The 576716-nt window shown below is 40.9% G+C and overlaps 24 protein-coding genes, 1 long non-coding RNA gene and 1 other non-coding gene across 48 annotated transcripts; 13 read left to right on the forward strand and 13 right to left on the reverse strand.

Moving 5' to 3' along the window:
* Nucleotides 1-49435: 49435 nt before the first annotated feature.
* akap10 (A kinase (PRKA) anchor protein 10) lies at nucleotides 49436-69350 on the reverse strand. Its single transcript, XM_078265987.1, has 15 exons — nucleotides 69118-69350; nucleotides 64936-64983; nucleotides 63819-64004; nucleotides 60443-60934; nucleotides 58287-58385; nucleotides 58051-58135; nucleotides 57786-57909; nucleotides 57153-57289; nucleotides 53479-53623; nucleotides 52891-53058; nucleotides 52555-52664; nucleotides 51581-51663; nucleotides 50982-51034; nucleotides 50723-50815; nucleotides 49436-50627 (listed from the first exon to the last, which is right to left on the reverse strand). The coding sequence occupies exons 1-15, from the start codon at nucleotides 69137-69139 to the stop codon at nucleotides 50622-50624; spliced, it is 1851 nt and encodes a 616-aa protein (XP_078122113.1). The 5' UTR covers nucleotides 69140-69350; the 3' UTR covers nucleotides 49436-50621.
* A 1364-nt stretch (nucleotides 69351-70714) lies between these two features.
* On the reverse strand, nucleotides 70715-74649 carry bkgd (beta-keto-L-gulonate decarboxylase). Its single transcript, XM_078266571.1, has 8 exons — nucleotides 74493-74649; nucleotides 74294-74392; nucleotides 73293-73366; nucleotides 73100-73201; nucleotides 72460-72636; nucleotides 72028-72177; nucleotides 71264-71380; nucleotides 70715-71139 (listed from the first exon to the last, which is right to left on the reverse strand). The coding sequence occupies exons 1-8, from the start codon at nucleotides 74557-74559 to the stop codon at nucleotides 70966-70968; spliced, it is 960 nt and encodes a 319-aa protein (XP_078122697.1). The 5' UTR covers nucleotides 74560-74649; the 3' UTR covers nucleotides 70715-70965.
* A 593-nt stretch (nucleotides 74650-75242) lies between these two features.
* Nucleotides 75243-81581, forward strand: pho (phoenix). 2 transcript variants are annotated; one of them, XM_078265993.1, is made up of 5 exons: nucleotides 75243-75688; nucleotides 76510-76801; nucleotides 76899-77023; nucleotides 78692-78734; nucleotides 78821-81581. In XM_078265993.1, exons 1-5 carry the CDS (start codon nucleotides 75501-75503, stop codon nucleotides 81326-81328), a joined length of 3156 nt encoding a protein of 1051 aa, XP_078122119.1. In that variant the 5' UTR covers nucleotides 75243-75500; the 3' UTR covers nucleotides 81329-81581. The 2 variants fall into 2 exon arrangements, with proteins under 2 accessions (XP_078122119.1, XP_078122120.1); XM_078265994.1 differs by lacking the exon at nucleotides 75243-75688 and having other exon boundaries at nucleotides 76676-76754.
* A 2129-nt stretch (nucleotides 81582-83710) lies between these two features.
* aspa (aspartoacylase) lies at nucleotides 83711-94538 on the forward strand. Its single transcript, XM_078266445.1, has 6 exons — nucleotides 83711-84268; nucleotides 87243-87438; nucleotides 89306-89399; nucleotides 89525-89632; nucleotides 92897-93006; nucleotides 93367-94538. The coding sequence occupies exons 1-6, from the start codon at nucleotides 84027-84029 to the stop codon at nucleotides 93556-93558; spliced, it is 942 nt and encodes a 313-aa protein (XP_078122571.1). The 5' UTR covers nucleotides 83711-84026; the 3' UTR covers nucleotides 93559-94538.
* Nucleotides 94539-98204: 3666 nt separating this feature from the next.
* Nucleotides 98205-232737, forward strand: abr (ABR activator of RhoGEF and GTPase). 4 transcript variants are annotated; one of them, XM_078265691.1, is made up of 23 exons: nucleotides 98205-99292; nucleotides 151145-151326; nucleotides 161264-161362; nucleotides 163503-163688; nucleotides 169634-169741; nucleotides 170991-171051; nucleotides 176487-176539; nucleotides 178768-178908; nucleotides 180236-180357; nucleotides 182417-182585; nucleotides 184401-184520; nucleotides 184819-184894; nucleotides 185048-185152; nucleotides 189054-189128; nucleotides 194160-194257; nucleotides 194363-194494; nucleotides 226792-226851; nucleotides 227449-227558; nucleotides 227690-227829; nucleotides 228490-228624; nucleotides 228765-228870; nucleotides 229057-229210; nucleotides 231233-232737. In XM_078265691.1, the coding sequence occupies exons 1-23, from the start codon at nucleotides 98473-98475 to the stop codon at nucleotides 231320-231322; spliced, it is 3342 nt and encodes a 1113-aa protein (XP_078121817.1). In that variant the 5' UTR covers nucleotides 98205-98472; the 3' UTR covers nucleotides 231323-232737. The 4 variants fall into 4 exon arrangements, with proteins under 4 accessions (XP_078121817.1, XP_078121818.1, XP_078121819.1 ...); XM_078265692.1 differs by lacking the exon at nucleotides 98205-99292 and adding an exon at nucleotides 145522-145732; XM_078265693.1 differs by lacking the exons at nucleotides 98205-99292; nucleotides 151145-151326 and adding an exon at nucleotides 157384-157634.
* On the forward strand, nucleotides 223640-223712 carry trnav-aac (transfer RNA valine (anticodon AAC)). The gene has a single exon. It is a non-coding gene; the product is annotated as a tRNA-Val (tRNA).
* Nucleotides 232738-237470: 4733 nt separating the features above from the next.
* On the reverse strand, nucleotides 237471-239065 carry LOC144527560 (polyubiquitin-B). Its single transcript, XM_078265696.1, has 2 exons — nucleotides 238962-239065; nucleotides 237471-238227 (listed from the first exon to the last, which is right to left on the reverse strand). Exon 2 carries the CDS (start codon nucleotides 238217-238219, stop codon nucleotides 237530-237532), a length of 690 nt encoding a protein of 229 aa, XP_078121822.1. The 5' UTR covers nucleotides 238220-238227; nucleotides 238962-239065; the 3' UTR covers nucleotides 237471-237529.
* Nucleotides 239066-240996: 1931 nt separating this feature from the next.
* LOC144527562 (ubiquitin-like) lies at nucleotides 240997-241435 on the reverse strand. Its single transcript, XM_078265698.1, is given in 2 exon segments — nucleotides 240997-241273; nucleotides 241275-241435. Coding segments are annotated over 2 exon segments (234 nt in total). The 5' UTR covers nucleotides 241350-241435; the 3' UTR covers nucleotides 240997-241114.
* A 1154-nt stretch (nucleotides 241436-242589) lies between these two features.
* On the forward strand, nucleotides 242590-245962 carry cenpv (centromere protein V). The gene is made up of 6 exons (XM_078265697.1): nucleotides 242590-242698; nucleotides 244673-244776; nucleotides 244869-244961; nucleotides 245226-245295; nucleotides 245380-245494; nucleotides 245805-245962. Exons 3-6 carry the CDS (start codon nucleotides 244870-244872, stop codon nucleotides 245957-245959), a joined length of 432 nt encoding a protein of 143 aa, XP_078121823.1. The 5' UTR covers nucleotides 242590-242698; nucleotides 244673-244776; nucleotide 244869; the 3' UTR covers nucleotides 245960-245962.
* A 5-nt stretch (nucleotides 245963-245967) lies between these two features.
* Nucleotides 245968-257973, reverse strand: pigl (phosphatidylinositol glycan anchor biosynthesis, class L). The gene is made up of 7 exons (XM_078265695.1): nucleotides 257670-257973; nucleotides 256529-256628; nucleotides 250474-250564; nucleotides 249301-249368; nucleotides 248297-248328; nucleotides 246673-246806; nucleotides 245968-246487 (listed from the first exon to the last, which is right to left on the reverse strand). Exons 1-7 carry the CDS (start codon nucleotides 257926-257928, stop codon nucleotides 246359-246361), a joined length of 813 nt encoding a protein of 270 aa, XP_078121821.1. The 5' UTR covers nucleotides 257929-257973; the 3' UTR covers nucleotides 245968-246358.
* A 427-nt stretch (nucleotides 257974-258400) lies between these two features.
* ncor1 (nuclear receptor corepressor 1) lies at nucleotides 258401-314285 on the forward strand. Of its 7 annotated transcripts, none has more exons than XM_078265684.1 (46): nucleotides 258401-258694; nucleotides 262254-262436; nucleotides 265168-265262; nucleotides 265445-265652; nucleotides 266742-266924; nucleotides 268839-268952; nucleotides 270632-270688; nucleotides 270844-270896; nucleotides 271693-271759; nucleotides 273641-273813; nucleotides 274432-274522; nucleotides 274683-274861; nucleotides 275008-275062; nucleotides 275549-275650; nucleotides 283859-283989; nucleotides 284618-284913; nucleotides 287147-287212; nucleotides 291133-291269; nucleotides 291361-291484; nucleotides 292917-293349; nucleotides 293463-293586; nucleotides 294037-294214; nucleotides 294868-295035; nucleotides 296757-296923; nucleotides 299292-299406; nucleotides 300228-300313; nucleotides 300455-300623; nucleotides 301747-301881; nucleotides 303293-303376; nucleotides 303478-303725; nucleotides 303982-304288; nucleotides 304614-304841; nucleotides 305066-305263; nucleotides 305703-305852; nucleotides 307544-307702; nucleotides 308108-308276; nucleotides 308455-308936; nucleotides 309161-309274; nucleotides 309658-309809; nucleotides 309927-310144; nucleotides 310228-310371; nucleotides 310890-311035; nucleotides 311196-311249; nucleotides 311344-311547; nucleotides 311646-311822; nucleotides 311940-314285. In XM_078265684.1, exons 2-46 carry the CDS (start codon nucleotides 262326-262328, stop codon nucleotides 312161-312163), a joined length of 7275 nt encoding a protein of 2424 aa, XP_078121810.1. In that variant the 5' UTR covers nucleotides 258401-258694; nucleotides 262254-262325; the 3' UTR covers nucleotides 312164-314285. The 7 variants fall into 7 exon arrangements, with proteins under 7 accessions (XP_078121810.1, XP_078121813.1, XP_078121814.1 ...); XM_078265686.1 differs by having other exon boundaries at nucleotides 258402-258694; nucleotides 301747-301872; XM_078265685.1 differs by having other exon boundaries at nucleotides 258403-258694; nucleotides 308455-308930.
* Nucleotides 314286-315658: 1373 nt separating this feature from the next.
* zswim7 (zinc finger, SWIM-type containing 7) lies at nucleotides 315659-329080 on the forward strand. 2 transcript variants are annotated; one of them, XM_078266073.1, is made up of 6 exons: nucleotides 315659-316753; nucleotides 318317-318338; nucleotides 319883-319985; nucleotides 325433-325664; nucleotides 326287-326341; nucleotides 326453-326540. In XM_078266073.1, the coding sequence occupies exons 1-6, from the start codon at nucleotides 316669-316671 to the stop codon at nucleotides 326454-326456; spliced, it is 501 nt and encodes a 166-aa protein (XP_078122199.1). In that variant the 5' UTR covers nucleotides 315659-316668; the 3' UTR covers nucleotides 326457-326540. The 2 variants fall into 2 exon arrangements, with proteins under 2 accessions (XP_078122199.1, XP_078122200.1); XM_078266074.1 differs by lacking the exons at nucleotides 325433-325664; nucleotides 326287-326341 and adding an exon at nucleotides 328573-329080 and having other exon boundaries at nucleotides 315677-316753; nucleotides 326453-326557.
* adora2b (adenosine A2b receptor) lies at nucleotides 329072-340165 on the reverse strand. Its single transcript, XM_078266071.1, has 3 exons — nucleotides 340023-340165; nucleotides 339368-339839; nucleotides 329072-331964 (listed from the first exon to the last, which is right to left on the reverse strand). Exons 2-3 carry the CDS (start codon nucleotides 339685-339687, stop codon nucleotides 331229-331231), a joined length of 1056 nt encoding a protein of 351 aa, XP_078122197.1. The 5' UTR covers nucleotides 339688-339839; nucleotides 340023-340165; the 3' UTR covers nucleotides 329072-331228.
* A 698-nt stretch (nucleotides 340166-340863) lies between these two features.
* specc1 (sperm antigen with calponin homology and coiled-coil domains 1) lies at nucleotides 340864-419640 on the reverse strand. The gene is made up of 16 exons (XM_078266075.1): nucleotides 419532-419640; nucleotides 403999-404189; nucleotides 403728-403863; nucleotides 381884-383029; nucleotides 381108-381493; nucleotides 377969-378176; nucleotides 377234-377307; nucleotides 376470-376645; nucleotides 372384-372547; nucleotides 371745-371845; nucleotides 371530-371605; nucleotides 370238-370382; nucleotides 366498-366600; nucleotides 353658-353774; nucleotides 351584-351643; nucleotides 340864-342387 (listed from the first exon to the last, which is right to left on the reverse strand). Exons 2-16 carry the CDS (start codon nucleotides 404164-404166, stop codon nucleotides 342298-342300), a joined length of 3150 nt encoding a protein of 1049 aa, XP_078122201.1. The 5' UTR covers nucleotides 404167-404189; nucleotides 419532-419640; the 3' UTR covers nucleotides 340864-342297.
* Nucleotides 419641-420190: 550 nt separating this feature from the next.
* On the forward strand, nucleotides 420191-422920 carry timm22 (translocase of inner mitochondrial membrane 22 homolog (yeast)). Its single transcript, XM_078266072.1, has 4 exons — nucleotides 420191-420483; nucleotides 420848-421044; nucleotides 422169-422241; nucleotides 422350-422920. Exons 1-4 carry the CDS (start codon nucleotides 420225-420227, stop codon nucleotides 422424-422426), a joined length of 606 nt encoding a protein of 201 aa, XP_078122198.1. The 5' UTR covers nucleotides 420191-420224; the 3' UTR covers nucleotides 422427-422920.
* Nucleotides 422921-425593: 2673 nt separating this feature from the next.
* p2rx5 (purinergic receptor P2X, ligand-gated ion channel, 5) lies at nucleotides 425594-437725 on the forward strand. Of its 2 annotated transcripts, none has more exons than XM_078266188.1 (12): nucleotides 425594-425741; nucleotides 430939-431089; nucleotides 431337-431408; nucleotides 431540-431615; nucleotides 431931-432051; nucleotides 432235-432315; nucleotides 434341-434482; nucleotides 435436-435569; nucleotides 435684-435777; nucleotides 435869-435934; nucleotides 436107-436195; nucleotides 436311-437725. In XM_078266188.1, the coding sequence occupies exons 1-12, from the start codon at nucleotides 425611-425613 to the stop codon at nucleotides 436561-436563; spliced, it is 1410 nt and encodes a 469-aa protein (XP_078122314.1). In that variant the 5' UTR covers nucleotides 425594-425610; the 3' UTR covers nucleotides 436564-437725. The 2 variants fall into 2 exon arrangements, with proteins under 2 accessions (XP_078122314.1, XP_078122316.1); XM_078266190.1 differs by having other exon boundaries at nucleotides 431967-432051.
* emc6 (ER membrane protein complex subunit 6) lies at nucleotides 437723-441295 on the reverse strand. The gene is made up of 2 exons (XM_078266191.1): nucleotides 441090-441295; nucleotides 437723-438523 (listed from the first exon to the last, which is right to left on the reverse strand). Exon 2 carries the CDS (start codon nucleotides 438487-438489, stop codon nucleotides 438157-438159), a length of 333 nt encoding a protein of 110 aa, XP_078122317.1. The 5' UTR covers nucleotides 438490-438523; nucleotides 441090-441295; the 3' UTR covers nucleotides 437723-438156.
* A 947-nt stretch (nucleotides 441296-442242) lies between these two features.
* Nucleotides 442243-450227, forward strand: shpk (sedoheptulokinase). The gene is made up of 7 exons (XM_078265990.1): nucleotides 442243-442453; nucleotides 442562-442703; nucleotides 444517-444691; nucleotides 444798-444950; nucleotides 445124-445299; nucleotides 446307-446507; nucleotides 448748-450227. The coding sequence occupies exons 1-7, from the start codon at nucleotides 442316-442318 to the stop codon at nucleotides 449140-449142; spliced, it is 1380 nt and encodes a 459-aa protein (XP_078122116.1). The 5' UTR covers nucleotides 442243-442315; the 3' UTR covers nucleotides 449143-450227.
* A 1900-nt stretch (nucleotides 450228-452127) lies between these two features.
* Nucleotides 452128-466484, forward strand: trpv1 (transient receptor potential cation channel, subfamily V, member 1). Of its 4 annotated transcripts, XM_078265249.1 has the most exons (18): nucleotides 452128-452290; nucleotides 452709-452792; nucleotides 453188-453293; nucleotides 454568-454798; nucleotides 454979-455136; nucleotides 455228-455380; nucleotides 456108-456245; nucleotides 456892-457190; nucleotides 457961-458137; nucleotides 458217-458372; nucleotides 458469-458564; nucleotides 458683-458753; nucleotides 461188-461353; nucleotides 461439-461505; nucleotides 462685-462998; nucleotides 463082-463203; nucleotides 465285-465406; nucleotides 465515-466484. In XM_078265249.1, exons 4-18 carry the CDS (start codon nucleotides 454590-454592, stop codon nucleotides 465610-465612), a joined length of 2346 nt encoding a protein of 781 aa, XP_078121375.1. In that variant the 5' UTR covers nucleotides 452128-452290; nucleotides 452709-452792; nucleotides 453188-453293; nucleotides 454568-454589; the 3' UTR covers nucleotides 465613-466484. The 4 variants fall into 4 exon arrangements, with proteins under 4 accessions (XP_078121375.1, XP_078121374.1, XP_078121373.1 ...); XM_078265248.1 differs by lacking the exon at nucleotides 453188-453293; XM_078265250.1 differs by lacking the exon at nucleotides 453188-453293 and having other exon boundaries at nucleotides 452149-452166.
* A 1905-nt stretch (nucleotides 466485-468389) lies between these two features.
* On the reverse strand, nucleotides 468390-498632 carry fam222ba (family with sequence similarity 222 member Ba). Of its 7 annotated transcripts, XM_078265253.1 has the most exons (4): nucleotides 498509-498632; nucleotides 497294-497402; nucleotides 476925-477052; nucleotides 468390-470246 (listed from the first exon to the last, which is right to left on the reverse strand). In XM_078265253.1, the coding sequence occupies exons 3-4, from the start codon at nucleotides 477004-477006 to the stop codon at nucleotides 468550-468552; spliced, it is 1779 nt and encodes a 592-aa protein (XP_078121379.1). In that variant the 5' UTR covers nucleotides 477007-477052; nucleotides 497294-497402; nucleotides 498509-498632; the 3' UTR covers nucleotides 468390-468549. The 7 variants fall into 7 exon arrangements, with proteins under 7 accessions (XP_078121379.1, XP_078121380.1, XP_078121377.1 ...); XM_078265254.1 differs by lacking the exon at nucleotides 497294-497402 and having other exon boundaries at nucleotides 498520-498632; XM_078265251.1 differs by lacking the exon at nucleotides 497294-497402.
* Nucleotides 498633-503289: 4657 nt separating this feature from the next.
* On the forward strand, nucleotides 503290-509894 carry eral1 (Era-like 12S mitochondrial rRNA chaperone 1). The gene is made up of 11 exons (XM_078265984.1): nucleotides 503290-503538; nucleotides 505040-505198; nucleotides 505392-505519; nucleotides 505626-505703; nucleotides 505800-505846; nucleotides 505955-506016; nucleotides 506144-506256; nucleotides 506858-507163; nucleotides 507340-507489; nucleotides 508518-508598; nucleotides 509594-509894. The coding sequence occupies exons 1-11, from the start codon at nucleotides 503433-503435 to the stop codon at nucleotides 509714-509716; spliced, it is 1353 nt and encodes a 450-aa protein (XP_078122110.1). The 5' UTR covers nucleotides 503290-503432; the 3' UTR covers nucleotides 509717-509894.
* Nucleotides 509895-511304: 1410 nt separating this feature from the next.
* LOC144527752 (uncharacterized) lies at nucleotides 511305-512123 on the reverse strand. Its single transcript, XR_013502849.1, has 2 exons — nucleotides 511915-512123; nucleotides 511305-511689 (listed from the first exon to the last, which is right to left on the reverse strand). It is a non-coding gene; the product is annotated as an uncharacterized LOC144527752 (long non-coding RNA).
* A 6711-nt stretch (nucleotides 512124-518834) lies between these two features.
* Nucleotides 518835-537024, reverse strand: LOC144527967 (flotillin-2a). 2 transcript variants are annotated; one of them, XM_078266339.1, is made up of 11 exons: nucleotides 536839-537024; nucleotides 532944-533025; nucleotides 530892-530982; nucleotides 526252-526375; nucleotides 524976-525094; nucleotides 524747-524860; nucleotides 524474-524593; nucleotides 524150-524364; nucleotides 523145-523328; nucleotides 521910-522059; nucleotides 518835-520810 (listed from the first exon to the last, which is right to left on the reverse strand). In XM_078266339.1, exons 1-11 carry the CDS (start codon nucleotides 536885-536887, stop codon nucleotides 520760-520762), a joined length of 1299 nt encoding a protein of 432 aa, XP_078122465.1. In that variant the 5' UTR covers nucleotides 536888-537024; the 3' UTR covers nucleotides 518835-520759. The 2 variants fall into 2 exon arrangements, with proteins under 2 accessions (XP_078122465.1, XP_078122464.1); XM_078266338.1 differs by lacking the exon at nucleotides 530892-530982 and adding an exon at nucleotides 530280-530370 and having other exon boundaries at nucleotides 536839-537022.
* Nucleotides 537025-541785: 4761 nt separating this feature from the next.
* Nucleotides 541786-547964, forward strand: LOC144527966 (sodium- and chloride-dependent GABA transporter ine). The gene is made up of 13 exons (XM_078266337.1): nucleotides 541786-541912; nucleotides 542390-542524; nucleotides 542601-542805; nucleotides 544986-545118; nucleotides 545200-545334; nucleotides 545499-545602; nucleotides 545711-545835; nucleotides 546358-546470; nucleotides 546567-546707; nucleotides 546812-546911; nucleotides 547103-547203; nucleotides 547324-547491; nucleotides 547613-547964. The coding sequence occupies exons 1-13, from the start codon at nucleotides 541786-541788 to the stop codon at nucleotides 547763-547765; spliced, it is 1740 nt and encodes a 579-aa protein (XP_078122463.1). The 3' UTR covers nucleotides 547766-547964.
* A 1486-nt stretch (nucleotides 547965-549450) lies between these two features.
* Nucleotides 549451-566391, reverse strand: dhrs11a (dehydrogenase/reductase 11a). Its single transcript, XM_078266340.1, has 7 exons — nucleotides 566029-566391; nucleotides 551665-551874; nucleotides 550660-550754; nucleotides 550089-550218; nucleotides 549833-549925; nucleotides 549665-549730; nucleotides 549451-549572 (listed from the first exon to the last, which is right to left on the reverse strand). Exons 1-7 carry the CDS (start codon nucleotides 566158-566160, stop codon nucleotides 549531-549533), a joined length of 768 nt encoding a protein of 255 aa, XP_078122466.1. The 5' UTR covers nucleotides 566161-566391; the 3' UTR covers nucleotides 549451-549530.
* A 1022-nt stretch (nucleotides 566392-567413) lies between these two features.
* Nucleotides 567414-575467, reverse strand: ggnbp2 (gametogenetin binding protein 2). The gene is made up of 14 exons (XM_078266362.1): nucleotides 575374-575467; nucleotides 574456-574581; nucleotides 573587-573667; nucleotides 573244-573497; nucleotides 572598-572696; nucleotides 571711-571824; nucleotides 571407-571616; nucleotides 571089-571263; nucleotides 570800-570988; nucleotides 570515-570677; nucleotides 568996-569121; nucleotides 568746-568894; nucleotides 568474-568638; nucleotides 567414-568160 (listed from the first exon to the last, which is right to left on the reverse strand). The coding sequence occupies exons 2-14, from the start codon at nucleotides 574546-574548 to the stop codon at nucleotides 567957-567959; spliced, it is 2022 nt and encodes a 673-aa protein (XP_078122488.1). The 5' UTR covers nucleotides 574549-574581; nucleotides 575374-575467; the 3' UTR covers nucleotides 567414-567956.
* Between the last annotated feature and the right edge of the window lie 1249 nt (nucleotides 575468-576716).

Consider the following 576716-nt stretch of genomic DNA (forward strand, 5'->3'; position numbering starts at 1 on the left):
GACACACAGAGTTGCTGTTCTGTTAGGATTTTGATATGCAATGATGGGAGTAAACATTAAAGGGGTGACAGAATGCAAAACCGATTTTACCTTGTCATAGTTGAATAACGACAGTTCGGTGGGTAAATAGGACATAGTTGACGTAAGCATCTCAACTCCTAGTCTTTGTCACGCCCCAACATTTGCATAGGCTACACCACTGACCTGAGGTCAGCTTAGTCTTCTGAATCTAGCTAGGTCATGCAGATCTCCAGAGGTCCGCTATTTAATTACTAAATTCACTTCTGAGACTTTTTTATGGGAGAAATCAACTATGTAGAGGTCAAATATGGGCCGTTTTACGAAAATTGATGGCTAATTGCAAATTTTGTCCGACTGTGTCGCAGTTCAGCAGGAGCTCAGCAGGCTACGTGACAGCGGCCGGTGCTGCCTCGCCGCCCGCCGTGTCCTACTTCATAGACTCCGGCTCGCTGTGAGCTAGCTGGATCTCCGTCACAAAGGGAAGCCCGCAGCGCTCCATACCCGCGCAAAGTCACCGTTTCTGGGTTACTGGACTACAAAATGCCGAGGCCCTGATGGAGCTCCAGGGCCTGCAGCTAGCCGCGATCTTTACTCATAGGATTGAAGGGACAGTAGCAGCTAACTAAATCCCTAGCTAATGTTCACAAAAATGCATTAAATTGCAATCGGACACCATTGTTAGCTTTATAAAACCTTGGGGTAGATGTTATACAAGTGGCGTGACGAAATTCAAACTGTAAATATACTCTAGTTATGCCCGCAGCTGGCAGCCAGCCAGCTCTGCGGAGCCCCGGTAGTCCAGTAACCGAGAAACGATGACTTTCACTGGGTATGGAGGTTGCCGTTTTCTCGTCAGACTGTGTGGAGCTCCTAAAGTCCGACACTTCTTACCAAATTTGCAATTAGCCATCAATTTTCATAAAACGGCCCATATTTGAGCTTTATATAGTTGATTTCTCGCATAAAAAAGTCTCAGAAGTGAATTTAATAACGAAATAGCAGACAAACAATGTTTAACTTTACAGTGTCTGAAATATGAGACCTGCTGTCTCGTCTCCAATGGATGTGTATGTGGTTCGCGCAAACCAATCAGCACGCAGCTCATCTAAATATTTATGAGCATACCATATTTGGAAGAAAAGCTCTTGTTACAAATAGGGCCATATTCACAGGGTAGTTAAGGACCCATAAAATAGCATTCGAGCAATTTTCAGCCCAACCAATGTTACATACCCTATTAGGAGACCTTAAGGAACAGTGTGAAATACCCTATATAATCATTATATCACCCCTTTAACGTTCAGAAATTTAAATCAGCAAGATCTTTCACTTAAGACTCACTTCACTGATTAGAGGCCAGTTAATCAAATCAGCCCTTTAAACTTTTAAAACAAGTCGGGCCTATAAAGCACTAAGGTTGGATTGCTACTCGGGAGAAGACGTTAATTACACTGGATCCCTCTAATAGAGTCACGCCGCACCAATTAAAAACAACAGACACGGAGCGGACATACAGAGCTCATTACTCACGCAAACAACACCATTCTCACAGGACAAGGAGATTAATGGCACTCCTCTTATAGCACATACATAGGGTTTGTGTGATGCAAACGCGTGCAGAGACAGCAGGGAAAACACAGCACATGGGTGCACTTGCATGAGCATGAGAAATTGTGAAACAAAAGTTAATATGATACACTCTTAGAGAGTTGGAATCATCAATCCTGTGCATAGAAAACAATAAAAGTGAAGAGAATCACACTTATTTTCAGTCCTGTGTCCTCATTGAACACCAGACTCATTTTAATTTCAGAGAATTTCAAAGATTCCCAGGAGGCAATGTGCAGGGAGGGGTTGGAAGGAAGATGAAGAGGCAATGGAGGGAGTGGTGAAGTCAGAAGAGCAAGGAACAAAAGGAAGAGTTGAAAGGAAGAGATATAGAACCGAGGGTGAAAGGGGAAGATATTCTTGAGAAATATTGTATGCGTGTATCATTTTCTTGTTACATCTCTCTTTGAGGCACAAGTATAAGGCATTGTGTTGATAATTGCATCGACACCCTTGATGTCAGGAGCCCTTCTGATCTCTTCTGATGCATGCCAGAACATCTCCTCGCTGCCCTTTCTCTCCCTTACGCTGTCCTTCTGAAATAGCGGCCTACACGCAGCCATTGAGTGGAGGCCTGCTGTCATTAGGACGGGGCAGAAATCCAGATCACGTCCTCTGACAGAGAAAACATTCTTCGCCTTTTTCTGGAGGCCTTTCATTTGACTGAGGCTATTTGGTCCTCACAGAGCTTCTGACAGGCTGTAATTCTTTTTTTTTGAAGATTCTTTTTTTGGGCATTTTAGGCCTTTATTTTGTAGGACAGCTAAAGACATGAAGGGGGAAAGAGAGGGTGAATGACATGCAGCAAAGGGGCGCAGGGCGGAGTCGAACCTGCGGCCACTACGTCAAGGAGTAAACCTCTATATGTGGGCGCCTGCTCTGCCAGGTGCGCTACCCAGGCGCCCGACAGGCTGTAATTCTGTCTCTTATCTCTTCAAGTGCTCATATTATGCACATTTTCAGGTTCATAATTGTATTTAGAGGTTATATCAGAATAGGTTTACATGGTTTAATTTTCAAAAAACACCATATTTTTGTTGTACTGCACATTGCTGCAGCTCCTCTTTTCACCCTGTGTGTTGAGCTCTCTGTTTTAGCTACAGAGTGAGGCATCTCACTTCTGTTCCATCTTTGTTGAGAGTCGCACATGCGCAGTAGCTAGGTAAGGACTACTAGCCAGTCAGAAGCAGAGTATGAGGGCGTGCCATGCTAGCAGCTAGGCAAGCATTATAACGTGTGTTACAAAGTGACGCACGCTCGTCATAGAAGTAAAGGCTGGACTACAATAGAGCTGTTTGGAGCAGTTTGTGAACAGTGTTTTCTGTTGGAGATGGTAAGTCCCTTTGGGATGGACTTTGGGATTTTTCACTTTGTAAACCTATAACATGCACAAAAAAAGATATATAACACAAAGGAAAGGGAAAAAGCCAAAAAGCATAAGATGAGCACTTTAAGACAGAAAAAACTCAAAGTGCGATACGGTTTTCAGCAGCAGGCTAAACTCTTTTTTCTTATTTTATTTTCTTCTCTCAGGATTAGACAAATACAGTATCTCTCCTCGGTCATACAAAGTCCTGATTGTCCTCGTGACCTCTCATGAGGGCCGTTGACTTCCTCTGGCCTCTGTGTGTCCAGACTGTGTTAAACAGCCGGGCTATAAAAGGCGAAGCAGAGATGATAGCGGGGTGAGGGCCTCAGTGTCACTTCTGTTTCCCATTAAAAGTCTTATCTGCACCACAGAGACCCATCTGTTTCCAGACTAACAATAAAATTCTTACATCAAATCTGTAAATCTATCAAAAAGCCATCATGGCGCCAATTTTATTTTCATCAATGTGGAGCTACGTACAGTATATTTCTTATTATATGTGGATGCCCTAGTTTTAATAAAAAAAATTTGCATTATATTCTGTTTTATTCATGTGCTTTATTAATTAAACACCAACTTACATGTCTGTTCATTTCTACTTCCCTTCAGGGAAGATCTTATCTTGTAAAGTCGGCAAGATACTTGAATACTGTGAATATGAGTATTCTGTTTCATCTTATTTTCAGTTTTAAAACTTTACAAAAAGAAAAAACGGAAATATGAATAAAATGTAAAAAGGAACGAAGAGGACGGACTGTACTATTTAAAACTAAGTGGTAGTAAATGCAAGATGAATTAAAAGTGAACATTCTACAGCCATGCAGGTGATTTCAGCTATATGCTAAGCTCTGCATGCTAATATGCTCACAATGCCAACATGCTCATGTCTAGCAGGTATAATGTTGACCATGCTCATCATCTTAGATTAGCATGCTAACATTTGCCAATTAACACATAACACAAAGTACAGCTGAGGCTGATGGAAATGTCATTTGTTTTGCAGCTCTTTGGTCATAAACCAAATTACTGAACACATTACAGTTTTGATGGCGCTAGATGAAATGTTAAGGGATCACCAATGTTAGAATAACAAGTACAGCAGCACAATTCCTCCTGAGGGGAACATGGATATCTGTCCCAGATTGGATGGAAATCAATAGTTGTTTCACTCCAAACCACAAATGTCAACCTCATGGCAACGCTAGAGGAAAAGTCAGCAAAGTTACTAGGATTCATTGCCTGAGCACCATGAATACCCGTACCAAATTTCATGGCAATCCATCCCATAATAGTCAAGACACTTCACTGTTCCTTCTCTATGGTGTGGTCGAGGTAAATACTGTCCGTTAGCGCTGTGTGTGTGTGTGTGTGTGTGTGTGTGTGTGTGTGTGTGTGTGTGTGTGTGTGTGTGTGTGTGTGTGTGTGTTCTCCACTCTGTGCGTGAATGTGTGGTGACAGATTGAGGGTGCTGGGAGACACAGGGGACCAATGACACCTCTTGCTCCTGTTGCTGCTGCTGAGCGTGAGCGACACTCTCAGATTTGGCCCACTTTGGCCCCCGGCAACAAGAAAAAGGAGGTGACACTGGTTTTCTTCTCACAAGAGACGACTTGTAGCACATAGCTGTCTCATGCCTGAGAAGCTTTGCCACCCGGCATTAAATTGGTTCTGTGTGACAGAGAGAACAAGGAGCAGTTTGCAGCCAGTTTCCACACCTCATATCTCATCACAAGAGGTGCTAAAAAGGTGTAACAACTGCATTTTTTTCCTGAATCAGCAATCATTCTGAAAACTGAACACCAGTAAGTCATCCTCTGCTTTTGCTTCTTGAAGCATCAGCAGATTTAGATTCACAAAATCCTGAAAACTGAGTTTTGTTTTTACTCCCTCTAACAAAGCAGAAACTCCAAAATAATTCATCTTTAACAAGGCTCAGACAATGAGCACTGTTCTACAACATAAGACTGACGAGAAGAGAATGACAGTCTGAGTTTCTCAAACTCTGCTAAATATATGCTCGCTCTCCGTACTTCCCATCTCTCTGACATGCTTTTGTCAGAAGTTGAGAACCAGGGGAATTCCGGCCGTGATGAAAGAGTGCAGCTAACCCCAGAGTACACAGGGCTAGATCGAACCATGAGACCCAAGAGACAAGTGAAATCATTAATGCATCAAAGGCTGTCAAAAGAATACAGTCTGAGAGTCTGAAAGTGTAAACACAGCAGATGGCGAGCATCAAATTCTTGGATGGGCGATCCAGTCCCGCTGACACAGTATTAGCCCCTGCTGAGGTTGTTTGTATCAGCCTGTCACTGAGAGGGGATAATGGGGGAAACAGCTAGACGTATTATGAGATCTATCGTTATCGTTGTTATTACACACTCAAAATTCTGCTTCATTATAACTTGGGTCTTTTTTGTTGTTTTTGGTCACCATGTCTATCAGTTTTGATAGCTTTATACTCAACAAAGAAATCCAGGAACAGGCCAAGTTGCTACAACAAAGTTGTTACAACAAAGTGTGAGAAACATGAGCTGTTAGCATATGTGCAGGAACATATCTTCAGTGGGTGGAGATGCCCAGCATTTAAGCATGCACAAACAATTGCTTAGAATATATAATAATCAAACATTGACAGATTTAGAATCTTTTAGATTTAGAAATGTACAGGAACATTATTATAGCAGTTTAGGATAATCAATATGATCAAGGATACAGATGCAAAAAGCTCAGTTGCTGACTTGGTTAAAACTGAAGAAAAAAACCCCCAAAGAAATAGGGCATCTTAAACATACGGGCTGATTGCCACTTACTTTGTTGTGTTTTACTGAACATATTATTAGTGCATCATGCTTCAGATGTAGATGTTACCTCTGACTGTGTCATTTATCTGCCTTCCGAGTCAGCAAACGACAGTGCTTTCTCTGCACAGCGTTATCTTCCAGCCCCAGTCATTATTGGGTTAGTTGCTGCTCTGAGCTCACATGAGGACATGGAGACTCACCGGCAGCATACAGACCAGTGTCAAATCTGGACAAATGCGCTCAGGGATGTGAAGATAACATGCAGCTTCACTCTCACTAGTGAACATGAGTCCTTTTTCCCATGGATATTTCAGTTGCATTATTTAAAGTGAAAGGAAATATACTTTGTTTCTGTGCCATTATTTTGCTATGGGCCATTATGTGTGTGCTCCTATTTGGTAGCTCCCATAAACTTAGCTGAGTTTATGCAGTCATGTCAGAATATTGAGGTAGAATGTTTATCCATCAAATTCCCATTATTGAACCACAACAGAATAATGCATTCAAAAGCTTTATTACAAATAAAATAAAAAATAAGTAAAAATGAGCACATAAACTGTTGGAATAATTTGACGGTATGGCGGGAATAATCCCTCACTACACAGGAAAATTGTGTGCATGCACAATTACAGCAAGTACAGTCATCCAAAGTGGAACCAGGAAGTCAGTTTTGGTGATAATTTTACGCTACACTTTCATTTTCCTTCTTCCAAAAAGTTTGGCTACCCTGACGGTTTGTGTACAACCTGCATGGTCGCCTGCACGGGCGCCTGACTGCTCGCGTTTCTTCTTCCATCTGACTTCAATGTGTCGCCATGTTCTCTGAACTTTTTATTACAGAGAAAAATGATGGCCAAAACTATGAAAACAAGACCCACCTTGTAGTAGTCTTCTTAAAAAAGAAGATAATTAAACAGACAATAAAGGGTGTGGTTGAGCAATACGGCTGTCAGGGTGATCCCATTTTATTCATGCTTCACTTACTGCCCGACAGCCTTGTCTTGACCCCGCTGTCACACGGTGAAAGACGTGAAATGAACAAGAGAGGAAGGAAGACGGGGCTTTAATCTGTTTTGTCCCAGACTGGCTGCTTGGCCCATCCGTCTTCCTCCCCTGTCTGCCTGCTCCTGTGAGGTGCCCTCTTTAAACTGTAATCAGAGAGGCAAGAGAGGTGAGGGATGTGTTGCGACAGAAAGAGAGAAGAGGAAAGACTGAGATCTCTCGTTCTCCTATCCTCTGTCTTCAGTGTGTGTATACTTCTTTGCTGTAACGGATTAGATCACAAGCTTGACAGCATCCATCCCATCAGCAGATCAATCAACGTGAGCCGCATGAGAAGCCCAACGCACACAGGATATATCAATTAACAGGGAACTACGTGAGTGTGTGTGTGTGTGTGTGTGTGTGTGTGTGTGTTTGGTGTGTGTTTTACATGGTTGCACAAACCTAATTAAGTTTCATAAAAGGCTGCTATCATGGAAAGCGAACACATTTTCCTTATCTTACTTGAACTGAAAGGGGTCATCTGCAAGGGGAGTTGGACAAATTAATAGACACCGCAAAAAAAAAACATTTTAAAAATAGGGCTGCAAATAACTTTTTTTAAACAAATTATTTATATTTATTTATATTAGTCGCTTATTTTTTGTAGTCTATATAAGATAAAAAAAACATGAAAAGTGCCCATCACTAATAATTAACTTAACACTAAAAATAGGCTAGTTGATTAATGTATTACTATTTCAGCACTGCTTAAAATTGCTGAATATATGTAGCTGTCACCAAGAAAGTGCACAAAGCTGTTTTCCTTCTACTTATTAACTTTAAATATTTATGATATAGTAGGCATTAGACATGATCTGCTTCGTAATCCATACTGCAGGCCACATGTAAGTAAAAACATCTTCACACACACCTAAAGCTCCTATGGTCACAGTAATACTTGTTGTATAAGAGGGAATTACTGGAATTGTTGGGTCTTTGTAAATTATAGAGTGTGGTCTATCTGTAAAGTGTCTTGAACTAACTCTTGTTATGATTTGATACTATAAATAAAATTGAAAATTGAATAGAGCTCCAGATCGATGGCAGTGGATCACCGGCTGAAAACATTAGGACAGATTTCATTACAAAGATAATCGAGGAAATCAATGGTGTGTGTAAGGGTGTGCGTGTGTGTGTGTGTGTGTGTGTGTGTGTGTGTAGGAGATATATCTATAATCGAGACAGAGATCAAACATTTCATGTGTGTGAACTCACTCGTATGTCTATCTGCCTTTTTGTGTGAGCATGAGGGCAGTGAAAGAGTGTGTTTGATTTGAGAAGGCACCATGCCAACTGTACTGTATGTGGGGCCCGGGGGGGGGGTCAAGACAGGAATCTGGAATCCTCTCTCTCTACCTTTAGGTAAGTGGTGTGTGTGTGTGTGTGTGTGTGTGTGTGTGTGTGTGTGTGTGTGTGTGTGTGTGTGTGTGTGTGTCTGTCACACGGGAAGAAGCATGCACCTGTGGCTAGCATCTTTTAGACAAAGATGGAGTGTTATGTTAGAAACTGAGTCATGGTTCAAAAGGAGCACCTAATCAAATACACACACACACACACACACACACACACACACACGTCAGTTTCAGCTTCTATAATCTCAATAAGTGCCCGCCATCTTTCATTGGTGTAATATTCTATAGTCTGAAGTCTGACATACGTGTCTCACTTTTATATACCGAACATGTGAATGCAGCTGTGTCAGTGTCAATCAGCTCCATATCAGAGAAGGAGTTGTGAGCTCCTATCTGATTGATCAAACAACATGTGAGACATGAATTAAACTCCTGATGCAAATCAGCTAATAAAAGTGTGACTTCATGCCCCGATTGAACTAACGCTATTCTTCATATGTCAGAATAATGCTGTTTTTGTAATCATGTAAATTCTGCAATATGTGGATCAATAAAATTTGAAGTACAGTATTTGTAGGATCAACTCCAGACGTATAGATGCATGGATAAACAGAAGTGGTGCATAAATAAAACATTCCAATGGGACTGCATTTGAGATCCATCAGGTTGCTGCGAATGCATCCAGTGTAGTAGCTACATGCTGCACATGGATCATCTGATGGACCAGGACTGGACTGGGTGTAGCTAATATTGACACAGCAACATCAGCATACACTACAGCAATAAACTAATACACATCCATTAACTGTAAAAGCTTTTTTTTTTTAAGAAACAAAAGAGATTCATTGCTATCCTCATGGAATTTTGTGTTTGAGTGAAAAGATTTCCCGTCAGTTCTGTCTTCTTCTTGCTCTTAAAAAGCTGATGCGATCTACACAAAGCATAGTAAAGTATAGTATATGTTATACTTTATATGCTATAGCATATGTAGTGTAATACGTTATACACAGATTTTCCATTCATCTTGACTTTTTCCCTTGGGTTTTGCTTAACTTCCTGAATGAAAAGGAAAATAAACTTGACTGAAAAGGAAACTGACCACTGTGCCCACTTTCTCTTCAACATGAACAACTGGATCTACCTGATATGTGCTGTCATCCAGCTGACTCTGAATGTACAGTCAGTCCCCAGCCGCCCTGCTGCTGTTGATGTCCTTGGGAGAAAATATTCCCTCTACTTCTCTCTCTCTCTGCCTTTGTTGCAGACACTTGAAAGCTCAAACATGTCCTGCATCGCTGCTGTTCCTCTCTTTTCATCTGTGAGGACCAGCAACTGTACAAACAGCAAGAAGAGTTCCAAGACTTCCTGCTTTTTCATCAGCATTTGTACACAGAACTACCAGAAATTGCTGCATTTAAGATGTGATTTCTTACACTTAAGCTGTAGAAGTTTTGAAGTTCTGTCACTTAATATATTAACGTATATTTAAAGAAGTTCCACATTTTGGGATATAATTGGCTTTCTTGCTGAGAGATAGATTTTTTTGATATTTTTTTTATCTTTATGCTAAGCTAACCCGCTGCTGGATGCGGATATGAGAGTGGATTCAATATTCTCATCTATCTCTCAGCCAAGAAAGTGACTAACCCTTGTGTTGTCTTCCCGTCAACCTTGAAAAAAAAAAAAACACTCTTTTTTTCGACGTTCTTGACGACGTTTGTTTTTGCTTTTTCCAACATTTTACATTTTTTTTATTTTTCTTCTACACATTTTCAGTGCTTATTTCTACGTCCCATATTTTCTGATATAAAACAACAATTTAAAACGGGTCAGTGTGACCTATTTCTTTAACATAGAGAGCCATGTTTGACTGATTGTTTTCTCATTGCTTTTGCCTGTTTCATATGTTGTGAAACAGGCTGGACTACGAGCTGAAATCCTTCATTCTTTATAAGTATAGGAGTCCACAATACGTCAGTCAACGCACATGCATGTGTGCACCTACACACAATCCACAGATGCAGCATTTTTAATTCACTTAGCAGAGCTAACACATTCATTTACCTTATGCAAATGAGAAAGTTATAAACACAAGCAAAGCAATAGCAATAGAGGGGCATTGCCTAATCAATCATGGTGTGTGTGTGTGTGTGTGTGTGTGTGTGTGTGTGTGTGTGTGTGTGTGTGTGTGTGTGTTAAGCACCGCCACGCTCAACCCTTCATATGCCTACAATAACTAATTCCCAACAACACAGATGGCACAAACAAAAACATGACAACGCGGCACAGGCTCTCACTCATCACTGCACACTCAAGAGAAGCCTCTGAGCAAAGGATCAATCACTTCATGAGGGAGAGGATAAAACGGCATAAGAGAAATTAAACTGAAAGGAAAGCATGTTTAAACATGCACCCACACACACAAACATTCATCCAAGTGTGTGTGTGTGTGTGTGTGTGTGTGTGTGTGTGTGTGTGTGTGTGTGTGTGTGTGTGTGTGTGTGTGTGTGTGTGTGTGTGTGTGTGTGTTTGAGCTAAGAGCCCAGTGTGGAGAAATAAAGCAGCTGCAATCCAACAGCCACAAACACAACAATGACTCATCCTTGTTCATATCAAACAGCCACTAGTGGTAATTCCCACACACACACACACACACACACACACACACACACACACACGTATTACTGTGATCATAATTGAGCGAGTCTGCTAGCGTGACTGTAACCAGCGACCATCTAAATCTGCTTAGATTCCGTAGAAACTGGTCAAAACATCCAGAGCACACACCTCAGTGTTAGCACAGGTGCTTCCTGTGTTAGCGTAGCAACAATTTTGTTTCCTTTGCAGTCAGACTATTTAGTGCAGACATGAGACTGTTTCCAGTTTGTTGTATCCAAGTAAACTTCAGGTATTGTTTTGTCAAAAGTCATTCAAGGCCAAAAAAAAAAAGAGGAGGTGCTTGCTGTTGAAAAATCCTCACACACACGTGTAACATCTGTAAAGCTGAGGAGAAAACATGCAGAGCAAACTAAGCAAGAGGAGATTAAAAGAAAGTGATAGGGAAATATGGTATTATTACGGAAAAACACCAGACAATGGATTTCCTTAATATGCCGGTCTCAACGGTTTATAATAAATACACAAAAATATTCCTGAATTACATACAGTATTGACTTTAAGTCACAGGTTTCCAATAAACCACAGCTTCTGGTTTTTGCAGTAAAGTATATATATATATATATATATATATATATATATATATATATATATATATATATATATATATATATATATATATATATATATAGTAAGAAAAACAGTCCTAAAGTGCAGGATCTGGCTTCCACCTCATCATCTCTGCTGTAAGTTGCAAAATGAAAAAGGCAAAGAGGCCTTAAGAACTGGAGGACTCATGTAATATGCATAGCCACTAGTTCTTTGAGTGTGTTTGTGTGAGGTGAGAGTGTGTGTGTGTGTGTGTGTGTGTGTGTGTGTGTGTGTGTGTGTGTGTGTGTGTGTGTGTGTGTGTGTGTGTGTGTGTGTGTGTGTGTGTGTGTGTGTGTCTGTCTGTGTGTCAGGGCTTTCATGGCAGGATGACGGAGGAGCAGGAAGAGAAAGGGGACAGGAGAGGAATAAGAAACAGCAGAACGTGTTTTTGGACCCTGCGACGGTTCTCCATCTGATAGAAGTGAAAGGACAGAGTCACTCCACCAGAACAAATATGGAAAAGTACCATAAAAATAAAGTGCCGCCACCTCTCCTTTCAATTGGTCTTCGTTCATCTTCCTCTGCCAACATGTCATTTGTTGCTTGCTACCGTGACACAACTCAGGAAGGCGTAACCACATGCTAGGACAGTTTCTCTCTGTGTGTGTGTGTGTGTGTGTGTGTGTGTGTGTGTGTGTGTGTGTGTGTGTGTGTGTGTGTGTGTGTGTGTGTGTGTGTGTGTGTGTGTGTGTGCAGAAGCAGAGATAATCAAAGGGGTTCCAGCATATACAGAAGATAAGGAAGGAGGTTAATTAATATTGTAAAGAACATTATTATCAGAGGAAAAATCTCTTAAACATTCTGACATTCTTGCGTCTTCACATTTGAGGAGGAGGAAAATATCAAAGCACAGGCGCCCTGTCAAAAGGCAGCATTAAAAATAGATTTTAAAAAACTGTTGATCTCAGACGGCTGCCTCAACACACGGTCTATACCAGAGCTCTCCAGTAAATGAAAAGAAAATAGATCAATTGGACAGGATGAAAGTTCAGTCTTAACCAGCCTTAGACCACTTACTGTTTTTTTGGGTGATGTATCAGTGAGCGAGCTGAGTGCAGCCGTGTTAGTAATTTCAGTAGAAATCAGATTTGACCAATGAGTAAGCTGAGCATACACAAACACACGCAGGCTTTGATTCATAATTATACATTGGGCCTAGTTTATCCATTTGCAATAATGAGAAATTCGGTAATACCGCAGTGAAACATATTAGTGAATGAATCAAACACGTCGTATGTTTGTAAATGCTTTGTCAAGTTTGCATATGAAGTGGCCGTGTAGAGTTTCTACAGTAAATATTAATGATTTCTATGTAAATCTGCTCCTGCCCTGTGTAATTAATGAGGTTTGTAAAGCTAGAGCACAAATCCAAAGAAAATGTTCAGATTGCTATGTGTGGGTGCAGATGTTGAGATCACATTACTGTCAACAGCAAGAGCAAAACGCAGCTCTGATTATACAAAAAAGTGACACACACACAAACACTCTTGACTGACAAGACACACATCTGTGATTAATGTCTATTGTCAGCGCGCTGTGAGTCACAGGTGAAGAGGTTACAATGTCAGCATCACTGCATAAACTGGGTCACATTCAGTCAACACACACACACACACACACACACACACACGGATCCTGACCACTAAGATGAACAGGACAGAGACACAAAACAGAGCAGGTGTTTGTGTGTTGGTGCTAAATCTACTTTTCAGTCTCTTATTCTTGTGGAAGAAAAAGTTATCCTTGCAAAAAACATACTTTTGAGGCATTCAGTCGAGCCGACTCATGATGAAACAGAATGAAATATCAGTGATCGACAGAAAACAAACAAACAAGAGGTTTGGGGTTCTGATCGTGGTGAAGACGTGCTTATAGGGAATACTCTCTGCAAGGGGGGAGAAGTTAAGAAAAAAGGATTAAAGAAACAATTAGATGGAAGATGGAGGAGTGACAGGTAAGATAAAGGAGTATGGACGCACGCACGCACGCACGCAAAACTGATCAGGAACGGCTACATTTTGTGCCTGAAGGCAGCTGGAAGGAGTTCAAAGATGGCAGAGATAATCAAACAATGCTTCAGTGATGTTTGCTCTTTAAGAAAACATCTCAATCTGAGACTTTCTGTAGGAAAACACTTCACAATACTAACGGTGACATGAACGACGGTCCAATCATCTTTCCTTACGCATGATGACAGAAAAACTCATCTAATTGTTGGAGGGACATGTTCTGCTAATAGAGTGTGCCGCTCCAATCCAGCCTCAAATGGAAAAAGTATTCATCTGTATCTGAGATATCGGTGATTGACAGCTGGCACAGGTACCATATGGGCTCCAGAGCGGCGACAGCAGCACTGAAATAACACAGCAGGTGCTTTGATCAAAGCAACTTCCTATTTTCATCACCATGCTTCAGAGGACATCTGCATAGCAGCTTTGCCCAAGGGAACGCTGACACAGCAGGCCGGGCTTCCTCAGCATCAGCACAATGAAACTGGATTGGAGAGTATGTATGCGTGTGAGGAAAAGCACAGGAATTACCTGCCTTTCTGTTCCCAAGCAACCAGGGTCGGGGTAAAAAACACAGAAGGACTCTCTCTGATGGAGATTCAGATAAGAAGGCACAGTTTCAGAGGGTTGCACAGGGGGAAGCCTCAAAGGGAAATATTCACCGGGTACATCTGGGGTTGGATGAAGTTTAGCTGGATATAAGAAACTTTTTTCAGCCAAAAGTAAAAGATTATATTCCTTCAGAGTCATTTTTATTTAGTCTGCCGAGACCGCAAAGGTCATGTTTTATTTAAAATACAGTCATGTGGATGTAACACCTGCAGATATCAGAACAATAGTCTAGTTGTTATTGACGTTGTTGTGCGCCCATGTACCTGCCTCTCTACACACTCAAAAACACATCAAATACTGCTCTTAATCAGTGGTTGACAACATGGGGGTTGGGACCCCCTCCCCCCCAAGGGTCGCAAAATGAAATCTGAGGGGTTGCAGGATAATTAATAAGCCAGTAAAAATGGGTGGGGAACACGTTTCAACTACACAAAATGATATGTTTGGAAAAATTATCTAAACGTACTTAATCTACTAAATTGTAAATAATCTACTTAACCTCTAAGAACACTAGCCGCCTACACATGATCAGAGGTAAAACCGCAAGTTAGGGCACAGAGCATATTGCAGACAGGGAGGCAAAGCGCAGGGCAGGTACTGTATATGTCATCATTGCTTCTGGCTTTGGCTGCACCTTAAAAATGTCAGCGGCAAAGTGTAATTGTAAATAATTTGAACTTTGCGCGTAGCGCTCGGCGGCAATTCTGAGAAGTGCGCCACGCCAAGGGTAGCGCTTACCCCGAGTTGTCTCCACAGCTCTCCCTATGGGAAAACGATGGCACAGCCAGCGCAGAGCGGTTTTACGGCAGATCATGTTTAGGCAGCTTGAGGCTGTACTTGGGCACATTGGTGCTGAAAAGCTAAATGTTAAATTCCATGCAATCCTGGAAGTGGAAGGTCGTGGATATAGACTAATTCCTAATTAAAAGTTAGCATGCTACTATTTGCATCGTGAGGGGGACATGAATGTTTGTACAAAATTCCAATCAATCCATCTAATAGTCGTTGAGATAATTCAGTCTGGACCAAAGTGGAGAACCAACTAACCCACCATCAGACCGATAATGCCATGCTTTTTCTTTAAACAATCTGAAAAGATAGTTAATGTTTTCTTGCTAAATACCTTTGATGAGTTTGCTTCATTTTATAGTGTCACAAGCAAGGACAAAGTTGGGAACTACTGCTGTAAATTATTATTTATTTAAATATGAAAACCAGCTTTGTACATCAACTAGGAAAATCTACATTTAGAAAATAAAAACACTTAATACTTTAGGACTTCACCTCTGTATGTGAGTGAAGCCACTAAAAAAAAATACATGTTTCTTCAATTTGTTGTGCTTTCAGCTTGGGTAACTGCTGTTTTCTTTACTCGATGTGTGATGTCTTGAGATAAAAGGACTTCAATAGGATCTGGATATTTTGGGACTGTTTTGATGCTGCCGCACATGGAATATTTCTCAAATCACAGGATCCCTCGTTACCACCCCTGGAAAATTTGGGTTTACATACTTGTCATTTTTTAAAAGACAAGTAACCAAAGAGTGCTGCCAAATGTGCGCACTCAAAGTAAAGCCCGATTTTACTTGTGGTTTCAAGTTTATTGCTGAGAGCCATTTCTCTCCGGTTATCTCTCCATGTAAGAAACCACAAGCACCACAAACATCTGCGACTGTACAGGTAAGAAAAAAAAACACTGTGGTTCACATTTCTTTCAAGAGCAGAAAAACACCGCTCCAGGCATATCGCTTTCAAGTCCTCAACCCAAATCACTCCCATAGAGCTATTTTCACACAAAAAATTTTGTTTTTTAAACTGGATGAATACTACTCACTTGCACACCACGCATCAACAAAATGAGAAAACAACAGGCAATCAATACAGCTCATAAAATCTCCAGCACATTTTTATGTAAGCACATCATGTAAATGATCTCCATATGTTAATATGGCTATATAACCCTGCAGGAAAACAACTGAGATTAAGCCTGTATGTGCTTGTACACTCAGCCGAGTGTGACATGTCTTCAGCCCTGAACAGATAACTGCACTGCGAGAATCTGTCTGAGCGTTGTACCACGACGAAACCCCAACGTGATGTTCAGCTGCTTCTGTCAGCGGATGAATGTGAATAAATTGAAATAACTGGGGAGATCAGCAAGAATGAAGGATAAAGTCACTGTCAGTGCTAAAACTTTAGCTACGTAGAAATTAGGTTTGTGTGTCATTAATGTGCATCAAATCAGTAATGCTTGTATTTATTTCTTTACCCTGTAAAGTCTGTGACTTTGTATGTGAATTTCTGTCTGTTCATTCTCCACACCCATACACACACACACACACACGGATCCTGACCACTAAGATGAACAGGCCGATGAAATATGCATGACAGGAGAAAAAGCTCCCCGCCTTAGCACACAGAAATGTTCTGCCTCCCTCTCTCTCGGAGCATAAAACATTGATGGCAGCAGTGCTAGGCGACGCAGCAGCTAAACCTCTGGATGGAGCGCTGAGCTGAACCAGTGGAGCAAGTTCACATCTAATTCTAGACTTCACCCACGGGACCACAGGGCTGAGAAAAGAAAGACCCGGGCAGTTTTAACTCAAAAAATTTTTTTTCCTAGTTCAAACCAGCCGTCGGCTATGTGGCGTGCAAGTGTGTGTGAGCTGACATGACGGAATTGTTGACATGTAAGGTCATGTGCTCCTACTTCTAAGAGAACATACAAACCTTTCTGGGTTGTGCCTCCTACGTTCTAGCTGTGTGATAGCAGCAGTGATACAGCAGATGCAAATGAAAACGGAAAGTGTTTGTTTTTGGAGGTGGGCTGTATGAGCACAGTTTAGAGGAGATGATAAAATGATTCAGCCTCTAATTGATGCTGTCATGCACGCTATGAGTGCAGACTCTTTGTGTTTATATTTGTCAGGCTGAATAATGTTCACATATTGGTACATCTACAATATATGGTGACTTTTTCCATTGTAAAATTTTAAGTTCCCCTCAACTCTTATGTGATTTTGTGACCTCACAACTGGTTTGGAAGGATCATTTTCCAATATGCAACTTACACAAGTGTGATGTGGAAACATGAAACCTCCAGTGCATGTACACCGAGAATGGACTTTTCAGTGAAGTGGGAGACATCTTTAAACTTTAGAAATAAACAATATTTGCACATTCATAGATTATGGATTTTTCAATATAGTTTTAAGATTTTTTTTAACTAGTTAACTTTTCTGTGAAAATAACCATTGTCATAGTTCAATGTTGTAGTTGAATCCTACAGAATGTAATGTAACATACAAAGTACAACAGACTAAAGTTGTGAATTCTGACCTTCTATGTCTAATATAAAAACAATGTTTAATCTTTTCACCTATTATCAATATTTCATGTGTTAATATAAGCCACATGATACAATGTACAAATAAAAAAAGTACAGAATTTTTGCATTTTTATCTGAAAATCTTTCTTTTGCTTCCTTCAATCCTACTAACAGCTTACAAATGCAAATAAACTTTCTACCCAATAAAACTGGGACATTTTAGTCCAAGAACTCTGCCCATCAAATTAACCCGCCCCTGCCTTCCTATCTGATGATTTTATTGGTTTACACTTTTGATGCACTGCAATTCAAACTGACTTAATTCTAACCCTTACCCTCATCTTATCATATTTCAAACATATCCCAAACCTTAAAACCTAAATGCAAAATGGCCTCACTTTGTAGGATTGATTTGTCTTTTTCCTTTTGTCCTCACAATGACTCTCAGCAGTCATAAGCGCACACACACACACACACACACACACACACACACACACACACACACCCCTCCTCTCCTTGCCTGTCAGCGATACTGTAGAATACACAGGGTTTAAAAAGGCTTCTTTCTGCAAAGGGAAAGTTGACAAGCGTCTCGTCGGCAGTTCATTTCTCCCAATCTGCTAGAGAACACACACACACACCTTCAAATACAACACTGATAATATGCACCACAAAGAAAACTATTGTTCCTAATCTACTTGTTTAAGTTTATCAGCCCTCTTTGCTGGCACTCAACACACACTCACAAACACACACCCTTGTAATGCTGGGAAAACAAACACTTTTCTGATCTGCCTTCCTCTGGGCTTCATGGGCTCTCTGTGAAACCTCTGTCTATCTAGACATGAGTTGACCTGGAAATGGAACTAAGGCCCGGCTTCTAGCTGTGCATTGTTATTTAGCAAAGTCTGTCGCGAAATACACACAGCTCTACAGCACAGACAAACACACACATTCACAAGAGACTTGCTTTGCTGCAGACTCCTTCTCATTCTCCGAAAGCAACATTGATCTGATTCTGGAGTCAGACAGAGAAGTATTAGAGTCTGGCTGTAAGCAATGAGTGCCACTTTAAACACAACATTAACCATGCCCTGTGAAAGTTCCAGTTTTGTCAGTAAGGATTTAATCTGCCCAATGAATTCAGCCGCTAATTACGCTCAGTTAAATGCCACATGCAGGGATTTAAATTAGCTACTCAATATTCTCAAGGATAGACTATGTAATTGCTACTGAAGCTAAACAAATAAGGGTTTGTGGATCAGTTGACCTGAAGAACACAGAGAGAAGTGACTTCACACCTACTAAGGCAAACTGGCAACAGACGTGTTTGAAGAGCTTTAAAAAAAGGCAGAAAATTGCAGGAATGTAAAGAAAAAAAGAGTCACAGTTACACTACGGTGCAACATGTATAGGAAAGTATGTTGGTGTAACTAAAGCACACAGGAAACACATTCTGTCGTGTAACAGAAAAAAAATCATTCATACCAACTGCCATTAAAATGGGTAGATGCACAAGGCAAGATTGTGAAGGCCGCCACTGAGCAGTGACATGAGCCTCTATTATGGGTTTTTCAAGCCCAAGCGCTGACAAGACTGCGCTTTGTTTACGAGACTACTTCTCTGTTTGAGTGAAAGTGGCAGCCTGATAAGTCACATGTAACCCTGAACCAATGACCTGTGTTAAGGAGGCATAATTGTCTTTTTACAGCAGGCTCTAAATCTATCCTTGCCTTCCCTTCGCTGGTTCACCCCTACAAGTGCTATGCAGACTCTGGTTGCCTAGCAGCAGCTGTCCTCGAGGTTTTTCTTTTTTTTTGACTGATAGGCAACAAAGTCTGCTCCTTTTCTACAATATAAAATAGGCAGCGCAATCAGTGCTTGTATCAGAGCGGCTCTAAGGGTGAAAGATGGGATTGTGAAGGACGACTTCTACTTGAGAGGCACAGGGACAGTGCAAGATACTGGAATTATGAATTGTACACAGATGCAGGACTTGACATGTTTTTTAGCTATTTGTGAGAAGGATGTCCTCTATCTGTCTGTATATACTATGATGTATACAGTATGTGGGTAATTACATCTGTACCAACCTGCAGCCATCTGCATGTATCCAGCCAGGGTGCAGAGCCTCCTCTCACATCCTCCACTGGGCAGGAAGATGGTGATGATGGCCAACAGGGAGCTGACAGCCAGCAGGGCACAGCCTCCTGAACAGAGCACCGCACTGGTCTGAGGAACACAAACACAGAATAATTTATTTACAGAAAGTAGGCCCAACACCACCCTGGCTGACACATATACAGTTGCACATAATGACAAAAGGGAGCACCTTCTTTTTCTGCGGAGAGCTGCTTGTTCGGTCATGCAGCCACAAACAAACGTGTACATGTTTTCTTTCCTGTCAAATAGTTATGATTCATCGCTTCATTTGAAAGCCAAACGTCTGTGCTTCGGGTCAGGTCAGATTGTGCAATCTCACAGTCAATCCCCCTAACAGGTTAATGGCTCTCTCAGCTGGAAAACAGCACTCCATGGCCAAACAACAGGGCACTGTCCCTATTCATTACATCTTTGCTTAATCACAGACACATGCTGCAAGCAAGAGGAGCAAAACAGAGACAGGAAGCACTATCACACACACAAAAAGGACAGATTCACTCACAACTTCTTTTTTTCTTTTTTTTGGATGGGGGGGGTAGGCTTTTTGGCCTTTATTTGATAGGACAGATGATGAAAGGTTAAGGGGGTAGAGAAAGGGGGGATGAACCAACCAGGTGAGCTACCAGGGCGCCCCCACTCACAACTTTTTCTGATGAGCAATAATAAGGATATCAATTCGTACAAGCAGCCTGCATGTTTTCTTCTCCAGTTGTGAGGAATGTGTTTGTACAATGTCCCCTTCAGTGTTTTGACCGGCGTTTCACTCTGATCAATGTCGTCCTGCTCTGCTCTTACAGAGAGACTCCTGGGAAAGTGTGCATTCCTGGACGAGTGGCAGCTAAGTTTAAAGCCCTACAGCGCGTTAGCCCTGAGGGAGTTTGTGCATGTTTGAGTATGTTTCCACGCAACCTGTGTGTCTTTGTGGTGCTGTTTGATCTGCATAACCTCTCAAACCGACTCTCCAGCTTCGATAAAGCTGCCACACATCCACCTCAACACATTTTAAAACGTGTCTGTCTTGGCGGATGCAACCCGCTGACACAGTCAGAAAACTGCGCCACATTAGTGATTAGCATGCAGGCGGGGGCGATCGGAGAGAAATGTCTAACATGCACGAGGGAATTACAACCATAAAACACATGTCATTATGCATGTCACTGATGTGACTGGAGGAAGGATGAAAGCAGAGTGATTTTCATGCCTGAATGAAGCTTTAATTAGCTTGTTCTGGGTGTTTGGCAGAAAGGCAGAGAGGGCAGCAGGGAAATATTGAAGTGTTGATGATGATTGTCATTTTGCCCTTTATTTGTCCAGGTTTGTTTTCATACATAAACAGTGCCTTTAGTTTAGACACATTCACATGTGGGTTACAGATCACCTCCTTGGGAACTGCTGGGAGCAAAGTGCCGAGCATAACGGCATCTTGACCGTGGCAATTAAAGCTATAGTGCGTAGTTAGGAATTCTAAGTAATGACAACAAAACTGTTGGCGCGTCCACATGATACAAGCCTTCTGTGATCGCGCACAGCCCCCACCCCTCCTCCACGCAGTTGCTAGTAGCCAAGGAGGATTAAAAACATGATGGACTCTTCAGAAGAGGTAATTATCTTCACTCAAGTTTCTGCGTGCAAAAGTCGCCGGACGCCACAATCTTCTAAACAAAGCCATACTGAGAAATACAGAGAGAGAGTTGTGTGGAGCTTAATTAGCTTTGTAGCAACTCATTTGGCAATGGCTTGAATGTAATGGACGTTCACTAATATAATAAAAATGTACGCACTAAAGCTTTCAGCAAAGGAAGAGCGTGTGCAAAATAAGAACAAACTCCTACAGGGAAGTGTTTTTATTGCAAATCAGTTTGAGAAAAATTTGAAGTTTAATTTGATCAAATTTATCGTTATTCAGCACAGTGATTATGTCTCAGTCCTCTAGCAGCACAGCGTCTGGTCACAACAGTTTCCTTTGAGATGGCGGCTGCGTTATCAACTAATTAATTAACTTTCATATTGGCCAGGAGACCGCAGTACATATATTCATGGTCCCCAGAGGCGATCCAGATACGTGGACTTTGATTAGAAACATATTTGTGATACGTCAAAAACAAACGTAATCCGCGACAAAATACGTTTCCCTCAAAACGTAATTGACAGTTTAACAGTTTAGTTGTATGGGAATGTAATTTTTAGGAGACAGGACTGGCTGAGCAGGCAGCTCACGATGGGTTTTTAGTGCTTTTTTGACTGAAGGCCAAAATTGTGCTATGAGAGCGCTGAGAATTAACCAAAAAAGTTAAATTGCGTGCCGTAAACAATGACCTAGGCACTGTTTACGTATGAAAGCAGACCTGCACTACAATAGAATTTGTACAGTCCATTGTTTCAGAAACAATCTTACTTACTTTTTAACCTAATCTCACTTTACTTCAACTTAACGTTTTTATTTCTTACTGTAGCTATTGTATGTTCGCTCTTTTCTTACTCTTTTTTTACCTTAAATTTGACTGTGAACAACAATTTCCCTGAGGGGATCAATAAAGTATTCTGAAAGACTCCCTAGTGCAGAGAACAACGATTTGGGCGGTAATTATCAGGGTTGATCAGAGCGACCCCACCCCTCACATAAAGTAGTTATTTGATTATGATTGATAATTGTTATATAAAAACAGACCGTAAAATGCTGTGATAGACAAATCAGAGTCAAGTAGGGCCTATTCATCATGGCTGTGTAATAAAAAAAATATAGCTGCTTTAATATACCATGCCAGGAACATAACAAGTAAAGAAAAATGTTCTCAATAAGAGCTCTTATCTCTGCTACTACTGCCGCAGCTACTTGTTGTTGTTTTTACCTTGCAGCAACTACAAGAGGGCAGAGGAGACACAGCAGCACACTTGAAGATACAGAAAAGTCATTAACTTCGGTGGTCTTTGTTCTTCTTTCTCTCTCGCTGGAATGATATTCATGTATGCAGAGGAATGTCTCCTTTCGCTCTGTTGCTTGATCTTGGCGTGCCTTGTGGGCTCCCAGTGTGCAGCCTACCTCCCACCCTGCTGTTCTCAATTCACTCCGACACATTAAAGGTGCATCACGTCTCGCATAGGGGAGCGGAGCTTGAGAGGGGGAGGGCAGCCATGTCCAGGTATATACGGTTCACTCACTAAACAATAAAAGAAACGTTATGGTGCTGTAGTCAGCTATATATAGTCTGACAATGATGATGATGACTGTTTGGGAGGAAAAATAAAAATTGCATTGCTGAAAATGGATGTAAATCTAAATATGTCCATATGTAACCGGTAAATCCAGCCACTCAATTATCTGCAAGCACTAATAGATTTATACACATTACATTTTCTGTGCCAATTAAAAACAACCCGAGACAAACAAAGGCTATCAGACCGCTACACAGACAAACAACCAACATTTCAATTAACGGTGTCCCAATAAATCAACTCCCAATACTGCGTCTGTGAGTGCTCTGATGAAACAAACTCATAATCATTACCACTTTTACTTACAGACTATACAGAAATATTTCAGGAGCCTTTTTTCATGACTCTGCCGGCTCTGAGAAAAAGATAATTTAGTAGTAAATGAGCTGCTAACAGCACTGGTCCTCTCAGTGATGCTTCCTAAATAGATTGTAATTGTGTGTTAATACCCAGTTGAGTCTCTGCAACAGCTGGAGCCGGAGAGGAGAGACGGGGGTTTAAAGATTGGAAAATTGTGAAGGAAGACAGAATGAGACAGACAGACGTGTCTTAATCTCTTTGTCTTTGTCTTTCCTGCAGTCTGAAAACTTGATTTGGAGGGTAATCATCTCAGGATATTGTGACTTGAGGTATGCTGAGGCACAAAAACGCAACTTTTACATCACATCCATAATCAATGCAGGAAATACCTGATGGATTTGACCCACGGTCACCAATTAATCCAACAGTAATAGTAACCGGACTGGAGCATACACGTGTTACAATGCTGATAAAACTCAGGGCTACAAGCACTGATACACATGTAAGACTACCTGGCTCCATCATAAAGAAATGTTACTGGTTTCCCTCAATAAATGGTCCACATCCTGAGCCTGTTGGAGACCAATAACTGCACTGATACAAAAAACTCCATCTAGCTGCCTTGAGTAATAAAAGGACAGTCTGAAGGGGACTGTTTGATTTCCAATTACATTAAGGAAGTCAGGGATTACACAGTACGGGCCAATGAAATTTCATTGTCCCCTCAATTGGGAGCTACAAGATGGAGATGGCAAGGCATGTCTCATTAAACGCACTTTGCCTTTCCAAGCCTGGACTGAATGGCTAAAGGGTTTCTGCTCTTCAGAAGTGCCAGGGTGAGGACACAGTTAATGCTCAGCCATGGCCCTTGACAGAAATAACTCCACCACTTTACAGTCCAATGTCTCGCCTATGGAGGACAAGAGGTGAAGCGAGAGTACTGCGGATCCACCGCTAAGCGGACGTATTTATTGCTAGGCGGCTCTTGCTGTGCGTGCGCGTGCTTTAGTGTACATTGTTAATATGTACAGGTATGCTATCCTCTGTGAGCTTGCCTCAGCCCTCCCATCACTAATCAGCATTCAGCAGCGTGAGAGCCCAGCGGTCGCACTGAAGCATCAGCCTTGACATGTTCTGCCTCTAGAAGCCCATTGGCACCCTCCAGAACATCTCTGAGCCACCAGAGCTGTTTCTGTTTCATCCACAAGCTCCCACAAGGAATCAGCTGAGCTTTCACCTGTCCAGTTCTCTTTCTGTTAACCGTTTCCCTACCCCTGTACATGTATACTGTACAAATACTACAGATTAATATACACAAAATCAATAAAAGATGTGATGGAGAGATGCAAAGAACCCTCAGAGGGGCTTAATCTTGGCCCCCTCCAATGCATAATCCAGTATTCTCCCTTTGCTCGTCATGTAACTTTGTCATCTTTCAGAGGAATCCTGATAATCCTGCCAGAGCACGAATACAAAAAAAGCACTTCCTCCACCGCTAAATTAATGTGCTCAATAATACATCCGTCTTCCTCATTGATCTTTACTGGGCGGAGACTGGGAGAGGGAGTGTGGTAGGGATAAGTGTGTGTATGTGCATGTGACGGTCCTCTGAATGGCTGACGAAGCTGTGTGTACAGAGTGAATATGAGATGGAGAGTAGATGAGGAGAGAGGGGAGCGGAGATTAATCACCTGACAAGTGGATGGAGTGTCCATTTGTGCCTCGGGGACAGGCTGCAGATAGGATGTGACATTCAGGAGCACTTAGGAGGACATGGAAGAGCTCACTGTTCCCTCGCACACACACACAAGGTCGCACATACAGAGTCACTCAATGTTCGCATACAAACATGTACGTTCAGAGCCAAAATCCTTTTACTGATTGTAAGGGTAAAACGATGTGACCGCATATTAAAAACACAGAGTATGATACTATAATGTATTATGAGGCACAGAAGGGAAAAAAAAACACTTGTTGGTTAATGTGTGAAGGCTGGAGACATTTTACATAGATGCATGTTATGGACAACGTGATGACAACCTAAAGCACAGGTCGAGAAGTTTCTATATATCTGTAATTGACTTAGTAAAGAGAATGATGGCTAACACTTCTAAAATCAGTTCCACGTTGTAATAAATCTATTTTCATGAACCTGATGCATATTGCAGTCAAGTGTGCCCTGCTCAATGTGTCAATGGCATGCACTTTTGGTAATTTCATGGTTTGCCTACACCCGTGGTGCACTTGGGTGTAATCAGTATGAATACATTATATGTTACAAGTGGGCATGTTAGAACCAACGTACATTGGGATGTTTGGGACCTGCAGTTTTAAACATCTAACAGCACTAACTAGCTAATGCAGTTAGCAGCAGTTAGCAGTTAGCAGTTCCTTAGGTGGTCCAACATGTGGCACAGTGAATCCTTTGGGATTCACTGTGTCTGTGGATGGCTACCTTAGTGACTACCTTACCTATAGGCCAGTAAGCCTATCATCAATGTTTTTTTTCACAAATAGGCTGATTTATATTTGTATTTGCTAATGTTTGATTCATGTTAAGACACTTAGGATGCTTTCACACCTGAGCAGTTTGGTCCATTTAAACTGAACACTGGAGCGTTTCGTGGAATAGTCCGGTTTGTTTGGGGGGGGGCCGAACAACCGAACTCTGGTCCGCATGGAAACGGTGTTTGGTGTTTTAAGCCCCCAACATCGCCGTCCAGGCAGCGTGGCAATGGTTATGTTTAGGGTTAAGGTTAGCCGCCTGGAAGGCGACGTTGGAGGCTTAAAACACCATCAAGCCATGGAAACGGGGGTCTCGGTTCGCTCCCAAGTGCACTAGAGTTCGGTTCACTTTAGGTAAGAAGGCAATCTGACCCTAATATTGGAATTGAACCAAAAAGCAATGCATTTACTAGCTTGCAATTTCAACTTATATATGATTTAAGAGATAACTTTAAAATCCATAACCTCCTCCTTACTCGCTGTCTTGTCAGATGCTTATTGTTCGCCTTCTTCTAAAATATTAAAAACCAAGACGTTATAAATTTGGTGTTGCTCCATTATTTCTGAGACCAGGAAGTGTCAGCGAGTTTCACTCGGATATTCTGTCTAATAGACCAGCAACCATTTGATTACAATGTGGCAGTAAAACCGGATCACACTGAGTACACCAACACTATTTTAACCTGCAAGTTTTTGAAATGTGGAAGGTAACCGGATCACCCGGTTTTGGGGGGGGGGAAATTGAGGTGAAGTGGGGGGAGAGAAAGGTTGATGATGTTAATCCCCTCTCTTCTCCTTCTGCTCCTCTTCCGTCGTTCTCGCCTCCTTTTCTTTCTTCTGTCTTTTCAATCCCTCCTTCTCTCTCTTCGCCTGCTCCTTCCTCTCTTTCTTGACTTTTTTCTCCATCGCCTCTTTTTCCTTCTTTCCTCTTTTCAATTCTTCCTTCTCTCGCTTCCTATTTTCCTCCTTCTGTTTGTTCTCTCGCTCCTCCTCCTCTTCTTCTTTCCTCTCCTTTTTCAGCCTTTTTTCTGCCACCTTCTTGGCCTTCTCTTCCTCCTTTTTCATGCTGGCCTTCTCCTTGTCAGTTTTTTGAGCCAGCTCTTGCAGGCTAAGGAGATTGACCTGAAGTTCAGAGTTTTGCGCTTTTAGGAGCTTGATTTCGTTCTCCATTTGGCTCTCTTTGGTAATCCACTCCTTCTCTATCCTTCTGCTCATCTTTTCAAACTCCTGGAGGCAGTGGTTTTGTACCTGAAGAGCAGAGATTTTCTCTTTTAAGAGCTTGATTTCTCTTTCCAGCTCATGCCGTTTCTCAAAGCTCTCCTCTTTTGCAGCGAGCTCACACGTCATTTGGTCTTCCAGAGTGGCAAGTTTTGTTTCAAACTCCGCCTCCCTCTGGATGATCTGCCTTTCCTTCTCCATGAGCTTGGCTTCGCTCTCCAAATACTTTATTTTTGGGAGCCGTCTTCTCCTCCGTTATTTTGTTCAGTAGTTTGATCAGATCATCCTTTTCCTGGACGACATGGCTCAACTTCCTATCATTGTCCTCTGCCAGAGTTTGGAGCTTTGCGTCCTTGTCCATCAAATTCTGGTTTGAACGTAAAATAAGATGTTTAAAGGCAAGACGGAGGCTCACTGACATACTTTAAAATATATTTCAGCATTTTGTTAATCGCTAAAAATATAAGCAGGAGAATGTTATCATTGCAAAGTGGCCAAGTTAATGTCTTGTGCTTATTCCACAAGATTTATGGATAAGCTGTTTGATTATAATTAATAATTATAATTATTTGATTATTTTCAAATTTCCCTTACCCTGCTGTGCATGAACATAGCTGTTCCTCAATTTGTGTGTTTCCCATTTGCATGGTCAGCGTATGAGGCGGCTCACATCATGGCATGACCAGGGTTGGGAAGTAACGGATTACATGTAATCTGGATTACATAATCAGATTACAAAAATCAAGTAACTATAATCAGCCCAGATTACAATAAAAAAAGTGTAATCAGATTACAGTTACATTGTTGAGGATTACTTGATTACGTTTTCTCATGCAAACAATGCAACTTTTTTTATGATAGCCTATGTTTTAATTTGACAGGCAGTTCATTTGTTTGTCCACTAGATGTCACTATCATCCAATTGCCTGTGTAGTTTCTTGACAAGAAAAAGGTTCAAATCAAAACTCAAGATGGAGGAGTCGTCGGCGTCAAAAGACAGACCCATTTCAGTTGGGAAAAATGCATTTACTAGTTGGCAATATCGTCACAACTTCGATTTAAAGAAAGTGGAAAATAATAATGTGTATGTTGTGTGTAAGTTGTGCAAACCAAAAGTGCAAGTATTGTCAACGGCACTAACATCTACTTCAAATCTGAAGAAACACTTGGAGGTAAGTTGAACGTTAACATTAGAGGAACATGCTCAGCATCGTTCAAACATTGCTAGCTATGTATGCTAAGTACTTAATAATAAATATAACGTTTTTAGGTAGTTCACACAGGAATGCTTTAATGAGCTTTAGCTTCAATTTTGATGAAATTATTATATATGACACCGGTGCATACATACTGTAATAAACGTGCCAGGCATGAAAGCTTGTCAGGCGTAGCAACAGTAACTAAGGAGGGCGGGGCTTAGCGAAGGGTCAATTCAATTCAATTCAAGGGGCTTTATTGGCATGAATGTTTCAATAACAATGTTGCCAAAGCATCAGACAAAACACAATAAACAGTTATATGTACATTAACACAATATTAGGATGGGTTTATATACATTTTATAAATCTATTTGTATGGTTATTAAGCAATATTAAACAAAAAGTATATTCTAATGAAAATGTAAAGACAGTAACATTTTACATTAGACATAAATATGTACAGATATTTAAAACTGGGATCTTTGTGTGTGTAGCTCTATGGTGATGACACGCTGTGTGATGTTAGGCTGCATCACATGACTTCTCCAGACTGAAAAATGGCAAAACAGAAGTATATAGCCCAACATGGCATTTGATATGAAGTTCACTTAGGGTCTTCTTAACGATGTAACAAAATGAAATGTTATAGGTTCTCTATTAAAATATTTTTATTAAACACAACAATGCTTTTATTTTACAGTAAAGACTATAAATAAAGTCCTATAAACCTTTTCAATTGAATTCCATTGCAAGGCAGCTGTCTGTGCCCTTGTTGTTGTTGCTGTTGCTTCCTAGAATCGTCTTAGTCAGAGAGGAAAAAATCCAACTGTGACTTTCTTAAACAGATCCATAACATCAAGTGGCAGCTTTAATGTCATTATGTAGAGGGAGATGTGAAGAGTTTTTTGCAAAAAAGACGACATTGAAATGAATAAAAAATGTAATGCTTAATTTAATAATTTAAAGCCTGTGCTCTAAGGGGCTTATTTTTGCATTTCAGCACATTTTCTTAAAAAGCCAGCTTTCATTATGCATTAATGTCACTACATGGGCATCACACAAAGTGTACTGTACACATTCTACTACCTGGAATAGTTTAAACATTTTTGCTGCTGCCTTGCCTCCTTCACAAGCGTCCCTTTCAGTTTGGGCCGTGAATTGTGACATTCACTATGCTTGGAACCACTTCTCCTTTATAGTATCAGTGTCAATATCTCTAATCTTTGCCCAATAAGAGCCAAGAAACACAGTAACACTAGAAAGTTTATTCCAGGGACCCACACAGGACGCTCCCCGCTGCAACGCAATGCTTTAATGTGGTGTTGAGTCTTTGGTGTCATGTTAAATGAAAACATGGTGGGAATCTCTCGTACAGTCAGTGTCGCTTTCACACTCACGCACACACACAGACAGTGAGAGTTGAATGAACAGGGAAATGCGATATGTGAGCCCATGCAGGAAGCACACGCACACCTTGTGCTGTATGTGGTGTGCAGGGATATCTGATTTGGATCACAGTTCAGGGCAGGAAGTTGGTTCAGAGTCACCAGAGGCTGTAGGGGCCTCCACCTGTCATTTGCTGCAACTTCTGTCTAGTGGACTGTATTCGCCAACCACAACCAAACACCAAACATGCTATAGTTTGTATGTGTGGGCGTGGGTGGGTGCGTGCATGTTTGTGGTATCTGAAACAGAAACCCCAGTGGGAGTTAAGACACTGATGTACAATCTTCAAGGCCTCTTTCTTCTAGACCCAAAGCAAAGGCTGGATTACCAACCAGGCAGGGTGGCAGTTGCCCCAAAAACAATCTCCACCACTAAAATAAAACACCAACTAATCTTGTGTCCGTTCGGCTGCTATATTCACAAAACATCCAACGGTTAAGCTCCTAACCTCCTACCTGTCCCACGTTTGTGGTGTAAGATTAATTCATTTAAAATGTCAGCACTGAAAGACAGACGTTCAAAGTAACTCTCAGGACTCCTACGTCACTAAGACCTGCTCACAATAAGTCAGCTACTGTAAAGTGCTTTGTTCTGTCAGTGATACACACAAATACGACGATAATTAACTTTAAAAAAGAGATAATAATGCTGTTTTCACTCTTCATCATTTACCCATTGTTCCCATTGCTTGTGATTTTCAACATATATTTAGCTTTTGCAACACTGCAATTGTCTGCTTTAAAGATTAGCTTCTATATCTTCTCGGCTTTGAACTAAATGAACTGCGCAGCCAATAATAACAATCCAGTGGTAGGAAGGCTATGCTGAAACATATTTGATGAGCTGCTCATCAGTGATGTTCAAAAGGTAAAAATTGCAGCCTAAATGTTTCCAAAACCAACAAAAGCGAAAATGAGACCAAAGATTCCTCCAGAGAGAAATTACAGGAGCTTTTTGCCCGTTAAAGAAACTCTGTTCTATTGTGTTCTCCGTTTTCAAAAAGACGTTTAAAAGAAGATTTATTTCTGTCTTTGAATAGAAGTTGTATGACTATAAACTGCCTCAGGTACCTGCCAACCATGCCAAAAAAACTAAAGTATCTGGTCCCAGAACTGCTGGAGGAAGGCATAAACCACAGCTCTAGTTTCACATCAGCTGCGATGCAGGAAGAGGAAATAGATGCATGCTGGTATCATCCCAAAGGGGAATCACCTTTATGAAACCCTCAGGTAGAGCAGCGCAGACAATGACGCATACGTAAGAGACTGTTATGGAGGGCTATAGGACGCAGATGAAAGCGTCTATTTTAGGCACATTGCTCTGAGATAAATACCTCTCTTTCAAAACTACATGAAGCGCTGCAGTTCTTTTGATTCCCATCAAGAGAAACACGGTGTGGCCGGGTTGGTTCAGTGGGTGGAGCAGGCGCACATATACTGAGAGGTTTGTGCCTCGACGCAGAGGTCCAGGGTTCGAGTCCGACCTGTGACGATTTCCTGCGTGTCATCCCCCTCTCCTTCCCCTTTCTCACCTGTCTGTCCTATCCATTAAAGGAGAAAAAGCCCCAAAAAGAAGAAGAAAGAAACACAGTGAAAATTTAAGAGACAAATAAATTCCCTCCTTGACTATATGGGTTCCCTTTACGAGTTAATCAAGAATTGTATAACAAGCGATCAAGTGTCCATCTGGCACACACACACACACCTGACCAAAGCGTTTGCAGAGATTCTGTACATACAAGCTCCTATGCCGCCATGTGCCTCCATCACATCAGATTCATCATATACCTGGGGGCTGCATGATAACCTTTTTTTTCTCCTGCCTATTTTGTCTTTATCTCTCCTAATTAAAATGTAGTTGATGACCTGCAGAGGAGGAATGGATGGGGTTGTACAGGTTAAGGGGCAAACAGGAGAAAAACAACCAGAAACTTGTTAATGCGCCCTCTTCTTTCTCCTCTGCATTGCACTCTCGTTCATAATAGATCACAGAAGCAGATTTGTTCAGATAGGGAGATCAAATAGCTGGTTTGAAATGTATGGGATCCCTCACATTCTGGTTTAATGATGACATCCTCAGAGCCGGGCCAGAGGTTTTTATTCAACTCCTATAATAGGCTGGTGGTGGGGGCTGATGGGAGGAACCCCAGGCAAAGTTTCTCCTTTCTCTTTTCTCTCAATAGATGTTGTAATTGAATTATAGCACAACTGATACTTTTGAGTCTGACCCCCACCCCCACACCCCCACTCCTCCCCCCCTGAGTCTCTTCAAAAGACACCAGCCATGGAATTTGTCTTGTTTTGTCTCTTGGCTTTGAAAGCAGATGCTAATAAGAAATGGATGAAAGGCATACTGTTAAAATTTGGAATGAAGTGAATAAATTCAGTGTAAAAAAATAAATAAAGAAATAGCTGTTAATCAGCACATTTGCTCATTAGAATAAGCGTATGTTTGGCATCCCAACAAACAGCAGAGTGTAATTGGTGCACAAAGAGGCCCAATCCAGGAATTATGGTTGATCTTTTTACATCAAAAAACACAGCACTGCAGCGCAGAGAGAGAGAGAGAGAGAGAGAGAGAGAGAGAGAGAGAGAGAGAGCTGAGGGGAGACTACGAGATGAGAGGATGGGGGAGTGTGAGAGAAATGTAGCAAAGATGGAGGGGAGAGGTAGGGAGGAGCACTTTGCCTTTTCAAAGTGAAAAAGAAATACTGTACTCTCTCACGTTGGCATAAGAACTCTACGGCCCCGTTACAGTAAGGATCCATCTGTCGACATCTTATCCTCCTAGTAGCTGAAGCTCACTTACAGTCCTGTTTGTAGGTAAGCAAAATGTATGACTCGAAGCATCAACAGACTTCTCAAACTGCCATAACTGAGGTGAAAAGTACAATATCTTACTTAAAAAGCACATTCAAACTGTCACGTTGACATTGTAATCTGTAAATCTAATGCAGCACTTCTACCGAATTGGGACGTGTATCAAAGCTTGTAACTTTATTTATATGTGGCTAACTGAGATATTCAGATTAGAAGGCTGATGATTTGACATGACGTCTGGATTTTTCAGTTCTTTGAAGCTGGTTTAAAATGTTTCTGGAACTGTTGTCAGAGTAACAAGTCCTTAAACCCAAACCTGCTAAAATGCAGGTTTATTATTATTATTATTATTATTATTATTATTGATTATGACCAAGAGGTTTTGGAGTAAACTCCCTGAATAAAATCAATTTCAGATACAAATTTCATTATAATGGAAAAATGTTGATATAATTATGATGTTAGATGAGCCTGAGCAGTTTATTAAGAAACCAATATGATCATATTTTCAGAGAATTGCCTATACATGATAAAATATACAACAAAATAAACACATTTAGTTTGGGAGATAAACTCCAATAAAGGTGACTGTTAAAAGACATTTGATTTGGCATATTAGTGTCATCTCAACACTAAAATGTTTTAAATGATTGACTGCTAAACTAAAATCGTTTACGCAATTGAAGCAATAGATCAAGATTTTGGAAACTAATATAATAACTAATCCAGAATTAACAAATATATTTTAGCCTGATAACAACGTTAGCCTGGATTAGTCCTGAACAACAGGGCTGTCAGACATCCTATATGTACGTGCATATTTATGCGTTTATTACATTATTGAGATGTTGGGATTAACAAACTGTATTACCACATGTTGATTAAAAGACGACATCTGTTAAAAAGATGAGTTGAAGAGTCTGAAAATTAATTAGTCGGAAAAATGTGTGGAAATGATTTGTAGAGCAGAGCATCTTCTAAAGAGTGATCTACTTTCAACAATCCAGTTTGAACCGGATGACTATTCCCAGATGAATTGCAGAAAAAGAGGTAATTTACTCTAGATTTTTTTCAGAATTCGGATAGAATATTAATAGCTCTTGCAGATTAGCATTTGATAACAAGTACAGACCTCCCCCTCAGTTTGTAATAATACTAATGTAATGTAATAATTTTAACAGATAGAGGACTTGAAGTGTGTCCACATGGCCCAGCCTCCTCCACCTGTAATGGAGCAGTTTCAGAGAGCTTGTGGACTTCAGCGGAGGCCATCCTTCAGCTCTCACTCCCTCAAAAACTCACACAGCCCAGCTTGCCCTTGCATTTATGCATGATCTGCACTACCGCTGGTCCCAAGTGCACATTTCATAATTCATGCATACTGTACTGTAGCGACTGAAAACACTACTATATCTGCCTCCACCACTCTGCTTCATATCATCAGACTGATCCATGTTACACTCAGATTACAGTAAACTTCTTGACCCGCACAAGTGAACATGTAGGGCAATATTTAGAAAAGTTTCAAATAACCATATAATAGTTTTGGTTTGAGAGTCAGTCTAGTAACCACCTCCAGTGACTGAAATGGGCCAGTACTCACCAGGACTGAGCACTTCTGATTTTTGTCCATAAACTTACTTCTAATTGTTATTGACAGTATTATTAACAGGCGGATGTTTACGCCAAAATATGCTATATATGATTATTTATTGGGGGAAAAACAAAAAATGATATGTAAAATCAGACATTCAGCATCCCATCTAGCCCAAATGAATATTATTATTTGTTTCATAACCACATTTTCAGACACTGTGACTTAGGGCAGTCGAATCAGGCTCCTTACATCGAAATTGTCAAATAGTCAACTATTCGTGGTCACCCTTACAAGGTATAGTATAAATATAAATATATCCAAGACACATGCGATGATCATATCTGCTGAATAAGGGTACTGGCACCTTTTTTGGTCCAATTCAGCCACTGACCACACCTCTAAATACGGAGAGGTGCACTCTTCTAATAAGTAAGAAATCTTCTTTTTTGCACAACTAAGAAGAAATAGATCTCCTCAGGGCTAATAAATGAAGTGTGTTACCAGGCCTGAATCACAGTTGCATCAGTCTGATCAAGTATCAGAAAATGCATCTGTTGAATATTAAGGAGCCCAGAGTCTGGCCTATAGAGGCTCGATGTGAATGATGAATGAATGATGTAACTGGACAACAACATGCTGCTGAGCTGCTTCATCCACCATGATGACAGTTCATCGTTACACAGTAGACCACTGATTAAGCGCAGTTTTCTGAGGCACTGTCTTGATACCCTACGGGGCGAACACTGATAAATGATAAGTGAATTAAACTTGGGTTCAAACATTAATTGTGCTTTCTTTAATGAAAATCTAACTACTCTATGGATCTAAAAGCATGATTCCATTCACAAAGTAACTGTTGTTGCTGTTGTTCCAGGAATAATGGTCAGCTAGGAGCTGCTGTTTTTATTAAAGTCATTCCTTACTGGTGCACTAAAGGGAATAAGAATCGTATTCTTCTGGCATTGGGAGGGGTTACATTTAAAAGCACAAACAGTTTTAGAAAATCTAGATCTGAGATGATACACTTATTTACAAATTGACTTGCATCCAAATTACTTTATTATGCATCTGCTTTTACTATTCCCTACTGGGTTCTCCCATTTTCCCATTTTCATTTCTTTTTCTTTCATTCAATTCTCTCTGTGGAGCTGCGCATTAGCACAGCAGCAAACTCTTCACTGTTGCAGAGCAGAAAATTAACTTTTTATTGAGGAATTAAACCCCCCCCATCCCTTAGCAGCATTTAGTGAGCAAGAAAGGGCGCTTAATCAAACCAAACTAGTAGTATAAGATGATAACACCTGCTGTCCATTTATGAACTCCAATGAGTTGCTATACATTTTTCCCACATAAAGGCTGCTTCTATCTACGTAGTTTCAGATCAGAAAGTCTGATCAGATGCTGCAATTCCCTTCTGACCCCAAAACTAATCATTTGAGGGGAACACTGGCAATTCATGTCTCAACCAACGGCTACTTTTTTTTGGTCTAAACTGTCTAAGAGCTTATAAGAGTTATTTCAAAGCAGAAACATTTCCATGACATTTCCCTTTATATAACACTGAATAAGTCTACACACTTGGGACTTGCAGATTTTCTTTCTTCTCTGAAGCTGCACGGCTCGCTCTGGGATTCAACGGGAAGTTATGTTTGGGAGCTCGGCAGGATCCCAGGAGCTTTATCTTTTGATGTTGCAGGAAAAGTGGAGCACTAAAAACTATATCCAGACGCAGTGGAATAACAAAAATATAGTTGATTCCATCAAACTAATAATTCGCCTCTCGCTAGCATCTTTTCCTGTACAGAATGTCATCTCTAAGATGTCAAGCGGAGGTGGATTTACTGTATTAAAGTGTTTTTCCTGTTAGCCTGAGCTCTTGTACCTGCAACCCCTGTGCTTTGACTACTGATGGGGGCCGACTCGCACGGGCTACAGCCGGCTTCAGTGCATCGAGCCAAGTGAGCCATCATTTATGTTAAAAAATGGAAAAATGCTCCCTGTTAAATCAATACATAAACTACCCGCAGGATCCACAGTGAAGGCAGTGGAAGTGACAGGCCGCTTAATAAATGGACGGCGGCCTCCCGGAGCCCGCTGACTCAGCTGTTCCCCCGGTGAAGGAAACAGCGCTTGGTTATGCTGCCCCATCTCGCCCCCCCTCCTATCAGTCAGACAGCTTGCTGTGTCTATCTGGGAACTGCTGATCAGAGGCTCTTAAATATCACCAAAGCAAAGAGTATAATTCATAAGAGAGACAAACGCTCACAGTGTGGACGCATTTGCTGCTGTTGCTGCTGCTGGGAGTTCTGCCAATATTTGAATAAACCTTTCCTGATCTGCTGGTAGAGTATATCACATTTTTGACCATCGGTGGCTTTCATCACAGCATATGTTTTGCTATGCCCACTGCTGTGAGAGTGTCAAATATCAGATATAAAAAGCAGCCGAAAAATGATCACACACTGCAGGTACCATCCATCCATCAAGGCTGATGAGATCATAAATCCTTCTCCTTCTCAGCCAGACTGATTTCCTCTCTCCTTCACCTAGATGGGTATAAAATGCAGATCCACATGTCCCCCTCTGTCTCCTCATCCTCCTCCCCTTCCTCATCTCTCCCTAAGCCACCCATTCTATCCATCATCTGGACAGCTGTTCCTCTGCACTTTCAATTCCTCTCCCGTGTGCTGCACTGACCTCTTGCCCCTGCTTGCACACACAGAAAATTGTGACAAAATCTACAAACACCAGAATTAGATTGGATTGCCTTGAAGAAGGACACTCCCTAACCTCAAGGCAGAGCCGAAGTAACACCATAAACATAAAGATGTACTTTTTTTTGTAAATTCTATTTTTTAATGTGGAAAAAAACAACCTCTAAAGCATTTAGTGGGAGGCCGTAGCTAAGGTGGTACAGCGGCTCAGCCATCATTGTAGGGTCGGTGGGTCTGTCTCCACCTTCACATGTCAAAGCGTCTTTGAGCAAGATGATGACCTGCATAATGCTCCTGATATGTGTGTCTGTTGCTTTGAAGAAATCTTGCACTGAGTTATTTTAAAGGTCCTATATTGTAAAAGTGAGTTTTCCATGTCTTTTTTTGATTATAAAGCAGGTCTGTGTGCTATATATATATATATATATATATATATATATATACTGTAAATGTCTCAAAGCACTCCAGTCCACAGAGAAATGCAAACCATATTTAGAAACTGTGCCTTTAAATGAGCCGTCAGGACTTCCGTACGGTTGTGATGTCACAACTATTCTCTATATAGGTAGAGTGTGCCGCTACAGTCATTCCCCAGCTGCAATGACAGTGCAGACATTCAGAGAGCACAGGTACAGAAGACCTGGAAACACTGACCAATCAGAGCAGACTGGGCATTTTCGGTAGGTGGGCTTAAAGCGACAGGCACTAAAATAGAGCATCTCAGACAGAGGGTGAATGTAGGTTCAGACAGACAGTAGGAGAAATATAATGTATTTTTTGAACATTAAAGCATGTAAACATGTTCTAGCAGTAACCCAAAATACAAGTACGAACTTGAAAATAAGCATGATTTGCGACCTTTAAAACCCTGACACAGAATTGCTCTCTACTGAAATACAAAATATTTCCATCAATAGCCCAATCACACATGCAGAAGTTGGTTTAAAGGCCCATGCTGTTGATTTTGCATGTTTCCCATTCCCATGTCATGTGTAACTTATGTGCGATGTGTATCTGATTGTTAAGTGTGTCTGTGTGCTTATGTCTATGTTGTGATGCTGATTGAACCTTGCGGTTACAAACTGTCTCTTAAAGTCAATTGAATTGAATGAACTACAGCGCCAGTATTCCTAACATTACTGCCAACCATTTTCTAAAGCCTTTTGAATTTGATTTCCTACCTTCCAGGCAGTCATTGCTTTATATTCTTCTTCAAAATAGCATGAAAACCCACTTGCAGAGAGTTGGAACTGGGCAAGTAAATGTGACTGTTAGGGTGTTCAAGGACACTAACATCCGAGATTCGAGAGAGAGATTACAAAAAGATTTACAATATGGATTTTTTAAACCTTTAAATCAACAGCTGACCCAGAAGTCCGAGCATCCTTTAAGGCACCATGGACAGCTATGAGAACAGTCCCTGCTTGTGATAGTATTCCCACATAATAACATAATTTAATCTAAAAAAACAGAACAAATAAAGGCACCTAATATTCACAATGGTGGATTACCTTCCTAAAGTAAGTCCCTGCATGTTGATTTTTATTGTGTGCTGACATCAACTGAAACTGGAAGCTGCCAGAAAATCAATGTGAAAACTCATGGTGTGCTTTCAAAAAAGGTGAGCGGTTATGTATAGTAAGCAGAATGTGCAGGTAATGGCATAATAAATGCAGAGCCACTAGCATGGGCCTTAAAGTGTCTTCCATAGACAACCAGCAGAGTATTGACAAATTCTACAAACCGCTCATATCAGAAGCAGACAACAAAAGATAACTACCAGCACACTTCTAACCTATTCCAACAGTTATTGTAGTCAAACTGCATTAGCAGTAAACATACTGGAGATTTAGAATGGCCTTTAGTTCAAACAAGAGAAAATGCAAAGCAAATTGTGAGTAAGAAAAAACAAGCCATCCAAATGGCCCATTCATCCCCAAATCCATCATTGTAAAACGCTCCTCTGTATACACACTGCCTACCATTAATTTTCTCACCAGTCAGACAGTGGCCTTGAAGTAAACATGCATAGTATGATAATAAGTCAGCACACCACATTTCACACAAGACTTGCTGTCAAAGGACCAAACATCTATCTCTCTTTCCAGTCTCCACGCCTTCTCCTGCTCTACATTGAAGTTTTTGCAATGAGTCTATTTATGTACCTGGTACAGTATAAGTCAACGTGAAAAGACAACCAAATACAAAACACCACTAATTCATATTAGGCCGAGCCTGGAGTCAAGGATATGTTTGTCTCATTTAGCAGTGGTTATATGCTCTGCCACCAGCAGAAAGACGAAAGCTCTGCTCTAAACCAGCCAGTTGTTGAAAAACAACTCGGCGGGAAAAGATGGTAGTAAAACATGACTCTTGACCTCCGCCATTCTTTCCTCTCAAGGTAAGTGCACGGACAACAAGAGGCTGGGCTAAAGGTCAGCGGAGAGCAGAGTGTAAAATGGACTGGAGATCATAGCCGCACCTTTGCAGGTGGAAGTCCTTTAATGATATGACAGATTATGACCGAGTGTGAATATGGATGATGGCTGCTTTGTGCTGTGCATGGGGGGCGGGCTGGTTTTGAGTGGATACAGCCTTGTTTTTGCATTGACAATCTGGGCTTTTTGGAGGCTAACAAAGGAAGGATTTTTAAAGAAATAACTCGCTGGGTCTACTTCTTTCTCTTCTCTTCTAATGCCCCTCGGCATTCCCTCCCTGAACCCCTAATTACTGCGTCAGTGCTGACATGGACAGCCATTGTACATCACATCAACGTCTCTTTTGATCACACTCTGATGGGTGAGAGGATGTGTATGTATGTGTGTGTGTGTGTGTGTGTGTGTGTGTGTGTGTGTGTGTGTGTGTGTGTGTGTGTGTGTGTGTGTGTGTGTGTGTGTATCACTCTGCCTCTTTTAATCTCACTGTGTAAAAATGGTACTTGTGTGGGTACATCACATCACTTTGAGTTGTCTAATCATACTCGTGTGTGTGTGTGTGTGTGTGTGTGTGTGTGTGTGTGTGTGTGTGTGTGGTGAACATGCCTCTGTGGAAAGCAGTGTACATGAAGCTCTAAACAGAATGAGGTCAGCAGGAGAAAGCAGCCAGACAAGACCGCCTTTTGTCTCTCATGCAAACCGGGCAGTGGTTTCCCCACGGGGGGGTGAAGCAGGAATACAACATGTGCATTAGACTTCATAACATCATTTATAACAGGCAGACACACTTCAACACAAATGGCTTTCACCACAGAGGTTTCCCCATTAGCATTAAAAGAGAGAGGCTATAAGAGGGAGAGGAGAGAAAGAGAGGAGACGAGCTTTACTGCTACAGTAAATCTAAGGAGCAACTCGAGCCCGCATCAAGGACGACATGACGGCTTTCTGTTCAGTGGAGATTTCACAGCCCTCTGCTAGTCTGTTGAGCCGCAGTATTTGTGTGTGTGGCAAGTGGCAAGGAATACATTGACTCCCTTTGGAATGTGTGTGTGTGTGTGTGTGTGTGTGTGTGTGTGTGTGTGTGTGTGTGTGTGTGTGTGTGTGTGTGTGTGTGTTCATTGGACCTTGCGCCGGCTCAGAGCAAAGACCCTTCAGTTCTCTCTCATGTTGTTCAGAAAGATAAAGGTCAGACCTTGTCCATCATTCTGTTATTAGGCAGCACACCGGTGAATCTCTGGTTAAAGAGAAACTTTCCACAACAGTGCATGCATTCACTCTTTTCAGCGTTTCCACAACAAGGTTCAAGGGGGGTTTTTTTTATTAGCGGTGTGCACGACAATAACAGAAGTAGTCGTTGGCAATGAAAATCTTAGGTCTCAGACACCGCCAACAATGCTCATTAAATAAATAAAAAAGAAGATCACGCAACTAAAAGCTGAATCTGAAAAATCTGAATGAAAGACAAAAGAAATCGTGCAAGTCCAGATATAGGGCTAAAATATAAACAATTTAACCCCTCTCAGTGCAGTCTACTTTAGTCAGAAAACTTAATAAAACTGTCTATGACTGCTACAAAATAGTATTTTATTTATCAATTAATCGTCAAATTTCTTCTTGATTTATCAATTAGTCATTAGGTCTTCTTTTAAACAGCGTTCATCACAATTACCTAAAGCCCAAGTTTACATTCTCAAATGTCTTGTTCTGTCTAACCAATAGTCCAAAACCCAAAGATATTAAGTTGACATACAAAAGGCTAAGAAAGACAGAAAAAATTCTCGGTTATACTAATAGTTTCATGTAGATGGACTAATGAACTAATCAATTAATCAACTAATCATTGCAGTTTTAAAACTGTCTCTAGGAGAGCATATTTTGAATCACTGTCGGTAATTTAATCAACAAAATGTGTTATTTATTTGGTTAAAAATTGAATGTAGCTCCTTCAAAATAAATGTCATTGAGTTACTTGAATGCTGTAGGATGACTCTAAACTAGATCATTTAAAAAGGACTGTATGATGGGGAAATAAGGAGCTACAGAGATCTGGTAAACTCACTTATTTCTAACTCCACACCCACAGATCTTATTCATTTTCAAACTTGTAGTCTTCAGCCCCAACCAATGCTGAATTTATGAGATTTAACGCAGCTTCCTCTGGAGCCACAAAAGGCGCCTTTATGCAACTTTTTTTACATACCGTATGCAGTAATACTCCCTAAGAACTGTAAACACACTTTGATGTGGAGAATCGGTGGAGTTCGCCTTTAATGAACTGTACACTTAAATTATTGATGTGGTAAGGGGGGGCTGAACCTTAGGTTTCACTTTGTAAAAGTGGTACAACCTGTTTTACTGTGTACCTCAATTTAAACCTTAATATGTTAATTTTAGACTTTTAATGTGCACCACCAATGTACACATGAATAAAACCCTGATACAGAGACAGAACTGTTGTAAAGTGCAACTTTATGATCCGTGGGGCAAGTGAAAGTTGTCTTTTTGATGTATTCTATTAACTGTATTGCAAAGGAAAACTGGAAAAAAGGAAAAATTTAGGATGAGAAAAAAAAATAAAAGACCCTCCTGTGCTGACCCACAAAGACTAAAGACTAGCCTACCTTCAGCCAAAAGAAAAACTACAATACACTGCCCCTATTTCTGACCTCCCTAATCATTTTCCTACAGTCCCTAATCTGGAATAATTGTAAATAAAGTGAATCAGATTACTATTTTGTTCTTTACTGTTCACTATGTAAACAGCTCCACAACTGTCCAGTTTCTGATGCTCTTTATGACGATTCTTTAAGGTGTAATTTCAACTGTATTGAACTTCAGTAAAATCCTTTCGGTGAAGTCAAAGGTGGAATTACAGACTCCAAAAAGTGCACAAAGAGATACCAAATGAATGGAACTTAAAATAGTAACTTTTGAATAGAAAACCAACGTCATATTTTTCTATCTTTACTTGATGTATTTGGAATTTACTTTTGGACATAATTTGATTTTAGTTTATTTTTGACAAACTGTCTTAGTCTTAATCTGTTTTAGTTCAATACCTCCACAGTACTCTACTGCATGTATCATTTTTTTCCCCAATCTTGAGCCGTTAGGTGTAAAATACAGATTACATCCTGACATTTAAGATGCTTTGAAATCATTTTACTATTACATTATACTATGTTTTTGCGACGAATTGAAATAGATTTCTATGTGAAACAACATTCTCAGACACTGACGATGAAGCAATAACATTCTTTCACAGCAAAACTTCTCTACAGTAGATACTGACATTAATGAAGGAGGGCAAAGACAAAAGTTGAGTAGCCGTCAGACAAAAGAATCATAAGTGGATTCCATTAGATAAGTTATCTATCTACTTAAAACTAGTTCTGGCTCAGTGAGTGGTGAAATGACTTTTAGAGCATCTAGCAGGGTTTATGCACCAGTAAGTGTTCTTCATAGGTAACTGGCAATTAGGCATCTCCAGTAACATCTATAATTCATCTTCTTGGTGTGTGGGGAAAGACAACATGGGCCAATTGTTTTGCCTCATGTCTCAGAGCATTTCAATGGAAGCCAATCCTATCCCCCTTTTTCCACAGCCAAGTCAGGCTGCCATTTTCAACGCAGACAGACAAAAGATGGGGACGAACTACGACATTTTCTAATCAGTGTTCCTGGAGCTCGGCCACGACTCATTTAGGCTACAAGAAGACCCTGACATTCAGTGGGCATGTACTGTATGAGAAGCCCTGAAATCACACACCACAACAGAGCCAGCAAAACACACACACACACACACACACACACAGAATCATTTCTGTGGAACACTACTGTGCAGAAGAGACTAAAGACCAGTTTCCAACTAGTAAATAGCATTCACGTTAGCATCCAAGTCATGATTACGACATATTTTTGACCTAATAATACAAAGTGCCATTCACGTTTTGTATCTTAAAATAAAAAAATTATATTTCATTTAGCAGTCTATCATAACAGTAAACATCTCAACAACAATATAAAAACAACAACAAGTCCCACCACCGCCCTTCACCCCCACCTACCAACACACTAACAGGAGAAATAAGAAAATAAGGAAAGAATAAACAAATGAATGAATAAAGAAACAAATAAAAAACCAAAGTTGGTTGTGTTGGTTTGCCACCCTCTTTTAAATCTCACAGGGAGGTGTGTGTGTGTGTGTGTGTGTGTGTGTGTGTGTGTGTGTGTGTGTGTGTGTGTGTGTGTGTCTAAAAGGGATGCAGCAGCCCTGCCAGCCTGGCGATGGCCCACAGCACTGGGCTCCTGAGCGCCAGCAGCACTGGATGACAGCGCGGTCCAAGCAAAAGCTTTTAACAACATGAAGCGACAACAGAGAAGCCCACAGAAACTACAGCACAAGTAGGCCAGCCTCTCAGTGAGGCCCCCCCCTCCTCCTCCTCCTCCTCCTCTTCCCCTGTCCTGTCCTCGTCCTCCTCTGGTTCACTCGCACTGCATCCGCAGGGCTCAGCCTGTCTTTTTCAGAGTGAGCCAAGAGTACACTCTTCCACTCTGATGGAGCCTACAGAGCTCAATATACAGTGAGAGATGTCTTCTTCTACTAACACAAACACAGAGTGGGACTGATGGCTGCTGAGGCGTGTGTGTACTGTAGCACAGACATCTCTATGTACAATATCGTGGCCTGTTGCAGGCTACAGGTTTGCGTTTCCGTGTGCAAGTCCATTTGTCGACACAAGTTGTTGACAAGTTGAAAATCGAGGGCATCAGCAAAGCGATGTGCGCATCAGTGAGGAGTGGTGGAGTAATAAAGTGGCTCTGATGAAAACTTAATGGCCCCTTCACCTTTATTAATGGCTGTGGGAGCAGGATCGTGCGCTCGGGTTCACCGCTGTAATAACACGTGTAGCTCTGCGCAGCAAAGCAGCTCCATCAACCTCACACTCACTAACAAACTGGAAGAGAAGCTCATCACTGGACCCACTAAGTGACTCGCTGACAACTCAAGACTACTGATTTTGGCCAAATGAGCCTCAAACACAGCGTGCCACAGTTCAGTATGTAGTTGTTAATGTTTGAATATAACTGAGATGATCTGTGCATACAGAGATCCCAATCTGCTCTGTGTTTGCTCACTGCTCTCTACACCTGTGCTTCCCCGGGAAAAGAAAACCCAGGCGTTCCATTCTTCCGTCTTTGCAGATACTTGCGCTACAATCACAAACAGCCACTTATTAATATATCCCTTTCAAATGCTAATTCACCTTCATGCATAAATCATAACTCCTGAGGTGGGTGGTGTAGTGTAGCAATTTTTTAGTGGGGGGTGCTAGGCGGAGGAGTCCATACAGCCTGCCTGTAGAAAGGAATGAAATTATCCCACAACTTGTATGAAATGGTGAGCGTCCCAGTTACAAGTCTTCCAACAAGGCCAATTGTTTTTGCTCTAACAAAATAAAAAAATAAAAAGCGGTCTCTCCCACAGCCTCAGCAACAATTTGCAACATCTCCAAACTTTCCTGAACCCTATACACAGATCAACAACACTGGCCCACCAACGTGATCAAATGTTCCCCCTTAAACGCTCCCATTTGTGAGGGTGTTTGATGCTGGATATAACTGCACATCTGTTGACACCATAGGTGGGGAGAAAGCAGGGTGGTCCGAAACACTTGCACGTTCGCTAACTAACCGGGTTCAATTTGACGATGAGAGACAAAATTGAAATGTCTGCTACTGTTGGGGATCCCCGCTTGGCGAGCAGCCTGCCAACCCAGAGCCACTTTCCCAGCTTTGGTGTGTGTCTGGCCTGCTGTGCTGCAGATGCTGCTCTGTATGATACACCCACATATCAATGAATCATTGCTTCTGACTGAAACACACTGCATCGTCACCATATGTGTCAGGACAGGCATAAGAGCCACAGTAATTATTTTGTGTCATTTAGTTTACTGTGACACACGGGCCCTAATTCAGAAAGCAGGTTTAGTGACAAATCTGAGTTTGTTAACCCTGAGATGAGGGGAACTCAGGGTTTTCTGTTTCAGAAAGAGAGGTAACTTAACCTCAGAGTCAGTTACTATGGTAACTGATCGTGAACCTAACCTGGTCGGGAGCAGGTTTCCTTCAAGAAACCTCGAGTTTCTCTCAGTCTCCTCCCTCTGACACAGCGCTCTCTCATTTCCTCATTCATTCATTCATTCATTCAGTCAGTCTGTATCAAGCGCATTTTAGCGCAGTTTGTTATCGGCATGAATAAAAAATAATTATGTTGGTTTATTAACTATGTTAGGCAGACGTATAAAACGTTTTATTTCTCAAAACATGGCATTTCCTTTTGTCGACGATGCCGTTGATGAAGAAGCTGCTTTACTTCGCAGGGTGTTATATGTCGGGAGATGATATTGAAGCCCCGACATTTTATGGACAGGTTATGTAGCCCAGGCTACATAACCTTATCCGTCCTCATATCACTAACGTCACCCATCTATGCTCTTACATCCCAGCAGATTATTTGTGTCGCATTACGTTTTTTTTTTTTTTGCAAACGGCAGTTGTCTTTACAACATTGTTGATGCGGAGCATTTTAGTAAAGCCGTCATGATGGTGCTGCAGCCTCAGAATGGGATTAGTAGGCCTAAGACTTTTTCGTCCGCAGAAATGAAATAGATTATAGGTTCAATACCATTTCACTAGTAATATTAGGCTATCCTTATGATTAAATATGATATACACTATATTGGAATATACATTTACTTTAGCAGCAATTTTCTCCCACGCAAATTCTCAGCAGCCGCCTTTTTTTTTTTAACTCGCTGTATGTGCGCATGAGTATTTCCGCCGACCCGTTTGTTAGTGGTTGTTGCCATGGTGAATCGTAGTATCATGGCTCCATTCATGCTGCCTTTTTATTGTGGCGGTGAACCTACTCTGAGTTGATTGAACCAACTCATATCAGCTGTTCTGAAACCGAAAACTCAGAGTTTCCCATCTCAGGGTACATCAACTCAGACATCAGGGTTAGACTCAGAGTTTGTTAAACCTTCTACCTGAAATAGGGCCCTGGTGTGTGTGTGTGTGTGTGTGTGTGTGTGTGTGTGTGTGTGTGTGTGTGTGTGTGTGTGCGTAGCAGCATGCATGCATGCATGTGAGCGACCACAGAGTTTCATCATGAGGTGTCAGTGAACCCTGATGGCAGAGTCACTGCAGCTTTCCAAAAAAAAAAAAAAATATCAAATGAACCTCTGAGGATCCAATGAATATAATAGCTGATGGATGGTTGTGAAATTGGCATCTTAACAACTCCTTTAAACTGTTTTAAGATACAATTTAAATGATAAATGACTTGTTACGGTTGCAAAATCAACTTGTTTGATTAAATGTCTCAAATCAAGAGTCATTTTCTTTAATCAGGTGTCATGTTCTTGATTCAGGGAAGTGATTAGACTTGAATATGATTTGGAGATTATTTGATTTGCTGAGATTTACTAATGTTTGCTACTCGGAGATTGCTGCCCTGCTATCTGCTCTTTCCTGGCTCCTTTAATGCCATATGCCATGCCCTTCCCACTTGATGCCCAACATGCTCTCATTCATCCCCATGGGATGGACATGGGTGTTACCCACCTGCCAGGAGCTGGAGGGGATCTCTGCGAATTTGCCCAGTCCCCCGAAGGTGTAGCATCGGTACATGTGGTCCAGGGACTCCGAGCAGTGCCACAGCAAGCCGAAGCTCACGGAGTCCTTGTTGTTGTTGTGATGGTGGTGGTGATTGTTCCTCAGCTGGTCCTTAACAATCCAGGCAGGGGATATGAAGCTGAAACTGCAGACGGCGACCAGAGCGGAGGAGAGGAGCACCCAGAAGCAGCCCACGCAGCTGAACATGGTGGCAGCTTGGGGCAGAAAGCCCGGAGACAGACCCAGATCAATCCCAAACCCGGCTTCTTCTTCTTTCTTCTCCCGGCCCAGGAGCGAATGCATTTGGAGCTCCCACCTTCAAGAGCAATACTTCAACTTCAGCCCCTCACCAGCACTATACATCAGCAAAGAAATCACTGGACATCCGCAGCAGCAGCCCCGTTTGCGCGTGTGTGTGTGTGTGTGTGTGTGTGTGTGTGTGTGTGTGTGTGTGTGTATGTCCAGAACATCTGGACTGGACAGACAAACAGCTAAGAAAACGTCCAAAACTCATCAGTAGGAGCGGAGGAGTGAATGCGATACAATAAAGTCAAGTCATCCGCGCTTCACACGCGAGTTTAGTTTAAACCCACAAACACAAGCATGTCCCGGAGCCGCGGCTCTCCTCTGCTCCTCTCAGTGTAGCCTACTACTTGCTCTGCCTCAACACGGACAGCACATAGACAGTATAAAAGAACAGCAGCGCACTTTGCGTTTCAGAAAGAGTGCTTCAGGACTAACGTCAAACTCACAACGGTTAAAATGGCTACTTCCGGATGGGATTTTCAAAGTGAAATCCAGAGAGAAGAGGCGCGGCAAGTTTGGAGCCTTCACGGCAAAACAAAAATAGGCTGCATTTAAATCATTAGAACTAAAGGGGCACTACACCGAATTTACACATAATGTTAGTTTACTTGCGATGAGGAATCCCCCCCTATTTACAGAAGCTATATATGCACTATTCAGCATGCTTCATTTCGGAAAAACATGATAGTTGCCAAGGAAAAAAAGTCATCGTGCCTACATCCTATTTTGTAATTGTTCTCCCAGTGTTTTCATCATTCTGAAATCAGAACACAACAAATGCTGATGATAACTCCTACCACCTAAAAAGAGGCAAACATTGTCTGATGGTGCTATGACTAATACTACACAAGTTACTTGACATAGGTAGGTTATGAATATGTCGTAAACGACATATTTGTTATCGTTTAGCTGACAAATCTGCTACATTTGAATTAAAAATTCCATAATTGCAAATCAATTATCCCCAACAATGCCAAGTAAATGTGGTCTTCTGAAATGAATATTTGGCCAACAGAAGAACATTTACTCAGTTATAAGTTATAACTGCTTAATGAGCTTCTGGAAAAGCAAAAAATAATCATGTGAAAAACTACTCTATGCAACGATGGTGTATGAATATATTTCATCCTAGTCTACAAACATCAGCAAGTTAAAACAAGTTGAACTTTGGTGGATGTAAACAATACCCAGGTAGGTTTTGCCACAACACAACCTCACCGGTTGTAGGCTAACACATAAACAACAGTAACAGTAGCCTAAATGTTTATAGTAAGGTTCAGTCTGGTAGATAACGTTCATTGGTCGAAAATTGTTTAACAAAAGTTGCTTTTATTCTGGAGGCTACAACCCACTCTTCCGGTGTTTTGCACATCTCTTTTTTTAACTTGACAGATTAGGCGTTTATTCGCAGGTGGGCTAATTGTCCAAATGCACCTTGCACTTTGCTAATGTAGTGTTATTATGTGCATTGATTCGGATTTCATAAAGACAGTGAGACACATTATAATAAAAACAGTATATAAAATTATTCATTAAACGTTTTTTAATGTCAATGAATTGTTATTCCCCGCAAAACAAATACTTCTCAGCATCGACATGTCAGGCTACAGTATTGTCGTATTTATTGTTGCACTGATGTAAAGCATCTCAGCCAATCAGGACTCAGGACAGGGACTGTTTATGGATTGCTCGTTTGTATTGAGGTGGGCGTTGCCTCTGCACGTGCAGGTAGCCTCAGTCTGGGAACCGATAAGCTCGAAGTCTCGTGGCGCTTTAAGCAGCATGTAGCATTACGAAATGAAATAGCATTGTGCTATTTAGCTAACTAGTGTATAAAATATTCATCACACCAATTAGCTTTAGCAGTAGGTTAATTCTATCTTTAAAATACAGATAATTGCATCAAATAGAATTATTTTGAACACTGTTAGGGTTCTTACAGAGCTGATATTAAACTGCACTACTGTCATTAATACTTCACACAGCGAGAGGAAACTACGACAGTGAGAATCTGAAAATTAATTCAACATTAAATAAGTAAATGCTTTATACTGTACTGAAGGTGACTTCTGTGCCCTTTGGGTTGAAATGTACTTTACAATTTGTGGATTTTTCTGGAACTTTATAACAGACGCCAGAGTAGCCTTACTGAAAAAGTAGACGTACTTATGTCGGAAATAATATTCTGTCATCGTGTTCATTTTTTTCTGTTTTACCTAACATAGCAATACAGTCAACATCGCCCCCACCTGGTCAGAGGTGATAATAGTGTTTGCACTAGGTTTGTCACTTTTCCACATTTGAACTGTTAGTTTGGAAAATGATTTTAAAAGAAAACAACATAAGTCTGTATTTAAAAAAAAAACACAGCCAGCAGTTGATTTAAACCGCAATAATACGAATTTAAAAAAAAAAGAGGACAGACAAACATTTCATAATATATGTATTTAAATCAAACACAATTTAAATATATTATAGATTAAGTACACATACATACATGTCAGAAAACATTAGTGGTACATAGTACCAAGAGTCTTTTCTGGTTCTTTTCCAAATCTTGGTAAAGGCTCTAAAAAAAAAAAAAAAAAAAAAAAAAATGGTTTAACTCACTGAGCACTTTCCAGTTGAACAGTCTGGTCATCACTGACATTTGTTTCAGTGATGCAGTAAAAAAACAAACAATAAAACAGCGATCACCATAAAAAAGGACTAACATTAATATATGGGGTAAACCAGAAATCTACACATTTTTTGGGGAGTTTTCCAACACAACTGGAGCACTTAAAGTTCATTAGGAGAGTATTTATTCTTCTTCTACACTCTGTAAGGTGCCAGGAGGTTCATATAGAAGGTCAGCCAGTCCAAGAATTGAATCAGCTCTTCTTCTGTTTCATTGTCACATTTCCAAATGTTCTACAGTACGTAAAACAGCCCAGGTAGGACGGCTCACACCAGTGAACAGCAGACAACACTACTCATGGGCAGGCTGAGGGAAGCGTGTACAAAAACTGTACAACGCTGATTTTCATCTGCTTAAGCCTTACGTGGCTGACCCTTAAGAGGGAATTTCATCTAAAAACAAGGAATGGTTATAAAAGGTGTAGGGTGGAGTGTCATGACGGAGTGTAATTCAGTCCTTCAGTCTTTGTCACATCCTCCTTAGGTCCGAGATAAGAGACATTTTCAGACAGTATGGCTACAGCAACGCAGTGATGGTCCTGGAGGACATGCTGCTTCTTCATGCCGGCTTTCTTCAAGTGTGTGTGTGTGTGTGTTGTATATTTTTCCTTTCTTCAGGAGTGACTTCCTCCACTCTGATGAGAGCGCTTAGAGTTGCCTTACCTTTGACTACTACACGTGTACCTTAAAAGTTTCATGGAGTTGGAAGATTGGAACAATGATGTACTTCAACTTTTCCATTAGCCCATGCTTGAACAATCACTCACCCAAGCTCACAGCCACACACACACACACACACACACACAAACATTAATGTTGGGGGGGGTGATAAAAATGTTTGTTCTCAGAGTGATGCAGTTCATTGTAGGGTGAACCCTGTGTACGGTTTGTCACTGGTTTGGCCAGTGCCAGTCCTTTGGTTCCTCAGTGGGGTCATAACTGCAGACAGACAAAAGAAAACACTTAGAGAAGAACTGTAGCCATTCCGCGCACATCAGCGCACAGCAAAGAGAATACTGAGCAAGGTTCCGTACCTTGGTGGCCTTGCCGGGGCTGTCGTGATTTGACTGGTGGACCACGTCGTTGACAATCATCTTGGCAATCTGCCATGCCATTTCCTCCTGGGCCTTGATGGCAAGAGTCACAGCACAAACAATAACTCTTAACTTGATATTCTTTAATAAATCATAGGTCATGGGGCTGACGTCACAGTGAATTTCAAAACGTGCAAATGAGAGCCTTGCTATGTGCCTCAGACCACTGAAACGTTTATGAATATTTTAACGGCCTCACCTCATCCGAGTTGCCTTGGACCCATTTCTTCATGGCTTGAGAAAACATGGAACCTAAATGAGAGGAGAGGGAATGCTGAGTGAGACAAAGGGACTGCATGAGTAAGCACAAGTAACCAGCACATAGACTGCAGTCTCTTAATCTGAGCAAATGAACTGCAGGCTAGACTTTCCCAAGGTGAGTTAACCCTGACATATTTAATATTATATAGTATTTTGTGCTTGAGGAGACTCTGCTTTCTGTTTGGACTAGTTATTCTGTAGCCAAAATGTCTGCTACTCTATTCTAGACCACAATAAAGCACTCTTAGATATAATAATTAAAGATTTTGTTGAATCTTAAGAGTAGCAAAGGCTGTGTTTTTGTTTGTTTGTTTTCAAGAGGAATGTTCCTAAATATTTCATTAGGCTATGAGCTGTAAGGAGAATGGGAGCAACCACTAGACAAGGTTTATATTCATGGGCGCAGAGTAGATGTTTCTCACTGCAAGGAGGAATGAGATAAAATATGACAGAAGTGAGGGCAGAGTGAGAGAAAAATAATGAGACAGAGAGAGCGGGTAGAGGAGAGAGAGAGAGACAAGTGGGAGCGTATCATGCCTTTGGATTTCTTCACGTCCGGCTCTGGCTCTGCCTCCCTGATAAACTGGCCCATCTCATTCACCTTCCCAAACGTCATCCTTCTGAGCGGACAGAGAAGAGGAGAGGGATGAAAACAGAACACTGAGCTGATGGGACCAAGCTGAGCCTCAGTAAGATCATTATCTTGAGTTATTTTTGGACAAGATTTTTCAAACCATGCTCATAAAACACTTAGGGGGGAGTCAATGAAAACAAAACCGGTACAAGCATTAAAGGTCCAATGTGTAGGCACTTCTCCCATCTAGCGTTGAGATCATATATCGCTATCAACTCTCTCGAGCCACGCAGTTCAAAGTACATATTACAGCTACAGTAGCCTTCACGCTTGGAAAAGCCGGTCCCTTGCTCTTTTCAATATCCTTTTTCTGGGCGAAGAAGAAGACTCCTGTTCCTGAAATTTAGATTTTGAATACGTGTGGTCCTCCATGTTTCCTTCTTCAAACTTGCCGGGGCCGAGAAGCTACGATACCCATTAGCAGCATTAGTGAAAGGCGGAGCAGTTTGTCCTGTATGTCCCTTACTGGCTAACGTATTTCAAGATGGCGCATGAATATGGAGCGTCTACCCCAGTTCATGCGAATGCAAATGTAAAATTTCAAGCCGAAAGGAATACTTGGAATTGATGGTGGAGGTAAATATTCATGAAAAAGGACAAGTTTGTGAACGGGCGACACAGATTTTGATAATGAACAACTAAACATGTTACACACTAGACCTTTACAGCCAAACAGCAGGGTGGGCAATCAAAGGAACATAAAAGGAGATAAACATTAAAATTAAAGACTACAAGGGAGATTACCAAATGACAAAATAGATACCAGCAAATATCTGAAAGCGTACATTTAAATAGATTCTTTATAATACATATTTAGCCAGATTAAAGCCAAAATGGTAGTTTAAGCCATCCGATACATTAGACACAGAAAACTCACCCAGCGTATGGCCGCTGGTACAGGGACTCAGGGTCCAGGCTGGCGACGTCCACCGTGATGGCTTCGTCAAAGTTTTTCAGGATCTTGATCGCTGCCCTTTTGGTACCTTGCTGTAGTGTAAAGACACAATGAACTGAATGTCAGGCAGCGTTACATTGTTTTTGTTTTCAATTAATACAACTAAACGACGAATGACCACAACCTTTTGGCAATAGCAAAAAAATATCTTCATCATCATCATCATTATTCATGTAATGAGGCAGAACAGGTCTAAATGTCAGCAGACGGAGGAACAACCCCACAGGGGCTGAAGATGAGGGTTAAAGTTGGGGTCACCTGAGTCTGAGAGCCTTCGCTGGTATTTGAACTTGAACGCTCGTTGTCTACGGCCCCGCCCTGACCCGGAGAGCTGACATTCACAAACTCGTCCGCCCGCACCGAGTTGATGAGGTCACTCAGGTATTTGTAGTAAAGGTTGCTAGACAGGAAGCCTGGCATGTAGACCTGAACAAATGCAACACATAACCAACTCTGTTAGAGAATAATGAGCTCCGTGATATATTTCTGGGCACAAGTTAACAAAGGTTTGCTGCTGACCTTTTGTGTGCTAACAACAGCTTTCATTTCATTAACGTAAGGCAGGTGCATTTGTCAGTGGTGTAATAGGACAATTTGTCAGTGACTTACAACACAAAACATTCAGGAGGATCCTATTACATTCAAGAAAACAGTCTCACAAGGAGATGATTTTAGAACATATCTAATGAAGCGTTTTAAAAGGGCAATGTCAATGAATTGAAGGTTTTATATGTCTATGTTTCAGGGTGCTCTATTTCATTTTATTTCTCTACTTAGTAAAATAACATAAGAGAAGACCCGTATTGAAGATAATGCCCTTGGTGTGTGATTATTTGAGAATCGTACCTTCTCCATGGTGGTCCAGGCCTGTCTGAGTGGAGTGGTGAAACAGTCGGGGAGGGGCCCCCCCTCTCGGCAGATATTCGACTCTATCTCCATCCGCACAGAGTCGCCAAAGCCCAGAGGGTTGGTGGCCTGGAGTGAGAAATACCTGGGGCAGGAAATAGAGCAATCAACGGCTGTGTTCAGATGATGAGGGCACCTAGATCAAGATTTTTAATCAATACCCAATTCATAAATTGCTAAATTGCATCTTAAAAAGAGGCTGTAGTGCTGCTACCCCTGGTCGGTAGGTTTGTGTGTAAAAAGGGTGGCAATATCAAATATTAATGAAAACGGTGGCAAATATGAAATGCAACACAGATAACTTTGAATAAACAGTGCAGCGTCACAGCAAATTGCCACCTAGTGTCTTATTACTAAAGACTGGTGACTGGCTTTTTACTTCCACAGTAGAGGATGGATACCCAGCCAAGCCCGTCGGGTCCCGACGGGCTCGGCTGGGTTCGGACTGATATTTAGAAATGATGCTCGGGTTCAGGTCGGGCTCTGTCACATCAGCGCGATAAGGCATTGAACATTTTAAAATTTAAAAAAGCTTATTATGTAGGTGCGTGCCAATGTTAACGTGCGCTTGTTGCCCCGTGTGCGCTGATGCGCTCATCGGTTGACATTTCCGAATGCCTTCCTACAGTTGCTTAATCAAAGCGTGCTTTCCACACAAACAAACGTACATGTGTCATTAGTATGAGGAAGGAGTGTCGCGCTCGGGTCAGGCTCAGACATAAATATCGTAATGCCTGTCGGGCTCAGGTCGGGTTCGGTTACTGCTCTGTGAAAAAATGCGACCCGATCCGCACTCTATTCCTCAGCCTCACTTAAATGGAACCTGGAACATCTGCTCTGGTTACCATACAGATTAACAAAGTCATTCAAAGATTTCTAAATGGCTGCAGACAAATCTTCCAACAAAGAACGACTGGACTGCAATTGTCAGTGAAATAAACTGTATGGAGAAACCTTTAGCTCATGTAAAGATATGATAAATTTCTATAAAAAAAAAAAAAATACTGTAAAAGATTCAGATGTCCATTACATACGTCACTGAAAGGCCCTTTTCCTGTATATGTTGTAGTTGCATGTGTCAACCCATTATTTTCCTCCCAAAAATAAACATAAATGTAATGAAGTTGCAAAATAACATAACATTTTGATTTCTTACTGTTACTGCATTCACAATTTTCTCTGGGTACACATGCACAGTAATGAGTGCACAGAGTTCGACAACAGGTTATTCACTACAGAACAGTTTAAGCCTTCCTCTCTCAACTTGACTCGCTGCTTAAGAGGATCTAATGATGCACACCTGTCTTCACTATCACTGATTAAGTAGAACATCTGTCCTACCGTCACAAAACACACAAGAAAATGCTTTATCACAGCAGGGGCCTGTACCAAGAAGCAAGTTCTGGCTCTCTTTGCGGTTACCTTACGTTGGTGATCCTGGATAACCAGTACCACAAAGCTGGTTATCAACTGGCTCTGTTAACTCAGGTTTTCAGCTAAGAGTGTGTTCACGTTAAGAGGTGCAGAGGTAGCAACATCTTTAGAACCATGGGTGAAGTACTTAATATGATAGGAAACGGTGATATCCGTAGGATAATTTGGCTACAGTCACGGCAAAAACTGATATTTAACGAGGTGAAAGAAGAAGAGAATAGAATAAGAAGCTGTAGAAACACAAGAAATATGTCCAAACATTCAAAGCAAGGGGACTATAATGTATGTAGCTATGCCTTTTGTATTAAGTGGGTGTTTTTGATGAACAACCTATTATGAATATACGATGCATATTATAAAGTCAAAGTAATGCAGGACTGTTTCTGCTGTCGAAGCAGAGAGGAGAGAAGAAGAAGAGAAGTGAATGCCTGATAAGGTCTATCTGAAATGCTGAATTTATAATCATGGGAGCGTCAGGGGAGTGTGTGGATTGTTTTTCTTATAAAAGAGGGTGAGAGTGTAAAAGCGTCGATACTGTCAAAAATAATATAATCTTTGTTCAATTAAATGCAGCTGTATTCGTCATAATGTATTTAGTGTGGTAAACAACTCTGGTCTTAAAACAGAGCATCCAACAAACAGAGTGCACCTGAAAAGCATGGAACACCAGAAGCAATTTGACTGACATAAAAAATATCTAGTGCTCTCTATGACTTGTCACTTAATTGTAAACTCTTTTGTCCATGTCAGGATCCTGTAGGTATGATGACTTAGTGATCTGATCGGTCAGTGTCTACTGATTTGTGGTACAGACCCCACGGCTAAAGCTCTTCAACAGAACAGAACTTTGTGAAACACAAAACATCTTACAAACTTATGTTGTAATTTATGTAACCTGGCTGATCTATATACTGGTAGAAAATGGGGCCTAGTGAAAAGAAGCTACCATTTGTTTTTTTAAGATTATGTTTTGGGGCCTTTTAGGCCTTTATTTTATAGGACAGCTGAAGACATGAAAGGGGTGAGAGAGAGGGGGGAAAGTCATGCAGCAGAGGGCCGCAGGTCGGAGTCGAACCCTCAACCGCTGCATCGAGGAGTAAACCTCTATATATGGGCGCGCGCTCTATCAAGTGAGCTACCCAGGCGCTCGGAAGCTACCATTTTACAGAGCGCAAAACTATATGTATTACCTTCTGTAATTACAAGTAGGGATGCACCGAATCCAGGATTCGGCTTCGGCCGAATATTGGGATTTTTGACGGTGTTCGGTTTCTTCTGAACCTTAAAAAAAATTCCACCGAACCGAACCCTACGCTTGCACTACGCTGGTCGACGTAATCGCGGCGCCGTTGATTACGGGAAGGTGTTTACGTAGGTGAACCGCTCAATGCAGTAGGCTGTGAGAAAGTGAAAACGGAACTCGTGAGCAGAAAAAGTGTTGTTTGGCAGTACTTTCAGTCAAAAGAAGGCCATTCAAGTCCAGCTACGTGTTCAATTTGCAATGCCGATTTGTCTCGTGGTGGCGAGGACCCGAAACAATACACAACTTCATGTACGGCAAAGGAAGGACAATCACAGCTAAAAACTTCTGTTAACCAGAATGTCCCTCTCCCGGGCTGTCAGCTGTTCTCTCAAATGAGTCTTCCTACAGTGGGAGCGGAGCGACCGAACGACCGGCTGCTGCTCGTTAGCTAACGTTAGCTTTCCAATTTCACCCACCCAACATGCCTTCATCATACACTGGTTAGCGGAATTCTGGTGATAGCGATGTGCTTTCCTACAATGTGAAAAGAGCATGTGAATTCAACATTAAGTCGTTACATTTAACTATTTTAGAGGCCGTGAACGTTGTTTACTTCATTAATGTGTTTACTGTGTTAATGGACTGAGGATGGGAGTAGGATTCGGTATTCGGTTTGGGATTCGGCAGAATCTTAACCAGTGGATTCAGTATTCGGCCGAACCCCAAAAATCTGGTTTCGGTGCATATAACATATTCCCTAATTACAAGAAAATGATGTCTGAAACAGGAAACAGTTTTTTAATAAATATTCTATTCTGAGACTAAAAAGAAAACAGCAAACAGAAATTATTTTAACATAATGGCAACTCCTAAATATTAGGTCAAACCCATGACTGGGTGTTTTGGAGGACTGCAGAGAAGCTGAGAGAAGACCTACTTGTCGTAGAGGATCATGGCATCATTTTGAGCCTCCTGGCCATCATACTGGCCCTTTTTAGCTGCCAGCTGGTTCTGGAAGTTGTCTGCCGCCAGCCAGAACTGCAGTACATTCATCGCCTCCTCCTTTTCCATGAACTGCAGGGAAGAAGGTGTAAAGCACACAACAATTCAAGTGAAAGTCCATGTGGGCTTTCGCAATATCCTTGTTTTTTTAACATGTACTGTGTGTCCGTACGTATGTATCTGTATATGTTGATAGAGAAAAAAAAATGTTTACTCTGACAACCTGTGACTTTCTTTGTGTATAGCGTTCTGGTGTTAAGTGTCACTTTTGTATCATAACAATAGGTTGGGCGATTGTAAAGAGAGCATCCACAGGTTGTTTTTTTTCTGTTTAGTTATGTTTACTGTGTCCTCAGTTTGTTGCTGCTGTGACAACAGAAATTCCCTCTAGAATAGGAGAATAAACAAACTAACAGAAACTGTTTTGCAGTAGTGGCAAGAGAGGACAAGTGTTTAATGAGAAGTCAAGAAGAGGCACAGTTTGTGTACGAAAAAAAACACTGAAAACAAAGCATTGTTTGTAATGAGAGAAATATATCCTGTTTTGGCACCCACTGGGCCCACTCACCTCAGAGAAGTAGAAGAGAGCTGACTCACAGAACAAGATGTCAGCTAGGAACACAGAGCCACTAGTCAACACTTCGATCTGGTATTTACAGAAATGATGGCTCCGCAGGAATTCGCTAAAGTGCCTGGAAATGAAAGAGCAAGTGGGAGACAAATATGGGCACTACTAGGTGGTAAAATGACAAAGAATAATAGCTGCACTTTAATCCTAATGTTAAAATATGGCAATGTATGTATTCACTCAAAAGAAATAGACAGAAACTCACTGTTGCTCCAAGATGGTGAAGACTACCGACTGTGCAATGACGAAGCAGTTTGGGTCCACCATGCCATCCTCTCCACATATCTTAGCTATACGGAGGAGAGACTCATTATTAAAGATAGATGACTTACAGTTTTTGTACTGAAATCCAGAGCACATCAAATATGGTGTCCGATTTAAAAAAATAAATAAAAAAAAAATAAATACAATGAATTCCTATTGGCAACATCTGTATCTTACCAACTATGTCGGTTCTGATCTGTTCTGTGATGGGGATGGGCCTCACAGCGTCTGGAGAGATGTACTTGGTGAAGATGGTAACTGCTTCTTTCTCTAGAACTGAAAAAAACAGTAGAAAAAAGACAAATAGCTTATCATCTAGTGATGCCAAACATACATAGGAGGGACACACACACACACACACACACACACACGATTTTGTCTCCCACCATTTACATTTCAATACCGTTAGGCAGCGAACTCTTTGCAGCCAGAATGGAACAATTACACTCAAAAAACCCTTTAATGTACATAGGGGCATGTCGGTTTTGTGAGTTGAGATTGACTTTTGCTTTCAGGTCCTGTATTTGGGTAGAAAAGCACACCAGCTGATAGGCTCTTCTAAACTTTACATATTTAAGGTAATGCTTGTTGCCAGTAAAAAGGAGATAACTCAAAAATGGCTTAATCAGGGGGGCACCCACACTTGTACACTGCTTCAATGTGATACACAGAATTTTTGTCATGGACAAACTGACATTTGCTCTAAGACTGAAGACGGACATATTTGATAAATGTTGGAAAGGATGGACTGATTTTAATAGCCCACATAGATCAGATTTCAGGTACCGTTTACTGTAACATAACCCCCACTGTTCCTTTGCCACATACCTTTTTCTCTTGCTTTCTTTTTTCTTCTTTGTATGATTAATTTGAACTGTATTGTGTTAATTGTTTAAAACAATATATATATAAAAAAAGAGTACAATGTAGGATACACTGTACATGTTGACCTGCTAGTTCAATAAGCAAAAATAAAAAGGGTTGGGCGCCCGGATAGCTCAGCTGGTAGAGCAGGCGCCCATATATAGAGGTTTGCTCCTTGACGCAGCGGGACTCTCTCTCTCTCTCTCTCTCTCTCTCTCTCTCTCTCTCTCTCTCTCTCTCTCTCTCTCTCTCTCTCTCTCTCTCTCTCTCTCTCTCTCAAAAATAAAGGCAGAAAATGCACGAAAAATAGAACGTTAAGAGCAAAATAAAAACAGCAGCCAAAAAAGTCTCCACCATCCCCAGGCAATAGCCATCTTTCCATCCAAATGTAGTGCACATTTTAACCTAATTTCCAGAAAACCAACAAAAGAAAGTGCCATTTAATGCACATTTCCATCCACTACTGTAATATAAGGAGTTGGGTGCATCGAGATAAACAGTTGGTGGTGCTAATTCTCCACTCCGATGCCTTTAAAAGGACAATTCCGGCGCAAAACGAACCTAGGGGTTAATAACAGATGTGTACCCACTCGATCGCTCTCTGGGACATGTTTTCATGCTAATCGAATGTGTTTGTAGCTTAAAACAAGCTAGCCCGGACCGCTGATTAGCTTACAACGCTAGTATTCAGGGCAGACAGGGAAAGTAAAAACAAATCGCTATTTATACCACTAAAAAAAGGCTCAAAATATCACCAAACTTCAACGGTAGTATAATGAAGGTCCTTAAATGTTAACTGAAGCATTGAGAATATTGTAAGTGCACAGACAGTTTATTAAAAAGATAGTTTAGAAAGACAGTAGCTCCCAAAACGGCCTGTATACGAGAACGCGACTCAATGCTTCGGTTAACATTTAGGGACCCTCATTATGCTACCTTTGAAGTTTGGTGATATTTTGAGCCTTTTTAGTGGGCTAAATAGCAATTTGTTTTTACTTTCCCTGTGCCCCGAATACTAGCGTTGTAAGCTAATCAGCGGTCCGGGCTAGCTTGTTTTAAGCTACAAACACATTCGATTAGCATGAAAACATGTCCCAGAGAGCAATTGAGCGGGTACACATCTGTTAATAACCCCTAGGTTCATTTTGCGCCAGAATTGTCCTTTAAACTGCTGTAGAAGAGGCCAGTCAAACCTCAAACGGTGGGAAACATGATGGAAAATTTTGGCATATATGTTTGTTTTCAAGTGTTAATTTGAGGAAGGTTACAGTCTGCTCATCGCTCCACACAGATCTGAGGTGCTCATCTGCCGCTCTTTTTCGTCTCTTCGGTGAAAGCTTGAGTAGCGCTTTAAGTCACATGTGCATCATGATTTGTTCTGTATCAATTTCACTAGCCCACTAAGTATTTAAAAAAGATGCACACTTATATGAACACAAATATAAAGAGAAAGGGTAAAGGTGACTCACTTTTCATGAGTTTGTCTGAGAGGTCTCGCAGGGTGCTGTTTGACAGCGCCTTGTAGGGAGTCCCTGTCTGGGACGGTGCCTGCCTGCTGGGGGTTCCTGCTTGAGGGGTGCCAGGTCTCAGGCCTGCTTCTGTGCTGAAGGAGTCCTGCTGCTCTGGGTGCGCTGCCAGGCGTTCACTGCTACTGTCCCGGGTGAGAGCATTGGTTGTGTGTTGGGCAAGCTCCGGGAGCTCTGAGCCGCCTGGGGAGGCAGGGACGGGCTCGGCCAAAGAGCTGTGTTTGACAGAGTTTAGGCTGTGCGCTCGGACCCGCGACCAGCTGGTAGAGCGGAAACTCTCAGCCTCCAACCAGAACCGAACCAGGTGGTCAGCGCCCTGGTGTTCCATGAAATGCATGTAGTGGGGTATCGCCACGTTGTCCCGAAGGACATGTTCCACCGTCTTTGACAGCCGAGAGCGGTCCTCTTGGGGCTGATAGTTCACACTGGAATGACCTGGAACAAACAAATGTATACGCAATTAAGAAATCATCTTAGCAGAGGTAGCTATAGGCTTCAAAAGTTAAAGTGTAACTTTTTAACCAAAATAAATTAAAAACTGTGTCAATAATGTATTTCTAGCTACAGGAAAATTCAGAAAATGAGTATAGCTTAAGAAAATGAATGTTATTAAACGAACACATTACTTAACTTACTTTTCACACATTCTGTCCAATTCTACATTTGAAGGTAATGCAATGAAAACAATTTTGAATATTGTATTAACCCTGCAATGTTTTACAAACCTGCAGGTAACAAATGCCATTACTATGCAATTTATTATAATTTATCTCAATTTAAAAGACTTAAGGTTTTAAGAGGTTATGGTTTTGTGGTTAGAAGACCAGACAAACGTCATGAAGAAAACCCCTGCATTCACATGACAATAAGATTCATACTGCCTTTAAGCACACATTAGACACTGAAGTATTCCACATTATTAAACGGACTGAGCAGCCTACTTTCTATTATTTACAAGAAAGATAAAATGTGCAGGATTTTGATGAGAGTTCAAAGTGAAAGATAAGAAGTGGATTCTCTGTGTTCAGCTCTCCTATTTTAACTGGAAATTTGGTCCAGACTAAAGGCTGACACAAGCTGAATTTTAACTCCTGGACATTTGTTTTGAAGTCATGTGAATGTCTGGCTCCCAGTCTGTCTCGAGCTGGCCTTAGACTACGCAATTTCACAGATGACTTAACGCAGACAAACTTTTCAGAATCACACGTCAACAGCATCTGTGTGTCCTGTCCATCCTGTCATTCATGCGTGTATGAATTGGTCAGCAATAACTGTGACAGCCATAGCAAACTTTGACAGTCTCCCAACTCCTATAGGGATGCCATATGATTTGACTTTACTGATGTCTCAAATAGAGACGGTCTGTTTGAATAACATCCACCATTCTGGGGGACTGCATTCACAAGCACAAACTCCCAAAAACCAAATAATACAAACCTGACACTTGCTGGATTACAAATCAGAGCAACAGAGTCTAACTACAGCTGTAGTGGTGTGAATTTTTGCTCTTTGAAAACAAAGTAGTGCTTCAAGAGGTGTCACCCAGTGTGAGGCGCTTATCAATCGGCCTCTTCAGATTCCTCAAGATCACACATTCAAGCCCACACTGTTAAAATCACAACAACCTGTGCAGCATCTGTCGGCATCACATCATCAAAAAGCACCTGCTTCATTTGAATATATTTTAAGAGTCACTCAATGTCTGTTACAATGTCCCTTCACATGTGCTACATCTGCTCTATACTCTTAACTGCTATTAAAAGAGAGCAGGGAAACCACATGATCATGTCCAACATAACCCTTTTTACTGCTAGTCACCTCCTACAGGCCGCTGACCTGGAAAGATTCATTTTTAACTCCCACTAGGGCGTTTGGTCTCAGCTCTAGGTTGAACTACCATGGCTGCCTACAAGCCATAGCCCACCTTGCCTCTCCTCCTCCCTCCCTTCTTCCTTTCTCTTCCTTGTGTTAAAACCACAGCCCAGATATCATTGGTGCCCGGTGTTTTTCATACTGATTTTGTTGTCCGGGCTGCGGCACAGGTTCCTCCACCTCCGTCTGACTCACCCCAGCTATTGTCTGGGCAACTTGCTCGTGCAGTTCTTGCCACTGCTGTCATTCAAAACGTGTCAGCCACACTATATACATACAGCCTCGTATCATGGCATCTAACGTGCATAACCCAGAATCATTTTAGAGGACTTGTGATGTAAGGGAGGAGTTTCTTAACCATGTGACTACACAAGAAGACGGACTGCAAGGCCAGCGTTGGAATGGCTTTGGAATGTCTGGGTGCCTTGTCAAAACTGATGCATGAAGTTGTGGGAGTGCGTCACACAGAATTAATGACGGGGTGTTTGCCAGTTGCACAAGACAGTGTGTCGTTTAAGCCATTTTAGTGACGCAAGAGTCACACTGAGAGGCCTACTGTAGCTACAGCACATTACTTTGAGACACCTAATTATCCCCTTTAGGTTAAATAGGAGCTTATTAAGCAAAGTTTGCAACAATTATATTTCATTATTTTATTGAAATTGTTGTTGTTTTCATATTATTGTGCGTTTAGATCTTATTGTTTTTGTGTCGGTACGTTGTGCTTTTATTATTTGGCAGACCCTGCAAACATGCTGTAATTAAAATAATAACGTACTATGCATGCAGATTATTCTCCTTTTTCTGTTGAAATATTTGGTTTAAGTCATCTGACATGACTCGATTGATCAGTCAATACCCAAACATTGTCTGGTTTCAGCTTCTTGAATGTAAGGATTTGCTCCTTGACCTTGTCAAATATGATAGTAGTAACACAAATATATTTGGGTTTAGGGCTGTTGGTCGAATAAAACAAGGAATTTAAAGACATCACACTCTGGAAATTATAAAGGGCATTTTTCAATATTTTCTGACATTTTATAGGCGATTAAAGAAATATTCAGCAGATTAATCAATAATGACATTAATTGTTAGTTGCAGCTCTAATCCTTCTACTGTCCAATCCAATGCTATGTATGGTTTGCATTTGTTACAACAAAAAAATCATAAAACAAAGACTATAACTTGCTATCATACCTCCTTGACAAGTCACTGACTGACATCAGACAATTATGTCCGTATTAAATGTAACCACTGAGGTATAACAGACCAATACTTTTAATTACAACGAGTTAAGAATCGAAAAATGCTGATTTCCCATCTTAAACACAACTCTTTAGTTACCTCTCAGAATATACCTCACATGTATATGGTCAAATGTTTGGTTGGGGCTTCATATGTTATCATCACTAAAAGCAAAACAAACACATGAATGCAGGCTCTGTACCAAGATCTCCAAAGTGTGCAGCCTCCATGTGGCTCGGCTGTTTCTTGAGGATGGCAGTGCGACCGCGGGCAAAGGAGTCCATGTTGGCAGAGATGGCGTTGATGGCCACATGGCTGGGCCCGGCAGCTTCCTGGATGGCATGATGGTTCCTCAGTCCAAGTGATGGAGAGTGAGGGCTGGGTGGAGCTATGAGTGGAGGATGAAGGACAGAAGAAAAAAAAGCTTTAGTGGGAAAAAAAAAAAAAAGAAGAAAAAGAGTACAATGATATCAAAGTTTTGAGTGGCCTGAATGTATGACATCAGTGTGACTTGAATGAAAAGGTATTTTTAGTGCAGGTTTATCAGAGCTCACAGTTAACTTAAGTGTACAGTGGCCTCAGGGTGTGATAACACATGTTTGAGAAGACAGACTGCTCACTGTTTGTTTGACTGTGAGCTGTATGTGTTTCATTTAGTAGCTTGAGGTCAAAATGTTGGTCTTGTGACAACATGGCCAGCAATGATTTAACACAGTAAACCAACTTCAGCAAAGAGCCATTTAAGTCTCAGTTCTAACAAGAACACACGCATGCAAAAACATCTCAAATAAGGGTTCAAAATTAGCTTTGTTGTTGCGCCCTGGATGCTCACCTGGTAGAGCGTGTGCCCCATGTACCACGGCTCAGTCCTTACAGCAGTGGCCCAGGGTTTGATTCCGACCTGCGGCCCTCTGCTCCATTCTTTTCCCTCTTTCTCCCCCTATCCTGTATACAACTGTCCTATCAATTAAAGGCCAACTTGTTCGTCCACCAACCAAATGGCTAGTGAATGTTCAAATTTTACCAGCCACTCAATAGATTACCATTGTTTTTTGGGCTGGTGAGTAAAGCAAACCTACCAGCCACTTGCATATTTTACCGGCATTTGGCTGGTGGATGATGCTAATTATTATATTTAATGAATACATTTCTCTCTTATACATCTCAAATTGGCCAAGAGGCCACAAATGCAACACAAATAACCACAGCTTTCAATATTAAAACCCCCTTGTCTGTAGTGTTGTCATGTCACTTTAAATGACACCACTGGGAAAAAAACTCCTTTCATAACCTCACAGAGGTGATAATGATGAACTCACCTCTATTGACTTTAGCATCTGTCACTTTCTCAGGTTCTTTGCTTTTGGCTGTGAGGAGAAAGAAGATAGAAGAAGAAACTATTAGTCACATAATGCGAAGTTGTTCTTATATACTATGATCTTTTCACATATTGAGTATTGTTTTACAAACTGGTCATTAACTAGCATAACTACTCATATCTTAGAGAGACATACATTTCTAAGCTTTGACAATTTCAAACATTTCAAGTATGCTCGTTTGGTATATAGTGTTACATAATCTTACCCCCCCTCCCCCCCTCCGCTGCATGGCTTTTTCCAAAGACTTGAAAGAGGCGATAGTACACGGGCATCTGTAAAAGGGGACTGTGTGATACCATTTAGACACACCACTTCTGGACAAAACGTATTATCAATAATAGGAGGTAAACTCTGGATTAGCTTGCCCCTCCCAATAAGAGAGTGTCCTACATTCAACACCTTTAAGACTCACTTAAAACAGTGGCTCCTAGAAAACTAGAAACGAGATGCACTCACTTTTAACTGTCACACATTTCATCACCCATACACTTTCACTGTTAAATTGAATGTCATTATGTATTTTTGTTTTGTTTTGTCAATGTATATGTCACCATTATGTGTACCTTTTAATTTATAGTGAATGAGTGCTGCATGACTGCTGGCTGTCTCTGTGTTAGTCCTATGTCACCTGCCTGCAGATGAAAAGTTATTTTTTACTAATTCTGGTATATTTACATGGTGTTTTTCATACAACAATGTTCATAAATATGCATGGTCCTTCAAATAAATCAAATAAACCAATAAAATGAAAAAATAAAAACATACAGTAGTACAGCGAGTTTCAATCTCGGCATTTAACCCATCCCTAAGCCTTAGGAGCAGTAGACACTGACAGCCCCATAGCAGTGTCCGGGGAGATACTTGGGGTTCAATGTCTTGCTTATTACCCAAGGACACTTTGACATGCGGCCGGAGGAGCCGGGGATCAGACTGCCAATCTTGTGATTCAAGGATGACATGCTCTGTTGTAACCGGAGAAGCATTCATTTACAATACAGAGCGAGACCAGCGAGCACACAATTCATACATAATGAGATCCATTGACAAGTGAGGTAAAGGGATGGTATGGTGTCACCGGAAAGACTGAAACTCAATATCTGGCTACATAATGACAAAGTGAGTTAAATGATATACCAGAAAAGCTAACTTTATTCACTGAAGACCTGCTTCCAGATGAGGAGTAAAAAGGGAAGCTGTGTTCTGATCTGTGAAAAGTCCTCTCAGTCTTGCTCATTATATAGTAAGCAGCACTGAGAGGGCTTTCATACTGTAGGTCAGCATTAACAGTCCTTCCTAAGATTTGTGACATTGGTCTAACAGCACTGGTGGGTTACAGTCCAGTGGAGTTGACTGTCTGACAGCTTACACCTGAAGCCCCATAGAAATACATCATAAATCACGTGGCCTAATCTAAAACTATTTAATACTACACATATTTGAAGCCACTCCAAAGCTCTGTGGCAAACTGTCAAATCAAAATTGAATTACGTACCCCGCAGTGGATTAAGTGCACAGTGGAAGACATTGTGGCAGCCACTCATCAGAGTGACTCACCATTTATATCTTCAGATTAGGCTGTTGCTGCAAAGGGCAGTCAGGATAAGTATCAAATTCAAGCACTGACATTACTAAATGGACTGGGAGGCCTGGGCCAATGGTACAGAAGATGCTCTTTCAGCGAGATATTTTGTACAGAGCCGTTTATGTGGCAGCCAAGAGTCAAAGTCAGTTGGGACTGTCTGTCACAAGAAAACAGCTGTGTCTTTTAAAAAGTCTGAGCTCCAACAACCTCTGCATTGCTGAATTGAAACGCGGTACAAAAAACACCAGATGTTTCTACTCTAAATGAATATTCATAGGATCATGATGAGTTGCTATGATTAATGTTCTAGTAAAAAAAAAAAAAGAAGCTATATATGGATGTACTAACAGCAAAATGGAAATATAGCATTGATGGGAAGAGATTAAACAGAGATAAAGTAGTCTGGCTCAACATATGTACATTGCTGGGATAAAGCCTGACATGCCCTCTTGCTATCTTCGCAATCGGGGCTTAGCGCCGCCCAGGATGGTTGTAATTGGTTTAAAGTAAAACAAAAAGAGCCAGAGCATTTTTTCCCCTATCCCAGAATAGATAAGCAGTGTAGCCAGGCCATACTCTCCAGTGCTGTGAAGATGGTCTGGCAATGCAAGACTAGAGAGAGAGAAAAAGCAACAGCAGTTTTTATTAAAAAGAAAACTAGCACCACCTACAAGCACCATGAGCACAGTCTCTAAAAGTTCTCTATTATTGACAGCAAAGTATCAAGATTTGTCACAGTGAATGAAATGAAGTTCACCATGTTTCAAGGACAGATGGGAAGCAATGTTGTGTGGGCCAAACTTAACTAAAGTGAATAAAACTTCAATCCCTTAGCAAAGATATTAACATTGAGAACATTGTATTATTATTATTATTATTACTAGCGGCAAATCGATTTGCTTAATCTATTGTTCGACATGGAAAACTTTAACTTGTGTAAAAACTTTGCCTGCACATTTCAACCATGCCTATACCAAGGGCCTCACTTAACTTCCTGTCAGTCCTGATTGTCACCCTAGTTCAGGATGTTATAAGTGCACTCTCTTTAATATTTCCTCATTGTGGAGACCTGCAGTGCCAGCTGATTTGATTACTGTAGCCTATGAGGGGAAAACCTCTAATCTCACTCCTGAAGATGAACAACAGCGGTCCAGTTTGAGACAGTGAAGTTACTGTGTGCTGTTTTCACCAATAAACACAAACAGACTTCTGCTGAAATCTGTTTCACAATCACACAGCCATTCTGCTCCATCATATTGGTGCTCTTTTAATCAAGCAATGAGATAACTGAAAATATGTAGTGCTTCATCTTGAAATACACTTGGTCGGCAATTTATTAGCTACACCTAGAGAAAGTGCTGTGGTCTAATACAACGATCCCTGCAATACATCCTACATGTTCAGTTTTGTTATAATATATAATAGTATAATGTTCAGTTTTGTTAAAATTCTTTTAGAGAGGCATTCATTAAACTTTATTTTAATTGTGAGGGATACAGGTTGTGGTGCTGTTTAACTGTTTTGCATTAGCCTACACTGAGAGGTTTCTCGGATATTTGCCAAATTGATGTACATAAATAGTGTGGACAAAATATAAGTTGCACTTGTCAGTATAATGCAACTATTCCAGGGCTGTAGGTGGAACAAATACACCAGCAAATGAATGCAACAGTTGGGACAGCACAATGCAACCATTTTATATATGTTTTTTATATATCAGTCAACTTGAGTTGTAGCAGCTGACTACAGATGGACATAAAAGACAGTAAGCTAAGCTGGTAAACCATATCCTAGCTTTAAGATATAAAATGTATGTTATGCAATGACCATTCTTTTACTACTTTTATCCAAAACTATTAGGGTTTAGCCTGACACAATGCTTTGTCGTGTTATAACCAACACTGTAGGTCATCAGTTCCTTCTACTTAACGTTAGATGATCTTGACCCATCTTCTTACCAACGTTAGCTAGCTAACGTACACCCCTTGCGGTCAAACGTTTCTTAATGAAGACTACACAAATGTTCTTAATGACAACACAACGGGATATTGTTAACCTTTTTCTCTAATATCGCATGCTGGTTAAAGATGTATGAAATGCCCTGGTAACGCTAGCTAGCTGCCATAGCGCACAGTTCGACACTAAGTCTTGCAAATGATGGCTATCACAAATAATAGTGCTCGTTGGGAGTTTTTAACATGTAGAAGCACTGTTTTATGCAAACATAAATACAGTGATGTGTCTAATTGAAATAATGTACTGCTGACAGCTCTCTGTGGTGGATTTATTGCCACCCTGGCTAATATTAGGTTAACGTTGGATAAGGCAGGGAGGATAGAGAGGCCACCGCTAAGCTAACCATGATACTGCAGTGAGCAGCGGCAGCAGAAAACCTCATTTCCACAAACACCACGGTGTCCTTGGCTAATTTGCTTACGGCCGCAGTCTTGACCGCATTAGTTACATCTGATCAGGGACCACTCTCTCCTCAGACGGACTCTCTTAGCTGCTGGCTAACGTTGACGTTGCAGCTTCCTCACCTTTCCTCTTGAAAAACGACATGACGGGTTTCACACTCTGAACGTTTCCTCAGCTCACTGACACCATCCCGTGGATTCGCGGGTCCCTTCATTCAAATGCATCTGTTCTGTACACTCCTGATATGGAAATGGGTTATTATCGCAGCCCCGGTGAGTGCTGTCAAATTACAGTTTTCTCCAAATCCAAACCCAGCACAGTGGCCATATTGTCAATAAACGTCTTACTTCCGGACTGGTGCGGCAGCAGCATTGTGGGAAATGATGTGTTACCGGCTCTGGTCAGAAGAGGGCGGTGAAACACTACAGAATTACAGTTTTTTAAGTCAAATGATTTTGTAATGTTATATGGTTTCTACATTTATTTAAAACATTCAAAGATGAATGTATTTAATGTAAGTATTTAAGTAATTATTATATTGATACAATATACCATAGTTTGAAGTTGAAAAAAAATTGTAAAGCAATCGTTCTACTATCCTAATCCTAATAGTAGGATGGGAATATCAATTTTTCAATATGTCAGAATGGTTTTCATTATAACAATGACAACATGTAATATTACTGCTGCTAGTCCAGTTCTATTGTATATAACTGTACCACATTTCAATGTTTTGTTTTCTATAACCAATTTCTTGACACCAGTTTTCATTTTTTTGATGGGGTTTATAATGCTTTCTTAACAAAAGTGACTTGGAAGTCAGAACGATCAACCAAAATGTGTGGTTTAAATGAGCCTTTATAACCAACATACATTGTTCCACCAGTGTAGATGTGGTCATTTTTCTCTAGGGAAAACTTTATTTGTAATAACGTTGTGTCCAGTGTTGACAGTCAATTTGTGGCTTCTCATAATAATGTGAAACACAGAAGTCAAGTTTAGCTTCAAACCCAGGATGAGGGTTACACTTACACGGTCACACAAATGTAGCTTCTATTGAATATTTATTTTTTCACCAGATCGCTATTTAAATACCAGCACAGGTGTGTTCACTTCTGGCTGATTAGACCTCTGCTTTCACCCCTCAATAAATGCAACTGTGAGATATTAGGGCGATATTAAACAAGCACACTTTGTCCCCCCCTCACTGTCCTAAAAAGAGGTGTAATTAAACAAATAAGTGGAAACACCTGTCTGGGTGGACCGTGGGTGTGTAGTAGTAATGGCAAAATGAAACTTCATGAGTCTTTGTGAACCATTTCTTTATTTTCTGAGTTCACTAGATGGCGCTCTTGGTTTAAAGAAAAAGGCTCAAGGAATGGCAATTCATTGTGCTTTCAACCGTTTGTTGAACAGAGAGCGCCATCTAGTGGGCTAAGAAAATAAACAAAATTGTTCATGAAGCTTCATTTGGCCATCACTAGTGTGTAGGGCCTTTAAAAAAGATTGTCCTGGATTTCTCTCTGTGCAAACAGTACATGGACATTACTGCAACTGTCTGCTCTGGTCTCTCTTGCACAACTTTTTTTTTTTAATCATGATGGAGTTGGCAGGCAACTATATAGTTCAAGGACCTAGATGTACTATTCTTGGGCTATTCTGACCTAATGAGTGTTGCATGCTACTACTGCATCCAGTGAACAAGCAGCCAAGACAATCCAAATTCAACATTGTTTTTATTACATGAAATGTAGTGATTTTGTTTATAAGAAATGTACACTACGTTTCAGAGATGTGATTTAAGAGCAAAGATTTACAGAAATGATGCATATTTATGAGAAAATTTAAGTTTTTATGCAGTTTTAGAATACATATAACCTAGAATAAATCACACGCTGCTTGATTAATTTAGATTATCAAGAGATGCTGTGCTGCTGCAAACACAATTAATTCATTCATTCATTCATCTTTCAGTCCCGTCCAACTCCATGGGTCTCTTCGGGCCTGTCGATGCGGTAGACAAACTCCGCAGGCATGAAGTAGCCCAGGTACTCCACGCTGTCGGGTGTGGTGTCTATGTAGTAGTGGCCACCTTCTCCGTGGTGGCTGAAGCAGTGGGTGTGCTCTACACGCAGGTCTAAACCCTGGATACGCAGCAAACACATGAACAGAACCACGACAAAGCAGCCTACTTTGCTGAAGCACTGCTGATTGGTGCTATAAACTCATGTTCTGCCTCACTGAGATGAGTGCGTGTGCTTTACTTACAGGGTCTCTGGATACCAGCACTGACTGGCAGATGAGGGGGGCGCTGACTTCAAAGTGCTTGAGCCAGTTGTTGACGTCATCGTTGGTGTTAAGGGGGCACACCGAGAACTCTCTTGGCTATGGATGAGCATATACAAGGAAATGAATCAACGCATATAACTGTCAGTAACTATCAATCATGCATTCCGTATCACGACAAATATTTACCAGTGGTGGAAGAAGTATTCAGATCCTTAACTTCAGTAAAATTACTAATACCACACTGATAAAAATACTCTTTTACAAGTAAAAGTCCTGCATTGAAAATGTTACTTCAGTAAAAGTATGTACGTATCATCAGGAAAATGTACTTAACGTACTACAAGTAAAAGTAATCAATGCAGAAAACATCATCACATTATAGAAACTGGAAACAATCCAAACAGTTCTGTCAATCAACTAAGTGATTATTCAGCTAATTATTTCAGCTGGACTTGTAGGCCGTTATATTGTTGGGTAGTTTAATTTATAATAAAACATCGTAGTTTACAAACTACATGTGTTTTGTGTGCAAAAATCTTCATTTGTAAAGTAACTAGTAACTGTCAAATTAATGTAGTGGCGTAAAAAGTACAATATTTCTCTCTGAAATGTGGTGGAGTAGAAGTAGAAAGTGGCATGAAAAGAAAAGACTCAAGTAAATTACAAGTACGGTACCTCAGATTTGTACTTAAGTACAGTTCTTGAGTAAATGTACTTAGTTACATTCCCCCACTGATATTTACCATGATGTGGATTTTAGCTTTTCCTTTCTGGATGATGAAGGTGCCTCCCAGAGCCAGGCTTTTATCAGGGTAGTGAGTTTCAAGCGTGTTCCTCATAGCTGTCACAAGACTGTGGCCTCCTGTTCTCTTCTTGGCCCGCACCTCTAGGACCTGGAGAGGCACACGGGTGAACAGGGAGCCGCTTTTGCACTCACGTTTCTTTTGTTAATGTTTATCCCTTCTAATGCTGGGCACACACACGTGATGGGGCTGAAGTTCACGCACAGCAACTTCAGCAAGGCTCCTAACTTGCAGATAATTGTGCTTATGTTCATATATAACCAGAGATGTTCATTATTTGCCAATGCATTTTTGAAGATGCATGCACCATCATTCCTTCTCATAGACAAAAAAGCTGCAGCTCTTGTTTGATCAGATAACACTCATCATTACCTTTCCAGACTTCCCTTCACAAGCGTACAGATTGCCGAGCAGTCCGAAGTTGCAGTCAGAGAATTTGCTACTGTATTTTTCTTGCAGACACTGGCCATCAGCTGGATTGATGGAGGAGATATAGCTGCTGTTCACTGCAGGCCTTCCCTCTGCTTCGGTCAGAACCAGAGGCATCAGCTGTAGACGAGAATATTTAGTCCGTCAGCTTCTGGGTTACAAAACTGTTTTCCGAACTTTCCTCAAGTGCTTTTTCTCTATTTTTCCACCATTTAACATAGCCAGTGACCCCTTCACGAATCAAGTCAGTTGCTTTACTGCAAAGCAACTTGTCTCTTGCTTGCCAGTCCAAACTTCAGAAAGCAAACCCACAAGCACCCAAAGTTTATTTTCAAATCCAATATTTACTCTGTAGTCAGACATGCTGGGAAAAACATCAAAAAACTATCTGACATTCTGGTACCAGTTTTTATTCTTTTTTTGGCCACTGCTTTAACAGATCATCGTTTTGCATGCTATGCGAGATGATATCTGAGGCTTCCACTCCAGGTAAAAGGACTGCTAAGCTGCACCCTTCATAAAGCAAGACCCTAAGTGAAGATATTCCAGTCCAAATTGGTGGTGTGATGTAAAAATGACTAACCTCTGCATTCATTCCAACAATTCTGCTGGGAGCACCTGCTGCACCGAGGACGAAGGCTCCTGGCAGCTCCAGCTCCTTTGATAGGGTGTTCATGTTGTATTCCTGGGATGAGACGAGACAACAATATAATAATCCCATTCACTACAGGCTAGTGATCATTTTCTCCACGCGTTATTCTCGTAAAAAAAAATACCTTGTGCTTCTGAACCAAGGGGACCAGGTACGGCACTCCACCAACATCAGTGATGCGAGGCTTTCCACACAAGCCTACGGTATGAGGAAAGAAAGGTAGTGAAAAACAACATGACACAAATCAGGTAGGCCTCCAATGTCCAACACACGCAAATATATATATATATATATAGTTTGTTAAATCAGTATTTCAATAGATTATCTGCATCTGAACACTGGTGTCCTAACCACTTCTTAAGGAACACTTGCACACAAACTTATTGGTCTATCTCACTGTCAGTCAAGATATCATTAGCCCTGGTGCGCTATCATGCTTGCTTTTAACCCATCCTTGGGTGTTATTATGGTAATTCAACTGATATGTGAGTATCAAAGTTAGGTTGTGTCCCATTCTACTTAATGTGGAAGTTCACTGAATACCTCAGTTATTTATTGGTTATGGCACTAAGGTAAGTGGCGTGGTTTGAGTAAAACCAGGATAAAAAACTACTTTGACCTCACAGTTATTCCCTGATTAGCTGTATTGCTGTTATGTAATGAGCTGTCATATTTGACAATGTCACAATTCTGATAAAAATGCTTTTTTGTAACAATTGTTCTTCTAGGCGAGTATAGATATAAACCATCATACATCTTTTATGTGAAATAAATTTCCATTTTTAATAAGCCTGGTTATTCTAAATAAGAACATGTGCAATACATCCATATTTGAAGCTAATGAGAGACTTTGAGAGGCTGATAAATGGAAGTAACGTTAGCAGGCCTACAAAACGCAGTTCTTGGCCTGGGGGTGTAAGGGTTAACATTGTGTCAAATTGAGCCTGAATGGACTAAAACACACACATTACGCATGCATGAGGGATTTCATTTTTTAAAATATTTTAATTATATTTTATATTTTAATATTAATATTCAGCCAACTACAGTAGATGTGTTTGGAAGTTTTTGGAAGCTGTGCAAACTGTGAAAGAATTCAGTGTACGTTACTTGATAGACTCTCACCTGTGACAGGAAACTGGAAGGGCTCTTTGGTGAGATCTGGACACTCCACAACACTCACCTGAACTTCAGCAAAGTTGTCTTCCAGTCCTGCTTGTAACACTGCAACCAGCAATAAGTCGTTATTAGTCTCGTTTTATGAACATCCTGTTATATAAACACGCCTGTGACACTTTGCCTGTATATAAGCTGAAGTCCTCACCACCACGCAGTTCCTCTAAATCTGGGGCGTGCAGGCGAACCTTTTCAGTTTTGCTGGTACCTGCCATAACTGTACATGAAGGTAAAAGTACCAGCAGACTGGCAGCTGTGCAGGAAGAGACGATTGATTGAAGCGAGCAGAGAACATCTACAGTAGACCAACCAAAGAGTAAATACTAACAAGATAGTTCCAATCCCAGATAGTCCAATCTCGTCTATGCAGTCAGTTTATTAGCACAACTGTCTACATTTAAATACATATATTTTATTCATAGCGGTATTGTAATAAATCAGTTTTCCGGAGGTATAAAAGGCACACTTATCTTGATGAGTTGTTGGTTTCATATTACAATTCTTAAACATAAAATGAATCTACAGTGTAGTATGGTAATGTAGAGAATTATATTCATATTAAATTAAACGACCAATATAAACAACTATTGTATATATCTTATAGAATATATTTATATCCTCTTGTAATGACAATTACATTATTTCATTTCATTATTTATAAACAATCAATTGTTTCCCTCTCCAGGGTTATATAATATAAATGACTTTGCACATCAATTTCATTTGTTTGTGTGAGAAAAAAAGAATAACCATGGACTTTAAGAATCCCTCGTGTTCACCGTAGGAATAGGTGCAGTCGAAAACGGAAGTACAAACAGAGAAATCTCTTGCTTCTTTGAGCGACTTCTGCCGCCTCTAAAATGGTTGGTCTCATGATTACTCGTCACGTTGATGACGTTAAAGCACTTCCTGGTTGAAATTCAATCACACGTGTAGTGTCTACTGCTCTGTTTTTAACTTTGTTTTGATGCAGCCACACATTGCTATACGACATTAGCGAGATGCTCAGTTAATACATATCCTTATGCATCTAAAAACGACCTTTAATTGGATGCAACTAACACATTTAGAGCATCTTTTGGTTGGAGGCATCACGCGGGATGTAATGTTCTTACTATTTCTTGCCAACGAAGACCTTCTTTAGCTAAGCTACACAATGGCCGGGGTGCCTAATTCTCTAACTCGGACTCAATCTGATTCCATTGCTGAAGTTGTATCAACGGAGTCATACCACGCTGTCCTGGACACATCCCCTCCAGACTATGTGGAGAAAATATCGCGGTATCTTGAGTCTTCAGTGGGACAGAACAAACAGGATAAAGTACCTAATGGACCGGCAGAAAGGTATGGGTGTACCTGTACCTCACAACTTCAACTTTCAACTTAAGTTTGTCCCCGGAAGGCAATTGGTTTTACAGCAAGGCATACAATGAAAAACAACCTAGACATACAATACAGAAGGAGATGGGGGGGGGGTGACCTGAATACCAGTGGGCTAGAAGTAGGGCTGGGCAATATATCGATATTACATCGATATTGTGATATGAGACTAGATATCGTCTTAGATTTTGGATATCGTGATATGACATAAGTGTTGTCTTTTACTTGTTTAAAGGCTGCATTACAGTAAAGTGATGCACTTTTCTGAACCTACCAGACTGTTCTAGCTGTTCTATTATTTGCCTTTTCCCCACTTAGACATTATGTCCACGTTACTGATGATTATTTATCTAAAATCTAAGTGTGAAGATATTTTGTTAAAGCACCAATTGTCAACCCTAGAATATCGCCGCAATATCGATATCGAGGTATTTGGTCAAGAATATCGTGATATCTGATTTTCTCCATATCGCCCAGCCCTAGCTAGAAGACCAACAATAGTCACTAGTGACCCACTTTCAGCAACTTTGACATTTGCCAGTGTACAAAGCACAGCATCAATAACGTCTAAAAAGCGTCAAGCTGACGAAAAGCTACAAATACCCACAATAAAGTGCAAAGTGACCAGGCATGTTGAATACATGACCAACCTGCCTTCCATCATAACACAAATTGTCCACATCAGAGACATACACATCATCACATGTCACAATGTTGATACAGCTCCTCCCATAACATGCTCCAGTTTCACTTACTGTATGCAATGTATAATTGTGTCTCTGCAGTGACTCAGGAGACAGTCTCTTCTTAACTCAGAAGTCAGTACCTGAGGCTGTGAGATCAAGAAGACGACGCCACTACAGCTTGAGGTCAACCCCCATATCTCCCAGGGATCTAGAAGAAGAACTGTCTAGAAGTGAAGACAGTCCATCGTCCTCTTCCTACGAAGAATCCAAAACTGACAAAGAGAGGAGAAGAAAGAAATACACAGTGCCAAAATACCATTTCCCTTTCCTCGCAAAGCGCAAGTGTAAGCTCAGAAGCACTCTGTTAGCTGTCCAGAACACAAGCCTTCATGTAAGGATAACCAATACCTAAATACACATTTGTTTGCTGGCTGTTGTTGTAAAACTTTGGAAATGTTCTTTAGTGCTAAAGTGTTTCCTTTTTGCAGCATTATGTGATGGGAGGCTTCTTTAACTGTGTCAGAGAGCTGTGGCAGGGCTATCAAAGAGAGCATCTGGAATCATCTTTACCAACAGTTGACATGGATGGACAGGACCTATCTCCGTTGTCAGAGTAAGTTTATCTTAAGGAATAATCATGCTTTGTTGCAGTTACATGTATGATAAAGTAGCCTAGGTCCACCAACACACAGTAACAGACTTATCTATAATCCCCCTATAGAGGGTTTTCACCGACGTTGCGTTCTGGGCGTAACCTGGATGCGCGGCCATATTGGAGGCACTCGGTGTAAACAACTGAATGGAGTAATGGAGTATTGTGCGCTTTGGATACTTTAATACTTCATGTCTAAACAACAGAAAAGCTCATCAAAACGCGTCCAAGATGCAAAGGCATATAGGGAAGGACTTGGACCACAAGAAAAGGCGCGGTATTTCGAGAAATTACCGTCTACTGGCGGTGCAGATCCCTACGAGTTGGCTCCCTCTTCTTGGATCCATGGCGACCCGGTGATTCTTCCTTCAGTTGCATATCCCGATATAGTCAACTACCGGGTTTTCTTGCCGAGCCCATACACAGCGGAAGACCTTAAATCCTACAAAGGTTTGTAGGCTTATAACCAGATGGTGTGTGGATGGGTGAGGGAGACGCAGTACCAACATCATCAACGACCGTTGTGTTGTGAAGGCCAAAGTAAGTAATGCAATAACGTCTTTAATCAACCTAACCTTAACTGTATATCATTGCGATACAATAATAATAATGCAATAGTTTTTTTTTTTTGTTTTTTTTCCAATTCAAAGACCGAACAAGACAGAGTTTTCCCTCATAGATCCTGGTTGAGCTTTGCCAACCACAAGCGCCTCCTTTCCTCTGATAACTTCTGACATTCCTCTACCTGGTTTTTTTAATAACTTTTGGAAGTCAATAATATTCCAAATGTTTTTCTCGGTCTGACCTATTGGTACAACCTAAAACACGGCAATAATTAACCATTGTCCTTGACGGCGTTCGGGATCTACTTCAGTGCCTGTTCCTCCAATATGGCGACTTCTGGTCTGATGACGCGTCGTGAAAACCCTCTATTTTTAATTACAATTTTGGAGAAACTGGTCTACGTAGTCATTTTCTTAACTACAACAATCATTTAGAAATGTGTCAGTCTAGTTTTCTGGCTTTACATAGTACAGAGACAGCCCTCATAAAAGAAGTTGAGATCAGGAAATCTAGATGCCAGATTAAACTGATGTTTTTGGTGCTACTTGATCCGAGTGGGTTTTATACAGTTGATCACAAAAACTTTAACTGGGTAAGGGTTACAGAGGGATCACAGTGGTCAGGCTGTAGCCGTTTTTAACAGTTTTGCCTCCGTATCTTTCAGGCAGAGAGTTCTTTGTCGCAATAGATTCAGAGTAAAATAACTTGTGGTTCCCCAAGGATCAATGTGAGGGCCACTACTGTTTAATCCATACACATGTTAGCCCTTGTGGGTGTCATCAGGAGATAAAGTGTTAATATTTGAAAATGTAAACCTTAAATCAACCTCTTTAACCTCTTTTCATTAGAACGCTTTATGGCCATTATTTATTTTATTTAATCATTTATTGTGTTGTGTTTGTTATATTTTATTGGGGGGGCGGGGTGTTTCTCCTTTTTTCCCCATTTGCACTGTGTTATTATAAGCTTTTCGGTCACCTGTAAAGCACTTTGAATCACACTAACATGCATGAAAAGTGCAATGCAAATAAAGTCTGATAATAAAACACATATTTTCTGGTATAGAGAAGACGAAGAGAGGTCCGAAGATGAAGACATGAAAGTGGTGGTAAGCACGCTGCTAAAGATCTTGGACCTCATAGGATTTTTTTTTTGTTTTGTGACGTTGGCTATAATCTGTGTGTCATCCTACAGGAGAGGAAACATTTTGTGGCACCATCAAAAGCAAAGCGCCAACAAACCTGGTGCAAGCAGTTAAAACAACAGAGGAGGAGGAGGGACGCTAGTAATGCCAGACAAGAAACATCACGACGAAGACAAACAAAGGTCATACCAATGTCTTCGGATACAGAGACCCCTGATCATGGAGAGTCCTCTTGCAGAGTTTGGGACCAGAGGGAGAGGAATGATGAACACGCAACAAGTGACGGAAACTTTCCTGCACAAAATAAAACCCCAAAGACAAAGAGACGCCTCCCCCGAGAAAACAAAGCAAGCGAGGAAGAGCTGTACAATGACAATGATGCTGCCGTTTGTGAGCCGCGAAAGCCGCAGAGAAGGCACCCCGCTCAAAAGGGCAGAGAAGCATCCACCGCTGTAACAGAGCCTCAGACTGATGCTTCCCACGTAGAAGATCTGTTCCAGGCAGAACAGGCCGGGGACGGACCTGGAAGCCCAAATCTCCTCCACAGTCTCTCAGGTCTTATAAGTGACTCTAACAATGACAGCATATGCAATGAAACCAAGGTAAAAAAGAGGAAAAAGAAGAAAAAGGGACATCATGAAGGTGTAGACAAAGGAAAGAGCCAGAGTCGGGAAGAGCCAGCGGGTCTGCATGCTGCAACGTCTGTGAACATGGAGGTAGAAGAGACCCCCAGCCTGTCTGAGGATAATAGGGCAGAGACTCCTGCAGCGCAGACTAGTGAGCAGCTGGAATTGAATGAAAACAATGGAATGGAGAAGGAGTCCCGTGATGATAAAATACTGAGACAGGAGGAGAGAGACGTGCCCGATTCAAAACTCAAGAGGAAGAAGAGAAAAGAGAATAAGTCTTCAGCAGATGTTAGACAGGAAGTTGATGGAAACTTAGAGGCTGATGTGAGAGCGGAGGATTCTGTGTTTTCAGTGAGCTGTAACATGGAGGATGGTGGCAAGGAGAAGAAGAAGAAGAAGAAGAAAAAGAGGAGAAGTGGTGAGGATGTTGAGCATTTACAGTCTGGCGCAGTTGCCGAACCCCTAAATGACGATGCTGAGAAACGGAAGAAGAAAAAGAAAAAAGGAGAGGGGCTTGTAATTACACAGCAATGTGAAGAGGAGGAGGAGGCATCGAATAGGACTTTAGATTCGCCGCCAATGTCAACACAACAGTTAGAGGAATCAGGGAATTGTTTGGAAAATGCCGCAGCTTCTCATGAAACATCAGAGTCCAGTTGTGTCAAAAGGAAAAAGCACGAAAAGAAGCAACGGTCATCCTCTAATGATGCCACTCAAGATGGAGAAGAGGGTGTAGATGTGAGCTTTTGTATTGATGATTCTGTCACTTTAGCTAAAGGTTCAGGGACGTCTCTGAAAAAGAAGAAGAAAACTATCTTTGAGGGGTTACATATCTTTTACGCTCCTGAAGAAAATAAAAAAACCGTAAATAATACCCCGAAAACAAAGGAGGGTCTTGACGATCAAAATGCTGAAATGGTGACTAAGGAGAAGAAGAAGAAGAAAAAGAAAATTGGTAAAATATTGAGCAGGAACATGTCAGAAGAGACAGTGGCGCAAAGCGATGATTCTGTGTCTATGCAGGAAAAGGAAAAGGACAAGAAGAGGACCTCGTCCTTCCTCGTTGCTGATTCAGAGGAAAACGATGCGCTGGCACACGGGGAACGAAACTCTCGTGTCTGGGGAGCAGAAAACCCCGTCGTCAGCGCCGGTGCCTTGGAGCAACTTAATGATGGGGTCACAAAAAAGAAGAGGAAGATGTCGGTGGAGCAGCACAGTGTGGATTTCGAGGATCCAAACAAAACATGTCAGGGTGCTTTGCTTGAACTCACTGACACGGGGTTGAAAAGGAAAAAGAAACGGACGGGAAACGAAAGTAGGTCAGTAACCCCCACGGAAAGATTGGAAAGTACAGCTGACATGGGACTTTCTCCAACTGAAGGGGCTGTGATGTCGAAAAAGAAGAAGAAGAAGTGTAAAGACGAGCCATGCCACTTGATACGAGAGGGTCCTCCAACTGCCACTGACGATGCTGAATCAGTTAGATCTACACTGAATAGCTGTCGCCCAGTTTCTCACAAGAAAAACAGCAAACATGGTGGCAGTGCTGAAACTCTTCATGATAGCAGTACTTGTGACCAAGCGACCAATCTGGTTGAACGCGCTTCAGCATCTCCAGAGACACTTGGAAATCAGGCATTGAATGATATGGCCGACAAGAAAAAGAAGAAAAAAACTAAATCCACTGATAATGTTTTGCTTGAGGGGAAATCGTTGACCAAGTCGGCTGAGTTAGAGCCCAGACAAAACAAAAAGGAGAGAAATGAGCAATCAACTGTCCCCAGCGTCATATCCAGCAGCCCCATCATATCTGAGACGTCGCTCTCAAAATTGGAAATGTCGTCTTCAGACAATATCATGAAAAACAAGCAAAGAAAGGTCAAGCGGAGACTGCTTAATCCAAGTGAGGACTTCCTTACAGACTGCTAGTATGAAGTTGCTGATTGGCCGAATTGTAGATAGATAAATAACTAACTAAAATGATGCCCTCTATCTTTTTTTTAGATGGATCGAGTGAAAAAGGGACAATTCAGTTGTTAATGCATTTTGTTTTGTATCAAAACATTTTACTGACAAAGTTCTCAACCTTTTTGGTGTTCAGATGGACTGAAAAAAGTAACAACACACCATAATGATTAGTTTTTCTTTCTTTTTTTAATAAAGCTCCTGAATATGAACATAACGGGGTTTGGTTTGGTTTATTTATGGATATAGAAAGACAACAAGGGGGTGGGGGGGGTATCCAATGGGGGGGGGAATAACATGTAAAAGCGAGAAACACTTTTTTCCAACATGGTCCCTGATGTAAGAGAACAGGACATACAACACATGCAAACACATACAGTCCTTCTGAGGTTAAAACAATAAAAAAAAATAAAAAAACTACACCTCAAAATACCAGATAAAACACCATGAGCTACAAAGCAATAAGTTGCCCTTATTTTATTTTCCCCTAATTATCTATTTTATTCCACAAGTAGACCCTAACTTTATATCTAAAATCCCTTTTCGTTGCTGCCATTTTGATATAAAGTGGAAGACTATTCCATAAAATAATTCCTGTATAAAAAAAGGATTTTCTTGCATCACTATTCACACATGGCACCTTACATGAACGGACACTGGCCCTAGTCTCATAGGTATGTTGAGTGTGCGCCATCAAAATCTGAAATCCCAAATACTTTGGGGCTACACCATTAATAATACTGTACATATGATTGAGTTTAAGTTGTTCAACCTTAAGCTTAACAGGCAAGAACTCAACCCTCAAACTCATTTCTTCCCACATGATACCTAGAAGGTTTAGACAGTATGAAGCGGATCATATTATTTTGCATAATCTGCATCTTGTTTTTCGTTTTCATCGTCAGACCGCTGTACCATGCTGAGCATGCATAGTCAAAATGACATTGAATGTGTGCTGAGACGAGGAGTTTTTTTCTATTTTGGAGTCAAACTGCCTTGTATTACGGTATAAGAATTTCAATTTGCAGGCACTCTTGTTCAGTAATTTCTCTACAATGGAATATCCTGACAGTGTCTGGTCCAGTGTAATACCTAGATATGTAACAGAATTCTTTGCTTCAATTTCATTTTCGTTACATTTGAAGGACCATGTCACAAGTTTATAAATTAAAACTACATTAAACGAGTGTAATCAATTTGTTTGTGATCACTCTTGAATGTGAAACAAAACCTCAGAAATGACTTGAATCAGTTTAGAATGTTTTTAATTTAACCGCATTGTTAACCAAATCTGAACACCAAGCCTGCCACCTAATGGCCATTTGGCCCATTCACTGTCTGACAGTAGGGGCAAGTTGTATCTTTCCTTATCCTTGCCCATGTTTTGCCCTGCCACTGCACCTTTAGTAGAGATGATAGACCTTTCCCTTTGATGATTTGAAATAATTAATGCTTAGGTAAAACACTTTTCTGACAAACTCTAACCTTGTTCTGTTAATGGCGTTTAAGATTCAAACAGTTTATGATGATCAGAATATCAGTGTTATTGCCAAGTAGGTTTGCACATGCAAGGAATTTGTCTTGAAAATTTGGTCCACACAGTAACAATAAACAGTGCAAAAGTCTAGAGAAATTAAAATTGAAAATATATGTGCAAATGATGGTTAGATAGTTTTCTGTTTTTGGAAAGGTCAATGTTTTACTGTAAGGAGACATTTCCAACACTATAGCAACCTGTGGCCTTTTATTGCAAATGAGCTGATTAGTTTTAGTGACTATCAGTGTTTGTTATAGCTGGAACAAAGTGCACCATAGGTAAGAACCATTAATGGGGTTAAAAGGTAACACAGTGCCTCTGCTTTAGGTAAAACATTTCCAAGAATGTTTTTTCAAGAAAGTAGGTATGATTTCTGGGATGTCATTTGTGATTATGTTTTGTGTTTTTGGCAGACTAACATGCTAAATACTTTCTGTTTTGCAAAGTTCAGATGTGTCCTATAAGTTTAAAAAAATCATCCTACTTGTCCGTTCCTATCTATCTGCATTTCTGAATGCTATACATTTAATAAGGGGAATCAATGACAGTTATATGAATACAAGTTACTGTATTTTAGGTACTAAAAACTTGTTTCAGTCCTAGTCTGCTGTATAACGTAGGATGTAGCTGTACATATCATGGAATGGACTTTGTGGGAAGAAAAAGGAAACAAAAAAAAGCTGTATTTTCAGTTTTGGCTTTAAAAATTCTATTTTTTAAACATGTCAAATGGCTTTACTTTGAAGGCCATGACCGGAAGTACTCTATCCCGACAAGTCTACCTTAAAAGAGTACCTGTTAATGCTTAGCTACATTGAAACATTGGTTTGATTACATTTTATTTTGGAAGAACATCACCGGAAACGAGTAGTTAATCTTTTCCCTGAGTGTGACAGTGATAGGTAAACAAAAGGAAGGGACAACCGAGTTTTGCCTGCAACTGGAGATGTCGTGCACAACTCATTTTACGCACGGTGACTGAGCACAACAAGCCAGCGGGCACGTTACGTAAGCGCGCAGCCACAGCAGGCATTTAAACAGTGAGACTGCGAAGCTCCGCTGTAAACTTTTCCTCTGCTCCACCAGCGTGTCTTCGTCCAGACAGCATACTTTTACCATCCAGACATGTCTTCTTGCAACAACAGCGCGTGTTTGAACGAAGCCAGGAGAGTCGCTATTTTTGGAGGGACCCACGGAAACGAGATGTCAGGCGTGACGCTTGTCAACCTGTGGGTGAAGAATAGCGCCGAGATACAGCGAAAAGGGGTCGAGACCAAACCTTTTATCACCAACCCGAAGGCTGTGGAGAAGTGCACCAGATATGTGGACACGGACCTGAACCGAGCCTTCACCCCAGAAAACCTCAGGTAAACACAGCTGTCATGTAGGCTACAGTGTCGCTGCTGGATCTAGATGTTGTTGTTGTTGTTGTTGTTGTTGTTGTTGTTGTTGTTCATGGCTGCTGTCACACATGTTGAATGGAAACTTTTCATGGCACAGATCCACAAAACCGATTCTCATTTAACAACAGGCTCCTATGTGATGTTACTGATTATAGGGCCCGAGCACTGACAACGTAGGGGGGGGCGAATGCCCTATTGCCGAGATTGAAAAGTGGCTTATGGTCAGCCACTGTGGTACATAGGCGTGAGCCGATGCCCTGGCGGCACTGGCCGCTAACTACACCGAACTGTACCACAGTGACTGACAGTCAGCCACTTTTCTAACGCTACTGATATTGAAATCGCTGTTGTTGTTTTTTATTTTTTTATGTTTTTTATTTAGCCAAATAATTTGCAATTTTGAGAGGCTAAAGGTGATCGGAAAGTTATGAAACTTTACACACATGAGAAGTGGTGATAATGGACATCTGATAGGGTGCTCGGGTGTGGCAAATTGGCTCGATAGCGCCCCCTACAACCTTTCAATGAAGTAGCCCTCACAGTACGTTTCACCTGGATGTATGAAATTTGGTAGGCATACGTCCATAATTACAAAAAAAAAAGTCTCTTGGAGCCATAAACTTAAATCAACAGGAAGTCAAACATTTCAAATTTAATATGCATTTTGTGATGTTTTTGACCATTTTGCAGGCATTGTAGCCTACTTTAATGTAGGCCTACTCCTACAGAATTGACCCAGTTGATTTAAAAATTGCTCAGTACATTTTGAGCTTTTGTCGGTAAATGTTCTTGTTGGGGCTGTTTTTTGGCGAATGAAATGACTCAAATCAAGGATCTAACTGGGGTTCAATGTTGAATCATTAAAGATCAGCTAATGGATATGTGTTGGAAAATGTATTATTAAATAAAATCTGTGTGCTCTGCCAGACAAATCGGGGAAATATGATCTCTTGCTTAGAGAATGTATAACAATAGAATGAAAAACAACAGTATATGGCAAATGGACTGCATTTATATAGCGGATGGATTAAATGGAAGAAAGAGGGTAGACTAAATTATAGCATGCCTTGTAAAATAGGATTTACACAGTTCTAGCAATTCCTACAGTAAAACACATATATATCAAACTGTTATTATCTCAGGCAGTGTGTAGCCTATGTGTGTTTACCATCAGCCATATCTCCCCCTGTGCCCCCTTGCCAATAAAAGCAGAGCAGCGTGTCCCCTCCTCCCAGACTTGAGTCGACTGTCAGCCAGCAGGAAAAACGTGAGCAAAATGTGACCGAGCTGCAATTGAATTAAGATTCGTCCCTCTTCGTGTGCATTATAGCGGAAGATGAAGTCTTACGCAAACGCTGGCTCATTGTGTGGTGTGCATGAACACACACAGCAGTGGTTGAATGATAACATTGTATCTCACTATAATAACGTTCCCAAGGATATTGTGTTTCTGGAACCCCAGGGGAAGTTGTAATTCTTGTAGTCTTATCACCATCATATTTTTTTGATATGGGCTAAATCTTGGCCTTTTATTCTAAATCCCCTGTTATGAGAATATTGGCATGTGCTTTTGGATAGTGAGTATCCAACTGTACAGTTGAGTGACAATACATGTGTTTAATAGTATTATTATTACAGCATTTCCTATGATGTATACCATATTTCACATATAGTTTATTTGTGATATTTTCAAGTTCTGTTGTAATGTTTCCCTTTAAAATGTTTTACGTTGATTTACTGAAATGATGGTAGAAGCTCAAATCATACTGTATGGGGGAAGTTACTGTTACTGCCTCATCCTGCACATTTGAAATGACCTTTAAAGAGCTTGTTAAACACATATGGTTTGGCTTTTCTGAAGGCAACGTATAAGAAGATTAACTACTTGGACACTCTTTCTAAAAACAGCTCATGGTGTCCTTTTCTCCAATGTAAATAGGAAAAGCAGAGCTGTCAGTCTAACATGTACTGCCTGTGGGTCCTCTCAGCTGAGACCACTTCATCAGCTGTAGTTCACACTGTGCTTGTGTACTAATGTCCTGCCAGTCCGGACAATGCCAGTTTTTTTGCTGAAAATGGGGTCTAAAGAGCAGATGTGAGGGAGGTGAGACAATATGCACTGCAGAGGTGCTATTCTACAGTAGTTTGGAGAATGTCCTAGACCAGTGGTTATTCTGAAATGCTTTAAAAGAGCTAAGAGGAAAAAAAAAAAAGGGCAGCTCTCATTCTCTGCTCAGAATGTGTAGAACGTCTGTCTGGCGTGGGGGGGAAAGCAAGTTCAGCCTGGCAACACAACAAATCTCTCAAGGATCCTTGAGAGCAGACATGCAAGACTTGGAGAAGGTGGCTTCAGTTTATTTTTAACACTCTCAAAGAGGGCCCCTGTCCAGCTGAATCCAACTTTTGTATTCCAATGTAGAATTACTTAATGGCTGCCACGACTTTACACATTAACAGATTAGGTGGATCATGGTAATTATCAAGGCATCATCAGTTATTAATGGTTTACGGTTATCCACATGTGAGGAACTGTACTAAATACGAACCCTATGTTCAACACAGACACAGGGAATTCTTGTGTATTTTTCTGGCTTTTGCTCTTACAGTGTTAACTTGTTAATCATAGAGATTTTTTCCACTATGGCCAAAAGATAGGTGGAAGTGTTACAGGGCATGTAGGACAAGTAGACAGCCTCGTGTCAATCATTAAGCTGCTTCATAGCTCATTGCTCCTTCAGCAGAATTGTCTGATAAGGTGTGTGTGTGTGTGTGTTTGTGTGTGAATGTGTCTCTGTGTGTGTGTGTGTGTGTGTGTGTGTGAATGTGTCTCTGTGTGTGTGAATGTGTCTCTGTGTGTGTGAATGTGTGTGTGTGTGTGTGTGTGTGTGTGTGCGCGTGTGCGTGCGTGCGTGCATGCGTGCGTCCGTCCGTCCTGCAGTGCCCCGGGAGGAGATAACCTGCCCTACGAGGTGCAGAGAGCCCAGGAGATCAACAGGATATTCGGACCCAAAGAAAGCCCAGACGCTTACGATGTTATCTTTGACCTCCACAACACAACGTCCAACATGGGCTGCACTCTGATCCTGGAGAGCTCCAAAGACCATTTCAATCTGCAGATGATGCACTACATCAAGGTGACAGCCTCGACGAGCAAATTTTAATATTTAAACTTTACGGCACACACAAAGTGAAAGGTGGCGACTGTGGGGGGGCGGGGGGTCTCTGGTGTCTCATCGTGTGTGCTTAAAAGTAAATGTTTTACTCGAATGTCTCCCTGTAAAGGTTCAGTTAACCTATGTTGATAATATAATCATCAGTTTACCTTTTACGTGTTAAACAAACTCATTTAAAAGATCAACCATCCAAATACACCAGCCGGTTTTCGTTAGTCATTATCTGCCCTTCTGTGCCTGAGAACACTGACACCTGCTTTTTTTGTTTCATATACAACCATTAAAGATGATATATAGTATTTCGAACACGGTAAATCACCATTTTTTGTTTTAAAACACATTTGAATAATTACTATAAAACCTTACAAATCTCACTTTGTTGACATTAAGTTAGCTTGCTTACCAGTTTGGATTATAATGAACTAGGCCTCTCACTCCTCTTCTTGCTTTTCTTTGTTATGATTAACATTTTTTTTTAATTGTTTTAACAGAACACACAAAACATACCCCCCCCCCTTCATCAGCGCCCACCAAGACCAAAATCAAGAAAAGATGACACATGAACCACAATATTTAAGACCCTACAACAGCATAATAACAAAATAGACACACTATAAACCATTGAACGTATGTATAAATGGCAGCACCATAAGCCCATCATACACGTCTTTCCCCAGCACAGAGCTGCTTAGGAGCCCTCCAGAAAGCTCAGGTACCTTCCCCATTTTCTAGTATAGACATCCAACCTGACAAACTGTTTATATGACATCTTTTCAAACGCCGCCACCCTAGCCATCTCACAAGCCCCCTCCTGGGTTGACGGCACCCCTTCATTCTTCCATCCTCTTAAAATAATCCTTCTGGCTATCATTAAACTAGTTTAGACCCAGCTCTTATTATGTCCTTATCTGTTCCGCTTAGGATTGATCAATCTCCCAGAACATCCAACAAAGGTTATCATGTATCCCGGTCCAAAATTCCTGGACTTTATCACAGGACCATAGGACATGAAGTAATTGGCCGACCTCTGTCTTACATTTACAACAATTTGGAGTGTCTTTCAAACCAAGTCTAAACAATCTGGAGGGAGTCCAATAGAAGCGATGCATAATCTTGAACTGGAAGAGGGGCACTCTCACATTGCGTGACATAGTTTTAATATTCTTGCAAATGATGTCCCTCTTCTTGCTTTTCAACACAAAACGAAGGCACACAGAGCAACACCAGAGAGGCAAAGAGCAGCCAAAAGCAACATACTCTTTGTGAATGTGAGAGATAGAGGAATATGATTTTGAACTTTAAAAACAAACAAATGCTACACAGAGATACATACAGTAAATAGAAGATTGACTTCAGAAATGGCGACTCAGCTCCCCCACTGATTCAGAGACATCAGTCAAAACAAATCAGAACAAAGACTCTGCTATTATTTGAACCATCGACAGCTTAAGCTCAGCAGGTCATAGTCGAAGTTTTTTGTAACTATTAGGCTGATGATGATGAAGGCCCACAATGCTAATTAGGGAGACAAGAATCAGAATTGTTGTGCTGAAAATGATTTTGTGCATTTACTTTAGCAGGACAAACCACTGACGTAAACTTGATTGATGCACATGGTCATTTTGTTTGTCTCTCTGTTTGTTATTGTATGTGTTTGCACATTTGCTCCGACGTGAGCTGGTGCAGATTTAATTTTCCGTACCGTCGAGCAGAGCCCTGAAGCTCACGGTTAGGTTTGCTTAAGACAGCGTTGGCTGATGAAGTGTAGCGTATGGCTGTGTAAACGTGTGTTTAAATCTGCAGCTGAGCTCTTGCTTTTGTGTTGCAGAAAGCCATCGCTCCAGCCAGTTGTCTTGTTCTGCTGAATGAACATCCGCTTTTGAAATATTCCACTTCACGCTCTGTTGCCAAGCACCCTGTTGGTGAGTCTCTCAAGTCTAGCCAAATTGCTCTGTGGACAATATTTCAAATATTCCCAAGACATTCCCTCAGTAGATAGATAATAGTTTAACCTTTGCATATGTGGCTTCTGATTGTTTCATTGCAGGTCTGGAAGTGGGTCCTCAGCCTCAAGGTGTTTTGAGGAGCAACATCTTTGAAGCTATGAGGGTAATACTGAAACATGCCCTGGACTTCATCGAACTGTTTAATGAAGGTACAGTAGGGCAGGCATGCCATAGCAGCGTAGAATTTGAAGCTATAACACACCACATTTATACGGCATTCATCAACAGGTCCAAAGATTTGAAAGGATTATGCCAAAGCAGTTGAGATTAAGGCAAACATGATTCTTAAAGTTTTCTGGAAATTCTATAGTGTATTAAAGTGACCCTTAAATTCTGACTCAGGGACGACTAATACTGTGATTCATATGTGTTATCTAATAGAATGAGAAGTTGTTTTTTTTTTCTGTCAGCCTTCCTGTTTGTCAGCATCATCTTGACGAGAAACATTTTGTGACAAAACGCCCATGGGTGGCAGCCTGATTCATGCAGATGTACCTACCTACACTCAGAGATCACAAGGATCTCTAAATATATCAGCATCTGGCTCATCCCGCCACCGCTCTGCCACTTTTCTTCCCAAAGGCACGGAACAGTGTTTGCAATGTTTAGGCGCAAGGCGACTTTTTCCTTCCTCTTTTACGTAAACAAGCTGTCTGTGCCAAGTGTGAGCTGCAGTCTGTTGCTTTCCCCTGCCTGGTCTGCTGTTGAATGGCCTGCTTGTTGTTAGAGTCTGGCTGCCAATGGTGTGGTAATCTTCTGTCGTGGGGCCGCGCTGGTGCTGATGAATGCCCAGGCATGGTGATGAATCGGTGTCCCTGCACTTTGGAGCTGAGCAGCATGAAGAAACAACTCGTTTACCTATAAGAGATTGAATTGCTGTTACAGTTGAAAATGACTTGCTCTGTAGAATAACAATCACTGAGATCTAGTGAGGAAACCTTTGGAACATTTGTCCTTTTTTTGCTCTGAGCTGCCACTTGCATACCAATACAGTTTAGTAGTCTTAATCTTAGTGGTAAAGCGACTTACTTAATGTCCAAGCTCTGCCAAAAAAGCACTGCACATCCTGTTCCTGATATTGAAAAAGGCCAATTTGGCACTGTGTGGAACCTTCCAGCTTCTTGTTCAACAGACTTTATCAAAGTACTATAATGTAGCTATACAGTGTATGAGATTAACTATACAGACACTTTAAAATCACACAGCAACAACCATCCATAGATTGATTATGCTTGGTAATTATTTTTGAATATATACTTCCACATAAAAAACTTTAAAAAAACTTTAAAACAAAACTTTATTCTTAATTCGTCACATACAATACACGTACAATGTTGTGAAATCCTAAGTATTCGGAGCAGTGGACGTCTATTACATACAGCCTCCTGGGAGCAACTTGGGGTTCAGTGTCATGCCCAGGGACACTTTGACATGTGGCCGGAGGAGCCTGGGATCAAACCGCCAATCTTGTGGTTGTGGTGTTTAATTTTTTACAGTATACAGCATTTTTCACATCACCTCACAGTGGCCCACTTTTATGTTATTGTTTCTTGTATTTTTATTTATTTATTTTTTCTGTTATTTGCCTTTCTAGCGTCATGGCTCTATGGATGGTGATGTCGGTCTGTTGGTCGGTCAGTCCACCACTTTGGGGACATTGCTAAATATCTCAACAACTACTGATTGGGCTGCCATGAAATTATGTCCAGACATTCATGGTCCCCAAAGGATGAAGCGTACTGACTTTGGTGTCAGATATAAATTTGCCCAAATGATAATTCCCAATGATTTTGGTGATCTCCTGACTTTTCCGCTAGCGGCACCAGCAGATTTCAAATATCCTGTGAATTATCTCAACATCTACTTTACAGATTAAGATTACATTTTGTACAGCCATTCTTTGGTGATCCCCTGACAATTTAAGTCAAATGTTTGATTAGATTTATGATTAAATACATGTCTATCAGCTGTACTTTGTGTTTAGTTCTAATAAGCAAATATAAGCATGCTAAACTAAGATTGTGAACATGGTAAAAATGATTAGTTCCTTAGCATCAGCATGTTAGCATTGACAGTCTCACTAGTCTTGGTTTTATGGTTTTGTTCTTATTGATTGTGTCCTTTTTTAAAACAACTGAAAGTACTGAGAGTTTTTTCTTCCACCAAGTGGATTAGGCACCATGTATCTGAGGCTTAACTGACTTCTTCAGCATGCATTGCAGAAAGCCGCATAATCTTAAAGGTGCAGTAGGTAAGCCTTATAAAACTAACTTTCTGTCATATTTGCTGAAACTGACCCTATGTTCCAGTAGAACTACATTAACAAAATCCGGCTACTCTGGCACCACCTACAGCCTGTAGGGTGATTTGCAAAAATCCACATCTCCCTGTTCAGATGCACCAATCAGGGCCAGGGGGGGGGGTGTCTAAAAGCGTGTCAATCACTGCTCATGCACACGTATTCATTCTCCCTTGTGGGGGGAGGGGCTTAGGAGACCGTTTTGGGCTTTAGCGGAAAGGGGGGAGGGACTGTTGTCGATGTTAAACATTTTTGGCTAAGTCCCTGGATCTTCACAATCCTACCTACAGCACCTTTTAATGTCCTGATTAAGACTCTCTCAACCCAATTTCCTCTGTGGAGCAGTGGGGGTATCCATAGCTGATATTTTAGAAAATTCAGGCCTTTGCTTTTTTTCAGGACCTACAAAAAAAAATCTAAAATAATCTCCCAGGGAGCACATTCTTTTTGTTTTTGCAATTATGCGCTGCCATGACAGCCTGCGGAGTGAGTCCCATGGACAGGGAATGTAGGAACCCATCGTTTGTTTAGTGTTATTTCAGAGAGAGAGAGAGAGAGAGAGAGAGAGAGAGAGAGAGCTCCCAAGGCATTGTCTCGTATACGTATATTGATATTGATGTATATTGAAGTCTTCTAACTCTGGTCTTGTTCGGAAGTCGGTTTGGAAGAGCACATTTTTGTCGTGTCATCTCAAACATAAATGCACAGAATGTATTTTTCTTCTTGTAGACTACATTTAATGAGGGTCAGATCATAACTAGACTGCAGTTTTTGTTCTTTGGATAAAAATGGTACTTATGTTCACATGAAGGGAGGTTTCTGGCCAGGATCTCGGGGAAAACCTTGATTCCTCTTTTGAATCAGTTGAAAAGTGCATTCTTATCTGGGATCACAGCGGACAGGAGTTTGTTTAGTTTTTTTCCCTTTCTCTTTTGTTAGCTTAGATTGTTTTTATTCTCACCTTGTTTACATTTTTAGCCAGAATTGTATCAGGATTCAGATTGCCTTATACATTATTAAGACACATATTACATCAGTGTCCTCCTTTTTTGGAATACATGATTTTCCAGGGTGCTAACAGTATTAGGGATGTTGTTTTCTGTGTTTTGTTCAGGCATGGAGTTCCCTCCCTGTACAGTGGAAGCTTTCCGGGTCTTGGAGAGGATTGACTACCCCAGGGATGCCAATGGAAACATCATTGCCATGGTGCACCCCAATCTGCAGGTAAAAGTTTGAATAGTCAGGAACCCGGGTAGCTCAGTTGGTAGAGCACGCGCCCATATATAGAGGTTTACTCCTTGACGCAGCGGTCGTGGTTTCGACTCCGACCTGGGGCCCTTTGCTGCATGTCATTCCTCCTCTCTTTCCCCTTTCATGTCTTCATCTGTCCTGTCAAAATAAAGACCTAAAATGGCCAAAAGAATTACAGCTGCCTTCACCGTCCATATATCGGACCTATTGAACCTGTAAACATGAGTTATTATGAAAGAGGAAAAGATCTTTGGTGAATGTGAGAATATATTATTTTAGTTTGAGCAACGTACTCAAGTTACTTTCCCCCGTGGTTATTGCTTGTTGTTTCAGGACTGTGACTGGGAACCGCTGAACCCCGGTGACCCTATGTTCCAAACATTTGATGGAAAGACCATCCACTACCATGGCTCGGGCACCGTCTATCCCACTTTTATTAATGAGGCAGCCTATTATGAAAAACAACAGGCATTTGTAACCACCAGGCGAGAAGCCTTGGTAGCGAGTGCCATCAGAAAAGTATGAAAACTGCTTCGTAAGGCTAACGGCGATCACTATTATGTGTTAGCCACAAAAAAAAAGAATCTGTGTATAGATTTTTGCACTTTGTTCTGTTAGCAAATGACAGACTTTCCTCACATAATGGCTAGATACCATCTTTTACACACTGATTTAGTTTTCTATGCATTTACTATCAGAAAATCTATTAACTATGCAAAGAACATTTGTGGAGGTTTTGCAATGAGTCACTGTAAAAGTCTTTGATGTGAAGACTGGTATATTGCTGTGGTAAGTATTTATGATACTGTTATTTAAAAAAATATATATTTACATTAAATCAACTAAGTTTTATAATATTAAAGGCCAGGCCTAATCATTGATGGCTTATGAATCATTATACATCACTCTTTAAGTTTCTTACTACTGCTCAGGACGGCCATTTTGGATCATAACCTGCAACTTTTGACTGTAGTTGTTTGTCTTCTTGAAAATATATTTGTAATGTCAATGGGAGGGTGTTTGTGGCCTTTGATACTACCTACCTGTGACTCCAGTGGTTGCATCTGTGGTGCTGTCCTATTGTTGCCTTAATAGAGATTACAGAAAAAAAAATGCACAACAAATTTGGAGTGGAATTTGTGGATTATATGTGTTGGATACGAAGATATTATTTTGATAAGAAATTGTGTATGTTCTGTTCTCCTAAACAAATGGGATGCAATTTGAAACGTGTTTTCTAATAATATATTTGTGTCTATTTTAATATAATTGTACCGTATGTTTGGTTTTAAGTGATGTATAGGACTCGTTGAATCTTTGAAAGCACATGTACTTTCTTACAATTTGTACGTCCTTGTTGTGTCAAAGTGTATCGCTGTGGTCTTACTGTAATTCATCTCTCAATTAGCAATATTTTTTGTAGTACCATATATATATGATTAGTACGTTCACTGTCCTTGAAGTCCTGTGGAAATGATCCAATCAATAAATATAGTACTATGCTATACTGTGCTATTTTATTGTTTGTAGCTGTGTTGTTTTACTCGTCATGCTTGTTTTGTCATGCAGGGTAGCACCTGCAGCCACAAGAGGGCGGCACATACCCACTGATAGAAGTCCTCTCAATCAAAATCAAAAGAACTTTATTCTTCCTGTGAGGGAACTTCATTTGTGGTCAAGCACATTCAGAAACAACATACAACAATATATAGTCAATAATCATACCCGAGAATAAATAAATAGGGTAGGAGGGTAGGAGTAGAAGGGAGAGTAGGGAGAATAGGTCGAAGTATGGAGTGATGGGAGGGGGGGTGGTTATTATTTGTTTAACAGTCTGATGGATGCTGGCACGAAGGTGGACATGGCTTGTTTGGATCTTAGGGGCCGGGAACAGAATCTCCTCCCTGAAGGTAACAGATGGTACTTGTTGTTGAGGTTATGGGTGGGCTCCGATATGATGAGTCTACTTTTCCTGATTTTCCTGTTTGTCAAAGATGGTTGTGAGCATAGGTGTAATTTACAGTGGGGATGGGGGGGTGTTACAACTCCCCCAATAATCAAAACTGGCCAGTGCAACCCACTCCAAAAACCTTATATAATTTCCTTTACATAATTGAAGACATTTGCACTGTAAATTATTGCAGAGAAATTCACAAGAATGCAGAAAATAAAGTGTTTGATGCTCAAAATTTCAATTTTGCTTAAAAGTGGAGATCTGAAACCCCCCCACATGTTGAACCCAAAGTTACGCCCTTGAGAGTGGTCTGGTGTTGTCCAATGATCTTCCCCCTCATCTGTATAATCCTGTTGATGGGGACATTGGTTCACCTCACTCAGAGAACCAAACCATGCCAGTATGCTGATGGTGAGGGTGGATTGAATGAAACAGTTGTAAAACGACTGGAGTATTGACTTGTTGACCTGCAGTCGTTGTCCGAAGACAGTACAGGTGCTGTTGACATTTCTTGATGATGCGGTCGGTTTTTTCCTTTAAAGGTCAGCTTGTGATCAGTGATTGAACCAAGGTATTTATACTCTTCTAGTCTCTCTGTTGTCTGGCAGAGTATATCTCTCCACGGTGCACTCTGGTGCAGCATATATCCAACTGGAGTAGCCAGTTCCAGACTGTCAGAGCTGGATCTTTGGCTCATTAGTTTGTCACCAGTGCAGTGCATGTCAGTACATTATAGCCAGCATGCTGTCATTCAAGCAATTTATCCTGTACTTTACTTTCCTTGTCCCACAACCACAGACCTCAAATATACTAGGCAAGGCTAGGCAGCTTTATTAGTATAGCACATTTCAGCCACAAGGCAATTCAAAGTGCTTTACATAAAAAATTAACGAGCAGTTAAAAAAACTGTTACAAATATTAAAACGGCTAAAATAGAATAAGACAGATATAAAACACAAGAATAAAAGTTACAGTGCAGTATAGGAATTAACTTTTTTTTTTTTAAAGAAAGACAGCATCAAAAAGAAAAGACTTCAGCTTTGATTTAAAAGAACTGAGAGTTGCACACATTAATTTAGTTTAATATATTTCAAGAGAATACCATATTAAAACTCTTCATGGAGCCATTAGGGAGTAGTTTCATTGAATAGAAAGATACATTGAGTATTCATAAGACATTTGACGGCTCAATTTATTTAAATAGATAATAATTTGAAAATTGGAAATCCTGACCAAAGCTTATTCTTATTTATTTATTTTTTTAATCATTTTTTTAGCATAGCTCTGTCTTTTTTTGGCATAGAACATGTTTGACACACAAGTGTTGACACTGCATTGTAACACAACATTGTGCAGTACGCGGTTACTAATACCTTGTGTATGTACTGTATGCAGTATGTTGCAGATATCATGTTCAGTGTTTATAGAAGACACACACATGTTGAAGTGACGCATCCTTTTTGAGAGTATACAGTAAATGTAACAATAACAGCATAACTGGAGATTTTGTTCATGTCTTTCATCCTGTTGTTTTTTGCCTCACGCTACTGGTTGCGTCTCAATTCCATTCGACATCACAGGCGCCCAGAACATCTGAAATCGAATGGGAATAAAGTAGGTCAAGAGGTGTGGCAAAACATGTATGGTGTATGAAGAGCTAGATGACATAAAATGTAACGTTTGAGTATATCAGTAAGATAATACAAGACTGTTTGTCGTATTGTTGCATTCTTAGGATAACTTACATGTATGTTTGGATCCAAACGGTGGTGAGTTGCATAGCGCTTTGGGAATGAGATGTAAAGAATGCTGTCTGCCAACTCCATTCTTTGTGCATAGTCATGTCATTATCTTTTTACTGAGCATTGTTTCAGCTGAGGCAGACACTTCTGAATTCCACAAACTGACTTTGGTGAACACTTGTAGATTACCAAAAAAAGTTCATACATTTTCTGCTACTTCATGTCAGGCTTGTGATTAGTATTTCAGTTTCATGACTCCAGGCTGGTCATGGCCTTTCCCATCTATTCATTACAGTAACCCAATCAGGGCACTGAGGCCCGCAACGAGTGCTGATCAATGATTTCATCTGGCTACTGGAAGCTTTTAGGAGAATGATCTTTCCGTTCTGGGCAGGGATCCAAACAGGCACTTGAAAATACCAAGCGTCCATCTCTGCCTCCACCCTCCCTTATAGTTCTCTGTCCGTAGCGAAAACTTTCTCCTCTGTTGTATTGAATTACAACTTTATTTTACTGGAAGTCTCTTGCTTGGCTGCTTACCAAGTTTGTATCTGGACGCAGCTGCATGTATCCCACTGAAATGAAGGTGACTGGATTTTATGTTTACCCCTTTGAGTAATCGTCATTCATGAAAATCACTATGATCAAACATTTTCAAGGTAAGATATAACTTTTTTTTCCATTGCTAAATTAATTTTTTTTTAATGTAAAGTCTGGTGTGCCACACATCAAGTAGGTAAAAAAAGGTTTGGCAAGGGTCACATTTTTCTGCAGTGATAACATAGCATCAACCAAAAAAAAGCAAGATAATGAGGATGTGTGCATCTACTGTGAGTTATGGCATTTGCCTGTGTCCGAGGTGCATGCACAAATGCATATAGAAACGTGGGTTTGTGGTGCCAGCAGAGTGTTTTCTTTGAGGCCCAATAGCAAGCAGCCTGATAAACAATAGCAGATTTCCCCCTTCCTTTATGTCAAACAACCAGCTGGAGGCAAGAAGACTGGTGTCAGACAAGCTCTAGTCACAGTGCCATCCTTTTTACAGTACAGTCCTGTCTTCAGTAATGCAAGTTGGCTACTCACGTTTTGTGATATTACGACCATAGCGAAATAGTGTGTTTCTACATTACGTCTTATCATTTATTGTGTTGTTGTTTTTTATTGCTTTATCCTAACTATTTTAATATTACTTATGCTAAATTTGACCTAGCCTACAACACACTTTGCCACCCTGGTTATCTAGCAGAAAGTAGGCCTGTGTAACTCTGTGGTTGATTTCTAAATGTTAAAGCTACAGGAACAATGTTATTGATTTTTTTCAACCAAAGCCGAACACATCAGCTTTTAAATTAGGTGTGCTGCATTGATTTGATTGTTATAAAAAACTATATAGATACAATTTGGCCGAGCAGCACTTGAAGGCAGCACGTCTCAATACAGGAAGTCATGAAACTTTTCAGCGTAGTAGCAAACTTGTAATCCGCATCTCTCACACTCACTGCGCGCACAGACACGAACGTCTGCTGTTACGTTGTGTGGGAGGTTGAAGATGGTCAGAAAGCAGTCAAGTTAATATCGACAGACAGTTTTTTTTCTCAGGAGAGGAAGGAAATATATGCGACAGACTGTTTTAAAGACACAGAACAAATAGCCCCAACATTTCTCTCTGACTTTTACGAGACTGCGGTTGGCGGAAAGCCCGGTTTTCACCATAGACTGTAAAAATACGGTTTGAACGTCGATATGTGGGAGCAGGAGGAATTTGCAAAACATTGGAGGAATGAATTTCCCGACGGAAAAGTACCCAAAATGGACTTGAACTCTGTAGAGGACATCGAGTCGGAGCTGGAGAAATGTAAAGCAAACCTAAAGAGGCTCCAGAAGGCTCTGGCGGAGGAGAAATTCAAGGTGATCTACCTGCAGACCACCATAGCTCGACAGAAGAAAAACGACCCGGAAAGGTTTGAAGGCAAAGATGAAAACTTTAACGCTGCCACATTTGCCTTTTCTAAGACGGGGCATGTTAGAATTCCACAGCGGCGGGATGATGAGGGCGACGGGCAGAGGGCCAAGGTGTCTGATTCTGGAGGCGTGAGTCTCCACGCGGCAGGTAACATAGCGGGTGTCATGAGCTCCTTCGGGCGGGAACGGAGCAGGTTCAGCGGCAAGACAGGTAAGCCCGTTCCGATCCCTGTCCCGCCACGGAAACCCATCTTTCTGAGAGGGGAACCGGCCCCAACTGGCGTCTTTCAACCGAATGATAACGAGGTGAGCAGCGACCGAGAATACGAGTATACAGAGCTGAATGCAAATTTCGTCAGGAATAACTTGTTGGCACCAAAGAGCGTCGGCAGGGACAACCAGAGGACGTCCAACGCCTGCCGGGACACCCGGCTGCCTTTCCGCCACAGCAGGGACTTTGACTCGGGCGACGACGGCGGCAGGCTGTCCCCGTCCTTCCCGAATATTCGCCGCAGAGCCTCTCGGGGCTCCGGGTGCAGCACCCCTGACAGGAGGAGTGATGGGTACCTGAGCTCCGACCATGACGACGACTCCTCTGCAGGTAATCATTTTGATGTCAACACTACCATTGCTCTTATTACTGGTGATAAAACGAGAAATAAAAATAAAAACACACAATATTACTTCTTTAACAAATAAAATATGATGACAAGCAGCCTATTTTTTTTCTTAAATATGGCTTAGGGCTGCACACTATCTTTTTTTTTATCGTCATGGCAGTACAAATCGCGATAGGCTGCGCCATATCGCGATAGACACTAAGAGATTTTTTTCGTGTCAGTTGAAAGCTCCATTGCCACCGGAAAATCCGCTGGATTTCACTCATTTAGGCCGAATATCCGTTGCCTTGGGCTTCCTTTCTGTTGGCATTTTAAACTCCGGTCGATTTATGAGGACTATGGCTAACCTTTTCTCTGATCTATGCAGTGTAAATTCAGACAGCTAGCTAGACCAGCGGTCCCCAACCTTTTTTGCGCCATGGACCGGTTTCATGTAAGACATATTTTCACATACCGGTCTTAAAGGTGTGGTGGATAAACACGACAAAATAAAATGATACGACCAGCATGAAAACAAATATCTAATAAAATATATATATATATATCATTTGCTAGCTTTTCGCCACATATTATGCAGAGCGGGCTTGGCACATCACCTGTTGCGATAAATCCGTATTTTAAGTAGGACTCCTGGTATTGTCTGTTAAATTTCTTTTTCTTTGAAGTTGTAGGCTCCTCTTCTGTCTCCTCCTCCGCTGGCCTTTTCCCCTGAGCAAAAAAGCTCTGCAAAGACGTTTGTTTACTCATTTTTTAGCAAGTTTGTGGGCTTTATTGAGCGGTAAATGTCACGTGACATGTGTCAAGAGGAAGAGACGCGCGAGAGACGGGAGAGAATCCGGTAATTTTTTTCTGTGCGGCCCGTTACCGGTTATTGGGGAACACTGAGCTAGACTATCTGTCCAATATAAGTTTTCTGTTGCATGACTAAAACAACTTATAAAGGTGCTGTAGGTAGGATTGGGAAGATCCAGGACTTAGCCAAAAAATGTGAACATCGACAACAGTCCCGCCCCCCTTTCTGCTAAAGCCCAAAATGGTCTCCTAAGCCCCTCCCCCCACAAGGGAGAATGAATTGACACGAGCAGTGATTGATACACAGTTAGACCCCCGGCCCTGTTGGTGCATCTGAACAGGGAGCGGTGGATCTTTGCAAATCTCACTACAGGCTGTAGGTGGTGCCAGAGGAGCCGGATTTTTTTTTTAATGACCTGCTTCATGTAGTTCTACTGGAAGATAGGGGCAGTTTCAGCAAATATGACAGAAAGTTAGTTTTATAAGGCTTACCTACTGCACCTTTAAATGTACACGTTCCACCGAAACAAGTTCCTTCTGAGCCTATTTTGCAGCGAACCACGGCTTTTCTCTGGAGCTTAGCACCGCCCAAGATGATTGTGATTGGTTTAAAGAAATGCCAATAAACCAGAGCACGTTTTCCTCCCTTCCCCCGAATGCTATGTGGAGTAGCCAGACCCTCCTCCAGTGCGCTTTGGAGGAGGGTCTGGCAAAGTGAGACTAGTTGACAGAAAATATCAGTAAAAAATTACACTTTAAAAAGAAACTAATTCTTTTTTTAGTGGTGCCTTTTATATTCAATTCAATGTTCAATTTGTTACATAAAAGAATGTTGGAAACGACTTTCGTTTGTTTCAAACAAGCATGTTGTCGTATTTTAGCAGAATACCGAAAGCAGCTACACCACAGTACACTTTAATATCTGTTTATTTATCTCAAGTAATATCGTTATTGCGATATTCAACAACATTATCGCATATTATTTTCCTCATATTGTGCAGCCCTAATCTGGCTCATGGAGAGCAAAATCATTTAAAGTGTTGCAGGGGGCTGGGCAGTAACTAACGACATCTTAAAGTGCAAGACATAAAGTAACTAAAACATCTTTAGATGGCAGTATCAATTTAATAAAATATGGCATATTTTAATAGACAAAATGGTTTATCAACAAATGCATGTGTTGTATTTGACTTTGATCATCCCATTGTGCACAGACTGACCAGCTGGTCAATATTTTAGCACAGCCTCATTCACTGTCCTGTGATCCACAGTCGCTTACAATTGGTCAACAATGTTATGTGATTTATTTAATTCTGGCTGTTGTTTTATCCTGCTGTGACTAGCCAGCTCCTCCATTTGGAGCGGACTTCATAAAACAATAGAGACCCTGCCTAAGTTTGGCTCAGGACCAATGCTCTAAGTGGTGGTGTAGGTATCAGCCTATTACCACAAAGTCTGCTGCAAAATAAACATTTTCAGATAGGGGCCAAACAGGAAATTAATGCAGATTAGTGGTTTACTTCAGACAGGGCCCAAGGTGCTTTTGGTCCGTATTCAAACAGAGAATTATAGAATGTATGCTGTTGCATTAGTGTGTACAGTATTTTCCTTGTGTGACGCTTTCGACATTAAGTAGTCTATCTATGAGTCGGACTTTTGGGAACTGGAGTCTGACCTTTGGGAACAGTTTTGTCATGTGTAGCTCAGAGCCAAAAATAAAGAGGTCCGTTAGTGGTGTTAGATCAGCCCCGAGGGAGCTGCAGTGTTGTTGGGAGTGAGAGCTAAGGGAACTGTTGAGACCCTTAGATTATAGGCCTACTTAAATCCACAGATTAAAAATAATAACGACAAGTAAGATGAAAGCATCTACAAAATTGTTTTAACAGTAAAAGTAAGTAAAGCCTTTTTCTAGATCAATCAAAAATAATGATGAACCTTCGGACAGAGCGTGGCTGGCTGTTTCTGCTCTTTCCAGTTTTTGTGCTATGTATGTTGGCTCTCATCTAAGTCTGGGCTATTTCTTTAAGGTGTGTCAGCTCATCAGGAATAATCAATATGGAACAAAAATTAAAAGCAATCGCTAATGACTTGTTGGTAGTCCTAGTCTTATAAGAGGTAGGGTTGGTGCCCCGGTGAACACAAAATCTATTTCCTTACAGCCCTGGGGAAAGTATCTATGAGTTAAAGTAATAATACTAAGGCTCAGCCGGGAAGCAGGATTCACACAAATGATACTGTGGCATTACTTTGAGACTTCCTCGAGAAAGTGTGGCAATATTGATGGAGATTGTCTGCATGTCATGAGTCAAGAGTCAGTCAGTGACTAATTTGAACATGAGAATAGATTGAGGAAGGCAGCAGACAAAAGATTTTTGTAAGACATCCTTGTGCCCCAGTCTGTTCTTTCCTTTCATAATTTGAGGATTATGGGTGGCTTAGTACTAATTGTTAGCTCATGGTTTCACTTTTTTTGTCTGGTTCTGTTGATGGCATTTAATGATAACAAAAGGGATTTACCGTATTTAGCTAGTAACTGGTCTGAATGATATAAAAAGGATTCTGGTAAATGACTGGCTTTACTATTTGAATCGAGAGTCCCAAAATATAAAAATATTAGCCGGACAGGATGTCCCTTTCAGGGCCAGTGTTTCCCCTCTGTAACGTACGGTGGCCGACGGGGGTAAACACCCTGCAACAAAAACACACGCAAATAGACAAAACACGAGCCAATTAAGAAAACAACTTCTTTAATTTGACAACACATGTGCAGCATTCAGCAAACGCGCTGCAAATGCACACAACCAAATACATAAACACACTGCAAATGAAAAAACGATGCAAAAAGAAAAGCATGCAAACCCCGAAAACAAATGCAACAAAAAAACGCAGCATCCAGATTACACAACAGAAGTTCTCCAGACCTCTAGAGGGAGCAGCTAGTGGAACAGCTGGATTTTCGACCCCACTGGGAGAGAGCGCTCTGCCTTTCTATTAGAGTCGGGTATGGCTGCAGCCTGGAGAACTCCATAGACTTCATATTATTATTATTATTATTATTATTATTATTATTATTAATAATAACATAATGTATTAATAATATACAGTCTATGCTCCCGTCTCATGCCCTCCCAGCTGGTGCCGTCCCCGAGCTTCGACTTTTCAGAATAAAAGCTTGCGTCTGGTCCGCTATGTGTTTGTACTTTGGTGTGTTGGATGTTTGTGAACTAAACAGTACAGCAGTCATGCTAATGAATACAATAACTGTTTCAGCAGTCTTACTTACAACACGTTGAGTTAGCAAAGCAGTTTTGTGTTTATATGTGCCAGCGGGATTTATTCAGTTTGATAAATCCCACGGTAATTCAGCTGGTTTACTAAACAGGGAGAGACTAGAAATCCTGTCTATTTTTGGTTTTTTGTATTTCAAGAGCGAATTGCTCCACAATATGATTACAGATTGATCACCTATTTTGTTGGTAACCGTTGTTGTATAATCACAATATTCCACTTGAGGAGGCCTATACTTCAGTAATGCGCCTTTCAGACCTCGAAATGAAACCCTCTCATGTAATATGGCTTAAACAAACGTCAACGTTAAACGCTGAAGCAGTTTTAAATTTTTTATTACCACGAGTTTACAGACGTCTCTGCTGATTGAGTATCACCTGTGACCTGAGCCGAGACACACCCACCAAACATATCTCAAACATAGACTTATTTACAGTCTATGCAGTTGCTCTCTTTCTCTCTCTCTCTTTTCTTTCTTTCTTTCTTTCTCTCTCTCTCTCTCTCTCTCTCTCTCTCTCTCTCTCTCTCTCCTCCTCTTTTGCATCGCTTCTTTTTTCGGGGTTTGTGTGCTTTTCTTTTTGCATCGTTTTTCATTTGCAGTGCGTTTATGTATTTGGTTGTGTTGTGGTATTTGCAGCGCGTTTGCTGAATGCTGCACGTGTTGTCAAATTAATGAAGATGTTTTCTTAATTTGCTTGTGTTTTGTCTATTTGCGTGTGTTTTCTTAAGTTGCAGGGTGTTTGCCCCTGTCGGCCACCGTAGTAACAACTAGACTAGGGTTGCAGGATATTGATAAAATGTGATATTGCGATATTGATTATGAATATTGCGATATCAATATTAATTTCAATATTTCAAAACGTATGTAAAATTACAAAAAGTTACGGGAAAGCACATCAAAATAGATTAATAACAAATTAAACAAGTTTTCTTACAACACAAGGTTTATTTGAACTGACGGTCATATTGGACTGGTACAACATGAATAAATAAATAACTGCAAAATGACTGTTTTACTGGTTGGACAGTATAAAATAAATAAAGACAACAGGACACAACTTTGTGTCCTGTTGTCCTGTTGTACTTTTGTTCTGTTTTGTTGTCACTCTGTCAAAATATGCACACCCGTGGTTCGCTCCATAGGGTTTGTTACGTACTGGACCAGTACGCTGAGCTGCACTAACATGTGCAAGTGGCACGGTAACTGGCCAATGAAACATGATCATTATAGTGTTTCAAGCGGGCTCTAAATCAAACACAACTAAGCCAACGGACGGGACGCAGCGCTCCACAAAATAAACAAAATATTGCATACTTATTGCGACACTTTCGATATAATATTGCGCAACGTGATAGCGCGATAACGATATTGAGTCGATATATCATGCACCCCTAAACTAGACACCAGTGCAATGAATACTGACACTAAAGCTTTGTCTTCATGTGAAATTGATTGAGGAAGGCACTCAGCCTCGTTTGATTAGATGTTGAAATAATTTTAACCAGAAGTGGAAAATTGCATGTGTCATATTTGAAGGCTGTCATTTAAACACACTTTTGTTGAAATGTCGTACTTTGTCAAGAACATATGTTGTAGTCATAGTTTTGAATTTTCAAATGAATTTTTTTTTCTCCAAATCGAGGCGCCAATCACAACCGTTGACAACACGATGACGATAGCGCAGCGACGGCAAACAGCTTTATGTTTACGTTCAACATGACGGCCACCAAAGCGCAGCAACCCGTTGATGCCGCTGTCGCTGCTACGTCACCCGGCTCGTTGGTCTGATTGGTTGAAGGAGTATCCAGTTGCGCCCAGAGGCATTTGAGCGACGTCCGTTGGTGACGCCCCTTTGGAAATGGGCTGTGAATGAAGCTTGCCCAGACCCACTCTCAGTTACAACTGAGAAGGGTCTGGTGTCAACCAGGCTAGCCTTAATGTGTAATGTTTAATCTTCGTGCTACTTTAGTGTCCGATGTGAAGCTATTGAGGCACAGCGCCCTCTCCTGGAGTACGGTCAATTTCTTAGTTCAATGTCGCGGGAGTTGACGGAAATCCATGCTGTCTCCTTTTTTTCGGTATTGAAATATTAGGCTATAGCTAAAAACCTAAACCTGAAATTATTTTACGTTCATTTTTATTTGATTATTATTAGTTTTTTATTCAGTCAATATTGTTTTAGTTTGACTCTTATTTAGCTTCAGTTTACTAAAACTATTTTTCACTGCTTATTTTCACTTTAGTTTTCTTTTTAGTTTACTATAATAACCCTGCTGTGTGGGAAATAGCTCTAAAAGATGGTCATTGGACACGACTCAATGTGAGAGCATCTTGTGGCTCAAGAGATGGTCTCGTATCTCAGATACAAAATTGGATGAACCAAGAAAATGAAAAGAAAACCCCTGCGTGAGTTTTGTAATCATGATATGCTGTTTGTCTTTCATTGTAGGGGGTGTATTTTCCCATAAACCTGTGGGACAGTAAGGATAAGCACTTACTGTAAGTCTCTTAATCTATTCCCTCTTTGTTGTCCAGCAGGATAATGATGTTTCGCTCTGACCAATGGGATAATCAGTGGAAAGTCCTTATTGTGGCTATAAACAATGGAGAGCTGTGGGAAGAACTAGAAACATTTTGGGGGCCTCTGCCTGCTTGGCTGTGAGATCAAGCTTTTTAATTGAAGTAACAGCAGTTTTCTGGCTCCTGGTCACTTGGCATTATGGGATGTAGTCCTGTCTTAGTCCCACATGCTCATACGCACCAGCAGTGGGCTTATGCCGGGGTTCTTGCTCATGCTGATGCCTTTGTGCGTTTGCTGGGAAGAGGTCACCCATCAGGCCATGTGTGTCTGAAGCAATAGGTCTGGCCTCTCCGTATGGTGTGATTCACCTCTGATTCACAGCACAGTGCTGGTCTAAACCTGGAGTAATCCACTGTATATATATATATACTGTATGTGTATATATGTATGTGTGTGTGTGTGTGTATATATATATATATATATATATATATATATATATATATATATATATATATAAATAAATAAATAAGAGACTGTTAACCTAGGCTAAGCTTTGTTGAACTTGATGGTTTTGTTGATTCAGAAATCTCACTGAGGCTGAGCGAGTCTGAAAATAGTTTTCGCTGGTGTTTGTTTTGCATTATCTCCAGTCCATTCGTGCCAGCATGCAGCAGATAACTGTTAGGAGTGATAGACAGACTCCAGTTTTCAGCTATCCTAACTATTCAAAGCATTTCAATGAAGAAATGTCTGTTTTTTATTGAGCGCAACTGCAAGCAAACTCACGGCAGAATGAGGGCGTGTGATGAAGTGTAATATCTTGTTTATTTTTAACCCACAGCATCTTTGATCTGCATAGAGAAATGTTTTTTTTATTTCTGCACGCCTCCCAGTAAAGTGTGATTAATCACTGTTTAATTGGCGATAAAGTTTCAGCTAGCAAAGAAAACGTGATAGTTTACTTAAAGTTCATTGGGTCAATTAATTAAGAGCTGTTTGTTCCTAAGTCACTTAGCCAACAATGGCCCAGCTGAGAGCACTGCTTTCTGTTCCTCTTACCTATAGCACACTTCTCTGGCAGGTGCTTGCTCAGAAAACGAAACTCTTGTCATGCACAAAGTTTAGCACACACTTTGCTTAAATTTAAATGTGTTGCACTTTTTAAAGTTTTTAAATATGAAATTCTGTATAGTTGACACAAGCAAGGCTGGGTATTGTAATTATTATAAAAACCTCGTGGGCAACATGTTAGGGAGACATTACATAAATAGTAACACTAATAACGAGATGTTCTGTGGTAACAAGTGTTTTGGTTCTAACTGTGGACGTATCATTTTGGGATTGAAGTCTTTGGGGTGAAGGTCCTGTCATAACATACAATTGGGGAACAACAAGTTTAATCTTAGCACTTCAGTGTATAGGCCGTATTTAGTCTCGTTTTTTCCAGACCTTTCTCCACAACGCTGCAGAGCTGCAGAGGAGGGTCTGGCTAGTCCACGCAGCATTCCGGGATTGGAGAAAAACGTGCTCTGGTTTATTGGCATTTCTTTAAACCAATCAAAATCGTCATGAGTGGCATTAAGCGCTGCACGGAGCCCCGGTGCTGCTGGAAAATAGCCTCGGGAAGGAACTTGTTATCGAAAATAATGACAAACGGCGGAATTTCCGGCGGCAACGGGGCAATCCCGAAAGTGGGAGGTCGTGGGTATAGACCAGGCCGTATTTGAATAGTCCTATTAGACCCAAAGTATAAATGTGCAGCTTGTTGTTTGTGAGGTGAGATAATGATCAAATCCAACATGACCGTGTCAACACTGAAGAGAAAAAGGATTGCAATCGAAAAGTTGAAAATCACCACGTTCTACTCACAAATAATTCATTAGATAAGGAAATGATTCGACCCCCAAATTTTGTGGCGGCACATCATGCGTTGTCATCCTGCTTCTCGGTTCACTTTTCATTTCTTTGTACATCGTCGGCATAATGATGAAATAATACACTGATTATTTTTGATAAGGCTGTTGCACCGTTGTTGTTGATCACTTGATGTAGGAAAACCTGCCCCTGTCACTCTACTAAAGAGCGATTGCTGAATAACACACACATTTCACCTTTCCCCTGGGTTGGCTCTTTCTTTCCCTCAGACAAGCAGGGCTTGTCCAGGCCCATCCTGTGCAGCAGCAGAGGATCTATGGGCCTGTCATATTGTTTCCATTTTAACACTCTGTGGTGTGAATGGCAGCGAGTCTTGATTGTTGGTTTGTGCTTTTCTCATAAACATGTGAAGTTTTCAGGCTTTAAAGCTCCATTGTATATCCTGTGTACACACTTCTGGTTGGTATGGATTATATTATTGCCGGACAGTTTTAACAGCTCAAGTTACAGTGTCTTACAGTGAAGTGAAGGCTTTACACTGTAGCAGACAGTCAAAAAATAAAAAAAAATAATTCCCCCTCTGTCTCATCTGATATGTTTTTCCTAGGCAACACTGCTGTAGAGCTCAGGTAGACATATGGCTGCTCCTGTGATATGTCAGTGTCTTGTTTCACTCCTTTATGTGTAGTACGTAAAAGGAAAACGCAGGGCTTAAATGTTCGCCATGAATATTAAAGAATATCTGTGTCTTGAACGGCTGTTTTGGGGAAAAAACATCTTAGGATGTCACCTGGGGCTCTTTTATTCACTTTGTTGACATCGCATACACTTAAGATTATTTTCTTAAATCATTAAAATAAATTGAAAAATGAAAATCATAATCGTTGCAGGCAGCCCCTGTATTGTTTTTCTCTTGTAACCCAAGAGAGGGAGATTGTGATTGTGAATTCTGTTGCATATTTACCCCTTTTGAAAGCGATGTTTTTTTATACTGTGATGATGATGCATCAAAATAGTGGTTTTATATAGTAAGTTTAAATCCTTTATGTTCAAGTAACTGCATAAGAGCTAGCGCTATAACCTCCTGTGGAGCAGTAATTGAAACAATGGGACAATTTCTTTTCAGAATCAGCTTTAACATACAGCTTTAACAGCAAGGACAGAAAGCTTCAAATCTAATATATGTTCAAAGTGGCAGTAAGGCAGTAAAATAACTCATGGATTTAAATCCTCCAAACTAAAGTACTATTTATAGTTGGACTTGTCCCTGTGTTACCTTGGTGATGAATGTGTGTTCGTGCAGGCAGGCAGGATGTCTCTGTGATAGAGGAGGAGGTGTGGTTTTTTGCAGCATCATTGCATCGTTGCTTTCTGAGATGGTTGCAGGAGTTGACCGTAGTTCTATATGCAAGGTCTAAAATCTACATCTAGCACAGTATGTAGGAAGGCACATGCACACATACACAAATCAGTGTCACATTCTGTTTCTCAGAATACATGTTGCATATGTCCTTTTTTTCTCATAATCACTGTCATGTTTGTGATAGCAATCTACAGTAATGTACATAACCTGGTGACTTTATCAGAAGTGTGTGCAAATCTCAGGGGCTTTTTTTCAACATATCAGGATTTCCCTCCCCAATCTCAGGTTCAAGTAACACTCTGTAAGGTTACTGTCACCCCACATAGAATCCTGTGATGCAATGTCCTTCTGACGTCAGCAGCCACAATGATTAACTGCTGAGACTGTGATGAGTAATGAAAGTGGTGGAGGTGCATTTGCCAGTGTCACATTTGTGGTGTTTGCACTTGCACCTAATGAGGTAGAACACGGGACATTAGAAAGCAAATATTAATAATAAAAAAAATCAGTTCCACAAAGTTAGTTTTATTACAGTAGAGCTAGTCTGGTTCCGACAACAATATGAACTATGAACTCCATTAAAGTAGAGCTTTTGTTAACGAGACGTGATTTCCCACCAGCTTACTGTCACTTAAGGGACATTTGGCGCACTGCCTTTTGTAAATGTGTGCATCCATTCCTAGAATCAACAAAGGCGGGGACCTCCCAGGGGTTTGTGATTCAGGACATAGCTATACCGGAAAGGTTATTAGGAGGAAACATTGAGAGGCCACCGGAGGTGATGGTCATCTAGACACAAAGCTCTACCCTCCATTAGGGCTGTACAATTAATCGAAATTTTAATCGGGATTACGATTTTGGCTCCTAACGATCACAAAAACAGAATAATAGAAAAAAACGATTATTTTTGCACATTACGTTTTGCAAGTAAAAACATTATTTTGTCTTGTGTTCTTAATGGAAAAAAAAGTTCAAATGGGAAAGGTATTAAAGAAAATTTCCCGGTTCAAGGTGTTTTTCACTGTTGATTTATTTAACCTGTTTTTTAAAGTTCAATAATTGCAACATCTTTTCTAAAAGTCAATGAGTAATCGTGTTAAATACGGGCTTTCAGCCCTACCCTCCATCCACCAACAAAAGCCCCTGCTACTGCTCCCATCTCCCTTGAGACAGGGCTGAGCTGGATCAACCCTCCCTCACCCTCTCTTGCCTGCAGTCAAACCCATTTTATAAACAAAAACTACCCAAACAAACTGAACCTGCTATCTCACTTACTGGGTTTCCTTCAGATTATGGCTCGGCGCTAGGATTTTACACTGGGGGAATATTTAGGTACAGGAAATGCAAAATTCTTGACGTGAAATTCTGTCCAATTCAAATCAAGTTGAGATGAGCAGCTGCAAGACACAGGCGACAGAGAGTGGTGGTTTTCCTGTCAGTTAACTGATTCACATGGCTCTGCTACAGCACTGCATAATGAACAAACCACTGGTGAAAGTGACGTCAATAAGAGAGAGGGGGGAATGACATGCAGCAAAGGGTCGCAGTCAAACCCTGCACCGCTGCGTCGAGGATTAAACCTCTATATATGTGCCCCCGCTCTACCAACTGAGCTATCTGGGCACACAGTGACGTCAATCATTTTACTGTTGTTCATTTTGTGAATTAACAGAAATTAAGGGAAAAGCACATGAGTAAAAAAAAAAAAAAAAGATTGTAATGTACAACACTGGTTACATAGTACAAGTAACTCCACCACAAGAAACTCACTTTATCCTGTTCTCTTTGTGGTTTCTATTTTCCCCTTAGCTCTCAGTCTGTAAGGGCAACTCTGATTCACAAAATATTTTGGTTGCTAACAATGTAGCTAATATATAAGATTTGTTGATATTTTAAAGTCATCATTCATTGTGTCTGTGTGGGAATGATTCTGAGCTACATGTACTTTTACTTATGCTGTGTGACGTGAGCTCAGTTCAAAGCAAGTTCAATACATTTGTGCTTTTATATCTGTCATTCATTAATTCCATAGACACAGCTTGTATGCAGCCATACACACTCATTTTTTATTGTTGGCATTTAGACCTAATCTCAGTCTGAAATCAGGGAAAACACTAGGCCACTTTTGATTGGCTGACTGCTATGTCTGCCGTGTGTGTGGGTGCGCGTGCGCATGTGTGCGTGAGACTTTGACTGCAGGGCGTCAATATGCAACCATTTAATTATGCATCACCAAAAACTGTTCATGGTCCATTTTCCATGGTTTTAATTCTTTGAGATTCCTGCATGTTGCATGGAACCCCAAAGTGATATAAATAATTACGTGATAATTGTAATCATAATTTTTTAGAAGTCTATTTTTATTTCATATTTCTGCCTCTCTTAAACTAACACAACTGTTACCAACTTTAGCCAGTTAGCTCCTGTTAGCTAGTGCAATAACAATGCTAAAATTAGTCTGAATTAACCATCTATAGGCTGCTGCTAAATATATATGCAGTATGCAGACACTCGCTTTTAAGCCTTATCGTCGGCTTAACAGTGCTTCACATGCTACCTACTTAGCCGGCTAACTAGCTAGACTGGCTTGTGAGCTTAGATTATTACTCTGTATCAAAGTGAAGAGCCAGTGTTAGCAGTGTCAGTTAGCTCCTGTTGGCCAGAGTGACCAAAGTTTCAGTTTTTTTGCTCTTTACAGAGTTGTATAGTTTTTGTCTCTATCTCTTTCTTAACCAGCTAACGTTAGCTGCTAACGACATTGTCGCTTTACTTCAGTGGGTGCTTACTATATATACCTTTTTTTTTCTTTTTTTAAATATTATATAAAATGTATAATATAAGATAAAAAGTAAAATTTCATACTGTCTAAAGCCCAAATGAAGACACTGCACTAATCAAAATATAAAGTCATGCCTTGATTTATGCATCAAGCTCCGTTTTGAAAGTATGAGTCTAAAACCTAGTTCCGCTCATTAACCAGGGGTGAGCGCTGTGTAATGAAATGGTAGTGAATGTGATCAGTAACAGTACTACAGTGAACTTGTCATAGCTTGTTGTTCTACACCAGGAAGAGGAGGGGGATGTAAATGGTTATTGAGAAACATTTTGCATATGGATAGTTTTAAGTTGTCATGTTTTCATCAGTAGTAGCATTTTAGGTGGATCACTTGATTCAGAAGGAAGTCGGTTGGCTAGTGAGAGGCCAGTGGTCAACATCTGCCGACTCAGACTGGTTAGGACAGAAAACATGATCTGAAGAACAATTGTTCCTTGTTTAGCTGTTTCATATGATTGCAAGGGTATAAGGAGGAGACTGATGTTGACATTTTTGTTCCTAATGCTTAGAGAGATTAGTGTAACAAAAAGAGCCAAAATCTCAAACTATGTGGGATTATTGTGTATAAAATGTCCAGTGAACAAGTTGTGATTGCAGTCTTGTTCTATTCCTTAATGTCAGGCTTGTGTTCTCCCTGCTGGTGTGTGAAGTTCCCATGGTGACAGTGTTACCGTGTCAGATGGCAGCCATGGGGAAAAATGTTTTCTTGGAATGTCGTGGACCATCACCTTTTATAGACTTAGCTTAGACTTTTGCCTTTTCATATGGATGGTCTCATGACCTGGCTTTCTGTTTGACCTGAAGTTATTCTTTCTCAGCATTGGCATCATTTCTTTCCAGCCTTTGCCACTCCTTCACTTCTGTATGCTTCTCAAGAAAGGCATTTCTGTTGTCAGCCACACACAGGGGAATTATTGAAACATTGGCCTCCAAGTGTAACACTTTTAAAACACCTGTAAAAAGGAACATGACGGCATTCTCAGTTCTCTGTCCCAGTGGGCGCTGGGTAATGTCTTGAGGACTTACTTTGCTACGCTCATCACTTTCACTTCCTCCTATTGCTAGGTAGGAACAGAAACAGATGAACAAATAAACAGATATGTGCATTGAAAGGTTTCCAATTATTGCATAAACAAAACCACTTAGTGCTCTAGTTATGACACAACATAATATAATAGTTTTTTCTGTGCTAAGACAGTCAGGGTGGAAAAGCTTTCTTGCCAGTTATCTGACTACAGTAAGTCAATGTCCGCGTCAAAGAAAGGAAAGAGTTTCAGGTCACAGGAGCTCCCGATGTGAGTATTGAGTGTCATTGTGTGCGATCCCATGTGGAAACACTAGCTACACTGAGCCTGCAGGTCTAGGGTTAAAAGTACATTATGGCATTACACCTGGGAGAAGTTCACTCCAGTAGAAAGCTGTGTCTTCCTTCTATTGCGTTCAAGCTATCTGCACAGTGTTGAGGAACTCCCTGCAGGAGCTGACACTGTCTGTTCATGTGTTGCTTTCTAGCCACACCGTCTTTGGCAAATGAACTGAGAACAATGCAACACAGCGCTGTTTGCTCTCAGAATTAGATTTTTAACCCATACTAATTCTGAAACCTTCCCAAACACTGCCTTCATTTTATTGGAGACCTTGTATTTCGCTCAGTATATACCTAGGTTAAGGTTTCATGGGTCACCGTTGATTCTGATGGCTTCTTCTTTTTCAAGATATGTTTGTATGCCTCTTGGTGTCACAGCCTCTACACACACATAGCAGTCACCTGTTGGTTCATTCTTCCACTCAGTTGTGGTGAAGTGTGAAAAAGTTACAGTAATTCATTCACCCTGCAGGGACCAGAAACCAGAGCATGAAATGTTCTTCAGACACTTTATGACGTCAATGCTAAAATCCATAATGTCAAGGTTTATTTTAGCATAAAAGAATTGTAAGGAATGTGAGACAAATGACTCAGGTGGTATTTAACAGATAGATAGTTGTTGCTCTCACAGTGAAATCATACACGTATTACCAAGCTGAAAACATGGCCGATCTGGATGAATGGAGAGATGTTATGCTTACAGTGGTGCTCATAAGTTTATGAACCCATGCTAAAGTTGACTGAAAAGAGGAACAAAAAAATCATCTTTTGGAAATTGATCTCAATGCCTTAATTAAAATTAAAATTAAATTAAAAATCCAACCTTTAAGGACACCAATTTTCTTTGTGAATGAATAATGTATCGTACATAAATAAATGTTCTTCCTTAAAATACAGGGGGCATAAGTAAGTACACCCCTATGTTAAATTCCCATAGAGGCAGGCAGATGTGTATTTTTAAAGGCCAGTTATTTCATGGATCCAGGATACTATACATCCTGATAAAGTTCCCTTGGCCTTTGGAATTAAAATAGCCCCACATCATCACATACCCTTCACCATACCTAGAGATTGGCATGGGGTACTTTCTATAAAATCATCTCTCAATGCAAATCAAACCAGCTATTATGCTAACTGAAATAAAACCATGACAATCTCTGTATTCTGTCCGGATGACACAGTTAACCTAACTCGGTAGGTGTGCCAGCTGCCCAACCAACCCCTCTGCAGCTTCAGCATCAAGCTTACTGACCTGTGCCACATATTATCACTCAAATGATGCTTCAATGTCTTGAATTTCCTTTTTGACTTTAAGCCTTAGAACCAGAAGCCAAAATACAAGTTGATAAAAACTCTTGATGACCCCTCAGATCGTTTTTGTTTTTCACCCCTATCGCTGTATGTGTCACTGTCTGTCACATGCTGCCAGGCTATCGGTTACACCAAAGGTAAACAGGTGCATAGTGCATGCAACACTTGTGTGACATAACGCAAGTGAGAGAGCACACCCAAACTGGAGGGGATCGTGGGATGTTAAGGAGATGGACACAGCACCCTCATGTGGACAATGGCAGTGTTGCTGTGTGGTGTGTTTGTTTTCATCCTGTAGTGTTCAACTAGGGGTTGTATTACACTGTATTCACTGTGTCTACACAGGAGGTGTAACATGAGCAACAGCAGCCACTGTGCTCTTTGTGTGTCTACACACAGGATGCGTTCAGGCACAGTACTGAATTGTAAGTCACTCGCTTTTTGGTAGCCCTCAGAGCCCAACACACAATCACTGTAGTTACACGTGACGGAAGCAGTGTTAAACTTGAAGTGTAAAAATATGCTTCAGGTCGCGTTTACCCTGCATATAGCGTAAGTAAAACACGCAAATTCTTGCTTTTTATCCCTTCTCGTCAATTCCTCTCCTAGCTTTCCAACATTTCTGTCCATCACACACACTGAAGATCTTTACTTGAGCTCCTAAACGTGTGTTGACAGAAACTAAACACTAGAGTGCAGTAGTTCTTTATTCAGACATTAGTACCTTTGCTGTACTCTGTGTCCACTGTATTAATGGGTTGTGTGTTTGTCTGTGTAACCGGATAATGGCTTGGCAGTTTATAGGCAGGCACTTGATGAATTCAGTCAGATCAGAAATCAATTTGTTGACTGGATACATGCACGCTGCCCCACACATGCAGCTGTGCACAGACAGACAGACAGACGGACAGACTGATTTCTTAGTGTTATCCTTTCTCTGGGTTGGTTTCAAAATGCCAGACAAGCTCTGTGTGCAAGTGTGTCTATGAAAGAGGAAAAATGAAGCTAGTCTGTGCAACAAACACTAATGATCGAACAGCATTAATAACACATGCAACTAGAGCTGGGCTATGTGGAAAAAAATCTAATATCACAATATTGTTGACCAAATACAACAATGTCGATATTGCGGCGATATTGTAGACTTGACTTTTGGTGCTTTCACAAAATATAATCACCAATAATGTGAATACAATGACTAAGTGGGTAAAAGCAAATAATACAACAACTAGTAAGTCTGGTAACTTTAGAAAATGACATCACTTTACCGTGATGCAGCCTTTAAAACCAGGAAAAGACTCGTGTCATATCACAATAGTACAAAATCTAAGACGATATCAAGCCTCATATGTCGATATAATATCGATATATTGCCCAGCCCTACATGCAACATTTTACAGTGTGTGTGCACATTTGACTGTGTGTGTGTGGAGGTGCTGTTCTTCTTATCTGGTGTCTGTCCAATCACAGCATGATTCAGATGATTTTCACATTGACCTCAATAGATCAAAGTAAATTCAGCTGGCATGGGATGAATTCTCGCTCGCTCGCACACACACACACACACACACACACACACACACACACACACACACACACACACACACACACACACACACACACACACACACACACACTATCCTCAATCTCTTTGTCCCTTCTTTAGTCTTTCTCCTTGACACAAACGGCCCCAGGATGTATTTTAGGAAGCTCTATCTTATCATAAATCAGAGGTGGGTTTAATATAGAAACAGCAGACACACACAGCTATGTCACAGTGGTCGGCCAGACAGGGCCGTTCAACATAATTGGACGGTGAGGGAGTAGGGGGGAGATTCAGGGCAAATGAGGTGAGAGGGGATCTTGCCTGCCAGAGCACAAACTGTGAGGAACACACACACACACACACACACACACACACACACACACACACACACACACACACACACACGGCTCTCATGGTTTCATGGTTTTCTTCTGTTCACTGTTTGCTGTAGCTTTGTCGAACAAATAGATTAGCTTAATGCTGAGAGCTTAATTGTCATAAAGTGTTAGCAATTAAAGTCATTTAAAAATATCTTTATACTAATAACACACATGCATGCACACATCGGCGCAGAGGAAGAAGGAATGGGAGAATCAGAAGTAATTGTTGGATGAATGACTTGAATGTATTTTCACACTGATAAAACCTGAATTGATGGAGAAAGAAAATACAGTGATTATGACAAATGCAGAGGACAGACAAATTACTTATTTGCGCAGCTGAGATAAAAACAAAAACCCATGGGGCTTATCACACCATTTCACTTCAAAATAAAATAGAAACTAGCAGACAATAACAAATAATGAAAAAACGCCCCAGATGATTTCAGGCATTCCCATTTAACAATAAGACGTTCATCTCTAGTGCACTCTAGGCTTTTTAATAATGCATAATCTTAGCTCGTCCCTGCTGCCATCTCCCCCAACCGCCAAACAAAGGGCCATGTCTAAAAAAAACATATAGCTAGATAATCGTCATCCATCTTCAAGGAGCGTTTCCACACTTTAGAAAAAAAATTCTCACACAGGGCTGAGTGCAAGTGACCAAACAAATAATACTCACTCTCTCTCTCTCTCTCTCTCTCTCTCTCTCTCTCTCTCTGTGTGTTTATATTATGAATTAAATGGGTATGGTTAGCGGTGATCTTGTACACCAAGTGTAGGCTGTGCTATTAGTTGTGTACAGCCGTGTTTTCATTTTAGTTTCCTTCTTTCTTCTTTAATGATTGGATACAAATTGGCAATATTTAAATATTTCAGTCAAGTTTCAATTCCAACTATTGCAAAAATGCTGCTGATATAGAATTCAAGAGTCAAGTTTAAAGTACAATTATTTTCATATTGATTGTTTTTAGCGATGCTAACACCAGCATGGCTTTATGGATGGCAATGGCGGTCGGTCCATCACTTTAGTACTCACTGACATTTCTTCCCAGCTGTTGGATGGGTCACCATGAAATATTGCACAGGCACACATGCCCTGCCCAGGATGAATTGTTAATAACTGTGGAGATTCCTTAACTTTTTATCAAGCGCCATCATCAGGTAAAAAATTGTAATTTGTTTAATACTTTGGTTTATGACAAAATACCTGCAAAACTAATGGCATTCCCATCAGCATGTTAACATTATCATTGTGAACAGGGCTTGACATTAACCTTTTGAGGCACTTGTCCTTTGGACAAGTACATTTACGTTTCACTTGTCCATGCACAAAAGTCACTTGTCCAGGTAAAGATTTATTAAATATTTTATAATTTTTTAATTTTGCTTTAATTTTTATTTTTTTATTTATATTAATTTTTAATATTTAATTTTCTGCTAATGCAGAATTCAAACAAACCATTGAAAGCATCCAAACACTATCAACATTACTACAAATCAGTTGAAACAGTAGAAACAAACGTGTCCCAACAATAGATTTCCCCTTCAACAAGAAAAAAGGGTCTCCAGACTCCATAATACAAAGTAATACGTTGCACGCCGGTGTGCAGTGTATCACCAGAGGTAGTGGTGACTTGAACTTATACTATATTTCTAAAATAATTTTGTAGACGTAACAATGGATTTTGCCACTAAATGTTGGTGTGAACTTTTTTTTCTACAATTTCACTTTGTACCCGGCAGAGGCTGATTTACCAAATGATTCTTTTGAAAGGTGTAGCTACTTTACAGTTGATTATTACCTGATATTGAATCCGGCAAGTCGCTCAGCTGAGGTTTTACAATAACTGACGGACAAACGAACAGTGGAGTAGTAACGCTACGAGGCAGAGAGCCAGCCGCTAAATGAGTCAAATTAACTTAATGCTTCATCCACACAAAGCACACTGCTATCGCCACGAGTGACAACTGTATTCGGCTCGTTTTCTGTGAACGATGTGGCGACGGGGTAACGTTAAGGCGGAGTTAGCAAGCTAACGTTAGCCAACTAACACCGGCTGGCTGGCTTGCTGGTTCCGCCGCCGCTGCATCGCTTACAGAGAATGAGCTGAACAGCGGGCTGGGTCTAATGTTAGCGGTCCGCTGACCTGCTGCCGCTGGGTCTAACGTTAGTTAATGTATTTGTTTCAAATCGGTAAAATAAAATCGGCCTTAATGTCGAGCCCTGGCGAACATAACGTTGCATGCTAACGTTAGTATTGAGTTCGCTGACACGTTATTGAGTTTTGGCACCCCCATGAGTAATTCTAAGTAATGACAACAACACTGTCGTCGCATCCACATGATACAATCCTTCGGTGATCGTGCACCACCCCCACCCCTCCTCCACCAGTTGCTAGTAGTGTTTATCCCGTCAAATCAAGGAGGACACGGAGGATTACAAAAAAAACATGATGGGACTCTTCAGAAAAGGTAATTATCTTGTATTTTTGATGTCTTCTTCATCTCCAAAGCTGAACGCAGCTGTTGTCCTTTCTCAGCGGTGATGTAAAACGCATCACTGGAGTTGCTGCGCGCTAAAGTCACCGACGCCACAATCTTCTGAACAAAGCCATACTGAGAAATACAGAGAGTTTTGTGTTGAGTTTGGTTAATAGGCTTAATGAGCCTTGTATCAACTCATTTGGCAATGGCTTGAATGTAACGTTCATTAAATAAAATAATCGTGCACTACAGCTTTAATTCGATCCTCCCTCTTTGCCAAGACAAATTGTATTTAGCCTAAATTATTTGTGTTTCTGTGAATTCTGTTACGCTACAGCGCTTCATTAGGCTTTTTTGGAGCCACTCATATGGAAACACCTCCTGTATGTGCAGCCCCACTCTCTCTCACGTACATACACACACAAACCAGTAGCACTGGAAAACATTTTGAAGCGTGTATGTGGGGGGTCGTGCAGGAGCAGGTTGAATATTATTAGGGCAGATCAGGATTTTAACATTTAACATTTCAGTTAGTGTTGCACTGACAACCGGGGGGGGGGGAGATGGAGGCAGAGTGGCACCAGACATACACGGACATACTTACTGCCACCCCTCTGTGGATGCTGCCCCTGAGAGTGGGGTGGTGACTGGAAAATTAGTGCTATCAACAGAGCACCCCCCCTAATCAACCCCCAGGCCTGGGGTTAGGGTCTAAATGTTGGAGAAGAGTAGGAGGGGTAGATGTGGGTGGGGGTGGTGGAGGTGGGGCAGGGGTATCTGAGTAGAACAGAGGATGGAGGGGTGGGAGAGTCGTGGGTGGCAGTTTGATTGGCTGCTGGGCTGCTACGCTGCCTAATTAAACACACACACACACACACACACACACACACACACACACACACACACACACACACACGGATCAGAGAGGGTTTTATCATTGGGCTTAATTATGAAAATCAAATATACAGTGTTCCAGTAAACCATTTCCATCCATATCTGATTAACTTTCTGTTACATATTATGTGTAGATTTTTTTCATTCTGTGTACATGTTGAGCACTTAGTAGTAGTTTTTAGATGCATAATACAAGGCTCATTAAAGTGGCTTATTGAACAGTTTTTCAGTGGAGTGAATAATCAGATTTCCTGCGGGAGTATGTGGTGCAGAAGACCTCTAACTCACATTCGACTCTGTGAAGCCTAAATATGCCTTTGAGCATCAGGCTTGCCCACACTTGTATTACATGCATGATCAAATGGAAGTATGGATTTTAGGATTTCTGTTGTTGTTGTAGTCCATAATTCTAGTTGCACTGACAAATTACATATTGTCTTTTGGATTTCTGTTTGTGTTACACCCACATTAGTTCCACAAACTTGCATGATTCTTTGCAAATGTCAACAAGAGGAGACTATATGAGTTGATTTTAGACTGGTGATCCGACACAATGCACCTTCTTCCCTGGGAAAACCACTTTTGATATGGAGACATTTAAAATGATGATCACACACACACACACACACACACACACACACACACACACACACACACACAGAATGGAGGACTGTTGCTGAATGTTGACCTTTATGGAGAATGAACCATTTCTGATATATTAAGCTTTGATGTTGTGTTACAAAGAGCCAGATGGCTTCCCCCAACATCTGCAACTAGACAGATACTTCAACTGCTCTTACCTGTGTGTGTGTGTGTGTGTGTGTGTGTGTGTGTGTGTGTGTGTGTGTGTGTTGCAGTGACAGTTAGTAACGGCCCTTTTCACCACACAGCTTGACTGCTTATTAATATTTGAAAATTGTATGTTTGTGACCCCCTTGGTAAGACTAATATGCATCTTAGTGTGTTTGCATATATGCTGTGTGTGGTTGAGCATGGCACGTGTGTTTTCTTTGTTTGGCTCTGCCCCTTGAATTATGAGGCATTTAGGAGTGGGAGGTGGGCAGCCCAAAACCCTGGAAGACAGGTAGATGCACACACACAGAAATGCACACTTTGATAAAGCTATAGGTGTGTGTGTGTACGTGTGTAACGCCCTATTGTCCCAGATTTAAGACAAAGGATGTGTAAGCCTGTACAGTAGACAAATCTATTTTTGATGACGTGCCACTCACCAACATTGTGTTCTTCTCTGCCTGCTTTCCCTTTTACATGAACCTGTGTATGTGTGTGCGCTCTTAAAAAACCATGAGTTTGTGCATGCTTTTGTCATGCCAGTGTGGTTTTCCTCCTTCTTAATGACACATTTATATTCATAAATAACTCTTACATACATTAGCAGATAGGCTTACATGAAATGCCTTGACACACACTTATGACCTCAGGCTAGACGAGCTCTAGGGGTCCGTGTGTGTGTGTGTGTGTGTGTGTGTGTGTGTGTGTGTGTGTGTGTGTGTGTGTGTGTGTGTGTGTGTGTGTGTGTGTGTGTGTGTGTGTGTGTGTGTGTGTGTGTGTGTGTGTGTGTGTGTGTGTGTGTTTCCTCCAGCTGGCACATTAGAGCTCTGCAGCCAGACAAAGAGCGGTGCTCGGGGCCCGTTGCTCTGCCTGCTGAGGGTGGACGAGCAGGGGGGGTACCTCCTGTCAGCCTTTGTGTCCTAATTGAAGTTTTTCTGCCTCTGAACCCTCTCGTCTTTCCTCCCCCATGCTGGTTTGAAGGAGGATGAAAGGGGGAGGAGAGGACCTGACAGAGGTTTGAGGGGAGGGTTTCATATCAGCCTTTGTTGCCGCTGGCATGATGCTCGTCTCTAATTTCTCTCTTCTGTAGCACATGTGTTCATAAACACAGAGATAGTTGGGCCTGATGAAAAGAAAGGGCGCTGTGTGTGTGTGTGGTGATGCTGTCAGCTCTATCTCTGGGAGCAGGAGGCAACAGGAGAGCTAATGTGCCCATTAAAACCTGACAGAGATAATTTGAAAATCAATACAGCAGACTATAAAATTCTTAATTATACAATGACAACATGTTGATTTGGTTGCTTTCGTAACTTGATGAAGCACCTTATTTCTGTATCTCTGTGTGTGTGCTCATGTCAGAAACCGTCTAGTATGTTTTACATTTTGCCACTACATTCTTTATTGTGTCTTTAGTACAGTACATCAGCTCTGTCCAACTACCTTTCAACAGTTGAGACACACACACACACACACACACACACACACACACACACACACACACACACACACACAAGCTCATGTTTGTCTCTTTCATGTGAGTCTGTGTGTAGCCGAGGAGGGCAGAGCAAGTGGCTACGGGAACAGAAGAAGATGGAAGTAGCTTAAAACATGACATCTGAACCAGTCCCTTTCCAACTGACTGACTCTGTTTTCACTCACAGCAGCTTAATGTTGTGTCAGTCCAGCAGCAGTGATCTTGAGCTGATCATGTTGTGACCACGAGTTAAAAAAACCCACAAATGCATTAAACGATCCTCAGAAGACGATAACCAAATATCTCCGTGGAGTAGTGTATGGCCTGTGATTGCTTTCTCATGATGCTTGACTGATGTTGAGTTTCCGCATTAGGACAGAACTGGACGGAGAAAAAAAATGCTGTTAAATATGCTGCCCGTTCCACTTGGAAAAATGCACAAAAGGGCTAGAAATGTGAGAATCTGGAAAATGGTGCTCCTCGTCAGTGGTCAGTTTATTGCTTTTTCTGAATTTTGGTGTTGGATGGTTTTGAAGTATGTGATAGTTGTTGTCTCTGCCTGTTTATGTTGTCATTTGCGTTTATTGCTTCAACATTTTTATCCTTCCTTCTTGCTCAGTTATCTCTTATACTTTTACAGAAAAAGAGAAGAAAGGCAGTGGCTCGAGACTAAGATGGAGAATTTGAGCTTTGGAGTCTGTTGAAGGAGGCTGCGCAATGCAAGAAGAAACAATGTTTCTGTTCACCTAAAACACAGAAAGAGACAGTGAAAGTAACTTTGGATTTGGCATTCATTCAATGGCATAACTTAAAGAGAGAAGAGCAGAGAGACGGTTCATTCACATTTGACAAAAGCCTCATTGGTACGCAGTCATCATGCATCGCTTCTGAGTTGCTGCCTCTGCTCGAAGCCAGAGAGCGAGAGACATGTCAGGAGTAAGGGAGAGAGAGAGGCTGATGAGCCATTCGCGCAGAATCGAGAGAGAGAGAGAGAGAGAGAGGGGTGGATGGGAGTGAGCGAGCAAGCCAAAGAGAGAGAGAGAGGGAGTGCTTCTCCCTTCCCCTAGCAACGGTCCGCGGTGGTCGTCTCCAGCCTGTTGTTTTTTCTCTCTCTCTGTCACACACACACTCACCCATACACTCCTTTGGCTCACTTGCTCGTCTGCCTGTTGGACCGCGGTGTGTCTTTTGACATTTTCTCCAAATGCTTCTTTATGCGTCTTCCTGCGACATGAAGGCTGTTTTACAAGGATAAGGGAAAGAGAAGAGGCAACGCGAAAAGCAGCAACAGAAAAGGTCGGAAGAAATAAGAAAGAAGCAGAGTGACTGAGACCGGGAGAGAAAAGGAGGATGGAGCCCCTCAGTGCTCGTGGCCTGCCCCGGCTCTCCTGGATCGACACCCTCTACAGCAGTACGTATCCCTCCCTCCATCCATGTATTTACTTCTCTCCACACATCGCTTCCCGTTTATCTTTGTGCTCGTCTTTACCTCTAGCCATTTTACCCAGCACCCCCACCTCTTCCATCTCATGGGCTGCCTGTTCATGTTACAACTAGAGCTGCATGCACACAGGGAGCACTTTGCATTTTCACAGGACTTCCAATTAGTGTACATCACTGTGGCTGTCAATAAAAAGATGGTCCGTCCCCCGTTCCCCCCCCCACTCATCCTTTTGCCTCCGTTCCCCTGAAGTGGTAACAACTCTTGTCTGCTGTTGTGGGGCTTTTTGCCGGCTAGCAGGCACAGAATCAGGGGGAAAAAGCCTGGAGAGCGTGAGTCATGCTTACAACCTGGAGGCAGAACTTTATGTTCCATCCTATCGAGGACACAAGCTGTCTGATGTTGAATTTTTTATCTGCTCTTTATCGTGGTCTTCCTACTGTGCTGTAGACACAGTCTGACATGTCGTACTGTACACTGGGTCACTTCGCCACTGTTCTGAGATCAGGTGTTAGCAGCGCTTTCAGGTTATGACACAAGGTTGAGAAACAACGACGAGTTAGAAACAATTCCCTCTCTTTTCCCTCCTAAATTAGAAAGACTTTTTCTATAAAAGACATAGACCAGACTATGAACAATGTTATTTTTCATGCTTTAATACAGATTTATTGCTTTTTCTGAATTTTGATGGTTTTGAATTATGTGATAGTTGTCTCTGCCTGTTTATGTTGCATTTGTATCCTTCCTTCTTGCTCAGTTATCTCTTGCAAAAGACTTGAAAAAATGATTATAATCTCAGTGTGACTTTTACCTGGTTAAATAAAGAAAAAGAGAAGAAAGGCAGTGGCTCGAGACTAAGATGGAGAATTGAAGCTTAGAGTCAGGTTTTTTTAAACGTACCTTTGCGCGAGTTCAAGATAAATTGAGGCTGCACAATACAAGAAGAAACAATGAGCACCTAAAACGCAGAGAGAGAGTGACAGTAACGAGTGGTGCGTGGATACCACTTTGCAGCAATTACACACTCCCCATCAGGCGCATCTGTGAGTCCCTGTTTTTTGCTGTTGAGATGCTGTTTGTGTGTGCGTTGGCAGTTTTGGACACATGACACAGCCTTTTGGGATTAACTCTGCTGTGTCACCATTGTTACCCTGCATTAATCTGCAGAGAGGCAGAGAATAGGGGAGCAAGAGGGAGACAGGGTGCTGGTGTTTTGGTTGTGGGATTTAAATGATACAGAAACAGAAAAGAAAGAAACCGACAGTACGAGCATGTTGTCAGAAGTGTATTTGGTGGGCAGTTGTTCTTCAGGGAGGTCGAGGGACTGTCACAAAGAACGTGAAAATGTTATTATCAGGGCTGCACAATACATAGTTTTTTTATCGTAAAAAACTGCAGCATACCGCGAAAGACACTCAGCGATGTTTTGTGTTAGTTGAAAGAAAATATCAGTAGAAAACTGCACTTTATAACATAACTGTCATTCTTTTTTTTTTAGGGGCGCCTTTTATATTCAATTCAATGTTTAATTTCTTTTATTTGTTTTAAATTCAACAAGCAATTTGTTGTATTTAAGCAAAATACTGAAAGCAGCAGAAATGCAGATCTTAGTTCACTTTAATACTTGTTATTTATCGCAAGTAATATCGTTATGGCGATATTCAGCAATGTTATTGCATATCACATATTTTCCCCATATCGTGCAGCCTTAGTTATTATCACACAGACTGAGTCATTAGTCATCGGCCTGTCATTAAAAATAATCAACATAAGTGCATGATTGTCTACATTATTAGATCTGGAACATTGTTGCTTAGCATTCATCTTTTTGTAGTCTGGAAATCCAGACCCAAATCCGAAAGATTAAGGGTCTGGCAATGAGTAATGAAAATGGCCCAACTTGAGGGGCGGCACCCAGCATGCATTTGAAAATCTCGCTGCACGCAATTGGATAACACTACGACCAATCACAACAATACACTGGGTGATGTATCCAGAGCACCATACTCTTAGCTACCAGCGGAGCTAACTGGTAGATTAAACTGTCGTCATCTGTTTAGCTCGCCTCTGGCCCGCCTATATCAGATACACCGATGTGATTGGGCATAGTTAATGAACATCATTACTCAATGCCAGAGTGACTCGCTGAGCAAATTCAAATTGTGCTCTCGCGAGATCTCTGGATTGCCAGAGTAATCTTTTTGCTGAATGAGGTGTGAAAATAATTAATTGCAAGATAAAGGAATAGTTCGACCAATAAGGGAAATACACTTATTTTGTTTCTTGCGTGAGTTGGATGAGAAGATTGATACAACTATCATGTCTGTACGCTAAATTTGTAACGATTTTTCAAAAAATTTAAACGAGTGATTAGCATTAGCTTAGCATTAAAAAATTCAATAATGAAAAGGGCACAACTAAATGCCATTGCAATCGTTCGACAACAAACAATCAATTCCTACCGTGTACTGTACTCCAATGTGTCCATTGTAACTTTTGTTTGTTTTTAGATAAAAACTTAAACAACAGTCAAAACCACAGTCAGCAGGTTTTTCCGCCTGAAAAGTTGTTTGGCCCAGCAGCTTGTCACTAAAATGAGAATAGCTGGTCCACCTTAACGATCAGTCCACCTTAAGTGAGCCTGGGCCAAAGTTGTTGCTAAAGTTACGCACACAAGCTACGCACAGAGTTATTCCTTAAAGGAGTGTGCTACTACTTCTATAATACATTTAAAAAAAAAAAAAAACACCTTAAAAATACATTGAGGTCATGCTGAAGTCCGGCGGGGAGTTAGACCCAAAATGTCGAACTATTGCTTTAAAGTGCCAGGGTTCTTTCTTTTGTGTGATGGTGTAGCAATGTTTTATAATATTGGCCTAACTATGAATGCAGCATCAATGAATTCTCAGTGCATGCATTAGTCCACTTTTCAAAAATGGATCAGGTCAGCGTAACTATATGCTAATGAATTCCTATCACCAGGGACTGTATACTTAGTCTGTGTACTATATTGCTATTTTGGTTCTGGCATTGCTGTGACCAGAAACAGATTATATTATATTTTAACACCTAATGTGCTTTCACACATTTGAAATTCAGTGAGAGGCCGGCTGTGTACAATAGGAGATAGACTATTAACATTACAACAGACTCGATCCAGGCTTTATATGAGCTCATCTGAGAGAAAAGGACACACTCCTTTTATGCACCTGTCATTTCATCATCCTTTTGCTCATCCCAACATCCTTTATCCTTTACTTTGTGTGCCTGTGTGTTCCTCTCTCTCTCTGTGTGTGTGTGTGTGTGTGTGTGTGTGTGTGTGTGTGTGTATTGGATAAATAAATTGGTACGTCAAGGGCTGCTGAAGCAACCCTCTCCCTCCACTCAGGGGAATAAAAATACACCACTGCTTTTGTGAGTTTTTTAAGGGCTACTTTAACAGTAGCACACTCCCTCGGTATCACTACACTTCCTGAAACAGCCCATTCACCAGTTCACAGGCTACAACAGACCCAGTCCCACCCTTCCTGTAGCATAGTGTAGTGTAATGTAGTGGATTACCAAACATGGGGCTGTAATTGCATCCTTTCTCTTCAGCCCCTGAAACTGTGTTAATGGATTAATGTTAAGCAGTGACCACACACCCTCTCCTCCTACTCGCTGAGTAAAGTGGTGAGCGGATGCTCAAAACCACAGCTGCCTTGTTTCCCCCAAGAGGCTGAAGTCTTTCTGTTTAGCTCTACTGTTTAGGCCACAGCTGATCATTTTCCTATCTTTTCTATTCCACTGAATCTTCTCACAGCACTGTTTGTTGTAAAAATGCTATAGTTTTGAAGGCAAACGCACATGTGCATACAAAGTGCAGAAATAAAATACATTTAAAATGCTGCACATGCTTAAGTTAAGGTGCAGAGCTGTATGCACTCACATCTGTGTAAGTACACACTCCCAAACAGAATGACTGGCCCAGACCTCTCATCAGTCATCCTCTGCCCCATTTGTCCAGTCAGCAGCATAAGTGGTAGACTCCCAGGCGGCTATTAGTGTTTTTTGTGTGTGTGTGTGTGTGTGTGTGTGTGTGTGTGTGTGTGTGTGTGTGTGTGTGTGTGTGTGTCAGTCACAAATTCTTTTTTTATTTAATATTTTCCATCTCCCCCTCTGCTTTTCCACTTTTTTTTTGTCTTTCCTCTTGTCTTGATCTAAGTAGTTCATTATTATATTCTGCAGGGTAAAAGGTTTTTTATTATTATTATTATTTTTTTTTAAATGATCTGATTTTAGAAGCATTTTGATGGTGCCATTGTCTCCATTTTCAGTCTCTAACCAGTTCATCGGGTAGCTCTGAATTGGGTATCATATTGGTTGTTGTATTTCTTTGTTGCTTCAGTGGTTTGTGTACAATGGACGGCTTTGTATATTTGTGTCTTTCACTGATGAAAACATGTTAATTTGTCTTGCCTAGTTTGCACCAAATTAAGATATATTCCATCCATCCATCTTCATCCGCTTATCCGGGGTCGGGTCGCGGATATATTGTGTTGTGTTTTTTTTGGGAATATCAGATAGGAAAAAGACTGTTCTAAGAGCTCCTGTGACTAGCCCCGTGGTCCAATAGCTTTGTCAAATTGTACCCTTGTATCCACTGACCTGAGACTCTGTTACACAACTTTCTCAGCGTAGTTGGCTGTCTGGATGGGTGGCTGTGAATAAAAGGAAAAACATAGATCAGAGGAAGGAAGGCAGAAATAATTGACAAAGTTGGAACATGAGTTTTAAATATTCCTAATAGGAATATAAATCACATTTGTATCACCAAGCTTGCTAATATTCGCATCAGCTGACTCAATTACAGTGAATTTGATTGCTAATGCTAGCAGATGTAGTCGCAGCCTTAATTCATATGGATTGGGGCTCTCAAAATGTTCTTTTTTTAGGGACACATTTGTTCCAGTATACCATTTCTCAGGGGGGCACTTTGAATTTGCAACATTCTCTTTCTCATTTAGTTTATTCCAACACATTACATTGAATAGTGAATTAATAGTTAATTATTATGGTAAGGGTTTTAATTTATTCATATAGTGGTAATATAGTAAAGATGTTGAATATTCAGTTAAAAAACGGACAGATTCTACATTGGTCTTTGACAACCACATGCATTTTAGAACAGGTTTAGCCTTAGTTTGCACTGGGTGAAATCACTGAATCACCCACTGGGGCATTTTAGTTTCTCTTTGTTTCAATGACTGAGGGAATCTATGAGCTTTCAAGGGCACGTTTGCCTCCAAGTCCATCATTTCTCTGCCCAAACTGCAGTGCTCAGAGTGGCTCTGACTTCCAAATCTGGCAGTCTGTAACCTTCAGAGAATTAGCCAACCTCTTCTCTGGCTTGCTTCAGTGCCACGTGATGCTAAAGCAACATCAAAGGAAAGCTAGATTATGTAAGAGCCACAATATTGTCATTTTGGCATGGCAGAGCCAGGATGGCACGTGCACATGCAGAGACATGCACATGCACGGACGTCAAAACGATTTCAACCTAATCCGAGTCACGAAGGCTTGGATCTAAGTGCAGATCTGAAGGAGCATTTAAAAAAAAAAAAAAAAAAGCCTATCCTCATTTCTGTACATCCTGTCAGCGTGTTGGGGAGTAGAGTTGTGTTCAACTCAGCCCAGCAGGCCATGCTAAAATACCCCTGTGTGAGTCAGGCTTGGCCATTTGCCAGTTTATAAAGGGTTAATATGTGCTGTATAAGACCTACTTTCTTCTGCCAGTACTGCAGATAATAATATGGAATAACATGTTTATGTTGAGAAGTAATCTGCTGTCTGTCCTGGTGCCATCCAACTAGTGCACTCTAATTATAAACTAGAAAAACATGAATGTAATGTTGACTCATAGGTCTCACAAAATCCAAATTTGGGCAACTTCCTGTTTTTATCGCTGTATGACATTTTTTTAAATCACCATCAAGACACACAGAAGAAGTAAGAAGTAATCCGCTATCAAAACCTTCTTCTTGTGAAAAAGATTACATGGCACTTGTATTTGGAGTGAATTGCATCAGTGGAAATGGAACAGATGCTATCAGTTTTTCGGGTTATTTCACCACACAGTGGTGGGTTTCCCTGGCTGTCACTTGTTCTGGTTCCCCTGTGCAACTGTGATGGATGGAGCCAACTTCACTGCTGGCTAGCTGCTCCCGGCTTACTCCAATCCAGTCCCAGTTCTGTCTTTAAGTGTTTAATGTTAGACATTTGGCCGTCACATGGCCTGCTTCAGCAAACGGGAGCACAGCAGAGCGATTCTGGATGGCTTCCCAGCAGAGTGTCGTAGGGGAGTTTAATTCAACTATGGATGTCTCATTTATCACACCGTACAAAATCTATTTTGACCAGTCCACCCAGCTCTCGCTCTCTCTCGCAGTCTCTCCCTGTCTTACTCTGTTTGAGTAGCCGATGGCTTTACCCTCAGTTTCAAGCAGAAACAAGTCCAGATCAATGGGATCTGAAAGTATTTCCAAACATGTCATTTGTGGCTTGACCACAGAGAACAACACAAGCCAACAGGTCCACTTAAACCACTGGTTCACTGTGATTATGCCACATTTTTATTGTTACCAGGTCAGAATGTTATTATGTTATTAATCAATGAATTGCTGTTAGCACTACTGCTGCTACCACATTTTGGAATAGTCACTAAAATACCCACTATGTCTTTGTATGAATGAAATTGTGTATTGTGTAATTTAATCTGTGCTGTATGTCAAGTCTTGAATCATTGCCTTCCCACTGTAAAAGCTCCTCCATTATGCTGATCAATAGATTAAGCTGTTCCCTACATTCTCTGTACTGTAGCTATAGAAACAGACATTTAAATCTGTTCTCACACACGCCGAGCGGGAGAAAGAATCTGAGTCAGCCTTCAGCAGTTTTGTTTTGCAATGCTGTCGTCTCTACTGCCTCTTCTCATTGCCGTGCTTCTCTGCTTTGTTTTCGCGCATCTTCCTCCCATTGGGCCCGGTAAGGGGTTCATGCTTATGTAATCGGCTTCATGTTCACTTCTCCAAAACAGCCTGGAAACAGTTGTGTGATGCTGCTGAGGGAGAGCCAAATGCTCAATGCTTTTACGTTTTTAGCACAGAAAGGGAGGAAGAGAGACACTGGAAGTACTGAAGGCAAAGTAAATAATTAAACGGATGCTCTTCCAGCAATTAAAATCTTATCGACAAATACTACCACATTAGAGATGTTACTTAAGGAGCATGTCACGATTCAGAAGATGGTACAATTTATTAAAAACACACACCTGTAACATATTGTGGCAGCAATAGAAAAGAACATCCCATTATCTCTAAGCTGAAACTGTGTAATTGCACACTATTTGCTGGGGTAAAATCCTGGTGTTGTCATTCCTCCCCCCAAATGAAGTGACAAAGGCCAAACGGCACCAAGCAAGCTAGTACGGTCTTTCCACTTCACTCAAATCATTTGACAGAATTAAAATGTGTCCTCAATTACCTGTGTCATAATGTCATTAGGGCTGCAACTAACAATTATTTTAATAATCGATTAATCTGTCGATTATTTTTTCAATTAATCGATGAATCGGATAAAAAAATCAAAAAAGCATTAATTTACATCAACTCAATACATATTTGCATACATACTTGTTGTTTTAGTTAATAGTTGTGTAAAGGTAAGTAACCCAAAGAGCAGATACAGACACACACACACACACACACACACACACACACACACACACACACACACGTTCACTTGAAGCTTATTCATTAAATTATTACCATCATTGTAGTAAGTGCAAGTTAAGTTCATTTGTACACCACATTTAAACACAGCTTAAGATGACCAAGTGCTATAAAAGAACTTTAAAATGAAATTAAAAAGTACAACACACATAAATATATTTGTCAACAATAACTGATATGGGACAAAGCAGAGAATATATACATGACAATAGATTGAAAAATTAATAGGCCAAAAAAGGCGAGTGACTAAAAACGTGTCTTTAGTCTTGCAAATTATCCCACCCCTGCTTTACTACTGTTATTAACGATACGTTACGTTCCTCACTTCAAAACAGAACAAAAGTAGGATTGTGTAGTGACTTTACCCTGCTGTTGAACTCCCTTCCTCCTCATCAAGGACTCCAACATTTTTACGTTTTAGGTGCTGACTTATCACCGTGGTGCGCCTGTGCTATGCAATGTCGCTTTTGCTTATCTTGCAATTAACACGTTTTCGATTTATTTAGTGTGAAATTGAAATGCTCCCACACCTTGGATGACTTAGGTCGTACTGATTTCTCTGCCTCCGCCATGTGTTTCAGAACAACGTTACGGGTCTCTCTCCGTATTTCCTCTACTCCCGCTCTGCTCTTTTTTCTTTTCTTTCGCGCTGCTCTGCGCTTCTCTGTGCTGCTCCGCTCTGTGCTGCTCTGCTCTGCGCTCAACTCAATTAATTTTTTTATCTCCGTGACTGAGGGGCATATTGATACAACAAATCAATAATGAAATTCGTTGCCAACTTTTTTAATAATCAAATTTTATCGATTCGTTGTTGCAGCCCTAAATGTCATACTACGCAGTATGTATACTACGCAGTATGTGTGGCTATCTTGTGATTATCACAGAGCCATCATATGCCATTTTCCTGTCCAAGCATGCATACATAACTATGGGGTTCTACCTGAAATAAAACATTTCAATATTTCCAAATATATCTTCAGTCTACAGGTCTTTATTGTGAAAACTCATAGACTGTTACAATTACAGCAACTGTGCAGTTGTAGTGAAGATGCAGCCCCATTTTAAAAACGTGGATGGTTAATTCCACATTGTTCCAAGTGAGTGAGTCCAGCTGAAAGAAGTGAAGGAGAGATTTGGCACCAAGTCATAACATTGACTTAGCTGCTTACTGCTGGGGTTGTAGTTCTCGGTGCCCCGACCGCCCGGGTTCATTCAATGACAACCTTGGAAATAATAGATAAAGCTTTTGGCTCAGCGGAGTATGTTGTTGTGGCTCTTTCACACAGCACTGATACGCTAGAGCAAAGACCTGATCTGATAATATTTAGCATATTATGCTAGCTCTCTGAAAATGGTCCGTTGTGTTTTTAATGTTTACCGAGACAAAAGCTCTCCAGTGTGTTGGTCTTTTTGAATCGCTATAAGACACTAGTCAGTCTGACCCCAAATCAACTGTGCAGTCAGCTCATTGCTTAGAAATTAAGGAATTGTGGAACAAGGTGTAATGGCTTGACTTGACATAAACAGAAAACCTACTGAGGGGCTGCTATACAATATACAGTACTTGCCTAATTGATGCGTCACCGGTGTGTAGCATATCGGTTGAATAATTCACATTCCTAAATGTCCGTGTACTCGAGTGTATTTCACCATCAGGTCCATCCACAGTGTAGACGGCGATTCACGTGCACTCAATATCAATTAATAACTTGCATGCAAACAAACAAATGGATTAACCTAGCCTATGGTTTCTCCAAACTCCCCATACCACCTACTGTGCAAAAGGGGAATTACCACAAGTAAACGCATACTACTTCATATTCAAAATAACAAAAATGGCTCCAACACCTGATAAACCGAGCGTGGGTGCTCTTTTTGCTTATCACAAGAATCACTGGTTTAAGCTAAGGTTTTACCTAGCTAGAATACCTAAAATAGCAGCGTTAGCTATATTCTTCAATGCAAAACATCCTGCCATCGTCATGTGGGTGAAGCTCTGAGAATCCTTTGTTATGTTTGATGTTAGAGGGTGTGTCATGTGTCTGAGTGTGTTTGTGTTCTAAGTCTGTGGGGACCTTTACCATGTCCTGAGGGGCTAGAACTGTGTGTGTGTGTGTGTGTGTGCGCTACTATGGACAGCAGTCATCCTGTAGTGCTATGGTAACCACCAACCCCTTCTTCTTTTGCCACCCATACCCCCTTCCGCTCAGCCAATCGGCGTAGAGTAACACCACCGTTCCCCGCCAATGGTGCGGCTGGCTTGTTTACGTGCTCCCGGAAGGCAGGGGCAACAATTAAGCATTCAGGTTAGTTGAGCGGAAGAGGGGAAGAGGAGGAAAAATGAGGGGTGGAGAGGGGGAGACAGGAAAGGGAGATGAGGCCATTATGAGTTGAGAGGGCTGATGGATGCACTGGAGCAACGACCAGTTACCCAGACAGACTCAGGTGAACAAACACATATAGGTCATATATCACCTCAGGTTTTCTTAAATGGACTCACATTCCTAAATCATGGATATAAATCAGATTCTCCAAATGTTTGGTCGCATGTTCACAGCCTGCATTAGAAGCTGTCAAACCAAGAATCCATTAACCTGCAGGTAGTCATCTCTCTCTCTCTCTCTCTCTCCCATTTTCTGTGTGTGTATGTGTTTACATGCGTGTTTGTGTGGGTATCATTAAAGATTAATGGCACCAGTAAGGTTTGGCCTTCTGGTCTCAGTAGGTCATCTTTCTGCTGGGATTAAAATGGATGTTCACATTCAGCCTGGTTGTCTTTGACATTATAGAGACCCTCGGCGAGAGAAGGGAGAAAAAGAACAGAGGAAATAAAAACGTCCAGGCAGGTAGAATGTCCAATACATCTTTTGAGAGATGGGATAGTATGGGAAAATAGTTGGTATTTTTGGGGGATGGTTAAGTGAGCTTGTAACCTAGGACAGCAATGTTTAACTCAACACAAAAGAATGATCCACATGATCCAGGTGACTTCCACACAGTGAGGCATACAGCTTACAGTATTTATTAAACACTGGTGTTGGATCGGTACTCGGTATCAGCCGATACTCAAAGCCCAGGGATCAGTATCAGTATCGGGACTATCACTGAAAAAGTCAGACCGCTGCATCTTTATGAAAACTTACAGTGATGGCAAGAGACGCATGCTTTTGTCCATCCTCTTTATTCATTTATGTTTGCCCATCATTTCTCTGTTTTTTTGTGTTTATAGTCTTCCTCTCTATAAATAGCTGGCACCATTACAGACTATAATTGCCATGGCAAGGCCACTCTTTTAAATCACTGTCCACTTTTTATCCACCACTTAACTGTGACCTTTTGTAGATGGATTAAACACAAAACCAATGGAGTGATAGGCACAAGGTGTGTGTGTGTGTGTGTGTGTGTGTGTGTAAGTGCCAGATGGCTTTATGTCTCGGAGTGCCCTCTGCTTATCAGGCATCATGCAATATCCCTCCTTACTCTCTTATCTCTCCGGTCCCTCTTTCCAACGTGTCATTCAATAGAAATCTCTTCAAAATAAACTTCTAAGACAAACGCCGCTGAGGCCAGCCTTATGTGTAAAGTCGGTGCATTAGTTTGCATTCATGCATGTCTGTCTACTATATGAATAGTAAAACAGAATGGTTGGTGCCACGTCAGACACCTTGTAGTTTTCACTGCTTGGCAGATATACAGCCGTAACAGTTGGCTAATGGGTGTTGAGTACGAGAGAGGAAAACAGCAAAGCATCATTTGCCGACCCTGGGAGAGTCAGAGAAATCTGCAGAGAGACCTGTTAACAGCAGGTGTTTCTCTTTATACCTGCACTCCTGCCATCAATTATCTAGGGACAGAGGAGCTGCCACAGCATAGTGTAAACTTCTGATCTAGTCTCATTGACAGCCAAATACTATTGTTTAAAAGTGTGCAGTTATTACAATTTTGTATTCGAAAGGGTTTTATTTAACAGCGGCCTCTGGTTGTAGAAGCAGTAACTGTTTGGCCCCAGAGGTTTTTAAAGTTTTGAATGAAGTACATAAATATCTGGCTTGGTATGGTGCAAACATGTGCAATAGTTTTCACATTGGTAAGGTAAATATGCACATGCTAATGTTGCAGAGTGATAGCAGATTTCACAATGACATTCAACAGGATGTTGACTGGTTTTCAAAAATAACTTGCTTAGCTGCTCTTTGACAAAAGACACAAACACTTTTTCCACAACAGTTTGGGACTTTTTGTTTTCTATGAGCCAACAAATCTCTCTGAAAACTGCCTTCAAAATATCCCCATAGTACACTTCCAATGAATTATAAAATGGCCTTGTAAGTAGTTCCAAAATAAAGCTTTATGTATTGTCTCTTGCGGTGTACACCCACACACTGCCAGCTACTTTTTTAGCTTCATGTCTAATTGGTTTCCAAATGAAATTTCTTTTTTGTCACAAGCTTTTCCATCGATTTCCATCCTCACTTGTCTCCCGCATGAGAGGGTCTCTCCTTTTGATATCAACAGTTGCTCTTCTCCGCCTTTCATCTCTGACTTTAATTGTGTTATTGGGATGTGAAACATCGACCTGACCGAGCAGCACACCACCCTGCTCTTCTATCTGACACACCAAGAGTGTATTAAACTCATTGCCTCTAATCTGCATCATATTCTCCTAATTGGGCTGGGGAGTGCAATAAATAGACGATCACTGCCAGGGTTGCCCTGAGGGCTATCGACAGCCGCTTGCATTTTAATAGCTTCACTCCTTGTAGCTCTTTTTGTTTCACTGCACAGTTTGATACACTTTCCATTAGCCCATGCCCACGAATGAATGCAGAGGGTACTGCTGCACACTGAGGTGTAGATGCCCACACAGTACATCTGCTGTACAGTACTTTGCTGTGCTAAACGTGGGTGTGTGTTGGCAGTGAAAAGCTCCACAGTACATGTGGAGGATTGATTTCCTCGTACCTGCTTACAAACACTGGGAGGGAGGTAGGGCTGGGCAATATCGATATATGAGGCTAGATATGGTCTTAAATTCTGGATATCGCAATATGACATAAGTGTTGCCTTTTCCAGGTTTTAAAAGCTGCATTATAGTAAAGTTGTTCTGAACTTAGACTGTTCTAGCCGTTTGTATTATTTGCCTTTACCCACTTAGTCATTATATTCATTATTGACGAGTATTTTTCAAAAATCTCATTGTGTAAATATTTTGTCAAAGCACCAATAGTCAACCTCACAATATTGATGTATTTGGTAAAAGATTTTGTGATATTTGATTTTCACCATATCGCTCAGCTTTAGAGGGAGGTGCAAGGTGGTAAGTGGGAGTGGGATATAAATTACGGTGGATTAGTAAGGGTTCTGTAGATGTTTGTCTTTTTGTGTGTGTGCATAGGGGTGTCTGCACTTGAATGTGACCTCTTGTGTTTGTGTGTGCAGACAGACACGGCTTCGGGCCCCGTGTACGACAGTGGTTGCCCTAATCTATGGAAGCACTGGGTTGTATTCAACCAGTCGGAGCCTTGGGGATTTAGGCCAGCTAATTACAATGTATAGTGGCTGGCTGCCATGGTAACGTTGGTTGGTTGGCTTTGGGGGTAACAGCAATTCATGCATGTGGCTCTGCAGCGGAGGGGGCCCTTATCTCTCGCTGCCTACAGGCATATGGTACGTGAAGATATGCAGCAGTGGTAGAATTGTTATTCATTTGAAGTATAAAGGGACAACACTGCCTTTTATCAGACTCCTCTCTGGCAGGGAAGTGCTCTGGATGTGTGTGCACAGGTTGTAGAGTTAAACAAAAGTCTCATCTGTCTGCCTGTGTGAGATGTTTCATGCCGTTAAGGTTTTGATTTTGGATTGGCCACTCTTCTGTCATCTTCCATTAAAGCGCAAAGCCCTTTTTTCACTGTCTGTACTTCATTTCAGCTTTCTCTCTTTCTCCAGTAACTAATGTGTGGGAGTCCTGCAGCTCATTGACCTTTTTTAAAGTGTGCTCTGCTTGTTTCCTGAGCACAGTGGTTAGCTCTATCCGAGGAGACTAACCATTATCGCCTTGATCAGGCTAGATGACGGAAAGGGGGGGAACAAAGACCCCGGTTTAACTGGAGGACTCAGACTTTCAGACCGCCGCTCCTCACAGCTCTTGACACCACCTTAGTTAGCATTAGTTAGCTTTACTGTAAAATCAAGTTAGTTCAAATTGTGGTGGGACGTCCTATTTGTTGAAACGGAGAGTGCACACACTGAAATGTAACTGTAATTTTGGGTCTGAAACACTAGATAGGCAGCTCTGTCGTAGAATCTGTGGATTATATCTATACAATAGAATGAGATTAGGCTCAATAAAGAGAATATATTTCATGATTTCAATGAATGAATACCGTTGAAAGTAAGTTAGTATTAGTAAGCGGTAAAAATGTTCTAAATCTCTTGTGAAATTGGATTAAACTTTAAATTATTCCCAGAAGTGATGAGATTTCTTTCAATAGAATTCACTCGCAGGCCCAGCACCTTTTGATGTTCTGTTATTATCAGAGTTTATTGAAGGTGACCATGATGCATTCACACCTCTCATGCTACAGCGCATAGACTCAGTAACCTGTATTTAGTGCTTTTCCTACCTGCTACTGCCCTGCCTGCAGTGGATGGCTGGTTCAAGTGAAGCCCGTCAGTGTACAGTTCCTCAGTAATCACAGTTAAATTACGTTTTTCATAGACCGTTAGAGGCACAGGGGAAATGAAAATAACTACAACAATGAATCCAGGGATGCTATGTTTTTTGTTTTTGTTTTAGATGCTTCTACAGGGCCGTAAGGTTGTGTGTTTCTGGGAGAGTTTGCTCCAATGCCAAAACACTAATAGATTTTGGAAACAAACTAGTTTCAAAACAGTTTCTCCCACAAATCCCCATACAAAACTTGACTCCGTGGTGCTGCAGAGTCAATGACTTCCCAATGAACCAGTGAAGTGGTTTAGAGAATGTCTTACACATCTTCTTGAATTCAACCCTTGACTATTCCTTGTCAAGGGTTGAATTGATCTGTACAGACTGTGTTGAGGTGGACTGTTGTGCAACAGACATCTGTTAACAAAATGCTTCACTAACGCCACTAAAAGCTTCCTTGTCAAATACAATTCCAATTCAAGGCTCAAAACAAACAGACTAGATTGGAATCTGTCATTGTGCAGCACACCTTTTCTCTAAACATCTGCTATCTCTCTGTGTGCACATGTGGCTGCATGTTCACTAGCATTTGTCAGCAGTTGTTTGAGGGTGTGTGTGTGTGTGTGTGTGTGTGTGTGTGTGTGTGTGTGTGTGTGCGCGCATGAGGATGAAGGTGGGCGTGTCTGCGTATTGATCACTACCTAAGCTGGATTGATCACAGTTGCGATGGCTCCCGGGGGAAGCAGCGTGCGGTAAAGAACACAGTCTGTTGCTCCACATCTGCCTCTCGGTTTGTTTTCAGCCAACAGGTTTACCTTTTGGTTTCTGAATAGTTTTTGTGGATGATTCTTGGGTCTGGTTCACAGATTTAAAATAAATCAATTAAAAGCTAATGAAGCAGCTATTCTTGTGCATAAACCACAGTTACACCAGCTGGCCAATTCTGAGTAATTTTTATAGAACATAACCACTGTATTTTCAAATTTAATGTTGTAAAACAAATACGTCTATACACTCACCAAAACTCCCCTCTTCAATTCATAGCTTTTAATTTGAACCGTCTGCATATGGGGGGATTGAATTGGTTTCCAGTGATGCTATGCTGCTGCTAGGTTCCGTCCTCTGAGTCTCATGTCATGTTGCTGCTGTTGAAATACTTTGTTTATGAGTGGAGTAACGGGCCCGGGCTGTAAACATAGACCGTCATAAAGGCTTTTAATTTCCCCAGTGTCGCCTCCTGATTGATGATCGCAGGACAGGGAGGTGTAAAAGCATACATGTACTCAGTCAACACACACACACACACACACACACACACACACACACACACACACACACACACACACAATGACCACACATCTGCCAAGCCACTGATGTACGGTCATGCTGTCATGGCTCCACAGGACCAGGACAACCAGTTGCTGAGCAGGAGACTTCAGGAGGCAGCACTCTGTCTTTTTGTTTTCCTTCATCTCTCTTCGTCTTTTATTCGGTCCTGGGAGAAATGGATCTGTTATGGTTGAGCTCACTTGCAGTACATCTTTTGAGAGCGGCACTGAAGACGCAGAGGAATATCTTGTCAACAACCCAGAGCACACACACATAAAAACACAGGGTACACAGTAAAGGAAGTTGAATTACAGACATGTTGAGACACACACACACACTTATTTTTACAGTCCATGGTCCTCCCCAAAGAAACTTGGAAGGTGCACGACAGCCCTTGCTCTTAAGCACACATCTCTACTGTAAAAACAAGTGGGTGTTTGTGGGCGTGTGTGTGCTCAGTCTCTGCAGCCATGCACTCTATACAGAGGCAGTTTGCAGGGCTGCTTCCTTGCTAGCCAGCCCACACAGTGTTGGCTGGCTGCAGGGCATGATGTAATCGCTCAGGTTTAGAAAAAAAAAAAAAAATGCTGAGCAAGGCAGCACAATTCTCTGATTGGATTCTCACACTGCTGCAGCAACTTTTCCTTCACCTTACTTTATTAGTTTGCAACTTTGCACAGCCGGTCCAAGCTCCTATAGATGGGCAAGGGAGAGGAGGGTGACGGTACACAGTAGATCATGTAGTTGCTGAGCAAGGGGGAAACTATTTGCATGTCTTTTCTCCTCTCACAATTATCAGAATTTGAACCAGTGACAATTCTGTTACAATGCAGCTTCTCTTATCACAAGATTACTGCTACGCCGAGGTCACCGATATTATTGACACCAATGTGAATGTTTTCAGTTGGTTTCTGCGCTTGTGAGACTAGAGTTTCTACATCAGCATTTAGAAAATGGTGATTTTTACCAAGGAAATTGTGCAACAAAATCACACAAGTTGGTAAAGGTGAGAAATCATTACATTGATTTATTTTTTTTATTTTATTTTTTTTACATTCAGAAACAAATTCACAAATGTAATCTGAGTTAAAAAAAAAAAAAAGAAAAGCTTTAGCGCGTAACTTTTTGATATTAATGACTGTCCGTTACATTCGAGCCATTGCCAAATGAGTTGCTACAAAGCTAATTAAGAAGCTAATTAATCAGCTCAACACAACTCTCTCTGTATTTCTCACTATAACTATGTTCAGAAGATTGTGGCGTCCGGTCACTTTCGGGCGCAGAAGCTCGAGTGAAGATAATGACCTCTTCTGAGGAGTCCACCATGTTTTTTTAATCCTCCGTGTCCTCCTCGTTGCTCCTTGGCTACTAGCAACTGCGTGGGGGGGGCGCGGTGGCGGTGCACGGTCATGGAAGGCTTGTAGTATGTAGATGCGCCGACAGTTTTGTTGTCATTACTTAGAATTCCAGGGGCGGCAGAAACTACGCACTACAGCTGTTAATCAATTTGTATATAGAGGTTTCTTGTAACATTTCAATAGCTGCAACAATTTGGTCTATTTATCAATTAGTCGATTGACGGAACATGTATTTATTAATACTATTTGGAAAAATCTAAATCATTTTTTCCACTTTCTCAAATGTGAGGATTTGCTGCACTTCTCTTTTTATATATCATTGTAAACTGAATATCTTTCATATCAAGATGTCACCTTGCACTGTGGAAAAATAAAACCAACATTTATTTTACTGTTTTATAGAGCAAGCGATTTATCAGTAAAATGATAGGCAGATTATTTGATTATAAAAATAGTCGTTAGTTGCAGCCACACACATTTCCAGACTGCATTCGTTCGGGGACATTTTAAGAAATTTGAAAGCAAATTGCATTGACACAGAGGACACAAATCTTTACATGCTGTGTGCTCACTCACCTGTCATTAGATCAACACATACAGTAGTATTATTGCACCACACAGAATACTTACACACTGCTGTCGCTCCCTGCCGCTACATTATGAATTCGAGTTGATTCAAAGGTAGGCATGAGAAAATGAGTTGTCTCATGCAGGTACAGTAGCTGTGCAGAGGACGGCTACGTTTGCATAGCAACATATCCTTGGTGTTTTTGATGTTTCCATGTAGCAGAATGGTTGGCAGTTGATGTGAATTGCTTCTGTAATTCTTTTATTGCAGAAACGTTTGTGTACGCGTGTGTGCTTTTGTCTAACATTCACGTGTGCCTGCTGTTGTCTGTGTGATGGATGTCTCTGTCAGTCCCAAGTAGCCCAATGGACAGGTTGGCTATGTGATGTATGCCTTAGCAGGTTTCTGTAGACCCGCTTAGCCATCACATCACTGCCCATGCCATTTACCCCATGCACACACAACCTGCTCTTAAAAAGACAGATACAATAATCAATTTTATGTGTGAGCATAAAGGTGAATTGACAGAAGCATTTCCGTTGAATCTGGCTTCGCTTCAAGGGAATGCTCACTTTAATTAATAGGGGTGTACCGATACATCGTTCTGGATCGATATATCGATTCAATGATTAAATGATCCAATATCATCGATGCAAAGTACAAATATCGATACATACAGTATGCTCTTTTAAAATGTGCCTTTATTTTGAAGTCCCCACTTTATATTCATTCTTTTTATTAAAATGAATAGTTTTTCATTTAAATGTCTGGAAGAACTCTGTAATAAAATAGTCAAATCTTTAGTTACTTTTTGTATGTTGATATAAATGTAGATGGTCGTGTTAAATGGGCATATGATATTGTCTCATATCGATCGATATCAGCAAATATCGCCTTGTTGTCCAAAGAATCAATATAATATTGTATGGTGATATATAACTTGTGATTTAGACCCCTAGTAGTTAAACCGCTGAGACTGGCCAGCCTGCCTGCCGGCCTGCCATAGTGTCTCTGAGCAGGGGTCTGTCCGTGTGATGTCGCCTGCCCAGTGTGGGTGTGAGGAGGCAAAGCAGCACAGGAGAGGTCACCATTTTTTAGTTCTTCAACTCCAACGTTTTTATTTTCTTATAATCTGGCACGAGTGACCAACAGGAGTGTGGTAGGAACTGAATATATGTTTTAAATAGTAATGACACTGCCACTCAGTGAAATTCAATTAAAAGCTGAGCCACTTATCCCCTCCGTATTTTTGAGAATGTTTTTTTAAATGATGAGCAGCAGTAACAGGCATGCAGGCTGTGGTCACATGAACAGAAGGGCAGCACAGAAAGGAAAGCTGAAATGGGAGCCGTAATGTACATATAGATCTGGTATGTTCACAATGATGGATTTCTTCTTTTGTGGCAGGTTCGGAGTCGGTGTGTGTCTAGCTGGAAGGGAGCGATCCATATTCTCCCTGCAGGGGTTTATTGTTCAGTGTGGAGGGGTGGTGGTGGTGAATGAGGGAGTTTCAAACACCCCAGTAGACAGTATTCTCTCTGTGGTCAGTGGAACCCTAGGCTAGTTTATGACTCATCCTCATCAGCTTTAAAAGTTTCTCTTGTCTCCTGGTATAAATAGTGCACTTCTTCCAGGAACACTGGCTACCTCCCGACATGACCAAACAGCTTATTGGCAAGCAGGACGCATTTGCATCAACTTGGCCAGTTGTCATGGCAGCCTTTGTCCTTGCCATGGAATAGAAGGCCGGTTATTGCGAGTGACAGGTGGATTTAGAGCTGTCCGTCGCTTGAGGTTAGCAGTAAGAGTGATGTGAGCTGACATTGGGCGGAAGTCATTGGGGGAGTGAGTGGGTGTCGGGGTAGCAGGCATGGGACTGCAGATTTAACTGGATGGTTATGCAACTATATTTGGACTTTATCAGGGATGCAACTAATGGTTGTTTGGGTTAGTGCAAGGAAGCACGGAAGGGAGGGGGAGGGGACGGGATGAGGAGGAGGGAGGGGCGAGCTAGCCTCGTTTTGTTTGAAAGTACTTCAAACGTCAACAAGAAGTAACGTCACCCAACATCGCTTAGAGCACCTTTAAATAAAAATTACTCTAAGCGATTATTAAGATAGTTGGCAATTAATTTAATAGTTGACAGCTAATCGATTAATCTTTAAAGCTCTAGACTTAATTACCCAGAAGGCATAGCTGACTATCACACAGCACAGCAGGGGCTCTCAGAAGAACCTCTGGACTCTCTCCATCGTGCGTTGTTTCTCTGCTGCCAGCAGTCAGTGGTAAAACTCAAATCAGAGGGTACTTATGTGTTGATGAAATGCACCTCATCATGGGTTCTTTGGTTAAATAACAGTCTCTAAACACTAGCTTCGAATTCAGTCCTTCACCTCTGAAGGATCTGACAGGAGGTTTTGGAGGTTTTATCCCTTTAACCACAAATAACATTACATCCAACATTATCCAAAGCATATCACAAATTATTAGATTTTTCTAGGTTACAGATAGGGACCTCAGTTTGTGTCAGTATATGAAAATGTAATTGCAATCTAACTCAGTGCAGGCATTTATATTATTGCTCTGCACTGTGAGGAGAACGTTGGCAGCAGTTTCGGATAAAAAAAAAAAAAATTAAAAAAAAAATCATTTTTCTGATTTCTTTCATTGTAATTGCTTTGATCCCTTTGTAATAAATTTCTAATACCACAAGTGGAACTAGTTTCTGTGAAACTGCTGAGGTAGTTTTCTACTCACAAGGCAGATTTAAACACTTTGCATAGTCACGTAGACTTACTGTATGCAGTCGCTGAAGTGAGCAGTTCTGCAATTGTGTGTGTGTGTGTGTTTTACCCCGTTTGAAAGCTTTTCCGGTGCAAGCCATTCCTTATTAACTGGAGCCTCATTGATCTAACACACAAACCAGAGCCTATGAGTAATTGTGTAGAGCAGTGAGGGTGTGTAGAGTATGTAGAGCAGTGAGAGTGTCTGTGTTGCCTTGTGGGCTGCACTAATTTCCCTAAGCATTATGTGGGGTGCAAAGTGGGTCCAGAGAGAGAGCGAGAAAAAAAAACATCAAATACATGAGACATGGTGGTGTGTTTGGAATTAAAAAGAAGTAGTAGGAATAAAACACCAGTGGAGATTTCAGAAACAATTATTTTTTATTTTTTTTAATTGTTACAGGGGATTGAGATTCAAGGGGAAATGGTAGTTGGTCTTAATTTTGTCAGTTGAGATATCTGTGTTTGTAATATAAACTAATTAGTACTAGTTAGTAGCTGGTAGAGTCACTGTTCTAAGCAGCAAATGGGAAAACAAGTGTTAGAGCTTTCATAAGGTATTTAAATCTCCAGTTTAAACCAAGCTTTTCAGTTCCTTGCAGGCAGTCCTGCCTCTGTTACAGTACATCTATAGACTTTTTTTTTTCTACTTCTGGATGACAATGTTTGTCTCTTTTTTAATGGACAGTGTACCATTTACAAATGAGTATGTGGGGGAGAGTTGTTTTGGTGCCTGGAAAAACCCAAACCACATATTTAAATAGTCCTATGAATAGTTAACCACAGATCAGTTCATCACAGTAGGCTTGCTGGATTAATAGACTCTTGCTGTGAAAGATTGAACATGATTTGAATAATTTGTAAATGTGAAAACTCCACTAATCCAGCAACATGTGAGTTTCAGCATTTGTTGGGGCAGTTGGCTTTCCATTACAGGATGTTGTTGAATTACTGAATATCTGAACCAGAAATCCAATTCTGGTTGGTTCCTCGTAGTACAGTACATGGAGTGCACCTAAAAGTCATGCAAATACACCCACACTATTGATTTCTATGGCTGTGTGACCCATAAACCATAACAAAACTGTCTTTATTGGCCAGCTGGGAGGTGACGTGACAATATTCATTGGACAGAGAAACGTGTTGATGCACTCAAAGCATTTTATACTTCTCACATAGTAACTGCTCTTTTTGTGTGCATAAGTTTGTTGCTTCCTCTTAGGCTGCGGGTATTTTTGAATACAGCATTGTTGCCTTCATTTGAATGAGTGCTATCTGAAAGTTTTATAACAGTGGAGGTATTCAGCGGCGAGCAGCTCCAAACCAGCTCTTATTTTCGATCACTCCTGTGGCAGAAGAGTTGAGCAAGCTTCTCAGTTGGTGTTGTTGAATTTGAGTCAAAGAAACAGGACCAGTGGGACTAACGTTGTGACATAATGTTAGCTGACTGCCTTGACACGAACGTGGATGGCAGCCAGTGAAGGTGTTTGTGTCAGACAATGCACACACACACGCCATCGCACTCATGGCTTTCTTCTTCGAGGCTGCGTGTCATATTCGTTCTCTCTTCTCCAGCAATGGTAAGTCTGGTCGGCCTGTGCTGACTGTGTAGTTTCTTTGGTGTGTGTGTGTGTGTGTGTGTGTGTGTGTGTGTGCGTGTATGTGTGAGTGTGAGAGAGAGCATGTGGGTCGATCTTCACAGCCTCATGTAGGTCCACATCACTGTAGTAATGTGCCAGATCGAGGCTGTATTGATTCATCAATGGGATCTTCCTCCTCTGCAAGTCAATCTTTTTTACTTGACGTTATAACTCTGGTTTAATTACATGTCATGTTGAGCTTGTTTTAGCTCTGTAAAATGGGTATGTTTGGGGACCGCTCTATTGAACAGCAATAACACGTTAGCGTGGTGAATCCTCACCACAGAAGGATTCCATCTCCATGGACAGTGCAGCATTGATTTTTACTGTTTGTCAGGAGGGATTGTCAGGGTGCATTAGCTGACTGAGGCAGCCGACATTTCAGCCTGTCAGGATGTGCGCAGCTAAACGTGCACGTGTGGAGTGTTGTGACTGTGGCAGGGTTTAGACAAAACAACACAACAGCAATGCAACCAAGTGATATTGTAAAATCAGAGCTTCTGTTTCATAGTTTGTCAATTGTTTCTTGTCTGGGAAAACCGGTCTTATTGAACCAATTTGCCAAAGACATCTGCAAGCAAAGTGCGGAGGAATATTTTCATTTTCAGTGAAAACATACTTACTTTATAGATTATTGGGAACTTTGTATTCAAAAAAAGGAGTGTAGAACAACAGTGCTGTGACAGACATATGTAGACAACAAGACTCCCATTCAGACGATAAACTATTCTTTATAATTAGTAACAGGATGGGAAACCACAAAAAACACATTTGCGGAAATATGTATGCAGCTACGCTTCCCTGTGTGTGTGTGTGTGTGTGTGTGTGTGTGTGTGTGTAACAAGCATAGTGTGCGCGCGCTGTGCACGAGCCTAGGCACATTTTACTAATGCGCTGTTAAAATAACAATGAAATGAATGAAAAAAATGAAATTTTACTTTGTTACATTTTGCAGCAATTATCTATACTTTCTACTCCACTACATTTCTACAACGTTCCGTTACATTTTCTGATCAGTTTTTCCTCCCGCCAAAACTTCTTCCTGACCGTCACACGTTTGTCTCACCAGTGAAGTTTGGTTGCCATAGATGTATATGTGGGCACCGCCGATCCTTCATCGGCTTCCAAGCCGGCTCCGGTGCTCCAGAGCCCGGGCACTTCGCCGCTGACCCTCGGTACAGCCTCCGGTAAAAGTGAAAATGAAAATGTTTGTTTTTTTGTTTACTCCTCCGCCAGGCAGCGTAAGACGCGTTCATATCTTATTTATTTGGCTGGACCTCTTCACATCTCCTTCCCATGTTCGCTGCTTACACTTTATTTGCTTACTTGCATGGTTAAAGAAAATAAAACCGTCTTAAAATTCATCCATGAATAAAACCAACCGCATTCCGATTCTAACAACATATTTCCGTTTTATGCTGGTTAGGACAGGAACTTCTTTTAAAAGCCAACTGGCCTTGTTTGTGGTAGTGGACATCTTCTACTTTTACTAAAGTAAATAGGTCTCTGGTTATTTGTACTTTTACTTCCTCCACCACGGCAATGTACAAGTCATCTGCGACTCAGACAATTATCTCTTGAACGCAGTCTCCGGCTTCCCAGGAGGTGCACAGGAAATGTCATGTCCTTATATGGGAATTTGCGGGGCGTTTTCCTATGCTAATTAGGAATGACTGGCACACGCTTTCAGTTACGAAGACGTGGGATTCATCAATCCTAAGAACACAGGTGCGAACAATTCTGCTGTTTAAGAACACGTCATGAATCCGACGTAGACTTTTCTTAAGGACTTTCTTAAGAACATATTTAAGAGAAAACTTAGGAAGATTTTGGTGAATGAGGCCCATTGTGAGTAGAATTTCACCTGTATCGTAGTCTTTCGAACCACCTGAAACCCCCCCCCCATCTACGCGTCTGAATTGCGTGAGACGTCAAACTGAGAAAACTGATGACAAAAACATAAGGTGGGTAAATAATACCTAAAACACCTTAAAATATCAGTGTTGTGTTTTAGGTGATGGGTCCTGAGACTGATCTATTGAATGATCAATGAGTATACTATACTATTTTAGTATCAACAGCAGCGTATGTGGTGGTTTCTGTTACACCACATGTGGCTGTAATCTTGAATACTATACTGTAACCATCATCTTTTTTTATATTTTATTTATAGCTTTTCTGTTTAACAAACAAGAAAAAGCACAGCAGAACATAACGAAGTAACCCACCCATAGACAAGCAAAAAACAATAACAAGTAGCTAAATGATAAAGAAACTATTGAAGCAAAGTATGCATACATTATATATGTACAAACACAGGATCAAATAAAAGAAATAAAGTAAAAGAAAGAAAGGTTGCTCTTCTGAGAAACAGTAAAACCAGTTGACACAGTCACCAAGTGAAAATCAAGCATTTTAAGACATTCTTGGTAGATAAGACAAAAATGGTTGCCAAATTTCGTCAAAGGTTACAGAGTTGAGAGAGACATTGTATCGTACTTTCTCCATATGTAGCAAGTTGGACATCTCTGCTAGCCAGGTATTAAAAGAGGGGACATCCTCGCTTTTCCACAATGTCAAAATATTCCGTTTGGCAATAATCAAGCCATGCCATGTCTTACAATGTAGATGGTGCAACATTTTTAGATGACTGGTCCTGCCGAAAACCACAGTACACGGGTCTAGTACAATATCAGTTATAAACATTGGAGAGGTAACATCATATCTAATCTAATAACTATTATGTCTCCTTGCTCACCTCTATTCTGCGACGATTTTGGATCTTGTGTCTGATCTCGCCAAGCAGCAGCAGCTAGCTTGTCTGTCTGTCTGTCAGTCATTAATATGGCTAATCAGACATAATAAGTAGAAATGACCACTCACACACCAAATTGCATGCAGAGAAATTCCTTCACACACAAAATGACTCTATCAGTTTAACACACAATGCATACAAAGCTGATATTAAATGTACGAGGCAACGCTGCTCGTGCATATGTGTGCACACTGTAGGCTTTGCATGAGCCAGAGAGCCGAGTGTTCCCATTTTCTCTGCTTAGTCTTCACTGCTCTAGCTCTGTTCTTCAGGACCAACTGCCTCCCTGCTCAGCACAGCAGGGACTGTATCTCTGAATGATTTCTGCTTGCTGCCTATTGATATTTCTGCAAATAAAAAGTAAATGTGGCCTACATCTTTGTACAGTAAAAGAGGAAAAATACCTCGGTGCTTGTGTAGACATGAGTGCTTTAAGTGCCCCATATTAGGCTTTCTGTGCTATCCATCCTTCCTTCCAGCCTTCCAGTGAGGATTTGGGGGCACTAGGAGTGCTGTGACATCGGGTAAAACAAGAACCATTCTGTTTGTTTTTTTTTCCCTCATGATCACGTACACTCGCACAACTTTAGCAGATAGGGACAAACTAGCATGTCAGGATGCCAGAAGGCGTACAGAAGAGTCAGAAAGGGAACAGATGGAAGAGAGAGAGAGAAAACAACACACACACACACACACACACACACACACACACACACACACACACACACACACTTGCATATTGGAAGAGCAGATCTTTCCGATGGCATGATCACAGCACAGTTGGATTTGGACACATGATCTAACCTCAGTGTTTAAACCCCCTTCCTTACCTTTATGTCTCATGTTCTGTCAGCGCTTCAGCACACTGTCACTGTTTTCTGTGCGCGCTTCACTAAGTCAGTTAAGACCCAAGTGCACCATTTGTCTGCTATCTGCCCAACAACTACAAATAAGCCTTATGCTAGCTGTGACTCTCCACAGTCCACATACACACTCACATGCACCTAACAGATGGAGGGAATTTTTTTGATTGGCAGGTGGGCGGGCCAGCGACTGCAGGGTTACGGTGCGTGTCAGAAGGTGACAGACGGTGCTGTCTAGGCACCCATCATCAACATTAGCTTGATGGTGTGTGTCGTCCAAGTCGGGATTGACCCCTGCTATTATTTTTCAATTAGTTCTTGTTTGTGGCTCTTAAGAGCGCACAAACACACTTACACCCTCTCAAGCACATTTATGTCTGTAAAATGTAGTACAACATTTGTACTATAAAGTGGTGGTTGAATTTAGCGTAGGCTATATGGAGTCAGATAGGCTCACCTACGCACCTTCCACAACATTCAGCTTTTTACACCAGCCCACTGCTGTATGGCTTTTTAGGTAATAGTTACACAAGCTTTTGTGCATGTACTTCTCCTAGTTTAAGCTCATAGCAGACCCCAACTGATTTAAAAAAAATAAAAAATTTACAGTTTAAAGCGGTGATCCAGAATGAAAATCCGCAGAATTTAGCGGTCTGCTTGGGGTGGATATTTGTTAACATTCTGAGTTTTAATTTAATTTTTTTTTGTTTAAAATCTGCAGAAAATTCTGCGGAATTCTGTGTCTGCAGATTCCGTGTGGCCTTGCTCATACTGTATCAGATAGATAAACAGGATATTTTTCTGACCAGGGTAAAGAATGAACATCCTGGACAATGTATTATTATTGTGTTAGCATAAGCAAACATATGTTTTTTCTCTGTTTGCACTTTTTACTTACTTATAGTACATTAACAAATAGTATGTGTTGTAGCTTCAGCCTTGTTTTTACCATCCCTGAGACACCTGTCCTCTCTACTACTAAGACATCAGATATAAAAGGTTTCAACCAAACATTCTTCATGTCTCACACAGGCTTTTTATATCTCCCCGTGCCTTTTTGTTATTCCACTGTTCCTCAGCCGTGTTCTTTTGAAGGCAGGGCCGGAGTTGTTTCTGAGTCAGCGTTGTTCTCTTCCACTGGAGCTGTCACTGTTACTAAGGCCTGAACGCCAGCGTCGTCACTGGACATGAATATCCACCTCAATACTGACACTAAGCCTAATATATAAAACCTAAAGACTGCGATACATAGAAGCAAAATGAAACTTAAATGAAGAGCGTTACATAGACCCTGAAACCTGTTTCATGCTGTTGTTGGCATGTTTTCAGCTTGTTGATGCCATTGAGCTTCAAACAAGCTTCAACAGTCCACTGTTATTCTGTGTAGTCCCATCTTCATTATTCTCTTAACTATTACAACTCCACATGCCCTCTGCATTTATAAAATGTCTCCAGAAATGTCAGCGTTTGTTTCACCCATTCTTTGTGTTTTTGTGTAGTGCCAGAATAAGTGGTGGGTAACAGGAGAATTCAATGCTCGCAAATGGCATTGAGAAAGTACGAGGTTGTTCTCACTGAGTCGTAGATGTGAGCCGCTGGAGCCCAGCGATGGCCTTGTTCTCTGTGGTGAAATGCTAATCGGCATCTCTCCCTCCCTGTCGCGCTGTCCTCCAGACTTTAACTACAACACAGATGGCTACGAGGGGGACGGAGCGGAGGACGGCAAGTCTCAGGATGGCTCGGAGACGCTGCCATATATAGATGAATCGCCCACCATGTCGCCCCAGCTGTGCACGCCCCAAGGGCCCGACGGAGAAATGGTCTCCCCCACGCCACCAGAGGGCCTGCTGGCAGGGGTAAGAGAAACACACGCACACACACACACACACACACACACACACACACACACACACACACACACACACACACACACACACACACAATCAATAGCAGTCCTCCATGCTTGAACTTCTATACACAACTTCATAATATTATATAAAATGTATATGACAGTGGAATAATGTGAGAGGGCCATGCAACATAAATCACAGGCTGGAGGTCTCAGGTCGTGATATTACACACTACAGTATATGACTGATTAGCTCAGGTGCAATTTTTCCTCCAGGCCAGTTTCTTAAGAAGAATATGTAAATCCTGAAAGGCCTGAAGCTAGTGCTGTAGGTATCAGTATTATTTTCCAAAACATGCTTTAAGGTATTGGATTGAATTCCGGAGAACTTTATTACCTATTGATTCATTGGTCAGCGTTATGCTGTTAACTGGTAATGTTCAGCTGTGATTAGCAACGTGAGAGTTTCCTGTTTTTACAGTATGCAAAGACATTTTTTCTAAAGTCAAATTATTCCTACATAACCTTTCAAATGAATCTTCTCAACGGTAATTTCGCATTGAAGCTTCTTTTAAAAGATAGACTTGAAAAAATGCTCATCACATTATGTACAGCCTGACATTACGTCATCCTGTTAGGAGTATATTACAGTTAAAGCGGATGTGTCATCAGCCAGTGTTTCTCCTTGTTGTCAGCAGGAGGAGGAGTAGGTTTCTTCCTGAAGTTAGCTGGCGGATCTAGACCCTGTGTAATTGTTAGCGATTAGCTACAATAGCCGGTCTGCCTGCAGCACACTGCAGGTGGCGCATATACAGCAGCAGGAAATGACCAGTGACCCAGATGGGGTTTGACGCCACTAGCATCAATGACGCTGTGTGAATGCAGAATACATTCCAGGACTGTGTTCATTCACAAAGGTGTAGTTGTCAACTGTTAATCAGTCAGTGTTCAGCAATGTGGTGCATTTTTTTTCTTTGTATTTTTCAGTTTATTACTGTTCACCTGCAGTGCATGATTTAGAAATAAGAGATTGTAGGTGGCATACTTTGTTTATTCAGTCACAGTGCCTATCACTGTGCATGTGAAGAAGAAAACCAATGCCTCCTCTGTTTACTCCAAATAAACTGCTGCTGCAGGAAATATAAAAGTACCTGTTTCCTGTGGATTTTCCCAGTTAAGTCCAACCTAGTCTCGCTTGGCCAGACCCTCCTCCAAAGCGCACTGAAGGAGGGTCTGGCTACGCCACATAGCATTCGGGGATGGGAGAAAAACATACTGTGGTTTAATGGCATTTCTTTAAAGTGCTCATATTATGCTTTTTGGCCTTTTCCCTTTCCTTTTATTGTGTTATACTGTATATCTCTTTTGTGCATGTAAGGCTTCCAAAGTAAAAAAGTCCACCCCAAAGGGACTTACCATCTCCAACAGAAAACACTGTTCACAAACTGCTCCAAACGGCTCTATTGTAGTCCAGCCTTTACTTCAGAGACAAATGTCACTTTGTAACACACGTTATAATGCTCGCCTAGCTGCTAGCATGGCACGCCCTCATACTCCTTACCTATCTACTGCGCATGTGCGACTCCCAACAAAGATGGAACAGAAGTGAGATGTCTCACTCTGTAGCTAAAACAGAGAGCTCAACACATAGGGTGAAAAGAGGAGCTGCAGCAATGTGCAGTACAACAAAAAGATGGTGTTTTTTGAAAATTAAACCATGTAAACCTATTCTGATATAATCTCTAAATACAATTATGAACCTGAAAATGAGCATTATATGAGCACTTTAAATCAATCAGAATCGTCATGGGCAGTGCTAAACTCCGCACAGAGCCGCTGCTAAATAGTCGTGCGAGAGAAAACTCAGAGTGGACAGATAGTCTAGCTAGCTGTCTGGATTTACCCTGCAGAGATCTGAGGAGCAGTTAACCATAGTCCTCATGAATCAACCGAATTTAAAGTGCTCATATTATGCTCATTTTCAGGTTCATAATTGCATTTAGAGGTTATATCAGAATAGGTTCACATGGTTTAATTTTCAAAAAACACCATATTTTTGTTGTACTGCACATTGCTGCAGCTCCTCTTTTCACCCTGTGTGTTGAGCTCTCTGTTTTAGCTACAGAGTGAGACATCTCACTTCTGTTCCAGCTTTGTTGGGAGTCGCACATGCTCAGTAGCTAGGTAAGGACTACTAGCCAGTCAGAAGCAGAGTATGAGGGCGTGCCACGCTAGCAGCTAGGCGAGCAATAGGCTTGTTCGAGATGAGCCAGGTCTGCGCAGAATCGATCACCGGCGATCGCCGCCCAATGCATGCTGCTTAGATTTGTGTTCGACTTGATCCCGACCTGCTCTGACGGCATGCACACATGGGCAACGATAACCTCACGAGATCAAGGCGGCCGCAGGTTTGAGATGCAGGCAGCGCAGTTGCTTTTCACCAACTGCAAGACCCAGGCGGACCCAGGGCATGCTGGGAAACGCCGTCCTCTCAGCTGATCTAACAGCTGATTGGTTCAGAATCAACTCAACATGATCATGTTTTATATAAACTTTTTTTTGTTTTTGAATTGGAGGGATTTTAATTGCAATTTGTCTGATTAAAGGCTTATTCTGTACAGAACACATGTTGTGTGGCTGATAGTGACGTTTAGAAGTCAGAGAGACTAAATCTGTTAAGATTACGGATCATCTACAGTGTGTTGTTAATTAAAATCAGCAACAGAGCGCATGTAGAGCATTTTGACAGCTACTGTGTCATAATAAAAACAACTGGAGACTGTGTACAAGCTGATATATAGGTCTGATAACATTTCATTAAATTGGAATCAGACCTAACAGGATGTGAGTGTTTCTGTGACTTCCTGTTCAGCCTAAAGGCTGCTGGAAACGGCTGTAGACTGTCCGACGTGACAGCAGATTTTTGTCACCGCCCTCGGCTGCTGCCACCTGCTCTCATCCACTTTACCGGCGAGGCACAGTTTATCTCTAACCAACCTATTATTATTATGTGTGTCACAAAGTTATGTTTGTCTCTGAAGTAAAGGCTGGACTACAATAGAGCTGTTTGGAGCAGTTTGTGAACAGTGTTTTCTGTTGGAAATGGTAAGTCCCTTTTGGGGTGGACTTTTTCACTTTGTAAACCTATAACATGCACAAAAAAAAGATATATAACACAATAAAGGAAAGGGAAAAAACCAAAAAAAGGAAGAAGGAAACGGAAAATACATGCATCTGGAATTTTCTACAGAAACGGAGCAATCCCAGAAGTGGAATGCGAAGGATATAAACTAAGACAACCAGACACCAGGCATTTAGATAGCTGATGCAAAAGCTTTAATGAAATGGGAATACACCGGGTCATTGTCATTATACTCATTTCTGACAGAGTAGCAATATAGGACTTATATAAAAATACCAAAATGTTTTCTAAAAGTTCCGATCTGCATATTTCAGCACCCGTGGTCCTGATATTTACTCACTCCCTTGTTCATGTCAGTAGGTCAGGGTTAAGCAGGGCTCTTTTCATGCCTCGCAGCTGTTTGTGTGTATGTGTTTGTATGACTGTGACTTTTGTGTCTTGACTGTGTGGGTGCTTCAGCACCCAGGGAAGCTCGGCGGGAGTCATGTTGACCCTGATCTGAACCGACCATTCCCACGCACACAGACACACACAGAGAGGCTAGCAGGCTTCCATTTCACACATCTCAGTCGCTTTGACATACAGCATTAAAAAGGATGAATGAAAACTACAACCACCCTGAGTGGTTGGTTGGCTCAGACTTTTGTTATGTGAAAACTGCTCACTGCTCCCACTTGCTCTATTTGCTCTATAAATCTACCTGCTCTCACCCATTGGCTCTTTTTTTAAATCTCTTTTCCAAGCAGCTCTATTATCACAGCATTATCATAGTAATGTAAATACACAGCGGCCTTGATTATTGACCTGCTTGTTATAGCAGCGATATATAAATTATTAAGCTTATTGTTCTGTTGAATTCAATGTGAGTCACTCTGTGCCGGCGTCAGCTTGTGTAAGTGAAAATGTGTCTCCATCTAGTGGAAGGTTTGGGTATGAACAGACGGGATGAGACATTTTCACATGATGAAAAATGTGAAAGGAATGCTTGTTAATAGAGGCTAACTCGAATTGAGTACCATTAATGAGAAATAATATGTTCATTAACACAAACCACCTTCAAGAAATTTTGTAAAAGGGCTCAATTAAATCCTTTAGGTGTGCTCTTAACAATGGAATAAATTGGTTGCAAGAGGCACATTGACTTAATATATTTATATTGTTTACGTGGGTATATGTTAATGGTTAAAATGCCAAATGGGTTTGACCTCACAGGGTTTTTATCAGGGCAGAGATTCCTAAAACATTTTAATCCTTCCACCTTCAAGCAGCCGTCATTGCATGCATAGTGTTAGGCAAAATGTAGCGCTAGATAATCTAGATTTGTAGTTCTCATAGTGTATCCACCCACTCTGTCCTTTATACGCTACGTCTCCTGACCCCGACACTTTAGAAGCAAACTGAGTCAGAGCGGTTCATAGTGCAGCTGGTTTGACGCAGCGAGAGATTGTTTGTGGGGGATTTATGTCAGACGCTGCAGCCTCGTGGACTCTAAAGGTCTTTCCACTGAAGTCGGCCTCTCCTCACCGCCTTGTTAAATTAGCCTTTCTTTCCACTGAGTTTGCCTTTCATCTGCTGACATGAGAGAGAGCCAACGCTGACACCTCCATGCCAAAGTGCATACATTCAGCATAAGGAACGTGTTTGTAAATTCACGAGCACAAGAGTTAAATGAACTTCGAGAGGTTTTCGTTTGTAGTTTGGGATGCTTTAAAACTATAGTTTCTGTATGTCTGCATGTAGCTCCCTCCACTGTTGCTCTGAGCTTTCTCCTTTTTTCCCCTTCTAAAAATGGTTTTCCTCATTCAAATGGAGAGTCTAAGGATTAGTTGTATGAGTCAAATTGTTAATTTTGGGTTGTATAAATATAATTGACTTGAATAGTTTTATGCTTTAGTTTAGTTGTTTTCTTTTTATCCTCCTTGTTATATTTCTTCTCAGCCTTTCTTTAGGTCTGACATTATTTTATTCCCTTTGTCCTCTTTCTTACATGTTCCTTTCTCTGCCCATATTAATGGCTTGTAATTTTGGTGACTTAGAAATACAAGCCACAAGCATACATTTATTACATTTCCCAACACTCTTCCAAGTCCTTGGCTTGTAAATGAAGTCTGACCTACATATCTAATATAGGCTAGGAGATTAGCAACCTGAAGAGCTAGCCTGGATTTTGCAAGATTAGCTTTGCAGAACTGTCCTGCACAGATCTGAAGATCCAAACAGAGAGCCTAAAAAAAAGGGGGTAGGAAAATCTAGAGGGAGGCTGACAAAGTGGAGGATGTAAAGTGGAATCTTAGGGTCAGGAGCATGGTGAGAGATTGTGGCAAATGAACTGTATTCATTAATAAATACGCATTCATTTCCTTTCTAGTATTAAGGGTTATTGATTTTTCTGAACAGCTTGTCTTGATGCACGTCTTTTTTTAACACCATTTTATATTTGAACCTCATGTTCTGTCGGTGCTAAACTGCTGTTACCCACTGAACTATGTGACCTGTAATTAGAATCAGCCGCACCAGCAGCATATTAGCTCGTCTCAGCTCCACATCTACGGCTTTTAGCAGATCAATAAAGAGACAATGGCCAGAGAGAAGGGGAGAAAACACTCATGCAAGAAAGAGAGAAACTGTGTGTTTGAGGAAGTGGCTTTAGCATGAAGATAACGGAAGAAAGAAATTAATAGAATGAAGCAGACTGAGTGTCCCAGTGAAGCACAGACAGAAAGGGTCTATGTAGTCATCAAGGAAGTGGCTGGAGAGCATTTGTTGTGAGGGGAGGGGCGGACGTAGAGGGAGTGCAGACCTCATCGACCGAGGTGGAACAGTGGCACACACACTCACACACACACATGGCATACACACATACTCACACCAGGAAGCCCAGCAGAGGAAGGGGGTGGGGTTGTGTAGGCGGCGTCCTCTCTCTTTCTCTCTCGGTGTCCAGACGACTTGCTCTGAAGGGAAAACACTGATGTGTCCAGGCAGGCCCTGAAGATAGGGAATCTTAGCCCGAAAAGAAAGAAAGAAAGAGAGAAAGAAAAAGAGTTATCATGGCGGAGGAAGAGGAGGAGGTGCTGTGCTACTTGGACAGGGTGCTGCAGGAGGAGGAGGAAGATGTGTTTGAATATGGAGATGGGGAGCTGGATCCCATCACTCCATTACATAGACAGTTCAAGGTGAGACAGCGGCTAGACAGCTGGATGCAGGGGATACACACACACACACACACACACACAAAACACACACACACACACACACACAAAACACACACACACACACACACGTATGCGACTAACCTGCCTTATTAGTGTTTTGGTGTGATGTGGCGTCACTGTGAGCTGCTACGTGTGCCTATGAGCCATCTGTGCTGCAAGAGTGTGCTGTAAGAGTGTGTGTGACAGCCATTGGTGTGTCAGCGTGGCCTGATGAGGCAGCTACTCTGCAGCACATGTCTCCTCACTCAGCTGCTGTTTAAAGACGGCAGCTCTGTTTCTAATAGTAACTTGTGTGTGTGTGTGTGTGTGTGCGTGCGTGCGTGCGTGCGCTCCTCCCAGTAGATTAATTGACAAGCAGTGCTGCCTGTGTTGTTGTTGTTTCTGGTCACACTTGATATCAGCTCCTTTATCACACAGAATAAGAGCAGAGGGCACAATTTAAAAAAATAAATAAAAAAAAATAAAGCATGTAGCTTTCTTCTGTATGTAAAGCGTAACAGAGAAGTGCAAGCTCAGGACAGCAGGTTGCTCTGGAAAAATCCTTTCACCGCTCATGTATTTCTCATCTTGCCTGCTCGCCACACAGTAGCTCTTTGTACCGCGGAGGGAAAATATTCCCACTATTGGAAAAAACAGTTTTCCCCCTCCTTTCCTTTTTTTTTTTTTTTTTTCAATCTTGCTGTGACATGTTTGTCACTAAAGGAGTAAGCTTTACACGTCACCAACAAATACTTGTTTACTTTGACAATAAAATGCATTTGTTTAGTCAAGGGCCAAGCAAGGATCTCGCATCTCAGACTTTTAAAAAGTTAAGAAATATTGTTAGAGAAGCTTTGGGATGTAATTGCAATAAATAAAATACAATGACATTTATAAAAAAAAAAACAGTGTCTGAAGATGTGGACACATAGGGTTTGCTGTGCTTAAAATAAATGGTGAGCTGCAGCAGTACTTATATCAAAGAAGCATCTAATATGACTCATTTCTAGTGCTGCTTTTGTTTTAATATTTAGTCAGAACATTTTGTTTCCGTTTCTTTCAAGGAATACAGCAGTGAAACAGGCTCAGAGGCTCTGTCTCATAGGCTTAAACCCTGCTCAGTACATGTTCTGTTGAATTCCTTCATGAACTTACTGAGGTGATTGTGAAAGCAGCTTGATGGATGAGTGACGTTCCTCATTGGAAACTTTCCACAATTAATTTAAAAGAGACATGATCTATGGAAATCACTCCTGGATCTCTTTTTCTGATTCACTTTAGATTGTCACTTGTTACTTGAGAGAACCAATCACAGGGAGATTAAGCATCAGCATTCAGTGGGGTGCATGGATGTTGATGAACACGTGTTCCACAGGTAACATTTTAGAGTTATCACAGATTTTGAATGTGTGACTTGCGAAACAGGTAAATATCTTTAAACTGGGATGAAGTAATACTTTCTGCTAAATCTCTGCTTTTCTCCAGCAAACAAATTCCTAATAATCCTGTTATTGAGAAATGTAAAGTATGTATTGTGCACATACTGTATACCTGCAGTCTTGAGGGATAACATCAGTGTCAGAAGGTGGACGTTATTGGGTTAAAACCATAAGGTCATGGCTCCTTCTTTCTCTTATCGGGCAGGGCTGGTGTGCTGATATCATTGTAAGGATCTGGTTGTGTTAATAATTAATCTTCCTTTTCTGCTCTCATGGCTGTTCTTTGCCCTCCCTTAAAGTACATATAACACTTCAACTACACTTTTACAACTCACACTTTATTGGATATTTTGTCTCTGTGCATGGCCGTGTGTCTGTTGAGCAGCGACACAGTGTGAATAACAGCCTGAACAGCTGTTGACTTACTGTTGAGCTATATGCAGTTTATTATGGAGGAATATTTAAATGAGGATTGCTTGTGTAGCTTTCACACCTTTTTTAAACATTTTTAATATGCTTTATGCATACAGTGGCCTGAGCCTGACTTGTTTAGGTCATATTAACACTACTGTGGATTTTTGCCATTTACAGTATAGTGTGAATCATGCGGCGAGCATTAATATATCATTGTTATAAGCAGGGTTTTTCCTGGCTCAGGATGAGCCTTTTTTGGGGGGGGGGGGAGACTACACACTGCAGTTAGCATGATCGGTCCGCATACAGTAAATGAGTGTGTGTTACCTTATTTGACAGAATTCTATACGTATTTTCCTGTTATTTCAGACAATTTATTTATTATGCTTGAGTAAATAAAACCCCAATTCAACAAAACTGGTTAAAAAAAATGATATTAATATTTAAATAAATTACCGGGAGAGTCCGGTACAGCCCGACTCCGGAGATAAAACAAAGATTAGCTCTCTTATTCAAAAATGCTCCGCTTGTTCAACGGTTGTTTGGTAAACTGCTCTTAAACACATTCAGAGAGGATTTGAATGGCTATGTTTATTCTCATTCTTGTCATTTTGGTGCTGTTCATGTTCTGACATGAAATGAAGATAGAATTAATTTTGTCATTTATTTCAATCGCTTCCGTGTGCACTTCCAACACATGATACAATTTGCAAAAGCTATGTACACATCCCATGATCAAAAAAGAGCAGAGAAGAACAATCTTAGTTCAGCTCCTTCTCTAAATAAGTAACAAGGATGGTCTACCATAGATGATCTGCCCATACTCTCAAGAGCCTTTTAAAGCACATGTACGCACATCAAAATACACACAAATATTAAACATAAACTCATTCGGTTCATATCGTCCGACTATTTGGTCTCTATACATTCTCTTAAATTGAATAGTAGTAACATTTGAAGTTATTTGCCAGAGAATTCCACAATTTGACTCCACTCACTAAAACTCGCATCTGCTTTAATACATATTATTGTTCAGTAGTACGTGAAAACAGAGTTTTATAACAAAAGAACAACATTTGAAGTGCCTTCTAATCCAGTATGTACTTTGCTTTGTTTAGGACTACAATACTGTTGGACTTTACTGTATATTAACCAATGAGGTTTATGGTCTGTAGTTACACCCAGAGTAGATGAGTTAGAGACATGCACGTCACATGGATTGGATGGCGATAAAATGCCCACAGGTAAGTCTGACTTGTTCGTCTCATCCAATCTAGTATGTTTCACTGATTCCTGCCCAATGCATGATGGGATAATGTAGAACATCAACAGCAGGACAGTCAAGCATTTCACCTCAGTTTAACCTTTCTAGTTCACTTCACTGCTTGCAGCTACATTTCTCACTTTCCCCCCTTTTTAAGCATTGAGAATTCTCACTCAAACTGGTGTTTGGTAATTGTTAGGATAAAAGGATTAGTGTGTCTTGTGTTCTCGCTCCATATTTTTCAAACACGATTAGGGAGGTGACTTCCCTTGACAGTCAAAATGCAACGACTGCCTGGAAGTACTAGGAGTAGGACTTTCCCACAGAGGAAGCAAGCCATTAACATGTTTCCAGATTCCCTGCTGCTCATTCCTGCACATGTTGGATGTGTATGTGTATTAATCTCATGTTTACCTGATGTGGTAACTGCAGTGGCATTGTGCATGCGTGTGTGCGTGCATAATGTATAACTACATGTCTGTTTTATCCTGCAGGGAGACATAGAAAAAGGACTGGAGATGAAGAAGCTGGTGCTGTCAGGTTTCTTGGCCAGTGAGGAGATCTACATTAACCAGCTGGAGGCACTGCTACTGGTGAGACACACACACACACACACACACACACACACACACACACACACACACACACACACACTAGATCGTCTGTGTGAATAATACAGGTGGAGTGAAGTAGAGCTGGGCGATATAGAGAAAATCAAATATCACGGTATTTTTGACCAAATACCTCAATATCGATATTTTCGATACTGTAGTGCTTTCACAAAATATTTACCCAATGAGATTTGTGATTAATAATCATCAGTAATGTGGATATATTGACTAGGTGGGTAAAGGCATATAGTAGAACAGTTAGTATAGAACAGTCCGGTAAGTTCAGGAAATCACATCACTTTACTGTAATACAGCCTTTAAAACAAGGAAAAGACAACACTTGTGTCATATTACGATGTCCAAAATTTAAGACGATATCTAGCCTAATATATTAATACAATATCAATATATGCCCAGCCCTAGGGTGAAGATAATTTGACTTTCTGACACTCATAGACATTCACTTGTTGTTTGGGAAAAACAGCATGTTGAGGCTCATGTTGTAGTGCTGCTGCTGTGTGATTTGGTGCAGGTCCGTGTGAACTGTCAGAGCTCTATTAGTGGTTAATGGTCTCACTGCAACCAGGACCACAGTCACAGCCTTTTCCTGCAACGCTTAACATTAAAATGAACATACTTCCCTGTACAAAGCCACCATGTCATATCCTGCCGCTCTCAGCCACATGCCACAGTTTGACCAACATGATGTCAGTTTGACATCTAACTGTAAATTCGTTTTATGGATAGTCACACAACAGTCACAGTACAAAACCTCTGCCGCTACAGCACAGAAAGCTGTAGTTAGTAGTCAGGCAAACAAAAGATTGCAGTAATGGTCAGTCTCTCCTGAAGTGATGACACAACAAGATATATTTTCAAGCAATAAAGAGTTTGTTCCCGTCCTCCTCCACTTTCAAATTGAGATAATTTCTAACACACACTGTGATCACACTTTTTGTTGTTGTTGCTTTGTTGCATTTAAAAAAAAGTATTTGGCAGGTTTTAGTTAACGCCACCAAATTAAAGCCAAGCCAGAACTTTTGATCAAAAGTACCTCATGTGTTAGATTGGGTTTTGGTAGTCTCGCATTGCCAGACCTATCTCCAGGGTTAGGGTTAGGGTAACCCTATCTCACAGCAAGGACAAGTCCATTGTCTTTAACCTGTTGGTTCAAATGCCTAACAAGCCACCTCACTGTGCTTCAGAGACAAAGACCCACCTTTACATTGTGGTTACAAACCTGTGTTAAATAACCCAAAGTAAAGTAATAGAACTGGTTCAAGATTTAGATAGATTAGGCATTTAGATTTGCTTATACTGTACAGATTATTATTATTATTTGTAACTATTTAGATATTGACTTCCCATATTTAAATCTATAGCAGTACATTGTTTGTGAACACATTTAAAAAAAGTATGATTTCTTACAACTCTGTAAATTGGCCCATGTGTCTTAACATGTAATGTAACATGGAAAGATAAATGGAGATGAAAATTCATTCATCTGCTTGACACTGTTGTTAAAACCTGCTGTTGAGCGTTGCCTTTATACAACCACTGCAATGAGCGAGAGACTCACCGTCAGCCCGAGAGAATGTTTGTTCCCATGACGTGAAAGCGTTTCTGTTATCACTGTAATTCAGTGTCCCCCTCTCCCACGTCCACTCCACTCATATCTATGATTAATCGAGTTTGCGTATAATCTGACCAATTAACTGCCCTCAATTGTACTTGCTTTAAAAGCCTGCTTTGGCATTAGACAATAATAGGGCTGGGTGTCAAAAACCTTCAATACCACTACCGATACCGGTTCCTGAATGAGATCTTTATTTATCAAAAAGAAATTGCAACATCGGTCTGTCCCTAAAAGTATCAAAGTTTGGTAACCAGCCCTAACTTAAACATATTCTATTGGAACTTTATCCCATTGTAAAATACTTTATATAACTCATAAATACAAAACGAATACGTTGTGAAGTTCATGAAGAAACTTTTTAAGGTTTTAGGTCTGATGTCTTACTTTCCTGTTCTTCATGTTTTTACTGTAGTTGACCTTTGTAAAAGATAGATCCTTGCTTGTGTTCACTTAGTCTGTCCGTTCTCTCTGTCTCTGATTATCCAGCCCATGCGCCCTCTGAAAGCCACAGCCACAACCTCGCAGCCCGTCCTGACCATCCAGCAGGTAGAAACCATCTTCTACAAAATCCAGGACATTTTTGAGATCCACAAGGAGTTCTACGACGCCCTCTTACCCAACATCCAGCAGTGGGACGAGAAGGTCACTGTGGGACATTTGTTCCAGAAGTTGGTGAGTCTGACGCCTGCCCAGAAACTACAGTGTCTGCATTTAAAAAAAAAAAAAATTATTTTCCCTCTCCATCATTTGCAGGGTGCAAGTAAATGAGTATTAAAGGGAGAATTGTCAGACACTATTTGTACTCTGTGAATCACTATCACTCTTCTAAATTACACTCTGTGTGTGCATGCACACTCCCCCATGTCTGTGGACTAAGTGCATTAGTAGAAATGGTGCAGCCTCCGATCCATAACGGCGTCATATTTGCGCTGGATTATGTTGCTTAAACAGGCGCTCTCAGTACATAATGTAACAACATCATTGTTATGTGTGTGCATGTGTCTGTTTATAGAATTAGCGAGGCTCCAGGCTCAGTTATTCCTCCCTCCGCGTTGCATCATTATATTGTCAGATTTGCAGTGGATAATGCAATTTGAACAGGGCTTCTCAGCACATAACATACTATAAGAGCATGTGCATATGCAGTGTGTCTCTCTTTTAGATATTCATTAAATGTGATTGGCAAACTGTATACTGATACTAGGCTGATGCAATGTGCTGTAATAGAGACTTTCAGCTGAGATGCAAGAAACTGGACTTTTAGTAGGCAAAATAAATCCACACGGAAATCTAATCTATAAATGAATGTGCCCATTCAGTCATTGTAAAAAATGTTTATACTTCAGTGGCCATTTTGACCACTTTGAATGTCCTTTGGTGCTGAGAGCAGTAGTGTAGCTGGTATGATGGAAGTAAATAAACCCTGTCACACTGTGTCTTGTTAGTTCACCCTGACTACGTCCCACTGTGGGCGGGAGGTAACAGAATATTGTGGTTTATAATTTTCCTGGACTGGAAACTAGACAGACAAGCAAACTCTATTCAGAAAAGTGGTAGTGAACTGCTGTAAGCCTCTTCTTCCTGACAGTAACAACAGGGTTTTGCTCTACAGTCAGGAGCTCAGAATACCACAGAAGAAAGAGAACAAAACTATGATTTTAGTTTTATTTTTGTATGCTCACATACAGCATTAACAAGGTTCATTTTCATTGGTTTCAAATTCTCTTTTTCCACTGCATTTTGTGAGAGAATTTTAAAAGATAATGGGCAAAAATCTATATTACTTTACCTTGCATTATTCCACATCAATACATATCGACTGTCGTATTGAATTAGCCGACTGAAACACCAAAAAAAGACTCCTTTAGTTCCAACTTGCCTGACACTGATAGGCTTATGAGAGTTGTATATGCAGTTTTAGAAATCTCCCTTCAAATTGTATGACAATAACCAGATAAATGTGATTAACTGATGTGGGATCAGTGATTAAACATGTTCCGTATTCAGTGTGCGCCATGTTTTTGGATCTTAGGAAATGTGATTTATTCTCGCTAATGAGCTGTGAGTTAATCATGTCCCATTATGAGAGCTCCTGTGACATTTTGCCAAGTCATGAGTACATTGTAGTTTTGACTGAAGTGTGATGCCAGCTCAGACAAATACACTCTTTAGAACCAAGACTTCTATTTTAGTCTTTTAAGAAGAGAAGTAACTGTATGAAGTTGCTATTTAATATAATGTAAAATGCTCAATGTTGTTTTAAGCCCCTAACGGCGACTTCAAGGCAGCTAACCCTAACCATTGCCTAATCCTAGTGCCTTCCAGGCAGCACTGCCTGGAAGATGACGTTGGGGGCCAAAACACCAAATACCGTAAAATGTCTGGCTCTACTGGCCTGTGATTCAGTGTTTGTTTTAGTGAGCTGACAGCTTTGATTTAGAACTGGAAGTTTAAAAATGTCACAGATTAAAAAAGAGAGTTCATGTCTGTGCAGTGGACAATATCCTAGCATACAGTAGACTGCAGGTCTGATCTGATTATCAACTTACACTTTTTGGACAAAGTCAAGGTGTCCTATTGTTTGTTATCATAAGGTTGAATGTAAAGCTGCATTTACATGCATCTGTTGTGTTCATTCACACCCCAGTGACTCAGCTACAGATTGTTTAACAGATGTAACAACTCGGCTGGAATAACTGTGTAAATTTCATGCCATCATTATGAGGAACCTGTCCTATTCTGATATGAAACGGGGCTCTCTGCCATGTTGACATCTTTCACTTTTGGTTTTCAACATCACACAAAGGATTTCAGGTACATTTTGACATCTTTAAAAAAAAAAAAAACATGTCAGTCAGGGTTATTATTAGCAGTAACCCACTATGGCTCAAAGAGTGCAACTTCCAAATATGCAGTGGGTATTCAAGACAACAGATTAAATAGTCTAAAGGTGAAGGCAATGAGGTTATAATAATACAATATTATTAACAGAAATAAATCACAAGAAACCGTTGAAACAGACTTCCCTTTAGCAGTGTTTCTCACTTTAGCACTCAATGAACTAGCATCTGGTTTGAGACTAGCTAAGCTAGCTAGCTGGTGGCGGAGTGGCTAGCTACAAGAAAAAACTGAATCTGTAACTACTAGCTACTGCAGATTGTCCAGTATTTAACTCCTATGTGTTTACAACAAGACAGTTAGGTGACCAAGGAGACTAAGGTTAGCTAGCTAACATCTCATCACAAAACTGACCAGCCGTAGTGGCAAAATAATAACTTACCAGTCACAACACCACAGAAATGATCAGCGTATATTTAAAAGCACACTTTTTAATTTAATCTATTGAAAAGTGTCCGTAGCACAAGGGTTGAAAACTTTCCGCTACCGAAAGTTAGCATTGAATGTAGATTCCTAAACTTGTCACTTATTCTTTGTGGTGATATTTCCTTTTTTAAATCATAATTCTGTTAATTTTGGACTGTGTTCTATGTAACTACTCTTTCGGTTTTGTACAGCTTTGAAATGTGTTAGCAACTCAGGGAGATTGATTGAGCTTATATTTAGTAGCAGAGAAAATGAACAGAGCTCTCATTTAGATTCTCGCCCCCCTCCTCTCTGTGGACCCCAGGAGTCGCACCACCAAGTAACACCTATTAGTGTAGTCATCAGCTCCCATCTGTGCTGCGTATATGTACGTACATGATCATGTCATGTGGCAGCTAAACATTTAGTCAGAGTTGCAGTGTGAGAGGACAGATGGCAGTGTAATTATCTGGTCTATTCCCTACTGTTCCTTGTCAGCAGCATGGAGGCCTCTGAAGCAACACAGAGGGACAGAGTTACAGAAAGCAGACAGAAAAGGGATAAAAGCCAGCCACGGTTTCAACTTTTCTCACCTTTTTCAGATAAGAGTACTGTAGGGCTCAGCTGCAGCCCGTGACTGGCAGGATTGCATTTGACAGTCCCTGGAGGTATTCCAGGGACAATGATAATTTGGTAAGTGGGAAGGGTTTAATCTTGCAGCGGCCATGGCTCCGAAGAGCTCTTGGCCTGATAAAAAATAATTTTAAACACATTTCTTAACAAATGTTAGCATGCTAACACACATTGTCATTGTATACATGTTGGCTTGCTGATGTTAGTATTTAGCCCAAATCATTGCTATGCCTAAGTACAGCCACACAGAGATGCTAGCATGCCTGCCGAATCTTAGTCTTCAGGACACAATCATCTGCTCTTTAGTCTAGTACTGGATTGTTGTATGTTATTTAGGATACAATTATGAGGAGGGGATGTCAGAATGCATGATATTCACTTAAGCTTATTTTGGTTCAGGTTTATTTTACTTTAAGATTGGAATGATTTTATGAATGATGCTGTGGCCAGACAGAGATGTTAGTTTTGATTGAGTATTTGTAGTGAAATCTCCTTGGTTTGATTGTCCTCTGCAGTCGTTAGTCACATGAGTGTGCACTACTGACTGAAGTTTGAGTGTGAAAGATCAAGAGGGAACCATGTTTATCGGCAACAGGAGGAACTGTGGCTCATTGTAGACCACAGAGTGCTGCACGTACAGCATTTGATGCAATTGATGATAAACTGGACTGGACTATAAGTCACAATTATTTAGAAATTTATTTCACAAAATCCAAGAACAGAACTCAACTATTCAACTACACAATAGCACACAGAACAACAGGCTGAATAGGTGTCCGGTATGTTAACGTAATACATTAACAGTTATTCAACTACACAATAGCATAAAGAACATACCTGGGAGGCTGAATAGGCTAAATTAACATAAGCCAGCGAGTCCAACAAGCAAGTTACCGGTAAGCAAGTTCACCAAGCTCCCGATCTCATTCCACATCACTGAATCCATTGAATTCTTCATTCTCGGTTCCTTGGTTCATGTCAGTCAGTATGAATTAACATTTAATTAATTAATTAAGTCACACCTGACTTTAAGTCGCAGGACCAGCCAAACTATGAAAAAAAGTGTGACTTGTGTCTGGAAAATACAGTAGCTGCTGTAGTTAAGCAGAATACAGATGCTGCTAATTGCTAAATATTCATCATGCGGATGCCAGCTACACACTTTTTATACAAGTGTTGAGTAGATGGCTGCATTCAGTCTTTCACGATATAGCAATTATATATATTATTGCTGTGTTTGTCTTTATTCATAACCATATTATAACCATATGACTAGTGCTTAAACAGAGTAAAGCATCCTCTAAAATAGCATCTAAACAAAAATCAAACTGTGTGATGTGTGTTGCATTCATAGTTGTAGAATCCTGCAAAAAGATATTGTCAGAAACATGGTTTGCCGGCAGCATTCTGTGGTCCACATGTCAGTGAGGATGTAAGTTATTTACAGACATTTTTATCTACTAGAATGTGTCTATTTCTAGTCAAGACTCTAGATCCCCCTCTCTCTCGTTCTGTTTCATAACCTCCCTCCTGTTTTTTTCCCCCTCTTCTCCTTCCACTCTCAAACACAAGCTGTTGTTTTCCCACCCGCCACTTTGACTTGGGATCTTGTTGTGTATGTGTAGGCGCTATGCTCGGAGCGTTGCTCAAAGTCCTGCGTCGCAGTGACGGACGGAGCTGGAGAGGTTTCATCCTGGTCACAGCGTGTCCAAGCAACATGACGAGCTGATGAAAATACCATGATCACGTCTTTAGGTTTGGTTTGTACCTCCCAGCAAAAAGTCAAAAATCTCTATCTTTGGAAATGTGATCACGCATGGTGGTTTCTCTCTTCCATTCAAGGTTTTGGTTTGACATGGCTTGATCTACAACATCTTCTTTTAAGTGTCATATGAGGCCGGATGGTTCCTTCATGTCTCCTCTCCTGTGCCCAACTCTCCACTTCACACTGTGAGGGGAAATGGAAGGAGAGGAAATGAAAATAGGAGGAGAGAGGGGGTTCAGGAACAAGAGTAACAAGTCGTACTCATTCACTCTATTCAGCTGAATCCAATCTCGTTGCTTTAATAGGGTGCAGTCAGCTCTTAAGCCTAGCCGTTCTGGCATAGCTGTAGCAGGATGCATATTCATGCACTGCTGCGCTGCAGCTTGTGTTACAATGCACATACAGGGCAGCAGCGAGAGAGGGGCTGTTAATGAAAGGGGGCGAGGTAAAAGAAAGTGAAATCTGTTTCAATCAGTTAGGACTGCACAGAGCCACCAGTGTAGTGGCAGTATAGGGGAGGGGTAATTTCATGTATGCTGATAGAGCAAAAGGGGGACTGCAGTTTTGAAGCCTCCAATTCAGGCAAAATTCTGATGGGAATATAAATTAATTCATCTGCCGGAGCTGTATATGCATTTATTATAATGGTGTGACAGTATGTATGTGTAAGTGATATTTGAATGCAAGTTGTACTCACTTCACAGGATTTTGGTTTACTGCCATAACAGACTTGTTTTGTGTTGTAATGGTAAATATATTTAGTATATGTATTGGACAGTAAACCAGTTGCTCATTGGTTTTGAATTGTCCTTTAAACAATTCACACCAAATAGAAGAGAGGTTGATGCCACTGTCATTGTCTCACACCAGCTTGTTTCTTCTGTACCTTAATGTCTCTTATTCTCTCTCTTTACAGGCTAGCCAGCTGGGAGTGTACAAGGCCTTTGTGGACAACTACAAGGTGGCGCTGGAGACAGCAGAGAAATGCAGCCAGGCCAACGGTCAGTTCCAGAAGATATCTGAGGTAAGTTCATCCTCCAAACATGATCAGAGACTCAAGGAGCGGTTGGAAGGATGTAAGGAAGACATGTCTGTATAGCAACTATGTAGCATTCAAATCTGGGCTTTTGTTTCTTTTCGTAATATGAGGATTTGGTGTCCTTTTGTCACATATTCAAAGTTGCTGTATGTTGCATTTTTTTTTAGACATACTGTAATTACGATAAACACAATAAATTGCTTAGGCAAATGCTTAAAAAACTTATAGGGGTTGAAAATCTGTAACTGTATATTAGGTTTACTCCCATGTCATATTACTAAGTGAACTAAGTGTTTATGGGAAATGTGGTCTTATTTTGAGGAACACTAGTTTAAAACACAATGAACACCAAGCACATTTAAGTCTATTAGTGTCTAGTGTAGGTCTGTTGTATATTAACATAGTGTCAGCACAGTGGCTATATTTAGTATGGTGCTTTATATATGGTTAGTATATGCTTTGATGCGTTATAGATAGATAGATAGATAGATGTTATTAACAAAGCATCTGTGACGGAAGTGATAACCCTGATAATGCCAAACCCACTCTCTCCCTTGTTTCCATGCTAGCTCCTTTCTTACATGGCTGTACACCTATAATTTGCACATGGGATAAATCAATCTATTTGTTAATGTACTGTACCTTTAACAACAATACGGAGGCAAAGGATTTATTATAGTCATGGAAATCGCATTGGGATCTCAGAAATCTTGACCAATGTAAAACCTCTATGCTCTCAAGTTTAAATTCTATGTAGATAGTTACCGTTCATTTGTCAATTTAAGTTATGTTTTTGACCTTTTACCACCCACAGGTGGGACACTTGCATTGTAGAACTTTCCCAGACTGCTTGCATGAAAAGTTACATAAACGTGTAATATATATGAATCAGTAGATCGTACTTTTTGGCAACTGTGGTTCTTTCCCAAAACAACGCCCTATTGTAACACTAATCCAAGTACAATGCACAGCCGAGTACACAAGTTTAATCAAAATCTTATTTAATATTTCACAGTCATGCTTTAGAGGTGTGTCTGTGGTTGTAGAATATGATTTACTGTGAGGTAAACTTGTGACGGTTGCATGGTCCAGTCTCATTTGGTCTGCTGCACTGTCTCTGTTCTTCTTCATTAGTTCTAGCAGCCATGTCCAAGCAAGTGTGTGTGTGTGTGTGTGTGTGTGTGTGTGTGTGTAATTAATTCAATTGATTATTCCATTCCTCTGTTTCTTTCAGAACCTCAAAGTAAAAGGTCCTAAAGACTCCAAGGATTGTACTACAACTGTCTCAATGGAGGGTAAGTAAGTGTGTGTGTGTGTGTGTGTGTGTGTGTGTGTGTGTGTGTGTGTGTGTGTATATTCTTGTCTATGTGTGTCTATTTGCCATGTACGTAAGTCCAGGCTGGCTTGCTGCTTTAAGACTCCAGTCCTGCCCCTTCTACTTGTGTATGCAGTGGCGGGCTTTGGGAGACAAACTGGCACTTGTGTGAGCACTCCCACACACACTCCTCTCTCTCTCGCTCTCGCTCTCGCTCTCGCTCTCTCTCTCGCTCTGTCTCTGCCTGAGAAAGGAGGCAGTGAGCAGGAGAACATAGTGAGGAGAGGAGATGAAGGACATGGAGGTGCTTCTGGTCCTCAGACTGTGTTGTAACTGCACATACGGTAACGACTGCATGATATGAGCTGCCGCCGTTCGATCTTGGCAACTTGTTTTCCCTTTTTTCTATGAGCCAGGATGTCATCGTCATCGATTCTACGGTAGAGTGGTAGTATGTTGTGTTTGCTGTACAGTTGGGACAGTTATTAATAAGCTGATTGATTTGGAAAACCAGCATATCTGATTTGGAGCTTTATAAACTGACGCTCATGATGCACAAATAGTAACTGTCTGCTAATGATTTCAGGCCTTAAATGGAATTAGCCTTTTTCTTTTTTGTGTGCTTGCTGAGTGACGATGGGACATGCAGCTTACTGGGACTGGCAGACTGCAGTTGTTCATGTCTTTTAACATACAGAGAATACAGGAGTACAGCAGCTTTTTTGTGTGTGTGCCCCAGACTGCTCCTTGTAGAGATTACATATCGCCAGAGGATCGGAAGTCTGTGTTTGAGTGAGTTTATGTCTTAGGGAGCTTGTACATGTATTCTGTGTATTGCGAACTAAAGCTGTTTTGGGGATTTGGCACAACTAAACCAGGGGGTAGACCTCTTGCTACAAAGAATCAAATGTTGTGGTTTATCCAACATTGTGCAATAATAAACATAATGAGCAAATGGTGTGGCTTTTTCATGCACAGAGAGAGAGAGAGAGAGATCATATGTGTCAATTGTCAGCATCATGTACCTGTGAAGTGTCTGTTAATTCATGCACTGCAAATGAGGAACAACCCAAACATGCCGGTTGTATAATCACATTAGTTTCTCATCTTTACTGCCATAGGTTGCCATGGTAGTTAGTGTTAAGTAGCATGAAGCTGGTGTCATGTTCCCTCAACAATCAGTGTTTGTCAGCACCCAGGGCACTTGCTTTGATTACTGTTTGAATTGGGGTTCCTTAATTACCTGGCGAGGTAGTCGAGGGATTTCTCTAGGTCAACTCTGAAGCTACAGCTTCCGTCTTTTATCATGCTTCATCCTACCTTCCTTTCTTTCCTGTACTCATCCCTCCGTCCTTCTCAACTTCCATATGATTTAACCGGACCACAGCCAAATGAACTGACGCCTGCTTTTGTGTATTTTCTTCATTGAAATAATCACTTTGTCAGGCTTGTTTACATATTGTACTGTATAGCTCACTGTTTCATCTGCCTGCCACCTCCTAATAAATGGATGCAAATAGCAACAGAAGTGCTAAATCAACAAAAAGCATCAACATCCTGTTTTACATCTAAATAGGGACTCCTGCTCCGCACTGCGACCGTTTTCTCTCAATTTTCTTAATCCGTGGCGTTTATGCCCTCTCCCTATCTGTCATTCTGCCTTCTTTATTTTCCCTCTATTATTGCTCTCGCTCTATCCTCGTCGTCCTCCGTCATGGTTTATGCCTTACATTGAATGTCCTGCCAAATGAAGCTGGCAGTCCCTGTGTCCTAGCTGTAGATCGATCTCTCTCTCTCTCTCTCTCTCTCTCTCTCTCTCTCTCTCTCTCTCTCTCTCTCTCTCTCTCTCTCTCTCTCTCTCTCTGTGTGTGTGTTGTGACTGTTCAAAGACTTCTTAGACCTCCTTTAGTAAAGATGAACTACTGTATCTGTCTGTCAGCCAAGTTCTCAAGGCAACCTTAAGAACAGGACCAATCAGAGGCACCTCGCTGTGACCGGCCATCGACTTCCAATAATCTGCCTCTCTCTGTCTGAATCTCTCTCTTCTCATCCTCTGACACCCTGACTCTTGACTGCAGTTTGAACTTTACTGTAAAAGTATCATAAGAATCCTACTGATTTAAGTGATCCCTTAACTTTCTATCTAGCCTCATCATCATGTCAAAATGTGTCCAATACACATTTGTGTTTATGACCAAATAGCTGCAAAACTCATGACATTCAGTCGCAGTTGTACTTTGTGTTTAGTGCTAATTAGCAAATGTTAGCATGCTAAACTAGTGAACAAGGTCATTATTATCCCTGCCTTTAGATGTTTTGATTATACATCATGTCAGTCTGGCACGCCCCCAGTTTGCAGAAGCAGGAGTAGCGACATGGAAGCTAAGCAATGTACTGCTGTATACGGGGCCACACAGCAAAATGTTTTTTAACCACCTAAAAAAAACTGTTTAATTGTACGCTATGTTTAGAACAATTTCACCTCTTTACCTTGCTGTCAGACAGCCATTTCCCGCAGGGGAACTGAAGCCGTTTTATCCATCCATCATTTCTTTAAAGCCACCAGACTCCTTTTGGAAAAACAGTAATTTTTCCTCGTAGAACAAGGAAGTAGCTGGTCTACCACTGCCTCAATAAGTTAGTTAGTTAGTTATTGTGTGACTTTGGTGAATCTAAACTAACCCTTTAAAACACCAAAGTCACACAACAACACAACAACAACCTAACCGATCGAGGCAGCGGTAGAGCAGCAAATCCTGTGTTAAAATGACTGTATTTGTCATGCCGACCGCCATCTACTGTAGGTAATATACCGACTATGGATAAGATCTGAGCTATCCCTTTAACTTCAGCATTGTTAGCATTGTCATTGGGAGCATGTTAGCTAGCATGGCTGTAGACTCTTGTTTCCAAAGGTGCAGTAGAATTATAGACATGGCGCAGAAGTAGGACATACATAATCAATACAGCTGATGTACTGACTTGTACAACGTGCTAACTCACAACTGGTGTACTTAAATGTACTGTACCAACACCTGAAACTTGAATTACACCCAAGGTAACCTAAAGTCCCCTAAACTTCTTAAAGTAGCTGTACTTGAGGTGAATACAAACTTGCGTGCGCACACATAATTAGAGGTGTTGGCAGCCCTTGTAGTCGATGCAGGTCATGTAGTAAATCCTCCGGGAGGTAGCGGTATTGGTCCAGTGAGCCAGGGCCATTGATGGAGGCTGCATTAATAATGACCAGAGGGTGGAGAAACTTCAAAGAGCATCAGCAAGGCCCTCTAGAAGATTCTCTCTGGTCTTATACAGTAGCTGAGTGTACAGTGTGTGTGTGTCTGTGTGCATGTATATTGGAGCATATGAGGGTGTGTAAAGTTTAATGAGACACGGCCTATCAGTGGATCTGGACATGTTCCCTGTAGGTTTCTGCTCTGGCGCTTTCATTTCTTGTAGTTAAAGGAGGAGGCGAGAAGAAAGGAGGATGAACACTTAAAAGTAAAGCATACTGAAGGAGAGAAGAATTGTGAGATAACATGTCTGCACTACTACTTGATGGGAGCAATATTTAATGGTTTAAACAGATAAGTGTAACATTGGAGGGGGAGTGTAGCCCTGTTTGTACCTCTGTGGGAGCAGAGCACCGTCTGTCTGGGACGAGCTTTCCCTTCATACAGAAGGAACATCACTTCTCTGTTTCACTTGGCTGGCTTTTCTTCCCTTTTTCGTTTAAAAATGAGTTGCTTTAAGTCTGCACTATAATAAATGGAGATTAGCTTGATCACTGAGTGGAACATTGTCAGCTGGTTTCCAGAATTCTTTTTTTTTAAAAAATTTTTTATATATATATACATCCTTTTTTTTTTCTTTTACAGTGATTTGTGACACCTTTGACTTTACTATTGAGACCTTGAGACGTTTTTGGCATCTCATTATATAACTGCTGGAATCCAGGTCTGATAGAAAGAATATAAGTCCTCTCCTTCCGCCTCTCTGTTTTCTTTTGTTGTTTCCTTCTTATTCGTCTCTCCCTAAGGGTTCTCACATCTGCCACTTTGCCTGCCGCCCATCTCCTTAGTATAATTTTTTTCCATTTTCTGTCCATCTTTTCCGCGGCCCTATCGGTGGGAGTTTCTCACCTCGAGCTGTCATGTGTGTCAGGCCTGCAGCTGTTCACACCACGTTAGCAGGAAAGCCGTCCACAGGGAAACCAGCCAAGTGTGCTGGTGCAGGCTTAAACTGTCATTTAGAGACAGGGACGGTGGCATTTGGGCATGTGTCGGACTTATTGCACTTTAAACATTTAATTTGTGCTGTTTATGTTTGCATCCGTGTGTTTCAGAGAGGCTCTCTTAAAGTCCAGCGTCAGGGCAGGCTGTAGTTTACCTAGTAGCAGCCTCAATATGCAGTGGAAGAAAACTGTTTCAGAACCAATAGGAGGCTGCAGCATCAACCTCGGAGATGGACTGCATGATAAGCTGCGCGCGTGTGTGTGTGTGTGTGTGTGTGTGTGTGTGTGTGTGTGTGTGTCCATCGATCCCTTCATTGTGCAGTAACAAACTGCTGCTCTCCCTCCACCTTCAATCTATAGAACAACACACTAGGGCTGCACATTATATCGTTTTCTTTATCGTCATCGCAATATCAATTGCCGCAATAAATGCATAAAAAGTCTGCAACACATCGCGAAAGACGCTCTTTTTTTGTGTTAGTTGAAAGAAAATATCAGTAGAAAACTGCACTTTAAAATGTAACTGTCATTCTTATTTTAGTGGTGCCTTTTATATTCAGTTCAATTTCTTCAATACATTTTTTTTAGAAATGATTTCCTTTCATTTGTTTTAAATTCAACAAGCAATTTGTTGTATTTTAGCAGAATACTGAAAGCAGCAGAAAGGCAGAACTGAGTACACTTCAATATCTGTTTATGTATCGCAAGTAATATTGTTATTGTGATATTCAACAACATTATCGCATATTTTCCTCATATCGTGCAGCCCTACAACACACATACAGTCATAATTCTTTTTAGAAATAACAATGTTATGATCCGCTGCTGATCCCCACATGGAAACTGTCTTTTAACTTGCTCCGCTTCACAGGAAGATGAAAGGTCAGAGTAAGCTGCATGTATTGCTAAAATACACTACCTATTGTCATTAAGTTGAATGTCGTCAACCCAAGAATCATATCATCAGTCAGACTATAGGCACTGCGTTTAACTCAGTGGGAGCTGAGTGGGAGTGTTTGTCCTTGTTCGAGTCATGGAACAGTGACTCCTGTGTGTGAATGTGTCTATATATGTGTGTGTGAATGTGTCTATATGTGTGTGTGTGTGTGTGTGTGTGTGTGTGTGTATAGACTTGTGTGGAGGCTACACTGACTCAGATCCCTCCTCTCCTCCCCCAACAGCTCTCCTTTACAAGCCGATTGACCGTGTTACCAGGAGCACCCTGGTCCTTCATGTGAGTACACCGCCTCCACTTCCACGGCTTTAAAAGCATCACATCACCTAAAAAAACTGAGAAAAAAAAAAAGAAAATGATTCTGGAGATGTTGCTGCTGAATTTGATAAATGCCATGTTTAGAAAACTTCATTCACTTCCATTGTATTGGTGTGGAGACAGAAGTCTACAGTATGAGACAGATATCTCAAGACAATGGGCAAATAAAACCAGTGTTGGAAAGTAACTAAGTACATTTACTCAAGTACTATACTTAAGTACAATTTGAAGGTACTTGTACTTTAATATTTCATTTTCCTGCTTAATTTGTTTATTAATTTAATTTGTATTTGATAGGGACAGTGCAACTTTATACTACTACTACTAGATACTTCTCAGATAAAACAATATGCATACAAAACATACTATAAGCTTATGAAATACAACATTTTGTTAAAGATTAAACCAGTGGTTCTCACCCTTTTTGGCTTGTGCTTCCTTTACAAAAAGATGTCTGGTTGGGGCTCCTCGTCACATTTCAGAGATCCTTCATCAAAGAGTGTTTTCCCCCTTTGAACTTCTCACATGGTGTTATTGATTGTAGCCGAAAGAGGTAACATTAGCCAATATTTCACAAAAAAAGCAAAGTGAGAATTAGAGATGGTCCGATACCATTTTTTGCTTCCCGATACCGATTCCGATACCTGAACTTGCGTATCGGCCGATACCGAGTACTGATCCGATACCAGTGTGTCATATATTTTATTATGTTTTAAGAACTGTATACTACTATACCTGTATGGATGTGATATTATTTCTATCTTTGTTGTCTGTCTGGCTCAGGTTAAACTCTTTGTGAAACATGAATGCCACAGAATGTTCTTTTATTCTCCAGTTTGACATTGAGAGCTTTGTCAGTTATAACGGAAAAAGAACATAAATAAACTACTTAACGTAGATTTCCTTTAGGGCTTTATTACATGGTATCGGATCGGTGCATAAACTCCAGTACTTCTCAATACCGATACCAGCGTTTTAGGCAGTATCGGTATCGGAACATCTCTAGTGAGAATATACTGTATGTTTGGTTTTATAATTTGGTGAACTGACCTTTTAACGGCCTCTCTCTTTCTCACACAAACACTCCAAACAATTTATACTGAAAGGATTAAGCCGTTGTAAAAGACTTTACATTCCTCACAGCACATCCACCCTTCAGAGTAACATTTTGACTCCAACACATTTTAATTCTTGGTTAGCAACGCCAGACAGGAGCCCAGGTGCTGAAAAAGCAAAGCTTGCTTTTGGTTTTGTATCAGAGTGACCTCTTTTGGATGACTAATAATTAAGTGGAAACTGCCAATCAAGTGAGCGGAGATGCCTGAGTGTGTCTAGTTACGTTACAGGAGTTTATTGCATGACTACGTTTGCATAAAGCTGTCAGAACAACAACATGACCAGTGCATCCAAGGCTAGTGTGTGTGTTTCTACAACGGTCATGTTCCTGTCATTTTTTGGCGGTTTTTGTTTTGGTAGGAAGACAAGGCAGCTCAAGCCTCTGCCGTCAGCTGTCCTGTTCATCATCCTGCCAACTGATGAGAGCAGCTTGAATAAAAACAAGGAAATGAGATTTTCAGAGATTACTTAAGTATTCAAAAAGAAAGCTGTGTATGCAGTGCACTGTGCAGTTATGTTTTAAAAGAAGACAGAATTCAATCAGAACTTCGGCTTATACTTAAATGGATTTTTGTTGGTCAGTGAAATTGGATTTCTAACGATATACAGAGTACGATACTTTTACATAATTGGCTCAACAATTTCTGTGATTTCACAGAATATGTATCCTATGTATCATTTTCTTGCTTTCTTTTTTTCTCAGTTTTACTGAGAATACCCTGATCACAATTACACAGTTAGACATTCACACCTGGAGGCTGGCCAGTACAACCACAGTCTGGGGTTAAGGGCCATGCTCAAGGGTACCTCAGTCATAGTAATGAGGGAGCAAACGCTGTTTTTTTTTGTTTTTTTTACTTTCCCCACCCAGATTTATCCTCGGTCCAGGGGATTGTACCGATGACTTTTTACTCACAAGCTCGCTTCTCTTACCTTTAGGCATCCGCTGTCCCAAATGTCATCATAAACCAACAAACATCATATCACAAACCATGACTGTGTGTGTGTGTGTGTGTGTGTGTGTGTGTGTGTGTGTGTGTGTGTAACCATGCATGCCTGTGCGTGTGTTGCAGGACTTGCTGAAACACACTCCTAAGGACCACCCGGACTTCCCCCTCCTGCAGGACGCTCTTCGGATATCTCAGAACTTCCTCTCCTCCATCAACGAGGAGATCGACCCTCGCAGGACTGCTGTCACCACGCCCAAGGGAGAGGTGTGTGTGTGATTATTTGTGTGTGATTATGTGTAAATAAATACCCTTTTTCTCTTAGTATGAATGAGATTACAATTTGGTGATCACCTTTTTATTACCTACAAAAAACTAGATAGCGCCCACATACTGTACTTAGTTGCTATAGTTAATAGAATAGCAGTAGATGCTATTGTTGTTTTTTTACCCAGTGCTTCCTAGGTTTTCTTATTTAGCGGGTTACAGCATAAACAGGAGCCTAATGTATGAAGAATTGACTTTGAAGTTAGGTGCTGTGTGAAGTTTGGTGCAAGGAGAGAGTGACCGTGGATGGAGGAAAAAAACTGCATGTAGGAAGGTAGCCAGTGCTAATACTTTATATAATACGTCATACCTTTGACTGATGTGTATTCAAATGGGTTCATATCTTCCCGAAGTATCGCATATTGTTTTGTGTTTTGAGTACATTTTAAGACTTTGCATAAAACCCATTCAAAGTTAAATTCAGGCTTATATACTGTATAGAACATATTTCATAGAAGTACTTTACAAACATTTCATAACGTCTAGAGTAAAAAAAAAAAAAGCAAATACAATTGTAAAAGAGTTATTAGAAAGTTTGAATATCAGGTGTATTAGGTGCCCTGAGGCGTTTTTGTAGAAACAGACAATAGTTTAGGTTCAGTATTTCTAACACATTGTGTGTATCCTTAAGAATACTCCCATTAACAGATTTAGCAATGCACTCAACATTCTCGGACTCACAATGGTCAGTATAAACAACAGCAAAAAAGATCGATATTGATTCAGTAGGACACATTTTACACATTCTTCTTCCTTAGCGCCTACATTACCCACAATGCAACTCAAACTATAACCGTAAAGTCAGAGATTTGGATGTGTTATGCTAGCCACGGCTATCATAGTTTCAAGCAGAGATGAGGAGCGGGCTACAGAGGTCTTGTAGGCTTGCTTCTTTCTAATGCTACACTCCCAGATTATTTCATTCTAACTTCTAGTCTCATAGGCCATTTATCAGACTAAACACAGCTCCCTCTGAAGCCACAAAGGCTTTACAACTTCACAAATGCAGTTTACGCCCCCAAGACCTGTAACGCTTTGACTTTGACGTGTAAAGTCGATGAGAGTTCCCCTTTTGAGGTCCAACAAACATAATAAATCAGAGCAAAGTGCAACTGTTAGGCCTTAAAGAAACACTTAAAGGAGCAGTGGGTAGGATATAGTGCGATCTATTGGCAGAAATAGTTGTTTGACCCGTGTTGTGTCGAGATTATCAGCATTGTGTATGCGTTGGTGGGTCTGCAAGAAGTGACATCAGGTGTTCTCTTAGGCTCGTCAGCTGGTAAAGGATGGCTTCCTGGTGGAGGTGTCAGAAAGCTCCAGGAAGCTTCGGCATGTCTTCCTCTTCACTGATCTGCTACTCTGTGCCAAGATGAAGAAGACATCAGTGGGGTGAGTCCTCTTAACCTTTTTCTCTCCATCCAGAGTATCACAACAGTGTATTTACCCCAGAGCCATTTGAATTTGTACCTTTAAATAGCCACCCTTTTAGGATTACCCTCTCTATGTTTCCGTCTGTTTTGCCTTCCGCATCAGCATCTCAACCCCAGACAGTGAAACCGAAAGGATGACACCAGCGCTTTACAGATAATCATGTCTCTCTTTCTATTCCTGTCTCTGAAAAGCAGGAGGGTTTTTTAAAGCCTCAGTAACAAAGAAAAAGTCTAGCAGGCATTTTGCCTCTGGTGTTTTGAAAAGTGGAGGAGAGTAGCAGATATACATAACGGATAAAGGGTGAGGATGAAGAAAATGTGTATGCACAAGCTGACGGTTGTGTGTTTCAGGAAGCAATCTGTTTGAGCTGGAGGCAAAGTGAAGTGACACAAACGGAGAGTGTGTGTGTGTGTGTGTGTGTGTGTGTGTGGTGTGTTGTGTGTCACAATAACAGGATTGCGTGTCGTTCGCCTCGTCAGCATGGCGGCAGCTGTTAGCCTGATTGGATCTTATTTTGGTTGACATTCACCGTTTGTCCGTGTCATTTGCAGCCACCCGTCACTTGGAAGAACACATAGAGTTGCCATAACTACCAGACCTGTAAATCAGACTATTATGGTCTGGAGTGTTATCTCAGTGTGCCGCCTACAGGCTACACAAACACACAGTCAGAGCAGAGCAACCATCCAGAAACTCAGTCACCTTGGGTTAAGTCACTGAGCATCCTTAATCCCATTGTATCCTATGGTTATCTCAGTTTGGCATTAGTCATATTTACATTGAGGCCACATGTTCCACTTCCTGAATACATATGTAATCATTTTCTTTATGCACTGTATATTCCACCTCTGCTATTGGAGAATTGGATATGATGATGTATTCATATTCTAATGTATTCAGTTACTTAAGGCCCATCTTTTTATTTGTCTGTGTGCAATATCTGCAAAGCTTTGTTTAAGTGTGGCTAGATCAGCTGTAAGCAGTGCAAAGAGTGCACTAGAAAGAAAATGAATGGATGGTCTGTAAAAACAAAGAGATTTCCCAAAAGACCAGAGAGCATTGAGACACAAAGGGTTTGATAATGGAGGGGAGGAAGAGATCAGAGGCTCGGGGAATGGCTTTGAGGGGCGTAAAATGAATGTCCTTGGATAATGAAGAAATGAACAGCCCATCTTTCTTGTGCTGCTGACAGTGACAGTAATTGTATTGTAATGTGTTCCTCTATTTGGTGTGATCCAGAACCTTCACCCTTTTCCCACTAAAACCGTGTTCATCCCATTTAATCTATTTGGAACTAATCTAGTTAATGCTCTTAAATTAAGATTTTAGTTGTAATATATTAGATTTTGTCTCCAGCGTAGATTCTCATTATCAAGATGCTCAAACAGACCTTCTGATGAAGGTGTCATACCGGTGATGAGTTTACTGTGCAGCTCCCAGGAAGGCTAATTGATATCTCATTAGTGATGATGCAAATCAATCTCCTCAGCCCTGGCGGAAGTAGCACTCTGCTGGGCGTGCATAATTTTCATTAATCTAGCGTTGTGACTACATGAAGAGGCTAAACATTATTCTGGCTGGCCGGATATCTTGTTTTTTAAAAAACATTGACTGGTTTGTTGTATTGATGTGTATCCATTACAATAATGTCGTTACAGCCCAGTGACAAATTAAATCATCTCTTACTAGGAATGCTTTGTCAAAATTAGACCGGAGATATTTTAATTATAGCATTTTAAAGCTTCCTTAAATCATGACAACTATATAAGTAAACGGCCATCTGGACAGACTTCATTTGTTTGAGAGTCTTCTTTTAATTAGCTGATGTTGTCATATGTTGTTTTTTTCCCCACTGCCTTTATTCTGTATGTATTTACAGCTTTTTGTGTCCTGAAGTGATTTGTGGACTAAAAAAAGGAGGAAGGATTTATTGTATGATTCTTTGACTTATTGTGTTTCATATTCTCCTTCTGAATTCCTATATCCCTCCATCCTTTCTCTCTCTGTCCATCTGCAGTCGCCAACAGCAGTATGAGTGCAAGTGGTACATCCCTCTGGCGGACTTGACTTTCCAGACCCTGGACGACTCCGACTCCTGTCCCAGTATCCAGATCCTGCCCGAGCACGAGATCGAGGAGATGAAGATTAAGATCTCAGTCTTAAAGAGTGAAATACAGAAAGAGAAGGTAATCCTGTTGCTTATTACTGACTTTTTTTATTCATTTATTTTACATTTTTACTGTGGTAGACAATAGTGGTCTTTAAACGGGACCTTCCAGGGTTCCTTAAAATGAGTCATTAGCTGGGTTCTCATTGTTATGAGAAACAAAAACCACATACAGGTGACTCAGGAGGGAAGTTTTGACTCAAACGTCCTGTGAAACTTGGATGGCCATCTATTTATTTATCACAGCATACGCAGACTATCATGGAAGACTCCCTAATGTTGTGACTCCTTACTTGAAACACGGCACCTTCCCTTTAACTCAGTACTTCTCACCCACACCTTTTGTTTGTCTTAGACAGGGTCAAGCTAAGGTTCAATGTGCCATGTAGTGTGCATAACAACACAGACAAAAAAAAGTGGCATCCAAAAATATATAAAATAGATCTTCATACCCTTAATCCAAATTGTTACTGTGCTTTGCACCAGTAATTGGGTCACGATTATACTGGAAAATGTTTGTGTCAGCCTTTCTTGTCTATTCCTATCGGTGCTGAAACATTTGGTTATTGCCACAGGTTAAAAAAAGTCGCTATAAGCCTCCACCAGTTACAAGCCTGTACAGTAATACACCCCCGCTCCCCTGGCTGAGACCCACTGAGGGCTTCAGGAGCAGAGAGTTCCTGTTATTCCCCTCTCACAGCATTTAACTTGCCCACCCGGGGCATAGCGAGTGACCACGGCTGGTATTTTGAGTGAGAGCAGGGAGAGATTCAGCTGATTGTATCCAGACTCTGACTCACGGCTTCCTGGTGAGGGCTGGGAGGATGTGTGTATTCTTTTTCCTTCAATACTGACAAGAAGCTGAGATCCTTGAATTATACATAGTCAGACTCTCACAGCACAGCGCTGATTTCATGGGCTTATCAGCTGTCTCTCCTGGAAAATAGGAAATATATTGTTAAGCCGATACCATGCTGATAAGAGTAATGACAAATTAGTCATAAGACATTCAGTTCTAATTTTAATAGTTCATTATGAAATGGTGTTTAAACTAGACACCGAATCAACGCCACAGTTGTATCTTAGAATATACTCGTGTTTATTCAGTGTACTACTCATATCATGTCATATTAAAAGTTGATCCTGTTGAATAGCAACTTAAAGTTTAATTTCATTTCAATACACTTTTTTTATCATCCAGCCTAGATCCACATTACAATCACATTTCAGTCTCCTATTACAATTTAAGATAATGGAGAGTGGAGAAAAAGTAACATGCGTATAGATTACGCAATTATAGAGAGATTATAGAGTATAGATTTTTAACCAACACTTAAATAACAAAAGTCATTCGGAGGATGTAAACAAGAAGTAAAATGCTGCTATCAGTTAGTAACTGTTACACCCATCCCCCCCTGAATTATCAATTATCAGTTCCTGTTTGTGTACGCACATACAGTTATCACTGGATTACTTTAAAGCTATAGTGCGTAGTTTCTGCCGCCCCCATGAAGAATTCTAAGTATCGACAACAAAACACACATCCACATGATACAAAACTCCAGAGAGAGTTGTGTGGAGCTGATAGTCTATATTAGCTTTGTATCAACTCATTTGGCAATGGCTTGAATGTAACGGGCGTTCATTAATATCATAAAGTTACGCACTTAAGCTTTAAAACAAAAACAAACAAAAAAGTGATGCAAGTTTTGGACTTATATGGAGCGTCTTCAATGTTTAGTATCTTACATGAAACATTTTTCTCTCTCTATCAATCCTGTATCAGTTGCAGGACTAAATGAGATTCTATATGTCTGTTTGGTTGTGTGTTTAGAAAGCACCGAAGGGTCAGAGTCGCGTGGAGCGTCTAAGGAAGAAGATGAATGAGCAGGAGTCGTGGCTGCTCCTGCACTCTCCTACCATCCCCTTCCGCATCCACAACAAACATGGAAAGGTAGTGTGTTTGTCCTGTCACTCTGCACCCATTCAGCTGCAACGCAAAGTCTCACCAATAGAGGGAGACATGTTCCTTTCAAAAGAGTCCTTTTGATGGATCAGGTTTAGAGTTTGATTAGAAAAGAATCACATTATATCTTTTCTAGTGGTTGTCAGATGCATTTAAGCTTTCTTCATAAAATCTGCAGTGCTCTGAAATTTCTTGTGTGTTTTTTTTCACGGCGCTTTTCAACAATGATTTTATTGTAGGGTAGGAAGATGTCCTTGACAGTGTTTTTTTTTCTGTGTGTATCCAGAGCTACCAGTTCCTCCTCTCGTCAGATTACGAGAGGTCAGAGTGGAGGGAAAGCATCCAGAAACTCCAAAAGAAAGGTAACACTGGCTTTGAACAGCATTGTCCTATTTCTGTCCTTAGAAAACATTGTGTGCTTCATCTTAAAGTGGTTTAAAACACACACTTTTTACACACAGTACCGCAGAAAAGAAGGTTTGACCCTAGCCGTGTGGTTGCTGTGTGTTTGTCAGATCTCCAGACGTGTGTTTTAAGTTCTGTCGAGCTCCAGGTCCTGACCAGCTCCTGTTTCAAACTCCGAACTGTCCACAACATTCCTGTCACCAGTAACAAAGACGGTAAGAAACACTCACACACTATCTTCTTATTCCTGTCCTCGTATGTTTGGCTGCTTTGTATGTTTCTCTTGCTTTCTCTTTTTTTCCCACAATCACAAACGCACACAGTTTCCCATTGCTCCTTTCTTTCCTCTCTGCTTTGAGTTTAAATTCACACACAAAAGTGTACACTCTCAGCACAAAAAGCCACATAATAAGAGAGGGGGGGCCTTGCAGGAGAGAATCTAGGTTACAATATGTTTCTCATCTAGCTCTTAGCAGTCAATGCCACGCAGTGTGCCGGCGGTGGCCTGCGCTCAGCTCTCAGCTCCTATATGTATGTTTTTGCTCCAGATCTCCATGTTGCACCGCTTTCAGAGGCTGGTGGTGACATTAAAGCCATCTGGCCGACCTACTCTGATCTCCCCAAATGGCACGAGGGTCTCCGCTTTCACATGCACACACAATACACATGCATAGCCACGGAGCTGACAGAGGGGTTTCAAGACACTGAAAGGCACACTGTCTTCATCTTTCTCGCATCATACAGAAAAAAGGTCCACGTTTGCTTTTTATACAGTGGTATCTCTGTGCAAGTAAGCCATTATTTTGATATCCAATACCTAAAGTGGTGATCATAGGGATTCTTGGGTTTTCTTTTCAATTTTGCAATCTGGTGACCTTCGATGGAAACTGGAACTTTTCACATGTCAGTTGCCAGCTGAACAGTGAAGTACTGTGACTTCTTTTAAAGGTGCTATTTATTTATTTATTTATTTTTTGTGCTCGTGCTAATTGCCTAAAACCTCCTTTTTAATTATTCCAAATAAACTACCAACACACATCACTTGCAGGTATGGACCAGACAGCAGGTCTAAGCCTTTATATCAATTTACAGTTCATGTATTTGTTTTTAGATTATAAATTTAAAGCTTGCACTCTCTGTGCAGTTTAATTAAACCAACATTTCACCACACAAGTGGGCTTTCTGACATGCATGTAAACCAAGCTTATTTCATTCAACCATTCATTCATTCATTCCTTAAACATAAACATGTTCCACTTTAGAATGAGACCCTGTGTCTCAATGAGATTACCTGTGTAAATACAGGTTAAATAAAAAACTTCTCAGTCAGCTCTGGGTTACGCACACCTATTACATCAATGCATTTTACACACTCCACAATCAGCAGGCAAATGGAAAGAATGTTACAATTACAATTGTACGAACAAATTCAGTGTTCATGCTAGGCGTGGTGGGGGGGGTTCGAAAATCGTATGTACCGTGATTGATGATTCACCTGACCGAAAGCAGAATATGCAGAAAATCCATGTTATGTACTTCTTTACAAATGAAATAAATGTCAGACTGACTGACTGACGTGCATTCTTTTTAGAAAACAATAGTTTTTTGGAAATGTCTCTTGATATATTTTAATTTCAAATTGCAATACTCGATACTGTCGAATCGCAATACTTCTAGAATCGCAATAAATGAAGATCGCAATACAAACTGAATTGGTACCCATGTAGCGTTAAAGAATCGAATCGGGGCAAAAGTATATTGTCCCAGCCCTAATTCATGCCATAGAGTACACAAGTGTTCCAGTAGGCCTGGCAACATATTGTCCGTGTCCCCCCCTTCTTCTTTCTTCAGCCTTCTAAAATTCCTGTATATCTTAAATATGATATTGGATGATTTTGCCTCTACAAAATACGTGGAAATGCATATGTAACATTTTGCTACAATGCTCTATTTTTTGTTTTTGGGTGTGGAAATGTTGAACATGCTCCACATTTAGTTCACATCCTGTAAAGGCCATAAAAGAGTCTTTGAGGAGGAAGATAACATTTAACCCAATTATCCCTTAGATTGATATTATTCTGGAAATCATGATGGGAGGTTATTCAAATGCACTTTTTAATGTTAGCTTAGGTATTTTTCAACCTGGAGCCTATTTTCATATGTTTAAGTGACTAATTTACCATGTAATCCTCTGGGGCAATTAAATACCATCAATGTACGTCCACTAAAAGTGCTTGTTTTTAGCACTGACGGGTTATTATAAGTGTCTGACTACATTATGGAAAGGACCCCACAGAGAAATAAAGCGTCTTTCTTCACCTTTCACTCAGGCATGTTAACTGCTTTGATGAACTCCAGAAGGTTTTTACTTCCACGTTAACGTGCCCTGCTGACTTGATTAAACCCTCTCCTTTCTGCTGTGACGGGTCTGTCATTTTGCTCCAGGTCGTTGATATTTTCTGTGATATCCCTGTGTGTTGAAACAGAGCTCAGGCCCCACATCTTTATCTTTAGACTTTTGTAACACTCCTCGTTGTAAAGCAAACGTAAACGCACACCTCAGTGACACGTGAAGATGCAGGGAGCACAGTAGGGGTTTAAATGGAGACCAGCTGGTGAAAGAATGTTTCTCATAACTAAGAGGATGGATGATATTGAGAGGCCCTTAAAGACTCTCACTTTCATGTGACTCCTTTGTTACTAGGAATGTTATTGTCACACATAAGTTAATGGATTTCCACAGTTTGTTGTTCAAGTTAGATTATAATTGAAAAAAACAGATCTCAGTTTCGCTCTTAAAGCAGCACATAGGCTAAAGCTGAACATTTGAACCTTCTCCCTGTGAAACTCCCTTGTCACTTATATACAACACACACACACACGCACATATTTAACCCTGCTCCCTTCTCCGCCACCTACAGTGGAGCTCCAAACAGTCCTGAAGGCCTCCATGGCAGTTTATTTACCAGGAAACAGCCAGACTTTAGAGGCCTCAACCAAAGCAATAGTGTATCCCCTTCATGTGTCTGTGGGCGGGACAGGGGGTATATCAGGCCACCCAACAAACGTCCACCCACGAACCTCCACTCGGCGGTCAGCTCAGTTGTTATGCAGAAGCCTATGCTTGTTGATGTTGATGTCTGATACCGATCTGACGGTCCTCAAATGAGTTATTTTCCTCCGCCATTATCTGGTGCACTGGATTCTAGTCTTGGCTAATGCCATTTGAAGTTGAATGTGTCTCTTCTTGGAATGGGTGAGAACAGTTATTGGAGTTGATGTAAATAGTGATCCACGTTATTAACGTCATAACATAATCTGATCCACAATTATCCACAGTTTGGACCACCCAACCTGAAATGAATAAAAACGCACACATGCCTCCCACTGAGCAATTATATGTTGGTTAGCAATGTTACAATTCACCAAACTCTCTTAAGTGGACAAACTTGTTGTAAATCCCTCATTTCATCCTGACGAATCCCGCTTGTTCATGAGGAGTTCATGAAATTTGATGATTAGCATATAGTGTGCTCCAAAATTACCATACAGTATAAGACTGCCTGTTCTGGCCATGTGTCATATACAAATATGTTCCCAAAGACTTAAAGTACTACGTATTATTGGTATTAACGGACCCAAAACAAAATAAAATATTAATAGTACAGCTGTCAATGCCTTGTCTGGGTGACCCTGTTCCAGAAATAAAGATGGATGGCTTTGATATGAAGTTAGACACTAAAAATGTCTTTCTGAAGGAAGCAAAACGGTCCATGACTAATGTGAGGGGCGGTCATGATGGGATGTGACAGTAATGGAGATATTAGACAAGAGAATATTGCAGCCTACTGTAGATGATGTTGTTACACTGTCAGGGCAATAGAGGATGATACAGGACAGCCTCTGTTTTCTTAAGGTATGAGTACTTCCAGGGTGTATGAGATCTGCAGCACAGTACTGCTCAGTGGGTAACTGCCTTTTTCTTCCTGTTTCTATCCATTTATCTTTGCACTGTTTTATGCACACAAACTCTGATTCTGAATGACTTTAAAATACAGTGCGTCACCTTATTTACACGAGGAACTGGCCTCACTGCTCTGTGTGCTTGTTTTCCAGATGAGGAGACTCCTGGCCTGTACGGCTTTCTGCATGTGATCGTCCACTCTGCCAAAGGATTTAAGGAGTCAGCCAGTAAGTCGGCCAGAAACAACAATTCTTTTTTTGTTTTTTTTTTGTTTGTTTTTTACTACACTGGTGCACACACTCCCGCTTAGCATCCCCTCACTCATAGCTGCTGTGCAGATATGTGTCTGCCAGCAAAACACATGATCAAGTCAGTCACTGCAGTCTGCACATGCAGTTTCCATCATGCCATGGTTCAATGCAGAGATGGCCAGACGGATGGATGGATGGATGGAGTATAAGAGCAACATAATGCCAGTTGTCTCTGATATTGCACAAATGCTGCTTTGTATAACAGTGTGTACAGATACTGTACAGCTCTGTGTGTGTGTGTGTGTGTGTGTGTGTGTGTGTGTGTGTGTGTGTGTTTGATATCAGCCAATTATAATGTTGGCAGGACCGTGCAGACGTGTCAGTAGTGGACAGCTGGTGCTGCGGTAAACTTTATGCCCTGTTGCACCAGTTCAAATATCAAATATCTGGAAAAGAGACAGAGATGAAGAAATGTGATTTCCTCTGTTACCATGACAGCCTTTAGAATATAAAAGCTGGCCCGCTAGAATTTCCTGGGTAATGGATTGGAAAGCTCTCTCCTCTGAAAGCCTGTTTGATCCTCGATGGAGTACGGAGAGCTGAGGGGTTTAAAAAATGTGTGTGTGTGTGTGTGACTGATACAGTTTGGTGTCAGATGTGCCCATTGAAGCGTATAAAGCCAGCGCGGGGCATGCAAGCCATCAAGGTTGTGGGTAGTAGATGATGTGTTGTTGGATGTTGTTAAGGGCTACTCAGGTGGTGTGACATCAAACACCACATTTTGACAAATATCTGTTCATCGGTGACCTATGAAGATTTTTCATTGAAATACCTGACTTGACTACTGATGTGTTGATATTTTCTTTTTTAAGATTATTTTAATGGGACTTTAATGATAAGACAACTCAGACATGAAAGGGGAGAGAGAGGGGGAAGACATGCAGCAAACTGTCACAGGTTGGACTTGAACCCTGGACCTTCTGCATCGAGGAATTAACCTCAACGTATGTGTGCCTGCTCTACCAACTGAGCTAACCAGCCACAGCAGTGTGTTGATTTTACACCTTTTAGAGATAGATGGAAGTGTGTAGTATTTTTTTTTAACATCCCTGAGTCCTGATTATGAAACTTGTCCAGCGCTGGAAGAATTTCACATTTCTGTCATATACAGATGTTTTGAAAACAGCCCGGTGATCATAGAGTTGATGGGAGACATTGTGTTCAAAACACTGTGTATAATTCCCTCCAATACCACAAATGACTGAAATTACACCCTTTTCATCCAGATGTAGCTTAATGGTGGGATCAAATGTGCCTTTTTATGTAGATGTTGTGCGGTCATGTTGTTGTGTAATTCAGGCTGTGTGTGTTTGAGGTTTGATGTGGCTTTAGTTGCTTCGTTGTCTTCTTCACTGTCTCTGCTTTAGACATGCTGTGTGCTCTCTACAAGAAATTTGGAGCAATTAGCTGTTTCTTTGCATAACTGTGTGTGTGTGTGTATGTGCTTTCTGTTGATGCATGTGGTAATTATTATATCAGAATTTAAATGTGTAATGACTTGTCGTTATTCAGTGGTTCAGATACAGTAGACCTGTAATCATTAATAGCCTCTTTGTGTTGTTTGTTTGATTGAAAAACCACATAAGCATGTACCAGAATATCTCATTGGAACTGTTGTATTTATGTCACAATGATCTCTCCCCAGTGGGGAAGGGCTTTAAATTCAGCCCAGGGCAAAGTAGTCAAACTGGGTCACAGAGGAAGGAGCTGTGAGTTGAGCATCTCCCAAAAACTTATTAGAATAAAAAATCTGTGGAAAACGTGACCTAGTATCGAGGTGCAAAACATGTTCATTTTGTTCTTGATTTATTTTCGAGTATTTTTTGAGTGTCAACAAGTGACACTGCATTGTTCCCCCTACATGTATTCAACAGCTGCTGTGGAACTGCAGTTTCCCGTGCTACATACAAAGAGTGTGTACAGATCCAGACGAACTGCGAAAAAGCTTGTCCAACACCTAAAGAGATTTACACTTAATTTCTATTTGATATACATATAACTAGGGCTGGGCAATATATCGATATTATATCGATATCGTGATCTGAGAATAGATATCGTCTTAGATTTTGGATATCGTGATATGACATAAGTGTTGTTTTTTCCTCGTTTTAAAGGCTGCATCACAGTAAAGTGATGTCATTTGACATCACTTTACTGTGATCATCTGAACCTACCAGACTGTTCTAGCTGTTCTATTATTTGCCTTTTCCCCACTTAGACATTATGTCCACATTGCTGATGAGTATGTAGCTAAAATCTAAGTGTGAAGATATTTTGTTAAAGCACCAATTGTCAACCCTAGAATATCGCTGCAATATCGATATTGAGGTTTTTGGTCAAGAATATCGTGATATCTGATTTTCTCTCTATTGCCCAGCCCTACATATTGTATAACTATTTTTTTACATATAACTAATATTGGAATAATAGTGTGGTTGCTACCAGGCAAATGAAAGTTATATAACGGATTCCCTTTTAAACTAAGCTTGAATCAAAACCTAAGTTTCCGTCACTCGCCACTGTTCCCATAAAAATGAAAGGCATGGACATGGCTGTGAGTGTACACATGTTCTCATGACTCTTGTGATTTCTGCGTATAATCAAATCCAGCCATTGCTGCATTCATTGTTGGCCATGCTTTTATTAGTTTTCTCCTTCTGGATTCCATGAAAACAATTCGATTATGCCTGTCCCCTCCTTATTTTGTTCTCTTAGAAGAATATTTCCTCCTGAAGCCTTGGAGCAAAACAAATACAGACAGATAGCTGCTCTGAAGGCTGGGACTTGTAGCTGTGGAGACACTGATTAGTTTAACTGATTATCACTTGTCTCCTAATTCTGTGAACCCAGTGAATTCAGTTTGACCCAGCATTCAACACAGCCTCGGGCAAAGATCAGCCTCCTGTATAAAAACACACATGCAACACAAGGGCTGCAGTTCTCAGTTAATTGAGATGGAAGAGGATGGTATTCATTAACCCCCTGCATTTAGGGTTAGAGACCACATGCTGACCAATTTATCCCACTCATACTCTGAGCCTGATGGTGACCTGCCAGGAAAATAAAAAACGTATGGAGTTCCAGGCCTCTTTTAGTCTGCCCTACTTCTCAAAGCCCTCTTGGATCCACTGCGAGGACACAAAAAGACCTCTCTATATATGCTCTCCCTGGCCTGTTTGAATTATAGGTCCGGGCACATAAAGTCATTTCAGATGGAGAGGAAATCAACTTCCAGAAGTGGGAGCTGCTCAGGACTATGAATACACTCTTCTCTGCGGACTAGATGAAAAAGAGCAGTTTAAAACACAATGTCTCAAAGAAATGCCCTCATTTTTTTTCTTCTAAATTGAACACAACCAACAGTTGTTTTTGTAGTCATAAAAAAGTGCCAACTGAATTGCATCTGTGTGCTTCACTGTAAACTAGCTGGATCACTTTTGATCATTCAGAAATGACATCCCATCTCTTGGGTGCAGCAGACCCTGACAGGTAGTTTGTGTATTTTTTGGGATGTCGGATGTCAAAGCAGAGATGACGGCCTTGGAGTTGTTATGCTTCAGTGTGTAGCGGAAGCGTACGATAACTGGTTCATTTAGAAATTCCCCCAGATGGTCACACTGAATTCCCCTCCGCTGAACCTCCCTCATACCACCAGCGCTAATCCCTTCCTCGTTGGGAGTAATTATGCCAGAGCCTTTCAGGATGCTGAGAGGGGGAAAAAAAACAATAGAAGAAATGAAACCAGATGGAATGAGATTCCATTATACTGTATAGTCCTGTTAGTGATAGTTATATGGCCACATATGTGAATATTTGCTCCAGTCAGTCAGACTCAGAGCTCACCCAGGCGGTGTGCTTGGTGTCTTTCAATGCCCAAAGCGCAGGTCAAGCTGATGTTTTTGATGTTGCAGTGTAAACAAATTCTCCGTTGTTCTGCAAGTGTTTTATATGTATATGAGATTCAGCCAGCCCCCGCTCTGTATCTGGCTCCCTCGCTCAATCTCAGTGACTCTCCTGGTGAAAGGTCGAGCAGTACATCCATCCATCATCCTGCCAGATGGAGGTTAACCCGAGGGACCAGGTCCGGGCTGCGGGACGTACTATTGACACTTTACAGACAGCCAGCAGCGAGGTCTGCCGGAACCGTTAAAGCAGCATTTAAAGAAACACATTAACAGACGTAATTGCTCCGTGTAAGAATTGAGTGTGAGCTGATCTCGGGGGAGGATGTGAAGAGTGGAAGATAGCCTCCTGGTCCTGAATGATGTGTAGACAGGCAGGAGATAGATGTTTATCAGCTGACAACATATCGGCAATTTAAAGGTCTTTTTTTCACTTTGATGGAATGTAACCCTTTTATCTTTTGAGTCCACATTACAAATCTGATACCAGAATTACATACTCAGTTACTGTCATTGTGAAAACCTTTAGAAATTCTTCTTTTAAACATTTCTAGTTCAGAATTTGTTCTGATGTGTGTTTACATTTTTATAATATTATTACCTCCGCCAAGGAGATTATGTTGTTGGCTCGGTTTGTCTGTCTGTCAGAATGGACTTCTGGTCCGATTTTCTTTTTATAAAACTTGGTGGACATTTTCTAGACCGAACGATTAATTGATTAATCGAGAAAATAATTGGTAGAATATACGACACTTAAAGTAATTGTTGCAGCCCTATGTGAGTATTACATTATATGAAAACATGATTAAAGTGCAGAGAAACTAATTAACAAGAAATTCTGTTGGCCTGTAGTTATGTTCGCCTTTAATGAAAAGACATTATCCATACAATGACATCATTGCCCACTAAAAGTCAGTTTTAAGGGCTGTAATAACTTTTTAATAGCTGTGTAACTACACAGTATATGAGCAGTCTAGAAACCTAAATGATGATTCAGTGGTCAGTGTTCTTGATGGATCTGTCTACCTTCTGTGTTTCCTCCCAGATCCATACTGCACCCTTGAAGTGGACTCGTATGGATACTTTGTCAGCAAGGCCAAGACCCGTGCCTTCAGAGACACCACAGAGCCACAGTGGAACGAAGTCAGTCACCAAGACACCTCCTTTTAATCTACGTTGCTGCGTTTATGTCGCTTATGCAATAGCAAACGTTTAATTCTCCTTTTCTGTGTCTGTGTGGTTGAATAGGAGTTTGAGATTGAGTTGGAGGGCTCCCAGTACCTGCGGATCCTGTGCTACGAGAAGTGTTACGACAAAAGCATGCTCAACAAGGACGACAACGAGATTGTGGACAAGATCATGGGAAAAGGCCAAGTCCAGGTAAGATGACAGCTGCTGACAGGCCATCACATCAACAACCCATACACAAAGAGAGACGTCTTGTGTCCTCATGGGGACATTTCCCAACATGTGACTCATTTTAATTAGCTGTCTAGCCTCGACGCACAATGGAGTGGTTTTGTCCTGGTGGCCTTTAATGACACTGGTTGGATTAATAGTATGTACGAGAGTTTATTTAAGCGGGGGTTTCCCCTCTCTGGTTGTGAGAAATAGTCCTATAAAAGTCCTTTTCAGTCTTGTTAACTAGATCCTGCCTACACAGTGGAATACGTGGTTTCTTGGTATTAAGGCTAAATGCTGCTCTCCACTCTGCATCGTTGTTTTTGCATAAGCATAGAGTCATATTTCCATTTTTCCAGAACCTCTTTGGAAAATCTATTTGGTCAAGTGAAGCTTGACTCCTGTCATTTTCCCTGCAATTGAGCCCAAACGCTTCCTCTTCTGCAGTCGACAGAGCTTCGCTTTATGAATTTGGGTCGGCTCTGAGGGTTTTAGTAGCTCTTATCATCAGTTAATTTCTGCATGTATCAGAGAGGTGAGCTTGTAGCAGGTTATTTTCGAACCTGCTTCTGATACTTTAACTCTCCGAACTTAACAGAAGATATAAATCAGTTAAAACTTTTCAAGATTTGTTAGTTGCTGCTGCACTTAGAATAACATTTGTAATCACAGGTTGAAGCGGTATCAGTGACAAGTTGCATTGGGAATACAAATCTCCTATCTAACATAGAGAGAAAGTGGAGCAAACATTAAAACCTTCGCGTAACGTTGCATTTTAAAAGAAAGGATGCATCTCAGAATACATCTTATGTCTTCGGTGGGTGTGTTGTTTCTCCTCAGACCTAAGTTCCTGTTTGGCATCTTTCAAACAGTCTTTGAAACACATTTGTTGTAGCATTTTCTGTTTGGCACCACCACTTTCCATGCTTTGATGATGTTTGATGATTTGTGTCCTTGAGTGTTGCCTTTGAGTCCGTCTGACGAGCAAATGAGAGTGAGTGTGCACCACACAGGCATACTTTTCTTGTTCAATCAGATCCACATGCATCTTAATGTGGCATCAGATTTATTCTTACAAGGATCTTGGATGTTTCTAAAATAATGAATGTAGTCACCTACTGTACAGAGATGATGAAGCTCTGTGGATAGTTAGCTGCCAATCTTTGCTTCCGAATGTAGTAGAAAATAATTAAACCTGGCCTGGCCTGTGTGAATGGGTTAATTGGGTCAGGAGTTGACTCTTGATAAAAGATTGGCCGACCTATGAGGGGATTAAAAAAGTAATTGCATGGATGTATGTGTAAAGTAATTGTTATGCAGAAAAAGGACCTTTTCACAATTATACATTTAGTCAGTTGGTTAGTTTGACCTGTTTTTAGTTCAGTCAGTCACAGTATAGATTTAAAAATGTGGTTTTACGCCTAATTTTTATTATACTATTTCATTCCCTTTCCTTTGTTAAAGGGGTCTATGCCATCTTTCCACATAAGGTACAGTGGTTCATCAATGGTTCAGCGTTGTATCTTATTTGACAGTAAAGCCCACCTTCTCTGGTACGGCTGCCAGTCAGAGAGACAAACGCTGCTGTTGGGAACATCTACTTCCAGCCAACAACAGCCAAAAAAAATTGAAATAAATACACCACATGTTCTCTGACTCCCTGTGAGAAGATAGAAATAGAAAAGGGGGGATAGAAATAGAGAGAGAGAATGGCATGTTCTGTCCCAGACTCTATTTTGATAGTCAGATAATCGTTTGAGCTATTTTTAAAGCGAAAACACCAAATATTTGCTAGTTTCAGCTTGTTAGATGTGAAGTTTTGATGCTTTTCTTTGTCATATAATATGATGGTAACTGAATATCTCTGTGTTTTGGATTGTTGGTTGGACATCTGAAGACATTACCTTGGGTTGTGGGAAATTATAAATTGCATTTTCACACTTTTTTGACATTTTACAGACAAGACAATAACCAATACATCGAGAAAATAATCAACAGATTCATCGATAATGAAAACAATAATTAGTTATAGCCCTACATGTGTGCATCTGGTGAAACAGATACAGTATTAGTGATATTAAAGGCACTGATAGTCTAAGGTAGTGGTGGAAGGTCAACATCAATCAATATACAGTCAGCCTATTATTGATCTACTCCATAAATGAATGCTGATCTCATCGTTGCCCTCCTATACTATGTTGAGGCTCTGAATGCATAAATCCATGAACTAAAACATTTTTAGTTTTCTTCAGTATCAAAGTAACTGTTAATGGTATTTGCTAATAGCTAATCTGCCAATTTGCCATAGGCTAAAGAAGAGGGGCTCAAGTTGTAGCCCACAGCGAACAAACTGGCTCCATAGCAACATTGCTCTTCCTATTTACATCTCTCAAAGCTCCCAAATTACTGAAACTATGGTTACTAAACTTAGAGCATGATTATTCACAAAATCTGAGTAAGACAAAGATTATTAGTCTTGGTATTAGTCTTATTGCAATCAGCACATTGCTGTATCCACTTAAGAGTTCATGGCCAAATGGTGCTGTATTCAAGGGCGTTTAATCTCTAAACCGTCACATTTTTAGTTGAATTCTCATTTCCGTCTGGTTGTACTTTTGGTTTATTGATGATGAAATCCTGAGTAAAGAGTCCTCTATCTGACTGCACAGTTTTTATGTATGGTAGAGAGTAGACATGGTGGGACTGATGTTTCATCACATTACGCAGATATCTCATGTCATATGGATATGGCAGCCAGTGAACCGGAGTATTGTACATTTTTTACAAAGAATTAGCCAGAGGGACATGAGTCTGCTCTACAGTCCAGAGTGCATACCTAAAGAGACTTTCACTTGGAGTCGGGCTGTTTGCTTTTCCTGTTGAAGCTGAGTTTAGAGGGAGCCTTCAGTGTTTTGCTTTCCTCTCTGGAGACCCTCTGATTTATTTAACAAACTTGAAGAATACTGACTGACCGTAAATGGGCATACTGGGCTGGAAGTTTTCTGTTTTTTACCCACTGCTGTTCCTTCACTTTGTTACCGATGAGAAAGTTGATCGCCTCTGTCATCTGACGATGTTATGATTGGGGCCAGAGGTTTTATTTTGATGGTGACAAAGAAACCTGTAGGATTTTTAATGCCGCATTTTTGCTACATGGTATGCCTTAATGCACACACACACACACACACACACACACACACACACACACACACACACACACACAAACACATGGTAGGAAAAGCATTAGAGAAAGCCGACAGTAGCACACTCATGTTTGATTGAGTTGCTTGTCCAGAGGCGAAGATACCACCGTTTATTTCCAGCCCTTCAACCAACAGATGTCCCACGAGCAGATAACCTCTGATCTCTGAGGTCACGTTGTTAATCCTCAATTAAATGGCAACAATGTCGTGGTGTCTCTCCCCCTGTCTCTCAAATTGGCAACACAAATGGATTCTTAAAGGTCTCCAAGCAGGCGATTTGGAAAATTGATTAGTATCAGCTCCTAGTTGCCAGTTAAAGAGAAGTGCTGCCTCCAGTGCGTTATTTCTGTGGCATGTTGTCACTGATATTTTTCCTCTGTGAGCATTGATTGTCCTCTGGCTAAACACACTTATTGTACACATGGTGTGACCCCAGTTACAATCGGACACACTGATTATTTTTGCTATTAAATGTTGGTACTAGATTTTAAAAGCTCCAATGAAGAGACTGATGTTTTTTTAATTAGAAACTCTTTAGGCTCAGGCTTTGTTGATGCTTTCATCTGGTAATCCGGCCCTCATGTACCCCATCCCCTGGGCTCACCTCTTAGGGCTTTTATTTCTTGTCTTATCAGGGGAAGAGTGTGTTGTCTTTCATACATCCCCCAGCACCCTCAGTCCTTTAGTCTGTCGCACTGTTAAGGAAGAGAGAGAGAGAGAAAATGGGATTCCACTGGAAGTAAGGTGTTCCTTGAGGCTCTTGATTTACATCGTTGAGGTCATTTTCTGGGAGCAGAGGTTATCAGAGTAGGAGGGGGAAAGGGACAGGGGCATGCTTGTGTTTTAAAAACATCCAGAAGTTAGTTATTGTAGTTTGGCCAGCTTATCAACATGATCAGCAGTTGGGGGCGGCAGCAGCAGTAGTGTCTGTGACTCACAGCTCATGGAGGAACTTGAAGGAAAACCCTTAGCGCCTGGTTGCGGCTATTTGCATCAAAATGCTTGCTCCTTTTTGGAGTCATAGCTCAGCCAAATCTGAACACACATGCATATTTTTAGATTCAGTGTGACTTGCACTTCTTGGGGATCTTTTCCATCACAAATAAATGACCATATATCTACTGGGATTCATAGAAAAGGGACACCACCTGAACCTCTCAACCCCCTCCCTCCCCTTCTCCTCTCATCATCCCTAACACTCGTGCACCCCCCTCTGCAAGACACCTCCTCCCAGCGCAGCAGTGTTACCGAGCCTCGATAAGCAGTAACCTGATCGTTTTGAACAGCTTCCCGGAGATAATGGGAGCCAGAGAAGTTGGGCATTAGGAGTGAAAAGAGGAAGGGGCGATGAAGCCATTTGTTCCTGGCAGCTCTTAGCTCCCTCACCGAAGCCAAGGAGCTGGACAGGGGTGCACGCATTAACAGGGAGTTACTGTAAAAGTACGGGTGCAGAGGGGTTGTAAAGTTTGAGGACGAGCATCTATCTGCACTCTCATTCCCACTTAAGAGTCAAAGCGCTTTCCTCTACATGAAGCATTAGATGTAAAGTTTGACATTTACATGCTATGTGAAGGGTTTATTGGTGAAAGTGCCGTTGTTTGGGCTAATAGCAGGCCAGCCATCTAGAGAATTAGTGGTGAAGTTTGTGGACCAGTGGCACTTAGCCAGCGCAGAAAGTGCAGGCCTCAAACTCTGATCTAATCTCTCAGCACTCGATCAAACATCATGCCAACACAGGCTGTCATGACAATGAAATATAGCCTGGTGAGTGCATTCAGTCATGTGTACAGTATGAATAAACAGTAAAGTAAATGCCATTAGAAAAGCAGTGAAAGTATTTGTAAGCAGATGGGGGAAGTAGCAGTTCAAAATTAAGATATTTTTGGATTATTTAAATAAAACAGTTGCAGTGTAGCACAGAATTAACACTAATGAGAACAAAATAAATGTTTCCTTTCTTTTGCTTTGCATGGAATCTGTGCCCAGGACTCCCAACTGATTGTTTTTTCTATGTATTTTCAGTTGAAAAAGTATTGCCTCTAGGGCATGGATGGTGGTGGTATTTCATGTAGCATTTGTTTGTTTTAACATGGAGCATAGTTTTAATGAGTGTGTGTGTGTGTGTGTGTGTGTGTGTGTGTGTGTGTGTGTGTGTGTGTGTGTGTGTGTGTGGGTATTGATTGATGAGTGTCTAATAGATGGTGTCATTTATTTTGTTTCTGCCTTCCTGTCATTTAGGGTTGTGATCTGTCATGTTTCCACCCTACACACCCCCTGTGGCCACGCGCACACACACACACACACACACACACACACACACACACACACACACACACACAGCTGTCAACAATATTAACAGATGGGACTCTGCTGCGTGTGTTCAGATCCCCTGGGGACAAACCAGACTCACATATACACACACGGGTGATGGGCTAATACATTGTAAATTATATCAATAACTTCAGTCTGCTACATTACCTGGTGTTTATTAGCTTGTGTCTCCTTTGTCTGGCTAAGCGTGTGTGTGTGTGTGTGTGTGTGTGTGTGTGTGTGTGTGTGTGTGTGTGTGTGTGTGTTGGGTGGGGGTTGTAGATGGATGGAGTGTGTGCCTTTGTGCAGCAACAAAGAAAGCCCTCATTGCCGTTTTCCTCATAAACACGCTTATTTTATTCTTTATATTCCCTTTAGGTTTTTTTTCACTATATTTTTAATGAGGCTCATCCCTCATAGTCTTTCCATGTTTGAGCATATGCTGCTTTTTTATTGATGAGTCCCAATTAAGCTGACTTCCTCATCAGATGATCCTTGATCAGTGGAGCTGATAGCAGTGTTTTGATGGATTTTTAGTCTTTCCCTGTCATCTTCCCACAAAGAAGCTCCTCCGTCACAACCCTCACTTAGACAGCCTTTGTTCCCACTTAAAACAATCTCTCCCTGCCACTTGGGATATGCATGCCCTAAATAACTACATGCATTCTTGTAAGCATTCTTAGATCATGCAAACGTGCCGATACCCACTGTTTTTTCTCTCTGTAAGTAGAATAGGAAAAGCCCCTGACCAGCCAAATCTAGTTTGTGTTAGTGTGAAAACAACACATTTGATCAACATTTGTCATCCAGCTTGATGCTGTTGTTGGGTTTGTCTCGGAATCAGATTTCGTAGGCTGGGATGAAAAGGCAATAATGAGTATTGTATTGTAATGTGTTGTTATAATGCCATCTTCTTATAGAAAATGATGAGGACAGCAGCAAAACCAAATGTTGGTATGTTGGACTGTCCTGACTTTACAGTCTGATGAGGCCGTCATGTGGAATGATGTTAATCATGTAGAGCAAGTACCCTAAATACATTTGTATTGTGAGCGTGTAAGTCGGTTGCACTTTGACCTGAAGTTCTGCTTTCAGTCTGTAGTCAGCTCCATCATTACTTAATCACTGAGTAATGACTGAGATCCATTCCAATCTAATTCAGTATAAACAACGTTTGTCAATGTCTTACGTAATCTTTGAAATATAAATGAAAATGAAAAATTCAAAGTCTGAGATTAACTCAAGCCCAGGCTTGTGGTGTATGTTGTTAATATCTACCAGAGTGAAATGGCATTGACTGACTGACCAACACAAATATCATATACGTTATACATATGCGCTATACATACACAGAGTACAGATGAGGCGGATGGTAATGACATTTGTTTGGCAAGTATTAAATCATAAACCAAAGTATTGGACACCAAAGTCATTAAAATGTATCTTGAGCGAGCCATGAAGTCTGAACCAAATTCCATGGCAGTTCATCAAAACGTTGTTGAGATATTTCACTCTGGACCAAAGTGGTGGACCGGCCCGACCCACATTGCCATCTATAGCGCCACACTGTTGGTGTGGCCAAAAAAACATTATAGATTTTAGCTTTGAAAGTGATTAGCCAAATCTTACTAAATTTTGAATGTAACCAGTTATGAGTAAAGGGATGCCAGAACTGGTTAAAATGTCAGCTGCTCTACAAGTCGGAGGCGTTGGACAGACTTTTGATTCAGCCAAGGATAAAGAGTGAACTGTGAACCGTGTAGGAAGACCAAAGCAGGAAAGCTTTGCTGTAGCTGTTGGATGACTAAGGACCCAGTGAAAGAATAAAGCCTCAAGACTAAAAAGCCTACATTTAAAGGCCACAGGATCTCTGTGTGACCTTCTTCGTATGTCTCTGCCCCCTTTTCTCTCGCCATCCCATTTATCCCTCTTTCTTTTTTCCCCAGCACAAAATACAAACACACTGCTCTCCAATGGACCTCAGAGATGTCGAGGGCAACAGGCTTTAATTGGTCCTCATGACATTACATAATATTTCAGGGAATTGTAAGGGATTAACAACAGATGTATGATTTCCTACCATGAACATGCATATGCAGCACACGTGGAGAGACACAGAAGAAAAAGAGGCGGAGGAGGAGAATAGGAATGAGAGCCCCAGATGGTGGCCAATTATGTGATGCTGAGAGTTAAAGTGAGAACAAAGGGAACTCATCACCGCCTGAGAAATGAAAAGCTCTCCAGAGAGAAACCGTGAATCTCTCCACGCATTAACTACCGCCTTTTTGTCCTGTGGAAGAGTCAGGGTTCAGAAATAATTGGAAACAGTCTGAAGGAGAGAGGGGTCAGCTAATACGAAGAGTGTCATATTTGAACACAGAGGCTTTCGATGTCTGTGCTTCAATAAAAGCGTGAGAGGTGATGAGAGCCTCTCAGTCCAGCCATAAGAGCTTGAGTTTCTGTTTTCACCGATCAGGATCAGTTAACTCGGGTGTTACTAAAAATTTCCCAGTGCCTCTCTTATTGTTTTAGCTGCTTAGTAGCTTTGGAGCCTGAGACTTGAAGAGAATAATGCGGAGGCTCTGCAGTTGGAGACAAGTGCACAGAGAGAAGCAAGAAGTGTCCATTAATAATGACAAATAGATTTTCTGTTAATACCCCAACCTCTTGCTGTCTTTGTAACCCTGCTGTGTTTAAAGTTCTTATCCAGTTTTCATAGCAAGGGACAACTGCTAGCAGACCAACAAATCACTCTTTTATTTGATGAAACCCTGTGTTTTAATTGAGGTTTTTTTCCCTTGATGCAGGGCAGTTATCTTTTCTTCTAATTCACAAATGAACTTCACATTCACACATTCCCTGGCTGCTCTCAAGCTGTGGATTTATAGACAACTGATGACATTGGGGAAAGAAATTCACCTCATCCCTCTCATCACAGTCCCAGTCTGACTCTCTGAGGGGCAAAGCTCATTTCATGCTTGGCTCTGTCTGCCAGCGCACTGAGAGGCTCAACCCATGGATCGTCTAGGGCAGTGGTTCCCAACCTGGGGTCCCCGGACCCCAGGTTGGGAATATTTGCACATGTTAAACAAATTATGATAATACACTAGAATATATAATGTATACAAAAGTCTGTATAAAAACTATATATTTTTGTTCTCGCTTAAAATTGTAGGCCAAACCTCCGGGACCTCTTAACCTGTGGCCCTTGCTGTCATCAGGTCAGCTGCTAGCTGCTATCATCCTCATTTTTCCTGCTGCCACGGCATCACTATTTTATGAATGAAACATAGCGGAGAAACGTAAAAGTGCTGATAACTGCTCTGTATCAAAAAAGACAGTAACTTCGTAACTTCGGTTTCGGAGGGGGGGTTCAGCTTTTCTTAGAGGGGGGGCTCCAAGGAAAAAAGGTTGGGAACCACTGGTCTAGGGTTTGTGAAATCCCTGGGTGGTCAATGGATGAGTGTCCTGTGTATTCAGCTCTGCCTGGAGATGCATCCTTTGTTTCTGCTCTGTCCTCTTGATCTATTACCAGGTTTACCTTGTTTTAGGCTGGTAATTAAATCTTTATGATATGAAATTCATAGAAAACATAATCTAAAGTAGTATCGGATCATGTAAATTGCATTGAAAACCTGGGCTAAACCTGGGTTAAAAAGCATAAGATAATAAATTCCTCACATTTAACTACGTTCAAGCGCTCTAACGGCTGTAGTGATTTTAACTCTTGTCCATCAGGAGCAAAGACGGAAGTCAGATGATGTTATTATAGAGCTACATAATCTGCTGAAAGGAGGTGGTCGGGGTGGTTGGTTGGGTTGACAACATGTCTGACTTTAAACATGAAAAACTGCCATTCCTTTCCTGTTTCCAACCGATGCTAAGCTATGCTAACCAGCTGCTGGCTGTAGTTAATGGACTACTATGAGACTGGAAACTATTTTTTTTTTCTTTCTTTTTTTTAAATCTCTGCAAGAAAGCGAATAAGCGTATTTCCCATAAGTGTCAAACTATTCCTACCGCCCCTCTCCTCTACAATGTCCTCCTTCGTCCTTGGTTGACTGGTTGGACAGCTCTACAAAGACACCTCTCAGTATTTCTCTGCCTTCTTTTCTTAATCTTAATCAGATTTCACATCACTGCCAGAACCAAGTCTCTGACCACCAGATGCAAATGCCTTTTTTATCCCCCTATAGCCCAGTGAGACCAGAATTCTTTCTGCCTCTCTGCATCCCTTGTCTTCTTCTTGTTGTTGTTGGCAGCCTTCTGGCCCATATTAAAGTAAATGGGCCTCTGCAACACACTGTGTCTCAGCATGGAGAGCTAGTTCTGGCTTTAATGTGGTCAGATGAGGGACCAGAGCTGTTCCTACAGCAGTAAGATGTGATGGATATCCATCTGTAGCTGATGTTTGCCCTGGGATGCTGTTGTTTTGAACCCCAGGGAAGCTAGTGATCGGGTTTGACAGTTATAAAGCTGTAGCATTTACTCAAATGCCACTTCGTTAAAATGTTCTCCTCGGCTGTTTGTTTAGACGTGATGGCTGTGCAGGAACTTCGATGCTTTCCACATGGCCATAGCTGGGGTCTGAGATTGAGCAAGTATTTGCCTACTGTGGGTCTGCATCTCATTATGCAGGATTGTTGATCTGCAGTGGGGCCTGTTTGAGGTTTGGTTTCTTCTCCGAATTGGAGATATGGTGGGGAGGACAGTGGGGCAAGGGTCGGCAACAGGAATAAATGGAAGTGCAATTATGTTGTCTTTCTTTTTTTAAGGCTGAATTGCGGCTTTAATCCAAAGTGCGTTGTAGTATCGTAAGTAAACAGAGTTTTAGCATTTTTGATCTTTGTAGAGAATGGAAAACTCAGGTTGAGCTATCGAGCAATGTCTGTAAAGCTTGTAGGAATTCAGTATCGTATTGTGTGTTGCAGGGTGATCTCCCTGTTCACCACACTCCCCTACAACATCCAGTCTACTGTGTAGGTTTCACTCTAAACGTTTTCTCCAGAAGCGTCCATAAGAATTCGGCAGTATAGTGTGTCAGAAGGATTACTGACAATCCTGGTTTTCCGTTGTACAACTTCAAGAGGATCTTTGTAAAACATCCACGATCCAATGACAACATTTGGTATCAGCAGAAGTGGTTTAGATCTAATGATGTTTAGACAGAGGTGCGTGGTCGTTTCCAACAAGATGGGAGAAACAGCAGAAAAAACAACAAATGGTTTGACCATCATGATCATAAGAGATTTTGATATTGTCTGTCTGTATTTTCCAGGCACGCTTCCATTTTATTGCTCATTGACATCCCTGTTGAAAATTCCAATAATTTTTTTAAGATGAGCTCCACCCCTGCTGTCTGCCAAGAGCTATGGGTGTATGTGTGACTGTGTACTCATTCTTAGGGTGCTCCTAGACCTTGAGCCCCACAGTCTTAGTTGAAGTACCTATATATCTGTGTGTGCGTATGCCTCAGTAAGCTGTCAGCTCTGTCTTTACACACTCTGCCTGGCTCCTAAAGCCCCAGTAACTCTCATACTCGTGGAGGTATACAATTCTTCTGCTGGTTGCAAATTAGTGAAGGAAGAGTGCCTTTCTAATGAGACATTTTGATGAAGATGAGAATTAGTAAGCTAGTCAATTCCACAAACCTTTAGTTTGTGTTTAGCTTGTGTTTCCTCTACACCATATGCAGATGAAACAGTAGCCGACTCTTAATCAGTAGCTTGAGGTACTGCAGCTGTTATTTTTGGGTTTCTGCGTGCAGTTTTTGCATGTTAGAGTGTTGCAGAGGCATCTGCTCGGCTCCTGTGGTGATCTAACCGTATTCATGGGTGAGTCAAGAGAGAAAGCCCACAGCCACAAACACAGTGAATTTGCCTGCTAGACAGAGAGAAAAATGAGTGGACATGAAAACTGCTGGCTGAGGGAAATACACTTATTAATAGTACTCTTCCCAGGCTTGTTGGAAGATTTAAAGTGAATGTTATGTCCCTAAAATAGTGCTTTTAGCCTGTAGCCTTATCTGGACTGTGACGTTTTAACCCCATTGTAAGCACGAGTTGATGTACAGTGGCTGTGCTGTGGTTTATGATGTCCAGATTTATATCCAAACATAGTGGTGCAGTGGGTCAGACGCAAATAAACAGCAACATCCAGTATGTGCACTGAGAGATGAGGTTTATAAGGTTTTAGTCTGATAGCTCAATGGTTTTCCTTGCTAAAAAGTAATTCATTTTGAATGATTGCTGGTTAAATACTTGACTTATACTTACTTAATAAGTACTATACATATAAACACTGTATGGATTTTGAACTACTATATGGGTTTTTGGCTGTTTTTACTGTCTTCTCTTATAAAATGGCTTGTGTCAGTAGTTTCAGGTCATGGCGCAAACCTGCATGCTTGCGTGTTTGTTTTCCCTCTCTTCACATTTTAGCTCGTCCTGATGACCTTTCCATATTCCTTCCACTCCACTTAACAGAGTGGTACAAGACCTCTCCATGTTTAATGCAAATGCAGCCAGGGACTGTAACACTGAGATGAATTTTGACCGTTGATCTTTTTTTTTTTTTTTTAGCTTCATGTACAGAATCTACGCTCTGCAAACCCCCAGCTACTTTCAGTGGATCAAGTTTTCATAACTTCGGTTATTGCAAAGGCTATGGCTTCCCATTCAATTATGCTGTTCATATGGCAGGACTGTGAGCAGTGCCAGGCGTTTGATCCTGCTTTATGACTTCCTGTCCCAGGGCGAGGGAGGGAGCCTGCCCATTTCCTGTTCGGACTGTGCAGACCGCATGAACTTTGGGCTGGTGTACTAATCGCACAGGCTCTTATCTAATTTATTTTTGTTTTCATCAGTAAAGATCAGAAACCTCGCCCACTCTTGAAAGTCCAAAACTGAAGCTGTATTAGATCAAGTTTTGTGGGAGTGTTTTCACAGTCTTAGCTGATATTTCACTTCCTTCCCAGTTTTCTTTACAAATGTGCCACTGACAGCTGGCCACCCTGACAGGAGTTTACCTTCACTAATGAAACATAACATTCCTCTTGGCAGATATACATACACTGTAATGAGGTGAAAGGATGTAAACGTATAACGATAATGGTTATATGATGGACTCTACATATTGTTTAACCTTTTCACAGCCGTAAAAACAAAGAACCTTCTATAACAGTCCCTCGAGAAAAATGCGATTATGCGATCGCGTAATTCAATGCATACTCAGCCAAAATCCGCATATTTATGCGGGGGGCGCATTTTTTTCAAATACGCCGCACTTTCGCTGCATAAATTGCCGATTTCTGCACAAAATATGCGGGGGGCGCATGATTTCATAATCCCGCATTTTTGTTGCAAAAAAGTCACATATATCTTAGCAGAAAGTTGAAAAATGTTGCGTTTACTTCACACAAGAGCAGCCATTTTCCCCTGTTGCCATGGGAACGTTATGAAGTGACGTAATTACGCAACGTGAACATCATCGAAAAGCTGCAAACCCCGCGATGAAGCCATGATGAAACCGCAGTTTTTGCAAGTTCCCGCAATTTCATTGCATAAAATTGCATAAATATCCCACATTTTCCATCGCATTTTTTCAGAAAACGTGCCGCATAATCAAGGATTTTTGCCCGCAACAATCACAAAAAAACTCTGCATTTTTCTGGAAGGACTGCTATAAGCTTCTTGAATTCTGACCTGGGACCTCAGTATTGGCCCTCTTTTGCCACCACAGTTGAGGCTAATGATGATGTCATTGTTTTCATGTCAAGGAACTGTTTCTAAAGTCCCTCCAGACTCCCTACGGGGATGTTTTAAACTTGTCAGCTGTGTAAAAGATGAGGTCATTGCCAGTGTGCTTATCATAGTGTTTATGGTCTCACCAAATCCAGCTCTGGTGCTGCGGATCATGTCAGGGATCAAAGTATGTCAACTTGATCTTCTGCCTTTCTCACACATTAAGGAATGTTAATCCTAGCTCAGCACTTGACTTTTTAAACAAAATCAAAAGTGACACGTACTGATCAAAATGTTTGTTCTAATGTCAGCAATGGATGCACTCTCTCATAAGTTTGCTTATGGTATTCAACACTTGAATAAGGCACACTTTGAAATGAGGCACTTTAAAAGAATCCACTATGACTAAAACGCACAATATGTAAATATCTGCCTCAATCAAAACAATAACAAAAGATGGAGTTTGGTGACGTTGTGAAGTAGGTAGTAATTAGGGAGAGTTATCTTCACCGTCATTGCAGTCAGTTTCTCCCGGTTAGGATTCAAATTAGTGTTTATCGTTCAGGATGGTTTTACGGATAGGTGAGATCCTCCTCTCCAAAACAAATCGACCAGGTCTTTTAAACTGGTAAAAACGCTAAATAAAACAGTTTAACGTTAAAAATCAGTGTTTCTCTGACGCTGTTTAGGACATCCGTGAGGGGCTGCAAGCCGAGCTGATGATAATGTGGCTTAAAACTGGATTTAAAGTAATTTATGACAGCTTCTAGCAGACAACCACAATACTGACGCCTGTGCAAACTAAGGGGATGACGCTGTTGACAGGTGACCAAATGGAAACGGACCGTTACCTTGGGTTTCACCATTGTTGGAAACATTTGGTATAATGTTAGTACACAACTCAACAAAAATATATAACATAGTTCTAGTTGTTTTTTGACTTGTTAATGCGTTTAAGTTACTTACAGTATTATACCTTTTAACCAGTGAAATGTACCAGTACCTTACAGAAAAACAGTGTTTTCTTTTTGAGTGTTTCTCAGATGAAAAGTGCTCTCTGTGCATTGCTTCGCTTGAAGCAGCCTGTTGCATAACCAGCGTGTCGTGCTGAATTCATCCGAGCAATGTTTTTTTTTGGTTTTTTTTAACATGTCTGGCAGAATCATGAAATGTGTTGATCCGGCGGGGGTGCCAGCTTGAGTGTTGTACCTGTTCCCTCTGCTGGTCCTGCTTTCAAAGAGCAGAGTGGGTGGATATGAGGGAGGGCACCTCAGAAGTCTATTTCAGAGTCACAAATTGTCTGAATTATGCAATGTGTGTTGTATAATAGCCGGGAGAGGGATGTGTACTGTGTGTCTGTCTGTCTGTCTGTCTGTCTGTGTCTCTCTCTCTCTCTCTCTCTCTCTCTCTCTCTCTCTCTCTCTCTGTGTGTGTGTGTGTTCCAGAAGCTGCAGAGGAGTTGATTGCATCTCTGCCTGCTTGTATCTTCTCCGCGGTGACAGCGTTTCACTCAGCCAGCGTGAAGGAAGCAGGTCAGCGCTGGTTAGATAGACGCCACCGTGATCCAGCCTCACTGATCCTGCCATTGGCTGCTTGCTATCGATCATTAGTGGAAAAACACTCTTGTTTCGTTTCTAAGCCGTCTTCTTTATCTGTGAATTGGAAGAAGAAAGATAGGAGATTGAAGTAGAAAAAAAGAAAAGAAGGGACTTAGTGACAGAGAGTGATACGTCAGAGAGAAAACGTTTAGCCACAGATAGTCCTTACAAGCCTGGGGTGGTTTGCTGGGCTGCCTGCTAACACTGTTAAACAGAGATTGGTCATCATAACAACCCAATCAGCACTGCACTTGTCAGGAGCTGAAGCAGGTGGTGTCTCCATTGATGAACTAATAGATTTTTCACTTTCAAGTTGATAGCTTCTTCGCCTGCTAATAAGGTTTACCCTACACTGATTTTATTTAAATTTGTACTCGTTATTGGTGAAAGAAAAAGGGGCTGCGAGGGATGTAGATGCTGCTGTGAATCAGTTAACGGAATAGCTGATGCCGTTTTGATGGCAAAGAAAATGCCAGAGCTTACAAAACAGATTTTTTTGGATGATTGGGATTTCATGTCCCTCATTAAGGCGTGTTCTCAGTTGTTTGCCCACTGTTGAGAGAATACACCATCTCGGTCACATTTATATGCTGATAATAATTTTAAGAAATTGTAGGCCGTGCAGTGTGTTATTTTGTTTTCATAACTGCCCAAATGAATAATGTAACATTTTAGGAATTTTCTTGCAGAGAGTTTGAGCGATACCATTTTCATGTTTGTACACTGAATATAAAGCTACAGCCAGTTAGCTTAGCTTAGCTTAGCATAAGGACTGGAGGCAGGGGAAAACATCTAGCCTGGCTCAGGCCTAAGGTAACACAGTCTGCCTACTAACCACCTTTAAAGTGGTTTTACAGTGAGGTTATGTGCTGGACTTTTTGACGACAAGACTCCAGTTAATGTTTGGGGTGTTTGCTCATTTTTTTTCATTTTTCATTTCATGTTTATTTGAATAGGGATAGATGCTACGACATAGACATTGTGCAACAAATCTCCAATGTACAGCATCACAGCATTTATAGCTTTTGTTAGTTTCCAATGAGTCAGGACATAGTGAAGACAGCAGTCTGCTGCTTGTTTAGCGTCAAACCCTGCCTCCTCTTCACCATGATCTTAGAAACAATGTCAACATCATAAACACACTTCTAAAAACTGTGGAAAGCATTGAGTTGGTTTCATCTTGGAAGACTGTGTCAGTTTAAATTGGGTGTCCTTGTGTAAAACACTGTCTCATTTAGACAGTCATACTCCAAATTAGTGTTGCGCAATATGAGAAAAATATGCGATAACGTTGAGTATCGCGCTAACGATATAACTTGCGATACATAAAGGAATATTAAAGGTTACTCGGTTCCAACATTATTTCATTGAACAAATTGACGATAAAAAATATATATATTGTGCTTCCCTACTCCAAATCAACCCCTGCATAACACATTCTCATCTCACCTCATGTCATCCGAGATCATCCTATCACCTCGTCTCCCCTCTTCCTTTTCCTTTTCCCTGCCCGTGTAATCTTCCAGGTGACTGTGTCCAGTCAGCCATGGGTTTACACTTTTAGAGTGAATTATTCAAGCAGGTCTGCAGCAGTGTCGTCCTGTGAGGCTGCAGTCTCTTCACCACTAGATCTGGGTCACACTGTTCAGATGTAACACTGCCTTGTCCCAGTAAAGCAAAGGGCACAACACCAAGATCACAACTTCAGCATAATGGGTTCACATCCACAGGATGGTTGTGTGAAGAAATCACACCCTACTCTAGTCTACACCACACAGTTGCTGAATCCGAGGAGAGCGTGTCATCCCCCCTGATACTTACTTCTTACCTTTGACCTATTTACACAGAAAAACGGATGGCAGGTATGACTGCAACTGAAAATATTGTCTGTGCACATGAATAAACCAACCTAAAGCAAAATACAGCAACCGCGTGCTCTAGCCAGAAAAACCTGAACACCGCAACGATGGCTAAACCTGCTACGGAAAGATTTTGTTATCTCAATCTCCTCTTCTCCTTGCAGCTAAGGAAAAAAAGTAGAGCCAGACACTCGGGATTATGCGGTTTCTGAATGCAATCGTGCTTTATGAGTAATGAAATCTAAACTTTTGAAAAATTCCCAAAAATATGCAAATTTGCTTTCTGCCTGATACATTTTATTTTGAGTCATGAGTGTTTGTTTATTTAAAACAAACTCAAGTTTTGCTATAATGTTTGCCAGGGATCGGTGGATCAGTTGTAATTAAAGATAGTTTACGGTCTTGTTTAGCTGTAATTACTTCCACTAAGGAGGTTCTATTGTTTTGTCTGAAAACACGGAGCCAAGGGTATACTGGGCATCAGCTGTGTCGTTCCTCTCTGTGGGAAATTACTTAAATGATAATCAATCAAATCACAATGAAGAATAATGACAATAGAAATTAGAATGAATCAAGAGGGGACCGATAAACATAACAATTAGCTATTGCAACCAATTAGGTGGAAGAACAGGAATCACTATATGGAATCAAATGTGAAGAACAGCATGTATACAGAGTGTGACCTTATTGTTTGTCATGCAGAACCTGCAGCGTTACTGCTTTACCATTTGCTCTTGCATCACTCTGCTCCTCCACCTCTTCTTGTGCTTTGTTTCCTTTTGCTCCGTTTATCTTTCCAGTTCTCTCTCGGTTCTCACCTGCATCCAGATTTCCTGATCAGACTCAAAAATATATAAAGTGAAGGGAACACCAGTTATAAAACGATTTTCTACTGATTTGGGGCTTGATCTACCACTAAGAAAATGTGAAGGCTTACATTAGCTGGGTCTATTCGCATCTTTTCATATCCTGAATATGCTTTGTGTTTCCGCCCACTGTCTGTCTCTGAGAGGACACACACATACTCCTCTTCTCATCCTGACCACACCCAACAACAGACACGAGCCACACGCTAATGAAACCTTCTCCATTTCTTTCCCCCCCCCTCGCTCTCCATCAACACTTTTGTTCCAAAGTGCTTAATAAGTGATGGAGCAGTTAATCTGAGGAAGATGCCCCCCAACGGCCCACATGAAAGAGAAGCAGGAATAATCTGTGGAGCACCCTAAGGCTGTGATTTCCCATCCTGCCAAGCCCCCTCCCGCCTCTGCACTCCCATTTTAGCGCTCCCACTGTACCCTGAAGGACCCTCCCTCGAAAGCCACACACACACACACACACACACACACACACACACACACCTCCTCTTTCACCCTATTTCGCCTTCCTCTTGCCTAAGCTCCAGTGAAGGCAGCAGGAAAGATCAAAGAGGTGGAGTGGGTCATCCAGTAAACATACTTATGGAGACCATTCGAATCAAATCGGATTGAGTTATCCGCTCTCACCACCACAGCTTGTGGCTATCGATGTCACCCAGCCTGTCACATCAGCCAGACACAGGCCTCAGAGAGACAAACATGCTAAAAACACAGCACTTTGTCATTTTTGATCAGTAACTCAAATAAGCCGTAGGTCGCATCCCCTTTCTTTTTGATTTCATCATTTTTTTGATACCCAAGTTCCAAATGATCACCTTTGTTCCTGTAGCTGCTTCACAGGTATTTACAGTAAGAATGTTACAATATGAATGTACACACACACTTTCAGAGTGAGATGTGTAGCATGAGTTGGGACTGCAGTTCCAAGCCCACATGAACAGGGGTTCATAAGGGTACTGTAAATGTTCCCCATGACAGTAAAAAATACAGAGTAGCCATTAAAGGAATAGTTCAACATTTTAGGAAATATATTTATTCACGTTTTTTGCAGTGTAGATGAGAAGATCAATACCACTCTCATGTGTGTGGGTTAAGTATGGAGCTAGAGCCAGGAGTCAATTAGCTTAGCTAGGCATAAAGACTAGAACAGCAGGAAACTGCTAGTCTGGTCTGTCCAAAATCCACCTAAGCGCCTCTAAAACTCATGAATTTCATGAACACGTTTAATCTGAACACGAAATGTAAAACCAAATGATGAGCTTTTTTTTTTTTTTTACGAGGAGTTGCGTGTTGAAACTGTTCCTCTCTGGGTGCAGTGACTTCCTGGACTCTCCACTAAGTTACAATTATTGAGTTTAAATGTTTTTTAAAAATTCCCAAAATATTCATTTAACAATCTAATATACCAGCCATCCATACATTTCTACAGGTCAGGCAGGACAGAACATGCACACACACACAAAGACCCCAGCTGGGAGCTGGATTTAAGCCCAGGACCTTCTTGCTGTGAGGGGGGCCACTGCACAGCTTTCTATTGGAAAATCTGGAGTTGTAGTTCACAAGATCTTGTTAATGTCAAACTTTAAAACTTTAACTCAGGATGGAATTTCTGGCTAAATTGCTTATGACATGAAAAAAACAAAACCATTGTGGACTGCTTAGCGTCACACACAAGCTTTGTTTCCTACAAAGGGAGACAAAAGTGAAGGTTAACTACAAAACATTTACAGGCAGATGTTTCAGCAGCTGTACAATGTTCCGTACAGTCACTGGGGCTTGTTACATGACAAACACACTAAAAAACAAGACTGACTGCAGTGTCTGGACCCTCCCATGTTCATCAGCCAGGCATAGATTCTGAGAGCTGCTCCATATTCATGTTAGAGCGCCGTAGCCGTTAGATTGATCATTCATTTATCTCTGGCTTTTGGAGGTCTCTGTGATTGGCAGAGCAGTGCTGAAGCCTGCAGGAGTGCAGGCCGGAGAATCGCAGAATCATCAGAATCACGGTGCTTGTCAGTTAGCAGCTGCAGTCCCAGGTGGAGTTTAGAGTGTAAACCAGGCCCTAGTTCAACACTCCCTTACCCCCCTCTTGTCTGGTCATATGGAGCGGCTTTACGAGGGGCTGTGTCACCCAGCACATCTATAATTAAGAGCCAGGATTGGTCCTGATGTCAGAGCATAGGCACTCAGGGCTGAACCATCTGCTCTCTCACCTTTTTTAATGTTATAATCAAATGATTTTATCTGAAGTGAAAATCAACTACATTTTTTTCCAAGTCTATTCTTCTGACCAACAACACAATAGTGATTAAATTCCCTGAAACGTTTTACAATTGCCAATAAATGCGGTTTGTTAAAATAGAAGAAAAATAAAAGGATAATCGGATCGGATAATTGGTATGACCCACAGTGTCGAAGAACTAGTGTGGTAATAGCGTTCAAACCTATCACCAAACCTGGCACCAAAAAACATCTCAAGGATTACCACTTTTACTAATTACTCTTTTTTTCTTTTCTTTCATGTAGTCTCCCATTTCCACAAGGACTCTTTTTAATCTCATCTTCCTGTTGGACTCCACATCTTTCCTTTCCTTCTTTTTTATCATCCCTATGTCTCCCAAGCTTAGGCCCCTCGTATCTATGCGGGGGGATTTCTTGATAAAGAAGGGCCCATTGTTCCGATCTTCTTACGCAATGCAAAACCCATCCAACTAACTAAACCAGAGAGCTGAAATAGTTTGCCTCCAACAACATTCAGACAAATATTATCCTGGCACATCGTTATCCTGTTATTATTTTGCACTTAAATGTCACGTATGGAGTTAATTTTGGTTTTGGCCAAACTGTGTGCAGTCTGTAGAACTGCTGGGACTTAATGTGTGCTGCAGTTAGCTTCTGGGCTAACATGTCTGCATGTACAGTATGTAGGCATGTTTTTAACGTCATAAATAGTGCATGAGCTAACACTAGACTATATCCCATGCTAGAGTGGAGCATGGGGATGTATGAATGTACAGTATGCGTTTGTGTTCCTGCAGCTGCGGGAGTGCATACGTGTTCACTCCATGATTTTAATGTGTTGTGAAGTGTTGGACCTCTGTTTGACCCGGTAGTATAGACACCTGAACGCTGCTGCTAATCTAAAGAGTAACTGTCCTCTGTGGGTGTTTGTGAATCAAACGTCTTACCTGGTTGCGCAAAATGATCAATCACATGATTGTGGATACAAAAAAAAAAAAATCAGACGAGTATGCATAAAGGAGAACAATGGAGAAAGTGGAGACGGTAATATGGCACTCTCCTGGAATGTGAGGAAAAGAGGGTTTGCTGATGACCTTTTGTAGTGGGGGGGGTTGCACTGCTGTCAGTATCTTTTGACTTTCATTCTTTCTTGACAGTTGACAACCAGAAAACCTGCATGCATGTTCAGAGCAATGTTAGAATCAGGGGTACACATGGCTGGGGAAAACGATTGCATGATGTGAACTGTAGGATCCAGCGTTATTGGAAGCTCACTCATACTAGGACATACATACTCATACTGCCTTTAATTTGACCCATTCTTTTTTCACTGCGTCTTTTGTGACTTAATGTAAGTTCAACACTAAATTGCTGCAGTACCCTTTTAAGGCATTGTGGCTTGAGAATCACTGAGAATAGAGTGATTATGATTTTTTATTTTTTTTTGTTCTGCTTATCGTTGTCTCTTTGATGCATGTGGTAGCAGAACTGTCTTATACAAAATGTTTTAAACACATAGGCTATGTAACGGTTGACATATGCACAGTTAAAATATACCCATCTATTTCTGTTTTCCCCTTCTCTCTCATCTTACCCAAAAATATCCCCTTGGGTTCTTTCCCCCTCCCATTTCCAAAACATGGTTTTCCCAGACATTCTTTCCAAGTTGTGACGCATGGAGTTTGTATACGTCTCATAGTTACGAACCCTGGAAGTTAAAAAAAACTCTGTGGCGAGGGTTGGCTGAGGTCTCTTCAGTCATGTTAGTATTGAAAATGTTTCCTTGGTCATTACTACTTTTGATTAAATCAATAGTTGAGGTTGACACTGCTAGCAGAGAAGGATATTTTGCAGAAAATCGGTTTATTTTGGATGTTTATGCATCCCTCATGCTGTCCTAGTAAACACAGCTATGTCCCACCATTTCGGTGGATCAAGGGGATTGTGTAACATGCTCCTCGCTTCTTATCTGAATCCCTTTATGAATCACTGTACAATCAGCAGGCATCAGTCTACCTACCAGTAGACACCGACTCGCCATTCAGCCCTACTGTCGTAGTGGTCGCCTGGTGTCTGTAACCTTTCCCCAGCAGAGTATTTTTTTCCCTTTAATTCAAATAGGATGGGACACAGCGGATGGAGTTTGACAGGCATACACAGATTCCCCTGCCCCTATCGATCCATTATACAGAGGAATATGCCTTTTAAGAGCAGCCAGCTTTAGCTGTCCTGTTGAATAAAGATGGTGATTCGCTCTGTGTGTCTCCCAGGAATGCCCGTGTGAGCGTGCATGCGGAAATCAGAGAAACTGTAGGAGCGTGGTGAGGAGAAGTCATCTGCACAAAAAGGCACAGTAACAAGCACTCAGACAAAGAGGAGGAGGAGGAAATTGATGGGGCTCTGACATCTGACAATGTACAAGGTTTTAATGCCTTTCTAGTGAGATGATGTTCTCCACTGTGTCAGACATTTTATCCACAAATATTTAGTATTCATTACCTGGTCACTGTAAAGTTTCACCTCTTTCTCTTCATTACATTCCTCTCTTCAACTTCCTGAGTGTGCTGACCAGCTCTGGGAGAGGTTGACAAGGGGTCAAAGCACTGAACAAAACAGCAGTCCCTCCCTCCCTCCCTCATTCTCTCCTTCACTCTCCCTCTCTTTCCTCTCCTTCTCGTTTCTCATTGAATGTTTATTGCTCCCTCCCCCGGTCTTTGGAGGTGTGTCCATCAACATCTGGAGAAGCAAGGCCGCTCAGAGACAACAGGAGCTCATTCACTCCCCCCATCTCCCTCCCTCTTTTCTCTCTCTCTCTCTCTCTCTCTGCCTCACTCTAGCGCTCTGTATCTGTGTTTGCCGTTGTGGAAGTCAGATTGCACAGCGAGGAGTTGTTGGCAGCTGACTGTGGAATGAGCTCGCAGAGGAATTATTATCAGGCTTATCAAGGAGACCATGGCAGCATCTTGTTCTCCTCCCTGTCATCACACTTTTTCCTTTTTTGAAGTGAATATCTAAGTATCAGCTTTTTCTTTTTGTGCTGGCGAATTCCCAGAGCGGTTCTCCAGCATCTGGTCCGGTGATCGGCAGAGTGGTTACACACGGATCCATCCTCCCCTTCTCCTTGTTGTAAGCAGCGCACTCCCTCCACCTGTGTTTTGGTGGAAGAGACATTCAAAGGCTTTGGGATGACGGAGATTCTAGTGTCGGATGTAAACTTGAACTCAGTCTGCGAGCGTTTGGAGCAGCACTGCTGCGTTGACCAGAACCTGCACAATCTGTCCAGCCAGCCACAGACCCCTGTGCTCAAGAGGCACACCAACACCGGGGCCAAGCTATGGGGCAGAGTCCGCAGCAAGCTGCTCAGACAAAAGGTCTCCCGTTGATATATGCACACACACACACACGAACACACACACACACACACACACACACACACAAGTCACATACACACACAAGCTGTGATTCCTCTCTTTTATCCTTTGCTCTCACCTATTTATCACTGTGTCACTTCCATCTGTTTGCTCTGGCTCTCTTTTATCCTCAGTGTATCCTTCTCCATGTGCGTGCGCTCTCTCCCCGGATGTCTTTCTTTCAGCACAGAGTTGACTATTGTTCTTATATGATGGCTCTATTGACTGCAGCAGAGGCAGTGATGTAGTGCCGAATTTAACGGTGGCTAAATTGTGACAGTAAACACGAAAATAACATGCCCTAATTTCTGCTTTTTTCCTCCTTAAATTATCTTATTCTGTAATAGCGCTCATCTATTTGATGCTACTTACTGTAACACAAATTGTAAATATTTGTTACTAAGCCTTTTATCTGCTTTGAAAAGTGGTTAGTATGCCACAAGCAAGTGTTTCCTGATAATAACGTTTTGATGAATAGCACAGATACTAGGAAGGCTTATTACATACCTGGATACTGGACTGTACAATGTAATTACTAAGAGGTGAAATCACCATTACTTTAGAAACCACTGCTATAAATGGATGAGTCTGTTTAACATGAAATCACAATTTTCCTCACTATTGTGTCATTCCTGCCACTTTGTATTTCATCCTTTCTGCATCTGAAAATCTCTGTTATTCCTCATATAAAGCTACTAATGATGATTACATGATATTTCCAACAAAATTTTATTGGTTATGAGATGTTTCAGTATCCGTTTAGCTCCCCCTGCTGTTCATTTTAAGAATTGTCTCCCTCTGGCTGAGCTGATCTGATGCCCCTTTGGCATTTCAAGCACCGATTCCACGAATTAACTGTCACATTATCCCAAAAAACCTTAGAAACATGCTTCTAGCTTATTTGCATCAGTTTTTGTTTTTTTTTATACAATTAGCATTGCAAGGGTAAGGTTTGATTAAACTTTGACAATTATTAAGTGTGTAGCCAATTATCGTCAGTTTCTCCACAATGTTTTGATACTCATGAACTATTGGCATTTCATTGTGTTTTATATATGAACTTTTAATTTTTTAGCTTCATTTAAAAAGGGCAGTTGTCACTTGGTCAAAGCATTCAGGTTGTACTGAGTGACCCTTGTGTTAAGGGATTTGTTACCCAAAGATGGGTCTGATATGGCATGGCATAGTTTAAATGCAGGTTCTAGACTGTGACTTATGCGTGGGTGCAGACAAAGGGTTTTTAGTTGCTCCAGAATGCTTTTTTGTATGCAAAAGATAAAAGAAGAAGCATGTGTTCTGGTTCTATGTATAGCTCTGCACACGCAGCTAAAACTCTGACTCGTTTTAAAAAAAAAATTATTTCACTGTGTTTGCGCATTTATTCAGCAGTCCTCCTCATCTAGATCATGAGTGCATCGGCAGTATTTTAAGCTGTTATTTGTGTGCATGATAAACCGATTCAGGACAAAGAATCCAAGTTGAGGGTTGGCTTGACCCTTCAGTGCTTTCCATTATTTAACAGAGGCCTGAGGAAGGCTGACCACTGGTTGTACTGAGCGGGATCAAACGGGGATTACATACATAAGCCCAGACTTTACTGCATCGATCTGCACGCCCTGTATTGATCACTCTTCTCCTCTCTGTCCCACGTCTTCATGTCAGGAGGTTTCTGCATTTCATTGCTGTCCAGATTTGTCAACTTTGCAGTTAGAGGCATGTGATACTACACTCCAGCTCTCACCCTGCGCAGAAATCTCTGTTCCCCAAACTGCTCTGTGAAGTCCCATTCAACCTTTCATTCATTTTCAGTGAGGCTTTGAACGGCTGGTTTTATGAGTTAACTTCTGTTGCAGTTTTTTCTATGCTCGCTTGCTTTGTGATCCTATCAGCTCTTCTACAATTCTCCCATCCCCCAGTCCTGCAGCTCTGCCTTTACATGGTGGTGAAGGTTTGATGAAGGGTGAGAGGCGAAAGTCAGGCTAAATCATCTACCACCATTATCTGAAACCGTAACAAGACAGGCTGCCTGCAATCTGAAAATGTCAAAATCTGAAGTATAAAATGAATGTATTTTTTTTTAAAGACAGGACAGGGTTAATATTAATAATAAGGTTTTTCATTACATATACTTTTATAAAAACAGTTTGGCATTATTTCCTTTTAATATTGTTCCGTAATATGCCTATTCATTATTTTAATATCTTTATTGAACTATTTTCAAGAAAAAATGAGTTTTTGCTGGTTTTATTTAGCTTTTTTAATTTGTCGAAAAATGCTTCCAAAATTTGTTTTTAAATTGTCAAAACAATATTGAATTAAAAATTCTAAAAATATGCACACACCCATTATGAGGAGGAGCAACTTCCAGTGTTTTCAAATAATTATTGAAGGGGGCAGGGACAGCAGACTTTAGGGCATATTGCTTTTTCTGTTTGTGTTCATCTGTGGCATGCATGGTGTTATTTAGAGTGTGCTGAGAGGAATGTGGCTGCTAGAGAATACAGGAGCACACTGGGGAATTGTCCTCACTCCTTCAGCCTAAAGCGGCATCTAATTAAGACGTGTGATGAGATGGGGGGGCTGGCTGGGAACACTAATTAGACCAGAACCAGACATAATGTATCATACGCGTCCCAGCAAAAGAACAAATTATGATTAAGCCGTTACTCGGTTGTAGTCTGGGTTTTTGGCTGTGTAATTAACTTCCTGTTCTTTTGGCTGACGACCTGTTTACCGGGCAGGTGTGGTTTTCTTTTCTTTGTGGAGTTAAGCGAGAATTATACTGGACGCATCCAAGGTGGCGCGCGCCATCGTGACGTCAAAATGACGTAATATCCTGCCGGCGCGCCCGATTTATGGCTCGACAATGTGGAAACGGGAGGCCTGAACGGGTTCACCGACAACCGGATGGCTCTTCTTTTTTTTCAGCGGCGCGCGATAAAGCGGAAACGGGAGACCTGAACGGGTTCGCCGACAACCAGATGTCAGGACTCTCAGAGTGACTGCAAGTCTCTCTTGTAAACTTAGTGGGTTAAGATGAGTTCTTTTATGGTGAATGAAAGGCTTGATCCTACGAAGTAGGTCATCGAATCAAATCGAAGCATTGACGGCAATGCTGCAGCCAGTTCGGCCATTGTTTACGTTTTTCTTCTTCTAGTCCGTAGGAAGAGCAACGTCGGTAGTCTTTGCTCATTAGCGCCACCGCTGTTCAGGAGAAAACTGCAACTAGTGTCGCGAGCACCAGCGCAGGTATAAATAGTCACGGCGATCCCATAAGGTCACATTTGTACGCGCCAGCTGGGCTGCGTCCAGTATAATTCTCGCTTTACTCAGCCAGCATAGTGGGAAGAACAATGGAGTTGTCGTGCCGGCTTAGCCATGGGATAGAATCAGATCCAGCCATTATCATCCACCCTCTTGACCCCGCTGCATTTTAGCCCACCTACGAAATGATGCTCTTTCATTTGAGTATGTTGATTAGTGCAGATGAGATATTAAGGTTTCATCCCTCCTGCATGCCTAAAATGTCAGCCAGTCCCCTAATGGCCTTTTATGTAGGCCGCATAAATCTCCATCTGTCCCCACCGGGGGGCATGGCCCTTTATTGGCCCCAATCCATCCCCTGTGCGCAGGATCTGCAATTGGTTAATGAGCTCCAGGAGGGGAGCAGCAGGTCAGTAAAGCATTCTCAGGTTGATACCCACAATGACCCCCTCGTGGATAAGTCCAGCCTCATCACTTCTGGCCGTATGCAGGGTGGCTTTAATCTTAGCAGGGTGACAACAAGGCATTAATCATCGAATTAGGTGGTGAGAGTTAGGAGATCTGGGCTTCTGGTACGGCCATCACATGCCTTTACAGTGGTCTGGGATTAGGTAATAACAGAAAAGTTGTTGGGGCAAACAGTTCTGCAAAGAGGATGACTCGGGTGTACCACATGAATTCAGGGAATTTAATACATTTATCTGAAATAATTAAAGGCAACCCGTTTTGCTGGTTTGTTTCAGAAGATGTTGGTTTTCAGCAGTTTTCTAAAAGTTTTCTTCTTAGCTAAAATTAACCAAACCAGGACGAAGTTGCATTTTTTAGGTCATGGGAGCGCTACAAAACTCTCTCTTTTGAAAAATGTTTCTGAATGTTACATCAGAACTGAAGTAAGACCCCCCTGATCATCGTACTGGCACCTGCTTCAAGACTGACACATCATACTCCCTCAGTTGACGACTCCACTCAGTACACATTTAAAGAGATGATCTAATGGCTTACAAATGGTACATGCTGTTAGTGGTAAAGATCACAAATAACCTGAATAGTGAGGTAATGAGCTAGCTCACAACTACAGTATGTAATGTCCTCAGGAGGCCAACGAGTGAAAAACATGGATCTGTCTAAAACAAACATGAGAAGGTTCATCAGAGGACAAAAATGTGACTTAGATCCCAGTCTCTTGTTAGCATATGTGAGTTTTGACACTGCTGCACTAGATGAAATCAGACATTTAAATAGTGTTTTTAAAGCGGGAAAAAACATAAAAGCACTACTGAATGAATAAAGTGCTTGTGTTTAACTCAAATTCAGAGCATTAAAGGGATATTTCACTGTTTCTCTGCTTGTACGTGTAGGATAACTCCTGATTCTGTATGTAGGCTGCAAGCAGGGTTGTGTTGCATAAGTGTAGTACGCATCTGTGTGTTGCTGTTTACAAGCCCTATTATAGAATCACACACTGCCTGCAGAGATGCAAGAATACTCTGCAAATCACAGCCCTATGCCGGCTGAAAACCCTTGCCGATTGGCTCAAACAAGGAAGTGAGGGTACGAAGGCAACATGGCAACCGAGTCAAAGACCTCACATGGCCATGGTGACATCAGCAGCTGTTGAGTAAAGAGACTCACTATAACTGATGCACATATTAACAATATGTGGTTCATTTGTCTAAAAATAGTCACGCTGCTCGTACTCTGAAGCAAATATACTGCAGCGTTGATGTGTTAGTTTGGGGGGGTGCTCAATCAGTGCACAAACACTTCTGTAATCCTGCTAACAACCAAGGAGCCGTGCAGCTTGAGCTACGTTCTAATTAAAGGACTAATAAAAAGCTTTCTGCGGCTGAATGAATATTTAATCAGCCAGAGAGCAGCAATCGAAAACTGTGATGAAATACAAAGGACAAATTAGACAGAAATTCATTAATTTAGCATATCAAAAGATCAAGTTGTGTTTTGAATATTGTCGCCATGCATGCATTAACTCTACAGCACAGCTACAATGGGATAATTAAGTGTGTCAGGATTTTATTATTAAAGGCTTTAAACATCATTTCAGTAACTGACTTGTTTGCACTATTTGCTGTTTCCGAATACTTAGGTTTGTTCGTCTTAGATCTACGTACATGTTCAGTGCTAGTTTTTAAAAGAACTATATATTCATACACGTGCAGGACAAACAAGCATCCAAATCAAACACTTAACTGTCTGCAACCCGATGATTAATTCTGGGTAACATATGATATTGAAATGTCTTACTAGTAAGACTGTTAAATCTACACTGTAGATCAAAATGAAGAGATTCACATGCAGGATTTATACTCGCATAGGAAATGTATAGTCTAGCAAATTATTCCCAGTTGTAACAGACAGAAATCCCAAAATGTATGCTAAACTAACGTGTTTTAACGTGCTAAACCACATTTTTAAAGCCTCCTGTGTGTTTTGTAGGAAATGTAAACAGGTCATGAGGGGTGCAGACCTCTGACTGTCCCGCTGCGTCAGTCTGCTGTTGCTGTCAGTCTCATACAGGCTGTAGGAGCATGGCTCACACATCACAGGCAGGGCAGAATTCTGTTTGAAGACTGGGGGGGTGGGGGTGTGAGCTAGCCAGTTCCCGTAGTGTAGTGGTTATCACGTTCGCCTAACACGCGAAAGGTCCTCAGTTCGAAACTGGGTGGGAACAGTATTTTTTGATCTAGAGAAAGCTGGTGGTGTATTTTTTATTTTAGCAAATCAAATCAAGGAACAGATGTTGCTGTTTGTTGTGTGGGAACAAAGGAATGCATTCAGCCTTTTTTAAACAGATGTCTCATCTCTTTTTTGCCACATTTTTACGGGGGAACTCCATGTCAAGCCTTTAGTTTTGGTTATCAAATTTTCAGAAATTCTTTCAAACGATTGACAAACTTATTTTGACCCAAAAGGCTGTATCACCACATATCGCTCAGTGAGTCATTATAAAGACCACTGAACCAACGTCCTGTTCTCCTGTACTGCCTATGAGAAAGACAGACCATGTAGCAGCTTAACAGCATGACTTATCTTATCTGCTTTGTTATGTCCCCGTAGATCAGTCGGGGCAGAGTACAGGCTGAATGTACATCCTGGCTGTCTTCTTTTGAAGTTTAGACTCATGCTCATGATATATTCCGTTCTGCTTGACTCTGTGTACGTGTGTGTGTGGTTGAGAGAAAGTAAATGGGCAGCACGGTAACCAGCTGAGCGCCAAACCTGGTACACACTCAGCGACATACACTATGAGCTGCTTAGAGAATAATGAGTTCCTACATGACCGAGCAACATGCTTGGTTGAATTACTCTGTCCTCCAAACACACGCATATTTATTGCATTCTATATAAGGAAAGCACTTCAAGTGTGTGCCCCAATTGGAAGGCGTACAAATCAGTTGTGTACAACGGTCCACTAGATTTGAAGTATTCCTGTGCTTTGCGCCAGCCTGCAGTCCGTTCTGGCCTGTCAGTCATATATCCTTGGTAGTTTTCACGGTCCTACAAAGAGAGCTTTGCCACTGGATTGATGCGATTCTAATCGGAGCCATATTAGCCTGAGGATGTCGCTAAAAAACCACGAGACAATTTCTGACTTTAATCTTTTGCTAGAAATTTGCATGAATGCACACACATACTGTATAGTAGTTGCTCATGTGTTTGAAATCCCCTTCACGCAATCATATGAACTGAAATCAACGCCATCGCAGTTTTAATCTTTTCGGAGTGAGATGAAAGGGGACTATAAAGCTATCCTGGTTTGCTTTCTGTGGGTCCTTAAAAGGTCTGAAAATGTCTTAAAATACATTGAATAAGCAGAAGTTAGCTTTATATCTTATTTGCTATAAAAACACCCTTAATTCCTTTGTGTCATTTTCTACTATGTCCATACTGTCCACCTTCATGTCTTGGCTACATTCAGTCAGATTTAGACTAGTATAACGCGCTTTATTTGGGCACATCGAGGCTGCGTTACCGTGTGCTCTGTAACCTGCTGCCCTCTTCCTGTCAGCTCCCTGGCTGAGCTGCCACTCAGGATAAACCTTAAATGCTCTCGCCGCTTTGTTTAAACCAGCTAGACAATCACAATTCATTTCCAAGAAAGCTGTCTCTCGTCCTCGTTCCTAAATCGGAGTGTAATATTAAACCAACTCATTTCCCAGGAAAGGAAAATGAATATAAAAATTAGCCCAGTTGATGTTATAGTTTCAAAAGGGGTCAATGAGTGTAACCACTGCATGTAGAGGCTCTTCTTTGTTTTTACAACCCTATTATCTTAATTCAGTTTTCCTTTTTTAAAGAAATTAGCAGATGGTAATAGGAAAGAACTAGGTGGGAGGAACATGAGTCTACTTTAAGGGGTTAGAGAAGGTATCAGCAATTAGCTCTGGATATTTGCCCAGTTTTCGTCTTGGCAGTAGCTGTGTAAAGACCCAGTTGCAGTGATTACCTGTCTCAAACCCAAACCCTGCTGGGAAAACAGGCTTTAACGATAATAGGAATGCGTGAAACCAAGCCAAATGGCCTTTTTACGAGGTAATGAAATACTCTCACTGAGAACTTTTAATGGCTGCAGCCTAATGCTGACAATAAGAGAAGTGTGCTGCCCCTGTGCTCACCCAACAATCATAATTTACCTCTAAGTTGAGCACATCACTACGCAGAGTTGTAATGACATATCTGTGGAGTGCAAACCGCAAATAAAGGCATTAGCTGTTGTGGCCTCACACAGCCACACACTCCAGGAGACTTAAAACAACAACAGGCTGCCATCTATCATGTCTCAGAGGGCATCATGGGACTTGTGATCCAGACTTTTAAGAGTGTGTGCACTGTGCTGTGAAGTAGGCCAAGTATCTGAGCCAATCAGGAGCCCTTGTTGGACCCCCAAGAGAATGCAGAGGGTAAATGTGGGAAGCATACGCGCCATCTTTCTTTCCCAAAGTAGACTTAGTGACGGTGTAGTAAAGCCGCAGTGCCAGGGCACAAGCCACAATGGCAGCTTGACTTTGATCTGGTTAGGAAAATGGAGCAGCTGAAAGGTGAACTGTGGACTCAGTGAATATTAATCACAGTTTCAAAGTGCCTTTGTCCACCTTTAAACTCTGTCAGTTGCAGCTTTGCATTTCTTGTTCCAACATTTACACTTTACACACATTTCCAACTTGTCGTTAATGACATTCCCTCAGTAAGGGTTTCCCAATGCGAGCTTAAGCAACGTGTTTACCTTCATTTTTTGGTCGCAGGGAGGTTGGGGGCAGCACTCAGTCACATAGTGTAGGGGTTATCATGTTCGCCTAACACACAAAAGGTCCTCGGTTTGAGACCGGGCGGGAACAGCATTTTCTCCACCCAAAAACAGGTGGTGCTTTTCATTTATAGAGCAGAAAGTGTTACTGTTCATGTCAAAAAGCTCAAATGACAGGTCTGTCTGGTAATTCACACCCAGAAGGTAAAAGCTGGCTTTCTTTTTTGTTTTAGTAGAACAGTTATTTCCCACGAGTTGTGTAGGCAAAGCGTTTTGCTTTCGGTGGCTCGTCTCTGGCTTGATACCAAATAGACTTTTTCTTTGTGGTCAATGTAGAGGCAGTGACTCGTTATTGTTGTTGTCATGCTATCAGGCAGAAATGAGACTTTTCCGTGGTGACAAGTGTCATTTTATGATTTCATTAAGCAGTCTTCTCTTTCTCATGTGCATTATTTGGTCAAAGTCGTATCAGCTAATGTCTTTATGCCTCTGTTGTGTCTTTCAGCTGGATCCTCAGACGGTGCAGTCCAAGAACTGGCACATGGACGTCATAGAGATGAACGGGGTAAGACGGAAGTGGTTTCAACTCTAGCTTACATTGTGACATATGTCAATATTTTAATGAGATGTGTTGTGTTTGGAAATGGCAATGTATGTTTTTATTCAACACTGCATCCTCCTACATCCCTGCAGGAAGTCAAAGTGAGATTTGTGTGTGTTCCCACAGATTTTTGAAAAGAATTTAGTTGGTAATATAAAGAGATCTAGTAATGGGGCAACCTCTAGCTCACCCATGCGCCCCATGTAGGCTGAGTCCTTTGTAGCGGCCCGGGTTCAAATCCGACCTGCGGCCCTTTGCTGCGTGTCATCCCCTCTGTCTCTCTCCCCACTTTCCTGTCTATCCACTATCTAATAAAGGGAAAAGCCCCAAAAAAATAATCATAAAAAAAAGAGATCTAGTAATAGTATTTGTAAGAGCTGATAATGGTTACAATAACATCTAAATGTTTAGCCTGAAGATGTTGGATATTACATTTGAATGTAAAAACCTCTAAATCTCAATGTAAACAAAGACAAAGTGGTTCATGAGGGTCCCAAAGTTCATTTGTGGCTTCTCAGAGCAATGCCGTATACTTCAGCTGTGTTGTTTGTTCATCGTCAGATCAAAGTGGAATTCTCCATGAAATTCACAAGTCGGGACCTCAGCTTAAAGAGAACACCGTCCAAAAAACAGAGTGGGGTGTTTGGAGTCAAAATAAACGTGGTGACAAAGTAAGTATGATCTATGTATCTTATTGCGGCCAAAATTGGCTGTTATGGTACCTTACAGCTCAACTGCCTAAAAAAACATGACTTTGCTGCTTTTATACACATTCATTGTTGTGTACTGTTCGCGTCAACAGGCGCGAGCGCTCCAAGGTGCCTTACATTGTCCGTCAGTGCATTGAGGAAGTGGAGAAGAGGGGGATTGACGAAGTGGGAATCTACAGGATCTCAGGGGTGGCCACTGATATCCAGGCCCTCAAAACAGCATTCGACACCAGTAAGACTCCACTCACTGTCTCTTTCTGTCTGTGTTTCTGGTTTATCTACTGTAATCTGTTGCTACTCCGTAGTGCTGGTAAAAAAAAAAAAAACAATAGTTTGTTCTCCAGTGAAGATGACGGGATGAAAAGATTGTCAGACAGTGTCTAAGCTGATAGTTTGGTGACCTGCATCTAATAATTTATCCTGTCAAATGACATAATATCGTGTCAGTCATCAAGCATTTCCCTTCTTTGAAGAAATTGAGTGTGTGCATAAAGGCTGTGTGTGAAGTTCAGTGTGTATATGTAGTAGTTTCCCAGGGTTAATTGAGGCCTTTGCTCTAAGACTCTAAGACTCTGTAGAGAAGAGATTTGTGGGAACTGGCTGTTAGGGTGGCCAGGACAGATGAGGAGCAGCAGCTGTCAAGTGTTTAAGTTTTTTCTGTTGCATTACTGTAGAGTCTTATCAGCGTTGGTCATGGCTGCTAGATCCAACAGAGCAGAGCCCGGTATCACCTTTCATTTTTGGGTGTAATATTAAGCATCTGTCTCTAGTCTGGATGTGGGGTTATTGAGAGATTACATCGTTCCTGGAGAGAGCAGCTGTGTTATTGTTGGCCTGTAATGATGTAGTGTGTTCACTTTCTATTGGCTCTTTGTTTGTGTCCGACCTGCAGATACCAAAGATATCCTGGTGATGCTGAGCGACATGGACATCAATGCCATCGCAGGAACACTGAAGCTGTACTTCAGGGAGCTGCCGGAGCCTCTGCTCACCGACCGCCTCTACCCCGCCTTCATGGAGGGCATAGGTGCGACCTTTAGGACCGGAAGTTTGTGTTTGTCATCAGTGGGTAGTTCAGTTTGCCCAGCTGGAAGAGATGAGAGCTGAAGATAAAAAAAAGCTGTCTTGCCATAATTGGATCTGACATGTTTTTCCTCTCCCTCACAGCGCTCTCTGACCCGGCAGCCAAGGAAAACTGCATGATGCACCTGCTGCGCTCCCTGCCCGACCCCAACCTCATGACCTTCCTCATTCTGCTGGAACACCTCAAACGGTACACACACACACACACACATTATAACCCTCAGACATACACAGAGACACCTGCTGATCACAGTTAGGCTTTCTATCAGTAGAAAAGTAACCAACTCTAATGGTATAATCAAAAAAGTTATTATTTATTATTCTTTTCTATTATCTATTCTTACTTCTCATCAGCCGTTGGTGTTTGTGTTTGCAGGGTGGCTGAGAAGGAGCCTATCAACAAGATGTCCCTTCACAACCTGGCCACCGTGTTTGGCCCCACTCTGCTCAGGCCCTCCGAGCCCGAGATCACCAAGGCACAGCACATCACCTCTGCCTCTGACATCTGGTCGCATGACGTAATGGCACAGGTACCCGCTGCACACAGATGCATTTGAATTTTGGTGCAGACTTAGGACGAATAACTGTGGCTATATGTTAGTAGCAATGTTAAGACAAAGTTTTAGTTACCGTAGTTGAATTGTTGAATATGAATGTATACTTTTTTTTTTAAAAGTACTCCTAGTATGTTTATACCGATATGACTCTCTGGATCCCTCTGTCCCTTTGGCTTTCATTAAACAGTCATATTGATGGAGACTGAGTAGGCAGCCCTCTGTGTAGACTGGTGTGTACATGCAGATTTCCTCGGTCGCTGCACATGTTCTCCAGATAAATTTTACTCCCACGTTGCTAAGTGACCCATGTCACTGCGGACTACTCTCCCAGCTGTATTTAGGCTGCAGGCCATCCATTCATCTCTACTGAGAGATGAGTTTCCTGTGTACAAATGTCTTTCCTTGGCAGAATAAACAACATCCACGGTAAATCATTATAAATGGGAGGCTCCGTCTGTCCGTTACAGTTAACCCGAGTGTTTGTAATGGGGCTTCTTCAAATTCTAAATGTTTATTGCATAAGTATACAAAATGTCAAACACCAAAGAAAGATGCTTCTGCTGCCGTATCCTGAATATAATCTCATTTATGGACATGATGGATTTCCCCTTATTTTAATAAAAGAACCCATCTAGCAACAGTGAAGAGATTTTATCGGCTCCGATACTGCCTAAAATGCTGGTATCGGGAAGTACTGGAGTTTATGCACCGATCTGATACCATGTAATAAAGCCCTAAAGAAAATTTACGTTAAGTAGTTTATTTATGTTCTTTTTCCGTTATAACTGACTGTCAGACTGGAGAATAAAAGAACGTTCTGTGGCGTTCATGTTTCACAAAGAGTTTAACCTGAGCCAGACCGACAACAAAGATAAATCATATCACATCCATACAGGGATAGTAGTATACAGTTGTTAAAACAATAAAATATATGACACACTGGTATCGGGTCAGTACTCGGTATCGGCCGATACGCAAGTTCAGGTATTGGAATCGGTATTGGGAAGCAAAAAATGGTATCAGACCATCTCTAGTAGCAACGAACAAAGGCAAAATACAGCTGCAGAGAAATAACCGAGCAAAGAAAACGTTCCTGCATAAATAAATAAAAATATTTCCTAAAAATGTAATCACGTGGAAAGATATGTATGTCTGATCTGTGGTGGCATTTCCAGGAACACCATGTTGTGGTATGATGAGACAAAGGGAAAGCTTAGACAACATCAGGTCATTCATAGGTCACAGGTCAGGGGACGAGAATATTTTCTAATAACCAAACCATCTTTATGTATAAATATGTATGTGTCTTTACAAATTCAGGAAATCTAGGCAGCTGCATGATTCGGGAATGTTTTGTTCCAGGACTGACTCCTTTTGGAGGTCGGTGGAAAAAGGGTGAAGGGGCCTGACACACTGTAGCATACTCCCCCAGAGAGAGAGAGAGAGAGAGAGAGAGAGAGAGAGAGAGAGAGAGGCTCGACTATGAATTTGGGTTCAGCATCTGTGTTTACGGCGCCCGCAATATCTTTGTTTACATTGAAGGTTCAGCTAAACTTAACGCCCCTAGCAGTTTAAATACACCTTCAGGAAGACAAGAACTGAGAGTTGGGACGGGGCGACACAAAACACATTGTGGTTAAACTGTACTGCCTACCTAAATTCTCTCCTTAATTGAGTGTTCATTAAATGCTTCTGTGTAATTCATCAAATAAATGTTAGTGCAGTTGTTGCATTAGATCTGTTAGTTAATGTAGTCTGACCTACTTATTAACACAGTCAGCAGTTGCAGCAGTGGTTGTGACACAGTTAAATCTGAACACACACAGTACACATTTTTAGATTCAGTGTGACTGGATATCTATTATCTACGATGTCCATTGCGAAGTAACGTCCATTAATAATTAAAATAGCATTATGCTCGGTTTTAGAAGTCCAGAACGTGTTGCACTATCAATATTTTCTAACCAAATGAAACATACTGGTTTTCTGTCTTAGGTCCAGGTGCTGCTGTACTATCTGCAGCATCCTCCCATCTCCTTTGCCGAACTGAAGCGCAACACGCTCTACTTTTCCACTGACGTTTAATCCCCACCCAACTCCCTCAGGACCCACCTCCCTCAGGACCCACCTCCCTCAGGGCCCACCTCCCTCAGGGCGCCACCTGCAGACGAGAGAGTGACTCCATACAAACCTCGGTCCTCGCCACTCGGTCCTCCTGCCTCACGTCTCCTCCCAGCAGGCAGCTCATCTCGACTGTACAGCCCCTAACACACACCCACACCCCCACACATCCATCCCTCCTGTCTGTCTGTCCCAAACCAACCCCCACCCCCGTCCTGAAGAGAGATGGAGCCGAGCATGTAGGGAGGTGGTGAAGGAGATTTCCTGGTCATCTAGTAGTCACATGTCATGTCCTGTTTGTAATTTGAGGAGAGCAGAGCCGCGTCGCGCCTCTTGCTGACAAGACCACAAGGCATTCTGGGACCGCTGTGGGGAAGATCGAGGGGGTCCAGAGGCCACGGCCTGGCGCGGTGGCACAGGATCACACCCATGTGTTTGTCGTGGTGTCATCTAGTGAGCCCTTTTCAGGCGCTGGTTTGATGATATCCTCTCAGAAACCAGTCCACTCAGCCTCCAGCTTCTTCTTTTTTCCTGATCAGAGACATTCCAGAAAAATGGCATTTACATGTTTAATAATTATTATTTTCAACAGCTGTTTGTCTCCTTTTTCTGTGTTTCTGGCTCTGTGCATGTGGTGGAGGGGGCCAGAGTGTGTGAGTGACGATGTGGATGTACTCGAGTGACTGTGCGTGTGTTTAAGGGACTATGAGAACTTGTGAGGTTGAGGTACAAGTGGCTGGGAAGCCATCATAATAAATGGCTGGTGATGTGTCTCTCTGTACTGACAAACAAGAGAGAACTGCCCTCCCCAGTGAGTCTTGGCCAAATTAGCCCTATTTATTTTAAATATATATAATATGTGTGCCTGTACAGTTCTGTGCAACTAGAGAAATGCTCTAAGGAGTCTGTTTTTTGAAGTTTATTCAGGTAGTGATGTTATTTTTAGTCTGATTTTCTCATTCACCATGGTAAGCTGTACGGAAAAGAACAGAAAGTCTGCCAATTCATTTCAGATCAGTTTGTAGAGGAGAAAGGGCACTCTGTGACATGAGGGTTGTTGGGGTAAAAAAAACAACAAAAAAAACACAAATGAATGGAACATTTAGCTTTTTTTCTTGTTACTTCATTGCAAGCCTGTTCCAAGTGTCTTACTGCACCGGTATAATCTATAGAATTGATTTGTGTAGTTGCCCTCATTGCATGTTCAGCTTATCAATCAAACCAGGCCAGGTAACGCATAGGTAGGTTTTCTCTGCAAGGCCCTCGCTAAGACCATCTCTGCTCTGTACAAAGCCAACCTTTCTGCTATCAAGCCTGCCACATATCTTAAAATACTGTAAGCACTGCTAGATGAGTACTATTTGATATTTTTAATATAAGATTAAAATAAAAAAATAAAAAATGTTGTATTTTACTTCCTGAGAAGAATTTCTGTATACTGTAATATTGAGGCTAAATGTCAATGTGAAACCCCCCTATTTTTTTTTCTTCTTTTTTTTTTTTAGTAAAATAAAAGTTGCCAAAACACTCCCTTTGTGTGTGTCTGTGTCAGTAATACTGTCTTTGTCAGGATATTGAATCACTTCCATCTGAGCTGTCTGAGCCATCTGCGCACTCACTAAAACTTAATGACACCACAGTCATCATCAACCATGATGGACGGACAAGAGAGAGGAGAGCTACAACATCTTCAGACCAAGGTAAGTTGATGCTAATTAAATCATTTATTTTATTGTTGTACTTATCTTTTGTTCTTTTAACCTATTTTATCTTTTGTAAAGCACTTTGTAACCTAGGTTTTGAAAGATGATTTTACTTAATAATAACTTTATTTATATGGCACCTTTTTAAAATAAAGTTGCAAAGTGTTTTACAATTTAAAAACAATAATAAAGCTAATATGAAACCAAAACATGTACAAGATATAAAACAGGATAAAATACTTTATATAGTGGAAATGTGGAGCATATGATGATAATATCCCCCCCCACCTAACCACTATCCATTTTCCCATCCTGAAAGATTAAACCACATTTGGATATAGTTTCATATATTTGGGTATTGCACCCCCTGGTGGTCAATTTTACAGATAGTTGGAAGTGAGTTTCCAGTGTCATTTCTTTCATGACCTAAAATAAAGTATCAAGAGTGAAAGTTGTGGGAGTTGGAGCAAGTCAAAGAGACATTTTTAAGTTGAGTTTACGACACCTCTCCACTCTAATTGTAATGTCACCTACTCTGGCTTTCATCTCATACACAGCCATTATAAAATCTGAAACCAAGCCAACCAATTTGGTATTATTTATTTTATGAATTAAGAATTGTGGGAGGAAACCGGATCACCTAGAGTAAACCCACACAAACACCCTTCCATTTTAGACCTCATTTGGTTCATACACGGCCGTGTGTGTGTGTGTGTGTGTGTGTGTGTGTGTGTGTGTGTGTGTGTGTGTGTGTGTGTGTGTGTCATGCTGAATCTTGGTGAGTTCTTTGGAGTATTGGTGCAGCTTGTGCTGAGGTGAACCTGATCAGAGATGGGTGGTAAGTGTACATGCTTTGATGTGTGTTCACCAGTGACGGTTCTAGACCATTTCAAATGGAGGGGCCATGCTGGGGCCACTTGCAATTTTAGGGGTACCAAATATATTAAGTACAAGAGTTCCATACCACCAACCCTCCATAGGTTTGGTTCTAAGACTAACAATACACATATAACAATAAACACAAGCATACTCATTCAGTGTTAACTACATTTGATTTATTACAGCACATTAATAATACTCCCTCTTTGGGGATAAAGGTGGGGTTAAAAATGTATGAAATAAACACAGTTGGCGGGGCCACAGGGGGGCCGAGGTTATATTATATATTACGGGTGCACTGGCCACCCTTGGGGTTTTATCACCAATTTGAGCACATCACTAGTTGAACCAGTGGAGCGTACATGTTAACTAGTATTTATTTTTGTTGAACTAGTACGATGGAAATATACCAGTGCAACAAAAAGCCCAACATGTTGAATAAATATCTCACTAGTGGTGCCCAGTTGCTTACTAGTGCTGAGTGAGGCTCAACTAGTTAAAGGAAAGACCCAAAATCTAAGAAAAATGTTCTTTCAAAGTCTTTACATGTTCAGTAATCAGTAGTCATGTTAACTAGTGAGGAAAACATCAGTGTCACTAGTTCACTAGTGACTCCTTTTGGACCTTACTAGTAAGGTCAAAATGCCCCTCACCAGTTAACTAGTACACATTTTGAGCCTTACTAGTTAACTAGTAACGTCCAGAGAAAGTCCAACTAGTGAACAAGTGAATTTTAAAGGCATCACTAGTTAACTAGTAGGCATTTTAGACAGCACTAGTTAACTAGTGAGGTTTAAAAGACCCTAACTAGCGAATTTTTAGCCTTCACTAATTAACATGTAAACTGCAACATGCAGTCCACTAGTACTACTAGTACTGCTGGTAGTATAGTTGGCTGCATGCAAATTAGGCAGGCAGGACAAGGATTCTGATTGGCCAGTGTTTAAACTAGATAGCCAAGGCCACCACCTCTGACTCCAGCACCAGCAGACGGAATTGTGATAGTGTAGCTGGAGGGGTTTTGCTGGCTGTTTGCAACTAATAATTATATATATATATATATATATATATATATATATATATATATAATTATATATATTGTCCGTACATGTTAAATAAATTGTATTTTGTTTCTTAAATCTCTGTTTCATTAAGTCTCTCCTGATTGATATTACAATGTTTTACTGTCTCACAACTTAACTGCATCTGTCTCATGTGTTTGACAGTCATTTAGTCCCTGTAGACAGCTAGCAGCATGTCTCTAAAACAGGGATTGATCCCATATTAAAGCTGACTTTATAATGGTAAATCTGCCACTTCAAACATGTAATGACCTATGAACATGGATAACTGCATCATAGAGAAACCCTCCTGCCAGTGTTGCTCTTAAGACTGTTTGAAATATGAAACAGCAAAAGCTTATTCATTTAAAAAAAAAAAAGCCAAATCAAAGCAGTTTGAGGTAACATGAAGTAATTTTAAGTACTCTTGACATTTTTGTCCTAATGCTATAATTCATGATCATGATTCATGAAATAAAAATGACTGCATATATTTGTGTTTTACTGAGAAAAAGTCAGAAAGGAAAACTACAAGCAGAGAATTATTAAACAGAAAATAAAATGTTCTATGTTCTTTCATTGTGGTTAATATAAAAAAGAATCATGTTTTCCTCTGGCTAGTGTATTAAGGAGCTGTCTGTATCAACACAATCTCTTCAGGCTTTAGAGCGTTAAACTTTGGCTAAAGGGAGTTCTTACAGTAGAGCCAATAGAAAGCCTTAAAGCCCCTTGTCCCTGCCTCCTCATTAGCATTGTGTGCTACTAATTAACAAGTAAGCACTTTGGTTTTCACTAGTTAACTAGTAAACATTCTGGACCCAACTAATTAAAGTCTAAATCTATCTATATCTAGTAGGCTGTATCTAATGTAGTAGACTTTTTTTAAGATTGCTTTTTGGGCATTTTTAGACCTTTATTTACAGAACAGCTGAAGACATGAAGAGAGAGAGAGAGGGGAATGACATACAGCAAAGGGCTGCAGGTGGGAGTCGAACCCCGGCCTGCTGCGTCGAGGAGTAAGCCTCTATATATGGGCACCCACTCTACCAACTGAGCTAACTAGTAAGGTAAAAAAAGAGGCTTTAACATGCTAACTAGTAAACATGTTTGCCTCACTAGTAAACTAGTGCAGAGGGTTGTAGCTCACTAGTAAACTAGTAACCAGGATTCATGTTTACTAGTTACCATGTCAGAGCTTTTGCAGTTAACTAGTAGGACTTTTTAGAGTGCTAGTTCAGTCCACATGACCACTAGTGCGTAAAACAGCTGACTAGTTTGGACTTTGGTGCTACTAGTACGCTGCCCAGCATCACTAGTAAGGCTTCTGCTATAACTAGTTAGACAAAGGGTTCACTAGTTGCTGAAAAAAAGTGACAAGTGAAAGATTATGTTCAACTAGTAAGACGAAATATCCAAATAGTATAAACAAGTGTCCAACTAGTACTGACAAAAAGCCAACTAGTGGAGGAACCTGACGTCTAAAATCAAGGCTATGGAATTAATGCTCAAAGGTCTTGCCATAGTCCCTGCTTGACTGCGCTAGCCGGTAGCTACATGAGTGGTGGTCTTCTAAGCTGGCAGTGTGTTTGGTGGACATGGTGAGGACACTGCCTTTTAATGTGTCTCTCTGCTGGATCTTGAACTGGTTCTAATGTGTGTGCTGAACATTACAAAGAATAGGTGGCAACTGCATGTTTTCTTAGACCCCTGGATGCCCATAGTTATTGTCTTGAACTACATACATTTTTCCTTAGTGTATTTTCATTTGTATGTGTATTTTAGTTTTTATTTAATATTTTCTCAGTTCTTATCCAACAAATTCTTCATTAACTAGCATATGAATAAGATTTGAATTCTTGTAAAGGGAGACTCATTTGATTTAATTCTATGGAGCCTAACTGATGTTTTCAGGGTGGGACATGGGATGTTCAATGGGACACTCACCCTGGAACCACAAGGTTTCTCTGTTGCCAGGATGTGACTCATGAGATGATGCTGATCCCTAGGAATATCCATTTACTACAGTAGGAGGTTGTTACAATGAGCAAGTTTAGGGAGTTAACTTTGCTGAGTAAAACCCCCCAACATGACTTTTTACATCTTTCTGTTTCTGCTTCTACTCAGCCAAGTTATTCAGGTAACTCAAACCCATTTCTTAAAACAAATAAATAAAAACCTAAGGAAGCCCACCTAACCTTTACCCATGTCTGATGCCCTTCAAAGCTTGTCAATAATAACCAATCAGCAGTGTTTTGTACACTGTAGAATCATGAATTGCTTGTAGATCGTGAAGGGAATAAAGTGCATTAGAGCAGCCTACTAAGAATGATATAAAAGCATGCATTATAATAACCTTTGCAATTCCATATCATTTATTTTCTACTGGATTTTAACAGGGAAAGCATCTCTCATCTCAACTCTTATAGCAGTTACATTCTAGGCAAATGTGCAAAAAAGGGGAAAACACCATATCATTTAATCTCTCATCTTTTATTCGGTTAGGTTGTCATGTAAATAAATTGGATAATTTATTGACCGCCCCTCAGACGCAGGACAAGATGGAGAGTGGACTCCTTCTGGATGTTGTAGTCAGAGAGGGTACGGCCATCTTCCAGCTGCTTGCCGGCAAAGATCAGCCTCTGCTGGTCAGGGGGAATGCCTTCCTTGTCCTGGATCTTAGCCTTGACATTTTCAATGGTGTCGCTAGGCTCCACCTCCAGGGTGATGGTCTTGCCAGTGAGGGTCTTGACAAAGATCTGCATGCCTCCCCTCAGACGCAGGACAAGATGGAGGGTGGACTCCTTCTGGATGTTGTAGTCAGAGAGGGTACGGCCATCTTCAAGCTGCTTGCCGGCGAAGATCAGCCTCTGCTGGTCAGGGGGAATGCCTTCCTTGTCCTGGATCTTAGCCTTCACGTTCTCAATGGTGTCACTAGGCTCCACCTCCAGGGTGATGGTCTTGCCAGTGAGGGTCTTGACGAAGATCTGCATGCCTCCCCTCAGACGCAGGACAAGATGGAGGGTGGATTCTTTCTGGATGTTGTAGTCAGAGAGGGTACGGCCATCTTCCAGCTGCTTGCCAGCAAAGATCAGCCTCTGCTGGTCAGGGGGAATGCCTTCCTTGTCCTGGATCTTAGCCTTGACATTTTCAATGGTGTCGCTGGGCTCAACCTCCAGGGTGATGGTCTTCCCAGTGAGCGTCTTCACAAAGATCTGCATGTTTGCACCTGTAAAAAAATGACAGTGCCATGTTATAACATCCTTTAATGTAAAAAAGCCTACCTCAAATAGGTTCCATATTAATTTCACCAGTCTACTATGAAATAGAGACTAATTTTAAATACTGCTTCTTACATCTACATTTTAATATAAGGCCATTTAGTTGAATGACTTCTTGTCAGAGGTATAACGTCACATTAATTGTTAAATCGTTTCATGTAATGTTACAGACGCAATTATTCGGACACTACTTATTTTATGTTACCACGAGCGAGAAAGGAGAACTGAATCCTACACATAAACATACTGGTAGGAGGCCGGTGATTCGAGCACCAGCGCCATTTTAAAATAAGGTATTGTTGTTTGCCTTCGTTTTGTTCAGCTAACGTTACGCGCTAATGGACGATCCAGCTAGAAATGTTGTAACATTACCGTTGTTACTAGTTAACACTAGCTAAATGTCTTTAACGTTGTTTTTCATCTAGCAATAAACCCAGCACGGTATTTGTAATGTAGGTAATTTACGTTAACGTAGCTACATTATTTAAGAAATGTTTTTTTTTTAGGTTGCTAGCTAACGTTAGCCTTTAAAGTAATTGTTTACGAAGCGGTTAGCCAGCTGCAAAAAGCGAATACAATTGACAGCAGTTAAAATGTAATGGAAGTTGTGTAACTGATGGAAGAACTATAGCGTATAATCTGAATTATTACTGGTAAAAATGTAACGAACGATTGTACTTACAGTTAATAATTGCTACCTTGCTGTCAAAAACCTTCCTCTGACTGACTGTGCAGTTGCCAGGGGGACAGGATAATTTATACTAGACACGTCATCGAGTGATATTCATCCGCGACTGAAAATAGTTCCCATTTCTAGCGTGCCGTATTATAAAACATTCATACAACTCTGGGGCTGACAATCACCCAAATATTATACGAGAGGCATAGATAATATGCTAGGTTTTTCTTTGCCGTTTTCTGTTAAAATAAAAAGCTGTTCTGTGAAATATAGCCTACATATAGCCTACTGTGCAGGTTGTTATCAGAATATAAGTAGCGTGTTTCATGAATTCTTTATCATACAACTTCCTGATCTTGATGCAGAAACTGAGCTATAAACAATAGAACTATAAAATAAATGCCTTTGGTAGGACACCCGATTATCCAGATAACAGTGTTGTTGATCCAGTTTAGTTTTGGATATGATGGTAAATACCACAGCACAATCCTTGTCTACTTTACTCATTGGAGACCATCATGTCGTCCCTAACTTTAGCCTTTCTTGTGGGTTTAAATGTAGGTAACATTCTTCATACTTGAGAGGGCCTATTTTTTACCTGAGTTGTCACTATATTTATGCACAAAGGTCATCATACATTCATCTCATTTACATGTTAGGCTGCACATTGAAAAACAAGCCTTCCATGTATGAATTTGTCTGCTGCTGATGTCTTGACGTTTTCCTGACTTTTAACACATTTTTTATGCCATGTATGTCTAAACTACCCTACCTCAGTATGGTAAGAGACATTGTGCTCCTTTCTGCCTGCTAACGCCCAGGGCATAACAATATCCACAGTACTGAAATCTTATATCAATATGCTGTACATTTTATAACTTAGTAATATATCAAGGTTTCCTCTTCTCTCTCTTGGAACCCACACAGTCAGCTGTACCAGGTTAGGACAAAAAAAGTGCAAAGTTAACCACATGTTCCCTTCCCTTATGCTGAAAATAATTTCCATCTTAGTAGAATAGTCTTTGTTCAATTCAATTTGCAAGTGCCAAGTCCAAACAATTGATAATGTCTCTTCCCTCCGTCTATTGAAATCATACATTTCCCCTGGTATGCCAACACCATTGTAACAGCAATAGAGCACACATTTTCTTAAATTTCATTTTTTTTCCCCCATTGGCTAAAACCTGCTGTCCCGGTTTGTTTGCCTTTTCTTGATCTAACATGTCAATCTCTTCACGATAGATGGCGCCACATCCTCATTAATAGAAAATCCTTCCACCTTTCCAAGTGTTTTGTGACTCAGACCTCCAGTTCTATAAAACCTCTGCAGCAGTATTGCAGTTCATTCGATGAGTAGGAGCCTGATTATAGTTTTAATTTACCCATTCATTTCCATATCTAGAGTAGAAACCTACATAGATGTATACACCATATCGAAATCTGCTGGCTTTGGGTAGCATCTTACAATATTGGTGAACCATTATCTACTTGGAGATACTGTGCTTGAAATGGAAACTCCTTAAGAGAATTAGTGAGTTACGAAAATGCTGGTTTAATTACCTTTGACATAATGCGTCTAACATGCACAACACAAGCAGTGTTTTAATATTAAAAATGACAAATTGTATGGCAGTCCATACTGAGAGAATGAGTATGAGCAGTTAAGTCTCAGATCCTGTATGTTTGATGTTTAGTTTGTCAAAAGGTCACTGATGTTTCTGGACTCCAATATAAAGTCCTGCTTCTCAGTACTTCAAGAATAGTGCAGTGACCACAAATTTTAACAATCATGTCAGCTTAATAGAAAACTGTTCTTTATATCCTGGAGTATTATTGCTTGCAATGACTCAAGGTTCCATATTTGATTATTTTCCTTAGCTAACTGAGCCTCAACATTTGTTCTCATACATCAGTTCTAATTACCCAGTTATCTACATTACTGGCCATCAATGTCTGCTAAATTCAAAAGCATGTACCAGAATTTATTACCCAATTAGCATTTGTACTGCAGTTATAAATCTGAACACCCACCAGGAAATCAGTTTAATCCTTTATTTTGGTCATGTAAGTGTAACAACTTCACGGCACGTATAGTATGTCATACATAGCACATTAACTTGGGAAATAATGTTAAGAACATGGAATCATGAATTGCTTTACTGCCCACCCCTCAGACGCAGGACAAGATGGAGGGTGGACTCCTTCTGGATGTTGTAGTCAGAGAGGGTACGGCCATCTTCCAGCTGCTTGCCAGCAAAGATCAGCCTCTGCTGGTCAGGGGGAATGCCTTCCTTGTCCTGGATCTTAGCCTTGACATTTCTCAATGGTGTCGCTAGGCTCCACCTCCAGGGTGATGGTCTTGCCAGTGAGGGTCTTGACGAAGATCTGCATGCCTCCCCTCAGACGCAGGACAAGATGGAGAGTGGACTCCTTCTGGATGTTGTAGTCAGAGAGGGTACGGCCATCTTCAAGCTGCTTGCCGGCAAAGATCAGCCTCTGCTGGTCAGGGGGAATGCCTTCCTTGTCCTGGATCTTAGCCTTGACATTTTCAATGGTGTCACTAGGCTCCACCTCCAGGGTGATGGTCTTCCCAGTGAGCGTCTTCACAAAGATCTGCATGTTTGCACCTCTGTAAAATGGAGATACATAAAAATCACCATTTAGCATCAAATCAAAAAAGGTTTCATAAAATTACTTGAATCTCACATCAAAATTAATGTCATTATAAAATTGGATATTATCTGAATCCCAAAATAATTTTAAAACTTAGCGCTGTAATTACATGTACATTACGTTTAAGTTATTACAGAATATTAATGTGAAGCTCTGAACTATCGGCAGCTCAGCAGCCATTCCGGTCCAAGCGCCATTTTGAGATCCCATTGACCTTCCCTTTGTTCAGCTGTAACTCTAATGGACGATAACGTTACTGGAAGTGTTGAGTCATTGCTATAGCTATCATTTGCTAACGTAGCTAGCTAAGCCATAAAAAAAATTTAAAAAAAATAAAATAAAAAAAAACCCGACGACAAAGCAAGTGACGCTGAAAGTCGTAAGTAACCTGTATAACGTTGAATAATGTAGCTTAATAGCTGATTGTATTTTAAGATTTAACGTCAATTTGAGGCAGATTGAGGCATAGTTACAGTCTGCTACAATTCGCTTAAGCGACTGTAACGTTAAGTACGTTAAAAAACCATGGCACTGGTCATCAAACAAGCGACTAAAAACATTTACTGTATACATAGTTCAAATATAAGAATACTATAGCTTGAAACAAGAGAAATGTGTACTTACTTTTAAATAACGCAGTTAATAGTTTATATTGTGCTAATACAGTGCTTCCCCTTTCGGTTTCCGCTGTAGAACTAAACTGCAGTACAGACACCAGTCTTATATACTGGAGTCTGCAGACGTCATCTGTCAATATCCGTCCGCATTTAAAACTAGTTCCCATTGCTCCGAAGCGCACTATTTGAATATACGGTAGTCATTTTACAGTATTATTTAATGTATTAATTATAAGTTTACTCACAAACTTAATTTAGTTAAAAATAGCATGCTTGAAAACGATAATTTAATATGCTACGCAGCGGAATGATATCTCACTGCATTACGGATCTGGCTCTAGAATTTGCTAGAACACCGTAGCAACAGCAGAGCCCAACAGACACCTTCCCCGAGCTTCTGATTGGATTGTACGATTGTTTGTTTGACCAGCGATTGGTTGCTGTGTTACAGTGAGTAATGTTGGATGACTACGTTACTTTTATGACTATGGGATTATTATTATGGGATATCGATTATTATTATTATGGGATATCTATTCGAGACCTAAATAGAGAAAGTCTTGTGTAATTCCAGGCTACATAGCTTTACACATGGACTTTCCCCGATCTCCCCTTCGTCTATAATACAGAATATCATACACATATTGTTATATTAGGAAGTCTGTTTAATGACTATGTAACGTTAATGATTTGACACAAAAAGGACGTGTGCAGACAGGAATTCCATTGCATTGATAAGTGCTCGTTAACAGATGGGAACGAACGAACTTGGTAAACGAACCAGCGGCTGTGAGCAGGGGTACATTTTTGAGGCAAAGAGGAACACTGCTAACTGACCTCCTTTACCTAATTCCATTCACTCGCAATCCATATCCACATCAGGTTTCATACTACACAGACCATCTAAATAAAGAATACATTCATGATTTATTGCCAACCTGAACACTGCAAAATATGTAATTTGATAAGCAGAATCTTGTTATCTGGCAGGCATATAGTCATGACCTAAATACTGAAGAAGTTATGTATGAGACCCAGATCGAGAGACCATATTTGGTTTGCCTAAATATATACTGTAGGCTACTGTTTTTGTTTTTTTTATTCAGACAACATCAAGTGTTCGGCCTGAGTGTAAAGTAAATAGATTAAAATAATTTATCCACACGTCATTTGGGCTTGTTTTAATCTGGGTGTCTTCACTAAAAAATACATGTGTTTCAATGATGGTGAAGTTGTTGTAGAGTGGAAGCAGTGGGGTGGCACTTTTCATGCTTGTCAGGGTGTATATACTGTACAGAAAGTAGATTGTCAAGTCACCAGTCCTATGAGAAAAATATGTATGGCAGGAGTAAAGAAAACACTCCCAAGCATATCATGTATAGTGTTAAGACAATTCTCACACACTTAAAAATTCTCTAACACATAAAGCCTCTTAAGATTATGTTTATTGACTAGACACAATGTGTTTTTTTTTCTAGTCTTGTAGGCATTTAAGTAATTTATCCCAAGGCATAAGGTGTTATTCATATTATTGTAAAAGTCACAAGAAAGGGATGGTCTTGTTCCTATGAGCATGAGTCTAAATATGCCTGGCATGACGTTAACACCCAGGTGATACTGGAAAACAGTGGTACAGAGATTTTGTGATATGTTCTGAAGTGAGGTGACCCAGCTCATTAAACATAGCATCTGAGATTTAGGTCAGTGGTCTCCAAAGTTGATTATGGGAAACCAACACAGGGCCCTGGCATGCTATTAAAAATGTATCACGTACAGACCAGTGATTTGACTCCCCTCTTTTAGCTCCCACCATTATTTCAGACAACTGCAGCACTCTAAACTAAATTAAATCAAAGCTCAAAAGCTCAGATGGGGGTCTGTAGCCTACTGGGATCCTATTTTGGGTTCATATTGGGATATGATTTAGCTGGGAGAGTCCTAATTTATGTATTTGGGTCATAGCATTCCCTTACCCCACCCTTTCAGCACCCTGTCATATGACACCCAACCCGTGATGCATTACGCTAGTACTTTCCAACACAGCACTGGGCTCTTGCTGAACTAGTTCAACCTCTGAGGAATGTGTTTGTGCAAGTCTGCTGTACTTTGCCCTGCCTTTTGCGTTGAATAGTTATCGGCTGCCTCAAAGTGTTCCATGAAAAACAATCTTTCAAGCAGGACTTAGGCCTAGCTGATTACTGTGCATGGGAGCTGACACTATTATCACATGAAATAAAAGTGTCAATGGCTTGAGGCAACAAACTTGACGTTGGCTTTTCTTATAGATACCCTCCTTTTGAATTGAATTGACCTATTCAATGACCACATCAATAGCTGTGAATGGGTCCAAAGCAGAGAGGCTTTTAACGTAAATGTGACTCTTATCGGTGATGGACTTTGACTGGGGTCATTGTGTTCTCTCAGCAGGGTCATTGGAGCTGTTTTAAGTGGGACGTTCAGTTCCACGTCAACAGGTTTCACAACAAACTCATCACGCCAGTTTCATCGGAGCTTCATGAAAAAGTTTGGTAAATATATTCCTGTTCTGTCTCTTGTTGACATCGAAGTGACTGAAGTATGAATACCCAAACATGATTTCCTCATGATTGTTTGTGTGTAGAATGGATCTTGTGAACCATACAGGCGGCTGCCACTGTGGGGCTGTGAGATTTGAAGTCTTGAGTTCCCCAGACCTCCATGTTTTCCATTGCAAGTACGGATATTAAATTCAGTGATATTGTCTGATCATTTTAAATAATACATGCTTGTATTACAAAGAAAACAATGTTGTCCAAGTCCAAGACATGTATTATTTTAAATCTCAAATTAATTGGTAGTACATTTTTAAGTTTGGTTAAAAAAAAAAAAATCGAGATTCATTCCAAAAACTATCATCATGTTAAAGAGATTTCAAACAATGTTCGGTTGCTTGTACACGTTGTAGCAAATCAATATAAACTGATTTGTGTTTCTCCAGCTGTAGCATTTGCACAAAGAAACAAAACCATCATTTCATTGTTCCAAAAAATCACTTCACACTCTTACAGGTAGTAAACTCAAGCACAACATTTAATACAATACTTAAATAGCATAAGAGTTTTTAAGTGAATGATTTCTTTTCTTCTTCACAGGGGTCAGATAATCTGACCACATACACGTTTAACACTCACGTTGCTAAACACACCTTCTGTAAAACCTGTGGAGTTCAAAGTTTCTACACTCCACGCTCCAACCCTGATGGATATGGTATGACTGCTAATTGCTGACACAAGACAGTCACACCCTTCTCATGTGTTTCCAACTTACGTCCTGCTGTTTACTCCAAACTAACCGCCCATGTCTCTTTACTAGTACTAAGTACTGTATATTTATGGTATTTGTAGAATACAGAATGGTTATGTTCACAATGAAAGATAAATGATTTATGTTGGACAACAACGGTATCAGGAAACCACCCATGAAACTTTTTTTTTTTTTTTTGCATTATTGAACCTGGACGTCAATAGCCTGTTTTATTTTATGAGTTGTCCTTTGTTTGCGGTTGTTTTCTCCCCAGGTATTGCTCCGCACTGTCTGGATCCAGTTACTGTCCGCAGTGTCACAGTGGAGACATTTTGTGGTGAGAAGTGGGAAGAAAGCGTACAAGCTCACAAGAGCATTAGAGACATGTCTAAATCGGCAACAGAGACACAGCTGACAGAAACAAAATGACACCTATGGGATATAAGAATCAAAACATTTTTAATCAGCAGTATAACAGACATAGTGTACAGTATCTTTGACATTATAAGATAAAAAAACAAAAAACTTAACTGATTCAAAACCTAGTGTTGTTTTATACAGTGTAATGACAATAAAGATGTTTATGTGGCAAAAATAAGTTGTCATTACAATTTCTTTTGTTAACTTTATTAACGGAAAGTGCTTCCATAAAATATTCAGGCTACTTTAGCCAATAAAGTACTGAAGAAATCTTTATTCACTGTGAGCAAAACAGCTCATTAGATGTGTAAACAGCTACTACATTTCTTTTACTACAGTAATCGAGCAGTTAGGCAGTGGGACACCTAACAGAGTAACAATAATCAGTGCATCTGAATGAAGATAAACCTAATAGATCTTCAGGTTCTTTGGCCCTTTGGGGATCATTTGGAATGTGTTGACGAACATGTATCGAGACAAGGTGATGTAGAGGTAACGAAACCACAGGAGTTGAGTGCGGTGACAAAACATGGCGTCCTGAAAAGAAAAGAGGGGTTATTGAGGTAATATAAACCATAACATGTTATTGTGAGATCCCAATTAACAGCCAATAGTGATCAAATCTGCTGCGTAGCGTAAATGCATTTATCTCTTTATATATTAGCTTGATGAGACGCAAACGTGACACGTCTTGCCAACAAACTGTCCATTTAGAGGCTTACTTTGGCTTGTCTGTATCCCTGTGAGCCTATAATACAGCGGAGGCATGAGGGCAGCAGCCAGCTGAAGGGAAGCTCCAGGAAGGAGATGTACTTCCTGAGGAGGCCAACCGTCTCCAGGGAGAGCAAACAGCAGTCTAGGAGGACAGACAGAGACCCCAGTTAGCTGCTAATAAGTTAAACGTTCACTACAGATGCAGGCAGTTAACTAGGCCATTCTAAAGGTTGTTCTGTTTCAATTGTGTTTTGTTTTTTTATTGTGAAGCAACCTCATGTCAGCAACAACAAATAATGCAATACAATGCTTCTTTTTTACACTTTGTGTGCAGCGATTGTGTTGTAGTTGTAGGTTGTATGAAGTAAGAATATGAGTATGACTGGTACTGTATGCTGTATTTTCTCAACTATAACCATAGTCATGCAGTTTGTGTAGCACAAGAGGCTTAAAGCTGTTGGTAATGAACAGGGAGTCTTGCTGTACAGCCAGGTGATGAGGCTTATTTTGGGCCTAATTCTCGGCCGCCTCCCCTAGAGGCTACAGTAAGACCAGTCAAACAGGTAAGGTGTAAATGTGTAGTAATAAATAACCAGTGAGCGTGATTAATGAGACTGTTTTTAAGATTGCTCCCTGCAGGCTAAAGAGGGCAAGGCTGACTGAAGATAACGTGTGTTTGCTGTGGCCCAAGGAGAATAATGCCTTCCTGCCATTTCAGCATAGTGCAACCGTTGAGATCTCATAAATGATGAACTGCTCTGGCCTGCTATGCTTGTTTCTTATCCTGCTGTCTACTCAAACTTAAATGTGGGTTTGCTCTGTGGGCCTAAATGTTTGCCTAACTAGAAAAGGAACGAGCTCTCAGCCTGTTGTAACATGCTGCCCCCTCTCTGTCCTACTTTTCTTTTAACATTCCCTGTAGGCATCATCATAAGAACTTTAGGAAGCAACCAAAAGTTCAGTCTATTTGGGTTGACATTAAAAGACAAACTGGCATACATTTTGATAATGCCAGTAAAAAGAGACAGATACACAGGAGTTTGAAACTATGAACATCTGGATCATCATATGTAGTTTGAGGTGAAAAACAAATATTGCAACTGGTGTTTCTGATATCCAACTAGCCTCATGCTGCCACCAGCAGACCAAAAACGTACAGAAGAGACACAAGACTCATGCAACCCTTGTTAACAGAAGAGACACAAGACTCATGCAACCCTTGTTAACAGAAGAGACACAAGACTCATGCAACCCTTGTTAACAGAAGAGGGCGCTGTAAATTAACAAAATACCCAGTTGGACTCTGAGCCAGTGTTTACAACACTTTCCATGGTTTTCTATGTGGAAAATGTAGACTGGAGAGGAGGTGCTACTCATGTAAGGAAGTCATTTCTGTCACATCTGATTGTGAAGCAGCCTGTATCTGTACTTTAAAGTCCTACTTAAAGCTTAATAATTACTACAACATTTTGGGATTGCGTATTCATTGTCATTTTACGTCACATATTTAGTTCCCCGCTCAGGAATTTTTTGTTTTATTGACGACTTTTCTAAGAGTGGCCAGTAAATCCAACCCATGATACTTTGGTCACAAATTTTCTAAATATATTATTTTCTTTGTGACACACCTACCATTGGGTACTTGTCCACTGGAAGCGAGATGGCTGTAAGTGGAGAGAAAAAAATGTTACCCACTGAAAATGTCAAGGATGCAAACATTATTATTGAAGAGATAATACATCTAACTGACGGGGTTTGTGTTGGCAATCTCTCCAAAAACTGGCCATGGTGTAATGTTTCTACCTGCCAATATGTAACTTAGATTAAAGTTTTGGTTACACTGATTACAACACAAATAGGTAAAAAGTCAATGACTGTAAGCCCACAGAAAAAGCCATGCAATAAGCATCCAAGCTATCTATCTACCATTGTTTGTGTTTCAGGAACATGTTGTATTGAGTGCTGGAGGTTTTTTTGTGGGTGGCAAAAACATAATTTATAATTCACATTCCTGCGAAACTAGTGCACAGCCCTTCTGGGTTCCAGCCTAATGGGAATCATGAGATGTGATTTGGAGAGCTCACATCTTAAAAACAGATGAGGCCCACAGATTGACAGATTTAGTTCTATACAGGCTCAGTGAAGGAAAAAAAAACAAAAACATGACTAACACGGCAGACAATCAATGCATCAGTGCAATATGGGGACAGCAATGTACACTTCACAGTGCAAATCACATTTTTAAAGCAACAGTCTGATGCAACTTGCTTGGTTGGCTTCTCCAAACCCTCCCACCTCACCACTTCAGGGACAGGATTTACTGCTGCTCTCTGGGAGCAAAGCCAAGTGCCTCTGAGGACTCTGTTTGGATGACCTCTCAGCTATGTAACAGACCAATTCTAAAAAACATTGGGTTTGTGTGTGTCTCTGTCTTTGAAAGGAAACATTTGGAATATTTGGATATGTTGATGTGAGTCTAATTGATCTGCATTGACCTGGACAATGTTTTAGGATTGTGGAGTGTGCATGTGTAAGCCACATAATATCCATGAGGATGGCATCTTTAAGTTGAGGGATTCAAAAACAAAACAGAAATCTGTTTCTCTGATGGCAAAGCCTTAAAGTTCAGTCAGTACCTGACAGCTTTATGGATGGCTATGTGATTGGCATGGCCGCTCACTCCGCTTCCATCGAAGGTCAGCACCTGAAACAACAAAATATCTCATTGTGTGGGTGAAAAGCCAAATCTGAAATCTAAAAGTGAATTTAAATACACAGAGGCAAAAGATTGTTCTTGGGTTAGTGGAAGGGTTTTTGTGTCTGACTGTGGAACTGCTTGGCAGCTGACAACTGATATTTAAAAGCCTTTTTGTGTGCATGCTTGTACACTAGAGTGAAAAAATAAAATCAGGTCAAAGGGAAAGAAAACGTGCTTGACTAAAGACTTGGCATTTGCTATGCTCAGGTGCAGTCTACCATGACTAGATCTTTGCAATCAAGCATACGTTTAAGCTCCAAACCACCACATATAAGTAACTAGTGAACTTTTTACTTATTCTTGCTGGCTTGTATATGGAAAAGCAAGGGGATTGCATGGTGTCAGACCAAGGGAACAAGTTCTTCAGTTTAAGAGCAGGAAAAGTGAACTACTTTTGACATCTAGGTGTTTATCTCGCATTTTTGCTGCATACAGTCATAAGAGAAGACATGATTCTCTTGCTTACTTTTTGGTCTAGAGGCATTTTCCACTGCTGAGCCTAACAGGATAGGAGGAGACGGTGTGTTTGTTTGTCGTCTTTGATAACAAAAAGAGATCAGCAACTACAGCACAGAAGAAGCCAGCTGTGTAAAATCCTATTCCCCAAAGAACTGTGTTTTTTTTTTTGTGCCAAAGTTGCTGTACTTTCTGTTCTTTAAAGGGTGTGACTATTTTTGCTGTTGTTGAGATTCTAAATCACATTCCCATTAGCTAATAGTGTGGAGCTGCACTGGGGCAGATACGAATCTCAGTGTAAACACAGAAACTGAATCCAAACTTTCTACTGCTGCAGAGGCCATTTCCCCTCATTTTTAGGGAGGTTTAAAATACAGTCTGAGTTGGACAGAGAGAGACGCTGGCTGACAGGGTTATTACACAGACCACAGGGAAACTGGGATAATGAGCTAGAGAGCTGTGGTGCCAAAACATATGGTAAAAACAGAACATGGATTTTGTACACAGAATGGCAGGGAAATTGTGTGTTAACATCAAACAGGAAGTGACAGAGAAACAACTGTTTTGAAAGGCAAGAATGCAGAGCTGAACATACCATGTTGAAGGACTGAGCTCTCATGTGCTTCACAATCATAGAAGAGACCAGTGAGATGCTCCAGTCTGCTTTGGGATCATCTGGAAGTCTTCTGGAGGGCAAAAAAGGGACTCTGGTTATTTACCAAGATACAGTAATATTGTGACAGTGTTGTGCTGAGAAACAGGAGGGCATTGTGTAACCTCACTGTAACTGAAAGTCAATTCTACACAACATAATTGTGCTGGGTGTTTCTTAAGTCCTATTCCTTTCCGTGCACAAGATTTCTGCAGTGCAGCGTTTGAAAAAGGGCTGGTTTGGCATACGGGGGAGTGCTGGGAAGTCTGGGGATTCAGGGTCGGACGGCCCTTAGCATCATGTTCATCTGAAACTACAGCCTGGAGACAACACAGAGCGTACATCAAAAACATCACACTTGGCCAGCTCGGGCTTTTGGCCTACTAAACATGCATAGAATCCCCTTTTGGCACAAATAATAAGATTTTCTTTCTCCGTTTAGAAAAAAAAAACAACTTTGCTTTCTATGGTTGTTCAACGTTCCCCTTGAACAGAAACCAGCCACAAAAAAGTGCATAAAAACCTACTTGAACCTTCTCAGATGTGAGTTGTCCCAACACTGTCCAGTGTGTTCACCAGTTGTGATTTCTTTGATTTATGTTCTTACTTCATATATTTAATTAATACTTTTTCATCAGTATTATGTAGTCATTTTATTTTGTGTAGGTTCATTTTGTGTTCTTTATAAATATTTAACATTATTTATGTTGAGGCTATAAAGAAAACATAAACAAGGGCAGAATATCCCAATGACCTTACCATTGGGTTTTCTGCCCTTGTTTTCTTTTATTTGTAATTTTAAATTGTGCAAAAATAAAAAGTAAACTAAACTATGTTGATCAAAAAACAAAACCAACAAAGGGAACTGACATGACTGCACAGTTTGAGATACTAAACTGTGGTGGCCCTGCTTTGATGAGATAAGCAGATCAATGACGTGATGTGTTGTTGTACACGTGGGGTAGCACAGAGGTGGCGTGACAGTGTATGCATGCATGCATGCACGTGTATGTATATATAAGTGCATAAAGTCGGGGTAGGAGTGGGTGTGTGTCAGCAGTTGCTCCTCTCCCCTTTGTTGCTAACAATGAGTCAGGACAGTTGAGCTGGTAGAGGGAAGTGATGGATTAGGCCACAAATCTATTGGCTGCCAGTGAAGTGAGGGTGAGGCTTTGGTGTGAAGGGTGGTGGGATGGGGGTCGGCTATGTCACAGTGAGAAAGGGGTGGAGAGTCGGGGGTTCAGAGATTGTTTAAAACTGTCTGTCATCAAGTGAATGCATGCTGTGACACTTTGATACCAGTGACTTATCATTACGGACTGTGCGTTTGTTTGTTTTTGAATAGGATGGCACGGTGAAATTGAATTATATCTAAACCAATGTCAAATGCTGCCTGAATCAATAAATCACACGCCTAATGTCCTAATTTCTGTCTGCTTTAGACTGAAGGCTCATAAAAAATAAGAGGAGGACATTTTATGAGAATTTAGAAAAAGTGCATGAATTATTATTGAAGTATTGAAGTGTCATACTGAGTTCAGCGTATTTAGTCATTGATTATTTTAGACATTTCGCCCTGCAGCTTAACAACCACAGCTAAGCACAAGCCTGCATGGAGGGGGAGAGAAAAAAGAAAAGAAAAATGAACAAAAGATACAAGACTCCTGACCTTTCTCAAGTAGGATGCAGGCTGAGTGTCAGCTTTGCCATGGCAACAGAGCCAAATGCCCTAAAGTAACCTCCCCAGCTCCCCCATTTTAGCTTTGCATGTGGATGTCTAATTGCTTGCAGGCATCTGTATGCAGCTGTTGAACTTTGGCCCAGTAAGGGGATTCAGTGTGTGTGTGTGTGTGTGTGTGTGTGTGTGTGTGTGTGTGTGTGTGTGTGTGTGTGTGTGTGTGCGTGTGTGTGTGTGTGTGTTAGAGAGGGCTTGTTTAGTCTGGTCACATGGACTACAGGCCTGTGAAACTGCCAGACATCTGTCCACACAGTCAGATTATATGGCCTGCTGGGTGGACCCACGATATCACACTGTAATAAGGCAGTTACAACTATAGCAACAACACCAATAGACACATGTTGTTTCACAATGATTTCAATGCACTTTTGGCTGCAGTTTTTTTCAGTATTTACTCATGTTGAGGTTATAAACTTTCATGAAAATAACTGGAAATACTGCTGTTAAAAGGGTAACTACTGTTTTTTTTTTTTTTTATCTTATAGATAACAGGAGCCTATAATTTCTGTAGCCTACTCCGAAACAACAGACTACCTAAACACTTTTTTCAACAACAACTTTTTCAAACAATTCCAGTGCTGGTTCCATGGTATCAGGATTTTGAAAATCATCATGGAAACATTAATTGGTCATGTAACAAGGGCTGGGAAAATTGGCAGAACAGGCACCCAAGTGACAGACTCTGATCCAATGGAAATCACAATTGTCAGATTGACAGCACTCTAGCCCAATGGAATGGGGGGTAGGGGGGAAGGGGACTATGGCGAATATGGCTTTCCTCTCCAGAAACTAGTGCTCTTTGTTTACACCCAAACAGATAATTACACTAATCCAAAACAAAAGCTTTCAGTTTGTGATTTACGGAGTAAGGATTTTTCTAACTAAAGTCAATCTGAAGTGTGTTGGACAGAGTCAATGATTAAAGTTAGAAAGAAATGAGATGGGTGATAGATAGAGTTGCTTCAGTTCAGTCTGATTGGTAATGTAATGAAGAAGTGGAATGGTTGGATTTGTGCAGTGAACAGCTATAATTGAGTCCAGTGAGCAGACAGAGGTGAAGCCAGTGTAAGTGGAGAAGCAGCAGAGCGTGCTCAGATCGAGCTTGATCACAAAGGCCCCAACATGCACTGGGGCCCCAGATACTGTCAACACAGCTGTCCTATTCAGTGAGCATTAACGGGAAAATCCTATTTTAAAACAGAATTCACGTGTTATTTCTGTTATTCAGTAGGCTATAGTTGTGATAGTTGTCATCATGAAACGTTACCCACACTGCACACTAGACATTTAAAGTGGAGACTTTAGCTTGAAAACAAATGTCTAGTGGACCCATCACACTACCCTGATGAATGAGATGGTAGTACATAGACACAGCCCATACTGCAAAAAATACACACTAACATGTATCTAGTCTGGTCCCAACTATTTTTTGCTAATTTCTACTTTCGTTTTATCTTGATGTTATCTTGGTGTTTTACGATACAACTTTATTGTCAGTTTACACTAAAATTCATTTTGTCTTCCCGAGCAGCTCCTCAAGTTTAAAAACTCCACCGGGAACCTTTAATTGAAAACCCAGATGAATGGCAATTGGTTTTATACACTGTCAGGATTGCATTCATTTGAACCAAGACAGGATTTGAAATGTCATTACAAGACCAAACAACTCATTAAGATGTTTTTTCCCACTATAACAACAAAGTGAACTGAAGGCGAACAATGACAAGTGTCATGGCTAACTTTCAAACGTACAGCACACTTTCTGGTCTGTGTTCGCATAACAAAGAAATAATACCCAGCTTGGCATAAACTCAAGGCAAATATTTTGAGCCCACCTACTCTGAGTATCGGCTCCAGGTTTTGTCCTTTGATAGCACCGTATACAAATCTGAGGTATTGAGCCAAGGTGCTCATTTTCATAGCTATTGTGCTTGTTTTAGGCTTGACATTATCTTTGATGACTGATCAGTACTGCAACTACTGTATATGAGTTACACTCACCTCCAGTCATCATCATCTAACTCAAATCAAATAGAGAAGAGATGCATAGAGCTTTTGTTTCTATTCAAATATTCTAGCTTCTATTCTATCCGATATGTATTATGTAAACATGAAAAACGGACTGACCACCAGCTTCTGCACTGCATCGCTTTCTTTCTTTGTGCACATTCAAATGAAAAGTAAGAAAAACAGGAAGAGGTCAAGTCAAGCATGTACAGCTGCACATACTTGGGCAGAGAAGGTTAAGAGCAAGGCCAAAGTGTGGCTAGCCATATACAGCCACACAAAGAGAGAAACAGTTTGGAATGACCTACATTAGCAGTGCTCAGAGCATTGCCAACATGTATCCCATAGGCCTTGGCAGTTGGCTTCAGCAGACATGGACAAGAGGAGGAGGAGGAGGGGTGGAACAGAGGGGGAGAACAGTGAGAGAGAGAGAGAGAGAGAGAGAGAGAGAGAGAGAGAGAGAGAGAGAGAGAGAGAGAGAGCTTGGTAGTGAGTGGGGCTCTCAAAGTGCTGATTAGGTGTGTGTTTTGGACAAACAGAATACACAGAAAGGAAAAATGGGCTACACTCCAGTTCAGCAGAAGCGCAGACAGCACTAAGATCAAAGTTCAGCTATATTCTGTGTGCACAAGATAAAACTGTAAAATCACACACACACACACACACACACACACACACACACACCCCCCAGGCAGGCTGCCAGCTTATTAATGTGAGTTACAGGTTAGTGCCAGAGTTCATACTGCTCCTGGAGAGCCAACATGTAGAGACTCAATTGTAGGCAGCCTTGAGGTTCTTAGAAACTCAAAACATTTCCAAGGGAAGCTGCAGGGTCGATCCACAGGAAAAAAAATAAAAACCTTTTCAACATCACCTTTTACCACTACTTTCTTTGTAACTTGAGCTTGCCAATAGCCAAAACCAGGGAGACTGAAAGTCTTACAGCTGCATCAACAGCAACAGAGAAGAAAACAGAAGAAGAGCATGTTCCCCAGGAATTTGTCCAACAATACTGTTCAAAGTTCTAGCTTCCAGTTCTGGTCACTGCTTTCAATGTAAATGGACAATGGTTATGAATGAAGTCTTTTTTTACTTGAAGGCATTTACAGCCCCACCAACTATAGCCGTTTCTATACATTATTTATGGCATTCCGTTGTTGGGGGAACCACGGACACAGAGTGGCACCCTTCATTTCATCCTCTACATCCTAGAAGCAGATATGCTTAAACGTTTTCTAATACAAAAAAGACATTGGTATGTAACCCAAAATTTACCTAAAAAAACTATTACTACTAAATGATGTTAATCAGCCCTATAGTCCTCCAAAGGAACCCAATTCCCACATAGGGATCATTGACATTGAATAATCCAGCGTTACTGCTCAAACAGGTTGCTAGACTGCACAGAGCAAACAAACAGCTCAGTGGTGCAAACATTACAGGCAAAATTAACTGTCATTCAGTCTGTAATCCCACTAAGGACAAAGTAAAGCTTAAACATAGTTTAAGTTTACATTAATAATAATCATTTCATACATTTCTTTACTATACTTTTCAGAGATGGATATATCAAAAGATATATACTGTTAATAGATAGATTGATGTCAGTTTGGAATTTGAAAGCTTTTTAGGGGGCTCCGTGTCCCACGGGGAAGACCTATCACTACCTCTGGAGGCCTCCTTATTTATTTCCCCTGTGACACAGAGGTAGTAATATCATCAGGCCAGGCTAGATCAGCTCCATTGTGGTGTGAGAATGGATGAGTGTGATTTGTGGTCAACTCTTTATATGTTCTGATATACAATCGGTGGTGGGGAGGGGACTGATGGGCTTCAACATGAAGACATGCTGAAACTTGACTCCTAAACTCAGGGCAGCATAATCGATCAATCAATCAATTTTTTTTGTCATATGAAATCGTCATACAATTTCAGCGAAATGTATAGCTCCTCTCAGTGCTGGCCTGGTGTATCAGGTACCTTCTGCCCAACCTCAACAGGGAAAAAGACTGTTACCTGGGTGGAGTATGTTATTTTGTTAAGTGATTTTGTTTTTAGCTAACAATTAGCCTGTGTTTTAAATCATATTGAGTGTCAGCAATGGACATTTACAGTACAAACATGTTTAACACACAAATCTGAATAAACTAAATTCTTACAAGCCAACATAATCTCAGTGTTTTCAACATTAAAGGCACACTACTGAAATGTTGTAATTTGTATGTTGTGTGTTTGGTGCAGACGGCTGCTTACTTATGGTCTACTATGGTGATTCTGGAGTCTGGTATCCCCAACACGGCACAGCTGTTGAGAAGTTCTTGTTTACGCTGAGCTCCTTGATTGTAGTAGTTTCCTGTACAATATTTAAAGGACAAATTAGGCTACAGATGTGCCGTAATGAATGGAAAATCTAAATATCAGTCTAAATTCTGTCTAGGTGAGATCTGAAAACATTTTAAATGATTTTGAAATACCATCTGTCTTTAGCTATGTAATAATGGTTCTCTAACATCAGTTAAGTTGGATCTAAATGAAATACAGTGTAAGTGTTTAATAGTTTTTACTAGCACTACAATGCATTCACTTTCTAAAGATTACATTTGTACTTCAATGCTTCTATGTAGCTCGTAGTTTATCATGCAACATTTCCTTTAGTTCACCCAAGAAACCCTTGTTTATTTTGTTTTTAAGGTGATGGACACCAACATTGTTAAGCAGTTCCTGGAAAAGCTGGTTGCTGTTGAAAACTATAACTCAAATGTGTGTGATTTTCAGATGTTTATGCAGCTTTAGCCTTCTTTCTTTGAGTTCCATATTTAACAACACTTGGCTTTATCAAATCCTTTAAACTTCCCTGGAAAGAGCAAGACTGGCTTTCTTAACTCTTACAGTATCTGACAGAAGGGAGTGATTGAGTCACTCAAAAATCACAAGGAACAACTGAATCTTGATTGTAGGCTGTTTGTTATGTGGACACAAGATGGGATGATTTCTGTTAAATAAAAATTGTTTTCAGCTCTGTATATTTCCAGTAGTCATATGATAGTAACACTATTTTTCATTAAAAACAATGAATAAAGTGCTTAATTAAAACTAGTTTAAGGCAATATAGTAAAATTGACTCCAGCACCTCATCTGTCAGCATAATGTTAGTTATTTAGTGAGACACAGTTGCTCTATTCACGGCTGCTATTTCACTTTCCTTAAAATGCAGGCTTACTTTTATATTTTGCTAACTATTTTCTCTTAACTCACATGGATAAAACATGTAATTAGATCTAGCTAATGTTGGTTAGCAGCCAGCCACACGATTCATAATCATATCTCTATTGGGTCTAATCTTACATTGACTTATTAACGTTATTTGTGCCAACAAAAGTGTGCTGTCCCATACCTTCAGAGAAACACAGCAAATGAACGCTGGCATTCAATTCAACGAGTCGTATAATCGTTGGAGCGAAGAACATACATTCATCATCCGGATGCGCAGTTACAATCAGAGCTCTGATATCAGCGCCGTTTGTTTCTTTGCTTGTTGAACCGTTCATTAGGTGTTTCAATGACTTCACCAAAGTTCGACGATGTCGATAGTAAATGCATTTTATCCAAACCATATAACATAAAACTATGGAGACAACCAGGTAAACACTCATTATTTTGACCGTTACCGTAAACAATCCGTGTAAAGACAAATGTCTAACATGCAAATGGTTCCACGTGTAAAAAACAACAACATACACAGTCTGTCTGATATATCTAGCGTTAACCCGTCTTTTAAAAACTACAATAAGTATCATTATTAAGTTCAACAAAGCAATAGCTGCCTACTTTTAACCTCACAATAGTGTCTTTTACTCACTTGGATTCACTGTCGCTTTCTCAGTTCATACGAGTTTAAATCAACTTCGTAGGAGAACAAATACATTAATATGATACCGAATAAATTGCTGACGTATTTTAATAAAGAGGACCTTGAAAATGTAGAAGAAAGTTTTACAAATCAAGCAAAATTGGTGTTTCTGAAAAGTGAAAATTACAAACACCAGGATCGTTACCGTGTTTGAGGGGAAGATATAGCTGTCACACCGCATTATCCTTACAGGTGAATACAAACACACATTTCAAATGTTGCGTATTCATCTGAACGGTAACATACGACCGATTACTTTCTAAATCTGTACATTGTAGTTTTGTGTATTGTACATACACATGTATTGTCGAATGTCAGCACCCAGTGGATTCAACCAAGTAGGGACACTTTATTTTACCCTGTCAGGACATCGACCGACAAATGCGGCGCAGCCTTCGATCTGCCCAGTCGTCCACAGCTCATAACCCGCGGATTTACAATCAACAATTGACACATATTTCTGCCCAGGGATACCTTTCTTTTCCCTTGGTATATTTTCTAAATATGAGGTGAGTACAAATCGAGAATACGCAGCAAAGCAACATGTCTAATTAGTACGCAATTTAAGCCCCCGGTCTACGATGAAAATCTGCCTTGCAAGATGGCGACGTGGTTGAGAATTCAAAGGTGAAATACAGGCTAAGTTAGCTAGCTAGCAACAACAACAACAACATCTTAAGCGTTGTGTTACTACCCTGTAAGTAGTAAGTAGCATATACTTTTAAGGTGACGTGTATTGTGCGTGTTTTTGTGCATTTGCGGAAAAAGCTCTCTGTTGTGGAAATATACCCATCCCCCAAGATAAGCTACAAATCCAATTGCGTTTATATGACAGTATGTTGTTAAAGGACAACAATAACAATACAGAGCAGCAGTATTTCGCACTGCCAGGCCGTGTATGAAGCCATGACGTTCACCATGGCTGCTAGGTATGCATGGAAATCATCAGACCCCATTGCAAATGCTTTCTAAAATTACTGTACTAAGCACTTAAACGTGAAACATGGAAAGCTAAGTCATTTGTATTACCTGACACTCGCCTTTACTCTCAAAATGACTTAAACTACTTTAGAAAATGCTATTTTAAAACGGGGGAAATTGAAATGATAGAGGTAGGGGAACACCCAGGAGCGAATACTGTAGCCAAAAATCTTTGATGATTACCATCATGGATTTCTTCGCGAGTTATAAAAGCAGGGATAAAACTAAGAAACAATGTATGGATAGTCAGGTCACTTACCAGAACTGCAACAGCTGATTCTGATGGTAAACATATTAATATTATCCTGCTTGATCAGTTGCTTTACATAATAAAATGATTCAGGGATTTGATGTCCTGCTAAACAGCTGTGACACAGGTGGGAGCACAGAGGAACAAATGATGTGTTTGTAAAGGAGACCTCACTTGATGTATGACACAATCATCCCTTGCAGCATCAGTGCAACAGTTTTAGTTTTTATTAATTTTCAGCCATACTGGTAAATATTTTTTATATTAAATCATTTTTAATTCATTATCGTTAAAGTTGTCAATTTCAGTGGATTGGCCAGTTATTGTTTTGGTATATCAACTCAAATCAGGCTAGAAGAAATTATGTAGGAATAAATTGAATCAAGTTTAGAGAAAAACAGAACAGTAAAAGTAAAGCATAAAACGTAACCAGCCTTGCTACTGCTCGTATGTCATTTAAAAAAGGAAAGGGTAAAAAAAACAAAAAACATTATTTTTTTTATACAAGTCAAGACACTGAAAGTGGATCTCGAATTATGGCACCCACCAAACTATGTGGCATGCGGACTGAAATAAAATAACAGCTTCCCACCCTGGTTATGCTGGCAATGGTTGTAGCTTTACCATCCCTGAATTTAGCATCATTATGACTTGGCGTGGTGGCCATGCTGTAAATCTTGCAGACTAGGAACAAAAATGCTAGAGCCAGCAGCAAACAGATTCATATGTTTCATCCCTATGAAGAAGGAAGAAACTTTTTCTGTGTTTGGTAGCATGATGTTGTTGTTTTTTTACACTAAATAATAATAATAATAATTATAATCAGTAGTGCTGCACAATATATCGTTTTTTATCGTCATCGCAATATCAACTGGGGCAACAAACACATCGCGAAAGACTCTCCGAGATTTTTTTGAGTTAGTTGAAAGAAAATATGAGTAGGAAACTGTGCTTTAAAATGTGTCGTTCTTTTTTTAGTGGTGCCTTTTATATTCAGTTCAAAGTTTAATTGGTTCAATAAAAGAAAGTTGGGAATTATTTTCTTATATTTGTTTCATATCCAACAAGCAATTTGTTGTATTTCAGCAGAATACTGAAAGCAGCAGAAGTGAGTTCTTTAATATCTGTTTATCGCAAGTCATTTTACTGTGACACTCAACAATGTTATCGCATATTTTCCTCATGTAGTGCAGCCCTAATAATCAGACCAAGCACAAAATCTATGTGATTGTTCAGTTGAAAAATGCTGTGTGGAAATGCTTCCTGACTCAGTCCTGTTCTTTGTGCATTGCTTAATTGCTCCTGGCCAACATGACTTTGTGTAGCTAAAATAAACTTGATCGTTTCCATTCAACTAACATGTGTGTTTAAATGCAAGTGGAGGATTGCTTTGTTAATCTTGGATAATATCAGATAACAATAGGATGGTATTCAGAAGAAGTAATAGCAACATGACCTGAGTGGAAAGTTGGATCATCTGCTCATATAATTGATGGCTATAATCATGATGTCGTGTAAGTTTAGAGACTGCACCTTTCTTTTACCACAGCTGCACAGCAGAAGTTAATTAACATCTGAGGATTGTTCCTATCTATCATATAAATGACACACCCTGTCAGTCCCTTTTTAATAAACAACAGATTGTACAAGAAATTGCATGACAAATATAAAATAATGATATGTCTAACCCTAACCCAACCTTGTGATTAAAGGAGGACCTGTGCTACCTTCTGAGCCACAGCCACCCCAAATAATGTAACTAAACTTGTATCTTTAAAATACTAATGGTTGGGGATTCTTTAACGACCGCTACATGTTCCTTTTGAAAACCATAATCTTTTTTCATAAGAATATTTATATCATTATCGTATACGTTGTTCTCAACATAAGTGATTATTTCAATATATCTGTTAAATTCCTACTGGCAATGTTTTTGCTGATATGTTTATACTGAATGTATCTGCACTGAACATATTTTGTTTTTGTTTCCAACAATACCCACTGTCTTAGCATGATTAAGGCATGATTGGGTTCAGGCAACTCAAACTACTGAGTTAAGGTTGGGGAAGATCTGAATGTTTGATGGATGGAGGGAATTTAACTGAATAAGTCTGTGTTTTTGTCGGTTTGAGCGTACAGTGCAGCTCCACATATATATATTTTTTAGACAGGTGTAAAGAACACATAAATCGAGGCCGATAACAAATTCATCAGTAAAATCAAGTTAACCCAGCTCCACAGCCCAAAGTTTTATATGTACCAGTTGTATCAAGATCATCCTTCCACTTTCCATATCCACTTTTGATTTAGATCACCGCCCCTGCAAGGTAAAGTAAGAGCTAAGAGTAGTGTATTTTGGATTTGATTCTAACCTGTCAACAAGAGGTGACATCAACATGGCAGTGCTTTAGGCCTATACCCACCTGCAATGAAATTATTTGAGAAAAGGGATTCTGGACCGCAATGACTTTATTGGTCAAATAAGGTTAGTGTTTTATACTATCATTTAAGATTTGTGGCGCTCCCTCTTGTTGTTTCTAGTCTTGATGTAGTGCATACTAACTTGATACCACACACTACGCTGAATAGACCTCACATCATAGCTTATCTCCAGTTCTACGCTCTCCGTCTCATGCTGCAGTAGCAATGCTGTATTTCTTTGGCAATACTATCCAATATTGTCGATTTGACATAGTATGATTTAATCTTAGTAGGCTGATTCTCTTTCTTAGATTGTTCCTCATGCAGAAAGATATTTAAGAGGCTTTGATGTATTCATCTCAATGTCTAAAATGTGACTTTAAAAAAAAACAACCTATGTTTCTGTCTTGGTGCAGGTGGTTTGTGTATCCAAACATGGTGTAGCTGAAATCTCTGAAGCAGCAGCATCTCGCTAGCACTGAGCCAGGATGTCCAGTAGCTCGGGCTACCCGCCCAGCCAGGGCAGCTTCAGCAGTGAGCAGAGCCGGTACCCACCACATTCTGTCCAGTACACCTTCACCGGCACACGCCACCAACAGGTAAAACCTTCCTTCTGCATTGTTGTACTTGAGCTAACAGTCGTGTTTGTCTTCGTCATAATTAGGCCAGCACTCTCAACACTGTAGGCTTTTACATGTTGACTTTACTCTCAGGCTTTGGAGGTTGATATGTAAATCCACTGCAATAAAAAAAAGTAGTGACAAACGGCTTCATCTTGGATCCTGAAATCTGCATTGAGATTTTTCTGCTATTGAGTCTAGTATTTGACATGAGAATATAAGTTATCAAAACTATTTTACTGTTTTGATTTTTCAGCTTACACAGTTACTAAATACAATGAAAGATGTCTTCTTAGAGCTACATTTTACTGTAGTTCTCTAACCATTACTGGCTTAGGATTTAATTCAAGGTAATATGTTGTCATTGTTGTGTAGGAACCCATCCTGACGAAAGATTCAAGCCAGATTTTCTAATAAAAATATTTATTATTACGGGCAATTATTGATGATTGCTCGGATGAAGAGTTTGTTACAGTGAAGTGCAATTACAAAATGTGAAGCTAATGGGACTAACGGCAGTTTATCTGTGAACATGTGTGGCAGTCACTGCAAAAGTTCAGAGATATTTGTTAAACAAAGGCTTTGGGCTGCACCCTAAAGGTATTGGCTGTTAATCTGACTAGGTAACCTGTGTCGCGCTGACCTCTTCACGACTGATTTGCAGCTACACACACGGTCGGAGGTGGCGACTCCGCCTAGCTCGCCAGGTTTGGTGAGGCTTCAGCCTAAGGGCCCTCGATTGCTCAAACTTAACTGCAGCAGCGACAGCATATTCCATCGACAACCTTGTGAAATGCAGCTGATTGATTTTGACATATAGCTGGTTCACACTACACCACGATTCTCCCCGAGAGTTTGCAACTTTATACAAGATCGCCAATGCCTCACAACTTTTTTTCCAACTGCAACTCAGAGCGGTGGGCATTCGCACACTTTCACCACTGTCGGTGGTCTTCGCTCAAACACTGTTCTCATAGGGAATGAATTGAACCGCTCCGCTTAACGCAGGTTAACCCTTTTAAACACAAAGTCAACCCTGGTATAACCCTGGTTGAGCCCAACAAAGTTGTTGTTGCACCTAGAGGACACAGCTTATAAATAGTAAAGACATGTGACTACAGCCATTTTTTTTCACCCATTTTCTTTTCTTATTCTTGGTTTAATCGCTGCAAAACAGATCTCAAAAACAGGAGAGGAACTCTGTACATCACATAGTATGGGATGTCACGGCCAGTGTGATATCCTATACTATAGGTGTTGTACCGAGTGAATTGACTGAAAATGAACCACAACAACTTTAAGACTCCTGATTACAAGACAGCAAGTTGTGTAGTGTAAACAGTACAGCCATCATATGACTTTGAAAGTCGTTTAGTTTGAACTTGGCATTACTTGCTGTCGTGGCATTATTATTAGTGTTAATAGTTTTTATTGATTCTGGTTTATTAATATTTCAACTCTAATAAGACAGTCATTTCATGTGAAGAAAGATATTTCACTTTCAATTAGTACAAAGTAGTACGATATTAGTATAAAGTTTGTATAGTATTTAGTTGTGGTTCACTTTCCAGTTGTGCATTTTCATTTGGCTGTTGTGAATATTGGATAATGTTTGTTAGCCATTTTGGATGACATACTTAGAAGCTTACTTTCACAGAAAAATGTCAGAGGTTCATTTCTGGGCATTTGATTGTTTACTTAAATCTGGGACAAAACTGGAGTTATGAAATGTTTCCTGTAACTGCATTTGCTTGTTCAGGTTTGTTTGGTCACACTGTGCTGATAGCATTGATGTGTTCTTTACCCAGTAGCTTTTTTTTAAAAGGATTTGGAGTATTTTAATCAATTTGCTTGACATCAGCAAAATTCATATTAGATTGCCATATAGGAGTAGTGCTGCTGCTTTCATTAATTTCACTGTTCTCTGACTGATTAGATGTTTGAAAGAGGAACAAAGTCTTGCCCCACAGCCGAGCCAGCCTTTTGTTCCACGGTGTACTATTACGTATATTTATTTCTTTTATCTATCTGGTAAGCTCAGCCTTGATATTGTGGTATTCTGTTATTTTTCTAAGCTACATGGGCATCTCTTCTTGATAGAGTTTAAGTTTATTAGCAAAGATATCAAGTGAACGTACAGCAGAATTTGCAGTTTTGTGCACCGTATCGGAAAGTTGTCGCAGGAAAAGTTAACACTTTCCGGCGCGTTCATGATGTCAAACGTGACAACAACAAACAACCAAGGTCCCCAGCTGGACTTTAACTGGGGACATAGCAATTAAATGGTGAGTGCCTAAATTCCTAGGCCACCGGGACGCCCCCTTAGACAGCTTTTAACAGCGATCATACCCCGATACGTGATCAGTGCAGTTACTTGTGCAAGTTGAGAGAAAAAACACTTGACGTCAAAATAATGCTTCAGGCCACAGTTACTTGTGCAAAGCTTAGGTGTAGACAGTTATAATTGATTAAAACTGAAGCATATCTGTTGCATATGATGGATGTGTTGCCCTGTATAGACAGGACTGTCTGTAAGTACGATTTGATCGCTGCATCTGTAAAGTGCTTTGTTATAGCTTTGCAGGAACTCTTCTTTGGTTAGCTGACCTGTCCATTGCTTTACACCCAGAGCCACCCCTCTTTCATACTGTTGTGAGCTTGATCAGATTGCTTTATAAATTAGTTTTTGGTGTGTACCTCTTGCCTTCAGGATTTCGCCATCCCAGACTATCGAAATCACATGCAAGATCCACAGGGTCGGAGAAGACCATCTTTACTGTCTGAATTCCACCCTGGAACTGAAAGGTAAGGCTTCACTTTAAATTCTTTTAATATTAGGGTGCGCATTGTAGAATAGTTTTTTCTTTTTGCACTCACTCAGGGATACCATGGATGTCCCCAGATTACTGTTTGGGAATCATACATCTAGACAACTAGATGTAGCTTTTGATACATCTGTAAATTTCTTGTTTACTTCTTTTTTTTAGGCCTCCAGAGAGACGCCATGGTTACGAACAGCAGTTTCACTCCATCTCATCCCAGTCTGAGCATGAGGCTTTGGATTCTAAACGCCCTCGCATGGAGACTGTTGCTGAGGCCCACATCACCCGCACGCCTGCCACTGCTGGGGGTATTGTCCTGCCCATAAACCATACAGTACAGGACAGTCTAAGAGCCACTGTGGAGGTAAAAAAGGTGGGCCCTGTTCCTCTTCACATACTTTGGCAAACCAAGTTGGGTTTTTGTCCTTGTAGAGACAAACTGAGTTACTAAAGCCGTTTTCACATATGAACTCCGGACTATGTCCGAGGAATTAGGTCCCGACATAGTCTGGAGTTTCCCTTTCACACATACAGCACACAACAGGAGATTGTCCATGTCAGATGTGTTCTCACTTACTGGAAAAAACTCTGTTTGGTTTCAGCGAGGGGCGGAGCTGGGTAGAGCGGATTAAAACCGTATCATGGAGCCGGTTCATAATTTGGCCATAAAACCAAGTCTCTTGCCATTCCTTAAACCGTAACTTTAAATCTTCGGCAACAGCCTTCACAAGTTTACCTGGAAGTACCAAAGTCTGTTTCTCTCTGCTGTTGTTTTTCACATAGAGCCTAACGTTGGCTATAATAGTTGATATTAGCTGACATAAGCTAACATTAGCGCTTGTTACAGCGGAACTCTGCAAAACGTCATTTCTATGTGAAAAAACGACAACGGCCGAGAAAAACAGACTTAACTAAACATACTAGCTGTTTGGGAGTTCCAGTTGAACTCATTATGATGCCATATTGTAGCTGTGTGGTGATACCAGGCATTGGATACAATGGGCTGTGGGTCCAAAAGACTGACTTTTGCTGCAGATTACATTCACGCTCTCCTTCCCCCTCTCCCCTCAAACCTCTCCACTCTACACCAAAACAGTGACCGAAAGTAAAAAAAGTGGCATGACACGTGTCCCTAACCCAGGTGTTATCCATATCCTGAAATAGGCCTATATGTTATAAAGGAGTACATAAGATTAATTGTTTTGTTTTATTGTTTAATCGTGGAATTCACTGATATTGGTGTCGACTTCTAAATGTCTGGTAGTGTGACATCCCTAGTCAGTATGTGTTTGTGTATACTATTAGAAATAGATACAGTCACAATAAAAAGGTAGGACCTTTTTAGACACAGTTTGAATTTTGAAGTTTGCAGAATATGACTGGATAGAATCATTCGCTTTTGTACAGTTTGAGCTGTAGTTTTTTGACACACTCAATGAACCTTTTTTTTTTTTTTTGCCAGGAATCTCAGTTTTCTGTCAAAGTGGAGTCCCCGTCCTCAGTAGGACCTCCACTACACTTGGGTGATGAGCAGGATGCCTCTCCTTCCAAACTATCCAAGGAGGAACTGATCCAGAGTATGGACCGAGTAGACCGAGAGATTGCTAAAGTGGAGCAGCAGATCTTCAAGCTGAAGAAAAAGCAGGTTGGTTACCGAGTAGTCTCCGAACAAGCATCAAACGCAATGGATGTTGTGTTTGGAAAACTTGACACAAGTAATGATTTCACTTGCCATTTTGATCAAGCAAGCAGTCACCCATGATAGACTGAAGTGACGAGTTGAAGTGATATGTTAAACCTCAAATGGCTTGTTGCTTTTATAAACTGATTTGTAATTATAAACCACCAAGTGAAAGTTGTTTTATATTTAGTATAATAATTAAATTTTGTAAAAGAACAGTATTGACAGTGACTGTACCTCAAAGGGATTTTACTTACACTGCCATTGTTGTATTCAGGACTGGAGTGATTTTTTTTTTTTTTTGTAAAAAAAATGTATTGTTTATTCAGCAGCTGTTCAAGTTATCAATCCAGATACAATTTAAATAGAAATATTGGTAAATTGACATAGACACTCAGAAGTGAAGCATCCGGTTGGTGTGACAAATGTATCAAGTTGTTGTCAGATTTGTTTTTGTAGCTTTCTTTGATAGTTTTGGACCTTGAAACGTTGTGCTATCTGGTGTTAATGTTAACAGGCTCCACTCAGTGTTTATGAGGATGCTCCTACTAAGCCCTGAAGGCTAGCTCATCTTCTCAGTGAGGAGTTCTAATCAGAACTAGGGATGTAACGATGCATCTTGAGTGGCTTAAAAAATGATTTAAATGTGTAAAGATTACAACTGGTTGAGATAAAAAAAAAAAAAAATCACGATGCAATTTTTAAACAGTCCACGCTATGACGCTAGCTAACATTACACAGCAGGTAACGTTAGCCTGCTGTTAGCTAGTACTGTTAGCTGGCTTAAACATGGTTAAAATCCTGACAGCTAAACGGTGTAAAGTGTGACTATATTTCACTGGAAAGGTTTCCAGCACCGGGACGTACAAAAGTCTGCAGCTAAAGACACAGAGGAGACTAGCTGGACTTTGAGACAGCATGGACACTACCGCTGTAAACAACAGAGACGGGACTGGTGTTGCGTTTAAGTACGGCTCTGTAAGCTTGTGTTGCGTTCATTGTTGCTGTAAAATACCCTTTTACCATCTAGTGTTTCTTCTTTTTGTCTTTAACAGCAAATGACTGGAAATAAAAGTTATATGTTATTATTTTTACATTTTAAATAAATCATTCAAATTTAACCATATGGCCTTATCAATAAACAAGCCTTTCTTTAATCTTGAATTTATTTAAATTTTTGCGATTTAAGATAAAATACTATTTCAGTTGCACTTTTGATAATAGGACACATCTGCTGTTTTGCACAGTTTATATAAATAAAGGAATATTTTCAGTCATTTCATTCTGTTAAAGAAATTGTGAGAAAATCGTATCGTGAACTTAAAGTTGTGAATCCCATCGAATCGTGAGTTGTTTTGTTACATCCCTAATCTGAACACAGCTCTATTTTGCACTTTGTCTGCATCAGAAGTGTTTAAAAGCAATTAATCTGTAGCTCTAGAAATTTAGTAGGTGCTGAACTACATTTCTAGAGCTACAGGCCTTTTTTCATCAGACAATTTTCCTATGTGAATTGGCTTGTTTTTCTAGTTTGTGGCCGTTTTTTTCCTGCTATCTTTTTTGGTATTCCTTCTCATTAGATAGGAATGTAAGATGAGCTTTGCTGGGAGAGACTATATATCAGTCTGCATTTTCCCAAGATTTTTCAGGGATTTATTTGTTTATTTAAGGTATTTCAGGAACTCCTAGTCTTGTCTCTGTAACCTGGTAGTTTACATAACTTTTAACTGTAAACATTGACCTACCAAACACTCACCAGTTCAAACCTTCAGTTCTGTTAAAAGAGGCTCCCCTTTTTTAGGGTTATTATTTTGTATTGTGTATTTTGTGTGTTTTGTCTGTGTGCTTTTGGTCAAAATGTTTTGTGTTGTCTCTTAGCAACAACTGGAGGAGGAAGCAGCAAAGCCAGTGGAGCCAGAAAAGCCAGTGACCCCTCCCCCAGTGGAGCACAAGCATCGCAGCATAGTCCAGATCATCTACGATGAGAACAGGGTTAGTCATCTGCTGAAAACAGCGACAATAAGCAATAGTTCTCCTTGGTCATTTTGTTTGTCTTCTAAACAATTGCAGCTATTATTTTATCTATCATCTCTGTGCATCCTCAAAGCTGGAAGAAGCTTATTTTTTTCCCCACCAGCCAGACTTAACCAGCTAAAAATTTGTGGAGCCGCACTAAGCTGACAACACACAATCCCGCTATTTCCTTACAGCAGGAGATAACCATGGCGACAACGGCCAACTAGTTACAGTCTCCACCTTCAAGCCGAGCCATTTTGCGCGAAACTAATGGCTGAACATGTGTTTTTTTAGTCCGTCTGTGTTCAGCTCTCAGTGCTTTTGTTGATTTTAACTGAATTATTGTGGTTTATAGTTTACTTTTACTGTTATGCCACCTTCATACTATTTTAACACTGCTCAGATATAGCTGAAAGTGAAATTACTGCTGATGCAAACTGAACATTTCCTTACATTTAAGTTATCTGCTGGCAAACCAGCGGGATGCTTTTATTGTGGAGCAGCTACAGGAAATGCAAGAATTAACAGAATGTCTCTTGTAGTGCTATGCTTCAATAAAAAGTGGTGTACATGACAAGATTTGGCTTGGATGCTCACGGTTTTGAGTATGCCCACCCATGTCAAAATAGAGCATTTGGCATAGCGATGTTTTCATTTTCAGAAATAATATTCAATTTGTTGGAATGTATTGTGGTTTATGCATTTTTGATGTTTTGCAGTTGTGTTAGAAAGTAGCCATGTTTTTCCTAATTTCTTTTTGTTTAACTTTTTCAAAATGAAGAATACATTAAACTAAAAGTGGAGCACAGAGGAAGGCCTCATCTGTATTTCAGCTGAACAATAGAGGAATGAGTGAGTGTGTGTATGGAGGTCACTATAGTTCATGTCTTTCAGACAGTGTTGTGCTAGGAGAGCGCTGAGACATGCTTTCCTTCTCAGTCAGCCATTAACTCTTTAGGCTGCAAAGCTGCTCCAGCTCCGTGCACAGCATTTAGTCTGGCAGCTGTGGTTGTTTGTTTCAATCTGTAGATGTGGGCTTATGAAAAGGGGAAAGGGAGTTATTCAGAATCGTTCTGACGATCTTGAATAAGATCACACTCCTCACTGATCCAGAAAAAACTCTCCTAACCTACTTCATTAATTATGCTGCAGCAGGAACATTATATTTTTATTTTATTTTTTCTTGCCTTTCAGGCAGGTTCAGCTGCTCACTTTTAAATGTATCAATTGCAGAAGCTCATACTTCAAGAACAAATTAATCTAAAAATAATCAAGCAGGCAACCATTTTTCTCTACTCAGGTCTTAAGGTTATTATCTAAGTTTATTTTGAGTTAATGCTTTTCCTGAATCCTTTATTTATATGTTACAGATACCCTTGATCAGTAACTTAATTGGAAAATATGAATTGCTGTAAAAATGGTAAAATGTTTTAACAAATGTGATTTAATTGAAGCTTCCGTTTATGCTGTAGCCTCATAAACTGTCTCATAAATATTGTATTTCTCTGAGTATAACCCACATATAATGTTGATTATCAGATGGAAAGTTTTTCCAGGTGAATTGTTTAGTTTTTCAATATGCTCAAATTTCAGTTTCTTTTTACTTTTTGTAAACCTTGTAATTATTAAGATAAGATCCCTTGTTGTCTTTCTAGAAAAAAGCTGAAGAGGCCCATAAAATACTGGAAGGTCTTGGTCCTAAGGTTGAGCTGGTATGTTATTTAATGGTTAATAATAATTTTTTGTTGTTGCATGAGCTTTAAGGAAGAGGTCATGCTTAGATCAGTAGCAAGTTAGATATCACTGCTTGCCTAATAGCTAATGATTTATCAACTGCCTGCCCCTGGTCTGCTTTTTCCCTTCTTAGCCGCTCTACAATCAGCCATCAGACACAAAGGTGTACCATGACAACATCAAGACGTGAGTATCTACATTCCTTCTATAGATTAATTTCATGAACATCTGTCAGCCTAAAAAAGTGCAAGAACATTGCAGCAGACATGATGCTTATCACACTAACAGGACAGGTCTCATCTCACCTGACAGAAGTGTTGGATGTAATGTGACCTCAACAAGACAAACCCAGCTGATCATTCTGTCTAATGTGTTATTGTTGTATTGTATTGTTGAGTCACTTGTTTGACTTGCCCTATTGACAGCAAGGAGAGTGATTGAGAAAGGAAGTGAAAGAACATATTAGGCATTAGGTGTGTTTAAAGTAGGGTTGTGTTTGGGGTTGAAGGCCAGGCAGTCTAGGATAAAACCCTTGTCAGTGTGTACCATGAGAGTAGCCCATCTCGCTCTGTGTGAATCTGCTGTACAGGCCACAGTCTCAGGGTCAGCTCTCTCACTATTCTATCCCCAGAGCCATAATCATGCGTCAACAGAAGAGTTCCTGGTATTTTGTAGCTGCAACAGTAAAAATAAACAATGATGTCCACTGTTTTTTTGGTGGTGGTGTTGGAAAATAAGTCAAGCTATATCCATCCAAAGAATTTTCTGATTTACAAAGGTACACGTGTACTAGCTGAAGGGACTACTTATCGCTTGCCTTTGTACTGGCTGGATCTTTTTTGTTGGAATAATAGGTTTCTTTTAGGGCATTACTTTTTTGTGTTAATGCAACTTTCTACGCTTTCTGGTAACTATCACAATCATTTTGCTAATGAACATAGTAATATCGTCATTTCACTGATTAAGTGTTGTTCTCTTTTAGCAACCAAGTCATGAGGAAGAAGCTAATTTTGTTTTTCAAGAGGAGGAACCACGCTCGGAAACAAAGGGTAAGTGTCCCTTTTGGGAAAGCATTGTGGAAGTTCCAGGTATTTCTTTCAGTGCTCTTGACACAACATCAGAGGCGCCACCTATTCCCTTTGTCAGTGTACAGTCACATCATACCTGACCAGACTCAGCTCACCTCAGCTGACCAGGGGAAATATTATTGAGATTGGTAAAGCTTTTGATAAGTCTGTCTGTAACGTGTCCTTTAAGTCTCTGGGTACTTAACAGAAATTCAACAAACTGCAGTTTTTTTTTGTTTTAACATTTGCATTTTTGTGTGAGTCTCACACACTTAGAGAGAGAGAGAGAGAGAGAGAGAGAGAGAGAGAGAGAGAGAGAGCACAGTTTCAATATTAGACATGTCATTTAACTGCATACTTTTGCTCTCAATCTTCTTGTCGTTTTGAAACTCAGTTCAGAAAAAAAATCCATAGTTGTTTGAATGTCCAAACAAGTTGTTAGACAGATCACCGGACCTTTAGTGAGGATTTTATATAATTCCTAAAATAAGGAACCTACTAAGTGTCTGTGTAGTGAGACATATAGAAATTGTGTGCTGCAGTTAACTAGTCTTAAGAGTTCACTGCCATCCTCTGTGAGGCTGCACTTGAGCTAAATATTAACGTTGTCAGCATGCCAACATGCTCACAGCGACAATGGTGATGTTTAGCAGTTATAGTGTTTATATATGTTTCATAATGTTTTAGCGCATTAGCATGCTCACATTTAACATTGCTAATTAGCACTAAAAAGCAAAGTACAGCTAAGAATGATGGGAATGTCATTAATTTTGTAGGTATTTGGAAAGTATTGGATAAATTCAAATTTCGACCTTATCCGACAGGATTACCAAAGTTATTACAATTCATCCAGGGGCGACTCAAACAACCAACCAAGTCGGTAGGCTTTTCTCTGGCAACCATGAATGTCTACACATATTTCAGTCTCAACCAAAGTGGTGGAACGACTGACCGACATTGCCATCAGAAATAATTCATTGATGTATTTACAGTACAGGAAATGCCTTGGTTTCCCCTGTTTGTTTTAAAGTATTGTATGGGCCAAGAACTGCTTTTACATGCAGTATAATAATAAATATTGTCACATCGAAAAACAGATCTGAGAAATAAGAAGGCCAAACGACTGTCTGTCTCTGTCTTATCAGCGATTTAAATTTCTGAATCAACCCATGTTGAAACGCAAGCTCTTTTTTGTAAAGCAATGGCTCAGTGAGTCCCACCTTTCTCTGCCTGTTCCCTGTCAGGGTCACACAGACGTTTTGGACTCTGAACAATGGCAGAGTGCACATGGCCTCATGCCAAGAGGAAGGTGAATTGTTTGTCCCTTGCTGCGGAGTGGAAACAAAGCTCTATTGTCCTCCCACTACAGGAATCTTACCAGATCTTCACCAAATATTTTAATTCTCACACTTTTGATTTAAGTTTTTGGATATAGTAAAAGTGTAAATTTAGCAGTAAAAAACATTGTTTTTGCCTTCTCTTCTGTAGAATTATAATTTACCAGATCAATTGTAAATGCATCTACATGTACAGTATGTGTGTGTGCTGATTGAAAAGTAAGCTTCTATAACAAAATTGCAATGAGCTTTCGAAAACAATTTCTAAACAGAATAGCTGCTTCAGAACAAGCTGTGTCCGGCTCAGGACACTGAATTAGGCAAAATAAAAGACGGACACACACTAAAAAAAACACAGCCAGTTCCTGAACAGCATGTTCTCTCTCAACTCTTGTGCTTCCCACTAATTGAGTTTATATTTTATTCATGTTCTCTTTAAAAGATGACCGGTCTATTTCAAAGCATAAAACAACTGTAGTGATTGATACCCACTCCTGATATAGCATTGTCCATGCTGTGTACACAGGAACAGAAAATCTGCCAGCGCTACGACCAGCTGATGGAAGCATGGGAAAAAAAGGTGGAGCGAATGGAGAACAACCCCAGACGCAAAGCCAAGGAGAGCAGAACACGAGAGTACTATGAAAGGCAGTTCCCTGAGATTCGCAAGCAGAGAGAGCAGCAGGAGCGCTTCCAGAGGTAACAGTCTTTAACGGCGACTGGTCAACATGGTGACATTACACAGATGTTTTGGTACAATATATGTTTTGCTACATTGATAATGTTGACGAGACCTGTAGCCGCACCCAGACATTAATTGTCTCCTTCATTTTTAAGATGTCTGTTCAGCTATCGCCTAAATAGAGGACACTAGGTGTTGTGCTGTGGCCTACTTTTGGCAGATACACTGTCTGTCTGAGTGCCTCTGGGAAGGGTGGGAGACTGCCGTTGATGCTTTGTGCTTTCACTGAAATCTCCCAAGTAAAGAGTTTGCTTGTCAGCACTGTTTATGCGGTGTGCTAGACCGTGATGGAGGAAGCAAGTAATAACTGGTCAGAGAGACTCTTTTATTCTTTAATAATTGGTTAATAAAATATTAACTTATTCTTTTAGTTAACGGAGCTTTGAAAGTTCCAAAAACGTCGCCTGTCGCTCATATTAATTTGACTCTATCTTTGGTTGGAAAAAAACAACCTTGGAAATTGTATTTCCTCTGATAAAGAATAAAACATAACTCCAATTATCTTTGCATAGAATACACATTTAATGTGGCATTTAAAATACTATTGTAACACACTATGTCCCTGTTATTCGCAGGGTTGGACAAAGAGGAACCGGCCTTTCTGCAACAATAGCAAGAAGCGAGCATGAGATTTCTGAAATCATAGATGGTCTTTCTGAACAGGAGGTATGTATTATCTGGAGTGGGTTTCACTTACATCATCTTGAAAACATTTAATCTACATAAGTCACAAAGGCAGTGAGCGGATTTCCATAAGCAGGTGGTTTACTGAACAAGGGAGACTGTTGGAGTAACTGTGACCACTTTCCCTAACCATGTTCCACAGAACAATGAAAAACAGATGAGACAACTGTCAGTCATCCCTCCCATGATGTACGACTCTGAACAGAGGCGAGTGAAGTTTATCAACATGAACGGCCTGTTGGATGACCCAATGAAGGTGTACAAAGCCAGGCAGTTCATGAATGTTTGGACCGAACACGAAAAGGAGATCTTTAAGGAGAAGTAAGCTGTTTTTATTTTGTTGTCTGGGTCACAATTTGTCCTGTCTGAAGTGCAGATATGGTTTATAGACCTTTAATGCCACCATGGACTTGCACAGATATATTTCTGACTTTGGCACATGAATAACGACTGGCATTACCTTCCAGGTTTATCCAACACCCCAAGAACTTTGGCCTTATTGCCTCCTATCTGGAGAGAAAGGTAAACTACTGCTTGTATTTCACATGTGCCCATTTTTGGAGTATATAGTAGGATATCATTGATAGTTTTTTGTGTGGTAAAGACCAACTCTCCCAAAGTCAGAAACGCAATACCCTATTGGGATTCAAGACCTTAATGATCCATGTGATCACTTTTTCATGGTAAAAATAAACCTTTCAATGTTGTTATTGAATCCTACAGGCTGGAGGGAGGTTTTTTGCATTGATTTTAAGACCCTTTAAAACGGCTTTTTCTGGTGTTTTTTGGTCTGTGTTTAACATAAACATGATTAAACAATATTAAAAACTCCATATACAGTAATCCTTCACCCATTGGTCGTACACATATCAACTCCCAATTTTACATCTTGATGGTGACAAACTTTGCCAGACCTATAAAAAAAAAAAGAAACAAGTAAATGCTTCAATATGCTGCCTCCAGTTTCAGTACCATGTGTTCATAATAACATGGCATTTCTTGTTTCAGTGTGTTGCTGACTGTGTCCTTTACTACTACTTGACCAAGAAGAACCACAACTACAAGACGCTGGTGAGGCGAAACTATGGAAGACGGAGAGGAAGGAACCAGGTAAGTTTGAGACTTGAATAAATATCTGTTTACAGCTGGCCATGTCTTAGAAGAATTAAAGATGAAGACGTTTAAGTTTAATTCAAATCTAACTCATGAAGAGAAATACTTCAACTGTGTCTTTGTCTTCAATCTGACCAAACTTTTTAGAGAAACATGTTTACAGGGAGTTTGCAATAGAAACAACTCTGTGGGTGTGTCTGTTTTCACATGCTGAATTGCAGCATTGTGTTTGCCTGACTTTTGCCATACCTGTTTCATTTGCCACACCTGCTTCATGTGTCCTCGTCAGACCGTGACAGCACATTTAGTGTATGACAGATACATGCCTACCGCATATATCACACATGCCCCACATTTCTCTGTGGCATTAAGTGCTAATGATTTGCCCGCTATCTTGCTGGCACTATTAATGGAGCTGAGTGAGTGAAACTGAAAGCGTAGTTGGCACTGCCCACCTTTTCTTGAAATTATAACCGGTCAGTCATGGAAAACTTGCAAAAGTCATGGAATTTCAAAATCTCTTTTTCCAAGCCTGGAAAAGTAATGGAATAAGTAAAATTCCTTAAAAGTTTTGGGGAAAAGTCATGGAATTTTGTTGTGTGTAATGAAGTTATTGTTACAGTAATAATCTCCGAGGATAACTTTCCTCGTAATGTAACATAGCGCTGAATTTATTTTCTGTAGCTGTTGACGTACCGTCTATGCGTACCGTTTTGTTTTCATGCGTTTCCGTCTCTCCCTCCATGTATGCCAGCTAGCTGAAATGAAGCATTAATAGAGTTTGAATCTGATTTGTTTGTATAAGGCCGGGCAAGTGTTTTTATTGTGCACTCTAGAGAGCCATAAAATATTATGTAATGTGTAGGCTGCATACTTATGTTGCTGCATTGTTTTTCAGACTTGCATCTAGAAATTAGTTTATAATGAAATTAATAATACACTGATGGTACATCTGTTCTATTGTCCCCCATGCTTGAAAGCCAGTGCCAGACTGATATAAGGGCTTGTAACGTTTTTATTAATTTATTTTTTTTTATTAAACAACAACGTGTAGTTTGAAGTATTTGAAGTGAATATGAACATAACCTACTATTAGAGATTTAATAAAAAGTTGCTGTTTATTTTCATACAGTGATTGACATTTGGAGTAAAATGTACCATACAGTTCTGTTTGTGTTATACGTTCTGAATGGTCATAGAATTTTTGTTTATGGATCCTTGAAAAGTCATGGAAAGGTTTTAAAATGTTGTACTTGAAAATGTGTGGGAACCCCGTTATAAGCTAACAACCTTATTGTGTCATGGCTACAGTTTGACTTGCTTGTTTGTCAATTCTCCAAAAGATACATCAGCATTATTTGTAAAATATACAATATATATATTTCAGATACAGTCAAATGTATATTAATTAGAGCATTTAATTAAAATAAATAAATAGGAGTTTCCACATTCTGGAAAACTGATGCTGTAGCTCCCAGTAAATGATCTTTTGGCAAAGTTTTCAAAATGATAGAAAGTTGAACCAAGTACAGTTTGAGATGTCCTTTATAGAGGATAAACTAGCAGCAAAATTGATTATTTTCTTCATCCAGAAAATAATTGCACATTGAGGCTTTAAAGAAAGGTGACTCCAGTTGTTCTTTATGCTTGATACTGTGATAAATACTGTACATCTTTATGGAGCCACATGCAGCAGAGATAGCAATAGGATCAAGCTCATTTTCTCCATCAAGAAAATAATTGTTAGTTACAGCTCTTTAAACTTTCAAATCCATACACACACATAGTTATGATATACTGTGTTTAGCTCCTATAGACACACATTCCGCATATATTCCAAACACAGAAGGTCCGGCCAGGGCAGGGATAACATTCAGAGCATAGGGAAACCTAGGGATTTATTCATATAGTAATAATATAATATTTGATGTAGAATAAACTGGATTCATTTTAAGACATGGCCATCTGTTTGACCCTATTGTTCTCGTTGCTGCTTGTGGCTCTATAAAGATTTATTTGCAACAGTATAGAGACAAACTGGAGCCGCCTTTTGCTTTAAAGCCTTAGTGTGATATTACTGTCAAACCTGAAATGGGAATTTTGTAGATGCTTAAGTGATGGCTATGGAGATATGTTATAAACATATTGTTGTTTTGGGCTTTATATAAATGTTGCACCAAAAGCCAGTACAAAAAGATGCACCGTCTCACAACCCTGTGTTGGCGGACATGAAATATTGATTTCACTCATTCTGATGGATCTTTTCTCCTTGCTGGGCTATTCCCTACTTCACTGATGCCACAGTCTTTGTACAGGACATTATGTCTCTGTGTTGAGTACATCTGCTGTGCAGCACAGTGGATTGGTTGTAGACTGTCTTTACATGGGAGGCGGTGGAGATCGCGAGAGTTCATGATTACGACTTGAACACAAAGATGGTTTTCATCTTTGCATCATTCATAGCATTGACCCACCAGCAGTTGAGAGAGGAATTGTCGATTTTTGAGATATAGAGTAATTATGGAAATGAATTGTGGAAAAATGTCTTTCTGTATTGGCAGCTTCTGAGATAGCTGACTGAAGAAAATGCTGTCTCAGTGCATTTGAGTTACACTGTCATTTCATATGGTGGAACATTCAACCACTGTTGTGCGTGCATTGTTACAACCTACAAACAGAGCCAGGATAACATTAAACAAATTGACTTTGTTGTTGCACATACATTTCCTTTCTTGGAAGATTATATCATCAGGTACTTGATCATGGTGGGATAATCAGAAAAGGGATTGTTGGTCCAGCACTTGTTTGACCATTCATATCTGATTTTTTTTAACGCTGATGAATGTAAGGTGGTCGATGTTTACGCAAGATCCGGTTCAGCATCTGTAGCTGAATAGTCATTGCTTCATAGTCATTAAATGTGGGGTTCTACAATATAGTTTTTACACAAATTGTAGAACGCATTTATCACATAAAAACATAATTTTCATTGTTTGTCACTTTAATTTAAAAGTGGGTGTAAGATGGTCTCTATCATCGCCTTGTTATTCAGGTCAGTTGCTAACAAATGGCTGCAGTGCTTTTTCAAAACCATCCTCTGGTCTTTGAGAATGTAGTTCACTGTGATTGTTTTTATACTCTTTGCCTTAAAGCACATCGCGATGTGGATTTCCAAGTTACTGGTGTGAATTAAGAAACGCAGTTTTGAGTGTGTAGAGTCATTAGAGAGGGAAGGAAGAGGACAGAGTAAGCAAGACAAGAGCTCTGGAATGTAGGGCGAGTGAGTGAAACAGTGAAAAAAAACCCTGAGCGAGACAGTCAGCGCTGGCAGTTTATACGCTGAGTGTGTGCTGTCGTTTTTTCGTTTTCCATTTCCTCTTTCTAGCGAGAGAGCGAGAGAGAGAGAGAGCCCCTCTGTGAAAGAGCTGAGTTGGTACAGCCCAGCCATCTGACAGGCCCAAAAACTCACCGTGCTGCTGTGAGTGCCAATCAAAGAGGAGTGCTCGACAGGGATTACCTTGAGTGACCCTGCGTAGATTAGTGCGTGCATGTGAGATGGACAATTCTTTGGGCGGCTTAAGCGGCTTGATGACACGCTTTCCCGGAATATGTGCGGCGGTGCCGTGGCCCGGCAGCCCTTCTAAGGAGCTCTGCTATGGTGGTGTTCTGCCCCTCTACTGCTACTGTTACCACTGCTATGGAAGTACTGGAGGGTAAACTCACTTTTACAACACGAGTTAGCTGTGGCTCACAGCAGACCAAAGGGGGTTTTATGACCAGCAAATGAGCTTGCAGGTATGTCACAAGCTTTGAAACCACACTCACTCAGTTTGTTTCCCTTGTTCCGCTTTTGTCGGTGTCGTATTTTCAGTTTGTTTCCCTTGTTCCGCTTTTGTCGGTGTCGTATTTTCTATTGCTCTGTTGCTTGAGCAGTTCGCTTCTCAGCCTACATATTTACTTGAGGTTTTTCTAGGACACGTGCAGACTATGTGCAATGCATTTACATGTGTATTCATGCTATGGGGTAAGGACTTTTGAGAGGAGAATACTTGGATTGTTTTTCAATGTCATATTTTATAGTATGTGAGTGTATTAGGCGTTGGACACGCTGGCAGGTTTACAACATTTCTTGAGCAAATGTACCTTAACTTTGGACGTATATGTCCCTATGTCAGCTGGATTTATTTATTTATGTACATCTGATCTAAATTAATATTTTGACTCAGCTAGTGAAAATAAAAAAAGACAATAGTAAACTCGCAGTACTCAGCCTACAACCCTCTCGGTCAGCTTGCAGCTGCATCTATAAAAAAAGTTTTCCACAGTAAAGGAACATTTGCAACAATTGTTTATTAATGCAGCTCTAGTGTTAATAGACTGTTTATAGGCCGGTCTATTTCGAACAAGCTGCAGTTCAGTGTGGCATTTTATGATCTTCTGTAATTAATATTTAACGTTTTATTATTGTGTAATATTCATCTACTTTAGAGGTGCAGTCACTCAGTGATTATGTCAGGGTTTCCCCCAGTGTATTGCAAGCCCAGTGGCCCACCGGCCCTCAGCCACTGGGAATAATCTTTTAAATGTATTTTTAAGACGTTTTTTAAACTACAATTACAGTGGGGCGGCTTGGTTAGAAACTTAGATGTAGTCATATTTTTAAATCTCCAGTTAGCTTTTAGCACTGACTTAATGTAGGGCCCTATGGAATCTGTCTTATAGCTTTTTTTCTAAATTCTCAATTTTGCAATTCCTTCCATGATTCTGTTATTACAGAAATTCTAGGGCCGTCATTCTGTGACTGGCCCTTGAAAAAAAATTAATTAAACACATCGGGATTAAAAGGTTTTCTGGGGGAAACCCTGTAGCCTATTTTATATATAACTTGATACTGTAACTTTCACATTTATTTCAGTGACCTGCAAAGGCTTCACTATGAAAACAAAGTATTTTCTTGTTGCAGTTTGTGGGTCACACAGCATAAAGTTTCAGTAATGTGGTAGTAGTGATGGAACACTGGTTCACCAGGATGCCCTTTAATTATAGTATTGTCAATGTTTACAAATTGATTTATTTATAAAGTAGACACATTGCTGAGCTCTAAAACAGACAAATATATCCAGATGAATAAAACATAACCAATAGATTAAAAGATAAATGTGCTTATCGGTTCATCAGCCATTTCATGAGAACCAAATACAAATGTGAAACAAAGAGTATGTACTAGGGAGGAGGCCAGAGCAGGAATTACAGCTTCCATTACAGTGCTGCAAAAGATCCAGTTTTACTACACAGATCCCCTAAATTAGTTTTGATGTACAAAAAAACAGGCCAAATTTAGTTGTTTAACATCAGAAGAGCAGGTCCGGAGCATGTGTTTGTGGTAAAATGCTCTTGGGCTCTCCCTCTGCTGTAAAGAAGTCTACAGAGAGATAGGTTATAATATAACCTATATATGTTAGGTTATATTATATTATGGCAAAATGTTCTTTTGAGAGCTCGATTCTTAATTGCCTGGCAATAAAGTTTTATAAAGAAATCATTGGTTTGTTGAACTGATGATGAGCAGTTTTTCCCTTGCAGAGCTCCCAGTAACCAGGGTAACTGTGGCTAAGGCTTGATATTTTTGTACCTTTCATTTTGACAGTAAGTTGTTCCACCATGATCGCTCAGAAAATAATATTACCATCAACTGGATGGTGCATTTTATCCAAAATGAATGCAAGCTGTACCATAGGTTAACTACTGCTGTTAAATGTATTTGTTTTACATTTATTTCCTGTTATTTTCCCCTTTCCTCCTTTTTATATATTCTGTTACTAGACTGTTTCAAGATACATTTATGAGTAATTGTATCAGATGATGATGGCGGCAATATCTATAATGAATTGCAATGGATAGAGAGGTCATGCATAGTAATTATTTAGATTTTTCATTTCCTGTACCTGCAGTGAAATAGCTTGAAGCGAGAGTGAGAGATTCCTCTGGTGGCCTAAGTTCTGTGGTAGGAAAGGGAAGATTGACTTGTGGCTCTGTCATTTCCTAAATCAAACAGCACTTGTGAATCAGCAAAAGAGGGGAGAAATTAAAACTCTCAAAATATTCAAGCAAGGTCAGGAAAGCGCTTCATTTAAAAACACTGAAGAACCACAGAACCACAGGGCCTCATTGACTCTTGGAGAACATCTGTGTAGAGGCTTTTTACGCAGTGTGGGAGAAGAGGCAGGAATGTCATGGCTCTCTGACCACCTCCAAAGCAAACATGAGCGCTCCCTGACCCAACCAGAACAGCATCTCAGTGAAGCACATGTATGGCGAGGTTAACTGATCAAAAACAGACTGGTCTCTGAAATTGTCAAGTGCCAAAAACATGCTTTTCAGACTACTGCAGGCAGGAAATGAGTCAAGAGTTGAAGTCCCAATCCAAGTTTGACGTGGTCCTCTCTGCATACATTAACCTGCAATCTGAGCTCTGAGTCTGTAAGGCTTTCCTTAAAGAATTTAACAGGGCAGCTGCATCATCATACTGTACTGTAGAACCATCACACCACTTGTTACTTTGAATACTCCTATGCAATTTTAGCATGTGATATTCTAAATACTGGTTAACACACTTTTGAAGTACTGTAGATAGCACCATCATATGTAGAAATTCTAGCGAGACCCCTAATCTGCATCAAAAGTAAATGCAAAAGTAGCTTGTAAGCAACAGTCTTGACAACAAAAGAGACAACAGCAATGACATCTACCATGAATCACATTTTCCAGTTTTGTCTTCAATTGATTAAAAATATATGAAGGGAGGTCTGTGTACTGAGCAATTTTCTTTCCAATACAGTAGATTTGATTTTGCTAGTCGCGTAGCTCCACTCCTAGAAGACAAAATCCCTCTGATTATTAGCTGTCTTTGGTTAGAGCTGGCGAGAGCAGCCACTAATTCAAACTGCTGTGACAGTTGCTTACTGCCTGTTTTTGTGGAGCACTTCTTTATCCGACTGACAGACCCATTCGTGTGCAGAACCACATTGTTGTAAAATAGACAGGCGGCCACAACCCTGTTTTTATTGTTGCTGTACCCCTGTCTTCCCTCTCTTCAATCTCTTTGCCTCAATCCGTCTCTTGCCTTTACCATTGAGTGAAGCACATTCCTTGGCCCCATCTGGTACCAGCATGGTATGTTTGGCTTGGCACAGCCAGACTTGTTCCAGCGCAGAGCTTTCATGAAGCAGGCAGGAGGAAGCATTTTGTGTTTACCGCGCCAGCATTGATGATAAAGAATGTTGCTCTGTCCTTAATCACTCTGTTGGACCTGTTTTTTATTTTTTTGTAATTCACATTTGAATGATGTTTTCACTCGACTCTTGTTTTCACTCTCAACCCCTACCCTTTTTAAATTTAAAATGCTAACATTATCGTCTCTTCTACATTTTTTATCTCTTGTAGTGCGGTATTACATTCATAATGAGTGTCATGGTCAAGCCCCTTTCTCTCTTCGAAGGATTTACTCCGACAAAGAACGCATACGAATTAGCCACTCCAGATTTCTTAACTTTTTAATTAAAGCAGACAGATCTATCTGCACAGAATGTATGACTAGACTGTTCATCGTATAACCTTTGGTCTTTTTTGTTATATTACATTAGTATTAAATTAGTTTTGAGGAAATTGTGCAGCTTGAAAGCAAAATAAGAATCAGATGGCAGCATACATTTCTGCCATTTACCTGACTTGGTCTGTCTGCTATCACACTGAATATTTAAGAAGACTATTCAGGCCCATCTTATGTTGTACAATTTTTTAGATGGTCCTCTGGGCTCACAGGGCCAATGCAGGCACTGCTATACCATTTGAAGACGTCTATTGCTTGATAGCATGCCGAAAAACTGGACCAGGAAGTGTGTAGTAAAGAGTAAGGTTATGACCTATGAGGCGGGTATAAAGCTTCTACTAAGTATGCAGTATATTCTGTATCATAGTAAGGTTGTATTAGACTTGTGGAAGATACATGAGGATATAGCGGAAAACAAGAATGAATGCTTATTTGAAGGCTCTATTTTAATGTATTTCATGGTAGGTCTGAAAATTGTTGTCTGCTTTGTATTTACTTCTGGTAACCTAAATCACTGTTACTAATCTAAACCTTGACCGTTTTCTTTTTGTTTCGAGGAGAAACGGCTAAATATTTCCTCTGTGTTTTGTCTCCAGCAAATAACCCGTCCCTCACAAGAAGACAAGTCAGACGACAAAAACGAAGAGGACAAATCTGAGAAATCTGACAAAAAAGAGGAAGAGGAAAAGAAGGACGAGGAAGAGAAAGATGAAAAGGAGGATTCTAGGTGAGCTGTAAATACTGTAGTTGTTTGACCTGGTGTCACTCTAGTCCATTAAGCCATGCAGGTGCTCCCTTCTATGTGGTGTCAGTCTTGGGTCAATAATTTTGGGAAACAATTTGACCTAACCTATTGATTGAATAGGAATGAACATGAGTGAAGAATTCACAAAGCTTGCTTCACGTTCAGCTATAATGACGCAGGAGTTGACTTTTATCGTATCGTAAGATTCAATAAGTCTGAGTTACCCATTATAATCATGTGATAAACAGAATGCAAATTATATTATTGTCGCTCTTAAAAATAATTAATGAACATCAAAAACAGTGCAGTAACGGTGAAGATTTCACATCCCCAGGCACTTGGAGTGATGCATGGTCATGGCCCAGATGGAACTTGGAAGGGGAAAGCAGTGTCTTTTTTTGGTGCATGGCTAACAGACAAGACAACTTGCTAACTTGTTAACAAGTCTGTCTGAGTGTAGACACATTTGAATAGGCTTTTCTTTTTGTGTTCAGTCATGGAGGAAAGGAAGAGATAACAAAAAGAGCCTGTTATTGCTGACTCAAAAGGGAATAGATATTTGCTGTACCAACAGTCTCTAAAGCTGTGTTTTCCCCCTCCAAAACCACAGGGACATTGGCAAGGACAAAGACAAGTGTGACGGTGGGGAGGACGAGGACGGAAAGGAGCAAAACACGCCGCGTGGCAGGAAGACTGCCAATAGCCAGGGCCGCCGTAAGGGAAGGATCACCACACGCTCCATGGCCAATGAGGCTGCATCTGTGGCGGCTGAAGAGGCACCTCCCCCTGCCCCTGAGCCTGCCTTGCCAGATCCTCTGCAGCTCCCTAAGTCTGATTCAATGCAGAAGTCCATGAAGGAGCCTGCAAAACCCCAGACTCCAGTAGTTTCCATGGATGCTAATAAAGGTGAAGCCTTTGGGTGATGCTCCACCAAAGAGATAGAATTGAGGGAAAGGGAGTTCAACCAAAAAAAGTATATGAAAATTAATATAAATATAGCAATGTTATATTTGGCTAGGCACTGAACATTACACATTTTCTAGATTGCTGTCACTTTTTGAATTTATTTGGATGTCATGTTTTGGTGGAGTCACTCAATTTCTACACAGTCTACACTTGATATACCTTTTTTTAAAGATTCCACATAGGAAACATTCAGTGTTGTTTCTTATTTAGAATTGGTAGACCTTTTCATTTTAACATTGACTATTTATTAATTAGTTGTTGAGTTAACGAAACATGCCAAAAAGCATGCAGCAACTTATGCAGTCATTATTAAAGGTTACTGTCAAGTGACCACAGTGTCCATTTTCTGGCTTCCCAATCAGCTTCTGTAATGTGATAGACGTAGGCTGAAAGATATTTTTATTTTTCTCTCATGATTGAACTGGTGCTGTCCGGGACTGGCCTGGTGTAAGGGACAGTGTTCATACTATTAGCTTTTTTTGTGTTATGAGCTGGGAGAATTTAACCGCACACATCGAACGTACATCTTAAATAAAATTTAAAGACATGTCAGAATATAGTTTTGCTGGCTTTCTCCCTCTTTAAATGTGTAGATTCATACGCTGTTTATAGCCTAAAGGTGGACAGCTGGTTTCAGCCAGTCATTGCCAGGTGTCAGACAGTCTCTTTCCTGCACTGCACTGTACTCAGGAAGCTGTATGTAGTCTGTCCATTGCCATGGCAATGTGCTCTGGTAGAGCTGTTGTCATGGTACTCAGTCACGCACTTGTACTCTTCCACCCTTTGACATCTGTCACTGAAACAATGCTAGCTCAGGTTTTCAGGTATCCAAGTACCTGTGTGATAAGCATGTTTTGGCATTAATCTATATCATTAATTCACTGTTTTGTAAGTGTGCTTTGCTTCTCCACCACCTGCTCCCTCTGCTTTCTGTTAAACAGTCATACAAAGTCAGAGTTATACAAGGCCTGCCTTCTAATGTGATTAACCATCCGTATTGTATTCTTCCACTTCTCAACCCTCTGACCTTTCTGGCCCGTTTATGTAGGACTAAGTCAGTGACTACGTTGTGGATTTAGTGTTTCTGTTTGCTCTGTTGTAACCCCTGCAGCTATGGTGCTTCCTAGAAGTAAGTGAGCTAGGTGCTAAAGGGTAGCGATCGGTCAGTCTTGCCCAGCTGAAATGGTGCCAGACAAGTTCAGGAAGCTGCTGATTCAGTGGCCAACAGTGGGGGTTTGATCTTGTTTAAAGCTGTGGGTGGTACGTGTATGTTATTAGGTGAGATGCTACACTGTAGGCAGACACGTCTGTTTTAATAGCCCCGAGATTAATGACCACCCTTGAGGGGTCTAAACTGTCACGTGGAGAACATGTGGGTTTTGCCACGGGAAGTCTACTCCAGTAGACATTTGTTTAACTTAGTGTAACAGACTGGGTGGCCGGGGGACCTTTGGTAGGAGCCGTCTAAACAGTGAACATTGATCAACTTATCTTTATGGTTGGTGGGGGGTTGGCGGGGGGCAAGCCTCGTGTTAATGTCAAGGGTACATTTGCTGCTATATTAGTCCAAATGTTTACACAGTCTCGATGGGTGCCATGGAAAAAAGTGGGCTAGAGTTCACTTGGCCCCCTCCACACTAACTGTGCACTTCTATGAATTTTGTGGGGGGTGTGGAACTGTGTAGCCAAGCCGAGTCAAGGAGGTGTGTGTGTGTGTGTGATGCGCAGTGTCACAGTAGAAGGAGTAGGAGGGTTGTGGGCTGGCTGTTCTATCTGTCTATTTGTCTTCATCCAAGGCCATTTCCTAAAGAGGGAGGCAAGGCTCTCAACTCTTCCACTGTCTCGTGCTACATCAGCTGACCAAAGCCCTCCCCTTGTGGGTTAGAGAGGAGGAGGGCTTGCTCTGGGCTGCGGGGAGGGGGAGTGAAAGAGAGAGAGGGAGGAGAATATGTAAGTGAGAGTAGGAGAGTGAGCTAGAGTGAGCGTGTAAGTGAGGTAGCAGGTCTCGGCAGCCCCTGAATGTAAACAGATTATTAGATTAGTGGCCATGAGAATGAGACGGCTGAAGGGAGGACTGTCACTGTCTCTCTCTTGTCTCCCTCCCTCCTCCTGTCTCTCCTTGTTTCTTTATGTCAGTGCTGATGGGGCTGTGTCTTTTTTCTTTGTGATTTAGCTGGTGCTGGTGAAACCGGAGAAACTTCTCGCTGGACCGAGGAGGAGATGGAGGTTGCCAAAAAAGGTAGTGTTTCAATTTATTTCTCTCTTGCCTTTCTCTCTGTCCTTTCTCTGTGTTGCTGTGGCTCTTCTGCTTTTTATGATCTTTCCTTGTTTTCCCCTTTTCTCCCTCCCTCTTTTCCTCTTCTGATTTGCCTCGCCCTGGCCATTTTTTTACACGCACACAGGAATGAATGTGCACATGCATTTACACAAATAGAAACTTGTGCGGGTGTTTTATTGTAAGCTGTTAGAGACCCATGAAGGGTTGCAGGATTTTTTTTTCTTCTTTCAGCTGTACTGCTCTGCTGGCTTCTCAGAAGTGATCTATTAAGGTCATCCCTGAAGCAACAGAGCATGACAGTTTCGGGCTTCCTCCAAAGATCCCTATCTATTATTCACATTCAAAAACTTTGTCAGATCCTCTATAGGCTTGTCGCAATTATTACATAATTGCCTGATCATGATAATTTGAGCTGACCGGGAACATTTGGTATACTCATTAAATTCCACAATCAAGGGCATTTTAAAGCCAATATTACAAATGTGGCAACAAATAGAAATTATGAATTAGGTGTTTCTGGCGTCCGCTGGGTAAATAAAGGGTCTACCTGAGCACAAGGTTCCAAAGTCAGAAAAAAAAACAAGGAAAAAGAGAGCTTGTCTGTCTAGACATTAGTGCTGTTGGACATGTTCTTCTGTTTCAGCTCATGTGAGACCATATTTTTTGCTTTCCCAAGCTAGATGATAATAGAGAGGTGCTGATAACGGATCTCTTTGATTTATAGCAGCCAGTCTCCCTTACACATGAAGCTGTGTGTTTGACAGCTGTGGGGAAAGTTATGCTGGGGTTGTCGCTTCCATCCAGCTTTTCTAACTAGATAATTCACATAAAAATGTTTGAATGGAAGCATGGCGTTATAAGAGTAGCGTGGGTCCGTTCAGGAATATCTTATTGCGTAGTGCGAGTATAGCCAGTGTGTGGCCGAGAGAGAGTGATGGTAGCTAAGCTCAGTGCAGACAGGTGCTGGCAATCAGAGCAGAGAAGAAATTAACAGTAAAGTTGTCTAGTGGTAGTAAATGTACAGTTTAGGTTTGTCTCTCTGAATAAATGCTGCAGCTCTTCAGGACCCAAGTAAAGTTCACGTGTCTTGCTTCCCAACTGCTGGGTAAACTGAAGGGGTGAGGCCCGAAGTGAGCATCAACTTCGGCCCTCGAGAAAAAAACAAAGTCCCCCTGTGCCAACCCGACCATGGTCTGGAAGCTGATGCAGAAATGGTTAACACAGGCTTTTTTCCCTGTTGCATATTAACTTTTTAAAACAAAATCAAGCCTCCTTCTACTTTAATTGTCTTGAATCACGTTTTTGTTACCTACACAACTGTTTTAGAACAAGCTATTTAAAATAAATCTATGTGCAGCAGAGCAAGAGGTGAAAGATTGTTTCTGAAGCAATTTAAAGAATTTAAAGTTACTTTGATCTTTAAAATGTTTGTTGCGTACTGTGCCTGGTCTCAGACTGCACCACTGCAGTTATTAGTCAGGTCATGTGCCATTCAAGTATGCCCCCTCTCCCTCCTTTTCTCCGGCTTTGTTGGTATAGGCTCCTACGTAGAGTTCCCTGAGTGCCAAGACCAGTAGACCGGGGGAGTAAATAAAGGGATTAATGTGGCTGAATTAAGACCCTCTTAGAGATTTGCTTCCCTCTTAACAAAAAATACATTGCTGCTGTGATCTCCTCAGGCATTCAGATATATCTGTGGATTAGTACCTAAAAGAGACCTGCACGACCTCCTCTAATCACATGACAAAGCACGTTCAGAAATCACTTTTATGCTATGCCGCCACATACGGCTTGTCATGCAAGCACATTAAACACAGTTCACCTCTAAGAACCCATTTCCACCTGGGAATAAAATCCATCCTCCGTGATCCGATCACAAGTGGACAGGTCTAACTAAAGGTGGGAATGCACCCAGGACCCATTGAGGATGCGTTGATATCCGATCACTCAGACCACATATGAATTGGTTTAGGCCACATATGGCCACATTCTTTTAGCAGTGTGTACGCCTATGTGTCCATGGTCACATTAAGGACTTCCTACTCAACTGTGAGCGAAACTACGTACAAATTCGAAGCATTTCTCATGTCGCAGAAACCACTGAGTGAATTGTGTGTTTTGGATATTATTATCATACTGTTGGTCGTGTGTTGCTGTTTTTGTACCGGTATGTGCAAACGAAAATTATTTACGTTTTTATTTGCATATAGAACAGCGAAGTGAGATCCGATCACAAGTGGTCACTCAAGACTCATTTGGAGGTGCATGCCAGCTGGGAACACACACTGTCCACTTGTGATCAAATAACTGGTATCGGATTTTAATACCAGGTGGAAATGTGGCCTCTGTCTAGAGCACTTAGAGGTTAGAGGACAGCTTATGAATCTATGTATTAGACCTTATGGTCTACTACTGGTGTTTTTAAGATGGCTGGTCATTGTTATTACCCTGGTTTTGACCACTATGGCAACTTCATCTAGCAGCTATAAAAATATGCATAAAACGCTCTCACACATAACGATCACACATGATCCTCCAAAGAATCTTCACTGTTAAAAATGCACCCAACTGTTTCATAGCATAGCTGAGCACTGCACACAACACACTTGACAATAAATATTTCTTATAAGTTGTGGCACCTGGACCTTCACCTAAATGTCTTGAGATAAATTGACACTTGGTTGCTCAACCGTCACCACAGTTACATTTGTCACATGACCAAACAAACATCCTTGATGAAAGTCCTTGAGAAGAAGTTATCATCTGATCTTAATTTCAAGTTCTTGTTTTGGTAGATACTTGGCATGACGAATATACAGTAAGTATTATAAGTGTTTTAAGGGGATAACTCCCAAAGCCACCTTTTGTGAAGCTTATAATGTTCAATTTTTGTTGAAGTTGTAAGAGAGGAGTAAATTAACTTCTGTGGTAATCTTTAAGCTAACTGTGTGTGGTGCTGTTGTGTTTTATGGATTTTAGTGTAGGGTGTTTTAGTTATTTTGTCCAAATAATGTACTTGCAGCAAGCATCTTTGTCTGAAGCCCTGATATATCTATCCTTACTGACTGCATGCAGACAAACAAAGAAGGCTACATTGATATCTGTGTTTTTCCTCGGATGTTTAGTATTCGCTGTCTCTAGGTGTTTACTGTTTCTTGCAAAATACAGACATGACCTTCCTGTCTAACATTTCTCGATTGTCTGCAAGTTAAGTAACTCTAAATAAGATGAGTCACTGTGAACAGTCCTAATGCCCCCATTCCCTCATTTAGCTGGAGCAGTAATGGGGCTTTGTGTTTAGCTCTGGGGTGATTTATCAAGCTGCCAGAATCCCTCATCGCAGTAGGGCTGGGGGGGAGGGGAGGTCACAGGGGTTACAGGATTTAGAGAAGAGAAGTTCTAATGTCAAAGGTAAATGGCAGTCTTCCAGATCACTGCAGCTTGGCAGAGTAGTTTCAAAGTTTAGTTGGACCGTCAAAGCTGATTGTGTGCAAAGCTCAGCGTTAATCAGGATGGGAAAGACCATCAGCAAACCACAGCAACAGAGTAAAGTTTCATTTTGCAGCAAAACAAAAGGTTCAATAATAATGACAACTGCAGCAGCTTTTCACTCTAAAGAGAGAATGTTAAGAATGCATCATCTTCTTGAACCATAGTAATGGCACTGATACAGCATAATTGGAAATATGTAGTATAATATCAAATCTGGCTTTGTTGGCTTAGCTATACCACTCTGCTGTTCCTTTTTTAGATTTAAACAGTGCATACAATTATTGTATTTAGTCAAATATTATATAATCTTCTTAATAATTTGTATTCTTTCAAGCGTTTAAAGGCTGCACATTTTTAATGCTAAATTGTCTCTCTTTGTCCTGCACCAGGGCTAGTTGAGCATGGGCGAAACTGGACAGCCATTGCCAAAATGGTGGGCACCAAAAGTGAGGCACAGTGCAAGAATTTCTATTTCAATTACAAGAGACGTCACAACCTGGACAACCTGCTCCAGCAGCATAAGCAGGTAAGCTATTTGTTGTCTGGTTTCTGTTATGGTTAGTCATTGAACTGTTGTAATGTATGAATGCAAAATGCAAACTTTTTCTGTTTCCCAGGACACACGGCGGGCTCGTGCTGATAGGTCTCAAGGTGAAGGTCTAGCCACAGTGTCACCTGATGATGATGATGATGAGGATGAGGATGATGATGAGGATGATGACAACGCAGATGACAGTGAAGGTCAGTGAGATGAATGATAGGAAGCATATGCTCATCTTTAAACACACATGCCCAAACACATTTGTTTTGGACTATTTTCCTGTTTGTCTGAGTCCTAGGGCAACCTGGGTGAAGGATACACAGCAAGCTGATAAGTTTCTCTATCAAATTTGAGCCCTTGCCTATGAGTTGTGGAGCTCCATGTGTGTGTAGTCAAGTGTTAACTAAAGAGGGTATGGAGCGAAAGGAAGTAGTGATAAGTACAGTGCAAAAAGATGGGAATCCTGATCAAAAATGTGCTCTGAATGGTCAAGGATTTCATTTAAGTTGATGGCAATGTGCTTGGTCTGTAATGTCTGTTTTTAATGAGAGAGAGAGAGAGAGAGAGAGAGAGAGAGAGAGAAAAAAAGGATCAAATGAAAAAAGCAAAGGGGGGGGCGGAGATAAAAGATATGAACTAATTCTGAATACATGGGCGCCTGTTGCATAACAATTCTTGGCTTTGAAGACTCAACAAAGCCTGCTCTTTGAACACAAGGGGCCGGTCCACTTGTTTGATCCAGCAAGCCTGTCTGTCTACCCTGTCTCCTTGCTCTCCAGAGGTCCTTATCTTTGATAAAGATAGCGTGCAACGTATAGATTATTCTGAATGTTGCCTAATTAGTACTGAATAGGGCTGCTTTGTAAAATCAGCATTTTGTTTTCTTAACAGCAAAGTGATTCAATAAGTCCTTTTTGTTGCTCAGCAGACTTGTATGTAATTTACAAAGCCTCAAGTTCACAGGATAGCAGTAGCGACAGCGGGAGGTCAAAAGGTTTTCTGTTTTCATGTTTATTTGACTTTGTCTTCATCCCATGGAAACCCAATCTGCGCTTTAGAGGTCTTGGTGATCTGCTGCCTATGGATCTCACATTATATACATCAGACAGTAGAGCACAAAAAGAGATGGCAGAAGAGGCATTAGTACAGCTCTGTTAAAGCGTACTTACCAACATTGTTATGTTTTGTCATTTGGATGTTTAGTAATACTACTTCAATGATTTTGGTTTGATACATACAAAGCATCTGCAAAGTGTTTTAGCATAGACATACCATCTGGACTACCATTACCATGGCAACAACTGCAGCGGTAGACAATATGCAAACCAACAGAGGCAGGCAGATTTTTTTTAAACACAGTTTCTATCTTAAGGATGTATGCTTTTCAGCTATGAATTAATCTTTTTATCACTTAAAATTAGCAGTTTGTTCCGGTCTTGTTTTGACCAACAGTATGTTTACACAGTTGGCATTTAAGATATTAGTTAAATGTATGTCGTGACAGGCCTACATTTATTTTCATTTTCATTTTATTCCTAAAAGGTGTGCAAATGGGCTTAAAAGTCTTGTGAGTGTCAATGAATTGAATGCATTGCTTGACATGTACTAATTCATCCTCTTACGCTTCCACAGGCGGTGACAACAGCTCAGATACAGAGAGTGCTCCCTCCCCCTCTCAGTCTGCCGACTCTAAGAGAGCAGACCGCACTGCAGGAGATGCTCATTGCTCTGACCAGGACAAAGGTCAGGCCAGTAATGGAAAGGCCCTGGAGCCCTTATACGGAGGACTCTGTGTCAAGGAAGAGAAAAGCCCAGAGAGTGAGACTGGCTCTCAGGAGGAAAAGGCCAGGATGACTTCCTATGCAGGCTCAGTGCATCCCAAAACTGAACCTCAGGATGCTGACATGAAGACTGGAGAGGTTCAGGTCAAGATGGAACCTGAGCTTAAGGAGAGAGGAGAAAAGGGAGATCATGGCGAGAGGCATAGGGAGATCAACTCGGATAATGACTCCAGCGCCACCTGCAGTGCTGACGAGGATGTGGAAGCAGAGCCTGAAAGACAGAGGTGTGTTTTCATGTTGTCAAGTTGTGTGTAGTGTACGTAATTGTGGTTTACAAGAGCACGACATGTTTATGGTTTTGAGTGTGACATATACATTTTGCTTTGTGCCTCTGCAGAATATTCTCCATGGAAAGGCCTACACTGCTCAACCCTCCAGGCTCGGTGCTGGTGTCCTCACCCAAGCAAACCCAACTCAACATCCAGCAGATGCAGCATCGGGCAGCTACCATCCCACCTATGGTTAGTCACAGTTTCAGGTTTATTCATTTAGACTGTCACAGAGGCGGCAGCTGGCATGCCCACATTTCCCACATCAGTCATTGCGAGCAATGTGATGCGATCAGAAAGTATTAGTGTTTTATACTGTCACCATTTTAATTTTTGTGTTGTATGTACTCTATAGTTCCATTGTGTCCTGTGCTAACAATGTGAATTGTAAATCTAGATCATATATCTACCAAGGTCTTGATTTAAGTGTAAGATGTAAAGAGTCTTACTTTTAAGTTCATCAGATGTGTCTTACAACCTTTGAAAGCAAAAGTTCCAAGATATACAGGGAATGCATTTCTTAAGTTTGGTCAGTGCTCTCTGTACAATGCTTCAGTGCTCAGACAAATTGGTCAATATCTCATTTGGTTCATATCTGGAATTTGATCTCATCCGGACCTTTTCCCTCCTTCACCTATCTAGGTGCATGGTCCTTTTGGCCCCGGTGGTGTGCCCATCAGTGGCTTTGCCATGTTGCAACACCAAATCAAAGCAGTGCACGAGTCAGCACACCAAGAGGAGAAGCAGAGGCAGGATCAGGGAGACCTGGAGCGCAGACAGCCCTTCAACACCCGCAGCCCCACCGTAATAGACAGAGATGGTAAGAGAACAACATCTGTCCTCATTCTCCTTCTTCCTTTTTATCGCTCCTCAGCCTTGTCCCCTGCTGTCGCTGCTAACAGTGGACTATTAATAGCTAATGCATTTATAGGCCACATTCATTTTTGTTCAGTTTCCAAAAAAGCAAATGTTAAAGGGTGATCTACACCAAGACAAAAAGTTAGCTGACCCTGTTTTACATTTGATGCAAATTCTGAGCTGAAATCTGCATTGATGCCCCTCTTGGAATGCCTTTGGATGAAGAAGGGGGCTTTGGTGTTTTTTTGAAATTGTATGACTCAAGAGTGTCAGTGTAGGACACTTGCTGCTTCTGGGCAGTGAGACATAGTTCAGCCTCTTAGCTTCGGAAGGAAGAGTGGTAAAGTCACTTTGCAGACTACATGATGCCTTGGTTTTTGCAAAGCTTTTAGCAGCTTTTAGTGAGAGTGTTGTGAAGAGTAGAGCAGCTCTCTGTAAGCTGCTGAGCTTTGACACCAAGATATTTATTACATAGGTTTCCGTGGGTGTGTGTCCAGGTGGCGGTGTTAGTTGGACAGGGCCGTCCATTCTAGGTCAGCTCAATGCTCTACGGCATCAAGTTCTTGTTTTTAATAGTGGTTGTCTTCCCTTTGTCCTTATGCCTGTGTACTGTAGGTAAGCCCTTACCCTACATGCCTTATGACATGAAGCTGGCTCTGGACCAGGAGGTCCATTCTGGCCGGCCAGGCTCTCCCTACAGGCTCTCCCCTAGGGAGCTGAGCAAGGCCTCACCCCAGCCTGACCCCAACGCCCCCAATGCCTCCCGCTACAGTGTGCCACCAGGTAAAAGCACACATGTTCACCTCCTCCTTCCCTCCCTTTTTGCCTCCTCCCTTACCTTGCTAATACAAACTAGCTGTCGTTCCTGACATGACGTAGCTGACTCCCATTGAGTCTTGTGTGTTTGACAGTGGAGGCACTTATCTGACTCTGTTGGCAAAAGAATGAAGTTTGGGTTGAAATGCAGTATACTTTGTTTGAGCCACTCTTATATTTCAGTTTGACATTTATTGATATCCATGTTTTTTTTACTCTTACGGATCTTATGAGATTCACTAACATTAGGTTGGCCACAGACTAAAGAAAATGACACCACCCAAACTAGCAGTTAGACCGCCCAGTGGTGAAATGTTGCTGTTTCGAAATGCTAGTTTTGGTTTATTAAAGACATGAGCAAAACAACATAGTATAGAAAATAAGCACAGCAGAAACATCAGATAGGTCAGACCACTGTGTTTAACTATACATCTTTTAACGTTGAAAATTACAACAGAAATAAACAAGTTTACCGATTTCACATATCTCCGCATTTCAAATCAACTGCCATTTGTCTACACGGAAGCAATTTTTTTGTTAGCGCAACGTCACGGTGATTCTGTCTAATAGGTAGCATAATGGATATGTTAGTTTGAGGCCACGCAGAGCCTGTATCCCGGCACAGGGGAAATGCACTGTGTGCTTGTACTTGTGTACCAGTACAGTAGCAGTTGATCAAGCATGAGCCAGCTCTTTCGGGTATAATCACATACTAGAGAGTAGGTTGGTGATTTTATAACTGCAGCGAAAATGTCTATGCATGAGTCAGATATTTTTTTGTCTGTCCACCACCAGTGCACAAAGAAAACTCTAGCACACTTCTTTCACCCCTAATCTTGGCCCTTGTCCTACATTCTTGTCTCAAAAAGAGGCTGAGGTGGTGTGTGAGTCACTGCCATCATCACCAGTTTTATGCAGGCTACCAAATTAGGTTGCATGGAAAACATTTCCTTTGAAAATGTCTACAGCTGATGTTGATGTGGAAATGACATTTGGACTTTGGTAGTTTGAGTACAATGACTTTCTTATTTGTCAATTGGGGCAAGCAAATTTCTCATGCCCTGACAAATCCGGTTGTCCCTGATGGTGAACTGCAGCATAAATGTTAATGTTGGACACACAGTCTACCTGCAACAAGGATTTAGAAATTCGTCATGGAGCTGCTTGTTTTCTTGTCTGGCCCTGTATGAGCCATGGTGATGTCCATGGAGCTCTCCCACCATTTCCATTTTTGATTTTGTGGAGTGCAGAGCATGAGGCACGCTCCGTGCATGGAGGTTACTCCTGGTTTTGTGTGTCATGATCCATTTTGTCTACTCTGCTTTCCCAGGAGATGGTAAAGCAGACAGCAGGCATGGGCCAAGGTTACCTCGAGTTGAGGACTGGCTATTAACTGAGGTCTTCAGTGCTTACTTCACCACTCACTGGAGTCTGCCAGAATTAATGTGAATATTTTATCATGGAGTCTTTGATGGAAATTGAGCTTAATGGAACCCTTATGTTGGGTGGGATAAAATTGTGGTGTCTGGCAGGCAGAAACATTTAGAGGATTGATCTAGGTTACTGTGTGAGCTGATTTTTGTATGCAAAAAAAGTTGTTTATACTTTGCTGTTTAGGTATGTTTCTGATGCTCAAATGTTGGCCAGTAAACAGTCATCTCTGATAATTGTTTTCATATTCCCATCAGTCCTCCACCCTGCCCCCAACCAGCTGGTCCAGAGTATGGCAGATGGAGTCCGCGTGACATTCAGCAGACCCAGTCGACCTCCCAACATTCCCTCTCCTCCTCCACTCATTCCAACCACCAAGCCCACGGACAAGCCCTCCTTCATCCAAGGAGGCTCCATCTCCCAGGTAAGACACCCATGGGATTGGTCTACTGTACTACTGGACCCAGTGTAGCAACCCTATTCTTAGTTTTCCACACCTCTGACATTCACACCATATAGAAGACAAACTGTAAATGTTCCCTGTGGAGTTTTTGACCTCAAGTAGCGCTATGGAGCTGTTTATCTAGGAGTTGTTCACCGTTTTGTTCTTTTTGTGCATGCACACGAGGACGCACATGTGCGCAAAGGGGACGCAATACACATAACTGCCAATGGTTTCACACTATTCCACTAATCTACAGGTGGCCGTAACACGCCAAGATATGCAGCAATGTGCCAGTAAAGACAGGGAAGAAGAAGACTGCTAGCAAGTAAACATGAACATAAACAATGCTAGTAATACTTAAAATCGGTTTTGCAAATCCTTTATGAAAAAGGAAACACATTTGTTAAAGCTCAAGGATAGCCACGGTTTATATTGGTGAGTAACACTGAATGCAAAACACTTTTGTTTACAAGAAAACTCCACAGAGAACCTTTTTAAATCATAAAATTCATGTGAGCTGTCATAGAATGAACACATCTGCGTTTGACTATGAGATGTTTTCCACAACAGACACTATGACACACCAAGCACTGTTCTACAAATCAACTACCTACATTTTCTTTACAAATTTGTGTTACCAAGTCTAACACAATAGACAAGACGAGTGTTTGTATGTGTCAAGTTATTCCATCCTTATAAAAGATCCATCGTCTTGTAAGTTATTCTCTCCCAAATAAATTACCCAACAAATTGTAGTAACATTGTAAGAGTTAGTCTTAGTACTAAATTAAAACAGTGGAGCAGAGTCAAACCCAGACCTCAAACCTGAACCTTAATAGTAACATTTTGTCAGATGACGTTAGCACAAACGCTGGGTATATATCACAAGCATTTCGGTTGACTAGTATGAGTATCTCGGAGGCTTTGGCCCAGGAAGCTACACTACAGTATTTTAGAAAATCTTGTATTTTTGTATTCATTGTTTTGGGACCATCACACTGATGGTCCCAAAACAATGAATACAAAAATACAAGATTTTGAGTGCTTATTAGGGAGCATAAATTAAAAAGACACACCATTTGCAATACAATTACCGTAGATCAGGGCCACCGAAATGGATTCAACTTAACAGTGGATGCAGAAGTTCTTTAAAGGCAGAATGAGTAGGACTCGATGTTTGCCCCGACTCAACAACACCAGAAGCACGCGCCCCACTCCATGTCTTTCTGCATCCCCGTCCTCTCCTTCAGTTTTCACCAGCGGGTTGAAAGCCAACCCCAGATTCACTCTAGTTTTGGAACAAGCTTTGCCTCGCTATACTTGTTTGTTTTCATTTTCAAAGCTTCCTCTTGCATGTGTGTTTAAGATCTGGCACCTTGTCGCCAAGTTTTTATAGAGTCCAACCCTCACACCCTGCATGCTGTGGCTGGGGGCTACACACCCAGTGTCCAAAGGCTGATGCCCAGAAACGTCCTGTTACAGACACTGCCACACACTTATATTGGGTCATAAGTGATGATTTCTCATCAATTTTAAACTTGCCAGGAAGAATTACATGTATTCTGTTTGAAACAAAATTAGATTTGTTGCAACAACAACAACAACAACAGTAAATGTCCTTTTTCAGTGTACAGCTTGTTGACTCATTAAATGCATTACATGTTTTTCAGTAGCTCAGCCCTACAGAAATGGAAAGGGATTCATGTGTCTTATGTGTTGTAATGCTTACATTGTGATCTCTTTGTAACAGTCAGCACAGATGTATTCCGAGTTGCTAGGCCTAAAATGTGTATTAGTCAGGAAATATGTATTAGCTGTTATCAACTGTAATACATAAAAGACTATCAACTAGAGATGTTGCGATACCAGTATAGGTATCGGCTCCGATACTGCCTAAAACACTGGTATCGGTATCGGGAAGTACTGGAGTTTATGCACCGATCCAATACCACATAATAATGCCCTAAAGAAAAAAATACGTTAAAGTAGTTTATTTATGTTCTTTTTCCGTTATAACTGACTGTCAAACTGGATAATAAAAGAACGTTCTGTGGCATTCATGTTTCACAAAGAGTTTAACCTGAGCCAGACCGACAACAAAGATAGAAATAATATCACATCCATACAGGGATAGTAGTATACAGTTGTTAAAACATAATAAAATATATGACACACTGGTATCGGATCGGTACTCGGTATCGGCTGATACGCAAGTTCAGGTATCGGTATCGGGAAGCAAAAAATGGTATCGGACCATCTCTACTATCAACATCACTTGACACCACTTACTTGTTTTCATGGAAATTGACCTGACCTTAAAATGTGTTCTTTGTTCCTGCTTTTCCAGGGAACTCCTGGAACATATCTGCCATCCCATGCTGTCTATGGGCCAGAGGGGACTAAGAGCAATGTGGGCTCCATCTCTCTGGGTCTGCCTCGGCAGCAGGATCCTAACAAGCCTGGTAGGAAGACTGTCACATTACTAAGAGGAGGCTTGTATGCAGATTTAGACAGTCACAACCCCACCTAGTTTAATGACACCTTAGATTTTTAATATATATTGAATGCTGTAAGGTTTTATCTCTCTACATCATAGCATTTAGCTAAAGCAAGCTTTTATTGTATAATGGTTTTTTTTGCAAGTCAGTGTCAAACATTAAAAATAGATATATCACTAATGGTAAATATTAAATCTCCTGCATGTTTTTTGCCAGCTGTTGTGATGATTTAAAAAGTAAAGCTGTGAAAATTCATCCATTCACCCATAAAGAGAAACAGAACTCTCTTTATGGGTGATCGCGTGAACTTTGTAAACCAGAGATGTCTTTCCTTTCATTGAACCTGAACTGCAGCATTTACTCTTCCTTGAAGCTGCAATCATTGTGTGAAAAAGCTACTCCCCTCCTTCATACTTATTTTACATCTCGCTACTTTATGTTTAACAGATGTGTAACAGAAGGAGCACATGTTACTAACAGAGGCGAACCAAATGCATTATGGTGGACGCTCATTACAGATTAATGATACATTGCCAGAGCAGTGATAAATATGTTGTGTTAAGTTTCAAATACTGACAAGCTCACTACTAATATATCATTGCATTTAATGTTATGTTATTTTTAGGACAATTTTAAACACATGTGGACATATACTAAAATTTAAATCTAGACACTCAAACTGGTATTACTGCCAAAGTCAAACTTTAGCTTCACTTCAACTAGATGACACTAACCACACATGACAACTCTCTACTTCTCTGCAACTTCTCTGTGCAACTCTCCAGGAGCTGCAGTCCCATCCATACAGGATGGCAGAGGCAACCCATCAAAGATGGGTGAGGGTCTGACTATGAGAGGATCAATCACTCAGGTAATAAAATGGATGAAGGGTAATTATTACATGATAGAAGCTGTGAATGGATAAACGATGACGATTTTTTCATTGGGCATATATTTAATGTGTATTTGCTTTTTATGTTGCATTATATCTTTGTTCTTTTCTGCAAAATAGGGCACACCAGCCCTGCCCCAGTCCAGCATTGCTGCTGACCTTCTGAAGGGCACAATTACAAAGTTGGCCACAGAGGACCTGAGCAGCCAAGACAAGGCAAGGGGAGAACAGCTGTCTAAGGGTCATGTCATCTATGAAGGCAAGAGTGGTCACATCCTCTCCTATGATGGTAAGTGCTTTGATTGTTGATACACTAGGGGTGTAACGGTACACAAAATTCACGGTTCGGTATCTACCTCGATTTTGGGGTCATAGTTCGGTATGTTTTCGGTACAGCGGAAAAAAATAATTTATTTTGAAAAGTATGAACATTCAACAGTGGCTCATTGGCCGTAATTAATGTAGTCTCACATTGCCAGACCTACCTACACAGCGCTGCGGAGGAAGGTCTGGCTAGTCCACATAACATTCCTGGATGGGAGAAAAACTTGCTCTAGTTTATTGCCATTTCTTTAAACCAATCGTAATCGTCTTGGGACACAGCAACAGTGCTTTTGCAAAATAGCCTCTTGTTTTGGTGGAACATGTGTACGTAGGGAGGCGAGCTCTGGAATTAGAATGGCTGTCAAGTGTGTGATGAGAATTTTACTCAAAAAAAAAAGAAAAATATAATTTGATTGTCGGTTCTAGCTCGGAGGGTGTTTCCCGAATCGATCGGAGTTTAGAATGCCAACATAAAGAAAGCAGAAGGTGAGGGACATCCGGCCGAAAATGAGGGACAACAGGCGGCACCGGAACAATCCCGTAAATGAAACGTCGTCCATATAGACTATAATTAATGTCACAGATAAGGCACTCAAATACTGCCATATTGTCAATAAGAAAAAATAAATAACACTAATGTCAGTAATGCTCCATCATAAGGCTCAGACCTGTTGATAATTCCTGCACTGGGCTGCAGCTTGCTGTCGTTAATATAGGGCAGGCACAATGAACTGAATAAAATGCACATGTGAAGGCACACTGTAGCAGGGTTCAAGCGCTGACCGTATGCTAGGTATTCTCTATGACTATATAGCATTAGGCGCTGCAAAAACTTTCTGGGTAAAACTCGCGCTCCAGAATTTCTGTTCCACGTGTGCGAGTAGTCAACATAAATATACTATTTGACATGTTTGAGTCACAGGGCGTGCACAGCACCAATGTTGCATAACAATCCGAATATCCTATGCGGAAACGGTTTGGGATGACTACTCGTATCGTTACAGCCTTATGATACACCAAATAATTGTTGATTATTCCTTTACCAAACAAACACACCTTCTTGATCATGTTTTTTTTGTCTCCAAAAGCTATCAAGAACCCCAGGGAAAATACACGCAGCCCCAGATCAGGCCATGAGCTGAAACGCACGTACGACATGATGGAGGGACCCATGAGCAGGGGACACCCTGGCAGGGAAGGAGCTCCATTCGAGGGTATTGCTTGTGTGTTAAGAGTATACACTGTCACCCCGTTTTCATCTGGAATTAAAATCTGTCCTCAGTGATCCGATCACAAGTGGAGAGTTCAAGTTCAGGTGTGAATGCATCCAGGACACACAGAGGACACATTGAGATCCAATCACTCAGACCACATTCAGAGGTGGCCACATTCTTTTAGCAGTTTGCAAAGTATTTCTCATGTTGCAGAAACTAGGGCTGCACAATTAATCTCAATTGTATCCAAATCGTAATATGGACTAGTGCAATATCCAAATCGCAAAAATCACACTATAATCATTGACATTTTTTTTAAATGAGTGATACAAAAATGATCATTCCCTCCAATATCATGAATCGTAATTGCAATATCAGTCAAAATAATTGAAATTAGATATTTTCCTCATATCATGTTGCCCTAGCAGAAACCACTGAGAGTGAATTGTGTGTTTTGGATGATTTATACTGTCGTGATGTGTCCGTGTTTTTGTTCAAGTGCTGCCTGCTCCGATATCCCCAGCTGTCTGGAGCTCTGTGCCCCGCGGTTGCCTGGAAAAGTCAGCCGTGTTGGCAGAACAGAGGTCCCTGGAGAACAATAACCTATTTTCTAGTTTCATAAAACATACCCAAATTCACAAATATGTAGAATATTACTACAGACATTCCTGTTTTTACATTGAAACTTCTGCTGTTGCTTTTTAGAAGCTGACAAATTTGAGTATCCAAAGGAGTGGCTGTACAATGTTGGATGGTTTCATTTCTTAATATCAATAAAAGTCCCCTGTTAATTTGTTATTTAAAAGCTTATGAAGCAGCAAAATGTTGGGTCTTCATCAACAGTAACTTAACACTACTCCTATAAGTGACCATGAAACAAAACAAAAAAACATAAAATAAAATAAAGCAGATATAGAAACTAAACTTCAAACAACAGAGATTCAATTAGAAGCTACTAAAGAACGACGAGTTTAACACAGACAAAAAAAAAAACAACCTCTTTCTCTGCTGCACGACCGATCTTATTTTTAGGTTCAGAAAATGTAAATGTTACACACATAACTCTACCTCGCAGAACACACAGACTGACTGTAGCCTGCGCTATTTTTATGACATTTCTAAATTGATGTGAGAGTAACAACTGACATTTACACACACGCTCACACACAGCCAGCCTGTATACAAACGGAAATATATTGGTGTTTTTTTGCATATAGAGCGGGGAAGTAAGATCTGATCACAAGTGGTCACTCAAGACGCACGTGGAGACACATTCTACTGCCAGGAGTGAACTAACGTACCTAAGGCTGTCCACTTGTGATCGGATCACTTAGGACGGATTTTAAAACTAGGTGGAACCTAGATTAATGTGTCCTGGTTTGTTTTTACTGTATCAGGATAGTGCTTGTTTGTTTCTCAGGGTTGATTAGCAGAGCCTTGCCCAGAGAAGGTCTACATGGAGATTCTAAGGAAAGACCATTGATCACAGGATCCATCATGCAAGGTAGCTAATTGTAAAGCTTGACACATTCCCATAAATCATCCACTGTTACTAGTAGCATCAAATAATGAGAAAAGGCTGAAATACTTTTCAAATCTTCCCAGGAACACCTAGAACCGCCGCAGAGACTTATGAAGATGCCATGAAATATGGAAAACAGATAAAGCTAGAAAGCCCACCAATCCGCTCCTTTGAAGGGGGTATTGGCAAGGGCAAGCCCTATGAGGGAGTCAATACTATCAAAGAGATGGGACGCTCCATTCATGAAATCCCCAGACAAGATCAGTCTGGCCAGGACATCTGCAAGACCCCTGAACTGTCAGACAGGAGGGTAATTGAGGGCATGTCTCAGGTAAGACACTTTGACTTTTGAAGGGCAGTCCAGAATTATTTTGTGAACAGCATTTACTACTGCCATCCTTTTAGATCTGTTCAGTGAACAAATTGCCAAATAATTTCTTTTACGTAGGGGGTTTATTTAACCTTATACCTTTTTCATATTGAATATGCTGAATCAACAAATATACATAGTGGACCAATTATATTGGTGATGAATTGATGACTGACCTGTTGTTGTTGTTGTTGCTGCTGCTGCTTTCATTTACTAGATTCACCCTCTCAACCAGTCTACTATCAAGCACAATGTCAAGTCCCTCATCACCAGTCCGTCTAAGCATCCCCACAGCATGCCTCAGCTCGAGGCCATGGAACGAGCCAAATACGAGGAGAGCAAGGCAGTACGCCACACTGTGGTCAACTCCACCGCCTCTGTCCTGCGCTCCACACACCAGGAGGCCGGCAAATCCCAGCTTAGCCCAAGCATGTATGAGGACGCCAACGCTCGCAGGACCCCTGTTAACTACAGCACCAATCCCGTTTCCAGAGGATCACCCATGTTGGGACGTACACCAGAGGGTATTTTCCGTAACTTTTTTTATTCACAAACTATGGAACTTCAGGTTCTCAGCCATTCATTACTTGTCGAATGATATAAATACAACAATTATAGAGTTAGACAAAATTTTATTAGATTTTTTTTTTTCTTGCTAAACCAGGTCATCTTATTTGCTAGAATAAGCATATTCAAAGTAATACCTAATGTGCACCGTGCTGAGGGCATGTGACAAACTTTTATTCCTGATTTTGTTTTCTGTGACAGAAATACTGTCATGAGATGATATTAAGTTAACCAAGCATGAACTTATTAGATGAGCCATGTGTGTTTCTCTCTCCTACAAAGGTGTTGTGAGCTCTGCGAAATCTGCTGCACATGAAAGAAAGAGTGCCATGACCCCGACACAGAGGGACAGCGTCCCAGCCAAGTCCCCAGTGTTGGGTGGTGACCCTGTAGCCTCTCACAGCCCTTTTGACCCCCACCACCGGCCTGTTGGTCCTGGGGAAGTTTACAGAGCCCACCTGCCTCCACATCTCGACCCCACCATGGCCTTTCACAGAGTGCTGGATCCTGGTAAAGTGTTCAAATCCTTTCCACTGTTTCCAACGTAACTACAAACAGAACAATAATGGCCTTGATTCTGAGTAAATTGACAAAAGCAACTCAGGCCCTCTAATTCATAGGCACTACATGGCCAGGATCTCTTTCAGCTATTGACGTCAGTAGTTGCGATCAGTATCTGTGAGCCGTCTGTTCATATGTTTTGTTTTGTTTTTTTCTCCTGTCGTCTGCTACAGCATTCATGTTCCCCAGGCAGCCATCTCCAACCGGCTACCACAACACCTACCAGCTGTACACCATGGAGAACACGCGGCAGACAATCCTCAACGATTATATCACTTCCCAGCAGATGCAAGTCATCCGACCTGACATGGCCCGAGGGTTGTCACCACGGGAACAGCCCGTCGCTATGCCTTACGCAGCCGGAGCTCGAGGTATGGACCTTCACCAGCTGACCCTCTCTCACCTGCCACAGCAGGCAGGGGAGAGGCTGTGGGCAGGAGGGGCTGTAGTATGCAGACTATGCGCTTGTGAAGTAGTGGCTACCTTTTCCAGACACCCAGAAGCAAATGACCTAGTCAAATTTAGCTGATTTGCTCTTAATATTGGGGCTGCAACTGCTTGGGCTACTACTCAATTTATCAATTGGGTACGGTCATCCAAATCTCCATTTGCTGAGTGGTTGCCTCTTACAAGTTGACCACTATTCCACTCCCTTTGCAGCCCTGTTGCTTACTGGTCAATCTGTATTTGTGAGCACTGCCAGATGAAGGTGATGGGTTACAGCTAAATGTATACGGTGTTCATACATTCAGAAATTGATGGATCAGTTCTTGTTGTTCACCGTTGGCCCTTTGCTTCTGTCTGTAAAAGGGATTATTGATCTAGCCCAGATGCCTCCAACTATCCTGTTGCCTCACCCTGGGGGAACAGGTACTCCCACTTTGGAACGCATCGCCTACCTCCCTGGAGCTCAGCCCCCTTTCCCTCTTAGGGCTTTCAACCCAACCTCCATATCGCCAGGTGAGGACCCCTCCCTTTCCCATCCCTACACGTGTTCCCTTATCTTCCCTGCCACGATCTTCATTTTCCCTCACACCTCTGAAAGCGTGCATCCTTGCGCTGGCCTGAGGGGTCAAAGGTCAGTTCTGCTTGTCCAGTGACGGATCAAGTTGAGTCTTACTGCAATCACACTGGGAGGGATTTCTCACAAAATTCTCTGACTATTGCAAGGCAATAGAGTGATTTCCTTTTTTACCTTAAGAAATTGTGCTCCTCAGTAGATCATTCTTAAGCCGCCTACACATGATCAGGGGTAAAAACGCAAGGTAGGGCGCAGATCATAGTGCAGACACTTATAGGTATACATCATCATCGCTTCTGGCCACCTCTTTATCTCATTGGTTTCGTCTTGAAAGATAAGCAGGCAACAGGGTCAAGGTTGAAATAATTTGAAACTTTGAGCTCAGCGCTCGGTGGAAATTTTGAGCGGTGCGCCACGCCAAAGGGTAGCATTCGTCTGGGTTGTCTCCACCGCCCTCCCCATAGGAAAACAATGGCACAGCCAGCGCAGAGCGGTTTTACCGTGGATCATGTGTAGGCAGCTTTAGGGGCACAAAAAAAATCTATGTTTGAATTAAATTGTTTATTACCTGTTCATCTTTGAATGGTCCAGTTTGTTTTTGTGACTGCAGTTGATTCTCTGTAATGTCTTATTATATAAACTCAACACTGTTGTAATACAGTGGTGCTCATAAGTTTATGAACCCATGCTAAAATTGACTAAAAAAAGGAATAATCTTTTAAAAATTGATCTCAATGCCTTAATTAAAAGAATTAGGAAAAATCCAACCTTTAAGGACACCAATTTGTTTTGTGAATGAATAATGTATCGTAAATAAATAAATGTTCTTCCTTAAAATACAGGGGGCATAAGTATTCACACCCCTATGTTAAATTCCCATAGAGGCAGGCTTTTTTAAAGGCCAGTTATTTCATGGATCCAGGATACTATGCATCCTGATAAAGTTCCCTTGGCCTTTGGAATTAAAATAGCCCCACATCATCACATACCATTCACCATACCTAGAGATTGGCATGGGGTACTTTCCATAAAATCATCTCCCAATGCAAATCAAATCAGCTATTAGGCTAACTGAAATAAAACCAAAGGTTGGATTTTTCCTAATTTTTTTTTAATTAAGGCATTAAGATAAAAAATTGTATTCCTCTTTTTAGTCAACTTTAGCATGGGTTCATAAACATATGAGCACCACTGTATATAGACTCAAATTCACCAAAGTAAGCCTTAAAAAAATCTTAGAGGCATTGAAAATGGTGTTGAGCTCAGTCCAAGCGACAAGTGATATATGGGTATACTTTTTCATTTTCATTTTGGAATGCAAAGTAATGGTTGTTTCACTCAAATTAAGTCCAAAAACGTTTTAAGTGTATATGCAACTAAAGCTGCACCTTAATGAACCCTGTTGCACTCATGTTTTTTTTCTGAAATGGTAAATATTGTAATATTCCTTTCTGAGACAGAACATCACCATGATTGTGATATGATAGATTCAGAACTTATCTGCAAGGCCATTTGTTTCAGATTTCTAAAGGAAGCCTGATCCATCCTGCCGAGACCCTGTGTGTAGTATACGTGAATTAAGTGTGTGTGTCTGTGTGTCTGTGTGTGTGTGTGTGTGTTTTGTCCTCAGGCCACCAAGCCCACCTTGCTGCTGCAGCCGCTGCCAGTGTGGAGAGGGAACGGGAGCAGCAGGAGAAAGAGAGGGAAAGGGAGCAGCGGGAGAGGGACCGGGAGCGAGAAATGCGGGAGCGAGAAATGCGGGAGAGAACCAACGAATACATCCGCGGAGGTGAGTTGTTTTGTTGCTGTTTAAAAGTTATGAAAATCTCAAAATCATTATCTTTATATCCTGTTAATAAAGGAAATCTGTGTCAGTCCGCTCTACTGAGCAAGCATTTACCAATTCGTATGAGACTGGTGTCATTAGTCATCATCGGTTCCATACAAATCAGTGCTAAGACATAGAATTGCATAACACAAAATAAGTACCTGATAAATGTTCTCTCTTTTGCCCACCTACTCGCACATATCTTAGTCATTTTTTTTAAAGTAGTAGGGTAGTCCGTTATGTAGATAAATGTAAACACCAATAATATTAAACTAATTTGCTATTCGCTATAGAATGAGCATGGCAGCGTCAGATCGATTTTGAAACCTATTGTTACAATGTTTTGTGTTTGTGTGTGTGTATCAGGTGTAGCAGAGCAGCCAGGCCGACCAGGGAGTCGAGGTTATCTGCATTCCCCTTCTCCTTCGCTCAGGACACAGCAGGATGTAGTGGTGCAGCAGCAGCAGCAGCAGCAGCAGCAGCAGCAGCAGCGGCCTAGCATCTTCCAGGGCAAGAGTGTCATCACCTCTCTAATGTAAGTCTCAACAAATTCTAACTCTGCATTTACATAAGTGTGTGTGAGTGTGAGAGATATGTCTTCATTAAAAGTGTGGACAGTAGACTTGTCGGACAAACCACATGTCTTTTCCATCCATTCTGCCCATCCGTCAGGAAATATGGTTGATGCCTTCATCTTTTGATTTCCGCTTCAGGCCCCATTCAGCAGCAGCGACAGCAGCAGCACAGAGTAGCTCTCGCTACAGTACTGCAGCTGATGCTCTGGCTGCTCTGGTGGATGCTGCAGCCTCTGCCCCGCAGATGGACGTGGCCAAGGTGAAGGAAAACAAACATGAGCGGGATGACGACATGTCTACTTCGGCTGCAGCTCGGCGAGCAGCCAGCATCTCTGAACAGCAGGAGGCAGAAAGGCGGTCCATGCAGTCACCCTATGGTGCTATGTCTCTGCCAGGAGGTAAACCCCATCCAACTTATTCTGAGGGCCCTGGAGTCGGGGTTAAGGATAAGGGCCATCCGACCTCAAAGTCCCGTATCGAAGAGGAGCTTCGGACTCGTGGAAAGACGACTATCACAGCTGCTAACTTCATCGATGTCATCATCACACGGCAGATAGCCTCGGACAAAGACTCACGAGAGCGAGGCTCTCAGAGCTCTGACTCCTCCAGCAGCTGTGAGTGTGCGTGTTGGATGCATGTTGATCAGGAGATAGCTGATATTATTTCAACAGCTCATAAGTGCTCTGCAACACAGTGACATCACCAGTTAGTTAAGTGGTCTAGCACACATAGGAGTTAAACCTTAAATGTAATCTTTTGCTTAGAGTAGTGCATGACCAAACCTTAATATTGTGTCCTTTGCTTAGCATAAATAGTAACTCTTTCCATACTTGTTGCCCTGCAGTGTCATCCAGTCGATACGACAACACCGGTGGAGGAGCCATTGAGGTGATTAGTCCTGCTAGTTCACCAGTCCAACCACAACAGGACAAACCAGAGGAACAACAACAGGCAGCAGGTATGAACACACACACAGCTCAGTTTGAGCATATCATATTTGGAAAAAGTAGTATACTGAATAATTTTTTGATTTATTTAAAGATTTTGTGCCTCAGGTCAAAAGACTTGTACCAGATTTGGCTGTGAAGGCAAAATGTTGCTGCTTGGCAAGTGGAGTAAACATACCATAACTTAAATGACATAACCCACTGACCTTGTCATTTGAGACTGTCAGACACCATTCCTCTGCACCAGTTGCATCACGTGATTCCGCTTGAAGTTATTCCTGTCACCTGCAAACACATGTAGACCATTTGTTGGCATACAGTGTATTAGCTCCTCCCTGTCTTATCTCTCTGCACCTCACCCTGACTCAATGCTCTGTCCCTTGTCAACCTTCAGCAGCTGGCATGCGGGCCTACGACATAAGTCGTTACCGGCCATCAGGGGAGCCACCACAGCCCAGTCCCCAGCAGCCCCCTTCTTCCCAAATTGACAGCTACTCCCAGGTCCCCAAGACTCACCGGGTCATGACCTTGGCAGACCACATTTCGGTAAGAAATGCTAGAGAATCTAAAAAAAAGTAATGCTGCACATGCCAGATTTACCATGTACATCAAACCATTATACCTAACCAACCTGTTTTAATATGGTCACTCCCTGTCTTGCAGCATATCATAACCCAGGACTTCGCCCGGAATCAGGACCCTCCTCCTGTCTCCACCTCATCTTCGGCCACATTCCAGAGCGTGATGCCACCCGTGTCCTCTTCAGGGCGAGCCAAGGTGTCCAGCCGCTACAGTCCTGAGAATCAGGTTCAGGCCCCACACCACCAGAGATCCTCCAGCAGAGTTTCCCCAGAGAATGCCCCTGACAAGCCCAGAGCCAGGTACATGGACCAGCCAGTTAACCCCGCAGTAATCAGTCTCTGATCATCTGTTTAACATTTGTCTCTCTCTGCTCCCTGTCTAGGCCTGGGAAATCTCCAGAGCGAGGCGGCAGGCAGATGGAGAACTATGAACCCATCTCTCCACCACAGAGCTACCAAGGTGTGGACAAACAGGAGGTGGTTGGGCCTCCACCCCAGAGGCGAGAGGCTGACAACTCCGAGATCAGGTACGGGATCTCCGCAGTTTGGATGCATGATAGTTCATAGTTTTTAGCCCCACAAGCCAGTACATCTCTTAATCGCTTAAAATGGATTAAGAACCAATTTTTATATTTATATTGACATTGTAGGTATGTAGTAACTGACACAATTTAAAGGTTAGTTACAATAGAAGTTGATTACAATTAAATAAATAAAAATAATAATATTTTAGTAGTATTAGTAGTATAGTATTTATGTATTTAGATATAAATGTATTGTCAGCTGTAACAATGTAAATATTAAATAACCAATATTTCTACACTTGATCTACACATTGCTCAAGTTAGTTTTCTGTTAGCGCCCTGACATTTGATGACTGTATCAGTCTGTAAATCAATTGTATGGATGCCAGCAGGCAGAACCTCCCCCCCCTGTCAGCAGTTGTTTGACATCCCAGTGGGGTTGAAAGTGCCTTGTGCCAATAGTTTGTTGCCCCAGTTACCCCTATTTGCTATTTGACTTTTTACCCTTTGTCTGGATCAAGGACTGACTCACGGTCCCCGGGGAGTGTCAGCTATCTGCCTTCCTTCTTCACCAAGCTGGAGAACACCTCACCAATGGTGAAATCCAAGAAGCAGGAGATCTTTCGTAAGTTGAACTCCAACTCTGGTGCCGGTGATTCTGATGTTGGTAAGTGGGTCTTTTCTTATCCTCTTCCCTCAAACTAACATGCATGCATCAAATGATGGAGCAAGCTTTGTTAATATGTGTGCATGCCAGACATTTGTGAGTAATTAACTCCTCATGTCAGACATTAAGTTTTTTTCAACAGCTAAAAATTGTCTTGCAGGAAACGCACAACCAGGCACAGAGATTTTCAACTTGCCTGCTGTTACAAGCTCCAGTAAGTAGCAGGGAATCTCACTCAGACACTTCACGGTGCAATCTAGTTGATGTTTCATTTCTCATTGTATGTTTTGTTGTGTTGTGGATTGTAGGCAGCATCAACACCAGGAATCACTCGTTTAGTGACCCAGCCAGTAACCTGGGCCTGGAGGACATCATCCGCAAAGCCTTAATGGGCAACTTGGAGGAGAAACCGGAAGAGCACCAGGGAGGACTAGGGGCTCAGGGTGCCATCAACAACACAGCCTGCACAGGCAGCGAAACCCGCCAGGAGGCCAACCGGTCACCCAGTATGGGTAGGAACGAATTACATTTGCTAAATTACACATGTTCAGACAGGATCTTATGTTTAATACGTTGCTGATTTACAAATTCTGCCTGTTTTAATATACAGGAAAGCAGAAGCAGGGCAAAGCCAATAGCCGGAAATCCAAGTCACCTAACCTGGGTCAGGCCTACGCTGGAGGAGAGCGTCCCTCCTCAGTGTCCTCCGTCCACTCCGAGGGAGATTATCACAGACAAGCCCAAGCCCAGCCCCAATGGAGCTGGGACGACCGACCCTCATCCACAGGTGAGCTGTCCAGCACTACAAGTGTCTACAAAATGAGTCTCCTGGTAAAATCGTAGAAAGAAATACCTGGAATCTAAAAAAGAAAACAATAACTTTCTCTTATCCTTCTCTGCCCAGGATCCATGCAGTTCCCTTACAACCCGCTGACCATGCGCATACTGAGCAGCACGCCACCCACCTCCATAGCTTCCCCCTCCATACAGAGTCAGCAACAGAAGCAGCAGCAGCAGCAGCAGCAGCAGCAGCAGCCGCCTCCAGCTGGAGCCCAGGTGGCCCAGCAGCGCGTGTGGCAGTCTCTGCTGTCAGAGCAATACGAGACCCTGTCTGACAGCGACGACTGAGCCCTGCTTGCTACAGCCCCAATAACCTTAATAGAGGCCTGCGCTAAGGCGTTTCTTTTCACCCCCCTCTCCCAGAACTATCCTCGCTTACTGGCGAGTGTGACAAGTAGATGGGGTGTTGTCCTTTTTCTTTTTGGTGCTATGGCGCCCCCTGGCTGTTAGCTAAGAGTACAAGCAGCAGCCTGTGACAGGCAGGGCTCTCCAGAACAAGACTGGCTTTGGTCTGGAAGCACTCACCCAGCCTGTTGGGGAAATCGACTGAGGGGACGACATGAGCTATATTAAAGATGAAGAACTTAATATGTAAAAAGAAACAACATAAGAGACTATTTCTGAATTTTTTTTGATTTCTGTAAAGATATACCTTGTCTTTAAGAGAATCATTGTATGTAAATAGAGTAACCTTTTGCAGTGTTTTTCTTAACTTGATTGTTTCTTATTTTAATGTCGCTTTTAAATTGATCCACTTTAAATGGGAAGAGTAGGGGTGTAATCTTTAGTATCACAGTTGGTCTCTCCCAGTCCATCCCCCACCCCACGTGACCTGACACCCACTCTAATATTTTTACCATAGTGACGCTGAGAGAGACTGAACCTTTGGTTTGTACTTGACCATGAGTGGAGCGCAGAGGTTGTGCCACCCTGCGCCATCCACCAAGCACCACCAGAGCCTGAATATCGTGGACATTCGAGGATGAAACGGAACATTTAAACAGCAATGATAGTTGATGCTTGTCTTCACCACATAGTGGAGCTGATGCATGCATTGTAACTAACAGATGGTAGGGGTAACATCTCACCCCGTTCAAGACAGAAAAATGTCTTCAAAAGAAGTTGAGAACACTGGTGTTATAGCAGAACGGTGAAAAGTCTGATATAAGCTTAATTTTGCCAGAAAAGATATCCTATGACTACTCCTGGACCCCGTCTAAACGATGAAAGTGAGCCAATGTTTTTTTGCTTTTTTTTTCAATAGCTGACCATGGTGTGTCACATGTAGCTTCTCTCTCTGCAGTTTCCAACCTGTTAAGAATGATCTGCTCTGCAATGTTGTCATGGTAAAAAATAGTATGTCAGGTTTTGCCATGCCTTGTGACTTGAGAAAGAAGGCAGCTTTAACTAATTTTCTCAGAGATATACATTGGTGTTTGATGTTTGTATTTGTTTCTGTAGTCCCTCTTTTTTTTTTGATACTGTCCTGACAATAATCTGAACTCTGTAAATTGTCTTTCCATTACACAAAAAGACAAAACTAACCAAACAAAGAATGGTCTGCACCATTGTTGCACTTTTTTGCTTTGTAGCTTTTGACAAAAAAAAAAGCATACTACCTGCTGTGTAACTTATTCAACCTCCAGCAGAGGAGTATACTAAAATGTGCTTTAACGTTTTCCCACCACTCACAGAAATCTGGATGTTTTGACTTCCTGTCCTTTCTTGTAGCTGGTACATGATTCTGTAGTGTGAGGCTTGCGTCACAGTTACAGTTTTAAGTGTATGGTACCGTTAAATGTTTAGGAGTTTGCTGTCATGGTGAGTCAAAACCGTGACCACTTAATCTCTGCTTTCATTGTGTCAATCAACAGGCATAAAGCTTTGAATATTAATTATTATAGGTCAACTTCATAAATGGCAGTAATGTTCCTTTGCAAGTATGTGAAAAATACAATATTTTGGCTGTTTTAGCTTTCACTTTGCTCAGTTAACACATCCATTCTGCAATGTTAAACTTGATATTTCCTTTCCTCCCTTTATTTTGATTTTGAATAATTTGTCATAGCACATGTTCAGATTTTTATTTTATGTCAATTTCAACATCTTCGTTATTCATCCTGTTTAGATGGGATGTTATGTGTTTACAAAGGCAATGACAAAAAAAAGTTTACAAACTTGAATCTTAAAGAAATCCGACATGAAGCCGAAAAAGAATTGGAGCATCTTTTCAGCTCTCTATCAAACGCGCAGTAGTGACTTTTTTTTTTTTTTTTTTGTCTTTTTGAAATTGAGACTTGAAAACCCGTGTATCCTATGATGTTGAAATGCAATGTTTGTATCGCACAATGTCTCTTAGTAGGCTATTACAAGAGTTCAGACCAATCAAATAAAGTGGATCAGTTCTCCACCACTGAAAAATGTGTAGGTTCTTTAGAGGCATACCCTCTATTTAATTGACTCCTTTGATTTTCTTCTTGTAGACTGGTCATAATTGTCATCGACTGAGGTGTACCAACATTCTTAAGGTTTATTTGTATTTGTGAATTGATGCAATATAAAATTGACAACCTTATGGTTTCAGCAATTGCAACTTGCAAAATAAATCTCACACATTAGGTGCTTTCCGACTGGATAGTACTTGTACTTTTTAGAGGAAAAGTACACTTCTAAGCAGTTCTAAGAACTACTCTTCCCCCAAAATCTTTTTTTTTTCATTTGCATTCCCACTGGCCAAGTGGCCATAGGGACTGGTAGGAGGGGTAAGGGAGTGACGCAAGCACGGCAACGGTCTTTGCCGGTGAGCCGCAGGACACGCTTGTGGAGTTTAACTCCGAAAAGACAGTTAACCACAGGTTCCCGTTAATGTTATGATGGACATGTGTTGTGATATTTAAACAAATGAACCGTCAACGGCGAAATGAAAGCCTCTTATTTACGAGAGCGGTCTGAGAGACCTCCAGCTTACAGTGAGGTGTCTGAGCATGACTGGCCGAGCGACGAGCTAGAAGCCGGGGCAGGCACTTGCTGGCTGTCGCCTCACTTCATGGAGCTTCTGAACTCCGAAAACTTTGAAGCAAATTGTCAATTCGGCATAAATTTTCGCAAGACTGCCTATATTCGAAATCTAAACAGTTCATTTCTCGCCTAAAACGTTGTCTGAGGTGAATTTAATGATGAATAAGATGGTGAAAATTGTTAAAAATGTCCCATTGTTGCTCTCTGCAAGTTTCCGAGTTGGCAGTGGGCGTGACTTATAAGTTCGACAAATCAAGTACACCTAGGGAAAGGGAAAAGACCCTGCTCTAAAGTAGGAGCTAAAAAAAGTACGCTACTGAGGCCAGAGGAACTTAAAACCCAATTTTTTCCTGTCTGAACACGACGAAAAAAGTGTTCTAGGAACGTTTAGTTCTAAGAACTGCAAAAACCCCTCCGGTCGGAAAGCCCCTATTGGAGCCCCTTGTGGCGCAGATAAATGGTTAATCTAAAATACAGGTTTTGCTGCATCCCCATTTCAGGTTAACCTTTCAAGCCATACCTTGAAGCCATGGGAAATCAGCTGTTGAGGCACATGGCTCTATGTGCTAAATGGAGATGGTGATTATTTTCTTAACTCATGCTGTTCATGATGGGTTAAAGAGGCTTTTTGTCTGAGACTGACTGTCATAGTGCAAGACAATGCACAAAAGTAGACCTTTCTCACAGCAGATATCTTTTCCTTTCCATTTAGGTGAGCCAGTGCCAGGCCTCTGATATAGGTCTGTTTCACAGCAGACATTTTGACATATAGCATTAAAAGCAAACTATTATTAACTATTATTAATAACATTAATTATGATTTCTGTTCCATGTAAGTGTTGCAGTAAGCCCTATCAGTGACCCAGCATGTTCAGTACCAATCCCCGGTATAGGCCCAACTAAGTCAACAAATCAATCTAGTCTGCTTTTGCTGCTATGATATATCAAAAAGTCTTTTGTGAAATAAAAGGCTGTTGTGCATGCTAGCTACAGTACGCCAATGCCCCTGTGAAAAGACCTAGTTCCGGTGATCTCATGTCTCCTGACAACAACTTATACTGCTTTATCACTGCAACGGACTATGAGATGAGTCAATACCAGATATACAGCAAGAATTGGTCTTGACAGGTTGTTGTTTTTTAGCTAATGTCTAAGCAATTACTTGTTGTTTAGCAATTACCTCATAATGAAAAAAATAATTGGAGAGTCACAAAACTGGTGCTTTATAGGGCAACACAAGTGAATCCAAATAGTATGACAAAGTAGGCTTATAGCTTGGCATAAACATACATGTCAGTTGTCTAGTGGCACATTAGCTTTTCCGAAAATAGCATGAATATACATCTGTCTGGGGCTTGCTTGTCTTTAACATACAAAGACTATTTAACTTAAATGTATTATTGAAAATTAATACATTTAAGAGATACATGTATTAAGCATAGGTATAAAGCAATGTACAGTGCTTTAGGTACATGTCAAACGTGTCTCAAGGTATGCCACTCTTCTAAAAGTGCCTCTGTGGTAGCAGGAACATTAAAATAATGACTACTCCACCTCATTAGTTTGCAAATCTTAAAAAGTCAGGGGTCTCCTAGTGTAAATACGACGCTTGAGCAATTACTGCGCTTGAGTTATGTTCCTCATGTTAGGTTTTTTATTTTGGAAGGAAATCTAACGGTCGAGCCGGAAGTCGTAATATTTTGGTTGCGCCTTATTGGCTACAGGAGCCGTTGACTTCCTGAAACAAAACGTTCTGAAGATCTTATAATACGTCCATGCTGAAAATGCGTTCATTTTTACCTGCAGTGGCCGAACAGCTTTTCCGAGATATTAAAAAAACATACCAGGAAACGTCCCAAAGTAAGACGAGGGTGGTAAATGGAGATATATGTGATAGTTGACCCCTGAACAGTTTTAATGGGAAAATAGCTGTAGCATTACTAGCTAACTAACGTGAATGTAGCAGAATGTGACAAACGCGCTTGACTTTCTGTGCAAACTTAATGTTAACTTATCCTTTGTTAGGAATGAATAGTTTACTTTCCAATAATTAAAACGTAGCTGTCGTTACTACACTTTACAGTTAAGTTAGTGCATCATTTGGTACATTTTTGACCTAATGTTCCAGCGTTTTACAACGATGTAGTTTAATATTTGGGCTGTAGGAGGCGCTGTTGTGTAACACATTTCTACCTCTTTTCTGTTAGCACTGGGCAGCACACCTATTGCTTCATGCACTGATAGGCTGAATAGACCTTTTTCACAGCAGACATTTTGCAGGAAATGTACAGGCGTAATTAATAACATCAGTAATGGCTATTCCATTTTGATGTTAACTTCCAGGGTCCTGGTATAGTTTTTTTTCACAGCAGATTTCTTTTTTTTGCTTGTCATAGTTGGATAATCTCTGTGGTACTAATAATAAACAATAGTTCTGTTCATGTGTCCCAGTAAGGCATGTACCCAGTGATGTAGTCTACGTGATACGCAGGTATATGCAGTATACCCGCTAAGAAAGCTCCAGGATTTCCATATACACACTTAAAAATCCCCAATGACACGTAACAACATACTTTGCATTGTAATTTTGATATATTTTGAATTGTCATCTGTGTTTTTCTTCTTTACATAGGCTGAATAAAGGTATTTTCACCGTAAATTGGTGCATAAAAATTTATCCGAATACAGGAAATGAAGTCGTTGATGCTCAAAACTTCCCTGGGGGAGGACACCCAGATTGATGGAATTCGGCCATCATAGATTTTATTATTTACACCTATGCTGGGAAAAAGGCCTATTGTGCATACTGGCTCACTGGGACACTCAAATAGAACTGAGCCATCATTTATGTTGTTAGTTGGTAGTATTATACACAACATGTCCAAAATGATGAGACTGACATAATTCACATGTCACACACATTACAGTTCTTTACATTTGTTACATATTACAGTTGTCCCTGATCAGTTTTTGTCTGACATTACATAAAATATGGGAATGTTATGCCACAATGTTATGTATATTGTCCATAAAGGATTATTCCTGTCAAGCCCTAAATCCCAATTTTGCTTAGTATGCCTCGATGGACTTTTATTACTATTAGGCAGCGGTTGTGGGTTTCCTGTACTTGGCCATTTTTTAGACAACCAAACCAAAGAGCACAGAAGCTTTGGCTTCGAGAAGAGCTGGTTTAATTTGTATATTGAAGTCATGTCTAGGGACTTAACAGTACTGCAGGTTTGAGTAGTTGACACAGAACCATTCCAAGGCCATTTTAGCAGATCAACACAAAGTAAAGTGGTTGCTGCTCTGTGTTACATTTTGGATTCATGTCTTCTAAACAGATTCAAGATACATTCCATCACTCTTTAATCTGTGGAATTGATTTTTTGTAACATTTGAACATGTTTTTCTTTTTTGCAGTTCCTGATGACCTGCTTATTGCGTAAGTATCAATCTTATTATTCCCCTTATTAACCAGGGTTTTTCCTGCATAGAGAAAGTTTTTGCTGGGGCATAGTTTGGCTATCCATCAATGCAGTTATCATCCCTGTCTGAGTTATGATCTAAGTAAAAAGGCCTGCACACGGCTGAATCTGAGTGGGTGTAAAGTGTAGTGTTTTTTACTGTCTGGATTTGCCAAAGTGATGTAGCACTGAGACACAGTGGCATGATGCTGCTTTGTGTTTTTACTGAAGCGTTTCCAGACATCGTGGTTTAACTTACTGTAGTTCAACACAACCACATCCTGTCTATGTATCTTCATTATACTCTGTGGTAATTCACACTCATCATTTAATATTTATTTCCTGGTGTCTCATCTCTGACTCATAGGATTATCATTTTTTTAAACTAAAAAATTGGGTGATTCAAGTTTACATTAGAAGAGTTTTGTCTGATGTAATGCATTACAGGGTCACTGTTTATTGCATTGAACATCAATATGATAATTGTACATTGTGTTTTGCATCCTTTTGTCATATCATGATATATATAGTCAAATAATATTCTTAGTATATATGTTTAGATTTTAAACCAGTCATAGTGTGGTCTACACTGAGTTTAAGTGAAGGATAAAATACTTTTACACTGGTACAAAATAGCTATATCTTGGATTATTACACCTATTTTTGTTTGGTAGGGTATTTTCCAGTGGGTGCATGACATTCACATTGATTCACAGATATTTCAAGCACAGCTACAAACTAAATAATAATATTTGCCATCAGAAGCATGAACTTAAAACGTAAGGTTTTTGTAGTAGCCCCCTAAAATAAAAGAGCAAGAGCTTCACTCTAGGTTCACAATTCATACAGGAAGGAAGTCGGAGGCAGATATGCTGGTTCCTATATCAGCACTAGCCCCAAAACTCCACAGCTCACAGAGGACTGATGAAACATGTTTATTTATTGAGAAGCTCCACCATAGGCACACGCTCACTCACACACATACACACACACACACACACACACACACACACACACACACACACACACACACACACACACACACACACACACACACACACACACACTTGAGTACAAAAGTACAAAACATGTTCTGGATGTGTGTACAGTCACCCCCCTCTGGCAGGAGGCTGAGGTCCATCAGGACCAAAACCACACGCCACAAGAACAGTTTTTTCCCCTCCGCCACTAGCCTTACCAACAATGCCCGTAACCCACCCTGACTCTCTCCACACTCCACCTCCACCTCTGGCTCTACATGCCACTGTACTTACTATGCTGTGCTGCTCTTTTTATTTTATATTTATTTTTAATTAATACTGTGTAAATATGTTTATACTTATATTGTTATATTCTGGTGATTGATTCTCTTAGCCCTCTTGTATTTAGAGATTGTGTAACGCGCACCTACAGCACCAAAACAAATTCCTTGTATGTGTAAAAAACGTACTTGGCAATAAAGCTATTCTGATTCTGTACTTCTCTTACCCGCCTCTAACGTTTTCCTCCTCGTGTCTTTCAGGTTGAAGTTTGTCTTTGGCCCTTGTGCGCTGCAGGCTTTGGACCTTGTTGACCAGCATTCAGTCACCTGTCTGTTATCTCCTAGCGGACGCAAAGCATTCCAGGTCTGTCATACTTCTGTCAACTCTAAGCCTTTGCAAACAGTAGCCCTACTTGCACAGTTTATATACTACAAATTAATAGTTTGCATTCTAACATTAAATCATTACCACAATATCTACATTCTCCCACAGCAAAACAATTTCCAACTAGTAAAAGCTACATAATTAGGGTCCTGGCAAACCACGCAAATCTGCAAGCTTATGTTTCATTTACTCTGGCAGATACGTCTGGCCCCCCTAACATTAAAACAGATTCCCAGCCGAAACTCAAAACAAACAAAAACTAGGCGGTGCTGATCAAATATGAATGCGATGCCAGGCTAGGGCACTGTAGTTTTATCTCTAAAGATACTTTGATCTCCTGCCTCAAAAATCCACTCAATCAGCTGATCTTTTATGAGGCAAAACATTTTAGATCACTGTTCAGTGCCACAATAGCCTTTGTTGGAGAATTTTCTTCTAGTTCTCTTGAAAAATTACAATCAATGTCAATGTAAAGAATCAGATGTCTTTACTTAAGACCCAGACATGGTGTTCCCTCAAGGGACTCTCAGAGTACCTTATATATTATCAGGTAAACAATAGGACAGCAGTTGCTGATCTCATGACCTCATGAAGGTTGATTCAATCAGTCATTCGTTCATTATGTGTTCTCCTGTGCCCAGTACCTTCCTTTCTTCTTTCCCCAGTATAGCCCTTTAATGTTGACTTTCAGTTATAATTTAATGAATCCTTTTCATCCCTTGGCACATCCATTAGTCAAGTCCCAGCATGGCTCACACAAAAGCACACTACACTATTGTGTGTTAATTGAATGCCAAGCTAAGCTTGATGTGTGACATTTTATAACTGTATAATAGAGGCACTGAGAGGAGATACTCAAAGGAACTCGCTAAAATCACAATAAAATGTGTTACCTAACTTGCTCAGGTTTTCTGTTTAATATTTTGTTAATAATTCTCTTTTATAATATATCCTCTCATTACAAACATATCACTACACTGTAGTTACATAATAGAGTGGGCACCATGATTGAGTTCTTAAAACATAAAGCATATTTTAAAAAGCCCTGTACAAATACAGAATACTACCAAATTGAAGAAATGCTATTACTCCATACTCTAAGAACTGACCTGAGTCATCCTGTCCTCAAAGTTAAAAGGAAATCTCAGTAGGATGCAGAATGACTTGTGATGGGAGAAACAAGGCAGCCCACTAAGGTTGTGGTCATTGTGAGCACACATTTCCTGTAAACTCCTTCAGGCCCCTGCAAAAACAGTTTTATGAAAGGAACCGTAAAGTACAATGCAGCTAAATAAAGACATAGATTCTGTTCTGCTGGGACACTTTCAACTCAATTGTTGGTGTCTTAACTGTTTCACTTATTGTCCCTCAAAGCTGTCTGACATTATATGGTCAAGCAGTATTGGAAATGATTCATGTAATAGTCGATTTTTATTCTGTTCTTTTCTGGAAAATACCTTTCCCCCCTAAATTTCATCCCGTTAAACTTGATACATGTGTCCGCTTTCCAAAATATGTTTAGCACTTTGGAATGTTTAGATTTTGAATATTGAGGTCTGTGAATCCAAAAATGTCTTATTTGTACTAACTCAGTCTGTCATAGAGCGCAAATGAAAAACAAATCTGCAATTATTACATCTCATACATGAGGATTTGCTTCTTGTCTTCGTCATATGTGATGATAAATGATATATTTTTTGTTTTTTTTGCAGTTGAATGTCACTTTGGCCTCTTAGAAGTTGTGATGGGCTTTTTTCTCTACTTTTTAAAAATATTTCATAGACTTAACGAATAATCAATTCATTGTGAAACTAATTGGCTGATGAATCAATAATGATAATTGTTAGTTGCAGCCCTAGTCTGGCATTATTTTGTAAGTTCACAACATCTGGCCGACTCTGTTTAGTGGAGGTGACATGTCTCTTGCTTGGACTGTTTGTCTGAACCTGTTGGAAGGTCTCACTGCTTGGCTTTATGCTCCACTATTTACATGCTGCTCTGAAACACTTTTCATCACATCACTCACATCATGTGATAGATGCAGGCTGCCACTCACACACTTACTTACTTTACTTAGGCCTGTTACTCCGAGAAGGAGCATAGGCCACTGACAATATTTCTCCACCTCGTCCTGTTCTGTGCCAACTTCTCCAGATCTTGCCATCTGTAGCCAGCTCTTTCCATCTCAGCTGTGACACTCCTCCTCCAGGTGTTTCTCGGTCTCCCTCTTCCACGTTTTCCCTGTGGGTTCCACTGCAGGGCTTGGCGTGTGATGGAATTCTTCGGTTTTCCGCAATGTGTGCCCAATCCATCCCCATTTTCGTTTCTTTATTTCCACTTCTATCGCAGGCTGCTTTGCTCTTCCCCACAGCTCTTCGTTCTTTATTTTATCAGGCCATCTGATGTTAAGAATACGTCTGAGGCAGTGGTTGGTGAAGATTTGTAACTTGTTCAGGAGGTTCTTTGTTGTTTTCCACGTCTCAGATCCGTAGAGGCGTATGGTTTTTATGCGTGTGAGTGTGATGTTACGTGCTCTCCATATGGCCCCCATCATGCCAAATGCATCTCTTGCCTTGCCTATTCTCCTCTTTACATCTCCTTCTGATCCGCCATCACTCGCTACCTCACTTCCCAGGTAACTGGAATAGGCCACTCACACACAGCTCAAAAGTTTTGGTAAAATGTTTATTCGCTTTCTTACCAAGACTTAGATGTGAAGAATGATGCCACGCTCATATCATGAAACTGTCTGTCTGAAGTCACTAATAAACACATTCAATCTTTATTGTTTGGTCTGACAAAATTAGAGTGTATAAACGACAAGTTACAAGTTAGATTTTGTTAGCTTCAAACAGAGCTAAGCTAGCTGTTTCTCCCCATTTCCAGTCTTTATGCTAAGCTAAAATAGCTGCTGGCTTCATATTTACTGTAAAGACATTAAAGTGCTATTGATCTTCTCATCTCAAAGCGATTAGGGGCTGTCTTTTCCAAATTGTGAAAATACTTATTTCAGTGAAACCCTGCAGCAGATCACTGTTCACCCAGTCTATCAAATGTATGAGATGTAACAGAACATTGCTTTAAATAATCCAGAATATTTCAGTAACTTGTTGTTTTCAAAGGCAAACCTACATATGATGGAGTATTTTATGGATAGCTTTAAGTAATTGTGTTGATTTTTACCTGTCAAGCTACTCAGATTTGTCCAAGTTTACTTTTCCATTGACCTGCAGGTACAGACCTCTCTTTTGGCAATAGTGGGCTTACCGGACATCATGTAGTAATGCACACAATTTCAATCAATCACTCTATGTTCTTCTTTCTTTTTGTCATACATCTTAGAAGACTTTTTTGTGGCATTAGCAGTAGTGAGTGTGGCTCCTGTGATCTTGGCAGGTCTGTTTTATGTTTTAACTGTTAGCGATGCATTAAGTGAGACTTTAGTTTACACAGTGTCTGTGCGAATGCTGTCTCAAAGCCATGCTACAAATATTTAGCTTACCCTGCTCTCTGACTCTTCATTTGTTCTCGACAGTGAGCACTTCAGTAAGCAGCTGTTGGAAACAAAACAAGCTCTACCCATCTAAATATCTGGAATCAAAACATGGCATGGCATTAAGATATAATTCAAGTTCCAGCGAAATGTAATCACAGCTGGTCTCAAAGTCGGAGGAAAGGAGTTGAAGATGCCACTGAGGATCCGGCTGTATGTTTCCCCTCAGGGTAGACTATATTTGGGCAGCATGTGACAGCACTGTGAGTTAGAAGAACGCTGTTAAACCTCTGAGAGTGAAAGCAGTGACGACATTTTGAGGAGCAGTGGCTTATTTAAGAATAGAGCCCCACTGCAATTAGTCTCCCACTTCTCAAGACTCCAAGCATTTCCTGTGGGTCAAAGAGAGGATTAAAGAGCAGATTTCTCTTATCAAATCATAAAAAGTAATTTTAACAAAGCAGAAATCAGTTTTCTCAAATGGTTTCCAGAAAATTATCAGACCCATGTTTGAAATGAAACTTAGAAAACAGTTAGTGTTGAGTTTACTGAAAGCACCGTGACTTGCGTGCTAAGTCACGGTGCTTATTCACACTGTGTCATAGAGATGCTGAAGTAGTTGATAAATTAACAAAATCCTGTCATTTTTTTGTAATTTCCTGTTAATATGCCGTTTCCGTGGGACACAATCGAGTTTCTCATGTTGTCGAGGTTATTTGGTCTCCTTTTTCCTCCAACGGAATGAATAACTCATGAGAGCCTGACATTTACATGCTGGGATTTATTTTAACCTTATCTCATTCTTAACGTTCAGTGACCTTTTTAATAGGCGACGGTGTACCGCAGCCTGTTGGGAAACAGAAGTAATGAGTTGTGTATTCTCAACAGTATGACCACGAACACTTGGGTGGATAGAAGTGTTCTTCTTTTACGCAACAAGATTTTGAGGTTGCTGTTGAGGACAGTGGTGTTGAAATAATTAGTTGATTAAGTAGTTGATTGGCATTATTTGACTATTTTGATAGTTGATGAATTATTATTAATAATTATTCATTCTGGCAAAAATGCCAAACACATTTAGCATAATAGTAAATTGCATATCTCTGGGTTTGGGACTGTTGGTTGAACAAAACAAACACTTTGAAGACTTTTCACATTTGATAGACTAAAATAACCTGTTTGGAAATCTTCACCAGACAGTACAGTTGCAGGATAGTAAATATCAGCTAGGAATATGACTTTTTCTGTGCCTCAGATCATTTCACATCAATTTAAAAATCATCTCTCCTCACATGAGCAGGCTTTCTCCCAGTAGGTCTGGGGGCAGCTAAAGGAGGGTAACCAATGCCTCATGCAGCATAAACAAAAATGCTAGCTAAGTTTGGAAAACAAAGGAAAATTAAAAATAGCAGATGAAGACAAAACATATCATAAAATGGTCTGACCATGGAATGTCATTACCCACCACTGCCAGACAACTCATTTTTATTCTTTCCTCTTTTTCTTCTTTTAAACTACTCCCCTTTCTACACACATAGACACACACACAGGAACCCTACACAATATACTGTGCTGCACCTTTACTGATACACACACCCCATACTAACATTTGCTTCTTCTTTTTTGTTTCCCTGTCGTGTTAAAAAGTTTACCTTCGCTGTTCAGATATCCTGTTTTTCTGTGGCCAACAGAGCACAAATGGCTTCATAAGGTTGATAAAGGGGATGATGTTGTGTGGCTCTTAAATTTATTTTATCTTTGGCATTAGTTTGCCCAACCATTCTCCTGGCGGGAATGTTTATGTGACATGGAAGAAGGCCTTTTTAGCACTTGAAGTAGTTCATTAGCACACACATGAGAGACGGGCCGTTCTTGAAGCACTTTGATACTGTATTAGTTAGCCAAAGATATGTGTATCTCAATGATTTCCCAGAGCTTTCAATTTCCCAGAATCCTTGTTTGTGGTGTGGACCCAGTGGACAGAGGGCAGTCCTGGCCCTGCAGCTCATGGCGGCTTACCGAGAAGTATTCCCGTGAGAGCCAGCATTTCAGGCAGAGACAGAGCTTTGCCGAGGCTTTAACTCTCACTGTTCCTTCTGTTGCTGCAACTGAATGGCAGATCTTGATGTATAGTGTCGTTCTGAGGAAACCTGCATCCCTGCCAGGTAGTGGAAGTTTGTTATGTGTATTGATGATGTTAGCTGCCAGCTTTGCAGTGTGAACTGCAGCAGAGCCACATTATCCATGATGACAGCATGCAACAAAAGGGGCCCAAGTGTGAGCTGGTTTTCAATCAACTTGGCTCTTAAGAAACTGTTGAGGTCCTTGGCCTGGTCTCCACAGTTGCACTGTTTCTATCCTGATCCTGCTGGTGCTGATGGTGCTTTCTCCATCTTTACTAAGGGGCTTTAAGTCCATGTAATTGTCTCTCTTGTGCCTTATTTATAATGAAGTGTCACATTAAAGAAATGGGAGGTTTTTGCTTTTGTAGGTCACAGGGAAAGGTCATTTATCAAAGCTCTGGAGAATAATGGAACCTGCTCTGCTACCATGGGAGGCATTAGTTATTTCGAAGTGTCAAGCTAATCCACCAACTTAATGTCCTCATGTGCATGTGGACAAGACTTAAATCACTGTCTATAGCTGGCAGTGAGCATCAGCATCGTAGACAGGAGGTCCTGTCAGCCGAGGCCATTAGACACCACATACAGGTTGGTTAAAAATGCATCGTTTCTATCTTGTCTCCTCCAAATAACTAATGGGAAATGATGATGTTAATGGTGGAAGCAACCTCACCTTCAACCCAACCACTGTCCTACCACTTCTATGAAACATTTAAAAGGCGAGTCCACCCAAAAACAGAACACAAGTTGCAATATTCAAGCTATTTTGGACTGTAAAAAGAAGGAAGCTGGAAATCACAGCATGAAGACTTTACATGAATCTGTTGCAGGTAATGGGAGGCTCGGGGCGTTTGTACACTTGCTTTGTGTCCTGTCACTACTGCCCGTGCCCGGCCTTCGCTTACACCGTGCTCCGCAGAAATGAGGGCCCACTGGTGAGTCTCAAACTAACTGTTACACACAGGTTGGGCTTCATATCAAACCTCAATACTGGCACTGGGTGCTTATACAGATTTGTATTCTTCTTTACAGTAGTTTTGGTTCAGTTGATAAATGAAAGAAAGAGTTTATCATGTTTATCTTCCTCAAAGTAAGATATCACAAACAGTATCATGAGATACCTGTCCTGAAACAAGGGTGTAGGTTTGGTTTCAGAAATGGGGAGGGCACAAAAAGTCGAGGTTTTTCTTCTTAAAAAAAAAAGCTATTTCCGGCATTTAAAATATCTTATAATTAATCTTTTATATTAAATAGAAATGCTATGTAACTTGCTGGCTTTTTAAAATGTGAATCCTACTTAAAATCACATTTAGTTTCTGTTGATACTTTATGATAGTGTGCACTGCTAAAAAAAGAGCACTGTCCTTTATTGCCATAACTAATATTTAATATTCATGTTCATCATCTATAGTTTTAGGATAATATTGACTGAAAAATACAGAAAAATATGCAGAGGAGTTGTAGTTTTTTTATTGTAGTGTAGCGCTTGTAAGTACAATCTCCACCTATCAGACAATAGGGTAGTCTGTATGTAGCAGGAACCTGAAATAACCTGCAAATATAGGATTTTGGATCCCCTGTGGAAATTACATCCCTGTTAGTATTCAAATGATATCCGACCCTACACAGAAGAAGACAAAGCTCAGAAACACATACAATATATGTATATGGTAGACAGTGAGTACAGCAGAATATTTACACACAGAAAACGGTTTCATAGCAGTTGTGTCTCATCAGTGAGTTGTGTATTCTGGAGAAAACCACTGCCCACTCAAAAGTGAGACACAGTAGATGTTGAAATGTGTGTAACAGATGTATCGTGGTCAGGTCGTGTTCTTGTCTGGTCACTGAGGGGTGTCTCCACTCTGACTGGCTGTTTTTGCTCTAAATATTTGCAAGCAAACGGCCTCCTGCTCCAAGAATCAGGAAAACTTGGTTCCCTGGAGGATGCTGCTAAAATCAGTATGAGAAACAGAGAGCTGCAACATACCGTGGAGAGTCCCCATGACCACAGCAGCGCTACTGGTATCATTCCCCATGAAAACACACTGAAGACAGACAATAAAAACTATTCACTGCCTCATCAAACTCTCCTGCAACTTTTATAGCTAGCTAGTTGAAGCTGGAGTCAATTTTGTGTCTTTGCATGTGTGGAAGCTAATAGATGGTCCAAGATAAGACTTATGCTGTATCAGATTTTAATAACATACTGTAACTCTCCAGGTCCAAAGTCAAAACCATACGAAACTCAAGAGACTATGAGTTTGACCATGCAGTTTGCAGTTCTCGCCCCGCTGGAGCCACTCTGTTCATTTAAGGGCTCTATAGATTCCAACATGACTGGATAAGACAAATAGGTCAGAGGACAGATACAGGAGCTCTTCCACCAACAGCACACAGACATGTGAAGCTAGTAAACAAATTTGATGTACCTTTGTCCTTTTCACCACACTCAAAACTTGGCTTATTGTTTATGTAAAACACGAATCCACAGGCGTGTCAGTGTGGAGGAATTCTCATTTATAATTAATCGAATAGGCTCAGGGGAAAACAAGTCAATGATTAACATGTTGGTAATAATGAATGTGTTCAGTGACACATGCACACAAATGCACAACTGCAGGGCTTTTTTGTCACTGAACACACATTTCGCTTCATGATTCATCTTATTGTTTACACAAACATTTTGGTAAATAATACACACTCATAACCCTCTTAATCTCTGCTTTTTATTAACAATAATGTTTATATCTCTGGCATTTGCTTTATTCTTGGATTAAAGTTCACTCAGTGGGAAATTTCCAGCAGGTCAGGGCCAAGTGTTTTTTTTTACATGAGATCTTTGAATTGAAATTATTGAAGCATCATTAGGGTTTTTATACCTGTGTCATTAATCACATCGGTGCCCATGTTCATGTAAGGAATCAGGTTCTGTGCTCTTTTCTCCCAGTGCAAACACATCCTGGCCATCTACCTTTGTCAGGCCATGGGTGGGACTCAGCAGGAGAGCGTGTCAGATCAGCAGATGTCCTTGCTGCTTAGCGGGATGGAAGCCCTGTGACACCCATCAGGTGTGTTCAGTACAGCAGGTGGAGCAGCACACCCGCGTGGACCCTCTTGGATGAGAGCCAATGTTTTGAACGGACACTTTGGGTAACTGCAGAGACGATTGGAGCATGGGAACACTACCATGGTTTCCGCTTGTTCATTTGTCTCTTTGAGTGACTACAGATGTTGCTTTATTTATTTTTTCGTTGGAAGGGATGTTATCTGTTTACAGGGAAACGACATCTGTTAAGAATGTGCAGCTTTATTTTTAGGTTATAGGTATCTGAAGCATCTGCATGCTGAAGGGACTTCAGAAACATTTAAAAAAACCAATGTGTCATTTGTAAATATAAATTGTCATATGATATAAAGTTGAAATCTAAGCAATAAAGACTGATCTGTAACAATATAAACATTGCCTTTATTAACAAAATAATTCACCATACATACAGATTGCATTATGTTGAATAGCAGTGTCAGTTTCGCTGTTGTAATTTTGTTGAATGAAGAAAGAATGGCCTATGGAAAGGTTGAACATCAGCTTGACCACAGTGGATGTTTCTCCTGATTAGTAACAACACTAAAGCACACAAACAGATAGGTACTTCGGAATGAAAGGCAGGAATGTTGAACTAGATCAACTTGTTATTGTCCGTCTTACCTTTAAAATCGCAAAAGAAGGCAATAGTTTGACATCAATCAATAGCTTGTAGAAAGCCGGACACCTACAGTACTTATTTTTACACATCAGTCCACATAGACAATAATATAACATTACAGTGCAGTTACAGTATAGATGTCTCCATTGGAATGTACTAAAACTTTGGCACACTCCTGTATTTAGCCCTTGAAGTTAGTCAGAGGTGGTACACTGGACACAATGGCAAATGAGGGGCGTAGTCAAGCAGTGGAGGCAAGTGCTCAGCTTAAGAACACTTATTAAACACCAACACAACAAGTTTCAACACCACCAATAAAGCACACCAAATGGGAAATAATTGAAAATGTCAGTGCAATGTGTTTTCATTTGTGTAGTGATGGCGCTCACGTGACCAAATTCAACCTCATTTCTTTCACATAAATTACGATTCTCCAAACAAAACTCTGCTTTTCTCTGATTAAACTCACGAGGCCTTCTTTCTTGTGGTTCATAAGCTCTGGACCCTGTCTTCACTTTTATAAGCTCACAGGAACATGCACAACAATGCTAACCCCCGCACAAAAGAGGCAAAGCATCAGGTGCAAAGCAGCTGTGTTGCCTCACACTGTGATGCTGCATACAAAACCGTTGAGTACAAAGGAGTAAGAGTTTGCCTCTTGGAGTTGTCAGCTGGACTCCTAAGGCAAATGACACCAACTGAATCAAAGTAATGGTGTTTTATTTGAGGCAAACCACTAAATAATGTGTACCAGAAGCTTGGATGATATAACGGAAATTTTAAATATCAAATTTGACATTGGCTTGTCTACTTTCAGTATGTCATTACTTGGCTCAAAACAATGCAGCTGTGCAGGTGCCATATTTCTATAAATGGTACAATCAGTTTCCCAATTCCTGAGCTTTTGTCTTATGAAATGTTAACATGGAAACTATATGGAGCACCACCGCAGGTGTGTTTTGCTAAACTACTTATGTCTGGGTGTGCATAAATCAAATCATGCAGTTCATCTAGTAGCCGCCAAAATACTTTTCTCTGGCTCTTAGCCACAGGGGCCACTCATAAGATCATTCTGTGATCATCATTTCTGTTTTTCCTGTTTGTTTGCTTTTCCCCCTTTTTTCTATTTAGTTGTTGGGATTTTCTAATATGTATGAGTCCCTGTTGTTTTTTGATCCCTCTGTAGACTACTGTGTCCCTCTGCCTATACACACATTTTGTTGTGGAGGATTCACTCGCGCAGCAGCAGAAAAACACTGGCACTTAGTTTAAGCAACAGCTAAAGAACATTTCTGCCATACAAAGAAAATTTGTTTCTGTGTTTTGAGCCTGTGATGGTCATACGTATGAATTTATTTTAAAGGGCCACGAGGCAAAAGTAACCACAGATGTAGACTACTACCATTGTACCTCTCTAGGTCCACAATGACAGATCCAGCCACACAACATTTTTTGATCTTTACATTCTCAAAGATAAGGTATTGTAATAAATAAATTTATAAACACTGGCACTCAATGTTGACAATATAAAATAGCAGGGCAAAATATAGTGTTTGGAGTTGTAACAGGGTGGATTCAGAATGATAAATAGCATTATACAATATAGTTTGGATCCTGTTCCCAGTCTACAAATCCAGTTAGCTTCAACATGTTTAAAAAAAAAAAAAAATCTGAAAACCTTCACAATGCAAAAGTTATGTAAGACTCGCCATTCAACATTTCACTGCTTGACCCCTGATTCATAAATAAATGTCCACATTCAAGGCGCGTTTGACATCGGTTCATCTTCACATATCATACTCTTGTTCTGTAAACATTATAAACCTTTTGAAAACAAAATTCAAGACTGAAACAAGAGAGCTGACGCAGATAATACTCCCCCCTCAGTCACGACTCTCTCTATAGCAGAGGGTCGATGGTCATGTGAATCTGGTCTTTGTTGCGTCTGCTGCCGTTGGAGCTGAGGTACAGCTCCTCCCTGCGGCACAGGAAGTTTTTGGCCAGGATCTTGCGGAAGGTGTTCCTGAAGTCCTGGATGCGGTAAGCATAGATGATGGGGTTGACTGCGGAGTTGGCATGAGACAAAATAATGGCCACATACATGACAACCTCTGGCTTTTGCAGCTTTTCATAAAACAGCGTGAGGCAGTTGAGGATGTGGACGGGCAGCCAGCAGATGGCGAACAGTCCCACGATGATGGAGAGTGATTTGGCGGCCCGGATCTCCTTCTGCAGCAGTCCGTGGTGATGGCTATCTCCGTTGCCCACACACTTGAGCTCGATCTGTCTCAGCTGCTTCCTGGCCACGGTGAAGATCTTTAGGTAGATGCCCAGCATGATGAGCAGTGGCGGCAGCACACAGGCAAAGAAATTAAAGTAGACCATGTAGTGCATGTCGACCACACTCTCAAAGAAGCACTTGAGATTACAACTCTGTAGTAAGTCTCCTCCGCCCCTCATCCCCTCCCTCAAGCCAGCGTTTGTAGTGTTGTCAGCCCCAAAGCTGCTGTTGGGCCAGCAGCTTGAGTACTTCAAGTTCCAGCCAAAGAAGGGGATGAGGCCAATGACAAAGGAGAGGATCCATAAAATAGCGATGATCTCTCTGGCGGTCTTTCCTGTCATCAACTCCTTGTACCTGGAGAAAACACAGCAGAGGTTACCATCTCAATAATGTTCCCAATGTGGAAGTTTGGGACAAATCTCACACTCAAAATAGGCTCTAGGGATCAAGTACAGCCCAGCTATAACAGATACAAATACAGCAACATGGCAAAAACAAAGTGCAAACTTTACAGTATATGAGCAAAACCAAATGCTTTTTCTGTGATCTAAGCATGTTGTGATGTAAATATTTACCTATGTACCGCTGATGAGTGTTACACAGAGATGGGGACTCGATTCTGAGACTCGGACTCGAGTCGCACTTAAGTCGCACAAACAGCTGACTTCAGACTTGACTCGGACTTAAGCTTCGAGACTCGTCAACAACCTGTTTTCATGCAATTATTGCTTTTTAAATCAAAATGTATTCATGTATTTCTATTTTCTTTTATTGGCGCATATACGGGGAAACGTATGACCTTTGCCATAATGTGCAACGTAATGCATGCGCCTATGTGCGCGCACTCACATATCAAAATATGCATTGCCGATGGCGACACCAAGTCCTCCCGGAGTTGTGCCTTTTCTCATTAGTTTTGCTTTCAATAACTTGGTAAACAGTGGCAGTAAGCGAACAGCTACATGCAAGATGTGTGGCACCAATCAACAACGTCGGACTTCATCAAAACACACCTAAATAGGTCAGTCACTCACACACTAATGTGAAAGAGACGTTACATTTAGCATATATCGTCACAGCTAACAAGCTAAGCATCGCAACGTGTTGTGCTAATGCTGGGAACAGGCACATTGTATCTTATCCATGGCGCACAGGAGGGGGGACGCACGGATCCATCTCCCCAGGAAGAAACGCTGTGTCGGGTGGGCAAACTCATGTGATGCGTAATTGATCCCGTGGATGATTTTTAGGCTATTAAGTGAATAAGGTGTACCCGGTCCACCAAACACTGGGCCGTCTTGACTGTCTTAATTCTGCACATATTTCTGTTACTGTAGTCCTATTTACTATTTCATTATTTCATCCATGTGTGGCGCAGCGGATCCGTGCGCACTGTGACCTGCCGTGGAGACGCTGGCCTCACTAACCTCTCCTCCTCTGAGTCGGGTCTCCCTCGCGCTGGACTCAGTTTCACTGAGCTTACTAACACTTAGAAAATAAATGGCATTATCAGTGAGTTCAAACTGCTTATTGTGCATAATTTGGACTGACACTGAGATGCATGTTGTTCTGTAACTGGTGTGGCACTGCCACTTTTCTCTTGATTTCCACTTCGACATTAGACATTTTTTGAGTGAAAGAGACGTTACATTTAGCATATATCATCACAGGTAACAAGCTAACTATCACAAAGTGTTGTGCTAATGCAAGGCAGATTGTATCTTTATAGTTGTATCCATATGATGTGACAGACTTAGGTTAATATTTCACCAGGTCCGAGGTCTAGAGGGATGTGTTAAGTAGACCCTATAAAGTTATCCTACAACTGATTTTGATACTGTACTCTATGGATGGTAGCTACAGGACATGCTTTGAATTCCTAAGATTTAACAATACAGTGTTAGGGACAGATCAGATGGCCAGAGACTTGAGACTTGACTTGAACTTGCCCCTCAAAGACTTGAGACTTGACTTGGACTCAAGCTCAAAGACTTGCAAAAAATGACTTGTGAACATCTCTGGTGTTACATTCTTGCATATCTAATCAAAATCCCAACAAAGCTCAAAGCTAGCAGACCAGTCTTTAGTAGTACTTAGTGACTTTAAGGCTTAAAGAAGTAGTTTGACAGTCCTGAAAAAGAGTTGAGCCAAAATTTACACCACATATTTGTAAAAAAAAAAGTTATGCACTGGAGTAGTGGCCCACAGAGAATGTTGAACTTTGTTTGGCTTGCAGAAAGAGAGCTGGTGTTGGCTTTTGTTTGTGCAGTTTGTTGGTGTGGCCTAACTGGCACATCACATCATTCTAATGTGGCTCCTTCTGTGCACCAGGATGCACATTGGCCTATTAATGGCTAAGAATCAGACACTATGAATGATAAAGTGGGATGGTGAATTACTATGAGTAGGTGCATTCAAGTGTAGGAAATATTGTCATCACAGTCTTTTTTTTCTTTCAAACCAAACAACAAAAGACAATGACACAAACACAGGAGCAAACACAAGCATCTGATCCCCCACCCACAGCCACAACAAGACTAAGTTCAGGCGGACTTAAGCCCGACATGAAACAATACAGACTTCTCATTCATTTTAATGAAGCTATAGTCTGGGGGCGCAGCAGGAGTGCCAACGCAGGGCAAGAGTCTACAGCCAGGCTAGGATCCTGTCTGGATCAACGGATCTGGATTCATTTCCAGGATAATCGCTGGAACATCTGGCCCGCTGTGCAACAAGGCAGGCCTGTTTGGTTCTTTAGGTGAATCATTGTAAGGCTTTACACAGCGTTGTGGAGTAAGGTCTGGCAATGCCAGACTAGTTTCGCAGGAATATATCCTTATGGGAACAAATTGAATGGCAATCTATCCAATAACTGTGGAGACATTTCAGTCTGGACTAAAGTGGTGGACACAATTGTCTAGTATGTATCCTTGACGTTCCACTTCCGGAATTGCTCCGGTGCCGCAGGAAATTCCGCTGGATGCATGTATTTTCGCCAGTGTCCGTTTCCTTCTGCTTTCTTTTTTGTTGGAATTTTATACTCCGGTGGATTTCTGAGGACTATGGTTAACTGCTCCTCAGATCTCTGCAGGGTAAATTGAAAGAGCTAGCTAGACTATCTGTCAAATCTGAGTTTTCTCTCGCACAACTATTTTACAGCGGCTCCGTGCAGAGCTTAGCGCTGCCCATGACGATTGGTTTAAGAAATTGCCACAGCATTCCCATCCCGGAATGCTGTGGGGAGTAGCCAGACCCTCCTCTGCTCCGCAGCGTGTGGATGGTCTGGCAAAGCGAGGCTATGATTGACAGACCATCTATAGAGCCACTCTGCTTGTATTGCTAAAAACATACACAACAAAACACAAAAACCTCAATACAGCACATTCAAACAAAAATTGATCAGCTTCAAAGTGTTTCCAATAAAGGATTCTGGTACCAGTGGAAACTACACCCCCAAATAAAAAAAGTAAAGCAAGACAAAGGAGATAGATTAAGGAAGTCACATCCTACACTACTTTCCATATTATTTCTATTTTCTGTTGAAATACGAACGGCAACACTAACAGACTTAACAGACTTATTTTAATGTTACCCCCGAGCACATTATCAGCTGCTAAATGAAATCATTAAGTCTGCTCACATCTCACAACCTGCTTCAGATACTGTAAACAGCCACATCAATAGAGCATGGAGACTTTAAAATGAAACAGCACTGAAAGACATTTTCTGTCTTCACTTTTGTAATATTTCGGCTTTGTGCTTTTTTCTAGTTTTATGCCTACACTGTAATACTAGTTCCATCTGATGTTTTTCACTCGTAATGAAACTGTCAGTGTTGAGTGTTAGATTGATCAAATTTGATGCGAATGGAGATGAAGGGGTGACTCATAAAACTGTGATCCTGCCTATAAACAGCGCTTAAAGCAAAATGGGCCGTTACCTCTAAGTGATTCAGGCGAACAACCGCATGGTAGTGACTCACACTCATACTGACATGCACTCACACACACACACACACACACACACACACACACACACAAGCCAGTCTGCTACAAATAATCTTATGTCTACAACAGATGATCACACCATATAAATGATCACATCATATAATGGACAGAAAAGCCTTTTTGCATAACATAATGATGTCACAGTGAAGTTGAGGATATAAAATGTCATCACTTCATCATTTTATCCTATTAGACATTTGTGTGAAATGTTGTCATAATTAGTGTAGGAATTCTTGAGTTATGGCCAAAAACGCATTTTATGAGGTCACAGTCATCGTCATCATCATCACTAGACGTTTGAGCCACGTGAAGAAATTCCTTCCAGGGTTTCCCAGTTTTCACAATCACAAGAATGGGCCAGACGGACAGACAATCCGAAGACATAATGCCTCTGGCCACAGCTGTCGCTGGCGTGAAGGCGTAATAAAACGATAAAATAAAACCATCCCAGAAGAGGCTGCAATAGATGAGAATGAAGCCAAGCTATGAGTGGGGGAAGTGGTTTCAACTGGCAGCAATTCCCTCTGAACAGGAAGTGTGTCATTAAAGTCTGGTTTCAGATGCAGAGAATTTGCTAGTAAAATAAAAGTAATGCTACTAGAAGTCTACAGCCCTATGTTATAATAACTGTAATATTCCCAACAGTCAATTATTCATCAGTGGTGTGCCATCTCCGCCACTGTCCTACGAGCCTCTGCAGGGAGGTCTCCCCGGGAGGCTATGAATAATACAGAGGGAGGAGAGGAAGCTCCAGAGCTCACCACGACCTTGTCACGTTTCCACACATTTTCCCTGTTCTTCTCCATCTTCTACTCCCTCTATCTGTCAATCACAAGTACAGCAGGCCGCACAGGCTCCATTTCCTAGAGGGTCCAACTCCTGCACATCACCTCCCACCCTTTCTTTCTGTTTGGAGGCAGGGAAAGGGCGAGCGGCTGAATGGATTAGTTCTGGCATGACGACAGCACGCTGGCATCTATCTTTGTTTTGCTTTCTTCGCCTGCTCCATTCTCCATACATCCCTTTCTCTTCTCTCTGTCGCTGTGCTTCCGCCTGGGGCCACAGACCTCTGCCAGGCCACACACACTGACCGCTCACAACCTCCGCTCAAATGTCCGGCAGTGTCTGCAGCCCTGCTTTAAACAGTCTAACAGGTGGACGTTCACACTGACATCACAGGGGGATTTTTTTGGTTTTTTGTGTTTGTGTTACCTCGCTTGTCAGTGTGTGTGCAAACAGAGCTGAACAGTATTTGCATTATGAATTGTATTTGTGAGCGAAAAAAACAAGTTGTGTAACATGGTAAAGGCACGCTAATAAAACCATGTAAACACAGATATGAATTTGCTTTCATGGTCTGTTTAAGATGTGATCGTGCATTAATTGTTTTGACAGAAGAGGGAAAGGTAAATATAGATATAATATCTCTGTACATTTTCATTGGAAGGTTGGACTTGGCTTCCTGGTGTGTAACACTGTCTTGCTGCCAAACTCAACAACTCATTACTAAAGTGACGCCTCAAAATCTGTTTTTGGATTATGAAATAATAGGTAGTTTCCTCCTTTTAGAAAATAGATGCTGTGTTTTTGGCTAACAGCATAACATTAACCTCAACAACTTACCACAGCTCTCAGGGTAAAACATTGAAATACAAGTTGTAGGTGGCTCTAACAGATATATATAGACAGGTTGACAAATCAAAGAACAAACCTGAGTGAATGAGTGGAGGAAAATCACATATGCAGATGCTTTCATACTAACCATGTCAGAATGTAAACTCTTCACACCTACTGTTCACTGAGTCCATACAAAAAAAGCACCTGGACTCTGTGTTGCGTCATTTTCGATACAGATTAATGTGGATCAGATGTCATCTTTCCTACATTTATTATTATATAATATAATATATATATATATATATATATATATATATAAAAACGGACTTCCATCAAGGACGGCCTGGTACCATACCGACAACACCCTTACATGACTCCTAAACTGTTCATAAAATGATGTTGCCCACTTTTCCTGCCCACACTGAGGCAGTGCTGCTGCTGTGGTTGGGGACGCCCCTTTGAGTTCTCTGATGTGCCAAAGGTTATTTTAAAGCCCCAACAGGACAGAGGGACAAAATCTCTAGAGGGGCTTTTTTCTGAGAACGGCAAACAGGGAAGACAGGGGCTTGAAAAGAGCATTGAGTGGGTGGCTGTTATCTCATGGGGTTTAAAACCATGGACATAACTTCCACTAAAACCATCTGTGAAAACACATTGATCTAAGAGCCTCAAAGGCCTGCGGACTGGCCAAACACACGTACGTACGCGCGCACGCACACACACACGCACACACATACACACCAGCCATCGCTGTGGACATGTAATTTGAGCTGAGCATACACATTGGTCTTATTATTATGTGTGTTGTGAGGCTGTGCTTTCAGAGGAAACTATAAAATGTTGTGTTGAATTTTAAAAATTTTTTACAGAGTGTGTCCTTGGTTAAGAGGCAGTTAAAGTCAGTTTTTTCTGTGTGAGGAGGTAGAACGAGGTTTGTTTTCCGTCCGTGAGTCAAATATAGAAGCACAAATGGGGATTTTACAAGCCACTTAGTTGGTGGGGGACAACTTGTATCCCAGACTAGTGTCTTTCTGTCCTTTCTTGTCAGCATTTGAGTCAAATGGAAATGACAGCACATCCCACAGCACTAACAGCCACCAGAGCCACAACCAGTGGCCACAACAATCCCTGCAGTGAGTATTTGCCAACTGGATAAATGGAAGTGACACAGTGTGGTCAGGTATTGATACGTGGCTTCTCCTGGTGTGTCACATCAAACAGCTCCATGACTGATCTTTGCATCTTTTACAAACTGGAGGAGGTGTCAGATGAGAAAAGATGTATTGTGTTCCTACTGCTGAAAGTCACCAATGTACTGTATGTAAAGGTGGCATACAGTGATCTAAAGCCTTTAGATTATTCAATAAAGGTGATAAAACAATCACTTCAAAGTGTTTGCTAAGTCTGTCTCTAACACCAGATTCAATTAAAGTTTTGAGAGGTATTATCTGATTATCATTCCAAGTTTAGATATTGACCCTGCTATTTTTACACAAGACATTAAGCTCCACGGGAAACGGATTCATGAGATCACAGAGCTGCTACTGATCTTCCAGATAATTTGTTCCATAGTGGGGACATATTATAGTCATGTATAGTATTTAGGGCTCTTTTATGAAGGACAGGATGAAAAGGAATTCAATGTTTTTCTGCTTATTTGGCACACTGTGTATAGTATTAACTAATGATTGTTTTCATTTTTAATTAATCTTTTGATTATTTTCTTTGGTTTTGTCTATAAAATGTCAGAAAATGGTGAAAAATGTCCATCAGTGTTTTCCAAAGCCCAAGATAACATCTAAATTGTCTTGTTTTGTCCACAACTCAAATATATTTAGTTGTACAGAGGAGTGAAGATGAGATTTATTTGATAAAAAAAGACTTAAACTGATTAATCAATTTTCAAAATAGTTGGCGATTAATTTAATAGTTGACAACTAATCTAATAATCTTTGGAGTTCTACTGTGTATTACCAAGTGATTATTCAGCCAGGACACACTCAGTTTAAGTTACAGTCATTGGTTCACTTCACTGTCTTCACCATTATCTTGCAAATAGGAAAAACTACTTTCATCAGCTAAAGAATTTTCAAATTAATTCCACAACAGTGATGGAAAAATAAATAAACTCACCTCAGAGGGATTTTGACGGCCAGATATCTATCAATTGCAATAGCAAGAAGGCTGAAGATGGAGCTTTGTGTCAGTACCAAGACAAAACAGGCCAGGAAGAGGCATCCATAGAAGTCCAGATGTATGCCGATGCTGATGGTTATGGCAAAGGGGATGGCGAGGCAACCGACCAGAATATCAGCCACAGCCAGAGACACCAGAAAATAGTTGGTGGCGTTCTTCAAAGTGGTGTTGATCGCGACAGCCCAGCAAACCAGTATGTTGCCGGATATGGAGAGAACAGCAATTGCTACTTCAATCACGATGTACAACGTATTCATCTCAGCAAAGTGTGTTAAAGGACTAAAACCTGAAGGCTGAACATAACACAAGACGGTCCCCCACAACACTGCTTCTAGTCCCAGAGGAGTAAAGAAGTAGTTCTGCTGTAATCCAGGAATACTCCACAAGTGTGAGCTGCTGAACCAGCCATCTGTTGGAAAGAAAGGAATTTATTTTTACATTCATTTTTATTTAAGTAGAAATGTGCTGTTCTTGCGTCACAAAGTTGACAAAAGCTGCAGTAGCTGCGTAATAATGCATTTATCCTCCACACCTGCTGCAGAATTGTACACATAAAACAGATAGAAAGTCACTGGACATTGTTTTCGCTCACCTTAATGGACCTGAACATCGTCTCTAGATGTTTAGTCACATCGACAGCGAGCGATCTGCGGAGCGAGAAGCGCCATCTGTAGATCTAAAGTGAAGGCAGTGTGTCACACAACTTCCACCCAACGCGGTTTTGAAGTGGAGGGGGAAACGCAAGACAAAACAAGAACAGAGAAGCCACTCCCCTGACACCCACACGCGCGTGGTTACAAGTAGCATGATACAGATGGAATCCCAAACGAGCGTCACCGGTCCGCCGTGCGTAATTACGCGCCAAATAAACCGCTTCCAACAACGCCTCCACGTGCTTTCCCTTCATTTTAAATACGGTTCAGTTTGTACAGCTCGCGCACACGCACGCGCGTCCATACTGCTCACAGACACGCGGCTCCATCTGGTTAAATCATGGCTAAATCGCGGAGTTTTTCAAAAGCAACCAAAATAACTTAATTTACTCACGTTTTAGTGTTGGTGGATCATTGTTCACCTTCCTCTTCTGGCTGACGCAAACGCATGAGATGAAGTCAGAGTAGAAAGCAATATTTATATTTGGAAACCTGTTTTAAAGAAGAAAAGGCACATTCTATTTCTAAAACCAAGACCAAGTTTGCAAGCCATTTTTAATTCTCTTCAGACTATTTTCCATTATCTTAAAGTGTTACCTGCTGCTGCAGCTGAAATGTGTCTAAGTGGAAAAGGTGTGATGTGACAAGCAGGCAAGCCTTTTCCACTCAGTGTTCTCACTTTTCACTTATCCACGTTTCACAACCCTAACAGAGCAGTTTAATATGAAGGTAAGATTTGGGTCAAAATATAACCTGAAGAAGAATAAAAAAAGTGGATAATTGAATATAAAACTTGACAATCCTTTATTGAGCAATATCCATCCAACAGGCCTCCAGATCTGACATCCGTAAATAGAAAACTGCACACACTCCTGTCCACATTCTCACTTTTCAGAATGCAAGTCTTGTAAATAAATAAATAACACTTTTATTGTCCAAAACATAAGGGCAACTGCAAAATGGAGGCTTATTTAAATCTTAACACAGAGAAAAGTGCTGTGCCTCAACTCTTACATGTAAAAGTCATTCTCTCCTTCATAAATTAACATGGCATGCCAAATATTTATATATACAGTATATATGTATATTTAGCAAAGCAGCTGCAGTACCATAGTTGTCGAGGGACTCTTGACGGAAAACGTGAAGAAACAACACAGGTAGGCACATTTTCATGGTTTGATTCAGCCAATCCTTAACACTGTAAACAATGCCAACATAGAGATCAATCTGTTTTCAAAAAATATTTCTACAAAACTATTTAGCAACTCGTGTAGTGTTAGATCATTTTTAGTGTCACATCACAGATGGCAGCTAAGGTTTATCTAGTTTCTATTCTTAAGAACACACATTAAAAGTGGAAAATATAAAGGCTTCAGTTCAACTCAAACCTGTCAGTCCAAAATAATCCAATACTTTCTGCTCTGCAAAATACAACTCCAGCTAGTTTACAATAAGCACTCAGTATGAGCAGTGATCGATTCTCTGAAGCAAACAGAACCAAATTAACGAAAGTTTGGTTTCACAACGGTTTACTCATGACTGCAGGTTGGTTAGGGATGTCACGCTGCTTACTCACACAGGTTACACTTTCACCATGCATAGATAGTCCTAGCAGAAGGTTTGGCACATGATGAAAATGACCAGAACCAGAGCATTCGATTCACAAACACTGATAAATAGCAAATGGAAAAATATATTTTCTACTGACAGCCAGTTTGTGACCAAAGTTGTTATGTATTTCTGTCATTTCTTTCAAAGACAATATAGATATATAAAGTCAAATAAAATCAGTTTTTAATCCTCTCAGTTGTGCTGTCTACTGCCACAAGGCTTAAATAGTATTTTGCACCACAATGTGCTTGTCTGCTTTCATTTGTCTGTGAATCAGATGCTCAATAAACACTTTAAGCTTGTGCAAATGAACAAGGTAACATGTTTCCTGACTGAAGTCTTTGTTAATCTGGGCCTCAGTGCTTAATGTAGCATCCTGTTAAAAAAATGAGAAAACAGCAGCTCGGTGACTGTTTTAAATTTCTCAAGTCATGTCAAGTCAACAGTCATGTCTCTAGTGTCAAACAGTGAGCAGAAGAAGGGTTCAGGTGGCAGCGTTGGGTCTATCTGGAGGGTGAACGTACTGTCGTGCTGACAGACTGTGACAGGAAAGTGCCGCGGTGCCTCCAACTCATCGATCTCCAGCTCCTCTTTCCCCGTCGGTCAGGTCTCAAAGTACTTGTAGATCTGAGAGAGGTATTGCATGACGCTCTGCCAGTCCGGCCTGTCCGTCTTCATCAGCTCTTCGATGTCCTGTTTGGAACAGAAAGAGGAGTTAAAGAACAATTTGGAGTTTAGGTTTAGGTGGAGGAGTTATGATATTTTCATTGTAATAATGTTGAGCTTTACAAACAGATAGTCATCAGACATCAGATAGTGTAGAACTACTGTAAAATCTTCCTATTTAAAAAAAAAAGTAAATATTTAATGTATTCTGCAGGGACTTCATGCGTGATCATAGATGTGTAACTGTAAATGGTGAGCAGCATTATTATGAAGTCACTCTTGATAAGAGCGTCTGCCAAAGGCCATGAATGTGAATGTTAGGGAATTTCAAGATTACAGAGCCCCCATTAGTCTAAATCAGCTTTAAACACTAGAAAAAACATGCAAAATCTGCAATTTTCATCCCATCACACAGAAGGACACGACCCAAAATCATGTAATCATTTGGATTCATCACTGTTGATTGAACCACTCTGTGTAAAAAGATCAGACCAGAGACCAGACGGATGACAGAAGGTTTTGGAGGGGATTTACATCTGTTTTTCATTTTCTTGTTTTACATTACAGTAACATATAAAGTTTTCACTGTGAATGAGGGTTAACATTGACAGTGAGAAACCTGTCAGCTGTAAAGATATTTTGGTGAATGCTGTTTAAGCAGCAACATAATATGACTATTTTATGACATTTTTGACATACTACACTATGACTTTATATCACTTTTTTCTACATACTATATAATTACTTTTTATCACTTTTTTCGACATACCATAGTATTACTTTTTTGGCTTTTTTTCGGCATACTATACTATGACTATTTTTGAACATACTATGACTTTTTATCACTTTTTTTCTTTTTGACTATTCACTTTTATGACTTTTCGACATACTATACTATGACTTTTTATGAATTTTTTCGACATCCTATACTATTGCAATTTCGACTACTATACTACTGTATACTATATACTATGACTTTCTTTTGACTTTTTTCGACATACTATATAATTTCTTTTTTTATCACTTTTTTTGACATACTATACTATGACCTTTTATGACTTTTTTGACATACTATACTATGACTTTTTATGACAATTTTAGACATACTATACTATAACGTTTTTTTTTGACTTTTTTCGACATACTATATAATTTCTTTTTTATGACTTTATTCGACACGCTATACTATAACTTTTTTCGACATACTATACTATGACCTTTTATGACTTTTTTGACATACTATACTATGACCTTTTATGACAATTTTAGACATACTATACTATAACCTTTTTTTTTGCTTTTTTCAACATGCTATACTATGACTTTTTTTCAACATGTTATACGATGACTTTTTTATGACTTTTTTCAACACATCCTCAGGTTGTATGGTGGTTTAGGGGTTACCAACGCTTCAAACAGCACCAGCAAATAAGCACAGCAGACTTTAGATCAATCCCCAGTCCAGGCTGTGGACTTTGTGTGTTCTTCCACATTTCCCTTGACTTCCTCACCACTTTTTTCGACATATATATATCTATGACAGTTTTCAACATACTATACTATGACTATTTGATGACTTTTTCATGACTTTTTTTCTACATACTATTATATGACTTTTTTTTTTTACTTTATTCGACACGCTATACTATGACAATTTTCGACATATTATACTATGACTTTTTCCGACATACTATACTATGACTTTTTTTTCGACTATGACTTTTTCATATCGACTACGCTATACTATGACTTTTTCCGACATACTATACTATGATGTTGTTATCACTTTTTTCGACATACTATACATTGACTTCCTCATCACTTTTTTCGACATACAATACTATGACTTTTTTCGACATACTATACTATGACAATTTTCAACATACTATACTATGAGTTTTTTTTGCAGTTGTACGGTGGCATAGGGGTTACCAACGCTTCAAACAACACCAACAAGTAGGTGCAGCAGACTCTAGTTCAATACCGAGTCCTTTGCATGTTCTTCCAGACTTCCCTTGACATCCTATACATTGACTTTCTCATCACTTTATTCGACATATAATACTATGACCATTTTCGACATGCTATATTATGACTTTTCTTTTGCTTCTTTCGACACGCTATAGTATGACTTTTTCATGACATACTATACCTATGACAATTTTCAACATACGTATACTATGACTTTTTACGACACGCTATACTATAACTTTTTTTTCGACATACTATACTATGACCTTTTATGACTTTTTTGACATACTATGCTATGACTTTTTATCACAATTTTAGACATACTATACTATGACGTTTTTTCTTTTGCTTTTTTTCGACACGCTATACTATGACTTTTTTTCAACATGTTATACGATGACTTTTTTATGACTTTTTTTCAACATACGGTTGTACGGTGGCGTAGGGGTTACAACGTTTCAAACAACACCAGCAAGTCTGCATAGCAGACTCTAGCTCAATACCCAGTCCTTTGCATGTTCTTTGCAGACTTCCCATGATATCCCTATACTGACTTTTCTCATCGACTTTTTTCGACATGTATATATCTATGACCATTTTTCGACATACTATACTATGACTTTTTGACGACTATACTCATGACTATGACTTTCTACATACTTTTTGACATACTATACTATGACTTATTCGACACGCTATACTATGACATTTTTTCGACATACTATACTATGACAATTTTTCAACATACTATACTATGACTTTTTACGACACGCTATACTATAACTTTTTTCGACATACTATATTATGACCTTTTATGACTTTTTTTGACATACTATGCTATGACTTTTTATCACAATTTTAGACATGCTATACTATGACTTTTTTACATACTACACTATGACATTTTTCAACATGTTATACTGATGACTTTTTTATGACTTTTGTCAACACAAATCCTTCGGTTACCAACGCTTCAAACAACACCAACAAGTAGGTGCAGCAGACTCTAGTTCAATACCGAGTCCTTTGCATGTTCTTCCAGACTTCCCTTGACATACTATACAATGACTTCCTCATCACTTTTTTTCGACATACAATACTATGACCATTTTTGACATACTATACTATGACCTTTTTTTCGACATACTATAATATGACTTATTTCAACACGCTATACTATGACAATGACATATTATACTATGACTTTTTCGACATACTATACTATGACTTTTTTTCGACACGCTATACTATGATTTTTTCTGACATACTATACTATGACAATTTTTTTCGACATACTATACTATGATATTTTTCTGACATACTATACTATGATTTTCGACATACTATATTATGACATTGTTATCACTTTTTTTCGACATACTATATTATGACGTTGTTATCACTTTTTCGACATACTATACTATGACTTTTCTTTTGCTTCTTTCGATACGCTATACTATGACTCATACTACTGACAATTTTCAACATACTATACTATGAGTTTTTATGACAATTTTATACATACTATACTATGTCCTTTTCTTTTGCTTCTTTCGACACGCTATAGTATGACTTTTTTCAACATGTCATACGATGACTTTTTTAATGACTTTTTCATGAATTTTTTCTACATACTATAATATGACTTTTTTTTTTTTACTTTATTCGACACGCTATACTATGACAATTTTAGACATATTATACTATGACTTTTTTCGCACTTCAGACTCTAGTTCAATACCCAGTCCAGGCTCTGGACTTTGCATGTTCTTCCAGAATTCCCTTGACATCCTATACATTGACTTTCTCATCACTTTTTTCAATACAATACTATGACAGTTTTCGACATACTATACTATGACTTTTTATCACTTTTTTCGACATACTATACTATGACTTTTTTTGACATACTATACTCTGATAATTGTAGACATACTATACTATGACTTTTTTATGACCATTTTCGACATACTATCGTATGACTATTTTATGACTTTTTTCGACACGCTATTATACTTTGACTTTTTTCTTACTTTTTTTGACATACTATATAATTACTTTTAGATCACTTTTTTCGACATACTATAATATGACTTTTTTTGACATACTATAATATGGCTTTTTATTACTTTTTTCGACACGTCATACTATGACTTTTATGACTTTTTTCCACATACTATACTATTACAATTTTCAACATACTATATTTTGACTTTTTTCAACATACTATACAATGACTTCCTCATCACTTTTTTCGACATACAATACTATGACTATTTTTGACATACAATACTATGACCTTTTTCGACATACTATACTGACTTATTTCGACACGCTATACTATGACAATTTTAGACATATTATACTATAACTTTTTTCGACATACTATACTATGACTTTTTTGACATACTATGAACATTTTCGACATTTAATGACTTTTATCGACATCCTAGTAGGCAGTGCAGACTGTGACCCTGTTTCAATACCCAGACCGGGCTGGGCCTTTTTGTGTGGAGTTTGCATGTTCTTCCAGACTTTGTTTGACATACTATACTATGACTATTTTTGACATACTATACTATCACTTTTTTCATCACTTTTTTCAACATACTATGCCTTTTTTTCAACATACTATGCCTCTTTTTTTGACATGCTATACTATCACTTTTTTTAATCAGTTCTTTCCACCATACTATACTATAACAATTTTTGATATAATATACTATTACTTTTTGTCACTTTTTTGGACATACTATACTATGACTTTTTTTAATCACTGTATTCCACATACTATATTATGACTCTTTTTGACATGCTGTGCGGACATTTTCATACACACATACACCTTTTGAAAATATTGAACAAAGCTGATTGCGATTTCCTAATTTGACCCACCCATTTCCCATTTTACCCCCCCCTTCGTCATCACCAGCCACCTTGAGCAAAAAATCTAGAAAAGATGACAGGAACCACAATATTCAAAACCATACAACAAACTAATATCAAAATAGAAATTAAACCATAAACCAAATGAACATATGTAATGACAACACCATAGGCCAGGGGCGGACTGGGACCAAAAATCGGCCCTGGCAATTCCGTCCCGGCCTAATTTCAGACGGTGACGTTATTTGCTTTATAATTGCAAAAGGCTCATGTAAGACTATGGCATCAGCAGCATGAGGCGCACTTACAGGCTTTCATAATTAAATAATACTCACACTGGAGCAATTTATAAAACCTTCAAATAAACAACCATGGCACCATCTTAGAATATAATGGAAATGCTGGAATATTTAAAACATATTATTACATACTTAAACACCTAAAACACCGGAGGACAAAGACATAACGGAGCAGACGCGAGCTTTAATTTTGAAAAGTAGAAGCCCGACGGCAGCAGACGGGAGGCTCCAGGCTGCAACCGTACAGTCTTGCATATTGTTGTCAAACTAGTGTGAAACGCCAGTGCTGCTGCATTCTTTTCTTTGTCCAGCGGCCCAAGTCGGCCCAAGAGTTCTTTGGCCCTCCTGGCATCCACCAGAACTGCCAGATTACCAGTCCGCCTACGCCATACGCCCATCATACACGTCTCACAAAGCTTCTTAGGAGTCTTCCAGGAAACATTAGTACTTGAAGAATCTGTCTGGCTATCAATAAACTAGTCTGGACCCAGCTTCTTATGTGCTTATCCATCCCGCTTAGGATTGACCCATCTCCCAGAACAAATAATCTTGGGCTGAATGGGACCTGGGTTCTTGCAATCCGACATAGGTTATCATGTATCCCGGTCCAAAATTCCTGGACCTTATCACAGGACTATAGGACATGAAGTAGTTGGCCAAGTTATTTCTTTTAAAGCAAGAGTTAACTGTTTTGAGTGAGTGAGGGATTTTTGCAGGACAAATGAATGTGTACTGCTCAGTAGAACATTACGTGTGTTTAAGAAAATGTGCTTAAACTATAATTTACAGTATTACGAGACTCTCGGATGAGCTGTGTGAAGCTGCAGTCGGCTGCACAGACACCTCCTGTCTGACAGCGATGAGTCAGACAGTGAACCTGGCTTTCACATGACTCCATATTGACCCAGCGTCACGGCAGTTTCCCTTAGCTAAGATTTATACAGAAGCTTTGGTACAGTCACTTCCACGATGTCTCAACCTCCTGGATGATCAGCTGTGTCTGACGGTTCTGTTTATGCAGCACCAAAAAATAAGCAGTTGAAAAGTTGGAAGTCACTGACATAGGAACAAGTTTCTCATGTCCAATCTCCTAACTACAAGCATGCAATGGAGAGCTAATAAGAAATATGACCTTTGTTGAGAGCAACAAGGCAAGACAGCATTAGACGGTTTAGTGTCCACACTCTTGCTGGCAGTGGTATGTGTTTAAATGAGAATGAAAAAAGAAAGCATGACAGTATAAAAACATAAAAGCTGTATGTGCATGTGATGAGGATTATGGTATTTATGAACAATAGTTCCTGCTCTATGATCTGAAGGCAGTGAAGAGACAAATGAGTCAGGATCTGGGACAGACATTCACAGCCAAAATGCAAAGATTTCATTGTATCTTAAATTATCATCTGAACATTTGCACCTAATTCAAAAAATGACTTTAAAGGCCCTGCTTCTCAGTATGAGCAAATGAGATCCTGCATGAACACTAACTTTATTCCGACCAAAGTTTGAACAGTTTTGATTATTTCACATGAAAGATTTCGGAATTTATGCTTTTCTCAATGGTTTGAAGTGGGCGGGGCTCAGCTGGAAAAAAAGGTGACGCCACATGCTTCCCAGCACCAATCAGGATTTAGTCGAAACATTTCAGTCAAAATGTGATGGGAGGTTCATGTTGCCTGGCAACTGTTTATCCTATTTGATCAGACCACACCCACAGTACTGATGAAGATTAGCCGAGTTTGTGACAGTTATTAGGATTTTAATAAACAATAACTAAGGATGTTTTTTATTGTGTCTTATTAAGTCAATATCCAATGCTATAGAGAAATACAAAAAAAACCCATTTATTTTAAACCATGTTTTCAGCGGCTTAAAGGAAAAGTCCAGACTAGACTAGCATGGCTGAGGATTCTTAGTCTCGTTACACGCAAGTGTCTGTACGGATTAGACAAATCAGACACATTATGTTAATTTGTGAGCTTTAGAGGACAGAGGCCCTAATCTCCACCCTAAGGCCTTAAGCCCTGAACCCTAACAGACTTAACTAACGTCACCTGGTAAGTGACGGTTTATAATGGAACCCACGCAACTTCTAGGCAAGACATTCAAAGCATTCACTGTTGGCCAGGTATCCATGCTTACACAAGGTAACGGAACCCAATTTGTTCAGGTCGGCTAGCTGAACCTTAACTACTTAAGGTCAATGCCAACCAAAATGGTATAAATAGGAATGGGACAGCGCTTTTCAGCCACATTTCATGCTGCCTTGACAACGCCAAAACATGTTAAGGTGCTTACACACCAACCAGACGGCCGACCGTCGGCAGAAAAGGCAGTCGGACTGATCAGTCGGGTCCCCGAGGTCCAAAAAAATGCCTCAAAACACATTGAGGTGACGCCGACTACTAATACGTCTCCATAGCAGCAGGCGGCGTTTCTCTGTATTGTTTCCCAGAAAATGAAAACCGGCAGCTGATAGGACGAATGCGCCACGTGGGTCTTTTTTCTCCGGAAATTCACAGCCAGACTGTCATGGCGGCTTGTTCAAAACACAATCTCATATTTTACTAAAATAGTTCACCGAAACGTGTTTCTGAAAAGATTTTAAGCGAGAAATAGGCCGTGCAGTTGCTGAATCCGTCTTCATTTCAGATCGACAAAGCTCAGTTTAAAAAGATTTTCGTCAGATTTTAAGAGGCTCATCTGCTCGCCATTTCCGGGTGAGTCCCGACTGCCCTGTCTCCGACTGAGCATGTCGGGTCAGCCAAAATGAACGCCGACGGCTCCTCGGACGGACGACGGCACGGAACACACCGAACAGACTCGAGTCACCGACCTCGCCAGACGGTCCGATTTTTCTCCTAATAATGACATATACGTTTGTTTGTGTGGAAAGCACGCTTTTATTAAGCAACTGTAGGAAGGCATTCGGAAATGTCAACAGATGAGCGCATCAGCGCACACGGGGGAACAAGCGCACGTTAACATAGGCACGCACCTACATAATAAGCTTTTTTAAATTTAAAATGTTCAATGCCTTATCGCACTTATGTGACCGAGCCCAACCTGAACCCGAGCATCATTTCTAAATATCAGCCGGCTATCGGGTATCCATCCTCTACTGTACATTAGACAGCTGGATACCAAGCAGAGAAGTGGCAGTCGGTGTTCAATTCCCCCATGATTGCCTCAGTGACCCCTCTGATGTAGAGATGGAGATGGATGCAGAGATGGTTTTGCTTGTCCACGTAGTCGATATTGTAGCTATTAAAAGTGTCACCTTTTCCTCTGTGTTTATTCTGATATTTACATTTGAAAACTTTGACCGACCAGGCTAACAGAGTCAGCAGGAGACTGGTGAGTTGATTTCCTGATCCTAAAGAGCTACCCATAGCCACATGCCATCACAGTCCAACGTCAACCACATAAAGCACAACTAATATCTGTAAAATGGACACTTCAGCATACATACAGCTGACGGGAGGGAGACTGGAGAGGTCCGCACCTTCTAGAAGAATCTGACCTATAACTCAATGGTTTGCTTTTCTTCAGGTCGACCTGAAGAAAAGCAAACTATTGGGTGATGAGACACTGTACATTTATTTGCAAGGATGCAAATAAGCGTAAAAAGTTCAAACTCTTCCTTTCAGTAAGGGAGAGGCACTGCTTCACTAGAAATTAACATGAAAGTGACTTTGTTTACGACCCAACAAAACATGGAGGGATTTTGTGCTTACAAAGTCTCAATGTTTCAGTGGAGCAGCTGGTTGTAAATCAGCCATTTCCGAGGAGAACTGCCAATGTTTTCATAAACCAACTAAGCAAAGTCAAATTATATCTGAATTATGTATTAGGTTGGTTTTTCTCTTGAAGCAAAGTGTTATGCATTTCCTGCGTACAGTGCTAGAAACTCAAGGCATTCCAAAAAGAAAGGACTCTGTAGCTGATATACACTGTTGTGTGGGGCATGTCTGTTCAAATGCTTCACATCATGAAAGTTTGGCAAATCAATTTCCAAAAGTTTCGATTTGTGTAATGTGTTCGAGGTCTGCGGCACCTCAACTCACCAGAGAGGTTCTGATACCAATGCTCTCGGCAGCCTGGAAAGCCAGGGTCAGATTCTTGACCTGAAGAAAAACAAACCATTGGGTGTTCAGACACTGTGAAACTTCCTTCCCCTTGTCATCCTGCAACACCACACATAAAGGTTCAAACAATAAGCCCACAAATACATTTATAAACCTTTACAAACACCCAAGAGACAGTCTAAAACATATATAAGCCTTAGCTTGTTTGTGTGAGCATTTTTAAGCCCTATGTTTATTTGATCAGTGTAAAGCTATACTGTGAGCCTAGTTAATGTCCCCATGATCTGAATTCCTTTAGATTTAGCCTAATTCTCCTTATGAAACTGTGGATTTGTGTACAGTAACTTCTCCACTAAAAGAAAGTGAGAAATCCAAACTTAGGAGTGAAATACAACCTGTCCTTGTACGTGAGCACTGTTGATAGGAAAACTCTTTCAGTCTCTCTCGACTTGAAGTTTCAATTTTTTTCTGCCTTTTGAATTGAGAGTGCAGGTCCTTGAGTCGCTAATCGTGACTCTCACAAGCACTCCAACTGTCATATTAAGTGCCTCTAGACATCGGCACAGCTGGGACGTTGAATTCATAAATTATGAATTCTTAATAATTAGTTCCGCAGCTGTGGACTGCTGATTGAAAGAACAAATGTTCCCTCTTTCACCTAAAATATAAGTCCAACTATGTCTACGTTAAAGGGCGAAGGAGGGCAGTAATGGGATTATTGGAAGATTATACTGGGAAGAGGTTGGGTGTTTGGGCCTTGGGGAAAGTCACTCAGCAAGAGTTATTAAAGCCAACACAAGTCTATTGAATTATTCAGAGAGATGTCTCTGTCATCAGCTCAGTGTTACACATTCACAGTGACACGACAGCGCACACACGCATACATGACTAATTTGTCACATAGAATGTGTCAGGCCTGGTCGGAGGTGTTTTTCTATTGTTTTAATGTCGTAGCAGGCTGAAAGAACCTCAGTCCCCAGAGAGGAACCATATTGTTTGTACAGTTACTGTATAAACCACCTGCATTACAGAGCTGTCAACACCAAGCTATACGGTAGCTGCTGCCCTGTGCTCAGGATCACATACAGTTTGACTACACATATGCTACATTGATAATTAATCTTCAGGCTGTCTCTTAATGCTGTGTGGACAATATGGCAGACCTATAAAATATCTACAACTGGATAAAGGAAGTAATGTGCAGCTTAATGGTGGAAAAAAATGACTCCTGGCAAAATGGCTTCAAAGCATAACAGAGGTTTTATTTGCTCTTGGCAAACATCATTCTCACAGTTAACAGGTTCACATTACCCACAAACAACCTATTGTGGCTTTATGTGCAGTATTTTCTAGAGACACAATTCTGCAAGTCTAAGTCAGCAAGAGGACCACACAAATCTGAACATGTGGTTTGTTTGCTCTACTCACAAATCAGAGAGGACATGGTCAGTGCAGGTTCAAATAAGCTATACTTTCTTTAAGGTAATCTGAGCTCTGCCAAGCTGCAGTGAGGAATTCCCCTCACGAAACCAGTCCGACTGCCTTCTCTGAATTCATTTCCTATCAATTCAACCTCATGCACAGAAAAGGATTTTGACAGCAAAGCATCCAGTCAGTGTTGTAGTAACTTTCCTGGGGCTCTGTGCCATCACGTACACCATGCACTGTACATGTGAGTGACCTCACCGTTCTGGTACAATCTGACACGAAACCACAGTGTTACTCATAGACGGACGTATAAGTATGTGTGGGTCACCACCCAGTGATCACTGAATCCAAGTATGCAAGTGAGCCTGCATTTAGATCTGGGGGTTGGAGATGTCCTGCCCAGGGACTATAATAGCAATTGTGCTACAACCTGGTACAATGCATCTCTCCTTGTTTTTATACAAGGTTCATGTTTAATTGTGCATTGCCCCTGTTTGAATAAAATTGAAACAAGTTGTTTACTCCTTTCTATAAATACTCCGATAATTTCTGATCTACATGTCAAGACTGGGTCTGGTGTGAGAGTAATACTGCAGTGTGTGCAGTTTGTTCTGTAGTTTCCTACCTTATCTTGACTGATGAGTTCCTGGTAAGGGATGTGGGCCGGCAGATATGTGTGCAAGAGGGCACAGAAAGCCAAGCCATCACTCCAACTGCTGCTGAAGTTGGTCACGTCAATATTCTGTAGACGGGAAAAGAAGACGGGGCAAAGAAAAAAACATGAATATCACACAATGATAAGGGGCTTAAAGAGCCTATAATTTGTGTGAGAGAGCAAATAGCCTCGTGACAACGTGAACAGGCCATGAAATAAAAAAAGCCATTAAGTTAAAGAACCACAGGAAACAACATGACAATTAAAATGTAGTGCTATTAAATGCTGTTCTGGGTCTTTCAGACTCCATTAATGCCTGGTCATGTTTCCTTTGAAGGATGTTAGGAGGATCTTCTTTCTAGATCCCCTTTAAGCCTCTGATGCTCTCTCTGATCTCTCCTCTGGGTGAAGAACATGCATAGCAGCACGTCCAGTCTGTTGTGCTTTTGTGTGTGTTTGTGAGATTCACAGAGCATCATCACCTCATACACTGTACACAGCGTATTCAGGGTCTGATAAGAGAAGGGAGTTCAGAGGAAAGACTTCCTCCGGGCCATTGTTTGGCATTGCAGGCTCCCTGTTGGATAGATTAGCTATTTCCGGTGTCTTCCTCTTGTATCCCTCTCCCCGCTCATGTATCTGTGAGGCTTCATAGGCCTCCATTGCCTCCCATACTTCACACACTGAACCTGGGGAAGTTACAGTATTCTGATCCAGGTCCATCAAGTACAGGTGGAAATGCTTAAAGTGCCACAAAAGCAGACATGCGTACAATGGTTAAATACAGCAGTGTATTGTAGTTTTACTAGATATTTTTCATATTATTAGGACATATTTTCTCATTATCTAGTACGGTAAATTATTCTGTTTTTACAAGAAACTTTTCTTGTTATAACATGGCATGACATGTAACAACATTATGGATGGATGTGTGTAGTATGGCCCCAGCTGGGAGCTGTGTTGTGTGTCTTTCCAGATGTGAGAAGCCCTGCAAAAAGCAGTAAAACATATATATTTAACAACAATTTAAATGTGCAGCTGTTTAATCCTGTCAAGCCAAAATGATTTCCTAATCCACAATAGTCTCAGGCTAGCCTATTGTTCTCTCTAATTATCACACTAAAAGGACAGTAGTACCCATTGACTACGTAAATGCAGTCTATAAAAAACATTTACAGATTTATTTGACACTTTTAGGCTACAAGGGATGTAATTTTGCAGCTGAGGGCCTTATAGGGTTAAGCAGACATTTTTAAAAGGAAATAAAACATTGTTTTTTTATTTGTAAGGGATAAAGCCCTGCATTAAATATCTATGAGTACATCTTTGTGTCTGTCCACAAAGCATTAGCTCCAGTGAGATGCTAAAGATTGGACATGCAGCCATGTGTTTGTTTACTGTTGCTCTAAGCCAGTGGTCTTCAGTCCTGGCCCTGAGGACCAGAGCTAATCCAACCAGTGACTGATCCATACATATAACGCCAGGGGAATGTAATTAACTATGCGAGAGGATAGAAAAACAGCACAACTCTGAGTCCTGAGGACAATAATTAAAAGTCACAGCTCTAAGTCACTGCAGTAATGAAAATCCCCTGAGCTCCTACGAACTGATGACAGATTTGTTATTTCTAATTGCCTTCACTTGTCTTTGGCTTTGGCGTTATGGATGCAAGTTACCTCATCTTAAAACTACCTGTAGTTTCAAGGTGAGAGGCAAGTCCTTTTCCTTTAACATCACCAGAGCTCGACATATGTTTTTAGTACAATATCTCAACAGCTGCAGGATGGAATGCTATTCATTTTTGGTACATTCAAATTACTGTAAGAACCCCTGACTTTTCATCTAGCGCCACCAGCAGGTCAAAATTTCAATATTGTTCATCTGATACTCCAATCATACTCAGCTGTAAAGCTGGGTGCTAATCAGCAAATGCTAACATGCTAAACTAATATGGTGAACATGGTAAACATTAAACGTGCTGAACATGAGCATGTTTGTTTAGCCACAGCTGATAGCATGGCTGTAGACTCGTAGTCATGTTAAATGTTATGAAATGACATGTTTTGTTATCTCCCTAAATCTGAAATTGATAAGAGTTGGAATGTGCCTTTAATCTGATTTGTTGAAATGCTCAATAAAATATGACTTAGAAAAGTGTAGCCAATTATTGTTGTCCAACTTGAGTCATCAGGGAAAGCCACAGAGCATTTGTGATCACAACGAGGGAGCAGCAGCTTAATCTGAATGAAGCCAAACAGGATGCATAGTCCTGGGCTCAGCCTTTGTTCACGTTCACTATTATTTGTCATGAAATACAGTCTGTGTGTAATCAACAATCACCCAATCAGTCACATTAACTTATGATGATAAGGGAAACAATCAAACCTATTTTCAAAAAACTCCCATCATTATATACTTTAATAACCACTTTGATACTACTCAGCATGTGTTATGAATTAACAGCAACGTTTGACATCACTCCTTACGAGTGATCTCTAATATGCAGATAACAGATCACTTTGCTATCTAATGCTTCAATGGTATAACAGAGGCGGAAGAGTCTTTGGATGCACAAGCCTCCTCTCCATCAGTCACTGCCTATCCATTATGTCTGGAGGGCAGACCTGTGCAGTCATGTCAGCCCACATTCTTCTCATAACTCCCCCCCTCCTCTCTCTTAGCTTGCCACTAATAGCACTGTGTGTGTGATGTATTTGCAGACTGACAACACACACACACACACACACACACACACACACACACACACACACACACACACACACACACAGAGGGAGTGATCGGGGATTAATCAGACCCCAGAGACTCCGAGACCAAGATAGCCAATGACAAATAAGATGATAAGAGAGATTGCAGAGTGCAGTTTGTACATGATGTTGATCAGAGGAAAACACATGTCCTAATCCAGGCCAGGGCCAGGTAGGTTAGTTCAAGTTCTGGGTGGGAGTGGGAGAGAAAAGGGGTTGGGTGGGGGGTTGGGATACGCTTAGGGTAGAAAGAGAGGGAGAGGCATGAATGCTAAAACAGCAGCGGACAACAACAGCTCTCTGGGAGCCGGCTCAGAAAAGCAAACACAGGCAGGAAGCGTCTCGCTCTGCACAAAAGGAAGAGCTGTGGCTTTCTTTTTCTTTTTAGGCCATTATTTATATAGGACAGCTGAAGACATGAAAGGGGAAAGAGAGGGGGAATGACATGAGGCAAAGGGTCGCAGGGCAGAGTCGAACGCGCGGCCGATGCGTTGAGGAGTAAACCTCTATATATGGGCGCCTGCTCTACAAGGTGAACTACTCAGGCGCCCAGAGCTGTTGCTTTTCAGAGCGCAGAGAAAAAGAGTATGACAGGAAAGCAGGGGCTTGTACAGAGAGAGGGAAAGAAGAAGAAAAAAGAGATAATGTCAAGTTCATATGTGTATATTTGGTCTGCCTCCAAGTGGGAAATAGATACTATCTATGAAAGCATCAGGATTTAAGTTACAAGTGAAAATGAGCCTGGGAAGTTTGATCAGGTAATAAAATGCAGACACAGACATGTCACACATACAACTGTACTAATAAAGACTAAAATGGCCTCATGCAACAGCACTGATTCTCAGCCTTTTAATGGTACACAGCCTATATGAAAGATACTGGCGATGTCAAAAGTGACACTGTCCCAGAGTCCAAATTGTTGTCTTCAAATAAGTTCTATCAGATCAACAGTCCAAAAACATTCAGTTTACAATGATAGACAACAGAGAAAAGCAGCAAATTATCACAGTGGAGAAGCTGGAAACAGTGAATGTTAAGCACTTTCCTTGAAAAAATAAAAAGATTAATCAATTATCAAAATTTTATTTTGATTTAGTTGACCAACTAGTCAAATAGTTAAGTAATCATTTCAGATGTACATGTGGCTATAGCTGCAGAGGACATTAAAGCCAAGGACAGCATATCCTCTCTGCTGTAAAGCATTTAGAAAAGGAATTGGCAGATGAGCTGGACATTAGCCAGGTGTGTGTGCAGCGATAGAAGTTAAGTGTGCGCCCTCTGCTTTCACATGTAAATGCAACTGGACTGGTGTCACATCCAGTAACATGGAGTAAAGCCCCTCTGCTGTCATGCTTCCATGACACTTGACACCCAGATGTCAATGTGTTCATTATTGAATAATTGAGAGCTCACTCACAGATCAAGAAGGAAAAAACACCACAGCACAACGCAACATGCAGCAAGCACGCACAGAGAGATAGAAGACAACTGTGACACAAACACACACACACACACACACACACACACACACACACACACACACACACACACACACACACACACACACACACACACACACACACACACACACACACACACACACACACACACACACACACACACACACACACACACTTTGTTAAAAAGCCATCAGTCTAAAGGGTGAAAGCAGGAGACATCAAGCCTGAGAGAGTCATCTAGCTGATGAGCTGGTCTCAGTATATTTCCTGTCACAGAATCTCTCTACCTCACCTCAACTGAATGAGTAGGGCAACAAGAAGACAAACGACAGAGTGAAATGTGAGTAAGAAACAAAAATGAAAGAAAGAAGAAGAGGAGACGACAACAAAAATGAGAAAAGCTAGTTTGACAGGAAGGAACAAAGAGAGAGACAGAGAAGGGAGAGAGGGGGAGAAGGCCCTAATGTATCATGCAATGAATCACAGTCATGAGCAATGACAGGATGAAAGCCCAGACAGGGGGGACCACGGAGATAAAGACAGGACAACAGGGACGGTCACAGAGCTGGTGGAGCTGAAGAGTGCTGCTCTTCAACCTGCTTCGACATACATGTATGGACCTATTCTGCACACAGGACGGGGGGGGGGGGGGAAAGAGGGCACGGGTGAAAGAGGGCACAAGAACACACAGGTCAACTGTACTGATGCTTCATGATAGATCTGTATTTGACGGCAAATGTTCACCTATCTGATAATAACATTAGAAATTGCTGGTATTAATATTAAGATTATATAAAAGAGATGTACTCCTTTCTAATCCTTTAACACATCCTGGACCTTTCTCTGTACTGGATATCTACAGTATATTCTCATCTGATTCAAAATATTTGACTACGACAGAGCATTAGGGCCACATTAAGGGGGAAAAAATGAAGGAAGATTTTTTTTAATTTATTTTGCATTTCCAGAATAAAGTCGAAATGTCGAGAATAAAGTCACCATGACGAGAATAATGTCGAAATGTCAAGATTAAAGTTGAAATGACGAGAATAAATTCAACTCCTTTATCGCTTAATCACATTAGAGCGACTATCCGCCATGCCAGCTGCCATGTAGGCAACATCGTCGATAGGCTATGGGTTACATCCTCGCCTGAGCCCCACTCCTTCAGGATCAAACAATTTGATCAATTGTCTTATTGTGTCTTGTGATACAATATAACCTCTCTGTTTTGCGCGAAGGTGTAACCATTGATAGGATACCCTTGCATCTGACCATTACAGGCTACGTATTTCAGTTTGTAGGAATACGGCCACCTCTTCCAAGTTTGTGTGGTTTCTCCTTCTGAACAGATGCAATTTTCGGGACAATCTTTTCAAAGTCCTAATACTTATCACCATACTGTGTTTATACGCTAAAAGAGAAATCATTTCCTTGTTATTAAAACCGATTCTGAAGTATAATTTCACGAGTTCATATAGGCCTTCACAATGCATTTTGTAGAAGACTATAGGTAAAGCTAGTAGTTTGGTTTAGGCTATTCTCAAAAGTCAGACTTGATTCTTGAAATATCACGTTTTTTCTTGACATGTCGACTTTATTCTCAAAATGGTATTTTTTACTTTATTCTCGTCATGTTGACTTTATTCTCGAAATGCAAAATAAATGAAAAATCTTCCTCCTTATTTTTTCCCCCCTTGATGTGGCCCCGATGCTCCGTCGTATTTAACAGAACAGACATAACCACTTAGCACAACCACTTCCCAGATGTCAAGGGTTACTCAATGTTTTTTTTTTTCACTGAAGCTCAGACTTCTAGAGGCCCTTAAGTCTCAAGCATGTTTCTATTCAAATTTGACCCAGATATTGTTTAACAATTATGATTATTGATGATTTGAATAATAAAAAAATACAGCCCCTTTATTAAGATATTTCAGTCATTTTCAACTGCAGTGAGCCCTATGATCAATTGTAAACTGTTATTTTACACCAATGATGTCACTCACAGCACTATTACTGTTCATCCTACATTATTAGAACTTACAGTGATGGTTACTCTTTGAACTGCGACCCTCTTGCACTCCTCAATGTCTGACCTCCATTCCACACTCGCCTGGGAGTCCGTTTCTGTCCCTTTAATGGCTTTGTGTGCGTGTGTGAGTTTCCCAGACGTGGCCGGATGTGCTGTGCTCTGTCAGGCCCAGCTGACCCTAATGTTCAGAGCCTTTGCTCATTGTTCCCATCTTGAACAAACAGCTTATTTATTTTTGTTTGGCTTCTATGGTTAATTGAGAAAAAAAAGTTTAAAAAGTGTCTGGAGTTGTCCTAAATTAAGACATGAAAGAAGCTGATAAATATACAGTAGGAGGCGTTTTTCAACAGACGAGACATTCAGGAAAGCCTTTTTATTGAACGCCAAAAATGGCCACTTTTGTGAAACTTGAACCAAAGGAGGCATTTTGTTTCTAAATGCAAGGTGACAAATGTGTGGACATTTTGAAACCAAGGTGTCAAACGTGTTGACACAAAAATATGAGATTTTGCTTTGATTTAAAACTTCAAAATTACATATGAAAAGGGTCTAACTTGCTTTGGGCTCAGAAGAATGCCTTGTAATCCAACTGCTATCTAACCACAATGTAAAGATGAAGAGTCAGAAAAAAGTTACACACACATAGAAGTCGCAACACATCCAGTTGCAGGCAGAGTGTGGCTGTACAGCAAAGTGCTCATTTGAGTCAGATCTTGCAAACTGCCTTGAAAACCAGTGAAACCGAAGTTGTACAAAAGCGGTCTTGTGTTTCAAGTCTGTGTCCAGTCCAACACTGACGTGCACAGGATCCCTTGTGAATACCAATTTCCTGTCAGAGGCCCATTCAGTCTCTCCCACAGGGCAGAGTCGATCAGAGCGAGCTTAAGGTCTTCACTGATCGATCTGTGATCTTCCCAGAATCTGACATTTGAGGTGTCGGAACCTGTCTGGACTTGCATCTCATCCTCCGCTGAGAGAACACAAGTCAGGTATTGAACTGCTCTAAGGACGTCTACATTACTGGGGTATGGAAGCAGCTGGTGGGTAAACACACCACATTCTCCCTCAGCGGTTCAAGGGCTCTTCTCATGATGATAGCACGCCATCCTGCCTTTGAATGTGTGTTTATATGCATTTGCCATGTTATCCTTTTTTCTGCCATATGGCAGCCTATGTTCACACCAACACACACACACACACACACACACACACACACGTCCATACTTAGACACATACACACATGGCTCGACTGGATTCATGATTTTAAGCACGTAGGTAGGGCTGCAACTAACGATTATTTTCATAGTCGATTATTTTCTCGATTAATCGATTAGTTGTTTGATCTATAAAAATGTCAAAACATGGTGAAAAATGTGGATCAGTGTTTCCCAAAGCCTAAGATGACGTCCTCAAATGTCTTGTTTTGTCCAAAACTCAAAGATATTCAGTTTACTGTCACAAAGGAGAGAAGAAACTAGAAGATATTCACATTTAACAAGCTGGAGTCAGAGAAATCTTATTTTTTTTAATAAAAAAATGACTCAAACGATTAATCGTTTATCAAAATAGTTGGCGATTAGTTTAATAGTTAATAATAATTTAATAATCGATTCATCGTTGCACCTCTACACGTAGGCCATGGTTACTGCTTTCATTATGTTATTTTTCCTTTGTCAACTATATGTGATGATTACAATTACGCATCCCTTTATTGATCACAGTAAACGCGCCAAGTGTGACATCAGGCTTTGTGTCCAGCTATAATTAACAGATTTACTGTGCCCTCGGCAGCTATTTGCACCTAAATATCAAATAACCTCCCGGCATGCTTACAAAAGCTCCCGTTTTCTGTTTCACTTTAATTAGCCTGCTGTTTGACCAAAAGGTCTGCCAACAACAGGACTGTAATGACAACTGGCACAGGGCTGATGGGCTTTAACCCCTTCTCACACGGCAGCTTTTCTGGTTCCGCGCTGGCAGATGAGCCAGCTTGTTGTGAAAGCGAACCGAGATGGTCAAAGCTGCCTCTTCAAAGTGACCATTAATTATGTAGGCTGAAAAGGCCAAGCATAAATTACAACGAGGCGACTCTACACTAAAGATCCAATTAGTGATGAATTATTACCTTTTTGACCTTAGTCCACAGCAGAGAAGATAGTGACTGCAAAATGCATGTGGATGTATTGATAAAACCTAACCTCACTAACCTTTATCAGAGCAGAACACGAGCATGACAGGGCAAAAGAAAGACAAAGCAGGCAACCTGGATATGGTTGTATTTCGGGTAATTGTCGTAGTCTCTGTCTCGGAGCTACAAACTGTTTGACAGATCAGTCAGTCTCTGGGTATTAGGCATGTAATTAGTGGTTTCCATGTGCCTCATAACATTGTGAGAGCCTGACCTTTCAACAAACATATGAAGTGCAACCCGTCCTCTGACAGTAACCTTTTCCCTCAGCTTACATATACTGTATGTTCTGGTAAAGAGCACTCAACTGGGCTCTACTTACTGTAACGGATGCACAAACACTAGCACATATGCAGGCATACCATAAATCATTAAGTATTATAGAGAATACCAATCCCTGTGGAAGGTAGTGGAAATTACCAGCAAAAGCTAAAATCCCAAGAGATAAACAACAGCCGCTCCAGTACTTATCTCTGCTGAGAAACTGAACTTAAACACCAAATGTACAGACTTTTTTTTTTCTTAAAGATTATTTTTTGGGCATTTTCAGCCTTTATTTTGATAGGGCAGCAGAAGACATGAAAGGGGAGAGAGAGGGGGAATGACATGCAGCAAAGGGCTGCAGGTCAGAGTCGAACCTGGGCCCGCTGGGTCAAGGAGTAAACCTCTAAGTATGGGCGCCAGCTCTACAAGGTGAACTACTCAGGCGCCCAGAGCTGTCGCTTTTCAGAGCGCAGAGAAAGAGAGTATGACAGGAAAGCAGGGGCTTGTACAGAGAGAGGAAAAGAAGAAGAAAATCCGGGCGCCCAAATGTACAGACTTTTAAGAAATCGTTCTGAATCTGTTTCATGACCTTTTGCTCAATCTACATCTCAGATGCTTCAACGTATGAATACTTCTTTAATCTGCTTCTCTTAATCTCCCCCTTTGTGTTGGATGCCCATGAACAGCCGCATAGTGTACTGCACCTCACATTCTGTACAGTATACTGTATTCAGTGTATTAAATAATGTTAAGAAGTTCCATGGAAACCTGGTCTGGTGGACAGATATAAAAACACTGGTATTCCCTTTAGATTTACAAAACATGTTTTCTAAACAGATTTGTGAAAAACGGCCACAGGTTCGCTCGAAACAGATATTCATCAGATCATGATCAAATGCTCTTAAAGCAATACAATATAGGGCAGTCACACTTGTTCTAAAAATAGACTTTAGATTTATAGATTTTTAAGGTTAACTGCCTAATAGTCTGTAAATGATTCCAACTAAGGTCAGCACATGGCATACATGGAAAAAATGCACAAACACAAAGCTCGAGTTAAGAGCAGTTACTCTGGGAAAGGGACTAATTATGCAACAGGCTGAAACTCTCCTAGTAGGCAAATCGTCTTAATGCATTCCTGATACTTGCAAATAAGCACACTGTGTTGCTAAGCCCTTTGTGGGAAGGGATCATAGGTTCCATACTTAAATGGGAATGAGGCTCCATTAGGGGTTTCATGTCGCAGGAACTAACAAAACTAACCGGTAGAGGCAGTGGTAGACCCATGTTCTGCAATTTAAAATTACTGTTTTTCTGGAGTCTGGTGGCTTTAAAGAGATCATAGATGGATATAACGGCTTTAGTTCCCCCGTTGTAAATGGCTGTCTGACGGCAAGGGTAAAGAGGTGAAAATGTTCTAAATATAGCGTACACTTAAACTGAGGTTGATGTTTTATGTGGTCCATTTTTAGGTGGCTAAAATACGTTTTGCTGCACCCCTATCTTTTTGCTGCTCTCCTGTCAACAGCAGTACATTTTTTAGCTTCCATGTCAGGACTCCTGCCTGCTTCTCCAAACTGGTGGTGTGCTGACCACCATCTACTGTAGCTAATACACTGACTGTGGATAAGTACCTCATACAACCCCACTTCTGATCTGAACTCTCTCTTTAACTGCTTTAATTACTAGTTCTTTGCAGGGTAAGATTTAACATACAAAATCATATGATCAACGTATGATACAGGTTTGTATAGTAAACTATACCCAACAAGTCAAGTAGTTAAAATAAGCCCCACCTTAACAGCTGCAATACTATCAATCAATAATAACATTGATTAATCGATCAATAGAAAATGATTGTCAACCATTTAGTTAATCCATTAATCATTTGACTCATTAAGCATCTCCTCTGGCAACATATATAACGTATCGTAAAGGGCTGATTCTGGACAATGTATACTTTTACCTTTGATACATTTTTCAGATCGTAGTTTTGTACTAAAGCAACACTAAAGAACTTTTCCGCTTCGGTCCCCTACAGGTTGGAAGCAGAATTGTCCATTACCGCTGTCGTAATGTCCCATTATGTCTCATTCAAACTACAGATCCGCTACCCGATCTGGCAAACTTGCATAGTGCTGTCATAGCTGATAGAGAGCCGCAAAGCGAATGCAGGAGTGCCGTTCACCCTGTTACGAGTTGATGAACCACTGAAACGATTTTGGAAACATTATTTTAAGGAACATTATTTTGATGCAAGTTTGCCAGATCGGGTAGCAGATCTGTAGTTTGAATGAGACATAAGAATAATGGTAATAGAAACGGTAATGGACAATTCCGCTTCCAACCTGTAGGGGGACCGAAGCAGAAAAGTTCTTTATTGTTGCTAAGTAAAATTCTGAATGCAGGACTATTACTTACTAATACTAAAACTATAGCATTACTACTTTTACTTAAGTAAGGGATCTGAGTACTTCTTCCACCACTGACTTTTAGCTGCTCTTACCCAGCAGAGAGGGATGTAGGTCAGTGCCTGAAAACATCAGAGCGCTTGACTTTGTTTTTTGGTTTTTTGTGGGGGGGGGCATTTTTAGGCCTTTAATTCCACAGGACAGATGAAGACATGAAATAGGAGAGAGAAGGGGAATGACATGCAGCAAAGGGCCACAGGTCGGAGTCAAACCCGCGGCCGCTGAGTCGAAGAGTAAACCTCTATATATGTGTGCCTGCTCTACCAACTGAGCTAACTCGGCCATGGTTAGTCTTTTTAATGCCACTTAAAAACTTGTTTTTAAAAATGAATTTGTATCCTGGAAAGATTTGCCCCGGTCTTTGTTTTGAATGAGCTGCATTTCTTTACGTTACAGTGTATACTCATCTAATTAAGATTATTGTTAGCAACTGTCTCAGTTTCCTCTGTAGCACTTTGAGTTAAGTAAAACATTCTTCATAAGCACCCGGCTGGTGGTGGAAATGGGTACTAATCCAACAATGTGAGCCAATGCAGTCTGTACACAGGTCCAACATCTTATCATGCAGATTAGCAGACTGTCTGCTGGTCAGCAGCAGTTTTATCTCATCTGGTCGGATATTTCCATCACAGAGGATCTGCTGTGTGTGTATGTTTTACCAACACACGCCTAACCTCAGAAGAAGTGAGGGTGACTCAAAGTTCACCGAGCAGCATTGTGCTTGAGAAATAGGAACTATTGATCTGGCAACTCATCCAATTATTCAGACTATTTATCACTGAGAAAGCTTGGTCTATTTTTAGCAGTTAGCATCACCTGTGCCTTTTCATACTTGGTCAAGCCAGAGCTACATTTAGATGCTGTTAGACTTGACAGAAGCAGAGTCATGTATGTTTATAACTGAGATTATTCTTCTATCACAATGCTGAGAGCGCTAAAATGACTCCTCTTCCTCATAAACTAGAGTTTGCAGGTTGGGACCAGTCTGACTGGTGGCAAGAGGTTTAGCATTAGCTAGTTGGCATGCTGGCACACAAACATAAATGATTACAAATCTTTAATCCCACTGGGCTTAATGGGCTCCTTAAACTGGGTATTAGGGGAGCAGCTAAACCAGGTGATTGCCAGCACTTGGCTCCATGGACACAGGGAACACAGATGGGGACACAACACAATAACAATGCATAAACAAATGGACATGCATAAAAACAAGCAGGGTGGCTATATAAATACACACATGTATAAATCCAGTGTGTCTGTAACACTGAGTGCTTCGCATCATTGTTTCCATTACCTCCGTGCCACAGTGACTTTATATCACCAGTGAGATGACAGGTGGGTGAATGGTGTGTCTGCAAACACAGTAATGTGCCACTACAGTCCAACACCTCAGTGATGGCTGAAAAGAAATTAAATAACTACAGAACCCGAGGGCATAGGCAGACCAATGCTGCATCAATGCAATATTATGGGAGGGGAGTTGGGGCTGTCTTCTCACTTTTAAATGAAAACCTGAAGAGTATGAGACTAAAATAATACTGCCCCAAAAAAGATGCAGAGAAAGGTAGGGTGTGAAAGTGAATGGAGCCCGCCTTGTATTTGAGAGAGGTCTCTGGCCTGTGATCCCTACCGGATAGCCTTCTGTTTTCTTCTGGCACCACTTCAGTAGAGCATTTCTCTTAGATCCTCCATACTCCCGCGCCAGTGCAGCCAAGGGGTCCGTTCTTTCCACACTGTCACCAGGGAAACATGAACCGCAATCAGAGAGCGCGAGAGAGAGAGAGAGAGAGAGAGAGAGAGAGAGAGAGAGAGAGAGACGGTTACAGTATGTAATTTGGAGTATGATAAGATGGTGTTACCCCCCACAACGGTTATTATCTTCACCACACACAAACTTCAATGCACATGAAGTAAGCTTCATAAATACCATAATTATGCAAGTTCTGTATGTCTCATAGTATAAGAATTTGTTCAATTAAGTACGCATTTTTCCAATTGAATATCTGCAGTGGTGGAGGAAGTATTCAGATCCTTGACTTAAGTAAAAGTACTAATACCGCACTGTAAAAATACTGTTTTAAAAGTAAAAGGAAGTCAAATTATGAAAGTATAATCAGAAAAATGTAAATAAAAGTAGAGTATACTCAATGCAGAAAAATGTCGGCTGTGACTGTTACATATTATATCATTACAATTTGTATTACATATGCATTAATGTAACAGCACCATTTTACTTTTGTAGTTGGTTGAGGTGAAGCTCATTTTGAACTATTTTGTATAAGACTAGAACTAATCTGCAGATCATTTTCTCAATTAATCGACTGATTGCTTGTAAAAATTCTGAAAATAGTAATAAATGCCGTCACAATTACCCAGAGCCCAAAGTGACACCTTCACAACAGTCTAAACCTCAACATTATTGGTAATACATTACAATTATTAACATTATTAAAAGGAAAAACAGCTAATGCATGAAATATTTCAACCATCAAAACAGTTGCCAATTACTTTTCTGTCAATCGACTAATTGATTAATCAATTAATCGTTTCAGCTGTACTTGTATATATTGTTGAGAAGTTTATTACATACAAATCTATTTGAAGTTATATTATTAAGTTATCCATTTATACATTTCTTGGTAACACTTATAATAATGGTACATTCATTATCATGAATCCATGCATGACTTCATGCATGGAAAAGCATGAATTCATTCACGTAGTACTTCATGAACTATCAGTAATGTACAAAGATGAATAGTATCTCATGCATGACTTAATGCAGGAACAATACGTTCATTAATGCATCAATTAAGGTATTTGAATCATCATGATTTCTGATTTATTAATGATGTCCATGTCTTCTTCATAGGTACATCTGTAATTAAAGTGACAGGCTAAACAAACTGAATTGTAGTGTTGTAATCATGATTAACTAAACATTACTTCATCATGTTTGTGGCCCTTTAAATAAAGTGCTGACCTGTTCCATCTTTAACATTGATAAATAAAACATGATTAATGGTGGCATATGCAGCAATCATCTTTATGACCCCCCAAATAAAATAAAAATTGTCAAAAAGACATTTCTGGTGTTCAGATACTTAGAAGTTAGTAAAAAGTAAAATTCATAAATATCCTACTTGGGTGAGCATTGTTTTCAGGCATTACTGTTTAAGTGCCTCATGTTGTTGTAAATAAAGTATTCAAAACTATAAAAATGCATCTGCAGTATACTGTATTTTGTGTAAATGTATAGTGGCCTCAGTATCATTTTGCCAAGCCACTCCTTTAATTCTTCATACATTGCATTTTATGCCACCATTAATCATATCTTATTTATCAATGTTAAAGATGGACCAGGTCAGCAATTTATTTAAAGGGCCACAAACATGATGAAGTATTGATGAAGTAATGTTTTAGTTTACAATGATTACAACACTACAATTCTTCAGAATATATGTACACTGCTGTGACCGGTCAGTTTTTTTGAAAAATACATGAATATCATTAATAAATCAGAAATCATGATTCAAATACCTTAATTGATGCATTAATGAACGTATTGTTCCTGCATTAAGTCATGCACGAGATACTATTAATCCTTGTACATTACTGATAGTTCATGAAGTACTACATGAATGAATTCATGATTGTATTCATGCGTGAAATCTCGCATGAATTCATGATAATTCATGTACCACTTTTATTAAGTGTTACCCAATTCTTTGATACTCCTGTACTTTCCTACATCATCTAATTTCCAAATGAAAACTAGGATTTCCATCAGCAAAAGGGAACTCTTTTGATTGATCGAAGCGTCTTTGCAGGTCAGTGTATTTGTGTTCAGAGTCCAGAGCAGGCTCATGATTACTTTGGAGTGAAGCCAACTATTTACAAAACAGCTCAGAGTGTTATCTTTAGTTTGAAGTGTTGGATGTAAAGCTTTAGCACAGGCTTTTTATTGGCATCCCTCCCTAATTGTTTCCATTGTATCTCCCACATATTTATATACAGTATACTGATTAACTATTATAAGACATAGAAATTACAAAGTGGTACAACAGATTGGTAAAATGCCTATGTGCAGTATTATTCAGAGGGTCTGCTCCCTGGGGTTTGCGCTGGAGCCGAGGCCATGGGAAGACCATGAGACACGGTCGTTGCTCTGAGCATGGTAAACATTTCACACGTCACAGCAGCTCTGCTGTTAAATTCATTAGCTCTCTGAGGCTCTGCAGAAGCGGGAGGACTGACTCCAAACAAATATTGCAGGGGCCGGACAGTGCGTGCGTTTATCATCAGCAGTGAAAGAGCGGCTAACCCTTAAACCATAGCAAACACAGTCATGTACTGCTGCTTTGAGACAGAAGGCCTGCGCGAACGTCTGCATTACAGTGCCACGCATTTACATTAATATGTTAATATGTGAGAGCATTTAGACACTGATATAAATGCAAATGCAGATGGAGAAGAGCAGATAGCTCAATAATGTCATGATACCAGAGGAGGAAGAGGTAAGGCTAGATAGTTTTCATATCACTGACAGTGGTGTTTATTAATGTCAACAGTACATATGTTGGTTGAAGCTGAGTGTGTTGTCCAGTGTGATGACCAAGTACTTTACTGTCTCACTATAACGACACGTAAAATAAAATGTAAATGTAACTCAAACACTGAGTCATCTACTTGAAATGCAACCTGAATGGAATGCTACAAGTGGTCATTTTTGAGTGTAGGGGGAAATGATAACCTGTAATGCCATCGATCAGAAGATTAAAGCCTGTTTGTTTAACATATGTCTCTCACCCCTTTCTGATAAGCGGACACTGATTTGCTGTTTGTGTTAAAGCAATCTATGTCCACACTGTTGGCAATAAAAGTTGCACAACTCCAAATTTCCAATTTTTCCAAATCGAGGCACCAATCACAACTGTTGAGGCGGGCTTTACACACGATGACGATAGCGCAGCGACGGCAAGCAGCTTTTTGTTTACATTCAACATGGCGGCCACCGAAGCGCAGCAACCCGTTGATGCCGCTGTCGCTGCTACGTCACCCGGATCGTTGGTCTGATTGGTTGAAGGAGTATCCAGTTGCGCCCAGAGGCATTTGAGCGGCATCCGTTGGCGACGCCCCTTTGGAAATGGGCTGTGAATGAAGCTTGCCCAGACCCACTCTCAGTTACAACTGAGAAGGGTCTGGTGTCAACCAGGCTAGATATTTACTATTCTTAAACTAAAGAAAACAAATGTCTTGCTGTTTCCAAAGTAAGGAAGTTTGTTAAGTTTATTTCACCTGTTCCAATGCAAGCTAAACAAGTGGAATTATCTCACAGTGAATCCGACAAAATCATTTGGGTAAGCCCACCTTAGCTTGCTGTTGCCTCGGTTGTAGCTGAAGGATGCAGTGCGGCTGTTGAGGGAGGCGGGGGGTTTGATTACAGACTCTAGCGAAGGGCTCTTCCTCATTAGGCTGTTAGGTTTCAGGTCTTCCCCGCAGCCGGAAAACTTATCTGCCGGAGTGAAGGATACAGGAAAGAGAATGTGAAGAGGCAGTCAGAAACCGAGGGATCGGGGTGTCCTCTAGCTCACCCAGTAAAAGCATGCGCCCCATGTAGGGTCTGTCACTATCAAATAAAGTGAAAAGCCCTAAAAAAAATAAACAGAGGTATCACAATATACTTTATAAAGCACACTGTACAATGCATTGCATCATTATTAGAAGTAAATATAACCTTGACAATGCGAATATGGATAATCTACTAAGAAATCTCACTGTATGGTCCACGGGTCCTGACAGGGAATACCCCATCACCTTTAGTTTTCAGCCTAGTCTTCAACATACTCAAAATAACCCTGCCTGTGGGCCTCTGTCTTATCTGAAGTCCATACTGTTGCCACTCAAAGTAATGAGTAGTGAAATGTCAGTTTCAGAAAAGCCAGGCAGTGACATAAGATCAGGGGGAGTGATGCACTGAACATTTCACCTGCTGTTTTACTGAAATAGTGCAGCACATTAAAAATAATTGCTGAGACTGGTTCAATGTGATGCAGGAAATTGTTGTCATGGAAAAACTAACATTTGCTGTAAGACTGAAGACGGACATATTTGATAAATGTTGGAAAGGATGGATTGAGTTTAATAGCCCACATAGATCAGATTTCAGGTACCGTTTACTGTAACATAACCCCCACTGTTCCTTTGCCACACACCTTTTTCTCATGCTTTCTTTTTTCTTCTTTGTATGATTAATTTGAACTGTATTGTGTTAATTATTAATATATATATATATATACATATATATATATTTATTTTAACTGTAAAGTGTACAATGTATGATACTGTACATGATGATTTGAAAGAATTATAAAAAGAAATACTTTTAAGAGCTCATCACCACATTTACATATTTGCTTTCTAAGAATAAAATCATAAAACTTCCTGCAAACACAACAAAAGTTGGATGATTGAATATCTTTATTCATCTTATCGTTTAACTCTCTGTGTAGACATCCTGGCCATACTCATTTCTAAAGGCACTGACTCAGTAGTGCTTTGGCTGGCCCTCCATTGACCTAAAAGAGTATGACTGCTAAATGAAATATGGATATACATGTAAATTGAAAACCATGACCTTCAGCCATATCTCTGCTACATACCATGGTGATGAGAGAATTCTCCATGGTTGATTCTTTTTTCCAATGTCTTTGATAGTGGCTTTATCTGGGTCTGTCTCTAAAAAAAACATAAACAGAACAGATATCATATCAGAGTCTGAAACAATGAATCACTTATAGGAATCATTTTGTTTTTATATAGGGGATTTCTCTAATTCCTTCCTATTTTAAAAAGAAACAAATATATTGATGTATACCTGGATAGGGGAGACAGCAGCAGCAGGTGCAGTGCGTACAGGGATCCCACTCAGCGGGCTTCTTGGGGAGGAATGCATTTGAACTGTGTGGCCCGGTCCATCTAAAAAGATTAGATTATATACTCATTGATTATTGCACCAAAAGAGAACTGACAACTGCAAATAGAAAATGACTCACATGTCTTCAGCACAGCTCGAGATAAATCAAAGATCAAAAAAAAGAATGATATACAAATGTTTGGCAAACAATAGTTAGGCCTCAAATACAGTTTTAATCCTGAAACACGAATGTAGTATCAATTATCAAAATCTGTCAAGTACCCACAGTTGGCACTCATTTTTCAGTCAGATTCTTATCCTTTGATTAAACACTCAGTGTCCACTTTATTAGGTACACCTATACAGCCTAATGCAATCCAATAGAACTCTTCTACCATAAAGTCTACTTTTATGAAGCATATAATGTTCTGTTGAAACTGGCATGGAGGTCAGCCCAGGCCACACAACTGCACGTTTTCACTGCAGAGAAATGACAGAAATCCACGCAGCAGATCTCACCAGCTGTTCTCCTCTATAGTTACACTGCTGTGTTGGGATTCCGTGTGTGTGTGTGTGTGTGTTGAGGTGCTCGGTGCTCACTGTGTCCAACAGTATCAAAGGACTTAATGAGGGATTTGACAGTAGCTCCGGACTCTGAGTCGGCATCTCCGCTGGCGTCGGTGGGTGTGGTCGGGATCGTGGAGATGCCACACCAGTGACGGTTGTTTTCGGAGTCGGACAGCCTCACCTCCTCACCTTGGTACCTGACAGACACAATGAACAGGGTTGCTGTGTAGAGGCATATACAATAGATACACCTGGGGAGGGGAGAGTCTGAGGAGACAGCATTTGTAAACTAGAGATTAGACACAAAGCCTCTGTAGGGTTTATCTTGTGAGATTACCTGCTGATTAGTACAAATAAATCTTCTAAATTACCGTTTGATCAGTGTATTGACAAGATCATGCGAATATAGTTTGAAGTTTGAACTTAAGAAGAGTAAATAACCTATGATCAGCTGCAGATAGCTAGATTTAAATTTGGAACACAAAATCTGAGCAGTCCAAACATCAACACACAGAACACTTTGTCCCCATTGCCCCTGATGACCTTTAGATCCCAGAATACAGAGTCAGGGATTTGGACGTCTTTATCAGTGATGAATGACAAGAAAGGGATTTGTGTGTTAAACATTGCACTCAACTCACCTCCAAAGAGTGTAGACTGAAAGAGAAACACAATCCCAGTTGGACTGTTGTAATTTCATTTATTCATTTGCCTAATAAACAACAGTCATACAGACATACAATACACTTTTTATGTATTCTTTCACAGGCATAAAACCTTCCAAGTCTTTCATTGCAGAATAAATAACAGCACATTCAGTGTATTGTTCATTAAATGGCTTTACTAAAGACAGAAAATGACCTATTACACAGTTACCATTTCATCTTTTTCTAGATGGTATTTTTGAGCATATCCAAATGTTTACATTTTAAGCACCAGGACCTTATCATCTGGTAGAACAATATGGCTTTTTAATAAAAATGCACAAATTGAGTATTTCTGATAAAAACTGGATTTGAAGTCGAACCTGAGATCCTGCAATATGCCATTATTATACTACGATGAGACGGAATATTGTGTGAGGGTTTTGGCTCAAAGATGTAATAAATCCATGTGATAAGTGACACTTATCTTTCAAAATGAGTGACATCACAACATTTGAGGATACAATAAAAAGGATGCTGAATAAAACTCTAGATATGTTAGCGATTCGAGAATGATCAACAAGGAAGAAATATCAGTTGAGTGACCTCTGAGGTTCAGATAAAAAAAAAAAAAAAAAAATGTGTTTGATTCTATTTTAACTTGTCAGTAATGTTGCTGAAAAGTGGAAAAGGAGTTCAACGTATCTGTACCATTCATTTTATGAACCTGTAGCACAGTCTTCTTAGTCTTTGTGTAAAAATGGACCGTCAACCTTTTGGTAAGTTTGAGGAGAGTTACAAATGACTCTGAGGTACAGCTGTTTGTGTTAAGTCTTAAAAAAAGAAAAATCTAATTTTGGCAGTGTTCTGGATCTGCCGGCATAGCGGGACATCAAAATAATCCTGGTTATTTCATCTGACAGGAAGAACTCTCTGCAGATTTAAAAAGGAGCAAAGCAGTCATCACAAATACATATACAAACAGTAACAGAGCATATGATACCACATTGTCCACATAGATGTCATCATGTATAGTAATTGTGTGTTCTAGAGTGCCATCTAATGGCTCAATATGACACTGCATTCAGTTCCACTACAGGACCAAAGACAAAACTTTAATCATAAGTTGCTTTAACAGGTCATAAATGTCAAATTTTCAAGTAAGCGGACAGAAGTCAAAGTAAAAGTAATTTGACTGATACAGAAGAAGAAAAGCAACAGCACAAAAACCATGAGCCACCCAGTTCAACTGGACAAATCTGACTTTGTTTTTCCTACTTCATCCTGCTTTTTTCATGGTGCTTTTTGTGAAAGGTCATTACCCTCTACTGTACCATCTCAACTTCCAAAAAAACAGAAAAAGAAAAAAAAGGCACAAATCAGCTTCACACAGTATGAAAAGGAGAGTCTTTTGAACATAGGTCATTTTTTTTGACACAGGTCAAGAAATTGACAAACAAAGAATACATTCATTGAGAAATAACAATACATAATTATTTATTTATTTAAAAAGGTTCCAAAAGACATGTAGGGAAATAGAAGCCAGACTTTTTGTCACGAGACTCTTTGTGTACTGTACTCTGTATCTACACTGGTCACTGTGGCTTAGATAAGACTGGTTTACCACATTATATTTTGAATGACAAAGAAAGGTAATAAGTCAAGAATAACACTGTCTTCACGTGGTGGGGAGGCACTTCTCTAGTGCCCTTCTACTGCCATCTTGGTGTCAAAAGTGGCTCCGGTGTTTATTCTGAAAAGAAAAATAAGAAAGAAGATGAACTATTGTATAATGTATATAAACATGTACATGTGCAGCAAAACCTAAGATCTTACATTTCTTCTTAACATTGTTATTATGAAAAGCAGACCTCTGGGCACTTCTGGACTTTTAGAAACGCTGTTCCATGCATACCTCATAGGATTAATAAGGTCACTCATAATGTCTAGAATGACTAAATCACCCGGTGATGAAGACGCTATGCAAATGTATCTGAAGCACATGATGCATAGCATGAGTTTAAATCCAGTCATGCCGTGCAGACCATCCTGCTATTTCACCAAAAAATGTAGGAGGGTTATTCATTCAAAGAACAGCAGGTGGCACCAGATACATCTACTTGAACGGTAGGTTTCAAGAACCAGGCAAAGCACATCAAAAAGGTAAGATAGTCCTGAAGGGGGAGCAGTCAGCCAGCACACAGAAAGACAGACGGAGTCAGACAGGCTGAAGCAGCAACAACAAGCCAAACACAGATAGGAAGGTCACTCGGGAGCAGGAGCAGCACACAGGGAAGGGAGAGGCAGGCTGGCTGAGAGAGGGCTGACAGGGCTGGGAACTCACCTGGACTTTACATAAGGAGGCTTGTCAGAGGGACATCTTTGACAGGGTCATCACAGGGAGCTGCTGGAGGTGGGGAGCGGACGCAGCGTAACAGCTAATCTCGGGGGAAAGTTCGCTGATTTAGCCATGGTCTAAAACCAGTTGTGTAATGTACTACATTCACAAGGACTGCGTGAAATTTGAACAAGACATATTTGATTTTAAACCAAATATTACTATTTCTAATAAACTAAAACTGCTCTTATGAGCTTTGTGAGGTGATATAGTACGAGAGTAGAATCAGTTAGAGATAGTGTGCTTGCTTAAAGGATTATACCATGACTGGCCACACAGATAAACAGAGCGCTACACAGTAGCAAAAGTATTTGACCTGGCATGATAATGAAAGGGGGCAACACTGTCAAAAACACCATGGCATTTGCACGCTCAAAAAACACAGTATACCCACACACAAACCAGTGCAACGCTCTCTATAAGTACACCAATCACATTACTGCATGGCCACAGTGCATCACAACACTACATGGTTCCTAAATAGCATGATACATACATTACATAACACCCTTGGATCAAATCAGCTTCTCTGTGTAGAGCAGATCTGCCACCACGTCTGCCTTCACATATAATAATAATTTCCTCTAATAGATATACTGTAGTTTATTGTGGAGGTTTGAATGTTACTATAGGGCAATGCTCAGTGTGGAAGAGGGAGACAGAGAGGGCAGCAGCTTAAAGGAGTAGAATACACAGAGGGAAATACTGCAGGAGACTGCTAATTTACCAACAGAGTCTGCCAAATCCCAGAAACCTAAACTCTGAAACTCAAAGGATTTAATCTTGTAAAATATAAAAATAAATAATGTCTACTCTAAATACATCCTGGTTGACATTTGACCCTGCTTAGACAACAGATAGAAATTTTGAAAACCTCTTAAGCAAGAGATTCTTGAGAGTAAGAATTATATATGGTTTGTATCACGTTTATAAAACAGTGGATGGGGATATGGCATGACTCTGGCAGGTATCTGATGTGTACATTGTGTTCAGAGAGAAAGGAACTGCAGCCCGATGCTAAACAAGGGGAGCCGAGGGAGGATTGGTGGAGGGGGAGGAGTATGATGGAGATAGTACCTGACACCCTGCAGGGCTTCAAGGTCTGTGGTAAGCTTTGCACTGCGATCTTGCTCCTCCTGCAGCTGCCTCCTGAGTGTACGCAGCTCCTGCTGAGCCTCCACCTTGATGTCGTTGGCCACCACCACTGCTGTCTGGAGATCCGCCTGGAACCGACGCCACTCTTCTTTTTCATCCTAAAGACACATGGATATGTACTGTACTGGTAGATGCAAGTATAGACCTATTCAGGCAAATTCGTACTGGCAGGAACTGTTTGGATTTAGTTGAATGTCAGCATTAATTAGTCCTAAAATTAATTTCAACAACAGAATCAATTAAATCTGATAAACAAATGATACACAAACAATTGAACTACTCTCATTCAACCACTTAATGGAGACACTGGCATTTATAGTTTGGGCTGGAAATATATTTACTTGTGACAGTGTCAATTTTCCTATCACAATCAACGTTTTTGTAAACAGTGCTCTTCTTTGTAACAGACAGTACACCTGTGGAAGTAATACAAACATCATATACCAACATTTAAAAAAAAAAAAAAACTTTAAAAAAGTTTAAACTTCTGAGGCTAGAAATAACTTAAAAATCTCCTCAAGACAAATAAGAAAAACTCTCCGGGAACCATCACCTTATCGTGGTGGAGAGGTTTGTGTGTCTCTATGAAGCCGAGGGCTGTGTTGTCTGGAGCTTGGTGCTCCTGGTAGGGTCTCCCAAGGCAAAGTGGTCTCAGGTGAGGGGCCAGACAAAGAATGCTTTCTTACCTTCATCTGTCTACCCAAGACTTTCAGTTGTCGGTCTGCTTCAGTTTTCTGCTCCTCCAGCTTTTTGACAAGATCTGCAATGACAAGTACAAGGTTTTGAAAGGGAGAAGGGCGGTCTAACGTACTGCAGACTCAGGCAGAATCGCACCAATTAAACACAGCATTCACAACTTAACTGCTCAGTTTTCAGCGTGGTTGGGAAAAAGCAGCCGATATATAGCATAAAGGCTCTTACAAAAAGGCACAGTTACTTCTGGACAGTATAAGATCTGTCAAGAAATGTTTTTCATCACTGCAATAATAGCATCAGACCTATCTCATCTGCCATGATTCAAATGTGGTTGTGGAAACAGTGTATCCAGCCATATAACATTTGCCAACTGCACTTATGGTGAGTCAGAGACAGATGTGTTACAGTATGCCCTCATTTTGCGTCTAATTCTCACTCAGTTGCCAAATTGTAAGGTTACACATAGCTTTAACTAATGCAGTCTAATACAGCAGCCCTGGAATAAATCCTACCTTCATGAAGATTATAATATTCAGTTTTTGTTGGAACGGTTTGAGGAGGTATCGTTTGAACTTCATGGTCATTTAAGAGGTGCTTCCAATATTTTGTCCACCTCATTCATATAAATGAGGACAGACTAAATCTTAGATATACCACTGACTGATTAATTTCCTTATATGACTGCAGGTTAAAATAGTCCACAGAGAACTGTGAAAAGGACATACTCTCCATGTCCAGGACGGCTTGGTTGGTGTGGCAGTTGACGGCCCTCTGCTGCTCCACCTGGTCCTCCAGTTCAAAGATGGTCTCCTTCAGCTCTTTCACCTGGTTCTCAGCGTGGATCCCAGCCTCCTCCAGGGAAGTCACCCGGCTGCTGAGCTCCTGCTCCCTCCTCTCGGCCCGCTCCTGAACCTGCTGGCATTTGGCCTCCACCTGTGTATGTGTGTGGGTTTGTGAGATTATGATGGGCTCAGTACACAAATGGGCTAAAACAAAGAGGCAGTGTTTCATGTGAAAGTAATTGCTGGCTGCCAGTGTGCTAAATAGATGGAATCACTTAAGTCACCTTTGGCTCAGTAAAGGATCATTTATATCTTCCAGACATTCTTGTGGTGCAGTGTTCAATTTGACAGTGATGGTGCTTTTCTTCATGTCTTATCTTTCAAAAGATTAGATGAAAGATGCCCTCCACAAAATAAAGCTGTATCAAAACAAGATTTTTGGATGTCCATGAGGGCTGGGTGAAGAAGACAAGCATTGTGTGTGTGAAGAAAACCACTGATCAAAATGTAATTAAAGCAAGTTAAATTATGTTATGGTTTGCTACGGTTTGATCTGATGAAAACAAACTCAATTTACTAGCGAGCAGTAAAAAGTAAAAGTAACCATTGTGAGTCCAATTAGCCTTAATACATTGCCTCCTTTCCAATGTGACTACTGCACATTAGTACACATTGCATTATTGGTGCTTAGAGTAAGACAATAGATTTTTCCATTCTAGCTTCCACATCTGTCACTTAATTAAAGCTCTAGTTTTCAACTATGATACAACAGAAGTCACACAGAAATAAGGGTAAATGTAAACATTGAACTGGGTTGTAAAGGTAATAAATGGTTACAGCAGCTATGCTGGAGTCCACACAGTGTTTACACAAGAGCTTAACCATGTCTGACAATTACTGTTTGGCCACAATGCAGTGTTTTCCCTCGGTTTGTGGAAGACTTAGGTACCCGTATTTGTCTGGGGGTTTAAGGGTCCTCCCTCGAGAAAATGTTACATTTTGAAATTTAAAAAAATGCAATTTGACATCCTTTTGGACCATTCTTATTACATCATCTGTGTCTAAAACGTAGAAAAAAGCTAGAGCAGATAATAAATAAAACAATTAAAAAATTAAAAATCTTAAATACAAAACTTGCTAAATAAGTCCACCAGAGACCAACTACAACCATTAGTTCGGAGAAAAGTAATTTAGTTAGTTTTGATGCTCCCGGTTGAGTTTACATTCATTTGGCTTAAGAGCTGCCCAGCCTTATAATGGTAGGGAAAACCCTGCACAATGTAAATACTAACATGCAAGGTGACAGTGACTCATGGAAATAAGAGTTCAGTCTGGATTAGATCTGACTGCATCAATGTGTTCATTGGTCCAACTATTGAATTACACTAAAGCTGACGTCAGTGTAGCATGATGATTGCTGTCGTTCAGAGGAATGACACTGTAAAAGAGATCTCTGTGAGTAAAGTATGCTGAAATAAGTAAATGATGTAGTTCTGCAGGACCCTCTCCCACTGACACCATGTGACTCCGATAGATTAGGATTCTGGTGAGTGAAGTTATGGAGCGGCCTCACCCTCACACCCATGTGGCAGAGAACAGGAGCGTGACTCAGAGGGTCACACAGTGAACCACCCTACTGTTGGCACCGCAGTCACAGTCCAACACTGACGACATCACTTAAACTGATGGTGACACGCCTCAATTTGGAGTCAACAACCACCAACAGGACCCCAAACCCACACAACCCTCAGCCTCTCTGGTGTTTGTGGTGTTGAAGGGGAAAACCAAAGTGACGACTGAGAATCATATGAAAACTATTTGAGTTAACATGAGTTCATGTGCTTTGGTGGTGAAGAGAAGGACCCAATACCAGCTGTTAAGCCTGTTTAATGGTCATGTTTGAACCATTGTGGAAAATTGTGTCCTCGTGTTCACATTCAATATATTGTGACTGAGCCAAAAGTGATTAAAAATGTTACGATCACCCATTTGACTCTCATTTTTTAATCATGAGCAATTGCTAGACTGATGATACAGCTATCCATAGACACATAACTGTCGCATATTGGTCTCTTTTAAATCTAGTCTTAAGAAATGACTGCATTGCAAGTACAGAATTTGAACAAAAATCTATTGACCGTTTCTGAACGAGTGAACTTCTTGCTTTACTTTTTCATATTTTACAGTAAATGTGGATGGAGAGATTGTTCTTTAGCGAATTCCTGAAAGTTAAGTCAAACACAAGTCAACTAATGAACATAACTAAACGTTTGAACACTGAGTCACATTCAATTCAAATCCTGGAAAAGGTTTCAACTGTGCAGAGACATTCTCTAACGAACAGAGAGTTGTCCAGTTTCAAAGAGGACATATTATGATCATTTTCAGGTTCATACTTGTATTTTGGGTTTCTACTAGAACTTGTTTACATGCTGTAATGTTAAAAAAAATAAAAAAAAGCATTATTTTTCTCATACTGTGTCTGAATATACCTGTTTTTACCCTCTGTCTGAAATCTCTCTTTAATCCCCTCTCCAGAAAAAAAGCCCAGTCTGCTCTGATTGATTAGAGTTTCCGTGTCGACCACATCTGTGCTTTCAGCGTCTCTGCACTGTAGAATGACTGTAACGGCACTGTAGCAGCACTTTCTACCTATACATAGTATAGCTGTCAAAACTGTACAGACGTCCTGACAGCTCATTTAAAAGGCACAGTTCCTGAATATGGGCTGTGTGCATTTCTCTGTGGATTGAGCGTTTTGTTTCTTTCCCAGTATTTATATAGCACCTTGACCTGCTTTATAATTAAAAAAGAGATGGAAATCTCAGTTTTTAAAATAGGGGACCTTTAAATAAATTCATCTGAATCTTTGACGACAACATTTATCTCCAAACATTATATCCAAACAAGATGTTATATTCAGTGATAAATACTAATTCCTTTTGTCATGTTCTGAAAGAATTCCCATATGTGAGTATTTCTTAAACAGCTAAATATCGCTAACATTCAGTATACCCTTTATAGTGTAGATACTGTATATGTTCCAATCCCAAGAAATTGAGTAACCTTACACCCCTCCTACCTTGGACATTGCGGACCGCACATGCTCAGTCTCGGCCTGGGCCTGTAGCACCTCCTGCCGCAGCTCTGTCAGCTCCACCTCCAGCCTGTCTTTCTCAGAGTGGGCTGTTTTCAGCAGGTTCTGCATCTCAGTGCTGTCACTGGCACTCTGCATGGCCTTCAGCTCACCCACCTTTTGCCTCTCAATGTCCACCTGCGCTTTCAGCCGACTGTTTTCCAGTCGGAGAGTGTCTGCTGTCGCCCTCTGCTCCTCTGCGGCCTGTGCTGCCTGACCTCCGGCCTGCAGCTCTCTGTCCAGCTGCGCCTGCAGCCTGTCCATCTCCTCCCTAAGACAGCGCGCCTGGCCCTGGGCCTCCTGGTGCTCCTCCTCCAATGCCCGCAGGCTGCCTGTCAGTAGGGGTGTAAACCACACCTTTTATCATGATACGATATTATATTGATTCTTTGGACGACGATATTTGCTGATATATTAAAGTCTGTCACGATACAATTCAAATCATGCGCCTGTGTTTGATATGAGACAATATCATTAACGCCGTGTCATTTAACACAGTTACGTTTATAGCAATTAAAAAAAGCAACTAAAATATGATTTGACAATTTAATTACTGAGCTCTCTCAGACCTTTTAATTAAAAACAAACAAAGTGGGAATCTAAAATAAAGGGGCATCTTACAGAAGATACGTATCGATATTTTCGCTGTGCATCGATAATATTGGATCGTGGATCATTGAATCGATATATGGATCCAGATGGATGTATGGTTACAGCCCTACCTGTCAGCTGCTGTTGGATGTCCACCAGCTTCTCTCGTTCGAAGCGCGAGCTCTCGACCAGCTCGGCGTACCTCTGCTCCAGCTCGGCCAGCCGAGGCCCTTGGCTGCTCAGCTCCTCCTCCCTCTGGGCTTGAGCCTGGGCTTGCTCCTGAAGTCGGCCAGCGAGCGCCTCGTTCTTCTGGGCCCGCACCTCCAGGCGCTCTCTCTGCTGCTGAAGCGATGTCTGCAGGAGGCGCTTCTCCTCGGCCAGACGCTCGTTCTCAGTTGTCAGCTCCTGCACCACTTGCTGCTGGTCGGCCAGCTCCTGCAGAGTTGCCTGCAGCTCTTCAGCTGTGCTGTGGTGGCTCTCCTCCATCTTGTGAATCTGTTCTGTCAAGCTCTGCACTGACACATCCCGCCCTCTTGCCCCCACTACTACTGCTTCCCCGCTGACGCCACTGCTCGCCGATTCCGAACGCGATGGGATCTTCTCAAACTCTGAGGAGTCTGGTGATGGCGAGCCCTTGGTGATGTCAGAACTGGAAGAAACAGAGGTTTTGAGAGGGCTGGCAGTAGAAGGGAGACTGTCCTGTTGCGTCAGACCATTCACCAAAGACTTGGAGGGGCTGCTTGTGTTTGTACTGGAGAGAGGAGAGGCCTCCAAGCAAAGCAGCTTTTCCTTCAGTGCCTGGTTCTCCTCCCTAAGCGCTGCCAGCTCTCTCTGAAACTTGCCGTTCTTCTCCCTCAGCTCCCCGACCAGCACGAGGGCCTCCGCCACCTGTCCCTGCTCTCCACCTGCAGCCGGCTCTTGCCATGAGACAGCGTTGGGTGAGGGTGAAGAGGAAACAGTGGAGGCTTTACCTTTGCAGCGCTGCAACTCCATCCTGAGATTGCTGATCTCTAAGTCTTTGGCCTTGGCCTCAGCCAGCAGCTCTTTCACCTGGCACTCCAGAAGCCCCTTTTCCTGGCCATCTGCATCTCCGCGGGACTTGGTTACGCTACGTGTCTGCTTTGCCAGAGTGGAGAGGCTGGAAGTGCTGGCACTAGAAACCATCCTCTTAGTAGTAGAGCTCCTAAGCTGGTCCCTCAGAGAGATGCGGTCTCTTGTAATGGTAGAAGGGATTTCTCTAGGAGCAGGGATACCAGACTTCTTGGCTGCTTGTGCACCTGCAACACAGATCAAAACACAAGTACATATTGAAACAGTGTTCAAGTACCTAAGTGGTCAAATCAGCATTTATCATCGACCATCCACAACTCTAAATATAATGTAAGAATAGTTTTTTTATTTGTTTCTCTATTTCAGCTACACAGACACTTCAACAGACTTCATAGATCATGAGTCATAAAGGCGTCATAAATGCCAAACTATAAAACTATTTAAATATCCCTTTAAAGTTAAAATCTTGAAACCTTGTTAATAAGTATAGATAATAACCGTATCCTACATTCACCACTGAGCAGCATAAAAGTGAAAATAAACTACATTATTAATCTCTGGTTCGATTAAAAAGGAAACATTGCTACAATATCTATAAACTTAAAAAAAAAATAAAAAAATAAATAAATAAATAAATGCAAGCATTAACAGAATACTTATGAAGACAAAATCAACTAATTGTGTTTAGCACAGTCAATGTGAATTGTCACATCAGGTACACTCAGAGGGAAAAATGCATCCACTTGGTGGTGCCAGCGGTGACACAACAGAGATTCCAGTTTACGGTCAGGAAACCTTCGAAGATATAACTTTCTCAGAAGAATTACCACACAACAGACTTGACTTTGAAAAGGGAAGGTTAATGGAATCAGCGTACAGACGTGCTGGGATCATGGATTTGTTAACATCATGTAATGACACTAATTGAATGGACAGTGTGTCACATTCAGATGCTTGTATTATTCAGCAGTTTCATGTTGCTGGTCACTGTACCCTATTCACATATTGTTCTCTGTTTGGACAACAGAGCATCTGCCTGGCACTGTCTGTCTGTTACTGTCTGTGGTCATTCATCGCTGCAGCAGAGCTTAACTGTGGCATTTGAAAAAGGCATCAGCGTGGGTAGCTGGCGCAAGCCTTTTCCAGACCTCTAAAATATGAAGAGTATTTACCGATGCCCGGCGTGAGCAAGGTGCTGCTTGAAAACGTTTTATTGTTTATTTTCCAATCATCAGCAAACAGCGATGCGGACACAAGGGGGCTGCTTGTTTCAAAGGATGACAAAAGGTCCCTGTGCACGTGGAGCATTCAGGCACAAAGCAGCTTAAGCAGTGCACAAACAAAGACAGTGCTGTGTCTCTCACATGCATACATCATCATCAAACCCACAGAGCAGAGACTAGACAGACAGCCTGTGTGTGGAGATAGACAGCGCATCACCCTGAGCAACACGTGCACACGTTTAACTCACACACACACACACACACACACACACACACACACACACACACACACACACACACACACACACACACAAAAGTTTGGAATGGAAATCCTATACCCCTGTGGGTTCTTTAAGTACTCTGCCATTGACAGGCATTTTGCGCAGACTATCCTCTTATTGAATAAACTCGCAATTGTGGCAGGAGCTGCCAACACTGGCACAATTTCTGGGGTACAAAGCCGTTTAACATTCCCAGAGTGTGCAGCTGTGGTTGAAAAAGTGAGTTGGGTTTGCTAATGATAATCTAAAAGTATTGAGTAAACAATCAAGGTTCAGATTTTAAAGAAAACCAGGGGCTATAGAAATGAAGAGTGGCAGAATGACACACAGCTGTGTCGGTTCTGAATGTCAGTGAGATTAGGCTCTCTTTAAACAGAACAACTCCAACCTGTTTGGATTGAAAGGATGCTTTCATTTCAATTCACATTAACAAATGCAGCACTTCATCCCCATCAGTTAGAATAATTTTGCTACCGGACGGTGCTGCATTTGATAAAGATCCAGCGTGCCATTCAAAATATACAGGCACTTTTCTGTGCACTTCACAGAGGGTGAAGCCATGACTGACAGAATGAGGACAGCATGCACTCCTAAATGATGTACTGTCACATGGAAGATGTTAACACTAAAGTGGGATTTATGCTTCTGCGAGGGCTCTACGCAGAACTTACGTCGTAGCCTACGTAAGTGGCCTGAGATTTATACTTCAGGTTCTAGCGTAACTCTTGTGGGGAGTGTGTGGCTGCAGAGCAAGTACCGACTCTAGAGTCATAGTGAGAGAAACAAAGTGTCTCCCCTGTGCTTTCTGACCATGGTGGGAAATCTGTAGCAGGAAAAGTTAACCCTCTCCTTGATTTGTTTATGGAGAAGGAGAACCCGGAAATGAGTAAAGGGGAAATGCAAAGCTACCAAGCCACGGCCGAGTGGACCAATCACAGTTGTTGTGGTCTGCGTCTCCGCGACGCGAAGTTACGGTGGGGATCCATTTTCGCGACACGACTGTAGCGTGGTGTCGAGACGGCGTTCTCTTATTACATCCATGGTTGATGCTCCACGCCCTTGACCGGCAGCTGATTGGACGAACGCGTTACATGGGTCTGGCTACTCCCGAATTTCAAAAGCAACCATCATGGCGGCTCGTTCGGAATACAATCTCATATTTTAGGAAAATAGTTCACCGAAACGGGTTTCTGAAAACATTGTAAGCGAGAAATAGGCCATACAGTTGCTGTATCTGTCTTCATTTCAGATCGACAAAGGTCAGTTTGAAAGATTTTCGTCAGATTTTGAGAGGCAGCGAGCCGAGGACTCGCAAGAGACTTCCCCCAGTCTCCCCTGTGCTCTACTTCTATTGGATAGTCGCGTCGCATTCAACGGATTCATTTGCATAAAGATGGGCATCGGCCAGCTTTTTTGGGCATTTAAGCGGGTGCTTTAAAGTCACTTGGCGTCACCCATAGGAATAAAGTAGAGTGGTGAATCTGCACTGTTACATTTTTTGAGAGTTGCAAGTCAGGCTACGGCGTAGGGTCCGTATCTACACGTACCTACGGCGTGGATTTAACACAGGGCCATAAATGGAGCTTTAATCAGCACTGGGTGTTATAAATGACTATTTACTACGCACTACAGGAAACTTCTAAACATCTTATAAACTTCTTAATCACATCACAGTCTCATGTGATTTATGCTGCGTTCATGCCACCTGGGAATAACAGGGACCGCCCCCGTGATTACGTTGTTTTTTCCGACTGCCAGCGTTCACATGGCCGGGATGCGTGTTCTTCTTCTTCTGTTATATTGGCGTTTGGCATAACAGCTTGTTGCATGACTGCCACCAACGGTTGGCCGTAGCCTAGAGCATCAGGTGTGTGAAAACATGGAGGCCACAATAACAAAAGATTTGCTGCTGTTTTCTTGGTGTTGTTTTTTTATACATAGGCTTATTTATGAATAATTTGAAACATGTTATGTCTGTGTATGTTTCTTGGCAGAGGCGTTTGTCCACAATAAACAGTTTATTGTCATTGAAATATGTTCAGTGAACCAAAGTCGCCTACATCAAACGTCAGTTGTCAACAACGCGTCACCAACACCTCTGATTCCCACAGGAAGGGACGTGAATGATGACGTTTTCACTCGGAAAAATGTTTTTCCGATGTCTATGAACGCAGCATAAGATCAGTCCATTCCCATGAGGATGAGTGATGCCAGGAGTGGGATTGTAGGACAGCCTTTCATTTACTGTTCCTTCATATTCAGTTTTCCTCTTGCTCTTAGCGAATAAAACCCAGATGGAGCACATGAACTCTCTCATCTTTAGATCGCCCACCTCTTTAACCATGACATCACCACAGCTGCTTAATGTGCACACAGAAATGACACCAGTCTGGATGCCAGGAGTCAGCACAGACAGCAGGATCCTAAAGAGGAAGAAACAGCCACTAGAGTTATAGTTAGAGAACCTCTGTATAGTCTCTTTCCCAGAAAGAAAGATTATAAAAACATTAATCCCACAGTTGGCCAAATGTTGGCTATTAAAAACAATATTAGACCAAAAACAATATTGTTTTATAGAGCTGATACTGACCACCGCTGACAGTGTATCAGTGTGTCTCTAGTAGATAATAAAATACCACCCCAGTGAGTTTCCAACACCAACAAAGCGGCTGTAGAAAATTTATTATTTCAATTTTCACATCATCAAGTGCCCACTTTGCCAGACACAAGAACCAGCGGTGGGCATAGCTCTGCCAGGAGAAAAAGACACCTAAAGTTGTGAACTTGTGGCTGAAAATGGCACTCTTCAGTCTCTTAAATGTATTTGACAACCATTTTGAACAATCTGAAATAAATGATTATGTTGGATTGAAGAGTGGAGAAAGAGAGAAGTGTTTCTCTTACTCAGACACTAGAGTTGAGCTGTCCCTGAAAGAGGCAATTAACCTCCAATTGCTCTAGCCGAGCTGCTTAGCGGCCACCTGTAAAACACTCCCAGGACAGAATGTGGGTACGTGCATTAACATGTAGCAGCGCACTGCTGTAAATTACATTGCCTGCTTAATGTTTCTGCTTGATGAATAAAGGAAACAGAAAAAGGGCATCTACATGTGTGGCTGGTGGATAACAATTTATTCGGTGTAAAACCAAGCCAAATACAATAAAGACAAAAGAACTAAGAAACAAAAGAAGAAGAAGAAAAAAAAAAAAATAGCCATCAAGTTTTTTGGACAGTTCTTTGCAAAGCCTTTAGAGTGACATTGACATCAACCTCTTTCTTAATGACGGCAGAAAAGAAGAGAGGGATACAATTACTTAGAAAATGTCCACCCCATCACAAAGTTCACACACTACATTCCAGTAGTCTGACTATTCAGCCAAAACAATAGTCGGTGTGGAATTTTTGTAAAGCTACTGTGTGGTAGTAATTAGGACACAAACATCTTATAAAGTGACAGTTGTAGACCTTTTTTTTAGAGAGCACAATAACATGTATTTATGGTCTTCACAGATATTATTCTTACTGTAGGTGTGCTAAAACATGCAAGACCAAGGTGGTTAAGAGTTAGCTTAGTCTTAATTTAGTGCTTTCATTGATGTAAGCCGGCTAAGGTCCAGGACCATTTATAGCTACCTCTGAGAAGCACTAAATCTGTGAAAAGGAGCGGAATGGGCCGTTAACTTGCTCACTGAGGAGCTTTCCTCCTCTAACAGGGAATAAATCCTCATGCAGTGTGAGCAGTCTAGCTCTTATGATAGCAAAGTGTAAATACCAGTTTTGAAGAAAGCAAAGAAAATCACTCACAATGACAGAGAACATTGTCACAAATTAGTGTTTTTATATTCAATGTCTCAGTGACTGAGGAGGCTGAGCATATGAAATGAGTGGGTTGTTTACATTAACTAATTATCTAAATGAATTACACAGACTGACTTCCAGTAATCCAAAAGCTATCAGTTATTCCATGGGAAGTCAGCTCCCTGATCAAAGTAATGCACCGTGCTGGCTTCTTTCTTTCACTTTCTTTCTAATGAAGATAAGCTTTCAAATCACAGCAGGAGCCGTGTAGCTGGATGGCATCCAGCACCAGCCAGTTAACTGCAGCCTGCCTGCCAGCCAGCCAAGAGGTGACAGAGTGCATCATGAGCAAAGTGCACTGAGCCTTCAATTTACAGCACAGGAGGGTCATGGGTGAGGAGTCATGATGAAATAATGACTGCAGGTGGTCAAGAGTCAGAGAGTTGGCACCTAAAATGACACACTGGCTTAGTCATCCTCACAAACAAAAGCTTTGGATGGGAATCTCTCGCTGCCACGCCTCTGTCTTCCCTTGTGTCTGTTACAGGAAATGTGGTGTGCAGTTTTTCAGTCAGGTGGAAGTGGAGAGGAGGGACAGAAAACGTAGTCTGTGGTTCTGGCCTTCCTGTTGTCCAACTGTCAGGGCATGAAATAGGTCAACAGGCGCCTATCTGTCAGACGCTGCGACTCACAGGCATTCCTTTCCTCTTACCCGAGTGGAAGATAGACAGAAGCGAGGCTCCATGACTGCCACAGTGACTGAGCAGAGATTAGCCTGGATGGTAAACTGCATCACAACAGCACAATGTGCTACTAAAAAACCACGACAACACCAATTGTTGAGGATAAAAATGTTCTTCATTGTAGTAAGGTACAGTACACATCTTTAAAATCAAGGTCCACAAGTCGGATCAACAGCAGATTTTGTAATAAAGATAACAGGTTTTGTGAATGCAGCGTAATAACATCTTACACTATTATATTATAGTTCATCACAGAATCAACAGATTCCAAAAGAAAACAAACCTTTGGCTAAATGTTTGAGATTCAGTGGGTGACTTTCACACTCACAAAATTGATTATATTTTGTCAGCTAATGCTCTAATACCACTGTTTTGGTTAGTTTTACCTATAACATAAAATAGGTCTGAGTTGGTTGCATACCTTTTTACTGTCATCAGCTGAATGGAAGTGGTAATGTATAATTGATTAATGTGGACGGACTAATGTGCATAAACACACCCTTATACATTCTGAGTCTTAAGCCATTGGTGTGACTCTCTTGTCAGCATGCTGCATGTTAATCAATAGTGCCTAGAACTGACCAGGCAAACCTTCCGCCCTCCCTTTAAATAAAAACCTTCACTGTGTATTTAAACTGAGATCCTTGTCTCCGCTTGAAAAATGAACAGCTCTGTGCTTCTTCTGCGGCACAGCATGAAAGTGCAGCATGAGAGCTGGCAAACCACCGAGGGCCACTTGGCCTGGGTTCTTTGGCTCCCTTAATCATTTTTGATTGAATCATTTTAACTGGCCTGCATGCTAAGACTTTTTACACAGCATCCTTATGCTAATCCACTCTGCTTAACACTACTTATAGAGCCAATACAGCCTACAGAGATATCCAATAGCGTGGACCATGAGCTGGCCAGCTGTGAGGGAGAGTTTCTTTATGCTCCGAATGGAAAACAGTTTAACACAGAACTTGCTGAAGGAATAATAATATGCCATTTGACATGATTGCAGGTTTATAGGATCAGCGTGTGTGATGGGTAACAGGTTGTAATGAGTATTGCTAAACTTAGTTTTAAGCTTCTGATGATTTCCATCCTAGCCTTATACCTTTAGAACAAATGTTACCAGATTTAGGGTGTATTAGGCTGTGATCTACTTTGCTGGAATTGACCACAAAAATGATTAAAAAGACATATTCTGTGGAAAAATTAAGCCGTAAATGGGGTTTTGCAAAAGAGAGGGTACTGTGGCTCCGTTTGACCACAGCGTAAAACATAACCAACAGAGAGGAAACCGAATTTACAGAAGGGATCAGTCACCAGCATTTAGAAAAGCAAGGTTTCAGACAAAGCAAAGTAAATTCATGCATTGCTTTTAAGGACAGAGTAATATTGGTCACCTTTGGCATGGAAATTCATGGCATCTTGACAGTCCTTACCTTGGAGAGAACCAAAGAAGCTATCATATTAGCTGTGTCATACAACCCGCAAAAGGTTACTACTATGTCACCAAGCTTCCAACGCCACTCGCCACTTTTTTTTGCGAGCACGTGTTAATGAATTCCGCTGCGCCACTTTCTGGAGTGACTGGACAAAGATACATAATCAACAAGATGACACCCAGTATTCCCGCCTTCACTATCAAAAAGTGCTGGATAGCAGACAACAGAGCCTACATCCACAGAAACGCCAGGATTACTGTTCCCAGAGTGAGGACGAACCACAGCCAGCTGCTGACAGAAACACAAACCATATCAGGTTGATTTGGTATATCCATTGAACACATGATCACAGGGCGGCTTACGTGTCAGATCCGATTCAAGTGTTTTTAGGATGTCAATTTTATACACGCATTGTTAGTTGCTCAACCATAAATTTGTGATTCTTATGAGCTCAGGCCTGAAGGCTATAATAAACCAACTTTGATGTCTAGGCTCTAGTCTCCGGTTACACAAACAGGACATTTAAACAGCACACTCCTCCCTCTGCAAACACAAAGCACTATGGAATGGCCGGTGTGTTTACGGTACCAACTGCTAACTGCCATGGAAAGTATGACTGATGTAACTTCCTCAGTGTCCCAGCTATCAGAAGTTGGACAAACGTGCTTCCTTAAGCCAAATCCCTGCTCTGCGTCAATGTGCTCTGATATGGTCTTGAGATAGCACAATAATCTACGCATTTCCACATTCTGTCTTGTTGTTGCTCATGGTGGTGTTAAAGTCTGTCACCCACCAGGCACAGTGAATCAGTGCTTCACTAGACAGACAAGTATTTAGCATCAGTGTAGTAAGTAGTAATAAATGCTGTGAAATATTTGCCAGAAAGACAGCTGCTAAAATAATGCAAATAAGATAAAATATGAAGTAAGGTAAAAAAAAAAAGGATGTTTGAAGAAACAAATAGGAAGACAGATGTCGCTGTTTATCTGAGAGGAGGCCAAGCTGAGTGCGGTTTGTGAAACCTGATGATGGCAATTGCCTCAACACAGGTGTACACCAAGCAGAAGTCACGCAGTACTCCAGTAATCCTAAGCGGGCTGGATAAGCACATAACAAGCTGGGTCCAAACTAGTTTAATAAATATTATGGTTATTATTTCACCTTGTCTTCATTTTTGTCTAAGGAAGTGTCCCTGACTTGACAACCGAGGCCTACGGCATATTCAGAAAAATTGTATGTTTTGTATTTTGTTTAAAAATCAAATGAAAACAGTTAACTACAAAAAAAAAAAAAAATCACCTGCTTGTTTATGATTATTCTGGTAACGAAGCTATATCATATTAGCTGTGTCATACAACCCCCAAGAAGTCACTACGTCACCAAGCTTCCAACGCCACGGGCTTCCTGTCTTGACTGGCCAAGGCACGCCTGCCTGGTGGCACTTATCTGGGCTAGCAGGCAGAAATACATTTATAAAATCACCTTTAAAAACACCCTGCACATACACACAACTGTTTTTGTCGATTAGACGTCTGCTTATGTTGACGTCGGGCAGTGCCAAGATGGGAATTTCGTGAGGTCACCAAACACTATGCGCCAATTAGCGTGACAAAGGCTTAAGTTATCCTGCACTAACAGATGCATTACAGCTGACAGGAAAGTCAGGACGATAAAGTACAGTCTGTTCACAACCACACTAATCAGGTAGAATAGACGTATCGTAGAATGTGGGGGCTTAAAAAAAATATCTGGAACACAAACTTATTCCAAACTTATTAGTCACATTTATGTCAGACATAGACAGTCCTAAAGGTAAGGGAAATAAATCTGCATGAATCAACATTTAATTTTGCAATTATAGTGTTAACATTTGAGAAATGTCATACTGCATGTCTGAACTGAGCTGGGTTTCTGTACCAGCACCCATAAAAAAGAATAAGTTAGTGTTGCTATACTGCAGTGTGAACAGAAACAACAATGTTATTCCAATGACAACACACTACATTGATTCAAAAAACACTGTGCTTTTTCATGTTTTTGGCAGCCTCTTTAAACATTACAGCTACCTTCAAGCATCCTAATCAAACTTCTGGAGAAACCACAAGTTTCCTATTTTTGACCATGTGAAAGCCACAACAACATATTTTACCTCACTACATAAACATATTTCCTTTAATCCTGGACGCAAATGGGTACAACTGACTGAGTTGTAGCCCTGGAAATGGACCCACTGTTATTGGACAATATATTACTGACAATTCATCAACAGCTGACAACATGCTGACCACTGGCTCTGGTCTTCGACGCTCTCCTAGTGAGCCAGTGAGGAGACAGGAAGGCTCGGTGTAGTAGCCTTCAGTGTAATTTGGTTCTGATAACGACCGCCTTATCACTGCAGCAGACAGCTTACTCCTTAGCCTGCCACTTCACAGATAACACCATCAAGCAAATCTGAACGAGTTCCTCCTGTTCCCACATTTCTTTCCTTACTTCCAGCATCAGAACTGTCATTCTACTTTCCAAGCCCAGAATCTGACAAACCTCAGCTGGCCGGGTTATGTAAAGAGTTTTAGATATTGCCGTTCATTTGAACAAATCACATAATGAACCCCTGCTTTGATTAAAGGTTTTAAAGTCTGTACGCTTATTATTATACTACTACCTTGTGAAAAATCAATTCAGTGGTTTCTGTGTGTCTTCGGTCCCTTGGTCTCTAGCTCTCTTGGATCTATAGCTTCATGTCATAAGCAGGCATAATGAAAAATCAAGCTATTTGATGATCAATTCTCATTAACTAAAGAGGCTCATTTGATAAAATGGAGAATGTATAAGAATAACAGGTCAATAAATTATTATTGCCTTCATTTCATAATGTGGGAGTTGGACTGAGGATCATGGACCAAGCAGAGTTTAAATACTTCACATAGCCTGGAGAACATGATTGATTGTATGGATAATGACTGTGATGGCGTATTCTTTTATTGGCTGAGCAAACGTTTCACTCCGACTAATTTCATTTTTAACCCCACATACTTCCACGTATGTGCAGCGATCTCATAATCATTTTGTACCAACAGTAATATTCATCAACAAGCAGCCCAACTTGCTTAGTAACTAGATAATAACTAGTGAGATTAAAGATGGTAATGTTAGCCTCCTTTGTTCCTACTTTTTGACTCAACACTCAATCTTTTGTTTTGTACGCAATGTATTAACTGTGCACTGTATGCTGTATGTGTGTGCGTGCGTGGAGAAGAAACTAGGAGCTAATCGTTTCAAGCATGCAGCAGCTTGCTACCATTGCCTTCCAATCTGAGCCTACTGTACTCTATCTTCAAGCAACACACGCTACTGCTATGAAGTGAGGCAGCTTAACACCCACTACTGACAAAATACTACACTGTGCGTGTGTGTGTTGCCCAGGCTCTGGTCTATTCAGCATCTATTTTTTGTTGGGATGAAAACATGGAAATATAATCACATAACATGTATTTATATATATGTGTGTGTGTGTGTGTGTGTGTGTGTGTGCAAATATGAGGATGATCTGTGCACATACACAAGTACACATATTAAGATGCAAATGCTCATTTTGTTAAAGAAATTGAGAGAGGTTACAGACGTGGAAGCGCTTGGTCGTCTTCCGATGAGCGTGAAGTTGCTGCTGAGTGCAGTTCAGAGGGAATTTGAAATGGAAATCTTACTGAGGCGCAGTGAGCTTGGGGCAGTGGAGGGATGTAAGCGGGAGACTGATGATAACATCTCCTTTAGCAGGTTCCCTCATGCTTACAGTAATGTCAGGCAAATCTCATTCAGCATTTACCCCCGCCCAATGTCTACACACAGGTGCAAGCAGATACACACATACAGATCTGTACTGACTAAATACAGAAGCACAACACACAACAGCAATAATCGCACACACAATAATTGTGAACATGCTCACACAAATACTGTAATGAACAGAGCAGAACAACTAACTTCTAAAGAACTCTATAACTCCAGGGCATACTAATCAGTACTCATCAGTAAGTGCTCTGTTGGTGTTCATCTTAGTCAGTTTTCATTAGTCAGACTTGACGTGTCAGTGATGTACTCAGACATGACAAAAGATCAGCTCACATCTATTGTAATTAACAAATGCATGTCTTTGCCTTTTTACATTAACAGAGAAAGACAGACACGGACAAAGAGGGCTAAGTGATGCTGAGGCAAACAGCCAAACAACAGAAGCAGACCTGACTCTGTTTCCTCCTGTCTCCCCGCCTGGTTCCCCATGTTGGTCCGCTCCGCGACTCCCACTCTCCACACCGGGGCGGACTAATCCAAGAATCCGTGGCTGCGGGGGAGAGGTGTGTGTGTGTGTTTGAGTGTCGGGGTTGTTGTCTCTGTTCAGCACCCACAACCAGCGCCGGTCAGTCACAGGAGGAAACCATAAGAGATAAAATTCTTCTTATTCTTCCCTCCTACTGGTCTTCTTTTCTCCACTCCTTCCCGGGACTGTATGAGGGAGTGAGTGAGTGAGTGAATGTGTGTGTGCATGTGTGAGGGGGCAGGCTTCGTGTCCTGTCAGTGAGTGACTGCGTGTGTGCCTGAATGTGTGCGAGTATGCGTGTCCTCAAGTACGGTGACAGTATGTCACACTGGCAGGCGGGCAGCGTCGTGTGCACTTCATTATTGCTGTAATGACTGGAATCGGCTCACAAGGGGAGTGGCTTCCCAGGCCATACACACACAGAGACACATTAACATAACACCTCCCACTGATGCCAGCCCGTTTACTCTCACCAATACCAGTTGAACAATGGTGAGATGAACCGTCCCTCTCACTGGTACTGAAAAGACCAGAGAGAGAGAGAGAGAGAGAGAGAGAGAGAGAGAGAGAGAGAGAGAGAGAGAGAGAGAGAGAGCGAGAGAGCGAGAGAGAGAGAGAGAGAGAGAGAGAGAGAGAAGCAGGAAGAAAGGAAAGGCACTATTTGTATTTTTGGCAGAGGGTGACAGTGCAGCTCTTGTCTTTTCTTGCTAAGGAAACTTGCAGCCTTGGACCTCACACAAAGTGTTCCGTGCCCACTACCCCCCCACAAAAATCACAACTGCAATTTCTCAACAAAAGTCTTCATAAATGGGGAAAGGAGATGCTGGTCTAGGGGATAGGGGGCCACCCCAGGCTTGCGGTACCATTTTTCTCTACAGCAGAGAACAATAGCATGTGAGTGTGTCTACATGTGTAAAAAGATGAGGGGTGGTGTGCTAGTTTTGGTGGGGTTGTGTATCGAGCTAGTGAGGGAAAGACTTGTTTTTATTCTGTCCTTTCTCATTCACAATGTATGCATGTGTTAAATATTTATGATGGCACAAGCTACATGGAGAAACCAAGTTGGAAGGGAGAATGACTTCGTTCATTTTCAGCTGCACTGGTCTCTTTAGTGGGCCCCCAATCCTCAATGTTGTGTTTTTGTGCGTGCACATATGTACTATCAGGAAAATCATTATGAACCCCTCTTGGAAATTTGGCCAAAACACAAAGGAAGTCAGAAATTGCTCCTTTACACTACAGGCAAATCGCTATCACTGATTAATTAAAAACAAAAAAGAGATTAGATCATTTAAATTTATATATGGGCCAAAAATACCTCTACGCTATACCACAATTATATTATAAATTATATTTACCACAAACTGTTTCAAAAGAGCAGCAATTTTAGCAAACAATTATTTTATTCATACCCTTCTGAAGAGAGAGCCATAGTGTGTCACCCGACCTCGGTACACAGTAATACAATGAGACTGCACTATGTCACGTTATCCGAGGGTCTACGATACAGTATGCTATGATACAAAAAGAAACCTCTGTTAAGGGCACAACTATGAAGTACTATTTATCAGAAATCTAAATTAATTTCAACTACATCAAGTTTTAAAGTCGTACTTGACACAGATAAGGACTGATATTTTTAGTAGATGATCTCTGTTGCATAAGCTTAGAGCTACCATTTCCTTCGTGTTCCACTGCTGAAAAGAACCATGGAAATAAAAATGAACAAGCAGTATAATAAAGCAATGGACATTTAAAGTCGTAGCTGCAATTTTTCTCAATATGTATTTGATGCACAGTATACTGTAAGCTACTAGCCTGGATGCCTGCCGAACTTAGCCCCGCCCACAACATTTGAGGTCGGGAAGTTATTCTGACTAGAATCTGAGTATGACGACGTCAGGCTAGTAAGCTACAGCCAGAAAAGCACTTTTAGAATTTTTTTTTCCAATAGCTGTTAGGAAGGTTTAGTTTGCTGCATGATTCTGCCCACGACAGGTTGAATATTCGACCCTCTGATACAATACTGCACACGGCTGCTTCCAAGCCTTTTTATATCTCATGAATGTTGCATAAACTGTTGGTACGTTTCCCTCTTCCTTTCTTAATATTCTCCTCTCTTCTCGTCTCGGAGCAGCACATCTACCTTGGTAAACAAACATGCCTCTAATCCAGCTAAGAATGTTCTCCTCACCACAGGACGTCCATCTCTGTGGGCCCAAACAGGCCTCTTTTAAGATCAGACCATTTCTCTCTGTCTTGCATCTTTAGGGGACTTGCTGGGGTCACAAGCTTCTCAGGAGAGGAATTTCAAACTTCATGCCAAAACTCTGGTCAACAAACCTAAATGGGCCCAGGTGTGTTTGTCTGAGTTGATGCCAGATGCGTATATACAGTGTTAATTCTGGCCTGGCGATGCACTGCAGTGAGTAGGAGTAAAGCTATTTATTTCAATAATCCTTTTTACACTGTATGCACACAAAAACGGAGTGCATTATCATACTGTATATACACTGTAGTGTATATTTAGACTCAGACAGGGCAGTATGGGGGACATAAAAAGTAAAGGTGTGAGTAATGTGTCATGCATATTTGTGTGTGTCCATCTGCATGTACATGCATGTAGGTGTTTTTCCTGCTTGTGTCAGTGTGCGTCTGTCATGGCTGAGTGCTCATGCAGGCTGAGGCATCCCAGTGGACTGAGGCGTGTTTGATTAATTTATCTGACAGATATGAGGAGCTCAAGGACCATACCTCTCTCTCCTCCTGCCTCCTAAACGATGCACAGACAGACCGGGCCCCGCTGGGACCACATGTTACGACTGAGTCTGGTGTCTGAGCTGTGCAGTAAAACTCACACACAATCTGGGTCTATAATAGTTCTAGTGCACCTCTCTGCTCTGCTTATTCTGAACTGTGACTAAAAACTAAGGCCAACTGACACTTGCATCATACATCCATCTTCCCTCTGAATCGGTGCCATGAGGAAATTATATGAGCTATCTGCTGATTAATAGGGAATAGAAAGTCATAGTCCAGCTGGTGTGGCTGGCAAACCTCGTACACTATATGGCGAACAAATCGGAGAGAAACTTCATCTCCATCACTCACTGACAGCAGACCTTTCATACCTCAGAGACTAGAGGTTAAAGTAAAAAAACATCCTGAGTCTGACTAATGGCTATTTGGGGAAGGACACAGCAGGAAATACACATGGTCTTCTGCAAATCTTCAGCATGCAGTATTTCAGCATGCAGTATTTCACATTCAATCAGAGTAAAAAAAAGCACATACAAGATGCATTTTAATCCGAGAGTATACAGCATGCAACAACTCTCCTTGACTAGTTGTAATCATGACAACACTACTGTCAGTAGAGAGGACTGACAAAACATTACTCTGTATGTGAAAAAGAATTTCACTATTCCATGTTAACAATCAAGTAGGTGAGGACAGAAAAGTGAACTCTGTGGCATTAGAGAGCTTGATGCATCTCGGTAAAGCTAAGCTAATCCTGATCATTCCCTTTCATCTTCTTGTCGAGGGCGATTTATGAGGCGACAGTATTGCACTGACACATGTCACGCAGAAGAAAGACAGCAGCAACACTGTAAAACTGTCAGCTGCATGTGTTTCCAAATCTGCAAACTCTTGTCAAAGACTCAACATGTTTGTTCTCAACTTTTACCTAAAGGCAAAAAAAAAAAAGTGAAACTAGATGCTACCAAATATACACAAGTGGAACAAGGAATAAATCATGAAATAGGGTAAAAGCTGGTAGTTTCTGGCTCGACCAGAAAATATAGAAAGCCGAGTTACAAACCTTTAAATGGTCCCTTTTAGGTCCTATTTATATTTAGTATGAAATACTTTTGTACTTAATTGGGTTACACTTTACTTGGAGTTTTCTACATAAGAGTGACATGACACCGTCATGAACGCTTCATAAACACTATAAACAAGTCAGAAACGTTTATGACATAACACTTTTTTATTAAGTGTCATTCGGTTTTGTCATGACAAGTTATGGTTAGGGTTAGAGTTAGAGTTCATGTGTCATGACAGTGTCACTCTTATGTAGAAATTTCAAGTAAAGTGTTACCCTTAATTGTAGTTTTGTAATCTATTTTCAATGATGGAGCTTCAAATGGATCACAGTCGTTCTACAGTATATTTCATACCTACTTATTTGTAGTACAAATATATTTACAAAAATCAATATATCATACCTTGTAATCCCCCGTGTTAGTCATTATTACCCATTGTGATGGCAGTTCTGCTGACACTCCTAACCATGGTACAACAACTAAAAACACCACTAAATGTCACACCAATTTGGGCCTTAAAGGTAAACTCCGTCAATTTTACACATCAAAGACTATTAAAAGGTAGTAGTATCAGTAGAGCTGGATTATTGCTGAAGCAGCACAATTTCCAACTGTGTGTGTTAAAGTGCTATAAAAAAAATAAATAAGTGTACTTGAATCAGACAAGGGAAAGACTTACTGAAAGACATCTTTGTTAAGCTCAACTTCCCTCACCATAACATTAATGATCAATGTGAAAGCATTGACTGAGCAGAGGTGAAGGAAAGCGCCTGTCAATGTAATGGCCATTTGTAAAGTTATGCCCTGCGGTCACCCCCACCAGGCTTGTTATTTATAGAGCAGGACAGTCTTATCTCCTTCTGTCTCCTCTCCTTGCACACTCCACAGGGACCCCTCTCCAAGTGAAAGCTTTACTGAATTATTGATGAGGTGTTTTAAATAAGTCATCAGGATGGGGCTGGGTTTTAACCCGTTGCCTGACAGCACGGTGGAGTTGGTTAAGTGCCAAGTGGGATTGGGGAAAGACTCCATTAGCAAAAATAACAGTTTTGACTCATTAGCACGTCATGCTGTGAGGGCAAGGGCGGGGTCAGACTGTCAGACATTTCAGCCAATACTGTATATAACTGCAGAGCTGACGTCTAGTTGGAACTGGCGAGAGAAGGTACCGTGAAAATATTTTTCAAAGATCATGATGGCAATCTTGGTCGGTTGCATTCAAGGAAAGAGGGTATCAAAGATCAATATCTTGACTGAAGACAGACTGTTGCAAAAATCGAAATTTGGCAAAATGCGGTACTATAGTGCTGCAGTATTTTCTATATTACACTGATTAGCACAGGGATGCTATATTGTTTGTGTCTTTGCTTCCCCCTGTATGCACAGCTTCTCAAACACATCTGACCCAGTTCTGCTAAAACATGAGAAAATAAATGATGCATCTCGCCACTGCAGTCCTCATTCCTACAATTAAGAAGCATTGATTTGCTCAATGCGATGTGGGTACAATTACAGTTTGAAACGCTGTGTTTGTTGCTGTACATAAATGGAGTGCACATGATCGTGCATTGCTTAATAATCTTTCTGAGTCCATGCAACTTTAGTCAGTGACGATTCTGTCATGTGTCCAAAGTCTAGTCACAAAATGTTTTTGGACGGCCGCTAAGAAAAGACTCAATTACTGCCTGACAGATGTGATGACAAGTTCTGCTGCAGTGTGCCTTAGAGCCCAGTAAGCCCTGACTGCTTCTTGTCAGTGTGTAATGTTACATATCAACTAGGGAGAAGCCCATCTGTTTATGACCAACCTGACAAGACTGACGGGTGACAACATCACAAAGACAAGCCTGGAGACACATCTGAAGATTGGAGTGACTTGGAGTGTTTATCCCAAAATGTCATAAAGCAAATTCTGAATTTTTTAATCTTCTCTTCACCCCAAAACAGACTTTACTTCAGAGACTTCCACATCAATAACTGCAAACACTCAAGACACTTCACAGCATTACATCTCAACATCAATGGGTTCAAAATACCACAGACCACCACCCCAATCTATATTCAAATCATGGCATTTCCCCCGTGTGGATATTTCAGCAGAACTCTCAGTTTAGGCTCAGTGACTTAGAATTGAGAGCAGGAGGCTAAATGATGAGTGTCACTGCTGGCATGCAAGATTAACCTTGACTGCTCTTCCAGGTGTCAGATTTGATTTTCCACTTGCTGATTAGCTTGATTTGACCAGTTTGACATATCCATCCATTGTCTGCCGTTATGTCTTGACGTGCACTGGTGTCGAGTCCCAGCCCAGGTGCAGAACAACACAGCTTGCCTCAATGGGGAAATGATTTAGATTAAATGTGCTGATCAAATCATCAGCGTGTTTTTATTTGAGCACGTCAAAAGGAAATAAAGTTAAAACTAAAACGCAGAGGATAACATTGTTTCAGGGAAATACAATACCCTATGATTTTACTTCTGCAAATTGCAGCTACGTGACAGCATCACAACTTCACCCTATTTTAAAGATAGATGGTTTTCTTTAGGATCAAGAAATATTTAACAATATTCTTGCCCTCAAATTTGGTTGGCTACCAGAAATTGGTTTGCAAAACTAGTGCAGAAGAAGTATGTGAAGAGTAATGAATTGATCATGAACAGCACAAAATCTGTTCTTGTCTTGGGTGTAAACACTTAAAAAAAAAAAAAACGTTGGTTAATTAGAGCCTTATCCAACAAAAGCTGGATGAAATCATGGTCTGAATGTGTTTCAAAGAATCGAGAGCGTCACTTGGCCTGGGTTTCTCCGCTCCTCTGGAGTCTGTTGTCAAGTAGAATTATATTATCTTTGCTTCAGCCCAGCAACCCTTTAAAGGAGAATTTCACTAGAACAAAGCATCTACACACGGTGTGGATTAGGGGTGGGGGGGAAAAAATCGATACAGCATAGTATCGCGATATTTTCCGTGGCAATACTGTATCGATACACAGACGCAACGTATCGATCTATTTTTATACATGTGTTGGTCAGTTTGTCTGCTTGACAATCCCATTTTGCAGCAATGAAATTGAAGTGAGATAAACAAACAGAGAAATGTATCTTTTTAGATAAAACAGATGTTGACAAAGTTTCCTTTTGGGAACATAATTAATAAAATGGGAAAAATTTGAAGTTGAGTACAAATTGCAATATATCGCATAATATTGCAATGTGTTTAAAATCGCAATAATATCCTATCCTGACATAAGTATCATGATGATATCGTATCGTGAGGCCTCTGGTGATTCCCACCCTTAGTGTGGATGGGCCACCATAAACAAACAGCTAACATCTCCCTCACAGAGGATTTTCCAAAGATGTGCTGGGAACAACGTTAATTACTGCAAACAAATCCCTGTTATTATCTACCACCATATTTGTCCAATATGTAATACATGTTTTGCTGTCAGGTCTATTTGTAGTTGTTCTGTTTATCCAATACAGAAAACAAACACGCCCAGCTCATAGGTAAAGCAAGGCTGTACTGATTACATACAAAGTACAATTCCAACACGCAATTTAATAGATAATAAAAATTAATTATACTAAATACTTATTTTCTCAATTAATTGTTCGGTCTACAAAATGTCAGAAAATAGTAAAAAAAATATCCAATCCCAGTTTTTCATAATCCAAGTTGATGTCTTTAAATGTCTTGTTTTGTCAGTCCAAAGCCCATAGATAATTCATTTTATTATGATATAAAACAGAGAAAAGCAGAAAACTCCATATTAGAGAGGCTGAACACAGCATTTTCAATAATTTTTGCATGAGAAATTACTTAAACAGTCAATCAATTATCAAAATAATTGGCAATTATTTTTCAGTCGATTGACTAATTAATTAGTCTCATCATTGCAGCTCTATTCTGAGGTAATCATCAAATAGCTTAAGTCAGTCAGGTATCTCACGCAACACCAGAGCCATAAAAGATCCACGTCTGTATAATGTTACTCGAGACATTGCTGGTGTAATTCTTGACCTCATTACTACGCTGTAATGATGATTAATATTGAAGCAAAGTTTCTTTGTGTCTTAAATAATAACTATGCTTGACCACACATAAGCCATAATACCAATGCCATAATACATAATAGCCAAACCAACACATACATCAACACTTACTGTACATGCACATAAGCATGCAAGCACACAAGCAAAATAACATCAAAAGACCAGCCAAAAACTCCACCAACATCCTTTTTCTCTCTCTTGTCTTCTTGTCATCCAAAACATAGCCTGCTGGTCACACGGCTGAGCAGATGTGTGAGGACTGAGCAGCACACTCTGAATGTGTCCAGTCTCTCAGTTTTGGACTAAACCCCCTGAGAACTTTAGTCCTCAGCCACCTGCATGTCATCATTGCCAACCAAATGAGAATAAAGAAAAAAAAGGAGTAGTTACCACCAGCACCTGTGAGCTGTGACAGGCAGCTTTAGTTGTGTACTGTTGCCTTCTAGTGGTCACAAGTGGTTAGTGGTTACTACTTTCACACTGAAGTGTTTACTATGGTGATCTCTAAACTCTGACACAAAATACAGATCACATTAATAATTTAAGAACATCACAGGCCTTTCCCATGCTTTTCAGCATAATATTGCTTTTTTTCTCTCCGTCTCTGAAAATTATGTATTTGAAGAAATCTGATAAGGCCGGCTTCACACTGGATGCGTGGCGTGAGCGTGGCGTTTCTGTTGTGTGCCAGTTGTGTGACGGCTGCGTGGCGTTTTCTATATCTTTGATCACCAGAAATGTGTCTGACGCAGCGCTGCTACACATGTCTGTACACGTGTTTTTCCCATTGATAAAATGAAAGCAGTAGTATACTTCATGTTAAACATAAATAGATACTGATTTGATTACAGCAAAGACAACGTTGGCAGTATTGACGGCAAAATAGGCTGCAGAATATATAAGATAATAGATTATTTATTTTTTATTTTTTTAATTACATTTATATCTGCTTTTATGTCAAAACCTAGAGACTTTCAAACATCAAAATGTTATTTATTAAATGTACCTGTGTCAAAATGACATATAAACATCTTTTCCTATTCTATTTTGCCTGGCTTCCAACACGATTGTGTGTCGTGTGAAAAATAGGCATCGGTCCTATTTCTAGCAGGACGTGCGTGTCACGCAGGCAGTGTGCAAGCTCTAAGCTGTTAACATGAGAGCCGAAATAAAAACGGACACGCCACGCAGCTGACACGCTCACGGCACGCAGCCAGTGTGCAGCTGGCCTAAGAGTGGTAGTCCCCTACCAGACAGGCTGCGAGGACGGGCCTCTGCGAGATCTGAGATGGCTCCCATGGTCACGGTCTTCTTCATCCGGGAGCCAAAGGCAGCGGCTCCCAGTGCAGGCTTCGTCAAGGCATCATCACTGCTGGCTCTTTTCATCTAGAGACACATCTGCTGTTAGTATCACCCATCAAGGTCTAATGTTGTTAAAATAATGTTCTGAAGTGATTTAATCAGACTCATCACTCATGTACAGGTATCATGATGTTAGGTTGTAGTGTGCTTGTGACTCACCCTGCTGAGGCGCTGGTCTGAGGCCAGCGTGTTGGAGGATCTGGAGGTCTTCATGGCTGTGGAGGTGGAGTTGGTAGTGGAGGAAGATGGGGCCAAGGAGGCCTGCTTGGCCCGGTCCTGGAGTCCCAGTTTGGGCAGCCCCACCTTGGTGGCGCCCGATTTCATCATGGCTGCGCGTCAGCTAACTACACCTGAGAGAAGTCCAGAGAAGGGAGAGAAATGTTGAATATGTTAGGCCTGCTGCTCCTAGGTAGCTTCTCTGTCTCTCCTCTCTCCCTCCCTCTGTCTGTCCTAATTACAGGAGTAGAGTCTGGTGTGCGGGAGTCAGGGTTCCAGCTGCCTCTACCACAATCAACCTCTGCTTCATATACCCGGTCATTCCTCCACTCTGCGTTAGATCATAATCAAGACGGTCACAGTTAGTCTCGCGCCAGACAAACCTTTGCTTATCTGTTTAGTCGACTGTATGTTTGACTGTCCTGTCCCTTTCTCTTGTGCCTCAGCTGCCATTGGAACCTGAATCCTGCTACTGCTTCACTCCTGCCATCCACCGAATCAGAACCACCACCACTGGACCCCACCACTATCATCCATTTTGTGTGTGATCGATCTGGTGTTGGTGAGTAGGAGGCTTGGCAGTGTTGATTTGTGTGGTAGTTTCCTTAGCCACGCTAACAGGCCCGAACGGCATCCTTGCTTCTGATTTCTCCCTGCCTTCGTCGCCTCCCACTCCCGAAAACAATCCAGTGAGCTGAACACACTTATCACGGACGGCAGCTAGCAGCTAACACCTAGCAGCTAACAGGGCGAGCTAGCTACCGGCAGGATAGAGACAGGGTAGGTGAATTTAAACAATGTATGAGTTGAAAACGCATCTTGTTGTCACGTAAGGGCCTTGTTCATGTTGCACAGACATTTTAATTGCATTTTATGACTATTAAGAGGCACAAAGGCACTCTAAAACCTGCCCCGACAACTGCTGTTTTAGCTAAGTGGAAGCTCGTAGAAGGAGCTGCAGCTACGCCGTGTTGACCGCACTGATTCGGCTCGGTTTTTTTTCTATCGACTGTACTCACATATTTGTAGCGATCAAGATTAACATAAAAATTGGCCAGAATTCTCCTTTAATGTCGATATTATACATAAATCAATGTACAGGAAACACTGCTTGTTGATAACTTCAATATTTTTAGCCTCAATCACATGCAACTTCCTGACTATAATCTATCCATTAATTAAAACTACATACTAATAATAAAACAACAATTGCAAATCATCAATTTTGACCAGAGCAGTTTCTGCCTCTTTTTTTAATGGGCAGTATCTATATGTTCCAGAGAAATGACCTCTACTGCAGAAGAACGTATACAATACAAATATATACTGTGTGTGTATATATATATATATATATATATATATATATATATTAAAAGCGATTATCATATTACAAATAAACTTTTAGCAATACACTAGCTATAGTCACAATTAGAATTGCTCCCTCAAGCATCACATGCATAACATTTAGGAAGAAACAGCTTCATGTGTATAAGAAAACTCTAGGCATTTTATGACTATTCCAAAATAAACACGTGCGGCAGCTACGGTTATTCCAGTAGCAACACCACTGAACTACTTCCTGCTAGAGGGAAGAAGAGTGAACAAAATCTCTTATCTCTTGATTTTATCAAACCAGTGGCACTGACCAACACAGACCATAATCTCCAAAGATCTAGTAGGAGCTATGCAGCTGGCTACAGCCACAACTGTCGTACCTCTGTAAGGACTATGGTTAAAAAGCTGGACAATAATGGCTTCATTTTTCCAACTCCAACAATATGTGGTCACAGAGACTGTCAAAGGTGTGCATTTGCTGTCCAGAAGGAGATGTACTCATCTAGGCAAAGAGTAGCTGTTGGAAATGGAAGGAGGCAGGAGTGCACTTAACCAAGAAGAGTGTGTGCTGGTAAAGAGCTCTGGGGCTCCCAGATGACTGGCTGAGTCATTGATCAGGTTTGGGGTAACCTGATCTACTGCCTCTGAGAGGCACAGTGCTGTTAATGGGGATAGCCTCTAGTATCTGCAAGCACGGAAACAAGTTAACCCTGGACATGGCTGACAATTTTTCCACCTCTGCTCTAAACTGGTGTACTTGTTTCATTTGCTGCAGTGCCTGAAATATTGCATCTGTAGCACAACAGTTCTTTGCAGGAAAAGTGATGCTGCAACACACATCTGCAGTAACGTTGGCAGTCCTACGATGTTATGATAGGTAATAGGACCAGTGTGGGCACTAACCACTAAAGATAATAACAGTACAGGGGATCAACATCAGTAAAATGTTCCCAACAGAGGACATCCAATTTGGTACATTTTACACTGCTATTTTATTAGAGAATGTTTGTGGGTCCTTAGGGACTCACTTATCTGATTAAGAACACACTGCATACACTTTGTATTTTGCCCATAGGAGAGCATGTGTCTCCCTGCTGGCCCATCATATGATACTAAGACCTCTCTAGGCTAGACCATGTGACTAACTCCTGCCTGGCCTGGTAGTCATACACCTCAGCTGGGATGGTTCACCTCCCTTTAGATCAGTTTACAAGGCTACCGAACCATTCGTTGCCAAGCACACATTTTAATCCTCTGACCTGCTATGATCTGTGTTTAGGATAAATGAGGAAGTGAGGCAAAATGTAGAACGTTCCCCTTTCTTTTTTGAAATGGGAGGGAACTAAGCAACAACCAAACAGTACAATATATTTAATGAGGCAATTGTGAAACCATAATGTAACGTTAAAAATCGCAAACCTTCTTTAAAGCAAAAGCCTGTACAGTTTAAGTCTAATCTACTTTGTTTTCACCTTTTTTGGACCACTCAAATCTGCAAATATGACCTCTCCATATTCCTCTGCAGAGATATGATCCTCAGGAGCCAGAACTGTGTCCCACTTTACAATGGCCTAGTTAGGAACCCAGCGGGTTGTATTTTAAACTTGAAGTAGCAAAAAGTTTAGGCACAGAGTGTAAATTGGGCATCTTCCTGTAAAAGCAACTCGGCTGAAGATGACTGCAGCTTGCACGGTCTTACAAAACAAACATGTAGAATGATGACATCATGCCTCAAACAAGGCTGGCAAAAAAAGCTAAATATGGACTTGGCTTTAAAAAACAAAAAACAAATTACAAAACCAAATATAATTTGTAGTCACCACAGTTATAAGTAATGGGTTGTCATCTGCCTTAATTATATTCCTTCCAAAAGCTGGAAGATGAATGTAAAGGCTGAAGGCTGAATATGGGACAGAGTGGTGGAGGAGTTTCTCTTTCTGGAGGCTCTTTATTACGCTAGGCACAGTGCATTTAGGTGCGACTGACTGTACTGCTACAATCAATAACTTATTCTATCCACAGAGAATACCATTACAAAGACTCAAGCCATGCAACACACACAACAAAGCATAACCAAACAAGGTAACAGCTAAGTTGATGTATTTCTTTACCATCAAACCATGGGCATTTATCACATTGTAATGCTAACCTAGCAGACAACCTAAGGCAACATGAGTCATCATCATAATCATCAACTTTATTGCCAGACTCAAGGTCCATTCATGAGTGATTTAAAAAGCACAGTTTATGCTCCTGAGTGTATTTAAAAAACAAAAACAACTATATAAGATGCTAGGTTGAACATCACTGTGTGTCATCACATCCTCTCATATGGTCTTTCCTGCCTGGCTCATTTGTTAGCTTTTAAAAGACTAACATAAATTAATATAAACATACTGTAAGCATAATGTAAGCCTAAAAACAGCAACATCTGGTTAACCATGGTTGTAAAACCTGCGATAAAATCTACTCCTGCATAGAGTACTTCACAGGTTGCAAGCTTTAGTCCAGGCCACATTTCCTTTTCAGAATTTTACTTTCAGTGGTTGACAAAAATGTGAGAAGCCTGGTAGAAGTATCGGCAGCAGATGTTAGCAGACCTTATTACATGAAATGACTTCAGTTTTTCCTATTTCAAACTTTCCTATTTCAATCACATCTTCAATCTCAAACAAACTCCATTGTCCCTATAAAGCCGTAAAAAAATTACTGAAGAAAAAACAAACCATCCCAATATCCCCAAAAAGCTTAAGATAGTGAGAATTGAGAACTAAGGTGTTGGCAGATTAGTGTCAGAGAAAATGCTCAAGAAAAAAAAAACGGTGATGCAGTTCACTCACGTGTTCGGTACTGTGCGCTGTCCTAGAGCCTGCCCTCTGCCTGAGTGCCCTGAAGCACAACAGACCAGAATATGCGTCTTTGCTGAGCTCTACGAAGAGACGAAAGGCAAAAAAAATGAAGGATCAGGAGCAACGGATGTCTGCCTCAATACAGCAGTCAGGATGAGGAAGTACTGCAGGCTGCCAACCGCTGTGCTGTATGTGCCATTTCACTCTCTCTCATACAGAGAGGAAGAGAGGGACAGAGTCTCAGCCATAGGCATGTTTTTCTCCTCTCACAGTTTTTCCAAACTTTTTCTTACTCGTGAATAACACACAGCAAGAAAGGGAGAATGGACCAGGACTGGAGGAACAGATCTCCAACATATAGCTTTGAGACTACTGGGCCATGCACTGAATAAGGGTAAAATTTTTATTAGATCACACAGCCCAAACCGCTGTTGTTAGACATGCAGGTGTCTGCACTTTGTTCTCAGGACAGTGGTTTGCAATTTAATTTAACCTAGGACCACGTGTGTCTGTGGTTTGTGGGTGGGACACAACCGTTCCACTGTATTCTTAAATTAAAAACCACAGCCGTGTCAAGCAAGTACTTGTGCCGCTTCAGTGAAATGTTTGTGCACTTATCCGATAATGTCTGTCTAGTTAAATTAAACTGAAAGGTTTGATTTATGACATTGTTATGAGTTCTTTATTTCCAAAGTGATCTGTAGGCTGTTTGGGCATAAACAACAGCCACCAACACTGACAAAGCCAGTCTTTGTCTGAGAAACACGTCCTAATGTGAGGGTGGATCATTTGTGGAGGGGGTCTGCATTTTATGCTCTACCATACTGGTCTAATTTGGATCCCACAATGTATGGCATGCCAAGGCCACAGAGCATGTGGGTAGAAAGTGTACTGCACTCTGGTCCGGGATGAAACAAGCTTCAGTTTGTGGCAAGTGGTAAACTGAGGAACTTGGCCTGACCACACCCATACACCACCACAAAAACAGCTTCTTAAATGGACGCTGCAAAGGGTTGAGAAATAGTTCAGAATGCTTTTCCAGGCACCGCATGCTGTCCCACCCTGCTGCAGATAGGCTGACAGATTTCGTGTGTGATTAGACGTATGTTGCATGCTTTCGACTACACTGAGTCTGTAATGTTGCCACTGGCGGACACTACTGTATATTGCAACCTTGCTAAATGCTGTCAAAACAGTGCACTGCTCCTGTGATTTTTCACTGCCAATGGTTCCTGTTTGTATGGCAGAAAATAGTTTCTAATGTTTAGACGGTCTCTGTAGAAATGATCTATCATAAATATCCAAACATAGTTCTAGGAAACAGTCTAACTGTTTTGATTTGGGTTTTTTTCGTATAATGACAAAGGAAAGCATTCTGTTGAGACAGGCCTATAGTAAACAAATGTGACTTTGTTTTCTGTTCCAGTCTACCTGTGGTGCTGGACAAACATTCCTGAGAGCATATTTTTAATATCAAGTGTTGTGAGCCTGCTGAAGAGGTGAAAATTTCAGCGTGCAAGTCCTGCAATACCTGTCGAGACATTTCATTCAAAAGCATGCTAGATGACTTTTCCACCACCATGAGGTTGGTGCTAGATGAAAAGTCAGGGGATCAGTTGACCAGACAAACTTCTGGGAGTCACCAGTGCAGCCAAAAGTACATTCCTTTTCCATTGGTAAGTGGCCATACAGTAGTTGAACAAAAACACAGTGCAAGGTGTCCCAATATAGAACATGGACTGGGAGGAAAAGCGAAGAACAACTAGAGACCAGTAATGACCAACATACTGACCATTTCTCAGCCATAAAAACAGCCAACTTAGGTATGAGGACATTTCTAAGAATTTCCAACTGGAATAAGCTTCCACACTGCCAACATCCTTTGCAAAAAATAAAACTGAACACTTGCTGAAAGGATGAATAAGGAAACAACAGACCCCTTCTTCACCATTAATAAATAATGATGGAACATAAAGCCATGTGGCTGGATGCTAACTAGGTGAGGTGGCAGCCGGCACGCTGAAGCTCCTAAGCGCCGCCTGCTTCTTATTCTCTTCCTTTTTCCTTCACAGGAAAAAGCACTGACTCAGTCTCTCCACATAGACACAACACGGTTCGGAAAGGATGTGAAAACACATGTAAAATGTGCAACGATGCAATCATAGTGAGTGTGTGGCTTAAAATACAGCTTTTTCCATGATCATTGAAAGTAGAGGCCACTCTTATTATACAGTCCCCACCAAATTAAGATTCAATTGTAAACTGTTGGATTACAAATTGAATGTCAAGCTACATTTTTGTTACCTTTCATGTAATACTAACTGTGGAACATTAAGTCAGCTGCAAACATCTTTGAAGCTATAGCAGTTCATTGATGTTTTGGCTCCAGTCTATACTATTTGTTCTTGATGTGGTGTGTAGCACTGGACTTTAAAGCTTCATCCATTAACACTTCGGTGAAATAAAGCCCTCTGGTTGTGAATCCCGATTTTTTGTGAAACTCAAAATAAGAAAAGATTGAATAAAGGGGTTTTTGTTTACAGTCACAGTAGGCACTTTCATTTGAAAAATAGCTCTCTAAGAGGATAAAGTTGGGCACTGAGCATGATAACTTTGATGGGATTTTTTCACAATAACCTGCTATTTTACATTTTAAAACATATACAAAATGAAGATGAACTGACTAATGTACAAGCCAAACAAGATTTCATTCAACCGTTCTGTTTTTCCTGTTATTACTGTATCTCAGGGTGAATGTTTCTTGCCCGCTTGAAGCTCTGCATCAAGACAATTTAAAGATGGATTAATATGAGAGAGCAGAATTTATTTTAATCTATGATACATTTACATAATGAACTACATCTGGCTACCAACCATAGTGTGTCGAAATACTGCCAATAAACGTCTTACAGCCACAAGCAGCTATTATCTTTGCTTCTGTTTCTGTTGGTGTTATTTTGATATGTTGCTACTGCTGCTACTGATATCACTTTCCCATAACAGCAGCTGCACATCTGATCAACATCTGCACAAGAGATAATGTGAGTCCAGACCAGATTACTGTTGCTACATAAACATATAGTGTACTGTATGATCAACACTTCACTTAATATCGGTCTTATTTGACACAATATGTGTAATGCATGCATGCATTAAATGTATTAATTGTGTCTGACTACGTCGACAGCTCTGAAGCATCTGTACAGCACCTGGGTCTAAGAAAGCGGTATGTGCAAAGTCATTATCTCAGCTAAAATGAAACAGGAAGTGTGTGGGATTAGTCTGTAGCCCATGCTGTGAGACGGTCTCTGCTCTCCCTATGGTTTTCCCCTTTAGTCTGAAGGGATCTGAAACTAGTACACAACAGGACACAAACCTCCTTCCCAAAAGCGGTATCGGCGAAGTTGCAGCCTAATTTGGCACACAAAACAATGCAGCAAATGTGTGACATTTTCTGCAGTCAGTAGCAATTTGTGAGAGATGAATGTGAGCAAAGTCAAAATGCCAAACACACTAGAATGCCTACAGTTGTACAAATATTAACAGACTTTAAATGGTTCAAATTGCACTCCTGGGAATGGAGAACCCTAAACCTACAGCTAGGAAGCAATATTTCATGTATTGTGTTTCAGGCTATTGACTATTGTGCCAGCTGCCTTTGTGTGGAGACTTTGATGTGAATTATTGCAAGAACCATGTCAAGCCTTCTAGTATGACAATATATTTTCTTAACCAAAACACAGAAAAACTACGTCGCAGTTTCTGAATATGAAATAGCCCAAAGAGGAGAGCTGCTGCTTAAATCAGCATCTTTTAGTTCAAGAAGAGATGAGAAGAACACAGAGTTAGGGAGGAAAGTGCTGAGTTGAGTATTTCCTTTGATCTGGATATTGACATTGGCTGGCTTTTGGGCCTATACAGCAGGGGTTCTTATACTTTCAAAATAATAAGTGTTTACTATGAGATCCTGGCTTATTAAATGTGACAGTTCATATCCGAAAAGAGATTAAGACATACGATAAAATTAAATATTCACACTTCAAAACTTTGTCATGATATTTTGATCAGTATTTAGTATTTAGTAGTTATGCAATTTTGTTCACATTGTGTTCATACATTTAACTTCTAAAACAAACAAACTTCTATACAAATAAACAGCTTAAGGCTAAAGTTTCCAAAACACATATGTTTTCTGTTCCATAACAATAAAATGACTCACGTGCATAATAATTATGGCTATTAGCCAATATTTGTAATTAGTGTCTATACAGTAGTATAGTATCATTTAAAATAATTAATTAGCCAAACTCCAACAAAGTAGTTGTAAAATGATAGTGCGTAATAAGTCTTCTAGGGCTGCAACTGATTATTTTCATTATCGATTAATCTGCCAATTATGTTATTGATTAATCGTTTTGTCTATAAAATGTAAGAATATACAGAAAAATGTCCTTTATAGTTTCATACATCCTAAGGTGATGTCTTTAAATGTCTTTCTTTGTCTCATGTATGGCAAAAAAGTACAAAACCTTCACATTTAATTTTTGAACTTTTGCTGTTGATGATATTGCTGAATCCTGTGGAATTCATTATCTCAACAGACATAAACAAAATGAATCCCTTCATAAAAACTGGATAAGCATGCACGTTCTGATCTATTTGGCCCAATCTAAACACGGAATTACTGCACTTTGCCATCCCGCAGCAGTTACAGCAATCCACTACTCCCCAAAAAAACTGCTCTATCCTGGATTCACAAGGCATAAAGTAGTAGGAGCTGATATAGATACAGCCCTTATGCATATTTCATCTGCTTCATCCTCTGTTTCATCTTTCTCAGAGCCGGGCTCCCTCGAGGGCCAAACTTCCTGCTCTGATGGTGTTAAAGTTCTTGTCTGATAAACAGTCAGAGCCACATTGCAAAAAACTTCAGCTGCTTTCCTGTATGCCTGACTGTACATGTACAGCAAGTGGGCGGATTCCATAGAAACACTAGCATAGAATCCATGAGAACTGCTAGGGAATAAAAAGACAACCATTTAACAGAGCTCGTTGATTTTCCACAACAGAACATCTTGTGCTACTGAGTAGAATTACTGTCCAAACTAAAAGAAGCGAGCGCCTCTCTTTTGAGTTTGCAACAGGACATAGACATGTGGCATGGGAGCTATTTGATGTGCACTGTGGGTGTGTTCAATGTAACCTGTATGATGAGAGACCACAAAGACATCAAATACGTCAAACCTTCAGCTACCAAGCAAACATTTTAAAGACACTCCCAATGCATGTGTACACGTCACACACGTAAACTCGCTTGTCCTGTTCACCTGGATGGGATAACTCAATAATATCAAATCATCAGCCTTATCCGTGTCTTACTTCTCACCCTTCTTCAAGACACTGTTCTTGCTCTTAGGCTAAAGTGGAAGGAAAAGAAGCCTGACATTCATATTAAGAAAAGCCATATTTCTGCTTTACCTCAGACGTGGCCCAGATGACCCATTTACTGAAACACTAGCATTCCTTGGAGCCAGTGAGCTAGACTGTGATGCTTGTCAAGTATGCAGTCTGTTTCCTGGACGTTCTTGAACTAAAAAAAGAGCAAGAGGAAAAAGATGCTTGGCGATGCCTTCCTTCACAGCTAATCTAGGCTAAACACCTCTCATACAGAAAACATTGCTGTGCCAGTGTGGTGTGTTTCTGTACTGGCCTTTTGATAGATGACGCTTTCAAATAAAAAACAAACTGAGTGGAGATAGCTTGGCAATGCTGTGGAGGCTGAGAGCCATCTGTGCCTTTGCAAGGAAAAAGCATTGAGGTAAAATATCACACACTAACAGCATACTGGGAGGCATCCCATTCTATCAGAAATAGGGGCGCTTTTATTTATTCAACTGACTGAATGCCACAGCAGTGCTTATTCCTGCTCCAATCGGTCCATCTCCTCTTATCTCCTCAATTAAAGCCTCCTCCACTGCAGTAAAGGACGTGCCACTCCAACTGTACGTGGACCAGACCTCGCCTCTTGAGGACAGATAACAACTCTTTCTCGAATCACAGAGTGCTTTTCCCTGAAGATACTATGCATCCTGATAAAGTTCCCTTGGCCTTTGGAATTAAAAACGCCCCACATCATCACATACCCTTCACCATACCTAGAGATTGGCATGGGGTACTTTCTATAAAATCATCTCTCAATGCAAATCAAACCAGCTATTAGGCTAACTGAAATAAAACCATGCCAATCTCTAGGTATGGTGAAGGGTATGTGATGATGTGGGGCTATTTTAATTCCAAAGGCCAAGGGAACTTTATCAGGATGCATAGTATCCTGGATCCATGAAATAACTGGCCTTTAAAAATACAAATCTGCCTGCCTCTATGGGAATTTAACATAGGGGTGTACTCACTGGCTGTGTGTTGAGTTATTTTGAGGGGACGGCATATTTACACTGTTATACAAGCTGTACACTTAATACTTCACATTGTAGCAAAGTGTAATTTCTTCAGTGTTGGCCCATTAAACGATATAATAAAATATTTACTAAAATGTGAGGGGTGTACTCACTTTTGTGAGATACTCTATATACAGTATATATTATCTATTTACCTCTCACTTTGAATCAATACACAAGATAGTGGGCCTAGTTTACATTTGATTTTTTTTTTAAATACAATAGACGGGCGCCCGGTTAGCTCAGTTGGTAGAGCGCGCACCCATATATAGAGGTTTACTCCTCGACGCAGCGAGCCTGGGTTCGACTCCGACCTGCGGCCCTTTGCTGCATGTCATTCCCCCCTCTCTCTCTCTCTCTCTCTCTCTCTCTCTCTCTCTCTCTCCCCTTTCATGTCTACAGCTGTCCTGTCAAAAAAATGCCCAAAAAGTAATCTTTAAAAAAAATAAAAATACAATAGGTACATTCAAGGAGAAAACATGCATCTTAAGCAACGCATTGCATTTGCCCCTTAATTCCTAATGGCTTTACCTGATAATGTATGCCAGGAAAATTGCTGCTAAGTTGATCCCCTTATGAACCAGGACACACTATGTGCACTTGTTGACCTGCACAGGCTTCCAAAACTGCTCTGCTCTGACAAAGCCAGCAGGAAATTCACTATCTACTCGTGAGTTTGCTTAGAGATAAAGACATTTTACTTCAGACTTCTGCAAATAAAGATAGCTTGTCATACCTAATAATGACATATCACAAAGCCAGTTTATAAATGGGGCCATTTCCATTGTGAAGAGACCGGCAGAACATTTTGGAGACAAAATTCCAAACACAGAATTGGAACATAACGTTGAATGACAGCTCATTAGAAGCCAACACTTACACTACACAGCAACAGCTGGACTTGATGAACTTAGCCCACAGGTTCAAATTGGAACAGCTCAGCAGCCTCCATGATCCTCATTGAAGTGTTTTAATAAAGACGGGCATCTCACCTATGGGTGCAATCTAAGTCTGGATCAACGACAGTACATTTCCAGGATAACTGCTTCACATCTGGCGTTGCCGGAAGTTCCGCCGGATGTCCCTCGCCTTCCGCTTTTGTGTGTTACCATTTTTGTGTTGCCAATTTTTGACCTAGCAAGCTACATGCTGAAAATGGCAAGTTTTTAAGAAAATTTGGAATCGTGCAACAAGGCAGGCCTGCTTGGTTCTTTCGGGGAATAATTGTAAAGAATATGTTTACGGCATTTACTCTCTAACTGGGAGGTTTTGAGACAAAATACACACGGCGATACACTTGTAAAAGCAAATTACGTTTAACCATGTATCTAGCTAAGTCAAATAGCGTCTTTTTGTGGGGTGCAAATGCTCCACCAAAACAAGTTCTTTCCCGAGAACATTTTGCAGAGCCACCGGCCACTAGAAGATATTCACATTTAACAAGCTGGAGTCAGAGAAATCTTCTTTTTTTTTTTATAAAAAAATGGCTCAAACGATTAATCGATTATCAAAATAGTTGGCGATTAATTTAATAGTTGACAACTAATCGATTAATCAATTCATCGTTGCACCTCTAATCCTTTAGATTCGTCATACATTCATATATACCTTTACTTCTTCCCGTTGAGCAGAATGGTCAAGGAGAGATCACCAGGGATCATTTTCGGTCTAACAAAACAAGCTATATACCACGCTGGCTGTACAACTGGACATGTGTGATCCCCACACAACCTCTGGCTATAAATAGCAAGCCAATGATAGGAACTGCATGGATAATGAGTTGAACAGAGGATGAGAGCAGCTATAGAAAAAACGAGGAAGATCCACTGCTTCAGACTCTGCAAGGACATGCTAAGTATGAGTCCAGGCAAGAGAGGCTAATGACAAACACAAAGTCATGAAATCAATAACAAATTCAAACAGACAGATTGCAAATTTAGCAATCCCATTAGTTATTGTCAGATGTGTTTCCTAGCTTCCATTACTTGCTACTACAATAGACATCATTCATAGACACAGAAAAGACAGCAGCCTCTTCACACAACACCTATCAGTAAATGTCAAAAACAGATGTATCCACTTTACGTAGTGCTATAGTTTGACTTCTGACCATTACACCGATACAGGACCAGCCTCCCTTGGTGTTTTTGTGTCTAGCACAGCCTGTCGTGAAGCCAAAGACAGATTTCCAACTATTTCCCCTTCTTGGATGGCTAACCATGAGAAAAACAAGGGTATAATTACCTACAAACAACATTCACATTGACTGCCTCATAAATGACTGGTGCACTGCTCATATTTGAACTATCCTGTCTCCTGGCATAATCAAAAGGAACAGAAGAAAGTGAAAGCTGTCATTTGTTGCCCATTTGGTTTCTCTCAAAGGACCCATGCATGCACCACTGCAAGGCTGGCCTCTTCTACAAACACAAGGCTACAACGTAAGCTCTGCAATTGGGATATTCTACAACTTATCTTTACCCTTTTGTCCTTATTGTAATGTCCAATTATGCTGCACAGCAAGCTATGAAAATAGAAAAGGTTTATGATTCAAGCATCTCTAGACAGTGAGCTGTACACTTTGGTAGCCTAATGTAGGTTACAAGTAAATGTTATGTGGCAAGAGTAGAATTACTAATTACTAGAATACTATTATTATTATATTACTACTATTATTTTGTATTATGAAGCATTAAGAACCTATTAAACAGAACATAAACAACATTTTCACAAATAACTACATTAAACACAACAAGGCTTGTTGATTGATTAGATCAATGCTTCACACGGCATTGATCTAATCAGGAACAAATGGCTGGCTGATCATGTGAAGAAAAACTGCTTGGAGCGCAATGAAGTGGCTCCAAAGGCAACTTGCCATTGGCAATAAATGGGAAATGTACATAAAAAAAACCCACAGTAAAACCTAAGCAGTACAGCTGGAAAAATGTATTGTACATTTTAATTTAATTAATTTTAATAAATTTTTGTCAATATCGGGACCGATATCCGATCTTAATATCGGATCGGTGCACCCCTAATACAAATGAATGTTACCAACATTTTAGTCGGTCGCGCCGCCTCTGTCATCTCGTCTGCTTTCTGTGTCGGAGGCAGAGGCTCAGGCAGCGTCTCCACACACACACACACACACACACACACACACACACACACACACACACACACACAGAGCGGATAGCTACAGGTCGAGAGAAGACGTGAACTCACTGCCTTATAGGCCCTATAGTGTTTCGTGACATCTACAGCCAGTTAGGAAGAATAAGTCCCAATGGACTTGGTTTCAAAGCAGCAATCTTCAGCTCTGGTGTGGGAACATTTTGGCTTTAAGCCGAATGAGAGAGTAGAGCCAATTAACGTGGACGAGCCGGTACTGTTTAAAAACAGTGGCAGTAAAAAGAGGCAACACAACTAACCTAAAATCTCACCTAAAACATAACCATGCCACCCAGTTTTTCAACCTGGGAACAACAATTATGTTTTATTTATTTAGAACATATTTTTTTTACGTTCCGATTTCCAATGTCTAAATATTCTTAAGAATTAAACCTTCTTTGATCTTTGAAAGAGTTTGCTTGCATTATTATGCTATAGTAATGTCACATTGTCATTATGTAATCAGTGGCATAAAATGGTCTTAAAATGGCAATAATATCGTTTATCACAATAAATACTGGGACAATATATCGCACAACAAAAAGGAATTATTGTGACAGCCCTAACGATAACCCCTATGAAGAAGCAGGCGCTAAACAGCGCCTAGCTACTGTACATAAAGATCTAAGACGAAAACTTTCATTGATTCAAATGCTTGTAAGATATTATATATATATATATATATAGTATAAGGAGTTCAGGGCCACACTGACCACTGGGGGCCACACGGTATGTCCTCTGTATTTCCAGGGAGAATTTGAGGCCACAACATTTCTCCTTTTAGATATGTATTCCTAGCTGTGTGGATAAGACTTTGAAGCAGCATTTCATCTTGGAAAATACGATTTAAAGAAAATATAAGGGGGAAAAAATGGCCAAACGCAAGAATAATAATACAAAAAATCATAGACTTTCATTTTAGTTTCTGGATTTTCTAAGGGTGATTGTGTGTAAGCTGCAGTATCTTCGCTGACCTCTCAGATAGATGGCGATGTCCCTCCACACAGGTGAACATTCATAGAGTTGTCAGGTAAAAGACCTAAAGACCACACTAACAAAAATCCCTTGGCAACGAAACACTATCACTAGGCTATATTAAGACTTTTACTAAGTTATAATTGTGGTGGAATAAGAGCTGATCCAATAAAAGGGATGTTTATAAAGCAGATGGGGAGTATTGATCGAGCAAGAATCCTGTTGAACTCACGACTTCGCACGGTGCAACGTTAGCAAGTCAATTGAAAAATGCAGGCTTATCTGAAGCCATGTAAAATGAAAATAGCAGTCCTGTATCCGCCAGTGATAATTCGACTTATTTGCTTAACATCGTCATAACAGTGTAACATTTAGCATGAAAACAACCTCTCCTTTGGTTAATTTTATGACAGACGTTGTCGTATAAGGAAAGACACGTCTGCTTTCAGAAAGACTAGTCATTAAATTAAAGGAACAGAGACGTTTACAGTGACTGTTAACGTTGCTAAAAAGCAAGCGGTCATCAAAGTCAGTTGAGCGACTCTCTCTCTTCCACAGCTTCGTTAACGTCCACTGACAACAGCGTTGACGGTAAAGTTTACACATTTCTACTCAACAGATTGGTGAAAAGGTGAAAAATGCTAGACTGTCAGAAATAAATGAGTATTATCCACTAGCTTTATCTCACCTGTTTAGTATTGCGGCAGTGCTGCTGTTGTTTGATCAGGATGCTGCTGCCGCCGCCTCGCCTCGCACACGCGAGTCATGAAGTGTCACCACCAACCGGCCTGCGCTGCACCCGGTAGGTGGAGCGCGTGAAGCGAGTTTGGCGCAGTGCTCGGGAAGATTTCTGGGACATGTAGTCTTTCTTTTGATTAACGCATTCCATTTACTTAACGTAAATAGGATGTATACGCACATCTCTGACACAGTTGCAACAGAAAATTATAGGCTACATTTAGACTGAACAAATGATGATTTTATGTATATGATTCATTAGGGATAAGATGTATTTCTAATATAAGATTTAAAATCCATTACACCAAGCCCTAGGTGGAAACAAGCACGGTTTATAACGCACATGTATAACAGGCCGTTATCATAAGGTTTCAACAAAACAAGCAGCTGCTGTTGAAGTCACACTGGCAGGTTGACTTTGTGTCGAATGTGCTGACACGAATTTAAAAAACCGAATGAGAGAATAAAACCTAACGCATTACAATATATATGTTTTCATCTGCTGCTGTTCAATAAAATGTGTATATCTGTATATGGTATTATTATTTTCGTTTTCAGACATCAACAGACATTACAAATGTAACGAATCTGCACCCGCACGTCTTTGACTACATTTACCTACAGCACTGTGTCATTGACAAACATGGCTTCCTCCACGGGTGATACAAACTCTGCTGCCTCCGACTTACAAGGTCCAGCTTCGGCTGGTTCGAGTAAGGACAGCCTACCGATTCAATACAGTATGATTCTGGACCATCTTATCGGGGACAAGCGGCCCGTAAAGGAGCTGAGCCCCGGCGTTATGGGGGGGTTGCCGGTGCCTTTTAAAAGCGACGAGCAGAAGATGATCGAGAGGGGAATGGAGAGCTGCGCCTTCAAGTCGGTGCTAGCCTGTGTGGGAGGTAACACTAACATTATAAATGTGTGTGTGTGTGTGTGTGTGTGTGTGTGCATGCATGCATGCGCGCGCGCGTGTGTGCGTGTGTGTGTGTGTGTGTGTGTGTGTGCGCGCGCGCGCGCGTGCGCACCAGTTATCTGGTGTCAGAGCGCCAAGCTCGAGGACACTGGGACTTGGATTTTTGTATGGTGTTTCCATAATGTAAAGCTGAAATGACAATGATACATAATCAGTCATCTTAAGGGCAGTAATATTTCTCAGATCAGTGGAGAATAGCTCAACAGTATGCATCGTTTATTCCTCAAGTCTGTAAATATTGTTGTGATTTATTGTGCAGACACTCATGTTGGTGTTTTTGTTCTCCACAGGGTTTGTCCTCGGAGGAGCTTTTGGTGTTTTCACTGCTGGCATCGATACCAATGTTGGCTTCGACCCCAAAGACCCTCTGAAAACTCCAACAGCACGAGAAGTCCTCAAAGACATGGGCCAGAGGGGGATGTCGTATGCCAAGAACTTTGCCATTGTGGGCGCCATGTTCTCCTGCACAGAGTGCATCATAGAATCAGTATGTGACTCGCACCACTTCTCTTCATTATCTTTTCATTATGTGGGGCTAGTGGCGTTGGGGTGACACATACTGATGTTGGATATAACCACACAGCTTCATGAACTCAGATAAATCAAGACTTTGGAATCTGGTGAACACGTGAATATGATTTTACACGCCACTCGACTGTGTGGTAAGATTTAGAGGATTAAATCAAATGATATCACATTGAATTATTTTTAAATTGCTCTACAAGAATACTAAACTGAGCAGAATGTCTGGCAGGAGCTCAAAACAAATGAATAAATGAGTTAAGATGGGGAATAGACAAAATAATGTAAACGCTTAGTGTGCAAGAATTTAAACTCCGTCTTAATAACTTAGGTATCTTATTTGCAATTACAAACACTGCAACAAGGCTGCTCACATTAGTCTTGATGGGAGCTTTCAAAGTTACATGATTTTACTAATGCAGCACCCAAATACATAATTTGTGGTCAAATTATAGGGGCATCAGTAAAAAAACGCAGCAGAATTATTTCATGCGTCAGTGGGAACAACCCATGGCAAACACATCAACAGAGGAACTGTAGTTTCAGGTTGAAACAAGGTTGATAAATGATAAATGATCCACCTTTGCTAATGTTTGTAACTGTGATTACTCGGTCATCTTTTAGAAATCGTACATATGATTTTTGTGTCCAGATTGACTTGAGAGCATTCTTTTTTTTATTTGCTTTATGTTGTATAAATGCACAGGGATAAAGTAACAAGGCTTCATGTATTCTTTGGCTTCTCTGATGGCACTCTGACAGAAATTATAAAGAACAGAAAAAGAGTATTTAAGGAAATGCTAATCGCCATATTGTTTTTGTAGAGAGATTTTGGGGACCACATGGTGGTAGTTCTGCTTTTTTAACCTCTTAAAAATAGTCTGATAGCGCCCTCTGGTGCTAAATTGCCGTTTGAGATTTTCCAAGTGATGTGCTTAAAAAAACACCACTGATCCAAATGATTACAGTTCAGATATAACATTATGCTAACTGGTAACACACACACACACACACTCCCCCTCACTCCCCTCTCCATTTTAAGTGCACAACAAATGTAACTTATTTCTTGTGTCTGTTTTCCATTTGTAGCACAGAGGTAAATCTGACTGGAAGAACGCAGTGTACAGCGGTTGTGTTACTGGAGGAGCCATTGGACTTCGTGGTATGTAACCTGGTATATTTATATATATTTATATATTTACTTTGATGTTTTAAGTTAAAGGTAGTATATTTCTTGTGTCCTTAAATGTATTGTTTTGTTGTTTTGTAGCTGGTCTGAAGGCTGGGGTGCTGGGATGTGGAGGCTTTGCTGCATTCTCAGCTGCCATTGAATATTATTTACGGTGAACCACTAAAAACTGGCTCTATGGACTTAATCGATGCACATGTGGACGAGCCCTGTGAGAAATCCAACCTGCACATGGAGGACTGCTGCAAAAGCAGAACAGATGTATTTGGTGGAAGTGACAGGTTCCTGTTTGTGTACAATGGGCTGAAAAAGACCTGTATGTATTTTCCAGCACTCATTACTTTTGCCATCTGGACATTTTGAGCAAAGCAAAACAACTTCACATGGACATTCTCCAAAAACTGTGCAGAGTGGATCTGCTTCTGTGTTGAATATATAATGACGAGAAGAAAATGTTGAACACAATTCACCTTCACTCAGAGTCATGACCACATTCCAAATCAGACTCAGATGGACGCTGTTCTTGGCTCTACTCAACTAATCCACATCATAATTATTTATATTAAACATGTGTTTTTGTTAACTTGTTCAGAAGATTTTTTCTTGAAGTTTACAAGTGTCCATGACCATTAAATCTTGCCTTTTAATTATAGTCTTGTTCCTTGTTTGGATTTATGTAATCTATGTAAATAAGTTTATTTAATAATTTATACACAATTTACAGACAGTTTCCCCTCGTGACTGCTGTCCCAGGCCTTACATCAGGAGGACCAACAGAGCCTTTACAGAGCTATATATATATGTATGTATGTATGTATATGTGTGTGTGTGTGTGTATGTGTGTGTGTGTATATATATATATATATAAATAATGTGTGTGTGTGTGTATGGAGCAGGTGTTTTCCATACATTATGAGTACAACCCAGAAAAGTTACAGTATAGATAACGTAGCTTTTTGACTATCATTAAACAAATTCAGTTCAGAGTATTAATTATTTCTGTTATAGGTTATAGTTTGCATAGACTGAAGAAACAACACAACCCTGCTCATTGATATCAGAATACTGAAACAGGGAGCCTTCATGCTATATTTTTGATTGGAACATTTAATATAAAACGTACACACACAAACGCACTTTCTGTCCACACACGTGTCAGTGTTTTACTATCAAAACGTTTATCTTAAAGGAAACATATGCTCATTTTCAGGTTCAGGCTTATATTTTGTGTTTTTATTAGAGCATGAATACTTCGGTTAATGTTTCAAAAAAACATTGTTTTCATATTTATATGAGAAAATCATACTGTCTGTTTGAATATACTTTTTTTTATTCATGCTATGTCTTATAAACGCTCAGTTTTAGCGCCTGTCTCCCTCCCAAAAAGCCCATATATATCCTTGTGTCTGATCTTATTTGATTTGATAGAGTGAGAACGCGATGGCGGAGGAGCGGGGGGGTTATGTATCTGTGTCCAGCGGCCCATTGTCTCATAATCTGCCTATGCCCAGTACTTACAAAATACTTACAATATAAGTAGTTTCTCTTTTCCTCTTAAATAACCCACAGGTAGCTACAAGTAGGAACCAGTAAGTATTTTATATGTACTGTTGCAGCTGTAAGCAGTCCACAAAAAACAAATGCAGCCGCGAGGGACTAAACACAGAGATGAAAAACACTGCGACGTGCTGAAGATCCCTCCCCACGTAAAAGACAACTAGTACTGCAGTTACCAAATTCCAAATAACTTTGCAATGTGAATATGTGCGTGAATATTGTCAACAGAAAGTGTTTACTCCCAGGCTCACCCCTTCTCTGTCAAAGCCCAAAACCAGGTGACCAGGTGAAGCAAACAAATATCCTGTTACCACTTACACTCAAACCCCGGGGAACACGCCCACCATATCAGTGCATAATATAATAATCAATGAATAATATAATAATCAATGAATAGTAAAAATGAGACCATCAACATAAACATACAGGAGAAACACGTAGCTCCTGAAACATGTACTGTTTCATACGATGATACTACACTGTAAGTTAAGAGGACTTACACGGTAAATGTCTGGAAATTATATTATAAGTTGTGGGCTGTATTATAAAGTGTTAGTAAATATGTATTGTTAAAGATTGGGATGTGTTAAAAAAGATATAGGAATTTTGGTAGGGTGACCATTTTTATCAGGTTGACATGTCCCGTGACAGATAGGGGAAGCACCCCCCCTTTACCTACTACTGCTACCATTATTACCAGATGCTTCCTTATAACTGTATGCTGTCATTAACACCACCATGATGGGTAAAATGCACAAAGAAGAATATGTGTGCACAACTCATTTGCATGCCAATTCTCACCCACCCACCCCCTTTGCACGGCCCTGCTTGTCGCACACAAACATATAGTTTGTTTCGCCAATGAAAAATTATTTGCAATAACCTTATTTTTAGAGTAGGCCATATTAGGAATTTTACCACAATATGAATCAAAGTAGGCTATAGGCCTATCCGGTCACTATAAAGTCAATGTGGATCTACAAGAGTAGGTCTATTTATCATTAAGGCTACTGCTCCACAAAGTGTTGTTAAGCTTCCAAATTGATGTCAGAAAAATAGGAATTTCATATCAAGCCGAGCATAATATTAGTAGACCTATTATTAGTGTTGTATACTGACTGTATGGTTCCTAGGCTTATATACCAAGTCTAGTTTGGATGGGTTATTATTCGGTTTGATATAGATAGACGGAAAACGAAGAAGATAGATGGAAAAGAAGAAAAACAATGTGTAAATGTGTGTGTGTGTGCGTGTATGTATGCATCTGTGTCTATGTGTATGCATGTGTTTATGTGAGTGTAGGTAGGTAGATATACGTGTATGTGTATGTAAACATGTCTAAATAAGTGAAGCATCAAATTGTTTTGTATTTAACTAAAGGATAAAAATAGAAAAAGGGAGTAGGACCAGAAAAGTTTTTATGAACTTCTTCCTACTCCTTTTTGAACAATGGAATTTCTTATTGAATCACAATAATTTTGGAAGATTGTGCTGAGATGTAAATGTCCTTATTTATCTGTTATTTTAATTTTATTATATATATATATATATATATATATATTTATTTATTTATTTATTTTTTTTACATGTTAAAAATAAACTATTACTACTACTACTATTATAAAAATAATAATAATAACATATCCACCGGTGGTCTTTTTAAGGAAACGGTGTCGGTGTATCGCAGCCCCTCAATGGGTTTGCCCGTTTTATGAGTGAAGCAGTTGTATAAATCAGCTGTGAGCCTGGAGCTGCTGGCTCACTCGGGTCTACTGTGCGGGAGGAATGGCAGGCTGGGGAGGCTTCTTCGTGTCTCTCCTCAACTACAAGACAGAGAAATACGTGATCGCCGAAAACAAGAAAATCGGGATATTATTTAGACTCTATCAACTGGCCGTGCTGGGATACATAATCGGGTGAGGTGCAATGCATGCCCTCTCTCTTCTCTTCTTTAGGCGTGTAATAAAGTAACCTTTTAGAAAGTGATTCACACAGTTAAAAATAGCTGAGCTTGCTGAAAAAGGGTTGACTTTGTGACTGTTAAAGTGGCAGCGCCGCAGAGTTTTTTAACTTTAAAAACAAATGTGTCTCAGGAAGAGTTATTGGTTGGTTAGCCTAATTAATGTGTCAAATTGGTGTAGAGAGAGAGAGAGAGAGAGAGAGAGAGAGAGAGAGAGGAAGTTATCTCACTGAGCGATGTCACGCTGATGGGAAACATGATGAAAAGTGAGCAGGTGACTGGGACAGTCGGTGCGAGGCTTGATAGTTTCTGGTTTGTCCTTTGAAACTTAATTGTTTGTTAAAGTTATTTCAAACTGCAAGATGGCAAATGTAGTGGCTGCAGTGTGGTGATAAAGTCCTATTCTTCTCTATGGCATGTAGCATATAGGCCGGGAGCCAGGTCCACTCCTCGGGATGTTTTTTGCTACCTTATTTTCACTATTATTTCCTATTAGGCCTATCTTATACCTTGGGCAATCACAAGTTGATAACGACCACCCCCAACTCGGCCCCGTTTGGTCTCAGGGGCCAAAAAACCTTTTTGGGAAAAGCTTTTGGCTGAATGATGTAACTGTGAATATTAAGATACTGCAGCTACATAAATGGTCATATAACCCTAAAATTAAAAAAAGGTTTTGGGGATTGCTGCCTTTTTGCTGTCAGAAATCACCCTCAACATACCCCAAAAGACAAAAGAAATGTCTGTCCGCCTGACAAATTGTCATCAAAAGTGATCATTTTCAAGCATTTTATTATAGATATCACTGCCTCAAATGTACATGAAAAACTTCCCAAGTTTATAAGCTTCAATTTACGTTGAAGATGACCTTCCTATCTAGAGGATTACAGCTGGTATAACCAAAGTTCTCCACTGTACCTCAGATCGGAGAAAACAGAACTTTCCAGCATTACCATTCCATATGGGATTAAGCATATTCTTTGCATATGAACAATATCTTAAACAAGAATTGAGACTATCAAAGTGTGGGGTCTGGGTGTCCTCCCCCAGGGTTATTTTGAGCACCAAAGACTAATATCCTGCATTCTGATACACTTGTATGCACCAATCTATGGTGGGAATACCTTTATTTATCATATGAGAAGGAAAACACAGATGATATTCAAAAAAATATCAAAAATATAATGGAATATAAAGCAGTAAGGGGGCTTTCACATCAGGGACCTGAGCCTGGATCACAAAAGTTGACCCCAAAGCAAAGCGTTAGTGTAGGCGGAGCGTTGGGGCCCGGTCGCTACGCACACACCACGCACTGCGCTCAGCGAGGAGCGGGTCAGCGAAAGATGAGAAAAGTCTCTCTGCATGTTCTGCAGCGTTAGTTTTGTTTACTGTCACATTACTCAACCCCGTATTTGTGAATACAAATATCTGAAGTGAAAGTTCTGTCACAAAAATATATGTTGTTTCGTATCATTGCACATTTTTTAAGTGGGTATATGGAAATCCTGGAGATTTCTTAGTGGGTATACTGCGTATATCTGCGTATCACGTAGACTACATCACTGCACTAACCAACCAACACCCTACCCCTTCATGTCACATCCTGAAGTTATTCAGCAAAGACAATTTGGAGGTAATTTGATCTATTTTTCTGGTTATAGAAAGATATTGATTCTACTGGGAGATTGGTGTCCTATATTTTTCTACATGTAAGGCGCCCACTCTACTTCTAGATTGATTCAAGTCAAACTCAGGGTCTGGGACATATTCTACTGGGATCTGTGGAATAACCAGTAATTATGAAGCGAGCCAACGTCATATCCTGACTGCCCATGCCAAAGGAGAGTTTGTAGAAGCCATGTGGGAAATGACAAGTGGCCGAGGCGAACATACAGAGAAGCAACAAAGAGATCTCAGACCACGTGGAATCACTCGGTCTGAGGAGCAAGTGCAGCAAACAGTACAAGCTTTTCAGAGTTTTATCAAACCATTTTTTTGGACTACTTTTTTTTTTAAAGGGCGTGCGCCCGTGAGCACCCACGGAGGAAAACATAAATCGGCGCCTATTGGTCTTGCTTGGTCTCCCAAATGGAACGGTCCGGACAAGGGGAGGGGGAGACGGGGGGGGGGGGGACCATGAGCCTCCTTGCTTTTATGCATAACAAGGATCTATCGGAGATCTACTCCAACTTTTGGACTAGCGCTCTCAGGATTGCACTTCCTCTGCCAGTCACTGTGGCTCAAGCAGAGAGGAGCTTTTCAAAACTAAAGTTGATCAAGTCATACCTGAGGTCAACCATGTCCCAGGAACGGCTCACTGGCCTTTCCGTCAGTATCAATCATTTATCAGGGGAGCAGATTTCATACGATAACATCATTGATGATTTTGCATCAAGGAAGGTCAGAAAGGTCAGGTTTTAGTTGTAGTTTGTGTTTTCTGTTCTTAGTGCTATAGTGTAATAATTAGATTTCTCTTTAGTGTGTTTTCACATTTGTGTGATGAAGGATGTGTGCTATTTAGAATATTTATTCTATATTTTATTTGCATATTATTCTTAATATTTTATATTATTGTTGCTCTTTGCTCTTGTTACATTTGATTGTATATATTTTTGGCACATTTATATATATATTTTATTATAACAACATAAGTGAAAGAGAAAATTATATTTCTCAATTGCACAAATCCTTCATTAGAACATTTGAAAAAAAAACACTTAAGAGAATCCAGTTACTTAACTATTGCAATTACAACAGGAAACACACTTTTTAATGTGCACAATCTCCACCTCCAACATTTTCAAAAGACAATGAACAAAATTATGCACAAAATATGACAGTATAAGTTATCAGAACTTAAAATATATACACTATAATATAGTAATTCTGCAAAATTATGCAATTTTGTTTGTTTGCTCGAAGGGGGTCTCGCCCTGGGTGTAATTCATTGTAGAACCACCACTGCAGCTCTTCTGGCCTTGCATGTGTTCACCTGTGCTGACTGCACTTAAGCATTCAAAGGCAAAGGGAAGGTCCGTCCGATAAAGATTCTTAATCAGAATTCAAAGTTTATTCAGTGAAGATGAGGAAGAGGAGGAAAATGATGATTGAGAGTTTATATTCTACACTAACACAATACACTAACACGACCAGTCGTCGAAGTACAGCATGGATAAGCAGCAAAAAGATCTAAGAACCAAAGAAATGTTTTCTATTTTATGTTTGAGCTGTATTTTAGTTTCGCCATTTGGCTGTAAAGAATGTTTACCTGTACAGGTTACTAACGTTTACTCAATTGAAGGTTGGCTTTTTGATAACAGACTGCACACTAGAGTCATCTTTATTCCTTGTGTTGCGAGGACTTTGTGGACTTTAATAAATCTCACATTTAGTTCATTAATGTGTGATTGTACCCTATGTTGCACCCTGACCCCAGTCCACCTAGGGGCATAACATTACTCATTTTTCATGCAATTCATATAGTATGGCAGTACATAAGTCTAGTCTCAACTCTTGTTTAAGATATTGTTCATATGCAAAAAAATATGCTTAATCCCATATGGAATGGTAATGCTTGAAAGTTCTGTTTTCTCCGATCTGAGGTACAGTGGAGAACGTTGGTTATACCCGCTGTAATCCTCTAGATAGAAAGGTCATCTTGGACTGAAATTGAAGCTTATAAACTTGGGAAGTTTTTCATGTACATTTGAGGCAGTGATATCTATAATAAAATGCTTGAAAATGATCACTTTTGATGACAATTTGTCAGGCGGACAGACATTTCTTTTGTCTTTTGGGGTATGTTGAGGGTGATTTCTGACAGCAAAAAGGCAGCAATCCCCAGAATTATTTTCTGCTAGTTTCCCCTATGTGTCAGGATACACCATGCAACATTTTTGGGTTATATGACCACTTACGTAGCTGCAGTACCTTAATATATTACTACTAGGTTACTACTAGAGCCCGACCGATAAAGGATTTTTAAGGCTGATATCAATACAAATATTTGGTGATTTAAAAATCCGATATTCCGATATATATCGGCCAATATATATATTATTTTTTTTTAAATCCAGAAACGCTAGTTAGTTATTTGTAGTTAGTTTAAAAACAACTTTTTTATTGTCACAACAGAACAGAGGAACATCAAAATATATTAAAGTTCTGATAAATAAAATGTATAAAAATACAAACTTAAGATATGAAACTTAAAGGGTTAAACACGAGTGTTGTCAACAGGGACGTTGTAGAGCGCCCACTAGTGGACAAACTATGCAACGCCAACACTCATATTATGGTTGAATGGTGTTTCTTCCATTTTTATTTTATTTTTTAAATATTCATTGATCGGCCATTATAAATGCAGATACCGATAGTTTGGAAAATACTACTACTTAGAATGAAGCTGAATATTTGACAGTTTATCCACTAACTTTGCTTTTACTGTAAACAACAATTACAACCATTTATCCAGTACTATCCAGTAACTAATCATTTGAACTGTTTAGCCATTACTTTTAGCTATTTGTTAAAACTTCTGTGCTCACTTGCTAACTAGTTTTCTCTTACATAACTGCAACATGTAGAGTTGAGGTGTTACAGTTGACTTAATGTCAATTTGTGGATATATTGTTTTTTATCACATCATAATTTCAAATTTTTCAAATTGCAGTAGTTGGATACAATCTTTCCGTGTACCCCCTGGCAGCTGCATTAGTACCCCCTGGGGTACACGTACCCCTGGTTGGGAATCACTGGCCTAGGCTACTGTACCTTATGTTCATATACACTGTTTTTATTGCCATGTTATGTGTCTGACACTTTTGCTCTTTTACTACTTTATGCTGCTGTCACCCCTAGATGTGTGTATATGCAAAATAGTTCAATAAAGTTCCAGTAGAGAGATGCATGAAATGTCTAGGATACATTTACACATTAACATTACTGCTTTCATCTGCCATGCTGATGAACTCACTTAATGACAGTTATAATGTGTGTGCTGTTAACCCCGGACCACATGGTCACAAACAGGCTCCTCAACAAGAAGGCATAGCATATGCTATACTGATGCATCATCGCACCCATGTTGATCATCAGAAATGTCAAGAAAACTAAACCATAATAAATTGTGAGGTTTTAAATGAATGTCTCAGGTGGGTGTTTGTGGTGAGGAAAGGTTACCAGGAGAGAGAAGAGGCCATCCAGACCTCAGTCATCACCAAGCTGAAAGGTGTGACACTGACCAACAGCTCAGAGACAGGGCTTCACCTGTGGAGTGCTGAGGATTATGTCATACCCCCGAATGTGAGTCTATCTATCTATCTAGAAAAAAAGGGAATCTTGCAGAATACCAATATTGATGTCAGAGCATTCCCCAATTACTCTCCTGTCAAGGGAGATTCTGAGGCTATTGCGTTATCTGCTTTAGTGGATATCATTAGCTTCAGCATCTGTCTCAACAGATTTAACAATATTGAACTTCTCAGGGGTGTAATTTGTTTAACCTTTTTGCTTCTCAGTCTAACTGTCTGGACCTAATTTTATTTTGTAGGGTGAGCAGGTGTTCTTCGTAGTAACAAATTACATTGAGACCCCCAATCAGAGGCTGGGGTACTGCGCTGAGGTGAGTATACACAGGACGGCGAATCTCATTATTGGCTTTTAATTGTGTTTGTTTTTTTTCTCCATCCTAATATGTAAAAATGACTGTGCCAAATTACCATGTCCACACGATTGCATTTTCATATCTCACAGAATTTCAAGGTGCCAAATGGACGATGTCAAAGTGACGATGACTGCGTGAAGGGGGAGACTGTCATAGCTGGTCATGGTGAGGATCATTCATTGCACTCAACTCAAAATCTGAATAGTTTTTAGATGTTCAATTACAGGTTTACATCATATTCATCTGTGGCTTGAGATCTTTCGTATTGGTCAGTGATCTTAAAACAATACTTTTCACATAGACCATATGAATCGCTAATGTCATGGTTTGGCTACTAATCCAAAGTCAGTGCTATCAGAAAGTTATTGAATTAAAAGAAAATGTTTACAACAATATTTTCTATTAGATGACTATAATACATTACACAAAATACCAAAAGTATTCCACTTTGTCTTATTTTAGCATAAACTCTCTTTTAAGCTCCACCCAGCCAAGAATCTTTGCTCTCTTCGTCAGGAATAAAGACCGGCTTGTGTTTAAACAGCACTGGGACCTGTCAGATTCAAGCCTGGTGTCCTGTTGAACACAGCCAGAGACCCACGTGAGACCCCTCCTCTCTTGCAGAACTTTGGAAATGTGCCATTTTGTGCTACTACACTGACACTCACCCTGATCCTTCACAGGGACTGAGATATTTCACAAGTTCTATTTATTACTAATGCAGCCTGTCAGCTCCACTTGGTTTGTTTTTATTCACACAGCTGCCTGTCTCTTTCACTTCCAGAGAGCCCTTACTGAGTGAGGCAGAAAACTTCACCATCTACATCAAGAATTTCATCCGGTTTCCAAAGTTTGAATTCTCTAAGTAAGTGGTGCTGATTGCTGGTGTGTCTATAGTGTTCAAAGCATTGTGACATACGTAGATCACTGAGTGAGCTGAAGGGGGATATACATATCCTAATGGCTGCTTTGAATAGCTTTACGGTGCAGAGAGCCTTCTATTTATACCAGCCTGTGCACTCAGGGAGACAGTGAAACAGTCATCTGAGATGTCCTTGACAGCGGGCCTTCCCCTGGACAGGTGTCCGATCAGACAGGGCTAGCCCATGGAGCTGTACTGCTGCCCTCTAGATTTCTAATTTTCTTTATTTAAAAGGGACAACGCACATTAATCAACATGAGCACAGAGTTCAACATGTAAATGTGCCAAATTTAGCCATGCAGGCTAATTTTCATCTGCAGTCCCCAGCAGGTTGATGGCTTAAAAGAAAAGAAATAGATAAACTACAGAAAAACAACACATATATACACATAAAACAAGAACACATACGCATAGACATGTAAAATGACACAACCACTATTCCAGATCATGACAGCTAGCAAGTTGATGGCATGAGAAAAATATAACACAAGAAGCCTATGAACACAGGTAAAAGTGCATAGATGCACATTAAAACACATTAGCATTTAAGCACAGACAAAAGCACCAAGCACCTAAGCACATACCGAAACACTACTAGTAGCGACAAACGCATTATTCTGGATTATGGCAGCATATTTGATTTGTCAATAACCAAAGTTTTATGGATTTGGAGAAGGATTTGTCATCTGTTCAAGTCCTGCAGGAAAGCTCAGAGATGCCACAAACTGCAGCTAATTCATCAGTCAGGATCTTATTCTAATTACACAGCCATCTCTCATGTGTTTCCTCACTAATCTTCATATGCTTATACTTAACGGTGATTGCCTGGTAATACAAATCCCTCTTAATGGGTGTTAATCAAAATGGCTGGCAACACTACACGACTTACAGTGTGACACCTCCAGTTATACACTCTAAGCCAGCGGACGTAATGGTGTAGGTTGATTGACATACACATACTGTATATATATGCTGCTGTTGGGTATGTGCGTGGTATGTGTGTGGTATGTGCGTGGTATGTGCGTGTAGAGGGAAACTTTCAAGCAAAGGTGAAGACCTTCACTCAAAATCCAAAGAATCAAATTCAGTCATGTTTAGATATCAGCTGTGTATTTTGACAAATTCTGCATATCTAAGCGGACAGTTCCGTAAGAAATAATAATATTAAGCTCCAAGTAAGAGATTGTAAGAGACGGTGCTAGAGCTGAGCCCCTTTCCTTTCACACATGCACTGCAAACATGAAAAAAAATTGAGCAGTAATGGTGTCTAAGATAAGCATTGAAAGGTCAAATATGACAATATGAGAAGTTGAGAGAATTCTGTGACTCTGAATTGGCAGGACAAGTTGTCTCTTAGTCTGTTTCCGTCTCTCCAGCACTACTTCTGCCACACGTGACAACCTGATCACTCCAACTTCTAACTCCTGTGGAAGGTTTACATGTTTTTTTCCTGAAAGGTTAAGAAAATCGGCACTTTAAATGGATAAACCCAGGGTGTGAACTATGGAGAGCCTTAATAAGGCATAACTCCCCTGGAAATTTGTGAAATTCCATGTGTTCTCTACTGGCTTGCCGTCACCATCAAAGCATGACGGTGCAATATCAAAAACTTCACTCATATGATCTCAAAGATCAGAAAAAAACGCCCTTACTCCCACTTTGTCTGGGTGCCGACTCACTCTGCAGAGTATACTGTGCCCTGCTTTAGTTGGCCGTATTGTATCATACTGTGATGAGGATGATGGTTTTGATTGCACGTTTGATGTGGTCATTAACTGATTATATATCAGATGTGCTGACATAAAAGCAAGGCACGTGCAAAAAAAAGTAAGCTCACCAAAAGCCATGGTATATTTCACACACTGGATAAACTAAACAATACCAATGTGAAATAAGACTGGTTTCCATAATTCCTGAAAATCGTACATATGATACATGTGCTAAATGTCTGCTGTATTTGCCTGTTAGGTCCAATGTTCTCGAAACGTCAAATGACAGCTACCTGAAAAGATGCTCCTACGACAGAGAGAACCACCTGTACTGCCCCATCTTCCGCCTCGGAGATCTGGTCAGCTGGACTGGGTATGACTTCCAGGACATGGCTGCTAAGGTACAAAGTTGAACATTGTGCTAATTAAGACTGTATGTGGGAGTGATTTCAATTAACTGGTTTCCTTACAGTAATTTGATAATAAACCATAATAGACCATCCCATTATACATCACAGCACAGACCTCCGCCTATCACACAATGCAGAGTGAATTTTTGATTATTCTGACACTACATGAATACAGCACTAACGCCCTCACGTTTTGATATTTGACTTATTGACGAATTGTTTGCTGCACATGTAACATAAGGCATACTGAGTGTCAGGATCCCACAGTTTTATCATTCTTCCTGGTGATGCCGCACATCTTGTTGCCTGTATTCACTTTTTCTTAAAGGCTTCGTTTTTCAGTTTGGCATCCCACCACACAGCAACCTTTCTGTTGCTTTATAGCACAGTGGTTCCCAAAAATGTTCACATCAAGGACCCATAAACTGACACAAATTAGACCACGGACCCCCATTTGAAAAGATTTCATCCCAGGGTCCCCCATCTGATAGGATTTCTGCTTTTAGATGTTGTATTACAGAAAGTGTATGAAACCCATGACCAAAATAATCATATAATCTGTAATTGTGTTACTTATGGATGGAATTATAGAGAAAACTAATTATTCCTGTTTTTGCTGTGGACCTTCTGGAACCCCCTAAAAGACCCCTGGGGGCCCTTGGAGCCTATTTTGGGAACCATTGTGCTAGCAGACGAAATTGACAAGGAGGCACCTTTACGCAATACAAAGTCAACGGAGAGTGATTCACATAATTCCCATTTTAGCTCCACCCACCTTCAATCTGATTAAAAGTCTGATCAGCCAGAAAGAAGGGTAACAAGACACATGAACTAGAGTTTAGAAGTTAAAGGAAACAAACATAAAGTGTGTCAACATAGCCAAGAGCTGCAGTAATGTGTGAGGCTGCACTCATATTCACAAAGCGACTGTTTTGGTCCACCAGGGTGGGTCTGTTGGTATTGTTATTGAGTGGAACTGTGACCTGGATAAGGACTCTACACAGTGTAATCCACAGTACAGCTTTACCCGTTTGGACTTAAAGTTGAACAAATCGGTCACATCAGGATACAACTTCAGGTATGTCCCTTCAGGCATTCAACAAGAAATAAACCTGTCAGCCCACTTCCTCCACTCTGTTTTCTAACCTGTTTTATTTTCATTATTTATCAACTGATTTTTTCCCCCCTACAGATATGCCAGGTATTACAAGGATCAAAATGGCGAGACCTTTCGCACTTTGTATAAGGTGTATGGGATTCGCTTCGATATAATGGTCAATGGCCAGGTACAGCTGTTTATGATTTTTCTAAGGGAAGTAGCCTACGTACATGATTCCGGAAATAAACTTGCAGTAAATGCCTGTTATTGTTTTGCAGGCTGGGAAATTCAATATTGTACCCACAATAATTGCCATTGGTTCGGGTGTTGCCCTGCTTGGTGCAGTGAGTAATTTACTAAGATATTATGTTGATGTGACTGTGGATAATTAGTGACATCTTAAGTTTGAAAAATGTCATATTACAGTGCTACTAGAGGGAAATGGATGTTCACAAGTAACACCAATAATGATGATTATCTGCAGCATGGGAAAATCCAGTTATTTTTTTCTTACAGGGAGCCTTTGCATGTGATATGATACTACTGTACATGATGAACACAAGCTCCTTCTATCGAGAGAGGAAGTTTGAAATCATCAACTTCAAGTATGACTAACTGTATTTACACAAACCTTGATGATGGGCCTTTTTAAATCAGCATTTTTCCCAACCTTGATTATCACATTTATTGGCACATTGTATGTATGTATGTATGTAACAGAAAAGACCCGACCAAAGCCAAGGATGGGAAGACAGGACATCGTGAAAGGAGATCCAGGAAACCAGCTGCAGAGAAAGAGGCCGCCAACTCCAATAAAAACCCAGAGGAAACTGAACCAACTGCAGAGAGCCAGCTGCCTGCGGACAAACAGGGTCCCACCATTCCACGCAACACAGGACAGCGATACTCTGCCCTTCTCTCTCCCCAAGGTGCAGAGCCAAGGCCTCATATCACCTTCGCTTCACAAAATTAAGATTGCAGCAAGAGCAAGGCAAATCACCTGCAGTGGTCTGCCAGAGGTAGAACCAAAAGTCGGACCAATGTCCATTTCTCACCTACTGGTGAGACTGGACAGCTGGCATGCCACTAGCTTGAGTGATGCTTGACCTGACTAAAGATATGTTGGTCCAGAGAAAAGGGAATGTGCAGGTGGGCCAGGAAGCTGATGTAGAAATACACAGAAAGGTGGTTTTCAGTGGCTGGGTCAGGGTCCAAAGCTGGGATGTGGGAGATTACAACAGGTCCATAAATAATGATATGCAAAAGTGCTGTGGTAATGCTGATGCAATTAGCAGAGAGACATCAAATGATTCATCTAAGACTTAAAGTGAATTGCCGAATATTTTCAGATTACTGCTTTACAAATGCAAGTAATTTATTGTGTCTTTGTTTCATGTCACAAAATCAATACTTAATAGCTTTTTTGGGCTGTTGATCAGACTAATTAAGCATAATTTCCAGTTTGAGTAACATATGATGGGCCTTAGTTTTTATTTTTGCCATTTATGGACTAAGGTATAAAAATCCCAAAATGTGCTAAATTTATCCATCTATGAACTTCAAATGTAGGATTGGATTAGTAAAATACACTGGATTTATAAGCTGTAAAATGATTTTGGCTAAATCAGTTTGGAAAGTACCTTTTGAAATGATTTTGTATGCATGGATTCAAAGAGAAAACGTTAAAAAAAACTGCACTTTGATAAAAAAAAGTTAAAAAAATGAAATGTGTGAACGGTCTTAATGGTTGGTATTTCAGTCATGTACCTGTTGTGACAGGAATTCAGGTGTGCTGTTAAACACTGCCGATGCGTTTCCTCCTGTATGTTGACGCTGACATTGGCCATGCAACGGCTACAACACAATCTTATTCACAATATAATTTACTTGTGAAGCTGTGGAATACAGTCGTGATGTGCTACGAGACTACTGCGGGTGGACAAGTTCACTGCTGATGTACTGGCTGATTGGTAATGAATGGTGCAAGACATTTAAGTGCATGGTCTCCTCGTTTGTTCTTGCAGTTACTATTTATCAAATGGTCTGTTTTGTTGGAAACAAATGTATTTGTCATTTTTATTTCATGTCAACAAATGAAACTTCCTAAAAGACAAACTGATTAATAATACATCCAAGTTGTAAAGAGGTATTTATTTATTTTGATCAGTAATCAGACTTATAATTTAACCATAGTATTGTACATGAAATGTAATGAAAAGTGCTTCCAACTTGTAATCTGTTTTGCTCTGTTACACTACAACCTACTCTACAACTTACATTAACATAACTGTGGTCATCCTGGTATGGATGATACCGAGCACTGAGTGGGACTTACAGGTTAAATAAATTCATAGTCACTATGTATTAGTCACTATGTGTAGCAGGAAAGAAAAGAGAATATTTGATTCTGCATACTATAATTATTGAACAATCTGCCATTTAATCAACAGTTCATAATGGAAGAAGTATTTTACTAATGGCTTATCTACAAACAGCAGGACAGACAAATAAACAGTTTATGTAACATTAGATAGGATTAATTCAGGATTATTTATGGTAGGTCATGTTAGTACACATGCACCATTCCGTAGAGGAAAGTCCAGAACAGGACATAAGTGAAAAGACCTCCGACGAGGCCCCCGGTGAAAAGCAGCCGCCGTGATTTAAAGCATTTGTTCCATCGCCGTCCGGCCTTGATAATGAGCAGCAGAGAGAGGAGAAAAGAGGCGAGGAAATAAAAAATGAAGCCATACAGTCCAGTCAGCCCGAGGATGCCAGCTGTTGCTCCGGACAGAGCGGACACAGAGGTGCGGCAGTAGTCCAGGACGCCGGCGTTTCCCCTCACAGCTACTTCGCTGATGAACTGTGGTCCCTCACGCTTGGCTACAACTCCTGTCATCTTGGCTCTGGTCAGCTATCACAGGAAGGTGCTCCTGATTCAGGAGAGATGCAGAAACAAAAATAGACACATTTACTCAAATGACCCTAAACCCAGTACAAAGGTACTGTTTTCAAACACTTTGTTTTACTCATTTACTACATTTATTTCACATATACAGTTGTGGCCAAAAGTTTACATACAGTTGTAAAGAACATGTATGTCATGGCAGTTTGAGTTTCCAATAATTAATTCAACTCCTATTTTTCTGTGATGGAATCATTGGAGCACATACTTCTTTGTCACAAAAAACTGTCATGAAATTTGGGTCTTTTTTGACTTTTTTTATGGGTCTTTTGAAAATGTGACCAAATCTACTGGGTCAAAAATATACATACAACAACCTCAACGATCAATTGTGGTGATGTAGAAAGTTATATCAATCAAATTTCCTTTGTGACATGACCTCTTTAACTTCTCACGAGTGATTATGATTGACTACAGCTGGTGACATCTCTGAGCCCATTTAAATAGGGCTCATTTGATACACTCATTAGACTCAACCACAAACGGCGAGGGCAAGTCTAAGGAGTTCAGCACGGATCTAAAGACGCAGATTATTGACTTGAACAAGTCAGGAAAATCACTTGGAGCCATTTCAAAGCAGCTACAGGTCCCAAGAACCACTGTGCAAACAATTGTTTGTAAGTATAAAGTGCATGGCACAGTTGTGTCACTGCCACGATCAGGAAGACCACGCAAGCTATCAATTGTTGCGGAGAGAAAATTGGTCAGGATGGTCAGGAGTCGACCAAGAACCACCAAAAAGCAGGTCTGCACTGAATTAGAAGCTGCTGGAACTGTCAGTGTCCACAGTTAAGCGTGTTTTACATTGCCATGGGCGCAGAGGCCGCCGTGCAAGAAGGAAGCCCTTGCTCCAGATGCGGAACCTTAAGGCTCGACTGAAGTTTGCTTCTGATCACATGGACAAAGACAAGGCCTTGTGTAAGAAAGTTCTGTGGTCAGATGAAACAAAAACCGAGCTATTTGGCCACAATGACCAGAAGTATGTTTGGAGGAGAAAAGGTGAGGCCTTAATAAATAAACCCCAAGAACACCATACCCACCGTCAAGCACAGCAGTGGTAGTATTATGCTCTGGGACTGTTTTGAAGCCAGTGGAACTGGTGCTTTACAGAAAGTGAATGGACTAATGAAGGAGAATTACCTTCAAATTCCTCATGAAAACCTAAAACCCATCAGCCAGATGGTTGGGCCTTGGACGCAGTTGGGTGTTTCAACAGGACAATGACCACAAAACAAACATCAAAGGTGGTAAAGGAATGGCTAAATCGGGCTAGAATTAAGGTTTTAGACTGGCCTTCCCAAAGTCCTGACTTGAACCCCATCGAGAACATGTGGAAGAAACAAGTCTGTGTCAGAAAGCCAACACATTTAGCTGAACTGCACCAAATCTGTCAAGAAGAGTGGTCAAAGATTCAACCAGAAGCTTGTGGATGGCTACCACAGACGCCTGATCGAACCAAATAACATTGCTGTATGTATATTTTTGACCCAGTAGATTTGGTCACATTTTCAGAAGACCCATAATAAAGTAAAAAAAGACCCAAATTTCATGACTGTTTTTTGTGACAAAGAAGTATGTGCTCCAAAGATTCCATCACAGAAAAATAGCAGTTGTATTAATTGGAAACTCAAACTGCCATAACATACATGTTCTCTACAACTGTATGTAAACTGTTGGCCACAACTGTAGACTAGTTACTTTGCAGATCAAGATTTGAGATAATCAAAATGTTATAATCCAGTCCACCTCTACCAGCTAAATGCTGCAGAAAAAATACTTACACCCGGAAAAACGATCTCACACAAATCTAAACATTTGTATTAACACACATTACTGTATCAGTAACAATATTACTATGACATAACACTGACAGGGCCATTGCTACCTAATGCTTTTAATATTGATATTTGATGACAGTATAATGCTTAAATAAATAAATACATTGCTGAATGCTGGACCTTTACTTGGGAGTATTTTTACACTGTCGTATTATTAGGAATTGTTTAATGAATCTTAATGCCTATTACAATAATGGAACGCAAGGTAATTAGGCTACTATATTAGAAAAGCTCATATGTACAGGTCTTACAGTTATCACTGGGTCTAAGGTTAACGTACCTTAATGCAGTCATTTGAGAGGTATTCATATGAACCACAATTTGACTAAAAAGACAAAATATCAAACATCTCAATGCACTAAAGCCTCTAAATATGAGTGACAAAGAGAGAAGCTGTCGGTCAGCCTTGGCCGATGTAGCTAAGCTTAAATAACGTTAGTTACTGACCACAATAAATCCCAGTAGCTAGCTAGCTAGCTAATATCTCCCAACATAAAGCGTTGTTCCGGTGACAAAAACACGCACATAAAACACAAGAAAAAGAGAAAAACGGACGAGACTCTAATCAGTAGAGCCTAATTCTTTTTAACTAAATGCAGAACTGTTAGCTAACCCTTAGTAGCCTATGGCGCTAACATCCTAGCATTGCTAGCTAGCTAGTTCTCCTCAGGACGGTAACTGACGACAGATTCTCACCGGAAATATACGCAGAGACTCGTCAGCTCCTCACAGCGGGATTATAAAAACATAATCTGCAAGAGCAACTTCAAAAACTTGGATATTAGGTTGTTTTTAAGGAATGTCAACTGATAAGACACGGAAACAGCACATTCATTCTCGTTTGGATAACACTCCTAGGAAAGAGACGGCCATGTTCCTTCGCAGTGCATTGTGGGAACAGGGTAATGATCAGGTGACAATGGGGTGCGTTCTCAGTCCATTAAGAAGTGGGAAATCCTATCAATTACGATAGGGGGGGGGGAAATACTTTCAAGCTTAATCACTGTTAATCACACCCAACAGAGCAAAGCTAAAAATCAAAACAGCAGGAAACAAATTTAAATTGCTTTTACTATTAAAATCATTTATTTTTTATAATTTCTGTCCAAATTTCACCGACATGCTGTAGCTTTAGCTGTAGCACAGGTAATAACATTTTATTCTGGGCCACATACGTTTTGTTTTCTCTATTTTTTCCTCCCAAAATCTATATCTCATAGACTATTAAAACCAATAAACAATAAAGTACCCCGGACAGGCAATCCACCCTTATCACAGTAAATATTTTGCCTTGTGAGTCATTTAAAGAAGCACACATAGGCCTCAGACTAATGAAATAAGTAATGACTTCATTCATTCAGTGAGCCGGGATACACAACAGACCTGGCACTGGGCTCCACACTCTAATATACTTTTAACATTGTGCTCTGCTCTCCCTATTTCCTGTAATTGTGTCACCATTTTTTTGCCTTTCCTGTGTACATTTTCTGCATGACACAAGGACATGCTCAACTGTTTCAGCCTCCTGGCACAAATCACAAAGACCCATTGGATGTTTTCCTATAATGAAAAGTGTACTGCTGGGGTTGCTGTCTGCCCAATTCTCAGCCTGCCTTCTGTTACTTGCTCTTTCCGTTTTGTTCCCCTACTTCTTTACATTTCTTCATTTTTGGATTGAGTGAAAATGTCTCCCTTTTATTGCGTTATCCCAATGCTGATTTACCTTTCTCCACACTATGCCTTTTCTCTCTGATTTTGATCCTTTCTCTCTAGAGCTTAGCTGTGATTTGCAGTATTTTAGTGATGGAACTAATCGGTTAGGAGTAGTCCCCTTCCCCTTGAACGCAGCAGGGTTGACTTTGCCTTGTTGTGATGATGCCACCAACACCGTACAGCTGAGTGCCAACGTTTAATCAGCAGCAATGTCTACCTATATCCTGGGTGTAGATGTGGGCACCACGTCGGTAAAAGCGGTTTTATTTGAAACTGGCTCCAGATCGGTGGCTGCGAGTCACGCTTTGCCAACTACGTCTGATATAACCGACCATAGCTTGATAAAGGTGAGTTCACGTACCGCACAACTTCACAATTCAACTAAGCAATATGAACAGTGCTGTGTGTTTGATCCGAGTGTAACGTTAACCTGGCTACGTGTCCATGCCGCGCAGGCGAAAGAGCAGGAAACTGGCCGGATCATAGACACTCTGAACCGGTGCCTCGGCCTGCTGCCCAGAGACAAACTGCAGCATGTCATCCGCATCGGGCTGTCCGGACAGATGCACGGAGTTTTATTCTGGAAAGCGAAGAGCGGTAAGACTACTACCTGCCTCCTGCATGCATGCATGCACGCTCTTGCATTTCACAAAGTGTGCTAGCGTTGTGAAGCAACGGCTGTGAACATGTTTGAGCAGGAAATAAACTTTTATTTTCATTCTTAAAGTCATTTTGAAGTGTTCAATTTAGAGAGGACCGTCAAGACATCGTAACTAGAGATTATTTTCAGACCAAGTTACTTTGATGGTCCTGGCCCCCAACATGAACACACATGTGCAAAACACTTGTAATTACAACCAGAATAGTGTTTATGCAGATGAAGTAAAAAATAAATAAATAAATAAATAAATAAATAAATCAAGAACCATGACCCTGGAATAAAGAGGGGCCTCAGTTCAGAAGAATACAGGACCTATATGCCATAAAGCCCTCAGGCTACTGCAGTGTCTGTTCTGGTATGTAGGAGCCAAATTCCTCATCTCAGAAGATGGAATTAGGGTTTAGTAAATGGGTTTATTATTATATTTCATCACGGAAATCCAATATAGAGCCTTGCCTGGGGTTACTTCCCTTTTTTGCCTGCCTTTACCACTTCTATAATGTATAATATAAGGACAGCCAGCCAGAGCTCAGGTAGGCTCCAGTGAGAACGCTAACAAACCGGTGTGTGTGTGTGTGTGTGTGTGTGTGTGTGTGTGTGTGTGTGTGTGTGTGTGTGTGGTACAAAACATACTGTGCAATAAAAAACATACAATCCAATGTAATTGCAATTAATGTTGTTAATCATTCAAATACGTCGGATATCTATCGTCTTTCTTTCGGAGTGTGTCTAACTGCATACATCTTACCTGGGGTTTAAGATAAAGATTTAGATTGATTGTCCCAGAGGGATATTTGTTTCCACAGTCAGTAAGGCAAGTTTGGCCTATAGGATTGCCTTTAAACTATATTTGGCCAAGAAGCTCTTTAATCTTATGATCCCTGGAAGGGCCCCAATATAAGGGTCCCACATCACACTCTCGTAGCTCTTTGAAACTTTTCCAAAGAGCTACATTAATAATATATTTCATGCATTCCGTTTTTCTCTTACATATTGAAAATAAAATGGTTATACTACTGGATCTCACGTTTGAGTAGCATTAGTGTTTCAGTATATATTATATGATGCATGCACACTGTTAATAAGAGCCGAAAGATCATTCACAGTTTGATTGGGACAACAGTTCCCGTAATGTTTAACCAGACCACAGGCTTTACAAAAAACATTCAGCAGTAATGGCCATGGGGATCAATAAGAGAGTGACGTTTTCAGACTGCTGAATTACACTAGAGCTACAACAATTCCAAATGTAATAATTGTTACAGGCCTAAATTACACTGATTCTCCAGTCTGTAACACAGATGACCTTTTTTAGGATGCTTTTTGAAAATGAATTGAGGAGTTGGGCAGTTAAAGGTACTGAATTTTTCTTATAACTGACAACTGGTTGGTCCGTTGTAGTTATTTTACAACTATGCTGCTCTGTCTCCATATCTGAAACTGACAACGAACAGTACTGAATCTGGATAGTTGGATATGACCAAGATAATCTCATTCATACACGCATCAAGTCCGCGGATATATTCATACACAAGATTTCTTACTACAGCTTCAAGTGTATTAACTCGTGCAGACACAAACCTCTCACTAGCACTACACCATCTAGGCCTTTTTAAGTAGTATTCTCAAAGCATCATTATATGCTACCTGTAATCTTCTCATGCTTCCCTTCTGGAAAGTTTTTGTAAAGTCAGATATAACTTATCTGGTCTGCTGTATTGTTCCATGTCTCTTGCCCCTCTCTCGCAGGTTGTGATTGGTCCAAGAGGGATTTCTTCACAACCACAGACACCAGTCAGCTGATCACCTGGCAGGATGGGCGCTGCAGCAGTCACTTCCTGTCCTCACTTCCAAAACCAGATTCACACATCAGCGTGGCCACTGGGTTTGGCTGTGCAACAATCTTCTGGTACATGAGACACAGGTCAGCATGCACTTTTAAAAAAACAAACAAATCTCATGTACAGCTTACTGCGCCACTTGGTTTTGTGGTATGAAAGTGAACTTCAAGATGCGTGGTTTCACTGCAGGCCTGAGTTCCTTGAGGACTTCACAGTTGCAGGTACCATCCAGGACTATGTGGTTTCCATGCTGTGTAGTTTGGATGGGTGTGTGATGACGCCGCAGAATGCAGCCAGCTGGGGCTTCTTCAACACCTCCTCCAACCAGTGGAACATAGACATGTACTGTATAAAGAACTTCCTTTTTAGGTCAAGTACTAAATGCATGAAATATGTTCTATAGTTTGTGCATGCTTGGTGTTAAACTGAAATCACTAATCACTTTGGCAGTGTAAGCTTGTAATGAACTGTTGTTATGTGTAACAAGCTATTGTGGGTGTGTGTGCATGCTCTAGTCTGAAGGGTGCCGGCTTCCCTTTGCACCTGCTTCCTCAGTGTGTGCCATCTGGTGGCTTGGCGGGACAGACGTGCTCTGACTGGCATGGTATCCCTGCTGGTACGCCAGTAGGGGCTGCCCTGGGAGACTTCCAGAGCTCTGTCTACTCCTGCATGAGTGCGCAAACAGATGCAGGTGAAACAGGAAGTCCAGTCCTTTCACTCAGAGCCAGGATTACACTTAATGCAGTGAATGCATACAGACACTTAGACTGTACATGCACTTCAGATGAAAAAAATCCATCGCATCCATTAGACTTCTACTTTTGCAGTACTGATAGTTAGGGGTGGGACAAAATATCGATACAGTAATATATTGTTGTCCTTCTTTGTGCGATGCGATAATCATATGCTGGTGCCAAATATCAATATTTTAATTAATAAAATGAGACGCTCTAAATAGATTTCCCTGCTCCCAGTGTCGTTACTTTATGGCTTCTCGGGGTGGCGCTCAACACATGAATGAGGAAAACCTGAACATAAGTTAACTAGCCAAAGAGGAAGGGGTTTTCAATGGGATGGCAGACAGGAGTTTGAAAAAAAAAAATGCCCCAGCCACATTTAAGTCCAAAGTCTGGACCCATATGTGCTCTATAGTTCTGAAATTTTAATTTACAGACTGAAAAACTTGTGCTCCAGAATTGTGCTGTTTTCTAACAGTTTGTACTTGCAGTGAATAAAGAGAATAAAACCTGCACTTAACCTTTTCACGGGAATTTTCTATTCATAGTTAGACCAATATCATGATAGGATTGTGTAGCAATATATTGGTTATCGCAGAATTGCTGTATCGCAATATTATCGGTATTGTGAGCCATGTATTGTGTATCGTATCGTGAGGTACCCTGAGATTCCCACCCCTACTGATAATGCTTCATTTTACTGTAGTTAACAGCAAAAGGAACAATAACAAAGCATGAGAACGGTTTAACATTTGAATAAAAAAGACTCAACAATAACAAAAAGTACACGGCAGTAAATACCATGTCTTAGTTTGTACTCATTATGTTTGAGCACACACAGAAAACAAATGCATTGTGGATCAGATGTGATCCTGCCATCACTGTGTCTTGCATGTCTTGTTTGGAGCTGGTAGTTCATATACCTTAGATGACAGTTTGTATCTTTATCCTAATTTCTCAGTTCTTAACATAAGCACTTCAGCCCAGCTGACCTTCGCCATGCCAGCTGATTTCAAACCTCCAGATTCCCCTCAGCCTGCCTCCTCAATCTCCTACTTCCCCTACTTTGAGGACTCGTACTTGGCGGTGGCGGCTTCACTCAACGGAGGGAATGTACTTGCCACTTTTGTGGAGATGCTCACTTCCTGGATGAAAGAGCTCGGTATGTATTTTAAAGTGCTCATATTATGCTTTTTGGCTTTTTCCCTTCCCTTAATGTGTTATATATCTTTTTTGCGCACGTTATAGGTTTACAAAGTGAAAAAGCCCAAAGTCCACCCCAAAGGGACTTACCATCTCCAACAGAAAACACTGTTCACAAACTGCTCCAAACAGCTCTATTGTAGTCCAGCCTTTACTTCCGTGACGAACGTCACTTTGTAACACACGTTATAATGCTCGCCTAGCTGCTAGTGTGGCACTCCCTCGTACTCTGCTTCTGACTGGCTAGTAGTCCTTACCTAGGTACTGTGCATGTGCAACTCTCAACAAAGATGGAACAGAAGTGAGATGCCTCACTCTGTAGCTAAAACAGAGAGCTCAACACACAGGGTGAAAAGAGGAGCTGCAGCAACGTGCAGTACAACAAAAATATGGTGTTTTTTGAGAATTAAACCATGTAAACCTATTCTGACATAACCTCTAAATACAATTATGAACCTGAAAATGAGCATAATATGAGCACTTTAAGCCATGCTAGTATTGTAGCTCTAGGGGCAGCAGTGTCAGGTTACCACTTTGGTCCAAACATATTACAGCTATTGAATAGATTGCCATGTTATTTGGTGTAGGAATTCCTGGTCCCCGAAGAAAATATTCCTAATGACTCTGGTGATCCCCTGACTTTCCCTCTAGTGTCACCATTAAATGGCATTTGTGGTTTTTGCGGGAAATGCCTCAAGAACTATTGAATTGATTGCCATGAAGTGTTAACTTCCTGAAATTAACACAGTGTCAAATGCGGGTGAATTTTGCCATTGGTAGGTGAAACTGTCCATCTACCGGCCTCCTTGGCGTGTAGCTAATGAGTATTGAGTGATTCATCAGGTTGTTGTGATATTTCAACCAAGTTCTCAGATTTGAGCTTAAAAATGTTGCGACACATTACTGGGGTGAATAGGCCGGCTGGAACAAAGCAACCAACAAAAAGATGAGGATGATTCAAAGAAAAGTTAAATAATACCTTTTATTACCAAGTGAACAGTTTGCGACAATGGCAAGGTTCGTGAGTGGCTGATTTATGACAGCAGTACAGAACAAATGTACTGCAGTGACTGTCGTGTGTATGGCTCAGAGAAATCAAAGTTAAATCCTTTTGTAATCGGGACTAAAAACTTAAAATTAAAAGCGATTTTAAGGAGCACAAGTCATCAAAAAACCACCTACACACGATAACATACACATGGATTTTAAAACCCATCTGCCACAGTGGCTGGTGGCCAAATAAGTTCAGGCCCTGGTTGTACACACATTCATGTTCCCCTCAGGATAAATTGTAATCACTTCAGTGATCCTTTTGACTTTTCCTCTAGCACAGAGATCTTTAACAGGGGGTCCGGGACCCCTAGGGGGTCCTCAGAGTTACTGTAGGGGCCTCCAAATTATTGTAATTTTTAGGAAGTTTTCTTTCAAAAACAAAAATTTCTTAACATGAATCCAACAAATATTAGCAAATATAAATCAGCCTTTTTGTGAAAAAAGTAGTAGGGTCCCTGATCCGTCTCTTTCAGCTAAGGGGTCCTTGGCTTTAAAAAACGTTGAAGATTCTGCTCTAGCACCATCATCAGGTCAAACTATAATGTGTCCAATATTTTGGTTTATGACCAAATACCTGCAAAAGCAATGACATTCACATCAGCTGCAGCTGTGTTTAGTGCAAATCAGCCAATGTTAGTACGCTAACATGCTAAGCTAAGATGGTGAACAACATGGTCAACATTATACCTGCTAAACATCAGCACGTTAGCATGCATTTTAGCATTTGGCTCAAAGCCAGTCCAGGGTTTTTTCTACCATTTATAAGGTTTTGGTGCAGCACCCAAGCCGTTTTGGACAGAACCCAAGTCGAATGAATGGAAAATCAGTGTGAGCATTAAAACTAACTAAATGACTTCTCTCAGATCTATTGATTGTAGTTGGTCCCCAGTGGACTTGCTAAGCAAGTTTTTGCCTTCAAGCTTTTTGAGTGTTATTTATTTATTAGCTAGCTTTTCCAACAGTTTAGACAAAAATATGGTGATGATAATTGTCCAAAATTATGTGGAATTGCATTTTTTTTGAGGGAGGACCCCTAAACCCTCTGCCAAATACGTGCGCCTAGTCTTCCACAAACCTAGGGAAAACACTGCATTATTTAATTTTATTATCCAAATGTTAAATTGCTCCTCTCGTGGTCTCTCACAGGTGCGGAGATGAGTGATTCCTGCTTATATGAGAAGCTGATTCATAGCGCCCTGAATCAGGAAACGAGCGACCTGAGGGTGAGTCCCACTATCCTGGGAGAGAGGCACGACCCTCTCTGCCTGGGTCGGGTGACCAACATCTCCACTACCAATCTCTCTCTGGGTCATCTGACCAGGGCACTGTGCCGCGGAGTCCTGGACAACATCACGTCCATGATGTCTGCTGAACGTCTGCAGCAGGCGGGGGTCCGCAGGATTGTGGGCAGCGGGAGCGCCATCGCCCGCAATGAGGTGCTAAGGCAGGAGGTGGAGAAGGCGTTTCCTCAGCCGGTGGTATACGGACAAAACGCAGACTCTGCTGTTGGCGTGGCCATGGTCCTCTGTGACCTTCTGTGAAAGTAATCCACAGGGGAATCTCTGTCAGTTTACACGATTGATTGAGAATTTTGCACATCGGAGTACCTTGTCAAATGGCATTGCTTTGTTTAAGAAAAGAACAATCAGAACATGTTTTGCTCTCTGTAACTAAAAGCAAATGATGTGTTTGCCAGGACGGGGATCAACAGACTTGTGTAAAGTGTATTTGTTTTCAGATAACCTGATACTACAATAGAGATTTATAGCATAACACAGAGGTGACATTTTGCAAAGATGCTCATCATTTATCAGAAAAAAATCTACTGAAGAGCTAATTTTTTCTTTTAAAAAAAACTCCATTCTGCTATCGTTTAGCTTTACAGCTGTTGGTTTCCGCACCAAGAATTGAATGTGAAAAGTTCATGCTCTTTCCCTGTTTTGCTGGAAGGCATCATATAAAATCCATGAAGTAGATCGAAATCACAGCGCTGCTGGAATGCTTTGAAGACTACAGATTAAAGATCACAGACTTATGATACATAACGGGATCAGGGCGCTTCTTTAAATAAAACCCACAGCTACTGAATGGTTCATCAGCAAGGCCAGTGAAATGAGGTGTAGCAACTATTAACATGTTAGCATTCAAGCAGAAAATAGGCTATCAAGGAAATGCCTTTTCCTCGTGTATTACTGTCATTTTCTCAGGGTTTCTATGTCGTTGCATGCAAGGAGCTGGTTTTCTTTTAACTTCCATTTAGGCCTATGTCATTGAGTCTAAAAAGATGTCCCCACATTAGCCTGAGCCTAGGATAGAGTAAGACACTGACACTGTCAGGGGTCCTGTGTGGAATGAAAAGAAAACTTAAAGCTTTAGTGCGTAACTTTTTGATATAAATGAATGTCCGTTACATTCAAGCCATTGCCAAATGAGTTGCTACAAAGCTAATTAAGACTATCAGCTCCACACTACACAACTCTCTCTGTATTTCTCAGTATGACTATGTTCAGTCGTCTGGCGACTTTCCCGCACAGAAGCTCGAGTGAAGATAATTACCTCTTCTGAAGAGTCCATCATGTTTTTTTAATCCTCTGTGTCCTCTTTGGCTACTAGCAACTGTGTGTGTGTGTGGTGGGGACGTGCACGATCACGGAAGGCTTGTATCATGTGGACGAGCCGACAGTGTTGTTGTCATTACTCATGGGGGAGACAGAAACTACACACTATAGTGCTATATCTATACTATAGCTATTTAAGTGAAATATAGTTAAGACTAAGGGTGATAATCACAAAACAATATTACATCGATTCTTTGGACAATATGAATGGACGATAGCATATTTGCTAATGTCACAAAGTCTGCCAAGATACGATTTTGATTAAATTCAAATCAGGGCCCTGTGATCGATATGAGACAATATCACAAGATCATTTACATTTATATCAACTCACGAAAAAAGCAACAAAAATATGATTTGACAGTTTTAATACTGAGCTCTTCCAGACATTTCAATTTCTAACAAACTATTCCTTTTAATGAAAAGAATAAATATAAAGTGGGAATTTCAAATATAAAGGCATCTTAAAGATATGTATCGATAGATCGATCCAGATCGATGTATCATTACACCCCCTAGTTAAGATGCAGTTAATATGCATCTATAATCACCATTCGTTGGATGGCTGCAGTGTGGTAAACTATCTTTGTGTTTGTTAGAAGCCTTGTTTTATTACCAGAGTGGATACATATTCCTTTAATCGCATCTTCATCATGTCACTTTATTGTAAACTCTGTACTTTTGTATTCTGTCTGACTTTTTTACATTTCTTTTTCAGCTGATTGGTCAGTGTAAATGTTTTGTTCTGATTCTTTTTCTCTTTATCTCAGCAGATTCTCGGATTCAAACATGCTGCTTATATTTTCTTTCAGTGTTGTGCCTCCAGTGTCCCTGTTTCAGGAAGGAGAGCAGCTCTAAGTTCAAGTGAAATTATTTTTATTAGTTTTCTATCAAGGTCTGGGTGTAGACTGGTGATTACTGCTCAATCTTAACTGTCTTTTGATTTTAAGTCTTAATCTTTCATTTTGAACTTCTGCTACTCACTGAGTGGGTAAATGTTTTTGTCAGTTTCTAATTTTAATTGCCAACTTTATTTTCAAGAAGACGATCTTCATTTTATCAACCGTAGTTGAATTTGTGATGCCTCTGCTGGTGCTTTTTGTCGTGATTGGATGCTTGTTTCATACATATTATTTATATGTATATTTCACACATATTTGTTCTGAAGCTTCCAGATATGCAACTCAATACTTCCAGATTTTGTATCAGAGGAGGGGTTGAGGCAGATCATGGCGAACCAGCATTACATGTGGAATATTTTTAGCAGCAGTGTTGTTATTTTCTATAATAATGAGCAAATGCAGTTATGTTTCTACGAGTCGTGACTGTGACAAACACACATGACATCCCTGTTATTAGTATTGCCAGTCATTCATTGTAATTGGGCAACTTTCTGTTGGGATGACTACAGTTATATGAAGTTGTTTTTCCTCTCACTGGACCATTAGTTCCCACCTGATGTGATGTGATTATATGGTACAAATAAATCAGATAATACATTTTTGTCTCAAATCCTAAATATTTTTGAGTGAATGTCACAGAATTTTAATATCGATGTCTTCTTGAATGAGTCACATGGATTCTATTCTAGTGCACTTATTCAAATTGTGAATGGAAAGCACTATACTTGCATACAAAGGCACACTCATATTGATAAGTCCAGATAGGAATTGGGAATTAAGCACAAGGCTGTACAATATCGGATATAACGTTTTTTTTGCACCTATTTCAAATACTTAAACCATCCTGTGCCAATGGTTACTATCTCAGTATGTGAAGGCCTGTGTGCCCTGCTTAACTGTGAAAAAAAGGAAGTCATCTTAAGAAAGGAAGCTGTAAATGAGCACATGAACGCATATCTATAGCCTGCACTGGCAGGCAGAAGCCCTGCAACCACACACTCAGTCACAGGACCAGAACAGCACAGAAAACACCCACCCACCCCATGTAAGTGAAACTACAAAGAGGCTCAATAGACACGCAGGAAGCGCATCAGCAAAATTATGGACTAAAAAAAGAGACTTAAGAAATAGACACAAACCTGAGTAAGAAAAGTAGTGTTTTAAGAAGGGTAAGTTATCCATTTATCTGTTATTTTATTTCTTGATGGGAATTCTTTCCAGCTAAGTTCTCCAGTTGATTACGTTTAAATGAATTTGAAGGTTCCTGTCTAAATGCCATAGGACATACAGTATTGAACTGCTCTGTAGCTCCTTTTCTGATGAGCTCATCATGAAACACATCTGTTGTGTTCATGTCAGATAATAAACTAGTGCTCTGAATTCCTTTGTGTTATCTTTTGCTGCCTTGGCCTGGGTCAATACAGCATACTTTTAAGTACTCAGAACCCTAGCAATGGGCTCTGATATTCTCTAGGGTGTGTCACTTTATCTCCCTCTGGCTTCTTCCTTCAATCTCTCATCACCATTACATGAAATGGACCTGTTAGAATGGAGAACAATAGGACTTACACACATGCCTCCCTGCAGGACACGCCACTGTAGTTTTGTTTTTGACTTGAGGATGAGATTTTTAATCAAGAAGACAATCTGAAGCAGGAAAACTTACTTCTGGTGAGTCAAATGATGTGTTATGGTTTTATTTACCAGTTTTAAATCGTTAGATTGCTTCTGGAGAGTATTGTCAAATGTCTGTAGTATCAGTGAAATCCTCTTTGTTTGAACATATTTTAATGTGCATTCTCATATCACGCTGTTGTGATTTTATCATATATCTTGTACATTTGAACGTACAGCCATGCAGACAATTAAAAAGACACAGTGCACTGCTTGGTTTTGTGGATGTTTTATGCGATGTAATGAGGATATGGGAAATTGCCACACATAATTGAACAACAAAGAGGTTTTAAAATACAGTTTTGTTAATGAAAACAAATGTTGAATTCATTCAGATGTGATGCGAGTACATACTTCTATTTTTCCTTTCTTTATTTCTGGCTGCATTACAGATTCCTCGTGATGATCATGGAGTCTAAGTTAACAGAGTTTCTACTGAGGCACAAATTCCCCATTTCGTGACTAAAAAAAGAGGAACAATAAGCCACCAAAGATCAGGTTCCCATTATCCTTAACATGATCATTTAGATTAAAACATCATATATATATATATATACACACAGTATATAGCATATATCCTTTAATGGGGATCATCTGAACTTTGCAGGAATATTTGCAGATTCTTTTTCTGAATAAAAGATACTGTACATGATTTGATTATTCTGCAAAGATCAAGGGCGTACTGTTGTCATGGAAATCTTCTAAATACACTCCTTGTTAGTCACTGGGGGTAAAAACATCACATGTCTGAAAATATGTCTGTGCCCTTAAAGGCCAGTGAGGTGATCCCCTGTGGTAAACATGTTTCAGACCCAGCTGATACAAACACATACGTACTGTAGTAACTCATCTTAAAGCACTAACAGGAAAGTCTCGTCTTACATTATTTATACCCATGGCTCTCAACTGCTTCCGGCTTTTGAGCCACTCAAACAAAGCAAAATGTGTGTGTGTGTGTGTGTGTGTGTGTGTGTGTGTGTGTGTGTGTGTGTGTGTGTGAGTGTGTGAGTGAGTTATCAACACAGTTGTGAGCAGTGAGAATGATTTTCGATTGAATAAGGTGAAAGACGATTAGAGAAAACATTTTGTCAAGCAGAAATGCGTTTTTTTTATTTTACTTATTTCAATAAACTGTTTTTTAGTTTTATTTTTATTTCTGTGTCATGCCAAACATTTGGACCATCCCACATAGGATAAATAGACATTTAACAGAGGTCTGCCAGTCTCGCATATACAAATCATGTTGAGAAATAAAATAATAAAAAATATAATAATAAAATAATAACAAATGCAGTACAAACTAAGAAATATATACAGTTAATCTTGGTAAAGAGCTTTTTTTTTCACTTCTTCCAGGCTTTCTGAGGTTTCTCAAGTTCCACATGCTATAAACAGCCATCTCAGTCTTTGAGCATCATCCATATTTACAAAATCAATATCTGTGTTTAGCTTACTAAACAAGGCATCACGCTGTTCACAATAATGACAGTAGACGACAAAAGTGGAACTCATTTTCTATTATTATTTAAACATATAGTGGGTGGGTTAGTGTTAGGATCCATCCCCTAACCCTAACCCACCCACAAGTTGGAAACCACTGGTCTACGGAAAGTAGTTTTTTTATACAAGATAGCTATTTTTAAATGGAAATCTGTAGAAGTAGTTGAAGCTAACTACTTCTCCACATATGTACCTCTAGCTGTCAAATTAACTTCACCGGATCTGTTGGATGTTGTCTGATGTGCACTCGGGCTGTATGTCTGTCTATGCAGACCCCTGGAGCAAGAGGTGAAGATGGAGAAGTCAGAGATGTTTGGCTTCTCTCTGGAGACAGACGACAGGACGGAGGAGGAAAAAACGCGGCAGAAAGCGCCAAAGAAGGACAGTGTTTTTTCTGCCCTGGGTTTGGGCCAGGAGTTGCCCAAGGCTCCCATGGACACTGATTACCAGGAGGAAATGGAGACGACCAAGCCTCAAATCAGATTCAATCTCAACTTTGACAAGTGAGCCTCCCCATGCAAAGATAAAGTGATCTCTGCCTTTTTTTAATACTCATAACACCATGGGTGCTGTGTATTGTCAAGCCCCATGGTTTTGTTTAATGCAGAATGTGAAGCTGCTTGGCCTTTTGACTCACATTAATCTCTTGTAACTGTGTTATCACTAAAATATTTTGCCGATAGAAAGATTCGACGTGAGCAGCAGCCCGACCAGAAGAGAGACAGCAAGACGTTTAACATTGATAGGTTGTTTGAAGCCGTGGCCAGCCGGGATGTCAGAAAGCTGGATGGCCTGCATCAGTACCTGCACCAGAACATGAAGAAACTCTCAGACTCTCTGTGTGAGTGTGAGACCCATGATGCAACAGCTGCACCACACAGTAAGCTGTAGACCTGTGTGTTATCTCCCTGAATGTGTGGTTGCACCCGCAGATCAGTCCTATGGTAAAACTGCCCTGATGAAGGCTCTGCTGCACCTCAGGGATGGCGAGAACAAGACGGTGGAACTATTAATCGACATTTCAGAGAAAATGGGCGACATTAAAGAGTTTGTGAATGCAGCCTACACCAACAGCTACTACAAAGGTAAACTGTGTATGAAGCAGAATTTCTGTGAGAATGTACTTTTGCAACATTCTGCTTTTTTTTAAATACGTATTGATGTGTGACTAGTCTCGCATTGCCAGACCTACAGTATCTCCACAGCGCTGTGGAGTACGGCCTGGCTACACCACAGATACATTCTAGGATAGGAGAAAAAAACACTGGTTTGCATTTCTTTAAACCAATCACAATCGTCTTGGGCGGCGCTAAGCTCTGGACGCAGCAACGGTGGCTCTGCAAAATAGTCTCGGGAAGGAACTTGTTCTGGTGGAACATTTGCACCCCGCAAAAGAAAACGCCACATACAATATTAAAAAAAGTGAACTGTTCCCACAATACAGTAACGTGAGCTATTTAAATTAGCTGGATACATGGTTAAACCTCATTTGCTCTTACCAGTGTATCTCCGTGTGTACTTCGCCCACAGCAATCCCACCAATCGGTCCCAAAACTTCCCAGTTAGATAGTAAATGCCGTAACGTTAAACATATTCTTTGTAAATCTTTACAATTATTCCTCTAAAAAATCCAAGCAGGCCTGCTTTGTTGCACGATCCAAATTTTCTTACAAACTTGCCATTTTCAGCGTGCAGCTTGCCAGCTCGAGGTTAGTTAGTTAGAGTTTGAGAACGGCAACATACAGATCGGAAGGCGAGGGCAATTATTCGGAAATGTACTTCTGTTGATCCAAACTAATGTGTGATTGACAGGCCAGACCGCTCTCCATATAGCCATTGAGAGGAGGAGTTGTTCCTATGTGAAGCTGCTGATCAGTAAAGGAGCAGATGTCCATGCCAAAGCCTGCGGAACATTCTTCCAACCACACGATGGCCCAAACTTCTACTTTGGTGAGTCCATGCTGCTGCAGGAAATCGCACAACTTACATTTCTCTAAATGTTTCCAACAATGTTCAAAAAGAAATCTGTAATTTGAATCAATGACACGGAGCGTGGTACTTGTTCGCCTGTCAATGGCGTCATATAACGATTGAGCATGCCATTTCCAAATCATTTGATTTTATTGTTGTTAATACATAGATACATACCATTTAGAAGACTAATATTCTGAAGAGCCCTCACCGTTTAATCCTCTGAGACACATTGTTTTGTAATTTGTAGAGGGGACAGGGGATCTTTAGGGGGAGATAGCAGGTATACAGTAGATGCCACATACAGTAAACAACATCTGAATGCTGGGAACCTGATTCATTTGAGAGGTTTTTCTAGTCATGAATCTGTTATTTGCACAAGGGTTTACAGATGTTTCCTAAGTGAAAGGAAGTATCCAAAGAAAAAATTAAGAAAACACAAAAAGGCTTCACATACACATAATGTTCAGCCCCCCTCCCCAGCCCAATCATTTTGATGCATACTGGACCATGATTAGTTATCACAAAACCATACTCGCATACACACATTCAGACAGAGATGCATTTAAATCAGTTATACAGAAGAAAACAAAGTGAACTGGATGTCTCTCTGTGTTGTCCTCAGGTGAGCTGCCTCTGTCTCTGGCAGCCTGCACCAACCAGCCCGACATGGTGGACTTCCTCATGGAGAACAGTTACCAACGAGCGGACGCTACGATGGGGGACTCTAGCGGCAACACGGTGCTGCACGCCCTGGTGGTGGTGGCTGACAACACTGAGGCTAACACACAGTTTATTACCCAAATGTACGACCGCATCCTCAAAACCACAGCCAAGCTGCACCCCATGCTGAAGCTGGAGGACACTGAGAACCACAAGGGGCTGACGCCTCTCAAAATGGCTGCCAAGACTGGCAAGATTGGGGTAAACACATACTGCAGAGTCACTTCAGACACAGCCGAATAGAAATTAGTTATGGGACGATGTGCTTTTGTCCCGATTGGCATCTTTCACAATACATGGGTGCCGATTCGATTTGTATTGCGAGTCTAGAAGTATTCCAATTCGATAGTATTGAGTATTGCGATTTTCCTTCTTTTACAAAAACAAAAAGTTGAGTAATACACTTCTAGAGACAATTTATGATGAGACATTTCTAAAGACTAATTGTTTTCTAAAAGTCAGTCAGTCAGTCTGGCATGTATTTCATTTGTAAAGAAGTACATAACAGGTATTTTCTGCTTTTTCTGCTTCAGCTCTGTTTTGCTGGAAACAGATATGATGTAGTTGCCGTCGGCGGTACCGTATAAACAGAAAATATTTAGGTGAATGAATCACTGGCAAAGAAATCAAATAAAAATATTGATTCTGGGGAAAACAATCGATTTTAAAAATCGTCACCAAAAAAAAATCAGGATACACACATGAATCGATTTATTTTCCCACCCCTCATAGAAATATATTGGGGCCCAAGGTCAAAAATATACTATTGGATCCCAGCTTCTCTGACAACCCAGAAGTTAATGTTTTAGTGGGCCCTATGAGTTTCTGGATTGGGGTCTGTAGTCCTTCAGGCTAAAGTGGAGTCACATACATGTCTACAATTTCAGTCCAGATGTTGCACTACCTGGATGACTGGGATTGAACATTCCCAGACATTATTTTACTCTGACTTTCCTTTCATTTGTCTGCAGCTTTTTTCACACATCCTAAAACGGGAATTCCAAGAGAGTCACACTAAACATTTGTCCCGTAAATTCACTGAGTGGGTTTACGGGCCCGTCCGCAGCTCCCTGTACGACCTGGCCTCTGTGGACTCGTTTGAGGAAAACTCAGTCATGGAGATACTGGTCTACGGCAGTGACATTCCTGTGAGTGCCGGCATTGTGAGCCCAGTCAGAACAGCTGCTGCTGTAGTCACTCTGTACTCAAACATCTGTCTCCTCTCAGAACCGCCACGAGATGCTCCAGTTGGAGCCTCTGAGCCAGATGCTGGAGGAGAAGTGGAAGACATTTGCTGGCCCAATGTTTGTTTTTAACTACCTGGTCTACGTCCTGTACCTGATCATCTTCACTATGGTCGCCTACTATAGAAAGGGTGGAAAGGTGAACTGGCTGCTACAAACTGTGTAATTGATCTGTGTAGCCATCCCAGACAGACCTGTGGTGATGTTGCTTGTGTTTCTTCTTTCTGCCCCACAGCTGCCGTTTCCCCTCGAACACACGCCAGTGGGTTACCTGTATGTCTCAGGCCAGCTAGTGACAATGCTGGCAAACTGCTATTTCTTTGTCATTGGGGTATGTAAGTGCCCATGCCTTTTAAATTCAAATTAAAATCCAGGGGCTCACATCACCAACCTTGTGCAAGTTGTGCTCCAATTATGTGATTTATCAAAATCGTTATCTAAATCCCTAGATCATAGACATGAAGAGGAAACGCCCGAAGATGCAGACGTTGCTGATTGATGGATATTATGAGATTCTTTTGTAAGTAGCAATGTTTATGTCTCCCAGATGTGGTCAAAATTAAAGGTATCCTGTAAAAATTTATTGTAAACGAACAAGTTATGTTTACAGTGATTGTTTTTAATCCAATGCAACATTTGCAAAGCTGATTTTTTTTTAATACACGCTCACACTCATGCGTGTGTCTTTATGCGCGAAAGAGTAAGTCAACACCAGGCTGAAAACCTGGCTGTGGTCAGAAATGTGCTCTGTGCCACCTTGACAACACCCAACAGTGATGTAACAGTGTACTGACACACCTAATTAGAGTATGCATCTACATCACTGCTGCAGGCTCAGAAGTTAAACCACCAGAGGTCAGCAAAACAACATTTTTCTAAAGTTACATTGCTTTTTAAAAATATTCAGTTTGGGGTTTAGGAACTTTCTTCACAAGATCCTCACCCACTGTGAAAGAGTTGTCAACATATTTATGAAAATGATGTTTTTAGGAATTAATAGGACACATTGTGCAGAATAATTTTTACACCCAAAGTCAGGTTTACATACAGTGCCTATAAAAAGTATTCGCTCCCTTTTCATGTTGTCTTGTTTTACAACATTGACTTAAAGTAGATTTAATGTGTTTTTGTGGCCATTTTAAAACATACTTTTCACACTATTCACACAGAACAACACACACGTTAATCCAACACATTACCACAATTAACTGACATATAGAATCAGGTTAAGAAGAAATAAAATGAAATTAGACAAAACAGGAATGAAAAACGTGGGGATACATCCACCCAGATAGTTCCACCCACCTTTCTTGCTGCTTTGCTTTTCATGAAAACTTTCTATGTATTCTTTAATATAAAAGGAGCATATTAGACTTGGAATCATCTTTAACTGACAGCATCTCCAAGATGATATATGGTAACTGTGAATAATTGAACCGTAGCAGTTGGTGATGGTAACTGACACTGTACCTATATACCCATGCAATTTCTGTTGCATCTGTTATAGTGCTTTTCAGTCACCTTTTGCTTGGAGTGTTCCTTTGTTGTTTTGCCACAATACTTACCAGCGGTGGAAGAAGTACCACACTGTAAAAATACTCTGTTACAAGTGAAAGTCCTGCATTGAAAATGTTACTTAAAGGTGCTGTAGGTAGGATTGCGAAGATCCAGGACTTCCAGAAAATTTGAACATCGACAACTTCTCAGTCCCTCCCCCCTTTCTGCTAAAGCCCCAAACTCCTAAGTTCTTCCCCCCACAAGGGAGCATGAATGCGTGTGCTTGAATAGTGATTGACACGCAGTAAGACACTCCCCCTGGCCCTGATTGGTGCATCTGAACAGGGCGCGGTGGATTTTTGCAAATCACACTACAGGCTGTAGGTGGTGATTTTTTTTTTAATGACCAGCTTCATGTAGTTCTACTGGAACATAGGGTCAGTTTCAGCAAATATGACAGAAAGGTAGTTTTATAAGGCTTACCTACTGCACCTTTAAGTAAAAGTATGCAAGTATCATCAGGAAAATGTATTTAAAGTACTAAACGTAAAAGTAATCAATAAAATAATCAAACGAAAAAGCCTCACATTTTAGAAACTGGAAACGATCCAAACTGTTCCGTCAATCAACTAAGTGTTTAATCAGCTAATAATTTCAGCTGGACTTGTAGGCCGTTATATTGTTGGGTAGTTCAATTTATGATAAAACATTGTATTTTATAAACGTGTTTTGTGTGCAAAAATCTTAACTTGGAAAGTAACTAGTAACTAAAGCTGTCAGGTTAATGTAGTAGCGTAAGAAGTACAATATTTCTCTCTGAAATGTAGTGGAGTAGAAGTAGAAAGTGGCATGAAAAAAAAAGACTCAAGTAACTGAAATTTGTACTTAGTACAGTACTTGAGCAAATTTACTTAATTACATTCCACCACTGATACTGACTCACCAAAACTGTGACCTTCCTGATACACTTGTAATTATTCTACAATCAACTGAAACCCCTCAACTACACACAGGTGATCTTTAATGTTTGTATTTTATATTTGTAATTAATGTAGATCCCTTCGTACAGATCTGCTTTCACTTTGACTTTAAAACGACTTTTCTGTTAATCAGTGTCAAAAAAAGCCACATTAAATCTTCTTGATTGATGAGTGTGAATATAATTTGTGAATACTTTTTTATAGGCACTGTATAATCTTAAATCTAGTGAAAGAAAAAAAACATTATAAAACATAATTTGGTGGTTCTCTTGACAATGCTTAATCACCAAATAACTCCTGGGATTTATTGAACAGCAAAGATGATCTGAGGATCGGTTCTTCTTTTTTCTTCTGTGTCATTTTGTGTTTTGGACTTACGTACACACTATATAGTAAAATCCTCATGTTTTATAGTACACATTTGCATTTTTAGCATGTAGCTGTGCAGGATCACAGTGGCTTCTCTGCTTTTGGTAGTTTTGTGCAGGGCGCCCTGTTCCTGGTCTCCGCCGGGCTGTACCTGTTCAGGCGGCAGGAGTACCTCGGCTTTCTGGTGCTGTGTCTTGCTCTCAGCTGGGTGAACATGCTCTACTTCTCCAGAGGCGACAAACACATGGGCATCTACAGCATCATGATACAGAAGGTATAGTCCACACAGGTGGCACTGCAACCACAGTGAACATCACAGTCAACAATCTGATCCCTGAAGTCTCTTTTCTTCTCTGTAGATGATCCTTTGTGATATTCTGCGTTTTCTTTTTGTCTACATCGTCTTCCTCTTGGGATTTTCAGCAGGTATTTCTCCCGTGTAAAGATTCATTCAAAAAGACATCTACTACTTATGCAAGAGGATAAGGGCCAGTCAGAATTTAAGTTTAAAGTCAGAATTCAAAGTTGTTTACATTTTTCACGTGTCCTTAATCCTCTTCCAAAATGCTTTTTTACAAGGTAATGTTATCAAGAGTTTTACTTATCTTAAATTCCCTTTTTTTCCAACCTAGGCTACTTTTGTTTTTGTGAGTAAGTGACTGATGGGAACAACAATCATTGAAATTGGTCCAGTATTGGCAAAATAGCAGTGACCAGCAGCCGCAGACCGGGCTGCAATATAACCATAGGGCAAATGTGCATCGTCAATTACGTCCACTAAAAGTGCTGTTTCTGCAACTGACAAGTGTCTGAAAACATTATGGAAAGGATCCCAAAGACCTTTTTGTTTAACCAGAAACAGATCTGAGATTGCTAGCACTAAACCCACCAGACTCCATAAAAAACAATAAAGCCAACATATTTTCACATGTAAATTGGTAAACTATGTGTTTATTTCAACCAAAACTAGAGTTGTGATGTCAAAATGGATTTTCATAGTTGAATGTTTTTTCTGTCAACTTTGAATGGTGTATTTTATGATGCTAAAATAACTGTTTATTTACATAGATTCTGGTGGCCTTAGCAAACGTAATTTTGCGATGTTTAAAAAAACAAACGATCTTACTCTTTAACAGAAAGGTCGACCTCCTTAGAAATCCTTTCCATAATGATGTCAGACACTTAGAATATTAATCTGAGCCTGTCAATGGCAAAACAAGCAGTTTTTTGAACGGAAATTGACGGTGCACTGCCCTATAACTCACATTTTAGCTTGTTTTATTGACTGCTGACTGCAACGGTCTTGTTTAATACTGGACCAATTTCAACAATGAATGTTACCATCAGTCACTTATACACAAAAACATAGAAAAATAGGGTCCAGGTTGAAAGAAAACTAAGTAATAACTCAATTTAAAAGGTACAGGCTACCCATTAAATTGATTTGAGACACACCATGACCACATTTTTTAAGGTCTATTACTTTCCTAAACAAATAACAGACATTTTGAGATACAAACTTGTAATAACACTGCTATTGTCAATATGTCATGAATGGAGGATGTAGCCTACTGTATTTAAATTGCTTCCTATCTCCTGTCCTAGCGGTGGTCACATTGCTCATGGAGCCTGTTGACAAAAAGGGGCGCAGTCTCTTAACTACCATTGCCCCTGGTTCGGACTGTGTAAAACCGTACTTCAGAAGCATCTCCTTCACCATTCTGGAGCTCTTTAAGTTCACCATCGGCATGGGCGACATGGAGTTCACTGAGGGCTACGAGTACAAGGAGGTGTTCTACGTGCTCCTCATCGGCTACATAATTCTCACCTACATCCTGCTGCTCAACATGCTCATCGCCCTCATGAACCACACCGTGGAGAGCATCACCATGAAGAGCACCAGCATCTGGAAGCTACAGGTGAAGCGTCCAGGAGGGCTCCGTGGTCCAGTGTCTGTGTTCAAAGCAGCAGTGGTTTAATGAAGTGCTGTGACTGTTTTCAGAGGGCTATCACCATCCTGGAAATGGAGAAAAGGCTGTCTCGCTGTCTAAGGAAGAGGTTTCGCTGCGGGGTGGAGAAGAACATCCACACTGCTCTTGGAGATGACCGTCGCCGGTGTTTCAGGTTTGCTTCATGACAATACAGCTAGTGACTGACATGTTTCGAGAGGCTCCATCAAGCTGCATGTGTACGTCCTGGATCACATGACAAGTGACGGTTCTAGACCATTTCAAATAGAAGGGCCATGCTGGGGCCACTTGCAATTTTAGGGGCATCAAATATATTAAGCACAAGAGTTACATACCACCAACCCTTCATAGGTTTGGTTCTACAAAAGACTAACAATACACATATAACAATAAACACAAGAATACTCATTCTACGTTTGATTTATCACAGCACATGAATAATATTCCCTCTTTGGGGATAAAGTTGTGGTTAAAAATGTATGAAACACAGTTAGGGGAGCCAAATGGGGGTCGAGGCTTAATAATACGGGGACACTGGCCACCCTTGGCCCTCCTCTAGAACCACCGCTGGACAGGACACAACTCAATAATTTGCACCATCACTGATAAGGCCCCAAAGGCCCCATCGCTGTGCGGCAATGGGTTTGTGGTAATGTTATTATCTTTTGGTAATTTTTACCATTAAAACACATATAAACAAGGGATAGCAATGTTGGTCTGTTGGTTTGTTGGCCGGTCTACCACTTTGGTTCAAACTGAAATATCTTATCTTATAATTGGATGGATAGCCATGACATTCAGATCAGACATTCATCTTCCCCTCAGGATGATTTGTAATAACTTGACTCCATTAACTTCTCATCTGGCACCCATCATAAGATCTACATTTAGTTTTGCCCAATAATACTTTAGTTTATGACCAAATACCTGCAAAACTAATGACATTCCCATCAGCCTCAGCTGTACTTTGTTTAATGCTAATTAGCAAATGTTAGCATGCAAACATGCTACACTAAGATGGTGAACACTATAAACATGACACCTACTAAAACTCTCGCATGTTGTCATTGTGAGCAGGTTAGCATGCTAAATGCTAATATTAAAGGCAGGGTTGGTAATGTTGAAAAATTTGCAAGATTTGAAAGTAGCATCTCCTCAGGGCTCCGTCGAACCCCTAACCAGAGCAGAGTGGAGAAAGCACCGCAGTTTTTCTTCATGTTTCATTCACTGGTTTAGCAAACACCTAATATTATCATACCGAATGTTTAAGACTAACATGACTACTTTTAGCAATGCGCCGACCATGCGCACTGAGCTCAGGCTCGGGGAAGGAAGGCATTTCATTGGTTGTTTCCAGCGGACCGTGAGTCAGTGATTGGTGGGTGTTTTTACAGGATTACAGCAGTTACAGGTGACAGATCTTTTTCGCTCCTTTTTCAGAACCCATAAGTTATTTATTGCTGGCGGGTTGTAGTGTGGAAAAAGTTACCAACCTTGCCTTTAACTTCAAGCATAAAAGGTACTAATTGGTTTTCAATTGACTGTGGGCAAAACATATTGAAGCCAGCATATGCAAACTGCCGAGTGCACTGTACCTGACAGGAACTCAAAGGCAACAGGATACATGCTCAGTGCACATGGCTCCCTAGCAGATTAATCCAGGGCTGGAGAAAAGAGCATGTTTGCTATGTTTATGATGGTTGAATACCCAGTATTACTTATTAGTGACAAGCAGAGGCATGCTTTCTATTCATGTCTACTGCTCAGTAGTGGTCCCCTATTGTGTCCAGTTATGCTGGATAAGACACTAAATCTGCACGTGTGTCCAGAAATGGTGGGATTGTATAGGCGGTTTCCTGGTGATAGGAAGGAGTACTGTGAGAGGTTTACTTCTGAAGTTGTTTTCTGACTTACATTTTTGGCAGGTGTGGTCTGTTATTGGACTTGGTTGTGAGACAGTCTGCTATGTTACAAAATCTCTTATACATGTCAAACCACCTCTACAGGCTGATCATCTGAGCAGCGAAAGAAAATCAAGGTATAGCAAGTAATAATACCAAAGCAGAAAAGAAACAAAGGTGTAGGTGTGAAGATTTAACAAAAGATGCAGCTGTGTGAGCAGCATCGATTGATGCGCAGCACACTGTGTTCTTCACTAATTTGCCTTCTCTGACAGCTGAGTGATGCATCACACAGCAGACAGTAATTGGAGCATGTGTCCCCTTGTCGTCTCAGAGTGGAGGAAGTCAACTGGAACAAATGGAACATCAACCTGGGCAAAATCAATGAGGATCCTGGGTGCTGGGATTGCGCCCAACAGCCCGCCTCAAACACTCTGCCGGACAGACCAACCAGAGGTGCAGAAACATGAATGCTTTTTTTTGCAATTAGAAAATGCTTTTTAAGCATTTCTCTGTGACATGAAAGTAATCCATGTCTAGTAACATTTCCTTCTGTATCCACAGGGAGGAGCTGGAGAGGCTTATTCATGGATGGCAGTCGACGGTCGCGGCAGACATACGAGTCCACAGAGATGAGTCCTCTGGGCACCTCGCCGATCTAAAGAGACAACAGAGAGCTTCACTCTGGCTGCTCAACCTGACTGACCCGAGCATCGAGGCATTCAAACCTAAAGACAGTATTCAGTTTCAGTTCCCCAAGAAATGTAACTGTCAAATGTGTGGACTGCCTTTCTGACTGACTGATATTCCCATGCCAACTTGATTTAAAATCCTGTATTTGAGGCAATAGTTCACTGAGATGAGCAGTGATGTGGAAGATATTGCAGATCTTTGTTCATCCGACTGACAAAATGGCGTAAAATAGAATGTATCAAAGCTGAAAGCTGCATTAAGTGCTGCTTAATTGCCAAGTCACATGTTTGCAATACATTAAACATTTAATCCAAAGGCTTTTGCACATGCTGTTTCTACCACCACCTGAACAGGATGCACATCCTCTCTGCACAAAGGCCAAAACCTGCCGGCACCTCTGACATCGCTCAAAATCCTTCATGGAGTAATACTGATTACGAAAGGTGCTGATCCTGCTCTCATGCTGTGTGCCCTTTATACAAGTCCCATTTTCATCACAGCCAGACAAGCTAAATCTACTGCAGCCAGATAGTCCTGTGGATTTCGCAGCTTGCTTCGTCTACTCTACTTCCTGTTTCTATTTGGCAGAGGCAGGCTCTGATAAATGGCATGAAAGCACAGCAAGCAGGTGCAATAATCACCACCTTCAGCAATAGCTGTCTCAGTTACGAATTGCATGTGGTTTAGCCTTTTGAACCTTTTAGCCACTTGTAAGGCTGAATATGCAAGACACAAATCTGTGAATAGTAACTGACCGGAACTGTCAGGACAAGATGACAATAGTTGTCCTATCTCATGCAAAATGAAGGGAGCAGGAGAAAAGTGCACACCTTTTTTTTTTTTGCTTAAAAGTACACACCTGTTGTCAGTTTGAATCAGTGTTGCAGATAATCCAAACAACGGTTCAGACTAATTTCAAAGCATAAATTAGAACTTTATTTTATTATTACAATATTACAAAAAGAGTAGCACAACTCTCACTCTCTTGCCTCTTATCTGTCTTACAGAATGACACAAAAGAAAGGCTTGTGGACCTTCTTCCATTTCACAGCAATAGTACAAGAAACAAAGAAGGAAAGAAAATTTAAATAACAAGCAAATCAAGTATTTTAAATAGTCACAACTGCAAACTGAAGCTTTGAAACTTGGAAAGAAAATGTTACAACTCAGTAACTACACATTGCTAAAATATATAATTACAAAATGTGACTCCTTTTTCTTGCTTTCCATTATAAAGAATCTCTAAGGAATTGCTCTGTCTATTCAATAAAACAAAAAGAAGAAAAAAAGAAACCAAAAATTGCTGTTTCTGTGTATCCTTACCATCTTCTTTCTCCTTATTATTTGGGGTTTTCATTAAAACCATGCTCATTTTCAAGGGAAGTCCAAGGACCAAACACTTAAGGCTTTTTAAGGGCTGTTAGGGAGTTAAGTGAACAAAACATGGGCGTCACACACACTCTTCTCTCTCTCTCACACGCACACACACTCACCCTTAACTCTACCCACATCAGATCGGCAGGCAACATTCACACACAATCGTTAAACTTTAAAGTTACAGTAGTCTAGTAGGTAAGCCAGTGTACAATAAAATAAACAATGCATTTGCTGTTTCACTTTAAAAACTTAAAAGTACGTTTTGTCTACCTCCAAGTGATCTTGCAAGTGATCAATTTGGTCTTTTCAAACCGACTTCACATCAGAATCAGTAGCAACTACACATAACTTAATTCACTTAAGTTCCTGCTGTCAGGATCAAAACTCTGGTGAGGCTCGTAGTTGGATTCTACAGGACCTTTATTAACAGTATCATTTCTTCTAATCCAGAGTTTTGTCCTGTAACTAGCCTACCGCCTTCAATAACTGCAAAAAACAAATAATCTTAACATTCAAGTAATACGTTTGTCATGGTTACAAAAAACGATCTGAAAAGGAAACAAACAAAATGGCACATCTTCATAACAGTGTCCTTGTTTACATGACTTTGGCCATTTTAAGGTATCAGAGTTAATCTTTCATGACTTTTTTTCTGCACTAAACATTTCACGATCTTGTTGCCAAACCTTCCTGGCATTGACAAAAAGTTGTTGTTTTTTAAACACCTGAATTCATTGCAGCATTTTCAGCAGGACAGAGCATCACCTTTTCAACACATTTGCTCCCCGCTGGATCTTGACTATGTACAAACAACCTGATTACATGCTTCCTAAACTGACAGAGAGGAATCAATCTTGAACAATCCTATTATACAAATAAATAATTACATGTAAAAAAGAATAAAACCTATCCGTACATGTGCATACCGAAAGCTTTTCTGACTTTGTAGTCTCCAGTGTCTGGTGGCTTTGCACTAAAACAAGAGTGAATGATTGTGTTTAATCTTGAAGTTACTATGAGATTGGAGCAACAACACCAAAATTAATTTAGTCACTTGTCTAATTAAACTAGTCTGAGTCCAAGTTCCTGACATGACCTTGTACGTTTTTCAGTGAGGGATCCATCTGTTCTTCTTCTTGTTCTTCTTTCTTACATGCATAAGAAACTGCTACTGATAGGTCTGAAGTAGAAATAACACAGGACCTGTTCAGATCCAGGCACACAGATACAGTAGAGGAAGGAGGGAATGACACAGTACAGATGTGTATACACGCGCACATAAAAAAGTTCCCTAAAGTGCCAGGTAAAAGCACTCATTAACAAAAACAAAAGTAGCAATTGATCACTTGCAAGATTTATTTTTAACAAAAAGAACCCAACCTACTGTTCTCCATTAAATATATTAATTTAACCTCTTTAACATTAGCGGTCATTTGTTTAGGTTATCAATTAGGTTTTTATTCATGTGTTTCCTTCTTTAAGACTAAACAAAGGGGTTTTGATAACTGTTTTGTAGACAAGGCCATAGCTTATCTGTACCCTGGGTGCTGGATGAGAGCGGTTCTGCCATCCCCAACCTCTGGACCTACCCTGCTCAGAGGAGGCCTGTGCATCTTGCCCATCAACCCTAGATTCTGATCGCGGAAGTAGGGCGTCTGGAAGTCCCCACCCAAGTAATCTGCTGTTTGCATCAGATTAGACTGGGCGGAGGAGGTGGAGGAGCTCGTTCCTAGCCTGAAATGGGGAGCCCCAGGGGGCCCACAGTCTAGTGTGGTGCACCCCCCTGGGCCCGCACCATGGAATGGCATGGCTATGTCCTGAGACCCGGAGCTGTCACTGTTGGGTGTGGGTAGGATGCTGCTGTTCCAAATGTGGGACTGGAAGTAGTGACCATTAGTGTAGTGGGCCATTGGGCCGGGCATGCCGTTGTTGACAGGGGGAGAGGGGGTGGGCCTCTCTACGGGAGGCTTCAGTGTGTAAGGCTGACCCACACACACCTCTGCAGGGTAGCCCATGCCGTTAAAATGGAAGGCGGGGTCCCTGGAAGGCTGCTTGCAGAGGTGGCTCCCACCGTTCTGAATGTGTGGTACGTGAGCCAACTGGTGCTGATTCCAAGAGCGTATCTTCTGCTGCTGCGCGTTATGTTGTAGCTGTTGTTGCTGCTGATTCTGTTGTTGGTGCAGCATGTGGTGCTGCTGCTTGAGATCAGTGTGGTTGGAAGGCAAGTGGTTCATAATTGCCACGCTGTGTGGGGGGTGAGCTCCCAACGGGGCGGTGGCTTTCTCTTGAGAGCCAATGATGCAGTTGGGTGGGGGGAAGCCAGGGGTGGCAGGGTTGCTGTGCATGGACACCCTGGAGCAGGCGCTGATAAGCAGGTTGCGACTGATGGGGCTGGGGTTGGCGATCTGGCCCTCACACATGGAGGTGGCTCCTGCACCTTGGGCCCGAGCTTGGCAGAACTGGTTGATCTGATGCACAATGGTGCTCAGGTCAGCCTGGCGGCCCTGGTGCAGCCCGGCAGCCATGGAGAGTGGAATGGTTGAGGTAGAGACGGTAACATTAGGCGGTGCATCGCCATCTGGCAGCTTTCTGCTCCCCTGCAGGCCAGGTGGTGGCTGCTGCTGAAGGTGCTGCTGCTGAAGCATGACGGTAGTTGGCCCCTGTGGGTGACCAAGGGCTGGGTGCTGAGACAGAGTCTGAAGTCTGTGTGGGCCCTGAGGGGGCTGGGCCATGGGGGGAGGGTGTCTGAGGCTCTGGGTGTGACCCTGCTGCTGAGGGAGGGGCATCTGTAGAGTCTGAGGTGGGTCCTGTGGTTGGAGGGGTAAGCTCTGCTGGAGCCGGGTAAGGTTCGGCAGAGGTGGGTGGTGGTTTAAAGTGCTGGTCGAAGCCACTTGGTAGGGTCCGGTGTGGGGGTTCATGATGACTTCAGGGTGCAAGCGAGCCCGGCTTCCGTCAAAATCTTTTAGGATGCCTTTGACTGTGGGCACCTTGATGATGGCGAGGAGGCCTGTCTTGGCACTGGCCTGAGAGGAAGGGTAAGGGCTGTAGCGCTGGCCTGACGTATCCAGCCCGTTGACTGTGCGGCGCACGTGGTTTCGCTGCGGCACCTTGACGCTGTTGGGGAAGATCTTGATGGTGAGGGGGTTGTTGGCAACCTTCTTAGCATATGCATCCAATTCTGCAGGGGTTGGAAACGGAGCGGATCTCATCCTTTGTGTGGTGTCCCCTGGGTTGGAGGAAAGGACAGGTCAGAGGTGAGACAGAAAGCAAGAAAAAGAGAATTAGGGGGGGACCAAGAGAGTGGGGAGAGAGGCACAATGAGAGGGACAACTTCATCCAGGCAGAAGTGTATATGGTACAAAAGAGCACAGCAGTTGTAATCTGAGCAGAACCTGATTTGGACAGTGCTCTCATATTCCATACCTCACTGTTTTTGTCCTAAAACCCTTGCAGATTCCGTCTCATGACAACAGAGAAAGAGAGATTTCCAATCTCATTTTCAGGTGAATTATTGTGACGGAGACGGCGGACACATTCCGAGTCTCAAATCAAATTTTGTGGTGGTGTCTGTGATTTTGAGGTCAGGAGCTTTTAGTGTCCTTAATTTTCGCAGCATCTGGGCAAACAATACGTATGCATCTGGGGGGGGGCTGTGCTGCTTACGACTGAATCACAAACTAAACAAAGAATGAGCAAGGCAGCGTTGGTCCCCTGTGGCTGCTTTGGGAAGAAGGAAAGAAAGAAAGAGATTGACGCAGAGAGCAGAGCTCCATGACAGCAGACAAGTAATCAGACACAGCAGCAGCGTGTCTGATCTGCAGAAACACCTCCCAGGCCTCAGCTCGCAGACATTTGTTACACCTGCTAAGCACCGTGGCTAAATTTAACAATGCCGAAGTGACTATGTGAACATGATTATGTGTTTGTGCATGTGTAAGCGCGAGGGTATATATATTCTTTATGAGTCTGTTTAAAAGGGTGCGACAGGATCATGCAGGTGTTGGTTAACGTGTCAGTGTCTGTGCACATAATGGCCGTGATCGCATGTTTGGATTTAACGCAGTGTGCTCACTTCCACTTTATTCACTAACACAATAAAAGTCAGTGCTAATTGTTTTAGAGAATGACTTTTCTCCCTGCTTTTCTCAGTCTCACTGTCTCCATCACCTCCGCCCCGCCAGTCTGACCTACTTACACCACAGCTTTCGCGTTGATGGACATGAGCGGAGCAGCTCTATGAGAAGGATCACTGACTAGTTACTGAGCTACATTTAATTTACTTTCATTTTTTTTTGAGCAGGGGACTTTAGGTAATATAGTTGTCATCATTACGGCATACAGGCTACGTCTCTCTGTTATTGAGTGAGCGATAATTTGAAATGTCTGAATTTCTGGCAGAGCTCTGGGGTTTCATGTGGCCATGTCTGTATACTCAGTCTCACAGCAGGCTGACTGGGCTTGAGGGATGATGGCACAGAGCTGAACTGCGAGCTCTGACACGGCGGCACCAGGAGTTGTGCCAACTGGCTAATTAATTCCCGCTTTATTTGTGAACAGGAAACAATGGGCAGCGATGTGCGAGGCCGGCATGGGGCGGCACACAGGGGGCTGCTGTGACCGAGTGTTCAGCCTGCTGATGGCAGCCTCATTAATGCAGGGGTCTGGGCCAAGGAGCTGGAGCCCGACACTCTCCATCACTGAGGCCTAAATGTCTGTCGCTGAATCAATGCCAGGGTAAGCAAACACAGATAAATGAACACTTAGACACAAGCTCGCAGACGTGCTGAGGATGGACTTCACCTGTCAAACACAGGTAATGATTAATGACCTGGCTGGAAATGATGGTTTGTATAGTGATATAGAAGCAGAATAAATAAATACAAAAGGCAGTTCATCAACAGATTACATTTAGTATGCAATACATACCATTTTAGGCAATACAACTACACTTTGACAAATGTAACTTGTTTGCTATCAGTATTCAAGTAGTCTATATCAACGACGTCTCATTTACGGGATTGTTCCGGTGCCGCCCGGATGTTTTTTTGACGGATGCCCTTCATTTTCGGATCAACGTCCCGCACATTCCGCTTTCTTTATGTTGGCATTCTAAACTCTGGTTGATTCGGGAAACAACCTCCGAGCTAGAACCGACAATCAAATGTTTTTTTTTTAGTAAAATTCTCATCACACACTCGACAGACATTTTAATTCCAGATCTCGCCTCCCTATGTACACATGTTCCACCGAAAAAAAGTTCCTTCCCGATGCTCTTTTGCAGAGGCACCGTACCTCCTTCCCGCACTTAGCGCCACCCAAGACGATTATGATTGGTTTAAAGAAATGCCAATAAACCAGAGCACGTTTTCCTTCCATCCCGGAATGCTGTGTAGACTAGCCAGACCCTCCTCCGCAGCGCTGTGGAGGAAGGTCTGGCAGTGCGAGACTAGTGTACAAGACATATCTAGAGCTTGTGAGATTGTGGCCTCCTTGATCTGCAACTGTTGTCGAAAACACATATGTCAATGTAGCTGTAGAAAGGGTTGTAAGTAGGTATGAAGAGAGTACTATCAGCTGTGGCAAAGAATACAACATCTTTTTTTTTTATCATTTCATGGGAATGAGAAAACTAGCCTAGAAATCTGGACGCACCCTAGCGGTGTAGCCTGTAATTTGCAGCCAGGGTCAGTCTAGCAACTCTCTGTTGGCTTGCGAGCTGGAAAAACCAAATTCTGGTCAGGCCAATCACATCGTGTATAGAGTCAGTGGGCGGGCTTCACATAAGGACGGCACAGTTGCGACGGTAGACAAGCCAGTTGGGTCTGGCTTGTCAGGCTAGATGAAAACAGGATTGTGGACAGCGTGAATGAATGTTAAAGACCACAGGTACACTTTAAGTGCAACATAATCTTTCAGGGTTTGCTCTGTGTTTGGAGAAGAGCAGACGAGCTGCTTGGGGATAGAAGGGTACATACCGAGCCAACGTGGAAGGGCGAAGAAGGGGGAATTAATACAAGCAAGACTGGTTGATCAAAACAGTCACACTTAAAGAGCTTCAACAGGGACAGCAAGTTTTGGTTTCTGTATAGGTTTTCTAAATCGGGTCAGACTGTAACAATTAAGTCCTATTTATACCAACTGTTCACATGATAGACCCATATGAAATGTTGTCTTTTAATAATATGGCCCAGGCATTGTTTAGCAGAAAATACCTAACTGCGGACATGAGCTGAATTAATTTAATATATTACCAGAAAGAAATGATAAATAATTATAAATGTGTGTATAATTTCATATTGGTATTTAGGAAAATTAAACAATGTTAGAAATACAGCTTTCACACACATTTAGATTGAGAAGTATAGCAAGAAAATCTGCAGCGAGCACGTAACTGTGTACAGTTATTTCGTTGCCACTGGCACTTGTGTAATGAGTTTTATACTTAAGTTGTAAGACTCAGGCAAGTAGCAAAGAAAGCAATGTCAATGTCTGGAAACTGACCAATCCATTAAATTGGAAAAGGGATTATACATTGTTAACAAAGCCTAGGCAGGCATTTTGAGATAAAAAAAAAAAAGAAAAAAAAGAAAAAGAAGCAAATCAGAATGAAGGGTTTAACAGAACTGCTGTAAAATGTGTAGCGAAATTGGTAGATTGCAGTTTAGAATAGTTTTCCCCAAACAGTGGATAAAATCGACCTCTTGCTGTTAGTTTAAGGGTTCTGGCAGCTGTTGAATATGTGTTCTAGTAAGCAAGTGTAGCATATTAGCATTTCAACCTTAACCTGAAACCTAGATTAGTTGAACAGCTTTAAGTATCAAGGGAGGGTTAATTAGAAGATGAGTGAAGTTTGTAGGCGGCGGCTGCTGGTGGCTGCGAGCATATCATCTCTCAGATCTCCAACTAAGCACATTCCCAAGGAGGGAACAGGGGAAAGAGGCCAGTCTGGCCGTGCGTTAATTACCCCGCTGCTAGCTAGCTAGCTGGAACACAAGTGCACAGTCAGCAGGCACTAATTAGGGTTTCTTTTATTCAAACTACTGTTTTTATTGAACAAGGTTTAAGCAGCAGGGGGCAGGGGCTCATGCTGCTGTAAATTGCAATTTTCACACAGGAGCAGGAAATTAGGTCTGAAGCTTCGGCATCAAATTAGACATGTGAATTTGGTTTCCACACGACGCCACCTCCTTACATTTTAAAGAGCAGGGCTTCCCATGCCGATAGATCAAGACTGCCAGACCTTTGAAAAATGTTTTAATATTATAATGAGAAGAAGAAAAGATGGTTGCTTTTTGATCTGCGATGTGAAAATCAGCCAAGTGGCCCAGCTGTACGTACACTGTTTGTTCTGCCTGGGAGAACTAAAGACCAAGGAGTCATCCTGCCTGGAGGATGAGCAGTTTTCTTTGTGACCAACTGTCTCTTTGTGTACATAATCTATTCCTCTGACAGCCTTTACATTTCACAGCCACCATCTCTTAACAGTCGATCCCTGATGATAAATAGCGCAGCTGATCTGACCTTGCCTCTGACGGCAACCTGCAAGCTCGTAACTTTTAAATGACTCTCCTGTGCACAGATCCACCTGCAGGAGAGGAGGCAGTGCACGGCAAGCCTGGGGATCAGGAGCTCTTTGTGAAGATGGAGGAAGGCGAAGTGTCAAGGACAAGATTCTGTAACAGTTGAGTGCACTGAGTAGCTAAAAGGATAACGTTCAAGCATAGATAAATCGGAACACAAATTGGAGGTATTTATGTAAACCCTTTTTGTGTGGAAACTTGTCAGAGTATTGAATAAAGATTATTTAAAATAGATAAAGTGACAACTATAGTCTATGAATTTCACCTAAAAAGCAGCCAAGCACACATCTCATGATGTTAAGCTATCAAATTATCTTCCATGCTGGGTAACTCTGCAGAGACAAGGAGTCCTGTGAACAGCCAGGAGGGAGATGGCAGAGTGTGAGAGTTGAGGCCTGCTTTTAGCTGTGTGCGTCAGTGTACAGGGAACTCGAAACGCAACCAGGTGGCCCAAACTGTGGACATCCAGAAGGTGATCTACAGAGGCTGGATAGTAGGCAGCAAGAGAGGCGACTTTTTCCTATGGCACTTTGATAAAAAATGTTTCAGTCTAAAAGGAAAAACAGCTCCACGACTTTTGATGCAACACCCAGTCTCTTAATGACACTTTGAAGAGTGGATGAAAAGGAAAAAGCATCATAAGAGAATGACGAGGAGAAAAAAAATAGATTGAAATTACACTTCTAGGATCGTTCATGCTGCGGGGAAGCGCGCTCCATCACCAAAATGGATTACAGTGTTGGGCAGAAAAACAAATTGAACTCCAGTTGTGCCTCGTGCTCTGATGTGTCTTACTGTGTCACGTAAAGGAAGAGCAGAGAAACGGTGAAACTGATGGCTGCACTGTGTCACCAGCCTGCCTGAGTGAGGCAACAGACGTTGGCACTTAGCAGACTCCCTCACACTTGCCGATCTCCTGGGGGCTGGCTGATTACTGTGATTCTGAAATTACAGTCTTGATGAGCTGGAGCATTTTACAAAAACTGCTGCAGAAATGGGTCATGCTGGAGCTGAGATTCCACTCTGAGAGAAACAGGCAGGAGGAAACGGAGACTTTATGATCAAATAAATAAAGCTGACCAACTAGATGGGCCATAATCAATGTCTGGGAAGTGACTAATCTTTTGGGAATATATAAAAACCTCGCTGTTGGAGAAACAAAGAAAAACTGATGGTATAGCATATGCAGGCATCATTGAGACCACACATGCATTATTACAAAATGTAATGGCTGGGACGATATGCTTTTGTCCGGATTCGATTCTTTAACGATACATGGGTGCCGATTCGATTTTGTATTCTAGAAGTATTGCGGTTTGATAGTATTGAGTATTGTGATTTTCTTTTCCTTCGTTAACAAAAACAGAAAGTTGAATAACACACTTCTAGAGACAATATATCATGAGACATTTCTAAAAACACATCACAAGTCAGTCAGTCAGTCTGACATTTATTTCATTTGTAAAGAATAACATAACATGGATTTTCAGCATTTTCTGCTTTCACTCCGTTTGGCTGGAAACAGATATGATGTAGTCGCTGTCGCCGGTACCGTATGAACATAACCTACTTTAGATCAATCATTGATTAATAAAAAAATATCGATTCTAGGGAAAAGAACTGATTTTAAAAATCGTCAAAATAAATCACGATTTATTCCCCCCCACCCCTACTAAAAAGTGATAAATGATCATTACACTTAACATTGTTGCATTTCCATTCATCCGTTTGTCATACATTAATCACGAGAGCCAGTAAGATGCTGCCCCTCACACTTTAAACAGTCCAAGTTTGTCAGCAGTTAAGTTGTGAAATTCAAACACATTGAATTAACTGGGCCAGCTCTGACTAGTCCGCTGTTAAACCGGGGCAGCAGATTGCTTCTTAAATTCACTCTCATTACAAGATCATCAGGGCAAAACCACTCATCCGCAATCCATCTGCCAGTCTGACAGTGACTGACTCTCCCTGATGGCGAAAAGTACCCGAGATGGTCAGATCTCAGACATGAATGTGGCGATAGCGTTTTAGTACGCACGCAGGACCGCACTCTTGTGGCAGACAGATCTTCGGGTGGAGCGATGCGAGAGGGAAGGGGCCAGTTCTCTGTTCATCAGCAAATTAATGGCGCAGTTCATCCTAATTTCCCTTGAATTTCTCTTTTTGGTTTTCACACAGAGCTGCAGAAGAGAACCAGGCCAGGGTTGGCATGGACATCAGACGTGGGGCGGGCAGCAGGATTGTAACAGCTTGGTTTGTTGTGTGGGATGGTTGTGGTAGTTAATAGTATGTGTGGTAGTGTGCGTGTGTCCTGAGATACTTACATTTCTGATATCCAGTGTTCATCTGCGTGTGGGGGAGAAGCTGAAGGGGGAGGTCACCTGGCCCTGGCAGACAGGCCAGCATTTCACACAGACACTAATGCAACATGGGACACACACTTCTCCTCACGCTGCAGAGAGAGAGAGAGTGAGAGTGAGAGTGAGAGAGAGAGAGAGAGAGAGAGAGAGAGAGAGAGAGAGAGAGAGAGAGAAAGAGAGAGGTCAGCAGTCAGACATAACTGCAAGGCAGCACATGGTGCGTGGTGATACAGTGGCTGGGTCCAGACTAATACATAGAGCTCTTTGGCCGATCCCCGGAGGCACAGGGCTGAGGGAGACATAGTTACCTTTCAATTAGAAACTGATTCACACCTGGAGCATCAGGTAAGGTGACATTTGATGCCAATAACAACTTCAATTAAACATCAAACAGCTGAAGTAAAAACGGGCAGACTGGGCCTGGGGGACTGGCAGCTTTTAAATCGACTCAGTCCCTCCTCCAACTCGCCCTGCATGTTAGTCAGCTAGTTGGACCCTGCTACCTGCGCTTTACCTCTCCGCCTCCACCAGACCGTGGCGGAGGAAATTAATGACTCCTGTACAATCCAAAAGAACATACTCGAGAGGCCCAGGCGCTGAAAGTTAGTGAGTCTCTGATCGATACTGAAGTCCTCCAGACCTCAAAGAGGCCTTTATTTTGGGGACATTAAACAATGGAAGCTGGCGCAGGATGTGGTGAAAAGAAATGAATAAACAGGGCTACAGCTCCAATAAATGCCTGCCACTTTGTGCAATAACCTGGTGTAATAGAGAGCGGGGAAAATGTTTGCCATGCTCCGCTTGGCTTACCTCTGTATTCAAAACACCACAGATGCTTGCTTAACCAGCACTGAAGAACAGTCAGGGAGCAAATTAAGTCTACAGAGTCCGTGGCCTCCCCTTTTGCTACGTGGCATCAGAAGAGGGCGGCAAGTGTGCACTGACAAACACCTAGCGCCTATGAGAGAGGCAATTACCCACAAAACAACCTTGGCATGCCTGTCTGCCGCAGGGTGATGGCTTAAAAGTGTCTTCCCCCCTGTAGGGAGAAGAGACAAGTGGAGGAAAGAGTGACAAAGCGAGAGAGAAAGGTGGAAAGAGAGAAAGACGGGTGGCGGGTTTGGGGTGGTGGGGGGGCTCAACTTGCTTTAAAAAAGCAGGAGCTCTAAAAGGTCAGGAAGACAGCTCATTTAAATCCTCCCAGCGAGAGGAGAAAAAACAAGCCTTAATGAAGCTGCCAGTTCTACACAGATACCTGAGAGCGTTGCACCTTGGGGTGCTGCAGGGGCAGGGCGGAGGAAGGGAGAAAAGGGTAGAGAGAGGGGAAGGACTGGTGGGTGGTAAGGCTGCAGTCTTGCCACAGATCTGATAAGGATTTGGGGGTGTTTTGTGCAGTTGATGCTGCGTCACCCTCTGTTGCCCAGCCTCCCACCACTCTCACACCCCCCCCCCACACCTTTCCCCTGCTTTCTGATTTACAGCCTGGACCGCCATATGGCAGCAATCCCTGCCCTCGATACAACGTGTCACCATGCATTAACTTTAATTGGCCTGATATATTATTCTTTTCCCTCTGCCTTGGAAGGATTTTAGGTACATAGTGCCTTGATGTCAGCAGGCAAGATTTCCAGCTCCGTCTCATTTATCAGGGTGCCAAGATTTCATACAAAGATTACAGCAATCTCTTTGACAAGAGGAAGGTTTGGGGTGGAGAAAAACTAAATATCAAATGGTGGCAAGAGACTGAAATTATGTGGGGTGAAAGAAAAGAAACCGCAGCATGAACTGTCAGTGCATTTGTTATAAGAACACACATCAACGCACTACAGGCAAAAAACAGCCAACAGGCCTTTAGCCTGCCCCCTTCCTGCCTTCCCTACAGCGCCCCTGAATGTCAGAAAGCTGTGCAGTGGGGAGTGCAGCGGCAAAGGTCAGCCTATGGTAATGCCCCAGCTGACAATCTGCTTTACAGAGCAGGAGGAGATGAAACCCAACAGACAGAAGCCTGACGTCTACTGACTCGCCTCTTAGCACCACTGCCACGGCGAATTCAAATATACATCACACGCCAAACACTCTATAAAAAGGCACCCGCCCCCACAGAGGCTTTTTTATATTTGTATCAGGAGCAGGATGAGTACACCTGATAGATTGTCAAGTCCAGAGAGGGCCTGAACTTGCTAGAGTTGGAGGTGCTTTTCCTCGGGTCGTAATCGGCACGTGACCGGCTCGGCTGGTGGCTTCAGCTAAGTCCTAATTACCCTCTGGTGACCATGCAGGGGGTTTAGCCTGGTCTTGGTTAGGGCTCGTCTCTCCAGCCGTCCACACATCCAGGCAAATAGGTGTCTACCCTAATGGCTTAGTAGCCTTTGTGACACAGAGACACAGCCCCTCCTGTCCTGAGTGGAAACAGAGTTGCGTCTGTGAAGGCCAAGCCGAGCCAGCTGGGCAGGCCTTTGGTGGAGTATAGCCAGGCGTCTCACACTATCAGCCCCGTGCAGACAGACACCACGGGGTTCTCAGAGTATTAGGGGGGGCCCCCGTGACTCGGCAAGTCTCCACCAGCTACTTATAGAACCGTAATAAAAGTGTGCGAATAACTGTGTGGCTTTCAATATAGACAAATGAAGGCGTGTAGACAAAGCAGGACTTGAGCAAGTGATGCGCATGGCTTGTGTTATGTGTCAAATTGCTCCCATAAAAGCTGACCTATATTTTCTTTTCATTCTGCGGTGGGGAAGGAGAAAAGAAAGCCATCTGAAAATAAAAAGAGTTCAAAGAAGAGAAGGAGGTTACAGGATAGACGGAAGCCGTTTAGACCAGCTGACTACATTTTACGTCAAATCTTTTTATCAATATCCTTCTCATCAACTATCTGCATTTGTTTGAAATTTGGGAATTGCATAGGAAAGCATCTAATAAAATACCCACCAGCAGTAACGCATGAGGAAACGCAAGTATTGTGCACCAAAAATAAGCTCATTAGAGGAGACGCGTACAACAATATTGAAGGAGAAAAACAATAAACGATAAACGGAAGAAGAAAAAAAAAGGTGAGAAAGTATGTTTGGTTGCTGGTTGAATATTTACAGCTTTTCTGTACCAATTAAAAACAAAAAGCAATTAGTAGAACCAAGACACCATGTTGTACATTGCTTGTGCTAACGGCTGAAGGAAAGGAGAGCAGAGGAGAAAGCAGGCTGCTGTTATTCTAATTGCATGTTTACCCCCAGGTTATGGGTCTGAAATAGAGCCAAGAACAAATGTTGCAGGAGAAATTTAATGCAACTTCACTGTGTTGATTCTCTCAGGGACAGAGAGAGTGAAATTACTTTTCTTTGCAAGCCGAGTCTCTGAATAGGAGGTAAAGAAAGAAAAGGGGAAGGAAATAGAGAATAGCTTTTTACCCTCGAATACCAAGCCAGAGCGTTCTGTCAAAAGAAAGGAGGGAAAAGCCTTGGCTCTTGAGTACATTAGGAAGAAATGACCCATCGCCATGGCCTTCATTAGCCCATCAGGCTTTTACAAACAACAGAGGTAAAAAAAGGATTTCTGCTGTTAGCAGAGGGCCATGGGCATGTTAGGCTTTGTCAGGCTGGTTCACAGCCTCACACAATGGATCCTGATGACCCCAGCACATCCAGAGGCATTTGGGACGGGCTGTTTGCTCTTTCAGTCAGCAGCGACCCCCTCATCAACCCGGACTGTTATCTCACACCAAAAGCGAAAGGGCGAGAGAGTGGGAGGCGGTCATGATGGTGAGGGGAAGGCGAAAACAACGAGGAGACGACCAACCCAAACTTAAACTTGAGAGCCTGTAAAATAGTGGTTTCCAAGTTGCTAGACAGGGGGTGTCAGACATACAACTGTCAAACAAGGAAACTGCTGAAGTAGTGTGGGAGAGAGAAAGACAGCTACTTGAAACTACTCTTCTTTAGAGGGAGGGAGGGGTCTGCGAAACAACTTGGAGGCTGTATGCTCAGTAAGTAACTGATGAAAAAGTGACAGTTCCCTGAGGTGAGATGGTGGATATGGAGCGGAGAGAGACAGCATGCTCCTGGAATAATGCATAGTCCACAGCTGGATCGGATAAATCTTTGCATAATTGTCAGATACAGAAAGTTGGATTCCACAATGAAAAACGCTTCTGCCCTTAGAGGAGCTGTGTAGCCTGAAACTAAGAAAAGGAAACGCACTTCCAAGGTACCTAGGTCCTCTTCTTTTTAGAGCGACCTCATTCATCCACTCTTGTCTTTACATCAGTGGTTTGAAGCCTCTTGGATGATGTCCACTGCTCCTCACAATGGAGAAGATGGCAGTAATGGTGGTGAGGTGAGAGGATGAGAAGATATCAGGGCAGTAAGTGTCCTGGCTATCTTTATCAGAGCTATCTATGTAACGGCCATTACCCGTCCCCCACGTCAGTGCTGCGGGGACATCCAGCCAAGGTCCATTCTCCAACTCAGGGTCAGTTTCACTAACAGCCACTTAAGCCTACTTGCCTACCCGAAGAGCTCTACAAATGTGGAAGGTAGAGCTAAGTGTGCTCAGTCATGTCAAGCCTGGCCAAGGTCAGACGGGCAGACAGAAAGTGCTTGCAGCGCCGCATGCATTGCGTCATGAATGCCAAAATGCCGGGGCCCCTGGCTGTGCCGTTTGACAGACATGTTTACACCTGATAGAAAATGCAGTTTGGATGGCCTGCCAAAACAGAGGGGATCCAAAGTGAGGGGTGCCAGCCTAGTTATTTATTTATCTGCTGCAAATCCATCCAGAGTGCAGCCAGAAGCTGGGCATGCCTCAGTGAGGAGTAAGCCAGCCTACTCTCAGATATGACAGTCTTAAACCACTTGAGGGAGAGAAAAAAAAGATCTGACATGTAGTAAAAGAAAAGGAAATAACTCATGAAGCAGCATTAGAGATTGGATTTGATTTACTCACATTTACTCTTAAAACATCTCACAGTAATCAATGATTAGCGCATGAAAATGAGTCAAATTAATCAGAGCTTATTCTAAAATCCTCCATGACAATGTTCAGAGACTGGGTCTGTTTCTACTCAGCATTGCAATTAAAACACTTTTTTTTTTTTTACTGGACTGGACTTGGAAGCAAATGTCAACAAAGTGAGTCTGTAGCTCAACAAAATGCTAACATCAGCAAGCTAACATGCTTACAATACCGGGCAGCTTCCAGGTATGAATGTGGAACTGTATATGATATGATATGATGTGATCATCCTGCAAAACAGAGGCTGCCTCTCAGTGAACCTTTGGCTCAACTCTTATTTTTAAATGTGCTTTATAAATAAAGGTGGATGTGGATGTGTTTGCCATGTTCACCATTCTAGTTTAGCGTGTAAGCATGCTAACATTTGCTAATTAGCAGCACAGCAGAGGCTGAGGGGAGTGCCATTACCTTTGCAGGTATCTGTTTGTTTTGGGACGCAATGATGGTGCTAGATGAAAAGTTAAGGGATGACCAAAAGTTATTACAGTTCAACCTGAGGAGCAAATTAATTTCTGTACCAAATGTCAGTGAAACTGCTGGTTATGCTAGAGGAAGTCAGGGAATCACCAAAGCCATTAGGACACATCAATATCTGAACAAAAGTTTGTGCCAATCTATCAAGTAAATGTTGAAACCGGATAAGATAAACTTTTATCTGCTAGTGGTGCTAGATGAAAAATCGAGAGATCACCAAAATCTACATGAATGCCTGTACAAGATTTCTTGACAAAATAGTTGTTGAGATATTTGGACCAGAGTGGTGGACTGAACAACGATGGACCAAAAGTCCGACATTGCCGTCCCTAGAGCCACACTACACTAGCTTGATGTACTGGATATGCAAGATGAAAACAGTGGAGAAACACTGAGAAGCATAGGAATGCAAGCAAACACCATTGATAAGATTCTGTATCCTCTGGAGAAACTTCAGCCTTCTGCCATCAGATCACACAACTCTGAGACGTCGCTCATACATATTACAGCAACACTGCTCCCTTTCATCTCCTCTGTGGTGCCACCGCATCGGTGTTATCTTCACATATCCCCATATCACACCAGACAACAATGTGCTGAGTCACATGCTGCTGTGTCAGATGCCAGACTGTGGGGTTGGGTACAGGACTAGGATGGCATGGTTGGAACAACACAGACATACAGATACTAGGCTACCGTTAATCTACCATCTCTGTGGGCGTCAGGGTATATGCAGCGATAGATTGGCAGACTTTAGGCAGCTGGTTTTTCCAAGTTGTTTGCTTGTGTGAACGCTTAGTTATAAAATCGCATAGTTGTGGAACAGGCAGGGTGAAGAAACCTAAACAAACAGATAAGCCTGCGTTGAACTGATCTACTGCAGATTTATAACATACAAAGAAATACGTATCCAACATGTCCTGCCCTGTAAACAAAAATGACAAGAGCCTTCCGACAACCAATTTAAGGCTGGAAATGGCATGACACTGTGGCTAAGAGGAAATAATGCAATTAAGCCTTCTACATTTAATTCCTTTCAGGTCTGAAATAGAAATGAGCCCAGTTGCCCAACAGAGGTTTAAAAGCAGACTTCTTGTCCTAACTATTTGACTGTAAGTCGGCCAAGCCTTTTCCCTGGTTAGTTAGTGGGAAATAACTCAGGGTGCTGAGAGCTAGAGCGCAGCAGCATTGTTCCAGCTGGCAGAAAAAGGGGGAAATGAAGATGGAGTGGTTTGATTTCATTTGTTAGCAGGTGCATCCATTTTGTGTTCTTCCCCACACCCACCTCGCCTCTCTCAGTCAAAGCGCTTATCAGAAATTGGACACCCCAGTGACAAATTGAGCCTGCGATTAAAGGGAGAAAGGGGAAAGCTTTGTTAAGTGCTGCTGATTGGGATCCCAGGCTGCCCTCACACATCAGGTGTGTGTGTGTGTGTGTGTGTGTGTGTTTGGTACAGAGCCAATAGCAGAGCTGACACCTCCACCTCCTCTTCTCTCATTTTCCCCTCTCTCCAGGTGTTCCCACGGCTTACATTTCTGCTCAGAGTACTCAGCAAACAAAACCAAATCAATGCAGCTGCTTCCCCATCTCTCTCTCACACACATTCATAGATATATATACACAGTACATACATAGGAAATTCCATAGGCAAACCATATACACCAGTGATTTTTTTCCCCTGCAGGAATAATGACCTCATCTGGTATTTCCAGTGTCATCTTATTGACATCTATGCTGTGTTTAACAGAGAAAAAAGTTAAGCATGTGTGTCTTTGTCACACCCAGACCCATATTATTGACCCAGCACTAACCAGCCCTGGCCTGTTTGCCAGCGCAGCTAGGCTGATTTAAGAGGGGGGGGTCAGAGCAGCTCTGCTAGGCAGAACTGTGCGAGCGCTGACTCTCACAAATCATCCTAAAAGGGCTTAACGCACAAAAACAGCTTCCAGTGTTACACAGGCCTGCTGTGAGAGATTTATCCACTTTGCCATTATACTAACTGGCCTCTCTCCCATATGAGCTGCTGCATATATACCAATTCACACACACAAAGAAAAAACCCTAATTAGACGTTTTGCCTGGTCCAACTCTGCAGGAGGACTCACTCAAAAAATTCAACCTTTTATTATTCTGCATTAAAAACATAATCTTGTTTACCATTAGTCTTCTTATTTATTGCTGACACGCTGCTTACATGCTGTTGGTTTAAACACCTTCATGTCTTAACTCTGACTTGTGACATATAATTAAAGTGTGAGCGGTGTCTACATCTGTAAAATGACCATCAATTTTAAAATGTCCATATTATGAAAAAATAATCACTTTTTCTGGGATTTGGGGTGTTATTCTGTCTCTGGTGCGTCCACACGCATACAAACTTGGAGGAAAAAACAAACATCCATGCTGTTTTGAGTGAGATACTGGTTTCTGAATGTATCCTGCCTTCAGTCTCCGGGTGAGCTGTTCAAAATCAGCAGGGCCGTCTACGTCATCGCCTGAAACATTTTCATCACGTTTCTCCAACTTCGATCAGTACAAGGCAGGATTAGCCGGGAGACTTCTTCTAAACGAGGGCGCACTTCCAACTTTGCGTGGAATACTTGCAGAACAGGGACACGTAAGTAGTTCTATAGTGTTGTAGCAGTGTTTTGCCATTGAGAACGAGGTGGCTAACCGCTAGCAGCGCTAGCTTCCAGCTAGTAGTCCTTACCTAGCTACTGCGCATTTGCGACCCCCAACAAAAGATGGGATAGAAGCGTGATGCCTCACTCTGTAGCTAAAACAGAGAGCTCAACACACAGGGTGAAAAGAGGAGCTGCAGCAATGTGCAGTGCAACAAATATATGGTGTTTTTTGAAAATTACTATTACTATTCTGGTACAACCTCAAAATACAATTATGAACCTGAAAATGAGCATAATATGGGCGCTTTAAGAATTTAGATACTGTAATAACTATGGGATACTTAATCATTCATGAACACTGATGATTTTAAGTAAACCAGCTTCATCTTTAACTGTTATTTTATGTACAGTTGAATGTGTTTTTGTTAGTTAATGACACTTCTGTGGCATTAGTTTTCTAATTTTATGCATAACTGTTTAATGCAGGCCAAAGGAAAAGATTAAGAGAATTAAGAGAAGAGTGGATTACTGAGATGCAGGTCTGGTGGGTGTTTGCTCTTAACTGGTGCGATCCACTGAAATGGTGGAAATACATATACTTAAATATATATAAATTTCCATTCCACTCCATTATACAGAGAATACCAGCTGCATTGTTTTTTTACTCAGGGCAGCAGTTTTCAGATTACATTATGTGCTTACATAATTGCAAAAGGGTTCTCGACTGTTGTAGACACAAGTGGCTGATCTTTAATGCAATATCTACATTGCCCATTATCAGCAACCATTCATCCAATGTTCCAAAGGCACATTCTGTTTACTAATCTGATATCATTTTAAAAGGCTAACTGAGAAAACATTGGAGAACCCTTTTGCAATTATGTAAGCACATAATGTAATCTGAAAACTGCTGCCCGGTTTAAAAAAACAATGCAACTGATCTCAGAAGGTATTCTGTCTATAATGGAGTGGAATGGACATTTCTAAGTGACCCCAAACTTTTGACCGGTTGTGTGTGTGTGTGTGTGTGTATGTACACACATACATACACACACACGCACACACAAATCAGAAACAAATACCTACTTGCCGATTCCAAACCCTGCTGTGTACATGTTCGATAAAAGCTGATCGTTCTCTCCTGTGTCTACGCAAGGTTGGTAAGGTCAGCCGCCTCCATGGCAGCTCTGACATTCAGTCTGGCCTCCAGCGAGACCAAACAAGTCCCCCTCGCACCTACAGACCAGCTGAGGAATAAAAGACATATTTTTCAACCAGACAGGGTTGTGTAAGATGCGCTCCTTTTTCCCTTGGCGAAACACAAAGACATTTGTGGTCTCTCCTTCATCTTCTGTGTATATGTGAGAGCCTCTCTGCCTCATAGTTCTTTCCCCAGCAGACACTGGCTCAGGACACTGGGCAGCCAGCTGGTGACTCTGTGGAGAGCCAGGCAAACACAGGCCCGGCATGGCAAACATCGCACCTCTGTGCCTGCATGGGAACATCTGGCCCTCCCAGGCTCACAGGGCCCTGCGTCTGTCTGCCTGTCTGACTGTGAGCCTACACATACTGTTGGTGTGTACTGGTGTTGTCATGGCACAAAGATTTTTACTCCTATGTACTGGTTTAATACACAAAAACAACTACAATACCAAAGCAAACAAGCCAAATGGCACACAACAACCTCATCACTATTCATGATTATGCAATTACTGATTTAGCAGCTCTTTAGCACTGAAATGTTGGGATGGCAAAACTATTTAGCTTGTAGATTAACTCACTTCCATATGTTGCCCCTGACCCCAGTTTTGTCAGCCAGTTTAGGCGGATTGAGATTAAATTCAGAATTCCACAATGGCTGGATATTCAACCTCAATATGTTTAGATACAGACCAAAATGTGTTCATTTTGCAAATGAGTATCGAAAACTGTCAAATACCGAAAGCTAGCATCAAATGCCTGGTCAGATTTGTTATCTTGGTTACTTATTCTTTGATCAAATAGTTCATGGTTTATATCAAAGAAAGATTAGCTTAAAATATTCAATCTCTTCTTCTGGCCTGTACCAGTGAGACAGAGTCATATGAGTAATAGTTAGCCCAGATGATAAAACTCCTTTTCCTATCGCTCACTCTCTCTTGCTTTCTTGCATCATGCCCGCTCATACAGATCTCCTGCGGCCGTCCAATGATTTAAGACTGATGAGGCATGCTCAAAGGTCTACGCCATTGAGCACAGCATTAATGCACCCAGCAGCAAATTTTTTGCCATCGACCCTCGTTCCCTGCAATAAGGACAGAGCCATCAATCAGGCCGAGATAGCAGACACCCGACACGGGCTGATGAAGTAGGGGACTTTGGAGCTAATGACAAATGGATCCCTCAGATATGGCCACAGTCTTCTATGACAGTCCGCCGAGAACACTTGACCTTTAGCAAAAATCCTGAGCCACTTTTTGCCAACACTGTGCAATGCAAAAACGGAGAATATGCAAACTGCTGTTGCTTTTAATAAAGTGTGGTTATTGTGTTAGAACTCCTGGGTCCTGTCACTCTCAGAGCTGCTGCTGAACAGCCCAGACCTCCTCTGTTCTCACACCAAAGCTCTGGGAGTGACCTTCAGGAGGCTTGCTAGTTCTGCTAATTGGGGTCTCAACAGAGCACAGCAATCCTCCCCCCCCCACACACATACACATACACTCCACTGGAGGAGGGACTAGGGGAAAAAAAAAAAGGGGGGGGGGTTGTGTTATTTGCTTGGTGGGAAACCGACACAAAGAAATGGAACCTGGGCTTCAAAACTGAACTTTGAAATACAGACTCAAACTTGGGCTGCAATGAAGGGAAACCAGTAAGATAACCTAAGAGTCCTTTGTAACGTGGATGCTGAATATATATAGGGCTGGTCGACACAATAATAATGTAACATTGACCAAAAGGTATTCCTCCGATATCAAAATCTATCACAAGTTCTCCATAATTCTACACATAAGATTTCACAATGTTGAGAAAATACCATTATATGATTAACGTTAGAAAATAAATACTCAATATTGATATATTGAACGTACCTCACCGCAGTCACAACAGCCGGCCAACACTCCAAAATTCAGTAATACCAAATAAGCCAGAGAAAAGCAGCTATTTCTCACAGTTAAGAAGCTGCAACCAGTTTATTTTGAACAAAATAATCAGTTATTAAAATAGCAGCTGGTTATTTTTCTGTTGATCAACAAGCTAACCTCACCGCAGTTACAACAGCCGAGCAGAGGTTTTCCGAATGTGACGTTAAGATTCAAAGATAGCATCGCCAGAAGCAACAAAGTGCTGTGGATTAAAACAGTGGTAGAACAAAGTAGCAAATCAAATAAATGTAAACGTCATAGTAGCTATTACTGTATAATACTAGTGCTGGGTGGTATACCGATTCACACCGAATACCGGTGTATATTTTCGTTACGATAAGAATTTTTTATATACCGCCATACCGGTGTATTTGATTACACAACGTTCGGAACGCTACGCAGCGCCGCGTGACACTGTTTCAGACGGGACCCTTTTCAATGTTGCGCTTCTAAACACGCATGGTGCGACTGCGAGGCGTGGTGAGGGTAAACAGTAGTGCTCTGGTGTTACGTTATGGTGAAGATGGATAGGATAGACATTGAAAGTTCCGAAATCGAAGCTGCAGAACCAGTAGAACATGATGACACAGAATAACTTGAGCCAAAAAGAGGAGCCGTGTCTGTTGTTTGGAGTTTTTTTGTTTAAAAAAAAAAAATAAAATAAAATAAAATAAAATCTGACGTCGACCAAACAACCATTTTATGCAAGTGTTGTCGGGCTAAAGTTGTCACCGGAGGCGGCAACACAAGCAATTTGCAATTTATCTTAGCCGCAAGCACGTCTTGGAATATCAAGAACGTATGAAGTTAAGGTCAGCGCCCTCCACATCAGCAGGTAACACAGGGAAAGCAAAAGAAAAGTCGAGCCAAATGTCACTTCAAGACGCGTTTGCTAGAGGAACTCCCTACAACAGAAAGAGCAAACGGTGGATCGAGATTACAAACTCTATCACTATCCACCTAACCAAAGACATGGCCCCGCTTAATACAGTCGAAAAAGAAGGCTTCACTCGGCCATGCTAACGTTAAGACCTGTCACCTCAAGCATGCAGCGGAGCAACCTAATGAACGCAATAACAATCCACCTACGGTCCCACTACAGACAGTCGAGAAAGACGGGTTCAGAGCAATGATTAAAACACTGGATTTAAGATGTCTTGCCTCGCCGAAATACTTCCGCCAAACCACTAACGTTATTCAAACACCGAAGCAAGCCGACAGCGGAGCTACGCCCACTTTTCTACAACAACCTGAACAACGTTAACCTGTGGTCAAGGTAGTTCTTAAACAGCAATCTTACACCTACTTTGTTTTGTAAAGGAAGCATGTTAAAGTTGTAATGTGTATTTATTTAATTTAAGTTTATTTTACTACTTTGTATTTTGCATAATAAAAAAAATTGTTTAGATTCTTCAACTGTTTCATGCATTCTCCTTCATATAACATTATTGTATAATGTTGTGGAGCCAAGCAAACCCTTTAGTAATCAAAACTTTGAATAAACATGATGACATTGAAACGTTGTTTTTTTTATATTCTGACAGTACTGAATACTGACAGTAAAATAAGCCACTATAAACCAGTCTATCCTATCCAAAAGAAAGAAAATACCATGATATACCGTGAAACCGCCAGAATCTTAAAAAAATACCGTGATACAATTTTTTTGTCATACCGCCCAGCACTATACAATACCAAGTAATATTAGTGAGTGAACAACAATTGCAAATAAAACATCAAACTTGGGGAAGAAATATAATGGTATTTGAAAAAGTAAAGGGCACCACAAAGAGGATCATGGGTTTCTAAAAGGGAACGTGGGTCGGGCAGGTCAGCGCTCTGCTCTCAGGAACATGGAGGAGACAATGACACAGGTAATTTAGAGCAGGCTCAGCCAGGCTGCACCTGTGCACTTGGAGCTTGCCAACACATCATCATAACAGGGCCATTTCCTATCAGTGTGGCCAGCACTCGAATAAAAAGGGGAAGAAAATGTACAGGAAGTCATCCTGCAAAAAAAGCCTTTATTGTTGAGGAGCTTGGTTTTTAAGAATGCGTTAAAGGGCAAAATACACACTTTTCTGAAGGAATTTAAGGACATAAAGTGAACATGGTACCCATTTTAAAGTAGGTGTGTGATAGATCCCGTGAATGAGACTTTGAGCAAGGGTGGCCATGAATAGAAAGGTCTGCATTTAATTTGCTAATCCATCATTCCAATTGTACTCTGCAACAAAAGGGAGAGAAGAGTGGTGGGGCATTCAGAGGCAATGGAGCATGCTGAGGGGTGCGTGTGTGGTTCTCCATGGAGCCAGAGAGGCCGTGGCCCTTGGCCCTAAAAGCCCGGCCAGCGCTGGGGAGAATGGGCTCTGATGAGCTCAACGCAGGCAAGACTAATCCCTTCATGTCCAAAGAATTGTTTAACTATGTTTGACTGATTAACCCAAACCTCTCGATTGCGCTTACAATCTATTTGCTCAATCAAGTCTCCTGCACTCATCATGCTGCAGAGTGTGGGTGGTGATGGCGAGGGAGAGAAAGAAAAAGAATGAAACAGAATGAGACAGAATGAGAGAGAGAGACAGAGAGAGAAAAAGTGGGCTGCAAAACAATCCATTTGGAGGGAGCACACGGAAGTCAACAGCTTTTTGGTTCTACTTGAAATTCCTCCAAATGCACACAGCACATGACTTCCTGCAAACCAGCTGTTGCTAACATTCAAAGGTCAGAGAACTCTTGCCTTGAGAGATTTCACGTAGAAAGTCAACCGAGGTGTGTTAGCATACTGCACTGGCGTGCTGGTTTTTTCACCAGCTTCATGGGAAAAGGAAATTTAAAAGGCACTCTCCCCTGCGTGGAAAAAGAGGTTGCCAGGAAGATTAACCCAGCTTCCTTTTATAGCCTCTGACAAGAGGTTAAATCACACATTACACTGCCTGAAATGTCTCCTAGTAATTAGATCAAGAATATTACTCTCTCTTCTTCCCCTTGCAGACTGCAGCTGATCAAAGCCTAATGATGGTGTCAGTGCCATTGGCAGTGCTGGCTGGGTAAATCTCCCCATCGGGATGGCAATCTGTCAGGGCCGCAAGCCTCGCTAAACAGAACAGGACAAGAGTACAATGGTGCTCGACACAAAGTAGACCAAATGAACCGCGTCTTTCACCAACAAACTATCCATCGGCAGTGCACCATCCAAATTCACCGTAATGATGAAATATATCTTTGTTTTGGGTCTAGGACTGCAAACTTTATATGTACACACTCAGCTGAGATGTATACAGTGAGAGAGCTGTTGGTGACATCTTTGATTTTTATCCTAATAACTGTGAAACCCACCACCAGCGTATCTGCTGTCTTTCCATGCCAGAGTAGATCTAAGCAGCACCTGGTCCCTTGATGGGGTGAGGGGGTTACTGGCAGTGCAACGAGACCCTGGGACGTCAGATACCGAGCAAGACGAATGCTTCTCTGCCACACAGCAACATGACCTGCCTCAGGACTCTTTACACACGAGCACTTTCAAGTATGCCTTTCAAATTGTGGCCCACCCTTCTTCCTCTGCCCCCACCCCGTCTCCATCTCTATCTCAATCACATTCTGCGGATGTTACAGTACTTCAGGGGATATTTTCTGACTAATGCAAAATGGTTGTGCAGTAGCATGATAAAAGTTGGCATTTTCCTTTTCTAATTCAGTGCTTCCTTTGTAAACAATCTCGCATTTTCATGTGTGCGTACTTCCACACGCACGCAGGTTGCAAACACATCACACATAATGGTGAATTTCCATTATTTGCGGTCGCAAACAAAAGGGGGAAATGGCAGGAGATATGCCAATCATTTATCGTTGAAAGATGTCTGACAAAAGAGGCCCGTAAAAACTTGACAGCTTTTCTTTTTCACGTCAGTCCCCAGCACAACCAGCTCCTGAAAAAGGGGCCCCAGACAACAGACTCCTGCAAGAGGTCTGACCCCAATCTTAACCCCATACAGGTGGCACAGTGTGAACACAGGAAGCAGGAGTGCTATTCACAAGAGGCAGGGACAAAATGTTGTTCTCACCCAAAGACCTGAGAGATCATTTAGACAGGCACAAAGACAGCTCGATGCCAGTAAAGCGTATTTTAACACGCTGAAAAGCAAATCCCCTTGAACACATTAATGGTAAAGACTCGTTCTCAGTGTAGACTAAAAGCATCTGTTTAAGGGGGTTTTGAGAGTCACGATGTTAGATAAAACTCTACAACTGTGTAGGAACATTGTATAATGCTGTGAAGGCTGTTAATCTTTGTGTGTTGGCAGAAATGTTAAACCTATTAATGTGGGGGGGGGGGGAGAAGACATGCTCCAACTGTGTGACTAACAATCTTCATAATAAAAACCCTGTTATGATCATCTCAATGCATACAAACAGTATTGTCAAGTGTGGGCTTCTAGTTCAGTAGAATAATGCGACTCCTGTCCTATTGCTGCTCAACTGAGTCCAACTACAGAGTTGAACTATGAACTGTGATTACAGCCAGCATAACCCCCCCGCAGAGCGACAATTGCATCTCTGCACATTCCAGAAAAAGCAGCCAGCTGAAGACAGCAAATACACCAGAGGGGAGACATAAACAACGTAAGCTAGTTTGAGAGCTGCACCGATGTTTACTGTCTCACTAAGTGCATTTCATCCCCACTGCTTTCACAGCAGCGGCGGTATTTCAGCATGCAGTACAGAGGGGTTGCTGATGCCACAGGTCTGTGTACAGAGTGCTCAGTCACAGGCAGGAGAGACTGTTTGGACAATGTAGGTGTCAGACACACTGCCTGTCTGGAATAACGATTCAGTTCAGCCGCTACAAAACACCCTTTATAGTGGAGGTAAAATAAAAAACTAACTTGACTGTTTTCCGAGTGTAACTGTTGAAAACCTAATAGGAATTTCTGCCTTGTTTGACTTGGTACGTTGCAATCAGTGAGAAAGGTCTGCATTCGCTTCAAACAGGCACCGAATGACATGCCAGAGATTAGCCACTGAAGGTCACAGTCTTCGCCTATCCTTTCAGACGCTTTTCACAACACAACCCTGGGCCCTTTTGAACAACAGGAAGAATGTCATCTGGTTACTTTTCAAGGCATTGAGATACCATTCAATGTGGCCAACAATGGTAGCAAACAGGACCAGAGGGTTAAGAGGTTATAAAGGGCCCCATTCTAAGCGCCGCTCGATCTCCAGTACGCTGCACGCACACAGAAAAAACACACCCACACACTGAGGCCTGCAGAAGTGGTGCGAGTTGATAAACTGAGGAGGGTCATGGCAAAGTGCCGTGCATTGACCGCTCGCCTCAGTCTCAGTCCCTCCCCAGCAAAGCTCTTAACAAAGCAAGCCTCCGAGCGTCGACTGCTTTGTCAGGGCTTCACAAACACTCACTGCTTGGTCATTTTGGAGAATATAACTGTATGATACCCTAAACTCCATCTTTCAGGTTATTGTGTCTTGCCAAAGGTTACAAAGAGTAAAAAACTGTTTTATTACCAATTTCACAAAGCTACTCTCTTGGCAAGAGAATAAAACACTGGGATTTTGACTTTCAGAATAGTCAGAGAATGTAAGATAACTAGGCTTACAGTTAGGCAAGAACTGTGAAATGTAACATAACTGAAATTCTGGTATTGAAGAGTAACATTTCTCCAAACACACTATAGTGTGTTTGGAGAAATGTTACTCTTCATTTTTGTCAATGACAAGGCATTAACAAAAAATGATCTGCCATTATTCAGATTGTAAAGCCTGTTCCAAACAGACTCTTAGTCTACAGCCTGAGCTGAAATCCTCAACCAATTTAGTCTCTAATGAACTCTCTGAAATATTAAAAATAAAGCCCAATTAGCCGACAGCATTTTACATCTCCCTCTATAATCCTCTGGTAGCTTAGCCTTATCTAATGTCTGCGCCAACTATGGCACTTTGAGCTCACTCTCCCTCTATCCCCTCCACTTGATATCCCCTACAGCTTTACTGGTGCTTTGTTGTGGCGTTCTTTCTGACCCTGCAGACCGGGTCAGACTCGGAGCCTCTCCGGTGGTGGCTAATAATGCCCTGATATGTACAGTTGGCATGGACGTTGGAAAACTGCAGCAATAACCGCAGACATGCTAATGGTGTCTATTAGGATTACTTAAGAGTGATATGGAACTCGCCTGGCAACCCCCTTTTACAGAGGGTTGGTACTGGGGGTGGAGAGTGTCAGTGGAGGGTCAGTGATCCGATTGAGGCGGCCTTATCTTGTGCCATAAACGGATAACAGTATCTGCCCTACTCTTCTGCTGTTCCTGTGTGATGGAGGTGGATAAATAACCCTGTTGTCTCCAGTACCTCTGAAAAGCCTGATCAGACAGATGCTGGCCTAAACCAAGCCAGTTCCTCCTGCTGCTATGACTGCTGTTTTTGCCGTGAATGTCACCGGGAGGCTTAGATTCTTTCCTGATTGCTCTCAAGCTGAAGACACAACAATTTCAGAAAGCCCTTTGGTCTTGGTGTTTGTAACGTCAGGTTGCAGCACTCCCTGGCTTTAAGCCTCGGGTTTGCTGATTACTCAAACTACCCAGCAAGAGCAGGGCTTTTTGCCCTAATTGGACCTGACGGCTGACATGCAAATCCATGCAAAAGAAAAAAAGTCACAAAGAACACAAATATTCAGCAGACAAAGACACAAAGTGTATCTTAAAATCAGGCTTAGTGCCTGTAGTCATTAAGCACAACATAAGACAACCCATGTGAACAAAACTAAATACCATCACAGCTAACCCACAGCCTGAGCCCTGCAGGTCAGTCCCTTGTTCTCAGAGGTATCCAGAAGTTGCCCATGATGTTCTAGTAAACACCTAAACTGGATGCATCATGTGGCCCCAGTTCTTAACTGCCAGCCTGGCCTGCATTTGACCCTCACACTGGGTCTACTGACTTTGACACAAACCAAACATCTGCCTTTTGTCTGAAAACAGACTCTTACAGCTGGGACAACATTGGGTGGCCTCACACAACGTCTCTCCACGTGGTGGGTGGCTGAGTGGGTGAGTATGGGCTGACAGCTGCCCTGGTGACTGGAGGATTGAAAGGTGGAGCCTGCTGGCACATTATTGGTACCTGGGATGTCTCTGCCCTGCTGTCCGGGACAGGGGGTCAGCCTCATTTAGCAAATGGATGATATTCAACAAATGCAGCTCATCTAAAACTAGTGGAGTGAGGAAAATAAAAATCTGCTATGCACATAAAATTCCCAGACAACACCTGCAAGTGATTTAACAAACACAGGCCCCCGCTGGAATATGAAAGGAAGAAATGTATTGCATTGAGAAGAGCGTACCGTTACACATTTCCAATTCAAGTACCGTCTCTAAAACGCTACATCAAATGACTGGCTTTGAATAAACCAAAATGAGCCTCAGCCAAGTAGTTCATTCCAGCACAGAAAAGCATTGCATCAAAAAATGTGCTGGTTAGTCAAGCCATTTCACAGTCAACAATCACAGAAGCAGGATTGTTACTAATCAATGTATTTTAATGAGCTCCCTGTGAATCCCAACAACAGCTGAAACATAAAAAGAATTTGCTCAAGTTCTCTGGTTCACTCTTTGTACCTTGTGATCTGTTATTCATAGTCTTGCTATGAAGTCTCTAAGAAATAAAGCAGAGCTTTGATGTTATCCTCTTATTACTGCTGTCTGAGATGAGCCTAATGTTGGGAATCAGATCATTTGGCTGTCATGTGGAGAACCTTCTGCAACACAGAAACCCCCGGGATTCAGAGTAAGGTGCTCAGAATGATTGATTTTGCTCTGTGAAACCACTCACTAATATCTGCTTTGCCATTTGCTTACAAGAAGAACGTTTGATATAGTGAGGATAGTATCTAGAAAACTGTGTGGGCGCGCATATTACATTCACACTGAACTCTACTCACTAGTCTACTTTAAAACATATCTTAAATACGTAGGTGTGTATGTTCTCTACAATATGTTATTTTTTCTGCAGTAGTTTAACCTCGTCTACAGGCAACGGTAGACTGAGGGGCTATAGCAGCCAAGATGCTACAAAAGTATTTTAGAGGTAATTACTGCTCCTCTGCCCACAATGTAAATCAATATGTCCCAATATATCTGTCAGTAGTTGGCTGGAAAAAAAAAAAAAAAAAAAGCAACTTGCCTTCCTGTCAGGTTGCCCTCAGCAAAGACTCTGGGTTTGCGGTGACAGGTCAAAGAGTCAGCACATGACTCACTGGCAAAGGAGGAGAGACACTTTGAAAAAGCCATGCAGAGATCTAATTAACACATGCATTCAAGTGGTATTTCAATTTGGTGGAACGCTGTAATTTTCTACAATGCTGACCAGCATGACATGAACAAACTAACCAGATGCTCCTGACATTCGGGCTTATCTGCTGCCATTAGAAGTAAGATCTAACACACAAATCAGACGTCAATAAAAGTAAATACATGTTGAAAAGGACACAAAAGTCAAACTTTTATTGCTAATACTACGCTGTAAGGTACTGCAAAATCTATACATTTACTGTTGTCACAATATCTCATAGTACCTTTGAAGCAAACTTTCATTCTAGGTAACTGTCAGATTGCTGTCATTAGAAGAATACTGCATTTTACAGATGGAGGAGAGGCTTAGCAGTCATTTGTTTTTAGGACCTAATTAATCTTCATTGTGCTGGGACAGATAGCAACCCAATGCAAAAAGGGTTCATTCTACACGATAATTGCAGGGAGTCTAGGGGCCTGAGTTTCCCAGACAACAAGGTCTGAAATTTAATTATCTGCTCTTTGGAAAATGTAGGGGTAGAAAGCTACATTGCCAAACTGCACTTTTGGGCAAGTAATGTCAGGCTCTTGTTTGAGTAAGCACAGGATATCACTGAGCACATCCTCCCTGCTGCCATTAACAAGACAGTGTCACCTTTGTTAATGTAAAGGAAAGATAATGGCTTTTTTTTTTTTTTTTAACATAACGACAGATTTATTCAACTTGAAAAGTCGTCATGCAAATGTAAACTAAACAGTTTTCATGTCTCGACGTTACTCAGTTTTATCATCTTACCATGTGCAGAGTAAACCCGATCACTTCCATAGTCCAGTCAGTCACAGGAGTGTTGCTTTACTGCGGTTTTTTAATCATATCCGTCAAGCTCCATGACATTATAGACCGACTACAACAATAAAGCCAGACTCAGAGCAGCCAAAGACAACACGGACAGGCTGTGGCAACATTAACATTCCGCCGTGTAAAGATCAGGCTTGGAGGGGGTGAAACATCGATAGGATCCCATTAGTTAAGTGTGCCCTTAGGTTACCTGAAATTTGATCAGAGACAGACCTTTTCCTTCCAGACACGAAGCATTAGACGCTATGGCAAAAAGCTGCTCTCCTCCTCTGAAACTACTCCTCCTCCTCCTCCACCTCCTCCTCAGTGGTCGAGGTTGTGCGGCAGGATCAGGATGAGCCCGGTGACGTCAACCTTTTGTTATCACCTTTAACACTTGCCTTTGCAGGTGGAAACACTTTCCTCTGTCTTTAAATTGAGAGGTGCTATTTACAGACACGCTGCGAGCGAGGAGCGTACACAACATTTGTATCACAAGTGAACACGACTGACACTCTACATATGGATATAGATATGCGTGTCTTAATGAGTATATCGGATACTAGCAGTGGGAGACAACTTAGCGACATATATACCATACTTTGAATAGCATAAGATAACTTCATCCGCAGCTGGCTTCTTCCAGGAAAGGAACTTATCATTTCTCTTGAGGGGTGACACACAACTATCTGCATCATGCTCATGGAAATCATAATCATGAAGATGTAATCATGATGATGATTTGGCAAGCAAAGGGAGCTCTCCTTAATCCTCACTGGTTGTTGTCATAATGTAAAAAAAAACAACCAGCTTAACAGCTCTACTACACAAGCACAGTTTAATTCAGGTAACACCAGTTTTGAACAAGAATGTACGGCTCCTTTAGTGCCTGAATAAACATGTTTGCCTCATAAAAGACAGTTAAGCCGCGAGGGTTTACAGTAGATATACAGACAATACAGGGGACCAGCACAGTAGCTATAAACCTGCATGTTGCTAGTCAGTGTGCCAGCTGACTGCCTAGGCTCCTGGCTAGCTAACCTAGCCAGCCAGTCTGAAACATACACAGTCCCATTGTTGCCTTCGTAAGCTTTCCTAATATGTATGCCACAATTTGAGAGGATGTCACACAGTGTCGGGCAGCAGCCGTGTTATCAAAATACAACTACTTACTCTCCGTTTACCTCTGCGAAAGGCATCGTTTAGTACGTCGCCATGGTTTAAAACAGACAGATTTTCTCCCGTTGCCCTGCGCTGCCGAATCACTGCTGGCTGGCTGCTGCTGTCTGCGGCAGCAACTTCTGGCGCATGCGCAGTAATTGGGACCGTTTCAGACTGCGATGTGCGCTGCGCAGGACAGCCGACTGGTTTAAAGGTACAGTCAGTGTGAAATTTAATTGGATGTCTAAATATTTGTAGGATGAATGCCAAGTGGAAGTTGAAATTAGTAAAATAACATATTAAATCATTGTGCCAGCTATATAATATCAAAATACATGCCAAACTCTAGCAACATAATAGTAACAATAATGATAATTGAATGGGGTGCATATGGTGCTAAATCAGCTTTGCAAATAATGTGACCAGTGCTGGAAAGTAACAAAACATATTTAGTCAAATACTGTACCTATGTACAATTTTGAAGCACTTAAATTGAGTATTTCTACTTATGCTACTTCTACGCCACTATATTTCAGAGGGAGATATTGTACTTTTTACTCCACTAGATTGATTTGACAGAGTAGTTATAGTTGGCTCCACCTTGCCTAGTTATGACATCAAAATGCCATTTAGCATATATGTTAATGCACTAATAATAATAATAATAATAATAATAATAATAATAATAATCCCATCATATATACAAATTTAACATTCTGAAAGAGGCCATTATGGATAGTGACTACTGTTAGCTTTTATACTTTCAGTATATTTTGCCAACAATACTTGAATACAAATTGAATACAGGTCTTTTACTTGTAAAGGAATACATTGTGGTATTGTTAGGACCTGAATACCTCTTCCACAACTTTAATGTGAGTACAATTTAAAGTTAAATCACCCAAAACCTGAGATATATTCTACAATTTGTTTTGTTTTTAATAGTTAGTAATTGTCTTCTCATTGCACTTAGACAGACAAATGACAGAAAAGTAAAAATTCTCAAGCTTCTCAAGATCAATGACTGTGTTCCCCTCATGATTCACACACGGGTGCACAGAAGACGAAACTCAATTATCCCAACCTTTGAAGATGAGAGTGTATAGTGAATTCTTGGGTTGTAATAAAGTAATGATGTAGCATTTAGTAGGCAATAATGGGTTGACATGTTTAAGAAGAAAAAAACCTAAACATGTCTTAGTAAGGTAGTTAGCATCACGAGATTCTCTGAGATGATTGATGATTTGAGTTTTGATGATGATGATGATGATGATGATGATGATGATAATGAAGGTCTAACATTTTGCTCTAGAATCTCCTATAGGTGTTCAGCTGAGATGACCAGGTGACTGTGAAGGCCAGAGCCTATTCACATAATTTTCATACTCATCAATCTAGTTTGTATTCAGTGAGCCACTGTGGACCTAAGGAAGCATCTGCATTCATTCTAACTCATTCAAGTTTTTCCTTATTTCTCCAAAAGTAACATTGATAAAGATCACTTGTATGTATATTATTTTGAGCAACATGCCAAATGTTGCTTGCAAACCAGAACATGAAGCCTAAATCACTTGTGTTGTTAGCAGGGATACCAAATAAAATCCATTTACTTCCATTGTTTTGGGGTGATGACCGTGTTTTTTGAAAGCATTTAAAATCGACACCATCTGCATGGCTCTGTACCACTAGAGGTATGTGGGAAAATATGTATTATTGTAATTTGGGTGAACAGACCAAAAACACCCACTGAGAAGCCACCAAATGTGTGTTAAGGATGTCACAAATCTCTAACACATTCAGTCATGTATATTGTTACCAATCATTCTTTCTTGCATCAACATCATCCGTTTACCTTTTTAAAAAAAATCCAGCTTGTTTTACTGGCCTAAGTGTAATACTCATCTGGTACACGGGCACAGGATTTGCCTTGGGGTGTATTGCTCTTGCATTTTGCATCATTGTGCTCTTCACATATTGTATTATGAATCTTGTTGGAAAAAGATAAAAACCCAGGGAGAAGACTCCGCGGTCAATAGTGTCACATGCTTTGTGATTTGATGAAAGGTTCTATTTGTGCAGCCTGATGTGTATAGCTCCCTAATCAAACACTTATATTTCTGTGACAACTAAAATAAATTACTCCATTTCAACCACCCACCTGCCCTCTCCACAGTATTGATACCATTTTATTACCAGAGAGAGACAGATGGACAGCACTGAACATTGTGGCAAGTTATGGAAATGCTGGAGAATGTGTGCTTGCAGCCATATCTTGTCAGGTTAGAACCTGCACAAAAGTAATCAAATAAGATAATGAGAGAGAAAATTACACAAGTTTAACTCCACAAACAGTTCACATATAAAGCATTGTGAAGGATAACTCCACGGCCTGGGTTCCAGATCGGACTGGGTTTATTACAATACTCACTTCACTTCACAAGCTTCACTTCCCCCATCATCAGCAAGTGAAAGAGGGGAGAATTTGGTCTGAAAGCCCAATCACACACAGCGCTCTGAGTCCAGCAGGTGGGGAAGTAGCGGCAGCAGGCTCCATCACGCAATAATACAAAGTTAATGATGCAGAATGGTGTCTTTCTCCATACCAAAGAAGACGTCAATACAGGATGTTTAAGAACGCTGTTCCTAATTACGCTTTTTAAATTCACCGCTGACGTGATTGCTGATTTCAAAGAGAGGCACTATTGATCCACTTCACAGACAAGTCCCATCGATTGCAAATCTAGAATGAATCAAAGTTTGTTTTCCCTTTATCTCCCCCACTGAGCGAGAGATTGTACAATCAGAGCATCAGTGTGACCTATATGAGTAGTTTGGGAGCTAAATCACCTCTTTTTAAAAAAAAAAAAAGCAGCCTGCATGAGCAAGGGGCGTTTGGAGCAGTGGTTGTTGAATCCAGGGACCTTGGAGGACCTTCAGGGCATCACGTAAGACCTAACCGTTTAATCTCACTGCTTTTTTCATTTATCAAGTGTGGAAATTCATCCATCCACTCATTAATCTGTGGGATCCTTTACAAATAGCTTATCCGCGTTGGAGTCCTCAGCATGAAAAAGTTCAGAAGCTGCTGTTTTATAGACAGTCAGCCAGCTGTGCAGCATCACGCCTCTCACTGCAATCAGCGGTGATGGGGTGATGGATGCTCCGACGCACTGACAGATTGTTCTTTCCTAACCCCTGTTAACATGCCCCATGGCTCAAGCTTATTATTCTATGAACTTTGTTATTCCTCATGAGCAGCCAGATCTTCATATTAGTGCACAGGCTGCCAGTTATTGCATGTCAAATCCCAGCTAGTGTTATTAGCAAATCAACAAGAGAGGCTGCCAGAGCACAGGCTGATGTGGCAGAAAGTCTGACATCACCTGCAGAAGAAAATCTGCATATTCAGGGGGATTGGACCTATTCCCTATCAATACAAAGTGTTCTGTTAGAATAACAGAAAACAAGATTGATTAGGAATCAACAGCGCACTGAATTGCAGCATCAAAGGAAGGTTTTCCATCACACCATGCTGAATCTCATTGGCAAGTGCACTTCAAAATGGCAAAGTGGGCTACAGCTTATGATTAACTGGTCTGCAGGCAAAGCCTTTTTGTCTTTTTTTTTTTTAAAGAGAGAGAGCTCTTTCTGAAGGCCAAAGTTAATACAGTCATAGAAAGAACTCTGATACACTCCCACGTGAAATGGCCATGTGAGGAAAGCCCGGAGGGAGAAAAGGCCTTGAATGAATTTGAGAGGAGAGAGAGAGGGAGAGTGGGAGGGAGGCAGATAGAGAGAGAGTTCAAACATTACTGATCCTCAAATATCCTTTTGGTTTCTGGTTCAATTGGAATTCGGCAGTAAGTGTCTGCTAAAAGCTACATTTTTGTTGCCCTTCCATTGCTGCTGAGCTTTTAGAGTTAGATGATGACAGATTGTGAGCTACCTGATATCCTTCATCATCCTCCAGTAGTGGGGTTTGTCTCATCCCGAGCAAGTCCTCGAGGACTAACAAACAGCCGGCGTGTTTTGATGGACTACAGGGAGACATCTGCTCTGCTTGGCTTTGCCATACAGAATGAAAATAACATGTTACAGTAATCAATCAATATGCAAACGGTGTCCTTTTAGCCTGCTGATTAACCTGACAGACTTCATGGTTATCAAGTCATTATATCAGCCTGTCATTGTGAATTAGCACTGAAGAGCTAGAGGGTGGGAGTAGGACAGCATGCATAGTTTTCCTCAGGTCGGCATATTGCTTTAAGCGTGGATGTTCGCTATAACCTTAACAACATTGTCACAACTGTGCTTCAAGCACCCTCGGGGATACGCTCGGTTCTGTGTTCTCAGGGGACAAGAGGAGGAGGGGGGGTCTCCCAGGGTTTGCTGCAAAATGATGAATTAATAGATGTCATTATTTTAGATATTAATGTACATGTACATGTCAAATAACCATGTGATTGTTTCACATGTCAAAATGATTTTAAGACCATTTTTTTCTGATGATGATTTCCTCTCTTACTCGGCTTAGTTCCTCTAAATTACATTCTCTTCTACGTCAAAAAAAACCCCCAAAAAACTGACTGAAGTTGTGTCAATCAGGAGACATTTCAATGTGTCCTCCTGTTGACAGAACTCGTTAAACCGGGGAGGGGTCCGTGATCAAATTGGTATTTGACTTTAAAACCTTTTGTTCCGGATACTAGTAGGATGGAGGAACATGTTGCAGTTGACACATCGGCCGCCAGGGGGCGGTGTAGCCTCCACTCGAACCTCTGTGAGGACGCTCTTCATAGCGGAACACGTTTCTCTTTGGCCAAAGCAACATGGTTTCACCCTGTGGCCAATGTGAATGTAAACAAGCGTCTCACCTCTGAAACGACTATAGCCGCTTTTCGACCGTCTACTGTCATATCATCTGAATCAAAGCTCAATGGCTTTCAGAGTGTGTAGTCGGTTTTTCAGAGACTCCGCCGTCCTCTCCAGACTGGTCGTCGTGTCTGCTCGACAGGAAAGTGCGTCATGGCTTCTCACAGCGGGTCAGTCCCAAACAAGTGCTTCTGCTGCTCATTTCTTATTATTTCTCAGCAAATACAAGACATTGGGCTGCTAGTAAAAGCATGGGATAAATACAAGCTTAGTCCATTAGCGTAGACGTTTAAAGGGAGCAGGGCGATAAAATAAATCCGGGCATCTCTTTGCTTTTCTGAGGCACATGCAATCAGCTAAAATGTAAATAAAATGGTATGCTGCTTTTAATTACCACCAATGGACCTTTTTTCACAGCAGACATTTTTGACTTGTCATAGTAGGAAAAGCACAGCTGAAATTGATAACTTAACGATGGCTCAATTCCGTCAAGTGTCCCAGTAAGCTATTTCAGTGAGCATCATGCACAATACCAGGGCCTCTGCTAAGTGGAATGCAGCCATCATTAATGGTTTTGAATACACCTGTGCTTTTCCTACTATGACATGTCAACATGTCTGCCGTGAAAAAGGTCTATGACGCCTGTGTCATCCGAGACGATGTGTGGAATGGTAGACAGGGTAACTTTAAGTTACAGGCAGAATAAATGACAGAAAATGACTTCATGTCAAGTGAAAACGTTGTGATTTTTCTACTGTGATACTGCATCAGCCTGGCAGAATTTAAAGCCTCCCTTTCACTCCAATATGTGTTTTACTTTATTGTTAATTCACTTGGATGTTTGAGCATCATGGTCAAATAATGCAACTTACAGAAGTGTGATGTGGAAATCTGAAACCGCCAGTGCACATACACTGAGGATAGACTTTACAGTGAAGTAGGAGACAGCTTGTATCCAGCATGTCTGTATTTTTTAAGGAGGGAGGAGGAGTAGATGTCATTTGAGGTAATTTATACGTCTGAAGGGGATCTTTAAAGTATTGTCAGGCTCACATGCTGGGCATACTGGGTTTGAGTGGGTCACCCTATACCCCATCCCCCATTTTTTTTTTCTTCTAACTAATCAAATAGTAATATATATATTTTAAAATGGTTAAAGCTGTTCATCACAATAAGGGGATGTCTTAAAGTTGCTTCAAGACCCTAGCGATATTTAACCTTTATGTAATTTACAATACTGTAATACTATAAAATAGAGAAAAGTAGTAAACCCTCTTTTGTTTTCTTGATAAATGACTCAAACAATTAATCGGATATCAGAACGATTGGCAGTTTTCTGGCGATCGATTAATCGGCTAATCAATACTATTAATAATAAAAATACTTTTTAGCAACAAGCAGACTTTCACTAAGCTTTGTAATTTTTGTGTAAAACAGTGTAAAGCATTCACAGTAAAGTTTCTATGGTTCCCAAATGACTACTAAATCTGCACAATCACTCCGTAATGAATCACAGATGGTTCTGTAATTAATTTAATGAGTTTTTGAGGAGAAACATCTGAATGCTATATTATGCTGTGTCATATTAACATCATCCAAGTAAGCACAATTAATCAGTTACCTTGCAGCCCTGCTGGCAGCGAAGTGACGGAGATGTTGATTTCTTTACAGGAAATGCTGCCTGCAGCCGAGGAGGGAGGAACACATTTATCTTCACTCCTGCTTGCTTTATTACATCAGAGGCATTTCTCAACAGACTGATGAAAGGCAAAGCAGCGGAGGCAGACGGCAGTTTTTATCGCCTTCCAGCCTCAGTTCTGCCGGACAGCGGTAATCAGACCACTGCCTCAGAGATTTACATCACTACACTCATCTGATCATTCGGGCCCAGCCTTTTTCCAAATTCTGCCGACGTCATCCTGCCATCAATCTGATCTAGGGTTTTTTTTTTTTTTTTTTTTACTGCTGTCATATTTACTTCTATTGTCTGTCTAATGATTCATTTTGTTTGTGTGCTTTTCAGGTGAACAATTATCTTTGTTACTGAGACATCCAGATCAGCCTGACAACCCAAAGGTTTTAAAAGTTGCCATAATAGGTGCCCCAAATGCTGGGAAGTCCACATTGTCCAACCAACTCCTTGGCAGAAAGGTATTTGTCTTAAGTGTCCTTTTCTTTAAACTTACACACTGTAATGGATCTGAGGAGGAGAATGAGATGGTGGTCATTTTGTAAAGCCAATGATTATTTCTTAAAGGTGTTTGCTGTTTCCAAGAAAGTACACACTACGCGGTCACGTGCCCTGGGCGTCCTAACAGAGGATGACACACAGATAGTAAGAGCTTTCTCATGTCTCCTATCTATGTCTGTTATTACGAATAATGCCATTCAAAAACCAAACTTTAAAACTTATGTGTGTGTTGTTTTGTAGATTTTACTGGACACTCCTGGTCTCACCACTGTATCAAAGGTCAAAAGGTGCCTTTCTTTTTCTTCTTCTCTTTTCTTTTTTCTTCTTTCTTTCTGTAGTCAACGTGCACTATTATTATATAATGTAATATATGAATGGACCCTCTGTTTCCACAGACACCAGCTGGAGAAGACTTTGCTCGTGGATCCCTGGAACACAGTCAAAGAAGCTGACCTAAGTATGATATAAATTCACTCTGAGCCTTTTATTAGTCGAACCTGAGTTCTCTTTTTGCAGCTTCCGTATAACAGATCTAACATTAGGAGTTTCAAGGGGTTTATAATTGGAACTGTGTCCATTCCCAGTGGTAGTCTTGGTGGATGTGGCTGACAGATGGATGTGCAGCAGGCTTGACCTGGAGGTGCTCAAATGCCTGGCCCAGCACCCTGACACCCCTGCAATCTTGGTCCTCAATAAGGTATTCTTCCACAGAATGATACTGGCCGGGCACTGTGCTTTCTGCAAACTTTACTCAACTATTTGAGGTACTATTTATAGGTGCAGATTAATCAGTTTGGTGTTCTAGTATTTAAAGCAGCAGGCAATTCAATTTTATTTTATTTATAGTGTCAAATCACAACTTCAATCAATCAAAACAAGTTATCTCAGGACATTTTATAGATAGAGTAGGTAAATGCAGAAATATGACTCGTACTACTTATAGCAGTGGGTATAATGGAAGGATGACAGTGTATGTGAAATCAAGTCAAAATAAACTAGAAGAAACATGTCACTCAGTGTGCAACAGTGTGGCTCATTGATGTGTTTTTAATAGTTTTTGGACAGCAGTGGAACTCTATGAGGAATACGCTATATCAGGATTTGGATACACGAGCAATAATTAATTAGTATAGCAGGATCAATTTGTTGTTGGTTTTGGTCTTTTCGTGGGATCTGTAGACAATCAGAAAAATATAGAATATCACCAGACCTGAACATTTCCCACAATATTTAAAGAAATGTTCACCTGCACTGAAGAGTCTTACCGATGTCTTCACTGATGCTCCTCTGTTTTCCAGATAGACCTGGTTAAGGCTAAGGACCGGCTGCTGGATTTCACAGCAGAGTTGACGTGCGGAGTGGTGAACGGACGCAGAATGCGGATCAGGCCAGTGATCAAGCCTCCATGGGCTGAGAAGAGGCCAGAGAGGGAGTCCGAGTTGCCGCTGGACGAGGACAACGCGGGGCCCGAGGGCAGCGCTGAGCCAAACTCTGTGCTGAGCAAAGAGCAGCTGAAGGCGCTGAAGAGCCAGCAGGGCTGGCCGCACTTTAAGGACGTCTTCATGCTCTCCTCGGTGGACAGAGATGACGTGGAGACGCTGAAGGTACATGTTAGATTATGGTTACAGCAGGGAAAACTGTGAACAGGATACAAGTATGTTTTAGCTTTATAAGAAAGCTCAACTTCGGTATCGGTCTCATCTCATTTCTGTTTTTTTATCAATCAGAATCAATCATTTTATTCCATAAAAATAACCTTTCTTTTATTTCGTTGTCGAAGAGCTACTTTATGGCTGCGGCGAAGCCAGGATCGTGGCAGTACCACAGTGAGGTCCTGACGGACCAGAGTCCAGAGGAAGTCTGCACCAACATCATCAGAGAGAAGCTTCTGGAGTATCTGCCCCAGGAAGTGCCCTATTCAATGACACAGGTGAACCAATTTGGCAGGGACACTCTTAGTCACACGTGATGATAAGCTGACAGCTAACTGACTACACCAATCACATCTCACTGCACTGACTCTGTGGCTTATTTAAAGCCATCCATACTCACTTTCACTCTACATGATGACATGTGCTTTGATGCAGCTTTTGGCCCCAGCCTCCATCTGCTTCACTTTAGCTTCTCATATGCACCCTGGAGGGCCATTTTGTATACGCCATGTCCCATTCAGGGCATTATTTTCATTGCTCTCTGCATGTTATTTATCATGTTGGTCTGTACTAACTGCTACCGTAGAATTCCTGTATCCACAGGTATGGAATCGCACCATCAAGTCAAACTGTATTACAGTCTTCATTTGTTGTGTTTCTGACAAACTAACAAACGCATGAATAGATATTGCAAAACATTGGACACTTCGATATCCTAGTCAGGCTCATCTGGAGGACATCTTTAATACACATGCAAAGAACTCTGGGATATGTAGTAGTGGTCACTGCTCTAAGCCAACAGCTGACTTCCACATTGACCAACACTTTATTGACTTTTTGTAGAAGTGAATACATGTTTCTGTTTTGTGATTAACAATTGTAATTAATTACAATTTATTTTTTTAACAACATACAAAACATACGGCTCGCCACATGAACACATCGCCCCCCTCACCTTCGTCATCACCACCCGCTCAGACTCTCAAAAATCAAGAAAAGATGACACAGTGACTACAATTTTCAAGACCATTCAACAAAATAGACAATAAACCGTAATTGAAATAAACATATGTATAAATGACAGCACCATAAGCCCATCATACACGTCTTTCCCCAGCACAGAGCTGCTTAGGAGCCCTCCAGAAAGCTCAGGTACCTTCCCCATTTTCCGCCACCCTAGCCATCTCACAAGCCCCCTCCTGGGTTGACGGCACCCCTTCATTCCTCCATCCTCTTAAAATAATCTGTCCGTCTATCATTTAACTAGTGAGTACATTGTTAATATATTTAAATGTTTCTGTTTCAGTCCGTTGAACTCTGGCAGGAAGGAGAAAGTGGTGAGCTCGATATTTCTGTCAAACTTTATGCCAAGAAAGACACTCACATGGTAAGAGCTCTCCACACATTTCTGGGTTTTTTAAATGTGTTTTGTGTAAAGAATTTGTAGGTCCTGTGTACTAAATATGAGCTTTGACTCATCTGTAAACATACTGTACGTCCATGTGAGTATTTTAAGGTTTTAAGGTGTTTTTTTTCAATGTCAAGGGACATACATCTAAGCCTGCAAAACATCCGCTTTAAGGCCCTTTGTTATCCCGATCCCGATACCAGAGTTTGTCGGGCCTGTGACTGGAGGAAGTGAAATCTTTCCCTCCACCTGTAGCCTCTCTGATGGCTTCTGATATGTATTTGCCGTTCCCCCATACCTCCACATTCCTTTTTCCTTGTGTTTTTAACTCGTAAATATTTGAGTAGCCTTTCTCAACCATACATATTTGATGTGGCAAAGAATATCTGAAGCTACGTCTGTGGTGCTGAAGTGATTCAAGGCCAATGACCTCCCAGAAGACTGACTCAGACCATTCTTTAGCTTTTACATTCAACACAGGAATGACTCCAGCAATGTAGATCGGGTAGAACTCAAGGGATGATTGACCAAAGAGATCAAATCTATTTTATCAATATTTCCTAGTACTATCTTGTCCATTTATTATTTTTTTTTTTGACGAAATCTAAAATGACTTTTTTTTTATTTTGAGCTCAACGCAATCTTTTACAAAGCCTCAGTGAGGGGTAAAAAGAGTTTATAGGTATTTAAATGAATTATCCATACAAGAAAATGCACAATAGAATAAGCATATTTTATCAAAAAGGTTTGCTAAGTTCTTTGTTAGTTTCAGATTTTTGTTATTTCTCCTCAAATGTGCCTGCAATCACACAGTTGTAAAACAGAATACAGTTTGCATGAATACAGTTAAGACATACAGTATTTGACATTAAGAAGTGATTTTGTAAATCTGTATTACTCAAGTACACAAAATAAAACCCATGGCCCTGTCTATTCACTGGTGCCTGATGTTGCTGTATTTCCTGTGTCTACAGAGGATGGTGATAGGCACAGCCGGCCAGATGGTAGCGCGGATGGCCCGAGAGGCTAGTGAGGACCTGAGCCACGTCTTCCTGAGGGAAGTGAAGTTGAAGCTCTCAGTCAAGCTGAGGAAGTGAAGAGGATGGATGGACTTTAATGGTGAAGAGGTGGAAACTAGGGCTGCACAATATGTTTTTTTTTTTTTTTTTATTTAATTTATCGTCATCCTGATATCAACTGGTGCAATAGTGGTGCCTTTTATATTCAAGTCAATGTTAAATTTGTTTATTGTCAATAAAACAATGTTAGAAATGATTTACTTTCATTTGTTTTAAATTCAACACGCAATTTGTTGTATTTTAGCAGAATACTGAAAGCAGCAGAAAGGCAGAACTGAGTACACTTCAATATCTGTTTATGTATCGCAAGTAATGTCATTATCGCGATATTCATCAATATTATGGCATATTTTCCTCATATCGTGCAGCCCTAGTGGAAACAGATTCTGCTGGATTTCAGATGACTCTGTGCAAAGGACGGACCTGAAGAGTCGAACAAAGGATAAGATCTGATCATGACTCAGCCGTGGAACTGTGAGGTGGCATATATCCACAGTGCCAGAACTCCCACTGAGACGGACCTGTTAGAAGGAAAGAAAGAACTCTTAATGTTGAAAATCCTCTGTCTTCATGCATCAGCAGCATCCTTACGTGCCGTCTCATAAGACATTATTAAAGATTTTTATGTAGAGGTGTTACCTATAAGGTGATGTTGTTATGGTGGGGGAAACCTGAGGGGTGCCCCGCAACTTTGAGGAAATTTGACACATCTAAATCGCTAAAGTGAATAAAATGTCCATTAGAAACAGCTTAAACAAAATAGAATTATTGGCATTTATTTCGCAAAGATGCATTTTAGGCAACAAACATGGCACAGACTCTCATCAAATGGATGTTTTGACACAAGTTTGTCAGTGTGTTCGTGGCTGAGCAGGTTTGGCGAGCTGTGAAAAGGCCAATGGTTTATCTTTGGCTCTCAGAGCTTTTTACTTGGCGGACGCCTCGCGCCTAGCAGGACCTGCACAGTCATGTTCACTCAAATGTCCCTGATGTACCATCCACCCCCGTTCCCTCCACTCCCACATCACTTTAGCCTTCTCCACTGCCTTTGAAGTGTGGCCATCCATCCCTGCGACTATCACTTTCTGTTCCGCTGCTTTCTTCCCTTTTTCTTTCTCCTCCTCCCTCTGCTTTTTTGGCTCTTATAAAGCCCAGCTCTGCCCCCGAGGGCTGAATTGTCTCCCTAATGGATGGCAAAATGGAGCACTAACCTGATGCTAAAATGGGTCAGATAATGGTGATTGGATTCATTCCCTGCTGCCTGAGAGTTAACTCGGCGGTTACTCTATCCGGGGCATCTTGATGAATAACCAGCTAGTGGCCTAAAGCGAGGGCGACAGGAGGGAGGGAGAGGCCTTGAATGTCTCACAGAAGCTGTGTCAGCCCCTCAAGCTCTCCCTGCTCTCTGCGGCGGCTGCTTCCCAGTGATTAGATAAGCCCGTTGCACAGCAGGGATCAGCACTTAGACAAACCAACTGCTACTTGAAAATATTATAGCTGACGTACGTCAGCCGGCACATTAAAGTAATCCTTCAAACTCAAGATATTTAGAATGCTCACACCCTGATTTAGATGTGTTTTACCTAAATAATGAGGTAGTCGTTCGTTTGGGAGCCATACACTTTATTTTACATGCATCCACAAGTACGTCTCAAAAATGGGATCTAAAGATGTCCTCCAGAAGCTCTTGTATAACACATCAATCACCAACTTTCTTCATCCTGCCGCTCCAGATGACATTGAGCGAGGGCCATATAACCCTTACCATTGCTGAAACTCAGTAATGGTAACGGTTTGACGGCCCTCCTCTGCAGAGTGTGTGCAGCCTACCACAGTCAGTTAGGCATGATAGTGCCGGCGGGGGAATGAAACCCTGGATAGTACATCATCTATACTGTAGTGTCTCTTTAATAAACTTACAGTATAAGATGATATCCTGTCCAGGGCACAAGACATAACAGTAAGCAGCGAGTTCCAGCCGTGTTTGTAACCTGCAAGGCAAAAGGGAGACAAATCAGTCATGCATACAGTGAAGGTTAATGTCAGAGGGTAAAGATGCTATTTAAAAAATGTCAGTCAGAAGAAAATTCCCTTTTCACTAAAGTGTAATATTTAACTGTGTGTAATAAAAAACATCCTTTTTCCTGCACCAACAGCTGCAGAGCCATGAAGCTCCATGAGGCATCAGAGACTTCCTCTCTGTATTACATACTCACCTTTGTGCATGCAGTGTGGCAGTGACAGCTTTCACGCCCCGCTGACACTTTCCTTCACGTGTTCATTTTTTATGGCTGCTATGTGTCCACGTCTGGAGCTCTTAAACTGGTCTGCCTGCTGGGCTCTGGCACTTAAAGGCCCCCGGCTCATTAGCATACTGTGATGACATCTGGGGTGGACCAGACAGCACAGGGTGAACTTTTTCTTATCTGGTCCTGACCTGATTGCCTCTGCTACAATGATTGCCCATACCCTTATTACACCCAGCTGGACTTTGCAGAAAAATTAAATTTTTTTCCCCCACTGCATAGACACTTATTTAAAATGAAAACTGTGGCCAGAAGCAAGGATCTATGCACAGAGAAAACGTCTTTTATCCATTCATTGACATCATAGGAATACGTTCATTCATTTAACTTTTTCAATTATTTACAATGTCATTTTGTCCCAAAGTTGATTTTTATACATGAATCAGTTTGACTTAGACGCAGCAATGTAAATGCTTTCCTAGAAGCACTCAATATTTCTCATATTTTCATATGTCCAAACCTCTTTACAGAATTTAGTTGTGAGTTTTGACCTTTCTTGGTCAAACGTGTAATTAAAAGAACCCAGCAGTGAGCCAGTGAGTCTTCATCATCTATTAAAAAGCTTGGAGCTTTATCTCACAATGTGGTAATACATCCTCTGAATCTCATAGCCCTTGGATTTATGCGTGATGGTTTCATGGATTGGAATTTAATACTGCGATATGTCAGCTGATGTCATGTTATCTGACTTATTAAACTCGTTTTCATGCGCTCAGCTAGATTCCAGGACATGGAGAGCTGAGATCTGTTTTTTATTGGATATGTCATAGGGACACCGCACGTCAAATTCACAGCATCAAATGATACCTGGACTGTGATAACGGTGTAGTTTGTCTTTAATCCCTGACAGTTTGTCCCTTAAATAATAGAGGGGGACTTTGCTCTCTTACCTTCTGCTAGAAACACTGGAATCTGGAGAAAAAGCTTGTGTAGTAACTCTCAGATCAGCGTCATGTAGTGCAGAGTATATACGCAAGAATACAGGGGAATACAGTGACTTCTCAAGCAACACTGATGAATGTACACGCTCCAACACCAACTCATTAACAGAAATATTCACAGCATACTCACGTCTTACACCTCTACTTTAAGGTCAAGTTCATTTCTCACAGTTAGTGTAAAGCTACAGAGGGAGAGGGACTCTGCTTCTTAATATTCTAACAATGTACCAATGGTGCAATTCAGTAGCCAAGTTTTTTGTTTATGGATGCTGTGTACGAACTGGGACGTGTTCTTTAGCAAGGTCCGATTTAGGTGGGACATGGCAGTTACCATGGAAACGAACTGCCTAGTTAGGGTGTGGGAGCTGGTGAGGGGTGTGAGGGGTCCTCCTGTAGGCACAGATAAAGATGGAGGTAGGACTATCTGGGCGGTTCGGTCACTCCAACTCTTTATCTGCTGCAGAAATGCAACACTTTGCCTACAAATGTCCATTTGCATTCATAGATAAGTTTTATTGTTTTGTTGTTCTTCATCACGTGTAGAGACAAAAAGGGAGGAAGCTGTCATTATGCAACAGGTCGGTTTTATTCAGAGTAATCAGGGGAAACTTGTTGTTGGGGGGGTTCGATTAAACTGTTTACAGTTAGGGGAAGGGAGAAAAGCTTTCTCTTAAATGTGTCTTAACCGACCAGTGAATGCAATCTTAATGCCATTACATCATGTACAGTAGTCTCTACCACGTGTTTCTATAGTTGTGTCCAGCCTCACCCCGCTCTCCCCCTCCCTACTACCCCTGGCTCAGATCAGAACAAAATACAGCACTGTGGAAATACGTTTTTATGTAAGCATAGGTAAGTGAGAGTCGGGGAAGTGAGGACAAAAATGAGAGACATTATTAAAGAGTTGATTTTGATCTTCCCCCCTGGGGCAACATGAATCTCTGGAGTTTCTTTTTCATTTTAAGTGAAAATGTGAACCTTTTTATCCATCTTTCATTAACTGAGAGTAGTAAGTATTAAACCTCTGGCCAGGAGTAATAATTGTCAGGAAGTTAATACCTCTGGGACATGACCAGTGTGAGAGGTAAATGCTTATTTCACACTTATTTCTTATTTATGGTTAAAAAAAAACAACTGGCATTTATAAATTAAATTGTATCACACCACGGCAACTGCATACAGAAGAAGAGTACATTTACCAATGTTGAGGTACTGGTGCTCTACTTAAGTATTTCACATGTATGCTACTTTATACTTCTACTCCTACATTTTAGAGGAAATATTGTACTTTTGACTTCACTACATTTACCTGAGAAGTGTAATTACTAGCTACTTTTCTTTTCATTTAAAAAAAAAAAAAATGGATAATGTGACCGGGTTGGCTCGGTGGGTGGAGCAGGTGCATATGCACTTGGAGGTTTGTGCCTTGATGCAGAGGTCCAGGGTTCGAGTCCGACCTGTGACAATTTCCTGTGTGTCTTCTGCCTCTCTCTCTCTCCCTCCCTTTTCTCACCTAGCTGTCCTATCAAGTGGGGGCAGAAAAGCCCCCCCAAAAAAATAGTCTTAAAAAAACATATGATAAGTTTATAAAATCCAATACATTGTAAGAAGATAAACCAGTGGTTCCCAACCTGCGTGTGACCTCTTAGAAGAAAAGGCTTACACAAAAGTGCATGGATTGAATATGAAGTTGTGTAGCAATTTTTTCCTCTAACATTAATCATCTCTCGAGCCCTCAGATTGATCTTGTGACCCCGAGCTAAGGAACCACTTGACTATTCTTCCTAACTGTATATAAAGAAGTTCAAACTAGCTCCACCTCACCAGTTACAGCAGTAAAATGCTGCTTACACATTGATGCATCAGTATCAACAATATATTATAATATATCAGTCACAGGGTACATGTTACTGCAGGATGTAGGATTTTACATGCAGGCCTTGGAGTATATTTACATTATTGTATGGGTACTTTGACTTCTTTCACCACTGAAGACGTGTTGTCTGATAGAGGGAACGTGAAGCACATCTGTACAGACCAAAGTCTTTTCTAAATGAAGTTTTTAGTGTGTATGTAGGGACTGAAGCTGAGCAAAGATTTTGGAGTTCAAGAATACACCGGACGATCAGGTCTCCATTTGTGCATTTTGAGCTTGATCAACCAAAGAAATTTGCTTGTAATCAGTTATATGAATCAATGTGTTATCGCAATTATTATTCATAATAGGCTAATAGAAGTAGTAGTGGCATTGGAAGTAGTTGTAGTATTATTCATAGTTTTTATGGTTATTAAAACAGTAGTATTGGAGTTTGTTGCTGCACTATCTATGTCCTCTGTTAGTTTGTGAGATGACTGCCCTCTTCAGGTTTATTATGTCATATGTTTATTATGTATAACTGTCTCTGGTTAAGGCTGTACAGTCATGTCCTCTATCAGCTGTCCAGATCAGCTGCAGCAGGACATGACAGTTAATTCCGACATCAGATAAGACAATACTGACATCAAAGCCTTACTTTTAATGTTTGTGTTCCCTATTTATATGGACTACGCACATTAATCAGCATTTCTGTAAATGTGCCAGTGTTAGCGAGCCAGTTCATTTCCAAACTGCAGTCCTTTGGCGAGATGCTCCACAACTAATGAAGTGACTGATTAAGAAACACAAACAGCACAGTAAGATGCCAAAATGACAACAATGGCAAAGTCAGCCCTCTCAAGAAAGTGCCTAAACCATGCAGAAGAACAGGAAGCAGCCAAACAATAATATGAATCCACTATTCAGTATATGTAGCCATGCAAAGCAACTTGCACACATTAGTCATTGCAGAGCAGCATTAGGGAACTAGACAGAGATTAAGCACAATGTTACCAACCTATGATAGCAATCGTAATTAAATGCTAATAGCAATTGTTAAAGTTATTGAAATAGTAACATAACACATTAAACATGCAAGCACAGTCATAATTGAAGAATATTAATGCCACATTGTTAAGGAACAGTGTGAAATACCGATTATAATCATTCTATCACCCCTTTAATGAAATACGAGTAAATACAGGGCTGGCCCTAGACTTTTGGGGGCCCTAAGCAGGATTTGTGCTGGATTTGTGGCCCCCACCTCATCGTAACGTGTTTCAGACATAATGTATACACAATAATTATATACATATCACAATGTAAACCCAAACAGTAAACAGTGACTGAAAGGATTGGCTGAGGCAAAAGCTTATATATGCGTATCATATGTTCTTATGGATTAAATCCACCCACCTCAAAGGAAAAGGAAAAAAAATACAAAACAAAAAAACAAGATATTGGCAAAGAAACAAGAAAATTAACCACATATGTAACCCTCAAAAATAGCATTACAAAGCATTTTCTTAAAAACCAAAAGAGAGTTGCACATTTTTTTTATTTATTTTGGCATTGTTCCATAATTTTCCTAGACTGGGTAAACCCAGCCCGATCTGCTGGCGATTTCATTTCGCCCTACAGCTCAGGCTGGAAACCTGTACGTTTATCTATCCTGCTTCCATTACAAATTTGCGGGAACCAATCACAAACTGGCTTATCCACCTGGCGCGCTATTGGCGGGTTTAACACGATGACCATAGAGAAGCGACCAAGCAGCTTTTTGTTTACGTTCAACATGCCGGCCACCGAAGCGCAGCACTCCATGGCAGCAACCTGTTGATGCCGCTGTCGCTGCTACCTCACCTGGATCGTTGGTCTGATTGGTTGAAGGACTATCCAATTGCGTACAGAGTCATTTGAACTATGCCCGTTGATCACGCCTCTTGTGCAGAGAAAATACAGAGCAGACTCCCCAGACTCATGTTCAATCTTAAAAGATTGAGCTTGGTCTGGTGATAGCCATATAGACTATAATTTTACCTCAACAATAGAAATACATCTCCGTTTCATTTCTTTGTTTGCTTTTTAAAAAGTAAACTTAACAATGCCTCTCAAATCATATTTAATTTCATATATTGAAAAAAAAACCTTTGGATACAGTATGGAAGGGATTTTAAATGAATCCTAAACATTATCGGCATTGGATCCGTTTTCCAAAGGGCAGTGTAACATGAGAATAGGAACCAAACCAGTCTCTCTCTCTGAGCTTATTGTTTTGTCACTATTTGTTGTTGCTAAAAAATAGCACAAAATGTTGTTATTTTTTGTTTAGGAAGTTCACTTTTTTTATAATTATCGTCTCATGTTCATTAAAAAAAAGAAAATCTTTTCTAGGTAGTCCCCAGAGATCAGATCGCTTAATGGGTCGGCCAGCTCTAAATAAATATGTCCATACATACCCAAGCCATGCATAATATTTCATACTCATTAAATATGGATAAACTTTTTGAGGATATGATTTTACCTCTCACCAGCATCCTGACCTCTGATAATGAGGAAGTCCAGCTAATTGGAGGACACATTTGCTCCTGCTCACCCAAAGCTTTTCATCTCTACCTTCATGTTCATTTTTCGTGAACAATATTCAGTACGGTGTGCTAGCTTTCTCCTCAGATGCGAAGTCAAGCCTTCCAGATGTAATATTCTGTAACAGACAGACAGCGAGGCCAACAGGAAGTGGTATAACATTTATTATAGGGCGGCACATAACACAGAATAACATGAACACATGCTTGAGATGCCATGCTGGATCAGTTTTCCAAAGGCCAGTGTAACATGAGAAGCCACAAAATGAATCCACAATATAATTTTAATAGAGATTACAGATTATTTCCATGACAGACGACAGATGGACATGCTTCAGATGAAGACAAGAGTTAAGGCGTAGGTCTATAGTATTTGGTCACATTCTCCTCTAGAATGCCACATGGAGCGACAGAAAGTTGCCTCTATTCTTAGACAATGCAAATCAAAGTAATTTTGGCACACAATAGAATGACCAAAATAATGATTTTAACAGACTTTAAGGAGGTCTAGATTCCAAAGGAAAAGATATTGAATGCTTCCCAATGCTACATTTCTATTCATCATCTACCAATCTGTGTTCCTTGGTACATTTGCAGTACAGAATGTTGTAAAGTACATAAAACAGCAATGGTAGAAAGAGGAAAACTTACAGCGGAACACTACATATGTATAATGTTTACATATTCTACAAATCAGTCTGTTTTACAGTAAATTCATGACAGGATATCCCATACTTCCATGTGTATGATTAATAGTCAACAGACATACATGGCCTCTTCATTATACAACAAAGGCACTGAGCAAAGAAACATCTACTTTTCTAAATAAAAGAAAACAGAGAATTACAAAGTAAAATACTAAGTTGTTAACTATTTTATTTAGATTGTTTTAACCTTTGCTGTCTGGACACAACCACACAGCTGATTCATCTCAAATAAAGAACATCATGGGAGTTGCCACTTTTTGAATTGTCATACGATACTGCAACTCTTCCATTTCTCATCTTAAATGTATTTAGAAACTACATTAGGTGGGTAGTTTAGCATTTTTCTAGCCTAATGATAAAGAAAACTGCCAATCATCTATTGTGCAGCAGAGTTCAAATCCCTCTCCGATGGCCCTGACGGACCACACGGAAGTGTCAACCGATGGCTGCAGAGAATTCTCACGGTTTGAAAATGGGACTGTGCATCATTAGGTGATCTCTGTCAGGTTTCAATGGCTAATGACTGATATTAGATGCTGCTAATCACTTGTGAAAAAAAAAAACACTGGCCATCACAAATGATGACAAAGAATATTACACAGCAATAGCTTAATAATATTATTGTATCTGCAGCAAGCCAGGCAGCGTTTTCACCAACATTTACAGTGGGTAAAATAGTTGCAGAAAGACATTTGAAACTTGAAAGAAAATTGCAACATTCACATCAAGAACAGAAACAAGATGACATTTGCTCAGACCAAAACAAGTCTGAAGCCTTATGTTTATTCACAGAAAATAAAGAAGCTGGTGCGACTATGATAACTTTGTAACAGTCAGTGGCAAAAATCAAACAAAAACATTTAAGTTCACAGATTCTGTAAAGTGGTTAATGATGATGTATGATGTGACTTGGTTGGATGATGTGGTGGCTCATTCACTAACTCAACATGGGTTGAAACTACGTGTTGATACTGCCATCTACAGGTTGAAACTGGTTTCAACACTGGATCTTCTTGCCACAGGTGATGATGCAACATAAACCATCACTATGGACATTTGTCATCTGGCTTTCAACGCTTAAACGATTGTAACAGTCAATATGTATAAATTAGATTGACCTAAATCAACAAGAGCAACTAATAAGAAAAAAAAAGTAGTATCCTCTTTGATTTACATGCTGCAGCAGAAAAAGTCATTGGTCCAACTGCTCGACATTAAATTTACCAACACTACGCTCAGTACAGTTACAATGTGATCACATTCTTATCTTCCAACTTAATGAAGTATGGACCGACTGATTGGAACACTAAACTTGCTTTGTCATCACAGATTGGGTGTGGTCAGATAAGCAACATAGTGGTAACTTTCAACCAGCAGAGGTGAGGGGTGACTCTTTAAATATACAAAATGTGTATACAGTCTGCAAAAGTGAACGTTACAAAACGATATCCCAGAAACACATTACCACATCTGCGTAGAAGGAGGACTATAACAGTTCATCTCAGGAGGAGGAACCAAAATGAATCAAAGCTCAGGCGCTGACCGTCTACCACGTGCTACTCAAGTAAGAAAGAAATATTCAGGGTATCTTTTAAGGCTAATCTTCTCTAAGTATGGCTTTGTGTTATGCGTTTGCTTAGTGTTTTATATCTGCCCATGTGCTAAAACACGCAACAAAAGTGAAGCGTAAACACCGTTGTTAGTATAAGCAGATATTATGAGAACAGGGAACAATATTAAAACATCATCCATCTATAAACACAGTGATATAGACATAAATCCAACTAAAGCCAAAATCACCGTCCTAAGGTTTGGGCACTTGAGTGGTAAACAGGCACTGCACATCAGAACGAGAAGACAGGCAACATGACAGTATACCGCGAGGTAAGAATTATCATACAAGTGATTCAAATATTACTGATATTGTAATATAGTGTACCTTTTACAATCACAGTGGGTTAAGATCTGGTCAGCCATAGGTTTGGTAATTCATCAAATTTTCTCTGAGTTAGAGTTAATTCATCTATAAAAAAATATAAAGAGTTTTAAAAGCAACGAGGAAATAAAAGCTGCCCATTTCACACCGGGCTCAGTCTACTGCAAGTTGCTTCACTAACTGGGCTCTGTTTGAGGACGAAGAGGCAGAGGCTGGACACTCTACCCCCAAGGTGAATAAATGCCAGAACACCTGACACGGAAGTGGTGCACCCCAAATTTGAGGCAGAAACTTTAACAGCTCTGGAGCAGAGAAGAATATTCAGATTTGGCTTTAATTTTTTTTGACTGTTTCCAGCTCCAAATCTTGAAGACTGAGGTGTTTTTCCTTCTAAAATAATGTTTAACACCACCACATTCAAAGTGGACCAACTCTGACTGATTTCTAGGGCTGGACAGGATGGCAGCATATAATCCTGGCTAACTAGTGCAGTGTGATAAGGATCAATGTGTCTAAAACTAAATCCAACAGAAGGTGAATATAGTCTGGCCCTTTAGAAGTAAGGCCCCAGCTTGTTTTCCTTTAGAAAATTAAAAACCTCTTAAAAATATAAAAAAAAAACTCTTGTTTCTGGTCAAAGACAGTCACATAAGGGGCCGGAGGCTGAAAAAACTCTTTTCATGCTTGAGGCAGATAAATGTTGAAGGATTTAGAGTCTCTGGCCTGGTTCATCAGATGGTTGCTTGGCACTGTGGGCTGGCCATCTTCTGGAATAGAGGGATCTGTGGGATCAGAGGGCAGAAGCATTAGCTGGTTTTAACAGAGAGTAATAAATATAAGGGCCTAGCTTACAGTACTGTCACACATTCAGAAACTACAGCTGTAGATCATATTTCTCCAACACAGCAATCTTCCACTTTGGAATGAAATATGCAAATATGAAATATTAAGCCAATTTGACACAGCAGCCAAACAGTTGAATTACACCTTCAATGCCCATCACGTGATGCCACGGGGCACAAAAAGACTTTTTCCCCATAGACTTACATGGCAACGTCTGTAAATTAGTCACAGCAAATTACTTCGGTCCGATAGTATTTGGAAAGTCTAGAAGAGCGGCACGATTTACTCATTTAATCCCCATCAAGTTAGCGGAGCCCCACTCGGCCGGCGGAGGTCTCTAGTGGGCCTGCTGTTTGGGCCCCATGGTAAGGAAGCACTGCAGTTGAGCTTTTTTGGCTTCATGGGCCACTTAGCAAATCTCATAGGAATGAACAGGGCTCTGCCTCAAAACGCCAGTTCTTATCATACATCCATGGTGTCAACAAAGAGCCTTTGGGCAAGGGGCTGACAATAGGCTACAGACAACAAACAACAACAAACTACATAGAAATACATTGATATTGTTATGGGGACCGTGTTGGCAAACAGTTTTCTATTTACATAATAAGACTTTCAGCTTTTAGTCAGAAATATTAAACCTTGTTCATGTGTGGGTGGTAAAATTCTCCATGTGGCTTCCCAGGCTGCTCCCAAACTGCTATGCATTCTTGCTATTTTGTTAGAAAATCCCTGAAGACGTGAATGATTAACAAACTAACAGCATGGAACTACAGCCTGGCAAGATGGAGAATCTTTGAGCGTCGGTGGGTGTTTGTGCCCTATTAAATGCCCTCTGGTCATCTGTTGTAATGATGTTTTATTCCACGGAAAATCTCATTTCTAGCAGATATATGGATCAACAGTAGTTATGAGCTGCTTTTTGTTCTATTTTTTTGGTCATGAAGTTCAAACATAATCATAAAGCAAGCCAAGCATGCAAGCTTACAGTGTGTGTGATGAAAAATATGAACTCCTGCGGAGAGACCGTGCCACTCTCACCTTAGTCAGATCCACCCCGGTGAGGGCGTTGACGGACACAGGGAGCTCAGCTAATAGACGGTTCACCTCTCCAGACACGCGGCTGCCGTCTCCACTCAGCATGACGATCTCGCCGGTCCTGGACAGGGGTGCCGCCACCTTACTGGCAATCTGATCAAACACAAGTGAGCATTGGTTTGTTAGTTCGCTGTCAAAACACTCCACGTACCGTCTTTACATGACAGGAATTGACATGAACATGAAGCTCAGCGTAAATTCTTTCAGGAAGACTTCTAAACCTCATCCACCTCTCTCTCGTCCTAAAACTGATCAGCTGTTTCGAGGCGTTCACTTTTCAGTTAAACCAACCGGAATTGGCCATGAATTTCACGAGCCAATCACAGCATTACATCCCTGCTTTAAATCTGTTTCTCTCCCTGCTGCTGTCAGCTGTCATTTCAGGCAAAGTGTGCCACCCCTTCTCCTCCCCTTCCTCCTCCAGTCATCGTCACCCACGGCACCCCGGGTCCTCCTCCGGCAGACTGCTCCCGTCGGCTCCTTCGGTCCGGTCTTCGGGCTCCTTCACCACCACCACCACCACCACCAGTGTCTAGACTCCATCGGGGGGGATATGCCTTGGCCTCTCTACCCCTTCAAAATTATTTTTATAACGATGGAGTCTAATCTCCAAAGACTCTGTACATTTCATATTATGCATATGTACAAATAAACCTTTGCATATTTGCAACATTTGCCACTTCTTGGGGGTTTTGTCCCTTTGTTGTCCTTACCAAGATGTGACTAAAATATTGGCACCAAAATCATCTGTCCCTGACTAGTGTACTAGGATACTTTAATAAACACCATGTTGAGGAGGATTGGTTCATTTTTAAAGAGCCACATGTAAACCTGGCTGGCGTGTTAAGGAAACTCTTTGGAGGTATTGACAACACACGCTATGTTTTAACGCGGTTGATTTATAATAGACTTATGTGATGGTGAAGACTAGTTTGTGGATAAAAAAAAATAGATATGCCAACTTCTGAATACTAAAAACATGTTTCATGTTTTAATTAACTGCCCATGGCTATTTCTTTTTTACAGAATGTGTTTGTTAGCATTCACATGGTGAAAGATGACTTTGGTGCCAACTCTCTAGTGGTGAAGACATTGGGGTAATCAGACCAATAGACCAAACTTCCCAAATGTCGGTGAATGCTTTTAAAACCAGTGGTGTATAAATGAATAGCACAGACCAAGGGCAGAGCCTCCAGGACCAGAGCTGTCTTGGCAGCCTCGCCGTACTGCTGGTAGGCCTCAGCTTTCAGCCTCATCTTCTCAGCCTCGGCCTTCCCCACCGCTTTGATGGACGAGGCCTCCGCCTCACCGATAAGGCGGATTTTGTCGGCTGCCGCCTGCGCCGTCAGCACCGTCTTTATCCTGGGGTTGGGTTAGAGAAGCATCAAAAGGACTGTTTAGTGTTTACTCTCATTAGCAATCAGTCATGTACTGTTCTACAATCATTTTTGATTATTTAAGCTTGATTTCCAGGTTAAAAAAAAAAGAAGCAGATTGTAAATTGAAAATAGAGTTTAGCCCGGTGTTACTACTGTGTTTATTGTGCGGATGTAAATAAACTTTAACAGTATCATACAACATTATTAACTTAAACAAGACTAGGTCAAAACCTAGTATATGGCTGGACGTGTATTGTCAATAGGCCTAATTGTGGCCATAATGTTACAGGGATAACGATGAACACATCGCAAAAGAAAATGCAACGAGTAAGGAAAATCTTAATTTTAAATTTTATTTAGGGATGGGTACCAAAACGCGGTATTAAACGGGCCCTGGGGCTCAAACTGTAGTATGTATCATCACACTGCAGCCTCTCTCCTGTCTGGGTCCTGTGTCTGGGCTGAGCTCCTACACACATGCACGCACGCACGTACACATGTAGCTTTATGGGACTCATTTCCATTTTAGTGCATCACTCAATCCAAACAGGGTCTCTAGATGAGTAAACATCTTGAATTATGACACAGGGGATGTTAAGTAACATTATATCCAGTATTGGTTGTTGCTGCATAGTTGCCGTTTCAGGAATTGTGGTGATATAAATGTACACAACTTAAAATAAAAAGGACAGCGACACTTGAATCATGAATATTTGGAAAATGACAAATGAGCCCTCAGTATGGAGACATTAAGAGAATGTTTGCACTGGGCACTGAAGGGTGATGTGTGTGGGAGCCACTCACTTCTGACCCTCAGCCAGCTGCTGCATCCTGTAGGCTTCGGCCTCGGCAGGCCTCTTCACGGTGGCCACCAGCTCCTTCTCCGTGCGGTCGATCTCCTTCTCCTCGATAGTGATCTGCTTCTTCCTCTGCACCACCTCGATCTCGATCTCCTCGAGGCAGATCTTCTGCTGCTCTTTGGCCGCCTGCAGCTCGTACGCCAGCTGAGCCTCTGCTTTCTAGAGAGGCGGGTATTTTTTTATTTTTTTATTATAAATACTTCACTCTCATCTTCGACTGTTGACAATATTCTGCTCAAAATGCAATCTAAACTATACAATGCAATACCTTTGTGTTCACTTCCTGATTAAAGGAAGCTTTCTGCATTTCCAGCTCTCGTTTGGAGTCAGCCATTTTTGTGTCAGCTAAGAACTTAACATCCATCATTTCTCTCTTACACTCAGCTTCCTGTAAAAGACGACGTGCAGAGGATAACGACAGGGGGATAGATTAGGAGCAGTTTGTTGGTTTCCTAATGGTACAGCTATTGACAATCAAGAGAACGGATGTTTTTTCAGTTGCTCTTTTGAAGGTTTAATTTCCTCTTGAAGCTCCTCTTACCCTGATGCCAGCGTCTCTCTCTGCCTCTGCCACTCCGATGTCTGCATCCCTCTGTACTGCAGCGGTCTGCGTTTTGCCCAGTGAGCTCAGGTACTCCACTTTATCATATACATCCTGTCAAAGGGATACATAAATATTAAAAAAAAGGTATGGCAAGTAATTCAATTATTCTAATTTCAAATTTAGAAAACGAATGTTCAAAAGATGAGTGCAGAATGAAGTCTCACACCTTGATGGTGAAGCTGAGGATCTCGATGCCCATGCGGCCAACGTCAGGTGATGCCACCTCTCGCACCAGAGTGGCAAATCTGTCTCGGTCTTGATAAATCTGCTCAACGGTTAGGGTGCCTGAAAGGATAGTAACGCTGGTTAGTGCCTTCCCTTTCACACTAACTTCTACAGACATTATTATTTATTTTTTTAAGATTATTTTTTGGGCATTTTTAGGCCTTTATTGACTGGACAGCTGAAGATGATGAAAGGGGAGAGAGAGGGGGGAACGACACGCAGCAAAGGGCCGCAGGTCTGAATCGAACCCGGGCCCACTGCGCCAAGAAGTAAACCTCTATATATGGGCGCCCGCTCCACCAGGTGAGCTATCCGGGTTCTCTACAGACATTATTTAACTAAAATTGGACACACTGACAAAGATGTGTCTCTTGACAAAAATATGTCAAGAGACACAATGGAAGATTATCTGTGACATTATCAGATATATACATCCTCATTGTTACCCTCTACACCGGCTCTTCTGACACAGAGGAAGGTAATCATTATATGTTTGCAACAGCATTTTATTTAAATAAACAGAAGCAGCACCTGCCATTTTGTTCAATATATTCTATGTCTTTAGTGTCATTCTGTCTCATTCTGCACACTTTGATCAAATTGACCTTTTACTTGTTCTTGTTTGATCATTGTGTTGTTGTGCATGCGGATAGCTGCTCTATAATAGCACACGCCTGCTGACACACATTGTGTGTTTAAGTCAAACACATTTTACCAGCATGGAAATTAAACTGGGCCGAGCCGAGTCATCAATGGCAGACTGGCACATTTTAATCCACAAAAAAACATGTCTGGTAAAACTTGGTAAACACATTGTGAGGTTCTTATCTCATACTGAACAAAACAGACTTAAACTCGAGAAATAATAATAATAAAATAGCCATAAAATGTATCTACATTTAGAAGAAACCAGAATCATGATAATTACAGCCATTTACAATCTTCTGGTAGCAAAGAATGTTCATGTTGGGTTCATGTCTTTCACTGGTGGCTTATCTTGCTAAGTGTATTGATTCAAAAATGTTTCTATAATAAAAGAAAATTTAAAAAAGTTAATGTAAGAAAAAATAAGTAAGAAAGGACCTTTTGGATCTATCTGTCTCCCCTAATCACTCTCCTTCTCGACCTAGAATATAAGACAAACTACATGGACTGTACACATTGGTTGGAAATACTAAAAAGAAACGATGACAATGCAGTTTGGAGAGACCACCCACCAAGGATGGCGCGCAGGTGACCCTCAAGGGTCTGCAGGATGACACTCTTGATCTCCATGACTGACTTCCCCAGGAACTGTTCGCAGGCGTAACCCAGCAGTTCATTCTCTGTCATCACTTTTACCTGGTGCCGATGTGGACAAAGATCATCAGCTGAACACACATCCACAAACACAGGAACAAATACAAACACAGGCACACATGGGTGTGGCAACCATGAAAACATGACACATACTAGCTTTTGTGGTATCATCCAACAATCATTTTCTCTCTTTTCAGTTACCACACATCATTGTTGTCACATTTACACCATCAGGAATGTATAGAAAACAAGTCCAAAATAAAAGCATAACATTTAGAATGGGAAATTAACACAAAAAAAAAATAGAATTTAAGAAAAATCTTGCAAGGTCTGCAATGCAATTTTTGGGTACATCAAACTTATGGTCCTGCATCATTGCTATTGATTTGTCCGTGTAGTGATGAACTGTTTCAATTCTTAGTTATACAGAAAAAATAGAACTATAAACACAACATCAACAGCCTGGGGGATGCAAGGCTGCATACACTCAGAGCTGATCACTGTAACTGTAAGCCTGATTAAACAAGGGTTTGAAACATATTGGCCAATACTGACATCAAGCACATTCTATATGGCCAGATTTATTATGATAAATTAACAATTCATGTTCAAGTTTTTAAGTTTATGTTTCTCAAAAACCAAAACTACATGTGCAAAATCCCAAATGCTTCTTCGTTGTTATATTTCAATACACTATACTAGCTATGCATGTACAGAGCATCATTTATCATAACATAGTGACCGTAGTCACAATGTATGGTGCCTGGAAGTGCAGACTGAGCCATGGCCTTCACGTCAAACTACGATCAAAAATCAGCTATTAGATGCTTTACATCTGTGATCAATAGCAGAAGATGCAGACAATTTGACTTCAAACCTGTTCCTTTTGGACTTATGATGACAAGCAAAGCATGTACTCAGGGGCGTCGGACTAGGGGGAAAAAGGGGACTGAGTACCCAGATAAATAGATACTAGAATCATCATTGGGATAATTTACAATAAAATTAAACAAAAGGACAATCAATGGCAATGACCTGAGATTTACAAGATAAACACAAGGACAGTCATCCATAGTAAGAGAGGTCACTTATACAGTCAGGAAATCAAAAAGGTTTTGGGTGATATTGTACTCCACGGGAGCTGTAAGAAAAGAGAGAGTGAGCTGGGTCCTTAGGCGAGAGGTCTGCACATGGTTTTGTTTTGCGACATGCACTCATACCAAGAATGAGTGCAACACAAAGTCAGGGAGGATGGACGTCATTCCACGGAAACACGTCTGAAAACAGAAAAGGCTGCAAGCCAGCCACACAACCACACTCAGGCCAGCTCAAACAGACAGCAGGGGGAGCCGTGCCGCACATGACACTGGAATAAAGTGTGCAATCTCTACCACTTAACTCCTGACCTACTACTCCAACCCCCGCATTACCCTCGTGACACCACCCTTCCTCCTGCCTCCTCCAAACCCACCGCTCCCTCGTGACACAAAACTGAAAAGCACAAATACAGGAAATGTGATCACATGGGGTCTAAACTTCCAAGATTGTTTTTTTTTTTAAGGTGATGGATTTGTTGGATCTGTCAATTGATGTTGTTTTACTGATAACTGACCAGTAGGCTGTCAAAGTAGACAAAAATACTCAAACTGTGACTGAAATGAAAGAGTGTGATTGATATCCACCTGACATTAAAAGTTAAAACAATACCCCCAGACTAACATTCTGCTCTGGTTTCCTTTACATTATTTCTGCTGGGGGCCTACCTCTATATGTGTCTCTTTAATTTAACAAGGACACACTACTCATGTTGTCATGGGACACATGGTCCACAATGGCTTTGGTTTAGGCTGGACCAATCAAACAGTGGCATGATGAGCCTGTCTGTGAAGTGAACTGTGTGAGAGCGAGGGGCTGTTTAGCTCCACACAGTGGGCTCATTGTCAGCATGCATGTAGCAAAAACACAGAGGAGAGGAACATTGGCATGACTGTGGCCAAAATACAAAACTGACAATGAGGCATCTTCTGTCAAACCCAAAAAGTAATACTGGCATGCCGTCAAAAAAAGGGAAATGAATATGAGCAGAATATCATTTGCAAACAGAAATGCAGAACATAGTGGTATATGGTGTAACAGGTTCTATTAAGAGAAAATCCACCATAAAAAAAACAAGATTTCCTTTTTTATTAAGGGTAGGGAGGTAGGGATACAGTTTGTTGCTCAAAGACACTTAAACTGGATTTATAAGGGACAGTCCTGCCATACATACTTACAGTGTAGATTTTGTACTTTAGCAACTTTGGGATTGATAGAACCACAACAACAACAATGTATTGCGCAGGACCAGGCCATATCATGCTTGATTATATTCCCCACAGTATAGGGTTTACTTTATTTCATTCACTCTGTTATAGTGAGCGGCTAAAGAAAGGTTTGCTTTGTCTCATAACTGAATGAATTAGGAGACTATTTCCCATGCAATCACAGTGTTTACCTTCTGTCAGTCACTGTGATAGAGAGTGACATAATCAGAGAGCCAAATGTTCGCAGTGGATATAGCTTTGCTCTGTGTGTTACTGCACAACAGTGTAATACTGAGCCCTTCTTCATCATGCCTAATGTTTTTTCACTAACAACAATCTCCACAATAATATCATTATTACGCATCTAGTGTCCATGTCTTGATGCTGCTAACTTTTATTGTGTACGCACAGAGTAGATGTTTAGTGAGCTTTATTTTAAGGTGGATTTTCTCTTTAACAACTTAAAGTCGTCAACCTAAAAAAAAAAAATATATTTTTGGCACTGAACAGGATCAAACAACTTAATAGCAGACACAATGAAAAAAAAAAAACACTGAGATTGACTACAATCTGACCCAACATTACTGTATGTACATCTAACTCAAGCTACTCCCACACAACCACGTTTTCATTTTAAAACGACATTTACGCCTCGAGTCCACACTATTCCGGCATTTCAGAGTGTTTATCGTGTTTTAAGCCCCCAACGTCTCCTTCCAGGCAGCGCTGCCTGGAAGGCACTAGGATTAGGCAATGGTTATGGTTAAGGTTAAGGTAAGGTGCCTTGAAGTCAACAGTCGCAGGCTGCCTGGAAGGACACGTTGGGGGCTTAAAACACCATTGAGCTTTCAGAGTCCCTAAAACGGAGACATTTGAAAATGATGCTGATCTCGTTTTAGTTTGAAATAGCGGGGTTGCTTTGTAGTCTGGAAGGGGCAGAAACGGGGACCTTTGGAAACGACGATGCAGACGCCCACATACGCTCTCTGATTGGGTGTTATCAGTCAAGACGTGACCTTCCCCGATTCGTCACGCCCCTATCGTGTGACCCTTCTCCGGAAGAAAACAATCATCATCAGCCTTGACTACCGGTGGTTAATTAAACATGGATAACGAAGGCGTTTCTGACCTTGGCAGCAGATGAGCGGTTAAATTCTGCATTTTATAATGCTTGCATGACTTCCCTGTGTCCGGCAGCATTATCAGCCTTACTGGCACGCGCAAGCCCAGTGTATATGAACTGCTTATGATTATGCGTTTTCAGGCTTGTTAGTATTTACGGAGATTAATTCTAGACAGTAATAAAATGGTTGTGAGAACGGAGATCGTTTTTGTTTTAAAATACTGGTTTAAAATGAAAACGGAGTCGTGTGGATGTAGCCTTAATGTGTCCTAATCAAAAACACAGGTGTGTGCATCTTAACTTGAGGCGTCTGTTTGACATACCGCCTCTGCTGTTATTATGGGGTGAAGCCAAAGAAAAGTAGTGATGGTCAAATGAAGCCTCGCGAACCACGGTCTTAAATAAAGACCGTGGTTCGCAAAGCTTCATTTGACCATCACTAAAGACAAGCAGGAGGGGGGGGGGATGTGTGGGTTAGTGGAGTCTGAACTGGCATTCCCAGAAAAGTGTGGTGATTTACCTGAGCCACCCCAGTGACAGTAATAGCTACACCCTCCGCTGTCTCTACATCATCACACTTGGGCTGCAGGGTCATAATCTCAAGCGTTATCCTGTTGAAGAATGTGGAAAAATATAAAATAAAAATTGACATGTTCGGAGGGAAAGCAAATGAAGGGAGGGGCCAGAACACAAGGGAAAAAACAGAACAAAGTGAAACCATTCACCCAAGGACTCCAGATCACTAACAACGGGGCAAAATGAAATGCTATCCACAATTCAAACTTTGTAGGATTTTGATTTTTGCCGCAACTGTTTTCAAATGCAGTTTTAATTCAAATTAATTCATTTGTATTTAACATTGGGTTCCTCAAATCCTATTTTCGGCCATTTCGATAGCCTTCATTTATTGACCCCGTTGCCAAAAGTGACTCAGAGTTCCGCTTTATTGGCGAAGCCCAAGTTACAGCTGACTGTATCCCCTCCACTGCAGAAGAAAAAAAAGCCATGAAGATGAGAAAAGCAAATAAACGGACAACGTTAGTTCGTTAGTTGAACTTTTTTCCTGAGTCTTCCTTTGGTCGCGAGCACCAGCCACTGGTTTTTTTTTTGTTGGTCTTGTGAAATGCATTACCTGAGCCACCCCTGTCACATCCAGGGGAACACCCTCCGAAGTTTCGATATTCTCACACCGACAGAGGATGGTCATAACCTCCAGAGACATTCTACGCAGGCAGGCAGGCAGGCAGGCGGGAATAGCAGAGGCAAAACAGTAAGTTGGACAACAGCTGTTAGGAATGTCAGTTACCATGGTCAAGGGAAAGAGGGAGGGGGGTGAAAGAGGACCTCCTGCTTTGCCAGTTGTAGCTCTGAAGGCTGTTTCATGTATGACGTGGTGCTGCTGACACCTCGACTTACCTATCCAGGATCGTCACAACTACAACACAGCTTAGCTTCTCTTGTCTCTGTCTGTTAATACATGTTTCAATAAACTGGGGAAAAGAGCATGATCCATAGATGGAAACTCAAGTCAGTGTCGAAAGGATTCTTGAATCAAGCGCCTCTCCAAGATTACATTTTGTATTGAGATTGCGCAAGAATGAGAAAGGATTGTTTTAGTGGGATTATGTTTCAGAGATGAAAAAAAACAAACAAACAGCCATAGCCGTTCTTTTACAATAAATACTGACTTAAATTCACTGTTTTCTGAGTCAAAGACATGAGAGGCTGCAGCAGCAGTTAGAAGAGAAGACTCTCTGGTTAACAGCTCCGCCTTCTTCCCAGAAGAATTGGATCAATGAGACACAGGCCTGGATGTTAACATGATTACTGCATCATGAGCGGGAAGCCACACTGCCTCCTCCCCTTTCTTATATTGCCGTCCTTATACACACACAGGGCTTTTAGCTTAAGGGGCCACTACTCTCTGCTGTTTTTAATCATCCAAGAAAGCATCTGAAATGTTGCCCAAACTGCACATGACCAAAATGCACAATAAAAAATAGGCTAGAAAGGATTCCTGGGACAGCCGGTCTCTAAATGGGGATTTGTAAATCCAGCCATGCATCAACTTTATGTTATCGTCGAGGTCTACCATTAAATCTCCCAGCAACTAAAGACAAAGAGCAGCACTTAATGGGAAATGGGTAACCGGAAGGATACACATTAGGGCTTAGACAGGGCAAGATAGACAACAGACAAAGCAAAGCAGGTTAGCAAAGTAGAAACAAATAGGCATGCAAACCCCAAAAATAATACAACTAAACTAAACCCAGGAGCTCCAAAAACAAGGAATGATATCACACGTTAGTTCGTGTCCATTAGAATTGCTGTACACTGTTTTTACAGATGGTACAGCTACATTGGGGGGGCAGCTGTTCAGTCTTAAGTCGTGATCACTCAGAGATGAAAAAGTCTCACTGAAAGCTGGCCACATGACAGCCCTGACTGTAGTTTCATTGCAAACAAAAGCTACTTCATTGACATTAAATTAGGGACTTTGATCCCAGTGCCACAACTGTGAGATTTTACAGTGTTTACAGTATCAAAATATTTGACACATTTCTGCATATTGTACTTCAGGCCCAGTTTACCTTACATAAAGAGCCTGTTCATTCTTTAGGCATGACTTCTAATATGTGGATGGACAACATTTTTTAGACCTGTGAACATGTTGCAAAAATACAGTGTTCTTAAAAGCTTCCTGACTGTCTACGTGTGTGAGCACACTGTGCCATTAAAAAGGTTTTGACACACCAAGCAGACGGCAAATAACTAGTGGCGCGAAGGCCGACTGTGGCGTCTCCTCACATCGCCTGTGTCTTGTCCTAAAAGTTGCACTTGATCACACCGCAAAGCCTACAGCCACCTTTTTTTGTGTGCCCTCTTGACTTGAGTCGTTTGCTTGCTTTCCTCACTGACGTTTCACTTCTTGTGCACTAATTTGCTTAAGTTAAACAGAGTGATCCCTCCCACCGACATCGGCGACGCCGATTCAACATGTTGAATAGACAGAGTTAACATGTTAAATTGGCGGGGCTCGACGGCGCTGGACACACCACAAATAAATAAATAAAAAATCTCCTTGGTGTTCCAGCACCTTAAGACTGAATGGCTCTAAAAGACATTTGAACATTTTCTTTGGTTTGGAGCCAGAGCGAGAGAGAGAGAGAGAGAGAGCTCTTACCTCTGGATGTCAGAGATGAGCCACCAGGCCCAAGCCCAGCCTCCCACAATATACGTCTTCTGATCTGAGCCACAGCAACCACCTTAGCAACACAGATGAAATGGAAATCACACGGTTATGATCAACACAGAAAAAAATTGTAGCCGCATCAGTAAATAACAGTCGCAAAAAAAATGACCAGCCCAAATGCAACAGATCAGAAATTTAATATAGCTTGTTTAGAACTTAAAACTTAAGTGATATAAGTCAATGCTGTGTTCACGTGTTTCCGCTGCTAGCTAGTGGCCAAAAAAACTCAGTTATTGCAGATTTAATATCACTAATTAACAATAATAATAAAAAAAACCTTAACTGACTACTTTTGTGGAATGTGATAATATTCTGTGTGCAATTTAATTAAACACATTCACACATGATTCAAGACTTTATTGCCATATTAGGAATTTGGTGCAGTGTGCTCATAACAAAAAAACTAAGCATTCATAGCAGGACACACACACACACACACACACACACACACACACACACACACACACACACACACACACACACATCAGTGCAGTCAAGTGCATTGTCTCCGTGAGGTGCTGTTGTAGTGTTTAATAGATTTTAGTATTTTCCCTGCGAGGAGAGTCACAGTCAGTGAGGGGTTAGCAGGGTGTGTGGGGTCTTGGAGGACTTTCAGTCCCTTTCGCTGGATGCGGTTTACATACATCTCTGACTGACAGAAGTGATTTCACAATTAATGATTCTTGAGGCAGTGCGTACAATTTTGTACAGCTGCTGAGCTGCGGAGTTTCCAAACCACAGATATAGAAAAAGTCAGCACACTCTATGTAGCGGCTCTGTACAATTGCAGAAACTCCAAACATTTTGAGTTGGCGTAAGAGAAAAACCGTCTCTGATGGGCTTTTTTTAAACGATGCTGAGCAGGTTATCATCCCATTTCAGAGTGGAGGATATTGTTGTACCTAAAAACTTGAAGTTATCCACTCTTTCCACCTCTACTCCATTTATGGTCAGTGGCGGGAGAGCCTTTCTGTTCTTACAAAAGTCCACCACCAGCTGCTTCTTTTTAGAGATGTTCAGTTTGAGATTATGGGGATGACACCAGTCCACCAGGGACAGTACCTCTTTTCTGTAGGCTGATTCATTGTCTGATGAGATCAGCCCAACCACTGTTGTGTTGTCAGCAAATGTATACTGTACATTTTGACAGAGTTACAGTTTGAGTTACAGTCATTTGTATACAAAGTATACAGAAAATGTGAAAGTACATACCCCGGGGGGGCGCCATTGTTTATGTGCCACTTTTTAGAGAGCATGTTGTTGATTTGAACTACTTAAGTTCTAAAACGTGCAAAATCGACTGGGGCTTCTAAGTGCTGCAAAATAGTGTGGAGGCATAAGGACACCGCATCCTCTACAGACCTGTTGGCGCTGTATGCAAACTGATGTGTGCAAGCACACTAAACACTTGAATTCATACACTTCATTGGAAGGAACAAATTTATAATACTATATACAAAACACAAGCCTATATGTAGCTGACCGTAGCAGCAAATTTGGCTTTAAACCCAAAGTAGCATAGGAGGCACTGAGAAAGATCTATCAGACAGTGACCCCGTTTTAAAAGTGCTTTCTTAGGAAGAGGACCATGTGTTGTTCAGAAAGTCATAAAAAACCAGCACTACTCTGTCTTCCAACCACAGCACCCACAATGTTTGCTCCTGTAACACGAGGTGCATGCACTTCCTCGCCGCTATCCGGTGCCACTTTTAATCTGATGTCATGTGCCATCATCCTTTCAACACAGCACTGTAGAATGTATAGTAACAATAGTTTGTTAGGGAATATGAGACATTTGCAGATGCAAGATAGGTGTAGGGTAACACATATTAGTCCCAGTCAATGGCCTCAGTCTGATAACTTAATCTGGGTTTCCAACAACACCAACATAACATTCCCAGCTGTCACACGTTAACTGACAGATGGGGAGGTGGGGGTGGGGGGCGCGCTGGACTGTCTTTACTGACACATATCCCCCCCCCCCCCAGCAAACAAACATTATAGCAGGGCATATTGACCCACATCTCACACACACACACACACACTGCTGATTATGTCTTTTAACATTTCCACCAACAGGGTAACTAATAAAAGATTTATTTTAGGGTCATATTATGAAATGTCAAGTATATAAGGAGAAATCTCACTCTGACACAGTGGCCTATTGCGTTTCAAATTTTTTCCATTATACAAATAATGTACTTTCCTGGTGTGACTGAACAATATCCCACAGGAAACTAGCATTACAATGTGCGGCGCAGGAAAAGGACACGGATTACTTGGGAAACTTGAGTTAATAACGACGTCTTGTGAGTCTTTATATTGCCACATTTCCCTTGTTTTCTTGCCTCAAACAATTCAATAGCTGAGAAAATGTAACCTGTAGTGCTTAGATAAAATGGTACTGGCTTTTCAAAATAATCAACTCTCTTGAAACTTTAAACCAGAGGTAGAATGTCTATGAAAATACATTTTTGGACATGCTCTGTCGAAACATAATCTAGGCTAATTCATAAAGATTAGAAGTGCGGATTTAATGAAGGAATGTGGACGAGACAGGCTTTTACTATTTAAAACCCATCACCAACTAAAGTGGTAACAGGCTGAGGACCTATAGAAATGCTTGGAGCTCCACACCATAACCGCAGTGGTTCCAGCCTACCACCAGCATATCTGAGATTCCTGATTCACTTCACCGTGGAGGGAGGAGGAGCTCCATGTGAATGAATGAGAAGCAAAACAAGCTAAAAAAATAAAAATAAAAATAAATAAATAAATAAATATCCTGTCATCAATTTAAGTTTCCTTGATGCAGGGTTTTATTCTTAATTAATGAATGCCTTTACTCATAACATGCAGATAAGGAGGCGTTATGTCAGGTTTTGCCTTTGGCCAAAAAAGGAATGTGCTTTGGCACCCAGCCTCCTTTTAAAAACACAGTCACTTCTTTAGGCAATTCTGAATGAATCGGTCTTGGAATCAGGATGTGCAACTCATGCCCACTCACCTCCGTTCGTTCCTCTAGGTGGTGACTGACACGATCTTTAAAGTTTCACCCTGACATTGAAAAACGTGTGTTTTTTTTTTTTTTTTTTTAGGTCTGAGAAACATCAGCTGATAGTGTGCTGATCCAGGACCTCTTTCCCTGTGATTTAATTATTTTTTGCTCTATTTCTTCTGCGTCAGAGAGCCACCATATCCTACCACCACCACTGCTCAAGTAAAATATACATAACATATATCCTCATTGGCTCAGCAGCTTTCCCACAGCTAGTCCAATAAATGCTGATTTATCATAACAAAACGTTGCACTTAGAAACATAAATAAGGTGCGGAACCACGACCAATCTAATTTACTAACCCTCAGATGGTTAGCTAGAGAGCACTTGAACACGCCTTACAGCAAATACTTAATACAATTTAGAAGATTAAGCAGAGAAAACAGGTGGATGTATTATGAGACAAGAAATATTTCTGAGGAGAAACGCATAAACGTTAGTACCTATACATACATAAACAATACATAAATACATAAACACTTCAGATTTAAGGGGACATGCTTTTTTTCTTTCTGGGATGGTGTGGACATATCGACCGTTAACATTAACGTATTTTGGCTCGCAGTATACGTATTGTTAGTTTGTGACACAACGCTACTGTCTACATATTGGTTGATTACAGGTTAATATAGTGTTTTCATTGTTTTACAGGGTTAAGCATTAAACAATTCATCGAGCCTTGCGACGATCCAGGAACGACCCCAAGGAGCTAGCTAACTTAACGTTAGTAACGTTAACTACGCATCGTCCAAAAAGCGTTAACGTACCTGAAACCACAAGGGCCTCGTTCGGTCCAACGGTGTGGCAGTTCCCCATTTTACCTACAGAAAAAACACGTATACAAACCAACTCGACGCTTACAAAATAAATTTCACTTATAAACACACTGTTTTCCTGTTTTTTTCCACCTCATCGATGAGTACAATCGCGATAGTCGAGCAACGAGTAAGCGCTTCCGCTTATGACTTTCAAAATAAAAGTAATGTTGAGGAACACATGCCTTAAATACGCGTTGTGGTTTTATTTTGAAGGTCACACTGCCATACTTCTTTACTTATTGTGCTACCACTTGACATGATCAGTTACCCCTCCCCTCGATTCTGCCCTATGATTCTGCCCCTCCTCCACCGTCGAGGTATAGGATACCATAAAATAGGCGTGGTTGTTTAAATGTCCTCTCACGAAAACTAACCTAAGGGACCGTTCGGTATTTATGGAATGGACCACCGGAGGAAAATAGGGGAAGGTCATGTCTTTTTATTTTTTGCTGAGGGGAGGGTCATCCAACATTTTTTAGTCTGGGCGGGGGGGGTCACCTAACTTTTTTATTCATGAAAAGAGCAACATTTCAAAGTGGCTTGTTTGGTGCATATTTATCCATGTAGCTCTCAGTTTCGGCCCCCCATGAGTGGAATAATTACATCTGACATGACTAGATATTTTATAAATATCTTAAATAACACAAAACAACTAAATGGTGGTAGGTAATACATCTGATTTCATATACTGCTTTAGTAAAAAATTACCTGGCTGACGATGGGAGCAGCAGGACGCAAAAAACGAAAGTTACTGTTGCACTAGTCTGGACATCTTGCCGTGCCAACGTTGCAATAAAGGTTTCCTAAATGCCATGTATATAAATGTGATGTCAGTGTACTAATTGATTGCGGGTTTTGTGTAGATTTGGACTTTTATACGTTTATTCCACTTTGTTTAAACAGCGAACAGTAGAGGCCTCGTTCACCTGTTTGGAGCTGGCTGGTGAATGTGACGCCCATATAAGCCTTGCTGAATACACACAGTCATTGGATTACAGCAAAATACGGATCTTTTTTCTCAACGTGTCTTAACGTTTTATGGTGTGACTGCGCTTGGTTTCTGTGTTTGGAGAGGCATCTCAACAGACTGGAGGTCCAACACTGATTGTTCAATGTTACATTTTAGTTGAATTTAAGCGTCTGTCTATTGCGTTCCAAAACAACCGTGCCGCGATTGGATTTCATAAGGGCGAATTGTTAAATTGTTACAATGTAACTTAAAATCTGCTTTAAAAATAAACATATATGTTTTGGAATATAATGTTCAGCTTCGGCAGCTTTACCTATGTGCTAAAATATACAATGACGAAGCCTAGTGACGAGTCCATAGCAACCAGTGTTGAATTTGTTATTTCCCAGTGTCCTTTGCTGAATGGTCTCAATGTTTTATTGTTTTATTTCATGTGAATACTAGTTTACTAGAGGAGTATTAGTATTAGTTAGTATTTGAAGTTATGCAGTAATGCAAGAAGTGTGCATTTAGTTTCCATGCTTACTGTGTTTCCACAACAATGTTAGTGAGTAAATCTACTGAAATGGCCACCACACCATAACAGAGGAGTGGGATTTATAAGATTAGAATGCAGAGGTTGCGTCAGGGCTGTAAAAATCAAATGGTATCTGTACTTTTTTTGCTAAGTGCAAAATTGCACGCAAGGGGGTGGTCGCCGTCCCTCTTTTTCAGATCATTTGGAAGGGTCGTAGGAAGATTATTATTGATGAGGGGAGGGTCAAGTCTTTTTAGGTTAGAGGCCACAAAACTCCGCTGGTGGCCCTTTAAATAAATAACGAACAGTCCCTAAACAAGAATTTCTGGTGTGTGTGTGTGTGTGTGTGTGTGTGTGTGTGTGTGTGTGCGTGCGGGCGCGCGCGCGCGTGCGGTACTCTGCCAGTTCACGTAGTGTTATGTCAAATATTGTTGTGATAGCTACAGCTTGCAAGATGTGTACTTAGAGTCGTGCTATAATGTGTGCACATAAAATTCACAGTGTTTCATAGTATTATAATTTCTCTATCTATTTATTTGTAAAGTCCCCATGACAAGCAGCTTAAGATTCTCTGTTTGTATTTTCACATCAAGTGATAATAATAATAATTAATTACATTTTATATCGTGCTTTATCATAGACACTCAAAGCGCTTCGCCGCCACCAATGTGTAGCACCCACCTGGGTGATGCAACGCCAGCCTCACGACGCCAGGCACTCAGCACACATCAGCTCAGTTGGCTTCAAGCACAATTCAGTCAAAAGCCACTCATTTCTAGGGCTGAGTAAAAGCAAGGATATACAACGTAATATTTATATATAGTATATATGTGTACTCTCCTTATCAAATGAATGCATTCACTCTGCACAATTACAATCTTTGACCTTTATTACTAAAATATTTGATTGGGCAATACTGCAGAAAAGAAGTGGCCCAACCTGTAACTTTCTGACTAAGACTTTGTCAACACTTCCAATTAGATTCCAAAACTTCAGAGAATGACACTAATTGAATGTTAGCAGTTGCCTCTGTATGCACGATTAAACTCCTGGGTGTGGTGGCGGATCTACAGAAATCACAAACCTGGTCCACATTTAGACCCCTGACCCCAGCAGAGTCAAAGTACAGGACTGGCTTTTATCAGTCAGTTGATGCTTGATGATTTCTGCTCATTTGTGGCTGTTGGCAAATATCTTTACCCACTATAACCCAAACAATGCTCTCTCAGATACCTCTGTGAGATTACACATGATAGGGCTACTTCAGTGTTTCATAATTACATATATAAATATTGATGATGTGAACATCATCACTATGCCATGATATCTTATTTTCTAGTTCTCTAAGCTTCATTGAGTTTATGATGGCCTATGTTGGTGCATATCATTTTATCAGCTATTTCACATCTGTGCCGTTGTGATGTTATTTTCCATTGTGGCTGACAGATGGAGTGAGTGTGATTGCTTCTGCTGCATTACATTACAAGGATTGCAGCACAAAGGCAGGAATACACTGGGGCTAGACCTGGACCAGGACTCTTCAGAAGAGGTTATTACCTTCACTCGAGTTTCTGCGCGCTAAAGTCACTGGACGCCACAATCTTCTGAACATAGCCATACTGAGAAATACAGAGAGAGTTGTGTGGAGCTGATAGTCTTAATTAGCTTTGTAGCAACTCATTTGGCAATGGCCTGAATGTAACAGATGTTTATTAATATCAAAATGTTACACACTAAAGCTTTAATGTCCTTTAAACCCATCCCTCCCAGGTGCCAAGCAGTAGTCTGATGTTCCCACTGTATCCAGCAGGTGGCCCACAGACACAAATCAAGTGCCACGATGACCAGCACAACAGATTCTCTGTATAACAAATGCATTATTTTAATTTTCTGCTTTTTCTTGTATTGTACTTATGTTCAAATCAATCTGCTCCATTAAACCCAGTTCATTTCTACTGCTGCTGATATCCTACTGTCTCCCAATTTGGTCCCTCGCCACAGAGGAAACCATTGAACCAATAGCAATATTATGCAATTGACGTAATATGATCCATGAAAACCTCCCCCCTTGGACTATAACCACTGCACTGCACTTTTACATTCTAACACCCTGCCTTTACAGAACTACATTAATGATCTATCATGATCTAATGATTTTTATTTTTACATAGACAGTAAAAATAATGGATGTAGCATGAGTGACGTCACCCATTGGTTTGTGGACTGCCGTTTTAAAGCATTGACTGTGACCTGTACTGTTTTGAAGCTAGAAGCTTGCATAATTTTTTTTAAAGATTATTTTTTGGGCTTCTCCACCTTTAATTGATAGGGCAGCTAGGTGAGAGAGAGAGAGGGGGAAGACATGCAGGAAATCGTCACAGGTCGGACTTGAACCCTAGACCTCTGCGTCGAGGAATAAGCCTCGAAGTATATGTGTGCTTGCTCTACCCACTGAGGCCACCCGGCCTCAGAAGTTTTCATTTTGACTGTCGCCATTGGAGCCTGAAGTGACCATGTTTGGACAAGAGGGCGGAGCTGGGGAAGACAGGTTTATCATTTTAGAGAAAACATTAACATTACTTGGCCAATGGGGAAATAAACATTAACCATTTTGATCTCTAATGAGTGATACGGGACAATAAAGGAAATAAATAAATATCCAGCTGGAACATGAGCTGCTGCATGGTTGTGCTTGTTGTATATCTTCATGGTTACAGATCTAAAAAAAAACACTAGCCGTATCTCTGCTTATCACAAAAGTTATAGCTACAGGCATGTGTTTGTTACACAGCGATGACCCCCACCTGAAATCTGTGTTACAGCACGTGTCACTAACAACACTCATTTCATCTGTGGCATAATACACATGTGTAACATACTAGTTATGTGTAACATACTGGCTCCTTTTATCTTTACTGGGGAGCCCAAGATTTACATTGATGTGAAGATATTGGTGTAACAGAGGCAGAGCTTGTGGAATCCATGAAATGTTATAATATATATTAAAATATTCAAATTAATATATTATGATAAAAGCGATTTAATGGTTAAGTTCTGTCTCTTTTCTTCGACTGAGCTTCTCAACTCTATAGATAACAATTGCTGAGCCTGTTAGTCAAGAATAAGTTGTCAATGCAAGCATTTCCACTTAAAAAAACCCCAACTTTAACCTTTGTGCACTTGCTATTCAAAATCACAAATCTGATCAGTTTATGACACCCATTACTAAGACAACACGTGTGACCTATGTGAGCCTCGGAGCTGCGGCAAGCTGAAGTGTTTCTGCTAAGCTAATCATTAAGCATAATAAAAAACAAAAGTTATATCACCCAGAGTCCATTAAATTCCAGCCAACCTTTCCATGGCGTTTGGGCCCAGGCGAGCGACAGTAGTGACACAGGGAGCAAACATGGAGCAACAGCTAGACAGGCCAACGTGGAGCAAGCAGATAGAGTTCACCCTGGCTGGCATCGGCTGTGCTGTGGGTCTGGGCAACGTTTGGAGGTTCCCTTATCTCTGCTACAGGAGTGGAGGAGGTGAGACACAAAGCTGACATATCATCCTCAAACTGAATTATAAAACTAGACCGCCCTCTGTACTTATGTACCTATACACATAGGTATACGTAGGTATAGAATCTGGATCCAAAGCTTAACACATGGTGCCATTAGTGAGCCCTTACATTCAAACACCTTTTCCTGTAGTGATGCTGATTGTGTTGAAAAATGTTCATGTTGTTCTGAACTTACCATAGTGTGCATTTCATGAAAAAATATGTGTTACAACCCCATAATGTTCTGCGAAATCCTGCACGTACAGTTGGAAGAAACATTGGTTTACAGATATTTTATGACATTATAAATGACCTACTCACGATATAAGGAGTGAAATGCAATAACAGGATGACTTTCACCGAAGTTAAATATTACAGGATGCCATAAAACTGAGACAGTGTTAACCTCCTTTACCAGCAAAATGTGAGTGACAGTTGACTTGCCATAACTTCCTGTCAGGTGCCTTTCTGGTGCCATATCTGATTATGCTGGTGGTGTTGGGGATCCCTCTGCTCTACATGGAGCTGATTGTGGGGCAGTACACGAGGAGAGGGCCTGTCCATGCTCTGGCTACTGTCTGCCCACTGTTAAAAGGTACTCCGTGGCATGAAATATTTTTTTTCCCCAGTCACTAAAAGGCATCCAAACTGATTTTTTTGTCTGTCCTCAGGAGTGGGCATAGCATCAGTGGCTATCTCCTTCATCATGTGCACCTACTACAATGTCGTCATCACCTGGGCCCTCTATTACCTCTTCAGCTCCTTCCAGGCACCGCTACCCTGGCAGAACTGTAACAACACCTGGAACACCCCAAACTGTACCAATCTTGCCACCAACAGCAGCTACTCCTCCACAGCTAGCCAGGAGTTCTTCAAGTATGTTGCACCGTGTGGGAGAAACCAGCACTGGTTCTCAGAATTGTAAAACCAGACTAGATAAGTAGAATCAGAATCAGCCTTAATGGCCAAGTAAGTGTGAACAGGTACAGGGAATGTGACTCTTTTGTTGCTCTCAAAGTACAGAGAAATACACATATGGCTAAAAACTGGGGCAACAAAGCTCAACAAGGTAAACATTTGACTATGTACAGGTATAAGTATGTATTTAAAAAAGGGTGTATATACACATATACACATACATATACACATACACAAATACATACACACACGTGAACAAGCTCTATGAGGATTGTAAACAGTAAGACAATAGGGCAATGCAAAAGTGCAAATGATTCAGTTAATCTGGCTGATTAGAAATCTTCCCAGGAGTGTGTTGGTGTGTTTAGACCGATTGATTGACATCTTCCTGTTAGCTTTGTTGCACCTGTTAGGGGAAATGGCACCTTTATCATTTTTATTGGTGGACAAAGATTTGTGACCTAATTAATTCCCATCTAAACTCTGGCCCACCTTCAACCTGAGCAGAGGTCTAATCAGCCAGAATAACTGAAATCCCCTGTGTGGGTGTTCAGAGACTTTAATATAACAGGTGGCTTTTATATCTTAAGGTAGGTGAATATGGCAGTGTATAAAGTATATACTTTACAGATATTTACACGTTTAAGTTATGTGTTTAGCACTACTAAATATATAATTTACTTGAAAGGTGGATGCTTGGTGTTTCAGGGTTATTGCACGTGGATTGATCCTGAAACAGCGGAATGGGTTTAAGTGTTCATTGTGTATTGATTAGATCATAGCAGTATTACAAAATTCCTGTAGCGTCACAACAGGCGGTGCTGCTCACCTGCTGACCTCTAACTCTGGTGATTATAAAGTGATTGTTTTAGTGCACAACATAAAAACAATTAGTTATGTGAGGGATATCAATCCAAGTGAAGGCTAGTGATAAGAGTTTGGCAAACAGATCAAATGTCTTTAGGAAAGGTAGGTTAAGTCATTGTAAAATGTTTATATCTATAAATATTCGTAGCTTTCTTCTGCAGCAGTTTCAAACATATTTTGGGTCTTTGGGTTTTAATGTGGATAAACTAGTATGCATATTGGGATTAGCTTTCGATATGCAGTGATATTATGCTTAAGATTTCAAAAAGAAGCTATATTTTTCATTGTGGATATCTTTCTGTTTAGACAGTGGAGCGAAACATCACATTTTGGTTTACTCATTAACTTGTTTAGTTAGTGGATACATGTGGGAATGCATTGCACGTTTTGGTTAAACATTAGTTGGGAGTCGGGATGTGCTAGACAAGCAACTGATTTTACTGAATTATAGTGAATGCCCGACCTGCACAGTGATTGCTTGGGAAATTATTAATTCGTCAAAATTCAGGGAGGACAGCTTGTTTGGTCGGCAGTTACAGGGCGACTCTTGATAGACAAACACATCAGGTTTCTACTGAACACTTGATTAAAGGTCTACGAAGAATTTGATTATGGACGCTGTAATGCTATTTGTAAAGAAAACCAATTTGTTAAAATCTCACTTGTGATTTTATGATATCACATGCAGTGTTGGGCAGGCAGAGATGTGAAAATGAGATGTAATAAATAGAGATTTTTTATCTAAATATGTGAACATGAACTGTTTATAATATGTATGGTACTGGTAGGTATCTCTACAGTGTAAACCTCAACCAGGTTTTTACTAATGCAAAGTACAATTCGACCGACTGACCAACACTTCTACCCCTAAAACGGCAAATATTTATTGAAATAAGGATTTCCCACTTTAGGTCACAATAAGTTAATATTTAATCATGTGAATATAAACTGAAATAGTAGAGAAATACTTACAGGGTACAAAGATAGTATTTGGTTGATAAAAATGGTCAATGATCAGTGGTGGTCAGATGATGATGACAGAACAGTCAGTATGGATCAGAAACATTAAAATCACCAAAATGGACCCCTGAGGGACACCACATGTAAGTGCTTCCCTGCCAATTGTCCAACTAATTGCAAACTGTGGGACTGTGTGTTTTTCTAATGGCTATAGTGTGTTCAGTTTTAAAGAATAATGTCAGAATAAATGTAGAATGTAATCGTCTTATAGTATTAATTACAACTTTCTCTCTTCTTTGGCTTCTTTGAAGATATAAGATGCTGGAGCAGACTAGTGGAGTAGATGAAACAGGAGTGGTCCGGTGGGAGCTTTTACTCCTTCTCTTTCTGGCTTGGATCCTCATTTACTTTTGCATTTTTAAGGGTGTGAAATCAACAGGCAAGGTGTGTGAAAAGAGAGTGAAATTAAGACAGAAACAAGGAGGCAGACAGTGGATAACAACCATTGTTTGTCTCTGTTTGTAGGTGGTGTACTTTACGGCTCTATTCCCGTATGTTATCCTGATTGCACTGCTGATCAATAATGCGCAGCTTCCTGGAGCATTAGATGGAATAACCTTCTTCATTGTGCCGGAATGGGACAAGCTGCTCTCAGTGGAGGTAAGAAGGAAGAAAGAGAAGATGAGGAACTGGAAATAGCTTCTGTCTGACATATGAGAGCAGTTAACTAGTAGATTTATACTAGTATTCATATTGGCATGGGTATTGAAACTTGGTACTGGCAGTGATCAGTGGTTTTGGATGATCATCCCTCTGTGTTGCAGGTGTGGGTGAATGCTGCAGCTCAGATCTTTAACTCCATCGGGATTGGTTTCGGCTCCTTGATGGCCATGTCCAGCTACAACTCCTTTAACAACAACGTTTTGAAGTAATAAGCCAAAATCCTCGTCCACTCAGTTTCCCCCCTTTCCTTATTGTTAAGGATCACTGGGCAGTAAGAAAGGGATATTAAATAAACATCTTCTTTCCCCGCCAGGGACACCCTTACTATATCCATCATCAACTCCCTCACCAGCATCCTGGCAGGTTTTGTCATTTTCTCTGCTTTTGGATACATGTCTCATCTGCAGGGCATCCCTGTCAGCAATCTGGCTGTGGATGGTAAGAAAACAAAGTAAACAAACTAATATCTTCAGCTCCAGGGGGATTAGTTTGATTTAATTTTGGTTTGTTGCCTTTTTTCCAATAATACTGTGAGTATGACTGGGTAATTACTCATATAAATGATTTTAATAAAAAAACTATTTTGCCTTTGTGAGGGTTTGTAGGGTTATAAATCAGTATCCATATATAGTATCAGTATCCTTATATATATATATATATATATATATATATATATATATATATATATATATATATATAACAAATGGTGTGTTTATACACACCATCAGTATGCTTTTTTCAAATGCATGTCTAGCAATGAACTTCCCACTAGTTTTATTAACAAAGATACATTTTGATTTTTGTTCACTGAGAGGTTGTGCTAGAGATGTTGATACTTTCTCCATATATTCATGACAATTTTCAGTTACAGTTACAGTTTTACTACTTTGAAGGGTCACAACATTTTTTTTTCCAATCAGAACTGCTATACACTGACATCTTGTGTGTTTGTGTATCCAGGTCCAGGACTTGTTTTTGTTATTTACCCACAAGCCTTTGCCAACATGCCAGTGGCTCAGCTCTGGGCTGTGGTGTTCTTCTTCATGCTGCTTTGCCTTGGACTGGACAGTGAGGTAGTTAATGGGGAATTACAACTTCAGTGATGATTGCTGCAATCCTACAGACCTACAGTGACTCAGGATTTTTTTTCTTTCTTTTTTTTTTGCCAGTTTGCAATGGTTGAAGTGATGGTGACCAGTCTCATGGATGAGTTCTATCAACATCTGATTCAAATTTTCAAGCGGAAGGAGCTGTTTGTTCTTGCAGTTTGTGGTACAGCGTGCCTTCTAGGAATTCCTTGCGTCATGCAGGTATAGATTGTAATTTACTGGAGGCACTTTAGACAAAGTATAACCACATTGTCAAATCATTATTCTCACTTACCTGCCATTCTAAATAGTGTGTCTCTTTTCAGGTGGGTATCTATGTGTTCCAGCTCATGGACCATTACACTGCCATAGTGTCCATCATGTTTCTGGCAGTCTTTGAGGTTATAGCCATCTGTTGGTGTTATGGTGAGCAAATGTGTTCAGTTGTCTTTCTTTTTTCAGTGGCCAGTTAATGTAATTAACTCCCAAAGTAGACATATCTTAACACTTCTAAGGCTATATGTATATAACTTTCATTCTTATTGCCAAATGCTGCAAATGTCTGTCAACATGCAAATGAAATAAGCATGGCTGTTTACTGACGTTTCCATGCACAGGAGTAAATCGACTTTCAGACAACCTACAGGAGATGACTGGAAAAAGAGCAAACATCTTCTTCAGACTGTGTTGGCTAATAGTTGCTCCTGTACTGATCACTGTAAGTCAACAGGCTTTTTTCATCAACATGATTTAGAAATCAGAGTTTTCCCCCTAAAGCTAAACTGGGATCCATCTACTAGTGTCACAACTAAACGTTGCATGTTTCTTCTTGCGGCAGGTTATCCTGATTTTCTCCATCATCCAGTTCAAACCAGCCCGCTATGGGGACTATGTCTTCCCTCCCTGGGCTCAGGGGGTCGGCTGGGTCATTGCCATGGGCTCCATCATATGGATTCCTTTGGGTGCTGTTCATACATTGTGGGTGCTACCTGGCTCATTCATGCAGGTGACACACATTAACCATTTCCTTTTTTTCACCCCACCCAAGCTATTGCAGGTAGTACCCACGTGCAAATGTTGCTTCGTCATGTTCATGTGTCAATATTATCGGTACATTTCTCCTACAGAAACTGAAGTTGTCTGTCACACCATGCGCCTCGGATGGAATGCCAAAAATGGCGTATTATGAGAGGGGAGGAGATGACGCATATCCAGGCATAGCTGTCATCAGCTCCAACATCCATCTACCTGAAAAACCTTCTATTCAGACAAACCTGTGATACCTCTGTGCTTTGCACAATCCTAGCCACCAAGAGTGGCAGCTCAAGTTAATCACAAATTATTGTTTGCATTAGTTTTAAATCTTCAACAAACTTCTGGTAAGTCAAACAGAAGTATACTACACAAATTATTTACATAATTGTGAAAATGTGTCGCTGCATATCTGCCATGCAGATATATTAAAATGGCCATTTTTGTGAGCCTACTAATTCAATTTGTTGTCCTAGCTTTAAGAAACGTCTTACAGTTTTGCGGAATTTTAATGTGACAAGATGTTGTGGAAAGACAGCGTTTGGAATCTGTTATGGTTGTATACATCTGAAATATCCAGGCCAACACTTCCTCTGTTGTGACAGAAATGACAAAGGAGTGGCACTCAGGACTTCACACGCATTTCCCACCCCTAATTTGTGGACTTTACTTTGCTAAGGGTGCCATCTTTTGGCCATGTCTGTTGATGCAAGTATGAGTGTTGATAAATCTCAGGTCAGGTACTGTACTCAGATTTAGTACTTACATCTAAGCCAATAAAATGTCAAAGTAATGCCACTATTTAACATTTACAGTTCATACAGTGGAACTTTTGTGTTGAACCTCTTCCCTTTAAAATATAAACCACTGTGGACTAATTCATTGTTGCTGACTCATTTATTAGGTCAAATGGAACAGGACACTGCTGATAAAAATGATATATGCTGGTGGTAAACAGAGGAATACATGGGTCATGCAAGTCATGTAATGTGTAATAAAAACCTGTCGCAAAGTCCACAGCTTGTGTCTTATTTCTGCACTGACAGGTTGACTGTAACAGTCCGTCTGGTGAACATACAAACAAAGACCATAACTTACTTCTGGGCAATTGTTTTTATTTATTCATTTAAAGGAGAAACTTCCACTGAAAAGGTACACATTTCTATGGTATGTACACATAGTTAGTTTCTTCTATATAAGTTGCCAGTGTTTCCTTCTTATAATTCCTCATAAATTAATCCAAAAGTGCAGAACGACTGAAATTACACAGGCAAAAAGGTGGATAGTAGAAACCCATGTGCTTAACAAACAAGGGCCCCTGTACTTTTCCTGATTCCTACAATGGGGTTGAAACCTGGAAAGATCCAAACAAGAGTAACTGAATGGGTTTGTGAGAACATACGGTAAGTAAAGGTGTCAGGATGGACAGACTGTTGATGGTTAGTTACAGTCGGTAGGACATAGCATTGTCTATGGTTAGTGAGTATGAGACCACTTCTATCTATAATCAAAAGTTTAAATAGTTATAAAACAAAAATTAAACAAGAAAAGGTCATTCTTACAAACAGCAATTACTCCTTCCATTCAATTTCAAAAAGATATGTCATATGACCTACAAAAACAAAAAAAAGAAAACATGTGCAATCAATGGCATACTCTTCCCTCTGAAGTGATGACCGTGGAGATGACCACATAGCACAGCAGCAACTCTCTCCTTTGTTATTTGTTCCTACTGTAGTTTTGGAGTCAGCTCAGTTCAGGACTGGGCTCAACAATTAACAAATACCAGGTGGCTGCATTCAGTAGTATTTTTGTAGTGGTTCACAAAGTCCACGCCCTTCATTTCCTCGCATAGCCTCCTTAAGGCTCCAGCCCTCTTTGACCACGTCCTTGCAGAGCCAACACAGCTGTAGTTGATTTGTTTTATCCCCCCACCCCTTACCCAGCAGAGGTCGCTAAGGAGTCACCACGGCTGCTGTCTGTCTGCTCCTCCTGCAGCTTCCTGTTTCACTGCTATGACACCTGGTCTACTGGCCTCATCTGCACATCTCCAATCTGATGACACAAATACAAAAGGAGATTAACAAAGAAACCAACCACCACTCGACGCTGACGCATTTAATGGCATGAAAGCTTGAGAGAGGCACCTGGACATGAGGAGGGGCACTGAGGACAAATGTGACTGCACTGGCTATGTCTTCTGCTTTCAAACACTGAAAGGTGGAGAAGATTTGGCATTATTGATGCAACAGCACTGTGATAATTTCGCTTCGTGAAATACATCTTGTGACGCTCAGTCAAACGCACACTCTTACCTTCATACTTTCATACACTGCAGCTGCTTTCTCTGGATCACTGTTGTGGTGCCGGAAGGCAAACTCGGTCTCCACTATTCCAGGAGATATACACTGCAGGGCAGGCAAATGCATTAGAAATGTACTGCTTTTACACCGACACAACACTTTAAAATGAGATTGGGAAAGCATAAGGGCATACTGTATGTAGGGTCGTTTATGTGATCCGATATGCGAGCAATAGCACAGGCCACAGAAAAACCTGCACACAACTTACTGTTGCTCTGATGTGGGTGTTTGCTTCTCGAAGTTCTTGCCGTATCCCCTCAGTCAAAGCAGTCACAGCGTATTTAGTGGCACAGTAGAAATGCTCATCAGCACTAGGCACCATTCGATGCCCACCCATACTGTGACAGGTAGAGGAGGAGAGAGAGATGCATGAGCTAGCGACCACATTTAGTAGCTTCAACCTTGATTCAAACCCAAATTACGGTATTAAATTACTAATCTCACACTCTCCGACTTGTGTTATTTTAAATGCTTGTACTTGTTTACTTATACAGCAAGTCACGTTTATTTGTTGGATTTAATATCATATACAGTGTCTCAATGGGCTTTACAGACGCAGAACAGTTCCCAAAAATAAACAGTTGAACCAATTAATAGGATTACAATGAGTCCAATAATTCTTCACATTGTTCCAGGTCCAGCAGGGGTCAGGTGGGGCTCACAATGGGCTTTACTTAATGCTTGGCGGATTAAAATCACCTTGAACAAACTGGCTTAGGTATTTTCAGATTAATCTATATAATTGTGCTTAGAATGAAAGGTTTGTCTGTATAGCTTACCTGTTAATATTGATGATGTGGCCATCGTCCACATTCCTCTCCTTCATTGACTTGTACGCCTCACGGGTGCAGATAGACAAGGCTAAGACATTCACCTGCAGGGGAAGTGAAGACAACAATCAATGTTGTTTCCATGTATATATGCACTGCATTTAAATAAGACATATAGCCAAAGTCATGCTGTGTGAAAAAAAGTTGATATAATTTGCAGAACTTAAATGTGATTTTGCAATATTTAAAATGCCATATGATGAATCTGTTCAGCTGACTGATGTTCACAGGGTCACTGTGCTGGACCAGCTGAACCTGCTGTTCCTGTCCAGCTTGTGGCCTCTAAGCCGCTCCCATAGTGACACTGATAGACGGCAGGTTAAAGCCAACACAGTGGCAAGATAGGGGGAAGTGGCCAAACAAGGTCAGCATACAGATTAAACACAGGCTAAAAATACACTGCTGTACACATTCATGTGGGCTGCCATGACAACAGATGGACGAGCGTTACGAATGCAGGACTCTGGAGACAGAGACTTTAGAGCGGGGGGGCCTTCAGTGGTCAAGAGCTCAATGAATCAGAATGTAAGGTCCAAACAAGAGAAATAGTGCTGGCTTTCATCAGCGGGCCTCTACTGTGCCAGGGCGTCTCCTCACAGCCAATGAAGCAGCCTCTGTGAGTGGAGGGGGTTTGTGTGTTTTTGTGTGTGTGTGTGTGTGTGTGTGTGTGTGTGTGTGTGTGTGTGTGTGTGTGTGTGTGTGTGTGTGCAGACCCATGTGTCCACACAACAACACAAGCTCTACAAACAAGACTTTCACTCGCCGGGCAACTATTTCATCTCCTCCTTCTGCTTTTTTTGTTTGAGTGGAACAACCATAACATCCATATAATTTAAATAAGGGGATAAACGTGAGGGAATAATTCCAGCCATCCCAATTCTAAATAAGCACAACGTTTCTCTCTCGCTTGTTTCAGCATAAGCATTTATATTTGCGTGTCTGTGATCCACCCACATCGATCATGTTCCTCCAGCCCTCTGTCTTTCCGCTGAGCAAGGGCTCATTGTGGGCCAGCCCGGCATTGTTGATGCATACGTCCACGCCCTTGTGCAGCGTTTTGATTGCTGAAAACATGGACAGGATCTCCTCCTCGTTGGACAGGTCACACTTGTAAGGGATCAGTGTGCCACTGTAGCCTGCACTCTGACATTCTGCTGCCAGCTTCTGAAAAACATAAATCAGACCCAATTTAAGAAACATTCAGATTTGTTAGAGGATAGTAAACACAAAAATGTAAACACTTTAAGTTGCCATGGATTGCCAATTGATTATCAGAACTGAGGCACTGCTGGTTAAGAGCTAGAAATGATTAACCTGTAGTACCATAGTTAAGACAGAGTGCCATGATACGCACCCTACCCACTCAGACACTGAGAGAGCAGTGAGAACATGCAGCCATAAAATCAACACCGCATCAGTTGAGGGCAAGAGGTAACCTGACAGCACCAGGGTAGACAAACCCACTCCAGTCTGACTATGTATTTTACCTGATAATAAAAAAGCAGATTCATTTTAAATTCAAATTTCTAACAAAATCCAAATCATGTCCCTGGATTGTGGATGTATAAGAAAAGAAGCAAGCTTTGCACTGATGGGATGCCTCTTCCTTTCGGGACACAGCTGGGCAGGCAGAGCCTGCTGCAGGCTGAGCCGGCTACGCTCCAACCAGGTCAGCTGGCTGTCCACCACTGTGGGGTAAATACAAAGTGACACAGATCCCCCTGCCAGGCACAGCTGCACCAGTCACCTGATGTCTCGCTCTGGGTGCCAGTCAGACAGGAGTGGGCGTGGGTGTCAAGGGTGGGGCTAGTGGTAGACAGAGATGATGAGCAACAACATTTTGTGACAGCATATTTTAGTGTGTTGGTCTTATTCGATACCTGATAGCGTGTGGTTTTTTTCAGTGATCTCAATCAGTGTCAGGGTCTCAGTCCCACAGAAAGAAACAGCAAGGGCTTATTCCAGATGTATCCATGAAAGCACTGGCAGACACACCAACCTCTGCACAACGTGTGTAACAGACCAGAATTTGGAGCTCAAAGCATGTTGTAAAGTATAAGTATATAAAGTATATACTGTATATTCATGTTGAGAATTTTTTGTGGTGAAACTAATCCCAGAGAAGAGGCAGCACCTGAAATTTGACAGTGACAGTTTACAGCCAGAATATGGATAATGAAGAAAGCAGCAGCAGAAAGTTGCATATGACACAACTACATGTGATGAAAGGTAATCATCATATGTAGTAGTGCAGATCAATGGGACTGTGTTGTGGGATTTTCTGTTAAATGTCTGACATTTGGACACAGGTATTATACTACAGTATATCTGCTGATTGTGGTAGCTGCTCCTCAAGGAAACCAAGTATACATGTGAAGCCTGCTTTTAATAATCAGGATGAAATTGGATTGAGGGATCATTTGGGCTTTTTTCTAACAAAACCCGTAATAGAGTAAATGCATCCTATCTCACATTTGGAGTGTGCAGATTTCCCTGCTCTTTCTCTGAGCTGTTTAACTGGGATTATCCAGTGAGAAGGAATTACCCGAATAAAGCTGTCAAAATGCTAAAACACTGAAAACACTTGTCTTATCTGAAAAGACTAAACCAGCTCTTTTGCCCGTGTTATACACAGGTGAAGCATTCCCTTTTGATTTACTTTAAATGTGAAGCTGTGATCGCTGGTCTATTCAGCTGTCCCTGGAGGGACAGGCTCAAACAGAGACAAGTGTGGATGTAGCCTGGAGCAGGCAAACAGCCTGGTGGAGAGGCTCTTCTTTATTCAGAAAGGAGGTTAACATAAAGAGGAAGCTACGCTGGTCTTTTGTTAGAGGGGGAGAATTCGGTGTGTTACTGAGAGTTAAGTGGGAGCAGCAGAGCAAACAGGCTGTGATCTTGGTCCAACTACAGGAAGTCTCAGGCTGTGAATCTCTACGTGTGTGTGTGTGTGTGTGTGTGTGTGTGTGTGTGTGTGTGTGTGTGTGTGTGTGTGTGAGAGAGAGTGAGTTCTGGCACCAGCTGTACTGCCTTGGCCAGAACCAGCCCTTATACTGGCCACGCCAACAGCTAATTTACCGGACTATGAAACTGACTCTTCTAAATTTTTATTTCAAAATGTGAGTTCAATATGCTTGATTTTTAGTTCCTTTTTTTGTCCTTTTGTATTTTTTGTCGGTAACTGTGTTTTTATTTATGCTACTGCCTGCCTTGGCCAGGTCTCCCTTGAAAGAAAAAAAAGGATTCTCTAATCTCAGTGGGACACTCCTGGTTAAATAAAGGTTAAATAAAGAAAATGGCACTAGAGCATGCTGTCCGACAAATAAGCAACCAGGCCTGAAAATGCAGCAACAACATGGCCGGCAAATGTACTCCACACACGATTCATTCATCACAATCCAAATTGAAACTGGATATCTGCAGGTAAAGCATGTTTGGTGTCACACTTGGGTTCTTGGTTATGGAAGACTGCACATGCGTACAGAGAGCTCTGTAACTCAGATAAAATCACTATTTGCTATTACCCAGACAGTCTTGATAAGACCAACACTGAAAGATAAAAACAAATCTTACAATTCAAAAGACAAATTATGTTAAAACAGGTCATAAAGCCTTTCCACGTTACAGTAATGGGTGTACATACACCCACGCAGCATTCTCATGTGTACATGTCTACATAGTCCCATTTACGGCCAGTAATCCTGCAGGGGGCTGTTATATAAGCTATACAATGCATTGTCCCACACTATGTTCATCAATCATTCACCCACTCACGTGGAACTGGTGTAAATGGACCGGCAAAACAACTCGCTGCAGAAGAAGGAATGAGATCAAAATAAAGATGCCAACGCGCTAAAGGCAGACAAGCTCTAAGTGGTGAGCCGGATCAATAGCACAGAAGGCAGCAGCCATGAGCAGAGAGAGCTGAGAAATTTGATTTGTCTCAGGTTGACTCGGGAGGTCTCACAGACAAAAGATGGATTGTGTTATTGGCCACTGTGCCCCATCTTATTCTCTGAAAAGACTTGGTAGGCGGTTAAAAAAAAAATCTAAAAGATGTTATGCAGCCATAATTCAGCCAACAAAATCCTTCCCTCGTAATCCTTTCTGTCCCATCTCTTAAGTACCTGTGACATACAAAACTATTTTGCCTGTCATAACGCATTTTCATCCTCATTACTGAGACTGTTGTCCAGTGATCACAAAAAGTGTGCAGAGGGAGGGAGGAGTAGAGCGAGCGTTGGCAGCCAGAAAGTGAAACACAAGAAGAGTGAGAAAACAAAAACCTGAAGCATGCCGCATTAAAGCTGATTAAAATGCATTTAGATTTCAGTATATGTTACTCTTTAGGTGGGGAAGAACAGCAGCACAGGATGGCTCATGCAGGCACCGCTTCAAGGGAGAATCCACCCAATAGATAATTTCACATAAGACTAATTTAGTGTGATTATCTATCAGTGTTCTCACTGAAATGTAACGCTACGCCCTAAAGCCGCAAACCAGTGAGTCAAAACTGTTTAGAGATACCATGAAATGTCACTAGGAGCTACCCCACAAAATAAATAAGGGAAGGGAAATTCATTTTTCGTTTACGGATTTTGTTTTCTCTGGTCTCTAGCGATGGGCGACTGAAGCCGTACAAAGCTTTGGGGCTTTCTTTCCATTTGTGCCAAAAAAAGATTCGTAGCTTTGGGGCAAAAAACAGGTACATCTGGTGGTTTGCAAAACATATAGCAGCCCTTCAAGACGGGCCCAAGCACTACAACACCTATCTGATTTGAATAGTTTGTCTCATATGTGTGCAATAAAAGGTCAACATGCCCTGCGTGTTGTCATTAAATCTGTTACACTTTCGATCAGAAGTGCTGCATTAAATGTAGATGGTATTGTGCAATATGTTACAGTAAATTAATTCATGCAACGTCTAAAGAGCCTACACTTTTTGCTGACATGACCTTAATGTACCTTATTGGCTCGGTGTCACTGTGGGCTCACATGCTTTAACTTCATGGTTGATATTTATCTAACATTTCAAATGAGTCGCACATGTCATTGTCATGGCACATGTCATTAGCCTATTCATTTTATTATCTTATCGTATCAGGTGGAAATGTTATCCTACTTATGATTATGTATTTAGCGTACATCTCCATATTTCTCAGTTATTTTAGCATAGTAACAGTTTAGCAGAAAGCGCTTTCCGAAGCACCAGTGACGTTTTAAGCTTCGGACGTCATCAGTCACGTGGTATTCCTCATTTGAAACACACTGTATTGAAATCGCCCATATCTACTGGTCTCTAAAGAACACATCTAGTTGAGACACTTTATTCTGCTAAGCCCAAAATAGACTCTCTCAAGTTTAGCCTGAGCACAATTATACCGTGTGTGGGGTCAAAGGTGATATTAGGCTGTATAATAAATAGCATTGCTGCAGGCTAGAGGGTATGGTTGAGTGATTTATTTCTTCTTCACAAACCAAAAGGTCTAAAGGTCGGAAAGGGCAGTTTTACAGCACTTCCTTCATCAAAGACGAACAGATAAGAAAAATACTCTTTATTTGTAACTACACTTATTAACAGACTTCCTCCAATCAAGGAGGTAAACGTAAAGAACTTTAAACCTAAACACTAGGGCTGGGTTAAAATAAATGATTCTCCAATTGGGTAATCTGATATTAATTAATAAATCGATCCTTTAATATACTGTATGCCTTTTCACCATGGATGGGCTATACTGTGTTGATGACTGCTGTAGTTTGTCAATGACTGACATGTTAGTCATGTTAAGTAAAAACTTTTTGGGGGGTTAATTCTTAATGTAAACATTAACCTGGAGCATTATAAAAAATAGGTGGTTGCTTCTTGCTTGTACAATTTACAGCATCATTTCTCTGAGAATCTCTTTTATATCCAAGCAAAAGTGTTATTTTTAACAGAAATTTCACTAACCTAACTGATGTTGAATAGGAAATGTAATCGAATTGGGACCTAGTGAATTGGAATTAAATTGACTCGGGTAATCACTGGCAATTGCCAGCCCTACTAAACATGGTGCCTGTTAAGTAAATACCTACTCAGTTGTCATGTACTTGTAATCTGCAATAAAAACATCATGACAATGGAGTATGTGGCCCAAACGTAAAAAGCATTTATAACCTTGATAGACTGGGTAGACAGAGCCAGCAGCCAGGTGTTGTGTAACAGACAGGTGCAACCAGTGTGGTGACATTTTATTTTCCCAAACAAAGTGATACAAATCAGGAAGAGGCAGCATCACATATTTATTTCAAATAAGACATTAAACAGTACGAGGATGGCATTTCTGTCAGCGATACTTCAATACTGGATTAACTACAAAGAGAGAGAGAGAGCAGCCTTTCGTCACATATTCACAAGGGCATCATATGATAAAAAATGTCTCACCAGTGCTCTTGTTTGTAGTTGAAACATGCTGAGGGGTGAAGCCTTCCTCTAGTGAACCAGCATGCATCATGTGTCTCCTCTATCTCATGTGAGGAGTTATTCCTGCACCTGATGCCGGCCATCGGTACAACTACTTTTCTCTCTCATCACAAGCCATTGCTAGTTCTAGCTATGTGCCAAGTCATTATGCATGCTAAGTTTATGATAACTTGAGCCCAGAGTAGACAACAAAAACAGACATAGGAGAGTCTCATGGAGACGGTGTTGATCTGATGCATCCAAAATGAAAACCTTTCAAACTGGGCCAGCCTCAGCTGGGTCTATTCAGCATGTTCAGCTTTTTAGAGTAGCCATAAAATGTTTCCAAAATCAAACAAACACCTAGCAACAAATCCAATTTCGCTGCTGTCGAGGCCAAAACAATCCAATGTGCATTCTTTCTCATCAAGTCTTCAACAGCACAGGACAGGACAGGAAGAACCCCCCCCCCACCTATCATAGCAGGAGGCCCGGGAAGGGAATGTCAATGCCAGTAAACCTTACACCTTGAAAGATGACAAGCACAGAGAGGACAGCACAGCGGTGGTGCATGGGAAATGGCTCATAGGGGTCACTGAGCTGTCTAGACCAATCCAGTCTGGATCATCGACAGCACATTTCCAAGATAATTGGCTCACATCCGGCGCTGCCAGATGTTCCGCCGATGCCGGTCTTAAACTCTGTTCGCTTTGGGAAACAACAACAAGCAAGCGCTGTGGAGTAAGGTCTGGCAATGTCGAGACCCAAGTGATTTAGTATGTCATTAAAAACACTCCTGACATAAGCGATGAGAAGAAATTGTGTGAAATGTGTTTTTACAGTATTGTGGTAATACAGGTCTGAGAAAACTTACTTGCTAGTGAATTACAGACAAATTCACGGTTATATATATATATATATATATACTGTATCTAACAGTCAGAATAAATGAATAAAATTGAGGTCTTAATATCAGATTCCACCTGCTCTTGAGGGGGTTACAATCCATCAATTTTTGCATGCAAATGCCTTGCACAGAATGCATGTACGCCTGTCAACTTGGAGTAGATGGTAAGGGTTCTAACTAATTTCAATGTGAAAATAGTACTGAGGTCAGTCGTGTTTGCACACTTGGGAGTGTGATACAGCAAAAAGCACAATGTTAGAACATGACTGGACTATTCATACTGTATTTAATGTTCATAGGCTAAATGGGGTTTTACGATACTGAACAACCATCTAACCCTCCATTTTGCACATCACACATATCACTAAAATTACAAAAAACAAAGACCAAATAAGAAACTATAAAAAGAAGAATCAGGACACAGACTAAAAGGGATAGAAACACAAAGTGAGGCAGAGGGTATGAGACAAAGAGAGTAAAGCTGTCTGACCTGACCCACTTCAAATCCTTTTCGGGAGTGAAATCTATTCACTGTGAAATAACAGGACGGGCTGTCTAGACACAACCTACTGGAGGTGGTTGAGACAGCGTCAGATATGCAGACAGAGGGAGAGACACTGATTTACTTTTATTGTGTCACCTCAGCTTTTGAAGCATGACTGAGCACCTTTTACCTCCTTCAGAACGGGCAACAAATCGAAGTTGGTCAGCCAAGGTCTTAAATTAACCTTTTGACTCACCTGCCAAGGGCTTTGAGTTCGAAGTGTAGTGTTTTAGTGTAGAGGCTACTGCTTTGTGCAGAGCGGCATTAACAGGCAGCCAATCAGGAGTCTGTTTGATACAAGCCCACAGGGGGGGAAAAAGTGTGTTGGTCAGCTTTGACAAAGTCTTAAAACAGGCAAAGACCAGAAACTGAATATAAGCAATGTATTCAAATGTTCATATCTCAAAAAAGCCATCAGCACTGAATGTCCAGATTTGGGGAAAGAAATCATCTGTCTATTACTTGTGGTCCTGGTTTGAGTTTTCTTATTCCATGTTTTTCCTTTATTGCTGAGCACAGTACTTTAACATAAATGGTCTTCTTTGGACATATCTTATGCAGAATCTCTTCTCAATCTCTTGCTAACACAGTCTCTCTGTATGCCTGTTTCGCACTAAAAACCCACAAACTGTTTGCTAAATTTATCTGATCTAAAATTGCAGCAGCCAAAGCTTTGGATTTTGACAGTTGCCTCTATTGTGGGGCGCCTCAAAGCACCCAGGAAATGTCAGTTTTACTTTAGCAGTTTTAAATAGATGTACAATACAAATAGATTTATTACCTTAAAGCAGATGTTCTTTCTGCATTTAGCCTGGGTTAAAACAAATGTGACTACTTGCATGCATCTTAGAGTTAGTTTACAAAAGTAATTTGGCCGTGTAAAAAGCACATTTTAAATGAATGCCATTAAAACATTGAATCTTTCAGAGACACGCTGACTAGAGACATTGACCACTGACCAGAGAAGAATGAAGAATTAGGTATTGATGGTTCTTGTCGGCCTGTGTAAACTATACTTTCCAGGAATCATTGAATGTATAGGCGACCATTGAATTTGATTGATTACTTGATAAAGCCCACCCCATACCAACCTCTGCCTCTCCTCCCCCGGAGCAACAGCAGCACTGACACTAATCTCCTCTACGCGCCCTGGCCTGCATATAATGCAAAAACATTAAAGTGCAACTTATAGATATCTTACACTGAAAATGTGTAGGCATGCACGTAATGACAGTCATATTAGCAAACAGGTTATGTGAGATTTAGATAGCAGACTGAAATTTGTAAATTTCATTTACAACTCAACACCTTTCATTTGGGAAATCAAATGCATTTAAAATCACGGTCATCTAAATTCAAAACAGCATTATGGAAGTTCCGTACCAAATGCGCCGGTAAACGAAAACAAATGAATATAAATCTTAAATCTAATATTTGTGTTATAAAGGAGGGATGATTTGAGTTGTGGTGATCAGCAACTGATTTATACCGATTCATCACCGACTGTCCATACTTCACTGTCTGGATCAACATGTACATTTCCCTCACCTCCCGCTCTCTGTGTGTTACCGTTCTCAAAATCCCTTCGCCACGGTAAACAACATCAACAAACTTCGAGCTAGCAAGCCACATGCTATAAATGCCACGTTTTGAAGAACATTTGGATCATGCAACAAGGCAGGCCTGCTTGGTTCTTTCGGAGAATGATTGTAAAGATTTACAAAGAATATGTTTACGGCATTTACTATCCAAGTGGGACGTTTTGGGACAGACGGGCAGGGATTGCTACGGATGAATTAACGTTACACACGGCAATACAGTGGTAAGAGCAAATTACGTTTAACTATGTCTCCAGCTAAATAGCTCACGTTACTGTATTGTGTCAGACTGATCTCATTAAGTGGCGTATGTATGACACGCCAATTCGTATGCCATTTTGGCGTGTTATCAAGACGCATACTCGCTTTTTAGCGTGTTTATCAACGCCGTTTGGCCTCCGTTGACTTACATTACCTTGCGATTGCGTGTGAATTTACGCCGTAGCGAGTAGTATGAAAATCTGCATAGGGAGGTTGGTCGGGGGGTGGTGGATGGGTCAAACACAGGACTTTCACCCAGGAGACCGGGGATCGTGTCCCGTGTGTCACGTTTCCTTAACTCAACCGGTTATTCTTTTCCTAAACCCAACCTGTCCGATGTATACAGCGCTCAAAATGCGTACAGATAACACGCCACTTGCCTTTAGAAAGTGGCGTGTATGTTTACGCAAAGTCATGATTACACGTTGATTGTGTGAACAATTAACTTCATTTAATATTTTATGTGCCATTTTCTTTTTCGGGGTGCAAATGTTCCACCAAAACAAGTTCCTTCCCGAAACTGTTTTGCAGAGCCCCCGTCGCTGCGTCCTGAGCTCAGCGCCACCCAAGACGACTGTGATAGGTTTAAAGAAATGCAAACAACACAGAGCACTTTTTTTAAACGCATAACAAACCCAACATATGGGCTATGTGGGCCAGAGTGCTTTGGAGGACTGAGAAAAACAACAACCCTAATCACCAGTAACAGGATGCCCCCTTCTTCTGAGTCAGACTCAGATGTGAGCTCAGACTTAAAATCCTTCTAATGTGCCATCAGGAACCAGGAACGCTGTATAATATGTTCTGGGCTTGCTCTACGCTCCGTCCATTTTGGTCTGCAATTTTTGATACATACACACAGATTTTCAATAAAGATGTGGACCCTGATCCTATGATTGGTATTTTTGGGATAGCACCTTTGGGATCTGAACTCACTGATCTGAACTGCTCAATCGAAAGAACTAGCCTTTTCATCTCTGCTGGCTAGACGACTCATCTTTTTGCACTGGAAATCAGCTAACCCGCCGTCATTTGGATGCTGGGTGACCGATGTTATGGCACATCTTAAATTAGAGAGAATGAGATGCTCCCTTGGTGGCTCAGATAAGAAATTAAAAAAAAAGTGTGCATATAAATGTATATCTATGCCCTGCATCCCCCCTCCCTCTCTTCTCCCCCCCCCCCCCCCCCCCTTTTTTTTTTTTTTTCTCCTCTCAATATACTTCATTTTATTATTTCTTTGTTGTCATGCATTTTATTTTTCACATCTATTTTGGAAACCTGTGCATAAACCCAATAAAGATAATTTCAATAAAATCCTTCTAATGTGGCAGAATTCTTACAAACACCATGCATACAGTTATAATAAACCTTCCTCTGTTTGATGCTGATCTCACTGCTGAAATTAAATTCTTTAGCGCTTGGTTATAATGAAAATGTGCATACATATGGCTTTCAATGGCAACGTTTTGGACTGCACTATCCTATGCAGAGGCCACTTTTAAACCTTTTATAACTGTAAAGAATACATTGTGTGAAGAGAATTCTCTTACAGCGAAATAAAAGCTTTTTCCACTGGGCCTTAAGGGTTTCACAGAGTTAATGAAAAGCTGTACTGCTGCTACTTGGAAGTGTCCCTGTTGTCTCCATTCCTGCACAGAGCCCATGGTGACCACACGTCTCCCTTCAGCTTGCTTCTCCCCCACTTTCAACTCTATAGTCTCACAGACAACAAAACAATACAGCAGCCACAACTCTCCGCTCCGCATTCTTCACGTTTTGTTTAAACAGAAATCTATCAAATTTGACTACATGGCTTCCTTTCGTTATCGTTTTATCTGGTCTACTATAAGTGTGAATATCGCTGCTGGTCAATACTGACCGTAAAAGCTTTACTTCCCCAAGTAAAGAAATAAACACCAAAAGGGAAGTCAAGAACAATTACTTAGTGATAGACAGTTAGCTGCATGCCAGGTTTGGTACAAATACAGCAAGAACCCAGTTTACACTGCAGAGATTACAATACTGGCGTTGTCCCTCAACTCACACAGACAACTCTCTAAGGTCTTGTACATGTGATGAAATCTGTTACAGAATGAGAGAGATGGAAACCTGTCACTCTACTCAACCTGATATTAATCTCTAGTTCGGCCAAATGTTTAGTTAGTCGAGGCTGAGCTTGGGTTTCATACATCATAATCCATAATAAAGAAAAGTTAAACAAGACATAATCATGCTCATTTTCAGGTTCATACCTGTATTTTGGATTTCTACTAGAACATGTTTACATGCTTTAATGTTAAAAAAAACAACAACATTATTGTCTTATACTGTCTGAAACGCTCCGTTTTAGTGCCTGTCTCTTTAAGCCCCCCTCCTGAAAAGCCCAGTCTGCTCTGATTGGCTCGCGAGAAAAATATGGCAGCAAAGGTGGTGCTTAAGCCGTGGGTGGAGATCAGGCCCCCATGAACAGCGCTCAGCCTTTCCGCTGATTTTGTCCAGTGGCCACTGCAACGGGAAATCCCCCTGCGACCCAGAAAAGATTTTCCCATAGGCCACCATTGAAGAGATGTCTGTAAAACTGCTGGCAGGACACCTCGAACTGTAAACAAGATCGGTTATGACTCTTTCTATTCTGAATTGTTAATCCACGGACTTCCCTCGAGCCGAGAAAAGCAATTTAAAAACCTGTGATGTCATCACAATATTAAGTCTCTGGGCCGAGCGGAAACTCGCCGGCGGGGGCCAGCGAGAGAAACACTACTGAGCATATTCAGTGGCCGGAAGTAAACCCGGAAGCTTAGGAACTTTTTTGGCGGACGCGCCACTGAGCAACTCTCAAATGAACGGGGCTCCGCCATGAACGTTGTATCCAGGTTTTACAATACATCCATGGTGGAGATACTCAGATGGGGGTGCTGTATATTCCAATTATCCTGCATGTTATACAGGAAGGGGAACCAAATCTAAATGGCTTGTTGAATCCAATGTTTTCTGATCTTGGCAAGGCAGCCCACAAAAAAACGGACTGTGTTTGTGGGTTGGTAGGCACTCCAGATATGTGCACAAGCACTGGAAAGTGAGTTTTTCATGATATGTCCTCTTTAAGAATGCTCTGGCTGTGATGTAGTCAGCTCTTTAATGCTGACTGACATTTGTATTATGTAAAAGTACTATAAAGATTTTAAATGTTGTGACCTTGTTTTTGTCTTCCACAAGTTATAGACGGGGGCTGAACCAAGCTGCTGCCGTTAACTATTGACAGGAAGGGCCATGTGACCAAAGTATGAATGGAGAAAGGATATCTATTGCGCAAATCACACTCACTCTATGCATGTATGGGCATGGGGGTGTGTGTGTGTGTGTGTGTATGTGTGTGTGTGTGTGTGTGTGTGTGTGTGTGTGGTCAAGGTGGGGAAAATGCTTGCATGTAAATACGACCTAATTGAAATATGGAACTTTTTTTTTTACTCCAGAAAGAAAAATAACTTTAAAATCGACGTACACGCCTGCTTGTAAATCATGCTTTCACGACACCATCATCAGCAGAGTCCCTGAAACTGATGTTGATCTAATGCTCTTGCCAAACTATGTTATTGCAAACTGTAAACAGTGCAGCAGCATAAATGGGTAGAACAGCCACAGTACTGTATGGCATCACCAAGTTTGATGTAAGAAAAAGTACGAATTTTCATGACTGCTACCACAAAATGTAACCTGTGATGTGTTATTCACAGTAGTGCATACACACGTGGATGTACTTAGGTGACATTTTACAGTAAAACACCAAAGCATTCAAATGTGACAGTGTTGTTAACAACCACAGGCCAAGCTACAGTACTCTGCTTTAAGAAATCACAGTCTAAAAGGTGGCTGCATGTAAGCCCAGTGCTGGAAGCTGGGATAAGTGTGGGGTGAGGCCTAATTATTGACAAGATAAGCAAGGTGCAGTGCCTTATTGCTTATGATTAGGCAAGAGTTAGTGGGGTGGGGTCACTAACACCTGCCACGCGTAGGAGGAAATGTCCACAGGCAAGAGAAGAGAGAATTCAGCACACTGACTTTATTGACTTGCAATAAACATTAATAAAGAAATATTAATAACGTTTACTGCAAGTATAAGGACAGTGTGTGGAAATTCTCTCTTTCCTTAATTACAGCCATACATTCACTGGTTCAATATGCAGAAGACAAATTCACATGCAGTTCAAACATAATCACCACAGGCACTAATTAATTTCATAGTCATGATTAGAGCAGACAGTACTCAAATAATGACAGGAGTTGTCTGTATTATCATAGTGGGTGTGATTTAAGCTCTCCGTTATACAGCTAACTGAGCACTGACCTCAAAAATGTGATGTGTATCGGATGTTTGTTCCAAACCACATTAGAAATTAATATTGTTCTACAAAGTCTAGGTGGGAAAAATGAAATTAAGTATATACAACGGTTTGTAAACTGAGATTTATATGGGTTTGGTGGTTGTAAGTTGATTTTCTAAAATATAACAATGGTTACATAAGGTAGAAATTTGGGTCATTTTAATGGGTTGGGAATCAATAGATAGCCTGAAACCTATGACCCGGAGAGACATTCTTAGACACATCTAGACAACTTTATTTACAGTGTCCCAAAAGACTGGATACACACTGACACTCCTGAAAGACCCATTGGCATCCACTGGCACCTCTCTGGAAAGGATGGTGAGGTAATTTGACTGTACCTAAACAGACAGTTTATTACTGTAACACTGGCAGTAGGCCTAGATGAAGGATGGCAGGGTGACTCACAGGCTACTGTCCCACATAATGTTGTTAGCAGGTATCTCCCTCGCTGAAGTGTCATGTGGCAAAACATACTGAATCCCTGACAGCTCTGTAAATGCTGGCCTGTTGCTGCTGACCCTGTCCTCTGACTTTACTGGAGAAGGTCAACCAGAAGAAAATTAATTTTGCAGCAAGGGTTAATAATAGAGATTATTACAGGTTAGGGGTGCAGTGGGATATGTAGAGTGATGCTGGTGTAGGAGCATCACATTTGCCTCATTTGGTGGGTGGTCCTGTATCATGTGGAAATCCAGGGTACAATAATATCCCTGTAATTTAATATGGGACATCAGTAACAAAAGCTAGTCAGGATTTGGGTCTGGTTTATACCTATTATGAAGCCACAATTCCTATAACGTTAGTCTATCATTTTGGATTTAATATTAGTCAAATATATTATCAATTGTTTAATTATTAGGTTAAATGGGGTACTCTTTCTTTAATTAAATTGTTTAACGTTGCCTAACGTTGACACAACATCATACCTGACTTATTAATTTCAACAAACAAAGCAAAAACGGCTGCGTTACCTAAATATAACAAATGTACAAATCCTGTGTATACACATACCGTTAGCTGTAACGTTGGGGCTAAAGGTTTCTAGCTGAAGTTGTAAAGCTAATGTTAGCTAACAGTTAACGGTAGTTAGCTAGTTTGTTGTTGCTCTCACAGAGCTAGCTTCTCATATGAGTCAGGCAGACTACTTCCCAACTGTTAATGATAATAAATTAAATGCCCACCTCTATTTTGTCGACACTCCTGGCACAGCCGACAACCCTCATGCCTTGCTGGACCAGTGCCCGGGCTACAGCCGCTCCTATCCCCACCGAGGCTCCGGTCACCAGGGCCACTCTGCCTTTCCACCGCTCCATCTCCACCGTACTGTCTACACCGGTACTGTACACGAAACAACAGCTCCTGCACTGTTCCTCTGTCTGCTTAGTTCAAGCTGTCACAGTTGCAGCTATCAGTATTATGTACGATAATTATGTTCAGATTGAGGGACAGCCTCCTGATTCAGTCTGTGCAGCATCCAGAACAGTAGCGGGCAGTGTGCCTGAGCCCGAATCCATGCGCTCCTCTGGATGAAATATGAAGAGCCCTGTCGTGAGTAAATGTTTGGTTCACATCACCTCCCACTTTCTTTTTTTAACCCTGGTGCCTGGAGTGCTCTCCGTATGTTGGTTATCTACCTCCGCCTACTGGAAAAAACTAAACTAACACAATGTGAACAGACAAAGTGTTTGACGTGATACCTCCACGTATTCCCCGTAATCAAAAGCTTTTGGTCAGGAAATGTTCCAAAATAACAGCAGTAAATTAAGTAGTTTGATGTTTTCATTTCATATTAGAAATCAAAACTCACTGAGATACTATAGTGCGCTCCAATACCACTAATATTTTAAATATATTTCTTCATAACAATGACACGTGACAATTTAGGATTAAAACAGAAACATATACCGTTATATTAACGGTATATATAAAATATATTAAGTCAGTATATCATATATTTCACTGTAGCAGAGACATACACACACATATTATGTTTAATTAAATTCCTACAGTGCAGTAGGTCTGGCAATGGAAGAATAGTTACTATAATAGTTTATCTGAGAACAATGACATTTCCGATATGAAGGTAGCAATAATATATCTATACTTGCGAAACCATTCACTTACATTTTAAAAGGAAACTACACAAAGGATTATAGCTATTCAAATGATCAACGGTGAATAAATAAATGAATTACGGATTATCCAATGATACCCTGACCTATATTCCTCATAACTCCAGTTATATAAAGCCTACATTTGACTCCAAATAAGCTCCAGCAGTTAGTTTTATATCGTTACTACATTACTAACTGAAAGTTTACCCCAAATGTCCAGTTTCCTTTTGCAAGGACTAAAACTGGTCCCAGACTGTCAGAATTCAATGAATATATTCATTGAACAATGTTCTAAATGTAGGACTAGGCTTACTACCAGTCCTACTGGCCCTGTGTTTGTAGTATTAAACAGTAAAGACCAGGATAAATTGGCTCACAAAATAACTAGTATTTATCCATATTCTAAGACGGAAATGTACATTAACTTGTAAGGTCAAGAAAAAAAAACAAAATTTGTAATGCATATTAATAAATATTCTTTATTTAGTAAATTTTGCACAGTGCGCCCTTAACATCACACCCAGATCCTTGTTACAAATGGATGTTTATTCTCTGTAAAATCTTTATATTTAGAATTTCTGTACACATTTAAATGGTACAACCTTTACACCGAAGTGTCACCAATGAGAAACAACAAAAAAAGGACAAACATAAAATAAGACTACTAAGATGTTTTCCTAATGACACAGCTTGCAAAGCTTGATTACTGATTCCACTGTGCTCTTACCCAACAACCCTACAAAAGACCAACAACAAATAGCTAGACTTGGTCAAAGAGAACACTTACGGGTGAGAAAGTGGCCAAAAAATGATAGAAAAGTGTGTTGGTGTAAGTGTGAAAGAGAGCGATGATCAACAGAAAGGAAGAATCAAATTTACTTTAAAGATGAAAAGACTGAATAAGACATCAAATGTACTTCCACATTTTATCTTTCCTAAAGATGTTGCAGCAGTGGTAATGAGTGTTTTTCCCAGGGAAGATACCATTAGTGCAGTTAGTTGACACTGGTGGTGGTAAACCACTTTCCACAGACTGGCTTACTCCGCTCAGTGGTGCGGCAGTAGTTGGTGAACTTCTCTTTCAGGAGCTGTCGGTACTGGTGGCGGTTGTTGTAGAAGGACTGGTTTCTTTCCAAAAAGGCCTGGATTTCATCCTGTGTCAGATAATTCTCTTCATCTGAAATCACTTCTGAGTCATCCTGTATTAAGAACACGAACGGAATGCAGGAGGGGACATAAGAGCCAGAATCAAACCAGTGTATTAATTCATTCTTATAAGGAAAAGGTGAAATGTAATTAAATATAAAGAATACAAGCCATTAAAAAAATAAAAATAAAAAAAATAAAAAAATCTATAGACCTTTCATACAGCAGACATTTATATCTGGGTTTGTCAATTCCAGGGCCTTGCCATCGTAGCATGACAGAGCTATTATATATGTTATCAGTTACAACTGTACTTGTCCTACTATAACGAGTCAAATCGTCTCCTGTGACAAAGATTCTACTGACCAGAAGTTCCATGAGACTTGTGTTTGCCTCTGGCGGCCTCGCTTCAAGGTGGAGGTTATTATCATTTACTGTCCATGGTAACTGTAGTGCAATCCTGGCAAATGTATCACCACATAAGGAGGAAAAGATTTCTTTGGTTCGGCAAGTGTGCGATGACGCTGATGACTGTAAAAAAAAATATAAAACACAGCGATGATTAATAATTAAAGCAGAAATGAACCGTGTTAAACATTCTGCACAGAGCATGTGAATTCTACAATCTGTTCTCTCACCTGATCATTGCATAAACCCTTGCCCTTCCTTTTCTTCTTTTTACTCTTGCATTGAGTGTTTTCCACAGAGTGTGGCCAGCATTCCACACAACTGTCTATTCCATCCTCCTCCTTGTCTTCAGCACAGCGATGGGCATTTGAGTCATCTCCTGCAGAAGGAGCAAAGAACAAAAGACAAACTGTGAGAAAATCCCTGAAATGGTTTCGGTTGTATATCATCAGCATCATCATAGAACTGCTCAAACCAGACCTGCATCGTCATGGTTGCATATTCCCTCAGAGCAGGCAATATCAGAACCTTCCCGCGATCCTGTCTCACTGCCCTCCATACTTGAGGAGTAGCCACAGTCACTACCATTGCTGTGAGGAGACAAATCTGGAGAAACAAGTGGAAAAAACATGTATGAAGACAGGTTTAATGGTTTGTAGTGATGTCTGTTCCTGACAGTTTCAAATATACAGTCTATAATACCCCTTTCACACCATGGCTCAATAAGGGTTATACCCAGGTCGACTGTGTTTGAATTGGGTAACCCTCCTCGATCTACTCGGCTTCTCAACCCAGGTAGGTTTGATCAGGGTAGGACTAGGGTCGATTTCAATGTGAATTGCGCACGACCTGGGTCGCCAACAGCCGAGGTGGGACAAATGATGCGATTGGTTGGAAATGACAGTGGGGCAGTCGTCACAGGTCGCCGCACACTTTGATAAAAACACAAATTTTGTCTCACTGTGCTTTATACTGAGTTTTCACCATAGACCGTATAAAACTAGGATTATAACAGGCAGCTTCAACAACAGCAGAGCGGAGCAGTTCAATTCATTTCCGAACAACCAGCTGAGTGCCCGGATGTTCATTAGTCTGCCTTTTGCAGAGCAGCAGAACCGCAGCATTAGAACGCAATTGTATGAAAATAAGTTGTGTACCTGCACCGCCGCTCTTACTCCCTCTCTCTGGCACGAGACACCCGCTGCAGGCTGCAGTTCAGTACGGCTGCTGGGGAGCGCAAATCTCTCTCTTTTTTCCTCTGTCTTTTTTAAAAATGAGTCATGAAGCCAATAGCAAAGCCCAACTTTACATTTAATGCAATCAAACAAAGAGAAATGTTCTCCCCTCTCGTTATTTATTTGTGCTCGACCAGGGATATACCCATGTAGACTGGCTTGGTTTGAATTTCCAAAAGGAGGGTTGAACCCTGATCAGACAACCCTAGCCTAACCCTGGTACGTGGTGTGAAAGAGGTATTAGTGCAACAGAATGTTTAAAGTAGTTTGCCTTGTGGTCCAGCAGAGGGCGTATTCATAAAAGACACTATCAGCTTAACCTATTGCATGTCCTCTTGACCTTTCACTATAGTAAACCAAGCTAATGAATAAAAATGGAGGGCACTAGCAAGCAAAGCTGTGCTGATCCCCGAAGGATCTGTGAATCTGTGCGTGAACTAGTTTGGGTTCTATGCTATAGATGGCAAAACTACCAACAAAGATAAGGCTGTTTGCAGCGGAGGCACCAGAAACGAGTGGAGCAACATCAACTGGAAAACCTCATCCGACTGGTTCGCCTGTTATTTCCTTCTTCCAAAACAGTGGTGAAGAACACCAGGAGCAAATGCCAGGAGTTGAGTTTTTATTAAAACTTAATGACTGTGTTAACTGCATGCAAAATGTATCAGAGCACACAAGGCCACACTACCTTAATTCAAACAATGTACATGTACGTCTAATTTGGTTCAAACTTGACAGCCTGGTAAGCCTGTGTGCATTTTTACCCTGTTTCATGTTGTCTCGGCAGCTACAGGAAGAGCCTCCATTGGTGACGACGCTCTGAACACATCTGGCCGCCTCCTCCTCCTCCTCCTCCTCCTCCTCCTCCTCCTCATCATCATGGCTACCACAGACCTTGCAAGTGCCCTCCACAGACTCAAGAGAACCCTGCAAACACACACCAAATGGGACAGACTTATATCAATAGATGTGTAGCTGCAGATGAACACAGATGTCTTCAATGATGTGCAAGGAGAGCTTCATGTCCCTCACGGTTGATGGAAGATTACCTCATCCAGATTTTTCTCCTTGTCCTCTCCCTCCTGTTCAGATACGTCAAAGCCACACTTGTTTTTGCGACGATTTTTGCGCTTTTGCCTCTTTTTCTCCTGCTTCAGCTCTTTGGCCCTCTCCTCCTCAGACAGCTCCTCAACAAACTGCTCTAGCCGACTGATCCCCTGCATTTTCTCCACGGCCATCTAGGGGCATCGTAATAAATACATTATCCCAGAGCCATTTATCATCTGATAAATACATCTGGAATTATACCATACATACAATGGCTTAGAAGATGTGTACCTCAAAACTTTTGCGTAGTGCATCAATTCCCAAATGGAACAGTATCTGCCAGGTCTGCTCCTCTGCTCGTAGTTTCTGCCAGATCCTGTGCAGCCGCTCATACAGGTGAATACCCAGACAGGTCAGGACTTCTTCTTGTGCAATGTCAATGGTTTTGGCATGTCGCTCTCTGCGTCTTCAAAAAAACAGAATCATCAACTGAATGTATAAATACAATGAAAGGAACATGAAATAATAGAAAATGACTTTAAAAGGAAACAGACTTCATCAATAGTAAAAGATAGCTCTGTGGTATTCATTGTTTAAACTTTTACTTACTCATAGCCTCCTGCAAACTCAGGCTCAGCCCGGCCGAGGAGATGAGCAATGAAGTCAGTCTCACAGCACACATGGATGTGGCGTTCGTGGGGGCAACAGCATAGTCCCTCATACAAGGCAGCACAATACCCCTTCTCTTTACTGCAGTCCAACTCCCCCACCAGGATGTTGTATGCCCTCAGCACTTTATTCTTACAGTCAGTGCAAAACCTGATGACAAGAAAGTACAGTACTACGCAGTTATCGAGTTCTTTCTAAAGCTCTGACACAGCGTTTAAGAGGGGAGAAAATAGTCACACATTACCTGTGTTTACGCAAGTATGTCTCCAGTGTCTCTAAGAGACAAGCATTATCAATGAGGACCACCTCATCTCTGCACTCCTGAGACATCAGCTCCCACACATCCATCCAGCTTCCACTGTAAGCAAACATACAACTATTATAGCTAGGCCATCACAATGCAGTGTCATCATCTCTTTAACCTGCCACTATAGTTTTTTTTTAACCAACTTGGGGTTAGCGGAAATAAGCTGTACACACAACACTCGCATACTTTTTAAGCTGATATGATAAAATTGTTTGATAATAAACTACAGTATTTATACATGCAGCAAAAATGGATCAACATTAGTATTCATCAAGAGTGGTGTTTCTGATTACCTGGTCTAATATTCACTCTTTTTATGTCTGGTTTTGGTCTCCAACAACTCTTGGAGGAGATATCTGGCTCATGTTCTAATATTTTAAGTTTATCAGTCAAAGTGCTCACCATTTTTTTCAAAACTAAGGCTTATGTTTGTATACATCAAATATCCAGGGAAAAATAGAAACAAAGCCTCAAATGGTAAACAGCGATGACTGGTCTAAAACGGAGGGCTTCTGAAGGCTGGAGAAAGAGTTTAACTCTGTCTTTTCGGTCTTGTGTCTATGTGAAGGGGGACACCAACTGTCCAAAGGGAAAGAAGACGCTGCATATGTCGTCTTCTAGTGCGATTCTTAAAACCTGCCACTCTCTTTGTGCCCACTTCACTACGGTTAGATAGAGGACAACTTAAACACACTGGCCCTGCCTGCTGGGAAAAGCTACTATTCAAGTCTCTTAACACCAACATCCTGAATGTTGTTTAGAGAAAGAAACAACTGATACAACAGTTTGATGAGAAAAACAGATACAATGGTCATATTACTCACCCCAAAGGTTTAGGTTTGTGTGTGTCTAAGGAGTGTAACTGGCAGCGTTTGTTCTTTTTGCTTTTTGGAATGGCATCAATCATGTCATTCAACTTGGACCTGTAAAGAAAAATATATATTTAATTATTTTTTTCACAATAACTTTATAGTATTCCAGTATTGTTTGACAGTTAATAAAATACAACATGCATTTGTCCATGTTTTATATCTGACACTAAATAAAAAGAAAATGGCACAGTGTCAGTTTAAGATAACTCCGTATGTGCATAGTTTGCAGTTAATTTAGTTTAACCCCTTGTCACATCCTTGTCTCTAAGGACTCAACATAAAAAAACAAAATTCAGTACAGATGAAGCGTACTAAAGAGTGGTGGGTCTACTAAAGAGTAGTATATCAGCTTGGTATAGCAGTATCCTTACAGAGTATTCAAACCATAGAAATAGAATGTTATTTCTACGATTCCAACAAACCCAGAGAGCTTTTTTTTTATGTCACATATTGAAGTTTTGGTCCTCTAGGTTCTTCACTAACAAAAGCACTTGCTCATATTTAATGAAAAACTGTTAGTTTTGGCTGTTCTCTTTTGATAGATGGTGTGATCAATTTGGCAGTGAAAATGAGCGAAACACACTTCCTTGTATCTTACCCGTGGACGTAGAAAAGGTTGTAGAGCTTCTTTACATCTGCTAAACAGGCTTTGGTGACAGAGAGCATGCCCGTGGGTTTCAGTGTGAGGGGCTCCAGGGCTGGGTTCCCTGATTCCACCAAATGTGAGAAGAGGTGCTCCACACTTCGTCTGCAGCCCACGCATGGCACCAGCTGAGATAATGCACTATACACCTCTCTGGAGGTCACCATCAGGGCAATATTCAAGTCCTGTTGCTTCAACTTGGAGTGATACTAAAGGCCAAGGAATCATACATCTGTTACCACTTTGTTGACAAACTACACACTTATCAGCTCCTGTGTGGAAAATTTTAACTGCTCACCTCAGAAAATTGTTTCCAATGAGCTGTGCTTATTTCTTGGCTGTCAACATCCATGACACCATCAGAAAATTCCATCACCATCTGACAACAAGAGATAATATACAACAGTTAATGTACATTTTTGAAATTCTTTATTGCCTTGTTACTTATATCAGCCATGCTGATAATTGTCACAAGACAACATTGTCCTTTTGGTTTTTAAAAGTTTTACTATTGCCACAAAACATTTTTTTCTTGAAACATACACTATGATCGGACACTAACTCAGGTTTTTACCATTCTAAATTCTTGTGCCAATTTTACAGTAACTGTATGTCGCTATCGCAAAAGTAAGGCTTCAGTGCCTTTGTTTAGCCAGAAAGATTTGTATAATAACAATAACATTTGAGGTGAACACTGTATTCTGTCATGGAATAATAAAGAAACATTATATTACCTTCCTAGTATATATATATATATATATATATATATATATATATATATATATATATATATATATATATATATATACACATACACATACACACACATATATCTACATCACCACAATATTTTAAGAAAGCCAAACTGGTTGAACGCTTTGTGAAGACACTGTGTCTACACAGTCATTTTTGTCTAAACCCTAAGCCTTCTTTATTTGGTTTGTTCAACAGACAAGGTTAGCAAACTGTTTCCCTCAAACAGGTTGGGACTTCACATTTTGATAATGATCTTGGTAATATAAGCTTGATAATAACTGAGCCTTTACTTCTGGACATTAAATCACTATCCCAAATTGATATGGAATGCCATCACCTGACCCAAAGAGGTTTATTGGGATCTTAACAGACATTTTCCTTGTGGTCATATATATGGGAATTCTAACTAACCGTGAGAGTATCATCAATACACAGGGGGATCTGTCGGGCGAGAAATGGGTAGTCCTCTTCCCCTTCCCTGCAAACTGCTACCAGACGCGCCATGACTTCTTCCAGTTTGGCTGGGGTGCAGCTCGCCTGCAGGTGACACACAAGAGACCGACTGACCACATTTGACATCAGCACAGGCTACACCAAGCTAATGCTAATCCATTGCGGGCTAAATGCAACATCACCTTGTCACTATAACCTATTAGGCAATAAAACACGGTACAAAATGCCAAACATTAACTGACGTTGTAGTGCACACAGATATGTCTTGACCCAGATTTAACCAGCTAACGTTAAGTTAGCAAACAACCTGGGAAACGACAGCTTGGAGGTAGAAAAGGGTATGACGTTAATAGTTTGTAAAATCTTTTTGTAGCAGTTTTGGCTTAAATTATTTAAGTGACAACAGGTTTCATTACGCTAACGCCTAAGTTACATGTTAGGCAGGATAAAGCAGTAACCAGCGGCTGCCAGTTAACGTTAGCCTGCTAGCTAATTTCATTTGCCAGTACGATATTAGAGATTAAAAGGAAGCCGGTCAGTGTCTTTATGCACAATATTTTCAAGCGACTACTAGCTATATACTGGAGTTAATAATACCTTAACCAGTAACAGATATACTGCAGTGTTGCTATCCTTTGTCTACGCCCTGCCAATGCCAGCAAACTTGGCTAACTTACTAGTTAGCATCGCTATCCTACAAAGCTAACAATAGCCAGCTTCAATACGGCTAATATAAAGTAGAACTGGCTACTTAGCAACTGTCACTTAGCTAGCTATATCAGCTTCTCCTACCAACGTTTAAAATATAGACCATAATCTGCCACCTTGACAAAATAAATATATATCTGACTAAAAACAATTTTTGTGTTTACTTACCCGTTTCTGTGAGTTCCCCTTAAAATAACAAACAAGTGCGACAGTAAGTGAGGCTGCTACGGTGGCGGAATCTTCATTGCTGATTTGACCTTTGCCCTCCAATATATTACGTAGCTGACGTATTGCATGTGGCCTCCAGGAGGCGCATTATTGATAGTCTCGCATTGCCAGACTATAGACTGTATAACATGAATATACAGTTTATGTGCCAGACCCACCTCCACAGTGCTGCGGAGGAATATGTATTTTGAGAAAGCGAAAATGTACATTAATACAAGTCAAGCTGCTTGTTTGAAATGAATAACTGAGCCCTAAGAATGTCCACTTCATAATTTTTGTATAATTCTTTAATATTTGTATATAATATAAATGGTGTTGCTGTATTAGAGCAGGGAAGTAACATAAGAAATGAGATTAAGAAAAGACAACGGATGTGTGCATATAAAGGTATAATATATGTGTACCTTTTTAATCCTGCAAGGGGAAATTAAATTGTTTCACACTGTTATATACAGGTGCTGGTCATATAATTAGAATATCATGAAAAAGTTGATTTATTTCAGTAATTCCATTCAAAAAGTGAAATTTGTATATTGTATTCATTCATCACACAGTGATATATTTCAAATGTTCATTTCTTTTTATTGTGATGATTATAACTGATAACTAATGAAAAGCCCAAATTCAGTATCTCAGAAAATTAGAATATTACTTAAGACCAATACAAAAAAGGATTTTTAGAAATATTGGCCAACTGAAAAGTATGAACATGAAAAGAATGAGCATGTACAGCACTCAATACTTAGTTGGGGCTCCTTTTGCCTGAATTACTGCAGCAATGCGGCGTGGCATGGGGTCGATCAGTCTGTGGCACTGCTCAGGTGTTATGAGAGCCCAGGTTGCTCTGATAGTGGCCTTCAGCTCTTCTGCATTGTTGGGTCTGGTGCATCGCATCTTCCTCTTCACAATACCCCATATATTTTCTATAGGGTTAAGGTCAGGTGAGTTTGCTGGCCAATTAAGAACAGGGATACCATGGTCCTTAAACCAGGTACTGGTAGCTTTGGCACTGTGTGCAGGTGCCAAGTCCTGCTGGAAAATGAAATCTGCATCTCCATAAAGTTGGTCAGCAGCAGGAAGCATGAAGTGCTCTAAAACTTCCTGGTAGACGGCTGCGTTGACCCTGGCCCTCAGAAAACAGTGGACCAACACCAGCCGATGACATGGCACCCCAAACCATCACTGACTGTGGAAACTGTACACTGGACTTCAAGCAACGTGAATTCTGTGCCTCTCCTCTCTCCCTCCAGACTCTGGGACCTTGATTTCCAAAGGAAATGCAA

Source organism: Sander vitreus, chromosome 13 (assembly GCF_031162955.1).
Source record: "Sander vitreus isolate 19-12246 chromosome 13, sanVit1, whole genome shotgun sequence".
Taxonomy (NCBI): Eukaryota; Metazoa; Chordata; class Actinopteri; order Perciformes; family Percidae; genus Sander; species Sander vitreus.

Excerpts from the sequence above, each read along its gene's own strand:
- zswim7 (XM_078266073.1), top strand. The coding sequence starts at position 316,669 with ATGCTGAAAATGCGTTCATTTTTACCTGCAGTGGCCGAACAGCTTTTC. Across the intron at positions 318,339-319,882 it reads CCTGATGACCTGCTTATTGC|GTTGAAGTTTGTCTTTGGCC; the intron begins GTAAGTATCAAT and ends CGTGTCTTTCAG. Across the intron at positions 319,986-325,432 it reads GCGGACGCAAAGCATTCCAG|AGCTTTCAATTTCCCAGAAT; the intron begins GTCTGTCATACT and ends ATGATTTCCCAG.
- LOC144527560 (XM_078265696.1), bottom strand. The coding sequence starts at position 238,219 with ATGCAGATCTTTGTGAAGACGCTCACTGGGAAGACCATCACCCTGGAG.
- ggnbp2 (XM_078266362.1), bottom strand. The coding sequence starts at position 574,548 with ATGGCGCGTCTGGTAGCAGTTTGCAGGGAAGGGGAAGAGGACTACCCA. Across the intron at positions 572,697-573,243 it reads AACCTTTTCTACGTCCACGG|GTCCAAGTTGAATGACATGA; the intron begins GTAAGATACAAG and ends TTTTCTTTACAG. Across the intron at positions 571,825-572,597 it reads CACAAACCTAAACCTTTGGG|TGGAAGCTGGATGGATGTGT; the intron begins GTGAGTAATATG and ends GTTTGCTTACAG.
- specc1 (XM_078266075.1), bottom strand. The coding sequence starts at position 404,166 with ATGATGAAATCGGGCGCCACCAAGGTGGGGCTGCCCAAACTGGGACTC. Across the intron at positions 378,177-381,107 it reads TGCGGTCCGCAATGTCCAAG|GTGGAGGCCAAATGCCAGCA; the intron begins GTAGGAGGGGTG and ends ACACATACACAG. Across the intron at positions 371,846-372,383 it reads CTTTGATACTGTTGGACACA|ATGGACCGGGCCACACAGTT; the intron begins GTGAGCACCGAG and ends TAATCTTTTTAG.
- trpv1 (XM_078265249.1), top strand. The coding sequence starts at position 454,590 with ATGGAGAAGTCAGAGATGTTTGGCTTCTCTCTGGAGACAGACGACAGG. Across the intron at positions 455,381-456,107 it reads CACCAACAGCTACTACAAAG|GCCAGACCGCTCTCCATATA; the intron begins GTAAACTGTGTA and ends TGTGATTGACAG. Across the intron at positions 458,565-458,682 it reads GCTATTTCTTTGTCATTGGG|ATCATAGACATGAAGAGGAA; the intron begins GTATGTAAGTGC and ends CTAAATCCCTAG.
- timm22 (XM_078266072.1), top strand. The coding sequence starts at position 420,225 with ATGGCTTCCTCCACGGGTGATACAAACTCTGCTGCCTCCGACTTACAA. Across the intron at positions 421,045-422,168 it reads CAGAGTGCATCATAGAATCA|CACAGAGGTAAATCTGACTG; the intron begins GTATGTGACTCG and ends TTCCATTTGTAG. Across the intron at positions 422,242-422,349 it reads AGGAGCCATTGGACTTCGTG|CTGGTCTGAAGGCTGGGGTG; the intron begins GTATGTAACCTG and ends GTTGTTTTGTAG.
- adora2b (XM_078266071.1), bottom strand. The coding sequence starts at position 339,687 with ATGAATACGTTGTACATCGTGATTGAAGTAGCAATTGCTGTTCTCTCC. Across the intron at positions 331,965-339,367 it reads GCCGTCAAAATCCCTCTGAG|GTACAAGGAGTTGATGACAG; the intron begins GTGAGTTTATTT and ends TGTTTTCTCCAG.
- p2rx5 (XM_078266188.1), top strand. The coding sequence starts at position 425,611 with ATGGCAGGCTGGGGAGGCTTCTTCGTGTCTCTCCTCAACTACAAGACA. Across the intron at positions 431,090-431,336 it reads ATTATGTCATACCCCCGAAT|GGTGAGCAGGTGTTCTTCGT; the intron begins GTGAGTCTATCT and ends TTTATTTTGTAG. Across the intron at positions 435,570-435,683 it reads ACATCAGGATACAACTTCAG|ATATGCCAGGTATTACAAGG; the intron begins GTATGTCCCTTC and ends TCCCCCCTACAG.
- shpk (XM_078265990.1), top strand. The coding sequence starts at position 442,316 with ATGTCTACCTATATCCTGGGTGTAGATGTGGGCACCACGTCGGTAAAA. Across the intron at positions 444,692-444,797 it reads TTCTGGTACATGAGACACAG|GCCTGAGTTCCTTGAGGACT; the intron begins GTCAGCATGCAC and ends GTTTCACTGCAG. Across the intron at positions 445,300-446,306 it reads GAGTGCGCAAACAGATGCAG|TTCTTAACATAAGCACTTCA; the intron begins GTGAAACAGGAA and ends CTAATTTCTCAG.
- emc6 (XM_078266191.1), bottom strand. The coding sequence starts at position 438,489 with ATGACAGGAGTTGTAGCCAAGCGTGAGGGACCACAGTTCATCAGCGAA.
- ncor1 (XM_078265684.1), top strand. The coding sequence starts at position 262,326 with ATGTCCAGTAGCTCGGGCTACCCGCCCAGCCAGGGCAGCTTCAGCAGT. Across the intron at positions 274,862-275,007 it reads AAGGAGATCTTTAAGGAGAA|GTTTATCCAACACCCCAAGA; the intron begins GTAAGCTGTTTT and ends ATTACCTTCCAG. Across the intron at positions 299,407-300,227 it reads GCAGGATCCTAACAAGCCTG|GAGCTGCAGTCCCATCCATA; the intron begins GTAGGAAGACTG and ends GCAACTCTCCAG.
- akap10 (XM_078265987.1), bottom strand. The coding sequence starts at position 69,139 with ATGTCGTTTTTCAAGAGGAAAG. Across the intron at positions 64,005-64,935 it reads AGATGCTAAAGTCAATAGAG|CTCCACCCAGCCCTCACTCT; the intron begins GTGAGTTCATCA and ends CTCCACTCATAG. Across the intron at positions 50,816-50,981 it reads TCCAAGGCAACTCGGATGAG|GCCCAGGAGGAAATGGCATG; the intron begins GTGAGGCCGTTA and ends CTTGCCATCAAG.
- abr (XM_078265691.1), top strand. The coding sequence starts at position 98,473 with ATGTGGGAGCAGGAGGAATTTGCAAAACATTGGAGGAATGAATTTCCC. Across the intron at positions 163,689-169,633 it reads GACATTTGTTCCAGAAGTTG|GCTAGCCAGCTGGGAGTGTA; the intron begins GTGAGTCTGACG and ends CTCTCTTTACAG. Across the intron at positions 189,129-194,159 it reads AGGATTTAAGGAGTCAGCCA|ATCCATACTGCACCCTTGAA; the intron begins GTAAGTCGGCCA and ends GTTTCCTCCCAG.
- pho (XM_078265993.1), top strand. The coding sequence starts at position 75,501 with ATGGCCGGGGTGCCTAATTCTCTAACTCGGACTCAATCTGATTCCATT. Across the intron at positions 76,802-76,898 it reads TCCAGAACACAAGCCTTCAT|CATTATGTGATGGGAGGCTT; the intron begins GTAAGGATAACC and ends TCCTTTTTGCAG. Across the intron at positions 77,024-78,691 it reads GACCTATCTCCGTTGTCAGA|AGAAGACGAAGAGAGGTCCG; the intron begins GTAAGTTTATCT and ends TTTCTGGTATAG.
- eral1 (XM_078265984.1), top strand. The coding sequence starts at position 503,433 with ATGGCTTTCAGAGTGTGTAGTCGGTTTTTCAGAGACTCCGCCGTCCTC. Across the intron at positions 503,539-505,039 it reads GTCATGGCTTCTCACAGCGG|GAAATGCTGCCTGCAGCCGA; the intron begins GTCAGTCCCAAA and ends ATTTCTTTACAG. Across the intron at positions 505,520-505,625 it reads ACCAACTCCTTGGCAGAAAG|GTGTTTGCTGTTTCCAAGAA; the intron begins GTATTTGTCTTA and ends TATTTCTTAAAG.
- bkgd (XM_078266571.1), bottom strand. The coding sequence starts at position 74,559 with ATGGCAGGTACCAGCAAAACTGAAAAGGTTCGCCTGCACGCCCCAGAT. Across the intron at positions 74,393-74,492 it reads TTTAGAGGAACTGCGTGGTG|TGTTACAAGCAGGACTGGAA; the intron begins GTGAGGACTTCA and ends TGCTGGTTGCAG. Across the intron at positions 71,140-71,263 it reads TGCTGGTATCCAGAGACCCT|GGTTTAGACCTGCGTGTAGA; the intron begins GTAAGTAAAGCA and ends CTGCGTATCCAG.
- pigl (XM_078265695.1), bottom strand. The coding sequence starts at position 257,928 with ATGAGTGTTTACCTGGTTGTCTCCATAGTTTTATGTTATATGGTTTGG. Across the intron at positions 256,629-257,669 it reads TTTGCTGTGTTTCTCTGAAG|GAAACTACTACAATCAAGGA; the intron begins GTATGGGACAGC and ends AATATTGTACAG. Across the intron at positions 246,807-248,296 it reads CAGTGGACAAGTACCCAATG|ACTGCTGTTTGCTCTCCCTG; the intron begins GTAGGTGTGTCA and ends CTGTCCTCCTAG.
- fam222ba (XM_078265254.1), bottom strand. The coding sequence starts at position 477,006 with ATGCTGGCCTGTCTGCCAGGGCCAGGTGACCTCCCCCTTCAGCTTCTC. Across the intron at positions 470,247-476,924 it reads GAACACTGGATATCAGAAAT|GGGACACCACACAAAGGATG; the intron begins GTAAGTATCTCA and ends CCTCCAACCCAG.
- cenpv (XM_078265697.1), top strand. The coding sequence starts at position 244,870 with ATGGATCTTGTGAACCATACAGGCGGCTGCCACTGTGGGGCTGTGAGA. Across the intron at positions 244,962-245,225 it reads CTCCATGTTTTCCATTGCAA|CTGTAGCATTTGCACAAAGA; the intron begins GTACGGATATTA and ends GTGTTTCTCCAG. Across the intron at positions 245,296-245,379 it reads ATCACTTCACACTCTTACAG|GGGTCAGATAATCTGACCAC; the intron begins GTAGTAAACTCA and ends TCTTCTTCACAG.
- LOC144527967 (XM_078266339.1), bottom strand. The coding sequence starts at position 536,887 with ATGGGGAACTGCCACACCGTTGGACCGAACGAGGCCCTTGTGGTTTCA. Across the intron at positions 524,594-524,746 it reads AGAGAGACGCTGGCATCAGG|GAAGCTGAGTGTAAGAGAGA; the intron begins GTAAGAGGAGCT and ends CGTCTTTTACAG. Across the intron at positions 520,811-521,909 it reads CCGGGGTGGATCTGACTAAG|ATCCCTCTATTCCAGAAGAT; the intron begins GTGAGAGTGGCA and ends CTGATCCCACAG.
- dhrs11a (XM_078266340.1), bottom strand. The coding sequence starts at position 566,160 with ATGGAGCGGTGGAAAGGCAGAGTGGCCCTGGTGACCGGAGCCTCGGTG. Across the intron at positions 550,755-551,664 it reads GCTGGAGGAACATGATCGAT|GTGAATGTCTTAGCCTTGTC; the intron begins GTGGGTGGATCA and ends CTTCCCCTGCAG. Across the intron at positions 549,926-550,088 it reads ACACCCACATCAGAGCAACA|TGTATATCTCCTGGAATAGT; the intron begins GTAAGTTGTGTG and ends CCTGCCCTGCAG.
- LOC144527966 (XM_078266337.1), top strand. The coding sequence starts at position 541,786 with ATGGAGCAACAGCTAGACAGGCCAACGTGGAGCAAGCAGATAGAGTTC. Across the intron at positions 541,913-542,389 it reads CTGCTACAGGAGTGGAGGAG|GTGCCTTTCTGGTGCCATAT; the intron begins GTGAGACACAAA and ends ACTTCCTGTCAG. Across the intron at positions 545,335-545,498 it reads ACAAGCTGCTCTCAGTGGAG|GTGTGGGTGAATGCTGCAGC; the intron begins GTAAGAAGGAAG and ends TCTGTGTTGCAG.
- aspa (XM_078266445.1), top strand. The coding sequence starts at position 84,027 with ATGTCTTCTTGCAACAACAGCGCGTGTTTGAACGAAGCCAGGAGAGTC. Across the intron at positions 84,269-87,242 it reads TTCACCCCAGAAAACCTCAG|TGCCCCGGGAGGAGATAACC; the intron begins GTAAACACAGCT and ends TCCGTCCTGCAG. Across the intron at positions 93,007-93,366 it reads TGGTGCACCCCAATCTGCAG|GACTGTGACTGGGAACCGCT; the intron begins GTAAAAGTTTGA and ends TTGTTGTTTCAG.